The sequence below is a fragment of the Leucopleurus acutus genome (genome assembly GCF_964270905.1).
Source record: "Leucopleurus acutus genome assembly, chromosome: 8".
Classification (NCBI taxonomy): domain Eukaryota; kingdom Metazoa; phylum Chordata; class Mammalia; order Artiodactyla; family Delphinidae; genus Leucopleurus; species Leucopleurus acutus.
Window position 1 is genome coordinate 64,004,479 of NC_139151.1, and position 576,716 is coordinate 64,581,194.

Genomic DNA, 576,716 nt, shown 5'->3' on the forward strand with positions numbered 1-576,716 from the left:
GTGCCTTGCAAACCTCACTGGCGCCCTGGCCTCATGAAGGTTGGGACTGTGGCTTCTCCCCGTGTCTTGAGCAGCTCTTGGTCTGGTCGCTTCTGCTCTTTGGTGCCCTCACTCACTCCTCTCCCAGCTGGCTTGGTTTTCCTCCTCATGGCCCAGCAGTCGTCCTCTCAGCTACTCTTTGCTCCGTCCTTCCACAGGTTTTTATCAAGTGACTGGTTATGTGCCTGTTTGCACCTCAGCCTTGCTTCTGTGTGCCGAAAGATAGACTGTGAACAATAAGCTACTGCCCTTGCTGAGTGTGCTTTCTAAAGGGAGGGACAGACGCTAAGCAGTTACATGCGAGGTGGTTACATGCTGTGGAGCCAGCAGCGCAGGGCGAGGAGGTGGGCGGCGAGTGGAGAGGGGCAGGGGATGCTCAGGGAATGTCTCTGATCAGGGAGTATTTGAGCGGAGATCTGAACAAAGCGAGGGGTGAGCCCTGACGATATCTGGGAGAAGAGTGTTCTAGGAAAAAGGAATGGCAAGTGCGGTGGCCCGGAGGCGGGACCCCTCTGCATGTTCGAGGAGCATCAGTGAGGCGCATGTGGCTGATGCAGAGTGAACAAGGGGAACAGAGGTAGGAGGTGAGGTCAGATTAGCAGAGGGACTGATCACCAAGGGTTTTACAAGCCATCGTTACGACTTAAACTTTTACCCCAAGAAAGAGGGGCAGGCATTGGAGGATGTTCAACATGGAAGCGACAGGCTCGTATATTTTCAAAGGGCCATCTGGCTGCTGTGTTGAGAACAGACTGAAGGGGCTAGAGGTGGAGGCACGGAGGCAGTTAGGAGGCTCCTGCAGAAATCCAGGAGGTGGACCGGGGCGGCAGTGGCAAAGGCGGTGACAGGTGGTCCAGTTCAGGATGTGCTTTGAAGGCACAGTACCAGGATTTGCTGATGGATGGGCTGTGGGTGTGAGAGAGAGAGGAAAATTCTGTCAAGGATGACCCTAAAAGTTTTGGCCAGGGCGACTACAAAGATGGAGCTCCCGTTTCTGAAGAAGTAAGTTGTCTTTTTGGCAGGAGGCGGTGCAGGGAGAGGCGTTACGTCACAGTTCAGATTGCATTGCAGAGTGATGCTCAAGGGGGGATATTAAGATGCAGTTGGATCTAAGAGTCTGGGGTTCAGGAAGGAGCTCTAAATTGGGGTCCCGATGAGGGGCTTGTGCCATGTAGATGGCATTTAAAGCCAGGGGACGATGAGCTCATCTAAGGAGAGTGCAGACAGGCAAAGGGTTTGAGGCATGACCTCTTGGCCACGCCAGTGTTCGAGGTTTAGGGGAAGACCAACCTCCACAGAGACCTGGATGGAGCGTCCAGTGGGGCCGGAGGGAGAGCAGCAAACGAGGGGGCGAAGAAAATGTCTGAAGCTGGAGGGAGTGAACGTCACCTAGAGCTGCTGATGGCTCAGGAAGGACAAGGCTGGAGTGAAGGTTTGGTGGACACAGCAGTTCCTGGTTCTCAGTCCCGCCCGGTGTTTGCAGGCTCTGCTTCCGGGGAGGTGGTCGTGCAGATCAGCCTGGACGAGGAGGACCTGCAGTGTGGCCCCCGCCACCCTTGTCTCGGGTAATGACACGGGGACGTGGCGGGTGCCCGAGGTCCCCACAGCTCCTGAGCTGTACCGTTGCTCTGGGTCCCACTCTTCCAAAGCAGAGGCGAGCAGCAGGCTTGATGGAAAACTTGTTAACAGGAAACTTAATGGAACAAAAGCTTATTGTCGCTCAGGATGGAGTCTGCAGCATGAAGGGACCTGACTTTTCAGTAATACCTAACATTCGCCCTCTCCGGGGAAGGCACCATGTGATTGGCTAAGTCTGTCACCTCGAACACAGACAACCTCTTTGGGCAGACATTTTTGCCAAGCTACTCAAGTTGTGTATTTGTGTGTGTATACACACACACATATATCCCACAAACATGAATATATATATAGATATAGTGCACATAGAAACACAGTTGCCTTAGTTGAGGAATCCCAAGAACCAGCCTGTGGTCTAATCAGGGTTAAGGAAGTAGAACTGGTTTCACTTAATACATATGATATAACCCTCAAGATTTATGCAGAAAGAAATGTTTGTGTCCATTTTCCTCAGCAAGGGGAGGTACTAGAGCTGCAAATACTCTTTTCTAGTATAAATGGGCTGTGAGAATAGTGACTTGATAACCAGGTGTGTATGTCATGAATAAAGGAATCTTTGTTTAGGCCAGTGAGCCATTAGGTCAGACTGGACCAGACAGATGGGCAGAGGCGGCTGGACAGAATGTTAAAAGGGGTGATAGGTAGCTGGCCGGATGAGTAAATTGGATAGAGAAATGACAGGTAGATGATGACTCTAGATTGATGGGTATGTGAATTTTAGGTTAATGGATGGACAGTGAATGGAGAGAGAGATGGCTTGATCCCTTGTGGCAGTGGTGCTTCAGAATCGTCTGGCAGGCTTGTGAAACACAGGCTGCTGGATCCAGCCCCCAGAGGTTTTGATTCAGTAGATCCGTGGTAGGGCCTGAGAGTTTGCATTTCTAACCAGTTTCCAGGGGATGCTGGAAACTCCTGGATCAGGAGCCAGGGACCATGCTCTGAGAACCACTGCCCTCTGGGGTGCCTGGGATTGTCCTACAAAACAACAGCCAAGGTGGCATTGCCAGGCCAGGTGGAGGGATAGGGATGGCATCCAGCAGGTGTCCAGGCATCCTGTCACTGGCAACAGGCCTTTGTCCACGGTAGGCCTGGGGGCCCATGGCTCTTCCCCTGGAGATGTAGCACCCTTGGCACCGCCCAGCACTGTCTGGCTGGCTGCCTCCAATCCCTGCCTTCCACAGCTAGGGTTAAATGGAGTCCATAAGGTGTGTGCATTTGGCCAGCGAAGGCTGGGGGGCAGACACATGGAGCAATCAGGGGCAGTGCCCCGGCCAGCCCAGTGCACGGGGCAGAGACCTCCCTTCCCTGAACCCCTGCATGCCCCCTGTACCTCGGGAACTGCCCTCAGAAGTGCTGGAAGCCACTCCAGTGTTCCTTAACCTCAGCATCCCAGAGAAGGTGTTCTTGGCAGGCCAGAACCGGCCAGGATGGCTCTTGGGGCTGCTCCCGGCGGCCCTGGGGCGCAGTGCGGCTGGGCGGGCAGTGAGGACGCCCCGGGCTGGAGGCTGTGGGTCGTGCCCCCCACAGCCCAGCGGCAGACAAGCAGAGCGGCCCAGGCGAGCCCCCTGCTGGCCCAAACCATCCTTCTGCTTGCCGCCCCTGCTTTCTCAGGTTTGCTAGCCTCGCGTCTCAGCGGAATCCTCCTGAGCAACATAGAAACATGCTCAGGTCTCCCTCGCCCTAAAAAGCGAACAGGCAGCCCCTTTGACCCCGTGTCCCCTCCAGCTGCTGCCTCCCATTCCCGGTACACGTCCTCCAGAGAGCTGCTCGTTCGCCTGTCTCCGTTTCTCCCCTCTCATGTACCTGCCCGCCCACCAGAGTCTGGCTTCTGCCCTCCGCCCTCCACTCAGACGCCCCTGTCAAGTCGCTGGCTTCTTCCAGGACGCCAAGCGCTCAGCCCCTCCCCGGCTCCGCAGCGCCCCAGCCCTCCAGCCCTCCGAGCACTCCTGGCTTCTCCCACTGCTCTTCTCCGTTCCGTGTGTGGCACCGCCTTCCCCTGCTTCTCTCCGCACCCCTGGCACCCCTCCTGCCAGGTCCGCCCTCCACCCAGTGCCCTGCAGCCACAGGCTGCCTCTCTTCCCTCTTCTTCTGAGCTCTAGCCCTCGGCTTGGATGACCGTCCCTACTTTTCTGTCCCCCAGATGTGCGCCTCCAGCCCCTTCCTGGCTACGAGGCCATCCCAAAGGCACGGCAGCCTCCACGGGCCCGGGGCCAAACTTACCGTCCTGTCCCGTCTGGCGGCAGCCCTGGCCAGCGCCCAGTGAGAGGCACCAGCCAGCTGTGCCCCTCAGAAACTTGGAGGCCTTTGACACACCTCTCCCCCTGGGCCTCTGTGCCCAGATGAGCACATCTCGCCCCATCTTATTGCCTCAGTCGCTTTGGACTGTGTGCAGCACTTTGCATCATCACTGCCCCATCTGAATCCAAACCACTGTCCTTCTTCCCTGGACCACAACGGCCTCCTAAGTGGTCTTCCCACATCCTCTCTTACGTGCCTCTGGCCCTTTTTCCATGTTGCAGCTGCTTTGCGCACGGATTCTGCTCTTGTTTTTTTTTTTTTTTTTTTTTTTTGATGGCTTAGGTGCATTTTATTGGTTTTCTTTCAGAATCCTTCTACAAAAGAGCAAAGTTAAAAAGCAAGTCCCTGGCAAGAGGCTGAGGACCATTCCTCTTTCCAGAGAGCCCTCCCCCTCCCCGCGTTCCCCACCTGTGTCACTGCTGTGGTTCACGGGGGCAGAGGGCCTGTTACTCAGGACAGTCAGAGAAGCTCTCACACACACAGATGGGAGACGACTCGCCTGGAGAGGGTAGGGCCGGCTTAGGGTCACAGCAGGAGCTGGAGTCTCCAGGGCAGGAGGGCAGGCTGCGTGTAGGCTGGAGGCCCGTTAGACACGGAGCTCAGCCAGGCCTCCTCAGGAACCTAGAAAAGGCTGTGAAATTTGCAGTATCAGGTTTCGGAAAACACAGGGTCAGGGTCAGCGGAGCAGCTGGTAGTGGGGAAGGCCAGGCCCAGCTAATTTCCTGTCAGAGTGGCCCAGAGGCCCCAGCCCCTCTCCGGCTGGCCACAGGGGAGGAGATGCCGGGAATGGCTCACATTCCTCTGGCTGGGGCCACGCCGGACCTCAGGGGACCTGTGGGGAGTGAGGAGGTGGACGTGCTGAGGCCGGAGTTGGGGGCCCTCTGCAGGGACCAGGCCTCTGCCGTCCAACCCTTTGGCTGGAGGGGGGCCAGGGGCTGTAGAGCAGAGCAAAAATCCATCACAGCTGCTGGAGCTTTAGGACAAAGGAGCCCAACCTTACATTTCAGATGAGGAAACAGAGGCTCAGACAGGACCAGGTCTCACAGGATCACACAAGCATCCTGGTTCTAAGCCCCAAACTCTGTTTCTTCTGGCCAGGGCTGCATTTCCTGGAAGGCCCAGCTTTGCTGAGCTGTGTGACAGTGGGGGACAAGCGGGCTAGGTCTGTGCCCCTCTTGGAGGGAGGCAGGAACCCTCACTTCCAGGCCGGGGTGCGTGCTTCCCAGGTGGTCTAGCTGTGGGGTGGGCAGCCCATGTGGGGAGGGCATGCGTGTGAGCTGTGAGTCAGCTGAGGGCCCGTGTGTCCTCCCAGTGGAGGACCCCAGCTCATTCCACGCACAGATGGAACTCTCGTCCTGGTCCAGCCCTAGGAGGCTGAGGCTGTGGAGTCCTGGCCTTGAGTGGCCTCTAAGTGGCCTGGCCAGGCCCAGGGGGAGGCAGAGGTCATGGGTCCCTGGCCCGGTTGAAGTACGATGCCGGGGAGGATGAGCCGGGGATGCAGTCACACAAGCCTGGGTGCAGACGAGGCTCTGTCAGCTGCTACCGTGGGACCTTGGGCCAGTCAGTTAACCTTTCTAAACTACTGGCCCCTCAGCTGCAAAGCAGGGAGGGGCTACTCCATTTCTCTCTGTCCATCAAGTGGTACGGTGGCTCTGTGACTTGGGCAGGTCTCCTGCCTGACACTGTGGGACAGAACCCCTTCCAGAGCCCAGAAGGGCTGCCCGTGCCCTCGCTCCACGGGTGCCCCCTGCTCCCCGCAAGCAGCAAGTGGCCTCCTGGGGAGGCGGGGCCCGGGCTCCGCGCTCCACCTGGCCATCCTTCCCTGTCTCCCGGCAGTTGCCTCTGAGGCTGGGGACATTTTCAGGTGTCCCAGGCATCCACGCACCAGTCAGGCCCCAGGTCCTACAGATGCCAGCTCAGGCCTGTCTCCGAGGCTTCCACATCTATCCAGCCGCGCTGCCTTCTCAAATTTGAACAAGCACAGCGGCCGCGAGCTGCTCTCCCTTCTCACTCTCCCCCGTGTGTTCTTCACTAGGGAGATCTTTTTAAACCGCATCACAACCTGGTTTAACTGCCTTCCCTGCCCTCCTCCGTGCACCTTTGCATCCGTGAATTCAGCATAAATGTCAGTCACTCAGGGAAGTCTTCTGTGATCCTCAGAACTGGACTAGGATCTCCTCGCATCTTTCCACAGGCCCCGTCACAGCTTTGATTACACTAGATACCAAACCTTGCGTGTCTGGATAATGGCTTATTTCACTTGGGGTCCAGCATAGCCAGAACAGGCATCAGCACACAGCAAGCAAGAATGATGGACAAATGCCTGAAAAGATGGACACGCCATAGTTTGGGGTGATGGGCCCATTCGTAGTAGGTTCCCTCCTACAGTCAGAGGTTTGGGGGAACGTGTGCCCCTTGTTAGGGCTGACCGTGGCACCTCCCATACCAAGGCCCTGGGCAGAGACATAACTTCTGGTCACCTCCCTTTGGTGAGGCTCAAGTGATGGGGTCATGGCAGGGACCCCCAGCCCCACCTGCTAAACTCAGCTGCCCCCAGGAAATTTGGATGTTGACAGAGGCAATGGGTGGGCCCGTGTCCGACAGCGTCTGCATGTATAAGTGCCTACGTCACTGGGGTGTGTACACGTGCAAGTGTACGTGTGTGAACACGTAGCGCTTGTCTGTTGCCTGTGTGTCAGGACTCTGTTTGCGTGTGTGTGAGTGTCCCCCTCAGGGCCTTGCAGCAGCTCCTTCCCAACCCAGCCCAGACCCTCGAGCCCATACCCTCCATAACACCTCCACCCTCTGCCTCCCTCCTGCCTCTCCCTGGGCCATCCCCCATGCAGCATCCCTGCCCAGGGCCCCGGTGCCCTACACACACCTCTGTAATTTCATGTATCACGGCAGTTCGTCTGTATGATGCTGTATTAGTTTTCTGTTGCTGCTGTAACAAATTACTACAGACTTAGTGGCTTAAAATGGCAGATTTATTACGTTACAGTTCTGGAGGTCAGAAGTCCAAAATGGGTCTCACTGGGCTAAAATGAAGGTGTCAGCAGGGCCGTATTCCTTCGTGGAGTTTCTCCCAGCTTCCAGAGGCTGCCCACATTCCTTCGCTCATGGCCCCTTCTGTCTTCAAAATCAGCGATGAGTCTCTCTCTTATCACATCACTCTGACGCTCGCTTCTGCCTCCCTCTTCTGCTTATAAGGACCCTTGTGATGACATTGGGCCCATCCGGGGTAGTCTCTCGAGGTCAGCTGATTAATAGCCTTAATTCCATCTGCGACCTTAATTCTTCTTTGCCACATCAGGTAGCATCTTCACAAGCTCTGGGGATGCGGACACAGACATCTTTGGGGGCGGTGCAGGGACGACATTATTCTGCACATCAGAGATGGTCTGTCCCTTCTTTCACTTGTGAGCTCTTTGGGCCTGTGCTGTGTCTTACACATCTGCAGATGCCTCAGGAGCAGAACAGTGCCCAGCCCACGCTAGGTGTTCATTATATATTTGTTGGATAAATCTGATTCAGCCAACAATTTGTGGAGAATCCATTTTGTGTTGGGTAATTTTACACATATCATCACAGCTTTTGTTCCCATTTTATAGGTGAGGAAATTGAGGCTCAGAGAAGTTAGGAACCACCCAAGGCCAAAGAGTAAGTGACAGAGCAGAAGCTCAGTGGACGTTGACCTCAGGTAGACAAGGCTGACACCTTTGTTCCTTTGAGTCTGGAGCTCCAAGAGAGACAAGCCCCTAGACCTTTGGTGGTGGCCATGAAAATGCACCTCTCAGGTTTCAGACTGGCCCCCGCTGCAGTGTTCTGACACCCGTCACCATTTGCTCTCAGGTCCCCGGACTGCTCTGACAGGCAGTCTTGGCACGAGGTCTCCCCCACTGGCCTTGTTGCTTTCTTAGATCTGAACCGCAGCCTAAGACTCTTCTGCTCCACCTTCTGTCCTCCCTTCTCTCCTCCATAGGGGTCAAACCTACATGAGTCTGATGTCCCTCCCAGCTGCCCCCCACTCTCTGCCCACCTTCCCTCACAGGTGTTACCCCTAGAAATCTCTTGCACATAGAATCCCGTCTTCCTGTCTACTCCTTTAAGTACCAGAACTGACATAAATGGTCTGAGGAAACAGTGTAAGAAGAGGACCTGAGGCTGTCTCACTCTGAGGGGAGGGGAGGAGGATGCCATCCTGGCTGGTGGGTGCCCCAGGTGGTCCCTAGAGCAGGTAGTAGCTCAAATGCTAAATATTTCACTGGTGAGGACTTGGGAACATTTCCTAGAGGGGAAGAATTCTGTGGCAGGGGTGATAATTCAGGCATTTGAAAAATAAGGGGGGAACAGTGCCTTCTGAAGATCGGCTGGTTACTGCTTGCTTGTCCTGACGCCCCGCAGAGGGAGGAAGGACAGCGAGCGGCTAACAAGCAGCCAGTGGGTGAGTGTGACAGCAGGGAGCCCGGGGGTGTGTGTGTGTGCCCGAAAAGGGGCCCTCACCCCTGGAGTGGGGGGCAGGTACAGCTGAGTGGCAGGTGAAGACAAATAGAGTTGCAGAGCTCCAGATGGGTCCGAGCCCTCAGCCAAGGTAGTTGTGTGAGGACCGGGCCCAGCTGGGGAAATCTGGAACCCTGAGACCTGAGCTGAAGGCATCTGCATAGTACCCCTGAGGTCACGGGTGCTGCATCTTCCCTGACCCTCTGGGCTGGCAGGGGTGACCCACCCATGAGAACTGCCATCTCTGCTGCACTGAAAGATGCCACGGAGGCCTCGCTCCTGCAACAGTGCCCTCCCAGGAGTTGCCCCTGCTTCCTCTCCTGTCTGCCAAGGACAATGATTAGGGTTGAATTCCAGAATAATCTGGCTGGGGACCTGCTGGACCTGATAAGGGGAAAGAGACTATCTTGTGAAAGAATAGGAACTATTGTGGATACTGGCAGGAGGAGGGGGACGCTCCTGGGATTGGATTTTGAGAGTGCTTGATGAAGGGAGCTGGAGCATAAGACCGGATAAGCAAGATTCCATTGACGTGAGGACACTTTGTTGAGACACAAGATTTAATACCCTAGCTAGGATGCCAGGGGATGCAGCAGACTCTTTGAGAGGTCTGGAAAAAGCAGAGGCCGGCACTCAACGAAACGGAAATACCCAAGTTCCCCTGGCAGATGGTAGAGAAGAAATTTACAACAGCTGAGGAAAACGGGCACCTAGAATGATGTATTATGTAAGGCCAGTAGTGACGGGCAAGGCAGAGGGCAGACAAGGGGGCTTGCCCTACGGAAAGCTGTAGAGATGGTGAACAGAGCATGGTGCTCCTAGGGGCAAGACGGACAGGCAGCCAGTAGGCTCTGCTTCACATCACCGGCCAGGAAAGCAGACGGGAGTGGAGGAGCAGGAGGCAGGGCAATAGCAAGTCACGGTCCCTTGCTGAGTTCCCAGACCTGAGCCAGTTTTCAGACACGGAACCCGTCGACTGAAGAGGTGGCCAAGCCTCTAGGAGGAAGGACCCTGCAAAACTGCAACCAGTATGTACCATGGGGATGCCTTCAGTTTTTCCCCAGAGGTCTATGGCCATTTGTTTGGGTGACTGTTCACTAGAGAAAGGGGAGCAGTAGACGGAGTTTGAGTTGACATTAACACCTGGAGACTCGAAGCATCATCACAGGCCCTTTTTCAGAGCGGGGCCTATGGAGGTCAGGTAGCAAGTGGAATCCTGGCTACAGTTCGGCTTGCAGTGGGCTCACTGGGTCCACAACCCACCCGGCAGTCCCTTGTACTCCAGTGTTTAACTAGAATTCAGGTGCTCTGATAGTAGGGGTAACCCCACATTGGGTGCCTGGCCGAGTGGGTAGGAGCTCTCATAGTAGAGAAGGCCAAGTGGAAACTTCTGAAACTGCCTTCTCACTCCCTCACCCTGCTCAAGGTAGTAAATAAAAAATAACATCTCATCCCAGGGGTTATGGCAGAAACGAATGCCACCATTAACCACTTAAAGGACGCATGGGTGGTGGTCCTACCATTTCTCATTTAATTCACCAGTCCGACCTTTGCAGAAATCAACAGATCCGGGAGGAAGACTGCAGACTGTCTCAGGCTTAACCAAGTGATAGCCCTGTTTGCAGCTGCTGTGTCAGATGTGGAATCATTGCTAGAGCAGATTAATAAGGGCTTAGGTATGTGGTTTGCGGTCATTTGGCAAATGTGTTCTTTTTCCACTCCAGTTTGAAAAGAGGATCAGAAACAGCTCACACTCACATGGGCTGAACAACAATATTCATTTACAGTTTTGCCTCAAGGCTACGCTTGTCATAGTATAATCCCTTTGTGGTAATATGCCCTTTGTCATAATATAATCCCCAGAGATCAGGGCCACGTGAGTACCACGGTGATCCACTACATCAATGACACCATGGTGATGAGACAGGATGAGTAAGAGGTGCCTCTGTGCTGGAGGCCTGGCGAGACCACATGCAGTTCAGAGTGTGGCATATAAACCTATGAAGACTCAGGGACTTGCCACTTCACTTCGTGAAGTTTGTAAGGGGTTCAGCGGCCAGGGGTATGCCAGGATATCCCCTCCCAAGTGAAAGAAATTGCTACATCTTGTCTCTTTCACAATGGTGAAGACAGCACGGTGCCTGGTACCCCTGTTTGGGGTTTGAGACAGCATATTGGTGACATGGAAGGCTGCTGGCTGTAGGTGGATCCCATAAAAGGAACAGGCACTGCAGAAGGTCCAGGCTGCAGTGCAAGCAATCCTGCCACTTGGGTCATATCATTTGGCAGAGTCTCTGGTGTTGGAAGTGTCAGCTGGGGGAAAGGGAAAAGATGTAGTATGAAGCTTGTGAGAAGTCCCAGTGGGCGAATCACAGGGCAGGCCCCTGGGATTCCACAGCAAGGCTACGCGATCGGCAACAGGATCACACACCTCTTGAGAAACAGTTTCTGGCACGTTACTAGGCTCTGGTTCCTAAGCTCTGGAACATTTGACCAAGGCACACCATATGGGGCATCTGAAACTGCCCATTCTGAGTTGGGGTCTGTTGGACACATCAATTCAGAGTCAGATGGGCCTGGCAGTAGAATATTCATAAGATGGAATTGCTCCCTCTGGGGTTGAGCCTGAGCGGGGCCAGAGGGCACCAGTAAACCGCATGAGGACATAGCCAGTGCCTGTCCCCTGGCTGGTACTTATGGCCACATGGAGGGTCCTGTACAACCAGCTGAAAGAGGAGGAAAAAGCCTGGGCCTGGTTTATGGATGGGTTGATGTGGTACGTGGGTGCAAACTGAAGATGGACAGTGGCTGCATGACAGGGTGTAAAGGGAAATGGAAAATATTCCCACTGGGTAGGGCTGTGAGCAGAGGACTTGGTCATGTACTTCGTGTACAAAAAGTGGCCCAAGGTAGTGAGAAGACACACACGCTCTTGGGCAATGGCCAAATGGCCTGTTTGGTCAGGGGCCTGGAAGGAAAAGGATGGGAAGACTGGGGACAAGGAGATGTGGGGTAGAGACAAGCGGATGGACATACGGCAGAAAACATGAAGATTTTAGGGCCACGTGTTAATGCCCATTAGAAAGCACCCAACACATTAAGGCAGTGAATTTAAGCAAGTAAACAAAATGACCTGGACCGTTGATGCTAGCTGGTCCCTATCATTGGCTACATAGAACCAGCACGATGGGCATAAGTGGAGTGGCCACAATGGCAGAGGCAGAAGCCATGCAAAGGCTAACGTGGGCCCCAAAGCACAGACTCCCACATACCAAGGCCATTCTAGGCACTGCCGCCCCTCAGTGTCCAGCCCGCCAGCAGCAGAGACCTATGCTGAGCCCTCATGTGGCACCATTCCCGCCTGGGGCATGTCCGCTACATCAGGCCCTTTCCATCCTGGAAGGGCCAATGGTTCATCTTCACAGGAATAGAGAACTCTCCTGGGTTTCCCTTTCCTGACCACAGAGCCTCAGTTAGCACCACTGCCCAGGGACTTACAGAAGGCCGGATCCAAAGGTGTGGAATTCCACTCAGCTTAGCATTTGGCCAGGGACACAGCAAAGGTCCTCTTGCACTATAGTTCATGGCTGCCACCAGGGCGCTTAGAACTCCTATGTCCAGGAACCAGCAGGGATCCTTGACCCTGATCAGCAGAAGGCAGGGCTGCTTCTACACCATGTGGGCAGGAAGGAAGGTGTGTGCTGGTGATCTTCTAGCTGCCTCCAAGTAAGCCCCACTGTAACTGAGAAAGGACCCGTGCAGCAGCCCTGACCTGAGACAGGTCTAATTACCAAGTCTTCAGGTCCCTCCTCCCCCATCAAAGGTTTTGGTCACATCACCAGGCAAGCTGAGGTTGTTGAGAGTGAGGGGAATTCAAAATGGAGAGTGGGGGAGGGAGAGCGTGAGATGAACTCCATGACAGGGTAGTTAGCCCTCCGACTCCCCTCTTTCTCTCCTGAGTCTCCCTTAGGAAGAGAGGCCCAAGGGAAACAGGGAGGAACTGCTCTCTGAACCTGGCCACAAGGGGTGGACTGCAACCGCCGTGAGAAGACTTCCCCCGGGTCTCTGACTGCAGGGACTGTGCGTGACTGTCTGCCCCAGCTGTGCTTTCTGGAATCTACTACTGTGTTTGCTTCCCTGGCTGCTGCCTGCTGATGACTAAGCGGGGCAGGGCTCCCAGGCAGGCCCGCCCTTGGGAGGTGTGGGGTTCCTCTGACGATTCCTGAGGACTTCTCACCTGTCTCGCCAGGCTTCCTTGGAACTGCTCCACAGTCTAAGTCTCCCACCCAACTTTTCCTCCTCCCTCCCTTCATCTTTCACAAGGTCACACCTGCACCCAGGTCTCCTGGCCCTCCCAGCCTCCCCCGCTTTCCTTTCCATTCCGGGCCTGCTTCTCAGAGGACTGGGGCTAACACACCTGCCTCCCCAAGCAGGGTTCTGGACCAGCAGCCTCAGCATCACCTGGGAGCTTATTAGACATACGGAATGTCAAGCCCTTCTCAAACCTACTGAATCAGAATCTTTATTTTAACAAGGTGATTCATACACGCACTATAATTTAAGAAGCATTGATTTATAGATGATTTGGTCTTGTTCAGCAAATCCTTTAAATCTCAGTTTGGAATCTCAGTCATTGCAAAGGTGAACCGTTGGAATCACAAAATCGCAGATCTGGGTCCTTCATTTTATAGGTCAAAGCCTGCAGAGCTAAGGCGAAGGTTCAGCGTCATATAGTGAATTAGAACAGAGCCAGCACCCGGGTCTCTCGCCTCCCAGCTCTTTCCACTTTGGCTCTGCTGTGAGCAGGCCACTTGCTCTAAATCTGCATTGCCTAGCATGGTAGCACTGGAATGTGGCTAGTTGTGGTATAATAAAAAACAAAGTTTTTTGGGGGGGGGTCTTTGTCCTGGGTTTGCGGTACAGAGTTGCTAAAACATTTAGAATTTCCTGAGTGAGAGGAGTGCCTTTGTTATTCATAATGAGTCCCTTTGACCACACGTGTGTTTATGTGAATGCAGTGACTCAGGCTGGCGCCCCTAGATAGCTTTAGGATGAGGACTGGTTACCAGAAGGAGAAACGTGTGAATAGAGTGGGAAGCTACAGCCTCTAGGGGGGCTGGAGAGTGGGTTATGGAAACATCCTGAACAAGATCCAGAGAGCTTCCCAGTTGGCGACCACACGGAAGTGCGGGGAGGGCGGCACGCCACTCACTGCTCCCGAGCCTGGCCCCACACGTCTCTTCCACGCGGCTGCTGTTGTTTCCTTTACGCCAAACCAGTAAACATAAGCAAAGTATTTTCCTGAGTTCTGTGCGTTCTTCATGGCCCCTGGGACTTGCAACTGGCCTCTGAAGGGGGGCAGTCTTATGGGACCGAGCCTTTAACTGTGGGGTCTGTGCTGACTCTGGGGAGGATGTATCAGAACTGGGTGCGCTGCTGGACACCCAGCTGGTGTGGGAGAACTGGAGAATGGAGTGGGAAAATGACACGCATTTCATAAGTGGTGTCGGAAAAAAGATAACACAGTGGTCCAAACTGAGATGTGCTGTAAGTGCAAAATACACACTGGATTTTGAGGACTCAGTATGAACGAAGACTATAAAATATTTCATTAATAATTTTTTATACTGATTACATATTGAAAAAGTGTTTTTGATAGATTATCGTAAATATATTATTGAAAATAAGATAAAATGTTATAAAATTAACTTCATCTATTTCTTTTTTTTTAAACAGTTTTACTTATTTATTTGGTTGCACTGGGTCTTAGTTGTGGCAGGCAGGCTCCTTAGTTGCGGCAGGCAGGCTCCTTAGTTGTGGCATGTGGGCTCCTTAGTTGTGGCATGGGAACTCAGTTGTGGCATGGGAACTCTTAGTCGTGGAATGTGGGATCTAGTTCCCTGACCAGGGATGGAACCCGGGCCCCCTTCATTGGGAGCACGGAGTCTTATTCACTGCACCACCAGGGAAGTCCCTCTATTTCTTTTTACTTTTTAAAAAAGATATACAAGTGGCTTGCATTATGTGTCTATTTGGCAGTGCTGCTCCAAGCCCTATCTCTTCATCAGCACTGCTTTATTTTTGGCTTATTTCATAGCTCTGGTTGCTGGTTGCCGTAGCTGAGGGCATTTCCTGGTTATCAGCCTAAAATCTTGAGATTATTCAGAAGTTCTTTATGAGATAATGGGGTTACTTAACAACTCTTAAAAGAACTCCTAGTGAAATATCTATAAATGTCAATTTTCACTGAGAAGCAAACCAGCCGTACCATTAACAGTTAACGCTCTGGCTCTGGAGTGAGGCCTCTGGGTGGAGGGTTTGGGAGGTAAGAATAAAGAACCTGGGCTGAAGGTGTTGGGGAGTGGGGCTTGCGCTCATGTGCTCCCTCGGGTCTGCATCTTTCAAGAGCCCGGAGGAGAAAGGCTTTGTCACAGGAGCCGCGGGGGCAGGGGCACCAGGCCCCAGTCCTTCTTCCTTGGAACCTAGTGCCCTTCTCCCCGTCACAGCTAAGACGGGCGGAATGAAGGGCGTCCTGACACTTGTGCTCAACTCCCAGTCCCCGTTGCTTCCCTCCTTACTGAATGTCAGGGACACAGTAGGAGAGAATGGCAGGTCTCAGGGCCAGCCATTCAGAAGAGAGGCCTGGGGCTAATGAAGGCCTGAGGGCCCTGGCCTGGGTCGCATGAGCCCTCTAGACTGAGGAAATCTGAAGGCTTAAGAGGGGGATGCCACTGCCTCACCCTGGGGGTCCCCCTCAGGGAGGGCTCCTGGATGTCAAGACTTAGAGGTTCAGCCCTGAGGAGAACCTGCATTCTGATGGCTCCATTCGAGATGTAGTTAGAGTCCCCAAGGTAAACTCCAAGGGCTTATCTAGAGGAACTGTTGTCCAGAACTGAAAGCACTGATCCTTCATCTGTGCTGTTTAACTATTTCCTGAAGCAGAAAAACCTCCTTCCAAACTAGAGTTAAATTTCTCCTGCCTAAAGTTCTCACAAATTGCCATGTGCCACAGGTGGTGGGACTGCGACCGGGAAGAGGTGAAGCACTTAACCAACTTCACACAGCTCACCGGGGGCTCAGGGTGGGAGTGGCGGCCTCACGTCTCTCACCTAAACTCTGCAGCAGTGCGTCCAGAACCCAGAAGCTCAGGCCAGCCTGTCCAGTGTCTCTGGTTACTTCCTGAGCAAAGGGCAGTGATGACATTAAGAGAACCAAGGCAAGAAATGGGTTATGCTGCATTTTACCCTTGAACTTTTAGCCCCACGTATGAATCATAAATGTTGCCTTCTGAGTGCTAAGCAATGCACAGTGAACTTTATTTCAGTAAATGAGGGATGGTTCTTCTTAAGAAATAAATTTAATTCAAGGTGGTTAGTGAATGCAAGGCATGTAGCGCCTTCATGAAAGTTACAAGAATCCAGTTACAAAAGAAGCACTGTGTGAAGTCTCAAATAGCTGAGGGTACAACGGGCTCCATATTTTACAGAGTACAAAAAATTATTTCATATACAAAGAAAAATACAAATAATGTGCAAAAACCATTTTCACAGGTGGCAATTTATAAAATGAAAATGATAGAAAAATCCTTCATTCTTATCATCCCCCAATTTCTTATATATTAACACAATTCTATTTTCTAGTGTGTAGATAATTTTAAATTTGAAAATCTGATTTATTTTTAATCTACAAAGCGGCTTTTTAAAAAGGGAACCATTTCACTACTGAAATTTTATGAATGAATCAGTTAATTTTATATTAAATTATAAGCAGACTATCTGAAAAACAAGGATATAAGAACTCATATATACATATTTTTGAAATATTAGTTTGGTATTTAACATATTAACATTTCAAAACAAATGTAATGATCTAGCTACCTACGACTCCAGCCAACCGCAGCGGCCGTTGCAGAAAAGCTGTTTCTGTGTGCCATGAGAAACAGTATTCCTGGTGTCTTAAGCTGAACAAACACAGGCTATCAGAAGTAAAGAAAACCTAAAGACCAAACAAGTCCCTACTGTTCATGTGCAGAGGTGCCGTTTGGGTATCCAGTCACGCCACAGTGCGACCTCGGTTTACACAGCCCTTGTCATAGGGGTCGTGTGGTCATAAACAGCTGGCTTCTGTCTCTCAAACATCTCCACTTTATTAGTTCAGTGCAAGTTGTCTGTTTTGTGAGTTAGTGCATTCAGCTTTTTGCATGTTATTTTGTGTAAGAAGCCGTCAGGGAGCAGAAGAATACATGGGAACACAAAGTCCTGCATCCTCAGGGCACCTTTGGCCTAGAAAATTCAGTGTTTTGGAAGCAGTATTTTCCTGCATTGGCCTGGTGATTACTGCATCATTCTCTGGACAATCTTTTTCCATCAGGATAATCTTGTGTGCCCCCCTTTGCCTGCCACTGAGCACTGATGGTCTTGCTGTGAACCCCAATGGTCGAGCAGGTATCACGGAAGCACCTTTGACAGCACCAGAGAACTGAGCATCTCTAAGGTCAGGTAGTAAGAATAGGAGCCTTTGATGGGAAACCTAGTCTATGCAGAATGGAAGATAGTCTTGGAGGATTTTGATTTTTGCTTGTCAGAAAGCTCTCCAAGGATATTAGGACCTTGGAGAACAAAAAGGATCTATGTATCTTTCATGAAGAAGGACCCAGGTGGGTGGTAGCCACTTTGCCTAGGGGATGGATGACGGTCGGCTCAGGAAGCATTCTTCTGATCCCTAACCATGAAGACCCTGTTAGAACAACCTAGTGCAAGATACAGGGAGGGCCTAGGGCTCTTGACCAGACCTGTGTAACACACCCACTCAGGCTAAGCAGGCTTAGCAACTGCTAAAAGAGGGGAATGGGTTAAGTCTGGGTAGGAGAACCTTAGGCCCTAGGATGACTCATCAGAACCAGCAGGAAGCTGTCAGCTCCTCAAGGACTCACACACTTTTTTCCTATCTGGCAGCACAAGCCCCTCCTCCCTCTTCTGTTTGGGTTGACCATGGGCATCAGGCATCAGATATACAGCTCTGGATCCTGTCCATCCACTGCTGGGCACTCTGTCCATCCTGGGCACAGAAGTTATACACACGTTTGCTGGTCTTGAGCTGTAAAATCAAATGAAGAGAACCAGAGATAAAGGGCAGGGCTAGTCTATGGCTTTGGGCAAGTGTGCAAATAAATCCCTGTGACCTTCCCTTTCCGTTCTGCCCCAGAACCTCTGTTATTTTCTCTGTCTCCCACTACCACACTGTCATTGCCTTTAGAGTCATTATACTTTCCTGGCCCCCAAAGTCAAGGGGGATGTCAACAGAAGGGCCTGGCAGAGAAGAGAGACACACTAGGAAAGCCTGACTTTGCATCTTCCCGGGGCCTTCCTTGACTGAGGAAGAGGGTCGGGAATGGCTGGAGTCTCTGGCCCCGCCCACGCACTGCACCAGTGCAGCACAGGCGCCAGGAAGGCCGAGCTTCATCCACACCACTATGGGGTTGGCTTTCATGTCCCCTTTCCATCCCCTTCTCTAAGTCTTCAGTTGGGGCCACACTGGCAGCCCTGAGTCAGGGAAATGGCTTCATAGCCTGAGCAGGGCCGTAGAGTATGACCTGTGTTCCATATGAAGTTCTGCTTGGCTCTGGGGATTAGATAAATCCCCTATCATGTGGCCCATAAAATGCCCCAAGGCCCACCTAAGGACTGCTGAAGATGTTAGGGCAGACAGTCATCATGTGTGACTAAGGATGTTTTTTTGTGGATGATCAAGCATGAAGATCAATGGATACAAAGGGAAGTAATATCTGTTCTTGACAGTAGGTGGTGAGTGAATAACTAACAATATTTAACAAGGCGTTCATCTGCTTCCACGTGTAGCTGGATCCCTTTTAAAGCAGTCTTTTGTGCAAAGCGATGTGCAGCCTTTCTGAGACATGTGGACAGCAGGGAGAGGTCAGGTTTGGGAATGAAGAGTGCTGGGTTCAAGCTCTGTAGCAATTCCCACAGCCGGGGTGGGTCTGTGACCCATGTGCAGTTACCACCAATTGCTGTGAGGCCCCATGATTCTTGGAGGTGGATGGATTGTAAAGGATCATGTGCAAATAGAGCCAGGAAAAGGCAAGATCGACTTACATCAAAGAAAGCCTTGTCACTCGTGTGCTTTGGGGCTCCCATGCTGGGGCCAGCAGGGATGACCATTTCTACCTCAGCCAGATCAATGTGGCCTTTACAGCTTGTGTCCTCACCCGAGTCATAGTATCGCAGCTGGAACCAAAAAGATACATGGGATATAAGAGACACAGAAAGGGAAAACAGCATGGCTTTTCAAAATGTATTTGAATACTTTCCCACATCTTGCTAAACTACGCCTGGAAGAATAGACAAGAAGTTAAAAACACTGGTTGCTTCTAGGAAGAGGAATTAGACAGCTGGGAGAAAGGTGGAAAAAGACATATTTTTTGAAATTTGAACAAATAAGTGTATTACACATAGAAAAAGTCAACTAACAACTGTAAAAAAATATATATATGTAACATATAAAAAAGGGTTAATGTTTAGAATATATACCGAATTCCTAGAATTGAGAAGAAAAAGATAAACAACCTAATAGAAAAATGGTCAAAGGATTTCAACAGGCAAGTCACAGAAGAAATGTGAGTGACCTATAAACATCTGAGAAGATGAACAACCTAACTGATCAAAGAAAAGTAAATGAAATCAATGAGATTTCACTTTTCACTTAGATTAAGAAATATTAAAATGGCTGACAATATTCAGGTTGAATGGAAGGCACTAGGTATTCTCAAACACTGTTAATGGGGATATAATTAGAAGCCTTTTAGAGCACAATTTGGCAATATGAACTAAAATTTAAAATGTTTATACCTATTGATACACCTTTCCCACCTCTAGAAATTTATCCTACAGAAACACTCCCACAAGCATGCAAAGACACACCTATAAAGAGGTTTCCTTCAGCACTGCCTTTATTAGCTAACAACTGAAAAGATATCTGTCAATATGGTGTTGGTTAATTAAATGATGGTACATCAATAATATGGAATTCTATACAACATTTCAAAAATGTTAAGATCTATTATGAACTGGTAGGAAAATATGTCCAAGCTATCTTTATTTATTTATTTATTTATTTATGCGGTATGCGGGCCTCTCACTGCCGTGGCCTCTCCCGTCGCAGAGCGCAGGCTCTGGACGCGCAGGCCCAGTGGCCATGGCCCACGGGCCCAGCCGCTCCGCGGCATGCAGGATCCTGCCGAACCGGGGCACGAACCCGCGTCCCCTGCATCAGTAGGCAGACTCCCAACCACTGCGCCACCAGGGAAGCCCCAAGCTATCTTATATTTAAAAAGCAAGTTTCCAAATAGCATGTAGATATAAAGTGACTTTTGAAAAACAATAAATAGCTCAACATTTGAATGAGTGGTTACTGTGTGTAAGGACTGGACATCACTCTAACTAAATTAGTCTGGACTTCACTCTCTATAATCTACACGGCAGGAATGTGTGTGGCGCCTCCGTCTCTGTGGTTCTGGCCTCAGACTTTTCTCTGCCTCTCCATTCAGGCATAGTGTGAGTAGGACTAAACAGAAAAACCATATACCTTTCGTGTTAAAGCAATCTAAAAGACTGGCAAGAATGCAAATATAATTTGATGTAATTGTAAATTATAGAAAAATTATGACATTCTCCTGTTATATTTAGTGATTTAATGAAACTTTTCTACACAGTGTAGGCTCTATGGTTTCAGAGACAATGTTGTTTAAAGTCCAGCCCCCTAAAAAGGGCTTCCATTGCATATCTGTAAAAACTTCTCTATATTCTTCCACAAAGATTCTGTGTAACCTTTATGAAACTCCTTGAGCAGAGGGAAAGGGGGTCCCCATGCAAAGTATTCATCTGTCAGGAGTCATCTAGGTGCAGGTCCAACAAGAGCACTGTACTGGCGTAACAGTCCGTACCTTTCTGAACAGACTCCATGTTGGACATAAATGCATTGAGAAGCTGCTCAAGGCTGACTGGTCAGGTCCAAGGTACAGTGAGGTCTGTGGTCAGAACGTAGGAGGCCATGCGACTCTCACTAGTGAAGGGTGCGGAAGGGCTGGGTTCCACCCCAACCAAGATCACTGGAGCAAAGATTCTGACACTCAGGATTGTGCGGGGTGCTACAGCCACAGCAAAGGACCTAGCAGTGGGGAAAAGGCTTCCCAGCGTGGTCTGGGAGGGCCAGTCTAGTACTTGCCCACTGTGGATTTCAGGCTTGGGTGGGCACATCCCCTTCTGCCTATTTCAGGGCTCCCTCCATCCTCTGTTGCTGTCACCTTTGAGGGATAATGATGCCTTCTTTAGTACCAAGTACAGTGATGGGCACAGGTAAAGTGTTCAATAAATGTTTGTTGAGTAAATGAACACCTTCGATTTTGAATGGATGTGTTATGCTGCAAAGATGAAGGTAATCTGTCTTCTGGGGAGTATTCATAGGCATGGGTTCTGTATGTGCATGTGGTATGCAACAAGCTGAAAACCTCAGGTCCTCTCGTGGCCTGGGTTTTAAGCAGGTAGCAGGAGATAACATGAGCATTAAAAAGCAGAGTTCTATTGCTCTTAATGCTCTGGGCTCAGCAGTCACTGCCTCTGCCTGCACACACCTGCACTCTCTCAGAAGGCTGCTGCACTCAGTCTCAGGACTACTGCTCCTCACTGGGTCCATGGAGGAGCCTCAGGCAGCATATGAGAGGCCTTAGGAAAGCATTCTGTACATGAAGGCTGTGCCTTTCTGCTGAGAGTCACACAACAGCCGGGGACTGAGCCTAGCCTAGGGAGAAGTGATTTCTATAGGCTGTGATGGTATTTATTACCTGATGTTTTGTTACATCCAAAACGAACCAGCGGGGCTTCCAACCTTTCAGCAAAGCCCCTCTTTTGTAGAGCGTTCCCTCAAAGGACCTAGAAATAATGATGACATAGCAGTTAATTTGATTTTTCATTTAAAAAGTGCTGTAAAGGGGATATCTGTTGTTTTTGTTGGTCAAGCCTGTATTTCCCCCAGATGATCCAAAACAGATCCATCAGAGCTCCCCCTAGAATTTTTCTATTAGACCTTTGGGGAAAGGCTGCCTCTTTCTGCTGGAATTACCAAACGTGTGAGGTTTGGAGCTCTCAGTAGCCATTTTTTATACCATGTTGGGGTAGATGCAGCCCATGGGAGAAAGCAGAGCTGGCAAACAACAGAAGCCTGAAGATGCTGTGTAAGAAACTGGCACATCCTTGGCCTTCCCAATTTATGTGAGTAAATTCCTCTCTGCTTGAGCTAGCATGCGCTGGATTGCTGAAGTTTGCCCCTGAAAACGTGCTCACTAACACATATTCCCTCAAGAGATCTGGTAGACATGAGACAATAGCAATCAGGACCCGCCACAAATAACTACAACCTCTTGGCATTATTTTAGTTGTAATTTTGACTTTTCTTCTTCCAAGAACCATCTAACGCATTTAAAACAGAGACAAAGGATTAAAGCGGATCCATTTTAAGTTTACAGAAGGCGGCACGGCACAGGCCTAGCTTATTAAGGGCCTGCGGTGTGGCCGAGGGCAGGGTGGGGAGAGCTTTTTCAGTACACCCGGGAGGGCTTAGCAATGTCAACCTGTTTTCATCATTCTTGGACGTGTACTGGCTGTACAGCGTGGCTGCTCTCCGGTCCACTCCGTTGGATGGGGAGATGCTGGCGTTCTGTTCCTCCCCCATGCTGCTGTCTGGGAGATGCAGCAGAGACCTCTTCTGATAGGAAGGGAGGTTGGTAGACACAATTCCTGGGGAGCCCAAAGGGTGTCTCTGGGGCTGAAAAAGACAGAACAGGAGCTAGGAAAGCTTTCCAAAGACTTTAAGCAACTGATCCGATAATTTCACTTCTAAAAATTTACCTCAAGGAAAAAACTGGACCATATATATGTATATGTAAAATATATATAAAAAGATGTTTATCCTGGAGTTTTTTAGGAAACTAGCAGAAAACTAGAAACCACCTAAATGTCTATCATTATGCGACTGCTTAAAAAAAAAAAAGGTATTTCCATACAATGGACTTCTAGACAGCCATTAAAAATGATGCTGATTTACATAACAGGGACAAACTGAAGGCCATGTACGCCACATATTAAGTAAAAAAAATGCAGGTTTTTAAAACTGCATGTATAGTAAATCCCTTTTATATGTGTGTTTAGAATTATAAAACAAGTTTGATGGCATAATGGTTTATTTCTAGGTTATAAATTTTGGGTGATTTCTGTCTATTTCATAACTTTCTGTATATTGTCTTATTTAAAGGAATACACATATCTCACTTTCATAATCAGAAAAAAAATTAAGAAACGATTTTATTCTTCTGAGAAAAAAAGCAGTAAGACACCACCTACCTGTGGCCTGTCTGATAAGAGCTCCTGAGTTGCCATCTGAAGGCAGGAGAAGGCACCCCAAGGACCCCTTCCTACCACATTGGAGGCTTCCTTCTACACTCCCTTCTCCTTGACTCCTCTGTGACATCTGACCCTGCCGACCTCTCCTTTCCTGAAGTGCTCTTCAGAACACTCCTCTGTCCTAACTTCCCTTCTGTTGCACTTGGAGTCAATCTGATGTGGGCTTGACTGGTGGCCACCCCACATATCAGCTGTGTGATCTGAGCCTGTCCCAGCGTGCCTGAGCTGAGACGCCACTCCCTCACTGGGTTAACAGAATGCAAAGTGTGGGTGGCGCTCAGCACAGCCCTTCCACGTACTACAGGTGAAGGGGCTGTGAGAAGCAGAAAACAAGAGTATTTGGTTTAAAAATATTTTTACAATAAATGTTTCTTAATTCAGAAACAAAAAGGGGGTGTGAACAACGGAAAGCAGCATATTTTGCTCGTTTAAAACATTTCATTTTCTCTGATTATTTCTCTGGCGCAGATAAGGTCTTGGCATTGCCCTCCTCCCTCATGTGGTAGATCTCATGTGGTAGATCAGCTGAAACCACAGAGGCGCTACACCAGGAGTAATTTCCCCTGGATACAGGGCCCTGGAACGTAAGTGTTACGTCACTGTGGTAAAGTGAGGCACTCAGGAAGTACCCAGTCACCCGGGGCTTTCTGCCCTGGACCCTCAGGGCATGGCCCTCCCTTTGGCCGTAAGCCTCCCGAATGGCCTGCGGCAGAGGCCCCACCTGACCTAGCGCCTCCAGAAGCTCAGAAGCAGCTCTTCAAAGGGTTTTGCCAACTCACACGGTCTGCTCTGGGCTCTTCTTTAAGGTCCACAGTTACCCGTTCCCATAGCTGCTGCCACTTCTCAGCTGTTTGGTTCAATTTATGCTCCAGTCTTTCAATTTCCTGCAAAGTAATTAAAAGGAGTTTTCTGACAGATAAGTATTTCATAGAAATCAGGATGTTCCCCAGAGCCACACCCCCTCTGTACTAGATGAACAGCGTGGCCAGAGGGCAGTGAAAAACCGCGGTAAGCATGGGGCCTCAGAAGCCTCCCAAGCCAGGAACAGAGGTGGGAGCTCTAGCCGGTGTGATGCATTGTGGCAAAGGTGATTTATTAGGACCTGTAACCGGGCCTTTTCGTACAGATGGCTTAAATAGATGAAATAAATATCCCCAACACCTTCACCCTTGGCCAGCCCATAGGACATCTGATGGCCACAGCAAAAGGTCAAGCACTGGGCCGGTGTCCAAACTGTAATAGCTGAGGTATATGAGAAGTCTGTCCTTGACAGAGGAACCCCTCAACTCTGATGATTCAAACCAGATGTAGAAAAAATGAACCAAGAAATGCCCAAGGAATGGAGTTTCCTTCAGACAGGGAAGCTGGAGAGCAGAGCGGCAGCCTCTGTGACCGTGTTTTCACTGAAGCACGCTCGTCCTGGTCAGGAAACTGGACGGGGAAGACTCTTCAGGAACTGTTTGGCCCGTATCTGGGCTCAAACCCTTTCCTCAGGGCTGCTGTTCTCATCAGGGTAGCTACTGCCAGGGTGGCTTCACTCCAGAATATTCCTTGTAGAAGATGGTTGGCAGTGCTCCCATCAGGCCATCAGCTACCCACACTTCTGACCAGAGGAAGTAAGGCACCCACAAAAGCCATAACCCAGGCCTGACTCAGGCTGCTTGGCCAGCTGAAACAGCTGCGAAGCTGCAAACGGCTCCATGTGCTCGAATGCTTCCTTCTAACGCTGAAAAGCTCATTTTTACTGAGACTCTTTGCCAGTACCTGAGCCTGGTTCCCCACTGATCCATGGGAGCAAATCTGGTGTCCTTATGCTCCTGTAGTGCTAGCTATAGTGCTAACCCAAAGTAAGGAGAGCTATGTCCAGGAGCTGGTGAACCAGTCTTAACTAAGCTCAGTTCCTGAGGCCTCATGTGCCTCCAGGTCCCCTGGTGCCCCAAGAGTGTGTCTACACACGGCTGACTTACACTGACAAGGCTGGTGAGAGCGTCGGGCTGAGCACAGCTGACATCATCATAGCATGGCCACACTGTTCTCCTCTGGCTCTGGGGCCCAGCTCCTCTGGTCAGTTCAGAGTCTTCGGAGGGGAATTGCTTAGGGGTCAGCATTGTCCAGTCATATGAAGGCCCTGTGGAAAGGGTCTCCTCTACATAGTAATCCCACTTCTTGAGGCTGGAAACGTTTACATTGGGCTTCAGGGCCTGTATAAAGAAAATTCTGAAATATAGTTTCATCTTGACCCCAAAGTGCCCCAAGCTTACTGGCAGGCCAGCCCCTAACATTGCAGGGTCCAGGGAAAAAGTATGAATAGAGGTTCAAATACCATATATCTATATATTTAAACATTATACATCAACATAACTATTAGATAAAATATGTTCTATGCTCCTACCTTGACAAATATAACTTCCCAATGACCTAGAAGGCCAGGCTCCAATTGAGAATTCTTGGACTTCTGGGAATTCTACACCAGGAAGTGGTGGCACTGGGAAAGCTGGTCCCAGCTCCCAGTTCTTGGCCTAAAGCCCTGCTCCTCTTGACCCAGCTCTTTCCTATAGTCTGAGGGTCTCTTATGAACATGTGTATATACCCCAGCCCATGCAGCTAAACTCTTGTCTACTCCCTGTCCAAACAGCTACTCCTTAGCTGCCCTTTTAGTTTAGGGATACATTCACTGGCTTGGGGAAGTGGTCTGGTGACTAACTTGAATTTGGGCAAGGAATCTTGAAGTGCCAGAGCATGGTCTAGATGAAGGAGAGGCATCCAAGCATGTACCCTTGGTTTCTCATACACCTCACCTCATGAGAAGGGTGCCTCTGGAGAAAGGCCAGGGTGAGGTCCTATTGCATGGGGCCCAGGGCCAGGCCTTCCTTGCTCCTGAGTAAGGTGGTCTACTCCACTGCAGAGCCTATTTCATGCAGACATGCATGGCAGAGGATGGCTGTCCCTGAGAGGTCATCCTTCTTGGGCTGGGCTCCAAACATCCCTGCTTCTCACAGGGGTTCTTCCATGGCTTTGGTACAAATGGACTTAGGGAAATCTTTTCTGCTTACACGGCCTGCTAAGGTTTCAAGTTTTGTTTGTTCTTTCTTCCCAGGGAAAGTTGACTTGCTCTGACTTTCTTGAAGTTATCCTTTCTATGGTTGGGGGGCCAGCTCCTAATTTTTGTGGTCAAGAATTTGGTATCCGTCTCCATTCCATCATAACCTAAACCCATAGTGTATCAACTTTTAAATAGCTTCTGGTATGAAACCTAGTCGAATGTTTATAAAACGCTTTAACAGCTTATATATGCTCAAAAAGTAAGGAAAACTTTAACACAAAATATTCCAAAAATGAAACATAAATGCTTTCTTTCTGTACCTCTGTTTCCACTGGTGAATATAAATAATTAAAGAAAATGGGACTCCTCTTGTGCATTCTATCGATACACTCCCAAATACAAATTCCTCTTTTGGCACGCTTGTCTCCTTTATCATCAAATAAAGTTCCTGTAGATCCCCCCGCCAAAAAAAAAAAAAAAAAAAATCAGCAAAACAGAAGTCAGTTAAATCAACAGTTTGCCTAAAAATATGATGCACGTAGCAGATGAAAAATGGAATATTTCACACGGCTCTAGAAACAGCAGCGCACGTGCAGAAGCCTTAGAAAATGACTGCAAAGCTAAAGATAGGAATGGACTTCATAGCTATATGGAAACAAATCCAAATGGAAGGAAAACCTGGGATAAAGTTTTCCCAAGCATTTAGCAGGACAGCATGACTCCCTTCCAATCGACATCCCGCGTCTATATCTAGATTCATAGAGGTCCATGCCAGGAGACATTCTACACATTTTTCAAGAGAAAATGGAAGGAAAATGATTTGATGAAACTCAGTTAAAAACATAATTTTATGTTTCTTTTTAAAGTTGTTGGCTGTTTATTACGAAGCTATTTAAAGTGTTTTCTTTGGTAGTTTATATATACCACAAATCATGGTCATGGAGACTTTGGATGTCAGAAGGATGCGGTCCGTATCCTTGGATGACTTAAACACAAAAGCTGAATTTGCGGGGGGGGCACTTCAGGTACTATATTTGTACCTTTCAAACAGTCAATCTGTTACTCACATGAGCCCACTTTATTTTTAATAGAGAGGAAGATGTGTTAGGGTGAGGCAGGAGGTATTTCTTTAAAAGGCCAGGAAGGGTGCCTCTCGTAGCAGTGCTGTCTTGCTTTGAATGAAAAGATTCAGTCAAAAGTCAACAAGCATTTTATTTATCATAAAAGAGGGTCTCATGCCCAAGGCTGCACAAAATCCTATAATATGAGGGGCCTCCAAGACTAATTAATGTTTCTTCTCTACCTTTCAACTGTAGAGTGCAGAAGAGTAGTTCTCAACCCTGGCCACTCATTAAAAAAAAAAGGGCTTAAAAAAATCCCAGTGCCTAGGTCTCACCTCAGACCCATTAAATCAGAATCTCTGAGGATGGGCCCCAGACATCAGTCGTTTAAAAAAGTTCTCCAAGTGACTCTAATGTCCACTGTAACCAGCTCTACTTAATGTCTTCCCAACACACGGGTGCTTAAAAAATTAAGGTTTCTGATTATGATGTGTGGAATGACAATTTTATGAGTCAACAGAGGTCTGGAAGTACAAACAGGAAAGGAAATGGTCTCATCAGTGCTGTCTCCTTTACCAAATGGATGAAATATCATGCTAGATAATTTTAATAGCATGCACTGAAAAGCAGTATTTCTTTGCTTTCATATTTTAAACTGAGAACATTAGTAAATATTTTCAGCCATTAAGAGAGTCTTCTTTATGAATATTCAGATATATATAATATACTGAAAATAGTCAATATAATATACTGATTTTCTTTATTTACTTGTCTTCTTAACAAAAATACTCATGTGTATCCCCCTTTCCCCCCCACTATAAAAACAGCAAAAGAAAGAATGTAAAATTCCCCTTGGGGAAACGTTTTCACAGGGGCTGACTGGCTTTTGAGAATCTACTCTTTACAACTATTACTGCTATGAAAAATTATAATAACAATGGTGATGTCTAAAATTTGTTGAGTTCTTTGTGCTAGCAACTGTGCTAAGAAATTTACAAATATTTCCTAATGGGATCATCCTGGCCCAAAGGGGTGGGTGATATTATTATCCTCATTTTAAAGATGAGGAAACTCAGAGAGGTACCTAACCTGTCCAAAGTACTTGGCTGGTAACTGGCAGTGTTGAAATTTAACTATTCTGTTTGCTCCAGAGCCCATGGCGGTAACTGCTATACAGACTGCTTCCAGGGGCAGGCAGCTTATCTACCAGAGTGTACCAGGGATGGAAAAACTATGCATCAAGTGTTTCTCCACTAACAGTGATACTGCTTGGAGATCATAAAATAGTAATAAGCAGATTTAACTTTTCAAAGGTGCTACATGATGACCACTTGGAGCCCCTAAGAGCTAACACAGCACATAATCTCACTCACTCATGTCCATTCTACTTTCGTAGTTTGTAGAGTAAAACCTTAAAGTGGCCTTGCCACACTTGGGGGTGGTTATTTTATTAGTGTCTTTAATTAAAAACACATAAAACTAACAAGAAAGATGGAACAAGGGCATGCAAACACGTACCGTGCTCTAATCTTTCATAGTCTGAATCCAGGAGAAATGTTTTAAAGCGATTAGACACATAGTGGAAAGCCAAGAACTTTAAGTAATAGGGATTGAATTCAAACTCAGTTGGATACTGGTTGTGAACCTGAAACACACAAGGCAAAGGAAAGAGTAAGAATCAAATGGAACAAAAAGTGGATGCCATGCCACTGAGTGCTGACCTGAAATATGCAGGAGACCATTTGGTCACTCAGTCAACTGAATCCCTACCATGAGTGGAAGTCGGAAAGGAACCAGCCTTTTGACAGACACCATGCTAGGGTTTTTTTTTTTTTATAAACGTAATCTCATATAATCTCCATAACAACACTGCAAGATAGGCATTATTTTCTTCCGGCTTTATTGAGATATAACTGACATACAACATTGTGTAAGTTTAAGGTGTACAATGTGATGATTTAATACACATATCTATTGTGAAATGATTATCACAAGAGGGTTAGTTAACACCTCCATAACCTCATACAATTACCTTTTTTTTGGTGGTGGTGAGAACATTTAAGATCTATTCTCTTAGCAACTTTCAACTATAGAATACAGTATTTGTTAACTATAGTCGCCATGGTGTACACTGGATCTCCAGAACTTACTCCTCTTATACCTGGAAGACAAACATCTCTCCATCCCCCCGCCCCCAGCCCCTGGTAACCACCGTTCTACTCTGTTCCTATGAGTAAGGCTTTTTTAGATTCTACCTGTAAGTGAGATCATACAGTATTTATCTTTCTCTGACTTATTTCACTTAGCATAATGCCCTCAGATTCCATCCACATTGCTGCAAGTGGCAGGATTTCCTTTTTTCTCATGACTGAATGAATTTCTCATGTTTATATATATAACATTTTCTTTATCCATGCATCTATAGATGGACACTTACATTATTTCCACTTCTTGGCTATCGTGAATAATGCTGCAATGAATGTGGAAGTACAGATATCTCTTTGAAATAATGACTTCATTCCCTCTAATATATCCGGAAGTGGGACTGCTGGGTCATACGGCAGCTCTATTTTGAACTTTCTGAGGGACCTCCATATTGTTTTCCATAGTGGCTGCACCAGTTTACATTCCCAACAAGGGTTCCCTTTTCTCCACATCCTCACCAACGTTTGTCACCTCTTGTCTTTTTGATAACAGCTATTCTAACAGGTGTGAAGTGATGTCTCGTTGTGGTTTCGATTTGTACTTTCCTGATGATTAGTGAGTGATGAACACTTTTTCATGTACCTTTGGCCGTTTGTATGTCTTTGGAAAAATGTCTATTCAGATCCTGTGAAGATGAGAATTATTACCCTCCCCTCCCCCGCTTTACAAACGAGGAAGCTGAAGATGAGCAAGATTAAATAATTTACCCAAGGTCATTCATAGCAACTAGTGAGCCCAGATATGAACCCTGGCTTGCTAGGCTCCTCGGGCTGTGCCTCCTTCACTACTTTATACTGTGCTAGATACTTGATATGCAAATTATCATAAGTTGTGGTTCTTGCTTTCTAGGCATTTGTGGTGTAATAGTGTGTAATACAGTAAGAAAAATTATACTTACAGAAGTTTGGCAGTGACAGGAATGAGAAGAGAAGGTGGTGGTTTGGGGCGACAGCAAGAGACGTTTTCCTGACAAAAGAAATGTCGGGAAATGTAGGGCAATGTAGAAGGAGCCAACAGAGAGAGAATAAACTGTGGAGAAAGAGCTGATAACTAAGAGAGTAAGGCCCTGGGAAAGCAAGAATGAATGAGGCTAAGGGTCCAGAAACAGGGAACAGCCTTAAAAATGAGGAGGGACAGAAGAGTAGATAAAAAGAAAGGTATGTTCAAGTGCTAAGGGAAGGGGGAGGAGCTTATGCCTTTTAACATTAATTTTCCATCAGTAACTTAGTGAGGTCACTGGGAGAGGAATAAGGATGAGGGAATGACATGGGAGGGTGGGAGCAAGGCAGAGTCCGGAACAGTCACTGAGCTATAGCGTGCTTTAGGCAACCTGTACGCAGACTCCATGGAGCCATCTCATGTGGCAGAAGATAGGCTGATGACCTTGTGGTGCTCTCCAGTCCACCCAGCAATCTCACCTTTGGATTGCTCACTCTCTCATGACCAGTTAGAGAATTTTGCTTGGTTGAGATAAGTTCCAATCATAATTGTATTTACTTAAAAGCTGTTTCAAATGAATACTGCAGGCAGGCTGTCTAAAAGCCAGCTTTCCTCTCCATGTTTTAATTTGGCAATGTAGACCAACACTTGGTCAGCCAAACAGAGCAGACATGTGTGCAGTATGTTGATTACCCAACAGATCAGTGGGAATTTAAAGTCATGATCTGGATATCAGTGATTTTATCAATGTTTATCATTTGATTAGAAACCTAGTTTTCTGTGATGATTAAAGGTTTTTTTTCCTATAACATTTTTTCTGGCTTTTACATTGAACTAAAATTTTAGATCATAAGTAATACAACATAAAATGGATGTTAAGAAGATGTATTAAAACAGAGTTTGACTCTTAAGCAATGGGCTTGTGTACTGTGGACCTGCTTTCTTGACCTGAGCCACTGCCCTTCCAGTTGGTTCTGGTCTCCCCAGGACAGGAACACTTTCCCTGAGACAACTGGGATGTGGCTCTGAATAGCGAGGTTGTGCGCCATATTCTACGTTTTAGAACTTAAACTCTTTAGCCTGGGTTCCTGGTTCAGAATCAGTAGCACCACCTCAAGGGGCTGGTGCACACATGATGGAGGGGGGTGACCTGGATTGTGGGTGGTGTGACAGAAGAAGGAGACAGGTCCAAGAGGATAGAACTTGGCTCTCTACCAATCTGAGAATCTCAGGGAGGAGAATCTGCAATGTGCTTGGGCAGGGTGAGCTCCAAGAACAACTTTGCCCCAACAGCCCCTGGAATAAACCTTGGTAATCACAGGCCAGACCCTTGGCTCACTGTGTCCAGGGGAAGAAGAGTTCAGGGCTATTTCCACTGACCCAGTCCATGACAGTTCAAAAAACTCTTTTAAAAACTTATTAAACAAAGCTCCAGAATAACAAAACATTTCTCTCAATGACTGTTCTCCATAAAAACCACTTGCCTCACACATAACTGTATCTTTCCTTGATTATTCTGATATTTAATGCGCTTAGGAATATAATTTTCATGACCCACTTCTGAGGTAAAGTAGAATGGAAATCATGACGAATACAACCTTAAGTTGAACTTACAGGCATTTCAGGGAGATCAGATGCTAGGACTAGAAGCAGAACTCCTCTACAAGTGGAAAAATGCTTTCATAGCCCACTGTACTGAGTGACTGGCCTCAGCACAAACCCTGCACTCCACAATTATGTTAGAAAAGCTAACACTTCTCCAAGGCCGCTGGCACCAGCCTTGCTTGAATTGGAATTGGTGCTTAGAAAACATTAAGGTGTGAGAGCTTGGGGGCAGCAGTGTCTGCGTCTGTGTGCCACAATGGCACCTGCAGTTGCTAACTGCTTGGGGAAAAAAAACAGTCTGTCCTCATACTGGAGTTAGTTATCAGGTCTGTTGGAAGTGGAAGAGAAGATGCTGAACATTTTTTTTTTTTTTTTTTTTTTTTTTTTACTGTGTAGCAACAGTTTAAGCAACAAGCATATGAAGATTTCTTCAATGAAAAAAAAATCAAATTGACCTGAGTCAAATGCTGGGTTGATTAATGCCTAGATAACCACATTTGGAATCCGACATTAAGAAATACAAGGGATTTTCTGAAATGTCTTTTTACCATAATGAGAAACAAAGACCTGATTGTATTCACAAGACAAAATCTGGTGCTTTCTCCACCATTTAGTCCTACATCCCAGGGACTCAATTTGTCCAGTTAATTGGCTTTTTTTCCTCATCAATGGGACACCTGGCCTCTTCTGCTGTATCCCCCCACAGTGGTCTCCACAAGGCACAATCCACGTGCTTCCTTCTCCTTCTGTTAAGTATTGTTTTAATAGATGAAATGGGATCAGGCCAAAGAGACTGCCTCTAAGAACTTATTACAGGGAATGCATGAGAGTTTAGAGGTTTGTTAGCCGCAGGATTTTTTTTAAACAACTTTAATGAGGTATAACTGACATACAGTAAGCTGCATATATTTAAAGTGTACAATTTGATACCTTCTGACGTCTCCACACATCTGTGAAATCATCACCACAATCGACATAGTGAACATATCATCCATAACTCCCAAAAGTTTCCTTGTGCTCCTTTTGCATCTTCCTGCACCCTCCTCTGCAAGCAATGACTGATTTGCTTTTTGTCATTACAGATTAATTTGCATTTACTAGAACTTTATATAAATGGAATCATAAGTATGTACTCTTTTTTTTTTTTTTTTTTGTTTTGCGGTACGCGGGCCTCTCACTGTTGTGGTCTCTCCCGTTGCGGAGCACAGGCTCCGGACGCGCAGGCTCAGTGGCCATGGCTCACGGGCCTAGCCACTCCGCCGCATGTGGGATCTTCCCAGACCAGGGCATGAACCTGTGTCCCCTGCATCAGCAGGCAGACGCTCAATGACTGCGCCACCAGGGAAGCCCTGTACTCTTTTTTTGTATGCCTTCTTTCACTAAGCATAATTATTTGAGATGCATCCATGTTGTTGGGTTAGCAGTACTAAATTCCTTTCTACAGCTAAATAGTATTCTACTGCATGGATATACCACAATTTGTTTATTCATTCACCTGTGGATGGACATTGGGTTGCTTCTAGGTTTTTGGTTATTACATATAATGTTGTTGTGAACAGTTATGTATGAGTCCTTTTATGGGCATAAGGACTTCATTTCTCTTGTGTAACTGCCTAGGAATGGAATGCTGAATCACCTCGTAGTAGGTAGGTATGTTTAAATTTTTAAGAACTGTTTTCTCAAACAATGGTATAATTTTATATTCCCACCAGCAGTGTTAGAAAGTTCCAGTTCTTCCACATCCTTGCTAACACTTGGGGTGGTCAGTTTTAAAAGTTTAGTCATGAAAATAGGTATTTAGTAATATCTTATTTTGGTTTTAAGTTGCATTTCCTAATGATAAATGATATCAAGTATCTTCATGTGCTAATTTTTCACCTATATATCTTTGATGAAGTCAGTATAAATGTTTTGCCATTAAAAAAAATAGGTTGGTTGTTTCTTATATATTGTTTTGAGAATTCTTTATATATTCTTGATACGAGTCCTCCAGCAGACATGATTTGCAAATGTTTTCTCCCACTCTGATTTGTCTTTTCATTTTCGTAACAGTGATTTTTGAAGAACAAAAGGTTTTAATTTTGACGAAGTCTAATTTATCAATTTTTTCTTTAATGGATGATGCTTTTGGTGTTGAATCTAAGATATCCTTGCCTAATAACCCAAGATCACAAGGATTTCTTCCTATGTTTTCTTCTAGAAGTTTTATAGTAGATCTTACATTTAAGATCTATGATCCCTTTTGAATTAATTTTTATATTGATGCAAGGTATGGGTCAAAGTTAATTTTTTTTTGCATCTGGAAATCCAATTGTCTGGTACCATTTGTTGAAAAGACTAGTCTTTCTCTACCTATTGCTTTACATTTTTTTAATTAAAAATTTTTAATTGAAATATAGCTGATTTTCAATGTTGTATTAGTTTCTGGTGTATGGCAAAGTGGTTCAGTTATATATATATATATATATATATATATATATATATATATATAAAAAATGGTTTATTACAGGACATTGAATACAGTTCCCTGTGCTATATATATATAGTAGGACCTTGCTTTTTATCTATTTTAAATGTAGTAGTTTGTATCTGCTAATCCCAAACTCTTAATTTATCCCTCCCCACCCCCTTTACTCTTTGGTAACCATAAATTTGTTTTCTAGGTCTGTGAGTCCGTTTTTGCTTTGTAAATAAGTTATTTGTATCATATTTTAGATTCCACAAATAAGTAACATCGTATTTCTACCTATTACTTTTGCATCTTTGTCAAAAATCCGTTGTCCGTATATATGTATGGAACTATTTCTGGACAGTATTCCATTGATCTGTTTGTCTGTCTTTGTACCAATTACCACACTGTCTTGATTATTATACTTTTATAATAATATCAGATAGTGCTAGTCCTCCACTTTTGTTCTTTTTCAAAGTTGTTTTGGCTATTCTAGATCCTTTGCATTTCCATATGGATTTTAGAATAAGTTTGCCAATTTCTACAAAATAGCCTCCTAGGAGTTTTATTGTGATTACACTGAATCTTTAGATTAATTTGGGGAGACTGACATCTTAACAACATTGAGTTTTCTGATCCATGAACAACAGGTATTTCTCGATTTATTTAGGTCTTTAATTTCTCTTAGTAATGTTTTATAGTTTCAGTGTCCAGGTCTTTAATGTATTTTGCTGGATTTCTTTCATGTTTTTTGATACTGCTGTAAATGGTAATGATTTTTAAGTTTCAGTTTTCCAATGGTTTATTGCCAGTATTGATTTTTGTATACTGAGCATGTATTCTGCAGCCTTGCTAAACTCATTTATTCTAGTAGCTTTTTTTCTTTTATGGGGGGGGCAGGGATAGATTCCATGGACCATCATGTTATTTGTGAATAAAGATAGTTTTACTTTTCCCTTTCTAGCGTGGATGTCTTTTTAAAATCATTTAATTTTTTTCCCCAAATGTTCAATTTAATTAAAAAAAAATTTATTTTGGCTGTGCCAGGTCTTAGTCGTGGCACGAGGGATCTTCATTGTGGCATGTGGACTCTTAGTTGTGGCATGCGGACTTCTTAGTTGTGGCACGCAGACTCTTAGCTGCGGCATGTGAGATCTAGTTCCCCGACCAGGAATGAAACCTGCGCCCCCTGCATTGCAATCATGGAGTCTTACCCACTGGACCACCAGGGAAGTCCCATGAATGTCTTTATTATTACCATTTTCTTGCCTTATTGCATGGCTATGACCTTTAGTACAATGTTGAATAGAGGTGGTGAAGCAGGCATTCACATCTTGTTCCTGATCTTAGGAGGAAAGTGTTCAGTCTTTCACTATTAAGTATGATGTTAGCTGTACTTTTTTTTTAATAGATACTATTTTTAGTTTGAGAAGATTCCTGAGAATTTTCACAAGGAATGGATATTGTATTTTCTGCATCTATTGAGATGATGTATGGTTTTTTTAAAGTTCCTTAATATGGTGAGTTACACTGATTGATTTCAAATGTGAAACTGACTGTGCATTCCTGGAATAAACCCCATTTGACCATGGTATATTACCTTTTAAATATATTGTTGAATTTGATTTGCTGAAATTTTGTTTAGAAAATTTGAATCTATGATCATCAGGGATACTGATCTATAGTTTTCTTTCCCTGTCTTTGTCAGACTTGGGTAATGCTGGCCTCATAGACTGAGTTGGGAAGTACTCCCTTTGCTTAAATTTTCTGTTAAGAGTTTTTGTAGAACTGCTATTATTTCTTCCTTAAATACTTGGTAGAATTTACCAGTGAAGCCACCTAGGCCTGAAGTTTTCAGTGTGGAAAGATTTTAACTACAATTTCAATTTCCTTAATAGACATAAGCGTATTCAAGTTATGTATTTCTTCTTGAGTGAGTGGGGTAGTTTGTGTCTTTCAAGGCATTTGTCCATTTCAACTAAATTTTTAATTTTATTGATGCAAAATTGTTCACAATATTCCCTTATGGTCCTTTTAATATCTGTAGAATCTGTAGGGATGTTATCATTCTCATTTCTAATATTGGTAATTTGTGTCTTTTCTTTGATCGGTCTGGCTAGAGGTTTATTAATTTTATTGATCTTTTCAAACAAAAGCTTTTGGTTTCATTAGTTTTATTCTTGGCCACAAGATCTGGGGGGCCTAAAGGCAAGTCTGTTTCAAATAAATTTAGCCTTATTGTATTATGTAGAATTGGGAATGACAGGCATCTCAGCCTACAAATTAATTCTATGTGAGCATTTCCCCAAATATGCTGATGAATAGAGTTTTAGGCCTCTTTCAGTCATCATCTGGATTCTGTTGTTCAAAATAATTTTGCATTTATCTTGATGAAGAGAAAAAATATACAGATTTAAAATACTAAGACTAAGCTGTTTGAAGCATTTTGGTCTTGTTTTCCATTATGGAGTAAAATCTGCCAATTTCACTTATTTATAGGAAGAGAATCTGAAATGGAATTTGGAGAAATATGAATTTATAGGGTCTTATTTTTTGCCCATATGCCATTAAGTACTTTGTAAAATTTAAAGGCCCATAAAAGTAAGCTATGACTCAAATCCCAGGAAAGATCAACATTTTGGGAATAAAATATAATAAGTTAAAAGTGGATTTTGCTTTCAGGAATTAGAAATATTAAGCTACAAGAGACCCTATTTTTAATGGTATCAACATTTTAAAAATTATGGGTATGTTAGACACACCCTAGAAAAATAGGTAGCTAACACTAGTTTTTGTTATTTCATAGATTAAGATTTAATAAACATTAATTGTATACCTTCTGTACTGTGCCAATCACTTCACATAAGATTTTTAATCCTTCTGCGATATATACATATATAAAGAAATTGAAGCACAGAGAGGCTGAATAATTTGTTAAAGATCAAAAATTAGTAAATGAGACTGATAGGCAAACTCAGACTTACTTTATGGGCTCAAATATTAAAAGCTTTAATGTGAAGTTGCTTTGTTATAAATCAGCTTGGAGTGTGTCAACTTTTGCCAATTTTCAGTTGACTGGGAAGCAGGCAGACACCAGAAACTCTTGAATACACCATGAATCAATTAACTGCAGTTATTATGCCAATATGCATGGATAAATTTTAGAGTAATAGACCTATGTGAGGGCGACTTAGCTCCTCACACATGCACTCACAGGGAAAGCTCGTATCTTTAAAAGGCAAATAGGTTTTCTCTTTGGAATAGGACCTAGCATAGTGCTGGCATATGGTAACTGTAGGGAGAATCATACCACAAAACCAGACCAGAGTGAGTCAATTTACAATTTGAATAAACTTCAAAGGCAAAGTTATAACGGTTACTTGCTTTTCTCAAAGTAGCAAATAATGAGAAAGTTCTAAGACGCACTCAAAGATTTACTCTAATGCTGGAATAAAGGAGATGCTTTTCGTATACGTCATGCTTTCATTCATATTATACATATCTTTTCCCTTAGTATTATAAAAAGAAATTTTAGGTAAAAAAAATTTTTGTTTTGTATTTGGATGTATTTTCCTTCTGAATTTGGTTCAACTATTTTAAGAAAAGGAAGCATCCTGTAATGATATCATTTGAGCTAAGCCAATTTCTTTTAGAAGCAACAAAAAATCTGCCAGATGTTGCTATTATGAAACTGTGATCTAGCATTTATAATTCATCTGACACCTGGATACACTGGCACAAACAATGGCTTTTTATATGATGAGGCAGTTCTAATTTGAGATCAGCGCTTCATTTGTTTTCTTTGTAACTCTATTAGTACTAATGGGCAAGTCTAGGCATACGTCCATGGACTGCCTTTTGGCATTCGGTATGTTAGAAAAGGTTAATAAGCAGGGAACACATTCCACCTGGGGAAGTTTTGCTAGCTGCTGCATAATTTTGCACTTATTTTTAAAAATGTTGTTGAGGCTTGGCTCTGTTTTGTGCTCCTGAGAGACTGAGGATAGCACTAATTCGAACTGTCTGGCAAAAGCCAGAGTCATGTAGAGCATTAGTGTTCACTTGAAAGGTATTCGAAGAAGGCATTTTCTAATGCCTAAAACCACTATGTAGGAGATGATGAAACGCTACCTTATAATTAAGTCAGCAAGAGTCAAAAGCTCTATTTGTTAACTACAGTCTTCTGTTTTTGAATGAATAAATTGTCCCTTTTCAGCACAAAATAATCTACTTCACCAAAACTGACACCTATCATAGCCAAGCATTCTTTAAATACTGCAATTAATGTCATACACTCACTTTGCCATGACTTGCCTGAACTTAGGTTATTATGTGTGAGAGTATTAAGTTGAAGGGTTCAGACAAAGTTTTAAAAATTTATATTTTAATTTTTTTTTAATGTAGTATGACCAGATTTGAAATCATACTAAAGGGGTCTTCAGACCCGGAACAATATTATTTTCTACAGTTTGTGAAGCATTCACTTACAAATAATTGAGTTTTCATTAAAAGTCAACTTTTGTTTTCAGTTTCAGAACTGAAATTTCTTACTGATTGTGAGTAGATTCTTTTGCTGACTCTAATATTTAGGTATGCAGAATTCTGCAAGTTGAATATGGGTATTTAACACATTTAATACTGTATTTAACTTAAGCCAAATTCAGCCATACAAACTCAGTCCCCAGCAACTCTCCCTCAATTAAAGGAAAGGAATTTTTAAAAGATAAAAGTTGAAAATGAGGTGGGGAGAAAGGGAGGGGAGACAGTAGCAGGCCAAGAAAATTCAGAAAGATGGAAAACAGAAGGAAGAATAGCAGAAAATGACAGGAGATGAGAAGCTACACTGGGATGAAAATGATTTGAAAAGGTAACAGTTTGCCCTGTAAACCCAGAAAGGCTCAGGACTCAGAGGCCCAAGTCCTATATAGGAGGAAAAGGGGGGCTAAAAATGAGAACTAGTTTTAAGTCTAGAAAGGCAGTGGTGAGACCTCCAGGGTCCTTTCCTATCTCATGTAGTCTTTCCTGCCTCATGACTACCTTCTTGCAAGCAAGAGATTAGAGGTTTGTTCTCTGGAAAAACCAAACTTGATAAGTTCTGGACTTGGGAACACCATGCACAACTGGGTTAATGATGAGACTGAAAACAGTACAGAAAAAGTAAAACTCTGCACACTTAACTGGGATTTCCCTGGACCAGGCAGCCAGGGTTATAAGTACTTTCCTGGGTATCACAATGGCAAATTTTTCTCTAGAGAAACTAGAGAGCTGCTGGGTTTTTTTTTTTTTTTTTTTAGAACTCCAGTTTACTAAGAAGCTGGACTTACTAATTAAAAATTTTTTTTCATATTCAGTGAAGTATAATTTAAATATACTAAAATTTCCCTATTTTAAGCCTACAGGTTGATTAGTTTTGGTCACTGTTCATTTGGTTATACATTTGTATAACCACCACCACAGTGAGGATACAGAACAGTTCCCTCATCCTATAAAGTTTGCTCATGTCCTTTCGAAGTCGACCCCCTCCCCTGACCACTGGTACCAGGCAACCACTGATCTGTTTTTCTACCACTACCATTTTGCCTTTTGTAGGGTTTCCTATAAATGAAATCATATATTGTGTAGTCTGTAGTCTTTTTTACCCATTTTTCCCCATTTTTATTGAGAAATAATTGGCATACATCACTGTATAGGTTTAACGCTACAGCATGATCGTCTGAATTACATATACTGTGAAATGATGACCACAATAGGTTTAGTTAACATCCACCATCTCATATAAATAAAAAGAAAAAAATTTTTCTCCTTGTGATGAGATTTTTTCTTTTATTTTATAAATTTATTTATTTATTTTTGGCTGCATTGTGTCTTCGTTGCTACGTGCAGGCTTTCTCTAGTTGCGGTGAGCGGTTTTCTCATTGCCGTGGCTTCTCTTGTTGTGGAGCACAGGCTCTAGGCGCACAGGCTTCAGTAGTTGTGGCACTCAGGCTCAGTAATTGTGGCTCGCAGGCTCTAGAGCTCAGGCTCAGTAGTTGTGGCACATGGGCTTAGCTGCTCCATGGCATGTGGGATCTTCCTGGACCAGGGCTTGAACCTGTGTCCCCTGCATTGGCACGCAGATTCTTAACCACTGTGCCACCAGGGAAGTCCCTTATGATGAGATTTATCTGACTTTTTTCATTGATCATGATTTTAAGACTCATCCATATTGTTGTGTGTATTAACATTTCATTCCTTTTGCTTGCTGAGTAGTATTCCATTGCATGCATGTACCAGAATTTGTTCATCTGTTCACCAGCTGATGGACAATTGGTTTGTTTTTCATGCTACTCCTTTATAGTCGCACCCATTCCCCTCCCCCACTATCTCCAAACCCTCACAACCAATAATTTATTCTCTATCTCTATAATCTTGTCATTTTGAGAATGTTACATAAATGGAATCATACAGTATGTGACCACTGGAGATTGCGTTTTCTTCACTCAACATCATGCTCTTGAGATCCATTCAAATGGTCGCTTGTATCAGCAGCTCACCCCTTTTCATTGCTGAGTAGTGTTCCATGGTATGGATGCACCAGTTTGTTTAGCCATTTACCTGTTTCAGGACATTTTGTCCCCTCCCTCCTGCAATTTCTGGCTATTATAAATACAACTTCTATAACAATACTTTCATATTTGAACCAAGTTTCTTACAAAAAGCATACTGTTACGTCATGTTTTATTTAGACCATTTCCATTTTTAATGCAATTATTGGTATGTTAGGGCTGAAGTCTGTCATTTTACTTTTTGTCTTCAGTTTGTTCTATTTTTTTTTTCTTTCTGTTTTCTTTTCCCTGCCTTCTGTGGATTACCTGAACATTTGTTAGAATTTTATTTTGATTTATCTATAGTGTTTTTGAGTGTATGTCTTTATGTAGCTTTTTTAGTGGTCATTCTGGGTATTACATTACATATCTTGTTACTGTCAACTGGTGTTGACATTTTAGTGAAGTGTAGAAACCTTACTTCCCTTTACATCCCTTTGTGCTCCCCCACTTATAATTGTCTTAACTATTTCCTCTACATATATTGAGAACATCAAAACCTGTTATAATTTTTGCTTCAACCATCAATTTAGAAAACTGAGGAGGAGAAAAGTCTATTGTATTTATCCATATTTTACTTTCTGTTGTTCTTTTTTCCTTCCTGATATCCCAAGATTCCTTCTTTTATCATTTATTTTCTGCTCGAATAATTTCCTTTAGCCATTTACATCTATGATCCATTTCAGGTAAATTTCTGTGAATGATGTAAGGGTCAGGGTTCATACTTTTTTTTTTTTTTTTTTTGCGTTACGTGGGCCTCTCACTGCTGTGGCCTCTCCCGTTGCGGAGCACAGGCTCCGGATGCACAGGCTCAGCGGCCATGGCTCACGGGCCCAGCCACTCCGCGGCATGTGGGATCTTCCCGGACTGGGTCACGAACCCACGTCCACTGCATCAGCAGGCGGACTCTCAACCACTACGCCACCAGGGAAGCCCCATACTTTTTTATATAGATATACAGTTATTCCAATACCATTTGTTGAAAAGTTTCCTTTCCCCATGTCTCATTTTATAATTGTTTTCTGTGGGGGAAGTTGTCATTAGAGTTTTAATCCCTCATTTGTGGAAACAGCAGTTAAACTTACTTCCTTTAAACTTTATTTCACCCTTTGAAATCTGAGGATGTTACCTCAACATATTATATGAAAAAAGGACAGTTACAAACTTTTATTTCAGCCATAAAAAAGGTTTAAGTTAATTTTAGGATAAAAATATGTGAAACCAAAAATATGGATATTTTCAAATGCCTATGGATGATATCTTAAAATAATCAGTAAAGAAGTTTGTAAACAAGTGTCCTATTCTCAGTTTAATTCTTTTAAAAAAGTTGACATGGGAATTCCCTGGCAGTCCAGTGGTTAGGACTCCATCTGTGCCTTCACTACCAAGGGCCTGGGTTCAATCCCTGGTCAGGGAACTAAGAACCTGCAAACAAAGCAGTGTGGCAAAAAAAAAAAAAAAAAAAAAAAAAAAAAGGTTGACATGGATTCAGTTGGATTCTTATTAAAAAAAAGTCTACATGGGTGACTTTACCTGCCATTCCTCTCATTCCCCACTGTTTTGATTACTGCAGCTTTGTAGTATTGTCTGAAGTCTGGGACAATTATGCCTCCTGCTTTGTTTTTTTTTCCTCAGAATTGCTTTGGCAATTCTGGGTCTTTCATGGTTCCATATAAATTTTTGGATCATTCTAGTTGTGTGAAAAATGTCATGGGTAATTTGATAGGGATTGCATAAATCTGTAGGTTGCTTTGGGTAGTATTGCCATTTTAACAATATTAATTCTTCCAACCCAAGAGCATGGGATATCTTTCCATTTCTTTGAGTCCTCCTTAATTTCCTTTATTAATGTTTTATAGTTCTCAGTGTAAAAGTCTTTCACCTCCTTGGTCAAGTTTATTCCTAGGGTTTTTTTTTTTTCTTTTTTGGTGCAATTTTAAATGGTGCAATTTTAAAAGGTACTTTTTTTTTTCTTTTTTACATTCCCTTTCTATTTCATAGTTAGTGTAAAGAAATACAACTGATTTCTGAATGTTAATCTTGTATCCTACTACTTTGCTGAATTCATTTATTAGATCTAGTAGTTTTTGTGTGGAATCCTTAGGGTTTTCTATATATAGTATCATGTCATCCACATATAGTGACAATTTTACCTCTTCCCATCTAATTTGAATATGTTTTATTTCTTTTTCTTGTCTGATTGCTGTGGCTAGGACTTCCAATACTATGTTGAATAGAAGGGGTGAGAGTGGGCATCCTTGTTCCAGATTTTAGTAGGAAGGCTTTCAGCTTTTCACCATTGAGTATTACACTGGCTGTGGGTTTGTCATAAATACCTTTCATTATGTTGAGATATGTTCCCTGTGTACCCACTTTGGTAAGAGTTTTTATCATGAATGGATGTTGAATTTTGTCAAATGCCTTTTCTGCATCCATTGAGATGATCATGTGGTTTTTGACTTTTCTTAATGTGGTGTATTACACTGATTGATTTGCATATGTTGAACCATCCTTGTGAACGTGTGATGAACCTCACTTGGTTGTGGTGTATGATCTTTTCTATGTGTTGTTGGATTTCGTTTCCTAATATTTTGTTGAGAATTTTTGCATCTATATTCATCAAAGATATTGGCCTGTAATTTTCTTTTTTGGTGGGATCTTTGGTTTTGGTATCAGGGTGATGGTGGCATCATAGAATGTCTTTGGGAGTGTTCCCTTCTCTTCAGTCTTTTGGAAGAGTTTGAGAAGAATCCGTATGAGTTCTTCTTTGTATGTTTGGTAGAATTTGCCTGTGAAGCTATCTGGTCCTGGCCTTTTGTTTGCAGGGAGATTTTTTAAATTACAGATTCTATTTCACTTCTAGTGATCAGTCTGTTCAAATTATCTATTTCTTCTTGATTCAATTTAGGTGGGCTGTATGTTTCTAGAAAGTTGTCCATTTCTTCTAGGTTGTCAAATTTGTTGGCATATAATTGTTCATAGAATTCTCTTATGTTTTTTTGTATTTCTGTGATATCAGTTGAGATTTCTCCTTTTTCATTTCTTTTTTCTCTTTGGGTTCTCTCTCTCTTCTTCTTGGTGAGCCTGGTCAGGTTTGTCAATTTTGTTTACCCTTTAAAAGAACCAGCTCTTGGTTTGATTTTTTTTTTTTTTCCAATCCCTATATGTTCTTTAAGTGTGAACACCACATTATGAAGATTGTGATTTTAATTTTTAAAGATATCCACTTTTATATGCCAAAGACATTAAAAGCAAGTCAACTGCATAAAGAGTGATTTTTTTTTCTTTTTATAAATTTATTTATTTATTTTTAGCTGTGTTGGGTCTTCATTGCTGTGCACGGGCTTTCTCTAGTTGCAGCGAGTGGGGGCTACTCTTTGGTATGGTGCTTGGGCTTCTCATTGCAGTGGCTTCTCTCGTTGTGGAGCATGGGCTCTAGGCGTGCGGGCTTCAGTAGTTATGGCACATGGGCTCAGTAGTTGTGGCTCACGGGCTCTAGAGCACAGGCTCAGTAGTTGTGGCGCACAGGCTTAGTTGCCCTGCGGCATGTGGGATCTTCCCGGACTACTTCCTCTTCCAGGGATCGAACCCATGTCCCCTGCACTGGCAGGCGGATTCTCCACCACTGTGCCACCAGGGAAGCCCAAGAGTGATATTATTTCAATGCAGGGGTAAAATTGGTTGAGTGTACTTATTAAGACAACAGAGGCATCCAGTGAGGAGCCTTAAGAACCTTTCAAGTGAAATTTTGACATTATTATATTCAAATTGGATGTGAGGAAGAGTAATTCTTTAAGAAATGTAGAGCCACTGAAAGTTTTTGTTTGTCTGCTTTAAAGGTTTTTTGTAAATGAGAGTAACAGCTTCATATCTGAGCATTCAGAAGATGTTATTAGCAACTCAGGACATCCTAGATGGTCTTGATGAAGGGTGGTGAGAGCCTCAACAAGGCTGAACCAGGTGGTCATTCAAATTTTCATTTATACGTATTTATTGAGGGTCTACTACATTCCAGAGACTAAAATTATAATTGCATTAGATATTAGGGATATGAAGGTTAATATAACATAGACCCTTCTCCCAAGAATTCTCAGTCTAAGTAGAAGGCAACAGACACGTACAAATAGATAGATGCTAGTGTACAGATGCTACCGAAGAAGTCTGTACACGGTTCATAAGAATACAAATGAAGGGGCCAGGAAAAGGTTCAAAGATTACTTAGAATCATGGAATAAAATATAGTGCTGAGAACAGTGCCTGGTGCATAGTAAGCGGTCAAGAAATATCAGTAATGATGACTGCAGATGGTAGTGGGATATAGGCATGAAGGCAGGAAATAGCCTGTGCGTAGCATAATAAGACAATGTGCAGGATAAGAAGTGCTTTCATGAAGAACTTGTATGCGTTCAGCTATCCAGAAGTGAGAAAAAATGCTTGCTCCTCCCCTTTAGTCTCAGTTAAGCTTTCTGTTTCAGAGACAATGGGCTTCAAACTTCTCCCTCATGTACTTGTCGAAAGATGTCTGAATAAAAAAGCTAATATTCAAACAGGAAGCAAATATATAATTTGCTGCAAAGAGTTTAAAAGTATAAGCTCAACCTTGTGACCAGCTTCTCCAGATACTACTCAAATCAACTAAAATTACTCAATAGGTCTTTTCTTTAAGAAGCTGATGGGAGCAATCAAAAACATAACCTCCAGTGCTTGTGTATGTAGGGGATGGGGTCGATGGAAAAGTCACTGCTGATGGGTATGGAGTTTGTTTTGGGGTGATAAAATAATCAGAAATTGCTTGTGGTAATTGCACAACTCTGAATATACTAAAAACTACTGAATTATACACTTTAAATACATTTTTTAAAAAATTATGAAGTGAATTGACAAAGCTGATCAAGTGATTAATGGAATAAAAAACAAAACATAACCATACATAAGATGATCTAGTTCCAATACTGGTTCCTAAAAACATTTTTACTTTTCTTTCCAACAGATACTTGAGGCCAATGTATTTCAATTTCAAAGAGGATCACTGTTCTGACAAATATGTTTGACATGCCAGAACCCATTCACTGTTGTGGTGCAGACGGAACAGGCTATAAGTGTCAACCTTACTTTTTCTAGGCCATTTTAGCCACTGGTGCCAATGCCTTCAACTTTTAAACCCAGTGCCATCCAATTCTCAAGCCCAATACTGACCAAGGCCTGAGATGAAGGTAAGAGGGAGCCCAGAGCATTCACATCTCCCCCACTCCCAGCTCCTACTGGGTTTGACTGGATTATATACCTGGGTTGCTGTCTGGTCTCTTTTTTAAAAAATAAATTTATTTTATTTATTTATTTTTGGCTGCGTTGGGTCTTCGTTGCTGCACGCGGGCTTTCTCTAGTTGCGGTGAGTGGGGGCTACTCTTCATTGCGGTGTGCAGGCTTCTCATTGCGGTGGCTTCTCTTGTTGCGGAGCACGGGCTCTAGGTGCACGGGCTTCAGTAGTTGTGGCTCACGGGCTTAGTTGCTCCGCGGCATGTGGAATCTTCCCGGACCAGGGATAGAACCCGTGTCCCCTGCCTTGGCAGGCAGATTCTTAACCACTGCGCCACCAGGGAAGCCCTCTGTCTGGTCTCTTGATTAGCCCTAATTATGCCACCCAGTAGAACTGAGCCATTGTTCTCAACCTCAGAGGCTTGCCTGGTCGGGCCCTGATTCTTTCTCTAGGGGTTTAGCTCTACCTCCTATATTTTCAGGCATAAAGTAGGGTCCTCCCCAAATGGGAAGACCACGTGCTGTATTTCAGACTTGGCCAACACCTAGAGAGTTTTACTGTTCTACACTAGATCAAACCTTCTTCGAGAACAAGCCAAGTTTGCTCCGTTACATTAGATGGTAATTTAGAGTGCTGCCCACTTCACTTGGGAGCCAGCTCGATAGCCAGCTCAGCTAGCCTAGTTTCAGAAACCAACTAGTTTTTTCTTTTCCATTTCCAGGAATCTACTGCTGAGATTTTAGCAAGTCTTACGGCTGAGTCCATCAGAGCTGTGACATAAAGGTACCTGGCACAGCAATGCAATGCTCAGTAAATGCTAGGTCTTTTCTTTCTCTCGTATCAAGTCGATTTAAGCTTGCTCTACTTACCTGGTGTACACAATCTAAGAACTGTAGGAAGACTGGAGTGAAACCACTGCCCTGACAGCTGAGGGTCAAGCTGCTCCGCTGACTGAATTTATGACCAAAAGAGAGCCACTCTTTTTCGACCAGCATCCGGAAGCCTTCAAGTGTCCTATAAAAGGGGTCACTGAGTAACTGAACCAGGGAGGTCACCTAGGGTACAAGCAGGTTGGATACTTCATTACTTTCAGTCCTGAAAAATTCCTGCTTCTAAGACAAAGCACTTCCTTTTGATGACAGCTAATTAACAAGCAAAGTTACCTGGATGGCAAATTTGTTCACTAACTGCTCCAGGACAGCTAAGTGAATTAATTCTACAAACTTTCCATTAAAAACTGAGACTCAAATTCATTTTGGCTACATTTTCCTTCAGAGGAGAATTAAGAATTTAATCCTTGCCTGGCCAGTTTGCTGACTGTGGCCTTCTCCTAGGTTAATTAATAAGGTCAGAGGATCAGTTCAAACCTACATCTACTTTTTGGCAGATGTAGATTAATGTTTTACTGTAGATTATACTCGTACTTTTCCTTTTCACTCTGGAGTGAGTAAAGAAGGGGCTTACAGAGAACCAGAGAAAGGACTGACAAAACATGGGAAGGATGGTCCATGTCCTACACCGCTGGTCATGCTTGCATGATGCTTCTGTGGTGTGGGAGCCTGATGCCCTGAGCCAGAGCTCCAGGCTCTGTAGGGCCTGGAAACTCACGGCACAGAGCTTTTTGATGGATACCAGGTGGTGTTTAACAGAGGACTTTCTCTGTCCATAAACACATTAGTCATTATACAAAAGATTCATCTGCAGAATTTTGAAATAACTGAATTAAAATACAAATATAAAATTAAATATATGAAAATATGTTTTAATAATTTACTTGTGCAGTGATGTCCCAGCCTTCTTCCAAACACACCAAAACTGAGGAACCATTCTCAAGTACTTCTGATACAACCACAGCAAGCTGCAGTATCCTGTGAAGCTAAGAGTTAAGAAAGGAGGCCACAATTAGACCAAGTGCTTTCTGAGCACCAAGAACAGACAGACTTGCTATCAACCTTAGATAATCAAACAAGTTAGGGATTAAAATATTTGGACAAAAGAATCATATGAATTTTAAATACTTAAAGTTCTTTGTCAAAATCAAGATTAAACAATGACACATTTTAAAACAATGTGTTCAAGTGATACTTAATGAAATAAACTGACCTTACAAGATTCCCCTCAAAGCAGAAGAGCTATAATTCTTTCCAGTGGAAAAGAGTGAGGTTCTATGTGGCCCTCGCAACATAGTTATTAGATTTAAAATTTGTTCTTATGTGATATAGTGAGTTCTATTTCCGATGGCTACACAACTTTGTAAATATACTAAAAAGTACTGAATTGTATACTTTTTTTCATTTTAAAAACCTCTAATATTAGAGAAAATATACCTACAAAAAAAATCTCAGGAGAAAGAAAAATATTACAAACTATATATAATGCATCTCCCCAGAGAAATTACAAAAGCTATTGCTTCTATCAAATGTGAATTCTATACTAAAGTATTTGTACTGTGTATTAAATGGGAAGAAAACTTTCATTTGTGCTCAGCTTTTTAAGCCAAGACAACTGACTCCAAGTCCCTAATGAACAATTAGGGTGTGAGCAAAGCACATAGATTTCAAAACTAAATGTGTAACATTCTGGTTTAAAAAAATTTTAAACATTACTTGACATAACTTGTAGAATGAATCCAACTCTGAACTAAAACAAAACACTCCCACCCCCATATTTTAAACAGTGGTAGGCTATTTTTTTAAATTATTTTTTTAACGTCTTTACTGGAGTATGATTGCTTTACAATGGTGTGTTAGTTTCTGCTTTATAACAAAGTGAATCAGCTATACATATACATACATCCCCATATCTCTTCCCTCTTGCGTCTCCCTCCCACCCTCCCTATCCCACCCCTCTAGGTGGTCACAGAGCACCGAGCTGATCTCCCTGTGCTATGCAGCTGCTTCCTACTAGCTATCTATTTTACATTTGGTAGTGTATATAAGTCCAAGTCACTCTCTCAGTTCATCCCAGAGCTAGGCTATTTTAAACACAGGAACAAGGCACATGTCCTCTTCAAGAATGGGAAGGTCCTCACTCACTGTTCCTATAACACAACTATTACCAGGCCTGAATTCTCTTGGGCTTAGCATGTGCTCTGAGTTAACTTTTAAACTGCCAATATCCCAAGTGGGGCAATGTTTTCCATTGTTTTTAGTCACTAACTTCTGATATGAATCCACTTTGAAGTAAGGAGTAGAACACAGAATAGGAGAAACATAGATGGATAGGTTGAGTGGTAGGAACACTTTGGGGCTGGGGCTTGTAACTTAGGGACAGCAGGGAGTATTGATCAGCTCCTTCCATGGGTACTCAAAGTATCCTGAATTGCCTTAACAGTAATTAACACAGCCTCATATAATAGCTAATTGTATATGTGGCTGTTTTCCTAGAGTTTAAGTACCCTTGAGAATAGTCACTGCCCTGGGTACTTACATCGTTTCCTGGCTTTTTTTTTTTCTTTTTAGTCCAATGTACTGTGGGAAACAACCCTTTTTCCTCCTCAAGAGAAGCAGGAGAAAAAAGAAAAAAGAGAGGCGGGAGGCTTGGAGGTCAATGTGGACAGGGGATAGAGGGGCTGTGTGCTCCTACAGGGGGAGAAGGAATAATGGACATAGCACCAGGGGCCTAAAGACAAGGCTGAAGGCTGTATTGCAGAGGCTCTTGGCCAAATATCTGCATCAGTGTCTAAAACATGCATGTCATAAATAACTTTCTTTCTGTGGTTTGGAAGAAATGTGGGTTAGGTGTGCTGGCATACCTATTTCTCCTTAATTTCTCAATAAGTGTTCAATTAAAAACATCCCAAGCTTGACTTAGCTGAAGGAAGGATATGTGGTTTTTCCTAAACCTTAGGTAGGCTTCAGGGCAACCAATGTGCCTTTGTTGGGCTGGCTTGGGAGTGAAGCCACCACCCAGAGACACAGAACAGGCAGAGACAAATGAAAGAGGAAAAGCCCCTTGGAGTCACCTAGCAATCACATCCTGTCCTGGATCCTCACTCTGTTAGTAACAGGGCAGGAGCCCTATAAATACATGTTGTTTAAATTGTTGTATATCAGGAAGTTTCCATCTAAGAATAATAATCTCCTTCTTAGCATCTATGGAGACCAAGCAAGTTTCAACAACAGAGAGAGAAAAACCCAGGGATGGAGAATTCTACCCCTTCATTTCCTGTATCACATGGCTCCCTGGAACTGAAAGGCCTTTACAGAGGGCACACAATCAAGGGAGAATGTCAGGTAGTGGGGAACACAATATTTTTTTCCTCAAATATCAATTCTGTACCCACTTGGGCCTCTCTTTCCTTGAGTTATAAGATAAGCTGCTCCAGACATTACCTGTGGGAACCACTCAGAGTCTCCCAGGGCTCTCAGGAAGGTCACTTCTGAGTCAGTAGGGATGGTGCTTGGGACACAAGCTCTCATCAGTTTTTTAAAACTGGCTTTCACTTGTCGGATGTCATGAAATTCAACAGGAACAAACTCACAATTTAAAGCAAATTCTAACTTGAAGTTCTGTGGATGAAGATGCAGAGAGAATTAGGCAGACGACGTGTTATAGGTAAAAAAACAATGTTTTCAACAGGGTAATGCTTAGTGATATACAGTTAGTTGAGGCCAAAGAGCTGCAGGGGCTGCAGTGGATCAAGAAAGTCAATCATTTTTTGCTAATGTGTCAGTATTGCTGGAAAGAGCCATTCATTAAAGTCTAGTGGTTTGACTTAGCTTGCTGTCATTCTGAGAACTTGAAGAGGCTACTAGTAGACTGGAACCTGATGGCGCTTATAGGACCAAATATAAGCTACTTACAAGGCCATGAACCTGGAGGTCTAAGGAGGAACCAATGACGCATGACAGCATGATTAATCTAAAACTGTAAACTAAGTCTCCCCAAGATGTGAATTATAATTAAAAGGTAATATGCTGTTGAGGTTCCAGAGCTCTACAAATTAAAGTTTATAGACATACACATTTGTTTCTTATTATGCAAGTAAAACATAGTCATTGTGAAAATGAAAAAAAAGCAGAGATAAACACTGAGAAGAATATAAAAATCACTATCTCACTGCCCTACGACTACTAATATTGTATTCTTTTAAAGCCAATACTAAAAAAATACATATACAGTAAAACATGAAAGGCTTTGTTGATTTCTAACTTTTGGACTATTTTTCACTCAGTATGACACATATATCAATCTTTGTTTCAGTATTTTTATCATTTATATTTTTAATCCATATGGAATTTTTTCTATGTGAGTTTGCAATTTTAACTAAAGAATGCTAAATTGGTGGCCCATTGAAATAGTTTATTTTGATAATCTAGTTGCCTACTTCTGAAGACGATTTAAAAGTTCTCTAACTTCTTACGCCAAAGAATGAATTAATTTTCTCATGTTCTTTTCACTTTCTTCACATTCTGCCCAAATTACTCTACTGGATCATCTGCTTTTCTAAGAGTAAACTGCTTTTTGGAGATTGGCTGTCCAATAATATGAATGTACTTAGTTAGCACTGCTGAACTGTACATGTTAAGATGGTAAATTTTATGTTATTTGTATTTTACCACAATTAAAAAAAATTGCTGCCGAAGACTTACCTATTGGGTCTGTTTCATGTTTTATATTGGTTACTTTATTTTTTAAAGGCCTATTAAAGTTTTAAAATAAAAAGTAAAAACCCCCAAGTTGTTTTTCTTAAACAGCATTACCAATGTATATTAAGGAAAAAAAAAGTTTCTTTGTCTTAGTAATTCCACTTTTAGGAAGCTAGCCTAAAGAAATAACCTAAAATGTAGGAAAAAATCCTCTAGTGGATTGCATCTCCAATAAAAAATAAAAATAAAAAGCTATATGCTTGAAAATGTGACTACAATTTTACATATAGATGATAAAGAAAGAAACCGAAACATCCAACAAAACAGAAAGTTATGGGACTTCCCTGGTGGTCCAGTGGTAAAGAATCCACCTTCCAATGCAGGGGACGCGGGATGATCCCTGGTAGGGGAACTAACATCCCACATGCTGCGGGGCAACTAAGCCCACGTGCCACAACTATTGAGCCTGTGCACCTCAACTAGAGAGCCTGCGTGCCACAAACTACAGAACCTATGTGCTCTGGAGCCCGCGTGCCACAATTACAGAGCCCATGCGCTCTGGAGCCCACGTGCCACAACTAGAGAGAGAAAACCCACACGTCACAACTAGAGAGAAGCCCGCGTGCCACGCCAAAAAGATCCCTCATGCTGCAATGAAGATCCCACATGCCATGATGAAGACCAGACACAGCCGAAAAATAAAAATAAATAAAAAAATAAATATTAAAAAACGGACTGAATGTTTAAAAAAAGTTATGCAGTGATTAAAATAGATATGAAATGTATTACACAACATGGAAAGATGGCTTGAGATAAAGAACTTAGCACTATGAGAACATGAGTTCTTTTCTGTTAGTTTTTTTTTAAATCTTTTTTTGCTTTAAACGTTCTATGCAATTCAAAACATATTATTACAATCCAGATATGTTTACCAAGACATTTAGACATTTATATTCCTGAGTATAGTTCACTGTGCTATACAGTAGGCCCTCGTTGGTTATCTACTTTATTTTTTAAAATTTTCATTGGAAAATTGACTTACAGTGTCGTGTCATATTGGTTTTTTAAAAAACATATAAAAAATAGTTTACTTTTCAGAAAAACTAGATTCCTTTCCATTTCCCAACCATACTTGAGCTAGGTATACCTACCTTATAAAGCAGGAGTTATCAACCATCGTGTTCGACACACTGTTAAGATTATGAAGAATTTGTTACTAAGTATAAGATATTAAAGTATGTGAATTAAAAAAGGTAAATAAGGGCAATTCCAGATTGTTTAGAATGAGTCACTCTCACTTATTTGCTTTCCTATGTTTCCTTTGTTGGGATAAAAAGGTGTGGAGCTGCAACTAGGCAGCACTGTGCTGGCTAGACTGTGGCACACGTCAGACAGATATGCACCCATACTCTACAGACACAGTTGAATTAATAAAAAGCAAAATGTGAAGGAATATACAAAAATTCTAATAACTATTGTGCCAGAAATTATGTTTGGAATTATGTTTTTAAAATACAGTATTTTATTGATGAAAGAAAGAAAGAGAAAGGAGGGAGGGAGAGAGGGAGGAAAGGAGGAAGGGTCCCAATTGGTCAGTCTTTCTTACTCATATATGCATGATCACACAGCTTATCTGAGGACTGATGTGCAAAGGGAATAGCAGAGGTGAGCATTCAGGAGACAAACCTTGGGGAGTGACTCAGATCATAAATAAGAGGTGTGCTGAAGTGGGCAAAGTCTGTGCTCTGGGAAAGACACTGGTGCCAAGGAGGCTGTGCAGGCATCCCTGGACTACTGTTGAAAAATGTCCCAACTATTTTCTGGATATAAAATTATCTGCTGTATCAGAAGACACGTGTGCATATTTAAAAATTGAGCGTTACCCAGCAGTTTCATTCCCTCTACCCTAAAGCTTGGTGACTAAGTGACTGCAGTAGTCCAGGCAGTGGGAGAAGAGCTAGCAAAGCCAGACTGCCACTGAAGAGCTGACTCAGTCACTGGCATCCTGAGGACCAAGCATGTGGGATCCTGCTCACAGCCTCCATTTTACAGTTCAGCTGAACGTCTGTCTAGATTGTCCAGTGCTCACTGGGGCACTGGACTAAACTTTGAGGGGATTTCTGAATTAACAAATACTTTTAGGGACTTCCCTGGTGGTCCAGTGCCTAAGAATCTGTCTTCCAATACAGGGTACGCGGGTTCGATCCCTGATCACAGAACTAAGAGCTCACATGCTGCAGGGCAACTAAGTCTGCGCACCGCTACTACTGAGCCCGCGCGCCACAACTAGAGAAGCCCATGCACCACAACGAAAAGCCCACGTACCGCAATGAAGACCCAGCACAGTCAAAATAAAAAACAAAAACAAAACCCCCCAAAAAACCCCAAATACTTTTATTTCCCACACACCTGTCAGTAGTAATGAAATTTATTCTGTAATGTGTGAACTGCAAAAACATTAAACCCCAAGGAATTATTGTTGCTTTTGGAGATAGAGACTATCTTTACAATTTTTGAGACTTGAGCATAGTGAAGCTCTTTAACATAATAATTTAAAAGTAAGAATAAAGGGGCTTCCCTGGTGGCGCAGTGATTAAGAATCCGCCTGTCAATGCAGCGGACACTGGTTTGAGCCCTGGTCCGGGAAGATCCCACATGCCGCAGAGCAACTAAGCCCGTGCACCACAACTACTGAGCCTGTGCTCTAGAGCCCGTGAACCACAACTACTGAAGCCTGTGCGCCTAAAGCCTGTGCTCCGCAACAAGGGAAGCCACCGCATTGAGAAGCCTGTGCACCGCAATAAAGAGTAGCCCCCACTCGTCTCAACTAGAAAAAGCCCGGGCAGCAACGAAGACCCAATGCAGCCAAAAAAAAAAAGTAAGAATGAAGTTGATTACCAGCTAATATCTTACATTTTCTGACATGTCTTAGGACGTGTCACTCTATATAGTCTTGAGAACCCTTAAAGAATGTAACTTAAGAAGTGTAGCCTTGGCCTTCCCTTGCCTCCATATGCAGTGGCATACTCTTCTTTCCACTCTTCCTTCCTGTACCTTTATCAATAGGTTTACAAGAACGAAAACATCTGTTTTGCCATGGGCACAGATTCCTGTGGAAGCTGAACTAAGACAGTGGGAAAAACACAGCCTGGATAAGCCTTATTTTTTTAACGTACACTCCCTAATATTCATGATATTTATGCTGATTTTAAAAATGATTATGAATAAGCACTTGTTTTCATGCCTAATAAATATGCATTGTGTATATGCATGTGTATCTCTATCTACATAAGTACAGGTAGACATACAGGTATACATATACATGAGCTAATTTTTTTAAAGATTATTAACTCCAGGTTAAGACTCCATGCAGCAAAAAAGAAAAAAAAAATTTCTAGGAAAGCTTGTTTATGAAATAAGTTTTATACACTGCCTTCACGTATCCATGAAGTTTCTAAGTGAGAAAAAGAAATCTTACCCTTAGCTGCGACTTCTCACCAAATATATAAAGGGCTGCTTGGCGTTTCAAGAGCTGGTTTTGCAGGTAAGTGCTGTTACTGAAGGACGTCGAGTGATCCTTGCCTGCCAGCCGGGCGCCAACATCAACGAAGGATGTTGGAGAGCTGATCAGGCGAGCGCTAGAGCGAAGACTTGCCCAAACACCTTCACAAAAGTCAAAACAATTGAGTGAGATAATCTGATGTGAGAATGACACTGAATAGGGGAAAAGATGCATGCTCTGTGGGTACAGTTTTAGAGGTAACAGCAAATTAATTCATCTAAGTAATCATGTATCATATTGGTCATTTGTCATTTACTTTTGCATCATATAAGCATTATTAATATAGTATTTCAAAAATCATTTGGCTCAGAGGAACCTAATAAGTCACCCAAGTCAATTCTATTTTTGTATACTGATATAAATTCAGTAATTATAAGTAAATACTGGTATCATAAATAGAGTGCACTGGCTCTAGGAAAGAAAAAATGTGGGCAGGATGCAATAATGAAGCCTAGGAAGGAGAACGTGGAGTAAATTTCTCAGGGCTTCAAGAAAGAAGGAACGTTATTCTGCTTTAGTCAGTCAATTTAACCATAAAACCACATTAAGAAATAAATTAGAACTTTACTAAACCCACTGAAATCTGAGAATTAATATTTGTGCATCATGCTAAAATAATGTAATTTTAAGTCAGTAAAAGTTATATTTTAGTCTTTTTTCCCCCAGTATCCAGGAAAAACAGTGAGAAGTTATAAATTTAGTAATGTGCATTTCACTGAATCTTAGGAAGCTTTATTTAAAAGGTATAGTCAGAAGCAGATGTCTTCTAAGGGAAAGGTCAAGCTAAGCTACTGGAAGGATCTCATAAGTTGACCTTAATTATATTAATTAGAAAAATCAAGGATTTCTAATATGCAAGTGAGACTATCAAATATCAAATATCTAAACACAAAGGCATATAATAAGTCCCAAATTTGACAGAGCTCCTTACAAATGCCCACAGACTGTAGCGTTCAGGCTGGCGACGGAGTCACAGTGGTACATAACACTGCCACTGCTTCCCTAAAGTGCATTCTCTAGATTTGGAAAGGCTCTTTGAGAAGCTTTAATCTTTGCCAAATGTTAAATCAAGCCATGTTTCTAGGTGACTACAAGTCATCATGATAATGTCACATCTGCTTCTCTTTATAAGCATCTATAGGGTCAGGAGACCAGTTCTCAAGAAAAGGTATTGTAAATTTCTGCTTAACATGGATGAAACTTTCTATTACAACCTATGAGTTTTCTTAGATGTTACAGCAAGTGTTAATTTTTCGGTAAATGGCATCACAGAGGAAATTCACAATGTGGATGAGAATAAAGATAATTTGACAAACAAATGTGAAAAAAGTCACTTGTAACACATATGCTTTCATATGAAGATGGTTAAAAAGAGTGACACATCAGGACAGATAATACAGTACCTTGATAATGGACTCTTCCCTTAGCTGAAGATTTGGGATTTGACTGAGTAAAACATTTATCTCTGTACCCATGCACTGGTAGGCAAGATTAAAGAAGGAAGAAGGAATGAAATGTATATAGCAGCAAACATCAGAGCAAATGGAGTAAGAAAAGAACAGGTTAATTTTAAACATTAAGTTAATGATAGGGGAAAAATGTAAATATATTAAAAGCAGAAGATTTGATTAACAAATAAAAAGCTGCACAGTCACACAAAAAGATGAACTGAGTGCCTGTTAAATGAAATTTCAGCACCTGTTTATAAATATTATAAGCACAATGAAATGGACAGCGCAGCAAAGAGTGCCACTAAAAAATTATACCAAATGGAATAAGCTTTTGGAGGTTGTCATTTGGTGAGAAACAAATTTTTATAATAAAATTAAGGAATTTGGGGAGGGGTGAATGTTAGGAATACACTGGCCCTAGTATTTAAGGAGGCTGACTGATTGGCAAATACGATGTGTTGTACAACATGTTTGTTCTTTGAGCAAGGCCATCATATCAGGAATGAACCTCTAACAACCATTTGGAATAACAAAGGGCATGTTTTTGCAGTAGAGCATTAAGCATTGCCACACTATCTTCTTTTTTTCCTCTTTTCATTTGGAAATCCCATTTATTTTCCATAAGCAGATAGATAGTTACAAGCAGCAAAAATTTATGACCCTGTGACAATACCCAATGCCACTAAAAATACAGCTTGTGATGGTTGACGTAATGACTTCTCCTAAAATCCCTATTTGCACCAAAATGATAGGCAGTATCAAAGATAATACTTTTGTAATTTGAGTAATATTGTTTTTTTCCAACAGAAAGAAAGTGCTTCGTGACTTATCGCAAACTTTACCTGGTAATAACAATAATGGTGAGCAGTAAGTTACAGCTATATTCTTTCCTGAGTAAAGGAGCTGCTCAAATCACTTAAGGAAAATGATTCTGTACTTATTCAGGATTGAAAATGTCAATGGCAGGATTATTAAGCTGTCCATTTCAAAACCGCATAAAATATGACGTAATTTGATAAAAGAAAAATCATCGTAAGTGATTTTTCATTTCTGCCTCACTCCTTTGGAAGTAGGAAATGAAGGGCCTTGATGGCTTTAGTGGCCAAAGGAAGTCAGAAAGCTAAGGGCTGCAGAGGCACTGGCTGATTATACACAGAGAATGCTACTGCAAGACAGAACAAAGACCTGGAACAGCATGAAAAAGGCACAGGGACTCCTGTGTGCGAGCCAGCTACTCTCCTTTCTGCCAAGGTTTTAAGCTTTCCTATTGGAATATGGATCATTAAATGCTTACAGTGAAGCCTGAGTGGTTGGTTCCTGATTCTGAGGTACTGTTCCCTAAATATATCATTTTCTTATGCTAGTCCCTTGGCCTAGAATGACTTCTCCCATTTCTTTACCTGACAAACTTCTTATTCCTTAAGATCCAGGAACAATGTAAACTCCTCTGAAAAGCATTCTTGACTGTCCTCCTGGAGTTGTAGACAGCTCTATCTGAACTCTGATCCCATTGCACTGTGATTATTTGCACATTTTATTCTACTTGATTGTGTACTCCAAAGGGCAGGGACCTAATCACATTTACTCTTATATCCATGCTGAGAGCCTGATATCTAGGTACTGCAAACATTTGTTGATTATTTTCTTTTTGAAAATTGATACATATGAGCTGTTGCGTTCTCTACTATACCTTCAACTCAATTATTTGCCCTGAAAGAATGAAAAGGGTATTAATTAAAAAAAAATTAAGCACTTTCTCAAACAGAGCCTCATTAATGAAAAACTGCCAAGTGTTTATCACCTAGCAGAAAATCAGCAATGAGAAAACGGGCTGTACTGATATGGGGCCAGCAGGGCTTGGAGAACTGTAAGTCCATCTGGCAGTCACGTTAACCAAAGGCATTACACTACTGCATTGGTGGCGAGGTCTGCTTAGCTTCCTGAGTGATTCCTAGGTGTCAAATACTTGTCCTGAGCATGTAACACCGACCTGGAGCGGTGTTTTTCCAGACTGCAGGGTCCTCCTTAGTGGTTTGTGAAATCATTTTAGAAGGTCAAACCAGTATTTTTAAGGAAGTGAAACAGATTAGAGTGGAAAATACTATGAGCACTGCATGTGGTATAGATGAATATTGTTTCATGAAACTTTCGTTATAGTCTATATACATTTTGCATTGTGACTTAGTACTACCTTTGTGATATAAAATGTGTATGTATACATATAGATATAAAATGTATTTCTTACTGTGAGCCATGATCAAAAAAGTTTGAAAGTTACTGGTCTAGGCCTAAGACACATTCTCCTTTATCTGCTTGCCTTTGGCCAGTGAGAAGCAACCTGGCTTAAGGTAATTTACATACAAATGTAGACTTTCCTCCCATTTCAGTGGAGTATTATGCAACAATAATGACAACAACCTCAACAATAATAATGGAACTAACATTTATTGAGCTCCTATTAATAACGAGCCACTTACTAAGTTAAGTGCTTTACATATATTATTTCATTCATTCCCCATAACTATTCTAAAGCTAGAATACTTTTTATTATCTCCATTTTACAGATGAGGACACTGAAAATTACGAAGTTTCCTGAATTGCTTAATATCATACACTAAGTGGTAGGACTGCAGCTTGAATCTGAACGTAACTGAACCAAACTCTTAATGTCTTGTCACCTAAGCAACCATGTGACCCTGGATCTGTCCAGCAGGGTCTGGCTAAGGGGACTGTTTCAGGGAAGAAGTGATACAGTTCATCCCACCCATGGGAGTGCAGTGTTGTTCAGAGCATGAGCATTTCCTAAGCAATGGTATTGTTCTCTCTACTCTGTTCAGAACAAAGGAGAGAAGGAAAAGAGATGCTTGGGTTGGACGTGACGACAGGGTATATTGAATTTATGGATGTGACCTTATGCCTAGCACAGTGCATGAGGTATAAGCTATATTCAGTGAAGGCTGCACTGAAATGGACTTACCTAATCCTAGTCCCAATTATGCTCTTGGCTGCTAAGTGATCTTGGCTAAGTCACATCATCTCTCAAAGCCTCCTAAAGTACCTGTGCTGGAGGTTATTTCAAGGATAAAATAACACTGTAGAGGAACTTAAAGGGCTATGAAAATGTAAAGGATGAAAAATTTAAAAGCTGCCTCCATGTGGCTACTTCTCAAATATACCCAGGTATTTCATTTTTATATTTAAGAGGCAGATTTTCTCATGGCATTTTTCTATACAACAAGATAATTTATCCAAGTTGCAAATACTTGCATTTTCCCCATGGGGCATAAAAGCTATTGTAATTTTAAATGAAAAGCAATGTGATCTATTCACATCTTCATTTTTTCTTAACTGGTTTTTGCGTCAAAAAGGTTGCTTCCCCTGGCTTAGGAACTCTTCAATGTGCATGCTGAACGCTAAGTGACCACCCTCACTGAAAAAGGGTGAAGGAGAAGGTGAAGGTCAGTCTAAACCCTGGCTCATTAGAGTGGGAAAGGCACACAGGGGAAATAACATAAGAAGGAAACCTGTAACTAAGATTCTATGACAATGAAAGGAATGGAAAAACAGTGAAAATACAGACGAGGAAAAAGGAGAAGGTTAGGAGGGAGATTTCGAGATAGGAGGCTCTTCCCACACAGGGTAAATGAGGAACTGCTGGAGAAGTGGTACCCAGCTCTCTGGAAGAATGAAGAGACTCTGTACTCGAGGGTGGGAACAAGGAAATGAACTAATGTCAGGGCACGCAGGTGTCTACATATAGTCTTGCCCTGGCCAATCTGAGTGTGCGTCTACCTGCCATGTTCATGTTAAGAGGGAATCTTCTGAGAATTCCCAAACTTGCTTGCCCCAGTCCATTCCTGCTTCTCTATGTGAGAGGGATGATGCTATCAGAGGAGACAAAGGAAAGCAGCGCCAGGGATCACAGAAGAAGTTGAAGGTGCCAGGAAACAGCCGTATCTCATCTTCCAGTTAATCACTGGGACCTTGGGAGATCTGGAGGCTTTGGGAATGAAGAATTAAGAGATGGAGTAAAATAATAAGATTTGCGTTTCTGGATCCTAGCTTAAGATACCAGAATGAAGGGACCTGGTTAGGAGCAAAAAATTGTCATAAGGAAACACACTAAGTTTACAGGAATTTTCAGAAGAAAATATTTGGGAAGGGGGTCAGAAATAATAATTATGGCCTCATTATGCATAGAAAGGGTCATAAACAGATTAAATAGGAGATTTTAATCCTAAAATGTAAATACAGCCTTCCAGGTACCTTTGAGGATAGCAAAGAATGGACTCATGACTAGAATGTAACCACTAGTGGGGATTCCCTTGTATAAAAAAGCCATGAGTCTGAGGCCAATATAAAAAAAGCAAAGATAATGTAGTTGAAACAGATTGGTGAATATCCTTGTGCCTTAGGTACCAACACAGAAGGAGAGACAGTTTTGTACCTAAAATTTATATTATGGGTCACCTGGCCCAATGGAGGAAGAGATAACATGTTGTTGATGAAGTTTACAAAGGCAAAACTCAAGAGCAGGGTGGGGATGGGAAGACTTCAACTAACCAGACATATGCCAGAAGTTGCATCCTACTAAAAGTTAAAGGGAAAAGTTTCTGACGTGCCTGCTAATATAAGCTTTCAGATGGCAAATAAAGCAATAAGAACTGCAACGTCGAACCAAATTCTGACAGGAGTTCTTGGCAACAAAAATACCAGAAACCTTAGGAGAAAGTCACTGTACTATCTTTTAGTTCAGATTCACCAAGAAAGAAATGATGAAAAGAATGAAGTTTGTGTCTTCAACTTTAAAACAATAGTATTTTAAAAGTTCTGGAAAAAGTTACATATGACTGTTATGGGTTTAACTGTGTCCCTACCCCCTGTCAAATTTCTTATGATGTAGTCCTAACCCCCAGTACCTCAGAAAATGTGACCTTATTTGGAGATAGGGTCACTGCAGATGTAATTAGATGAGGTCACACTGGAGTGGGGTGGACCCCTAATTCAGCATGATTGGTGTCCTTATGAAAGGGGAAATGTGGAGACAGATGCACAGGGAAAATGTCATGTAAAGATGAAGGCAGCGATATGGCTGATGCTTCTACAAGCTAAGGAATGCCAAAAATTGCCAGCAAACCACCAGAAGCTAGGGGAAAGGCGTGGAACAGATTATTCCTCACGGCCCCCCGAGGGAGCCAACCCTGACAACACCTTCGTTTTGGACTTCTAGACTCCGGAACTGTGAGACAAATGGTTGTTTAAGCCACACAGTTTGTGGCACTTTGTTACAGTAGCCCTAGCAAACTAATACAACGACCTTAAGGCCTGATTAGGAAGATACTTGAAGAAGGGTGAAAGCTCTTAGGAAATTCTGCCATCATAGAAAGTTCTGATGAGGCAGGGAAAAAAGTATCTAAAGAATCAATATGGCTGCCAGGAGATGTGCATAGCAATCTTGGTTTTCAAAAGGAAAAAAAGTGAATTTTGTAAAATAGAGTCTTTATGTTGATTCTGAACCACTGTCTCTTACTCCTCAAACTAGCACTTCAGAGAACAGGAGTAAAGATAACAGGCACTGGAGGCACAGCCTTTGAGTCTGGAATCATGTCTCCCTAACTGTCTATGCTTCTGTGCTCAGCCTTTCTACACTGCAAACTTGAAGCATCATGGAATGCTGCCAGAGCTGAGTCACCATTTAGATATGTTCCCCTCCTCTCCCAGTGCTTCCAAACTCATCAGTATGTTAAGATTTCAGCAATTATTATACCTCTTGTCCCACGAGGCTAAACTCATCTGTCACCATGCTAGTAATAAATTTGATCATTCGTTTAGAAAAGGGTAATTAAAAACAAATTTAACCATAATTAGTTGATTTGAAGTATCACTATCTAGAAAAAAGTTTTCTGCTTTTAAGGTTGTATCAGTGCTCAGTTATAAAATCAATCTTACTAACCTCCTCGAGCAAAGCTATTGGATGGGTTTACATCCAAATGTCCTGGCACTACCTGCTTAAGCACAGTGGACATTCTTGAAGTCCTCCTTTCAGTCCCTAAAGTCAGCCAAAAAGAAGAACAAAAACCATGTCGTTCGGGTTAACATTACTCAAATGACAAAAAGTTATCTTCATGTGTAGCATGTCTAATTGCTGCCAAACATTGTACTTTTTAAGTACCCAAAGCTTTAATAGAGATAACAAGGCACTGTTACTATTTCCTCAGAGATACACACATCTGCAAGATTATAAAGAGTTAGGTTTGGCAAGTGCAATCAGAGAATTTAATGATAAATGAAACAAGGCATGCATGGTGTTACTTTACAAGAAAAGCCACTTTCTGCTTATGTTGAGCTATTCAAATAGCTGATTAAGCCAAGGAGACCAACTTCTCAAGTCACATGCTCCTGTGTCTAACACATTAGGGTTACCTCTACATGAACCCTTTGGGGTTCCATCACATGATAACTGAAACAGAATATTAGTACAAGTCTTAATGGCTTCATCCAAATCTAGTGAAAACAAACTGTACTGAAAATCATAAAAGGCTGCAGAAATGTCAGGAATTTCAAAGTTATACATGATGATTTTAATAAATATACATTTAATAAACATGTTCAACTTACACATTCAACTCTGTAATATTTTAAAGTCTATGTAAAACAGATTCCAGGAAAAAAAAAATCCCACATGACTTTATGTTTTCCACCACCTCTCCTATTACTCTTTTAAAAAGGAAATAATTAAATCTCTAAAGTTGGTTACTATTTACTAGAAGTTAATAGTGGTACCCTGATGTCTAAATAAAATAAAGTTATAGCCCCACAAGGTAAAACATTAAGGGGTCATGTTGAAGGAACAATGCAAATAACTAAAGAGACTAACCCTAGGAATGAATATGACCTTTCACAGTTGTCAAGAAGAAAAATATTATTAGAACTTACCTGGAGACAGAGCAAGTGCTGGCCTGACAGTAAGGGTGTTATTGCCACTGAGTTTCTGATGGACAGAAACTGCACTCAGTAAGGCTTGCAAGTACTTTTCTTGTTCTATGCTACTGGAAGATTCTAAAGAGGAGGTAGGAGCTATAAAAGGAAAAGATATTACATAAAACAAACTGTATCTATGTTAATAAAACAGGCTCTCTCTATATACATACGCTTATTCTTTCTATATATGGTCTTCAAGTTACCGTACCCAAATATAGAAACCAGCCCCACTTAAAGCTCCAAACTATTAAATGGCTAATCCTCCTATGATATTGGTTTCACCACACCTACTTCTTGATTGCCCCATCATCCTCCCAGAAAGAGCCCAGGTCTGGAAAACCAACATACAGCCGGTCCTTCCAAGCACAGGTGCAGTTTGTCATCAACCAATCAACTCAAAATAAAGATTCATAAAAGACAGCATGTCCTTGATGATCTCCCCCAACCACTCTGTCCATGCCACTGTTTGGGAGCAGAGGATGGAGCAGTTTCCCTCAGCATCCCAGAATGGGCAGAGGTGAGAATATCCCAGTACCAGTAATTTTATTCCAATTCTGTCACATAGGCCTAGGGGATATGAACTTGTAGAGGGTTGTTGTGGAAAGAGAGGAGGAAGATGAGAAGACAAGAGCAGCTGCTGCTCAATTCCCTGGTCCTTTTGAAAGAGGATCAAAAAGTATGCACAGATGGAAACAACTGTCAGAGCAAGTCTGGGTTGGAGGGAGTCTGAGCCTGGCTTGTGTGGAGTAAAACAGAATCACTGAAATTGGCCCAGGCACTTTAAAGTGGCATCGGGAGGGATTCACTGGAAGGACAATAGATATTAACAAATTTTCTTACAAGGTGAATAGGAAATAAATAGTTAGCATTACTATATTTTTGTATTTTATCAACTTTAAGGTGCCATCATATTTTATAAACTCTAAAATGTCATCAATTATAAGATGCACCACAATTTTATGTACTAAGACTAAAAAACTCTGCCATTTAAACCATGACACAATTATTTCTGTCACATGAATTGTAAGTTGCATTCCAATTTCAAAGATATTAAAATGTGAGCAAATGTGTGAGCTCAAAAATGTGAAATATAGTAAATTTATATTGAAAAATAAGAAACCAGTGGAATAAAACAATTTCAATTTTTCTAACTAAAAGTTCAGTGATATGCTCATTAATGCTTAGTGATATGCTCATTAATGCATTAATGCTGAAATGATTCTCTCTCTTTATATAACCTACATATGCTGTGTTCTATTATACCCATTATGTGGCTTGGGAGGATTCCTCTGGGCAGAAAAAGTTAAAAGCCAACTGCCTTCAATTACACAAAAATGCCAGGTGAAATAATAACAATAACAACAACAACAATAATAATATAGCGTGGTGTGTGTCATGCCCTCAGTCAACTGAATGATCAAAGATGTACTGGCCAACTTTTAACTTTCAGGAAGGAACAGATGAGAATAAAGAAGAGATATCAAAAAGCACATGGTTCTACCTACTGAACCACTGAACTTGAGTGAGTTCATTTCCAAAGAGGAAAGAATGCAGCAGCCATCCCTAAACTGGATCTGATATCTTAGCGGTCCTTGTTTAATTTTATTGAGCATCTACTTTAAGCTAGAAGTTATGAGAAAGCTTAGCAAAATATAGCTCCCGACTGACCTCAGACCTCAGACATGGTGCTCAAAAATATCCTCAGAAAAAGGGGCAGTGCATTTAGTGTATCTTTTTTAAGTTGGCCAGCCTCTGGCTTCCTGAAAACCTCTCTGCTTGAGAGCTCCTAAAGCAGCATTTTGGTCATTAGTTTGCGTGTGTGTGTGTGTGTGTGTGTGTGTGTGTGTGTGTGTGTGTGTGTGTGTGTGTGTGTGTGTGTGTGTGTGTGTGTGTGTGTGTGTGTGTGTGTGTGTGTGTGTTGTAGGAATGAGATAGGATATCTTATACCACATGGGACAGAATCCCTATTTGCTTCTGAAGCGGTTAAATATATTTGAATGCTTCCCAAAAGAAAAGAAAATGATTAGTATATGTAACCTGTTTCCATCTGTGGATACTCTGGTTTGTGAAGTGAAAACAGCCTAGAACCAAAGACTTCATTATGTTAATTTCTATTAAAATCCAAATATAAACAGACATATTAAGCAAGATGGCAAATTCAAGGTGGAGCCCCACATTGTCAAGTCTAGTTCTTAAGCTGTACATGTATATAGCACCGTGGAAAAGGCTATGTGTGAGAGGCTCGATGAAAGGGTACAACTGGCATTCCCAGATTTTACTTCCTTCATTTTTTGGAATACTCTGAAGTGGAAGGATCAGAATACTGCTGTAAGAGAGCTGCTTACCTGCCTGAGGGGAGTTCTGAGATTTAAAAAGGCCAACTACTCCCTTCCCATGGAATCCTCCAGATCGCAGAAGCAGGGTACTGCTTCTTGAGTTCTTCCAACATACAACAGGCAGGCGATTGTGTCGATAGCAGCGGGCTACTCTTGGTAAACTACTGTCCTGTACAGCTTGAGGTACAACTAAGAGGCCAGGATAGCTTTAGGGACATGGAAGGGAGAAAGAGAATAATTTGGATGGGCGAGGAGGGGTGGGGAGAGGAGAAGAAAAAAGAAATGGAGAGAAAGAGAATATAAGAACATGAATATCATAATATCATAGTAATTTTCTAAGACTCAAACATATTGGTGGAGTGGTAAGACATATATTTCAAACATGAAACTAAGTTTTAACTCAGTTCTTTAGGGTTTGAGAAGAAAAGGCCTAGATGGTGAAGACAGCTAACTCAGCCACTAATCTGTATTATTATTATTATTTTTAATAAGCCTCCTTCAGTGATACTGCAGCCTTTTGCTAAGGAACAAGCTTAGAAAATGAAAACGTTACAAAGAATTATTAAAAAGGCTTCTGTTAAACGTGATTTCCCTTGCCTTATACATGACTTGAAATAATGATTGCAAGATTAATGTATTTTTAAAAATTAATTAATTTATTTATGGCTATGTTGGGTCTTCGTTGCTGTGTGCGGGCTTCTCATTGCAGTGGCTTCTCTTGTTGCAGAGCATGGACTCTAGACGCACAGGCTTCAGTAGTGGTGGCTCACGGGCTTAGATGATCTGCGGCATGTGGGATCTTCCCGGACCAGGGATCGAACCCATGTCTCCTGCACTGGCAGGCGGATTCTTAACCACTGCGCCACCAGGGAAGTCCCAAGATTAATGTATTAGTGTCAACTTTATGAGAATGACAAATCAAACTGTCAACTCATTGGATTGCTGAAATGACAACAGAGAATAGAGTACACTAATATTTAGACTGCCAGAGATGGTGAAAGGATTAAAAATCAAAACCAAATGATCTTTGGTATGAAAACAATTCGTTCAAATGTCAAGTACGTTTAAATATTTTATTAACACTACATGTTGATAATTAAAAAAAAAGATTAGCTCGTAAAGTTACAGGATATGATGCTGGGAAAATGAAAATCAGGCAAGAGACCTTGTTTTTAAAGATTACTAAGTACTAGAAGACAGGCAGCTTTCAGAGCATTTCTTTCCTTTAGTTTATTTAGAAATATTAGACCCAAGAGATTTCATATTAATAACCTCCTAACCTCTAATCCATGTCTTTTTTTGTGACTTTTTTTATTGTGGTAAAATATACCTAACATGAAATTTAACATGTTAGCCGTTTTCTGTGCACAAATCAGTGACATTAATACTTAACCAGAGATACCTTGGAAGTATTCTGAAAACCTAGTACTTCCATGCTTCAGGAAGTTACAGGCTGTATTCTTCTAATACCACAAACTGATAAAGAGACCTAGCTACAGACATAATCATTCAAGAAGACTTCAAAAGCAGTTCCATTATTTAGGGCCCTCTATTTCTTTTTAGAAATCCATATCACTAGCACCTAGGTCAAGAAATGGACCATAACCAGCATCCCCTGTGTCACCTCCCAATCACTATTTCTCCCTCTTCCTCCTCAAAGATTATCACTATCCTTGACTGCTAACAACATGGATGAGTTTTGCCTGTTTTTTTGAATAAAAAAGGAACGAATAGAATTTATTTTTTTGTGTCTGGCTTCTTTTGATCAACAGTATGTTTATGAGACCCATCCACGCCTTTGCATATAACTGTAGTCTGTTCATTTTCATTGCTATATAGTAGCCCACTATGTGATTATACTATTTATCTATTCTTCTATTGTTGATTTTGAGTAGTTTCTAGTTTTTGACTATGTAAGAAACACGTTGCCATGAACATTCTTGCAGTTGTCTTTTGGGAGAACATATGCATTCCTAGATGGAGTAGAATTTCCAACAGATACATGACAGATTGTGCACTGTTCAATACATGTCCAGAAGTTTAGTAGATGCTGCCAGACAGCTTTCTAAAGCTGTTTAACCAATTTACAGTCACACCAGCAATAAAGAGTTCTACTTGCTCAACATTTTTACTAGCATTTTGTATTGTTGGTCTTTTAAATTTTAGCAATTTTTGCAGGTATAAAGCAGTCTCACTGGGACTTTAATTTGTATTTATCTGAAGACTAATAGGTTGAGCATTGTTGGAGGATGGAGGGAACCAAAAGTACCCACCAAACTGAGAAGGCATCTTGAGACTAAAAAATCAGACAGGCAGCTCCATATAATTAATGGATCAGTTTATTACAGGGTAACTAACTCATAGGGTGGGATCTAGATCGGGTGAATAATGATGAGGAAACATTCTCAACTGCACTCCAAGCCACTGAGGGGCCACTGGGACAATTTTATAGTTAACCTAGGGTATGGGGGTAGGTGCTTGGAAACAGGATGTGCATTCTCAAGTTAAGAGATATGAATAGGTAACTAGTCTCATGGGTACTGGGAATACTTAAGGGAAGGTTTTCATCATTGTTTGGGGACTAACAGAGCATAGAGGCTACCTGGTCCTAATGATCATTAAACAATATCTATTAACTACAAAGCTCTTGATGACAGAGAAGTGATTCACTGCATAGTACAGTGCTTGGTAGGGTCAGCGAAAGACAGGAGAAACCGTAAGGGCCCAAGATGGCATCAGTTATGCTAACAGCCATACAAGCATCTTTTCAGATATTTATTGCCCACCAGGATATCCTCACAAAAGAGGATATCCTCTGCCATTAGTTATTGCCTTTTTACTCTCTTAATGATGTCTTCTGATATATAAGACTTCTTAATTTATCAATTTTTTACTTTCTGGATAGTGTTTTTCCTGTCTTAAATCTTTCCCTACTTCAAGGTCATGAAGATATTCTCCTGTCTTCTGGAAGCTTTTAATTATTTTAACCTTTTACGGGTAGATCTACAGATCAATGGGAATTGATTTTTGTCTATGCAGTGTAAGGTAGAGGTCAAAATTAATTTTTTTCTTGTATGGATATCCAGCACCATATATTGAAAAAAACATCTTTTATCCACTGCTCTTAAGTGCTATCTTTATATAAACCCAGTGTTCTTATATGTTGAGATATTTCTATATTCCCTCTTTTGCTCTAGTGGTCTGTTTGTCTATTCCTGTGTACATCCCATACTGCCTTAATTACTGTAGCTTTATAAGAAGTCTTGATATCCTGCAGTGTTATTCTATAAGACTATCCTGACTACCTCTAGCCTTTTGCATTTTAGTGTAACTCTTAGAATCATCTTTTCAATTTCTGTAAACATTTTTCTGGGATTTTGATTGGGACTGCATTGAATCTATAGATCAATGTCTGAAGAAATCACAGTTTTAGAATATTGAATATTCTAGTCCAAGAACATTAAATATCTATTTATTTGTATCTTTAATGATCCTTAATATTGACTGTTCCATGTAGAGGTCTTACTCATCTTGTATTAGATTTATTCCTAAGTATTTAATGTTTTTTAGTGTGACTTTAAGTAGTATCAGTAGTACTAAAATAACATCATTTAAAATTTCATATTTTAATTATTTGTTTTTGGTACATATATGACTAATTTTTGTATAATGACCTTGTACCAGTGACCTTATTAAATTCACTTATTAATATAACAAGTTTATCTGTTGATTCCTTCAGATTTTCTATGTGTATAATCAGATCATCTGTGAATAATACAGTTTTATTTCTTTCTTTTCAATCTTTCTGACTTTTATTATCTATTTTTCTAGTCTTTTTGTACTTCCTAAGACCTCTAGTACAACACTGACTGGAAGTGGTGATAGTGGGCATTCTTTTCCTGATCTCAGAGTACAAGTTTTCAATAGTTTACCATTAAGTAATTTTTGCTATAGGATTTTTTTAGACAGTTAGGAGATTAAGGAGCTTCCCCTGTACTTCCAATTTGCTTAGGGGTCTTCTGTAAAAAATCATAAATATATATTACACTTTATAAAATGCTTTTCTGTATACAATGAACTTAAAACACTTCGTAATTCTTTTAATGTGGTGAACTATGCCGATTAATTTTCAATTGTCAAGCCAGTTCTGTATTTTTGTAATAAACTATACTTGTTTATAATAAATTCTGCATGAAATGAAACTTTTGTCATTATGAACCATCCTTTTTTATTGCTAGTAAAATTTTACTTTAAAAATCTACTTTAATATTTATATAGTGACAATAGGTTTTTTTAAAGGTAGTTTTGCATGGTGTATTCTTTCTGTTCACTTTCAACCTTTTTGTAATCTTGTACATTAGATAAAGCCCTTAAAAGCAGCATAAAGCTTAAAAAAATTCTGATTACCTTTTTCTTTTAATTGGAGCATTTATCAATTTATAAGTAACATAATTACTGATATATTTGAATTTAAATTTACCATCTTACTCTTTGCTTTCTATTTGTCCCATCTGTTCCATACTTCCTTTTCTCTCCTTTCTTGCCTTCTTTTGGATTATTTTTTATTATTCCATTTCCTTCCTTCTAATAGCTTGAGGGATTTATGTTATTTAATATCACCATAAGTTCTTTATAATAAGTGTTCTAATAAGTGGTCTGTTAAGATTTTATTTTGTTTCTGACAGATTGAAATGATAAATAATGTCTGTTTTCTCACTGTCAGGTATGATTTTGATAGCAAGCTTCTCAAATAGTAGGACATCACACCTTACACCTTCGCTTACACTTATATACAAAGAGAATATAGTTAGAACGATAGAGTATCAGGAAAATTACTGCATACTCAACAAAATCACAGCCTTTCAGTACTTAATGCAAAAATTTTATCTGTCCCAAATCTCACACTATACTCCCAATCTGTTTCTCAAGTTTCACATTGGTATTTGCACATTTGTCATTTAAAATGAGATATCTATAATTCTTTGAGAACAGTAGGATTGAAACTAATAGTAACATTAAGACAACTTTCTAAGATATGTACAAGGCTTACAACTTACAAAGTACTTTCACAGCATTATTGTATTTAATCAAACCAGTAATTTATAAATGCAAAGAATAGAATTTACCTGGAAATGAAAATGATTAAACTTGTGGATGGTAGAAATGTAGTTTTAAAAGATATAAAGCATGGAATAGGGCTTAACAGATATATAAAACAGCAATAGACAAAAGAACAGAAAAAAGAACATGTGTTCATTTACATTCTTTAAGTAATATCTCCTGAAAAAATTCTAATTAGACAGCATAAGGAAACCCTACCTACACTTGGGTTAGCAAATTACAGCCTGTGGGCCAAAACTGGCCTTGCCCATTTATTTATGTACCGTCTATGGCTGCTTCAGTGGCAGAGTTGAGTAGCTGCAATGAGAGAACATATACCCTGCAAAACTGAAAATATGTATGTACTATTTGGCTCTTTAAAGAAAAAGTTTGCAGACCCCTGACCTATAGCAGATTTTCATCTCTCCTCTCTGCCTGGGCAAATTCTATTCTTACTCAAGTTATCTCAGACATGTTAGAAGAGAGGCAAATGGGAAGAGAAAGACAAATATGGGAAATTCATAAAGCGGACAAAAACTTTTACCATTCACTTTCTGATCTAATATAGGCACTGTTCAGTGATATAACTACTTCTGAGAATGTCAGTGAGATGCTTGCACATGCTGCATAAAAAGTGTCCCTTAAACACACATACCTCTGGACACCTTGCTCCTGTTTTCTAGCATCTCTCTTTCTCTCTGTGCTATGGATGCAAATAGCCCATTCAAGATGCAAATGGAAGGAACGAAAGGTCTCTTTTTGGACACCACCAACAGACTTACCTCCGGCAGAGTGAATACATCCTGTTGGAGGCAGTGATTCGAAAGTACTCTGGTTTTGAGCGAGAAGAGCTGCTACTTATGGTTCCCAAACCTAAACGCTGATAGTCTCTGAAACAAGCTTTTTCCACTAACTGTTCCATTGTAGATTTCTCCGAAGCCTTCAGGGTGGTACTTGTGGGGAGTTCACTATCATCTGAAACTGTGATGGCAGAAACAGGTTTTGAAGAAATGATATAGCTCAAAGTAGAGGATTAAAAACTTCCTTCTGAAGAGGATACTTAACCAAGCGAGGTTTATATTAGGGCTAGAGGTGCTATGTATACCAAAATTAAATCATGTAACTTCTCTGAGGAATCATTATGCTTAAACATAAATTAAAACTGTAACAGTCAGGAAATAAAACATCAGGAGCTCAACTAACTCAAAGTGTCAGGGAAATTAACTCAAAATTTCTAAAAACAATCTAATTTTGAATTCATTACCCATATTTTTCTGTTTCAGTCAGGCTTGCTTATTAATGTCCACCTGTAGTGATTTGTTTAGGACTCTATAGAATAAACATTCATACTTTGTGAGAGACTAACCTGTCAGTAAAACTGATCTCTAACATGATCACTACACAAACTCATCATTCCAGGTTTCAGTTAACTTCAAACAGCATAAATTTTTATTAGAAATTTTTAGATTAAGCAGAAGTTCACTAGTGGGAAATGACCTTTCTTAGGTATGAAGGAGTTGTATTTGGTAGAAGTTATATTTTGTCAGAGGATGTGGTATATATGGGAAACTCCCTCACAATTTTGCAATCGCAGGTTACAGAATCCTTTAAGATTTTAGATGTTGGAAGAATTCCCAATAATGAAGTATTTTAGGGAGGATTTTAAAAAAAACAACATTCCTAATTGGTACTGCATGTTCTAACTAAAAAAAAAAAAAAAAATTTCCATGTTAAAGACTCTCTTTACTTACTTCCCTGTTTATTTTTAAAGTGAGAGAAGTCAAATTAAGCTTTCAAAGTTTTTGGAAATGTACTCAAAGTTCTAAAGTCAAAGGGAATGATATGGCTCTCTTCCATTAAAAGGAAAAAAAAAACCCCAGCTTATCTCTATAAGACTTTGTGCTTTAGTTTGTGAACTTCACAATGCAAATATATCATTAGGTATCAGTTTTATTTGTGTTGGCCTCTTCAGAGGAGCAAAGAGCATTATATAATTTGGTCTTTTGGTGGAATAACTATCATAGAATAAGTTTTTGTTCTGTGAAATCATAAAATCTTTGAATTAGAAGTCAATAGTGATGGGTAGCAGTAGTTTTTGTATGGCTTTCCATGTGACTGTGAGAAGCCAGGGTTCCAATAAATGGTCTTTTCACTGCCCCCAGAGGCAAGCCCGTAGATACACATACTGAAATGGAGACCTTTAGCTAGTGAGCTCTCTAAAGGTGAGGTTTCTATCTTTAAAATGTTCTTGTTGTTATTAGTAGGAGTAAAAGTAGCAGTTGTATAATCACTGATTGAGTCTAAGAGCCTGAGAAAGAAAAGGGTACAATGGCATCCTCTCTATTAGACCAGATTCTCTCTAGTGTTAATTCCATAAGCATACTTGACACTAGGTTAAGGAATAACTTTTGCTGCTAGTTTTCTGCCTTTATTTTCCTGACGGAGAGTTATCTCCACTTCCCAGATTCTGCTCTTTTAAATATTTAGCAGGCACTTTTTTCTTATCATCTAAGAATGCCTTCATCTTAGGCCCCCATTTTGATTAAGAGTACCCACAATGTTCTTACCAAAACCTCAAATCTTCAACTTTGAATATTTAATGCCCTTATTTCCTTATTCTTATTCCATAACAATAACATATGGGGGACTACTTTATACCTAAATTTTCTATGTAGTGGGGTTTCTTTCTTTTTCCCTTTAATGAGACCCACATAACAGTGGCCAATCAGCTCTATGGATTTGGTAGAGGAGGAATATAACTTAACAAAATCTTATCTGAACAATGGAATATTGGGAAAATAAAAATTTTTTTTTTCCAGTTCTGAGAAGCTGGTAAGTGCCTCTCACCTTATTAGATAGATCTAGGTTTTTGAGAGTCAGGTTTAAGTGCAACTATGTCTTAGTCTCTTGTTCTTACTCATATAAGAAGAAAGATACAAAGTTCATTCATGAAGGAAAAACAAGTTCTCACATACCAGATATGTCATCCTCTTCATTCCATCCAGGACGGTTCACTCTCTCTTCCACAATTGTCCCTGTCCTCCTCTTCAATAAATACTGCCGCCCAATCGTCATTTTCCCTGCCCTTTTGGCACCTTTCACAATTGTTTTTGAGAAGGTGCTACAAGTCACAAAACCAAAGAGAATGTCAATTTAATATGAAGATGCCACTTATATTTTTTGATACCTACGTTGCTCAACTTGTTTCTTCTCTATTCCCACAGCCACTAGCATTGTCCAGACCTTCATTAAGCCTCTCTTTCTTTAGATCACTTTTTATATGTCAGCAGACTAATTTCCCATAAAACACTGCTGTCATCAGGACACTGTTTTAGGCAAAAAGTGCAAGAACCTAGAGTGGGACACAAACTACTTATCATTCCCCATCTAAACTCCTCAGTTTGGCTTTTTGGTCAAGCATGCCCCTAACCTACTCTGGTTATCCATGCCACTCCCCCCACCAGTTCCCATAGACTATGCTTGCGGAAGTCCTCCTCCATGGAAAGCCAGCCTGCCTCCTTCTCTGCTGATTCAAACTCTCTACTAACTCATAAGTTTTTCTTTAAGATCTTGACAATTGTAACTGGCAACACCTTTACTTATTTCTTAAGTGTTTTAAATGTGTATGTGTGGTGTCCTGCCTTCTGACACTAGAAGCCTTCTGAGATACAGAAAAGAGTAAAATCATTCCCCTCTTTGAGAGGAGAAAAAATAAGAAACCAGAAATTTGAGTATCCTTTTGAGAGTCAGCTTTAATTAAAGAGAAACTAGGATTTAAGTCATTTGGACCTAAAAGTACTTTATTTATTTAAATGGTTTACTTTTTCTTGCTGCTAGAAATTCTGGGTATAGATATCTACAATTCAAAGAATTAAACAAAGAACCTATTTCCTGAATAATCATATTGAGATGAAGGTTTCAAGTAAGATTGTTTTTGATTATGTTCTTCTTTATTGCAAAGAACAGAACTCTTTTTGTGTTTTCTTGTCATTCGATGAAAGGTGGTAAGGATTCTTTTGTTGTCAAATAGTTTTGCCCGTCCTTGTCTTTAGTGATCTGAAGTGTAAATCTGAGGGTTATGAGCATGTTTTACATAGTTGTTAGAAATCACAGAATACTGGTACTTCCTAAATTAAGCCTATTGTGAATCACTTCAGGTGTAACTTAAACTTAATGGGATTTTTGAATTTTTTCCAGCTAGAGCTATATCTTTTGTTTTATATATGCAAGACAATTCTAAGATATTTAAAAATTTAAAATTGCTCTATCTCTGTTGTAGCTTGATAGAATCAGCTTGATTTTATAGACATATATAACCAACCCCACCCTGACAGTTTCTAAACATAAAACACCATACAAAACTTTGTTTCTTCCATAGAGGGCTGAGATAATGAATATCATAGGCTCCCCTGTGACCCCACAGTGCTAAGATAAGATGCTTAGCTCACCATTGTAATTGCCTAGAAAGCTGCTCATACTTCTTCAGCATCTCATATCTGGCTATGTGTGGTCTCTTTTGCTCACCAGGTAACAACGGTACAAGTGGCTAGCTATGCAGTTTAGAAATGACTCAAATCACCTATAATCCCCAACCTACCCCACTTTCAGGCAAAAAGAAGGCCTTTTCTCCAAAATCTGCAGAGTACTCCCTAATATGTAATTTGTACTAGCAGATGTCCAAATTCCAGGTGTTTGATGATGAATGGACTGAAATGTTAAGCCTTATATTTTATCACTAACTGAAGAGAATTTTAAAGCAATTGTTATTTTGTAATAACTGAAATTTAAAAGTTTCAACATGAATTCCTCAACATTTTCATCAGAAAATAAGTATTCCTACTAAAGAAATATGACAAGTAAATGCAATGCCTGATCCTGGATTGGATCCTGTACCAGACAGAAAAAAAAGTAGCTGTAAAAGGCTCATAAGCAAAATTTGAATATGGAATCTGGGTTAGGTAAAAGTTTTATGACAATTAAATTTCCTGGCTGTGATTACTGTACTGTGGTTATATAAGATAATGTCTTTGTTCTTAGGAAATGTATATTGATGTATTTAAGGATAAAGGGGCATTATATATGTAATGCAAATGGTTTAGAAAAAATATATATATGAGAGAGAAAATGATAAAGAAAATGGAATAAAACAAACAACTGGTGAATCTGGGTAAAGGGTATACAGGAATCCTTTGTACTATGTTGTAACTTTTCTATAAATTTGAAATTATATCTGAATAAAAAGTTACAAAAAAAGAAAAAATAAACATTCTCATCTCTAGACCAGAGCAAAACTGTCTACTAGGCCTGGATATTAATGAAAACTGAAGTTAGAAAGCGATCAGTACAGGAAAAAGGGAAAACAGAATTTCACATTCTAAAAATGCATCATGAGCAAGGGACATGATTGTTACATATATTGATGCTGCTGTTCCATAACTCCTGAGCTTGGTTCAATGGGTGTGACAAAACAGCAAACAAAAAGAACAGTCACATACTGACCCAAAAGATAGGTCACTTCGCCTGACAGTCAACTATGGGAGGGCTGAAATGAAGAAACCTGTCTTCTTACCGAAAGGAAGTGTTCTTTTCCTTCTGCTTGGGTAAAATTATTTGTGGGGTAGTTTGTCCAGCAGCAAAAGCAAAGGTGGTAAAAATGGACTGAGGATAACGAAACTTCATCAGCTGTTTCTTAAAGATCTCTACTACTTCTGGACTCACTTCTTCATCAAATGCTACTTTAATCAACTAGGGACAAAAGAAATTAAACATATCAGAAACATTAAGGATTTCCAGATAGCTTCCCCCAAATTACTGAAATAACAAAAAAATAATAATACTAAATGGCAAGAGTTTCGAAGTTGAAGGGACCTTGGATATCATGCAATAAAATTTAAAATTTTCAAAAATAAAAAAGGCTCAGAAAGGTTTACTTGTTATAGATGGTTAGTTGGCAAGGAAAATCCTGTATCTTGAAGTTGAGTTTCTTTAAGACTATCTTTTCTCAATTTCTTTTCATTTCTTTTCTTTTTTTTTTTTGGTTGAGCCACACGACTTGTGGGATCTTAGTTTCCTGATCAGGCAATGAACCCAAGGCCCTCGGCAGTGAAAGCACAGAGTCCTAACCACTGGACAGCCAGGGAATTCAAGACTATCTTTTCTATGAGGGGATAGGGAAATTAACTTATAGTGGCTGGAGAAGGAAACATGTCCTTCTCATTTATTAACTGTTGGTTCTAGATAGGGAATTTGGCCTAAGAAGGTCTCTTCCTACCCAGAGATACTATAAACCTAGGAAGAAAAAATTCAGTTTGACTAGAATCCTAGCCAGTAGACCCATGCAGCATTCTAGTTTAGAGTCCTTTGGCAGTTGGAATAGTGAAGAAATCTCTAGGAGGTCAGTACTCTCAGGTGACCAGAGAAGGTCTGGGCCTAGAGATCAGCAGACTTACATTTCACACAATTAGCATATGGAGGTACTAGGGAGGGCTTCTTGCCTGGAAGGAACGAGGCAAGAACTGGAACCCCTGCAAATCTGAGAAGTCAGAGACAAGGCAGGAAGAGTGAGATGAGCACAATGTCGCAGACCGAGAATTATAAAAAAAGGAAAACTAAGAAAAGATCACTCTTCCAAGTGTCTGGTTTGCATCAATAATTTCACAAGTTCTGATACGTTCAGAGCTCCCTGAAAAAACCTTTGCTTCATCAGGGGTTACTTAGAACCTTAGACCTAGCTATAATTCTCAGAGCTCTACCTTTTCCACAGAAGAGCCACAGGGCATTTCCTTCTGAAATAGATCCCAAAAGATGCTTTCTGTCTAAAGACTTTATCAAACCCAAACTGAGGTATGACTTGGCACAGAATAAGAGTCAACTGTGTGTGTCTGAATTTCTAAGATCACTGAATATCAACTGATAAACTGTTATTACTCTGAGTTGACTGCAGGGCTCAGGAAATGGAGGATTAAATCCAATACCATTCAAGAGTTGACTCAATCAAAGATTACCCTCTCAGACCCTCTAATTCTCCTCATCCTCTAACTCCAGACCATATGATCAAAAGAAAGTGGCCATGACATCATTTGTAGAAAACTTTTAAACAGCAGACAAATGGCTCCCTTTCTTAATACCTGAAAAGATGCTGATGTGATCTGCAGTCCTTCTTGCATGTTCTGTTGTAGCTGGTTCTGCATTGCAATCTTCTTCTCCTTGGTGATGGAGGCAATGGGAAAACTTCGCACAACTGTCTGCTCACCAACTATAGGAAGACAGTTTACAGACTAAGCAACAGCACTTTACAGCTCATTTCTTTTTTAAAAATACATTTATTTATTTATTTTTGGCTGCATTGGGTCTTTGTTGTTGCATGCGGGCTTCTCATTGTGGTGGCTTCTCTTGTTGCGGAGCACAGGCTCTAGGCACGCGGGCTTCAGTAGTTGTGGTGTGTGGGCTCAGTAGTTGTGGCTCACGGGCTTAGCTGCCCCGCGGCATGTGGGATCTTCCCGGACCAGGGCTCGAACCCGTGTCCCCTGCATTGGCAGGCGGATTCTTAACCACTGCGCCACCAGGGAAGCCCTTTTCTAGAGCTCTTTTTTAGAGTCTCTGCGCTCATTTCACCAGCCTCTGCCGGAGAAATGTGTCTGGAGAGGACAGTGTCCAGGAATGCAGTGAGAGAAAGTGCCACGACTCTAGAATCGCATTCATTAGTTTTGTTGCATGGCAATTCATTCCTGAGAAACAATCCTTTCCCGGAATGAAGGAAGTGTCCCAGCCTGCCAGGCTTCATTCTAGTTCCCCAGCCTATTATGTGCCACACAAGATCATCTGGTTTAAGGTATCTTATAGGAAGGGTAGGTTTTATACAGAAGAAAAGAAGTATCTTCAAATATTGAAAAGACACTTATCATATTTAATGTAATAATAAAGCAAAAGAGAAAAGATTGTTAAAGTTTGTTTCTGTATAAAGGTGCTATACTATGTATATGTGCCTTCAGAAGATATATGATTGGGCTTAGGCCCAAGATTTTCAGGAGTTTAAATATTAAAGCAAGAAAGGGAAAACACAAATAATTATTTATCAACTACCTGAGGGTATGAAGATGAGCATCTAGAAAAGAAGCAGCACACATGAAGCTTCCCTTGGAGAGCTCACAGTTCCCCATGGGGGAGGAAAGTCACATGCAGAATACAGAATACAACAACATGCAATTAGCTTCTAGGTTTGAGGGAACATGGCTTTAAATATTTCAGAAGGGGAGAAGACTTCTGCACGCTAGATGGCTAGAGACTGATTCCTGGAAGAAGTGAGAGAGAAGGTGAGCGTTGAAGAGAATGTAGGTTTGGATCTGCAGAGGGGGAAAGGGTGGGCATTTCAGGCAGTGGTATAAGTAACAGAAAGGAGGAGCAATGGGCAAGTCCCCTCAGCTAGTAAGCCAAAGGGGGTGAGATTTGAACTAGGTTTATCTGACTTAAGAGCCCATATATTAAGTAATCTACTATTATTATCAGAATTCCTCAGTCCCTGAACTTCTGAATTCCTAACTTGGAAAATTCTCTTATATTAGACTCATACCTAGAGCCTAAACAAAATCAAGACATACACAGGATTTAAGTTCTAAGATGTATTAAATGACTTATATAACACATGTCAAATAATCAGATTTCTATGTGGCATTAAAGGAGACATTTTAAAATTTAAATTAACTTAAAAAGAGAAATAAAAGAGGCAAATACAAAACTTTTCTCTGATGAAAATAATTTTCCTAAAATGTGAAATTAACCCAAAAATTGTCAGGAAAAAACAAGAGACCAATACAAGCTTTCACACTAAATATGGCTTTGATTTCTTTAAAAGACATAAATTAGAGCAATTTAAATGACCAAGTATCTCATATATTTATATGCCCAAAATATATGTTTATGGCCACTGAGCTCACAAAGGTTTTAGTAAAAAAATGCTTTAAGTACTAGATATTTAGTTTTAAAAATACACTTGCTTACAAATACAAATGTAATTTATTTACAGTAACATGACAGGAGAGGACTGAGAAATTTTGCTCTCTTTTTCACTCTTTTTCAAAAGAGCACAACTATTCCTGCTGATTCATTTTCTTTATTGAATTTTACAAGCTTTTCGCTTTTCATGTGGTAAGCAATCTTTATGACCAATAAACCATCTTGATTCTATCTAAGCAAGGGATTATACAACTGTGAGATGTTGCAGATAATACAGTTTATAAATCTGAATTCCACTGTCTAACAAAGTGCATAACACATAGTACACACTCATCAAATGCTATTGAATAAATAATTTCAGATGAGGAAAGAATTCTAGTAACCATTTATCCCAATGTTTCTCAATCCTCAGTATGTAACAAAAATACACAGATGCCTGGGGGGGGCGGTTCCCCCTCCTAGAATCCTATTACAGATTCTAATTCAGTTGTTTGAGAGTTAGGCCCAGAAAAGAAACCTTTTTTTCTAAAGCTTCCCAGATAATTCATGTATGCAGGCAAGGCTGAGAGCGACTGCATTATCACCAAGCAAGCCCAATTCCCTAATTTTATAAAAGGGGAACTTGAAACTCAGAGAGGTTAGGGGACTCACTTAAGATATCAAGATTGGTCAACAGTGATCTAAACCTGAGCTTCTTGATTTGGAGTCCAATAATTTTACCTAAAACCTTATATGCTTTTCCTATCAACCAGAATAGTTTATATAGAGATTTAAAAAAGATAATTCAGACTTGATAAGGTATGCTATTCCTTTCTAATACAGAAGATTGTAAAGCATAGTAGTAAATAGAAGTTGAGGGAGTTTAGTGAATAGAAGAGAGGTATCTTCTTAGAAGAGAGGTCTGCTGAATAGAAGAGAGGTCTGCTAAGAGAGGAATGGGGTTAGTTGAAATGGAATGAGAGAAGTGGGGTTAGTTAGTTAGTGCTGTACAGCCCTGCAATGCTTAGCACACCCTTCCACAAAAGGGATCATGAGTCTGGAAAACCTCAGCCTTACAGTTTACTGCAGGACTCAGAAGGTGGGGCAAATCAGCAGAGGATGTCAGTAGCTGGATACTATGAATATCCCTAAGTCACAAAATGCTGCCTCATGAAATTATTATAGTTTCAGTGGATGAACTGTGGTTTGCTCTCTAGAAGATACCTTTGGTTCTTCAATAAGAATCTATGATGCAAATTATCATTAGCTTTGACAGACAAAAGTTCTAAAAAAAATCTGTGTAGTAAAAAGGCTTACTCTGAATCTGAACTGACTCGCAAATCACTGCACACAGATGGAATCGAAGCCTCATGCAGCACATAGATAACCCTGTTCTGATGGCATTATATGAGCCATACCTAGCTGATCATGGGGAGTCCCTCTGAACAGAATTCTGTATGTGGTGAGGAACAAGGCTCCTTCTGCTGGCAGGAGCTGAGGGCCTCCAAGAAGGCCTCCAGTGGCTTCTTCTCTTCCATCAGGATCCAGCAGGACTCGAAGACCTTCACAAACAATTTCTTCTCCAGGCAGTAGAGCAGGTCTAAGAATCTTGGGCTAGCAACAGAGAAAGTTAATTTAAACACAACTCTAGTGGGATTTCCAACCCCCCTTAGACCAAGGTTATCTTTGCAGTTACAGAGCTAAAAAATTTGAGCCAGACTTCCCAAGTAGCCAAAATGAGTAAACAGATTTGGGAAGAGGCAGAAATGATGTTTCTATATCCAAATGTAAAAAGATTCTTCTCAGCATTGCTTATTCACAGTAAAATCATTGGAAATTACTAAACTTTTTGAGATACCTATTCAATGGAACATTTTGCAACCATTAAAAAGAATGACATGGATCTATATATGTGAACATAGAAAGATGCCAGAATACATTGCTAAGTAAAAAAAGAGCTACCAACCAGTGTGTATATTATGATCCCCTTTTAGAATATGAACCAAACTGTTAAAGGTGGTGCTATCATGGTTAAGGGTAGAGGTCGGGGTGAGGAGGACCATGGGGGACTTTCATTTTGTACAATGTGTGCTTCTTTAATGTTTCAATTTTATACAAAAGCATTGTTACTTTGAAAATTGAAAAAACAAAAATTTTTAAAAATGGATGCATCTTTGAAGAGCCTTTCTTAGCCTTTTATAAAGATTAACACAAAAAATGGCCAAGCTATGACCATTTATACATCTTGGGAAGTAAGGAACCACATGATACACTCCCCGGAAGGGTTCAAAACAATCCATCTCTCCTGAAGATATAATATGCTTATTATTTTTTTTTACTGAGCAATAAAAACTATATAAATCAGCACTATTCTTTTTGTTGGCTCTAGGAACCTCAGAGCTAAATGTAAAGCCAAAGTATAATGATCACTGTGTGTCAGATTTCTGATAGAATTCTCTCTCCTTTCCATCTGGCTTCTGATTTCTCCTTTGAATTTATTTTTAGTAGTTCTCTTATACAGGTAAGAGGGTCTTGAACCCTAGTCCCACAGACTGGTGCCAGACTAACTGCAAAATAATCATCTGGGAGGCTTGTTAAAGTACAGATTCCCAGGCCAAGTCCCAGGGTACTCCTATTCAGGAGGCTGGGCTGGGATTCAGGCCTCTCAATTTTTAATAGACTTCCCAGATGTTTGCGATGTATGCTTGTAATGCATACAGATTCAGGAACCTGGTGATTTTATGGTAATTGCCTTAAGTCATTTTTGGGGGGAAATAGGCAGGGCATAAAATCGTGGCTTGGGCTTGGAAGTTAGAATGTTCATAATTTATGCCTTGCCTATAAAAGTAGACTCAACAAGAGGTTATTATTGCTCCTTTGTTGATCCACTTTTCTGTTTCACTATACTTTTTTATGAGGATCTACATGTAAACTCCTCTCAAAGTTTAATGTATCATTAAAACTAGAGCTGGTCTCTGTAGAAGGTTAGGAGAAGGTACTTTCTGGGGCACAACTGTCTACTGTTGCTATTTTTAAGAGATTTTATACTCTGAAAGCATGTAGTCTGGAATAATTACCTTCTGTATAGGTGGAAGTCTTCTACTCTCTCGATGCACTGCTTCTAGGGTTTCAACGTGCATAGCTACAATTCCTGGGATGAATCAGAGTATTCAAAATGAAAGAGTACCAAACAAGCAGAATTAAAACAACTTCTGGATATTTTAGAATTAAAAACTAATCATTGTTTGGTGGTTCCTCAAAAAGTTAAACACAGAATTACCATATGACTCAGTAATTCCACTCCGAGGTATATACCCAAAAGAACCGAAAATAAGACTCAGATACTTGTACATGAATATTCATAGTAGCACTGTTCACAACAGCCAGAAGGTCAAAACAATCCAAGTGTCCATCAACAGATGAATGGATAAATAAAATGTGGTATATCCATACAATTACAGTATTATTCAGTCATAAAAGGAAATGAAGTTACAATACCTGCTACAACTGGATAAACCTTGAAAACATTATGCTCAATGAAATAAACCAGACACAAAAGGACAAGTGTTATATGATTTCACTTATATGCTGTATCTAGAATAGGCAAATTCATAGAGATAGAAAGTAGATTAGAGGTAACCAGGGGCTAGAGGGTAGAGAATGGGGAGCTGTTGCTTAATGGGTACAGAGTGTCTGTTTGGGGTGATGAAAAAGTTTTGGTAATAGACAGTTGGTGACAGTTGTACAACATTGTGAATATAATTAATGCCACTAAATTTTACACTTAAAAAAGTTTAAAATGGCAAATTTTATGGTATATTTTACTACAATTTAAAACTATTGAAAGAAACTAATTGAAACAAAAAATAAATAGCAGGCTAAACTACATGGAAGCCAAGTATTATGCTGGAGAAAACAGACCCATAAGAATAATTCTTATTCAGTTATCTCTAATATTCTGGTTCTCTGATATCTGCAAAGTGATTACCTGGTATCATGCAATGCAGGCTCTTGATGTGATCCTGAGTAACTCCACTCTCTGTACAAACTTTGTCAATAAATCGGGTAATGAAACGCACAACAGAATTGGCAATGTCATTATTCTCTGAATCTTCAAACCCACTTTCTGTATCATAGCTCTCAGCTACACTTCCTGCAATACTAAGAAAGTCAAGGAAAGAAATCATGGTCAGTAAAACAAATGACTACTGTATCACAGTGACCTTCCACAGCAATTTAAACTTGCTCAAAGGGATGTATACTCAAGTAGAAATCTCACTTAACTCCATGGCTTCTCTATAAGTGATAGTGGTGAAACATGATGTTCTGTTTGCCGACATTTGGAAGCTATTGTCAGGCATTGTTCTTTGGATCCAGATTTGTTTTTGTAAGGAATACCTTCTGTCATTTTTCTAAGAGGAACTCACGAACCACAGAAAATAAAACAAAAAGAGACTTTAAATTTTATCTGATACTTGGACCTTCTAAAAAAACTTGTCCTTCCAAATTAATTGCCACATGGAGCCAGACAAAGTAATATGGCTATCTTTGGCCTTTGGCAACCGGGGGACATGTCCCTGGTAGGCAAAGTAAAAGAACTTTTTTCAGCAAGTAGCGTATTTTTCCAAATGGAAGAACAAAATTGTCCTATGAACCCTTCTCTTGCCAATATTCTTCTTTCTGTCAGTGAATCACAACCATTTTGGTCACTTTGAAACCATCATTTGTCTGTAGGTGGTACAAATCATGCAAAAGAAGGGAATAAATTTGAAATGGAGCAGATGTGAAAGTATAATACCTGCCCGTGTTGCTTTTTTTTTTTTTTTTAATTCAATAAATACTCCTGCTTCCTATGACTTCTTTTAGACTGCTAGTCATGGAAAAGACTCACTGCCAATTCTAAACTACTCACTTCTCTTTCTTCCAAATCCAACCACATTAGCTGAATCAGTGTTAGAAGTAAAGCAAAGCAATGAATTTGGCCATCACACCATCCCAAAGCATTAACAAACTTAGGTGTCTTAGCCACTCACTATGTAAATCAGATTGTAGAAAATGTCATGAAAGAAAAAAAAGGTATGAGCAAGTGATGGATGTGTTACTTCAGACAGGGAAGTCAGGAAGGCCTCTCTGGGTGGGTGACATTACAGCAGAGAACTAAATGAAGTGAGGGAGTGATTCTTATGACTATTTCAGGAAGAGTATTCCAGATTGCAGGAACAAGAAGTACAAAGGCCCTGAGGCAGTATCATGCCTCGAATGTTGAACAGGGATACCAGTTTCATTGACGGAAGAGTGATAGGAAATAAGGTCTGAGCAATAGCCAGGGGCCAGATCCTGTTAGGCCTTATGGTTTTATTCTCAGTGGTATGGGAAGTAGTAGGGTTAAGAGCAAGGAATGGTTGAGGACATGATTACAGGCAAATGCAATGGATAAACTGAGGAAAAGGAGGGCCAAGAAACAAATAATCACTTTGACAAGAAGGAGTTCATTAGTAATTTTCCAGAGTGCTTGCTGTAAATTGCTGTGGTGGAAAGTAACTGAAGGGCTGGATCAGTAGTGGTTGAGACATTTGAAAAATCAGAGGTCATGAAAGAGAAGAGAGTATGGGAGGTGATTAACAATAGTTGGATGTAGTGAAAGTCTTTTAATAGAGAAAAGCTGAGCAAGTCTGAAGATGAGGAAAATGGTTGCTTTTTGAAATATGTATAGCAATATTTACCCGAAATACTTTATATTCTGTGCTAAGCCAAGGAGAATAGGAGGGTCTCTGTGTGTCCACATTAGGTACCTGTTTGTGACAATGCTGTTGCTCCCACTTTCCCAGTCTCCTGGTGCTGATGTTCTTAGGAGCTTGTTTTTACTTGTATCTAGTGGAACTAGCAGATTGACCATGAGGTTTGCAAAGTGAATGGCCTGACTGAAGACAGTGCTTTCCTCACGTTGCACCAGCTCCTGCTGAGCTGATTTGCTCAGAGTAGGCCAAAGGCGTAGCTGCTCGGCTGCCAGGTCCATTGCTGTCTTCTCCTGATATTGGTCATCAGGCAGTTTACCCTAAAAACCAAAGCAAAAATATCCAAATCTGGGACTTCCCTGGTGGTGCACTGGTTGAGAGTCCGCCTGCCAATGCAGGGGACACGGGTTCCATCCCTGGTCTGGGAGGATCCCACATGTTGCAGAGCAACTGAGCCCGTGCGCCACAACTACTGAGCCTGCTCTCTGGAGCCCGTGCGCCACAGCTACTGAGCCCGCATGCTGCAACTACTGAAGCCCGTGCTCCCTAGAGCCTGTGTTCCACAACTACTGAGCCCACGTGCTGCAACTACTGAAGCCCTCGCACCTAGAGCTTCGCACCCCTCGCACAAAAGAAGCCACTGCAAATGAGAAGCCTGTGCGCTGCAACGGAGAGTGGCCCCCGCTCGCCGCAACTAGAGAAAGCCCGTCTGCAGCAACGAAGACCCAATGTAGCCAAAATTTTAAAAATATAATAAAAATTTTAAAAAATCCAAATCTATCACTTGACATGAGCTTCAAAAAACATGGAAGATGTTTTAATAATTCATCTATCAAATACCTATGTCAGTAAAAATGAAAATATATAAACAAAATATAACAACAACATGAAACGTAGTCTTTTTTTTCTGAGCTCCAACAGGCCTTGAATGGAACCACATGACAAACACAAGGAAGCAGCAGCAAAACAAAGATGTACACACTTCTCATTGCTAACATTTCACTGCATTTATTTCTCTCTATGGCTCTATCCCCTTCAAGTTGCCAGTTATAACAAATCGTTGACCTGAAGTACCTATTAATGCTCAGGTCAAATGTGCCAGTAGCATTTTCTAGTACTCTGCTGTTTCTTTTCTTCTGCTCTTTGGAGAAGAAGATAGAATAACCAAAGTCACAAAAAATTAGAGCTAGGTTTCTTTGTAAATATGGGAATCAAACATTATCACCACACGGGTATATAGGTGTCCATGGGATTTTAAAGAGGGGTTTCCTATAGGCTGAAGAGTTAAACAACAGCAGTAACCCACATCTGCACAGCACTTTACAGCTTATGAAGAGCTGGTATATCTATAGTCTCACTCATACCTAAACTGGGGATCAGAGACAGACTTTTATAGAATAAAGGACACAGAAGCAGTGACATGTATTTGCTCTATGAACGTTTTTGAGATATACCAATGTTAGCACCACATCTTCTTTAAAAATTATCAAAAGCACCCCACCAGGCCAATTATTTCTAGAATATGACTTCGAGCTAATACTTTTTGGATCTGCTACAAGTTACCCCTTCTCCAAGTGCATCTGGTGTTTTGAGAGTTTTAAATTAAGAAAAAACAATTAAAGCTAATTTTACAACAATAATTTGCAATATCAGATTGATGTCATATAGTGCTATTTGTTATTTAAGTTTCTGTTCTTATCATACTCAATAATAGATCAATAATATGTTTAAAATTACTTGAGGTCATAGAAATATGGGACTACTAGGTAGTTTCAGTTAGCTATCGAGGTTCATTTATCTCACATAATATAAGGCAAATTTAAAATGGAGGAAAGGATCAGCAGCAATGTATTAGCCCAGCATGTAGGATTAAAAATTACTCTTCAATTATATTTCAATAAAAAAATAAATTAAAAAAAACTTAAAAAAAAATTACTCTTAAAGTGAACCAACACTGATAATCAGCCCTTAGTGCTGCTTTAAGTTCAATTAATGAGGACAGTAATTTCTAACAGTTATTATTTAGTATGTGCCAGGAACTCTTCAATGTCCTTTACTTGTATTAGACATTGAAGTCTTATAATAATCTAATCTATGGATTTTATCAACGTAGAAATAAGGCACAGAAAGGTAAAGTGAATTGCCTAAGACCAGACAGCTAGTGTATGACATTTCAAAATTTCAGAAAAATTTAAACTGCTCTTTCAAATTAAAACCAATATTCTTTATTTTAAACTATTTTCTTGATAGTTTCCTTAAATTTATTTTATGGTGATAAAAATATATGGAAACATATAGAATACTCCTAAAAGAAGACCTAGATTTATTGCTGGCATACTTTTGAGCATTTATTTAGGAGTCAACTGACTTTAATTTGACATTTCTTCAAGAAGTTAATTGCATAAAAACATCTGCCTAGGTATTTTAGGGTTATTCTTTCTGTTCAACTTCCTATAATTGTTTCCAGCGAATTCTTATTTACTAAAATACAATAAAACAATTCTAGTGCTACAGAACTGTAGTAAGAAGTTATTATGGAAAAAAAATGTCAGAAATCAACAGGAGAAAGATGCTCACCAGAGGGCTTCCTAAAGTAAACCCCAAATACACTGGTAGGAAGTGGCTAGATTTCCTTTGGCCCTGGGAACACCTGAGTAAGCTTTCCTTGAAGCCAGGACCACAGCCCCACACAAATACCTTTCTTTATCTTACCTTTTGCTTCAGATGTGGGGCATGATTGTCTTCCTTGGCTGAGAGATACAGGGATCGAACCTGTTCCTGCACCGCATTGTAAAAGGTTGTCTCCCAAAATTGCTGATTCGTCCAAATGGGGTGGTCCTGTACACAGGTGTAAGCAAACTGGCTGACTCCAGGGGCCAGTTTCTGTGAGAACACACAATATACATCACCATGGGGCTGACAGAGTCATGACAGTTCAGAAGGTTACAGGGGCCGCAGATAATCATGAATGTGATAAAAGGATTTATCTAAACAATATCTTATGGCAGTGCAAGCTTAGCAATCAGCAACTTACATATTTTTAACTGGCAACTTTGGGCTTGCTATCAAATCCTTCAGGGTCTCTGTCACTTTATCTATTAAAATGGATATTTTAGCAACAGCTAATAATCAAAGGAATTATATGAATTAGAGAATATATGAAAAGTACCTAAACACTGTACTGTGCGCACAGCAAGCACTGTAGAGTTGGTAGCTCTTATTACAATTAGGACATATAATAAAATTCATGACAACCTAAATATAAAACTCCAGATAATTCAAAATTTCTTCTACTTGCACACAGAATGAGGGCATATTATGAATCTGGGACTCAAGAGGAATTGCATCCTCCCTCCTGCTCACTCCAGCCATTTACCTCCCTACCGAGGCTGCTGTCTGGCTCACAAAATCCATAGATGACTGTCCCGGGCTTCTGGGGCATTTTCTGGTAACCAAGTCTGGGTGTGAGAAGGTAATCTCAAACCAAACCTTCCTTTCCAGAACTTCCTGCTGGGCTTCTAAGTAAGAGTAAACCCTACTCTGTGATTAACAACAGAGGGAAAGAACACTAACTCTGCAGTCACTTGAGGCTCTTCATAAATCTTTATGCATCTCATTTATACTAAAAATCTCCTTAAGATGCACATTATTATTGCCAATTTAAAGAAGAGAAAACAGAAATTCAAGGTTTAAGTGATTGCCCAAGGCCATATAGCAATTACATAAGTGGTGGAACTAGGTTTCAAGCCCAAAGTTTGTTTGTTTCCAAAGTCCCTGCTCTTTTTGCTATAGCAAATTATCTTGCAAAGAAACTGAAAGCAAATCATAAATAAATTAAATACTGTTTAGCACAACTATCTGTTTTTTTCCCTTCACTTTAGGATTTTGTTTACCAAAGTAGTATTCTGCCTTGAAACCTCTGATATGATTTTAATTAATGCTGCGTTTTAAATTTTACAGACAACTTAGTTGCCAAACTTCAGTACATGATTTGAGTCACCTTTCCATAGCTGTTTCTTTCACCTCTAAAAGTTAAAGATGTTTCAAAAAATTTTAAATCCATTATTTCAGCAAATACCTGATAATACTTTCAATAGACAGATAATTTTTGTTCCATTTTATTCTTTAGAATTGAGTTAATTTGTTTTCTATCAGTAGAGTTAAAGTTTTTGATAATGTAAGTTTTATTTTGAAGTAATTCAATAAGCGAATTCTCTTCTAAAATGTTGGACACTGAAGATCACTATTAAGGTTATATACATAGCAGTTATGTAGCAAAAAGTTGGTTCATTTCTTAGGGATGCATAACAAACGTATAAGATTCCTGGTAAAAATCGTATGCTCAGTACATGCTAATTAATTTCCTTCTTGATTAAGAACAGACTAAACCTACAACTGGAATAGGCACCATGTATACCATGAAATGTAGTACTTATATAGTTGGAAGTGGGGTGGCTGTGATTTTGCCTTGTAGAGTCTGTGTACTTCTGCATCCCATGTGTAAGTCCCTTTCAAGATAGGCCTATGCACTGCTGTTGGGATGATCGTCCATAACTCTTTTAAGGGCTATAAGCTGGAACTGACCATGAAGCACCTATCAGGAGATCCCCAAGGGGAAGCTGTGCAAAGACTGCTCATTTAAGACACAGCTACTCTCTGCCTATGGGAATCAAGGACAAAATGTGTGCGGTTCTGTGAGCCACAGATACTGTGAGTCACATACTCCTTCTATACTCTGCTTGAGGACACCTGAGATGTGGGTTGAACTGGGTTTTTTTTTGCCCCAACCACTCTAAGAAATAACAATGACCTCAGTGGCAGTGCACAGGCCTATTGTGAAAGAGATTTTAAAGGCATAAAATTTAAACAAGGTAAAAGCATAATTCTCAACTGCCTTTCCCTTGAGTATAGACAGAGGCAGCACCATTTCTTACAAACACAATGTAACAACAGATTCTAAAATTTTGGAGTTCTGAAATTATATTAATATAGATGAGCTCAGAAAAACTGAGCTCTTAACAAATCCTTATCAGTTTCTCACATGTAGTCCTTTTAGGATCATCAACAAAACAGAAAGTTATAATTAATTATAAATCTCTTATTACAACTTGACAGAGCACTGTAGGAATCTGAGAGTCTAATGAAGCCCTGCCTCTCTCTTTCAGCAGTTTTCTCACTGATGCTGCATATTCACTTTCTTTGGCACATACCAGTTATTATCTACCTGTTTATTCACAAACTACAAGTGAATATGTAAAAACTTCCCTAAATCTTTTGAACAAAAGTGGACTGAATGTGTTCCAAGGCAGAAAAATGGTGTAACAGTGACAGTGGCCCAAAGGGTCAGAACCCACAGCTTGTTTACTAGGTGAGAACGACAGCAAGGTGAAGGGATTATAGGATAAGCACTTTTTGGTGGCAAGTCAGTCACAAATGGTGATGGCATCTGATACATGCATAAGAAATCATTAATTCCCCAATACTTTAAATATTATTATTTTTCCAAATATGAAATGTGCTTCCTTTCTTTGTGGTTTCCTGCTATGTCTTCTCAAGTGCAAGCAAGGGGCACTGAGTTCCTTGCTGTTCAGATGGGCAGATCCACTGCACTGGTGGGTAGGTGTGTTCTTAGGGCCAGCAGAGGGCAGTAGCACCTTATTCTGCCTAGATTCCATCCATATAAGGCTTTTAAAATAAGAATTGCAAAAATGGAGCCATGCATTCTGACTGGGCTAGAAAGTTGGGTGGAAGGTGAATACCGCATGCCCTCACTGTACATTTGAGAGACCCCATAAAGAAAATGGATTTGCCCAAGGTCACACAGCAAGATGGGTAGAAGAAAAGGGAACAGAGATAAGGTTTTCCATTATTCTATGTCATTTCTGTAAGATACAAAAACTAAGATATTTCACAAAACAAAACTATAATTATCTAGAGAAAGAGGTAATGATACTGCTTAGGGGTTCAGATTCATTATGTTCTATGATAGTGTTAATAGTAGTTTTAGTAAACAAAGAAAATAAGCACCTGTAGATAAAACTATCTCATGATTCTGATCACTTTTTTGGTTTGAAAAAAAAGACTTTCCCAAGATGGTTTCTCGAATTGGCCCATATGCCAGCGTTATGACCTTTTATTTTGTACACAGATGAGACTTAATCCACAATGAAGGTTTGAGGGTGGTGGTAATACTGTTGTCAAATGGCATCTTTTTTTCCTCTTCAATTTTGGCAATAATATTTATTTACATTTCATAATAATTCTTATGATTTTATCCTAAATAAACAAGTGATATTTTGCTATGCAATTTTATGAGATGTTTAAGAATGTGTTGACTTCCTTCCTTATCTAGAAAAAATAGCTCTGAAGGTACTAGATTAAGAATACCATTCATTTTCCACAAAGCATTCAAAGGAAACCCAGCATGGGACAAGATATGGAGAATAAACTTCACGGGGCTCATTAACCAGCAGGCCAGATTCAAATCCAAGTAAATGGATACAAGTCATCTCAGAGACGAGTTGGTCAAGGGAAGGTTAAGATATCAGTATGAGAGGCCTATCTAAGGACTGTCTGGCTAGATACGTTTGCTCTCCAGGCCCAAGGCTTCAGTTAGGGAGTTCAGAGGGAAGCCAGATTTCAGGAGAAAAAGCTCCTGGGAGGAGTGATTCCATAAATATGTAATGTTCTTAAAAAGAATAATTAGAATACAAAGATTCACTGTTTAAATTGCTGGGTATTTCCTATCCAGTTCTGGACACTGGAATACAAGTGTACCCTACGGCACAGTTCAGGGATGGTGCCAGCCAGCCCTTTTATGATTCTACACTGGCCTGTGAAGTCCACATATTAAGTCACTTGAAGAATTAACATGGACATATATATACACTACCAAACGTAAAATAGATAGCTAGTGGGAAGCAGCCGCATAGCACAGGGAGATCACTCGGTGCTTTGTGACCACCTAGAGGGGTGGGAAAGGGAGGGTGAGAGGGAGGGAGACGCAAGACGGAAGAGATATGGGAACATAGTATAACTGATTCACTTTGTTATAAAGCAGAAACTAACACACAATTGTAAAGCAATTATACTCCAATAAAGATGTTGAAAAAAACAAAAAAAGAATTAACTTCTGAGTATTTTCTGGTGAACTTTGGTGAAATGCTTAGTCTTGAGAGACAAACAAAAGGGAGACAGGAATGGGGAAAACGTGTATTCAAAACCTATATTTATCACCTCTTAACCACATCTTAAACATATTTGCTTTGTGCATTTTTTTAAAACAAAGGATATACAACATTATAGATCTGGTTGAAGCCTACTGTGTACCTCTGCTGATCCCATTTCTCTCCTATCCTAGAGGCAACAATGATCCTGAATTAGGTATTTTTCATTCCTATTTATGTTTTTATACCTGTTTATATCCATAAAGAATATATAGGATTATATTGCATTTTATTCCTTATTAATGCTTTTCAAAGTATACATCTTATATTTCATTGATTTATGTAATATTTAATTAAACTATATAATTAATTGGGACAAAACACCTAGCTCTTTGTAAACAAACAACTCAGAAGGGACAGACAGACAGTGGCCTACAACAGTGAATACTGTGTTCATTAGTCAGTGGGGTTTACAGAAAGGTGAGTAATCAAATTAGTTAAACGGAGGTAATGTGAGAATCTACCATAGTTTTTCCTGTTCTACTACCTGATACTGAAGAGTGCAAGTAACCTCAAATGCGTAACGGTCTAAACCTCTCCTGGGCTGCTTAGAAGATCCAGGCACAAAATTTCTACACAAGAAGTATATTCATTCACAAGCATTGCCCAGTATTCATTTGATGTGCCAGTGTCAGTAGCTGGAATGACAGGGTTGAAGTCCTTAAACTATGTATCCTTCTAATGATTCTCTGTATGAAGCTGCTTAGTAAATATTGAGAGAAGAGAGGATGAATCAATTTCTTTCCTTTGTGGTCCAGAATTTAGTAGAAATCAAATACTAGCTTGTTGTCAAGTCCTTTGCCTGGGTCTCGTATTCCTAAAAACACAAAACTGGATCTAAATCCCTGCCTCTTTTTGGTAGGTTTTTAAACTTTATATAAATGGTACCATATTGTGTTTTATTCTGCCACTTGGCTTTTCACGTATTATGTTGCTAGACTTATTAAGGTAATAATAATTATTGCTATTATAACTAACTTGTACTGATCTCTCACTATATACATGTCAACTTACTTAGTATTTATAGCAATCTTATGATCCACTGAGGTAAGTACTATTATTACCCTTGTTTTAAAGGGGAAGAAACTGAGGCACAGAGAAGTTAAGTAATTTGTCCAAGAGAATATTGCCAGGAAATGGTGGAGCAGAGCTGGGATTCAAACCTAGGTAGTTTAGCTAAGAATTTAATTTCTTAATCACAATTTAACTATTGTGTGAAATTCCACTGTATGAATATATAGCATTTCCTTGTTCCTGTTAATGGATATTTGTATTGTTTCTACCTTTTAGCTATTATAAACAATGGTTCATGTCAACTGTCAACTTCAATTATTAGTTTCAGTACTATTTAATATAGTTCCTGGAACTACTTGAGAGGAGCCTAAGAAATATTCCCATTGTTATCTGTACCAATAAACATTTTTGGGTTATTGTACATTGGTTATTTTTCTAATGAGAAATTATTTCACATAGACTTTTTACAGATCTACTATTTGAAAAAATTAACCATAATTCTTTAATATAAAATATCTAGTCAGTGTTTAAATTTTTATCTTATAAATGTTAAAAAGTTTGTCTTTTTCCTTGTTTTTTATTTTTATTTTTTTTTTTACAGTTTGTTTGACTCAGGAAGGACCCAAATAAGGTCCATATATTACATTAGTTTATATATCTCTGAGGTTGGTTTTAATCTACAGATTTCTTTACCACCTGTCTGTCTGCCTCTCTTTTTTTCCCACCACTTGCAATCTATTTTTTGAAGAAACTGGATTATTTGTCCAACAGAACTTCCATCCGTCTAGTGGCTGCTGACTGCGTCCCAATGGTCTCACGTGACATATTCTTTTGTCCTCTGCATTTCCTGCAAATTGGTAGTTGGATCTAGAAGCGTGATCAGATTCAGGCTTGATTGGCAAGAATATTTCATGGAGATACTATTGTAAGAGGCAAATCTGGTTGTCTTTCTTTCTGTAATTTTTTTTTTTTTTGCGGTACGTGGGCCTCTCACTGTTGTGGCTTCTCCCATTGCAGAGCACAGGTTCCGGACGCGCAGGCTCAGCGGCCATGGCTCACGGGCCCAGCCGCTCTGCGGCATGTGGGATCTTCCCGGACCAGGGCACGAAACCGTGTCCCCTGCATCGGCAGGCGGACTCTCAACCACTGCGCCACCAGGGAAGCCCCTCTTTCTGTAATATTAAAGGCCATTGATGGTCAATGCCTAGATTCATTAATCATTAAGAGCAATAAAATACTGATATTTTCATTCTACCATTACCTCCTCACTTATTAGCTAGAATGTTTCTATAAAGAAAAAGTTCCCCTCATCAACTGTTTGGAGACTCAAACATATAGTGTAAATTAGAAAGCAGGTTAAAAACATGATTTTATCCCTTCATTTATCAGTTTTAAAAACAATGACTTGGGGACTTCCCTGGTGGTGCAGTGGTTAAGAATACCTGCCAATGCAGGGGACATGGGTTCAAGCCCTGGTCTGGGAAGATCTCACCTGCCACAGAACAACTAAGCCCGTGTGCCACAACTCCTGAGCCTGTGTTCTAGAGCCCGTGAGTCACAACTACTGAGCCCACATGCTGCAACTACTGAAGCCCGTGCACTCTAGGGCCCGCATGCCACAACTAGTGAGCCCAATTGCTGCAACTACTGAAGCCTGTGCACCTAGAGCCCGTGCTCTGCAACAAGAGAAGCCACCGCAATGAGAAGCCCATGCACCGCAATAAAGAGTAGCCCCCGCTCGCCACGACTAGAGAAAGCCCATGCACGGCAACAAAGACCCAATGCAGCCAAAAATAAATTTAAAAAATTAAAAAAAAACCACCAAAAATTTAAAAAATGACTTGTTTTTCCAGCATCTATTACAGATGAACAATTACTTTTTCTTTTTTTAAATTCATATTTTTACAAACTCGCAGATTTTAAAACATATTTTATTTAACTATTCTTAAACCTGTTTAGAAACAAGCCAAAAAAAATCTATCCATAAGTGTTTACTGGATGCTGTGGACTGATGAACCTAATGATGTTGTTTATAACAGCACTGTAAACCGGGAGGATAAAGTACCTGATTGGGAGAATATAATCAGCAAAAAGACTAGTAGATACATAACAAGGTATTTTCTCTGAGGTGTAACTGCAAAAGGAGCAATAGAATAAAGGCATCAGTGAGTCCTGGCACAGGAAATGGAGGAATTTGGTGAGTCATAGTTCTTACTAGGTGTACTTGCAAATGGCCCAAAAGCTCAACAAAAATGTTTATTATAGCATTATCTTTAATAGCTATACCCTCTCCAAAGTTAGCAATTTTAATGTCTAACTATAGAGATGAAAGGTTAGACAAATGATGGTACATTATTAACACAAAAGAATATTATGCTACCATTAAAGTGGTTAATATGATACTGTGCTTATGAATGAAGTGCTTATGCTATATTTCAGAAAAACAAGTCAATTATGCTATGATTATGTCTGTAAGTACACAAAGACTGGGAGGAAAAAGACAAAATGAAAATGAATTAAAGGTAATAGAATTCTGAACAATTTATTTTCCTTCTTCAAAAATAATTTTAAGAGATTTTTAAATTAAATGTGGCAGACTGAATATTCTTTTGCTCCCTGAACTCCACTGAAATGACAGCAAAAGAAAAACATTTTTTAAACATACAAGAACAAAGAGAATGAGAAAACAGACACCAGATAAATGATGTTAATAAAATTTTAGATGTCATAAAATGGATTTATAAGCAGTAACAAATGTTGAAGATCAGATAAAGCTGAAACCCCTACTACATAGAGAAGGAAAGCCCTTTTCACACTTTAAAAGAGTAAATTTTATGGTATATGAATTATATCTCAATTTAAAAGATGGAAACAACCCAAATGTGTATCAACTGATGAATAAAATGTAGTATATATGTACAATGTAATACGTGCCAGTAAAAAAATATGAGGTACTGATACACGCTATACCATGGATGAACCTTGAAAACATTATGCTAAGTAAAAGAAGCCAGTTATGAAAGATTACATATTGCATGGCTTCATTCATGTGAAACGTCCAGAACAGGCAAATACATAGAGATAGGAAGTAGATTTGTTGTGGCCTAGGGCTCGGGGGATGAGGGGAAATAGGTAGTGACAGCTAATGGGTACGGTGTTTCTTTTTGTAGTAATAAAAATGTTTGAAAATTGCTTATGGTGAAAGGGAATACACTAAAAACCACTGAAATGTATACTCTGAATGGGTGTATTATTATGGCATGTGAATTATATCTCAATAAAACTTTTAAAAAAGGTTGCTATGTATACTTTATTTTATCACTTAAAAAAAAAAAAGGTTGCTGACAGGAGAAACTGGGCAAGTACACATGGAAACTATCTGTCTTAGCAACTTCTGGTAAATGTCAAAATGCTCTGAAAGTTTACTTTAAAAAAAAGATGGAAGAATATATAGTATACTGACACTAGTCAAAAGGAAGCTGGCGTGGCTATGTTAATAGAAGATGATTTCAAAGCAAAGAATATTACCACAGATAAAGAAGGTTATTTCATAATGGTAAAGGGTCAATTAATCAAGAAGACATAAAACCCCAGAGTGTTTATGTACAAACAAGAGAGCTTCAAAATACATGAATGAAATCTCATAGAAATGCAAGGAAAAATACACAATTATAGTTGGAGATTTCAATATCTCTAAGTAATTAATGGAAATGTAATCAGAAAATCAGCAAGGATATAATAGACTTGAATAACACTATCAACTAACTTAACCTGATAGACATTGATAGCACAAAAGCAAAAAACCCACCCTTTTCAAGTGCATAAAAAACATTTATCAAGAAAACCTGCTCTCTGGGCAATAAGTCTTAATATATTTAAAGGGATTCAAATAATACAAAGTATATTCTCTGACCAAAATGGAATTAAATTAGAAATCAATAGCAGAAAGGTATCTAAAAAATCTTCAAATATTTGGAAACTAAACAACTCATGGATCAAAGGGGAAATAAAAAAGGAAATTAGAAAATACTTTGTACTAAATGAAAATGAAAACACAACATATCAGAATTTGTGAGATGCCACTAAAACAATACTTTGGGGGAGATTTATAGCAATAAATGCCTGTATTGGAAAAGAATGGTCTCAAATCAATGACCTTAGCTTATACTTACAGAGATTAGAAAAAGAAAAGCAAATTAAAGTCAAAACAGGCAGAAGGCAATTAATAAAGATTAAAGCAGTAATCAATGAAACAGAAAACAGAAAATCAATAAAGAAAACCAATGAAACCAAAAGCTGGTTCTTTGGGAAGATTAATAAAATTGATAAGTAGTCAATTAGTCAGACTGCTTAGAAAAAGAAAAAAGATAAAATTACTGCTATCAAGAATGAGAAGTAACATTATTAGAAATTCTACAGATATTAAAAGGATCATAAATACTATGAATAACTTTGTTATTGACAATATTGACAAATTAGATGAAATGAACAAATTCTTTGAAAGATATTTATACAAACTACCAAACCTCAAACAAAAGAAAACAGATAACCCGAATAGGCCCATATCTATTACAGAAATAGAAATTTTAGTAAAAAATATTCCCACAAAGAAAACTGTCAACACATGGTTCCACTAGGAATTCTACCAAACTTTTGAGAAAGAACTAATACCCCTTCAACACAAATTCTTCCAAAGTTTGTCAAAAATGTGGATCTTCCCACATGTTTGACCAAAGTGTAAGGCAATTAAGTAGAGAAAGGATAATCTTTGCAATAAATGGTGTCAGAGCAATTGAATCTTTGATCATATCTAGTACCATATAGAAATATTAACTCAAAAGGAATCATAGACTTAAATGTAAAACCTAATACTCTAAGGCTTCTAGGGATATTTGCAAATCATAAATTTGCTAAGGAGTTATATCCAGAATATGTAAAGAATTCTCAAAACTCAACAGTAAGAAAACAAACAATTCAGTTTTAAAAGATGGGCAAAATACCTGAATAGACACTTTACCAAATATGATACACAGAAAGCAAATTAGCACATGAAAAGACTCTCAACATTATCAGTCATTAGGGAAATGAGAATAAAAATCACAATGAAATATCACTACATATCTATAGAATGGCTAAAATTAAAAGCAATGACATTAGTGTGTGAGGAACTGGAACTCTCATTCACTACTGAAAGGAATATAAAATGGTAGCACTTTGGAAAAAACCTTCGGCCATTTCTTAAAAAGTTAAACATACACCTACCATATGATCCAGCCACTCCGTTCTTAGGTATTTACCCAAGAAAAAAATGAAATGTATGTCCATACAAAGATCTGTATACAACTATTCACAGTAGCTTTATTTGTAATGGATAAAATCTGGAAACAACAAATGTTCACCAAAAGGTTAACTGCGGGATTTTTTTTTTTTACAATGGAATACTACTCAGCAATAAAAAGGAATAAACTGCAACAACATAGATGAATCTCAAAATAATTATGCTGAAGAAATCAGACAAAAAAGATCATATACTGTATAACTACATTTATATATAACCACAGAATATGCTAACTACATGCAAATTCTGTACTGACAGAAATTAGATCAGTAGTTTCCTGGGGATGGGGGTGAAGGTTAGATGAGATGAAGAGATTACAATGAAACATGAGGAAACTTTTGGGGGTAATGAGTATGTTCACTATGTTGAGTGTGGTGATGGTTCCATGGGGGACATATATATATGTCAAAACTTATCAAATCAAATTGTACAGTTTAACTATGTAAGTTTATGTGTTAGTTATACCTTAATAAAGCTACAAAGGGCTTCCCTGGTGGTGCAGTGCTTAAGAATCTGCCTGCCAATGCAGGGAACACGGGTTTGAGCCCTGGTCTGGGAAGATCCCACATGACGCGGAGCAACTAAGCCCGTGCGCCACAACTAGTTAGCCTGTGCTCTAGAGCCCGCGTGCCACAACTACTGAAGCCCACGTGCCTAGAGATTGTGCTCGGCAACAAGAGAAGCCACCGCAATGAGAAGCCCACGCACCGCAACCAAGAGTATCCACCGCTCACTGCAACTAGAGAAAGCCCACGTGCAGCAACGAAGACCCAACACAGCCAAAAATAAATAAATAAATAAAATAAATTTATTTTTTAAAAAAATTACTAAAAACACTTAGTAAATGTACACATAAGTTTGTATGTAAATTTCACCTCAAAAGAAGAAAATGCAAACTCTAATTACAATTCTTGCTACAAAACGACATGCGTGTTGAAGTACTGGAATTATATGTTGACTATAATTTGCTTTAAAATACATCAAAAATAAGATGGATTGATGGATGGATAGATATATACAAAGAAAGGATAGAAAAAATGTTAATACTAAACTCTAGATGGTAGGTTTATGGATGTCTACTGTAAATTTAAAAAATTTTCTCTCTGTTTGAAAAATTTCATAATAAAATATTGAAAAAAAATAGAGTATTAGTATCCGACTAGTAGGAGTTCGAGAAAGAAAAATAGGAAAAACAGATGATTAAATAAATGAATAAATAAATAAATCGAAGGGCACGGATTTTCAAATTGAAAGAGCCATCTCATGTCTGGCAAACTGAATGAAAAAAGAACCACATTAAAGTATATCATTAGGGACACTTAACCCTTAAAGGAGAATCCTATAAAAAAGCACAAGGAAAAAAATGGGCGACACAAAGGATTAGAAATCACTACGGCATCAGACTTTTTGCCAGGTAGGGTGGTATTTGTGTGGAATGGAAGGAGGGAGGGAATTTGTAAGTAAGAATATGTAGAGGTGGTATGGTGGTGAAAGTAGGAGATCTAAATTTTCACATTCCAAGTAAACTGATAACATCTAACATTGTAAAATTAAGAAATAGCAGTAAAAGCATGTTAGAAACACTAAGCCAAATACCAAAAGAAACATCTGAACAATTGGACATGATTGTTTCTGGAAAGCAGATCTTGGAAGTAAGGCAGGGACCTTTGTTTTTTGTTATAAACCATGTAATCGTTATATTTCTGACTTATATACATATATTACTTTGAAAGGTCTTAAATTAGAAAACACTTTAAAATGCAATTATTATATGTGGAATAAAATTAAATAGAAAATAATTTTTTTATTTTATTTTGTTTTATTTTTTTTAATTTTTATTTTTGGCTGCCTTGGGTCTTCATTGCTGCATGCGGGCTTCCTCTAGTTGCGGCGAGCGGGGGCTACTCTTCGTTGCGGTACGCGGGCTTCTCATTGCGGTGGCTTCTCTTGTTGCGGAGCACAGGCTCTAGGCACGTGGGCTTCAATAGTTGTGGTGTGAGGGCTCAGTAGTTGTGGCTCACGGGCTCTAGATTGCAGGCTCAGTAGTTGTGGCGCACGGGCTTAGTTGCTCCGCGGCATGTGGGAACTTCCCGGACCAGGGCTCGAACCCGTGTCCCCTGCATTGGCAGGCGGATTCTTAACCACTGCGCCACCAGGGAAGCCCCAATAGAAAATAATTTTTATTAGTTACTTCTCAGAGAATATTCTTTTGAAACCTGTTTTTACAAATATGTAAATTGAGACACGGAAAAGAAATATGTTTAGACTAATTTAGTGGATGGGTCAACTTCTATTATAATGACCTAGAAGCAAGTGTTAAAGGTCTTCCATTATCTCAGAATTTTGTTCTTACAAAATATGTGGGCCCTTGAGTGGTCTGGAAATAAATCTCTATTATGTCATGTAGAGTTTTTACTCTCTAGCGATCACAGGTATAGCATTTATCCCTAGTACTTGAGAGATTTCAGAAAAATGACAAGTTCAAACTCCAAACCTTGCAGGGCATGTTTTAGGCTCAGCTAAGATTCAGCAGGTTATTGAAATTTTGCCTACAAAATCTCTGTTCCTAGGTAAGATTGCATTTCAAATAATAAACCCAAAGTTCTAAAAAACGCTGAAATAAAAAGTTTGGCCAATTGTGCTTATTTTACTATATTATCAAGGCAGGAAAGTAGTCCAAAATAAGATTTTCAACTATGTGGTTTGAAATGAAATGTTTAAGGTTTTTTTTTTTGGCCATGCTACATGGCTTGTCGGATCTTAGTTCCCCAACCAGGGATTGAACACAGGCCCTTGGCAGTGAAAGCATGGAGTCCTAACCACTGGACCTCCAGGGAGTTCCCCAAAATGTTTACAGTTTTAATCCTAGGTTAATTAGAAAAAAATTAATCAGGATATTGTAAAGTTTTGCTGGATATTAAAATTTTGTGATTTGGCCTCAATCTATTATGCAATCTCTGTCTTAAGGATACATTTCTTTTTATTAAAAATTAATTAATTCATCATTTAATTCTGGCTGCATTGGGTCTTTGTTGCTGCGTGCGGGCTTCCTCTGGTTGTGGTGAGCGAGGGCTACTCTTCGTTGCGGTGCGCGGGTTTCTCATTGCAGTGGCTTCTCTTGTTGCAGAGCATGGGCTCTAGGCACGCGGGCTTCAGTAGTTGTGGCACGCGGGCTTCAGTAGTTGTGGCTCGCAGGCTCTAGAGCGCAGGCTCAGTAGTTGTGGCTCACGGGCTTAGTTGCTCCACGGCATGTGGGATCTTCCCAGACCAGGGCTCGAACCTGTGTCCCCTGCATTGGCAGGCGGATTCTTAACCATTGCACCACCAGGGAAGCCCGAGGATACACTTCTATAAAGATACCCATTAACTGAAATCTAATTTACAAGAGGCCATTCCCTTGACTTATACTGCTCAGAGTAGATGATCTATACTGTTTCTTTCTCTTTGTTCATTAGTATGTACAAAATTCCTCCTGGAGCACAGAGGAATTTGATCTAAGCAAATAGATCTAGAGTGAGAGAATTGACATTTGGAACAATGCAACGGTTTAACAAGTGAGGGTGGAAGAGGCACTGACAACCATTGGTTCCAATGCCCAAGCCCTACTGTCTTGGCAGATTGCAGAGATGGTGTGACAAAGGCAAAGATGCTATACATTTACCCAAAATAGCACATGTTCTAAAGTAACTCATTCCTCCGCTGATGGAATTGAATATTGTTCCTAGATAAAAATTATAGATTAGCTAGTCTAAAAATAGCTTTGGTGATACTAATGATTCTTGGATTTCACTTTATCAGAGATGAAAGGAAAACCACCTTTCTAAGGCTTGGAGAGTCTTTTCAGTGACCTGAAGTAATCACTAAAAAGCAATTTTTACAGTGTGCTACACAGGTCTAAAGAGATTTGGATTAGTGTCGTATATAAATATGATGACATTGGATTTGGCAATGATTTCTTAGATATGACATTAAAGGTGCAGGTATCAAAAGAAAAAAGACAAGTTGGACTTCATGAAATTAAAAATTTTGTGCATCAAGACACAATCCACAGAGCAAAAAGGCAACCCACACAATGGGAGAAAATATTTGCAAATCATATATCTGATAAGGGATTAATATCCAAAATATATATAGAACTTCTAAAACTCAACAAGAACAACAGAACAACTTGATTAAAAATGGGTAAAGGACTGAAATAGACATTTCTCCAAAGAAGATATACAAATAGCCAATATGCACAAGAAAAGATGCTTAACATCACTAATTATTAGGGAAATGCAAATCAAAACTACAATGAGATACCACCTTACACCCACTAGGATGGCTACTCAAAAAAAAATCAGAAAATAACACGTGTTGGTGAGGATGTGGAGAAAGGGGAACCCTTGTACACTGTTGGTGGGAATGTAAAATGGTATAGCTGCTGTGGGAAACAGTATGATTAATTCCTTAAAAAATTAAAAGTAGAATTACCATATGATCCAGCAATTCTACTTCAAAGGAATTGAAAGCAGAGCCTTAAAAAGATATCTGTGCAGGTATGTTCATAGCAGCATTACTATTATTCACAATAGTTAAAATGTCAAAGCAACCCAAGTGTCCTTCGACTGATGAATAGATAAGCAAAACATGGTATATACATACAATTATTCAGTCTTAAAAGGGAAATTCTGTAATATGCTATAACATGGATGAACCCTGAGGACATCATGCTAAGTGAAGTAAGCCAGTCACAGAGAGACAAATACTGTATGATCCCACATATATGATGCACTTAGAGTAGTCAAAATCATAAAGACTGACAATGAAATGGTGGTTACCAGGGGATAGGGGGAGAAGTGAATGGGGAATGATATTGTTTAATAGGTATGGAGTTTCAGTTTTACAAGATGAAAAGAATTATGGGGATGGATGGTGGTGATAGCTGCACAGCAATGTGAATGTATTTTATGTCACTGAACTCTACACTTAAAAGCAGTGAAGATGGTAAATTTTATGTTATGTGTGTTTTACCACAATAAAAAAAGAAAAATATGAGCTCACAATCATGAATGGTAGTAGTCATTCACCACAGCCTTGGTAATTCAGAAGGTATATTATGAAAGCAAAACTAAGAAAATTATGGTGTACTGTCCGTGCTAATTTCATGTCAGCTTAGCTCTGCCCCAAGGAGGTGGGAAAATTCGATATGGAAAACACTTAGCATAGTAACTGGTAGTTAATATGTATTTAGTAAATAGTACAACTATGCCAAGGTTGTACTAGGTCATGTGCAACATAGTTGCATTAGGCATAGTTGTACTAGGTCATGTGCAACAGCCGAAAGCCCATGTGGGAAGTCATGGATATCTCCGGAAAAAATAAGCGCCTGCCTGGGTAGAGGAACAGTAAGCAGTTTTAGGGATATACAGAGGCAGCTGGGCAGGCCAGACACCTAGAAAGCTGGCAACAGTCATCCAGCTCTAGATGTCCTGCACGTTAACAGTTCACTACTATATTAGGATAAAAAAGACAAAGATGTATCCCATGGAAAAGCACATTTATTTTCTTATGTGATTAAACTTTAGAATTTAAATCCTCTGATTAAATTTGGATAATGTTATCACTGTCTTAGAGACTGTTCTGATAACAAAGAATCTAGAGAGAAAACACAATCAGAAAGCTTTGATTTCAAGTGATTTTTAACTTGAGTTTTATTACCAAGTAAATAATCTTAAGAAAAATGAACTTCTTCCTTACACTATTTTCTACTTCTTACTAGATGAAAGCAGAAATCACAGTACTGTTAGATTACAATTTTGAGGTACATCTTCTCCTTCCTTAGTTTCCATCTACTCAACTTTTCTAGACACACAAAGACACACACACCGTTAAATTATTTTGTTAGAATTATAAAGAGCAAAGTAAGGCCTGAAAGCATCCTTACAAACAACAAAATCAACATCTTGGGGCCTAAATTTCTGTATTTTATTGAAATTTTGACTCAAAAACTTAAGACTCTTGTCAATGACCAAATAAAGACTCAAATTGTAGGCTGCATCCATAGTACACTCAATTGCAGGTGAAGTAACGGCAACTGTTTTCTAAGGGTTATATTTTGAAACTGTGGTCTTCAGAGAACAAGTGATGGACAGCCGGTATGAGTCATGAAGCTGGTGCCCACGCAAAGTGGAGGCCACAGAGCAGTGAGTACTAGGGCTGGACATTGAAGTGCTTCTGACGGATAGAATATTCTCAGATGAGTCACCTAAGTTCATTATAAAGACAACACCTTTTTGACTTGGATGTGTATCTGATAGAGGCAGACCAACCTATTTTTGAGAAGAAAAACTCAGTATTATAAGTTGACTATATATAGTGGGGGAAAAGGTTATTTCTTGAAAAGAAATACGCCCTTGTTTTTGAGGAAAACAGCTCTTCTTCAATTTCAGTTCTACTGTTCCTTATTTATTTTGGAAAGATTCATTAAAACTGAGCCTCTAGAATGATGAACAAGCTGTTGATCTAGTAGCTGTTTCCCAAGAAGAATTATCCACTGAATCATAAAGATCAGGTCAAAGTTACCTAAGTGTTTGCATGGTAAGTCCACAACTATACCCAGAATTCTAAAAAATAAGTAAATAACAGTATTATCTGGCTAAAAATAACTAAGACAGGTCCAGGCTAAGAATAAAATAGCTGTAAAGCTATACTAAACTCTTCTAGGGGATGGTTTTTAAGCTCCAAGGGATCATTTCCCACTTCTAAGGATTTTAGGAACACCAGAAAATCCACCTATGCACCCCAATTCCCAGCTTTTATGTCCATTTATCAATGTCTAAAATTTTACTGTTCATGTTTCTTTCTTATAGTTTAAGGTCTCGTTCCTACTAAAAGGCAAATATCCCTGAAGGTTTGGGGATAGCTTTAGCCAGTTGCCTACCAATGAATACGAAAAAGGCTTTGAGATTAAGTTTCCTTAGCAGGGTAGAAAAAGCAGTCATTAGGAAACTGGAAGCCTGATGCAGGAGAAAATAAGAGGGCCAATGAAGTTGGAAAAGGGCATGGAACAAGGCTGGGGAAATCATCTATCTCCCCAGTTTGCCTGGTCAGTTCTCCCTGGGAGGTCCAGTTTGGGTCCTTGGAATATGCAGAGAAATGTTCCTAATTCATGGAGAGGTGGGAGGAGTTCAAGTTCAACATACCTAAGTGACAGTAGGTTTTTATGCCTATCATCAAACACTTGCAGAAGTATGCATATCTGCTGGTGTGAGCACAAATGTGAAAGTATACAGGCACACACAAACACATAACATGTGTTAAACTTAAATCACTTATTTTTTTTTTTGAAGTATAGACTCCCTAAGTTAAAAGAAACCTCAGAGATAGTTGAATTTTTTCATTGACACATTGGGGTGTTAAGACACACAGAAGTAAAGTGACATAATCAAGGTCACACAGCTACTTAGAGCAGTACTGAAACGAGGAAATGATGTTTTATAAGATACTAAATAATTTGGCCACATCCTCTCTTTCTGGACCTCCTGAGTACTATTCACTTATGTAGATGTCATCCTGCAGGTGAAGGAGCTGAATGATCTATGTGCTGAACATATTCTTTGCTTTCCCATTGCCATGACATTGGTTAACTATTTCTGCCACTTGGAATCTCTCCTTCCAATCTCTAATGGTTAAAATCCTATTCATTCTCCAAAGGTCTATTCAAAGGTCTCTTTCAAAATGCTTTTCCTGGTTACTCCCTCTCTATTTCCTATCTGTTAGGACTGTTCGTGCCTCCCTAAACTTCATATGTTGAAGACCTAACTCCCCAGTGTGGTTGTATTTGAAGGAACTAAGGTTAAATGAGGTCATAAGGATGGGGCCCTAATCTGATAGGATTAGTGCCCTTATAAGAAGAGATACCAGAGAGCTCTCTCTCCCTCTCCCCCTCCCTCTCTACTCCCCACACATGCATGAGGTAAGGCCCTATGAGGACAGAGCAAGAGGTGGATTCAAGCCACAGAGTCCTTAACCAGAAATCAAATTGGCTGGAACCTTGATCTTGGATTTCCAACCTCCAGAACTGTGAGAAAATAAAATCCTGTTGTTTAAACCACCCAGTCTACGGTATTTTATTGTGGCAATCTGAGCAGACTAAGACATTATCTTATATAGAACTTTGTTTATACTTCTTTAACGATTATTTCATTCTATTTACATCTAGGACTATTTTTGCTCAAGAATGTGCTAAAATGCCATCTTAAAACCTCTCTCAGAATTATATAAGATAGAACAACTACTGACAGATTTTAGCTGCCAATGTAGTACAATGTAATAGCAATAAAGAGTATTAGTATTTGTATTACAACAAAAATGATCAAGGTACAGAGGGTTTTTTTTTTTAAAGAAGTAATACCCTACTGTTTTATAAGAAAATGTATTATGTGAAATCAGTTCCTATATTGTTCCTATCTTCACATGGTCATTAAGAGATGATAATAAATATTTATTAATAGGCCAAAATTTATTAGGTTTTAAAAACTAAGCATTAACCTATGAATTAAACACAAATAATTAAAAACTTTTGTGTACATATCATCTCTCTCTTAAAGCCATCTCTGGCACATCTTGGAATCAACTCAAATGTCTGGTTAAAGTATCTTAAATATGAGTATTGGGGATATACAGAATGCTTGTTGAATTTTTAAAAAGTTAATTACATGTTTTCCAGTGGTTTGCTTCTAACATTACAATATTCATTCTAATTTTATTAGCTAGAAATGTCACCCAAGAGTATAATAAAACTATTTAATTTCTCACGGTCATTCCAGCTGGTTCTCTGACTTCTTCCTGGTAATCCCCTGCCGTCAGTACTGAAGCAGTCCTACGACTGAGCGGTCTCCCTGCTTTCATTTCCCCAGTACTTAATCTCCCTCTGAAAGTGGTCTCTCTTTATCTTTATGCCTCTCTCACCACAGAAAAATCTATCAGTGACAAACGGGGACAACTGCAAGGCTGCAGAAATTAAAAACAGACTTCATGAGTTAGGTACAAAACGTTTCCCTTTGGACATAAAGGGAATTTGCTGAGTCACTGAGTTAAGTATTTATAGCACCACATAATTTATTTTCTGCTGTAATAACTTCTTCCGTAATTCAGCAGCTCCTCCACAAGTCTCCATCAAATCTATGATTACTCAAAAATGCTAACAATGCTGACTAATAAGAAGGAAACAGTGCTACCTAAGCAAAATTAAACTAGAAGAATAATCTATGTATAAAGTGCTTTTTAGGGACAAGTTTTAATAAAATCTTTGCTTCCATTATCCACAAAGAGAGTCATAAGTTTTGCATTTTACATTCCTTTCTCAATTATGTTATCAGGCTATACCTCATCAAAAGTTTTTAACTTCCTATCCTTAGCCCTTTCCCTACTACACTCAAGAATTCACAACCAGAAGAAGCTAAAAGCTACAGGTTGTAAAGTCAGCCTCCTATTAGCTACATCTGGCTGCAGATGTGTTTCTTTTTTGGCTGTCAAAAGCCTTTTAAAAAATTAAGCCAACATTTAAAAATGAAAAGATTCTACATAAAAGCTAAATTTCTAACTTCTTTTGAAAAACTGAAAGACGTGGTAAAAATATTCCTGCATTCCTGCATGGTGACAACTGCTGAGGCTGACGGGCTGCCCTCATTAGACAGTCTCTTCCTTTGGCCTGCTTAATTAATTCATTTGCCTTATTTGTTTGGCCTCCATAGGCATTTGGTTTGTCTCCCTTGCTAAAAGCAAACCACGCTATAGATAACTTTGTGGATCTCTTCTTAAGTACTCTCATCAACACTCACCTGCTACACTAGCCTATTAAGCGGCTTCTGTTCCTCTAACCTCTCAATCCTCCTGAACATCTACACTGCTGTTAAGTTTCTGAAACACAAGCAGGTCACTGCCCTGTTCTAGAGAATGCTATTGCATGCTTCTTAGTGACTAGAGAATAACATTAATCTAAACTCATAACATGATATTCTAGGCATTCTGCGATTAGATTCCAAATTACCTTTCCCATCACATTTGCTAAGTAGATTGACACTATCCGAAAAGGAAGTGTCAAGTGGTCTGCTATGAAGTTCTGCTCTTTTCACCATTTTAATCAATGACTTAAATAACGAGAAGTATGATTTTCAGATTTCAGGAGGAGAGGGAATAGGAAATATTTATAATTTATTTACGTTCATCCTGTGAGATGTGTACCTTAATCTTTTTACTGCCTTCGACAAGTGCTCACCCATGGAAAACAAAAAGATCTGGGGTCAATGGTGTTTTAAGATTACACAAATGTCAATCATAAAGATACATAGCTCCTTTGCCTTTTACAGCATAGTAAGCATTCCTAAAGCATTTCTGGATATAGAATCTTAATTTTTCAAGACCAAGAAGAAAAGCAAGATGACAGATAAAAGACATAAATAAATTGAAGCAATGGTTACATAAAATAAGATTTGCATTTGGACAGAAGGCTTTCTGCACCGCACTGGTACCTAAGGATATATTATACTATAACCACGAACATTTTTCAGAGTACCAGAGGTGTGTTTAGCACTCTGCAGGGGTCTGGGATGGTAGTTCTAAAATGTACTGTCACTTATAAGGTTTTAAAACACTGGGATGAAGCCCTGTGAAATAGAATAGAGTTGTGTTAGGAAGAACAAGTAACTGCCAATTGTGACACAGCATCCCACTAGAGAAAGAGTTATGCTATAAAAATTTTAAGTTTGTTCATTCCAGAAAAGGTGATACAGTCCAGATAACTTTTTTTCTTTTTTTTTACTCAATCTTTTGGATTCAAATTCCATTCCTGGTGGACCAGTTTCTCATGATAACACTTTGGCATGGGGCATGCCCAGATGTTAGCTGCAATGCACTTCCCAGAAGTCATGTCAGCTTCAGTTAACTTTCTTGAATGGAAAAGATCACAGATTTCAGTTTTGGCCAAGTATAGTCTCTGCAACTCCAACCCCCGACCCCCAATTAAACAAATGAATTTGTTTTGTAAGAAAAACAATAAAGCAAAATGTGTTGTTTTTCCACAGGCTTTTCTTGTAAACCACAGGTCTCTCTCTTTTAGTTTTTACATCTTTATTGAAGTATAATTGCTTTACAATGTTGTGTTAGTTTCTGCTGCATAACAAAGTGAATCAGCTATATGTGTACATATATCCCTGTGTCCCCTCCCTCTTGTGCCTCCCTCCCACCCTCCCTATCCCACCCCTCTAGACGGTCACAAAGCACCAAGCTGATCTCCCTGTGCTATGCAGCTGCTTCCTACTAGCTAGCTATTTTACATTTGGTAGTGTATATATGTCAATGCTACTCTCTCACTTCCTCCCAGCTTACCCTTCCCCCACCCCATGTCCTCAAGTCCATTCTCTAAGTCTGTAGCTTTATTCCTGTCCTGCCCCTAGGTTCATCAGAACCATTTTTTTTAAGATTCCATATATATGTGTTAGCATACGGTATTTGTTTTTCTCTTTCTGACTTGCTTCACTCTGTATGACAGACTCTAGGTCCATCCACCTCACTACAAATAACTCAATTTCGTTTCTTTTTATGGTTGAGTAATATTCCATTGTATACACGTGCCACATCTTCTTTATCCATTCATCTGTCAATGTACACTTAGGTTGTTTCCATGTCCTGGCTATTGTAAATAGAGCTGCAAAGAACACTGTGGTACATGACTCTTTTTGAATTATAGTTTTCTCAGGGTATATGCCCAGGAGTGGGATTGCTGGGTCACATGGTAGTTCTATTTTTGTTTTTTTTTAAGGAACCTCCATACTATTCTCCACAGTGGCTGCATCAATTTACATTCCCACCAACAGTGTAAGAGGGTTCCCTTTTCTCCACACTCTCTCCAGCATTTATTGTTTGTAGACTTTTTTGATGATGGCCATTCTGACCGGTGTGAGGTGATACCTCATTGTAGTTTTGATTTGCATTTCTCTAATGATTGGTGATGTTGAGCATCCTTTCATGTGTTTGTTGGCAATCTGTATATCTTCTTTAGAAATGCCTATTTAGGTCTTCCACCCATTTTTGGAGTGGGTTGTTTGTTTTTTTGATATTGAGCTGCATGAGCTGCTTATATATTTGGGAGATTAATCCTTTGTCAGTTGCTTCATTTGCAAATATTTTCTCCCATTCTGAGGGTTGTCTTTTGGTCTTGTTTATGCTTTTCTTTCCTGTGCAAAAGCTTTGAAGTTTCATTAGGTCCCATTTGCTTATTTTTGTTTTTATTTCCATTTCTCTAGGAGGGGGGTCAAAAAGGATCTTGCTGTGATTTATGTCACAGAGTGTTCTGCCTATGTTTTCCTCTAAGAGTTTGATAGTGTCTGGCTTTACATTTAGGTCTTTAATCCATTTTGAGTTTATTTTTGTGTATTGTGTTAGGGAGTGTTCTAATTTCATTCTTTTACATGTAGTTGTCCAGTTTTCCCAGCACCACTTAATGAAGAGGCTGTCTTTTCTTCATTGTATATTCTTGCCTCCTTTGTCAAAGATAAGGTGACCATAGGTGTGTGGGTTTATCTCTGGGCTTTCTATCCTGTTCCACTGATCTATATTTCTGTTTCTGTGCCAGTACTATACTGCCTTGATTACTGTAGTTTTGTAGTATAGTCTGACATCAGGGAGCCTGATTCCTCCAGTTCCGGTTTTCTTTCTCAAGATTGCCTGGCTATTTGGGGTCTTTTGTGTTTCCATACAAATTGTGAAATTTCTGCTTCTAGTTCTGTGATAAATGCCAGTGGTAGTTTGATAGGAATTGCATTGAATCTGTAGTTTGCTTTGGGTAGTATAGTCATTTTCACAATGTTGATTCTTCCAATCCAAGAACATGGTATATCTCTCCATCTGTTTGCATTGTCTTTAATTTCTTTTATCAGTGTCTTATAGTTTTCTGCATACAGGTTTTTTTGTCTCCTTAGGTAGGTTTATCCCTAGGTATTTTATTCTTTTTATTGCAATGGTAAATGGGAGTGTTTCCTTAATTTCGCTTTCAGATTTTTCAACATTAGTGTATAGGAATGCAAGAGATTTCTGTGCATTAATTTTGTATCCTGCTACTTTACCAAATTCATTGATTAGCTCTAGTAGTTTTCTGGTAGCATCTTTAGGATTCTCTATGTATAGTATCATGTCATCTGCAAAGAGTGACCCACTGTCTACTTGTAAAGTACGTTATTAAATTATATTAGACACCATTAGTATTTTCACAAAAGTTAATGACAGATTCTCAGGGTTTTGGGATCCTTAAATACCTCTCAGTCCAACTGTGGAACTTTTAAGACACTGATATCCAGTCTTCAGCCCAAGATTTTGGTTTCACCTGGCCTTTGATAGGAGTTTTATATCTGTTGTCTTTAAAAGCACTCCAGGTGATTCTAATGTGAGCAGGGTTGAGTGGATCCAGGTAAAAGGATTAGAGCTCATTTAGAGAAATAAATGATTGGGAATCAGGGGACTTGGGCTATTGTACTGAATGCTGAATAATCAATTCAACAAACTTTTTGGTGAAATGCTCTGTACCATTTAAAGACGGGGGTGGGTTTCAAACCTTTTTTTAAAATGCAATTTTGGCTTTTCTTCAAATGAAATCTTATTTGTAATTCAATGTATGCGAAAGAAACAAAAGGGAAGTGGGTTGGGGTTAGGAATTTCTCCTCTATTGCATTAGCCTTCCCACTGCTCTTCTAAGTAAGTAGCTATCTCTCCAATCCTATAGCATTTTCATCCTATAGCTTTGATGGCACACTTGTTCCTTATCCCAAGGTTGCATATTTCACTTTTCCTGGAGTATAACTGAAATGAGGACAGGCGTTTGTCGTAGAGCTGTGGGTGGGCAAAATACACGTGCTCATAAGAACCCTGCCCCTGGAGGATCTCTATCTGCTCAAGCCCTGCAGCCTGTGTCTGGTTTCTGACTTCCCACTTAGGCTCTCCCATGTGTCCTCTGAGGTAAATCAAGAATTAACCACTGTTCTCCAATTATTCTTGGTAATACTAAAAGAAAGCCTAACAAAATAAGTTATGTATTCAATCATGTAAACACATTCCAAACGTTTCCTGGAAACACCCTAAGGTAGTCAATATATAAACCAAAGCTTTTGAGACCTAGATATTGAAATAGTGTAATTACTTCCTGTTACTATACATGATGTCAACACTCCAAAGTAGTTCATGTACTTTTAATTGCATTATTTAAAAATGTGGAATATTCTTTAAATAATTTAAAATCTATAGTCTAATGTTTTCTTCCAATCCTCATGTTGCCCATGAATACCCTGTCTAGTCCAAAGCTGTATAATTCACAGTCATGTCCCTGCACTCCCCCCCACCCCCTGCCCCACCAAGTTCATTAAGCCTGGATAGTTCCCTTCTCAATTTTGGGGGATATAAACATTTTATACTATATTCTATACATGGTGATAGCAAAGTAAGAAGAGATATACTTTTGGGAGAAGTCTATTTTCTCTAGAAGATGAAAACTTTCAAACAAATTTTTATGTTTTGATTAAGTTATTCTGTTGTAAAACTTTTACCTTTAAATCTGTATGTCAGGAATTATTTGACTGCCCTGGAATCCTGCAATGGGATCTAGCACACCAGGTACACTAAGGCTCAGGCAGAATCGGACTTACAGAAACTCTGCAGCCCTGCCCTCATCTTCCAGTATGACTTTTCAGCAGATGGAATGCTTCCTCCCTTCAAATGTACTTGGAGGCGCCAAGAGAATACATCAAATTCCATGCAACTGTAGAGTAAGTTGGAGCCTAGCTTCAGCTCATAATTATATTTCCATTCTCATTGTTTTCTTGTAAAATAAATTAGTTGATTTTTAATGGCACTAAATAACCTACAGAAAGACTGCTTAAATTAGCAACTTTCTTTAACTTCTATTTGAAAGCAGGAATTTTGCAACTTCTCTTGATCTCCTACATGTGATTCTCTTGTGCTGTTTCACCCTTTGGCCTTTCTTCCTTTCCTCATTCCACAGATTTTTTTCTCTTCTCTCTCCTCCCAATAGGGTTTGGTAATCATCTCTCTTTAGAAGCCTCTCAAATTTAAGCCTCTCATTGTTTTCTTCACAGATCCACACAGAAGTTCTATAGCAAAGGCATCAAACGGGCATCCTGCAGTTCTTTTGTTTTACTTTGAATTTTATTATTAATAATTAGGAAAATTTTAAAAATTTGAAGCAACATGGATGGACCTAGAGATTATCATACTAAGTGAAGTAAGTCAGAAAGACAAATACCAAATGATATCATTTATATGTGGAATCTAAAATACGACACAAATGAACATATCTACAGAAAGACTCAGACACAGAGAGCAGACTTGTGGTTGCTGGTGGGGGGGCGTGTTGAGGGAGGGATAGAGTGGGAGTGTGGGGTTAGCAGATGCAAACTAGTATATATAGGATGGATAAACAATAAGGTCCTACTGTACCACACAGGGAACTATATTCAATATCCTGTAATAAACTATAGCGGAAAAGAATATGAAAAAGAATACATAATGTATATATAAAACTGAGTCACTCTGCTGTACAGCAGAATTAACACAACACTGTATATCAACTATACTTCAATAAAATTAAAAACAAACCAAACAACCCCCCCGCCACCCGACAACAAAACAACCCCCCCCCCAGATCTCTGTCTTATTTTGAAAAGTGCAAGACCCAGCAACACTTGCCCACATTTCTGCCTAACAACAAAAGAATGGAACTAAATAGAAGATGTTCTCTTAACATGGAACAAGCATTCTGCAGTTCTATATACTTCCACTTCAATCATTTACATTACCAGTTTGGTGTCTTTAAGCATTTGAGTTTGCAATCTCGTCAAAGAGGATAGGAAGAATAGATAGCAGGCCTGACTTTTAGATTCCTTCCACCCCGAAGTGTCAATGTTTAGTGACAGTCTACCTTTAAATCCATATATTTGCCATGATATCACTGGGGAGTTAGTCATATATTGTTTGTTTTCAGTTTAAGTAATCAGCACATGACCTTTCAGTAGAGAGTGTATAGCCTGATAAGTAGAGTGGTGTGCAGATCTGTATGTGTGAATTGGGGGGAGGGCTGTTCTTATGGAGCCCCTGGAGGGTTATCACAAAGTTCTCTTGATCCAAGAGCAATACATAGACCATGTCTTCCATTTGTCTACAACTCCCCTCCTTCCTCACATCACTGGTCTGTTATTGCCATCAAAACTCAGCACAACTTTTGCACAGTGCTTTTTATGCTAAGAAAATGCAATAAATACATCTTTGGTGCTTCTGAAAACAAAACAAACAAAAAAACTCAGCACAGAGCCAATAAGAATTAACTGGACAGTTGGTTTGAGTGTTGATTCTTGTGTTAGACAACTGATGTGTCCACCTATAGGACTTCTGATTGGCTTTCACCACATTTATAACACTTCCTGGGAGAACTCAGCTAAACTTGACACAAGGAAAAGGAGGAGGAGAAAGTGTAATAACAAAAATATCATCAGCAGTCGTTAACATTTATTGAAGGCTTATCATGTGCTGGTCAGTAAAGCACTTTACATGTGCTACAGCATTTAATGCTCATAATAACCCTATAAGGTAGATACTATTATCATCCTTATTTATGGCTAATGACACTGGCAAAGAGAAGCAAACTAACATGCCTAAGCTCACAGAGTTATTAAGTCCCAGTCAATCTGATTCCAGTGCCCACTCACTAGATGGTAAGCTTTGCGAAGGTGGAAGGAAGTTGTATTTTGGAAACTGTATACTGTGTAATGGTTAAAAGGATGGATTCTGGAGTTCAACAAAACTGGAATATAAAGTCTTTTCAGAAAACAACTTTGGGTTTTGTTGATCCTTTGTACTGTATTTTTGTTCTCCCTTTTCATTAATTTCCTTCATTAAGGACTGATTGTGTATCAGACACAATCTAGGAGATGGGGATAGATCAGTGAACAAATGAAATTTTCTGCTTTCCTGGAGCCTACATTCTAGTGGCAAGACCCGGAAAATAAATGTAATAAATATATGTGATGTGCACATACCCACAAAAAAGCAGAGAAGGGGGACTAAGCGTGGAGAGGGATGGGTAAAATTTTAAACAGGGTTATCAGGATAGGCCTCACTGAGAAGGTGACATTTAAGCACAGATAGGGAACTGAGGGACAAAATCATGGAGTTAATTTAAGAAAGTGCCTCTGAGTATGATGAGAAGCAACTGCGGGGTTTTAGCTGAGGAATGACATGATTTGATGTATGTTTTAAAAGGGTAACTTTGGCAGCCGTGTTGACAATAGAATGTAAGGGGCAAAGGTGGAAGCAGGGAAACCAGTAAGAGGGTAATAATCCAGGCAAGAGACTGCCATGGGCTTAGGAAATGTTTTTTAATTTATAAGTTTGTCTATAGATTTCAGTCTCCCCACCCAGTGCCAAAGGCTCTAGGTTCAGGGTACAGCTGGATGCTTTCAGGTTAGCTGCAGCTTTAGCCAGCAGCAGCATTCCACCTTGATTCCTGCTTCCTTTTCATTTTTCACCCACGAAGATTTCCTTGACGTTCTTGTGCTTAGTTATGCATTTACTAAGATATTTTATTTTACACTACATGTTCAGTGTTTTATTGCTGGTGGTGGGAGTGCTGGCCAGGGATGTTTCAGAACATCTAGTATGCTACACTGTCAGAGTGGAAGTCCCTGGGTTTGAATTCCACCTTTTCCCATTTAATAGTTGTATGACCTTGGCAAGTTATTTATCTAGACTCAGTTTCCTCAAATGTAAAATGGAGAATATAATATCTAGATCATGGGGTGGTTATAAAGATTATGATCTTCTAATGCACATAAAGTGCTTAGCCACAAGGCTTGGCACATAGGAAATGCTTAATATACTTTATCACTATCATCATCATCATCATCAACATGCCTGCAGCATTTTATACATAGTAGGTATTCAATAAACGATTGCTAAAGTGATCTATTGAAAATAAATTACAAATAGCAGTGCGCTCAGTGGAAAAGACATGCAGCTGGGTTGTCTCTAAGTATACATCACAACCAGAGCCAAATGCATAAAAATGTTAGGAGAACTCTTGCCACCCACTCACTCCCTTTAAGAAAGTGAATACGGGCTGCACTCAACTAACTATAATTCATTAAATGTCTTCAGTTAAACACCCATGCTGTCTTTATGGCCACCTTCCACTACCCCAGGAGCAGAAGTGAAGGGGGAAGTAACTAGCCAAATGTCAGACTCTACAATCTCATGCCTTCAAGAACAGTCAGGGGATGCAAACAGAGGGAAATAAAGTAGGATTTCTTCTCTGTAACTTGTGGGTCCCACCAAGATGCTAGCTCTTCTTTCTTCCAGGCAGTGCTTTCTCTCAATTGACATGGTGGCAATGGGTAAGATGCTCATCAGGTTCCTTGGAGGAGGCACAGGGTTTCCTCTTTTCATGAGACTATTACACTCATTAGCTATTTAAACAAGATACTATCAGATAAAAGTTTAACTGATCTCTATTTTAAAGTGAGTATAATTTAAAATTTCTCATAAAATGTATCAAGTGTAAATCGATGTTATTTGAATTATAAATCACAGTCTGGGCTGGTCAATGCAAGTAGTTCTAGAAAAGTAGGTTAATATTTGATCTCACTAAGAATGTTTAGCTTTCCACAAGGAAAATTTTATTTTATAACCTGAACGAATCATGAAGGGAATCTGGCATATAACAATGGATGGCTAAGAGAGAACTCAATTCCTCTCCTGAAATCAGTTCTACAGTCTTTGTGATGTTTGTGGTGGCTGGACATCATCCATCATCTCATCATTCCCTACAAAGGACAGCCCAGCACATGTTAATAATATAACATATTACCATATGATCCAGCAATTCCACTCCTGGGCATATATCTGGAAAAGATGAAAACTCTAATTCGAAAAGATACATGTGGGGACTTCCCTGGTGGCGCAGTGGTTAAGAATCTGCCTGCCAGTGCAGGGGACACGGGTTCGAGCCCTGGCCCAGGAAGATCCCACGTGCCGTGGAGCAAGTAAGCCCGTGTGCCACAACTACCGAGCCTGCGCTCTAGAGCCTGTGAGCCACAACTACTGAGTCCACGTGCCACAAACACTGAAGCCTGCGTGCCTAGAGCCCATGCTCTACAACAAGAGAAGCCACCACAATGAGAAGCTTGCACACCGCAAGGAAGAGTAGCCCCCGCTCGCCACAACTAGAGAAAGCATTGTGCGCAGCAACAAAGTCCCGATGCAGCCAAAAATAAATAAATAAGTAAATAAATTTATAGAAAAAAAAAGATACACGTGCTCTAATGTTCATAGCAGCACTATTTACAATAGCCAAGATACGGAAGCAACCTAAGTGTCCATCAAAGATGAGTGGATAAAGAAGATGTGGTACATATATACAAATGGAATATTACTCAGTTATAAAAAAGAATGAAATATTGCCATTTGCATCAACATGGATGGACCTACAGATTATCATACTAAGTGAAGGAAGTCAGAGAAAGACAAATATTATATATCACTTCTATGTGAAATTTTAGAAAGAATACAAATGAACTTATTTAGAAAACATAAACAGAACCACAGACATAGAAAACAAGTTTATGGTTTACCAAAGGGGACGGTGGGGGGAGGGATAAATTACGAGTATGGGATTAACAGATACACATTACTATATATAAAATAAACAACAAGGATTTACTGTATTCAATTTCTTATAATAACCTATAATGGAAAAGAATCTGAAAAAAGAATATATATATTATATATGTATAAAAACCAAATCACTTTGCTGTACACCTGAAACACAATATTTTAAATCAACTATACTTCAATAAAAATATATTAATGTATTATTGAATAATAAAAATCTTTTCTGAGGTTTAACAAGTTAAATGGCTTCAAATATGGCTTACTTTTTTTTGACTCTGAAAATATCTTTGTGGGTAAATTTTTAAAATTTCATAGTGAATTCTGTATATAAATACAAACTATCAAGTATTAGAAAATCCATGAAAAAAATTATTTCATGAGCTTTCACCCTGTTTTCTAAAATCTAGATATGTGCGTTTCAGACAAGCCCAAATTTTACCAACAGATGACAAGAAGTCAGACCATATGTTAAGAATTTTTAAAAATAGCATGATTGATTATATTTTAAAAATGGGAATAATAATAGTTATTATTATCCCATACATATAAAGCATTTAGCTTATTAGTTCCTGGTATGTCAGAAGTACTCAATAAAAGTAGTTATGATTTTTATTATTCTTTTATTTATTTTCTTTCAATAGCCAACAGCTATAATAGTTATGCTAAAATTAACATTAATGCCTGTCATAGTCACAAGACAATTCATGCATGGGGTCTTACTGATGTCATTATTCCTAATCTGTCATTCAGTTTAATTGGGCCCTAGTGACATTGGGAAAATACACAGACAATTGCTTCTGTAGTTAGATCCAGAGAACACACACGCGAGAAGGTTACACGCAATGTTCAGTTTGGTGTGAACCAAATTAAACAAATAAATCAACCAGTATTAGTAAGGAAACTAAGTTAGGTAAAAGTAAGTAATTACACACACCACCGCTATATAGAATCTTTTCAAGAATATTTAGATAAATGGTGTCTAATCCATTCCACATAAATATTTTAAATCTGCATTTATAACTCTCCATTTAAGGTTAGGATGTTGCCCAAATCACTTATGAAAAATTTCTGGAATTTAGCTGAGGATTTTATGTAACCAAGATTCTGATCTTTTCTTAGTATATTAAACACCCTTTACAATAACTGTACTTACACTATATTCTCTGAATCTCTTACTACAGTAGACACTATTCTCACTTAAGGCACCAAATTCCAGAACAAAAAAATATAAATATTAAAAACTAAGAAGAGAGTAAAGTCGGACCATCTTTCTGTTCCCAAGCATCTGATTTGACCCCCACGTTGAATGGTAGTTTGTACTTCAAACTCGACTCTGCTACATGATAATAATGGAAGAAAAGGTCTCTCCTCCAAGGTGGTTATTTCTCAGAGAATGACTGGGGTTAACAGTTTTGACTGAATATTGATAATAAATCCTGAGGTTGAAGGTTAATTATTGGTAACTAATTATCCTTTGTGAATAACAACTTTCTCTAGAACATTAATAAAAGTGTCTTGATTTGTATAGCTTTCATGTATATTAATGTTGAAGGATGCTCTAAGACTGGCTGAAGCAGAAGAAATAACAGAAAGAGGGTTCTGAAAAGAGGGAAACAAGTAGAGAATGACAAATAAGCCCAGGAAAGCATGGAAAGTTGATTAGAAAGCCTGATGGAGAATGCCCCCATGTGAGGGAGGGGACAAAACTCACAGCATAGCCTGAACCCACAGGAAATGGTAGGAAGAGAAAACAGAATTCCCACAAATCATGGTGTCATTACGTAAGGGAGACTATGGAGGATTAAAAAAAGTTAAGAATAGATTAGTCTCCTTACTCCTTGACACTCTCCTACTAGTTTAATAGTTCACTTTGTCTCTACCTTTTCTACTTAGTACTAGCGATTTTCATGCCTATCTATCCTACTACATAATCAATGGATAGCAGAAATCATGTCTTATGCATCATTGCAACTCACACAATTCGTAGTACAGAGTTTTACACAAAGTAGACAGAGACTTTGTTGAAATAAAATTTTCTACCAAAGTGGTTAAAGTAACTTTACATTTACAAGTAACCATGTTCCTTCAAATCTTGTTCTTGCTATTAGTTTGTTTAAACCTTAAAAAAAAATTATGAGGGTAGAAGTAAAAAATCCTCGTTATTTATACAACATTATTCAAATTCCTTAACGTGGCACACAAAGCCCTGTATACACTAGCCACAGACTACCTTGTCTTTCTGCCTCCACCTCTAGTCACAATTCCCACTAAGTGGTTCATGGTGTTTTCTCTGCCTGTAGTATTTATGTCTTCCCTGCCCACCCACTTCTCACCTCATCCCCACCTGTAAGACAAATGCCTATTTATCTTTCAAGGCACAAATGTCCTAATTTTTTTGTAGTGTTCCTTGCTGCACCAGGAATTAATGTATGTATAGTACTTACATTATACCTGTTTTAGAACACTTACGTTGTGATTTATTTTACTAATCTATCTTTTCTGTAAGCATGTGTACTCCTTAAGGGCAGAGACCTTGACTGTTCACTTTGTATTACTAACACTTGGGACATGGTGGTTGTAGTTCAATGTCTATTAAACTGAATTCTACTGGTAGGCTGTCTTATTTCCCCAAGAATGACTAAAAGGGCCTCTGACCTCTGAGAATATAATATGAAAAAGTTGAAAAGTCCAGAAAAATGCTCCATAAATACTTGTTAATTCTTCACTGGAATATACAATAATAATTAATATCTGTTCTTGAGTGTTAGAGTAAATTATTCTATAATTGCCTTATATCACTAGTTTAAACTATGAATATTAAACTAATATTAATAAAGAACAGTAACTCCAAACTAATTATATAATTATAGAGGTTTTCCAGGAGGACCGGGAGAAAGGAGCAGCCATGTAAAACTGGAAAGAAAGAGTGAGAGAAGCAAGAAGAGGTTGTGCTGAGAGGGAGGAGGAGGAACGCTAAGCTGTCCTAAAGAAAAGAAGAAAATAAAAGGAGGAAGTAAAAGTAAGATACTGTTTTTCTGGCCATTCTAAAATTCTGCTGCGCTGGAGGCATCTGCTATAATGAACACATTCATTCACATATCTTTTCCAGGCCAAATTTGGATTGAGCCCAGTGTTGATGCCTGTCTTCACTTTGAAACGTTGTCCTGCTGTCATTTTTAAGATTAGTATTTGATTTTACAGCACAAAAAAGATGAAAAAAGACCCTTCATCACCCCCCCTCTTATTTTGGCCAAAAATATAATTCTTTGAGACCTGTTATAGGAAATGCAATGTATCCAGATCATGAAGTCTAAGAAAAACAAAATTCTTTTCCTATTTTGTAGATTTTTAAGAATCTCTCTCGTCATTTACCAATGGGGGAAAAATGAAGACTGATGAAATATCTAGTTTTTATTACTATAAGATTTTTCTTCCAGCAGCAATCTTCCATCAGTTAGAATCTATAGTAGGATCATATCTATAGTAGGATAAGTAGGGTCCATGTTAATGACTAAGAGGCAAAGCCAGTTATTCAAGAAACTTCTAAGTCATCAAAGAAATGCAAAACTGCATGTGGTGTGACTCTGAGTACTTAGTAGGTTTTATATTAGAAATATGTGGAAATTAGAGATTTATAAATAATGATGTGTGATAATTATTTATTAAATTAACCATAATATACAGTTAAGCAGCATCTCCTAACTTTGCCTCCTCCAAGCCAAAGCTTAATGAAACATCCTTGCTGGATATATGGATGAAATAATTGGAGGAATGAGGAGGCAGGAGTGATGCCAGTTCAATACCTCTAAGCAAAGAGACAAAAAAACCCAAAACTCCGAGAAGTATGCTGCATAATTGGGACTCACATGGGGAATTGTATTATAGTTAAAGAATACGAGCTCTGGAGTCAAGTACAACTGAGTTTGAGTCCTGGCTCTGCCACTTACTTGCTCAGTGGTACAGATTCTCTCTAAGCCATAGTTCCTTTGTCTTAAAATGGGAATAATACTTTCTGAGTTGGATTAGGTACAGTAAACCAAATGTAGCATCTTGTACACAGTAAAAATTCAATAAATATTATTATTCCTATCACCTTCCTCTGGATTTCTGTTCTTTACTATGTTCTATTAGGTGCACAGGCTTACATAAGAGATATACAGCTTTGACATGAAAGACACAGACATGAAAGACATAATGGGAGGGATTTGGCATACTTTGATAGACTCTGGACTATCTCTTACATAAGAGATATACAGCTTTGACATGAAAGACACAGATAATAGATTTTAGTTTATTTTGCGGGGGCAGGTGTTGGGTGCAGAATTACTGCTAGAGTCTGGTGGCAGGAAGGTCATCGTTCAGGAAATCTACTAGCAAATTCTGTGATTCTCCATGCTTTAATGTTCACTTTCTGATGATTAGGTAGGCCAGGTTTACACAAATGACTTTTTTCAGATTTTCAACAGATTTTCTTAACATACTATGCTGAATATACTTACTTTGGGCTTTTATATTTTGAAATGGAAATGATACCTAGGTCTCAAGTTTTATTTAGTCAGATAAGCTAGTGGATATTCATTTAGAATGTATAAGCAAAAGTTAAAATTTAGCAATGGAAAAATTAAGAACTATAAACTCATGTAGAGAGAAATGTAAAATTCATTTCTTCAAACTGAGAAATCAGGCTTTACATCTCATATTTTTTCTAATATATTTATTAAAAGATAATAGTTTAATTATATATTACATTTGAATTAGGTATAAATTGAAACAATACAGAAGGTGACTTAAGCACTCAGGGTGTGAAAAAATTTTCATTAATAATTAACAGCCCTAAAGAAATCTTCTAAAAAAATAGGTGAACTTCAAGTATATTACGCTCAGTGAAAGAAGCCAGACATAAAAGAACATATATTGTATGATGCAATTTATATAAAATATCCAGAAAAGGCAAATTTATAGAGACAGAAAGTATATTAGTGGTTGCCAGAGAGTGGAGAGTGACTGTAAATGGGCATGAGATTTCTGTTTGGGGTGACAGAATTGTTCTAAAATAGGACGGTGGTGATACTTGTACAATGCTATAAATATACTAAAAGTCGCTGAAATGAAACTTAAAATGAGTGGATTTTATGGTATTTAACTTATACCTCAATAAACCTGTTAATAAAAATAAATCTTCCATGTGGCTGGATTTTAGAAAACATATTTTTACATGCTAAATGAAACGAGGATTTTGAAGAAGAAATCTATTTCTACTGCGAATGAGAGCCTGAATAATGCTCTTATGGTGAAATAAGACATAGCTCAAACAGTAAATCAATAAACATTCTCGAAGTGCCATCTGCATATGGAGATCTTTGGAATTTGGGAAAGCAACACATCAGGGTGCTTGAATTGAGGTAAATAGGGTGTTGCTTTTTCCTCCCCAGGTAAACATAAACCACAGTGCGTACCAAAGGAGAAAGTGTCATCTCTCCTGGGAGTCATTTTGAGCATCGGTAACCAACAGATGTGCATCAAAGACATAATGGGAGGGATTTGGCATACTTTGATAGACTCTGGACACTCTCCAGATTACTTGGGTTATTAAGAATTGCAACAGGGTGACCCTAAGTTACACAGGTCACTAGGAGAAGGTACTAAATGGTGGTTCATGGTAGAGGGGTCCATGGCCTTCACTGTTGCTCAGTGCTATCGCTAGGAAAGAGCAACGCAGGGGTATCCGATTTTGGTTCCACTTCTGCACTGAGTATTGGTTTTATCTTATGCTTTAATTAATTTTCTTCCCAAAAAAGTAACATTTAGACAAGAACCCCTGCTTTAAACTCTGCGTATATATTCTGGTTCTTATTTTAACAAACATGATCTTTGAATAAAAAGGACCTAAGTAAACAAAGAGTAGACCAATGTTATTCATTAACTGTGAAATGGTTCCTCTGTCAGTAGTTAATTAATGGATACAACATTAGACCGTATGCTTCTTGAGGGTAAGGACCATGTTATTCATCTGTAACTCTGCAACAAACATAAGCACAGGGCTTGGCACACCTAATAAATGTTTGCTGAACTGAGAATGAAAGCACCATATAAATAATAAACATAACATGAATGCAAAAGATTATATTATTTTTCACCATAAAACTAATCCTAATAATTTAAACCTAGCTGTTAAGGCACTACCTTCAAGAAAGGCTTTGAAAAAACCACATTCACAGAAAGACAGACAAGATAAAAAGGCAGAGGGCTATGTACCAGAAGAAGGAAAAACATAAAAGCCCAGAAAAACAAGTAAATGAAACGGAGATAGGCAATCTTCCAGAAAGAGAATTCAGAATAGTGATAGTGAAGATGATCCAAGACCTCGGAAAAAGAATGGAGGCAAAGATCGAGAAGATGCAAGAAATGTTTAACAAAGATCTAGAAGAATTAAAGAACAAACAAACACAGATGAACAGTACAATAACTGAAATGAAAACTACACTCAAAGGAATCAATAGCAGAATAACTGAGGCAGAAGAACGGATAAGTGACCTGGAAGACAGAATGGTGGAATTCACTGTTGGGGAACAGAATAAAGAAAAAAGAATGAAAAGAAATGAAGACAGCCTAAGAGATCTCTGGGACAACATTAAATGCAACAGCATTCCCATTATAGGGGTCGCAGAAAGAGAAGAGAGAGAGAAAGGACCCGAGAAAATATCTGAAGAGATTATAGTCGAAAACTTCCCTAACATGGGAAAGGAAATAGCCACCCAAGTCCAGGAAGCGCAGAGAGTCCCATACAGGAAAAACCCAAGGAGAAACACGCCGGACACACAGTAATCAAATTGGCAAAAATTAAACACAAAGAAAAATTATGGAAAGCAGGAAGGGAAAAACGACAAATAACATACAAGGGAACTCCCATAAGGTTAACAGCTGATTTCTCAGCAAAAATTCTACAAGCCAGAAGGGAGTGGCATGATATATTTAAAGTGATGAAAGGGAAGAACCTACAGCTAAGATTACACTACCCGGCAAGGATCTCATTCAGATCCGATGGAGAAATCAAAAGCTTTACAGACAAGCAAAAGCTAAGAGAACTGAGCACCACCAAACCAGCTCTACAACAAATGCTAAAGGAACTTCTCTAAGTGGGAAACACAAGAGAAGAAAAGGACCTACAAAAACAAACCCAAAACAATTAAGAAAATGGTCACAGGAACATACATGTCAATAATTACCTTAAAGGTGAATGGATTAAACGCTCCAACCAAAAGACACAGACTGGCTGAATGGATACAAAAACAAGACCCATATATATGCTGTCTACAAGAGACCCACTTCAGACCTAGGGACACATACAGACTGAAAGTGAGGGGATGGAAAAAGATACTCCATGCAAATGGAAATCAAAAGAAGGCTGTAGTAGCAATACTCATATCAGATAAAATAGACTTTAAAATAAAGAACGTTACAAGAGACAAGGAAGGACACTACATATTGATCAAGGGATCAATCCAAGAAAAAGATATAACAACGGTAAATAGTTATGCACCCAATATAGGAGCACCTCAATACATGAGGAAACTGCCAACAGCTCTAAAAGAGGAAATCAACAGTAACACAATAATAATGGGGGACTTTAACACCTCACTTACACCAATGGAAAGATCATCCAAGCAGAAAATTAATAAGGAAACAAGCTTTACATGACACAACAGATCAGACAGATTTAATTGATATTTATAGGACATTCCATCCAAAAACAGCAGTTTACACTTTCTTCTCAGTGCACACGGAACATTCTCTGGGATAGATCATATCTTGGGTCACAAATCAAGCCTCAGTAAACTTAAGAAAATTGAAACCATATCAAGCATCTTTTCTGACCACAACACTATGAGATTAGAAATCAATTACAGGGAAAAAAATGTAAAAAACACAAACACAGGGAGGCTAAACAATACGTTACTAAATAACCAAGAGATCACTGAAGAAATCAAAAAATACCTAGAGACAAATGACAATGAAAACACGACGATCCAAAACCTATGGGATGCAGCAAAAGCAGTTCTAAGAGAGGAAGTTTATAGCTATACAAGCCTACCTCAAGCAACAAGAAACATCTCAAATAAACAACCTAACGTTACACCAAAAGGAACTAGAGAAAGAAGAACAAACAAAACCCAAAGTTAGCAGAAGGAAAGAAATCATCAAGTTCTGAGCAGAAATAAATGAAATAGAAACAAAGAAAACAATAGCAAAGATCAATAAAACTAAAAGCTGCTTCTTTGAGAAGATAAACAAAATTGATAAAGCTTTAGCCAGACTCATCAAGAAAAAGAGGGAGAGGACACAAATCAATAAAATTAAAAATGAAAAACGAGAAGTTACAACAGACACCGCAGAAATACAAAGCATCCTAAGAGACTACTACAAGCAAATCTATGTCAATAAAATGGACAACCTGGGAGAAACGGACAAATTCTTAGGAAAGCACAACCTTCTGAGACTGAACCAGGAAGAAATAGAAAATATGAACAGACCAATAACAAGTAATGAAATTGAAACTGTGATTAAAAATCTTCCAACAAACAGAAGTCCAGGACCAGATGTCTTCATAGGTGAATTCTACCAAACATTTAGAGGAGAGCTAACACCCATCCTTCTCAAACTCTTCCAAAAAATTGCAGAGGAAGGAAAACTCCCAAACTCATTCTATGAGGCCACCATCACCCTGATACCAAAACGAGACCAAAATACTACAAAAAAAGAAAATTACAGACCAATATCACTGATGAATATACATGCAAAAATCCTCAACAAAATACCAGCAAACAGGATCCAAACACACATTAAAAGGATCATACACCATGATCAAGTGGGATTTATCCCAGGGATGCAAGCATTCTGCAATACATGCAAATCAATCAATGTGATACACCATATTAACAAACTGAAGAATAAAAACCATATGATCATCTCAATAGATGCAGAAAAAGCTTTTGACAAAATTCAACACCCATTTATGATAAAAACTCTGCAGAAAGTGGGCATAGAGGGAACCTACCTCAACATAATAAAGGCCATATATGACAAACCCACAGCAAACATCATACTCAATGGTGAAAAACTGAAAGCATTTCCTCTAAGATCAGGAACAAGACAAGGATGTCCACTCTCACCACTATTATTCAACATAGTTTTGGAAGTCCTAGCCACAGCAGTCAGAGAAGAAAAAGAAATAAAAGGAATACAAATTGGAAAACAAGAAGTAAAACTGTCACTGTTTGCAGATGACATGATACTATACATAGGGAATCCTAAAGATGCTACCAGAAAACTACTAGAGCTAATCAATGAATTTGGTAAAGTAGCAGGACACGAAATTAATGCACAGAAATCTCTTGCATTCCTATACACTAATGTTGAAAAATCTGAAAGCGAAATTAAGGAAACACTCCCATTTACCATTGCAACAAAAAGAATAAAATACCTAGGAATAAACCTACCTAGGGAGACAAAAGACCTGTATGCAGGAAACTATAAGACACTGATGAAAGAAATTAAAGATGATACCCACAGATGGAGAGATATACCATGTTCTTGGATTGGAAGAATCAATATTGTGAAAATGACTATACTACCCAAAGCAATCTACAGATTCAATTGAATCCCTATCAAATTACCAATGGCATTTTTTACAGAACTGGAACAGAAAATCTTAAAATTTGTATGGAGACACAAAAGACCCCGAATAGCCAAAGCAGTCTTGAGGGAGAAAAATGGAGCTGAAAGAATCAGACTCCCTGGCTTCAGACTATATTACAAAGCTACAGCAATCAAGACAATATGGTACTGGCACAAAAACAGAAACAGAAATCAATGGAACAGTATAGAAAGCCCAGAGATAAACCCACACACCTATGGTCAACTAATCCATGACAAAGGAGGCAAGGGTACACAATGGAGAAAAGACAGTCTCTTCAATAAGTGGTGCTGGGAAAACTGGACAGCTACATGTAAAAGAATGAAATTAGAACACTCCCTAACACAATACACAAAAATAAACTCAAAATGGATTAAAGACCTAAATGTAAGACCGAGCACTATAAAACTCTTAGAGGAAAACATAGGAAGAACACTCTTTGACATAAATCACAGCAAGATATTTTTTGATCCATCTCCTAGAGTAATGGAAATGAAACCAAAAATAAACAAATGGGACCTAATGAAACTTAAAAGCTTTTGCACAGCAAAGGAAACCATAAAGAAGACGAAAAGACAACCCTCAGAATGGGAGAAAATATTTGCAAACGAATCAACGGACAAAGGAATAATCTCCAAAATAAATAAACAGCTCATGCAGCTCAATATTAAAGAAACAAACAACCTAATCCAAAAATGGGCAGAAGACTTAAACAGACATTTCTCCAAAGAAGACATACAGATGGCCAAGAGGCACATGATAAGGTGCTCAACATCACTAATTGTTAGAGAAATGCAAATCAAAACTACAATGAGGTATCACCTCACACCGGTTAGAATGGGTATCATCAGAAAATCTACAAACAAGAAATGCTGGAAAGGGTGTGGAGAAAAGGGAACCCTGTTGCACTGTTGGTGGGAATGTAAATTGATACAGCCATGGAGAACAGTATGGAGGTTCCTTAAAAAACTAAAAATAGAATTACCATATGACCCAGCAATCCCACTACTGGGCATATACCCTGAGAAAACCATAATTCAAAAAGACACATGCACCCCAATGTTCATTGCCACACTATTTACAATAGCCAGGTCATGGAAGCAACCTAAATGCCCATCAACAGACGAGTGGATAAAGAAGATGTGGTACATATATACAATGGAATACTACTCAGCCATAAAAAGGAATGAAATTGGGTCATTTGTAGAGATGAGGATGCATCTAGAGAGTGTCATACAGAGTGAAGTAAGTCAGAAAGGGAAAAACAAATATCGTATATTAACATATATATGTGGAACCTTGAAAATGGTACAGATGAACTGGTTTGTAGAGCAGAAATTGAGACACAGAAGTAGAGAAGAAAACGTATGGACACCAAGGAGGGGAAAGAGGCAGGGGTTCGGGTGGTGGTGTGATGAATTGGGAGATTGGGATTGACATGTATACACTGATGTGTATAAAATGCATGACTAAGAAGAAAAAGAAAAGAAAGAAAAGCAGAAGGTGAAAAATTTCTTAAAATGTTTTGACTTCTTACTATGATCTGCCCACCTTTATAGACAATTTATCGGTATTAAATTGATCTCTAAAAAATATATAAAAAATTAAAAAAAAGAAAAAGAAAGGCTTCATAAGTTAAAGACACATGAAATACATACAAGTTCGTAGAAGTAGAAAAACGTGTGAAGGAACTGTAGAGAAAAAAAAAAAACCCTAAACTTATGGTGGCTGTGGTGTAACAAATTCCCTAAGATCTAATATAGATAATGTTGCAAGTGGAACATCTTTCACTCTAAGTAAAGCTCTAAAAGATAAACATTTGTGGGCTTCCCTGGTGGCACAGTGGTTGAGAGTCCGCCTGCCGATGCAGGGGACACGGGTTCGTGCCCCCGTCCGGGAAGATCCCACATGCTGCGGAGCGGCTGGGCCCGTGAGCCATGGCCACTGAGCCTGCGTGTCTGGAGCCTGTGCTCCGCAACGGGAGAGGCCACAATAGTGAGAGGCCCGCGTACCACAAAAAAAAATAATAATAATAATTAAAAAAAAAGATAAACATTTGTTTCATTTAGGCCAATAAAGTACTTCGCTTTTATGAGAATGGTAAGTAGATACATAATTATCTTTTTATTAAAAAGAAAATACATGCTGAAAACTATAAACCATTGATAAAGGAAACTGAAGATGATTCAAAGAAATGAAAAGATATCCAATCTTCTTAGTTTGGAAAAATTAATATTGTTAAAATAGCCATACTACCCAAAGCAATCTACAGATTTAATGCAATCCCCATCAAAATACCTATGACATTTTTCACAGAAGTAGAACAAAGAATTCTAAAATTTATATGGAATCAGAAAAGGCCCAGAATTACCAAGGAAATCCTGAGGAAAAAGAACAAAGCTGGAGGAATAACCCTTCCAGACTTCAGGCTATACTACAAAGCTACAATAATCAAAACAGCATGGTACTGGCACAAAAACAGACATATAGATCAATGGAACAGTATAGAGAGCCCAGAAATAAACCTGCACACCTACAGCCAATTAATCTATGATAAAAGACGCAAGAATATACAACGGATAAAAGACAGTCTCTTCAATAAATGGTGTTGGGAAAGCTGGACAGCTACATGTAAATCAATGAAATTAGAACATTCCCTCACACCATATAGAAAAATAAACTCAAAATGGATTAAAGACTTAAATTTAAGACATGACACCCAAAAACTCCTAGAAGAGAACGTAGGCAAAACATTCTCTGACATAAATCGTAGCAGTATATTCTTAGATCAGTCTCAAAATATACAAGGCAAAAGAAATAAAAGCAAAAATAAGCAAATGGAACCTAATCAAACTTAAAAGCTTTTGCACAGCAAAGGAAACCATCAATAAAATGAAAAGACAACCTATGGAATGGGAGAAAATATTTGCAAATGATGCGACCAACAAGGGGCTAATAAGCCAAAATATACAAACAGCTAATAAAACTCAATATTGAAAAAACAAACCCAATCAAAAAATGGGCAGAAGCCCTAGACATTTTCCCAAAGAAGACATACAGATGGCTAAGAGGCACATGAAAAGATGCTGAATGAACATGCTCAAAAGATGCTCATTGCTAATTACTAGAGAAGCGCAAATAAAAACTACAGTGAGGTATCACCTCACACCGGTTGGAATAACTATCATCAAAAGTCTACAAATAATAAACGCTGGAAAGGGTGTGGAGAAAAAGGAACCCTCCTACTCTGTTGGTAGCAATGTAAATTGGTGCAGCCACTATGGAAAACAGTATGGAGGCTCCTTAAAAAACTAAAACTAGAGCTACCATATGATCCAGTAATCCCACCCCTGGGTACATATCCAGAAAAAATGAGAACTATACTTCAAAAAGATACATGCACCCCAATGTTCACAGCAGCACTATTTACAAGAGCCAAGACATGGAAACAACCCAAGTATCCATCAACAGATGACTGGCTTAAGAAGATGTGGTGTATATATATATATATATATATATATATATATATATATATATATATACATATACATATATATATACACACACGCACGGGAACACACACACACACACACACACACACACTGTGGAATATTACTCAGCCATAAAAAAGAATGAAATATTACCATTTGCAGCAACATGGATGGACCTAGAGAATATTATACTTAGTGAAGTAAGTCAGACAAAGACCCTCTCTGACTATATGATATCACATATATGTGGAATCTAAAAATAATACAAATGAATCTATATACAAAACAGAAACAGACTCATAGACATAGACATAGAAGACAAACTTATGGTTACCAAAGGGGAAGGAGGAAGGGACAAATTAGGAGTATGGATTAACAGATACAAATTACTATATATAAAATAGATAAGCAACAAAGATTTACTGTATAGCACAGGGAATTATATTCAATATCTTGTAATAACCTATAACGGAGTACGATCTGAAGAACATAAGTGTGTCACCTTGTTGTACACCTGAAACTAACAGAATATTGTGAACCAACTATACTTCAATTAAAAAAATAGCTGGTTTACTTAGAAAGAAAGAAAGAAGGAAGGGGGGGGAGGGAGGGAAGAAGGAAGGAAAGAAGGAAAGAAGAAAGGAAAGAGGAACGGAAAAAGGAAAGGAAAGGAAAGAAAGAGGCACCTGATCCATCATCTCGCCTACGTCCTTACCCAGAGCAGGCTTTGACTTCCACTATTAAAAAAAATACGTGTGTGTGTGTGTGTGTGTGTGTGTGTGTGTGAAAAAAGTGAAAAAAGCAAGGTGAGAAAAGTGTGAATGGTTTGATCATTTTAGTTTAAAAAAAGATAATTTTATCTGCATATCCTAGCAATAATACACAACTTTTTTTCCCAGGAAGAAATCAACTGTCAGAAGAAGTGGAGTAGAGGTGGGAAAGGGAGCGTTTATGTTGCATTTTGTATCTTTCTGTACTATCTGAATTTTCTAACCATGCATATGTACTACTTTAAGAAAATGTCCATCTGACTGATGAAACTGTAGACCAGTTTGGTTATTTATTTATTATTTATTGTATTATAAAGACTAATGTAAGTTCCTAGTGGCCACATCAATGTTTTGTTCATCTTGCTGCCCAAGATGCTGCCTGGCATAGTAACCTTTTATATTTCCATAAGATAGAAGTTCAGAAAGTATATAAGAATCAATATGATCCACTCCCTAACCCTCTCTGTTGGTTATCAATGCAGTACCTCTTTCCTCCAAATCTATCTTTCTTTGCCTTGCTTTGTGGTACTGGAGCTGGACCTGTAAAAATTTCTCCTTTGCCAGTTGGCACAATATTAAGCTTTGTCAGTAGGGACAGAGCAATATGAAGTGGTTTCTTTTCCTGGTTCTGGTGTGCTTTTTTCTTCTTGTTCCTGTGACATGTACCTGCTAGCCGTGTGTGGGACAGCCAGTTGTGCTCACCACTCACCCTAGTGAGTGGATTCCTAGCAAGTCTTGCCACAACTCCAGTAGGCAGTTTCCTGCTTGCCAGTCTTAGTCTGTGGCCCTTCAGTGAAGTTCACCTCAGTGCCATCCAGTGGCCACAGAAACACCTCTCCAACAAGGTCTGAATCTCGGTCTTGTTGGGAAGTGGCACACTCCAAGTTGAAAATTGTCTTTATTTCTTAGTAGTTGATCCCCTATTACTACTTAATAACTCCTTATATTAAAATTTTCCTGTTCATATTACTGGTATGGTTTCTGGTGCCTAATTGGACCTTTCAGGCCCAAATCAAATTAAACCAAAAGAAACCAAGTAAAATCAAGCCAAGTCAACAACAAAAAATTAAATCTATAAACCCATCATAAAACATAAGTTTGTATTATTAAGTTTAACAACACAGAGAAGAGCATGGCATGTAGCCCAACTTGTTAACTAATTGCATTAAAAACTTCCACAAAACAAAAAAACACGATGTGATGGTTTTGTACTGTGTAAACTAAACTAAGCTAGAACTGTATTTCCCAGAATTCTCTTTCCTCCATGATTCTAGGTTAGGGTCGACTACAGAGAAATTTGTCTAAAATTTGGAAGGCAAAAATGAAGCAGCAGCCATTATACTCTGAAGGTCAGTATAGGATGCCAGGTGCTGCTGTATCTCATACACTTTGTTGCAGATCTGCTGGACCATCTTGATGTGTGGAAAGAACTGTGCTCACATTTCCTGCAGTTCCTTCTGGATCTCTTCCTTTAGCTGCTCCTAGTCAGGGCCAGGCACATGTGTAGCTCCATGGCCAGTAATGCTGCTTCTTTTCCAGGTCACCTGCTTTCTTGAGGTTGGAGGACTTTAAAAGACATACATAGATTCTAGTTTGTCCTTGTTCTTCCCTGTGTCATGCCCAGCTTTTCTTCCTGACTGCTGCCCTGATGATCTATAGTGACTTCAGGGCCACAGGCAGACCCTAATTCAAAGCTTTCCATAAACTTCTTCCCCAGCTTCTACAACAGAATAAAAGCTGGTCCCTATAATAGATTCCTTACTTCCTACCACTCATGGTGCTTCTGCTATGATGATCAAACCCTCACTAATATACACTATAAAACAGATAAATGATCCAGCTTAAAAAAAAATCTTAAGTAACTTGGATTTCTTGAGCAATTGAGTTTCTACTGTCAATTCTTATTTCCCCTATGTTTCTTATTTATTTCTACATAATATCTAAGTTTAAAAAATAGATGTTAAAGTGGGAAAATTTTTAAATGCCATTTTCTTTAACAAATGCCCATGTGAGGGCCCATATGAAGGCTAGTTAGAACCAAGTTTTTTGGTTCCTCTGAGATAGATATGGAGACAAATTTCCTTGGTGGCCTAAGATACAGGAGAGCCTGACCTATTTTTGTAACATTATTCTCCATGCCAGGAGGGGAATAAGATGAACAACTACTAGGGAGAGTTCTGAGAAGACGAGTATGTATGCATTTAAGAAAAACTAGAGTGGGCCTGGAGATAAGTTTAAGCTGATGAGGGAAAACCAAAAGATGATGCCTAAGCTCCAGATGGTTGTCATTAGTTTCTAAACCCAAATTCATTTGTTTAACATTTTTGAGATTTGTCCTTGTTTCCTGAGCATGCTCAGTATGACCTGCCAGGTCTCAGAAGTATGAGTCTCACAAATTCCATTTTCTGTTTTAGAAGAGGATGGGAGGGTAAGGAGGAAGAAAGAGGAATGCAAGTGAGTTAGCAGCAAAGAGTTCCTGATTATGGAGAACCTTAGGGTTAAGACCTTTAACTCAGAGACTGTGGACAAATCATTTGAAGTAAAGTTTTTAAAAAACTGAGTTTATCAAGAAGTATTTATTGGGTACCTACTAAGTGCAGGAGGAGGGCTAGACCTTATCAGTTAGAAATGGTAGATGAAACAAAAAGGACGGGCAGAACAAAAAGAGTAAGAGAATACTGCCAGCATCTAAGGGCATGGATCATTTCATCACTCAGCTAAGGCACTTTATCTGGTGCCTAGTTCTTTACTAAAACAGATCTAGGAATATTTGATAATCTCTCCTGACTTAGCGCCCATGAAACATGGAGTAGCTTTAGCCAGAAGTCCTTCCATAAGTCCTGGGCTTCCTGAAGCTACCTGCACACAGCTGCACAGTGAGTCAGCCTGGCTATCACAGGTTTATTACTTCCTACTGTACATTTCAGAAGGACGTATTCAATGTGCTGTTCAGAGTGTGGCTATTTAACTCCTTACAAGTCCTTCATAGGAAAAGAGGGAATAAGAGTTTGCTGGATTTATTTGCCCTAAGAATTAATCTCTCTATGAAAAGGCATGGATAGGACAACTACAATAAATGACAAAATTAAGAAAAGCACTGAACATTCTGGAAAATTTTCAGAAGGTTCATAGAAATTGCCGGTGAAGTTAAATTCTAATTTCTGCCTCCATTTATTTATCTAGCTTGTTAATTTGTTCATTCAACAAACATTTGTTGATTGACACTGGGATACAGCAATGAATAAGACAGACAATATCCCAGCCTCATGAAATTTATTTTCTTTGGTTGGGGAAAACAGTCAAACGTAAACTAACCAACACACAACACAATTTCAGGTGTTATTAAGTGCTCTAAAGAACAATAAAGTAGGGATGGAATGGTGGGGTTATATCTTAGGAGATGATTTAACATTATATATTATATTTTTTACATATAGCATGCAATAAACATTATAACAAATATAACCACAGATATGTCTTAGATACACTAAGGGGACGCGATTGATGTAGTTCCATGATAAATCAAACTGAATACATCTATATAAATCATAATGACTTATATATAGACCCATGAGACTTACCCTATAGAAAGCACTGGTCAAAGGGAGTAATGCTGCAGCAATGTTATATTCTTCTAAACTTGAGCAATCCTTAAACAAAACAAAGAGAAATGAGATTAGGACATTTACCAGAAATCACAAATATGTGGAAACAAAAATCTATGATACATGATTTACTGTCCTAAGGGGTTTTTACTTTTATTTCAAATTGTCATTAAGGCTTACGTAGATAAGTGTGAAAAAAAAGTATGAAAAAATACTGTCCCGAAGCACATTGTTTTTTTAAAAAAATATATTTTATTTTTTTTAATTAAAAAAAAAATTCTGTTTTTTGCTCGTGCCACGTGGCATGTGGGATCTTAATTCCCCGGCCAGAGATGGAACCCATGGCCCCTGCAGTGGAAGCATGGAGCCTTAACCACTGGACCACCAGGGAAAGTCCATTCTTTTAGAAATGATATAAAAATACATTTGAGAAAGATGTTTTCATACACTATTGGTGAGTAGCTACTTTTACTTTCCTGTTTTACAAAAGTTGTGTTTACAGCTGTGCATATTTGTCCAAAAATTTTTGGACAAGGTTTTAGTATATTTAACTACTATATTTCATTGAATCTGAGATACACATTTTCTCCCCACATTTTAACTTCTCTGAGACTGGGATGTATAATTGAAATAATATATTTTTTCTTAGTCTTCCACATGAAGGGTTTATAAAATTCTGTTATTGATCAGGCAAGAAATACCACTGCTGCCAAAACCCCTTGAGTGAAATGTTGTTGGGGAATGGGACAGTCAGAAAATCTCAGTGGGAATGTAAAATGGTGCAGCTGCTAGGAAAACAGTATGGCAATTCCTCAAAAATTGAAAAGTAGAATTACCCTATAATCCAGAAATTCTACTTCTGGATATATACCTAAAACAACAGTGACTTGAACAGACATAGGGGGGCCATGGCCTGGAACAATGCTCAAGGGTAATACCCTTAGAGAGGTCAGGTATAGTAATTTCAGCCCCAACCTTAGACAATATAACTATCGCCATCAAAATGCAAATTCATCAGCTATTCATAGGTTTGTATGAATTGATTTTAAACTCACAGAGCTGAGACCTTAATATCAATTATTCCAATGCAATTCCTCTACTTTTCAGATGAGAGAAAGAGGCCTAGATGTCAGCCAGTACTGGAATTTAGATTTATCTACCTATCAGCCTGGTGCTTTTTCCTCTAAACACCGCCTTTTGTACTTGATTACTTTCCTCATATTCTTGAGGAGGCGGATATGAGTTTTCTGAGCTGCCAGCACTGATTTTGGAATGTGAGGGAGGGAGTACAGGCCTCAACAGCAGAGCAGTTGGAGGCTTAAAGCTGCAAAAGGGCAATGGTGCCAGGGACAGGGCCCCTAGAAAAAGGAGAAAGAGTCAGAAGCAAAGAGAAAATACACCATAGACAACCTTGGTCTATTTCAAAATACTACTATGGCTTGGCAGGGCTGAGGGTATAGTTCTGCCCTGAGGAAAAAAAGGAGGAAACTTTCTTTCAGAAGTCATGGCCCAAAGGCGGGCATCTCTTCTAATGCTAGTCTTGCTTAGCATGAGTACATTTGGTATTATGATCTGCTAAAAGAGTTCTTAATAGAATTTCATGCATTTTTAACTATGAAAAACACAGCTATAGAATACATTAAATGTCCAACTCCAGAAAACACTGAAACAATACTGGGTTACAAGACAAATCTCTGTAATAAAGAATCATTCTCATAGACGTGACATTCTTTGACCCAATTTAAAAAAAAAACTAAAAGATAGGCTCAAACTTCCTATACTGTCCTAAAAATAATAGTTCTAATTAATTCACCACACAGAGTAAACATTTATTGGATAAATGAATAAGTGAATGAAAAAAGGAATAAATTCAAGAAGAGAGAGAAATGAGGAGAAGCAGCTAAGGACAGAAACCTGGGAAAGATATATTTATAGAGAAGGAATAAAGGAAAATCAAGATGGGAAAGAGAAGTAGGAGAAAGCAGTACTATAGTTGTCAAGAGAAGAAGAAACGACCAATAGTGTTGAAGTCTCCAGAGAAATTCAGTAAAATGAAGATTGAGAAAAAGCCAAGAAACTTGTGAATCAAAGAGGTCACTGGTGACATGATGAGGGTATAAGTGAGTAGAGTAAAAAAGGTCCTGAGTGTAAATGCTCATAGTTGTAAAGGGAAGGAAGCTGTTGGAGGAGTTATGACATCCAAATGGGTAGCTGAATGAATCCTGGTAGGGCTGAACCAGATGAAAGTACTAAGATTCTATGTAATCCTTTGATTCTATACGAATTAGAAGGGACCTAAGTACACCAAGGAGGAAAATCCGAGGGAGAGAGAGTTGAAAAAGAAAGGTCACTGATAGAACAAGGTCTCTGTGATATGGCTGCTAATCAATATGGTCCCCATTTCTAAGGGGGAAACATCTCATTTCCATAAAAAGCAAATAAACAGAATTTATATTAACCAGCAGGATCTCTGAATATTTCAGCAAATATAACTTATTAGGAGAGAGAAGCTTGTTTCTACAACGGAGACTCAGGCCTACCTAAGAGGCTTCCATGGGAAAAGCGGGGAGAGTGTCCTCAGACTGTTGTGCAAACACTAGTTTTATGGAGTACTGACAGCTGTTACTTGGGGGGAAATTGGGGAAATGCTGGGTAAACAAAATTAAGTGCGATGTTTTTGTTTTAAAAAACTGTAGGACTTCTCAGGGCTTTATACTGTGACTGGATGAAGGGAATTTGGTGGCAGCATTTCCAACCTAATTTGACTAAGAACATTTCTTTTAGAAAGCAATTGAAAAAAATATATATATTTAAATTGAGGGCAATTGCTATTTTATTATTATTATTTTTAAAAATTATTTATTTATTTATGGCTATGTTGGGTCTTCGTTGCTGTGTGCGGGCTTTCTCTAGTTGAGGCGAGCGGGGGCTACTCTTCATTGTGGTGCGCGGGCTTCTCACTGCGGTGGCTTCTCTTGTTGCGGAACACAGTCTCTAGGTGTGCAGGCTTCAGTAGCTGTGGCACACGGGCTCAGTAGTTGTGGGGCATGGGCTTAGTTGCTCTGCAGCATGTGGGATCTTCCCGGACCAGGGATCGAACCCGTGATCCCTTCATTGGCAGACGGATTCTTAACTACTGCGCCACCAGGGAAGTCCAGAAAAATATATTTTGAAAAAATGATTTAATATCATAAAATATCTTCTGAGAGCACTCCAACCAAAAGATCATTTAAAAACTTAGTTATGAGCTTTTATTTCTTGACTTATGGTCATATACTGACAGGCATTTCTACTGTAAAGAACTAAAAATGCTAGATAATATATTTAAAAATCTTTAATGCAAGGCAATGAACTGGCAAGAAAGTAAGGAACACTCAGGCCAAAATATAAGTTAAGTGGGAACCTGGAGAGATACAGCACTAAAGTGCAATTTTACCTCAAGAACAGTTGGTGAGCAAAGTAAATTTGAGTATTAGTTTTGAACAACTCAAAGGACTCAAAAGATAGGAGACAAAACCCAGCACTCGCTAAAGGTAGGAAGTCCATTAGGAGAACTACCTTATGGTAGGGACCCCCTAGGGCCACCTGAAACACCAGATGGAAAGTCTGAGATATAAAACGATAATTCAGCAAGGGAAGTAATGAATATGTGAGTAAATTAAGCATACACTGACTATATAAAACACAAAAATAATGTCTTTCAGTATTAAAGAAAAATAAGATACAACTAAAATATACAACCACGGTAGCACAGACATTGTAAGGTGGTGGACTGGAGCTGGATTTTGATAAATTAAGTAAACATTTAAATTTCTCTGTGTTATTGCCAAAGGAACAGAATGGGTTACAACTTCTAAACTAGTGGGGGAAAAAGTGGACTGAAAGAAAAATAACCCAAAGGAAAGCAAGAAGGAGGAAAAGAAACTCAGAAAAAGGAAACAATCAAAAAAGAACAAAATAAGATAGTAGGAATAAATAAAAATATAATAGCAGAAATAGACCAAATACTCTGGTTAAAAGACAACTATTGTAAGAAGAAATGGGAAGATGTTGGTAAAAGAGTACATATAAGATGAATAAGGTCTGAGAATCTAATATATAACAGTGACTATAGTTGATAATACTGTATCATATAATTAAAATTTGCTAAGAAAGTAGAACTTAAGTATTCTCACCCCTCCCCCCAAAAAGGAAATCTGTGAGGTGATGGATGTGTTAATTAATTCGATTGTGGGAATCCTTTCACAATGTATGGTATATTAAGTCATCATGCTGTACACTTTAAATATGTTATAGCTTTATTTGCCAATTATACCTCACTAAAACTGGAAAAAGTATATAGGCCATGTAGGAAAACACCACACCTTTTTCCTATTCTCTGTCATCTCCATGGATTTTATAAAATAATCCCAGAATACGGCAAAAAGGGTGAATCATCTTTTTCTTCCTGACTTATTCCTCACCCTCTTGCTTAGGACACTGCTATGCACAAGAATGTCATCCCCTGTGTCCTAGCACATCTGAGTTTCTTTAACAGAAATGCCTTGCATGTTTCTGAAGACTGTCATGAGGCCCAAGGCAATAAAGTTCAACAGACTTGAGCTGTAATCTTCTCCTAAGGAAATGGCTGGGATGCCAAGATGCCTTTTGACTTTGATTTCACAGCAGGGCTTCATTTGTAATGATGCTGTCCAAACTTTAAATGGCAACAGCTGTGATATGGAGTCCCACACACTCATTTATAAAAATTTCCCACAAATTAAAAAAAAATTAAACAATGGGGAATTTCAATCCATGACCAATTAGCAGGGAACAGGCAATCATAAAACATTTAGGGGCTATTTATTATCTTATAAAATGTTTACACATTGTAGTGCATGTCTCAAACCTGAGCGCCAGTCAAATGCTGATTGCAAAATATAAATATAAAATTCTTTGCAAATCACGTTAGAGATATTCTAAGTTAATTAGATTGAAAAATGGAAAAAATTTTGAAACAATAAGTACAACTATTGACATAGCAATAGCATTCCGGAATAGTGCAGTTATCTGTTGGGGAATCAGTCCATAAATACACATCCTGAAATCCCCTGTGTTTTGGCCACGTAATAGCAAAGTAGTTACAGACATACCAGACAATTTATAAGACTGCAAGGACTTGAATGACTATACATGTTTTATTCTGAACTTTGCTATGCAGCTTACCTTTAATTTTCCTCCTACAACTGAAGAGTGAGCCCTGCAATCTTAATTTCTCATTACCCTCAATTACTTCATATTTTGATTTTCATACCTTTGGACGGTCACGACCAGCATTCTCATTTTTGTAAAACTTTGGAACCTCTCAAAAACGATACAGGTAAACATTAAAAGAAAAAAATAAGACTGAAAGGCAGAATGTCTTGCAAAACTGACTTTTCTTGAGTTTAGACTTGATATAGCTCAGAAAAAATTTTTTTTGAATTGTCCAAAACACTGGGAACATTTGTATCTTCTACGTAGGGACAAAAATTAAAACTACCAAAGCCCCAAATACCTCTGTATATCATGTTAGTCTTCTGCTCAAAAATGTCAGCTATGTTCTGACCATTACAGGATAATGACCAAACTCTTCTGCCAAACTTGTAAACCCTCCGTGGTGTGGACCCATCTCCACACTTACCCAACCATATGGCCCTCCTGCTATAAGCCGCAGGTCTAGTCAGTCTGCTTTATTTATCATCTTCTATTCTATATCATAATTACCTCCTACCACATCTAATACCCCTAGAATAGCACCCATGCCTTGCTTTATCATTTACACTCTTCCTCCTTGGCACCTCCATATGCATGCCCTCGTGTTTTCCCACCCTTTCTAAGTACGGTGCTAAGTACAAAATAAGCAGTAGGACTCATTGTTGTTTCGGCCTCAGGTTACATTTTAATGCTAAATCTACGAATATAACCATTGAGGATGTATCACAATTTTGAACACTATGGTTATTTAATATGTACCATTACTCCCACTGAGATAGAAGATGAATGCTAGACTTGACAAATATTATCAAGCTTTGCTTTAAGTTTTTGAGTGAATGGCGCAAGTCCGCTTCAATTTTATGTCTGGAAACTAGGACACTGCACCTGGCATATAGTAATAATAGTTAACATTTATTGAGTGCTTACTAAGTATCAAACATATTTTCAGTATGAATTTACAGAAATTATTTCATTTAATTTTTACAGCACCTCTAGGAGGTAGGTACTATAACTATATCCATTTTGTTGATGAAGGAACTGAGTTTCTCAGAGGTTAAATAATTGCCTGAGATTACATGGGCACAAATGACAGAGCCAGAGCTCAAACCCAGGTAGTCTCACTCCAATGTTTGTGCTTTAAAGCTCTATGCCCCGTTGCCTCTCAAATGCAATTGAATCTAAAGATGGCATCTGTGGAAACATATAATTCAGGCAAAAGAAGAAATTTTCTACTAATTATAAATAATTTCCTCAAAAGAGGCTGAAACTATACTACATCTGTAAAAAAGCAATTGAAAACTTAAAATGTGGCTGCTAAAATTAAAATGCAAAGGAAGGGCTGGAAGTTAATTTTTTTTCCCTCATGGTATCCTTTTATTTCATCTCTATCTTCATAATTTCTTAAAAAATTAAGAAATACAAAGGATCATGTCAAAGCTTCTAAAATACGCCTAATAGGAGTGCTGGAAAGAGAGGACAAAGTAGGTAGAAGAAAGCAAAAGAAACAATAAAAAGAATTTTGTCTTCATATGCAAAGAGTCCAGCGAGTGTCAAATAGGACAAATGAAAAAAGATATTTGGTATAATGAATAAAATGTGGTATACTCATACAAAACAATACTACATGAAAGTGAAAATAAATGAATTATAATTATATCCAAAATCATGGATGAATCTCCCAAACAAAATTTTGATCCAGAGAATCAAGGCAAAAAGAACACATCACCACCATATCATCATCATCATCATCATCAGTCACTGCTGAAACACACATTCTTAATTAACATTGGCCTCTATCTCTATTTACCACATCAAACACACCATTGTAAACACGCAGGATTTCATAAAGTCTACTATAGCAATGTCAAAGAATTACTTTTATCAAATCATACTGACAAAGGAAAATCTAACAAAATCAGGTCAAGTGAAAAAAAGATCACCAGTTCGGATGATTTTATGCTAAGTGTTTTAAAAGAAAATGATTTGATGTCAGAGGATTAAAGGGAGTCCCTTAAGAAAAATAATGAAGGCTTTAAATATTTTTGCAAAATGATCATCTTTGAGACAGTGCTGTAAAAGCCAAACATAAAGTAAGTCATAATGCTATTTCGTTAGGAAAATTATTTTAAATACCTTTCCCTTCCCCAGACAAAAGTGAGATTCATACTTTGGTTCTAAAAATATCAGCATATGGTAAAAATTATAACCTAAATAGCTGTTAAAATTTTATATTTCTTCTTCGAAATATAATGTATCAAACAAACCGTTCCCCCACTATTTGGTATGAAATTTTAGTTCCTATTTTATATGGATTTACTGGTGGTGATAGTGAAGATTAGTTCTACTCTTAATGATCTAAAGGATGCAGGAGTGATGGTCTCTGTCATACCTCTATTTAATTCTCCAGTCTTGTGTCTGTAGAAACCAGACAGATCTGGAGGATAAAAGCAGACTACAGCAAATTCAATCACGCGGTAGCTCCAATGGCAGTTTTATAATAAAGATGTTTTGTCTTTGCTACAGCAGATTATCATGGTCGTGGGTATGTTGCATGCAATCACTGATGTGGTGAGTAAGTTCTTTTCTATCTCTATCAGAGAGGAGGATCTGAATTTGGACCATTTGAACATCATATAGAATATTATGCTGATCTACTACATTGATGACATCATGCTAATCAGGCTGGATGAGCAAGAAGTGGCTACCATGTTGGAAACCTCGGTGAGACATGCACTCCAGAACATGGGAGATAAACCTTATAAAGGTTCTGGCCTGCTGGGACATCTCATTCAAAGTAAAGGACAATTTGTTGCATCTTGTATCTCCCATCATGAGGAAGGAAGCAAAAATTCTGGTAGGCCTCTTCGGGCTATGAAGGAAGCATATTCCACATCTGGGATTACTGTACAGGCTCATACCAGGTGACACAAAAAGCTACCAGCTCTGAGTGGGGCCCAGAAGAAGAAAGGGCTCTGTAGCAGATCCAGGAATTAAAAAGCCCTGCTTACCATCACAGTCAGTGACCCACTTAGAGAGTTTGCACTTTCCATTGCTGTAACTCTGAGTTGTGCAAGGTTATAGATTCCAGTCCCCAAAGGAGAAACATTTCTACCAGGGGACAAAACAAGAATCTCATTAATCTATAAACTACAGCTGTCACCAAGGCACATTATACTCCTAATGCCCAGAAATTGGCAGGCAAGAGGAACCATAATTTTTTTTTTAACATCTTTATTGGAGTATAGTTGCTTTACAATGGTGTGTAAGTTTCTGCTTTATAACAAAGTGAATCAGCTATATGTATACATATATCCCCATATGCCCTCCCTCTTGTGTCTCCCTCCCACCCTCCCTATCCCACCCCTCCAGGTGGTCACAAAGCACCCGGCTGATCTCCCTGTGCTGTGTGGCTGCTTCCCACTAGCTATCGATTTTACATTTGGAGGAGCCATCATTTTGGCAGAAATAACTGAACCTGAATGCCAGGGAGGTAGGGCTAATGTCACATAACGGGAACAAGGAGGAATATGTTTGGCACCCAGTTAAGTCCTTGGGTACCTCTTGGTACTTCCTTGCCAAATTCTGATGGAAAATGAACAAGTGCAGCAACCCTAGGATGAGAAACACAAAGTGACCAGAGACTAAGACCCCTCCAGGATGAGGGTCTGGGTCATAAGAAGGGAAGTTAGCATCATTTGCAATCCTACAATCAGCTACATCTGCAGGGGCAAACGTTTTTCCCACTTAGCCTCTTCTAAGTTTCCCTCAGCAAGAAAGGCACACTAGAATTCTGGAGGAACTGCTCCTGAATACCTATGAAGAAGTGGAGGCGAGCACCACAAGGGATGAACATGAGAATGCCTTATCCAAACACCCCTTCAAGGGAGGACTTGTTGCCTCCATGACTGGCAGTGCTGTCAACAGCCCTTCCCGAAGCAGCAAATATTCAATGACTGATTAAGGTGTGGGTCCATACGCAGCCATTCTGACTTAACGTGGGACAACTTCAGCTCCAGAACTTTGTGTGGGTTAGGCTGAGGCTATCCTTGAGCTCACAATATTGCCTGACTTCCCCTTTTGCCCAATTCTATTTATTTTCCCTCCCTCCCACAGGTGTTGATCCAAAGACCACTCCCTAACAAACATCCTTTGCACTAAACTCTGCCTCAGAATCTGTTTCCAACCTGAAACAACTTCCTAATAAAGTAGCAGCACACACTGTTTTCTGGGGAACCCAGGCTAAGAGAGATCTGTAGTTTGAAAAGCTCACTATTGGCTGTGGGACAATGAATGCATTTGGGCAGGAACAAAAGTGGATGTGGGAAGAATGCTTAGATGGGTATTATAACAATCTAAGTGGGATGATGGTAGTTTTGATTGGGGTATTACAGGTGGAGGTAGGAGACAAGTGGATTGAGTTAAAAGGTTTTTATGGGGGTAAAAATCAGTATAACTTGGTGTTAGAGATGAAGGAGAAGAAGGTGTCAAGGATTACTCAGGTTTTAGTTCGCGCAACTGGATCAATGGTCATGCCATTTGCCAAGATTAGGGACAATGGAAGGGAATCAGGTTTGAGGGTTGAGGGGTAAAGGAAATGCATGATCATGACTTCAGTTTGTAACCATTAAAGCTGAGCGTCTTTGACACATGAAAACGAGATACCAGGTATCCAGTTGGATATAAAGGTGTAGCTCAGAGAAAAGGTCTGGGGTAGAAAAATAAACTTACGAGTCATCAACATGTAGATGGTAGTTTAAGTTGTGGGTGTGAAAGAGACCATCCTTGAAGTGAGTACAGAATGAGACAAAAATTAATAAATAATATAAGGCTTTAAAAATTAAAGGCCAAGTGGAGAAGGATGAGCTTTCAAAGATGGAGAAGGAATGGCCAGAAAGGTACGAGGATATGTAGAAAATGTTGCATTATGGATGCTAAGGAAAGAGAGTGCTTCAAAAAGAAATTCTAATTGATAAACTGCTTCCTCTATCTTCAAAGCATGGAAAAGCCAGTGGACTTAACCACGAAGAGATAACATGAATAATTTATATACTTTACATAGTTTCAAGGTAGCTACTATAACATATTTTTTGTTTGCTTTCCTATATTCCCCTTCCCCTCAAAAAGACCGTAATTTAAATTCCTGTGGAAAAAAAAGAAAGTGAATTATAAATCTGCCACATTTAGAATGGCTAACCTGTCACATTTAGAAGGACTAATAAATAAAACCTACAGAAAAGCCTTCTACATTAGAAAAGCCTTCATGTATATAAGTGAGGTTATGAACAAAAACAAACACCTCTTTTTAGCATTTTAAATCCATAGGTTAGGGACTTCCCTGGTGGTCCAGTGGTAAAGAATCCGCCTTCCAATGCAGGGAACGTGGGTTCGATCCTTGGTCTCAGAACTGGGAATCCCACATACCTCAGGGCAATTAAGCTCGCGTGCCTCAATGCGAGAGCCCACGTGCTGCAAACTACAGAGCCCGTGCACTCTGGAGCCCACGCGCCACAACTAGAGAGAAGCCCATGCTGCAACAGAAGATCCTGTATGCCTCAACGAAGACCCTGTGTGCCACAATTAAGACCCAACGCAGCCAAAAAAATAAATGAAAAAAAAAAATCCATAGGTTATCATTATGCTGCTTTTATAATATAAGCAAAAGATAAAATAATCAAATACTTATATAACCAACTACTGCAAATAACTAGAGACAATTTTCTTCATGATTTATGTTGTAAAAGCAATGATAACATAAGATCAGAAAAAAAACTTAACTCGCTCTTATTTTCAATAATATTCTGGAATGCCATTGTGAAGAGTTAAAAATGGACATCGGCAGAAAAATTTTAAATTGTAAGACTCATTGGCAGCATTATTTATGAAAATCTTTTTGAAAGTCAAAATCAGTTTCCACACAATGAATGAAATATGTGAAAAGTGAGATGCAATTAAGCACATCTCACCATCCTTAAATATAAATAGGCAAGGAATTATCAATCCTATGGTTAAATACATTTTTTTCTGGTGCACTGATAAGAAAGACACTCGGTAAAATGTAAAGTGTTACCTAAGGTCAGGATAGTAACATGAAAGCATTTCTGGGAATCCTAAGAAAACAATGTTTGCGAATTCTGAACTTATTTCTTAAAGACAACATAAAACTAGACACTGGTCAGAAAATCAACCCCCTCTGGATTGGCTTTGGCCTTCTCAACCCCGCGCCCTCACTTTCACTGGCAAAGGTCACCACCTGTGACCTCTTACTTGCCAACCAAATGGATTATGTTTAGACATTTAATTTAACCTCTATACCATTTGTTAAGATTAAACACATATTTTCTCTTTTTTAAAAACTACTTTCCTTTAAAAAAACTCACAAACTTTCATTTCTTTATAAAAGAGCTAGGAAAGGCAGGTAAGTGAAAAAAAAAAAAGAAAAATATCTTGTCATAAATCCCACAACCTTTAAACAACCAATGTAACACTTTGGAGTCTATGCTTCCTATTTTTCCAAGTCACAAATTGTATATTTATTCATATAATTTTTTTTTTTTTTTTTTTTTTGCGGTACGCGGGCCTCTCACTGCTGTGGCCTCTCCTGCTGCGGAGCACAGGCTCCGGACGCGCAGCCTCAGCAGCCATGGCTCACGGGCCCAGCCGCTCCGTGGCACGTGGGATCCTCCTGGACCGGGGCATGAACCCGCGTCCCCTGCATCGGCAGGCGGACTCCCAACCACTGCACCACCAGGGAAGCCCTATTCATATAATTTAACTTTACTTTTATATAGTCATTTCATCTTTAAAAAAAAATTAATTTTTCTTCCAGTTTTATTGAGATACAATTGACGTACAGCACTGTGTAAGTTTAAGGTATAGAGTATAATGATTTGATTTACATACATCATGAAATGATTATAACAGTAAGTTTAGTGAACATCCATCATCTCATACAGATATTAAAATAAAGGAATAGAAAAAAAGTTCTTCTTTCTTGTGACAAGAATTCAGGATTTACTTTCTTAACAACTTTCAAATATAACATACAGCAGTGTCAATTATATTTATCATATTATACATTACATTCCTAGTACTTATAACTGGAATTTCATACCTTTTGACTGCCTTCATCCAATTCCCCCTCCTCTGACCCTCCACCTCTCGTAACCACAAATCTGATCTGTTTTTCTCTGAGTTTGTTTGATTTTGAAGTATAATTGCCCTACAATACTGTTAGTTCCTGTTATACAACATAGTGATTTGATACTTCTATACATTTCAAACTGATCACCATGATAACTATAAGTCTAGTTACGCTATGTCACCAAAGATATTGTTATACAGTTACTGACTATATTCCCCGCAGTATACATTTCAAACTATGCCATTTATTTTGCACCTGGAAGTTTGTACCTCTTAATCTCCATCACCTACTTCTTCCCCTACCCCCCCCATAAACACACTGTTACAACCCTGCATTTTTACTCACCTCCCCCTGCATTTACTGTTTTTGACAACATATTTTACATTTTTTTTGTTTTGTGTATCCCTTAACGACTTATCATGGATAGATGATTTTTACTACTTTTGCCTTTTAACCTTCCTACTAGCTTTACACGTGGGTGATTTACTACCTTTACTGTATATTTGCCTTTACCAATTAGATTTTTCCTTTTGTAATTTTCATGTTACTCATTGTGGCCTCCTCTTTTTCAATTAGAAGTCCCTTTAATATTTCTTGTAAAGCTAGTTTGGTAGTGTCAACCTCTTTTAGCTTTTGTTTGTAAAACTTTTGATCTCTCCATCAAACCTGAATGAAAGCCTTGCTGGGTAGAATATTCTTGGTTGTAGGTTTTTCCCTTTCATCACTTTAAGTATATCATGCCACTCCCTTTTGGTCTCAAGAGGCTAGATCCTGGGGCAGCTGCCTGAGGGGTCCAAGGTGTCTCAGAACTAGTGCTGGCCCGCTGGTGGGTGGAGCTGGGTCCCAGGGTCTGTGACTGCAGAGCCCTGGGGGTCCCAGGGCTAGTGCTGGCACACTGGTATGTGGGGCCAGGACCTGGGCCCCCTGGTAGACTGGGCTACATTCCAGGGTGGCTGTAGGCTCAGAGGCTCTTAAGGCAGCCAGCCTGCTGATGGTGGGGCTGGGTCCTAGTGCTAATAATTTAGAGGGAAGATTCCAAAATGGCGCTTACCAGCACCAGTGTCCACGTGGCAGAACAAACTCAGAATGGCTGCCGCCAGTGTCTATATCCCCACGGTGAGCTCCAGTTGCCTTCTGCCTCTCTGGGAGGCTCTCCAAGATCAGCAGGTGGGTCTGACCCAGGCTCCTTTCAAATTGCTACTTCAGCCTTGGGTACTGGAGCATGTGAGATTTCATGTGCACCCCTGAAGAGTCTCTATTTCCCAGAGCCTTCTCACTCTCCTGAAAGTAAGCCCTTCTGACCTTAAAAGCAAACATTCTTTATACCCCAATAAAGATGTTAAAAAAAAAAAAAAAAGCAAACATTCTGGGGGCTCATCTTTCCAGTGTAGGACTCCCGGGATGGTTAGCTCAATGCGGTACTTGGACCACTCACTCCTTGGGAAGAACCTTGGTAATTGTAATTATCCTCCCATTTCTGGGTTGCCCACCTGGCAATATGGGTCTTGACTACACTGAGTCTCCAGTCCCTATTACTTTACTTGTTGTGGTTCCTTCTTTATATCTTTAGCTGCAGAAAATCTTTTCTGCTAGTCTTCTGGTCTTTCTCATCAATAGTTGTTCTGTAAATAGCTATAATTTTGGTGTGCCTGTGGGAGGAGGTGAACTCACAGTCTCCCTACTCTACCACCTTGGCCTGCATTCTTCCTAGTCACTTCGTTCTTAAATTAATTTCCTACCTTGGCTTCTATGACCCCATTTTCTCCTTACACCTTTTCTCCTCTTACATCTATGACCCTTTCATCTCAATGTTTATAGGTTTTATTATTCTGCTCACCCCTTAAGTGTCAGTATTTCTCAGGTTTTTTTCCCCATCCTGAGATCTCCTCTCTTATAGTACCTACTTTCCTTAGGCTGGCTCAACCATTTCTATGAGATAGAGTGCCACTGTATTTCCAGCCTAGACAACTCTCCTCAGCTCCAGCCGACTGGGCTCTTCCAATTTGTTGTAGAGACCTCAAACTCAATATATCTTAAACTGAATTATCTCCACCCCTCACATATACCTTCAAGCCTGACACTCTTCCATACTACCTTGGTAAAGCATCTATTCAGTCGACTAGCCAGAAACCTTTTCTATCGCATCATACTCTCACATTCAGTCAGATATCAAGTTGATGCTTCCAGTGTTATCCTGCTTCCATTTATCCATCCAACAAATATCTTTAGTTGAACTAGGTACATTGCACTGGGGGCTCTGAATTAAACAGTTATATAATCATTGCCCTCTTTTTTTTTTTTTTTTTAGTGGTATGCGGGCCTCTCACTGTTGTGGCCTCTCCCGTTGCGGAGCACAGGCTCCGGACGCGCAGGCTCAGCGGCCATGCCTCATGGGCCCAGCCACTCCGCGGCATGTGGGATCTTCCCGGACCGGGGCACAAACCCGTGTCCCTTGCATCGGCAGGCGGACTCTCAACCACTGCGCCACCAGGGAAGCCCATCATTGCCCTCTTGAAGCTGAATCAAATACTGTTAATTCTGTCTTTATCACATTTGTCATCTCTTCCCTCTTCTTCATATTTACTACCTTTGTTTGGGCTTTCACCACAGGTATAACTTCTTTACTCCAACCAATTTCTGAGCCTTTGGGGAGTTCTGTATCAGAACTCAGAATGCTTCTCTGTTTTGCCCCATCTTCCTAATTTCAGCTTTCTCATATCTGAAAAATCAGTTAACACTTGTTCATGTGCTGTCTTTTAAAATTTTGTGCTAACATTTCTTTACCTGTTTTCTTTGTCCTTGTAGAATTGTGTTTATCTTTTAAAAATCCCTCTACTATCCCTTTTAGTTGAGTTTCAGAAGGGAAATGGAAATAAATGTGTGGAGATAAGTGACCAGGCGCCCCAAATCAAGTCATTCTAGAGTTTATAATTTCTAGAAGTTTCTCTATGCCACCATTTTTAGAATACTTTAATATCTCTTCCTTCACATTTCCTAGCTATGTGATTTTCCACCAAGAAAATTCGAAATAGCCTCTAGTTCATTCCTTAAAAAAAATTATTAGTATCTTATATAGTCATCTAGTCACCGAGGAAATAGTAAATAAAATTCAGTAAGTAGGTAGATGTATTAGGACTGTATAGCAACCCTGTACAACTCATTAGGCAACAACGTGCAAATATTAGTGATATACCTTGGGCCTTAAATCTCAGGTGGAAATTAGGTCTAATTTTTTATTTTGGAACACTAAAGGCTACCTGCCAAATGACTGGCGTGACAGCCTACCAGAAAATTCTTTCTGATCTTAATTAAATATTTTAGAGAACTATGAATGTTTCTTCTACAAAACTTTTGGAATGAACACACACAAACACACATACACACACAGAGCCATGGTATTTTTGAAAGGATACGAGAGTTAACCTTGAAACTGAACAATCAACCAAATATTTACTTAATTCCTATTCCTTAGGGGAAAACAAATCATACCACTGGCCGGAATTCTCTGAAAAAAAAAAGAATCAGACCTTTTCTTTCTAGGTGTAGTTTTCCTAAATAACACACAAACATACAAAATAGAATTCAGCTAGCTGAGAAAAGGCAGTAAGGGCTGTAGAAACTGAAAAGGTGCTGGACATGAGGAGAGAAGTGGCAAGGTTACTGGAAAAAAGAGAGGAATCCTTGTCGGAGAAGACACATCAGGAATATATATATATATATATTTTTTTAATGAAAAGACAGGCAGAATTGGGATGGAGAAAGAATATATTCTAAGTTGGGCAACTAAGCTTTGTACAGGAGTAGGGGAGGAAGGTACAGGAGGGAAAGGCAAAAGCAGGCCAAGCTCCTGACACAGAGAGGAGTTATCAGTTTTGAGTGTAGTTTATAAGACCCAACATGGACACTCTGGGCACTAGTATAAGCACACATATGCCTTAGTAGATACCTAGTCTGTCTTTCAGAGCATACACATAAAGGAATTTTGTGATCAGGCTACAGATGATTAGACTCTCCTCCACTAGATAAGGTTTTTATTCCTTTATATGCGAAAAAAGACATCATCTAAGAGTTCCTTACCATTTTACCTTTTTATCCCTGAGATTTTAGTGCTGTATAGAAAAGTTGTCCTTCAAAGCACTGGTTTGAAAAGACTAGCTGCAGAAGAAGGCCTATTTTCTGAAACAAAATTGATTGGCTAGTAGAGTGAGTTTGGTTGTGGTACTCAGTGCCTTTATTTCAGAATGGTAAGTGTCAGGTGAGTGGCACCCCAGTCAGGGAAGTATGAAGTGGAGAAAGGCCACGTCTTTCTAATGTTTTGGTGTTCTGTCAGGGCTCCACAACTGCTCCTTCCCTTAATCCTCCCACTCATTGTGTACACTGCCACACTTCCTTCTTTCTCTTCTTCAGCTTGCCTCTCCTCTCTTCTTAGTCTATTTGCCTATGATACCATTTCAGAAAATTGAGGTCCCTGGACCAGCAGTAGTAGTGTGACCTGAGAACCTGTTAAATATGCAAATTCACAGGCTCCACTCCAGACCCACTGAATTAGAAATCTAGGTGTGGGGATCAGCAATCTGTGTGTTAACAAGCTCTCCGGTTATCCCAATACATGCTAAACTTTGAGAATCACTGGCCTACAGTGTACAACTATCCTTTCTGATACAACCGTGAACCATTCTAGAAAAATAGGGCTATATTTGACTTGATTTTAGATTTAGGTGAATGTGTGAACGATTTTGTGTTACTCAAATTACTCTACATTTGCTTAAAGTAACCGGCACCAAATACTTTAAACTAAAATCTAAATGCTTAGAAGAAATAAGTTTATGTTATTTAGTTTATACTTACATGTTTTCATTTTTTCAACCAATAAATATGGGCCTACAAAGTGAAAACTTGCATACGGTCCCTACATGACAGGGCTTACAAGGTAGTGGAACCAGCAGAGAGGCCTAACAAGATGTAATGAAAATCAATGTGTTCAACATGCCACAGGAGAAAGTGAAGTAGAAAAAGTTGTTATGGGAGCATAGACGAGGGAGAGATTCCACCAGAGCAATCAGAAAAGGCTTTATGAATGAGGGGCATCTGAGCTGAACTGGAAGATGAATAGGCTCTTTGGATTAATTTCTCTTCTTATATCTCTAATTTTTTTCTCTTATATGCCAGTTAATGGCTATTTTGCATATGGTTTTAGATGCAGTGTTTAAAAAATATATAAAGGTTAAACATGACGATATATATATATTCTGTATGGGAAATGAGGCCCAGTGATTTTGGTTTTAAGAAAAGCATTATTATTTGCCTCAAGACAAGTTTCCAATATTGAGCTAGTTTATGTTTATTTAAACTTTCCTTTAAATAAATCTGAAGAAATGTTTTTATGGTTATAGACCAAAACCTATTTTATTGTTTAAAGACTATGTGTAGTATATTGGAAAAAGCACAGGACAGAACAACATTAAGACCACATTCTTATTCACAGTGTGTCACTATATGGTGCTGTGGTCTTGAGGAAATTACTTCACCTCTCTGGACCTTAGTTTCTTCATCTAGAAAAGTTTGGACTCAGTGATCTCTGAGGACCTTTATTTTTATTTCTTCTTTGTCAAAACCCTTTTGAATTCCATTTATAATTTCAATTGGTTCAATTATTAAAATATTCATCAAGAGGGGAATGCCTCTTTTTCTGGCTATCTAGGCAAATATACTCTACAAATACTTTGGCTACAAAAGTAGATTCCAGAAGCTAGTCGCATGAAGTTTACAGAACACAATGTTAGGCTCAAAACGTGTTCATCACAGACCACATTAGGAAAGAGTGTCCTTAAAATTACATTACTTCATCTCTAACAAGAAGTGTCTCAAGAGGCCATGGCAGTGGTCAAAACCTTGGCTGAATGACTTTCTGTTGTATAATTGACAGAAAAGTCACTCCTCAAACTGTAAAACCTGCTCTGAAACATACCCTAATTAAACAACAACAATAACACAGATAAGGCCAGAAATGAATTTCATAACGGAGAGCATAAGAGATTTAAATCAAGTGGAAGATTTTTTGCTACAGTGAGACTCTACGAAAACATGGTTAGAATATTTCAGTCCAAATATAATTCTTAGTGCACAGAAAAATAATGACAACTGTTTACTATGGTTGTGAAATTTTGAACCTTTCAAAAAGTTGAGTAACCTTAAAGAATGAAAAGATATATAAAAAGGAACATGTCTTCTTGACTCTAAAGTAGGTTGTAGACCATTTTCTAGCCTGGCTCCTCCTGGTGCATGGCAGTCATGTTCTGAACTGCAGGAGGGGGGATTTAGTAGTGACCTTTTGGAATGAACCACGTTACTGGCCAAGTGTCTGTACCTAATTGATTTTCCTCACCCTTTTAAAAGTGCATCTCTAATTCCTGGCCCTAAACACCTGCTTAAAGTTCAGCCAATTTCTGCGGTGAGATCCAAGTTAAGTGAATTTCACTGAAGTGTGAAGTGTGAGGCAGACACAGAGTTCATTATCCTGACTGTGGTGATGGTTTCATAGGTGTATATACATGTTAAAAAGGTTATCAAGTTGTACACTTGAAATATGTCCAGTTTATTATATGTTAAAAGTTCAGTTTAAAATGTTACAAAAAACTACTATCAGTGCTATGGTAAGAGTATATAAGAGATGAGTATAGGGGCCATTCTGACCTGAGAAATACAGGAAAGATAAAAGTTGAGCTGAGGCTTGAATGATATGTTCACCAGTTATGGGGGAAATTGAAGGATAGTGGGCATTACAGGACAAAAAAACTGAACAAAGGTACAAAGGCAAAACATAGTTTTGTCATTGTACTGTAAAGAATGTGGCTGAGTGGAATTTAAACTAGTAAGACGACATGTGGTGATAAATACAAGGCTAGAAAGAAAGGCATGGCTTTGATGCCATTCTAAGATAACTTGACTTTACTTTGTAGGTGACTAAAGTTGAAAATTTTATACACATCTGAATTTGCTTCCTTGTAAAACCCCACTTAAATTACAGTAAAGATATTATTTTCTCAATGCAATCCCTAGCAAAATTCCAATGGCACTTTTCACAGAAATAAAACAAAAAAATCCTAAAATTTCTATGGAACCACAAAAGACCCTGAATAGCCAAAGTAATCTTGAGAAGGAAGAACAAAGCTGGAGGTATCATGTTCCCTGGTTTGCAGAACACCAGACCCAGCTGAAGGTAGGTGTACCATACTGACAATGAGCGAAATTAAGTAAAATATTACATACCGAACATTAGGACACCTAAACCTCTTACTCTATTGGGCTCCTAGAACTCTGGCAGCCAGGTTTCTACATTCCAGGGAGGAGACCAGATAATTTTCTGGGAAATATGACCAGCTCCATGCTCCCACAAAAAAAAAAAAAAAAAAAAAAGGAAAAAGAAGAAAATTAAAGCTATTGATACTGAGGGTTATCCTATAAACAGACAACCAAATATTACCATACATCTGAGCAAAGCTTCTAATATAAAAGACAAAGACCAAAAAAAAAATTGACTGAGAAAACTATGGAGAGACAGAAACCAAGCACCTCTCCCCCTCCCCCACCCCCCTCTCTCTCTCACACACACACACACACACACACACACACACACACGCTCTTTGTCAATATCCTCAGACAGATATGTGAAGCTATTACATTCATGAAACAAAACTAGAATACCAAAAACAAGAATATTCAGAGAATAAAAGTGTCTTTGGGTATGAAAACATATGATAGCTGAAATGTAAAATTTAATAGAAGGTTTGGAAGATAATGTTGAGGTAATCTCCCAGAGGGTAAGTCAAAAAGGCACAGAGAGAAAATAGAAAATAAAATTAGAGTACTGGTCCAAGAAGGCCAACATCTGAAGAGTATAAATCCCAGAAGAACAAACTGAGGAAATGAAGGAAAGGATATCAAAGAAAATAACTGAAGAAAATTCCCCGGAATTTAAGGACAGGAACTTCCAGATTAAAAAGGCCTATCAAGTATCCAGCACAACACATGCAAATAGCCCAATGACATCAGGGGACATCATTGTGAAACTTTAGAAGACTGGGGTCAAAGAGAAGATCTTACAAGCTTCCAAAGAGAAAAAACACAAGTTTCATGGGAAGGGTAAAGGAACGCAAGCATGGTTCAATTCGGGATATTTATCCATTTAATCCATTTTATCAACACAATAAGGGAGAGAAAACCATATTATTATAATAGGTGCTGAAAATCCATAAAAATATTTATCAGCCAATACATATAATAACCAAGTAAAACAGTAATACAAGAAAGCTAGTAAGATATAATAAGAAACATCCACTAAAGCCAAATAATAAATATTACCCTAAGTGACAAAACACTAAGCATTTCGATCAGGAATGAGACATGGATGACTTCCATGAAATTTTTATTTAACACTGTCTTGGAGGTTCTGGCAAATAGAATAAGACATCAAAGTGAAACAAATACATGGTGTAAACACTGGCAAAGAAGAAATAAAACTATCATTTTTGGGGACTTGTACTATTATATGCCTAGAAAACCCAAGCACTATAATAGCAAACAGAAATTAATAAGAGAATTTAGTAAAATGGATTGATATAAAATATACAAAATCAATAGCTTTAATTTATTTTTGGAAAAAGTAACTAGAATGGAAATGGGAAAAGCACTCCAGTCACAACAGCAATATGAACTATCAAATACTAGGGAACAATACATTTAAAAAGCAAAAAACTTACGAGAAGTAAACTTTAGAAGCTAATTAAATGGCATAAAACAAACCAGTTATTGCTTGGGAAGACTTAACATAATAATATATTAACTTTCCCCAAATTGACATAAAAATTAAATGCAATTTCAATTGGGTTTTCATTCTCAGTTCTAATGGAATATTTTGGGGAATTGAATATTATTATCTTAATGTTTATATGAAAGAATCAATAGCCAGGAATGGCTAAAAAAATACAGAAAAGAATATCACTGTAGGCTAATTTGTTTTACCAGAACATAATAAAGCCCCTTAAATCAATATGGTATTGGTTAAGATATATATAAATATCCATGGATTAGAATAACAAATCCAGAAATAAGTTACAGTATATATGAGAATTCAATATATGACAAACGTGGTAATTCAATTCAACAGTAAAGCAATGAATTATTTAGTAATTTGTGCTGATATCAACTGGCTATCCTTTTGGAAGAAAATAAAATTGGACACTTATGATATACTACGTAATTATAAAAATAAATTCCAGATGGAATAAGAATCTTGCAAGAACATTTAGACAAGATGTATATCTTAGGAATGAAAAAAAGGGTCTTAATTAGAATGAAAATACAGAGGCTATTAAAAAAAAAAGAACAGCCAAAATCTGAACAAAAAATTAAGTTTTTCTATGGCAAAAGATAAAATACAAAGCCAACAGATGGATAAATGTATTTGGGAAAAAAACTGAAAGGGCAATATGTACATTAAACAAAGTGTTCATACAAAATGGCTAGAAAAAGTCAAATAACCCAAAAGAAAAGTGGGCAAGAGGTATGCATAAGCAAGTCACAGAAGAACAACTCCAGAAAGGTCAAACAAACATCTAAATTGATGCTAAAATTCAGTAACAGTCAAAGAATTGCAAATTGAATGAACAATGAGATTAGCTGACTGACTGGCTGGCTGGTTGATTCATTTATTCCTGATTCACACATTCAACAAATATTTACTGAAAATTTTCATGGGTCAAATACTGTTTAAGGTGCTGGGGATCAGAAGTTAACTAAACAAAATTCTTTATGTGTAATTTTTGCCATATCATTTTTGCCCATCTGTCAAAGAGCAAACATTGAAAAGAGCAACTGAACCTATCACTGGCAAAGATGTGGGGAAGGAGATACCCTCAATAAATTGGCAGAAACATGAAACATAACAGCCTTTCTGAAAAGCAATCTGGCAATACCTATTAAAAATATACACACACACATATATACAAATATATAGCCTTACATATACCACACACACATACACACACACACACACACACACACACACACACACACACACACACACACACACACACACACTCTTTGAGCAAGCAATTCCATTCCTAGGCATCTAACTTACAGAAGTACAAAACTAACACAGTAAACAAAGACATATGTTGTTTACTGAAGCTTTGTGTTGGAAAAAAACTGTACAGAGAGTAAATTCCCATCAATAGGGAAATGCTTGAAAAAAACTGGGTTGCAGCCACACCATGAAATATTATACAGTAATTAAAAAGAATGTTTAGAACCCTGGTTCCCAAACTGTGAGATGAGTCATTCTGTAGTGCTACATCAAAATCACAGAAGTGACATGGTATATAATTCTAATGTTCAGGGGAAATACAGCATCTTTCAACATCTCTTGACCTTGCATGAACAACTAGCTGGAGGTAATGCACATTTTCAACATTAGATTGTGCTACATTACTATCAACAACATATCTTTGTGAAGCTGGGGTATTCAGTAGTTGTTGTGATTTAAAAGCAAGTACTATAATTAAAGCAAGATGGAACGGGATATGTAGGTAGTGTAAATCATGGTTTGAACAGCTATGAAGTACTTAACAGGAGCACACATTCCATTAGTAAACGATTGTAGTTATTTAAAAATGAAATAACAGTATTAATTTTTTCAATTTATGTGTATTTTTTTCAAATGGTTATTCACTTTCAAGGACATCAATACATATTAAGCTGGCTCTAATTACTTAAGAAGGGAAGCTGTTAGGTATTTCTTTTTGGCCCAGGGGGCACCAAGAAAAAATTGCTGAGATACTAAGGACTCTGAACTCAGGAGGTTTGGGAACCTCTTAAACTTGTAGTTCAAGAAGTCAAAAATAATAGAATAAAATTAAAAAGTTGACAAAAAGGAATAATACAAATAGAGGAAAAATTACAAAGGCAAAGGGTATTTCTTCTTGAAAAAGAAGAGAGAAGTCAATAATACACAAATTCCTAGGAAAAAAATACCAAAGAAAAATGAAAAATTTCAAGTCTATAATTAGAAATTTAAGATATTCCTACAAAGAAAACACTAAGTTCAGATGGCTTTACTAATGAGCTCTAACAAACTTTCAAGGAACATGCAATTTCAATCTAATATGCACTATATCAGAGAGAGATACAGAGGAATACTCCCTACTTCATTTTCTGAAACTAAATGTGACCTTGTTCTAATACCAGTCAAGGACAATATAAAAAGGTATAGGCTAATTTCAATCATGAAAACAATCATGGGAAAAAAACCCTAACACATAAAGGCCAACAATGCATAAAAACAATTGATAGCTGCAGAAAAAGCATTTCATAAAATTCAATACTTATTAATGATAAAAACTCTTAAACTAGCAATAGAAGAGTACTTTTTAACCTGATATAGGACACTTATCAAAAACCTTTTAGCAAATACAAAGCTCAATAATGAAACTTTAAAAGTCCTATCACTTTTATTTAATGTTATACTATAAATTCTTGCCAGACAATAAGAAAAAGAAATAAAATGTATAAAATTTTTAAAATAAGGCAAAAAGCATTACTATTACTGGATTATATGCTGGCCAACACGAAGTACTAAAAAGAATATGTAGACAAATTATAAGAATTAAGGAAGTTTGCAATATTAATGAATACATTTATATTTCTATATATCAGAAAAAAGCAATTAGAGTATGTAATTTTAAAAAGACACCATTTGTAATATAAACAACAGTAAAGACAAAAAAAAATAGGGCAACCAGAAATAGATCTAAAAAAAGATGTATAAAATCTTCACAGAGAAAATCATAAAATGTTATTAAAAGACATTAAAGGCCTATATACATTAAGAAATATACCATGTTTATGGATAGGAAGACTTGCAAAAATGTCAGTTCTTCCTTAAATTAGTCTATGGATTCAATGTAATTTTAATCAAAGTGCCCATAGATTTTTTTATGGAATCCAACAAAGTGATTCTAAAATTATAAAGAAAAACAAAGGGCAAAGAAGAGGCAAGATATTTCTTAAGAAGACATAGCATGGGGACTTGACTCGTGGGTATTAAAATTTAATATAAACTTTAGTTAAGACTATGAGACGCTTTTGTGAAAACAGGCTAACAGATTAATGGAACAGAAATCCTGAATAGACCCATATACTTATAGAAATGTGGTGTGTGAAGAGGGGGCCACAGCAAATCACTGGAGAAAAGATATTTATAGAAATAAATCATTCTGTGGGCAACTGGTTATACATTTGGAAAAAAATAAACTGGCTCTACCTCATACAATCCACAAGAAATCAATTTCAGATAGATTAAAGGACTTAAATATGAAAGGCAAAGTTATTAAACTTTTTAAGTGGATATGAACATATCTTTATGACCTCACTGAAGGGAAGTATTTCTTGCACACGACATAAGAAGAGTACAAATCATAAAGGAAATGCTTACAAACTTATAGTCATCAAAATGTGCTAGAAAGACAAGGAAAAGACAACCACAATCTAGGAAGAGATACCTGCAACGTGAAAGGATTCGTGTTCAGAACATATTAAGAACTCCTCCAAATCAAAGAGAAAAAGATAAACAATTCAGAAGAAAAAAGGGCTGAAGAAGCAAACAGGAATTTCCTTACATAGAAAACATGCAAAGCCAATAAACATGAAAAATTATGCCACTTTATTAGTTATCGGGGAAATGCAAATTATAACTACAATGATATACCCTTATATAATGACCAGACTGGCAGAATTTAAAAATTAAGAATTTTTTAATACCAAAAGTTGGCAAAGATGTGAAGTAAAAGAAACTCTCATACACTGCTGCAATAATGTAAATTTATAAAGATATTTTAGAAAATAATTTGTCATAATCTAGGAAAGTTGAAGTTGCACATACTCTTGACTCAGCAATTCCATTCCTATGTGTTTATTCAGGAGAAATTCTTACACAAGTGCATCAGTGTATAAGAATGTTCATACAACATTGCTTGAGTTACAACACTGCTTTCATTGCTGGGGCAATGAAACAGTCCAAATATCCTTCAACAGTAGAATGGACTCACACAGCAGTGAATAAATAAACCATAACTACATGTATCAACACAGGTGCTCATTATGAGCAGTTACTCAAAAAATACTTACTGTATCAATGAAAAAACAGGATGATTCCACTTACATGAAGGTCAAAGCAGTCAAAAATAAACTGAATTATAGTTTAAGAGTACACATATGGGGTAAACCACGAAGAAAAGCAAAGGAATGAATAACATCAAATTCAGGAGAGTAGCTCTAAGGGAGAGGAAGAGTCAGAGAACAGTTAAGTGGAACTCCCAAGAACTTTAATATGAATGTTCTATCTCTTAAACTAGATGTTGGGTACATGTGTGCTTTATTACTACTCTTTAAACAATACATATGTCACAATTACCATATCACAAATAGAATTTCATGAATCACACAATGACTACTTGAAAACAAGGTCAAGTTGAGATGCATGATGGGTAATGATTCTCAAGGTTTACACACTAGCTAAGTGTTCCACTAGTAAACACTAGCATTACATGTACACTTCATATTTCTGACTCAGCAAAAATACAAATTACTATTTATCATGGATTGTTCTCAAATAATCAGTATATAGAATGTCAACCCTACGATTATCAGCAGTCCGTTAAATTTCCATCAAGTGTCCCTTAGAAATGTATAGTAAACACTCAATGAGATCTGATATAACTAGGTAAGAATTTTAAATTCCATTTTCAAAATCATTTTATTGTCCAGAATCATCAGAAATTATTGTTGGTGTTTCTACACATTTAGACAGATGTAACTGAGATAAGTAAAATAAAACAAACTTGCAGAAAATGAAGATTGCTACTTAAGGATTTTCCTGACCTGTACCAGAACTTATTACAGGAAAAAAGCAATCTAAGGATGGAAATCTGGACTTGGCTCGTTGATCTGATTAGATTCAAAAGCATTAAAAGGGCTTCCCTGGTGGTGCAGTGGTTGGGAGTCTGCCTGCTAATGTAGGGGACAGGGGTTCGAGCCCTGGTCTGGGAAGATCCCACATGCCACGGAGCAACTAGGCCCGTGAGCCACAACTACTGAGCCTGCGCATCTGGAGCCTGTGCTCTGCAACAAGAGAGGCCGCAACAGTGAGGGGCCCGTGCACCACGATGAAGAGTGGCCCCCGCTTGCCACAACTAGAGAAAGCCCTCACACAGAAACGAAGACCCAACACAGCCATAAATAAATAAATTAAAAAAAAAAAAAAAGCATTAAAAATTGGTGGGGGGGGTATGAAAAGGCAGAGGAGTTTTAGGGTAGTGAAAATACTCTGTATAATATCATTATGGTGGATATACCTCATTAAACATTTGTCCAAACCCAATGAATGCACGGCGCCAAGAATGATGCAAACTGTGGACTTAAGGTGATTATGATGTGTCAATGTAGGTTCATTAATTGTAACAATGTACCACTTTTGTGGGAAATGCTGATAATGAGGGAGGCTATGCATGTGTGGGGGCAAGGGATATATGGGAAATCTCTATACCTTTCTCTTAATTTTGCTGTGAACCTAAAACTGTTCTTAAAAAATAAAGTCTTGCGAGTCAGGTGTGGCCCACCTGGGTGGGCTGTGTGGGCTTCGGGGAAGAACACGCAGCGACTCAGGGGCAGGTTCCTGGTGGAGGAAAGCAGGCAGGTCACCCACGGCACCCCTGCCACGCCGAGGACACTCAGGAGCCTGGCGACCCAGGAGCAGCCACCGCGCACCAGGAGCAGCACATATCTGAAAAAGAAGTCCCTCCTGCTGACAGAGAGATGGCAAAACCTACAAGCTGGCTTAGAGACTTTACCTACAAAGCGAGAAACCGTGCGGCTGACAGGGTCTTGGGGCTCCAGTCTGGTGTCAGGTCTGAGCCCCTGAGGTGGGAGAGCCGAGTTCAGGACACTGGACCACCAGAGACCTCCCTGCCCCACATAATATCAATTGGCGAGAGCTCTCCCAGAGATACTGTCTCAATGCTAACACCCAGCTCCACCCAATGGCCAGCAAACACCAGTGCTGGATGCCCCATGCCCAAAACTAGCAAGACAGGAACACAATCCCACCCATTAGCAGAGAGGCTGCCTAAAATCATACTAAGTTCACAGACACCCCAAAACACACCACTGGACACAGCCCGGCCCAACAGAAAGACAAGATCCAGCTCCACCCACCAGAACACAGGCACCAGTCCCCTCCACCAGGAAGCCTACACAGCCCACTGAACCAACCTCACCCACTCGGGGCAGACACCAAAAACAACGGGAATTACAAACCTGCAACCTGTGAAAAGGAGACCCCAAACACAGTAAGTTAACAAAATGAGAAGACAGAGGAATATGCAGCAGATGAAGGAGCAAGGTAAAACCCACCAGAACAAACAAATGAAGAGGAAATAGGCAGTCTACCTGAAAAAGAATTCAGAGTAATGATAGTAAAGATGATCCAAAATCTTGGAAATAGAATGGAGAAAATATAAGAAATGTTTAAAAAGGACCTAGAAGAACTAAAGAGCAAAAAAACAATGATGAACAACACAATAAATGAAATTAAAAATTCTCTAGAAGGAATCAATAGCAGAATAAATGAGGCAGAACGGATAAGCGACCTGGAAGCTAAAATAGTGGAAATAACTACCACAGAGCAGAACAAAGAAAAAAGAATGAAAAGAATTGAGACCAGTATCAGAGACCACTGGGACAACATTAAATGCACCTACATTCAAATTATAGGGGTCCAAGAAGAAGAAGAGAAAAAGAAAGCATCTGAGAAGATATTTGAAGAGATTATAGTTGAAAACTTCCCTAACATGGGAAAGGAAATAGTCAATGAAGTCCAGGAAGCACAGATAGTCCCATACAGGATAAATCCAAGGAGAAACACACCAAAAAACATATTAATCAAACTATCAAAAATTAAATACAAAGAAAAAATATTAAAATCAGCAAGGGAAAAGCAACAAATAACATACAAGGGAAACCCCATAAGGTTATTAACAGCTGATCTTTCAGCAGAAACTCTGCAAGCCAGAAGGGAGTGGCAGGATATATTTAAAGTGATGAAAGGGAAAAACCTACAACCAAGATTACTCTACCCAGCAAGGATCTCATTCAGATTTGACAGAGAAATTCAAACCTTTACAGACGAGAAAAAGCTAAGAGAATTCAGCACCACCAAACTAGCTTTACAGCAAATGCTAAAGGAACTTCTCTAGGCAGGGAACACAAGAGAAGGAAAAGACCTACAATAACAAACCCAAAACAATTAAGAAAATGGTAATAGGAACATACATATCAATAATTACCTTAAATGTAAATGGATTAAACGCTCCAACCAAAAGATATAGACTGGCTGAATGGATACAAAAACAAGACCCATATATATGCTGTCTACAAGAGACCCATTTCAGACCTAGGGACACATACAGACTGACAGTGAGGGGATGGAAAAAGATATTCCATGCAAATGGAAATCAAAAGAAAGCTGGAATAGCAATTCTCATATCAGACAAAATAGACTTTAAAATAAAGACTATTACAAGAGGCAGAGAAGGACACTACATAATGATCAAGGGATCAATCCAAGAAGAAGATATTACAATTGTAAATATTTATGCACTCAACATAGGAGCACCTCAATACATAAGGCAAATGTTAACAGCCATAAAAGGGGAAATTGACAGTAACACAATCATAGTAGGGGACTTTAACACCCCACTTTCACCAAAGGACAGATTATCCAAAATGAAAATAAATAAGGAAACACAAGCTTTAAATGATACATTAAACAAGATTGACTTAACTGATATTTATAGGACATTCCATCCAGAAACAACAGAATACACTTTCTTCTCAAGTGCTCACAGAACATTCTCCAGGATAGATCATATACTGGGTCACAAATCAAGCCTTGGTAAACTTAAGAAAACTGGAATCATTTCAAGTATAATTTCTGACCACAACGCTATGAAACTATATATCAATTACAGGAAAAAAACTGTAAAAAAAACACACACATGGAGGCTAAACAATACACTACTAAATAACCAAGAGATCACTGAAGAAATCAAAGAGGAAATCAAAAAATATCTAGAAACAAATAACAATGAAAACACGACGACCCAAAACCTATGCAATGAAGCAAAAGCAGTTCTAAGAGGGGAGTTTATAGCAATACAATCCTACCTAAGGAAACAAGAAAAATCTCAAAAAAACAACCTAACCTTACACCTAAAGCAATCAGAGAAAGAAGAACAAACAAAACCCAAAGTTAGCAGAAGGAAAGAAATCATACAGATCAGATCAGAAATAAATGAAAATGAAGTGAAGAAAACAAGAGCAAAGATCAATATAACTAAAAGCTGGTTCTTTGAGAAGATAAACAAAACTGATAAACCACTAGCCAGACTCATCAAGAAAAAAAAAGGAGAAGACTCAAATCAACAGAATTAGAAATGAAAAAGGAGAAGTAACAACTGACACTGCAGAAATACAAAGGATCATGAGAGATTACTACAAGCAACTATATGCCAACAAAATGGACAACCTGGAAGAAATGGACAAATTTTTAGAAAAGCACAACCTTCTGAGACTGAACCAGGAAGTAATAGAAAATATAAACAGACCAATCACAAGCACTGAAATTGAGATTAAAAATCTTCCAACAAACAAAAGCCCAGGACCAGATGGATTCACAGGTAAATCTATCAAACATTTAGAGAAGAGCTAACACCTATCCTTCTCAAACTCTTCCAAAATATAGCAGGGGGAGAAACATTCCCAAACTCATTCTACGAGGCCACCATCACCCTGATACCAAAACCAGACAGAGATACTACAAAAAAAGAAAATTACAGACCAATATCACTGATGAATATACATGCAAAAATCCTCAACAAAATACTAGCAAACAGGGCTTCCCTGGTGGCGCAGTGGTTGAGAGTCCGCCTGCCGATGCAGGGGACGTGGGTTCGTGCCCCGGTCCGGGAAGATCCCACATGCCGCAGAGCGGCTGGGCCCGTTAGCCATGGCCGCTGAGCCTGCGCGTCCGGAGCCTGTGCTCCGTAACGGGAGAGGCCACAACAGTGAGAGGCCCGCGTACCGCAAAAAAAAAAAAAAAAAAAAAAAAATACTAGCAAACAGAAACCAACAACACATTAAAAGGATCATACACTATGATCAAGTGGGGTTTATCTCAGGAATGCAAGGATTTTTCAATATACGCAAATCAGTCAATATGATACAACATATTAACAAGCTGAAGGATGAAAACCATATGAGCATCTCAACAGATGCAGAAAAAGCTTTTGACAAAATTCAACACCCATTTATGATAAAAACTCTCCAGAAAGTAGGCGTAGAGGGAACTTACCTCAACATAATAAAGGCCATATATGACAAACCCACAGTCAACATCATTCTCAATGGTGAAAAACTGAAACCACTTCCTCTAAGATCAGAAACAAGACAAGGTTGCCCACTCTCACCACGACTATTCAACATAGTTTTGGAAGTTTTACCCACAGCAATCAGAGAAGAAAAAGGAATCCAAACTGGAAAAGAATAAGTAAAACAGTCACTGTTTCCAGACGACATGATACTATACATAGAGAATCGTAAAGATGCTACCAGAAAACTACTAGAGCTAATCAATGAATTTGGTAAAGTAGCCGGATACAAAATTAATGCACAGAAATCTCTTGCATTCCTATACACTAATGATGAAAAATCTGAAAGAGAAATTAAGGAAACACTCCCATTTACCACCGCAACAAAAAGAATAAAATACCTAGGAATAAACCTACCTAAAGAGACAAAAGACCTGTATGCAGAAAACTATAAGACACTGATGAAAGAAATTAAAGGCAATACAAACAGACGGAGAGATATACCATGTTCTTGGGTTGGAAGAATCAACATTGTGAAAATGACTATACTACCCAATCTACAGATTCAATGCGATCCCTACCAAACTCCCAATGGCATTTTTCACATAACTAGAACAAAAATTTTCACAATCTGTATGGAAACACAAAAGACCCTGAATAGCCAAAGCAATTTTGAGAAAGAAAAATGGAGCTGGAGGAATCAGGCTCTGTGACTTCAGACTATACTACAAAGCTACAGTAATCAAGACAGTATGGTACTGGCACAAAAACAGAAATATAGATCAATGGAACAGGATAGAAAGCCCAGAGATAAACCCACGCACCTATGGTCACCTTATCTTTGATAAAGGAGGCAAGAATATGCAATGGAGAAAAGACAGCCTCTTCAATAAGTGGTGCTGGGAAAACTGGACAGCCACATGTAACAGAATGAAATTAGAACACTCCCTAACACCGTATACACAAATAAACTCAAAATGGATTAAAGACCTAAATGTAAGGCCAGAGACTACAAAACTCTTAGTGAAAACATACGCAGAACACTCTGTGATGTAAATCACAGCAAGATCCTTTTTGATCCACCTCCTAGAGAAATGGAAAGAAAAACAACAAAAAAAACACAAATGGGACCTAATGAAACTTAAAAGCTTTTGCATAGCAAAGGAAACCATAAACAAGACCAAAAGACAACCCTCAGAATGGGAGAAAATATTTGCAAATGAAGCAACTGACAAAGGATTAATCTCCAAAATATACAAGCAGTTCATGCAGCTCAATTTCAAAAAAAAACAAACCACCCACTCCAAAAATGGGTGGAAGACCTAAATGGACATTTCTCCAAAGAAGATATACAGATTGCCAACAAACACACGAAAGGGTGCTCAACATGACTAATCATTAGAGAAATGCAAATCAAAACTACAGTGAGGTTATCACCTCACACTGGTCAGAATGGCCATCATCAAAAAATCTACAAAACAATAAATGCTGGAGAGGGTGTGGAGAAAAGGGAAGCCGCTTGCACTGTTGGTGGGAATGTAAATTGATACAGCCACTATGGAGATCAGTGTGGAGGTTCCTTAAAAAACTAAAAATAGAACTACCATATGACCCAGCAATCCCACTACTGGGCATATACCCTGAGAAAACCATAATTCAAAAAGGGTCATGTACCACAATGGTCACTGCAGCTCTATTTACAGTAGCCAGGACATGGAAGCAAACCTAAGTGTCCGTCGACAGATGAATGGATAAAGAAGATGTGGCACATATATACAATGGAATATTACTCAGCCATAAAGAGAAACGAAATTGAGTTATTTGTAGTGAGGTGGATGGGCCTAGAATCTGTCATCCAGAGGGAAGTAAGTCAGAAAGAGAAAAAGAAATACTGTATGTTAACACATATATATGGAATCTAAAAAAAAAAAAAAAGTGGTTTTGACGAACCTAGGGGCAGGGCAGGAATAAAGACGCAGACGTAGAGAATGGGCTTGAGGACACGGGGAGGGGGGATGGGTAAGCTGGGACGAAGTGAGAGAATAACACTGACATATACACACTACCAAACGTAAAATAGATAGCTAGTGGGAAGGAACTGCATGGCACAGGGAGATCAGCTCGGTGCTTTGTGACCACCTAGAGGGGTGGGATAGGGAGAGTGGGTGGGAGGCGCAAGAGGGAGAGGACACAGGGATATATGTATACATATAGCTGTTATAGAGCAGAAACTAACACAACACTGTAAAGCAGTTATACTCCAATAAAGATGTTAAAAAAAATAAAGTCTTAAAGAAAAAATAAAGTTTTGATAAAAATAATTATTAAAACCAAAAAGCATTAATAAATCTTTTGCCAGTGGTTAATGAGAAACTGGTAGTCCATGGCACTCAAAAGCAAAACAGTTACCTAAATTAACACCTATAAACAACCGTAATCAGGTGCCTATGTAACCAAGTCAGTGTTGCCATACATATTTTAATTCAAATAAGAGGAACAATAAGCCTCGCCCACTGTATCAAAGTTCACTAGAGAATTTGAAGGAAGATCATAATAAGCTCAAGATGCTAAATTTCTATCACAAGGTTCAGCTAAGGGACCAGAAAGTTTCTATGACTACTCTAAACGATAAATGAAATAAGATCCTGTAGCTGCAGGGTTCAGATGTGTAACTATCATAACAAAGTTTAACCCTTAGGTGACTGAATTACAGTACAAACTGAGGTCACAGCCTTACAGGGTCTCATGTTAAATGAGGGTATTGATGGGGAAGAAGAGTGGAGTGACTTTGCAGTATGTCAATTTAGCTAAGCTGGAACTACAGTCCCCAGAATTCCCTTCACTGTACAGTTCTGAGTTAGAGTTGCCAGAGATGTGGAAGGTGCAAGTGACGCAGTACACATGCTTATGTTCAGAAGTAAGTGTAGGGTTAGGCGCTGCATGCACATACTGTTACTGATCTGCTGGCTACCTTGTCAGTCAGGCCTGCAGCTCCTTCAGCTGGATTTCCTCTTTCAGGATCTTTGAATTTCTGAGCTAATGTATATGCAGCTCTGTGATGAAGAGAATTAACTTTTTCTGCAAGCAAACCTGAAGGCTTAAAGGCAGTTTGCTTGCAGAAAAAGTAGGGACGTGATGAGATATTTGTATACCCATGCTCACCACAGCATTATTTGCAATAGCCAAGGTAGAAGCAACCTAAAATGCTCATCAACAGAAGAATGGGTAAGCAAAATGTGTTATACTCATACAGTATAATATTATTTGGCCTTAAAAAGGAAGGCAATTCTGACACATGCTACAACATGAATGACCTTAAGGATATCATGCTAAGTGAAATAACCCAGTCATGGAAAGACATATATTGTATGACTTCACTTATATGAAGTACTTAGAGTAGTCGAATTAATACAGATAGAAAGTAAAATGATAGTTGCCAGGGGCTGGGGTGGGAGGTAGGCAGAAATTGGGAGTTACTGCTTAACTGGTACAGAATTTCAGTTTGGGAAGATGGAAGAAGTTCTGGAGATGGATGGTGGTGATGTTTTTGCATAACAGTGTGAATGTACTTAATGCCACTGACCTGTACACTTGAAAAGGGTTAAAATGTTAAATTTAACGATGTGTATATTTTACCACAATAAAAAAAGTCCAACTAGAGCTCATTCATTCTTTGAGCACTTCTGTACTTCCTGAAATATAAAGCCTTTCTCATGTTTTATTTGCTCTAGTCCTGGCCCTAGTAATTTCTTCAAGGAGTCATTTCTTCCTTTTAATGGAGACTGGTATTTAGAAACCAAGATGTGGATACTAGGTGTGTTCATTGTTATACGGGGGTGTCTCTGCTGCCTGGCCCTCTCAATAAATACAGCTAGGAAATATATATATGCACCCTCCCCCCACATATTCACAGACATACACACACATTTCCACATATTTTTTCAATGTATATATGTTGAAAACCATGAGTTGGCATTATTAGCCCTAATTTATTCAAAACCATAAGATTCATGCTAGCTTCTCTTTTTCCATACTTATACTTTCTTCTTTTATCAGTGAAAAACCTGGCTACAATTATCCTCAATACCTTTACTTAATTTGCTCAGTCTTCTGACTATAAATAGTATTCTTATTCCACTGGGCCACGGATACCAATTCATCTACTCTCTGTGTGTTTGTAAGTATGGGATTCAGCCTCTGTCTGGCTACCATTACCCTGCCTGAGCCTGCCCAATGGTGCTTGGATACGGGAGGAAGGAAGGAAAGAAGGAAGGGGAGAGAAAGGGGGAATTAAAAAATTTTTTTACTTGTTAGTTGGTTTTTGCTGGTAAAAAGAAATACTATTGAGTTTTGTAGATTGGTCTTACATTCAGTAATCTAAATGAATCATCTGAGTAGTTAGTTTGTCAATGTGGCACTTTTTCCAGGCAGAGGATCATATCATCTGAAAATAATGACAGTTTTTTCTTTCTCTTCTAATCCTTGGATCTCATTTTCCCCTTGTAACATTTTTTAATTGAGAAAGAATTCACATGTAACATTGTATTAGTTTTAGGTATACAACATAATGATTTGACACATTGTTAACAGTAGTGATAAAAGTAAGCATCTTTATCTTATTACAGTCTTAAAGTGAACACATAACATTTCTTCAATAACTATAAGGCTTGCTATAGGTCTTTGGTATGTAGGTTTTACCAAGTATGGAAGCTTTTCTCTAAAAACAGTTTGCTAAGAACTTTTACACAAATACACATTGAATTTTATTAAATGCCTTCTCTGTACTGATTAAGATAATCATAATCTTTCTCCTTTAATCTATTAATGTGGTGAATTATACTGAAAGGATCCAGGAACCAATTCTACTATATCATGATGGTTTGGTTTTTTTTAATGCACTAATATAATCAATTAGCCAATATTTTATTTAAGAGTTCTGCACTTACCTTGATATGAAAAGTGGGACTAATTTTCCTTTCCTTCTACTGTATTTATTTGGTTTTGGAATCATATTTACACTAGCCTCCTAAGATGATATTAAAAATATAATGCTGATTGAAAAAGAAACAGAATATGTACTACACCATTTACATAAATTAAAAATACATGTGCACTAAATAATATGCAATTTTAAACAACATCTACATTGAAAATAATATATTAAACACATTAAAATAATTGAGGGAGATTGGGAGCATAATGGTAATAAAAATAAATGAATAGGGACTTCCTTGGTGGTCCAGTGGTTAAGACTCCACACTCCCAATGCAGGGGGCCCAGGTTCGATCTCTGGTCAGGGAACTAGATCCCACATGCCGCAACTAAAAGATCCCACGTGCCGCAACTAAAGACCTGCGTGCTGCAACTAAGACCCAGTGCAGCCAAATAAATAACTATTAAAAAAGAAAGAAGAACTTTAAAAATAAATGAATAAAACAAGAATGGGACCTTGCATGGACCAAAGATGATATGGTGTTATGAACTAGAGAGGACCACGATTGCTCCTACTAAGCAAGGATGAAAAAAAGCGTCCTGAGATGATAGAATTTATAAGAGGAATCCGGGGGACATCTAGTCCAACCTCTTTGACAATGCAGAAATCCTTTTTCAGCTTTCCTGAAAATGACTGAAGAGTATTTGATGGATTGCATATCTATAAAGCTGTCCTTTTCGCTGTTGAAAAGTTTTAAATGTTGGCTCTAATCTACCCCTTACAGACTTACCAAATCAGAATCTCTGATGATGGGGCCCAGAAATGCACATTTAAAAATTTTAAGGAAAGCTTAATAAATGACTACACCAGATAACAGGACACTGATTTTTCAACTCTCGTTACATGTCAAATTTACCTGTGGAACTTTAAAAAAAATACAAGATGCTTCATCCCTGGGATTCTAACACAGTAGATACAAACACTCATGCTTTAAATATTGGGTGGGACAAAAGGTTCGCTTGTTTTTTTCTGTAAGATGGCTCTAGTAGCACTTAGTTGTCTTTAACTTCATTTGAAACAATTTTGTTAGACTGTATGTGACAGCTGTCATATCAGCGTACATTTAAAAAAAGACTTTTCAAAATTAGTGAATTTCTGTGTAGCCATTTCAAAATTGAAGATGGAAAAAAAGCGCATTTTCAGCATATTATGCTTTATTATTTCAAGAAAGGTAAAAACACAACTGAAATGCAAAAAAAAGATTTGTGCAGGTATGGAGAAGGTGCTGCGACTGACTGAACGTGTCAAAAGCGCTTTGCAAAGTTTCGTGCTGGAGATTTCTCACTGGACGATGCTCCATGGTCAGGTAGACCAGTTGAAGTTGACAGAGATCATATCGAGACATTAATTGAGAACAATCAACATTATACCACGTGGGAGACAGCTGACATACTCAAAATAACCAAATCAAGCATTGAAAATCATTTGCACCAGCGTGGTTATGTTCGCTTTGATGTCTGGGTTCCAAGTAAGTTAAGCAAAAAAAACCTTCTGGACCATATTTCTGCATGCTATTCTCTATTTAAATGTAATGAAAACGTTCCATTTTTTAAAGAAATTGTGACAGGTGATGAAAAGTGGATACTGTACAATAATGTGGAACGGAAGAGATTGTGGGGCAAGTGAAATAAACCACCACCAACCACACCAAAGGCCGGTCTTCATCCAAAGAAGGTGATGTTATGTATACGGTGGGACTGGAAGGGAGTCCTCTATTATGAACTCCTTCTGGAAAACCAAAGGATTAGTTCCAACAAGTTGGTCCCAATTAGACCAACTGAAAGCAGCACTAGACGAAAAGCATCCAAAATTAGTCAACAGAAAAAGCATAATCTTCCATCAGGATAACACAAGACTGCATATTTCTTTGATGACCAGGCAAACCTGTTACAGCTTGGCTGGGAAGTTCTAATTCATCAGCTGTATTCACCAGACATTGAACCTTCGGATTTCTATTTATTTCGGTCTTTACAAAACTCTCTTAATGGAAAAAATTTCAATTCCCTGGAAGACTGTAAAAGGCACGTGGAAGAGTTCTTTGCTCAAAAAGATAAAAAGTTTTGGGAAGAGATGGAATTATGAAGTTGCCTGAAAAACGGCAGAAGGTAGTGGAACAAAAGGGTGAATATGTTGTACAATAAAGTTCTTGGTGAAAATGAAAAATGTGTCTTTTATCTTTACTTAAAAAACTGAAGGCACTTTTTGGCCCACTCAATATATCATTGACAGTACTGTCGACTGGGAGAGTATTTGCCAGCTATATGTGAACTTTAAATTTTGCTTTCAAGCAGAGGTTGTGAATTATCAAACCATCGATCTAGGTTTTCTTTCCTAGATATTCCTGTGCACAGAGATACAAAAGTGAGCAGAGGCTAGCTCTGGCAACCTGTTTAAGGATGGAAGCTGTGGAGAATTGAAACTCTAACCAGATAAGGTAAGCAGCTACTTATATTACATTCACTTATTCATTTACTCATTCATCCAAGTTGTCCTGAGAGACTATTTCATGCCAGACTTAATGGAGAATATAGATACACCAACAGGTAATTTCATTATATGTGGTAAGCGTTATTGTAGGATCACGGTGGATAGAATGGACGCAGTACAAAATACAGTAGAAGCACACAGAAATGGCTACCAACCTAAAACTGATGGGCCAAAGAAGGCTTCCAGGAGGAAGTGACATCTAAACTAAGAGTAAAGAATGACTAGGAGTTAACTAGGTGAAAGGGACAATTGAGGGAGTAGGGAGTAGAAAAGAATAGTGTTCCAAACTAAGGCAGTAAGATGTGCAAAGGCCAGAGGATTGACAGCAGTGAAAAATGAGGCTGTAGAGGTAGGAAGGAGCAAAGATATGATAAGAATTTACTTTGAGGGCACGGGGAAAGGATTTTAAGTTGGGAAGTGATGAGATCCAACCTGAATTGTAGAAATATCACTTTTGTAAAGCAAGGAAACAGAAAGTAAGGGGATGGGTCAGGAGAGAGGTGGGGAGACCAGTTAAGAAGTTGCTGCAGTAAAAGAGGTAAGAAACGTTGGTGACTTAAATCAGGATATTGGAATTTAAGGACAGAGAAAAGTGGATGGGAGTTGAGAGACATCAGGAAAGAGACATAGGAACGCAGACTCTATAGGACTCAGTGGCTGATCAGACGTGAGGATAAGGCTAAGAGACTAATTTCATGTTTTTGGCTTATTTGGTGCCATTTGTTAAACCAGGAAACTCAGGAGGAAGAGGTTGTGGATGGTGGCTGAAAATGGGGATAAAAGGTGATTATTTCAGTTTGGAACATAACATCTAAATAGCTTTGGGACATTCAAGTAAAGATGGAGAGCAACCAGCAAGATATTCAGTTCTGGAGGAAGATTTGGAAGGATTACGTAGAAGACAGTAATGGGGATGAATAAGATTGCCTAGGTAGAATCTTAGACTGGGAGAAGGTTTAAGATTTAAGATGAACATTTAAGATTTTAAAATAAACATCAAGACTTGCAGGATGGGGGATAAGAAAGCTTACCAAAAAGACTGAAAAAGAGATTCAAAGGAAGTAGAAAGTCAGGAGAAATGGTATCATCAAAGATAAGGGAAGAGGGGGGCTTCCCTGGTGGCGCAGTGGTTGAGAGTCCGCCTGCTGATGCAGGGGACATGGGTTTGTGCCCTGGTCCGGGAAGATCCCACATGCCGCGGAGCGGCTGGGCCCGTGAGCCATGGCTGCTGAGCCTGCGCGTCCGCAATGGGAGAGGCCACAACAGTGAGAGGCCCGCATAACGCAAAAAAAAAAAAAAAAAGATAAGGGGGGCTTCCCTGGTGGCGCAGTGGTTGAGAGTCCGCCTGCCAATGCAGGGGACACGGGTTCGAGCCCTGGTCTGGGAAGATCCCACATGCCACGGAGCAACTAGGCCCGTGAGCCACAACTACTGAGCCTGCGCGTCTGGAGCCTGTGCTCCGCAACAAGAGAGGCCACGATAGTGAGAGGCCCGTGCACCGCGATGAAGAGTGGCCTCCGCTTGCCACAACTTGAGAAAGCCCTCGCACAGAAACGAAGACCCAACACAGCCAAAAATAAATAAATTAATTAATTAATTATAGAAAAAAAAAAAAAAAGATAAGGGAAGAGGGTTTTGCACAGAAGTGGCCAGTGGTCATCATCAAATCTACCATGTGTCAATAAACAAGCAAACAAACAAATAAATAAATAAGAACTGAAGAGTTTCCACTAGATTTATCAATGAGTTCTCATTGGTTGAGTTGGTGATAGCCAAAGATTTGGCCTAAACCTTACAGATGTTAGAACAGCTAACTTCTTAATGAATTTTCTCCTATATCTGAAATTCAAAGTGTTGACAACCAAGTTAGTTCCTTAATAAGTAACTTAGAAAAGTAGACTCTTATTTCAATAATTACCACTTCCATGAAATTATGTAATCATTCATGTATTCAAATAATATCTGAATACTTTCTATGTGTCAGGTACTGTGCTGGATGTTGGGTATACAATGATGAACAATAAAAACAAGGTTTGTTTTCACTCAGTCAAGGTTGGGGTTTTTCAATAGCAATTGCTATTTAGGAAAAATAAAAATAAAGATCCACAAGTTTCCAGAATTTAAGTTCCTGATCTAAACTTAAATTTAGCTATATAGCACCTATTGCCACAGTTTTTTGTTTTGTTTTGTTTTGTTTTTTGTTTTTTTTGGTACACGGGCTTCTCACTGTTGTGGCCTCTCCCGTTGCGGAGCACAGGCTCTGGAAGCGCAGGCCCAGCGGCCAAGGCTCATGGGCCCAGCCGCTCCGTGGCACGTGGGATCCTCCCGGACAGGGGCACAAACCCGCGTCCCCTGCATCGGCAGGCGGACTCTCAACCACTGCGCCACCAGGGAAGCCCTGCCACAGGTTTTGAAGAACACAGTATATCAGTGACTTAAAGGCAAGAATAAAAAAAAAAAAAAATTAGATTTAGGACTCACCTTTCAAATTACAAGCTGTGTGATTTGAGAAAAGTACTTAATTTCTTTGAGCCTATTTCCAGAGGGTAGTAGTGATTGTGGATGACCCTGTTTCAAAGCCAAAAGAAAGCTGAGGTTGTCTGAGGCAGTCAGAGGAATAGAGGTACCCAAGAAGGAAAAGGACAGAATAATTATGGATGCTGACTAGATGGTTCTCTCACAAGGGGCGTGGAGAGTGAAAGCAGAGTTGAGGAACAATGGTGGGGAGTAGGAACGGACTTTGTTTAACTGACCCCTTCTGCTTAGGTCATCCTTCGCAAGAGGTAAACCAAAGAATGACAAAAGAAAAAGAACGTGTCCATGGTGAAGCTTGTTGACTGAGAGCTTCATTATAGCATGACCTGGTTGAGCTGTTCCGTTAAGAAACTCTTATCTCAGTATTTTTAGTAAAATCTTTTCCTCTTTGGCTGGTCACATTTCTCAGAGAGCTGTCTTCCAATGTCCTGCTTGAGGGAAGGTTGCCAGAGTTCTAGGAGCTGAAGGGGGAAAGTTGTCGACTGGTATTCTTAATATCTGACACTCACTTTACTCCCATGTTTGCAGCAAAACAGTATTTCCCTCAACCAGACATAGTGTTTCCCTGGCCTGTTCACGCTCTGTCTCTCTCTCTCAAAAATAAATACACAAACCAACCAACCAACCTCTAATACTCTGCCAGGGTAAAGGAGAGGCAGCTGGCTGTTAACACAGAACTGGAAAAGATCTGAGACGGGACTCTAACTGCATCTTAAGGAGACTTTCAACTAATCCTCTTTTTAATGTTTTAACTCCATCTTAACCTCCTGCTTTCAGCAATAACTTGATATCTCTAATTCCTGAGCCCTGTGCAGTTCCACAAACTGGGGTGCTTTAAGGCTTGTACAAATGTTAGTTAGGAGAAGTCTTTCTTTGGGCTGCTAAGTAAAGGCAATCATCCATCAGCTTTCTAGTTTCTAAAATGTTGTTGCTGTTGTCTCCTATCCTGTTTTGCCTATGGGTTTACACATTAAAAAAACTCTTTACTTTTGTTTTAGGGTTTTGGGGTAGTAGCTGAGGTTAAATGTATGTATTCAATGTTCACTTTAACCAGAAGTTACTCTATCTACTTATCTCATCTCCCACCACCTTTCTGTATTACACCTGGCAACATGGAAATATTTTTTAATTTTCAAAAACACAGGTGCTTTCCATACTTTTTTCTACTAGCAACTTCGTCTATTTGGAACACTCTCCCTCCCAATCCTTGTCTGACAAGTGCCCTCTGTGACCACCTCCTTCCCACTCTAAACCCAGTAACCCGTAACAGCATTCGTAGCACTTTTTCACACACCTCTATCAGTGCATATTCCACTATATTATAAATACTGGTTTACCTGTGAGTTTTTCCTTCTAGACTGTGAACTCCTTAAGAACCAAAATGACATCTTAATCATCTCAGTATATCTAGTACCTATTACGGAGACTAGTACATGATAGAAATCAGTAAATGTCTGGAGGAGGAGAAAGGAGGAGAGGAGTAAAATACATACCCTGCTCAAGCAAAAGATGTATTCTACTGATTAATATACTCTTTTTTAAAAAATTGAAGTACAGTTGACTTACAATATTGTTAGTTTCACGAACACAGCAAAGTGATAGTTTAATATATATATATTTTTTCTTTCTCAGATTCTTTTCCATTATATGTTATTATAAGATATCGAATATAGTTCCCTGTGCTATACAGTAAATCCTTGTTGTTTATCTATTTTCTATATAGTATTGTATACCTGCTATCTCATACCCCTTATTTATCCCTCCCTCCTTCCCCTTTGGTAACCCTAAGTTTGTTTTCTATGTCTGTGAGTCTGTTTCTGTTTTGTAAGTAAGTTTATTTGTATTATTTTTTAGATTCCACATATAAGTGATATCATATAGTATTTGTCTTTCTCTGACTTATTTCACTTAGTATGATAATCTCTAGGTCCACATGTTACTGCAAATGGCAATATTTCACTCTTAATTGCCAAAATATACAAAGAGGGCTTCCCTGGTGGCACAGTGGTTGAGAGTCCGCCTGCCGATGCAGGGGACACGGGTTCGTGCCCCGGTCCGGGAAGATCCCACATGCCACGGAGCAGCTGGGCCCGTGAGCCATGGCCGCTGAGCCTGCGAGTCCGGAGCCTGTGCTCCGCAACGGGAGAGGCCACAGCAGTGAGAGGCCCATGTACCGCAAAAAAAAAACCCACAAAGATTTCATACAATTCAATATCAAAGAAACAACCCAATCAAAAAATGTGCAGAAGAACTAAATAGACGTCTCCAAAGAAGTCAGACAGATGGCCAACAGGCACATGAAAAGATGCTCAACATCACTAATTATTAGAGAAATGCAAATCAAAACTACAATGAGGTACCACCTCACACCGATCAGAATGGTCATCATCAAAAAGTCTACAAAGGGTGTGGAGAAAAGGGAATCCTCCTATACTACTGGTGGGAATGTAAATTGGTGCAGCCACTACAGAAAATAGTATGGAGGTTCCTTAAAAAACTAAAATACAACTACCAAATGATCCGGCCATCCCACTCCTGGGCATATATCCGAAAGAGATGAAAACTCTAATTTGAAAAGATACACGCACCCCAATGTTCATAGCAGCACTATTTACAGTAGCCAAAACATGGAAGCAACCTAAATGTCCATTAACAGATGAATGGATAAAGATGTGGTGTGTATATTCAAGGTCAGAGTGCCAGCATGGTTGAGTGAGGGCCCTCTTCAGGGTTGCAGACTTCTTGTTATATCTTTACACAGTGGAAGGGGCTGGGGAGCTCTGCTGGTTTTCTTTTGAAAGGGCATTAATCTAGTTTGTGATGTCTTTACCTTCATGACCTAATCCCTAATACCATCACCTTGGGCACTAGGTTTCCAACATATGAATCTGGGAGGACACATTCAGAACACAGCACTTAACAAAATTCTCAAATTTGCTACCTCTTACATAGGACTGGTCATCAGCAGTGCTTGAGTGTCCTTAAAAACTTGTAGATTGTGGAAAGTTTGGGGTTCCAGAAGATAAGCCATTTTTCTCATACTTTTAAACCTCTATGTGGTTTCCTATATTATTCAGAGCCCTTAGCCTAAGATGCCCAATATAAGAATTTATCCAGTAACCAATGGAATTTTATAAAACAATTTTGTTGGTAACTAGAATTTTCAGCCTTGACAAAATCTGAGGCTTGACTGTGAAGCCTATCCTCTTTAATAAGGCAGGACCCTTAGTTACTTTTGGAGATACTGACCACTGCCAGTTGAAGTCATAGTAAGCCCACTGTTGAGTAGCTTGCTTGCTTATTTATGTATTTATTTATTTATTTATTTAAGCAAGACTTTCTCAATGAAGAGAAAGCCACTGATTCACATTCTGGCACAAGTTCCTTACCTTGTCACAGACTACTACTTTGAATAGCACTGTGTTAGACCATCTCATTATATCCTCCATGTATCTTAACTTCTCTTCCATATTCTCCATCTTCTTGTCTCTCTCTGCTCCACTATGTGTAATTGCTTCAGATCTGTATTACAGTTCACTACAAGTCTCTCACTGCATTTAGTGTGATGTTTAACCCATCCAATGAGTTTTTTGTAATTATGTACTTATTTCTTTGTTTACTTATTTTACCCAAATAATTTCAAATATATATCAAAATTGAAAGAATTTTACAGTGAACACCTGTATACTAACCACCTAGACTGTCATTAACATTTTACTACGCTTGCTTTATCATTTAGCTATTCATCTACCTATCCTTTAACCCATCTTATTTTTAGTGCATTTCAAAGTAAATTGAAGACATCAGTTATACTTCCCCCAAGTACTTTAGCATGCATATCATTAGAGGTCAATATTTGTTTATAGGTTCTTCTTTTGCCGTATAATTTACATACAATAAACTGCACAAACTTTTAGTGTTCACTGGGTTTTGACAAATATGCCATAATGTTTTTGAGATATATCTATGTGGTTGCACGTATCATTAGCCTGTTTCTGTGTGTGTGTGTGTGTGTGTGGTACACGGGCCTCTCACTGTTGTGGCCTCTCCCGTTGCGGAGCACAGGCTCCGGACACGCAGGCTCAGCGGCCGTGGCTCATGGGCCTAGCCGCTCCGCGGCATGTGGGATCTTCCCAGACCAGGGCACGAACCCGTGTCCCCTGCATTGGCAGGCACACTGTCAACCACTGAGCCACCAGGGAAGCCCCTAGCCTGTTTTTTTTTTTATCGCCGATTAGTATTACATTGTATGGATATATGGCAGGTAAAGAAAAAAGCATTCTCTGATTGATGGGCACCTGGGCTGATTCTAGTTTTAGGCTATTATGAATAAAGTTCCTACGAATACTTTTGTATAAGTCTTTTTATGGTCATATGTTTTAATTTTTTTAAGGTAAGACCCAGGAGTGAAATTACTGGATCATAGGCTAGGTATATGCTTAGTTTTATAAGAATCTCCCAGTCTTTTTTCTAAAGTGATTGTAACAGTTTACATTCTCAACAATAAAAGCTGAGAATTCCAAGTACTTTACAACTCTGTCAACATTTGGTATTGTCAGTCTTTCCGATTTTAGCCATACTGGTGGTTATATAGTAGTATCTCATAATGGTTTTAATTTGCATTTCCCGGATGACTGATACAGAGCAGTTCTTCATGTTTTTACTGACCATTCACATATCTTATTTTGTGAAGTGTCTGTTCAAACTGTCCATTTTCAAAAACTGGTTTGGCTTCACCTTATTAAGTTGTAGGAGTTCTTTATATAAACATGACATCAGTTCTTTGTCACGTTTACATTTTGGGAATATTTTTTCCTAGTCTTAACTATTCATTTTCTTAATGCTGTCTTCTGAAAAGCATAAGTTTTAATTTTGATAAAGTACAGTGACCTTTTTTTCTTTTTTGGTTATCACTTTTTGTGACCCGAGAAACTGTTGCCAGTTATAAAGAATATAAGTGGCAATAAAGATTCAATTATTAAAAAAAAGAGAAACTGTTGCTCATTCCCAAGTCATGACTCTATTCCATGCTTTCCCCTAAAAGCTTTATTGTTTTATATTGTATGTTTATGTCTGTGCTCTACCTCAAGTTAATCCTTGTGTTTGATGTGAGGCAGAGATACTGGTTCACTTTTTTTCCATATGGATATATTCAGTTATTTCAGCACTATTTGTGGAAAAAACTTTCTTCTCCCTATTGGATTGCTTTGGTGCCTTTGTCAAAAATGCCATAAACGCGGGTCTATTTCTGAGTGCTCTTTTCCACTGATCTATTTGATATGTCAGTATCACACTGTCTTGATTACTGTGGGTTAACAGTAAATCTTGAAATCTGGTAGTGTTAAGTCCTCCAAATTTGGTCTTTTTCGAGATTGCTTTGGCCATTCTAAGTCCTCTGCATTTCCACATACATTTTACAATCATCCTGTCAATTTCTAGAAAAAATTCTGCTGCAGTTTTTATTGGGATTTCATTCAGGCTACAGATTGATTTGTGGAGAACTGACATCTTAACAATATTGGGTTTTCCCTATCCTTTGAGTTTTTACTTTACTGATTATATAATCTAAACTTACCTGGCCATTTTTGTTAGTTTCTTGTTATTTGCTTATTTTGTATTTGATCCTTTACTTATTTAAGTATTTTAATTATTATATGTTCATACTGAATAATTCCAATATATAAAGCCTTTGGGAGTCTCAATCTGCTGTTGGTTGTTTCTGTTGACACTATTTCATATTGGCTCATTTCTTTGGTATTTGGTCATTTAAAAATTGTGAGTTCATATCTTACTGAATTTTATCTGTGGAAATCCTGACTGCCTAAATTGTGGCTGCATTATTCTAGAAAGGATTTATAATTGCTTCTTCTGGAGGCAAGGGTGAGGGGCATGCCGCTGAAGAGGGATTATTTTATTCCTCTTCCAGTGTCCTAACCTTATGTAAATAAAGCTCTCAGGTTCAACCAGCTCTCTTACAGAAGTCGACTTAATTGTGCTCACAAATCTGGTTTCCCTACCTGCTAATAGCTCAGAATTTGGTTTTTCCTATTTGTCCTTTTCTTGAGAGTAGAGGAGGGGCCTATTATAGATTTCCTTTTCTCCTTGGGAAAAACTATATATCAAAATCATGGGGTATTTTTGTTGTTGTTTCAATTTTCTAAGATCTATTTCTACATTAGTGAGAGGGTCCCTCATAACATGCAGCTTATTATAATGCTGGAAATAGAGGACTTTACTGGGTTTTTAAATTATAATTTACTGTGAAAAGATCTTAGCTAAGATCTTGACACAAAAATCATAGATCTGCTAAAATGAAAAGAGTTAAGGCCATGATATTTTTGAAGAGATTTCTAGTAATCTCAGTTACAAAAAACAACTAAAATACGATCAGTTATTTGAGATGAGAAGATACATAGGAATAATCTATAATCTCTATAAACCAGTCCTTTAAAAAATTATCTTGGCAGTGAAAGAACCTGATAAACAAAATAACCCCTTGGCAGTACTCATGTTCCATTTAATTTTCCCTTGAGGACAGAAAAGACAGAATAACTTCAAGATCACGAAGAGCAAAAATTACTAAAATTTCTGAATCACTACCTAAAAATTGGTTCATTTAATGTTTCTATCTTAAAACACCAACACAGATGTTTGGCCTCTCTGCCTTGAAATTCTATGCTTTTGTAAAGAATGTTCAGAATGTCATGTTAAATCCCCGCAAGTAACATTGTTGCAACAAGAATATAAATATTAATAAATCCCAAGTTGGTAATAAATAACCCATTAAAATAAGAGTATCACATGTGAACCCATTTATAACTGAAAAGAGCCTCTCTATAATGTTAAACAACAGCATATGCTGGAAGAAAGACAGGATATATTTTAATGTATTTATGAAATAGTGAATTCAAAAATATTAAGTGTTCATCAGTACAGGTGTATCTGGAAACAACACCAACAAAAAAATGCAAGCTTTTTACCCCTAGAATACGATTATTCAAATGAAAAGGAGTATTTTTGTAAACCAAGGGTACCTGGCTATTCTATAAGTAATTACTAATTAGTATATGCTAAAATTAAGTTTAGAGAAAGCCTTATAAATTAGTTCTTCAGTTAATTACAGCACATAAAGTACAAACGGAAAAAAGCTCCCTAAAACAATTTTTGTAGTTTTATCACCAGTTATAGGGAATCAGGAAATTACCTAACTTTATAGCTTCTGGTGACCTTGATCTATTAATCAAATTCCTTTGTTCTCTATAATGACAGTACCAAAGTAACTGTAAGAAAGTAACAAAAGTGGCAAAAGACATGAGTTTTTTTAGGGTAAATTTATTATGTCTTATTCTTCTCATAAATGTTTGATAATTTCCTTCCTATAAAAATGAGAATCATTTTTAAGTTATAAAATATGCTTGTTATATGTTTTATATAACTTAATTATGCTTGTGTGTATGTGTGTGTTTCAAGCAGAGAAAAGTTTAAATGGAAGTCAAAACTCCTCTATCTATGCCAGAGATAACCATTATTAAGGATTTAGTGTAAATATCCTTCCAGATTTTTACCATGATATACATACATACATATATGTAATTTTAGATCAAAAATAGAATTATATCTACTTTATGTAACTTCCTTTTGCCCACCTGGCAATACATAACAGAAGTTTTTTCATATGGGTACATATTATAGAGCTACCTCTTTCTATTTAGTAATTGAACAGTATTCCGAAGAAGAGTTCTACCATAATTAGATTAATCAAAATCCAAATGGTAAACATTTAGGATGCTTTCAATTTTTGCTATTATAAACTATTACAGCTAGTCTCTTATGCTCTAAAGTAAGAATGTATTTCCAGTAAAGGTGAATCATCTCCTATCGTGCCAATTTGCTTAAACAAGATTACTTTTTTTTTTTTTTTCGGTACGCGGGCCTCTCACTGTTGTGGCCTCTCCTGTTGCGGAGCACAGTCTCCGGACGCTCAGGCTCAGCGGCCACGGCTCACGGGCCCAGCCGCTCTGCGGCACGTGGGATCTTTCCGGACCGAAGCCCCAAGATTACCTTTTTGATGCTAGATTTTAAGTTAGAATTTCTGAGAAAGGTATCACTTGAAATGGGTTTTAAAAGATAAATATACCCGGGCTTCCCTGGCGGCGCAGTGGTTGAGAGTCCGCCTGCCGATGCAGGGGACATGGGTTCGTGCCCCGGTCCGGGAAGATCCCACGTGCCGCAGAGCGGCTGGGCCTGTGAGCCGTGGCCGCTGAGCCTGAGCGTCCGGAGACTGTGCTCCGCAACAGGAGAGGCCACAACAGTGAGAGGCCCGCGTACCGAAAAAAAAAAAAGATAAATATGCCCTGAAAAAAAATGTAACAGTAGTACCCTAAGACATTAATGTGCATAAGTTATAAGATTATAAATAATAATGATACAATTAACACCCATATACACAGTTTAAGAAATAGAGTATTACCATTACCTTTGAAGATCTCTATGTTCATGTCCTTCCTCTCTGTCTCCTGGAGGTAATTTTCTTCAATATTTTGCTTATTATCCCTTGATTTTCTTTTTTCCCAGTTTTATTGAGGTACATTTGACAGATAAAATTGTAGTATACAATGTGATGATTTAATATATGTACACATTGCTTTTCTTTTTAGTTTTAACACATATATTCTATCCCTAAATTAAATATCTCTAAATAATATATTACATGCTTTGAATTTTATATGAATGAAAGCATATTGTAATTGAATTGCCTTTTTATTTTTGCACAAAATTATCTTCTTTAAGATTCATCCACATTATTCCTTATAGCTGCAATTCATTCATTATCTCTGCTAAATAATGTTCTAACATAAGAAAATAGCACAATTTATCTATACATTTTACTGCTGGTTGGCATATGAGTTGTTTCCAGTTTCCTGCTATTTCAAACAATGTTCCTATGAACATTTTTGTGCATATCTCTTGGTGTATGTGGGTAAGATCTCCTCTAAGAGTGGAATCACTGGGTCATAGAATATGTTCATATTCAGCTTTACAAGAAAATCTTTGTACCATTTTACACTCTAACAAGCAGAGTTTACATGCTCCATTTGTTCGGTAACTTCACCAATACTTAATATTATCCAATTATACAATTATTACAAAACAGTGAATGTAAAATGCTATCTCATTGTGGTTTTTATATTTTTCCAGTTATTGACATAGATCATCTTTTTAAAAAATGTCATTTTATTTATACACTAATTATCCAAGTGGATTTCCTTTCCTCTGGGATACTTTAAGTCTCTTGCCCATTTAAAATTTGGGTTGTCTTTTTCTTATTGATTTGTAGGAGCTTTTATAATCTGAGTACTAATCAGTTGGTAGTCATATGCTCTGCAAACATCTCTCACTCTGAAGTTTACATTTTCATTCTCTTTATGGTATTTTTTGATGAATTTTAATGTAGTCAATTTAATGTAGTCAAATTTACCAATCTTTTCTTTCTAACTGAGGTAAAAGTGGTATATAACAACATTTTCTTTTAAGATTTGCACTATTTTCACCGTGTTTAACAAATCTTCCCCTCCCCCAAAGTCATAAGGCTATGCCATTTATTCTCTTTGAAAGACTATATAGGTTGGCTTTTCATATTTAAGTATTAATATTTAATCCACATAAAACTGATTTTAGTGTATAGTGTGAGGTATCGGTACATTTTTCCTGTACATGGTTCATTATGTGTACATGGTCACCCAACTGTCCCAGTACTAGTTATTGAATTTTTTACCTCTTTGTCACTAATCTGAAACACCAACTCTGTCATAAATCACATTTCCAAACATGTGTACATCTGTTTATAAACTCTAAATTCTGCTCTACTGGCCAATTTGTTTATGATTGTGCCACACACTGTCTTAATTACTACAATCTTCAACTAATTAAAAAATTTCTTAAGTGTTATTGAGGTATAACTGACAAATAAAATGGTAAGATTTTAAAGTGTGCACTGAGGTGATTTGATATATGTATACATCGTGAAAGGATTCCCACAACTCAGTTAAATAACACCTCTCCTTACACATTTATCTGTCTTTTTTTTTTTTTTTTTGGTGAAAACATTTAAGTTCAACGCTTTTAGCAATTTCAGTTATATAATAAAGTGTTACCAATTGCAGTCCCCATGTTGTACCTTGGATCCTCAGGCCTTATTCATCTTATAGCTAAAAGTTTGTACCACTTATCAACCTCTTTCTATTTCTTCCACCTCTCAGCCCCTGGCAACCATTTTCTACTCTGTTTCTAAGAGTCTGACCTTTTTTGTTTTTTAAGGTTCCACATATAATACCATGCAGCATTTGTCTTTCTCTGTCTGGCTTATTTCACTTGGCAGAATGCCTTCAGGGTTCATCCACGTTATTGCAAGTGGTAGAATTTCCTTCTTTCTCATGGCTGAATAATATTCCACTGTATTGTGTATATATACCACATCTTCTTTATCCATGTATCCACTGATGGACATTTAGGTTATTTCCACATCTTGGCTATTGTGACTAATGCTGCAGTGAACATGGGAGTGCAGATACTTCTTCAATAGCCTGTTTTCATTTCCTTTGGATATACCCAGAGTGGAACTGCTGGATCATATGGTATGGTTCTATTTTTAATTTTTTGAGGAATCTCCATACTATTTTTTATAGTGGTTACACCAATTTACAATCCTACTGACAGTGCACAAGGGTTCCTTTTTCTACATATCCTTGCCAATACTTATTATCCCCTGTGTCTTTGATAATAGCCTTTCTAACAGATGTGAGGTGGTATCTCGTTGTGATTTTTTTTTTTTTTAATTATTTATTTTGGGCTGTGTTGGGTCTTCATTTCTGTGCGAGGGCTTTCTCTAGTTGTGGCAAGTGGGGGCCACTCTTCATCGCAGTGCACAGGCCTCTCACTATCACGGCCTCTCTTGTTGCGGAGCACAGGCTCCAGACACGCAGGCTCAGCAGTTGTGGCTCACGGGCCTACTTGTTCCGCGGCATGTGGGATCTTCCCAGACCAGGGCTCGAACCCGTGTCCCCTGCATTAGCAGGCAGATTCTCAACCACTGCGCCACCAGGGAAGCCCTCGTTGTGATTTTGATTTGCATTTTCCCGATGATTTGTGATACGGAGCACATTTTCACTTACCTTTTGGCCATTTGTGTGTCTTCTTTTAAACTAATTTTTGATATGTGACAAGGCCAATTCCCAGGCTTTGCCGTTTGTTTTAGGAGCATGTTGATAATTCTCAGAATTTGCTCTTTCTGTTGGGATTCTGATGGGAATTGCAGTAACTCTATAGATTATTTTGGGGAGAACTGATATCTTTATGATACTGAGTCTTCCAATCCATGAACATGGTATATCTTTCCATTTCTTTAGGCCTTCTTTCATCCACAAATGTTATTATTAATTATACCCTGTAATTCTCACTTTCCAATCTACCAGAATTTAACATGCATTTTACTCAATCTCTCTGGAGTCCCACAGATAGTCTTTGGAAGCTTAATATTTAATCACATTTTTCTCTTTGTGCAAAAAGTTTAAGAAAGAATTTTTGCATCACCTACAAAGAATACGATGCCAATGTCACAGGGACAGGATAGGGAAATCAGATTATTTGCTTCTCCTAAACTGTGTCCTCATTATTGTGTGGGAAGTTTACCTCTGTAAGATAATACATGTATGTTGAAGCCAACTGGAAATATTTTTTTGTGTGCTTTACCCACACAAAGTACTTAGTAAACACTTAACTGAGTAATTCATTTATCATTTGGATTACCCACCATTCATTGCCCTCTGCTTTAATAGTAGAACTGAAGATTGACTGAAAAGGGCTGACATGAATACAGACATTAAGTAATATACAACTGAATGTTTTAAAGATGACTTTTCATTTTCAGAAAGCTTGCTTATAGAACTAGTAAAATAACCTAATATTTTTCAAGAAAAAACAAAGAAAGAATAAAAAACTCTTAATATTTATGCCAAGTAATACATAAGTGTTTCTGACAGAAATGGTATGGATATTGGCTCTTTATCCTATTAGGTGCAGAAGGCTCAAGAACCTGATATATTGGTAATTACTGAATCACCTGGAAAAATAAAAAGTATTCTCAAATAAGAAGGATAATCTGAAAGAACTAAAAGTTACCTGTAGAGTACAGTTCATCATCCTTATTATGTAGTCGAACTGTTGATGGTCTAATATTGCCCGGTTTTGCTGAACATGTAAACCCAGCTCATCAGTGAGACACTGTCTTGCTGCCTTTCCTTTAAGGGCTCTCAGTGCAGCAGGAAGGGTCTGAGGACAAGAGAGGAAGACATGAACAAAAGGTACCACTGGAAAAAAAGTAACTTTCAATCATGCTGAAAACTCACGTGTATCCTATAAACCATTTAACAGAGTTATTAGTAGAATTAAACTGCTAGAAAAGAGTTGATGTACTGTTAAGGACAACTGTTAACAGATGGATTTATAGTGATTTTTTAATTTGTAAGGCAGCATGAAAATAAGTAGGACTAGTTTATGTGATACATTTAAAAAACAATAAACTTCATTAAAAAAAACTCATCAAAATTGTGGTCACCAAAATAACTGTTGCTTCAGATTATGAGTCAAAACCACAGACACTTAGACACGTTCTTGCAATAACTGGTCACATCTCCATGGCAAGAATAGAAGGAAAAATTAAAATGACAAGAATCATGGGTGATTTTATACTTTTCAAGTGATTAGCAACTTAATCACTACTCAGTTTTAATTTATGACTGGAAAATTCTGCAATCTCTTCTTATTTCAAAAGCATAATTAAGAAGGAAAAAAACTCAGAGCAACAAACAGAAATCTCTAGGTGTATGTACTAAAATTCTTTCACTTCATCACCCACAAGAACGCCTCTTCCGTTTCACCTTTAGAGCTGAATTAATTTACTTTACATAAAGTAATAATTTAACTTTGAAAACCTAAAATGAGAACAAAGGGGCAAAGAAGAAGGAAGGGAAGAAGACTGAGAGTAGGGGGACCTAATATTGTTACAACGGGTACAGGAAACAGGCTGTGAAAGCTGAAAGCAAGAGAAGCAAAAGAAAGTCTGTAACACTTCAACCATAAGAAAAAAATGGATACCAGAAAAACTCAAAATATAAAGAGGCTTGAGGTCATTTAGTGCAAGGGTAAAAACTTCATTTTACATGTCTTACTAGCCCCTTGTAATAAATGTTCAGAATTATGACGAGTCACTAAGGAAAGGTTACATATGTTTAGTATGTTTTATTAAAGAAGGCAAGAAAATGTGCTTTAACAAGGCATATTTAAATGAATACCACAATTTTTATAATTCATTACTTGTTCTAACTAGATTCTTTGTAATAAATAAAATTATATTTTAGATGTTAAGTTTCTAAGTAATATGCCAAAATAGAATTAATGAACAATGTTTAAAAGTTCCAGGGGGGGAAAATGACTATCAATACTTCTCTGGTTGCCATATAATTAGGCTTGGGTAAGATTTTAAATCTTAGACACTGTTCATTTAAAATGATCAAAACAATGAAAGGATACTTTATAAGGAAAAGGGATTGAATCAGAGAAGCGGTCAGTAGGCAAGCTAAACATAGAAATCTGAAAGGGATGTGATGAATGCTTACTTGGGAAAGATGGCATTTTATTACCTTTTCAGTCTCCAATGTTTTATTTTCAAATATGAATGAGATGCAGTTTCTAACAACTTCCAATCTCTGTGCACTGTTGAAAACTGTTGTCACCTTATCCATTATTGAAACTAGTAAAGGAGTATAAGGAAAACACAAATTAAACTCCTTCAGCAATTACAAAAGGGGAATATTACTGTTTACAGTTTATGACTCTGTTTACATGACCAACACTTAAGCGTTTTTTTCCCTTGTTACATGACACTGAAAGTATTTCATTTCCTCACTTTGATTACATTTTTAGGTTGTGAAGTGGCAGGCTAGTCAATGGGTTATTTAGGATAATTTCACAGGATAGATTCTAACACTGTACTTAACTCTTAGGCAAATTAATTCATATTTACATTGCTCAGTAAATTTTTTTTAAGCAAAAGTAATAATTTTTCCTTTAATTGTAAACAAACAAACAGATAAAAAATATTTTGGGTACAAGATCATGACAAAAATAGCAAACACTCATATGTAAGAGGACTGACTACTAACAGACAAAGAAGTTGATACTTCTAACATATTACCAAAGAAAAACCACATACCACAAAAAATTAGGTTCTACAAATCTGGGTACAGGTGACCTGAAGAAGCACTGCACACAAAGAGAAATGATCATGGCCAAAGAATCACTATAAAAATTTGGGAGAGTCACTTCTCAGTTCTGTGAACTTAGTACCTGTCAACTTTACAAGGTTGGATAATTCTAGTGTACTACATAGGCTTAAATTACTCAAAATAAATTTAACTTATTAAAAGAATATTAGAAAGATATAAATTGAAGCAGTATTTGTCAAATAAAAAGTATAATTTCACAAAGAACTACACTATATAATTTGTACAAATGAGGCAGTATCAATAATTCTTAAGCCTTATATTTTATGGCTGCTCTTACCTAACAAGAAAGACCACCATATCTTACTCTTAGCATTCCTTTCATTTCATCAATACGAAATTTTATATCCTTCAAATAATTTTTTAAACTTTAAAAAATCTTGAAATAATTATAAGCTTACAAAAAGTTGCAAATTATTACAGAGAAGATCCATGCACTTAATCACCTTCCCCCATGGTGATATCTTACATAACTATAGTGCTTTATCAGAATCAGGAAATCAGTCTTACTTGGTTTTTACTGTAGTTTTCTTGAAATCACTTAAAATCATGTAAGATTAACATTAATGACCATGACTGTAAAACAGATCATTTCATATGACTTTTCTGTCTGAAATGTGCATTCTTAATTTTGCACTCTGGTGCTTCCCACATGTGTAGGTCAGTGGCATAGACTGAAATTGAAATTGATCTATATTTAGAGTAGAAAACTTCTTAGTCTCCAAATAAGACCACATGTTTTATTGAGAGAGTAACATCTTTAACCTATGTTTATAAAATTTTAATTCTAAAATCTTTTTAGCAGCATTTTAAATTTTCTTTAGGATGAACCATTAAAAACCCCACATTTTCTTATAATGAATCTGTTTACCATCTGGGAATTATTATTTTCCTTTGGAGACTATGACTTAGTTCATTCCCAGAAGAAAGTTCTTCACTTAGAGTTACTGATGTATCAGGCATTGGCCAAATCCCCAGTTGTGGCATTCTAATACTAGCTTTCTAACATTTGATAACAACTCTGGTTTGTGGGTATTTGACCTCCCCAGGGCTTCCTTCCCAAGGCTTTGGCTTTCAAATGCTATTTCTAGCATTTGAAATAGCATTTGAGTAGTATTCATCAACACTCTGGTCCCTCTGAGGAACAGCTGGAAACTAATTAACCTCTCAAAATGTGAATGGCTCTTAAAGTGACAGAGCAATTCTACATTCAGATTAAATGGGTATCATGTAAAATGAAACATTCATACCTTTTAATTTTACTACAAGGGAAATCCTAATTCTGATCAACTCAAATGAACCAGAAACTGCGACAGAGGTCCCTGTATTCGTCTTTCACTCATTCATTCAACATTTGTTCGTTTGTTCATTCATTCATTCATTCTAGTTTTACAGGAAGTGCATGCAGGGACAAATACTGAGTCATGTGTAACTCTCTCACTGACTACAATGAGATATTCCATATGCATCTAAAAAAAGAATTTGATGCTGATTGAAAATGAAAGTAAAGAGATTATACAAAAACAATATTGAGACAAGGCTACAATTCAAGCAAATTAAAATTTAAACCAACTTCTAATCTGTTCATGTGGGTATTTAAAGAAAGCATTCAACTAGCTCATGGATATTAAAGTTAAATGACCAAACCCTTCAAAAAATAACTACCCTAACATGTCTACTTCTCCTCCATTCTCTTCTCTATGTGAAAGTACAATCAACACTTAAGTAAAAGCTGTTACTACTTAGGGAAATAATAACAAATTAACATTATTAAGTAAATAATAAATAATAAGTAATATTAACATTACTATATAACATAAATGTTAAGATACATAAATTATTAACATTACAACATAAATAATTAATAAATAATTAATATATTATTATCCCGGAATTTTAATAATAAAATTTCACTCACTTCCAAGTATGATGGAACAGTTTGTAACAAACTAAAACTCCCACCAGGAACAATTATATAAAAGTAAGATAAAATGCAAAAGCCATCTATTTAAATATCTCAGAGTGCTACAGAAACACATGGATTAGAGGACCTAAAATTCCAGAGAAAGGAAAAGACCAAAGAGGTAAGTTAACAAGTACATCCACTTTTTCCCTAAGAGATTTGCCAATATTGAGTACAGACAGGAAGCTGAGAATCTGGGCTTGATTCTGGCAGATGGCCAGGTTGACCAGCAAAGTTTCTGGTGAGAGCTGAACAGACAAAAGTGGATGTATGCTATAGTCCTGAAGTAAACCTCTAAAAGAACAGTAAACGTATATAAATAACAAGTTAACAGATATAAATTATGGAATAGAAAATAATTTATTAATCAAAAAGAATGAAAGAAAGCAGGGGAAAATGTAAAACAAGAGGATCAAATAGAAAAAACCCAGTAAATTATATTAAAGCCATTACTGTATGAGTAATTATATTTATATAAATGAGCTAAATACAAGTAATATACTACAATAGTCAAACTGGCGGAAAAAAACCCCCACATGCTGCTTACAAGAGGCATACCTTAATTATAAGGACCCAGAATTTGAAAATAAAAAAATAAAAAACGATAAACCATACAAACACTAACCAAAGGAAGGCTGGTCTAGCCGTATAAAACTCGAAGTACACTTTATGCCAAGAAGTGTTACTAGAGACAAAGAAGGACATTCCATAATGATAAAGGGATCAATCACCAGGATGCTGTAATATTTGTAAATATATTTGCATATAACAAATCAATTTCAAAATACATAAAGAAAAAATGGAGAGTACTAAAATGAGAACTAGGCAATTCTATTACTTATCATGGGAGACTTTAACACATCTCCCGCAATAGCTGAAGAAAAAGAAGAGATAAAAATCAGTAAAAAAAAAAAAAAACAATGCACAGAATGGGAAAAAATATTTGCAAATTAACATGTTTCATAAGGAACTTGTATACAGAACATACAGAGACTTCTTAAACAAAAAGACAAATAGCTCAATTTAAAAATGGGCAAAGGGGGGCTTCCCTGGTGGCGCAGTGGTTGAGAGTCCGCCTGCCGATGCAGGGGACACGGGTTTGTGCCCCGGTCCGGGAAGATCCCACATGCCGCAGAGTGTCTGGGCCCGTGAGCCATGGCCGCTGAGCCTGCGCGTCCGGAGCCTGTGCTCCGCAACGGGAGAGGCCACAACAGTGAGAGGCCCGCGTACCACAAAAAAAAAAAAAAAAAAAAAAAGGGCAAAGGATCTGAACAGAGACACTTCTTTTCCAGAAAAGATATAAAAATGGACAATAAGCACATGAGAAGATACTCTACATTAGTAGATGTGGAGAAACCAGAATGCCATACATTGCTGGTAGGAATGTAAAATAGTGTGGTTGTTTTGGAAAATAGCCTGGCAGCTCCTCAAAACATTAAACACAGGCTTATCATATAACCTGACAATTCCACTCCTAGATATTTACCTGAGAGAACTGAAAACATATGTCCACACAAAAACTTACACATGAACGCTCACAGCAGCACTATTATTAGTAGCCAAAAAGTAGAAACAACCCAAATGTCCATCAACTGATATATGGATAACAAAATGTGATACATACCCATACAATGGAATATTATTCAGCCACAAAAAGCAATGAAGTACTACACATGCTACATGGATGAACCTTGAAAATATCATGCTACATGAAAGAAGCCAATCACAAAAGATCACATATTGTACAATTCCATTTATATAAAATATCCAAAATAGGCAAATCTATAAAGACAGGAAGTAGATTACCGCCTAAAGCTGGGGAAGGAGTGGTTTTGGGGGTGGGGTGGGGAGTAACTGCTAATGGGTATGGGTGTTTCTATTTGGAGGAATGAAAATGTTTGAAATTAGACAGTGAAAATGCACTCTGTGAAGATACTAAAAACCACTGAATTGCACACTTTTTTTTTTTCTTGGCTGCGTTGGGTCTTTGCTGCTGCACACGGGCTTTCTCTAGTTGTGGTGTGCAGGCTTCTCATTGCGGTGGCTTCTCTTGTTGCTGAGCACAGGCTCTAGGCACGTGGGCTTCAGTAGTTGTGGCTCACGGGCTCTAGAGCGCAGGCTCAGTAGTTGTGGCGCACAGGCTTAGCTGCTCCACGGCATGTGGGATCTTCCCGGACCAGGGCTCAAACCCGTGTCCCCTGCATTGGCAGGCGGATTCTTAACCACTGCGCCACCAGGGAAATCCTGAATTGCACACTTTAAATGGGTGAATTTTATGGTATGTGAATTACATCTCAATATAGCTATTTTTAAAAAAGAGAAGATTCCACAGTGGGAGCCGTTAGGCTAATCGTTACCCTGTGAGGGGTACTGAATGGAAAAGTGTTTCTAGGTATTGATAGTGCTGATTCTGGTTGCACGAATTTGTTCACTTGGTGAAAACTCATCAAGCTGTGCACTTCTGTTTTTGTGTCTTATATCTTGATAAAAGGTTTACTTTTTTCCTTTTAAGATTATTTATTATTTATTTTTATTTATTTTTGGTTGCGTCGGGTCTTAGTGGCAGCACATGGGATCTTCGTTGAGGCATGCGGGATCTTTCAGTGTAGCGCGCAGGCTCTTCGTTGCAGTGCACGGGCTTCTCTCTAGTTGTGGCATTCAGGTTTTCTCTCCCTAGTTGTGGCACACAGGCTCCAGGGTGCGTGGGCTCTGTAGTTGTCGCACAGGGGTTCCAGAGCGCGTGGGCTCTGTAGTTTGCAGCACTTGGGCTCTCTCATTGAGGCACGTGAGCTCAGTAGTTGTGGCGCGCGGGCTTAGCTGCCCCGTGACATGTGGGATCCCAGTTCTGCGACCAGGGATCGAACCCACGTCCTCTGCATTGGAAGGTGGATTCTTTACCACTGGACCACCAGGGAAGTCCTCAAAAGGTTTAGTTTTAAAACAAATAAATGGACAAATACATACCAACAGGTGGACCTGCGGGCACAACACATTTCTTTTCCACTCTTGAAGCAGGAGGTGCATTCTGGTTCTTGGCAAGATTTTCCTGTATTAATTCCTGTACCCGAGTTTCATTAATCTTTGGGAAAGGAAGAATATGAACTCGCAAGTGGGATCCTTCTGTTGGACGTGGAACTTTCTGAAACGCCATATGAGGGTTTGGATTTTCCTGCGATATGAAACATACGTAAAATGATTCCAAAGTTAAAAGAACAATGGCAGATTGTCAGCCAGAAACTGAAATCAGAGAGATGAGACACTGTACATACATTCAAATATATGCCATAAAATACAGAGTATTGGAATCTTACTTCTTACATGATTTACCAGCAGCATCTGATACAGCTGATCACTCTTTTTCCTCTTCAAGGAACACTTTCTTCACTTGGTTTCTAGGTCGTCTTGTTACATCTTTGTTTATTTTTCATCTCCCTAATCTCTTAACTATGTGACTACCCCAGGGCTCAGATCATGGGCCACTTTTCTAATTACACTTACTTTCTTGGTGATAACTTCCAGTCTTTTATCTTTAAACCATAAATCACCAATGATTCACAAATTTTTATCTCCAAATGAGCTTCCTCCTGAACTCCATACCTGTATATTCAACCACCTGCACATAGTGTTTCCATCTGGATTTAAAATAACATTGTAAATATATGTCCAAAATGGAGCACTTAATATTCACCTCCTCCAAATCTGCTTTCTACAGTCTTCCCCACTTCAGTAAATGGCATATTTATTTTTTCCAATCACTCCGGTGAAAAGCTTAATCATTAATGCCTTTCTCTAATACCGAATTATCCATTCCTCTGCAAACCTTTTACACTTTGCCTTTAAAATACGTTTATAACCTGACCACTTTTCAATACATCTTGGTTCAAGCCAGTATCTCTCATGTTGCTACAGAACATTCTCTTCACCAGTCTACCTGCTCCACCCTTTGCTCCTACCCTCACTCTATTTTTAACACCGCAGACAGAGTGATCTAGTTAAAATGTCAAATCATCACCTAACTACTCTGTTCATTCAAATAGCTCTTCATCTCATTCAGAGTAAAACCAAAAGTTCTTACAATAATTTACAAGATATGGCTTCTCTATATGACTGTGCCCTACTACTGTTTCCTTCATTCATTCTGCTCCTGCTACACAGGCCTTCTAATTCCCGCCTCAAAGTCTTTACACTTAACTGTTCCCTCTGCCTGGAATGCCTGTCTCCCACCAGTTTGTACAGCACCCTCTCTCTTTTCCTGCATGTCTTTGCTCAAATGCCACCTTTCGTGCCCACCCTATCTAAAATGACACCCCCCAACACAGTCCCTATCCCCCTTACTATATTTTCCTTGTCACCTTCTCACATACTACAAATTCTATTTAACTTGTTTATTGTCTGTCCTTTTCTCATTAAAATGAAACTCAAGAGGACAGACATTTTGATCAATTATAAACTATTTTTTTATCCTCTGCTGTATACATATTGCATCTAGAAACTGCCTGGCACATAGCAGGCACCCTAAACTACTTCCTACTGTATGCTAATGAGTGGGACACAATGTTGAACACATATTAGAATTGCAGTAATTAAATTAATTGTGTCAGTTAATATTTTCATAGACCCTTAGGGCTGGCATGGACTTTTATCCAGCTACCACTTAAGTAGAATTATATTTCAAATACTACAGGCAGAGTGGAATCCATCCTTTTTACAAAGTTCTCTAAAGAATGCTGCTATAGGGGCTTCCCCAGTGGCGCAGTGGTTGAGGGTCTGCCTGCTGATGCAGGGGACATGGGTTCGTGCCCCGGTCCGGGAGGATCCCACATGCCGCGGAGCCGCTGAGCCTGTGCGTCCAGAGCCTGTGCTCCATAACGGGAGAGGCCACAACAGTGAGAAGCCCGCATACCACACACACACACACAAAAAAGAAGGCTGCTATACAATCATTCTTAGACCAATTCTTGCATTTATTATTCTTTGCAACCAGAAAATTTCTTTTTCCTCCTGAACCTGTGTTATTCACGTTGTACATTAGGCTCAATACTGCCCTATACATTCTCTGGACAGTTAAAATGGCCAACTCTCATCATCTACCAGAGCTGCTCCCCACAATTCTTTTTGGTTATTTGACCCAGACCCAGACCACAGCAGATGATATAGGGAGCATATCTCAGCAATACAATGGAAATAATACTCTTTTAAGTGTCAAAAGCCTGGGTTCTAGTTTTTGCTCTGCTCATTATGTGATGCTGGATAAATAACTTTGCCTAAGTATATACAGGCATACCTTGTTTTATTGCACTTCACTTTATTGTGCTTCGTAGATACTAGGTTTTTTACAAATTGAAGGTCTGTGGCAATCCTGTGTCGAACAAGAGTACTGGCACCATTTTTTCCAACAGTATTTGCTAACTTTGTGTCTCTATGTCATGTTTTGGTAATTCTAACAATATTTCAAACTTTTTCATCATTATTATATTTGTTATGGTGATATGTGGTCAGGGATCTTTGATGTTATTATTACAAAAAGATTATGATTTGCTGAAGGCTCAGATGATGGTTAGCATTTTTTAGCAAAAAAGTATTTTTAAATTAAGGCATGTACATTGTTTATTTAGACACAAATACTATTATTGCACAGTTAACAGACTACAGTACAGTGTAAACACAACTTTTATATGCACTGAGAAACCAAAAAATTCGTGTGACTCACTTTATTGTGATATTCGCTTTACTGCAGTGGTCTGGAACTGAACCCACAATGTCTCTGAGGTATGCCTGTACTTACGCTTTTCTTAAAAGGTTCCTGAGAAGGTGAAATCAGATTGAAAACTTGTTCTTGCCAAAGTAGCCCTCATACACACTTTGTATTTTCCCCTTATATCGTCAGCAAAGACAGGAAAAAATAAGTAAATTCCTATGCCAAGTCTTCACAATCACCACTTTCTAAACTATATGTTGAAAAAACTGTTCCAAAATTACACCTGGATTAACACCAATATCACTAGCCCAGAATTTCTGAAACTGCCCTTTTCCAAAAGCAGCATGTTTTTTCTCTGTTCTTTAGGCACAATATCTAAGATACCTCGTCTTCTCAAAAGTTATAAATATCAACTTTCTAATACCCATTGAGCAGATATTTCTTTCAGGAGGGGGAGGTAATTCATGTGGATTTTGAGTTTGAATCATTTAAAGTACATTCTTCACTACTTCCATTTCTATCTATACTTATTTTCTTTATAATAAAATAAAAACTTTAAATATACTTCCTATGATATAAATAATATTCATTAAAACAAATTTTAAAAAATGGAAAAATAAAAGTAGAAATCTTCTTAGTGGTGCCAGTATCTTTTCTAGTATATTTTCTCTCTCTCTTACTATGTATTCTTCTCTCTTGCTCCAAAAATGACTTCAGGTGGTTTAGAAAAATAAAGATACACATATTGATTGCTTCTAATCAAAATTCTGTAATGTTATGGATTCATCCTAAACTTTGTAAGGAAGATCAAAGATCCAAAAATAGTCAAGGCAATTCTGAAGAAGAGTAAATAGAGACGTCAAACTTTCCAGATATCAAAATTTATGCAAACCTTTAATAATTAATACAGTATAGTAACTGGCATCACTGAAGGGTTAAAGGGCTAATGGAATAGAGAAGCCCAGAAGCAGGACTACATGTGAAAATGTGATAGAGACAGGAAACACTATAATTCAGAAGGAAAAGTTAGACAATTCAATGAGAGAAGGTAATACAACAAAGTAATTTTAGCTCATGGTCTCTGATATCAGACAGCCTGGGTCAAATCCTAGCTTAGCCACTCACTAGTAGCGTGACCCGGTGCAGTATCAATTCTCTTACCACTTGGGTTTTAGTTTCCTCATCTGTAAGGAAGATAATAATATAGTACCTACTTCACAAGGTTCTTGTGAGGGTGGAACAAGTTGTTATAGGAAAGCTTTACAACACACACACAAACACACACACACACTTCCCCAGAATAAATCTGAAAGCTCTTTTCCGAAAGTTTAGAGTATATTCATTTGAAAAATGTTTAGTCACTGCATATTCTATGGCATGACACCATGCCTCTGAAACTAAAACCACCTCTTTCTCCCAGGGTTCCCATCATATCACCAGCTACTTATATTTTAACAACAATGACAACAATAATAGTACTCAATGAGGGTTTAAATAAAAATCACTTATTAAAGAAAAGATATAGCTATTTGTCACTAATAGTATTTTTTTTTCTCATAAGCAATTTGAAATATTGTAAACCAAATACATATGCAATTCAGAATAATAAGCATTCTAAAAAATGATTTTAAAACAAAGTTCAAAGCTGAGGCTATCCTTTAGCTGTACAGATAGTCTTCATAAAAATTCAGATTATGGGCTAAAGTTACTAAATGATAATATATTCAGCTGTGTTTAGAAAATTCAAAAAAGGCTCATGCTCCAAGATCTAGTACTACTTGGTTTTCTGGCGGCCGTATTTGTACGCTGCTGCCCTCTAGCGGGCAGTATGGTAAATATAAAGGACCACACTCACCACCTCACACCCACCTTAGTCACATAATGACTTCTGAGAAGATAGCAGAAATGAGACATTTTAAGGCTCGTTGAACTCTGCATGTTCTTGGAAACATGCTATAATTTGTAACTCCAAATGCGTTTAGATCAGTCCCTTGAAGATTACTGAGCTCATTAAAAACCGCAGCCCAATTTCATTGTTGAATCTCCGTGTTGAAATAAGGAAATGCATTATTTTCCAACAGAACAAAAAAGCAGCCAAATATTCATCTTTGATTTTAGAGAAGTGCAAATATAAAGTAATAACCAAGGACTTAGACAACTACATACTTATGGTGAACATAATTCTGTCCAAAGCAACAAGAAAGCTGGCAAAATGCACTATCATTTAGAGGGAATTTTAAAGTTGGATAATGATTTTCAAGAAGTGGGCTCTGTAATCCTGCTTTTAGAGTATACTATAGCAATGGGAGGTATAATGATTTTCTCAGACTTGAAAAAATGACACACACACCATCTGGTCTGGAAACATGGATTTTTCTTTTCTCTCTCTCTTTTTTTTTGGCAAGCTAAATGAGAATATGCTTAGGGCTTACAAAAAACAAGGCTGAGAAAGCACTTCAAATAAAAGCAAAGCAAAGCAAGACAAAACAAAAAGCCCCAAACCCTACTGGAAATTCAAAGTAGGCACACTGGGAAAAAAAATTTCTTCCAACACATTGGTCTCAGCAATGAATGACAAATCAATGTGACCTTGTCAGGGTTTACCAAGTTTCCCATATTAATTTAGGTATTTAATAATTATTTAATGTGCACCAATCATACCTAGACCTGTGTTACACAAATTCTTAAAAATCCTTTTAAATACAGCCAAAACCAATACTATCAATTGGACTAAATCGTTAAACACTGAAAAAATGTAACTGGACTTTTTAGAGTTGCCTGGCTGTGAACACGTTTGATGGAATGAAACACTCTCAATTTTCCATCCTCACAGGTCTTTCAATGATCACCTAATAGAATTAATGTCTCATCCTTAATACAAAGAAATTTGGTATATGACTTCAATATGTAATGTGCTGGTTGCCCTAATTCAGGGTTTCTTAACCTTGACACTATTGACATTTTGGGCTAGATAATTCTTTGTTTGGTGGTGGGGGGCAGGGAAAAGTGGGTGTCTTGTATACTGTAAGATGTTTAGAAGCATCCCTGGCCTCTACTTACTAGATGCTACTAGTATACCCTTTCTAGTTGAGACAGCCAAAAAATGTCTCCAGACGCTGACAAATTTCTGGGGGTACAGAGTTTGCCCCTGTTAGAACAACTGCTCTAATTCATGACTCTAGACGGAGGCTTCATGGTCTAAGACAAGTCTTTTTACAAGTACCAAGAAAGCACAGTGACTAGCTAGGAGACCTAATACTCTCACTCACCCACTGGCATGCAAATTAAAGCCATAAAAGGATAAAACCACACACCTATTAAAATGGCTAAAAACAAAGCAAAACAAAAAAACAACTGAGGATACCAACTGTTGGTGAAGACACAAAGCAAACAGAACACTCAAATATTGCTGGCGGGAATGCAAAAATGGTATAGACTTAAGGAAACAGTCTGGCAGTTTCTTACAGAGATAATATTTTGTTACCATTTTTCCAGCATCCTACTCCTAAATATTAACTCAGGAGCAATAAATATTCAAGTTCACACAAAAACCTGTGCAAATGTTTAGGGTGGTTTTACTCATAATTGCCAATACTGTCCTTCATTTGCTCAACAGATAAATAAAACTCTGGTATAACCATACAATGGAGTACTGCTCAACAATAAACAGGAATGACATACATGCAGTGGCATGGATGAGTCTGAAATGCATTATTCTAAGAGAAAGAAACCAGACTCGAAAAACTATGTCATGACATTACGGAAAAAGCAAAAACTACAGAGACAGAAAACAGATCAGGTGCCAAGAGTCTGAAGTGGCAGGGCGATGTGACTCTAAGGGAGCATTAAGAAGAAACTTGGGGCGACAGAAATGCTCTACGCCCTCAGTGTGGTGGCGGTGGCCGTAAAACTCATTCGTTTACCAAAACCCATCAAACCGCACGTTAAGAAGGGTAAATCTTACTACCTGTAGATTACACCATGGTAAACCCGACTGAAAACAGACAAGCAAACCAGACAGGGTGGAGGAAGGAATCTGATTTTTACGCTTTGGGGTGGGGGCCTCATTTCATCCTAACAATCTAAGTAAGTTGTTTATGTTTTGACTTTTTAAGATGAAAGATGACTGTAATATTTTACTTCCTTCCTATAACAACAAAAACAAACCCCTTTATTCACAGTTGGCAAGAGTACAAATATCATCAGTGTAGACTGAATGTGCCTGGGAGTGAAATTAACTTTCTGCAGAAATGTAAAGGGAACAGATCTTATGTGATTTAGAATGGCTACTCCTGCATTTGGGCTTTGTTCTCTCATTAGTTTTCAGACTTATTTGTTTCAACACTGGGCAATGAAATACTTATTAGGCACAAATAGAAATCTCATATTATTTTATAAGAAAGTCCAAGTCCTCTCATTTTTCCTTTAATTTTTAAGAAAACAAATTACACAGTCTAGCAAATGTTTATGTACTACCGCAGATGAAAAACAAATTAGAAAAACTGCACTATGTAAAACAGTAAAACACATGTCCAATTGATTTCTTGCTGCCTTGGAACAGATGTTTATAAAGCTCTTGATCTGACCTATCTTAATATTCTCATTTTGCATTCAGCTAGTTGTCTTTTATAAGTGTATACCAAGAATCACAGAGAAAGAGCAGGTGAGTAGCTACATGTGCTGTCACGTAGACATCAAGAATTCTGATAGCCAAAGTAGGCAGACACAGTATTATCAACCCGGCATGGAAAGAAAAGCTGTACCAATGTATGGCCAATAAAAATCTTCATGGTATAACTTTGCCAACACATACACATTTGTCTCTAATGGATTTATTCCTTTCCTTCGTCTTCATTCCACCTTCCCTTTCCCTTCTCCACCAAACTCACCGAACACTTTTCTTAATTATTTAGGAAGCTTCAGAAAGTTAAAAGAGCAGCTAAACCCCGTTGCAATTCAGCCTACTCAGGTCTTCTCACATTCCTACAATTCATCCCTACTCACTGAAAAGCACTATAAGGGAATGATGATAAGAAACTGGACAGTTAACGTTTGTTTTTGAGGTACTTCAAAGGGAAGTGAAAGAGAGAGGCTAGATACACATACCAGACTTCAGTGCAATAAAGTATTTACAAACATCTGAATGGAATCACCAGGTCTCAATTCTAACCCAATAATAAGGAAACAGTCAAATTATATGGTTGGTTTTTGCTTACCAAAAGGGAATTTTAGAAATGTGATAAAAAAAAAAAGACTAGTTAAAAATAGAACCATCTGGATTATTTTCCTTGCATTGAGACCATCCTTCCTCCCTCCCCTCAACTTCCTGTACAACCCAAGAAAGTAACTTTACCATCATGTCTGTTTTTAACTTTGTATCTACTTCAGATAAAGCTTTGTATTTACTTCAGAAAAAACTTTGTATTTACTTTCGGACCATCATGGATTTAGAATCACAGAACTGGAAGGAATCTCATAAAGTCTGATGATAATCCATTGGAATATTCTCAAATACTCATTACTCATTCATCATGTATGTGTATCCCCTTCTCAAGGATATTAGTGGAATCATGTACCTAGAAAATGCCTGGAACTAGTAGGTACCTAATATACATACTGAATGAACAAATTTGATTAAATTAAATGGAACAGAATTAGACTGTGGAAGGGAAAAAGCCCAGCAAGGGCTCAAGAAATGCAGAGTACATTTGAAGGGCGATTTCCATATCTTACCTAGTAATACATCCCTCACGATGATCACTTTAAAAGTGCTATTCTATAGGATGGGGGCTGTTTGTGTTTTACAATCACCCTTAAGAACGTATAATTACTAGATATTTATTTTATTGCAGTTTTCAGTTTTGTTTTGGCTTAGTGTAAGCTACGTATCATTAAATTTAAGTTACAGATTACATTTAAGCTATCATTATATTTCAGTTACTTTGTTTTTGCATCACAACGGCTTGGCACACTCCCTTACATACACTGCATATTCTGTCCTGTGATAGAGACAAACCTGGGTCACAACCCCAGCTCTGGTCACTTACTGGCTATACAATTTTGCAGTTCTGGAACAGTCTTGTAAAAATGCAAGAAATAGATATTCAGTTATTAAAGGGATCAGTCCCAGAGTCTCAAACACTGATTCCCATTTGATGTTTTGCTATTCTTTGAAATCCATAAATAAATCACTCCTAGTAGGCCAGGAAAAAACCTTTCTAATCTTCAATTTCCTCACATATCAACACCTGCCCTATCTACCTCACAGGGCCATTTTCAAGTCAAATGAGAAAATACATTAAAGAGCTTTATAAAGAAAAAAGTATAAAGTCAGCCTTTGGAAGTACCACTATTTTTCCAATTGGAGATGAGCCAGCCTAATGGAGTGAAAGAAGATAGTCTTAGGAACTGGATAGAGGAAAATTCCTGAATTTAAAATCTGGATTCAATCACTTAATAACCATATGATCCTAAGCCAATTATTCCCAGTAAAATGGGGATAATGACACCTATTTTACATCGTTATAAGGATTAGAGATGATGTATGTAAAGTGCTTAATTCCATGCCTGGCACGTTGTGCTAAACACTCAATATTTATTATTATTACAATACGTCAACAGAATTTTCTCATGTGATCACGCTACACATTAGTTCTATACAGCCATCATATTGACAATAAATGGCAAAGACCAGCACAGAACACAAGTTTTCCTTCTGACAGAATTCTTTTTAAGTTTCAGCATACTAATCAAGAAACAGATTTATTATATTGGACACAGTTATAAATGTGGAATTTAGGATATCAGTCCAAGGGATAAATTTTAAAATAACTTCAGGAATAAAATTCATAAATAACTGAATAATATGAAACAAAGAAACACAGTTTAGTATTCATGTTTTTATCCAATTGGTTCTCAGATTTCGAATGGATGTGACAAAGCACTGACTAATGATCCAACATCCAAAAAGGTCCACCTATTCAAATAATGAAGTTATACAATACCAGTATACTGACCCAAAATCTTTCTTAACTGTATTTCCTTTAAAATGCATCTTCCCTCAACTTTCCCCTGGAAAACCATACTTCCCACTTACTTCCCTTTACGTAGTAAAAAGATTCAACTCTGAAAAGCTTCACACACAGGAGATATCATTAGCCACAATCCACTTTTCTGTGTGCATCTTAGGTTTTCTTCTTTCCTGGTAACCAAATGCACATTTTACCACATTCCAGTCTTTTTAACTTATTGTATTTCTTCTCTCAGGGAATATTTTCACCCTTGAGTTTCTGTAGTCACCTGACAGTTTTCTTTCTTTCTTTCTTTCTTTCGCTTTTCACTCCCTATATGTTCAAAACAATACAACTCAAAGTTTTTCCTGATACAGTGGACAATCACTGTACAAAGCTAGAGCAGAGTAAATTGGTCAATTCTGTCTGATGCAGTTCTGGTTTCCAATGAGTCTAATCTTTACATCTCAAAAATGTTCAATACGCTCTTAAGAAGACAGAGACCTAAATGAAAATCACAATGAAGGCAAATGACAAGCTGGAAAATTGTGACTAATATGTTTTTGTAATAGAGCAACTGACAGGAAAATCACTTTGAAAAGTGAGGTCTATTTTGATGCCCAGTACCAACTGTAATATCTTGTAACTCATAGTCCCAAAGGTTTTAAATCAGAACAAAAGAGATAATCACTAGGAATACAAAGCTTTTTAATTTTTCAAACAAAATACTTTATGAATACTTTTAAAATTAATGGCTGTCTAAATAAATACACTTACTTACATTTTTGAATAGTTGCTCAGCAAGTTCTCTGACATGCTTTATCATCTTCACTGGGTTATTTTCTTCAACTTTAATTCGCTCTACTTCAAAAGCTACCAACTTGGAAAAAGAATCAAATGGTAAAACATCAACTCCCAAATATGCTGAATATAGAAAACTGTGTGAAAATTTCACACAATTTGCAAACCAAAAAGCATCCAAAATGTATACTATTATAAAAACAAATTATTTTAGATTTTTACTGTGTTTTGCCTCTATTCTACAGTTACAGAGTCAGTCAAGCCCTTGCATGTTCTGGTGGTCTCTCTCTGCTGATTTAGGGTCCTGTTTCTTCTTGGAAAAAGTCATTTCTGGAACTCAGATTCTTCTCTCATTCTCCAGGCCTCACTCAGAGAATTCTCTCAGAGAATTTCAGATGGTCAGAAAGTCTTCAAACATTTCCCTAACTCACAAAATATGAACCAAATGTTCAAGTTGGGTCACTCTAGTCCTAGCATGCTAACAGCATGATTTGAAACAAGTCACTAAAACTCCTGAGCTTCAGTTTCTTCATCTCTAAAATAAGATGGAAGAACAAGATGACCTTTAGGTTCCTTCTAGTTCTCAAATTATATAAACTCTGATCCATTTCCTAACCAACTAACTTACTGGGAGAACTGTGCTAGTGTGTACACTTGAAGTAGAGCAAAGAGTACTGACAGGAAAAAATGAGGTATAGGGAGGAGGTAAACAGATGGATTTTTTTTAAGGGTATAATGTAGGAATTCTCATGCAAGGAACTAATAGGTTCACTGGAGCAGACATATAAAACTATGACTCCACCTCTTCTAGGCCAGGATTCAGAAGGATTGCCACAGAAAGTCAAACGTTTCTTTCCTTCTAGCAGGTCTATTTGATGGGAGTGTGGGGACAAGACAACACACAGTGCAAGCTGTCACTCCAAGCTCCATAAGCCTTGTGTGTGCTGGCTGCCCTTGGCTAAATGAAAACAAGGATCCCTTTCCCAGGAGCAAGTGTAATTTTCCTAAAAGCACATTCCCCTGCAAACCAGTTAAATGGCCAAAGAGGGTAGAAGAAGAAATTACTTAGGTCTGGTGTCCCATTTTTTTTAAGCCCTTGACTGAAGTAAACATACAAATAACTGGTTTTCAAGTAACATCATCAATAAGACATCAAAAATCATCACTGTAGACAGAACACAGAACTGGATGAACACTAAGGGGAGACCCAATAGGAATCTCACACAGAGTCCTTGCCTTATCATTGTTTCCAAACTGAAGAATCAATCTATCCATCCATCTATCTATCTATCTATCTATCTATCTATCTATCTATCCCTTAAGTATATAAATGAACATAATAAAAGACAAGTTGCCATATAAAGTTAGAGACATAAAATAAAGGCTAATGCAGACTAGTGGCTCTCAGAGTCCTCTACTCTGGGAAAGTCTGGAGGAGGTGGTGAGATATGAGCAAAGTATCGAAAATGGACTGAAAAGGAGAAAGAGAGCACTTCAGACAAGGGAAGCAGTTACAAATACAGTCAGAGGCTGTGGCAAGCCGGCAAGCAAGTTTTCTGGAAGTAATCAATCTGGGTTATTAGTTGTGATGAAGATGCTAGAGAGAGCTACTAAAGGAATTTGGATAGAAAGCAAAGGGTACATAAACCAATGTTACTATTTAGAATGCTTCAGAGACTAATAAAGCACAGGCGCTAGAAAGGACCCTGGGGAGCACCTAATTCATCCACATAAAACATTATGTATCAATTACTTAGTTCAGGATCTAAAGGCTGGTATATGTTAGTATTAGATAATCAATGATCAATCATATTAGAGAATCAGAGATCAACAGTGATCAGAAAAAATTGTCCACCTCAGGGCAATCTCTCCTAGATCTTCACATGCTTTGTGTTATTATTAAGTAAAGCATTTGGTGCAGATCTCCATACTCAGAACTAAAATATATGCCTTTTCTTTCATTCTTACCTTACTTAACTATCTTTACAGAGAATAAAAGACCCTTCTCTGAACCAAGCATCTTTAAAACCTTGATTCCTAACTTCTCTATATAAAATAAGACCACCAGAAGCATAGTATGATCACTATTACTATTCTTCACTACCTTGGGTGCCAGGAGTGTTTTTCTTTTATAGACTTCTAAGAACTTTTACATTTATTGGTTCCAATATAATGTTCTTCCAGAAATTGAAATGGGAGTAAGAGTCATTGTTCTATCCACCAGAATGGGCTGCTATGAACATAGTTAAATGATAAATGGAAAGATGCATTACAATAAGAAAATTCACAACTAGCAAAAAATAGGATCCTTATTGTGAGTTGCATCTGCCCTAACTTTTCCTTTATATGGCCAATTCCTTGAAGATAGAGACTAAATCTGTCTTAAATATACTTAGTATCTCCTAAGGGAGCTAGACAAATGCTGATTATTGATTAGTAAGAATGGCTTAGCTAAACGCAAAGAAGGTGCTAATTCTTACTTGAAATCTGCTATATTTTCCAAGGATTAGTACTTAAGAAAATACCCTTATTTGTGGTTCTATCTTTTACCGAGGAACTGAAATTGTATCTTCCCTACTTTATTTTCCAAGCTTTGATTAAAATAAAGATAACAGTTAAAAAAAAAAAAGAATGGCTTAGCTAAACTATGGCTCTAAGACACTGATAGATTAAATGTAACTGCAGTCTGAAATAAACTATTTATACATTGAACTTAGATCTTTCTCTCTATAAAACTGATAAGTTCTATCTATCCAATCACTGTCAATTTTTCAAAAAGATTTTAATCAAATATTTAAAATTCAGTTGTTCAAGGGAATTCCCTGGTAGTCCAGTGGTTAGGACTCCACGCTTCCACTGCCGGGGATACAGGTTCCATCCCTGGTCAGAGAACTAAGATCCCGCAAGCTGCACAGCGGGACCAAAAAAAAAAAAATTCAGTTGCTCAAGATTTTTATGTATTTCTGAGACATCCAATAATTATATTTTTTTCTAATTTTTCTAATCCACATTATAAACATCAAGATCTGATATGCATAATAATAAATATTTTTGATTTTGATTAAATGTTTAAAACACTACTTCTCTACTTTTATCTGCTAGTCTAATTTTGTGTGTAAATAATGCATTCATTTGATAAGAACTATACCTCATCAAAAAGATCACAGGATCTATAGGGAGGACCTCTTTCTGAAACAAAACCTGCAAATGCCATTCCATTGAGAACTTTTGTGAGGAAATCATTCTCAATCAAACCACGCTGTCCCAAGAAAGCTGTCTGTAAAGAAAGAAAATGTGAAATGAATAAGTTATCACTTAGTAATGGATGAATGATCAAAACATAAATATAATAGAAAGATCAAAGCCTGAACAAATGTCTTCATGCATAAATGTGTTGTTAAAAAATACATTCCTCTCTAAAAGGGTTTTGATACCTGAAATACTACATGTATTGAAAAGAATAAAAATGAATCTGCCTGTAAAGCATGAGGGGAAATCAGAAATAACCTCAATTTTAAAAGAAAAATCAACTTAAAGTTACCATACTATAAAGGAAAATATGTCAGCTCCACAGTACTATTAAAGATTACCGTACACCTGACACTAACACAACACGGTAAATCAACTACGTTCCAATAAAAATATAGAAAAGAAGAAAAATATTATCACCTAACCACAAAAAGCAGAGATTTTAAATAATCACATTTGATAAATTAAGGTCAAAATACATGGCTAGAAAAAGACAACCAAGTTGTTTTATTAAATTAGAGTCTACATTTTGGATGTATGTACCATACAATATGGTATTATATCTTACCTTGTGAAAATGTATTACTGGTTCTGCATGAATTCTTATGAGTTGTAAGCATGATCTATATCCTTGGAAAAGCTGTGCAAATAATCTAAGAAAAACTGCACGCACTTCTTTATCCTGAAAATATAAGAAGAAATATGTTAGATAATTGCTTAAAAAAACAAACGAAAAATCACAAAGTCGAAAAGTTGGAAAGAACCTGAGAGATTATTTAATAAATCTGTCTGTGTTTCCTACACAGAAGACTCATTTGTGGCAGCATTAAGTGATGGACATCTAGTCTGTCCCACTGTTGGAGAGTAGAGGCCATTAAATAGTTCTTTTAAAAGCTGAACCAAACAAAACTTGCCTCTAGTACATCCAATTTTCCTCTCAGAAAAAAACATAAATCACAGGGTCTCCCCTTTCACCATGTTAGAGAAGGGCATATTTCCCAAGTCATTTGATTTTTATATCCATCAAATGAATTACAGTCACAAATACAAAAGAAAACACTCAAGACTGTATCTTAAAGGCTTATGAAACTGTTCCAAAGTTTATCCAATTTATAAAAATCTATTCTTATATTAATAAGGTATGACAAAAATCTGTTTTGGTAATTCAGATTTTTAAAAAATCATAGTTTTAGAACTCTAAGGAAACGTACAGATTTATTTATTCAACCTCTTATTTAATTGACGAAGAAACAGTTAAAAATGCTTCATAATTTGTCAAAGGTGTGCAGCTCTATAATGTTCCTTACTGACCACAAAGCTCATCTCTAAGAAATGCAATGATCAAAATTAAAAAAGGGTCTCTGGTATATATTCACTCTTTTATGGCTTCCATTTGGAGCTACATTCATCCACTCACTCCTTAAACTTAATTCTCTCCTGTAACCAACAATCTCTGTTTCCATTTTTTGTAAGCTTCCCTTTTTTATCCTTGCCTGACCCTTTTGATTTGATGCTTGACACAGTTTTTCAGGCTCTAATCTATGTTCTGATTTTTTGTCCCATACTTACTCATGCCTCCTCAGAGCAACAGTCTTAGCTTACTCCCCCTCCCAGTCAGTGTACTGCCTGAGGCTTCTCCTTGAGCAGGTCACAAGGTCAGTCAGTGACAATTCTCCTAATTTCTAATTTGGCACACCTTTACTAGGCTGTCCATCTAACTCTCACTATACTCAGCTTCTTTGAAAAACATACAAAGAAAAGCAACTCTTTTTAAAAACATCAAATTTAAATATTAAACTTCTTACCAGCATTTTTGAGTGAGATAAAGCTGTTCGTGGAGGGGGAAAAGCATGATCTGCTACTTCCAAATCTGGGTGTAGAATCTAAAGCAAAGAAGCTTTGTTACATAGAAGATTGTAATATCAATAAAATCTATTATTTGATCTACCTGGGGCATTAAGATGAAAAAGTGTCAGTACATGAATTACAATATATTCCCTCCATGAAATACAATGAGTTAGCTGAGGCAGCTCTGTATGTACTATGTGAAAAGCAAGAAAAAATATTTAATTAAAAAACATGTTCTAGGGACTTCCCTGGTGGTCCAGTGGTTAAGAATCCGCATGTAAATGCAGGGGACACAGGTTTGAGCCCTGGTCCGGGAAGATCCCACATGCTGCGGAGCAACTAAGCCCATGTGCCACAACTACTGAGCCTGCACTCTAGAGCCTGTGAGCCACAACTACTGAGCCTGCGCGCCACAACTACTGAAGGCTGCGCGCCTAGAGCCTGCGCTCCACAACAAGAGAAGCCACTGCAATGAGAAGCCCGCGCACCGCAACAAATAGTAGCCCCGGCTTGCTGCAACTAGAGAAAGCCAGCAGGCAGCAACGAAGACCCAATGCAGCCAAAAATAAATAAACAATTTTAAAAAACCCACGTTCTAGAAAAACACACATAGTGTGATTTCATTTATTTGAATATAAAACAAAATAAATCCTAAATCTATATATGTACATGCACTGATACTGTGAGATAGATATATATATATATATATATATATATAATGAAAATGTGAAGTTCTGAAATACAGACTAAACTGTAAAACAGTAGTCACTTCTGGAAACAGAATGGTCTAGGGCAGAGTTATTTGTCTATACAGTTGAAAATCTTAAGCATTTGTTTTTATGTTTCTTAGTATAGTTAAAAATTAGTTAATTAATTAAAATACTGAGGAGAAAGGAAATAAATTTATGAACCTCAAAGTCCAGAGGGGTAACAGTATAACAGAATGTGACAAGTATTACAAATATATAAAATAGTAATATATGAATATAAAGTATGATTAATTCAACCTAGGGAAAGTTAAAAAAGAAGGTAACTAACATTTGTGTTAGGCTTTGAAGGAAAGCAGGTTGGGGAGCAGGTGGGAAAGAAAGGTCCATGCAGGACTTAAAAGAAAAAAATAACTTTGTGTCATTATGTAGCAAATTTTTGTCTTTGCAGAATCATTTTCAAATACTCAGCGTTTCGTAACATACTTACAATAGACCAAAAGGCTCAAAACAACACTTATACACGACACCAAAATATCGATAATATTTACAATCCAATCACCAAATCATTACTACAGTATAATAACATCTTCATGTCTATAAAATTATCCATGATTATTATACAGTTGGAGTACTGTGTAACCATTTGATTACAATTATTTACTGACCAAATGAAGCTCATATACTTGTGTGTCAAATCTCCCACACAGTCCATCAAATGTGATTTCTTTTTGGTCCTATTTTGCCAGTATACTATGCTCTCATGTACACTGTAGTACATAATCCACCACCGTGCTTGAAAACTACATAAGTAGGCATACTCAGTTTTATCAGAAATGAATTTTACTCATTGATTAAACTTGGTGGCACAGGTGTTGTAGGTTAAGGTTTACCAGTGTGCAGCAGAACCTCTACCAAGAGCCACTGATTTAAGAACTAAAATCTTAATCTTTGTTAATTTTGGTACCTAATTCCTGCATAATTAAAAATATCATTAAGTAATCATACATAAGATTTTAAAACTTATTTAATTTTCTAGAAACATAAAACTTTTTTCAATCACTCAAATACTACCTTCTCAGCTTTTGCTATATCCATATACGACTGATGCAATTATTTACCTAATATTTTTCTTTAAAATGTCTTTAAATTATCTTATCTCTTTAAATCTAGTATTTTCTTAGATGATACCATCTGTGAAGTCACAGGTTTTGTATGCTATTTTTAATAAACATTATAATACATAATTATTAAAATAAAAAAAGTTGCCACATACCACCCCAAATCATCTCGATACTTCACTCTGGGAAACAGTCATTTGTCATCCTTTGTATAAAATACTCATCCTATTGATAAAGACTAGGAAACAGAGGCCTAGAGATGTAATGTGATTTGCTCAAAATATCAAGTGGCAGGATGTAGACTGGAATTTAGTTCTCCCAAGTCCTAAACTAGTTGCTTTTTACTCTATCACATCTTGTATCCCAGATTACAAATTATATTAGGAAAAGTCAGTCTTCTCTAAATGTTCCCATTCCACAGAATCCACTATAACAACATAAGGACTAACAATTCTGAGAATAAATCCCTCCTGGTAATCCTAGACTTCTGAGTTCCTAAGTTCCTGTTTAAGGGGAAAAAAAAAAAAAGATTTTAAACAGCTCAGACTGGAATACTATTCAAGAAGAATATGAAGGTCTTAGTTCTAGTAATGGCTTGAAAGGGAATGCAAAATTTCTAAGTTTCAAATTTCTGATGATGGATAAATGGGCACCTAAAATGTCAGCAAAATAAAATACTGTACTTTTAAAAATAAACAAAGGTTGACAAAAGAATTAAATTTGTTTCAATGAGAAACACCCAAGTCACAATATTTCTTAAAACTTCACTGCACGGAATGCTGGACATTTAATCTATCGCTAGGTTACATCTTTTTTGTAGTAACTTGGAAACACTGACCGGCTGCTATCACATTGTTTTGCAAGAAGCACACCTACCAAAGAGAAATGAGATGTCAATAAAGAAGGCGAAGGAAAAGGAACAGGTGCTAGCTTCTAATGAGGGATGTTAGGAGACTGAGGGATTTCGAGGCATAGTCTGGTCTTGTTTTCACAGGTGTGTTTCCAATACCTAGCACAGTATTCAGTATATAGTAACTACTAAATAAGTATGCTGAGTGAAAAACTGAATGTAGAACAAATATTCAGTTAGGATTCAAAGTAGATTCTTTAGATAATATCTAATAAATAATCTATTCTAACTACTATATGAGAATATATTCATGTTTTAAGAAGATATCTTTTTTAAGTAATTACACTGTCAATAAATGATATCCAATTATCTTAGTTTAGATTTAAATCAAGAGAAAATTACTATAAAAAATATATCATACCAAAGAAAGAGCTGCTTGAGTCTGATGTAGAAGTGGTTCCGGAAGGGAAGAGAGGTGAATACATTCAGGAATTTTAATAGTGCCTCCATCCAAATCAGCTATGATTACATCTAACTGAAGAAGACAAAAAAAAAATTAATCTGTAATTAATAAAATGTATGTCTAGATTGGCTTCCCAGCTATATATATATATCTCCCAGCTTCCTCTGAAATTAGGTATGGTGTGTGACTAAGTTTCTGCCAATGGAACATGAAAAGTGATGTGCACACTCCCAGGTACTCAAAACAGAGGGGATGTAAGGCCCTCCTATGGTCTCTTTCCCCTTCCCATAGCTGAAACTATGAACTGGCAGTAACCCAACCCTGAACATTCAGAGGATGACAATGCCTGAGTGGATTCTAGTGGAGGAACAAGAAGCAAAGAAGTTTGGACCTTGAATGCGTTCATGGAGCAAACTGGTCTGACATAATGGAACACTTCTATCTACAAACTGCTGCATAAGCGCTAAATAAAATTCCATTTTGTTTTAGCCATTGTATTTTGCATGCTTTATTACAGGAGTTAAGCCATATCCTAAATAACACAGTAATCATTATAAGAGTTAACAAGCAAAGCAATTAGTATACATCAAAATGGTACTGTTTAGGTAGTTAAGAAAGAAGCTGATTTTTAGCATTTTACAAAGTCTGTTTTAAAATAACAGGTGGGGGCGCAGGGGGCCTGGGAGCCGTGGGGTCGGGGTGGCGGGGTGCGCGAGGGCGCCGGTGGCGGCGCTCGGCCTGCTGCGTTAAGCGCTGAGTGCGGGCGACAGCGTGGTCAACAAGGTGACCCAGAGCGCCTTCCCATTCCCCGTAACCCTGTCGCTGTGCCACATCCTGGCGCTGTGCACGGGTCTCCAGCCTCTGCTCCATGCCTGGCGTGTGCCCCTGGCGCCACTTTTCTTGTGCCCTGGGCCCCAACCGCATCAGCAGCCCAGCTGCCTGTGGCCGCCGCGTTTCTAACGGCGTTACATGCTGCCGCTTGCCTTCGGCAAGTACTTCGTGTCAGTGTCCGCGCACGTCAGCACCTGGAAGGTGCCCATGTCCTATGCGTACACTGTCAAGGCCACCATGCCCATCTCGGTGGTCCTCCTGTCCTGGATCATCATGGAGAAACAGAGCACCAAGGTGTACCTGTCGCTCATCCCCATCATCAGTGGCGTCCTGCTGGCCACAGTCACCAAGTTGTCCTTCGACATGTGGGGGCTTGTCAGCACCCTTGCTGCCACACTGTGCTTCTCGCTTCAGAATATTTTCTCCAAAAAGGTATTACGAGTCAAGGATCCACCATCTCCAGCTGCTGAGCAGCTTGGGCTGCCATGCTGTCTTTTACATGATCCCCACGTGGGTCCTTGGTGGACCTCTGAGCTTTCCTGGTCAGCAGCGACCTGACCTATGTGTCCCAGTGGCCTTGGATGCTTCTGCTCCTGGCTGTCAGCAGCTTCTGTAACTTTGTCCAGAACGTCATTGCCTTCAGCATCCTCAACTCCATCAGCCCTCTGAGCTACTCGGTTGCCAATGCCACCAAGAGAATCATGGTCATCACGGTGCCCCTGATCATGCCGCGAAACCTGGTCACCAGCACCAACGTCCTGGGCATGATGACGGCCATCCTGGGGGTCTTTCTGTGCAATAAGACCAAGTAAGATACGAATCAGCAAGCCCGGAAGCCCTCCCTGTCACGATGGGGGACGTGAGCAGTAAGGAGCATCATCGGAGCCCCCTAGAGAAGCCCCACAACAGCATCCTCTTCCCCCAGCACGGGGACTATCAGTACGGCCACAACAACATCTTGACAGATCACTTCTAGTACAGCCGGCAGAGCTACCCAAACTCATACATGTTGTACCATTATGACATGCAGAGTCTAGCAAGCAGGGCAGGATGTTCTGCCAGTCCTCCTCTCCACCCCCCAGAAGTACCAGAAACTTCTGACAACCAGTGAAAGTATAACCCAGCTGAGGGGGGGATTGGTTCCACTGCTTTAATTCCACTGCTCAGGTAGGCACAGGACTGGTGCTGGAGTGGAGCAGAGGAGTGCGAGGGTTATTGAAAACATCTCCAGCCACAAAGATGGACTCAGCTTTCTGGTCAGTCCCATGGCTGTGTGCAATTCTGGTAAACGTTCCCCAGTGCAAAATTACTGCAATTAGCATTGAATTCTTAGAACCTAATTCTCTGACCCATAAGTCAGACTTGGCATGTGCCCGGATCCAGAGGGAAGGATGGCCGCTGTCTCCTGGGCTCCTTCTTCCCTTGCCGGAGTAGGGCATCCCTCCTTTTGGAGCAGCAAGGAGGAGAGGACGCAGGGCTACGAGAAGGATCATGGGGAAATCATGTTCAGTGTTTCAAGCTCTATTTCTCTAATACTCATTTTGTGTTTTCTGATGAGCCTTCACCGCTTCTGTGCTGACTTAGTGGGATGTTTGGTGGGGAGATGTTGGTTTTATGAGGATCTTGCATTTTTCTAGGGCATATTTTGTAGTTGTCTGTGTTATGCCTCAGTCTCCCTAAGGGGATGCAGGATGCATGAGGACTGGCTTATGGTTGGAAAACCCTTTTGTTTTTAAGCATTTAAAAACAAGAAAAGTTGCTGGTGATGCCTATCTCAGCACATTTCTGCATTTAGTAGGAAGGAATGAAGTGTTTTGAAGCGCTCTTTTAGTGACCACAATCTCTGAAAGTGACATGAATCAAGAATGTCATCTCAATAGTTTGTGTCATAAATGAGAGCTCAGCACTCTGATTCCATTAGCTGTTCCTGTGGTGTTTACATGAGGATCTGAATCATGTCCCTGTGAAGGGGCAAGCACCAAGCTAGGACTTGGTTTGCCAAATCAGAGTCTGGTCAAGAAAAATATGTGGGTTTTGGTAGAATCACATCATTAGCAAGATTATGTGACCCCAGTGGGTAACCCATGTGCTGAGGTCCAGGTTGGGACACCTGGCATCACAAGAGACTGTGCCCTCGGAGGGGACCACTTGCTTGGCTGGTGGGGTCTTCGCTGATGGCTGCCTTCTTACTTCAGCCCTGTCCCCAGCCTCTTGAACAGGCACTTGGCTTGACCAGCAGATGGGATTTTGGGTCGCCCTTTACCTTCTGGCATGTAAGACAGTTCTCTGTTCCAAGAGGAAGTACCTACTGTAGCTAAAGCTTGACTACTATTTGTTTTTGATAAATGGAATTTTGTATTTAGAGGTTACATCTTGTCAGCTTATGAATGGACAGCTCCTGGAGAGGTCACAGCGTCCCCCCTTCTGGCCTGTGAGTTTAGTACCACTGGCCTCAGGAGTCCCTGTTTTTCACTGGCTTGCTTTTTAATTACTTTGGCCCCAAGTTCTAAGACAATTCTGTGTAAAACAGGAAGGGGCCGTCCTGAAGGGTGTTATTTATGAAAAGAACGTGCTGTGTGCCTTCACCAGAGGCAGTAGAGTCTGCAGTTGAACCACAATAAATGGGGATAATTTTGCACAGCAAAAAAATAAATAAAATAACATGTAAAAATGTAATAGAGAAACTAGCCAAAATTGTTGAAGTTATTATGTTGATAATAGGATTAAAATTAATTCTAATTTATTAAATAAAAAATTAAGAAATTTACTTTTGTCAGCACTTGGTTTGTCTAACTTCCAGAGACAGTTCATATTCAGTGGGAAAAAATTACCTACAAACCAGATGAGTGTGTTTCTAATTAGTACTAATGAGGTTTTACTTAATGATTACTGATTTACACAGATTTTTATATGGTGATATCAAAGTTAAATAGGAACTAGATATCAATATATAAGGTTAGAAAGAATGATTGATATATGAATAAGGGTCCTGTTTATAACTGCAATGTAGAATGGTGTTTTGTCAGTTTACATAACACCTATGACTTAATTACAATTGTAATTATGTAAAACTACCTACAGAGCTTACCTCTTTGCTGGCATTTAAAACTAAAACAAAATTAGAATTACAACTTTTCAGGATTTGTGGATCACAGATGTCATATAGCCCAACCTTTCAGTGAAGCATTTTTCTTAAACCCCCTGAAAAGTGTCACGCAACCTGTTCCTTGCACTCTACTTACACTACCTGAGAGTACACTCTTCACATAAGGAAACCCAGTCTCATCATTGGGCAGCTCTATTTAGCTGAAAACTCTTATACTGAGGAGAAAGTTGTTTCCATATCCACTATACCCACTGATTCTACTTCAGTCTCTAACCCTTTTTTCTATGACAGCTACTTAAATATTTATCTTTAGCTATCAAATAACATTAGGTTATTACCTGAGAAAATTTCCTTAGGGCCTCACAAAATAGTTTCCAAACTCTTGACATCCTAGAGGTCCTTCTCTGAAGCCCATTATTTTGTTACAGTCCCTCTTAAAGTGCAGTACAGAGAAATAAATCTGTTATTTCAGAACTGGCTGAATAGAGAGCATTACTTTCTCTCCCTGGTATTTTATTCATATGGCACTGAGAACAGAATAATATGGTGGAGCTCATACTGAACTTGTATTCCACTAAAACCCTTCACTCTTTTGCAAATGCTTTTTGTATTTTAGTTATCAGCCAATCAGCATTAACACAGGCCTCATTTTGAAATACGAATAAATTAAAGCACTCATAACAAAAGTATAAATTAATGGATAACTTTATCTTCCTTTCTCATATATAGGATGAAGATTACAGAAAGATAAACTTAACATGCCAAAAGAGGGGAATTTTAAAACATTAATGAATTCATTTTATAAGTCTCCTGTACTTGCTATAAGGAAAAATTAATGTATTTAGATTTTTGAATGATGCTTTTCTTCCAGCCAATCTTTTCTACTAGTAATGCAACAGATCCGAAAATAGTAATTAGTTGAAATGTTACAGGACTCAAAAAAATATGATAAACCTCTGACCACAATAACCGGCAATTTAAAGATGAATACTGGAGACCCTCAAGATGGTGGAGGAGAAAGATATGGAGATCATGTTCCTCCCCACAAATACATCAGAAATACATGTGCAACAGCTCCTACAGAACAACTGCTAAATGCTGGCAGAAGACCTCAGACTTCTCAAAAGACATATATATATTTTTTCCTTTTTCTCTTTTTGTGAGTGTGTATGAGTATGAGTCTTTGTGAGATTTTGTCTGTAGAGCTTTGCTTTTACCATTTGGCCTATGGTTCTGTCTCTCCGTATTTTCTTTCTTTTTGCATAGTTTTTAGCACTTGCTATCATTGGTGGATTTGTTTTTTGGTTTGGTTGTTCTCTTCTTTCTTCCATTCTTTTTTTTCTTCTTTTTATTACTTATTAATTTTTTAAATAGTTTTTTATTTTAATAAACTTTATTTTATTTCATTTTATTATTATTTTTCTTTCTTTCTTTGTTTCTCCCTTTCCTTCTGAGCCACGTGGCTGACGGGGTCTTGGTGCTCCAGCCGGGTGTCAGGCCGCTGACTCTGATGAGGGAGAGCCGAATTCAGGACATTGGTCCACCAGAGACCTCCCGGCTCCACATAATATAAATGGTGAAAGCTCTCCCAGAGATCTCCATCTCAATGCTAAGACCCAGCTCCACTCAATAACCAGTAAGCTACAGTGCTGGACCCACTATGCCAAACAACTAGCAAGACAGGAACACAACCCCACCTGTTAGCAGAGAGGCTGCCTAAAATCATAATAAGGTCACAAACACCCCAAAACACACCAGTGGATGTGGTCCTGCCCACCAGAAAGACAAGATCTGGCCTCATCCACCAGAACACAGGCACCAGTCCCCTCCATCATGAAGCCTACACACCCACTGAAAGAACCTTAGCCACTGGCGGCAGACACCAAAAACAACGGGAACTACAAACCTGCAGCCTGCAAAAAGGAGACCCCAAACACAGTAAGATAAGCAAAATGAGAAGACAGAAAAACAAACAGCAGATGAAGGAGCAAGGTAAAAACCCACCAGACCAAACAAATGAAGAGGAAATAGGCAGTCTACCTGAAAAAGAATTCAGAGTAATGATAGTAAAGATAATCCAAAATCTTGGAAATAGAACGGAGAAAATACAAGAAGCGTTTAACAAGGAACTAAAGAGCAAAAATGATGAACAACACAATAAATGAAATCAAAAATTCTCTAGAAGGAATCAATAACAGAATAACTGAGGCAGAAGAATGGATAAGTGACCTGGAAGATAAAACAGTGGAAATGACTACCACAGAGCAGAATAAAGAAAAAAGAACAAAAAGAATTGAGGACAGCCTCAGAGACCTCTGGGACAACATTAAATGCACCAACGTTCGAATTACAGGGGTGCCAGAAGAATCAAGTCCAGGAAGCATAGTGAATGCTATACAGGATAAATCCAAGGAGAAACACGCCAAGACACATATTAATCAACCTATCAAAAGTTAAATGTAAAGAAAAAATATTAAAAGCAGCAATGGAAAAACAACAAATAACATACAAGGGAATCCCCATTAGGTTTAACAGCTGATCTTTCAGGAGAAACTCTGCAAGCCAGAACGGAGTGGCAGGACATATTTAAAGTGATGAAAGGGAAAAACCTACAACCAAGATTACTCTACCCAGCAAGGATCTCATTCACATTTGACGGAGAAATTCAAACCTTTACAGACAAGCAAAAGCTAAGAGAATTCATCACTACCAAACCAGCTTTACACCAAATGCTAAAGGAACTTCTCTAGGCAGGAAACACAAGAGAAGGAAAAGACCTACAATAACAAACCCAAAACAATTAAGAAAATGGTAATAGGAACATACATATCGATAATTACCTTAAATGTGAATGGATTAAATGCTCCAACCAAGAGACACAGATTGGCTGAATGGATACAAAAACAAGACCCATATATATGCTGTCTACAAGAGACCCATTTCAGACCTAGGGACACATACAGACTGAAAGTGAGGGGATGGAAAAAGATATTTCATGCAAATGGAAATCAAAAGAAAGCTGGAATAGCAATTCTCATATCAGACAAAATAGACTTTAAAATAAAGACTATTACAAGAGGCAGAGAAGGACACTACATAATGATCAAGGGATCAAACCAAGAAGATACTACAATTGTAAATATTATGCACCCAACATAGGAGCACCTCAATACATAAGGCAAATGTTAACAGCCATAAAAGGGGAAATTGACAGTAACACAATCATAGTAAGGGACTTTAACACCCCACTTTCACCAAATGACAGATTATCCAAAATGAAAAAAAGTAAGGAAACACAAGCTTTAAATGATACATTAAACAAGATGGACTTAATTGATATTTATAGGACATTCCATCCAGAAACAACAGAATACACTTTCTTCTCAAGTGCTCACGGAACATTCTCCAGGATAGATCATATATTGGGTCACAAATCAAACCTTGGTAAATTTAAGAAAACTGAAATCGTATCAAATATCATTTCTGACAACAACGCTATGAGACGAGATATCAATTACAGGAAAAAAACTGTAAAAAAACCATACACATGGAGGCTAAACAATACACTACTAAATAACCAAGAGATCACTGAAGAAATCAAAGAGGAAATCAAAAAATATCTAGAAACAAATGACGATGAAAACACGACGACCGAAAACCTATGTGATGAAGCAAAAGCAGATCTAAGAGGGGAGTTTATAGCAATACAATCCTACCTCAAGAAACAAGAAAAATTTCAAATAAACAACCTAACCTTACACCTAAAGCAATTAGAGAAAGAAGAACAAACAAAATCCAAAGTTAGCAGAAGGAAAGAAATCATACAGATCAGATCAGAAATAAATGAAAAAGAAACAAAGAAAAAAAGCGCAAAGATCAATATAACTAAAAGCTGTTTCTTTGAGAAGATAAACAAAATTGATAAACCACTAGCCAGACTCATCAAGAAAAAAGGAAGACTCAAATCAACAGAACTAGAAATGAAAAAGGAGAAGTAACAACTGACACTGCAGAAATACAGAGGATCATGAGAGATTACTATAAGCAATTATATGCCAATAAAATGGACAACCTGGAAGAAATGGACAAATTCTTAGAAATGCACAATCTTTCGAAGCTCAACCAGGAAGAAATAGAAAACATAAACAGACCAATCACAAGCACTGAAATTGAGACTGTGATTAAAAATTTTCCAACAAACAGAAGCCCAGGACCAGATGGCTTCACAGGCGAATTCTATCAAACATTTAGAGAAGAGTTAACACCTATCCTTCTCAAACTCTTCCAAAATATAGCAGAGGCAGGAACACTCCCAAACTCATTCTATAGGGCCACCGTCACCCTGATACCACAACCAGACAAAGATGTCACAAAGAAAGAAAACTACAGGCCAATATCACTGATGAACATAGATGCAAAAATCCTCAACAAAACACTAGCAAACAGAATCCAACAGCACGTTAAAAGGATCATACACCATGATCAAGTGGGGTTTATTCCAGGAATGCAAGGATTCTTCAATATATGCAAATCGATCAATGTGATAAACCAAATTAACAAATTGAAGGAGAAAAACCATATGATCATCTCAATAGATGCAGGAAAAGCTTCTGACAAAATTCAACACTCATTTATGATAAAATCCCACCAGAAAGTAGGCACAGAGGGAACTGACCTCAACATAATAAAGGCCATATATGACAAATCCACAGCCAACATCAATCTCAATGGTGAAAACTGAAACCACTTCCTCTAAGATCAGGAACAAAACAAGGTTGTCCACTCTCACCACTACTATTCAACGTAGTTCTGGAAGTTTTAGCCACAGCAATCAGAGAAGTAAAAGAAATAAAAGGAATCCAAATTGGAAAAGAAAAAGTAAAGCTCTCACTGTTTGATGATGACATGATACTACACATAGAGGATCCTAAAGAAGCCACCAGAAAACTACTGGAGCTAATCAATGAATTTGGTAAAGTAGCAGGATACAAAATTAATGCACAGAAATCTCTTGCATTCCTATACACTAATGATGAAAAATCTGAAAGAGAAATTAAGGAAACACTCCCATTTAGCATTGCAACAAAAAGAATAAAATACCTAGGAATAAACCTACCTAAGGAGACAAAAGACCTGTATGCAGAAAACTATAAGACACTGATGAAAGAAATTAAGATGATAGCAACAGATGGAGAGATATACCATGTTCTTGGATTGGAAGCATCAACATTGTGAAAATGACTCTACTACTCAAAGCAATCTACAGATTCAATGCAATCCCTGTCTAACAACCAATGGCATTTTTCACAGAGCTAGAATAAAAAATTTCACAATTTGTATACAAACACAAAAGACCCCAAATACCCAAAGCAATCTTGAGGAAGAAAAACAGAGCTGGAGGAATCAGACTCCCTGACTTCAGACTACACTATAAAGCTACAGTAATCAAGATAGTATGGTGCTGACACAAAACCAGAAATATAGATCAATGGAACAGGATAGAAAGCCCAGAGATAAACCCAGGCACATATGGTCACCTTATCTTTGATAAAGGAGGCAAGATATACAATGCAGAAAAGACAGCCTCTTCAATAAGTGGTGCTGGGAAAACTGGACAGGTACATGTAAAAGTATGAGATAAGAACACTCCCTAATACCATACACAAAAATAAACTCAAAATGGATTAAAGACCTAAACGTAAGGCCAGACACTATCAAACTCTTACAGGAAACTATAAGGAGAACACTCTATGACATAAATCACAGCAAGATCCTTTTTGACCCACCTCCTAGAGAAATGGAAATAAAAACAAAATAAACAAATGGGACCTAATGAAACTTAAAAGCTTTTGCACAGCAAAGGAAACCATAAACAAGACGAAAAGACAACCGTCAGAATGGGAGAAAATATTTGCAAATGAAGCAACTGACAAAGGATTAATCTCCAAAATTTACAAGCAGCTCAATATCAAAAAAACAAGCAACCCAATCCGAAACTGGGCAGAAGACGTAAACAGACATTTCCCCAAAGAAAATATACAGATTGCCAACAAACACATGAAAGAATGCTCAACATCACTAATCATTAGAGAAATGCAAATCAAAACTACAATGAGGTATGACCTCACACCAGTCAGAATGGCCATCATCAAAAAATCTACAAACAGTATATTGTGGAGAGGGTGTGAAGAAAAGGGAACCCTCTTGCACTGCTGGTGGGAATGTAAATTGATACAGCCACTATGGAGAACAGTATGGAGGTTCCTTATAAAACTAAAAGCAGAACTACCATATGACCCAGCAATCCCACTCCTGGGCATATACTCTGAGAAAACCATAATTCAAAAAGAGTCATGTACCACAGTGTTCATTGCAGCTCTATTTAAAATAGCCAGGACATGGAAGCAACCTAAGTGTCCAATGATAGATGAATGGATAAAGCAGATGTGGCACATATATACAATGGAATACTACTCAGCCATAAAAAGAAACGAAATTGAGTTATTGGTAGTGAGGTGAATGGACCTAGAGTCTGTCATACAGAGTGAAGTAAGTGAGAAAGAGAAAAACAAATGCCGTATGCTAACACATATATATGGAATCTAAAAAAAATATAAATAAATAATGGTTCTGAAGAAAAAATATAAATAAATATAAAAAAATATATAAATATATTTAAATAATGTTTCTGAAGAAAATATAAATAAATAATGGTTCTGAAGAACCTAGGGCCAGGACAGAAATAAAGATGCAGATGTAGAGAATGGTTGTGAGGACGTGGGGAGGGGGAAGGGTAAGCTGGGACAAAGTGAGAGAATGGCATGGGCATATATATACTACCAAACGTAAAATAGACAGCTAGTTGGAAGCAGCTGCATAGCACAGGGAGATCACCTCGGTGCTTTTTGACAAACTAGAGGGGTGGGATAGGGAGGGTGGGAGGGAGACGCAAGAGGGAGGAGACATGGGGATATATGTATATGTATAGCTGATTCACTTTGCTATAAAGCAGAAAGTAACACACCACTGTAATGCAATTATACTCCAATAAAGATGTTAAAAAATAAAATAAAATAAAAATAAAGATGAATACTTACAAGCTCATGAACATCAGTTTTAAAGACAGAATGTACTCCAATAATGAAAGGCGTTGGGGAACTCAGAACTTCCAGTAGCTGAGCCGGGAGAATAGGAATATAAGGATAACTGGAAATAATAAAAACATACATGAGATATATTTGTTCTTCGGTAATATAACATACCTTTCTTTCATTTTTATGCTGTGTGAATTTTAGATTACTTATGTTTAGAAATTATCAATAATATTCGCCGGGTTGTTAATATTAAATTCTTGGGGAAAAAATTTTTTTAAAAAATCTTCATGTGAAAGATATGATCCAATATAACAAGATATAAAGTAAACAACGGCAGCTTCCTTATCCCTTAGCCCTAGGCAAGCAGTCTCTTTAGGTTGTTCAAACTTGCTTGAAATAATTTTTCCGTACACAGCAATCTGACATCAGGTGGTAATACTGACTCCCTGATTGGTCTGCTCCCTCAATATTGGTGATGGTTTATTTGTCTATATAAAACAGTCATTCAAATTCCATTTTCTATACTTGATTTTTTGTATTTAATAAGAATGGCAAGGTACAAAAACAAAGGTTTAGAATGCTCTATTATCCAGGAGTTAAGAAAAGCTCATAGGTTAAAAAATTTTTTTAATAAAATCTGTAGACTGTCTAAATTTTTTCTAGTTTGTATAAACTTAAGTTTCCTAGATATTGTGATTATCAAATTGATAAAAAAGAGTATTAAAATAAAATATTCTACTTACAGCCCTCTAAGTCATCACTTGTTTAGGTTGTTTTATATTTTACTTTTTATTATGAAAAATTAACTCCCCTCTCCCCCCCGAAAATAGAGAAAAAAGGAAAATAAAGCCCCATGTATCTAATTCAGTTTTGACAATCACCAATGCATGGCCACATACATATTTCTACCCATTTTTGTTCTCTTCCCTACCATATTGTTTGGAGCAAATCCCAGACATATCATTTATACATACTTTAGTATATATCTGAAAAAGATAAGGGCTCTTTAAAAAATAAAACCATAATACACTATAAGCCCTCAAATTAATAATAATTCCTTAACAGTAAATAGTCAGACAGTACTATCTTAAGATTTTTATCTCCTACTATATTCAAAGGGAATTAAATGTTGCTGACAATACTATTCAAATTAATTATTTTTTCATGAAATAAATCACCACTCAATAATAGACAACTTGGAAAAGTTCCAAATTCCAGGCTAATTCCTATCAGAATCATGACTCCTACAACAATGTAACTTTGTAACATATGCCCTTGTCATTCAAAACCGTCGTGCTATGATGTTTTGACTGATCATCGATAAGTAATGCATGATTTGGGAATAAATAAAAATACCAAATAAAAACTCTCACCTATATTTAAGAGGAAACATTAATGATTCCAGGGCTCTACAAGCATCACTAAGTCTCTGGAAACTTGCAGAATGGAAGAGAACCTTATTTTCTGTGAGGACTGCACAGAAGAGGCTGAGGACATTCTGAATTCCTGAAAACACAAAGAGCAAATGATTACCAAATGCATTTAATTTTACATGTGCTGCCAACGAAGACTTAGAATGACATGGAACGAAAAAGCCAATATTTTAAAAATCTCTGAAGAAAAATATTTGGTTAAACTATAAATTCCATAGAGCCTAAGGGTATTGTTTGTCTAATCAGTGTAACACTGATTTTTGTCTAATTTTTGTTTGTTTGTCTAATCAGTGTAACACTCATTGAATATATTAGTTGTTTGGAAATACACTATTACCTTCTTTTCAACTTAATCTCCAAGGTCTGTACTTAAATTTCTGTTTTAGATCCTTGGCATTGTTCTAATAACATTTTTCCCTTTTAAAGTCCATTTGTCTGATATTAACATAACCATACCAGTTTTGTTATTGAAATTTTCCTGGTATATCTTTTTTCCACCTTTTTTACATCAACCGTTCTCTACTTCTTGGAAATAGCACATTGCTGACAACTTTAAAAATCCCCACTAAAATCAACAAGAAAAAAGCAACGTAAGAGAATAATATGAATTTACAATTTACAAAAGAGGAACTCAAAATGATAAACATGAAAAGAAGCTCCAAAACTTCTAACAATCAGAAAAGTTCAACCTAATAAATTCATGAGGTATGATATTAAACCTACTACAATATCCAAAATCAAAGCCTGACAATTCTAAGTTTTTATGAGGATGGCAGGGAAAGGAACTATCATACATACTGCTGTGAGGAATATAAAGAAACTTAAGATGCATATACCCTACCATCTAGTTATTACAGTAATTTTAGTAATTCCATTATTAGTTATTTATCACAGAAACTCTCTCACATGTACCCAAGAAGATAAGGTACAAAAAGGTACGTTGTAGAAGTACTTAAACAATGAAAAAAGTGGGCACATCCTAAATGTAAGAATGAAGAATAAATTATAGTAAAATCATACTATAAATTAAACTTCCTCTGATTGAAGATGGCAAATGTTGACTGAAACAAAAAACTAAAGTTTTATTATTCAAAATTTATAAAATGAAAAGCAATTATACTCGAATAAAGATTTTTTTAAAAAACCACCAAATTTATTAAATGAAATAATTATTAAAGAAATTTAAATACAATTTTCAAGTGATACGGCTTTTGGGGGTAGTTCTGTAACATTTATACTTGTGAATTTAAGATAGATTAAAACATCACTAAGACTTTTGGGATACCTTTACAGCAGTGAAAATAAGAGAGCTAGTGCTACATATATCAACATGAATAACTCTCCCAAATATAATATCGAGTGAGGAAAGTAAGGTATAAAGTGATGCTATAGAATGACAGCATTTATATATTGTTTAAAACCATACAAAATGCTACTACATTGTTCCGGTATATACAAACATACAGTCAAAATATAAAGATATATCTGGGACTAAAAAATACCAAATTTGGGATAGTATATAACTCTGGGATGAGAAGGCATACGCAGGAAGTTTCAACTATATCTATGATGCTACAGTTGTTAAACTGGATCATAGATACGTTAAAACATTTTTTTTGCGGGGGGGGGGGAATAATTTAAAGCTTACAGAAAAGTTGTAAGAATAGTGCACAGAGCACCCATCTACCCTTCACAATGATTCACCTAATGTTAAAATTTTGCTCCATTTGCTTTAACATTTGCACTTATGTACTAGCATGCCCTGACTCTTTCTACAAACACATACACATTTTTCTGAGCCATGTGAATGTACACATCACGACATTTACCCCTAAATACTTCAGTGTGTTTTTTTGTAAGAATAAAGATAATGTCTTCCTAACCACAGTATGGTTATCATCCTCAGTAAATTAAACATGTTGCAATACTTGAAGTCTAATCTTACATTTGTATTCCAATTTTGTCCACTGACTCAATGTTATTCTTTGGAGCTTTTCCCCTACCATCAGGATTCATTCTAAGCTCAATATTCCATTTAGCTGTCATGTTTCTTTATTCTCATTCAATATGGAGCATTTCCACAACCTTAAATTTTTCTTTTACTGAGATAAAATTCACATAACATAAAATTAACCATTTCAAAGAGAACGATTTATTCATTTGCTCACTAAACTATCTTGCATCCTAGGAGTAAATCCTACTCAATCATGGTCTATGATCCTTTAACATGTTGTTGAATTTGGTTTGCCAATATTTTGTTGAGGATTTTTTCATCTAAGTTCATCAGGGATGTTGGCTTCTAGTTTCATTTTCTTGTAGTGTCCAAGTCTGGCTTTGGTATCAGGGTAGTAATGCTGGCCTTTTAAAATGAGTTTGTAAGTGTTCCCACTTCCATTTTTTGGAAGAGTTTTTAATGGACAGGTATTAATTCTTCTTTAAATTTTTGGTTGGATTCACCAGTGAAGCCATGTGGTCCTGGACTTTTCTTTTGGGAATGTTTTTGATTACTGATTCAATCTCCTTAGTAATTGTTCTGTTCAGATTTTCTATTTATTATTTCGTTTTGGTAGGTTGTATGTTTCTAGGAATTTATTCATTCTTCTAGTTTACCTAACTGTTGGTATTTTCACAGTACTCACTTATGATCCCTAGTGTTTCTGTGGTACCAGTTGTCATGTCCCCTCTTTCATACCTGATTTTACTTATTTGAGTATTTTCTCTTTTTTTTCTAAGTCTAGCTAAAGGTTTGTCAATTCTACTTTTCTTTTTTAAGAAACAGCTGTTAGTTTCATTGATCTTTTCTACTGTCTTTTTTTTTTTTTTTTTGCGCTATGCGGGCCTCTCACTGCTGTGGCCTCTCCCGTTGCGGAGCACAGGCTCCGGACGCGCAGGCTCAGCGGCCATGGCTCACGGGTCCAGCCGCTCTGCGGCATGTGGGATCTTCCCGGACCGGGGCACGAACCCGTGTCCCCTGCATTGGCAGGCAGACCCTCAACCACTGCGCCACCAGGGAAGCCCTCTACTGTCTTTTTATTCTCTATTTCATTTATTTTTTGCTCTGATCTTTGTTATTTCCTTCCTTCTACTAACGTCAGGCGTCATTTGTTCTTTTTCTAATTCCCTGGAATGTAAAGTTAGGATATTTGAGATCTTTCTTTTTTCTTAATGTAGATATTTATCACCGTAAACTTCCCTCTTAGATCTGTGTTTGCTGCATCCCGTAAGTTTTGGTGTTTGCTTTTCCATTTTCGTTTGTCTCATGGTATTTTTGATGTTTTCATTGACCTACTGGTTGTTCAGGAGCATGTTGTTTCATCTCTATACATTTGTGAATTTACAAGTTTTCTTCTTGACACTGATTTCTCGTTTCACACCATCCTGGTTGAAAAACACACTTGATATGATTTTAATCTTCATAAATTTATTAAGACTTGTTTTGTAGCCTAATATATAATTCATCCTGGAGAATGTTCAATGTGTGCTTGAGAAGAATGTGTATGTATATTTTGTTGCTGTTGGATGGAAGGTTTTGTATATGTCTGTTAGGTCCATCTGCTATAACATGTTGTTTAAGTCCTTACTATTTGCCTTATTGATTTTCTGTTTGGATGATTTATCCATTGTTGAATGTGGGGTACTGAAGTCTTCTACTATTATTGTATTGCTGTCAACTTTTCCCTTCAGATCTGTTAATATTTGCTTTATATATTTAAGTACTCTGATGTTGGGTGCATAAATATTTACAGTTGTTATAACCTCTTGATGAACTGACTATTTTATCATTATATAATGACTTTGTCTCTTATTACAGTTTTTGGCTTAAAGTCTATTCTGTCTGATATCAATGTAGCTACCTGTGCTTTTCTTTGGCTTTTATTTGCATGAGATATATTTTTATATAGCTTCACCTTCAGTATATATATATCATGAAAGCTGAAGTGAGTCTTTTTTCTTTTAGGCTCTGGTGAGGACAGCAGTCAGCACCTAGCTCTGTGTTAATTAGAAGCTGTACCCTGTAAAGTATGCAGTCAAACACCTTTTAGGGAAACACTGGGAGAAGGGTATTTTTGCCTGCTCCCTCCGCACTGAGCCTGGAGGGATAACCACAGTAAGTGCTCACACACCCATTAAGAACTGCTTCTTTGTGTTCTATAGTCTTATGGGACTTGTGAACACAAACTCTGTTGGCTTTCAGAGCTAGGAGTTTGAGGGAACCATTCCTCAGGTGGGAGCCTTAAAAGTTGATGTTCAAGATGTGTGGCCCCAACCCTTTGCTCTTCAGGGAGAAGCTGGGCGTTGGGGGTTCCCTCTCCATTATTTGGTGCTGTGCAAGGAGTGGGGTTTATGGCAGGAGTGTATCTCCATCATTCCTACCCATTTCAGTGTGGGTATTTTCTTAGGAGCCCAAGGTACGGGAGTAACTTAACTAGTTTCTGGATTTCTCTCACAGGGAATTGCTCCATGTGTAGCTCTCTGTGAAAGAGTGAAATTCAGGAGCCTCCTATGTTGCCATCTTGGTCCTGAGTCTCATCTAGCCCTCCTATAACTCTCTCATTACCAGGATTTTCCTGTTAAATTTCTAGCAGGTCTGCCACTAGCCCCAAATAGGATTATAACTTAAACAAGCAGAGTTAGAGTTTTTTCCCTTTCATTTCCTTCTGGATTCAATATTATTTTTCCTGACAATGATGTTGTGGGCTTAAGCTTTCCCCGCTTTTGGCAGCAAAGTTGCTGGTTTTATGACCAGCCCTGCCCTGGCAAAACTATCATTTTCACTGATAGTACTGACATGTGGGAAAGATGGGAGCCACCCCAGGTAAGAATGCTGCAGGTTCCTACTATTCTTATCCAAAGGTCTAGCATGAATAAATGCTTCTGAGTTTGTTGTTTGCTTTTGGTCAATTTCCAGAGCACTGAAATAGTTGTACAATAACTGCACAACAATTTCTGTCTAATTTCACACTGATTCTTTAGGAAGAGGATTAACTCTTCATACTGCCATAACCAGAATCATTATCCTTGGTGACGTCAATTTTGTTCACCTAAACTTTTGTTTATTGCTATCTAACTTCTCTAATGTATACTTCGTATTTTTCCTTGTAACTAATAAGCAATCTGTGTTCAGACACTTTAGACCATGCAAATATCTTGTTCCTCACCAAAATTTCTGCCTAGATTTAGCATCTATTGATAATTACTATCTGACTCAATCTTTACTATGATGATCATAAAATGCTTTTCCAAATCCAGCACTTCCTCCACATTCACCAGTCAGCACTCAACATTCTGCAATAAGCAGAACCCTCATTTATTCCCCCACTAATCTGCTTATTTATATATCCATTATCAGTATGGACTCATGGATTTCTTCTTTTTTTTTGGATTTCTATTTTTTTATTCCAACATTCTATAAGTCATTACTGCCCTTAATTATTTTTGTGCCAATTAAGTCCTAGATTTAGACAGTGGGCACCCCTTTAAACCTAGTTCCTGTGTCCCTGTGACATGAACTCAATTTTTTTTCTTCTTACTTTCTGGCTTGACAAAATAATCCAGGCTCATATTTTACCTACTCTGTCCCTGCTCTGAAGTCAGCCACTTCTCCAAGGAGGCTGGTTCCTTTTTGTGAGGAATGGCATTAAAGATCAAGGATACTGGGGTTTAGGGTAAATGTTAGATCATTTCTTCTAGGGTGTCTTTGTTTCTGGCCTACTTCTGCAGATACAGCAGATACATGAACGCATATACATGCATAAAGACAAACAGACACACACACATATACATATATTTGAGAAATCCTGAGTCCATATCATTACTTTCAATTCCAATCTATTCTCATAGGGTCTCCCCACTGACTCCAATACATATTTGCATGTCCCTTCTTCCACTGAGAACCCTGGATTCTAATAACATAAACACATTTATTCATTTGCTAAATCTTATATATAAACTGCATGATTTTTTCAGCCATTCTAACTCAAAAAAATTACACCAACTAAAAAGGAGTTAATAATTTACTTGCAATTCTCTCCAAAACTGAGGTTATATAGTCAAATACTGTGTTTATAAGTTACTTTGATTAGTTTTTCCTCTTCAGTATGGTTATGTTATTCATTTGAAAGAGAGTAGAGTTTGTTTCTATATGTTTTCAGTTTTAATTTTTTTTTAATTTCTTCCCATTATGATTGATCTAATATTATTTTCTGAAGACGTGAGACCTAAATAAGTTTTGAGAAGTCAAAACTACATAAGAAGGTCTACTCAGAGAAGTGTCACTCCTTCCCTGAATTAATAGTATTGTGCCAATATCAATTCCCTGGTTGTTATAATGTACTATGATTACATAAGACATTATTGTTGGGGGAAGGTAGGTGATGTATTCTTGAGAATTCTCTGTACCATTTTAGCAACTTCTCGTGAGTCAAAGCCTTTAAAAATAAAAATTTATATTAAAAAAGTCTGCAGTTGTATTAATTTCCAATGGCTATTATAATAAATTATCACAAACTTAATGGCTTAAAACAACATGAATATATTATCTTAAAGTTCAGGAGGTCAGAAGCCCTACTCTTGGCTTTTCCAGCTTCCAGCACCTGCCCACATTCCTGAGCTCATGGCTCCCTTCTATCGTCAAAGCTGGTAAGGCCGGTTGAGTCTTTGTCCCTTGTGTGATGTCAGAGTACACCACTCTGACACTGACTCTTTTGCTTCCCTCTTCCATCTTTTAAGGACCTTTATGATCACACTGGGCCCACCTAAAGGAGCTGACACTCGAGTTGTATTTTGAAGGATAAGCGGAAGTTAGAGTTAGGGAGACAAGAGCATCAAGGCTTTCAAAGTTGACAGAAGACCATATGCAAAGAAACAGAGGACTGAGGAAGGAAAAGGCACTCAGAGAGACCTACAAGTAGTTTTGCCAAGGGTAGGTTCATGAAGAATTTGTATACCATAGTAAGGAGTCCAAGCTTTTTTCCTGAAGACTCTAGGGAAGAACTTTTCCCTTTCCACTCCCATGTGAACCCTCTGTAATCCCTCACACAAAAGATAATCCATCAGAAAATAAAAGTCATAGCTGGCATCATGTAGTAGTAGATAAACTGTGAAGAAGGAAGGCATGCACTTTTAAGGGACTCTAACCTACTTATATCAGTAAAAACAATCAATTTGTGATACCAAGGGGTGAAATATTGGACTATATTTACTAACAGAGGGTTTATGTCTCATGTATTAGAAATGAGTTGGGATAATATTCTAGTGCTTAAAAGGGTAAGTTTCTCATTATCCAGAAAATTATTTAATGTAATATAGAATAAAATTTACCTGTGACTAACTGAAGGATTGCTTAAACTTTGTATTTTTAAATATAACATGCTTTCTTCAGCTTTAGATAATTAACAATCTCAAATATTTTAAGAAATTACATCAATGTTTTTATTCCCAACTAGCAACACTTGTTGCTGTGTTCACAGAGTTATTTAGAAATTCATTTTCTTTGAACTACTAGTCATAATCAGCTTTCTAAATAACCTTGAATTGTTTCCTAGTCTTTGGTAGCCAACGTCCATCCAAAGCTACACAATAACAGTGGAGAAAACAATATGAAAAACAAACATTCCAGTGATAATTACTGCTGATTTCACTATAATGGTACATACACATCCTGTTGATTATTTAAATAGTAAAACATTCTGAAAAATTACTTCCTGATCTTAACTTTTCTTTAGGGGTTAAAGTTCTAAAATTCATAGCATCAAACATTAATGAACGTATTTGTTTCCCGTTTTGAAAAAACAACACCCAAAACTTTTCTCCAGAATCCTCCCCTTCTCTGAATAATAACGGTATGTTACACAAATAGAACACTACATCTCAGCTTTCAAATGGGCAAATTGAGGAACTGAAGGCCATGGTTTTCAAGACAGGCTATATTTCCAAAAGCCTTAAACAATTTACTATAATTCTGTCAATCCACAATGGAGAAAACTTAACAATGGTTATGGCTTAATACAAGTCATGAAAAAGGAGATTTCTCATTCATTCGGTTGTTATTTGTTGAGTAGCTACTATGCACAAGGTATCAGGAATACAATAATGAAGAAAAACAAAATCCCTACCCTCCCAGATTACCTAAAGCTTTATATAGTTTAGTTTTGTAACTACCATTGAGAAGCAATGTTTAATATTTGTTACAAATTCGGTACATTATTTCCAAATATGTTATAAATGGAAATCTTCTAAGTAAAAAATAACTAAGAAATGTAACTGAATTGGCAAGTATGCATGGGTATATTTTAGTGGTTATGAACATGGGCTTATTCCCTTGAACGTGACATGAATTAAATACACTTTACATACTTATAAGTAGAGTTTAGCAATCTGGTAATCTTTAAATACAAGAAGTCATTTAACAAATACTTATGACCACAAAGAATTCAAATCTAAAACTGTATATCTATAGCCCAAGTAACAATCCACAGAAGACCAACTCAAGCAAAACTTTGTAAAAAGGTATAGCACATTTCCTTCCTTGTTGAACAACACAATTGGTTCTCTGGGTCAAGGGTAATCACATCAACCCCAAATGGTCCAGATTCCTAGTCTGTGCCTATTCTGAATGACCAGGTTTTTAAATCTACTTTAATGTTTAAATTTAAGAAGCAGGAAACAGAAGAGGCTTTAGGAGTGGAATAGCAAACAAAGGGAAAGGATAATATAGAGTGAATAACTGGAGAATTAAAGCAAGGAACAAACAGGAAGCAAGTGCCTTGGCAGAATGAACTCTTTTAATTAAAACTTTCTTCTCCCCTTTCTTCCCTGCCTCTACTGTTAAACCTTTACCTAGCTGCTGAGATATGTAAGAAACTGCTAAACTCTAGGGATAGATATAAAAAAAATTGAGGCAGGTCTGTAGGAGCTCACAGCTCAGTGAAGATGGCAGGTTGGTAAAAAAGCAGTTAACACACAACAGAATAGAGGCCTGTAAAAAATGCTACAGAGCACAGAAAAGAGGATAATTTATCCTGCCACCATTTGTAAGTTGCATACTTAATTGTTGGAATAACCATATTTTATAAGAATATTAATCTCTAAAGTGCTCAAAGAGGAACTTCCCTGGTAGTCCATGGTTAAGACTCAGTGCTTCCACTGCAGTGGGCCCACGCATTTGATCCCTGGTTGGGGAACTAAGATCCCACATGTTGCGCAGCGCGGGGCCAAAAACAGCAAAATGATATTTTACACAAGAGAACTTTGTGACAATGGTGGATAACACTTAATAGTTATCTTGCCTCAGACATCTGCGTTCATTAAAGGATAACTCAATTCAAAGACAGAGGTAACTATTTAGTGGTAGCATTTAAACGCCATAAAAGGAAAATGGAGAAGATCGTTTTGAATCAGGATTCTTATGAACTGTCCTCAAATGATATCATGTAGCAAGCACATACTTTATGTGTAATTCTAGCAAGCGTAGTACATTAGTCAACAAGCACTCCATTGGTCAATGACTGTCAGTCTTTGGTATTTTTAAAATGGTTTCCTTTATAAAACTAGCATAAATATTTAATGTTTAATTTTGAAAAGAAAACAATCAATTTCCTGATAACATTCTGACTACTTCTGAATGCTCAAGCTTCATCAAACATCTTACCATTTCATGAAGGCCTGTCATGGCTCTCTACCGTTGCTTATGTTCTTCTTTCTGCCTAGAACGTCCTTCTTCCACTTTTCTAGCTAGTAAGAGTTAGCTCTTAGTATCTCTATTACTGCACTAATTATACTGTACTGTAATTTTAAAAATGTATCTGTTTCTCCACTAGGCTAAAAGTATTATCTGGGATAAGGGCTGAGGTTGTTTCATCTTTATATCCTTAGTGACTAGCACAGGACCTGGCACATGGCAATGGTTTTGTAAACATCCGATGAGAAAAATATACTCCTGCAGATAGGCATTATAGAAAGTTTATTCTTTGTGCTATTTATTACCAAAACGTAAATTGAACAGTCTTCCCTAGAAATTTTAGGACTCTGTAATAAAGCAGACATGGTAAGAAGTTTCTTCAGAAAAGTGCTCCAGAACAGACTAGTGAGAAGATTTGTTTCAAATCCCCAAGACAAACAGTTGACATCTCAGCTGCCAAAAAATGATAGATTTCCCTGGTGGTGCAATGGTTAAGAATCCGCTTGCCAACGCAGGGGACATAGGTTTGATCCCTGGTCCAGGAAGATCCCACATGCCGCGGAGCAACTAAGCCAGTGTACCACAACTGCTGAGCCTGCGCTCTGGAGCCCGCGAGCGACAACTACTGAGCACAGATGCCACAATTACTGAGCCCGTGCGCCGCAATAAGAAGCCCGTGCACCATAACGAAGAGTAGGCCCACTCGCCGCAACTAGAGAAAGCCCGCGCGCAGCAACAAAGACCCAGCACAGCCCTAAATAAATAAATAAATTTATAAACGGTCAAAAAGTGATTAATCATAAATATAGTTACAGTAAAACACTACATTTCCTATTTCCTTCTTTCCCACCTAGAGCACAATATGCCATTTATAGTAACGGTCTAAACTCTTGTGCCCGCAAATTCTCCAACTACCATTTTTTCTTTTTTTTAATTTTAAAAATTAATTAATTTTCGGTCACACTGGGTCTTCGTTGCTGCATGCGGGCTTTCTCTCTCTTCATTGCTGTGTGCAAGCGGGGGCTACCCTTCATTGTGGTGCACAGGCTTCTCATTGCGGTGGCTTCTCTTGTTGCAGAGCATGGGCTCTAGGTGTGCAGGCTTCAGTAGCTGTGGCTCACGGGTTCCAGAGTGCAGGCTCAGTAGTTGTGAAGCACAGGCTTAGTTGCTGCGCAGCATGTGTGATCTTCCCAGACCAGGGCTCGAACCCGTGTCCCCTACATTGGCAGGTGGATTCTTAACCACTGCGCCATCAGGGAAGTCCCTCCAACTACCTTTTAAACTACATGTATTGAGAAAGAAAACGGCTACTTCAGTTTTTTCCATTATAACTGAGAATAAGACTAAAACAACTAATAATGCTATATGAATAATCTAGGAAAACTAATGAAAATAGTAATATGATCCAAGACACTAGATTTTGATCATTTAAGGAAAAAGAACAAAAATCATTCTACAACTGATGCACTAATCATGTGGTTCATAAACTTACCAATCAACATATTCTTCTTAAAGGTGTTACCTTTAAAGAGAACCATTTTCCACAACCTAAGCCTTCATTCTTTCCTCTGACATCTTTCTTCTATTTTAGGAACATAAATTATTTTTGATACTCTTATAAAAGTTAATGTCACTTTAAGAATAATTATATAGCATTACAAACAGAAGCTTTTCCAGAGGAAGACAAAAGAGAGAATGCCAGAAGTTTTCCATTAAAATATTTAAAAGCAGAAATAACTTTCTAAATAGCAAGTTATGGTTACAATCAACATTTTAAGGATATTTATGTAAAAAGGAAAAATTATGTTTATAAGATAAACTGAAGAAAAACTCTAGCTATTTTAATAATTTTTAAAAATCTATATTTAGTATTAGATATAATACACAGAAATATTGACTCAATAATTGCTAATGAAAAACTGACTAAATATGGGTGAGCAAAAAGAAAGTATGCATATAAAAAAGTTTATACCAAGATGGAATCATGAGGAAATAAAAATCTTGATCAGAGCAATAATGAATAAGGAGATTGAAACGGTAATCAAAACCTCCCAACAATGAAAAGTTCTGGACCAGATGGTTTCACTGGTGAATTCTACCAAACACTTAGAGAAGAATTAATACCAATTCTTCTCAAACTCTTCCAAAAAACTGAAGAGGAAGGAACACTCCCTAAGGCCAGAATTACCCTAATAATAAAGCCATGTAAGGACTCTGTAAGAAAAGAAAACTGCAGGCCAATATTACTGATTAACATAGACACGAAAATTCTCAATAAAACACCAGCAAAATAAATTCAGCACATTAAAAGGATCATATACAATGGTCAAGTGGAATTTACTCCCAGAATGTAAGGAGAGTTCAACATATACAAATCCATCAACGTGATATACCACACTAATGAAATTAAAGATTAAAAAAATCCTATGATTATCTCAACAGATGCAGAAAAAACATCTGATTGAACATTCTTTCATGACAAAAACTCTCAACAAATTGGGTATGGAAAAAACATACCCCAACATAATAAATGCCACATATGACAAGCCCACAGCTAACATCTTATTGAATATTTAACAGTGAAAGCATGAAAGCTTTCCTGCTAAGATCAGGAACAGGACAAGCTGCCCACTCCTCTTCAACACAGTACCGGAAGTCCTAGCCAGAGCAATTAGGGAAGAAAACGAAATAGAAAGCATCCAAATCCGAATGGAAGAAGTAAAACTGTCTCCATTTGCAGATGATATGATCTTATATATAGAAAATCCTAAAGACTCCACCAAAGAGTTGTTAGAACTAATAAACAAATTCAGTAAAGTTACAGGATATAAAATCAACATACAAAAAACAGTTGCATTTCTATATACTAACAATGAACTATCTGAAAAAGAACTACAATAATCCCATTTACAGTAGCATCAAAATGAATAAAATACTTAGGAATAAATTTAACCAAGGAGGTAAAAGATCTGTACATTGAAAACTATGATACTTTGATGAAAGAAACTGAAGAAGACACAAATAAATTGAAATATATCCCATATTCATAAATCAGAAGAATTAACATTGTTGAAATATCCATACTACCTCAAACCACCTATGGATTCAAGGCAATCAAAATAATTATCTTTTTCATAGACATAGAAAAAAAATCAGTCCTAAAGTTCATATAAGTCCCTAGATAGCCAAAGGGATCCTGAGAAAGAAGAACAGAGCTAGAGGTTTCACAATTCTTGATTTTAAACTATATTACAAGGCTACAATAATCAAAAAGTATAGTATTGGCATAAAAACAGACACATAGATCAATGGAATAGAATTGAAAGTGTAGAAGAAGCTCACACTTATGCAGTCAACTAATATTTGACAAAGAAGCCAAAAATATTCAATGAGGAAAGGACAGTCTCTTCAACAAGTGATGCTGGAAAAATTGGATATTCGTGCACAAAAGAATGAAATTGGACCCCTAACTCACACCATTCACGAAAAATAACATGAAGTGTATTAAATAATAAAAGAACCAAAACTATAAAACTACTAAAGGAAACAGGGAAAAATCTTCTTGATATTGGTCTTGGCAATGATTTTTTGGATGTGACACCCAAAGCTCAAGCAGCAAAAGCAAAAATAAACAAGTGGGACTACACCAACTAAAAAGTTTATGAACAGCAAAAGAAACTATCAGCAAAACGAAAAGGCAGTCTACAGAATAGGAGAAATTACATGCAAACCATCTATTTGATAAGATATTAATATCTAAAATATATCAGGAACTCATACAACTCAATACCAAAAAGAAAAAAAAAAGATTAAAAAATGGGCAAAGGACTTGAATAGATGTTTTTCCAAAGAAGATATACAAATGCCAACAGGCACATGAAAAGATGCTCAACTTCACTAATCATCAAGGAAATGTAAATCAAAACCACAATGAGATACCATCTTACAACAGTTAGAATGATTTTTTTTTTTTTTAAGATATTGGGGGTAGGAGTTTAGTAATTTATTTATTTATTTTTGCTGTGTTGGGTCTTCGTTTCTGTGTGAGGGCTTTCTCTAGTTGTGGCAAGTGGGGACCACTCTTCATCGTGGTGCGCGGGCCTCTGACTATCGTGGCCTCTCCCGTTGCGGAGCACAGGCTCCAGAGGCGCAGGCTCAGCAGCCGTGGCTCATGGGCCCAGTCGTTCCACGGCATATGGGATCCTCCCAGACCAGGGCTCGAACCGTGTCCCCCGCATTAGCAGACAGACTCCCAACCACTGCGCCACCAGGGAAGCCCCTAGAATGATTATTATCAAAAGAGAAGAGGGAATTCTTCTACACTGTTGGTGGGAATGTAAATTGGTCCAGCTACTATGTTAAACAGTATGAAGCTTCCTCAAGAAATGAAAAATAGAACTACCATATGATCTAGCTATTCCACTTCTGGGTATATAACCAAAGGAAATGAAATCACTATCTCAAAGAGGTATCTACACTCATGTGTTCATTGTAGCATTATTCACAATAGCCAGGACATGGAAACAACCTAAGTGTCCATCAACGGATGAATGGAAAAAGAAAAAATATATATACTACACTGGAATATTATTCAACCATAAAAAGGAAGGAAACCCTGTCTTTCATGACAACATGGATAGACCCTGAAGGCACTATAAACCCTGAAGGCACTATGCTAAGTGAAATGTCAGATAGAGAAAGAAAAATACTCTATATATTCTCATTTATACATGGAATCTAAAAAAAACTGAACTCATAGAAATAAAGAGTAGAATGGCGGTTGCCAGGGGCTAAGGGGTGGGGGAAGGGGGAAGATACTGGTCAAAGCGTAAAAATTCCAGGTATAAGATGAATAAATTCTGAGAATCTAATGTACAGCATGGTGACTATAATTAACAATACTGTATTACATCCTTGAAAACAGTGAAAAGAGTAGATGCTAAATGTTAACAGCACACACACAAATGATAGTTATGTGAGGGGATGGAGGCATTAACTAATCTTATTGTGGTAATTATTTTTCAGTATATACAAGCATCAAATCACCACATTGTAAACCTTAAACTTATATATGTCAATAAAATACCAATAAACACAGATGTTACATGCCTAATGTTGTTTTACTATGGAAACAAAGTGACAATAGCTAAAGGCCCAAGATCATTTTAGTCTGTGACTTTAAAAATGTCTAATAAGTAGTATACTATAAAAATTAGGGAATAAGTATTCTAAAACTAGTATATTTGTAGTTAAAAACCAAATTATAGGTTAATATATATGACAAAAGATGTCATGAGAATTTCACAAAATTATTTGGGTCAAGGAAGGATACCTGAGCTATGGATTAGATTAAAAAATCAGAGGGGCTACAGCAACCAGTTCTTGTGAATATAATCTTATTAACGTAAAAAAATTACAATCTTCCACACAAAACACAAGTCTTCAGGTAAACAAAAACAATTCACATAGACTACAAAAAGATACAAACAAATAAATAAAATAGGTGTTAAGTTGGAGATGAAGATGGTTAACAGAAAATTTTAAGGAATGAGGCGGGTAATGGCAGCAGTCCACATAATTACTTCAGGCAAACACAGAGACCTCTGAAACTGTGAAAAACAAATTCATCATCATAACAATCCTTGGAGAGAAGAACCAAGGAAATGCTATCATTACATTTAGACTTTTTTACAGGAAAACTAGTCAAGGCTACAAAAGAATCTTAGAGTCTTATCTGCTTCCTGTCTGTGCTTTGTAAAATGTACCACCACTACCCCACCCCCAACCCAGGTAGTGAACTCTGATAATGGTCTAATACTGACCTTCAACAACAGTCCAACCAAAATGACTGGTGATAAGAGCAGAATTATCAGTACCACATGCTCTGAGAACTACAACTCTGCATACAGTGCTGTTTTAGAAGCATCTTTCTTTCTCCTTTCCTTTCTTATCTTTTCCTTATTCTTTCCCTGGAAAAGTAAATTTTGAATATGTAAGCAAAAGATAACTAAGCTCAAAATACTAGAGAGTAAAGTAATGACATCTGATATTCAAATAGCTAATCATTGTGTTATGGTGCACTTCATCCATACACAGAACTCTCCTAGGAGATATGACTGCCATTTTCTTCATGGCTAGTGTATTAATTTATTCAAGAAAAACCTATGCCTTCTGTGCCCAAGGCACTATGCAGATACACAGAATGCAAAGAATAATAAGACAAGGCAGTTCTTGAAGCTCCCAGTCAAGTCAGGGAAAACTCCCTATTAATAAATAAGGAAAAAGCACAGAGTAGAACTTCCATACTCTCCCTTGAAGAAAAAAAAAAAAGAACCTGGGACATTTGACCAACAGTTTCCTACAGCCTGGATTTTGACAACTGTAGTCTCTTGGGCCAACGTGTTCCCCATCTTCTGTATTTCCTATGATCAGAATCAGATTTAAGTTCTCTGGCAAAACACAGGTAGTGTTTGGCAAGGTTAGGAACATAATATCTGCCTGTTTTTCTTCTGCGAGGGTTGTAAAATGATGTTCTATTTCGATAATTTCTTTTTCCTTTATTTTTGAAGCTTTTCTAGAACTTTAGAGAAACTGAATTATACAGGATGCATTCTTTCTTGTCTGGTTTTTTGGTTTTTTTTTTTTTGCGATACGCGGGCCTCTCACTGCCGTGGCCTCTCCTGCTGCGGAGCACAGGCTCCGGACACGCAAGCTCAGTGGCCATGGCTCACGGGCCCAGCCGCTCCGCGGCATGTGGGATCCTCCCGAACCGGGGCACGAACCCGTGTCCCCTGCATCGGCAGGGGGACTCTCAACCACTGCGCCACCAGGGAAGCCCTGTTTTTTTTCATTGAATATAATTATTTTCAAATTAATCCATATGGTAATTGTAAGGCCAGCAGGTCCGAGGAAGGGCCCAGGGAGCCAGACGGAACCCCCGCCAAAGTGGCTGATGCAACCGACACCTGACATTGCCACACTACTCGGCCTGGTCTTCCCGCTCCCCGAGGGGCGGAACCAACCGCTCTGAGGCTGATGCAACCGACACCTGACATTGCCACAACACCTGAGAGATTACCAAAAAAGGGCTGCTTCACACAGCAAACACCTCCCCTGCGTCCACCCCTATAAATTTTGTTCGCGCCCGCACCTGGGCGCGACTTCTCTGGCCCCTTTCTCTCGGACCAGTGAACCTCGCCCGGGAGCGTTCCCAAGTAAAGCATGTTTAAACTCTCCTCCGTTATTGGTGCCGTTCCTTACAGTAATATGTATCAACAGTTCATTTCTTTATATTGCCCAGCAGTATTCCATTGTATGGATATGCCACAGATTATTTATCCATTACCATAACCATTATTCATTACATTTATGGACACTGAGCTTGTTTCCAGATTTTCACTATTATAAAAATATGGATATGACCATTCATTTACAAATATTTTTTATGGACAATGCTATCATTTTACTTAAGTAAACGCCTAGGAGTGAAATGGCTGGATTATTTGGTTTATTTAACTTTTTAAAAAGTCAAACTGCATTCCAAGGTAGCTGCCCCATTCACACTCCCATCAGCAGTAAACTGAAGTTCCCATTCCTCCACTTCAGGCAGCCCTCTGAAAAGCTGGAATGCTAATGTTCCTCTCCCTCCTTCTCAAGGGATTGTGCACCTTCTCCCAACACAGCAAGCCACACCTCATTCTTCTTTGTTCCCAGTGGCCCTCAGGCATCCCAAATATGCTAATTTTGTCAGTGCTCCGAATATGGCAAGACAGAAACCATTTCCTTGGGCCCAGCACTTTGTAAATCTGGAACATTGGACGGACACTGCACTTTTCTCCTTCCCTTTCCCCCAAGGAGAAGCTGCAAGCTGGGCGTTCTCTTCCAGTGCTGGCTGTGCTGGCTTGGGGGTGAGGCTGACCAGGTAAAGTGAACTTGCTCTTCTTACCTGTTTCAATGTAGCTGTTCTCAGCTCTGTGATCAACTGGGGTACCACACCTTCTTAAGTAGCTTCTGGAATTCTCACAAAGGTTTTTTGGTCTGTATATAATTGTTAAATTGATGTTTCTGTGGGAGAACGAGGACTGGGACCTCCTATTGTGCCATCTTGCTGATGTCACTCCCTAAATTCTCACTCTTGACTGTCCATCTCCTTCACTATTTAAGCATAGTTATTTTAATATCTGATAACTACCTTCTGGTGCCCCTGGGGGCCTTTTATATTGTCTATGGTTTCTTTTATATTTCTTTCAGACAGCTTTAGTACTCATGTTTCTGGTTATTTTTTTTAACTTGATGGTCTGCTTTATTTTTTTTAATTAATTTTTTCATTGAAGTATAGTTGATTTACAATGTTGTGTTAGTTTCTGCTGTACAGTAAGGTGAATCAGCCATACATATACATATATCCACTCTCTTCTAGACTCCATTCCCATATAGGTTGTTACAGAGCACTGAATAGAGTTCCCTGTGCTATACAGTAGGTTCTTATTATCTTTTATATACAGTAGTGTGTATATGTTAATCCCAATCTCCCAATTTATCTCTCCCCCTTTCCCCCTTAGTAGCCATAAGTTTGTTTTCTACATCTGTGACCTATTTCTGTTTTGTAAATAGGTTCATTTGTACCATTTTTTAGATTCCACATGTGTTATCATATATTTGTCTTTTTCTGTCTGACTTATTTCACTCAGTATGACAATCTCTAGGTCTATCCATGTTGCTGCAGATGGCATTATTTCGTTCTTTTTCATGGCTGAGTAATATTGGTATATGTGTACCACATATATTGGTATATATGGTATATATATGGTATATATGTACCACATCTGCTTTATCCATTCCACCGTCGATGGACATTTAGGTTGCTTCCATGTCCTGGCTATTGTAAATAGTGCTTCAATGAACGTTGGGGTGTCTGTATCCTTTCAAATTATGGTTTTCTCTGGATATATGCCCTGGAGTGGGATTGCTGGATCATATAGTTACTCTACTTTTAGTTTTTTAAGGAATCTCCATACTGTTCTCCAATAGTGGCTGTACCAATTTACATTCCCACCAACAGTGTAGGAGGATTCCCTTTTCTCCACACCCTCTCCAGCATTTACTGTTTACAGATTTTTTGATGATTGCCACTCTAACAGGTGCGAGGTAATACTTCATTGTAGTTTTGATAATAACTAGTGATGTCGAACATCTTGTCATGTGCTCTTGGCCATCTGTATGTCTTCTTTGGAGAGTACTGGGCATACATGTAAAAATCTGTAGATATACTGGAGGCCTAGAATGCAGTTATCTTGCTCCAGAAAGGAGTTACTTTTACTCCTACTATAAGACTAAAGATAGTAGCATTAAGGATCATTTTAATCTGTTTCTAGGAACTGAAATGATTTCAAGCTGTACTTCAGGCCCTCAGGGGGACTGTCTACTTGTGATTTACCCTCTTCCAGGATATGGTCCTTTATGGTCCCAACTCAAAGCAAGAGAGCTTTGTAAAGGAATTTCCCTTGGTAAAATGTGAACTCCGATTCTCCCCTTCGCTGTTGGATATCAACAGTACAGAGATCAGTTTTTCAGTAACTTCTTTCAAAATCAAGAGATGCTTGAGAAGAAGTGGTCCCAAATATCTGGTTCACTTCTCTAGGTTTTTTCCTTCTCTTGGACCATAGTTTGGTCATTATTTATTGCTTCTGACGCTTTCAAGTAGAAGTTGTTTATACTTGTATAGCTTTCCTAGTATTCATTGTTAAGAGGGTTAGTCTGAATTACAAAGGCCATCATTACTGGAAGAGAGGTCCAGGTTTTATAAATTTATACTTTATCTATAGCAGTTTTTCTCATCAGGAGTGCTACTAGTATTTGAGGTAAAAAAATCTTCTCGTGCACATATATTATGCATGAAGAATGTTTAATATCCCTGGGTCCTAGGCATGAATGCCAGTAACAATCCCCCCCCTCCCCTTCAAATCACTGTAAAAATGCAAAAGCATGAGAGGTTTATAAGGCACTCATTAAGTATAAGATCAATGGTAGCATTTGGGAATGTGAAATTTTGTGTCATATCCTTCTATTCCTCTTCATGGTAGACCTTTGCTTTGATCGACCCTTTAGAGGTATACAGGCCCTCTTAACTGAAAAAGGTCAGGTGAATAGTGGTTAGATAAAGTCAATTAAGTCAGTGATTAGGAGGGACCATGGACATGCTGTAGGTAGTCCATGAACCCCTAAGATTATATCTAAAAGTTCGTGGAGGGAGGTTTTAGTCAACAAGATATTCTTTAGAGAAGTAAGTACCACCAGGGAGACAGTACCTATTTCACACGTTAAGGAAAATAGCTTTAATTAAATTAGAACTTGGTTGAGATGACTCAATGAGCAGAAACTTTCAGGGAGGAAGAGAAGGAATATGTAATTTTTGAGAGTTTAAACCCCTAAGGTGGGGGCAGATGTAAGAGAACTACTACTTTGGGGTTGATGTCACCTTTCATCTTTATTAGGATACTAGAAACTCTACTTGTATTTACATTAATCTCTTCTAAGGCTTTCTAAATTTCACTGACTGAAGTCACAGCAGAAGAATTAGGATGGGGCCAGTAAAGAAAAAGGAGAGATAAATTTCAGAGTTAAGCAGGGAGTAAAATTCAACATGAGATAGGAGGGAAATAAGAAGGTAGAATTTTTGTGCAAGGAATTAAGAATTCCATGGAGAACTACTAGACTATGAGCCCCAGGAAAGGGAAGGTTTCAATTCAACTAGAAAAAGACAAACACAGATGGAGAACAATGAGAAAGACTGAATCAAAGAGAGTGGAACACTCTTACACAGGTACATATAAAGGATAAGTATGAGGTAAAGTAAGTGGGAATCTCTGGCAGCATTGGTCTAAAACATACTCATTTTTAAGTTATAGTACTCCTTTAATGAAGTATGAGCTGTCCAATGTACAGAGGGCACTTTCTAGTGCCCTAATACGTGCCCCTAATACGTCATCCTAGCCATTGCTAGAAAATTAAAGTCTGATACAGGTGGTGGGATGAAAAGGATGGGACTTTTAGTTCTATCTGACAAGGTTTCTATAAAAGCAATTCATCTAAGGAAAAACAAAATATACTATCTATTCGTCTTTTAAAGCACAGAAAATATGTTTACTTTCTAAAAGCTTAATTGACTTAAGAGCAAAAGGGGCCTGGGTTAATTTTAAAAAAGAATGAATACTAGTTAAGATTAGAACCCATATAATTATATAGTTTATATATCAGTTATCTAATGGTTTGCTTTTTATTTTCCTGATTTATGTCAGGTGATGTAGGCTTAAAATAAATCTTTTTTTCATAGGCTTTTATAAGGACACTGAAAATGGGAGAAGGAGACATACCCAATTGCTGGAACAGGAGAGCCGCACTAGTGCCTGTGACAGGAAGACTATCATGCAAGGGAGTCTGGATCAGCTGTCTATCTCCTGCACCCAAGGAAAACAGCTTCTGCAGAATGGGCGGAAAACACACACACACACCACAAATGATTTCTTTTCAGATATTTTCTTAAGATAAAAAAATCCCTTTGAAGTTCAAATTTAAAGCAGATGATGACCATGTAAGATCCAATTAACAGATGTGAAGGGCAATAATGCAGCCCAAAACATTCAAGTTACTTTGTGTCCAAATGAATACGGTACAAGAAAATTCAGTAGTTGAAAGGTGAAAATTTAGTAATCATGAGATACACAAATCATTGATAATAATACTTCATGAGATACACAAATCATTGATAATAATACTTAACTAAAAAATAGTAAAATGTTAAAGCTAACATTTATATGACAGTTATATGTCAATAAAAGTGGAAAAACAAAAGAAATACAGTAATATGAACCATGCATGTAATTTAAAAATTTCTAGCAGCTACAATAAAAACGTTTTTAAAATTAAAAAATAAATAAAATAAAATCATGTCAACAAAATTCCCATCATAATAAAGGCTCATAAAACAACTCGGCTGCTTTAAAGTTTAGGTCCAATCATGACCAAACTCACATTTCATATTATGCCCTTGTAGCAGAAATAGGAGAATGAGGGAGGAGAGTGCAGGAGGAAAAAAACCTTAAGAGTAACCAAAAGGCGCTAGGAAAGACAGGAGACAGCTAAAAAGGCAAAGGGCACGGGAAAAAGATGCCATTTTTACTATGAGTAACATCTCTATCAGACTGAGGATAAAAAACTGTAATTTTTAGAGGGCTGTCCTTTTCCTCAATATTACATAAGAATAAGCAAAATAAGTGATCAGCTAATCAATTTTAGGACTTAAGGAAAGGAGCCTTTAAAAAAAGTTCTCTAGAAATATTAAGTCATAGCAACTGAAGTTCTCATTTTTCTACTTCAGAGACGAATATAAAAATTTCAGGACATACAGAAGATGAAAAACATGCCACTTTGAGAAAGTTTTATTTCAGCAGAAGAGTTTAATGGGCTCAATCTATGACAAAATCCTTGGGAAATTTTAAGGTATAGATTATATTTTCCAAAGAAGATCTGTGATTTTGGACAATGGTTAACATTATCATTACTAAAGGTAGCAAACTGAAATGAGAAAAATAAGCCCTCCTCTTTTGAAGCTTAAATGCAAGCTATTCTATTAAAGATTACACACAACATACAAAATAGTTTTAGGACCACATATAATTGCTTTTAACCAGGGAAATGAAGAAATGAATTAATCTATCCAGAAGTAGTTATAATGTTACAAAGAATTATATTAAAAGTTTTCTTAATGTTACCTCCTAATTTTTATCCCTGAAAAAATTTTTAAGTTAATAAAATGAGGTGTAATCACAGAGAGGAATAATAAGAAAGGTACAAAGAACACATCTGAAGTTCAACTTAAAAAAGTGTATTTCCAAGAAAGCATAAGGTAGAGTTCAAGTTACACAGAATATGACTTCTAACTATGCTATGTGAAAGGTGAACCCTGTGTTAAAATTAACCCTATGACCTAAGAATGGAATCTTGAGTCTCTAGAAGGCAGACCATAGGGACAATGCTTAATTTAACTAAGATCCTCTTTAAAATGAAAATATTTAAAGAATTCTTTCTTTCCTTTTCTTCATAAATTAAATTTACTGGAGGAGAGGAGAAGAGAATCAGGCCCTCTTCATCTCCCTTTTTATTCTATTTACCTGAGACCCTCCAGCCGCTGGGACAAGACACGCACACAGGTTTGCAATGAGACTTTCCAAGGAGACATTCAGAGTGTCCACATATACAGTATAGATCAAACCCAGGCAAGCCTGAAAAGAAAAGATGCATGTAGTTATTTCATGGAAAAAGCAAGCACTAAAAATAAATTGTTGTGACATCTGCTTCCAGGAAAATTTCTCTTTGAACCTAGTAGATTCTACAGTGACTACGGAATAAATTTTAAGCAGCAAATGTTATTAAGTTTATTAAATTTTCCTCTAGAACCAGAAGCTCTAAATGAGCTTTTGAGATGAGTTTATAAAAAGCAGAAATCCATAATTCGTAAAACAGGTGTTTGTGCTTAGATAATCACTCTAGCAAATTTGTGGGGCTTAAAACTGTTTCTGTCTCAACTTATTTTGCATAACTCCAAATTTCAAGATAAAAACTTAGAAACTTTATCTTGTTTTGTGATTCTTATCAATTCAGAACATTTATTCTACAGAAAAACTTAACTTATGTGAATTATTACAAAGAATAGCAAAATAGAGACAAGATATGATTAACACTTTAAGCTCAGAAGAAGGTAGGTGGTAAAATGGAAGACAAAATGTAATCATATGAATCTCTCAGTTTATTAAAACTTATAACTAAAAAATTAGCATCTGTTAGGAGTTAGCCACTGTCATTGAAATCTTGACACTAAGAATATATATAATCTCAACAATATGAAAAAGTTTTCCAGAAATTATGTATCAATTTCCCAAATCCTTGAGAAATTTTAAGGTATGGTTTATACCTTCCAAAGAAGATCTGTGACTCTGGACAATGGTCAACATTACTATTATTAAAGATTGCAACTGAAATAAGAAAAATAAGCCCTCTTCTTGCAAAGCTTAAATGTATTTATAACTAAAGTAAATTTTTTCCACATTTGCAAATTCTATCTAAAAAAATAAAATATCTGGAAGTAAACAATATTTTAAAGCTATATGGATAGCAGTATGATCACAACTATTTGAAATCACAAATACTTATCCTATTTCCTTGAACCTGGACTCCTAAAAAGAAGATCAACAAAAATACACTAAGTTGTTATATTACTAATGCATTTTAAATCTGATACAGGTAATCAAATGATTTCTTTAGGATTCATAAATTTTGGAGTCAGTAAAGATGGGACCTATTTTAAAACAAACACTACATCCTTAGAAGTTTAAATAGTCATATTAACTTACTCAGGTACTTATTTTAACCAACATGAAATACATTTCTTCTGTTCACAGTAATTTTATTGATGAATTCCTAATCAATTTAATGATATTTTAGATACAAAGAATTTGTTACCGTGGTTCACTCAAAATAGATTTATACAATAATACAAATCAGTAATGACAACTATGAGTTCTTTACCCTAAAAATTTCTGGATAATCTAATCTGGATACCAACACCAGGCTTTTGGGAGCAAACACTTCTGCAGGCTGAATTAAACCAGGCACTTCCACTTCACCTTCAATCTCATCTTTCTTTGTTCCCTAAAGAAAGAGACACTGTAATCAACAGACGAACAATTTCCTAGGTTTATAACTCACAAAATATAGACATATCACACACTTTCATGTAATTTACAAAATCCAAAATTAATTACAAAATATAATTTACAAAACTAAAAATAAACATACTTTGAGAGGAATCTGAGAAGCAAGTAGGCAAAGAAATTATGAAACAGGGCATACTTATTTCATTTTTGAAAACTCCTTAAGCTCCAGATATATACCGCAATTTTATTTGAGCATTTGGTTTCTGTGTGAGGTACCAGTAATCAAAGGTAAATAAGACACATTCATTAGTGACCCATACAAATACAAATGACACTCACTTAATGGAAATTCAGTTTTCAAGGAAAGAAAAAATCTGTTTTAGAAGTAAGGCACTACTTTTCATTTTTGCTTTTTAGACTTCTCCCAATCTTTCAAACAAAAGCGATAATCATTTAGGATTATGTTGCAGAATACTCATTGCTCTTAAAAGTAAAGCCCAATCAGCTCTAAATTCTTTTTGCTCAGAAGCAACAATGTTGATTTTTTGAAAACAGAGGATATTTTTATACACAAAACTGAGTTTCAGAATGTACCTAGTGCCACTAAACTGTACACTTAAAAATGGTTGAAATGGTAAAGCTTATGTTATGCATATTTTAGCACAATAAAAATATCTAGAATTTTTTTAAAACCCTAAATGTTCAGTGATTAAATACTAGTTAATAAAATAAACTTTGAAAGATATTATTCTCATTAGTCAACAAATATTTCCTGTGCACCTATTGTTCCATAATACTATATGACGCACTATAAAAGTTCCAAGTGAAAAGAAAAAAAAACAAGGTAGTATTCAGATTTATTTCTATATAATATTCTAAGATGCTAGGACATTTTCCCTAACTAGAATCCTCTTCTCTTTCTTTTCCATTAATCAAAGGTCCAGCTTAGGAATTATCTTCCTTCCTGAAGCCTTTCCTTTACTGATTTTTCTCCTACTATTAATTCTTAGCACAGTTCATCAACATATCACACATTTGCTCATACTTATCTCTCCTGCCAAACCTCTCTTCCAAATGCCACAAAATGCCATATCCAACTGCCTGCTTGACCTCTCCACTTAGATGACTAATAGGTATCTCAAACATGTCCAAAATACAGCTCCAATCTTTCTTCCTAAACTCTACTCCTCCTGCAGTATTCCCTATCTCAGTTAATGGAAATTCTATCCTCCCATTTAGCAAATCAAAAATCCTGATTCCCCTCTCTTTCATAACCCGTATCCAAACCGTCAGCAGTACTGATTTCTCACCATCTCCACTGCTACCACAGTACTGTGAGTCACTATCATCACTTGTCTGAGTTATTTTAACAGCTTCCTTTAGTCTCCTCTGTTCCTCTTTAGCCCCACTTCGCTTCCTTGCTGCTCCTCAAACATGCTGGGCATGCTCCCACATAAGGGTCTCAAGAACTTTGTTATTCCTTTGCCTGGAACAGATACAATAAATAATTCCCTCATCTCCCTTGGGTCTTCATTCAAGTAAACTTCTGCTCTGTTAAGCCTTTGTTGGCACCCTACTTGAAACTGCAATGCCCTAACACTCCCTATATTCCCTTCCTTAATAAAAATAAAATATATTTTATTTTTCTCCACGGCATGACAACATATTATCTATTTCACTTATCTTTGTTTTCTGGTTTGTTTATCTCCTCCACTAGAATGTGCTCCACAAAGACCAGGATTTCTGTTTTGTTCACTGGTAATTTCCCGGTTACTGGCCACATAGTTGATACTTACTTAATATTTGTTCACTGCATTCATGCAGGAATGAATTTTCTTAGAATAGTTTTCTGGGTATTTTACCAAGGGAAGCTTTTTCCCCCTACTTGTGGAGGCCAAGAACTGTATTTCTGTCTCCTTTGGAGCCCGTATAGTTTCTATACAGTGAAATATAACCAAGTATTAGATGTCTATGGAATGCACATATCCAAAGGGAAATATCTGTTTACTTTTTATTATGTGTGATAAGATCCATATGCTCTTGAAAGATTTTCATTTGTTACAAAGCAAAAGCTAAAATTAGGTTGGGTGGTTCCTGGAATTCTTAGAAATAATAAAAATGTGATGAATATGAATTTACCAAAGATTTCCACACTTAATGAATCATATTCTTTACGGATTACTAACAAATTTTGTCCTTTCAGGACAAAAGAATGACTGAAATTCCTGAAAGAGATAAAGCTATCCACAATTTTATGAGATTGTGATACATGCCCTAGAGTACCGTGAGAAGTCAGCTTGAGTAAGTGCATAACCATTTCATATAAATGACCATTAACCTGCATTAACCTAAACATAAAATAGAATGCATTGGTCATTTCTTAAAGCTATCCTTTTATTAAATATTCACTAACTGGAATAATTATTAACAAGAAAGAAAAAAGGTCCGATATAATGTTAATCAATATTAAATAAAAACAATTTCATTTTTCTTTTTTTTTTAATTAAAAAAATTTTGTTTTCTTTTTTTCTTTATTTTATTTTTGGCTGCTTTGGGTCTTCATTGCTGAGTGAGGGTTTTCTCTAGTTGCCGCGAGCAGGGGCTACTCTTCATTGCAGTGTGCAGGCTTCTCATTGCGGTGGCTTCCCTTGTTGCAGAGCACGGGGTCTAGGTGCGCAGGCTTCAGTAGTTGTGGCAGGCGGGCTCAGTAGTGGCTTGCAGGCTCTAGATTGCAGGATCAGTAGTTGCGGCGCACGGGCTTAGTTGCTCCGTGGCATGTGGGATCTTCCCAGACCAGGGCTTCAACCTGTGTCCCCTGCACTGGCAGGCGGATTCTTATTGCACCACCAGGGAAGCCCAATTCCATTTTTCTTTACATCTCTTTTTAACTCTTTATTTTATATTGGAGTATAGCTAATTAACAATGGTGTGATAGCTTCAGGTGCACAGCAAAGGGACTCAGCCATAGTCTTTACATCACTTTTTATTATAGGTTTTGACCTTTACTTTGTAAATGTGCTATAAATCATAAGATGCTGTTATTCTTAATTCCAATAGCTCTCCTGTAAGAATACAACGTCCCAAGTTTAGAGAAAGTTCATATTCCTTTTTTCAAACCAAAATGTACTGCTGTGATTAAAAAAAAAAATTCTTGTTAATAATAAGGCTTATTCCAGGAGATAGTAATGATGTGGTTTTGGTTAAATTTTTCCATAAGTAATATATCATGTAAGGGAATAGGGCCTCTTCTTTATAGCTGCTAGAATACCTTTTGTGTAATAACTATGTAGTGATACTAACTTTGTTTTGCATTTTACAATGACAGATTTTCACATGTCGAAAAGATGTGAGAAACTTAACAATAAGCAGGAAATCAAAAACACAGGACACAAATGTAATAGATATTGTAATAATGATTGGAAATTTAACATTTTATAGTATAAAACATTTTCACGTATTTTATCTCATTGAACAATATTTACAAGCCTTCTTCTAAGCTAAGATTATTCCTTGGTTTTAGTAGGTCCCATTAAAGATACAAATTTACCTTAAATACTGTTTACTGAACTGCCTCACACTGACTTGTAATGTGACCTTATCTCTTATACGTATCATAAGCACATGCCACAACTTGCCCATTTATTGATATTTTTTCTACCTATTGTTACTACGGACCACATCTGCTAGTGGGATTCCCAGCTTCTATGTAGTTTACATTCAATGTAGCTCTCATAGTCTTCATGCTTCAATAATATGGGATATATTAGTACCCACCATAGCAATCTTTCCTTAAAGTACTATTGCCTTTTAAATATATCCTAAGATCAAAATGCTAAAAATTATTAGAATACTGACTTTATGGAATGACTCCCTATAGCAGATAGGCACAATCTTTAAGAAGCTTATCCTATCACTCAGGTCAAATACTTCAGTCTCATCTCTGTTGTACTCCTGATGCTTGATTTCTGTCTATTCTATCTTGAAAAGACTAGTTGCACCCAATATCATCTGTGCTAAGTTCATTTTCAACAACACTGTTTCATACTAACTCTCCCTACAAAATTTTGTTAAACACTCATTTTAAAAGGAGGATGAAAGGAATTATGCAAGTAAAAAACTTCCAGTTCTGCATTTCCTTTTTGAAAAGTAAGTAATTTATTACAGTGTACCATTATATAGAGTTGCCTCAGTTAAGCAATTTAAGGACTTTAAGATTTTCCAAAATTGGAAATAAGTTTTAAGTAGTTGCAAAATTCTGTAAGGTCTACATTTCCCCCAGCAAACTTCTTCATTTCTTGCCAAATAATCCCTTAATCATGTTGACACATCTATATGACAAAACCTAGTTTATCCTTGCATTGGTCTGGAAAATAATGACTACATGAAACATACAAATTTTAGGATAACAAGGCTTCAGACAAATCAGGCCACTAGTCTTCAGTTCAGAATCCAGTTTACCTCTAGCAAAGAGAATACCCTGATATTTCCCCCTTCAGCAGCTCCTGTGTGCTACAGTATTCCAAAGGTAGGACAAATTCATTTGTAGGGTTACTATACATTCACCCAGAAAGCTCCGTAATTTTAAGTGGTGCATAGTCCGTAATTTTTAAAAAAATATATACTCATAAGGCAGCATTTTCCAAAGTGTTTTCTGCTGGAAGCTAACAGATACTGCTTAGCCAAAAAGATCTAATCAAAACATTTTGGAAACAGTAAGTTAAAGCCAAGTTAAAAAGGTTTCTTTACTGCAGGATTTTTCAGACTTTGATATGCAAATATTATTTCTACAATGCCAAGCAAAGGAGATATAATATAAATTATTTCTCCAACTTACTGGACCACTGAAACCCTCTTTATTACAGAGCATCAAGAGGACCTAGTGCCCTATGGAATACATGCTGAGAAAGGCTGTCACAAGCTATTTTGGGACAGAAAATGTACAAAACTGAAATATGTATATATTCCTGTGTTCTATATCCTTAGGAGGCTAGGTTAATAAAATGTTTATTTCATAAATATATTATTATACTTAACATGTTTCATTAATTCTCACATTTCATAAAGTAAAATAAGATTTGAAAAGATTAGAAAATGGACAAGACTGCTGGGAGCTAGGGTGCTTTACAGCTGCCCTAAGAAAATATTCAGCATGCCTGTGGCCCATTTGCACCAGATGAGTTAGGAACTTCTACTTTGGACCAATGGTTCTCACACTTCAGTGTGCAACAAAATCACTGAGGGCTTGCTAAAATAGATTTTTGGGTCTCACCCGTAAAATTTCTGATTCAGGTCTGAGAATTTACATTTCTAAGAAATTCCCCAGTGATACTGATACTGCTGATCCAGGGACCGCACTTTAAGAACCACAGTTCTAGGCTAATTAATATGAGAATATAAAAGAAAACAATAACTGTAACATATATTCTACATGCCAGACACCATACTAAGCATCATACCAGTGTTCATAATTCATTTATACAATCAAGAACTTATTAAATACTATTTTCTAGTAAAGGAAACCAGGACTCCCTGGAGAAATGACATTCTATATTTGGGCCAGAAAAATGTACAAAATAAGACTATTCATCTTACTCAAAAAGTAAAGAATCTGTCAAAGACTAACAGAATCAAAATAAATAAAAAATCGCAGCTGAATGAAACTCAACAAATACACAAAATCCATGAGTTCATATGATAATTTTTTAATTGGTCACTACTGAAGATTGCTAGGGTACCAATCTACTATTTTGAAAATTTTTAAAAATAAGGGGAAACAACTGTCTTCTCTATCAAACTGTGGTCAATGAAAGTTCTTTTTAATAGTTGAATTTCAGTCAATAAATGCAGCAGGAATAATAGTATGAGGAAATTATCTTTTGCAATTCCTACTGAAATAATGTATTTAGGCAATGATCATCAATAGATCCCAAACGATTAAGTCAAAGGCTGGCACTACCCCAAACCCACAAATCAATCATAAATTACTAAAAGTAGAACAACCAGAAAATAAGTTCATCTTGATGTAACACAATAGGAAGTACAGTGCAATTTTTGCTTTAAAAATTGAACGTGAATCCAATTAAGCCTCTAGATCTAAATATTACTTTATGGAAACTATAGAGAGTAGAGGTACAAGTTAAAAAATAACATGGAGAATTGATCAGCCAAATCCAGAATACAGAGCATTCCACAGGACAAATGACCCAGTTCTTCTACCACCCCCAGAAGAGGGGCTGTTACAGAAAGAAGTTAAGAAATATCAACCAAATACAATGTGTGGAACTTGTTTGAATAAACCAAGACATTTTTGAGACAATTTTTTTAATTTAAAAATATGTAAGTTGGATATTAGATAATATTAAGGGGTTATTCAAAATTGTAATTAATTTTGTTAAAAATTATAATGGCAGATTGGTAATCTAAAGAAGATTTTACCAGTTAGAGATACATACTAAAATATTTGCAGGTGAAATATGGTATCTGGGGTTTGCTTTTAAATGTCTCTCCCTAAAAAAAAAAATCAAGGATTTAGATTTTAAAAGATTGACAAAATGCTGATAATTTTTAAAGCTGGGTCAAGTGTAATGGGATTTATTATACTACTCACTTAAATTTTCTATATGTTTCAGAATTTCCATAATAAAAAAATGAAAATAAAACCTTCATTGTGCACCTACTATATGTCAATGTTATTCCGAAGTACATTCATTCATTTCACCCCTTTTCTTTGATCACATTTTGTTTACTAACATACCAAAATGTCTTTAGTCTGAACTGCATCATTATTGGTTCATAAACACGTTTACAAACACATTAAAAGACTCCAAAGTGATACAACTAAATAAAAAATTTAGACAGGTCTATCATTTTTTAAGGAAAGTCATATAAAGCAACGTCACATCTATCATATTTTACTGATTACTTAAAAAATTTTATAATCACATTGCCTAGTTGGATAATTCCGGGAATATGTTATCAAAAGTTTAATGCTTGCGATTTTTGACAGTGTTACTGCATCTTAGAGAGATAAGAGCCAACATTTTTAAAGTTGCACAATTATACTTTGGATAGTTTGTATCCCTAAGTTCCTCTTCTTTAGGCTTCCAAATAATGTGCCATAGTATATTTGGTATGAAGTAATTCACACCAAATGAGAATTAAAAGATCTATTTTTGAATTGATGATAGGATCCAAAAATAAAAGAAAAACACATTTTTAAAAAATATTTTTAGGGCTTCCCTGGTGGCGCAGTGGTTGAGAGTCCGCCTGCCGATGCAGGGGACACAGGTTCGTGCCCCAGTCCGGGAGGATCCCACATGCCGCGGAGCGGCTGGGCCCCTGAGCCATGGCCGCTGAGCCTGCGCGTCTGGAGCCTGTGCTCCACAACGGGAGAGGTCACAACAGTGAGAGGCCCGCGTACCGCCACAAAAAAAAAAAATTAATTAATTTATGTCTGTGTTGGGTCTTCGTTTCTGTGCGAGTGCTTTCTCTAGTTGTGGCAAGCGGGGGCCACTCTTCATTGCAGCGCGCGGGCCTCTCACTATCTCGGCCTCTCTTGTTGCGGAGCACAGGCTCCAGACGCGCAGGCTCAGTAGCTGTGGCTCACGGGCCCAGTTGCTCCGCGGCATGGAAAAACACCTTTTTTTTTTTTTTACGGTGTGCGGGCCTCCCACTGTTGTGGCCTCTCCCGTTGCGGAGCACAGGCTCCAGATGCGCAGGCTCAGCGTCCATGGCGCATGGGCCAAGCCGCTCCGCGGCATGTGGGATCTTCCCGGACCGGGGCACGAACCCATGTCCCCTGAATCGGCAGGCGGACTCTCAACCACTGCGCCACCAGGGAAGCCCGAAAAACACATTTTTTAAAAGTACATAATTAACTGTTCACATCGAAAATGGGAACAACATTAATGATGACCTAGAAAGGAACATCATCTGGGCTTTAATATTATCTTTTTCAAATATTACCTCATTATTTTTACCAATTTTTGGACCAATTCCAAAAGATATTATCTCTCTGTTCTTCATACAGAAAAGCTGTTACATAATTCGGCTAGCATCTACTACCTAAGTGAACTTATATAGGAGCCAGAACTCTTATAACTTATTTACATTTTCAGAATCTTAAAAAACTCATATGAAGCAGACTCTAACTTTCTGTAAGGTGATTGTAAATACTAAATAAATTACAATGTTTTGGTCCAGTTAAAATGGCAAATAGGAAAATATTTGAGCTAAAAAGAAAAATAATTTTGAAACATTGATTCCAAATATACAAGAACCCTAATCTTGTTTTTTGTTTTTGTTTTGTTTTGTTTTGTTTTTCTGCGGTACGCGGGCCTCTCACTGTTGTGGCCTCTCCCGTTGTGGAGCACAGGCTCCAGACGCGCAGGCTCAGCGGCCATGGCTCACGGGCCTAGCCGCTCTGTGGCATGTGGGATCTTCCCGGACCGGGGCACGAACCCGTGTCCCCTGCATTGGCAGGCGGACTCTCAACCACTGCATCACCAGGGAAGCCCCTCATCCTGGTTTTTAATATTATTCCATACTCAAATGAGCCAGGGCTCCTTGGAGAATTGGCTGATTTCAAGGCTGAGGAAGGGAAGGAAAAAGATGATCCTGGATCAGCTTGTTATGCAAGAAAGTTTAAAAATGCTAAAAAAGAAACCCTGATGGGGCTTGTCAAGAGAACACAGGAACCACTCTGAAGGGTTGCCCACTGGTCAAATCTTGGACAATCTGTGCATTAAAACAGTAAAAACCATTAATTATATACTACTGAAGAAAAAGAAACTGGAATACATGAATCTATAACTCACATAGATAGACAAGACAGAAAACGTAAAATGTCAACTGCTGACTGGTAAAGGTACAGGTAGAGAGTGTGCATAGTTGGAAAATAATCATTTTGCAACCATAATAAAAATTGGCACAGGCAAGAATCATCACTAAATGCTGAATCTGGCAGGGGGGATAATTAATGAGTAGTAGAATATTTGCATAGTCTTAAAGTATCTTATCAGTCATGGCTTATTAGTTGCAAGCAAAGAAAAAAAAATAGCAACTATACAATGGAGATAATCTGACAATCACCAGACTAGGTACTCAAAAAGGACAGCATCAGTAAGGCAGGTGGGTAGCAGACAGACATTGTGTACTTCCAGATGTGTGCCCTTAGTAGGACATACACTTAGTATTCCAAATGTTGGTAGTAATCCAATTACTGATGTATAACCTGAATCTAAAGTGAGAGACATCAGAAAAACAAAAAATATTAAGCATTCTATTTAAAAGGGGCATTGGGACCTGCATTATTTGAAAATGTCAATGGCTGAGCAACTATTCCAGATGAAGACAGACAAAAGATAATTAAATGCAATACAGAATTTTAAATTACATCCTGTACTGGAAGACCAAAAGGGGGGGCGGAGCATAAAGAGCATTAGGTCAAATGACAAAATTGAATGGATGGTAGATGAGATAAAGGTATAATTTGATATTGATTTTCTGATATTGATAACCATACTATGTTTACATAAGAAAATACTTATTCCTATGAAACATACACTGAAGACTTTAGGGCAAAGGGAAATGATGCACACAAATTTGTCTCAAATAGTCCTGAAAAAACTTTGTGTGTGTGTGTGTGTGTGTGTGTGTGTGTAAGGAGAAAGAGGGAGTAAGGGAAGGAGAGGGGTCTATTAAAGAGAATTAATATCTATGATAATAAAGAAATGGGATAAAATATTTTAAATGGGCAAACACAGGTAAAGGGTATATAGATGTTTGCAATATTCTTGTAACTTTTCTGTAAGTTTGAAATTATTTCCAAATGAAAAGTTTGAAAAATATCCAAGAATTCCTAGAACCGCTCCAAAAATGCCTGCTATAATGTCATCCTGTATTGATTTCTGTAAGTTTAATTGGGCTTCCTAGAATCTCTTTACACCTGCTAAACTGTCTTTTTTTTAATCAGGTTTATAGAGGTATAATTGACAACATTTTAAGATATTTAGAGTGGTGATATGACATATGGATACACTGTTAAAGGTATCCTCTCGATCCAGTTATTTAATACATCCATCACCTTAGATACTTTTTTTGTGTGTGGGGGGGAGATGAAAACATTTAAGATCTACGCTCTTAGTAAATTTCAATCATACAATACAGTGCTATCAACTGTAGTCATCATGTTTTACTAGAGATCCTCAGACCTTATTAATCTTATGGCTGAAAGTCTGTATTCTTTTACCAACCTCTCCCTATTTCTTGAAAGCTTCAGCCCCTGGTGACCACCATTCCACTCTCTATTTCTCTTGAGTTTAACTTTTTTTTGTTGTTAAGATTCTACATATAAATGATACCATACAGTATTTGTCACCCTCTGACTTATTTCACTTAGCATAACCATCCATGTTGTTATAAACAGTAGGATTTCCTTCTTTCTTATGACTGAATGTTCCATTGTGTGTATGTATGTATGAAATATATATCTGTTGTGCATATGTATTATGCATATATATAAAACATCTTTATCCATTCAACTGTTGATGGACACTTAGCTTGTTGCCATATCTTGGCTATTGTGAAATAATGCTGCAATGAGCATGGGAGTGCAAATAACTCTTTGATACCCTGTTTTCATTTCCTTTGGATACATACCCAGAAGTGGGATTACTGGATCATAAGGCAGTTCTATTTTTAATTTTTTTAAGAACCTCCATACCATTTTCCATAGTGGTTGCACCAATTCACATTTCCACCAACAGTTCACAAGGGTTCCCTTCTACCTACAGCCTTGACTACACTAGTTACCTCTTATCTTTTTGAAAACTGCCATTCTAACAGGTATGAGGTGATATCTCATTACAGTGCTGGTTTCCATTTCCCTGATGATTAGTGATGTGGAGCATCTTTTCATGTACCTGTTGTATGACTTCTTTGGGAAAATGTATATTCAAGTCCTTTCCCATTTAAAAATTGGATTGTTTGGTTTTTTGCTATTGAGTTGCATGAGTTCTTTATATATTTTGGATATTAACCGCTTAAGAGATATGTGGTTTGCAAATATTTTCTCCCATTCAGCAGGTTGCTTTCTGATTTTGTTGATAGTTTCCTTTGCTGTGCAGAAGGCTTTTAGTTTCATGCAGTCCCACTTATTTTTGCCGAAAGTCATTGGCAAGACCTTTGTTAAGGAGCTCACCCCTTAAGTTTTCTTTTAGAACTTACTCAGTTTCAGGCCTTACATTCAAATCTTTAATCCATTTTGAATTTATTGTTGTGTATGGTATAAGATAGGGATCCTGGGTTTTTGTTTGTTTGTTTTTGCATATAGCTGTCCAATTTTCCAAACACCATTTATCAAATTGACTATCTTTTTGCCACTGTATATCCTTGGCTCCTTTGTTGCAAATTAATTGACTATATACACATGGGTTTATTTCTGGGCTCTGTATTCTGTTTTATTGATCTACATGTCTGTTGTTATGCCAATACCATACGGTTTGATTAATAAAATTTTGTAATACACTTTGATATTAGGAAGTGTGACTCCACCTTTAACCTTCTTTCTCAAGAATACTTTGGCTATTCAGAGTATTTTGTGGTTCCATATGAATTTTAGGATTCTTTATTTCTGTGAAATATGCCACTGAACTTTCGATAGGGACTGCACCATATCTGTAAATTTCTTAGAGCTGTATGGACATTTCAACATTATTATGTCTTCCAATCCATTAGCATGGGGTATCTTTCCATTTATATGTGTCTTCTTCAATTTATTTCATTAATGTCTTACAGTTTTCAGGATACAGATCTTTTACCTCCTTGGTAAAGTTATACCCAGGTGTTTATTCTTTTTCATGCAATTATAAATAGGACTATACTCTTAATTTCTCTTCCTGATGATTTGTTGTTAGTGTATAGGAACTCAATTGATTTTTGTTTATCAATTTTGTATCCTGCGACTTTACAGAATTCCTTTGTTAGTGCTAACAGTTTTTTTGTAGTCTTTATGATTTTTTATATGTAATATCATGTCATCAACAAATAGAGATAGTTTTATTTCTTCCTTTCTGATTTGAATGGCTTATATTTCTTTTTCTTGACAAATTCTTTTAGCTAGGACATCCAATACTATGTTGAATAACAGTAGCAAAAGTGGGCATTCTTGACTAGTACTGGATCTTAGAGGAAAAACTTTCAGCTTTTCACCACTGAGTATGATGTTAGCTGTGGACTTGTCATAAAGGGCTTTTATGATGCTTAAGTATGTTCACTCTATACGCAGTTTGTTGAGAGTTTTATCATGAATGGATGTTGAATTTTGACAGATTTCTTTGCATCAATTAAGAAGATCATATGAATTTCATCCTTTTATTTTGTTAATGTGGTGGATCACATTCATTGATCTGCATATGTTGAACCCTGCATCCAGGAATAAATCCCACTTGATCATGGTGTATGATCCTCTTAATGTATTGCTGAATTTGGTTTGCCTTTATTTTGTTGAGAATTTTTGCATCTATGTTCATCAGGGCCTGTAGTTTCCTTTTCTTGTAGTGCCCATGTCTGTCTTTGGTATCAGTGTAATGCTGGCCTTGTAAAATGAGTTTGAAGGTGTTTCCTCCTCTTCTCTTTTTTTGGTGGGGGAAGAATTTGAGAAGGATTGTTATTAATTCTTCTTTAAATGTGTAGCAGAATTGACAAGTAAAGCCATCTGGTCCTCGATTTTTCCTTGGTAGGATGTTTTTGATTACCAATTTAATATCTTTACTACTATTGGTCTGTTCATATTTTATATTTCTTCATAATTCAGACTTGGTAGGTTGTATGTTAGTAGGAATTTATTCATTTCTTCTAGGTTGTCCAATTTGTTGGTGTGTGTTTTTTCATAGTAGTCTTATGAGTCTTTGTATTTTTGTGGTATCAAATCTAACATTTCCTCTTTCATTTCTAATTTTATTTGAGTCCTTTCCCTTTTTATCCTGCTGAGTATAGCTGAAGGTTTGTCGATTTACCTTTTCAAAAAAAAAAACAACTCTTTGTTTCACTGGTTTTTTTTCTATTGTCTTTTTACTCTGTTTCATTTATTTCCACTCTGATATTTGTTATTTCCTTCATTCTATTAATTTTGGGCTTAGTTTGTTCTTCTTCTTCTAGCTCCTTCAGGTATAAACTTAAGTTGCTTATTTGAGATTTTACTCTTTTCTTAATGTAGGTGTTAACTGCTATAAATTTCCCCCTTATATCTGCTTTTGCTTTTGCTTTAGCCAATAAATTCTGGTATGCTGTATTTGCATTTTCATTTGTCTTAAGGTTTTCTTTTTATTCCTTTTAGTTTATTCTTTGACCCATTCAATAGAATGTTGTTTAACCTCCACATATTTGTAAATTTTCCAGTTCTCTTCTTGTAATTGATTTCTAGTACTATACTTTTGTGGCTGGAAAAGAAGCTTGATATGATTTCAATCTTCTTAAATTTATTGACTTGTTTTGTGGCCTAACACATTACCTATCCTAAAGAATGCCCCACATGTGCTTGACAAGTATGTTTATTCAGCTGCTGTTGCATGGAAGATTCTATATACGTCTGTTAGGTCCACCTGGTCTCACATACTGTTTAAATCCAGTTTTCTGTATTGATTTTCTGTCCGGATGATCTATCCATTGTTAAATGTGGGGTCCTTAAGTCTTCTACTATTATTGTATTGCTATCAATTTTTACCTTCAGATTTGCTTTATATGTTTAGGTGTTCTGATAATAGATGCATAAATATTTACAAGTGTTATACTCTCTTGATGAGTTGACTACTTTATCATTATACAATGACTTTCCTTGTCTCTTATTACAGTTTTTAGTTTAAAGTCATTTTGTCTTATATTAAGTATAGCTACCCTAGCTTTCTTTTGATTTCCATTTGCATGAAGTATCTTTTTCTACCCTTCATTTTCAGTCAATGTGTGTCCTTAAAGCTGAAGTGAGTTTTGTTCTAGGTCTTTTTGTTTTTTTTTAATCTATTCAGACACTCTACATCTTTGGATTGGAAAATTTAGTCATTTTACATTTAAATTAATTATTGATCAGTATGTATTTACTACTGTCAATTTGTTGTTTCCTTGCTGTTTCAAAATTCTTAATCTTTATTTTAGTATATATTTACCATTACAAGTGAGATTTATACTTTCATATGTTTTCCTGTTACTAATTAGCACCTTTTCATTTCAGCTTAAAGAAGTCCCTTTAACATTTCCTGTAAAGCCAGTCTAGTGGTGATTAGCTTCTTTAGCTTTTGCTTGTCTGCAAAACTCTTTCTTCTCTTCTTCGACTCTGAAGGACAACTTGCCAGGTGGAATATTCTTAATGGACAGTTTTTTTTCTCTCAGCACTTTGAATAAATCTTGCCACTCTTCTCTGGCCTGCAAAGCTTCTGCTGAAAATTCTGATCATCATCTTATCAGGGTTCCCTTTTATGAACAAGTTATTTTTCTCTTGCTGTTTTAAGATTCTCTCTTTGTCTTTAACTTTTGACACTTTAATTATAATGTGTCTTGGTGTTGGTCTCTTTGGGATCATCTTATTTGGAACTCTCTGGGCTTCCTGGATCTGAATATCTGTTTCTTTCCCCAGGTTAGGAAAGTTTTCAGCCATTATTTCTTCTTGTAAGTTTTCTGCCCCTTTCTCTTTCTCTTCTCCTCCTGGGACCCCTACCATGCGAATGCTGGTTTGCTTGATGTTATCTCATAAGTCCCTTAAGCTATCTTTATTCTTTTCCATTTTTTTCATTTTTCTGTTTTAATTAGATGATTTCCACTGTCCTGTCCTCATGTAAACTGATCCTCTCTCCTGTGTCATGTAGTGCGCTATTGAACCCCTCTATTGTATTCTTCAGTTCACTTATTATACTCTTCAGCTCTGTGACTTCTATTTGGTACTTTCTTACACTTTCTATTTCTTTGTTGAAATTCTTACTTTGTTCATCCATTCTTCTCCTGAGCTCAGCATCTTTATGACCATTATTTTAAACTCTTTATCAGGTAAATCACTTATCTCCACTTCATTAAGGTCTTTCTCTGAGGTTTTACCTTGTTCTTTCATTTAGAACATATTCCTATTTCTTCATTTTCCTTGACTCTCTGTGTTGGTTTCTATGCATTATTTAAAACATCTACCTCTCCTAGTCCTGAAGGAGTGGCCTTTTGTAGGAGATGAACCTTATTATTCAAACCTGCCCTAGCTCTTGGTTGTCTCTCAAATCTTTATGATGGTCCAAGCAGCCTACTTTATTCTTAGTGCTCACCATAGTTGAGGGTATACCAATACCTGATAGTGTTCCAAAGGGAAGGATCATAGTCAGCACCTAGATTCAGGTGGATTGGAAGCCAGACCTTCAGGTAGCAGCTTTTAATGTATGCAAATATGTATCTTTCAGTGGAGACTGGGAGATGGGTGTTACTGTCTGCTCCCTCTGTGCTGAGCCTTGGGGGATAGCCAGTTAAGAACTTCGTTTGCTACAATCCTGTGGGACCTGGGAGCTCAAGTCCTGTTGGCCACAGAGTCAAAGGTTTAAAAGGGTGTGTCCCTTGGGAAGCAGCTGCAAAATCTGGGGCGCCAGACATGTGCACAAGCTCTTTCCAAGAAGAAACCAGTGAGCGGGAGCAGGCTAGAGAGGGAACAGAGATGGTACCTGCCAGATCCCTGGTCTCCAAAGAGAATCAAAATTAGCTCCTAGATGTGTGCTAAGTTAGAAACCTGACCCTCAGGCAGTAGCTTTTAAAGTATGCAAACACGTGGCTTCCCTGGTGGCGCAGTGGTTGAGAGTCCGCCTGCCGATGCAGGGGACACGGGTTCGTGCCCCGATCCGGGAAGATCCCACATGCCGCGGAGCGGCTGGACCTGTGAGCCATGGCTGCTGAGCCTGCGCGTCCGGAGACTGTGCTCCGCAACGGGAGAGGCCACAACAGTGAGAGGCCCGCGTACCGTAAAAAAAAACAAAAACAAAAAAAAAGTATGCAAACAGGATTTTTTCAGGCAAAGACTGAGAGATGGGTGTTTCTCCCTGCTTCCTCCGTGCTGAGCCACAGCAAATCCTTGAAAACCCATTAAGAACTCTTTGCTTGTTATAGTCCGGTGGGTCTCATGAATAAAAGCCCCATTGTTTTTCAGAGCTAGGTGTTTTTGGGTCCTTACCTCAAGTGGAAGTCTAAAAAGATGGGGGCTAGATGCAGGGTCCAAACCCTTCGCACCTCAGGGGAGGAGCTGGAAGTTGTAAGTTGCTTCTCAATTGCACGTCTCTCTGCCAGGGGACATTTATGGTGAGACTGCATCTCAGCCTTTTCTACTCACTTCAGTGTGGGTATGTTCTCGTTTGCCTGCTATATAGGAATTGCTCAGCTAGTTTCTGGACTTCTTTCAGGAGAAATTGCTCCATGTGTAGCTGTGGATTCAGTGTGTCCATAGGAGTGAGTTCAGAAGCTTCCTATGTCACCATCTTGGACTGGAACCCCCTACATTGTCTTAATGTATTACTTTTCTGTGAGTTTATTTGGGGGGTAAGGGGTTGGTAATGATGGAGAGAAGAAAAAGAACCCAAATAATCACAGTTAGTTTCATTAGATAATTCTAGGGAGTTGTAAAGAGGTACCCTCAAGAATATGGAAATAAAAGAAAATACTGCCTTCTCAGCACTGACTTATGTTCAAAAGATCAACAGAGAAATGAAAGGTCACCTGAAAAAGATAGCAAGGCTCTCAACAAGAGAACATTCTTATTTAGACTGAATTGACCAAAATGGGAATTGGATTGGCTATTTGTTGGCAACATCCACCCGAACACTAATCAGGACAGACATGACTAGAATCATAGACATCTAAGTTCTCTGTCTGAATTGACAACATAAGCCCTAATTTCAAAAACAGTTGGCCCTGAACAATGCAGGGTTTAGGGGCGCCGACCCCACTGTGCAGTCGAAAATCCACATATTAACTTTACAGTTGGCCCTCTGCATCCACATATTCAACCAACTATGGATCATGCAGTACTGTAGTATATAGTTACTGAAAAAGATCTGTGTATAAGTGGACCCGTGCAGTTCAAGCCCATGTTGTTCAAGGGTCAACTGTATAAACAATGGGCTGTGTTAATCTGGCAGGTGTTAAATATTTGACATCAAATATTCCTTAGTTTGATTCCACAATCAAAATGCTTCTGATTTTGATATGGCTTCCCACAAAGATCTGACAACAAGGAGAAAATGTGCTGATGATATAGATAATGTATATTTTGTTCTATATGACCTTTTAACTTATCACTGTAAATTAAAAAGCTAGCATGCTGGTTTTAATACATCAGTCTAATGAACTTGGATAATGTGAGTTTGTACCATGAGAGGTGGTTTGTCTCCTCTTGTACTGAAAAATGAAATTTCCGCATCCAGAAAATTCAGATCTTGGCATTTAATTAAAATAACAAAAATAACAAATGCTCCTTTGTGAGGTCATTTCAGAAAGCAAGCCAATCTTTTTCCCTGGTGGTGATACTCATTCATCTGTATGTAGCAGAAAGCACAGCAGATGATAATGCAATTGGCTCACTCAACATCCTGCAAACTGTTTTATAGTTTCCTTCTCATACTATAGGGCCTTGAAAGCAAAACAAACAAACAAATAACAACAACAACAAAGTTTTTCTGATTCCTTTGGGGGGGGATCTGCATGCAATCTGACACAAGGAAACAACCCATATGACACTTAAAGCAGAAGTCACCAATGTGTGACAGTGGCTACACATGGGAGAATGGATTTTTTTAGTGTGATTATTGTGAAGGCTGTTTTGTCTGGTACCCAACATCATAGTAATAAAAGGTTGGAAAAGTATGAACAGCCCCAAGCTAGGCAGTTCCTAGTAAACAGAACTGGTTCCCTGCTCACCCCTTACCCATGAAATTACATAAACTACCCAATACTTTCTCATAAATCCTTTTCTGAATAAATTAGAGACAGTAGATCCAGTTGTTTGAAACTGAGAGAACCCCAGCTAATTCTCTGAAAGACCCAGTATTTTTAATTTCTATAGTTCTAGCCTATTAATGTCAGTCCCATCATTTTGATACTACCACCACTAATAATAATGAGTTAACAGTTACTTCAGCACTTAAAAAATAATATCAAGCATTATGATAAGTGATTTATAAACATTCTGATTAAATGCTCTATATTCTGTGAAAGACACCTCAGGAGAAAGACTGAAAGGGAAAAACCACAGGTTCATCATGAGAGGACACAAATCTTCTTAATAAACCAATTTGCAGAGATGCTATTCTTAGAAGTATGCAGATTATGAACAATATTTTAAAGAAGAACAATTAAACCTGGACAATAACTTTACCTTCTTGCTCTCTTCTTAAACAATATAGTACCTCAGTCATTTTAAACTAGCTCATAGAACTCAAACTTGCTATTCTAACAAAAACAAATATGGCATAATAAAAAGATTCCTAAATGGTGTCTCTTTGGCTGTAATTTGGCTAGAAAAGTTGCTGTACCTGAAGATTGATCTCTGCCTCATAAAAGGTTAGGCATGAGCAGTAATGTCGATCTGAGTCAATATCTGTCAGGACCACCACAAAAAACGTTGGCTGCTTCCTCTCTCTGGACAGCTGCCACCCTCCAGGCTGACAAAACTAAATGAGATAGAAAAAAAAAATTGTCACATCTTAAAAGTATAAGGTAAATTTATTAGTTATAAATCCCTGAGAAATGTCTCCCCATTTAAAAAAATTCCAGATGTGATATGTTACTTCAGCCAATATTTTTCAAAAATCACTTGCAGATTCATGATGTAGAATACTTTCACTAATATGCATATGCATTTTATGAAGACAGCCTAGATTTTCCACAGACGCCACTCATTCTGAGACCAGGGTTGGCACATGTAGGAACAGAGCACTAAGATGAAAACTTTTCACCATTAGAACAAATCATGAAATAAGTTAAAGATAAAGTGCTCAGTACCTACCATGGACAGAAAACAGAATTATTTTAAAATATCGTCATAATCTAAGACTCTTCAATTCAGTACAATGAAAAAGACATCTTGTTCATCAAGACAGACCACATTCTGGGCTATAAAATACACTTTAATGTATTTAAAAGAACAGAAATCATATAATGCATGTCCCAGACCACAATAAAATTAAACTAAAAATCAATTACAGAAAGATAGCTGGAAAATCCCCAAATACTCAGAGATTAAACAACACACTTCTAAGTAATACATGGATCAAAGACAAAAATCTCAAAAGAAATTTTCAAATATTTTTAATTAAATGAAAATGAAAATACAGCTTAACATTTGTGGGATTCAGCAAAAGCAGTGCTTAGAGGGAATTTTACAGCGCTGAATTCATAGAGAAGAAGAAAAATCTAAAATCAGTAATCTAAGTTCTATCTTAGGAAACTAGAAGAAGAAGCGCAAATTAAATCCAAAGTAAACAGAAGGAAAGAAATAATAAAGTTAGAGCAGAAATCAGTGAAATCTATTACAGGAAATCAATAGAGAAAAGCAACAAAACCTAAAGCTAGTTCTGAAAAAAACATTAAAATCAACAAGTCTCTAGCCAGACAAAATAAAAATAAAAAAGAAGATACAAATTACTAATATCAGAAATGAAAGACAGGACATCACTATAGATCCTGTGGACATTAAAAAGATAATAAAGGAATACTATGCATAACTCTGTGCCCACAAATTTGATAATCTAGATGAAATGAACCAATTTCTTGAAAGATATAATCTGATAAGACACACAAGAAGTAGACAATCTGAATAGGCCTATATCTATTAAAGAAAATGAATCAATAATTAATAATCTTCCAAAATAGAAAGTATCATGCCACAATGGGTTCATGGTGAATTCTACCAAACACTGAAGGATGAAACTAAAACATTCTCTACAATCTCTTCCAGAAGACTGCAGCCAAAGAAATACTTCCTGACTTATTCCATAAAGCCAGCATTACACCAATGCCAAAACCAGAAAAAGAAATTACAATAAAACTATACATCAATATCTCTCATGAATGCAGATGCAAAAATCCTCAACAAAATATTTGCAAATTGAATGTAGCAATGTATGAAAAGAATTACAAACCATGACCAAATAAGATTCATTTTGGGTATGCAGGGCTGGTTCAACATTGAAAGTCAATTAATCACATCAAGAAGCTAAACAAGAAAAAGTACATGATCATATCAATAGATACAGAAAAGGCATTTGAGAAAATCTAACACCGATTCATGATAAAAACTCTCAGCAAACTAAGCATAGAGGGGAAGTTCCTTGACATGACAGAGAACATTCACCAAAAACCTACAGATAACATCATACTTAATCATAAGAAACTAGAAGCTTTCTAGCTAAGATTAGGAACAAGGCAAGGATGTCACCTATTACCACACCTTTTCTAAATTGCACTGAAAGTCCTAGTTAATTCAATTAGCCAAAACAAGGAAATAAAAGGTTTACAGATTAGGAAGGAAGATGTGTAACTGTCTTTGTTCCCAAATGACATGACTGTCTATGTAGAAAACCTGAAAGTAATAAGCAATTCCAGCAAGTTTCCAGGATACAAGGTTAATATACAAAAGCCAACTGCTTTCCTATATACACCAACAATCAACTGTTACTTGAAATTAAAAACACAATACCATCTTCATACATTAGCACCCCCAAAAATGAAATACTTAGGTATAAACCTAATAAATTTTGTATAAGATCTATATAAGAAAAATCACAAAACTCTGATGAGAAATCAAAGAACTAAGTAGAGAGAAAGAGAGAGCAATTCCAATGTTCATCAATAGGAAGACTCAATCAATATTGTCAAGTTTCAATTCTTCCCAGTGTGATCTACAGATTCAATGCAATCCCAAACAAAATTCCAGCAAGTTATTTTATGGATGTTGATAAACTAATGTTAAAGTTTATATGGAGAGGCAAAAGACCCTGAACAGCCAACTCAATATTGAAGGAAAACAAAGTTGTAAGAGTGACACTATCTGACTTCAAGACTTATTATAAAGCTACAGTAATCAAGACAGTGTGGTACCAGTCAACGAAAAGACAAATAGATCAATTAAGCAGAATGGTGAGCCCAGAAACAGACCACACAAATATAATCAACTGAACTTTGACAACAGAGCAAAAGCAATACAATGGAGAAAAAATAGTCTTTTCAACAAATGGTACTAGACCAACTAGATATTCATATACAAGAAAATGAATCTAGACACAGACCTTACACTCTTCACAAACATTAACTCAAAGTGGACCATACACCTAAATGTAAAACACAAAACTATAAAACTTCTAGAAGATGACAAAGGAGAAAACCTAGGTGATCTTTGTTCTGGCAATGACTTTTTCGATACAACACCAAAATCATGAACCAGGAAAGGAATAATTGATAAGCTAGACTTCATTAAAATTTAAAACTTCTGCTCTATGAAAGACACTGTCAAGAAAATGAGAAGACAAGCTAAGGACTGGGAGAAAATATTTGCAAAACACATATCTGATAATGTACTGTCATCTAAAACATACAAAGAGTTTTTAAAACTCAACAATAAGAAAGTGAACAACCCAATTAAAAAGGGGGCAAAAGATCTGAATAGATACCTCTCCAAAAAAGATATAAAGGTGGCGAATAAGCAAATGAAAAGATGTTCAATATCATATTTCATAAAGGAAGCAAATTAAAACAACAAGATACCATTACATATCTATTAGAATGGCCAAAATACAAAACAATGACAATGCCAAATGCTGGCAAGAATGTAGAGCAACAGGAATTCTTATTTATCGCTGGTAGGAATGCAAAATGGTACAGCCACTTTGGAACACAGTGCACCAGTTTCTTACAAAAGTAAACATACTCTTACCATACAATTCAGCTATTTACCCGAAGGAGTTGAAAACATATGTTCACACAAAAACCTGCACATGGATGTTTATAGCAGCTTTATTCATAATTGCCAAAACTTGGAAGTAACCAAGATGTCCTTCAGTAGGTGAAGGCACATCCAGGTGACAGAATACTTTATTGTGCTAAAAAGAAATGAGCTATCAAGCCATGAAAAAACATGGAGGAAACGTAAATGCACATTACTAAGTGAAACACACCAGTCCGAAATGGCTACACGTGGTATAATTCCAACTACTTAACATTCTGGAAAATGCACAGCTATGGAGAGCAAAAAGATTAGTAGTTGCCTGGGGTTGGGGAGACATAAATAGGCAGAACTTAGAGGCTTTTTAGAGCAGTGAAACTATTCTGTATAATACCGTAACTGTGGATACATTTTATTATGCATTTTTCAAAACCTTTAGAATGTACACTAAGAGTGAAACCTAAGGTGAATTACAGACTTTGGTTGATAGTGATGTGACCAATGTAAGTTCATTCATTGACTGTAACAAATGTACCACTGTGGTGGGGCATACTGATATTGTGGAAAGTTGTGCGTTTGGGGAACAGAGAATATATGTGAATTCTTCGTACTTCCTGCTCAATTTTGCTGTGAATCTAAAAGTATTCTAAAAAGTAAAGTCTATCTCTAAAAACATGAAGAAAAAATATCTGGATAACAATATTGTTGAAGAGATGGAATAGAAATAGAAAGGAGCTCATCAATACAGCAGCTCTCTGTGCCAGATTGCCTTCTGTTACCCTGCTTAATAACTGTGTAATTTGGAGCACTTTATTTAACCTCTCAGTGCCTTAGTTTCCTCATCTGTAAAAGGCAGAATATTAGAACCTATCTACTAGTACTCTTGGGACGCTCATACAAGGTAACACATGAAAAGTACTCAGAATAGCCTTTGCCATATAATTCCATGGTAAGTGTTAGTTATTATGATTATTACCCCCTTTGACCTAACCTTAGTTTCTATCATCACAGCTATAACACTTTCTTTCCCCTTCTTTACTAGTTTTTTCCTGCCTCTCCTTTCATTGCCTCATTGACTCCTTGACTCAGTCTAAAGAGACATCAAAAAAGTAATATTTGGATGACTTCCTACATTTAGAGAGACACATTAATCAAGTTCATAGCTTCTCTACCAAATGAAAAATTCTACCAGACTCATTTCCTTGAGCAGACATCATAAGGAATACATAAAGAAATAGCATGAAAACCTTAAGGACACATTAATTAGTTAAGTGAAACTATTTTTCTCTACTACATTTGTGTTTTGAAATAGTAATTCATTGAACAAATATTTATTGAGCACTTCAGTTTCACTTATTCTGTGACGTCTTCTCTGAAGCTCCCCAGTTTCTCTAGCCCCCTCCAAACCAAAGAATCAAGCAGTTCCACTCATGTGTTCCAAACGATTTTATACATTCTTATTATAATAAATAATTATAATAACCTTTTCTTCCTATATATAGCACTAAACATATATTTTACTAACATGGTACAGAAAAGTTGACTTGTCAATTTGTTTACATGTATATTTCACCCTCAACAATTCATTTATCTAAGTTCCATGACTTTACATCTTTGGCTTTCCTGTGGCCACCATAAGCCTTTTTCATTCTAGAAAAGTAGCCCTCAAAGTGTGGTACACAGAATCACAGGAGTCCCGGTGGTCAAAACTATTATCATATTAGTACTAAGAACTGGTTGTTTCTTTCACTTTGTCGACATTTACATTAATGGTGGAAAAGTAATGGTGGGTAAAGTTGCTGGTAACTTAACAGTAATCAATGCAGCAGCACCAAACTATACTTGTAGTCACTGTATTCTTCAAAGCTACACGCACGTTTGCAGTTTAAAAAAAAAAAAGTTTCTGTTAATAATTTCCTTGATGAAGCAATAAACATTTTAATTTCATTGTAACTTGACCCTTGAGTATACAGTATTGTTTCAAAGAGTAAATACACATAAAGCACTTTTGCTGCATACAGAAGTATTATACTTGTTGAGCGAAAAACTACTTGTGTAGATGTTTAAGTTGTGAGCTGAACTGTTCCTTTTTTCCCCCCAAGAACACCATTTTTTACTTGAAAGAATAACTGACAAACATGTTTATATAGTCTTATGTATTTGGTAGACATTGTCTCAAATGAATGAAATGGGCCTGTCACTTCAAGATACAGATCTGAGACTGTTTGTTACCAATGATAAAATGAACTTTCAAGCACCATCATGAGCCTGACAGCTTTGCATTCCTGATTAATATGACAGTATTATTAACTAATGTAATATTTTAAATACTATATGTGTCAACATTTGGAATATCAGCATAACTCATTGATCCCTATTTACCAAGTGACTAATGCATGATGTTATAAAATCATGCATGGATAAAAGATCTTTCAAAGTGCAAAGCCAACCAATATATTTTATTGTAGCAGAGTAAAAAAAAGTTCATTGATGCATTTATATATCTCACATTGCAACTAGCCTTTAAGATATTATTATTTGTTGAGTGTTGGTGTAGTATTCAAACAAGAGTTTCCATAAGTATCTGAAAAGGCTATAAAAATACTCCTCTTTCCAACTACATATTCGTGAGACCTGATTTTCTTCATATACTTCAACCAAAACAACGTACTGTAAAAGCATGAATGTAGAAGCAGGTATGAGAATCCAGCTGTCTTTTATTAAGCCAATATCAATGATATTTACAAAAATATAAAACAATATCATTCTTTTCCCTATCTTTTTTGTTATGGAAAGTACAGTTATTTTTTCAAAAAATATGCTATTTAATATGCAATGGTTTCCTGTCCTTTTTAAAATAAATAAATAGCTTAAATTTTTCTAGTTGTCAGTTCTAACACTAAAATTGATAAAACTACATAAACAAAACTCTTTGCAGATTCTCAGTCATCTGTGAGAGTATAAAGTGTGAGACCCCCAAAGTATGAGACTTGCTATTCTAGTAAGAATGAGTGTTAATGTGTAACTAGCCTTGGCTTAAGCTACTTAGGTAGCAGAAAGGTATAATCTTTGGCAGAACCAGGGAGTTTTAACAGACTTGGTTAAAGAAGTGTCTTTCAAAATACTCGTGTCTGAGCTTGGGTATGAAATAATATAATGATACAGGGCCTGTGTCATCAGGTCTACTCATTCGACAAACAAGTCTTCTGATATAAAGTGAATCAGTTCTGTGAATTAATAGCAAATAATCGCATTCTCTTAGAGGTCTGTCATTCATTATCACAGCTGCTCATCAGGCTTGGCAAACGGTACTAAAAGCTATACACCATAGAATAACAACTATATATTTTCACATAATTTAAATGAAACTATAGGCTTTCAGTAAGGATTAAACTAAATCTCTTTATGTTAGTTCCAACTCAACCAACTTTACTGATTTCTCAAATCAAAGGTACCCATCACAGAGAAGTGTTCACAAATAACAAATTAACTTTTGTAAGCGAATAGATATATTACTTAAATAAGCAATCAGATATTTTGCTGCTAAAACTAGAAAAATCAACTCATGCTTACTTTTCTCAAACGCTTTACACATACAGTGAATATAATAAAAATATTACAGAATAATAAAAGATGTCCATAGTATTACTGTGACTAATTTTAATGATCTCTCAAAGGTGAAATGTTGTAGAAGGTTCTTGGGATAACAGTCACTCAATATTTTCCAAGACCTTCATATACGCATCTATAAATTTACAGCTCACTAAACTACATTTTACTGTTCAACCTCTAATTAAAAAAATTAAAGGTGTCCCTTTAAAAAAAAAGAAGCCTGTAAGAAAATTCCTTCTCATAGAAAAAAATAAACACATAACATCCAGAAGGAGAATATGAGAGTTTAGGTAGGAAGACCTCCTTAGTTATTTAAATGGCCTCATTTCCCCAAGTTAACATTATAACAGGAATTCTGATTTTAAAAGTATTAACAGTAAAACTTCTGGGAAATTCCAAGGATCCTCTTTTTGGATTCAATAAGTACTTCTTCAAAACTAAGCTTAATGTGACCACAACTAAGATAGTAATGGTAATTCATGCTAGGCCTGGTCAGATATTTTTTACTTAAATTTTTCACAAAGAAGCTGCCAAGATAGCTGGTTACACTGGTTACACATAAGACCCTTTATTTCATACATAAGAATACAGCTACGTAATTATTTTATACTATGCAGTAATATTATTAGAATCATACTTCATAAGAAATTTTGATGTTGCATTCTTAAATGAAATATATTAATACACAATAAATAAACAATAGCTCACATAACTGAGTTTACAGAAATGTTTTTTCAATGGATGAAAAGAAAGGCCTTAACCTCCAGTTAAATGTCTACTTTTCAAATTCATTGTATCATAAGATTAAGTAATAATCGAATTTGGTGTATCAGGAAATGATCCCACTATTAATGAGAAGTACTCCTCATAGGATGTGGATTTGAAATATAATAATGCTAACTGGTTTAATCATTTCAAACCTTAACTAAAAGCGTGCTGAGAAAGTAATAAACAATGAGAGGGGAATTCCATGGCGGTACAGTGGTTAGGACTACGTGCTCTCACTGCTGAGGGCCTGGGTTAGATCCCTAGTCAGGGAACTAAGATTCCCCTCACAGTGTGGCCAAAAAAAAAAAAAAAAAAAACCCAAAAAACAATGAGGGAGTGGACACTGCATTTCTTGAACCTGAGCTCGAGTCACATTTCTGACAGGAATGTGAGAGAATGTTTAGACAGCTGGAAACAGAGTAGTCACTAAAAGATAGTAAGCAGAATGATAAGCATTAAACAAACAGGATAAAAATCAGGATTTTGCTCTCCCTAGTGTCTTTACTGGCAAACAGGGGAAAAAAATGCTATCACAGGTGCAAAACCTAAACTGTTTAGAATTGACTATCATAACTGACTGGCCTACATTTTGCCCTCCTTTTCCAAGTCACTGAGGAAACACATCTACTTGGAGTGATACTATCAATGGACATACCATATATATGTCTGTTTCATAAATATGCAACAATGTATGTTTTTGACTATTCCCTTCCACTTGACTCTCATCATTTCCCACAGATCATGCTCATAAAAATTTTACAACATATCTGGGAACAGCCAATATGGGGATTCCTTTTCAGGACGTTATCTGCTTTATTCAGTTCCAGTTTTCTTCAAGACCTTGGCATAACCTGGAAACAAATGATACCTCAAGGGTGCAAGGTTAGAACTGACAGACATTTTTAGGCTCCACATTTAATGCATTACAAATACCAACTTTGTTTACTTGTTTCTTTAATTGCCCAAATGTATGAAGTAGATCATGTGCAAACAGGCCACCCATCTGCAAATAAAAGATAAGTGCCAATAATCCCTCATATTTGTGAAACACTTTATATATAATTGTATCCCACAAGGTTTATTTTACAAATGATGAAACCAAGGCTATGAGACGTTAAGGTGATACAGCTAGTGTGTGATAAAAGCAGGACTAGAATTCAAGCCTCTGTATCTCTACAAACTGTGTCTTCTCACTGCTGAATTATCTTTGTATATCACCTTGTGGATATTATTTTATATTAATATGAATTTATTGTAGAAAAATCAGAAAAGAAAAAATGAAAATGAACTAAGTTCTTTAACATACAACCTTCCCTTGCAACCATTTATCTCTGGATGTACTTTTTATATAAAATGGGATATATTATACATATAGTTATAAGTCCTGCTTTTCTCCACCTTCTGTAACATGTGCGTTTTCCCATGTACCTACATATTTTTAAGAAAATTATTTTTAATGACTGAATATTACACCAGCATATAGGTAAGCACCACAACATAACTAATTCCCTACTGTGGGTTGTTTATGTTGTTCACAGTTTTTTTTCTTAATAATTCTGGGACAAGCATGGTATTATATAAATCTTCCCAGGCATGTCTCATTATGTTTTGTGGGAAGAACTGGTTTTGTAGAGCACAACCAAAATGAGCACAAAAAATGTTTAATTGCCCTTGAATTCCTTTTTAAAGGTTAGGCAACCCCAAAATTATTTTGTCTTGCTGATAGAATTCTAAAAAGGACAAAAAAGAAGTGATAACAAAGAACTGTTATTATGAACTATATTCTGACCAAAGAACTGACATGTGAAATAACGTTTAAGAGAAGCCTGAAGAAACTGAACTCCATTGTCAAGCCAGGCCATGGCAATGTCAGGTGTGTGCTCTTTACTTTAGACAGATATTTTTCAAAAGTTAAGAGAAAACACAGTGGTTGTAAGACTTTGGAAGAGAAGCCAATCTAAGAGTTGGGAAACTTTCAAATATTTTGTTATCCACAGAATAATGGGTATCACACACATGTGCCTAATTTTAGTGGACAGCTTTTGATGAAGTATAATTTTAAAGGACTATCCAAAACAATCTGCTTTAAATGAAACAATTTAAATGGGTCACCTAATGCTTTTAGTAGATATTTTATTCAGATATTTTATTACTACTACACAACATTACACTGTCCTCATCAGTATAATAAAACTTTATGTATAAGATAATATGATTTGTCTGCCTAGAGAATCCAAGCAAACTGACTAAATATTGTTTGAGTAAATAGGAGTTTAGTCATGTAGCCAGATATAAGAACATATAAAAATCAACAGCTCTCCTTGAGATCAGCAACAAGTAATTTCTAAAAAGATCTTATTCATAACTTTAATATGTCCTCAAAGCTACAGGATGAGCTAAACTAATCTCTCAAGTTTTGAACACTTTGGCATATCAGTCTCATGAAGAGCCCTACACATAAGCCTCTAAATATAAAAATTTCAAGAAGCAAACTCCAAAGAGAAAAACGAACGTTTAGAATAGCTTCTAACATCCAAGTTTTGAAAAAATACAACTGTACATGATTTACAAATTTAAAACAATTCCAAGAGCAAAAGAAAAGTTATTAATGACTTCTAGTTAAGCATGGCAGATGAAACAATGAGTTTACCTCTGAGAGCTCCTGAAATCCCTCTAAAATTGCAATTAAAAAGAATACAAACAGCAAAGTAAAATGAAAGAAGATAACAGGTTTAAAATGACAATAAGAGGGACTTCCCTGGTGGTGAAGTGGTTAAGAATCCGCCTGCTGGGGGTGGGGTGGGGGGGAGTCAAGATGGTGTACTGCCAGGACATGCGGAATTCAAGTCTTCTCACAACTAGGGCACCTACCAAGCACCGGTGGGGGACCACAGACACCTAAGGGGATGGGAGGAACCCCCAGAAACTGGGTAGGATGTGGGGCATGGGGGGTGTGAAGTGGGGGGAGAAGTGGAGGCAGGAAGGGACTGGCGCCCCTGAGGGGCGGCTGGGGGAGGGGAAGGGCTCCCACACCCGAACGGGTAAATTGGGGAACCACTGGGACAGCAGAGGATCAAAAGGGAGTGTGGCCAGCCTTCCCCTGCCCACTTGGACCCCCAGGAACCTGCTGAGATCCCGGGCCAGATCCTCTGCCCACCTAGGCCATCTCCAGCCACTCAGGTCCTGAGGGAGTGGGAGGGAGGGATGAGGGGGGCAAAAGTAAATGCCGGACCTCTGGGATCCACACCCCTGAGGGGTGGCTGGGAGAGGGGAGGAGTTCCTACACCCAGCAGGACCCACCCATGGTTAGGGGTCCAGCGGTGACGGGGTAGACCCAGGGGGAGGGGGGCAGAGGAATGGAAGGGAACGGGGCCAATGCTTTCCGTGTCCACTTAGGCACCAGGGAGCCAGTTGAGCTCCAGGTCTAATCCTCTGCCCTCGGAGCCTCCCTCCTGCCACACAGAGCCAAAGCCCTGCCCCTACACCCCGATCCAGGGCCCTACCTCTACATTTGGAGACGCCTTCCAAAGCGCTGGGCCTAAATCCCACCCACACACCCTCACTCAGGGCCCCACCTTCAAACTCTGGAACTCCACACACCAGAGGCCCTCCTTTCCACGTGCTGCCTCTCCCCTTCTGCACAGGTATTAAGCAGAGACCCCGCCCCATACTTGAAAGTCGCCTCGCCTAAGCCCCGCCCCATGCTCAAACACCACCCCACCCCCACACGCCCCCTGCCTAGGTCCTGCCCCACCCTAAACCCCACCCCTGCCTAAGTTCCACCCCCACCTAAAGTACACCCCCACAGCCAAGGCTTTTTTTTTTTTTCCTTTTCCTTTTTCCGCTTTTAGATTGGGGTTCTGTTTTACCTTGTTGATTCATTGCTATTGATGCTTTTATATTTCCTAATAAATCTTTTATTTTTCTAATTTTATTTTATTCTTTACAATTTGTTAGTGATCTCTCCTTTTGGCTTGTTGCTCCACCCGCCTTTTTTATTCTTTTTTCTGATGTGGTTTAATTTTACCTTGCTGTAGTTGTTTCAATTATAGTTTTATTTTTCCTTATATATTTTTTATCTTTCTAATTTTATTTTGTTTTTATTCTTTGATATTGTACTGTTCCTTTCTTCTTTCTTTCTTCCTTTTTTTTCTCTTACAGCACCACAAGCTTGCGGGATCTTGGTTCCCAGGACAGAGGTCGGGCACGAGCTCCTATGGTGGGAGCTACAAGTCCAAACTGCTGGACTAACAGAGAACCTCAGACCCCAGGGAATATCAACTGGACTGAGACCTCCCAGAGGTCCTCATCTCAGCACCAAGACCCAGCTCTATCTAACTGCTTGCAAACTTCAGTGCTGGATGTCTCAGGCCAAACAACCACTAAGACAAGATTACAGCACCACCCATCCAATTAAAAAAAAAAAAAAAAAAGAAAAGACAAAAAAATGTTACAGATGAAGGAGCAAGGTAAAAACCTACAAAACCAAATAAATGAAGACAAAATAGGCAACCTACCTGAAAAAGAATTCAGAGTAATGATAGCAAAGATGATCCAAAATCTTGGAAACAGAATGGAGAAAATACAAGAAACATTTAACGAGGATCTAAAAGAACTAAAGAGCAAACAAACAGTGATGAACAACACAATTACTGAAATTAAAAAATACTCTAGGAGGAATCAATAAAAGAATAACTGAGGCAGAAGAATGGATAAGTGAACTGGAATATAAAATGGTGGAAATAACTGCCAAGGAGCAGAATAAAGAAAAAAGACTGAAAAGAATTGAGGACAGTCTCAGAGACCTGTGGACAACATTAAACACACCAACATTCAAATTATAGGGGTCCCAGAAGAAGAAGAGAAAAAGAAAGGGTCTCAGAAAATATTTGAAGAGATTATAGTCGAAAACTTCCCTAACATGGGAAAGGAAATAGTAAATCAAGTCCAGGAAGCAAAGAGAGTACCATAGAGGATAAATCCAGAGAAACACAATGAAGCACATATTAAACAAACTACCAAAAATTAAATACAAAGAAAAAATTATTAGAAGCAACAAATAACACACAAGGGAATCCCCATAAGGTTAACAACTGATTTTTCAGCAGAAACTTAGCAAGCCAGAAGGGAGTGGCAGGACATATTAAAAGTGATGAAAGGGAAAAACCTACAACAAGGATTATTCTACCCAGCAAGGATCACATTCAGATTCGATGGAGAAATTAAAACCTTCACAGAGGGACTTCCCTGGTGGCGCAGTGGTTAAGAATCCACCTGCCAATGCAGGGGACAAAGGTTCGAGCCCTGGTCCAGGAAGATCCCACATGCCACGGGGCAACTAAGCCCATGTGCCACAACTACTGAGCCTGCGTGCCACAAGTACCGAAGCCCACACACCTAGAGCCCATGCTCCGCAGCAAGAGAAGCCACCGCAATGAGAAGCCCTCGCACCGCAATGAAGAGTAGCCCCTGTTCACCCCAACTACAGAAAGCCCGCGTGCAGCAATGAAGACCCAATGCAGCCAAAAATAAATAAATAAATAAATAAATACATATATTAAAAAAAAAACCCTTCACAGACAAGCAAAAGCTAAGAGAATTCAGCACCACCAAACCTGCTTTACAACAAATGCTAAAGGAACTCTCTAGGCAGGAAACACAACAGAAGGAAAAGACCTACAAAAATAAACCCAAAACAATTAAGAAAATGGTAGTAGGAACATACATATCAATAATTACCTTACATGTAAATGGATTAAACGCTACAACCAAAAGACACAGACTGGCTGAATGGATACAAAAACAAGACCTGTACATATGCTGTCTACAAGAGACACACTTCAGACCTAGGGACACATACAGACTGAAAGTGAGAGGATGGAAAAAGATATTCCATGCAAATGGAAATCAAAAGAAAGCTGGAATGGCAATTCTCATATCAGACAAAATAGACTTTAAAACAAAGACTATTACAAGAGACAAGGACGGACACTACATAATGATCAAGGGATCAATCCAAGAAGAAGATGTAACAATTGTAAATATTTATGCACCCAAAATAGGAGCACCTCAATACATAAGACAAATGCTAACAGCCATAAAATGGGAAATCGACAGTAACACGATCATAGTAGGGGACTTTAACATCCCACTTTCACCAAAGGACAGATCATCCAAAATGAAAATAAATAAGGAAACACAAGCTTTAAATCACACATTAAACAAAATGGACTTAAATGATATTTATAGGACATTCCATCCAAAAACAACAGAATACACTTTCTTCTCACGTGCTCACGGAACATTCTGTAGGATAGATCATATCTTGGGTCACAAATCAAGCCTTGGTAAATTTAAGAAAATTGAAATCGTATCAAGTATCTTTTCCGACCACAACGCTATGAGAGTAGATATCAATTAGAGGAAAAAAACTCTAAAGAATACAAACACATGGAGGCTACACAATATGCTATTAAATAACCAAGTGATCACTGAAGAAATCAAAGAGGAAATCAAAAAATACCTAGAAACAAATGACAATGAAAACATGATGATTCAAAACCTATGGGATGCAGCAAAAGAAGTTCTACGAGGGAAGTTTATAGCAATACAATCCTACCTAATGAAACAAAAATCTCAAATAAACAACCTAACCTTACAACTAAAGCAATTAGAGAAAGAAGAACCAAAAACCCCCAAGGTTAGCAGAAGGGAAAAAAATCATAAAGATCAGACCAGAAATAAATGAAAAACAAATAAAGTAAACAATAGCAAAGATCAATAAAACTAAAAGCTGGTTCTTTGAGAAGATAAACAAAATTGATGAACCATTAGCCAGACTCACCAAGAAAAAAAGGCAGAAGACTCAAATCAACAGAATTAGCAATGAAAAAGGAAACGTCACAACTGACACTGCAGAAATACAAAGGATCATGAGAGATTACTACAAGCAACTATATGCCATAAAATGGACAATCTGGAAGAAATGGACAAATTCTTAGAAAAGCACAACCTTCTGAGACTGAACCAGGAAGAAACAGAAAATATAAACAGACCAATCACAAGCACTGAAATTGAAACTGTGATTAAAAATCTTCCATCGGGGTTTCCCTGGTGGCGCAGTGGTTGGGAGTCCGCCTGCCGATGCAGGGGACATGGTTTCATGCCCCGGTCCAGGAGGGTCCCACGTGCCGCAAAGCGGCTAGGCCCGTGAGCCATGGCCGCTGGGCTTGCGTGTCCGGAGCCTGTGCTCTGCAGCGGGAGGGGCCGCAGTGGTGAGAGGCCAGTGTACCGCAAAAACAAACAAACAAAAAATCTTCTACCAAACAAAAGCCCAGGACCAGATGGCTTCACAGGTGAATTCTATCAAACATTTAGAGAAAAGCTAACACCTATCCTCCTCAAACTCTTCCAAAATATAGCAGAGGGAAGAACACTCCCAAACTAATTCTACGAGGCCACCATCACCCTGATACGAAAACCACACAAAGATGTCACAAAAAAAGAAAACTACAGCCAGTATCTGTGATGAACACAGATGCAAAACTCCTCAACAAAACACTAGCAAACAGAATCCAACAACACATTAAAAGGCTCATACACCATGATGAAGTGGGGTTTATCCCAGGAATGCAAGGATTCTTCAATATATGCAAGTAAATCAATGTAATACACCATATTAATGAATTGAAGGATAAAAACCATATGATCATATGATCATCTCAACAGATGCAGAAAAAACTTTTGACAAAATTCAACACTCATTTATGATAAAAACTCTCTAGAAAGTAGGCAAAGAGGGAACATACCTCAACATAATAAAGGCCATGTATGACAAACCCACACTCAACATCGGTCTCAATGGTGAAAAACTGAAACCATTTCCTCTAAGATCAGGAACAAGACAAGGATGCCCACTCTCACCACTATTAGTCAACATAGTTTTGGAAGTTTTAGCCACAGCAATCAGAGAAGAAAAAGAAATAAAAGAAATCCAAATCAGAAAAGAAGAAGTAAAACTGTCACTGTTTGCAGATGACATGATACTATACATAGAGAATCCCAAAGATGCTACCAGAAAACTACTAGAGCTAATCATTGAATCTGGTAGAGTAGCAGGATACAAAATTAATGTACAGAAATCTCTTGCATTCCTATACACTAATGATGAAAAATCTGAAAGAGAAATTAAGGAAACACTCCCATTTACCACTGCAACAAAAAGAATAAAATACCTAGGAATAACCTACCTAGGGAGACAAAAGACCTGTATGCAGAAAACTATAAGACACTGATGAAAGAAATTAAAGATGATAGAAACAGATGGAGAGATATACCATGTTCTTGGATTGGAAGAATCGACATTGTGAAAATGACTCTACTACTCAAAGCAATCTATAGATTCAGTGCAATCCCTATCAAACTACCAATGGCATTTTCCACAGAACTAGAACAAAAAATTCCATAATTTGTATGTAAACACAAAAGACGCCGAATAGCCAAGCAATCTTGAGAAAGAAAAACGGAACTGGAGGAATCAGGCTCACTGACTTCAGACTATACTATGAAGCTACAGTAATCAAGATAGTATGGTACTGGCATAAAACAGAAGTATAAATCAATGGAACAGGACAGAAAGTCCAGAGATAAACCCACACACATATGGTCACCTTATCTTTGATAAAGGAGGCAAGAATATAAAATGGAGAAAAGACATCCTCTTCAGTAAGTGGTACTGGGGAAACTGGACAACTACATGTAAAAGATAGAAATCAGAACACTTCCTACCACCATATGCAAAAATAAACTCAAAATGGATCAAAGACCTAAATAAAGGCCAGATACTATAAAACTTTTAGTGAAAACACAGGCAGAACACTCTATGACATAAATCACAGCAAGATCCTTTTTGACCCACATCCTAGAGAAATGGAAATGAAACCAAAAATAAACAAATAGGACCTAATGAAATTTAAAAGCTTTTGTCCAGCAAAGGAAACCATAAACAAGACGAAAAGACAACCCTCAGAATGGGAGAAAATATTTGCAAATGAAGCAACTGACAAAGGATTAATCTCTAAAATATACAAGCAGTTCATGCAGCTCCATATCAAAAAAACAAACAACCCAATCCAAAAATGGGCAGAAGACCTAAACAGACATTTCTCCAAAAAAGACATACAGATGGCCAACAAATACATAAAAGGATGCTCAACATCACTGATCTTTAGAGAAATGCAAATCAAAACTACAGTGAGGTATCACCTCACACTGGTCAGAATGGCCATCATCAAAAAAATCTACAAACAATAAATGCTGGAGAGGGTGTGGATAAAAGGAACCCCTCTTGCACTGTTGGTGGGAATGTAAATTGATACAGCCACTATGGAGAACAGTATGGAGGTCCCTTAAAAAACTAAAAATAGAACTACCATACGACCTAACAATTCCACTACTGGGTATATACCCTGAGAAAACCATAATTCAAAAAGAGTCATGTACCACAATGTTCACTGCAGCTCTATTTACCATAGCCAGGACATGGAAGCAACCTAAATGTGCATCGTCAGATGAATGGATAAAGACGATGTGGCACATATATACAATGGAATATTACTCAGCCATAAAAAGAAATGAAATTGAGTTATTTGTAGTGAGGTGGATGGACCTAGAGTCTGTCATACAGAGTGAATTAAGTCAGAAAGAGAAAAACAAATACCGTATGCTAACATGTACATATGAAATCTAAATTTTAATAAAAGATTATGAAGAACTTAGGGGCAGGACAGGAATAAAGACGCAGATGTAGAGAATGGATTTGAGGACACGGGGAGGGGGAAGGGTAAGGTGGGACGAAGTGAGAGAGTGGCATGGAGTTATATATACTACCAAATGTAAAATAGATAGCTAGTGGGAAGCAACCACATAGCACAGGGAGATCAGCTCAGTGCTTTGTGACCACCTAGAGGGGTGGGATGGGGGTGGGGTGGGAGGGAGACACAAGAGGGAGGAGATATGGGGATATATGTGTATGTATAGCTGATTCAGTTTGTTATAAAGGAAAAACTGACACACCACTGTAAAACAATTATACTCCAATAAAGATGTAAAAAAATTTAAAACAAAAAGATATTGGAAGCCAGAAAACTGGTTTACCCTACAAATTCCTGGAAAAGGTAATGAATGGGTGGCACTAGGTATATATGAATATCACGAATATGAAGGGAAGACCAAGACAAACAAAGAAGAAGGAATCAGTGACCATAAGACAATACAAGGAGAAGCAGAAAATTTCAAACACACGAGAATGAAGTGATCAAAATCACGAAGAAGAGTCTGTATATCAGAGAACATTTACAGAACAAGAGAGATAATGAAAATTAAAACTGAAGAAACTGGAACACTGTCTCATTAGGCTCCCAAAAGGGACATACAAATGGAAAATGGGAGAGATACAAGTAAGGAAATTAGATAACTGTGGGAGTTCTAACTCTGAGGTAACAGGAAATTCAGAAACAGTGAACAAAAAGGAAAAATTTATGAAAGAAGTAACGACACAGCCCTCCCACCCCTCACAAAGCCCAGAACCTTAGGACAGGATTAAATTTCATATGTCTAGCATACTGAATTTATGTTTTTAATTAATGTTTTTAAAAACCCATTAGTTTTAGCACATCATCATGAAAGTTCAAAGAAATGAAAAAAAAAAAGGTCCTAAGGAGAAAAAAATTAAAGAAAAAGAAAAACTAGATATTTTACAATAGATCAAAGATCAAAATAGGAACAGAAATCTACTAACATAATTAATTACATTAATAAATATAATCATAAGAGTAATAAAATCAACTCTATAATTTTTAAAATAGGACATAACTCAATATAACACCCATTCTTAAATTAAAAATGAGTTCCATTATTACTGATATTGTTTATTGGATATATTAGCAGAATCAATTACACAGAAGAAAGAAACTACAGATACAAAAACTGGAAGATAAAATTATTATTGTTTCCCAATTATATAACTGTATAACATGGAAAACTAAAGTGGATCAACTAAAAGAACTATTATGAATAAGAGAATACAATAAGGTAATAAAATTTAAAATTAATAAATACAGAAGACTCTTATTCGGGGCCAAGATTTACCCTGCAAACTGAAACACCTTAAAAAGCTGGACAAAATATATGAAAAAATGGCTTGCAAGACACTAAGGTGTCCGGCAACTTAAGGACAAAGATCCCTGAAAGGCAGGAAACAAGCAATGTGAGCTCTACTACTGGCGCCACTTTGTGCCTTGAGTTTATAGGCCATGGTGCAGGGAGGGGGAACAGAGGTGGAGCTTAGAGGACTCCCTAGACAAGGAAATAGAGGAGAGACTTCTGGAGAGCAGGGCAGCTAGAGTTCTTAGGACAGAACCCAGAGAGGAGGGAGCTGCACAGAGAAGGAACATGGGATATCTGCAGAGGGGTCCTCTGAGAATTCAGTAGGGTACTGATCAGTACATGTATTGATATATGAGGAAACCACCCAGGCTGGTAAAAGAGCCATCTGAAAAGATTAGAGAAAATAGCGCCCATCGTTTAAGCATGGCTGGGCAGAGTGCCTATTCCCACCATCCAGAATGTAAAAATTCATAATTCATGGGACACTGGACAGAGTACACAGAAACGTCTTGTCTCAGTAGTGGGAATAATTAGCCCTAGATTGGATCTGCTCTATTGCTGGTACATAACAAATCATAAAAGCAAGACCCAAAAAGATCAAACTGTTTAAAATAACTTTAACTGAATCTCAGAAGCTCAAGAAGATTTACAGGAATACGAAATGTCCATCACCCAACAAAATAAAATTCAGGATACCAGGCATCCTATTAAAGATTAACAGGCATGCAAAGAGATAGGGAAATGGAACCCATGATGAGGAGAATAATCAATCAAAACTGACCTAGAACTGACAGAGATATCAGAATGAGCAAAAAGAAGACACAAAGAGTTACTATTACTGATTCCCATATGTTGAAAATTTAAACAGAGACGTGGAAAATATAAAAGACTCAAATCAACTTCTAAAGAGGAAAACTACAATGTATGAGATTTAAAAAATGGATGGGATACATAGCATATTAAATATTGCAGAAGAAAAGATTAGTAAATTTGAATTCACACCAATAAAAATTATCTAAAATAAAATACAGAGAGAAAAAAGAACCCTCCAAAACGAAATGAGCATCAGTGAGCTCTAGGACTTCAGTCAGCCTAACACACGAGTAATAAGAACAAGGAAGTGAGGAGGAAGAGGAACAGAAAAAAACATTTGAATGAATAATGGCCAAATATAACAGCAGATGAAAAATGGATCCATACAAAACAATGAAGAGCACCAGAAGTGTAACTACATGGGTAAATAAATAAGACTTTTTCTTATTATTTAAGTCTCTTTTAAAGATGATTGACTATATAAACAAAAATAACATTGTGGCATGGGGTTTATAGTATATATAAATGTAAAATGTATGTCAACAATTGTACAAAAGTCAGGAGAGGAAAATGGCAGAGTACAGTAGTACTGTATGGTTCATATACTATAGGAAAGGTTGTATAGTATCACTTAAATGTAGAATGTTAAGTTAAATACACCATAAGTTAAAGATGTATAAGCCTGAAAAGTGACAAAACAAAGAGTTAAAACTAATAAGACAACAAAAGAAGTAAAATGGAATAATCAAGAAAAATACTCAATCTAAAACAAAGCAGAAAATAAAGGGGAAGAAAAGGCCAATGAGATGAATAAGAAACAGTAAAATAAGATTCCAGCCTAACTCTATTAATAATCACATTAAATGGCTGAGATGATGACTTTGGATAAAAAGCAAGACCCAACTATATGCTTCCTACAAGAAATTTTAAATACAAAGATGCAAAGAAGTTAAAAGGAAAAGGATGGGAAACAGATATCATATGCTGACATTAACCAAAAGAAAGCTGGCTAATATTAATACAGATTTCAGAGCAAAGAATGTTAACAGGAACTAAAAAGGCATTTTATAATGATATATGGGCCAATTCATCAAGGGGACATAAATTTCTAAATATTTATGCCCCTAATAAAGAGCGTCAAAATACATGAAATAAATCAGATGGAATTGTGAGTAAAAAGACACAAATTTCCTCTATTTTAGTCAAAGACTTCAAAATCTCTCTCTTAATAACTGATAAAACAAGTAGACAAAAAAAGAATACTAAGAATGTAGAAGATTTGAAAAATACTATCAAGCAGACTTGACCTAATTGATGTTTATAAAACACTCCACTCAAACAGCAGCAGAATACACATTCTTTCCTAGCATACTTCAGACATTTACCAAGACAGAGTATATTCTGGGCCATAAAATATATTGCAGTATGGGCTTCCCTGGTGGTGCAGTGGTTGAGAGACCGCCTGCCAATGCAGGGGACACGGGTTCGTGCCCCGGTCTGGGAAGATCCCACATGCCGCGGAGCGGCTATGCCCGCGAGCCATGGCTGCTGAGCCTGCGTGTCCGGAGCCTGCGCTCCGCAACGGGAGAGGGCACAACAGTGAGAGGCCCGCGTACTGCAAAAAAAAAAAAAAAATATATATATATATATATATATATATGTATATTGCAGTAAATTTAAAATGACTCGAATCATAAAAAGTATGTTTTCATACCACAAGGGAATTAAATTAGAAATCAAAACTCTGGAAAATCCACAATACTGGAAACTAAATAATACATTTCTAAATAACTCATGGGTCAAAGAAGAAATCAAAAGGGAAATTACAAAGTATTTTGAACTAAATGAAAATGAAAAGATGACCTATCAGAATTTGTGAAATGCTACTAAAGTAGGACTTAAGTGGAATTTGTGAGATGCTACTAAAGCAGTACTTAAGGGCAAAGTTAAAGCAACTAAAATAGAAAAGAAGAAAGGTCTTAGTCAATGAACTCAGTTCTATCTTAAGAACTAGATAAAGAAAATTAAATTCAAAGTAAACAGAAAAAAGAAAATAATAGGGATCAAAACAGAAATAAATGAAACAGAACAGACACAATAGAAAAAAAAGTAATGAAAGTAACAGTTGGTTCTTTGAGAAGATCAAAAAACTTGATAAACTTCTAGCCAGACTGACAACAAAAAAAGAGAAGATACAAATTGCCAGTATCAGAAGTGAGAGAGATGATATCACTAGAGTCTACAGATATTAAAAGGATCATAAGGGAACATTATGGATAACTTTTTGCAAATAAAGTTGACAATTAGAAAAAATAAACAAATTCACTAAAAAACACAAACTACCAAGCTCTCTCATGAAGAAATGGATAACCTAAATAATTGTATTTATCAAAGAAATTGAAATTGTAGTTAAAAATCTTCCCACAATGAAAACTACAGTCACAGATGGTTTTATTGGTGAATTCTACCAAACATTTAAGGAATCAATAATAATAGCAATTCTACACAAACTCTTCTAAACATCTGAAAAGGATAGGATAATCCCCAATTCATTCTATGAGACCAGTATTACCCTGATACCAAAACCTGACAAAAAACATTATAAGAAAACTACCAACAGCTCTCATGAACACAGTCACAGAAATTCTTTCAAAAATACTTTTTAACAAACAGAATCTAAGAATATAGCAAAAGGCTAATACATCATGATCAAGTAGGATTTGTCCCAAGAATAAAGGGTTGGTTTACATTTGAAAAACAATGTAATTCATCATTTTAACATGTTTACATAAGAAAATATAACAAACTAAAGAAAAAAAGCAATATGATCATTTTGACAGAAGCAGAAAAAACAGTTGAAAAAATTCAGCATCATTTCTGTTAAAAACTCTGAACACATTAGAAGTAAAAGTGAATTTCCTTAACCTGATAAAAGACATCTATGGAAAACCTACAGCTAACATCATACTGAATATTTAAAAACTGAATGCTTCCTGCTAAGATCAGGAACAAGATAGGCGTGCCCACTATTACTACATCTACTCTATTTTGGGCTACAGGTTCCAGCTAGAGCAATTAGGAGAAGGGAGGGAGGGAGGAAGGAATGGAAGGTATAAACTTTGGAAAAGAAGAAATAAAACTCCTTATTCACAGACAATATAACTGTCAATGTAGAAAATCTACAAAAAGTGTCTAGAAGTTATATGTGATGCTTAGAAAGGCTGTAGGATCAATACACAAAAATCAATTGTATTCTACATACTAGGAGTGAACAATCAGAAAATATTATTTACAATAGCATCAAGAATACGAAATAGGGATAATATGTCAAAAAATATGAAAGACCTATATATTGAACCACAAAATACTGCTGAAAATCTAAAGACCTAAATAAATAGGGAGATATACTTTGGTCAAGGGTTGGCCAACTCAATATTATTAAGCTGTCAACCTTCCAAATTAACACATAGTTGAATAAATCTATAGATTCAATGCAATTCCAATCCCAATGCCAGCAGGGTTTTGTTTTTGTTTTTGGTAGAAATTATAAAACTGAATTTAAAATTCCAATTGAAATGTAAAGGATGTAGAATAGCTCAAACTTTGAAAAAGACAAAATCGGAGAACTAACACTACCTGATTTCAAGAATTGTGATAAAGCCAGAGTAATAAAAAGCAGTGTGGTATTACAGTAAACATAGGCAAATAGATCAATGGAACAAAAACAGACAGTCCAGAAATAAACCCACACGTACAAGGAGAACTGATCTCCTCCTACACTTGCTCGAGGAAAGATTAACTGTTATGTGTTCTAAAAGTAAAGGATAATGAAATGAAGCACCATGTTAATGGAGAAGGTCCCTAAGCAGAAAAAATTCTCCCTGCACATAGGGTTCCCTGATCTATTGCTGCTTGCAAGTCACCTCCAGTTGTCACCTCAGCACAATACCCACACAGGTAAATTTTACTTTGCATATATTTATACATATAAGATTAAGTGCTTCCTTAAGTGACTTAAAGGATAAATCATACGCAGCTGAGTTATCTGCTTATAATCCACCCTTTCTAATCCTTGGACACGTGTCTTAGGGAACGAACTACTAGAGTTACAGAACTTTCAGGTAGCTCATCTTATTTAAACTCTTCCATTCAATGCTATTTCCTAAAGCCTCATTTTGGTCTCAGAAGAAGACTGTCCTTTTCTGTTTGAATCCAAGGTCAAGCCCTCTGTCCTGTGGTCCTATATACCACTGAACTGAAAATTTCATGCAGTTCCAGGGCTATGTCTTTATAATACTGTTTTCCTATTTCTTCTCCATTTTTATTACTAAGGCTCCATAACTGTGGTTAAGACAGGATTCTTGAATAAAACAGAACTGTATTTAACTCTTCTGTGGTCTTTTTTACAACTATGCACCTAAAAGGTTAAAACCTGTACCCAGCCAACAGTAAAGATTCAATAAATGGTAGCTATTGCTATTATCTTTATCACTATTATTATTACCTACCTACACCCAGTTACTTCCTACAAATTAATTTCAAAAAATTAATTTCAAATTCTTCTCTACCTTTAAGCTCTAAGCAATTCAGTGTTGTTGCCTTCAAGGGGCCAATGGACAACTATTCATATTATTTAAAAATTTTAAAACAAATACTCAATGAATTTGCTTTTGTTGTTTAAAATCCAAGAAATATCAATGTTTGTAAAGAAAACGTTCATATTATGCTGCCCAACCCAGTGACATGGACACTCTACCCTTCACCTCCAGCCATATAAGTTATTATTAATAGTTTTACGTGTTTCCTTCCAAATATTTTTGCACCTTCTATATACACATGTATGTGTGCATATAAGTATTAAGGTTTAATTCAAACAGTGCAATGAAACCCATCTTTCCTTATCTAGATTCACTGTAACCATTTCACCACTTAAAAATATTTAGTTTTGCTTTTTTAATATAGGCATTTCATGTATTTTGTTTAGCCTCTAAGACAGAATTTATTAAGATTATAGTTACTGGGACTTCCCTGGTGGCTATGTAGTTAAGAATCCGCCTGCCAATGCAGGGGACACAGGTTCGAGCCCTGGTCCGGGAAGATCCTACATGACATGGAGCAACTAAGCCCGTGCAACACAACTACTGAGCCTGTGCTCTAGAGCCTGCAAGCCACAACTATTGAAGCCCGCGCACCTACAGCCTGTGCTCTGCAACAAAGAGAAGCCCCCACAATGAGAAGCCCATGCACCGCGTTGAAGAATAGCCTCCGCTCGCCGCAACTAGAGAAAGCCCACGTGCAGCAACGAAGACCCAACGCGGCCAAAAATAAATTAATTTAATTAAAAAGATTATAGTTACTGAAGTTGAAATTTTATAAACAGCTCTAAGAAAAGATTAATTTTATCATAAAGACTTTGTAATTTTATGGGAAAATTAAGATTCTAGTTAGTACAGAGAGGTGACATTTCAAAATCTTTCAGGCCCAACATATCTGCTCACTTCCTGAAGCTCACTGCCCTGTAAGAGTCAGAAATACATATTTCAGGGACAGTTATAGATATATTTTTAATTGAAAAATGGAAATTAACAAATAGTCATAAGAATTCCTTGGGGGTGTTTTAGAATGAATTCAAAATTTAGTGCTTAAATAGAGGAAATAAGGTGAGTTCCATTACAATTCCACTTTCCAGTTTATAAACACTGGAATTTTACTAATTTCCTGGATGACAAATGGAAGGAATGCTATCATTTGGGGCTTTTCCACTTATAGTTCCATGACCATGATATCCAAAAACAAACAACCCAGTGAAATCTTGATTTCAAACAACTCCTTCAATAAGCCTATACATAACGTGGCTCATATTACATGAAAATTAAACTTGAGAAATTACGTCATGAATGAAACATTCATTTGCATTCTTGTCCTTTTTTTTTTTTTTTCGGTACGCGGGCCCCCCACTGTTGCGGCCTCTCCCATTGCGGAGCACAGGCTCCGGACGCGCAGGCTCAGCGGCCATGGCCCACGGGCCCAGCCGCTCCGCGGCATGCAAGATCCTCCCGGACCGGGCCACAAACCCATGTCCCCTGCATCGGCAGGCGGACTCTCAACCACTGCGCCACCTGGGAAGTCCTGCATTCTTGTCCTTTAAAGTGCTTCATAATAGCAAGGAAGAAGGTAAACTTGAGAATTAATCTTAAAAAAAGATTAGGTCTTAGGTCTTCTACTTAAAGAAAATAAAAGTCGAGGATCCCACTAACACAACCTCATCTAAAAAGCAAAAAATGAATGTAATATACTAGAGGTATTATTTTTAAGGGAAACATTTACACAACCAAAGGAAAAAACAGATACAACCTATGCAGGGAAAAAATGACTCATTAGCAGATCTGAAGAGGGAAAAGCTGCCCAAGGTGAAACCTTTTATAAACTAAAATTACATACTGTACACTAAGCTCAGTATACTTACTTAAAAAACTGGCTTCAGAATAAGGTACATGCAAAAAAGCCTCAACAAAATATTGGCCAATCAAATCTTGCAGTATATAAAAACAATAACAGAGGCCCTGAACCAAGATGGCTGAGTAGAAGGACGTGCTCTCACTCCCTCTTGCAAGAACACCAGAATCACAACTAACTGCTGAACAGTCATTGACAGGAAGACACTGGAACTCACCAAAAAAGATACCCCCCATCCAAACACAAAGGAGAAGCCACAATGAGATGGTAGGAGGGGTGCAATCACAGTAAAATCAAGTCCCATAACTGCTGGGTGGGTGACTCACAGACTGGAGAACACTTATACCACAGAAGTCCACCCACTGGAGGGAAGGTTCTGAAGCCCACATCAGGCTTCCCAACCTGAAGGTCTGGCAACAGGAGGAGGAATTCCCAGAGAATCAGACTTTGAAGGCTAGTGGGATTTGACTGCAGAACTTCGACAGGACTGGAGGAAACAGAGACTCCACTCTTGTAGGGCACATACAAAGTAATGTGTGCATTGGGATCCAACGGAAAGTCCCAGGAGAGACTGCACCAGACGTACCTGCTAGTGTTGGAGGGTCTCCTCCAGAGGTGGGGGGGGTGGCTGTGGCTCACCGTGAGGACAAGGACACTGGCAGCAGAAGTTCTGGGAAGTACTCCTTGGCGTGAGCCCTCCCAGAGTCAGCCATTAGCCCCACCAAAAACCCCAGTAGGCTCCAGTGCTGGGTTGCCTCAGGTCAAACAACCAACAGGGAGGGAACCCAGCCCCACCCATAAGCAGTCAAGCGGATTAAAGTTTTACAAAACTCTGCCCACCAGAGCAACACCCAGCTCTACCCACCACCAGTCCCTCCCATCAGGAAACTTGCACAAGCCTTTGGATAGACTCATCCACCAGAGGGCAGACAGCAGAAGCAAGAAGAACTACATTGGCCAATCAAATCTTGTAGTATACAAAAACATTAATAGAGGACCTGAACCAAGATGGTGGAGTAGAAGGACGTGCTCTCACTCCCTATTGCGAGAACACCAGAATCACAACTAACTGCTGAACAGTCATTGACAGGAAGACACTGGAACTCACCAAACAAGATACCCCACAGCCTGTGGAACAAAAAACATTATCACAGAAAGACAGACAAGATGAAAAGGCAGAGGGATATGTACCAGATGAAGGAACAAGATACAACCCCAGAAAAACAACTAAATGAAGTGGAGATAGGCAACATTCCAGAAAGAGAATTCAGAATAATGATAGCAAAGATGATCTAGGACCTCGGAAAAAGAATGGAGGCAAAGATCGAGAAGATGCAGGAAATGTTTAACAAAGAGCTAGAAGAATTAAAGAACAAACAGAGATGAACAATACAATAACTGAAATGAAAACTACACTAGAAGCAATCAACAGCAGAATACCTGAGGCAGAAGAACGGATAAGTGACCTGGAAGACAGAATGGTGGAATTCACTGCTGTGGAATAGAATAAAGGAAAAAGAATGAAAATACATGAAGACAGCCTTAGGAGACCTATGGGACAACATTAAACGAAACAACATTCGCATTATAGGGGTTCCAGAAGGAGGAGAGAGAGAGAAAGGACCCGAGAAAATATTTGAAGAGATTATAGTCGAAAACTTCCCTAACATGGGAAAGGAAATAGCCACCCAAGTCCAGGAAGAACAGAGAGTCCCATACAGGATAAACCCAGGAGAAACACGCTGAGACACACAGTAATCAAATTGGCAAAAATTAAACACAAAGAAAAATTATTAAAAGAAGCAAGGGATAAATGACAACATACAAGGGAACTCCCATAAGGTTAACAGCTGATTTCTCAGCAAAAACTCTACAAGCCAGAAGGGAGTGGCATGATATATTAAAGTGATGAAAGGGAAGAACCTACAACCAAGATTACTCTACCTGGCAAGGATCTCATTCACATTTGATGGAGAAATCAAAAGCTTTACAGACAAGCAAAAGCTAAGAGAATTGAGCACCACCAAACCAGCTCTACAACAAATGCTAAAGGAACTTCTCTAAGTGAGAAACAAAAGAAGAAAAGTACCTACAGAAACAAACCCAAAACAATTAAAAAAATGGTCATAGGAACATACAGGTCGATAATTACCTTAAATGTGAATGGATTAAATGCTCCAACCAAAAGACACAGGCTTGTTGAATGGATACAAAAACAAGGCCCATATGTATGCTGTCTACAAGAGACCCACTTCAGAACTAGGGACACATACAGACTGAAAGTGAGGGGATGGAAAAAGATATTCCATGCAAATGGAAATCAAAAGAAAGCTGGAGTAGCAATACTCATATCAGATAAATAGACTTTAAAATAAAGAACGCTACAAGAGACAAGGAAGGACATTACATAATGATCCAGGGATCAATCCAAGAAGAAGACATAACAATTATAAATATATAGGCACCCAAGCACTTCAATACACAAGGCAACTGCTAACAGCTATAAAAGAGGAAATCGACAGTAACACAATATTAGTGGGGGACTTTAACACCTCACTTACCAATGGACAGATGATCCAAAGTGAAAATAAATAAGGAAACACAAGCTTTAAATGACACAATGGACCAGATAGGTTTAATTGATATTTATAGGACATTCCATCCAAAAACAGATTACACCTTCTTCTCAAGTGTGCACGGAACATTCTCCAGGAGAGATCACATCTTGGGTCACAAATAAAGCTTCAGTAAATTTATGAAAATTGAAATCATATCAAGCATCTCTTCTGACCACAACACTATGAGACTAGAAATGACTTACAGGGAGAAAAACGTAAAAAATACAAACACATGGAGGCTAAAAATACATTACTAAATAACCAAGAGATCACTAAAGAAATCAAAGAGGAAATGAAAAAATACCTAGAAACAAATGACAATGAAAACACGACGACCCAAAACCTATGAGATGCAGCAAAAGCAGTTCTAAGAGGGAAGTTTATAGCTATACAAGCTTACCTCAAGAAACAAGAAAAATCTCAAGTAAACAATCTAAGCTTACACCTAAAGGAACTAGAGAAAGAAGAAAAAACAAAACCCAAAGTTAGCAGAAGGAAAGAAATCATAAAGATCAGAGCAGAAATAAATGAAATAGAAACAAAGAAAACAATAGCAAAGATCAATAAACTAAAAGCTGGTTCTTTGACAAGATAAACAAAATTGATAAACCATTAGCCTGACATCAAGAAAAAGAGGGAGAGGACTCAAATCAATAAAATTAGAAATGAAAAAGGAGAAGTTACAACAGACACCGCAGATATACAAAGCATCCTAAGAGACTACTACAAGCAACTCTATGCCAATAAAGTGGACAACCTGGAAGAAATGGACAAACTTTTAGAAAGGTATGACCTTCCAAGAATGAACCAGGAAGAAATGGAAAATATGAACAGATCAATCACAAGTAATGAAATTGAAACTGTGATTAAAAATCTTCCAACAAACAAAAGTCCAGGAACCAGAGCGCTTCACAGGTGAATTCTATCAAACATTGAGAGTTGAGCTAACACCCATCCTTCTCAAACTCTTCCAAAAAACTGCAGAGGAAGGAACACTCCCAAACTCATTCTACAGGACCACCATCACCCTGATACCAAAACCAGACAGAGATACCACAACAAAAGAAAATTACAGACCACTATCACTGATGAACATAGATGCAAAATTCCTCAACAAAATACTAGCAAACAGAATCCAAAAACACATTAAAAGGATCATACACCATGATCAGGGAGGATTTATCCCAGGGATGCAAGGATTCTTCAATATACGCAAATCAATCAATGTGATACACCATATTAACAAATTGAAGAATAAAAACCATATGATCATCTCAATAGATGCAGAAAAAGCTTGTGACAAAATTCAACACCCATTTATGATAAAAACTCTATAGAAAGTGGGCATAGAGGGAACCTACCTCAACATAATAACAGCCATATATGACAAACCCACAGCAAACATCATTCTCAATGATGAAAACTGAAACCATTTCCTCTAAGATCAGGAACAAGATAAGGATGTCCACTCTCACCACTATTATTCAACATAGTTTTGGAAGTCCTAGCCACAGCAGTCAGAGAAGAAAAAGAAATAAAAGGAATACAAATTGGAAAACAAGAAGTAAAACTGTCACTGTTTGCAGATGACATGATACTATACGTAGAGAATCCTAAAAATTCCACCAGAAAACAACTAGAGCTAATCAGTGAATTTGGTAAAGTTGCAGGATACAAAATTAATGCACAGAAATCTCTTGCATTCCTATACACTAATGATGAAAAATCTGTAACAGAAATTAAGGAAACAGTCCCGCTACCACTGCAAAAAAAGAATAAAATACCTAGGAATAAACCTACCTAGGGAGACAAAAGACCTGTATGCAGAAAACTATAAAACAGTGATGAAAAATTAAAGATGATACCAACAAATGCAGAAATATACCATGTTCTTGGATTGGAAGAATCAACATTGTGAAAATAACTATAGTACCCAAAGCAATCTACAGATCCAATGCAATCCCTATCAAATTACCAATGGCATTTTTACAGAACTAGAACAAAAAAACCTTAAAATTTGTATGGAGACACAAAAGACCCCAAATAGCCAAAGCAGTCTTGAGGGAAAAAAACGGAGCTGGAGGAATCAGACTCCCTGACTTCAGACTATACTACAAAGCTACAGTAATCAAGACAATATGGTACTGGCACAAAACCAAAAATACAGATCAGTGGAACAAGATAGAAAGCCCAGAGATAAACCCACACACCTATGGTCAACTAATCTATGACAAAGGAGGCAAGGATATACCATGGAGAAAAGACAGTCCCTTCAATAAGTGGTGTTGGGAAAACTGGACAGCTACATGTAAAAGAATGAAATCAGAACACTCCCTAACACCATACACAAAAATAAACTCAAAATGGATTAGAGACCTCAATGTAAGACTGGACACTATAAAACTCTTAGAGGAAAACAAAGGAAGAACACTCTTTGACATAAGTCACAGCAAGATCTTTCTTGATCCACCTCCTAGAGTAATGGAAATAAAAACAAGAATAAACAAATGGGACCTAATGAAACTTAAAAGCTTTTGTTCAGCAAAGGAAACCATAAACAAGACGAAAGGACAACCCTCAGAATGGGAGAAAATATTTGTAAACGAATCAACAGACAAAGGATTAATCTCCAAAATATATAAACAGCTCATGCAGCTCAATATTTAAAAACACAAACAACCCAATCCAAAAATGGGCAGAAGATCTAAATAGACATTTCTCCAAAGAAGACATACAGATGGCCAAGAAGCACATGAAAAGCTGCTCAACATCACTAATTATTAGAGAAATGCAAATCAAAACTACAATGAGGTATCACCTCACACCAGTTAGAATGGGCATCATCAGAAAATCTACAAACAACAAATGCTGGAGAGGGTGTAGAGAAAAGGGAACGCTCTTGCACTGTTGGTGGGAATGTAAATTGATACAGCCACTATGGAGAACAGTATGGAGGTTCCTTAAAAAACTAAAAATAGCATTACCATATGACCTAGCAATCCCACTACTGGGCATATACCCAGAGAAAACCATAATTCAAAAAGATACATGCACCCCAATGTTCACTGCAGCACTACTTACAATAGCCAGGACATGGAAGCAATCTAAATGCCCATCGGCAGATGAATGTAAAAAAAGATATGGTACATATATACAATGGAATATTACTCAGCCATAAAAAGGAATGAAATTGGGTTATTTGTTGAGACGTGGATGTATCCAGAGATTGTCATACAGAGTGAAGTAAGTCAGAAAGCGAAAAACAAATATCGTATATTAACACATATATGTGGAACCTAGAAAAATGGTACAGATGAACCGGTTTTCAGAGCAGAAATTGAGACACAGATGTAGAGAACAAACGTATGGACACCAAGGCGGGAAAGCGGTGGGGGAGTGGGGGTGGGGTGTGATGAACTGAGCGATTGGGATTGACATGTATACAATGATGTGTATAAAACTGATGACTAATAAGAACCTCCTGTATAAAAAAATAAAATTCAAAAATTCAACAACAAAAAAATAATAATAAACACAAACAAATGGGGTTTATTTGAGCAACTTAAGGTTAGTTCAATGTTCAAAAACAAATCAATATAACCCATCATATTAATCTAAAAAAGAAAAATCACATCATAATATCATTTAACAAAACTTCAACAGCCATCAGGATAAAAATTTTCATCAAGCTAAGAACAAAGGGGATCTTTTCAACCAAATAAAGGACATGTGCAATAGACCTACAGTGAACATCAAAGTAAATGGTAAAAGATGAAATACTTTCCACTTATGAAGAGGAAAAATGCAAGGATATCTACATTCACCATTCTGGCAATAAAACACATATAGAACAGAAAGGAAGGAATAAAACTATCCCAATTTGCAAGATGACAAGAATGTCTATGTAGAAAACCCCAGGGATTCTTTAAAAACAGTCCTAGAACTATTACGAACAAAACTACAGGATACAAAGTCAAAACACAAAAATCACTTAAATTTCTATACACTAGCAATAAACAACATGAAACCAAAATTAAAAAACAACAACAACAACAAAAAACCAGTAACATTTATAAAAGCTTCCCCACCTGCTAACCCAGCTCATGGAGCTTTATTCAGAATGGAATAATAAGATCCTGTTGGTTCTTGCTGCACTTGAAAGGGTAGGCCCAGCTGGGCCATATTCCCTAAGAAGCCAGTGCTGGAGACCCATGTTTGCTCTCCTACTTCTTTCAAAACTCCTGGGACGAGAGTTGAGGACTACCTGGAACCCCTTTTCAGAATCCATACCCACCCAAGCCTTACTCTCTTCCTACCCATCCCACCACTCCTGCTGTCAAACATGAATGACAAGATTGACATAGGGATATTCCTTGGGCTGGGAATCCCCTGACAGCTTCAAGGGAATACTGTATGACAACAGGGAGAAGTCTCACATCTATCACAGTCCCTCTACCACATACATACAGATGCACAGACACACTACTATTGGAAATACTTAGGTATAAATCTAATAAATCATGGCACTTATGAAAGAAATCAAAGAAGACCTAAAAAACGGGGAGACGTACAATATCAGAAGACTCAACACAGGGACTTCCCTGGTTGTCCACTGGTAAAGAATCCACCTTCCAATGCAGAGGATGCGGGTTCGATCCCTGGTCAGGGAACAAAGATCCCACATGCCGCGGGGCAACTAAGCCCGCACGCCACAACTACTGGGCTCACATGCCTCAATGAGAGAGCCCATGTGTCGCAAACTACAGAGCTCACACACCCTGGACCCTGCGCACCACAAATACAGAGAAGCCCGTGCGCCACAACAAAGAGCACATGCCGCAATGAAAGATCTCACACACCTCAACGAAGACCCCGCACGCCGCAACTAGACCTGACACAGCCAAAAAAAAAAGAAGACTCACCATATGAAAGATATCAATTTTCACCAAGATGATCTATATCAAAATCAAAATCCAAGAAGGGCTTTTTTTGTAGTTATAGATAGCTCATTCTTAAACATTATATGGTAGGACAAAAGTACTACAATAGCTAAAAGAATGTTGCAAAAGAAAATTAAGTTGAAGGAATCACACTATTAAATTTTATGACTTATTATAAAGCAACAGTAATCAAGAGAGTGTGGGGAATTCTCTGGTGGTCCAGTGGTTAGGACTCCATGATTCCACTGCCGGGAGGCCTGGGTTCAATCCCTGGTAGGGGAACTAAGATCCCACAAGCCACACAGCATGGCCAAAACTGGATAGAAAGCCCAGAGGTAAACCCACGCACATATGGTCACCTTATCTTTGATAAAGGAGGCAAGAATATACAGTGGAGAAAAGACAGCCTCTTCAATAAGTGGTGCTGGGAAAACTGGACAGGTACATGTAAAAGTATGAAATTAGAACACTCTCTAACACCATACACAAAAATAAACTCAAAATGGATTAAAGACCTAAATGTAAGGCCAGAAACTATCAAACTCTTAGAGGAAAACATAGGCAGAACACTCCATGACATAAATCACAGCAAGATCCTTTTTGACCCACCTCCTAGAGAAATGCAAATAAAAACAAAAATAAACAAATGGGACCTAATGAAACTTAAAAGCGTTTGCACAGCAAGGGAAACCATAAACAAGACGAAAAGACACCTTCAGAATGGGAGAAAATATTTGTAAATGAAGCAACTGACAAAGGATTAATCTCCAAAACTTACAAGCAGCTCATGCAGCTTAATAACAAAAATACAAACAACCCAATCCAAAAATGGGCAGAAGACCTAAACAGACATTTCTCCAAAGAAGATATACAGATTGCCAAGAAACACATGAAAGAAAGCTCAACGTCATTAATCATTAGAGAAATGCAAATCAAAACTACAATGAGATATCATCTCACACTGGTCAGAATGGCCATCATCAAAAAATCTAGAAACAGTAAATGCTGGAGAGGGTGTGGAGAAAAGGGAACCCTCTTGCACTGTTGGTGGGAATGTAAATTGATACAGCCACTATGGAGAACAGTATGCAGGTTCCTTAAAAAACTACAAATAGAACTACCATACGACCCAGCAATCCCACTACTGGGTATATACCCTGAGAAAACCATAATTCAAAAAGAGTCATGTACCACAATGTTCACTGCAGCTCTATTTACAATAGCCAGGACATAGAAGCAACCTAAGTGTCCATCAACAGATGAATGGATAAAGAAGATGTGGCACATATATACAATGGAATATTACTCAGCCATAAAAAGAAACAAAATTGAGTTATTTGTAGTGAGGTGGATGGACCTAGAGTTGTCATCCAGAGTGAAGTAAGTCAGAAAGAGAAAAACAAATACTGTATGCTAACACATATATATGGAATCTAAGGGGAAAAAAAAGTCATGAAGAACCTAGGGGTAAGACGAGAATAAAGATACAGACCTACTAGAGCATGGACTTGAGGATATGGGGAGGGGGAAGGGTAAGCTGTGACAAAGTGAGAGAGTGGCATGGACATACATACACTACCAAACGTAAAACAGATAGCTAGTGCGAAGTAGCCGCATAGCACAGGGAGATCAGCTATGTGGTCTGTGACCACCTAGAGGGGTGGGAAAGGGAGGGTGGGAGGGAGTGAGACGCAAGAGGGAAGAGATATGGGAACATATGTATATGTATAACTGATTCACTTTGTTATAAAGCAGAAACTAACACACCACTGTAAAGCAATTATACTCCAATAAAGATGTTAAAAGAAAAAAAAAAGAGAGAGTGTGGTATTGGTGAAGACATACGTAAGTCAATGGGATAGAAGTCCAGAAATAGACCCATATTAAGTATGGCCATCTGATCTTTGACAAAAGAGCACAAGTAGTTCAGCTGAGAAAGAATAGTCTTTTTTCAACAAATGGTGCTGGGACAACAGATCATTTATATGCATACAAAAAGAAATATTAATCTCAATCTAAACCTCATATCTTATACAAAGATTAACTCCAAACGGACCACAGATCTAAATATAAAACACAGAACCATAAAACTTTTAGAAGAAAACACAAGAGAACATCTTCACGACCTGGGATTTAAGTGAAAATTTCTTAGAAATAACACCAACAACAGGATCCATTAAAAAAAATTAACTCAAACTTCACCAAACTTAAAATTTTTGCCTGGGGACTTCCCTGGTGGCACAGTGGTTAAGAATCTGCCTGCCAATGCAGGGGACACGGGTTCGATACCTGGTCCGGCAAGATCCGACATGCCGCGGGGCAACTAAGCCAGTGCGCCACAACTACTGAGCCTGCGCTCTAGAGCCCACGAGCCACAACTACTGAGCCCACGTGCCACAACTACTGAAGCCCACGTGCCTGGAGCTCATGCTCTGCATCAAGAGAAGGAACCGCAATGAGAAGCCCACGTACTGCAACGAAGAGTAGCCCCCACTCGCTGCAACTAGAGAAAGCCCACATGCAGCAGTGAAGACCCAATGCAGCCAAAAAATAATAATAATAAATATATAAAATTTTTAAAAAAGAGCACTCACTAAAAAAATTTTTTTGTGTGTAAGAAAGACACTGTTAAGAAAATTAAAAGCCAAGTCTCCAGAATATATAAAGAACTCTCAAAACTCAACAGTAAAAAAAGCAAACAATCCCATCAGAAAATAGGCAAATATTTGAATAGGTATTTATCCAAAGAAGATATATGCAAACAGCCAAAAACACATGAAAAGATGCTCAACAACATTAGTCATTAGGGGAGTGCAAATAAAATACACAATGAGATAGTACTTCACTCCCATTAGGATGGGTATAATCAAAAAGGCTGATGAAAGTATTGGCAAGAATGTAGAGAAACTGCTGGTGGAAGTGTCAAACAGTGCAGCCTCTTTTGAAAAACAGTCTGGCAGTTCAGCAAAAGGTCAAACGTACAGCTACCACATGAATCAGTAGTTCTACTCCTAGGTATATACCCAAGAGAAATGGAAACTAATGGGTCTACACAAAAACTTGTGCATGAGTGTTCACAGTACGTTATTCGTTACAGCCAAAAACTGGAAGCAACTTAAATGTCTTTCAGTAGGTGAACGGATAACAAAAATATGGTACACCCACATAATGGAAAACTGAGTAATAAAAGGGAACAAGCTACTGATACATGCAACAACTTAGATGAATCTCAAATACATGATGCTAATTGAAAGGAACCAGGACCTAAAGGTTACACACTGTATGATTCCATTTATACGGCACTGTCGAAAATATAAAACTACAGTAACAGAGAACATATCGGTGGTTGTCAGGGATTACAAGTGGTGGGAGGTGTGACAATAAAGGGATAGCATGACGGAGTTTGCTGGAATGATGCAACCGTCTTGTATCCCGATGGTAGTGGTGGTTATACATGTCTTAAAATACATATATCTGTATCCCAAACAAATAAAAAGGTTAATTTTATTGCATAATAATTTAAACAATAAAAAAGTTTTAAGAATGATAGACAAAATTCTATTATTCCCAGCAGCTGCCTATGAGAATTAGAAAAATAAACATGGCCAACTTGAATGTTTAAGGCCAAATATACGGAATTTTTTCCCAGATGTCTCTGATTACTTAGCGGGGGGGACAAAGGCAGGTTTAAGTGTGCCACAACTTATGTTATGGTTTCCCTAGAAGCAAACCCTGAAGTAAGGATTTTAGTGCAAGTAGTTTGTTTGAGAAAAAAAATCCCAGGAAACTGTAGTAGGGAAGTAGGAAAGAGAAGGCAGCCACTGTGTACATTAATGAGCAGGCTACATCTGTGGGCAATTGGAGTTCAGTTGTCTCACTGAGAGTCAGTGTAGGGCTTACATTACAGTTATCCCACTCAAGGGGCAAGGGAGCTAGAGGTTTTCCCCTCAATTTCTGTCAGTCATCAGTTGGCTGCTCCTATGGGGCATGAATTCCCTAGAAGTTCTGGCCTGCCAATGTGCAGGGGCAGAGCAGGCTCCAGGGGACAAAGAAAGCCCCCAAGCTAAAAATCATATGTACTGGCAGTCAGACATCAGGACAACATGCATAGAAATGGAAGGTGCTGCTTATAGGCAGGGCACTGAGGAAAGATGGACATACACACACACCACATCTTTATCCATTCAGCTGCTGATGGACACTCAGGTTGCTTCCATATCTTGCCTATTGTAAATAATGCTGCTATGAACATTGGGGTGCAAGTATCTTTTCGAATTAATGTTTTTGTTTCCTTTGGATATATATCCATGAGTGGTATTTCTGGATCATATAACAGTTCTATTTTTAGTTTTTTCTTGAGTAACTTCCATACTGTTCTCCATGGTGGCTACAACAATTTACATTTCCACCAACAGTTTTATGCTTAATGAAACATGTCAGACAGAGAAAGACAAATGTTATCACTTACATGTGGAATCTAAATAAAAAGAATGAATATAACAAAACAGAAACAGACAGACATAGAGAACTAGTGGTTACCAGTGGGCCAAGGGAAGGGGGAGGGGTTAAATAGAGGTATGGGATTAAGAGATAGAGCTATCTATCAAATAAATAAGAAATAAGCTCTAAAGATATGTAGCACAGTACAGGGAATATAGCCAATATTTTGTGATAACTTTAAACGGAGTATAATCTGTAAAAATATCGAATCACTATGTTGTATACCTGAAACTAATATAATATTGTAAATCAACTACTTCTCAAAAAAAATAAAGTAGGCTTTTACATATACTGAGTTACACTTATATGTTTCCTATACTCTTCCTGAAATTGAAATAAAATTACTAAAATTGTTATTTTGATTTAATTATTAAAATTATTAAATTCCTTATTAAACTGAAATTGAGAGAGCAATTTCTTTAACAAATGACTTGCAAGGAAAATCAAGGAAAGAAGAAAACTATCAATTAAGAAAGATTTACGAAACCTATCAACTAAACGCAATATGTGGACCTTGTTTATATGTTGATTCAAGCATCTAAAATAGTGAAGGATAAATACACAAATGAGGAAACATGAAGACTGTTGGATATTGGTGATATTAAGAAATTATTGGTAAGTTTTAGATATGATAATGACATTGTGGTTGTGCTAACAAACCAAAAGAGGTTTCATCTTTTAGACATACATACTGAAATATTTATGAATGAAATGATATTAAGTTGAACCATATGGAATTATCATTTTGTAGACAGAAAAAGGATGGATATAGACAATTTCATATGGTCCAATTAATATCTATGGTCTGTTTCAAAATAATCCAACGGGGTGGGTGTGAGGCTGGTGAGTGGATAGGGCTTATAGATGAAAAAAAGAATGACCCAAAGTTAATGACAGTTGTAGCTGGATGATGAGTACATGGGAGTTCATTTCTCTCTATTTTGATGTTTTCATTTTTCTATGTATTTAATGAATAGAAAACTGAGGCGAGAACCCCACCTGTAACTATGCCTTGCCCAATGCTTATTAGCACTCCATATGACACACAGTAAATAACAAAAACACGAATGTTGAAATGATATCTAAACCAATATTCTTCTTAGAAAGGATTATCTATAGGAAATGGTGGGCTAAGAAAAACACAGCTAACCATGTCATCAACAACCGAGAAGGGTAGTAAAACCAAAACAAACTAGTTAGACTAGCAAAAGAAGATAAAATAGAAAAACAAAAATTAGAAACAAAATGTTTTTTAAAATTTTATAAAATTTTCACATGTGATTTAATTGTGTGGATTTTACTACCTCCTAAAGTTTATAATAGCTATATATTCCTCACACCACAATCCCTTTCACTTACTTTTAATCAGTATTGTATGTGATTTCATTTAGGCTGATTAAAAAACATTTGCTCTGAATTCCATTACCTATCTCTGTTTACTAAATATGGATACAGGTATAGACTAGATAAAGGATATAGAAATTTTAAAATATATCCATTAAGCTCTCTAGAGTCTTTTTCTTTTTTTTTAACATCACACACACACAATTTTAAATCCATCTAAAAGAAATATCTTGCTTATAGCCAGGCAAATGTTGTTTAGACATATAATATATTTATATTAAATTCAACTTGCTAAGTATAGCCAATGTTAGTAAGGATGGATTCATTCTATCCTGGCTATCCCTGGGACACTTTATATTAAGACATACAGTTTAAAAGTTACAGAAAAATATATCAATACTTCCTTAATATTATGAAAAACCTTTTAATAATTACAGCTGTCAAAGAGAATTAACTATCTCCTAGAGAATTAGAACCCCTTACTGACATATTAAACCAGAAGCTAGATTTATCAGATATACTGAAAAACAGGTTCATAAAGAAGGCTGAACTTGATAATTTCATGGTCTTTGGCACCAGACAGAAAGAACTGAGTCCTGATTCTGGTCTTAACTGAGGTTATGATTTTGGTGAAGTTTCCTAATTTCTCTGAACCTCAGTTTCCCTTGAACATAAAATACCTCACATTTTGTGGATAAGATTAAATGATATAATGCATGTAAGTTGTTTAGCACAGTACCTGGGACATAGTAGATGATTAATAAACACTATTATAGAACCTTTGGCCTGTCACACAGCTGGTACTCAGATATACTAGCAATCAATATCACCTTCATTACTACTGCTACTGCTATTATACATAAGGGTTCTAGTAAGTAACTGATGAATGGAACAGAGGAAACATCTCACCTGAGACATAAAAGGTGGGACAACAGAGGGACCAGAAAGATGGCATTACTGAAAGACAGGATCCACGTGTCAGTATTTCTATAAGCAATGGGAGCAGTGATGGTGGCCCTGAGACTGATGGTAATTAATTCAATTAGCTTATTGAACAACTACCCTGTGCCAAGCACTAAAACAGAATAAGAAAAATAAAGTCCCTGCCCTGTGGCAGTTTATGTTCTAGTGTTTCTGGTGATTCCAATGACACATAGTTGTTACTTGAATATAATGTAATTCAGGAAAACATCTGAACCTGAAATATATATACAGTAGCTGTCTTTTTTGTGGACCCAGGCAAGGGTACTAGAAATGGCTACATCTCTTAGACTGGTATTATAAGTCTGCAAAAGAATGATACTTCAAATCTCAATGATACCTGGTATAGATACCACCAAATATTAAGTACATAAACCTCACAAAACACCTGTAATAAAACCCTTTGTCAGCCAAAGATCCAATGACAGTATCAATTCCAAGTATCAATTCAATCCATGGCTAAGATTTCAATGGCAAAAACAACCCAAGTTTTACTGTAAATGGTAACTGACTAGAACACTGCACAAAAGCTATCAGTTTCCAAAACACAGAATACAGTAGAACTTGTGATTTGGAAATAAGTCAAAATATACATCTAAGGAAACTAATGTTTCAAGCAGTTCAAAATTTGTTAGTTTTAGCTCTCACGAGCTTTATAAAAATATGTTTGGTATGAAATGCTAACACTGTTTTTGATACGAACTGTCTAAACAAGATGAGTATTAATATTTACCAAAACAGAAAAACAACGTGTTAGCCTGATATGGGCAGCTGGCTGGCTTTAAATTCTATCATCTATCAGTCTCCCAGAATATTTACTACTTGTTTACTTAATGCAGCCTTTCTGAGAAAGGCACTTGCAGAATATTCACTGGCTGCTAAATATTATTGTTAGAAACAGCAACCAGAGATGGTTATCTGTTTAAGCTGTTTATCTTTGTTCCTTGAAAAAAAATTACAGCAAATAGAACAAAATGTTCTACTGCAAAGGCTCAGTCTAAACGTATCTGGATAATAGCAAAATGAGTGTCTCCTTGGAACTTCAGAGGTAACAATCTCTGAAAAGCAGCCTGGAGGGGAATATCTTCCTTTCAATTATAAATTATCAAACAATAAAATATACAGAGAAAACTTTTCCCTTGAAAAAGCAACAACTAAATCAGTCATTCACAGAAGAGAGAAAGACTGTCACACCACCAGAGTGTGCCTAGACCCAAGCATCAGAACCAAAAAGAATGAAGATTTAATAGAAAGGTCAGACCTACACAGCAAACAAAAAGGTAAAGAAGAAATGGCTAAGTGGTCTCCAATCAGATTAGCTCATGGAAAATTGTTTGAAACATAAAATAAAATAATAGGGCTTCATTGGTGGCGCAGTGGTTGAGAGTCTGCCTGCCGATGCAGGGGACACGGGTTCGTGCCCCGGTCCGGGAAGATCCCACATGCCGTGGAGTGGCTGGGCCCGTGAGCCATGGCCGCTGAGCCTGCGCTCAGCAACGGGAGAGGCCACAACAGTGAGAGGCCCACACACCGCAAAAAAAAATTTTTTTTTTAAATAAAAAATAATAGCACATCTTATGTTTACATAGCACCTTGCATTTTTCAAAGCACTAGGGCTTGAGATCAAAGAATCAGTGCCTCAGTGAAGTGTTCGCTCATTTCCTCAAGTCTAAATTGTTCCTTTATTGGGGTCCTCTTAATTCTTTGTTTAATATCTGTATTTGAACATTTATCCAGACTACCTTGTACTACAACTGATTGTAAAACAGGCTGTATGTCTCACTATATTATTAATAACCATAGGGCTGTGTTTTTATTCAATTATTTCCCTAGAACATAATATTAGCACTATGTCTCTCTCCAAATAGGTGCTAAGTAAAACTCTGTTGAATTTGACTCTATTATCTTCCACAGTGCTCATAACTATCCCATGAGATAGTGAAAGCAGATACACCTGTTTTATAAAGGAGGAAAATGAAATACAGAAAGGTTAAATAATGTGCCCAGATTCACCCAGGTAGGCTCAAGGAACTCTGACTTCTAGGATAACAGTGTCCCTTTGTACGACAGTTTAGAAGACTTAGGTAGCAGAAATTCATGGAGAAATAACTCACAGAATTTAGAATGAAACTAAGCAATCACAAGTTAGCATTACTGTATAAAGAAACCATTTATATATTATCTATTGCAGAGCCCCAGTAAAAGAATAACATTTGATTTGTAATCCTGAGCTTTCTTTGCCTTTCTTTATCCAATCAAGAGAAGTTAAATCCTGTATATTTATTCTGAAAGCTACTCACCTAGGAATGTGACTTAAAATCAGGATGGTGTAATAGTGAACCTTCAATCACTAATTGTGCACCAAAAACATGGTCAGGACATATACAATATATGAAAAGATAACAAAAAAGACATAGCCAAGTTCCAAAACAAGATAAACAACTCCAGTGGACAGTAATGAAACAGAAATGGTTAAAAAAAAAAGTAAATTTGGTTAAAAGCTCAGGTCTCCTGGTTACAGATTACTTAAACAGGAGTGACAGAGATCAGCACCACACCAGCCCTTACACACACACACACACACACACACACACACACACACACACACACACACACACACACACACACACACACACACACAGCAGTCAACCTTCACCTAGGGCTTTTAGAAAAATTCCTGCCTTGGGGCAGGGGTGGGGGGAGGTGGGCTGACATAACCTATTAACCTAGTACCAGAAATGGAATCAAAGTACTGAATGTTTCTGTCATATCTCCACCATAACTGGTGATAGAATCACTGAAATTCTGGAACAAGACTTGGTTCTAGATTGGGGACAAGGAGAGTTAAAGTGAAAATTAACTGAATACCTAGAGACAGATAGGTATGAACAGAGAGGGAGGAAGGACAATGGCAGAAAAATGAGCAGCAAACCAATACTCAAAATCATACAGAGAAATCTACTGCTAAAAATTACAGCCAGAAAAATCAATAATCAAACATGAATTTACTCAATATGAAAATAATTTTGTAGAAATAAAAAAATCTTTAAAACTAAGTTCATATAGAATGTTCAAGGAGATAAATGAAAGCAAAATTTCAACTGAAAATGAACAAGAAATAATGAAAACAAAAGCAGGAGAAGAAATCTAGGTATGAAGAGAACCCAATTAGAAAATCTGAAAATGAAAAACAGTCATTGAAATTAAAAAAAAAAAACAGATGAAATGAACTCTTCTCCAGATAAAATGAAGACAGAATTCTTGAATTAGAAAAAAGTCCTGATACATTGACCAAGAACTCAGCACAGAGAATCAGAAAAAAATTTTAATTGAAACCACAGCTAAAAGACATATAAGGCATATATTGAGAGGCTCCAATATTCATGTAATGGGAGTTAAAGAAAAAAGTACTAAAATAAATGGTGAAGAAACAACAACTGCTGAAAATTTTTGAGAAAAGAAAACTAAAACTTCAGATTAATAATGAAACTGGACAATTTGGAGTCATCATCAAGAGAAATTCTTTTGAGATTGTTTCTTAATCTGTGATTTTCCCATATATTTCTGCCCCTCGCAACATCCTACAAAGCTGACAAATTACACATTCTTATAAAAACTAAAGCTAAATGGACCAGTTGGGTCACATAATATCGGGTTGGGGTTAAGGAGGTAGTTCCAGTAATCCAGCTGTAAGGGCTAGAGCTGTCAGATGGGAGGGAATATAGAAATTCTTTTACCAGGCTTCAGAGAGCATTCATTTGACAAGCAGGGGAAATGCAGTCAGATGATGGCTTTACTCTTCTGTTTTATTTTCCTCTTCCATTCAGTTCAAGTAAACTCCAGAAATAAGAAAAATTCACAATAAGCAATGACTGAGTACAAGGCCCTGTACTACATATTATAAGGGGTACAAAAGCTATCTTCCCTTCAAGACCATTTAGATAAGAAAACAGTTGAAAAGTAAATGATGGGCCAAGATGGAGTAATGAGGGACTAAATTTAATCTCCTGCCAAAAAAAAATTTTTTAAAGACCCAAAACTGGACAAAATGTATAAAGTAACAGTTTTCAAGACACTGGGCATCAGGTAATAAAGGGCAATGATCCATGAAAAATGAGGTGACCCTTAGGATTTCCTCAGCTTCCCACATTGAGTTTCCAGGTTGCAGAACAGAGAGGGATAAAGTCCAACAGACTCTGAGTTGAGAAGACAGAACAGATATCCAGAAAGACCAAGGGAGCTAGAATTTGCAAAGCATGGTACCACAGAAGACAAAAATGCTTAAGAGAGAAAACTCCAGAGATTTGCAGAGGGTTCCCTTCAAGTATCCAACAGTGTATGGAACAGAAGCAAAAAAAATAATAATAGAAAAGATCAGATAGAAAACAGAAAAACGATTAGAAAAAAAAACAAACAATGAAACCAAAGCTAGTTCTCTGAAAAGTTCAGTAAAATTTATAAACCTGTAGCCAGATGGACAAAGAAAAAGAAGACACAAATTATCTGTATCAGGAATTTCTTTAAAGTACCACAGATCAAAAGAACATTAACACTATAATAAGGTGTTGAAATGCACAAATTTTTTAACACAAAATTTGAAAGACACTCAAGAAGAAACAGATATTCTGTCTGAATAGTCCTGTATCTCTTAAGTTTCTAGTTTAAAACCTTACCACAAAAAAGTCTTAGGCCTTACAGCTTCATAAGCAAATTCAATTAATCAATTCATGAGGGTGTAATATTAATTCTACATAAAAACTTCTTAAAAATAGAAAAGTAATATTTCCAAACCTATTTTTTGAGTTGAGTATAACCTTGAGACCAAAACCAAAGACGTAATGAGAAAACTACAGACCAATATCTCTCGTGAATACTGATGAAAAATTCCCAACAAAGTATTAGCAAACTATTCCCAGTAATATGTAAAAAGAATAATACATCCTACTAAGTAGAGTTTATCCTTGGAATTAAAGGCTAATTCAATAATTGAAAATTGATCAGTGTAATTCCTCAAATCAAGAGACTGAATCCACTCCTGGGCATATATCCAGAGAAAACTCAAATTCAAAAAGATACAGCACCCCAATGTTCATAGCAGCATTATTTACAATAGCCAAGACATGGAAGCAACCTAAATGTCCATCAATAAATGAATGGATAAGGAAGATGTGGTATATATACACAAGGGAATACTATTCAGCCAAAAGAAAAGAATGAAATAATGCCATTTGTAGCAACATGGATGGACCTAGAGATTATCATACTAAGTCAAGTAAGTCAGAGAAAGAAAGACAAATACCATATGACATCACTTATATGTGGAATCTAAAATATGATACAAATGAACTTATTTACAAAACAGAAACAGACTCACAGACATAGAAAACAAATTTATGGTTACCAAAGGGAAAAGGGAGTGGGGAAGGAATAAATTAGGAGTTTGGGATTAGCAGATACAAACTACTACATATAAAATAGATAAACAACAAGGTTCTACTGTATAGCACAGGGAAATATATTCAATATCCTGTAATAAATCATAATGGAAAAGAAAATAAAAAAGAATATATATATGTATATAACTGAATCACTTTGCTGTACAACGGAAACTAACACAACACTGTACATCAACTATATTTCAATTTAAAAATTATAAATAAATAATACTTAAATAAATACACTGTTGTCAAGTCAAAAGAGAGACAGAGAGAGACTGAAGAAAAATACCATACAATCAGCTCAATAGATAGAGAAAACATACTTGACAAAAATATGACATCCACTTATGATTTCAAACTCTCAGCAAACTAGGAGTAGAAGGAAACTTCCCAACATAAAAAAGAGCATCAACCCAAAACTTCAAGTTTGCTGTTATGTATTTTGGATATTAACCCTTTATCAGATATATGATTTATAAATACTTTCTCCCATTCTGTAGGCTGCCTTTTCATTTTGTTGATGGTTTCCTTTGTGATGCAGAAGTTTTTTAGTTTGATGTAGTCCCACTTGTTTGTACTTGTTTTTGCTTTTAGTGTCAGTTTCAAAAAAAATCATTGCTAAGACTGATGTCAAAGAACTTAATTTTATATTATCTCTGTACCATACAGATTTATCAAATTGCATAAGATTACCTTGGCAATACAAGAATTTTGCTTTATGTGTAACTTTAGAAACTGATTATCACATACTACTACATATAATAAACATAAGCTAAATACTTTTCTATTGTTATTTTTAAAGCCAATAAATAATGAACATGTAATTTCTATTCTGGTATTAAATTATAATTGTTTAGGGACTTCCCTGGTGGTCCAGTGGTTAAGACTCTGTGCCCCAATGCAGGGGGCCAGGTTCGATCCCTAGTCAGGAAACTAGATCCCACACGCTGCAACTAAAGATCCTGCATGCCACAAATAAAAGATCCCGCGTGCCGCAACGAAGGCCTAGTGCAGCCAAAATAGATAAATAAATAAATAAATAAGGCCATGCTTATTTTTTTACAAAAAATTGTAATTATTTACTGTTTGAAAAATAATTATTTTTAAGCAATTTGTTTTTCTAAACAGAAAAAATTATCCCAAATACTTGTGAGCACTAATAAATGCTAACTTGTAATATTTTATAATGGAGCTATATGGAGTCTGAGAGAAGAAAAAAAAGTACCTGCTAGAATGAGAAGCACATATCTGAACAAATAAATGTAAACCTTATTTCAACCTACCATCCCTTAATCCACTTGAAATGGTTCAAAATATTTAAAAATTTCTCTTGAGATTTCTTCTTTGACCCATGTGTTATTTAGAAATGCATTTTTCATTCCCAAGTATATTGGGATTTTCCAACTATCTTTCTATTACTGATTTCTAGTTTAATTCCACTGTGGTCTGAGAACAGACACTGTATGATTTCCAGTCTTTTAAATTTGTTAAGGTGTGTTTTATGGCTCCAAATGTGGTCTATCTTGGTGAATGTTCCAATTGGTGAGCTTGAGAAGCATGTGTATTCTGCAGTTGCTGGATGAAGTATTCTATAGATGTCCATAATCCAGTTGATTGATGATGTTGAGTTCAATTATGTCTTTACTACTTTTCTGCTTATTGGATCTGAACATTTCTGATACAGAGGGTGCTGAAGTCTGCAACTATAACAGTAGGTTCATGTATTTCTCTTTGTAGTTCTAATTAGTTTTTTCCTATTTTGACATTCTGTCTTTAGGCATATACATGTTAAGGAGACTTTTTACCCCAAAATTGCAGCTTAAAACAACAAACATTTATTTTCTCAGTTTCTTTGGGTCAGACCCTAGGAGTTTAGTTGCTGGGTGGCTCTGGCTCACGGTATCTTCCGAGACTGCAGTCAGTCTGTCATGCCTGGGTTGCAGATCTTCCAGGGTCACTCCCATGGCTGTACGCAGGCCTCAGTTCCTCCCTACATGGGCAGAATTCTCCATAGGCTGGCTGAGGGTCCTCAAGATACAGCAGATGGCTTCCCCAAAGGCAGTTATTCAAGAGACAGATAAGGTGAGAAAGCATACCCAAGACGGAAGCTGTAGTCCTTTCAAAACCTAATCTCACAAGTAACATTCTTTCTATAACAGAGTTGTAGACTACTGTTTAGACATTTTATATACACATCCTTTGTCAGATATATGTTTTGTAAGTATTCTGGCCTAATCTGTCACTTGTCTTTTCATTTTCTTAACAGTGGCTGATGAGCAAAATCCTTTAACTTTGAAGAAGTCTAACTTATCAGTCTGCTCTTTTATGATTATTGTTTGCCCCATATGGAGTATCTGTCTACCCCAAAGTGGCAAAGATACTCTCCTAAGCATCTCATTTAAAGCTTTATAATTCTAACTTTAATTTAGATCTATAGTCTATCTAGAACTGATTGTTGTTTCTGTCATTCTAGCCTCACTAGTTGAGAAGTATTCCTTTCGCTATCTGAACTGCTTTGTCACTTTGGGCAAAATCAACTGATTTTTCAAGTGTGGGTCTTTTTCTGGATTCTCTATTCTGTTCCACGGACCCACAGTATTTGTATATTTTATTCTAATACAATGTTGACTTGAGTTCTACAACTTTATAGTAAATCTTGAAATTACAGAATATAATCTGTCAACTTTTTTGTCCTTCAAAACTTTTTGCCTGTTCTAGGTCCTTGGAATTTCTATATAAATTTTAGAATCATCTTGTTAACTTTTACCAAAAACTTCCATGGGGATTGCTATGTTTGGGGCTATACTAAAACAATATATTAAAACAAGAAGAATGTTGACAATTCTATGAAATAATCCAATCTATTGCTTTATCTTCTTAAATTTATCTCAACAATGTTTCAGAGTTTTCAGTTAGAGGTCTTGTGTGTTTTCTTAAATTAATCCAAAGTATTTCATGTGTTTAGAAACTGTTAAAATTAGAATTTACTTAGTGCCTTTTCCACTTAAGGCCACTAGACTACAGAAAGAAAATTCACATTTATCATACTGGCTTTGTATCCTGAGACCTTGCTAAATTCATTTAGTTAGTTCTAGTAATTGTTTTGTAGAGTACAATTTTCCAAACACACACATCATTTGCAAATAAAGATGGTTTTACTTTTCCCTTTCGAATAGTTATGCCTTTCCTTTATTTCACCTTATTGAACAACAGAGCAATGTTGAATATAAATGGTGAGAGAACATCTTTGTTAAGTTTCCAATCTTAGGGGGAACTTGTTTCAATATTATTCCATTAAGTAGGCTGTTAGCTCTAAGTTTTTTGAAGATGACCTTTATCAGATTAGGGAAGTTTACTTACAGTCCTTATATAAGGGGAAAACTGTTTCGTTATGAATGGATATTCAATTTTTAATGTTTTTCCTGCTTCTATTGAAACAACCATATATATGGTCGCTTTGTCTTTTATTGTTTATATGATGAATTACACAGATTGGTTTTGAAATATTAAATGAGCCTTGCATTCATGGGTAAATCTCCACTTGATTATGATGAATCATGATATGTTATGCTTTTTAAATATTGCTAGAGATTTGATGTGCAAATATTTAGGTAAGGATTTGCACATCTGCTTTCACGAGGGATAGCTGTCCACAATTTTCTTTTAACATCCTTATTGAGTTTAGGTGTGAGGCCTTACGCTGACCTCAAAAGAATAAGTTTGGAATTCTTCCCTCCTCTGTCTCCCCTATTATCTGAGTTTGTATAAAATCAGTATTCTTTCTTCCTATATGTATGAAAGAATTCATCACTGAAGATTTCCCTGTAGAAAAGGTTCTGACAATGAATTCAATTTCTATACTAGATACTGGGCTAATCAGATTTCTCTTTCAATTTATGTTTCAGTAAGTTATATTTTTTTCAAGAAATTTGTCTATTACATCTAACTCGTCAAATTTATGGGCATAAAGTTGTTCATAACAATCCTTTATTTTCCTCTGAATATCAGTAGAATATATGGTAATATAAGCTCTTTCATTGCTAATATCAATAATTTTTGTGTATGCAAGTGTGTGTTTTATTAGACTTGACAACGACTTCAATTTGGATGGCTATTTCTCTCTTTGTTGGTTTTCTATTTTATTGATTTCTACTTTTATCGTTATCTTTTACTTCCTTCTGTATACCTTGGACTTAATGTGATCATTTTATATCTTAAGGTGGAAACATAAATCATTAATTTTAAATCTTTCATCTTAGTATATAATCTTTTAAAGGTACAAAAAAAATTTCCTCTAAGCACTGCTTTCGCTGCATCCCAAATATTTTTAAATATCAGTTTTAATGAGATGTAATTTCCATAAACAAAATATACCCCTTTGAAGTATACATGATGCATTTTGAAAACTATATAGACCCATGACATTATGACAATTAAAACATGGGACATTTCCATCACTTCAAAAAACTCCCTGCTGCCTTGATGAAGTTCATTCCTTCTACCCATCCCAGATCCCTGACAAGCACTGATCTGCTTAGTGTCACTACAGTTTTTGTTTAATCAAGAATTTTATATAAATGGAATCGTACAGACTGTAGTCCTTTATGTATTATTACCATTGCTCTGAATAATGACCTTGAGATTCATTCATGTTGTTGTGGGTAACAGTTATATGTCCCTTTTAAAAATGCTTTGTTAAGGGGTTAATCTCCAAAATAGATAGGAACTCTTACAACTCAATATATATATTAAAAAAGCTATTAACCACATTTAAAAATGGGTAAAGGAGAGAGCCATATCTCTAAAGAAAAACATAATAATGGCTAACAAGTATATGAAAAGGTGCTCAGCATCACTAATCATCAGAGCAATATGAATCAAAACCACAATGAAATAGCTCCTCACACCCGTTAGGCTGGATATCATAAGAAAGAAAGAAAACAAGTGTTGGCAAGGATACAAAGAAATTGAAACCCTTGTATTCATACTGTTGGCGTGAATACAAAATGGTGTAGCTTCTATGGAAAATAGAAGAGAGGTTGACCAAAAAAGTAAAAATAGAAATACCATATGACCCAGCAATCTCACATTTGGCTATTTAACAAAAGAACTAAAATTAAGATATTAAAGCGATATTACACTCCACCCAAAAAATAAAATAAAAATGAATAAAAATAGCTTTATTTAGGTGTAATTTACATATATATAATGCACACTCATTTCAGGCATATAGTTAGATGAATGTTGGTAACTGAGGAGTCATGTAACCATTACTCTAAAAGGTTTCCTTTTACCCCTTTGCAGTCGACCAGCTCTCTTGTCCCTAGCTCTAAGTAACCACTGATAAGATTTCTGTCCCTATGATTTTGCCTTTTAAAGACTTCCACGTAGACAGAATCATATAGTCTTTGGCATTTGTCTGACTTCTTTCACATAGCGTAAGGTTTTCAAGATTCATCATTATTCCAACATGTATCAATATTTCATGTTATTGCTGAGTAGAACTCTGTTATATAAATGCCCCGTATTTTTTTATCCATTAACCTGTTGATAAAAGTACACGTTTAAGAAACTAGCTGTTATCCAAAATGGTTGTACCATTTCACTCTACCAACAGGAATGTATGAGAGTTCCAGTTACTCTACATCCTCAGTAACATTTGACATTATGAGTATTTTCCATTTTAGACATTTTATTGGGTAAATAGGTTTTAATATGTAATCCCTAATGACCAAAGGACATTGAACACTGGCCATTTGTATACCTTATTTCCTAAAGTGTTGGTACAAATCATTTGCCCATTTTCTAGTCTGGTTGACATTTCTGAGTTGTAAGAATTCTTTATATTCTGGATAAAAGTTCTTTATCACGTAGGTATTTCGAAAATACTTTCTGCTAAATTGTACCTTATGGTTTCATATTATTTATAGTCTTTTGAAGAACAGAAGTATTTAATTGTAATGAAGTATAATTTATCAACTTTTACAGTTTCTGCTTTTGGTACACTAAGACACCTTTGCCCAAACCAAGGTCTGAAAGAATTTATCCTAAGCCTTCCTCTGTAAGTTTTATATCTTTAGCTCTAACATTTAAATATATAATCCTTTTCAGGACTTCCCTGGTGGCACAGTGGTTAAGAATCCGCCTGCCAGTGCAGGGCACACAGGTTCGAGCCCTGGTCCGGGAAGATCCCACATGCCAGGGAGCAACTAAGCCCATGCACCACAACTACTGAGCCTGTGCTCTAGAGCCCAAGAGACACAGCTACTGAAGCCCTCACGTCTAGAGCCGGTGCTCCGTAACAAGAGAAGCCACCGCAATGAGAAGCCTGTGCGCCGCAACATAGAGTAGCCCCCACTCGCTGCAACTAGAGAAAGCCCGTGTACAGCAACGAAGACACAACGCAGTCAAAAAATAAAAATAAAAAATTTAAAGCTCACTTTGCTGTACAGTAGAAACTAACACAACATTGTAAGGCAACTACTCCAATAAAAAAATTAATTTAAAAAATTTAAAGCTTCTACTCTTCAAAAAAAAAAACACCTAGTGTTATAAAAATAAAGATCAAGTCACAGCTTTGAGAAAAAATTTACAAAACATATATCTGATAAATAACTTGTATCCATAATATAAAAGACAACTCAAAACTCTGAAAGAGGAAAACAACCCAATTCAAAAGTTGCCAAAGATTTCAATAGATACTCCACCAAAGAAAATACCCAGGTGGCAAATAACAACATGAAAATATGTTCAACATCATTAGCCATTAAGGAAGTTCATATTCGAATCATGAGATACTGTGACATATCTATTAGGATGGCTAAAAGTAAAAGCCCGACCATACTAACTGCTGATGAGGACGTGATAAGAGTTCACATACACTGATAGTAAAAATGTAAAATGGTATATCCACTTTGGAAAAAAGGTTTACACATTTCTTTTGATCCAGCCATTCCACTACTGGATTTTTATCCAAGGGAAAAGAACACATATGTCCAAAATATACATAAATGTTCACAGCAGCTTATTTATAACAGCCAAAAACTGGAAACAACCCAAAGATCCACCAACAGGTAAATGGATAAATTGTAGTATATCTGCACAATGTAATATGACTCAAAAGAAAAAAAAATAGGAATGGACTACTGATAAATGATAAAACATAGATGAATCTAAAAATATTTATGCTGACTGAAATGTATTTATGCTGTCCTCTCAAAAGAAAGAACATAGTATACGATTCCAATTTATATAAAACTCTAGGAACCGCAATTTAATCCATAGTGACAGAAAGCAGATAAATGAATGTCTGGAGAAGGAGGTGGATGAAGAGTGGGAGGGAGGGATTATAAAGGGGCAATAGGAAATTATTGTGGGTGATGAATACGTTCATTATCTTCACTGTGGTGGTTTCACAGGTATATGTCAAAACTTTTCAAATATGTGTAGTTTTTAATATGTGTAGTTTATTATATGTGAATTATACCTTAATAAACCCATTGAAATAAAAAATTAAGGAAAACACAGAAAGACAACCATCTCCGAGGTACAACACACACACACACACACACACACACACACACACACACACACACACACACACAGAGCTAATTAAAATATTGATAAAATTAGACTTCATTAAAATTAAAGATTTCTGTTCTTTGAAAGGTACTTATAAAGGAATGAAAAGACATTATACAGATTGAGAGAAAAATATTTACAAATCTTATACCTGGTGAAGGACTTGTATCCAGATAGAATTTTTAAAACAAATAAATCTCTAAGCTCAATAATAAGAAAACAAAAACCCAAATTTAAAAATGAGCCAGGGGCTTCCCTGGTGGCACAGTGGTTGAGAATCTCCCTGCCAATGCAGGGGACACGGGTTCGAGACCTGGTCTGGGAAGATACCACATGCCGTGGAGCAACTAGGCCCGTGAGCCACAACTACTGAGCCTGCGCGTCTGGAGCTTGTGCTCCGCAATAAGTGAGGCCGCGACAGTGAGAGGCCCGCGCACCACGATGAAGAGCGGCCCCCCTTGCCGCAACTAGAGAAAGCCCACGCACAGAACTGAAGACCCAACACAGCCAAAAATAAATAAATAAATAAAATTTTTTTAAAAAAATGAGCCAAAGATTTGAACACGTATTTCACCAAATAAGATATACAGATGGAAAATCAGCACATGAAAAATTGCTCAATAGTATGAGTCATTAGGGAAATGAAAATTAAAACCATAATAAGATGTCAACTACACACAGTACAATGGCTACAGATAAAAAGATTGACCCTACCAAGAACTAGCCAAGATGTGGCAACACTGGAATTCTCATATACTACTTGAGGGAATGTAAAATGGCACAATGTTTTCAAAAAACACTTTGGCAGTTTCTTTAAAAAGCTAAATATGTGGGCTTCCCTGGTGGCGCAGTGGTTGAGCGTCCACCTGCCGATGCAGGGGACACGGGTTCACGCCCCGGTCCGGGAAGATCCCACATGCCACGGAGCGGCTAGGCCTGTGAGCCATGGCCGCTGAGCCTTGCGCGTCCGGAGCCTGTGCTCCGCAACGGGAGAGGCCACAACAGTGAGAGGCCCGCATACCGCAAAAAAAAAAAAAAAAGCTAAATATGTACATATACATAGTCAAATATACCCAGCCATTCAACTTCCAGAAATTTATCCAAGAGAAATAAAATCATATGTCCACACACAGATGACACAAATGTTCACAGCAACTTTATTTATAATAGCAAAAATTTGGAAATAACCAAATGTTCATCAAAAAGTGAATGGATCAAAAAATCATGGTTGATATATACATATATATGTATCTATATACATATATATGTGGTGTATATACATATATATGACTATTCAGCAATAAAAAGTGAATTATTAATATATGTAACAAAGGTGAATCTCAAAATAAGTATAAGTATGCTGAGTGAAAGAATCTAGATAAAAAAGAGTACATTCTGTATGACTCCATTTACATAAAATTCTAGAAAATGAAAACTAATCTTGTATCTACTTCATTGGGCTGCTGTGACAAATTACCACAAACTTGGTAGCTGAAAACAACAAATTTTATTCTGTAACAGTTCTGAAGGCCAGAAATCCAAAATCAAGGTGTTGGTAGGGTTGGTTCCTTCTATAAGCTCCGAGGAAGCAACTGTTCTGTTCCTCTTGCCTAGCTTCTGGTGGCTGCCAGCAGTACTCGACAGTCCCTGGCACATTGTAGATGAATCACTCCAATTTCTAACTCCATTACATCACCTTCTCCTTTCTATGTCCTCTCTTTTTCTTATAAGGACACTTGTCATTGGATTCAGGGCCCAACCTAAGCTAGGATGAGCTCATTTCCAGATCCTTAACCTAATTACATTTTCCAAATAAGGTCACATTCACAGGTTCCATGTGGACATATCTTTTGGGAGCCCACCATTCAACCCACTAATGCACAGCGACAGAAAGCAAATCAGTGGCTGTCTGGGGATGGGGAGCAATGAGAAAAAAGGATTACAAAGAGGCATGAAAAAAACTTCTGAGGTAATGGATATGTCCATTATCTTGCTTGTGGTAGTGGCTTCATGGATATATGCATATGTTGAAAGCTATTAAAGTGTACCTTCTGCAATAAGAACACCTTCATTACTGACATCTGAATCTCAAAATACAACCATCATATGGTACTGAACAAAGTAAACAATCACAAATTTGAAGTAAGATAAAGGGAAAAGGGTTAGGAAAGGATATGGAATTCAAAAAGAATAGCAGAACAAACTGAGCTGTAAATTATGAATGACAGAGGCTAAAGGAGTTCCACTACCTGAAAGGGAAGAAAGGTAAATCAGGCAGCTTAAAATCAGTACTCTGAACATTGCCTGCTATGTAGACCCTCAAGAAACACTTTTAAAGGCTAAATATATACATATATATAGAAAAAGAGTCAAGGTAACAGTGAATTAGTAATAGATGAAAAGAATCAATGTATCAATGAAGTGTTCATTCAGAGTTCCCTGTGGTAACCATGGAACAAAAAGTGGGGAGCACAAAACTTCAAAGAAGGTTGCAAAAGCAAATGAGAATAGATAACTTTTTAAGGTGGCTGTTTGCACCAGTACAGGAAACCCGAGTTTCTAACAGTAACACTAAGTATAAATATGACCAAAAAAATTAATGTTTCCATCTTCATTCTCATTTGCCAAGAACAAAACTTTGTATGTCAATGACTAAAGTGGGAGGAAGGGTTAAAATAGGGAGTAAAGGAGTAAAGAAGGAATTCTCAATGACTGGCCCCTTCCTAGACTGTTATAATACCTACAGTTTGGTGATGCACTGGAAAATCTGCTGAAACACAAAAATTCTTGCCATATTGTTCAGAAACCACTAAATTAGACACATATGCAAAATGCATTTTTCTATTCCACAGAAAATTCAAAGTTAAAAAAATACATAGAAAAACAAATAGCCATAGATTTATCTACAAATAAACTTTACTATGTTACTATGTGAAAAATATATCATATGTTAAAGGATGAAAAAGTAATCCTTGAAAAATAACAAACATCCTCTTTAATGAGCAACACCCATTTGTTCTAGTATATCATGCTTAATTCACATGACTAGCAGCTTGGTTTGGCAATCTCACTGCATAAGCCAAATAATTCATAAAAGTTTGACAATATTATTTTTAGTTCACATGCTTCTTGGATTGAGCCCATAAATGCTTCTACTTTATGCTACTCTAGGGACTCCATTCAGACACAAATACATTTTTTTAGCCATTGTGAGGCTGAGGGAGGAACTGAGTACATATACCATTATATTCTAAACATATACAGCCCATTTAGGCAGAATTTAGAATACAACAATTTTTAAAAATAATAACTGTTGTTGCTTCTAAATGGAGTCAATGAAGTGTGACAGTATAGTTGAGACTATACAACATTATGTACAAGAAGTACATTTCCGCTAATGGTAAGGGTCACCAATGATCATGACCTGATAAGTTTAAAATTTTAATTGTTCTTTCATAAAATAATGCTTGAGAATGGTGACACAAAATATCTTAAATATAAAGTGTTTACAAGTACCTTGATTATATTATGAAGCACAAAACATTTTTATTTTTAATGAGGGAGAAATAGATCTAAAATTAGAACTTAACACAAACATCTGAATCAATTGTTTCCCCAACTACTTCCAAACAAAATATTTCAAATTCCGTACAAGATTCTGCAAACCCATGAGTACAAACTCTAATCTTGACACTGAATTTGGATCATCTCCATGGAGGAAATCCATGAACCAGATGTGAATTTATTCTTCCAGATGTATTTTATATGTTTGAAAAATAAAACATTTCTTCACTGCCTTTATTTGAGGCCACTTAAAATTACACTAAAATCAGAGGCAGCAAAAGGGAAATCCTACAAATCTTTTTTGAGTCTTCTACTCTAAAGCAGTCATTTATTGAATTATTACTAAATTAACCAAACTATATATACAGTTGCTACATTATCAACGAACATTAAAGTAAATGGTAACTGAGAATCAATTTAACATTTATAATCCACTATTTTTCTCAGTGTTCAGTAGCCATACTAATTATAATATAAATTGTTTTAAACAACTTTCTTCTGATATTATTAAATATTAGATATTATTGGAAAATAAAGAGAAAAATACACCTACAATTTTATTAAAATGTCATGACTTCAACATCTGAGAAAAAATTCTACACAGAAATAAATGAATCACAGCAAGACTTAATAAAATTAGTCATACACCTGAATCTAATTGCATGGCCTCAAAGTTTTAAGTCATTTTATAATACCAATGACACAAGTTAAAAAATCAAGAAATATAATATCACAAAAACCAACCACCATCATATTAAGATCTCAACCATCTAGAAACAAACAAAAATGGTTCCTCTGGCACATACATTTCCTTTGCCCTCCACCAGAGATCCTCTAAATACTTAACAGTTCCTATGTAAATTTAAAAAAGAAGACAAAGTTTAATCAGGAAAATGGGTGATCTTGTTGAAATGTTTAATTTTACCCAGGAAAAAGGATGTACACACATGCTAATTAGTTATGACAGTTATAAGTGGGTGTGACTTAAATAAATATTTTATATGAAAACTGCCTAATGCACTAAGAAATAACAGCTGATCAAGCATCAGTGCACATCACAAAACTCTAAACATACACACAAGCCCATTAAACTGACAATTTTTGTCCTTATGTTTTCAGTGATTTAATAAAATGTTAAAATTATGATATCCTACATAAAATGAATATTTTATATTTAGCAACCCATTTTAATTTTAATAATAATATAATTTTAGATGTGTTCATAGAAACACTTTATGAATATTCCAAGAATTTAAATTCTAAACTAAAAGAAGAAACTTTTCCAGGTAGGAAATACTATATAAATAATTTCTTTTTTACCTGAGGGATGGGGTTGATTTCCTACATGTATCAGAAATAAGTGTGAAGTAGTAGACAAGAACACATTTTATGAGCTTCAGTAAAACTGCGCAATAACTCAAATCAGAGGACCAATGTTTCTTTTCTAATTCTCTAAAGCACCAGAAACATCATTTTACACCCACACGTATTTATTTAATGTACAATTTTGATGTTGTGCCAATAACTCTTAGTTTCACTAACAATTCCTCTCTGGAAGTAAGTAATTGTGGTTGGATTTTAAATACAAATAAATTAAGAACAAAAATTTAACTTAAGTGCTCTTAAGAAAACAGATGTTTTCATTATTTAAAAAAAAACCTATCAAGCACAAAACTCCTCTTCATTTAAGAAGAAACCTGTTATGTTTTACTTAAACTTCATACTTGAATTTGAACATAAAAGTTCCTATGAATTGCAGAAAGATGAAAAATCTCTGATTTCAAGGAATAAAATATGAATGACACTAGCCATGAGCTAAAATGTCACATTCCATACATGATAAGATTGAACGCTTGGTTTCTAAAATATAGCTGACTTTTCCTTTATTTAAACTTATGAAAGGAAAACAAAAAACCTGATAATAAATGACACTTATAATCAGATAAGGATAACTGCTATCTTGATAAGTTGATTAGCAAACACATTTTCAGAGAAAGTAAAATTTGTACGATGCAAGAAACAGAACACACAGGCAAAAAGAGGAAACAGAAAAGGTAAGATGAGGGAAAGCAAAATCATTTAAATCTGACATAGGTCTTTAAACAATAAAGTACATAAAAGAAAAAGAATATGAGAGAATGTTCCTATTAAGACAAAAACTTAGTATATTGAAAACAGGATGAAGTATAAATAGGAAAAAATGCATTAAAACTGTGTATTTATGATGGAGAAAAGAAAAGGAGTTTTCTTTATCTTTTTAAAGCATCAAAGAACTGTCGTATCTGAGAGAGATCATTCTCTAATAATAATATACATGCTTAAAATAATATGCTTTTTTGGGTGGCATTTCCCCCCCTCCCTCAGCTTTACTGAGGTATAATTAACACACGGAATTATAAGATACTTGAAGTGTACAACCTGATGATTTGATACACGTATATATCATGAGAGGATTCCCCCACGCATTGAGTTAATTAACACATCTAAAATGGCATACTTTGGGCTTCCCTGGTGTAGCAGTGGTTAAGAATCTGCCTGCCAATGCAGGGGACATGGGTTCGAGCCCTGGTCCAAGAAGATCCCACATGCCATGGAGCAACTAAGCCTGTGCGCCACAACTACTGAGCCTGCGTGCCATAACTACTGAAGCCCACACACCTAGAGCCCATGCTCTGCAACAAGAGAAGCCATTGCAGTGAGAAGTCTGCACACTGCAACGAAGAGTAGCCCCCGCTCGCCGCAACTAGAGAAAGCCCGCGCACAGCAACGAAGACCCAACACAGCCAAAAATAAATAATAAAATTTAAAAATAAAAAAATTAAAAATAAAATGGTATACTTTTAAAATCTTATGTATTTTATTAAAGCCTCAAAAAATAAATATTTGCACACAATAAAACATAAAATATCAAAATATACACAAACTTGTTTCATCTAATATTTCTCTATAAGAATTATGATAGGTCAAATGAGGAAAAAGAATATGACTATTAAATATTTCTAACTATGTTTAAAACATTAATTAAAATATTGCTATATTTTTCAGTCAAATATTAATATTTACTGAGAGCCTACCATATGACAAGTATTCCACTAAATGCTAAAGATGCAGTTGGCAAATAAGTAAGGCATGACCCTTGCCCTCATAAGGATTATTTTCCAGTAGGGCAGCAAAACATAAGTTAGAGATAAGTGCTAAAAGGGAAAATCACTCAATTTTTCACTTTCTGGAACATTTCATATAAGACAGAGGTAACTTACTAATAGAAATTTTGGTAAAATTCACAAGTAAAATAACTGAGAATAATGCTTCTTACATACAGTTTTTTGTTTTTTTTTTTTAAAGAAGATGTTGGGGGTAGGAGTTTAGTAATTTGTTTATTTATTTTTGCTGTGTTGGGTCTTCGTTTCTGTGCGAGGGCTTTCTCTAGTTGTGGCAAGCGGGGGCCACTCTTCATCGCGGTGCGCGGCCCTCTGACTATCACGGCCTCTCTTGTTGCGGAGCACAGGCTCCAGACACTCAGGCTCAGTAGTTGTGGCTCACGGGCCTAGTTGCTCCGCAGCATGTGGGATCCTCCCAGACCAGAACTCGAACCCGTTTCCCCTGCATTAGCAGGCAGATTCTCAACCACTGTGCCACCAGGGAAGCCCTTACATACAGTTTTTAAAAACTGAATCCATTTCTTTAACAGTTAGAGTTCTCTTAGATTTTCTATTTCCTTTAGTCAACTTTGGTAATGTATATTTTTTTCTAGAAAACTAGAAATTCTAAATCTTATTCAAAATTTTCATTTTTACAATAAGCCTCTTCAAAGTTGCTATTATAATTTTTTAAAAATCTCAACATGAGCCCTTTATATTTCTAATACTGTTTGTGTGTACTACTTCTACCATTTCTTGACCAATGTTATCAGGGGAATTTGCCCAAGTTAAAATACTGGCTCCATCATTTATAAGTTGTGTGGACTTGAGTGAGCTTTTAACTTCTCTGGGCTTTCCTCAGTTTTTAAATAGGAGTAAGAATAGTACTTTTCCCAAAGATTATTGAAGCAATTAAATAATACATGTAAAGCACTTAGAACATGCTTGGCAAATAGGTGCTCAATAAATAGTACATATTATTATTAAGTGTGGATTTATTTTTATGCATCTTGTTTGGAACACAGTATGTTTCTTCAATCTAAAATCTCATGATTTTCCTTAATCTTTGAAAACTTACAGCCTTTATCCTCCTTTCAGATATTGTCTCTTATTCTATTTTCTGGTTCTGAAACTTCTATTAGACATAAGTTGGACCCTGTAATTCTGCCTTCCATGTTCTTAAAATTTTATATATATATTTTTTCTCTTTATCTGTGCTGTTTTTTGGGTTGTATCCTCAAAATCCCTCTTCAAATTAACTAATTCTCTCTTCAAATGATTATACAATACTATAGTAAGAAATATTGTGGCACATAGAAAGAATGCAAAAATTTGGTGAATGAAAATCACTGACATTTTAATTTCAATTACTGTATTTTTGCATTTCTAAGCATTGTTTGGTCTCTTTCAAATCTCCCTGTTCTTCATATTACACAAGTTTTCCAGTATGGCTCCTATTCCTTCTTTTAATTTCCAATCATTTTAAACAAACTTGGTTTTAAAAAAGTTTTTAGACTGAAGTATAGTTGACTTACAATATTATATTGGTTTCAGGTGTACAGCATAATGATTCAGTATTTTTACAGATTATGCTCCATTAAAAGTTATTACAAAATAATGGCTATAATTCCCTGTGCTATACAATATATCCTTGTTGCTTATCTATTTTATACATAGTAGTTTGTATCTCTTAATCCCATACTCCCAATTTGCCCCTCCCCCTTTTCCTCTCACCTTTGGTAACTACTAGCTTGGTTTCTATATCTGTGAGTCTCAAACTTGTTTTACAGTCTCTTTAAGGTTTTTCTATTATCTCCAGCTCTTGTTGTATTTATTCACTTGCCTATTGTGTCTACTCATTCTCCACATGGTAGTTTCCTCCTATGGTTTACAATGTGTACAACCTTCAGCAGAGGATGCTTTACACTATGGGATCTATGTATGCCCTAAAGGACATACATGTTCATTTGCTTTTGCCAGGCGCCAAGGAATTTCACTGGTCCCTGACCAAGGAAATAAGTTCGTCTGTACAGAGTTCGTATGAACCTTTTTGTTTATTTTATATTATTATTTTAATTATGATATGGATTACTTCACCATTGTTACTGGAATTCCTGGCTGCAGTGAGCAAATAAATGTGACACTCTTTCAGATGTTTTCTCTTAAATAATAATACATTTAATTAATCCCAGAAATGTATACTCCTATCCCAAGTACTGGCAATTCTAATCTATTCTATAAATCATCTTTCTAATAAAGAACTACAATATATTGCTGTATATTTTCAGAAGTAATTGTAATAATAATGATAATAAATACATTTGGGTAATATGTTAAGAGTTTATATAATCCCTTAAGTAAATTTAAAATACAGCATCTTTCCTTTGTTCCTCACAACCACCCTGGGAAGATGACAGGGCCAGAAATACTACCCTCATTTTAGACATAAAGATCTGAGGTCCAAAGCTGTTGGCTCGTGTGCACACACAGAAATACACTACAGTCTCACTTACTATTCATTAGTAGTATACATATCTGATTTTCTGTTTCTGGTAAGTATTCTTTTTCTTTCCTGTTAATTCTGGATATCAAATCCTACAACACTCCCCACCTATTTTATTACTTCAATTATTAGTATAAAATATTGAGACTCCAAATCTACCAGACACATAATATTGCTATAAGCATTATAAAAACATCATGTTATCTCCGTTCTAAGACATACCTTTCACACTTCAGTGTGTCTACAATCAGGATGGATCTCCCAACTAACATCAAAAGAAACCTGCTGGTGATTATGCAGAGAAGTAAGTTATGAAACCACTACAAACACAGCTGTGCTCATAAAATATCTGTTCATCTGAGTTTTACCTTGGTTGAAGTATCTGCATTTGTAGCACCAAATGTGATTGAATTTTAATTCAAATTGAATCCCTAAGTGTCTGCTAAATTTTTTTAAAAAGATTATACCGTGATGCTGCTCTGAAACAGAAAGTAAGAATACATAAATAAAGTTGACTGTCACATACCAGGTAAGATAATTAAATACAGTGGAAAAATGTGAACTCTTTAAGAATTGCTGATTTCCAATGCCAGGACAGAATTTATACATCAGGGAAAACTCAGATGTTCTCTTCCAAACATTCCAATGAAGCACTGATAGATTAATTTTCTAAAACACTTCTTTTGTCACGTTATTCTCCTGTTCAAGAATCTGTAATAGCTTCTTATTACCACCTAATTCAAATACACACTTTACACCACTTTCAAGGCCATCCATTATCTGGCTTCATAAATTTATGCAATTTTAATTTCCATTTTTCCCCACTTCTACCTCCTTGTGTCTCTGCTTCAGTCAGGTCATTCTGTTAAAGGAAGTCCCCATCTTTCCTACAATCCTACCTTTATCTGTTCACTTCCTCCCATCACCTTCTTCCTAACGAATAAAATCCTACCCTACCCTCCAAAGCAATTAAAGTCTTAACCTACTTAATTTTCAGTTCCTGCTGTAGCTAGAGACACTATTATATAAATTATCAATAATACTTACCTATTTGTTTCTTAACTATTGCTTTGTCCTAACTTAGATCTTAAGAAGCCTTGGAAATATGAAAACTATCATCAGGCCTTTCTCTTATACACTAGATGAGAAAAATTCTATTAGAAAAAAAAGGACGACTTAAAAGATAGAAAACTAAATCTCAGAGAAATTAAATGAAATGCCCAGATCAAAGAGCTAAATATAAACAGTTCAACCTAGACGAAAGCCCATTTTAGTGATCTTTACCTTCAACATAGTATTGGCACATGAGGTATGGAGCAAAACAGAAGGTATGTTTCAAACCCTGGTCCTATTTTGCTTTTTAGCTTAATATAAAAAATAAAATCACAAACAGGGCCATTATATACTTCTGTTCCTTCCGTGTTAACCCACTGATATTCGTCTTTCCCAATTAGACTGAAAGTTTATGAATTTTGAACTAAAGTTCCAATACAAATTAGATGCGGTTACTGGGAGGGGAGGAGACAGAGAATTAGTTATGGACTTGCTTAGAGTCACAAAGTTGTATTTAACCTTGGTAAAGCAGTCTTAAGAGTCTCTCTTGGGTGCTATTTACACTTTTTTTTTTTTTGATTACAATCATGCAATATGATTCCATTTGGGATTTCGAGTAAAGTTGGAATGCTGTATTCCCTAAGGAACGAACAGTGTTTAGTTAAAAAAAAAAAAAAAAGGAATGTGATACTTCTGGTCAAAAGTTCTCTTTCTGGAATTCATGATAAATGAAAAGAATTTTGGCCGTTCCTATGTCGTTCTGCATCCCACAAGCAACGTGCAATTCCTCATGTCACTACAACCTGGTTATTCACTGAAACAACTGATCTTATTATAAAACAAGTTAAAGAAACAAACAAAGCCTCCTTCAGTTCCTGCCCTGATTCATTATTAGAATTCAGCTTTCCTTTCACCTCACCCACAATCCCAGATATTGAATGCCAAATGTCGGTCTCACTGAAAGACAGGACATTAGACAATTTAAACATCAGCAAAATTGAATTCAGCTCTCCTTAGTCACTGACTGACGACTCTATTCCTATTTGCACATTTTTAAAGTACTACTATGTCCTTCCCGGAAGTGCTTTTTGCATTCCAGATTACGACAGGGACTGTAGTACAACAAAGGAAAAATGCAAAAAGTCAAGTGTCAGGATAAGAGTTAGAAACATACACACATATGTAAGTAAGCCTGGGTCAAATTCCTATTCAATGAGATATTAATCTTTAATAAAAAATTTAAATAAACTTTTGAATACTTAATTTAGCATAAAGCAACTTAATACTGCCTTAGTATCAAATTCAAAATGTGATCAGAAAGTGTACACTATAACGTAAGGGGAAAGTATTTACAAAGCATTTTTAAGATTCTGTAATAAATAATATTTGATTGTAGCATACATCCTGTTTTTCTAATGTCATGTGATAATTGGGATATAGGAAATGTTACCATCAAATTTTCATTTCCCATTTTAGAACAGAAACTAAATATATTTGCTCTCTCCCCCCCTACCAAAAATCACAGGTGATATGATTGAGGGACTCAAAATTTATCTCTAAAATTTACCTAGATGAGTTTCAAAAAACAACCAACTTATTAAGAACACTAGAAATCACATTTAAACAGCTGTACACATTTTATATCTAAACTGAACAGAGTTCATTTAACAAATGACAGTTGTCTTTACTTCTACTGCTGATTACCTGCTGGGAGCACAAAAGAAAAACAACAACAACAACAAAAAAACACACCTTCCTCTGTTAAAATCACATCTACAGGAAAAAGGCTACTAAAAAAAGAACAGTCTGCTATTTCAAGTTTATATCCTGCCAGTAGATATTCTGCAACGCTCAGGACGAAAACTGTTTTCAAATAAACAGTTTTATATTAGCATTTATTTAAGACAGAAATCCCAGACTCAGAAAATTAAAATGATATTTGTATTATTAATATATTTCAGTGAAGAAGTCTGCCACCTTCAACTGAGACTGATTTGCACCATACTTTCTAAAACCCTATAATGATGAAAATTGTCTCAGTACTCCCTTACCCCTTGCCTTTGCATCAAATATATTCACCATTTATGATTCTCATGGGTAAATACTAGTATCAATAACAAACTAGAAACAAATTTTATTTTGAAAAATCCAGAAAGTGACAATATGGAAATATGTACAGATAAAAATGTTGGAAGTATAAAACAACAGCAAGCATAATTCTAGTTGAACAGCATTTAATCTTTCAAATAAGGGAAAGTTTAGGTTAAATAAATGTTATTTAACTATATGTATACCACTACAAAATTAAAAGTAGATTTAAAAATTCTGGGACTTCCCTGGTGGTCCAGTGGCTAAGACTCCACACTCCCAATGCAGGGGGCCTGGGTTTGATCCCTGGTCTGGGAATGAGATCCCACATGCCGCAAGAGTTCGCATGCCGCAGCTAAAGATCCCACATGCGACATCGAAGGTCCCACATGCCGCAACTAAGACCTGGCACAGCCAAATAAATAAATAAATATATTTTAAAAAAATTCTTAGCATGAAGGCATTGGCAAAAATCATTCATAGGAGAACTTGATACTTTCGTTTTTACAAATTTCTTCAATTTACTATTAAAAGGGTTCTCTGATTTCAACTCCTTATGGCTGAATTAATAAATGATTGTTTAGTAAGTTAGAATTTAACAGTAGGTAAACCAAAGAATATTTAATTTCCAAGAAAGAAATTATTTACAAGATCTCCTGATATCATCTACTTTGCAGTTTATCCTACAATTCCTTTTTTTAAACATGTTTTTTTGTTTGTTTCAATGGTTTCCAAACCTGACTATGCTGTGGAATCACCTGGGAGGCTTTTAAAATTTTTCAATGCCAGGACCCCAACCAAAATCATATAAATCAGAATTATCTTGGCACGCAGGCCTCAGTATAAATTATTTTTAAAATTTTTTAATCGTGGTAAAAACACATAACATACAATTTGCCATCTTAGCTATCTTTAAGAGTACAATTCAATAGTGTTAACTATATTCACATTGTTACGCAACAGATCTCTAGAACTTTATCCATGACTGAAACTCTATTGAACATCTCACTATTTCCCTTCCCCCCCCGTAGAACCCCCAATGGTGTCCTGGCAAACACCATTTTCCTTTCTGTTTCTAAGAGTTTTGACTACTTTGGAGACCTCATATAAGTACAAGCATACAATGAACCTCAAGGTTCATTCATGTTGTACCATGTGACAGAACTTCCTTTTATTAAGGCCAATATTCCACTGTATGTATATACCACGTTTTCTTTATTCATCAGTCAGTGGACACTTGGGTAGCTTACACATTTTAGCTATTGTGACTAATGCTGCTGTGAACATGGAATTGACATTCAGAAGAGAAAATAATCAAGCACAGAGAGGTAATGGTTGAAATACACTTAAAAAATAGTCAAAACCTTCAGGCAAAACTGGTTTGCTTCTTCCATCCTGCTCAGCCTTCTTCCTTCCTTGAACCTCCCCAGACTCTCCATTTTCATTCATTCATTTATTCATTCATTCATTCACTTATTTATTCATTTATGGCTGCGTTGGGTCTTTGTTGCTGCGTGCCGGCTTTCTCCAATTGTGGTGAGCGGGGGCTACTCTTCGTTGTGGTGCACAGGCTTCTCATTGCGACGGCTTCTCTTGCTGTGAAGCGCGGGCTCTAGGCACACGGGCTTCAGCAGTTGTGGCTCGTGGGCTCAGTAGTTGAGGCTTGCAGGCTCTAGAGCGCAGGCTCAGTAGTTGTGGCGCACGGGCTCAGCTGCTCCATGGCATGTGGGATCTTCCCGGACCAGGGCTTGAACCTGTGTCCCCTGCATTGGCAGACAGACTCTTAACCACTGCACCACCAGGGAAGCCCTTTTCCATTTTCTATACAGTATTCTCTTTCAATTCAATTCTGTTCTTAAGAAAGGATTTAATATGAATTTAGGAATGTTTATGATTTCTCCCCAGGACATTTACAGATAAAGCCTTAACATCCTTTAGATAAGAAACAATTTTTTTTCACTTGGTAAGGAGAAACTTTAAGCAACTACAAGGCAAAGGTACTCAAGAGCTGGTACCGTCACAGACAATTTTCAAGATGACTGGCTCATAGTTGGCCACTTATTTCACCTAAGGCTGACTATTTTAGAAACAAAACAACTAACATTGATATAAGAATATTCTTTGGTACCCACCAAGCATTTACCTGGAGACCTGTAGAATAAACTGTATATCTCTTATATATTTTAGAGTTTAGAGCTAGAACTCAAAGCAGGTCCTCAAAATCTGCTTCTTACTTGAATCATGAGAAATTTCCAACATCATCACTTGTTCATTACCCTCAATTATGCAGAATACAACCAAGACCCTAAAAACAGGCCAAATAAGCAAACAGGGAGTAAAAGTTAGATATCAAAAAATTCTTTGTTAAAAGGCATTTGAGGGACTTCCCTGGTGGTCCAGTGGGTAAGACTTCGCCTTCCAATGCAGGGGGTGCGGGTTCGATCCCTAGTCAGGGAGCTAAGATCACACATGCCTCGCGGTCAATAAACCAAAACATAAAACAGGAGCACTAGTGTAACAATTTCAATGAAAGACTTTTAAAAAAAAAATGGTCCACATTAAAAAAAAGAATCTAAAAACAATTTTAAAACAAAGGTCTTTGATTTCCTCATAGGAGAATCCTTTGGCTCTCACTTGAGTTATCAGAAACCATCAGTTTACACACAGTTTTAGCAAATTTAATGAAATGATTTTCTAATATATAACAAATGTAAATATTCTAGGGTTGAAGATGAAGACATGGAAGTATGAACAGCACAATCGTCTAGGTTGGCCCTTCTACCTACACCCTGCATATTACTTGAAATATCGCTTATTACAGTATATTATGAGAACTGATACTCTTATTGAGTAGCTTTACTCATCAAGCAAAGATTAAGTTACATTAGTATGAGAACTTAGAAAAGTGCATAGCTTACAAGGCACATACCTGTGCAGCTGCAGCACACACATACACACACCTTATCTACACCTTTCTCCCGCTTTCTTCCAGCAGCTACCCAATTTTGCCTCTTTCATGAATCACCACTTAAGTAGCTCATTACTTCGGCTTTACCTCTCCCTGCCTAGTTTCACCATTCCAACCACCTGACTCAACTGAAGGAAACCCTCCCTCCATTGTCCCTACTGAAAGCAAAGGATGCTTCAGGATTAGAGTATCACAAGATACTACAAAACTGAATCTAAGAATGTTCAGCTTTGAAAGAGAAAGGCAGAAAGGAAGATTACTGAGGAAAAGAAATGGGAGTAAGAAATGAGACATGAGGCCTACCTCACAAACACAATTTACTGAGTAAAAATATTCATTCTTCCTCTTAATAGTTTATTTATGACAGATATTTTGGGGATAACATACTATTAATATTTGTTCTACTTTCTTCCTCTTTAATATCAGTAGAAAAAACTGAAGATTTATCCCTATTATCTGGGTAGTTTTGTAAAACACTACAATGATCCAATACTTTGCTTAGGCTTTTTGCACCTATTATTTGTTCTTTTTTCCTGTCTTCATTAGGTTTTCTGTACTACTGCTCAAACTGATGCTGCCTTCATATAATTCACTGCGATGCTTTCTTTATTTTCAACATTCTAGAATTGTTCTAACAATTTAAGAATTATCAGTTGCTTGTTAATGAGCTACACTTGAAAGGGCAGTAGGCCAATAAAACCATATGGGCATGCTTCCTTTCTTATGACAAATTTTTAACAACTCTTTTTTAACTATTTAAATAAGTTTTTTACCTTAGAATAATTTTAGACTTACAAAAAAGCTATAAATATAATAGAAGTCCTGTATACTCTTTATCACTTTCCTCTAAACATCTTATACAGCCATGGTACATTTGTCCAAATTAAGAAATTATCATCAGTAAAATACTATTAACTAAGCTACAGACTCTATCCAGATTCTTACTTGTCCACCAATGTCCTTTTTCTATTTCAGGATACCAAAATGCCTTTAGTGTCATGAGTCCTTAGTCTCCTATGATCCATGACAGTTAAACTTTGCTTTTCTTCCTTTCTTCTTTTTCTTCATATAACTTGACAGTTTTTAAAAGTGCTGGTTGGAAATATGGTAGAATGTCCTGCAACTTGGGATTGTCTGATGTGTTCTCATGTCCATACTGCTGTTATGGGTTTGAGGAAGAATGTCACAGAAGTAAAGGCCTTTCTCATTGCATTACTATCAAGTGGTACACTCTATCAACATGACTTATGACTGCTGATGTCAACACTGATGACCTAGATAGTACCAGTTTTTTTCTATTCATCCATTGTTATCAATCTGTTCAGGTTTTCTACTACCTCTTGAGTTTCATTCTGATAATTTACATTTTGTTTAAAAAAATAATCTGCCTCACTGAGATTTTTAAAACTGTATATGTTTAAACTGCACAAAATATTTTATTCTTTATTATTAATATCCTCTAAATCTGCAGATATATTGCCTATCTCAATCCTGAGGCAGTATATTACTGTTTTCTTTCTTCTTTTCTTAGATTTTTTTTTAGATTGGACTATTTTGCACACCTTTTGTTTTGAGTTTTATTATCAATTATATTTTTGGTTTTCTAATTTACTATCACCTTTTAACTCCATTATTTATCAAAGAAGCAGTATTTAGATCTTGACAGATGGCCAGGGCATTGACAGATTAAAAAGTGATGGGACTTATATGTGGAATCTAAAATATGACATAAATGAACTTATTTATGAAACAGAAACACACAAACATAGAGTACAGACTTGTGGTTGCAAGGGGGAGGAGTGGAGGAGGGATGGATTGGGAGTTTGGGGTTAGCAGATGCAAACTATTATATAGAGAATGGATAAACAACAAGGTACTACTGTATAGCACAGGGAACTATATTCAATATCCTGTAATAAAACATAATGGGAAAGAATATGAATAACTGAATCACTTTGCTGTACACCATAAACTAACACAACATTGTAAATCAACTATACTTCAATAAAAAATAAATTTTTTTAAAAAGTGGGGCTTCCCTGGTGGCGCAGTTGTTGAGAGTCCGCCTGCCGATGCAGGGGACACGGGTTCGTGCCCCGGTCCGGGAAGACCCCACATGCCACGGAGCGGCTGGGCCCGTGAGCCATGGCCGCTGGAGCCTGCGTGTCCGGAGCCTGTGCTCCTCAACGGGAGAGGCCACAACAGTGAGAGACCCGCATACCGCAAAAAAAAAAAAAAGAAAAGTGATTGGAAGGCAAACTGAACAAAGCAGACAACCAAAGAAACAGAGGATTGGAAAAAAAATGGAGCATGTAATCTGACCTAGCTATAATACATAAAACATGCAGGATGAGAAAGTAAGAATAGATGTAAGCAATATTAAACAGGTTCAAATAAAATATTATATTCAATAAATAGATCTCCTCAAAAACTTAAACATAAAATTTCCATATGATCCAGAAATCCCATCTCTGGATATACTTCCATAGAATTGAAAAGCAAGAACTTAGAGGTATTTGCACACACATGCTCATTGCAGCATTATTCACAATAGCCAAAAAGTGAAAACAATCCAAGTGTCCACCGATGGATGAATGGCTAAACAAAATGTAGTATATACATAAAATGGGGGTATTTATCCTTAGAAAGGAACTAAACTCTGATACTTGCTATATTGTGGATAAATCTTGAAGTGATTATGCTAAGTAAAATAAGCAAAACATAAAACAACAAATATTATATGATTCCCCAGATATGAGATGCCTAATATAGGCAAATTCACAGAGACAGAAAGGAGAACAGAGGTTACCAGAGACTGAAGGGAAAGGGGAACAGAGAGTTGTTATTAATGAGTACAGAGTTTCAGTATGGGATGAATAAAAAAGTTTTGGAAATGGATAGTGGTGACTTTCGCTACAACATACATACATAACATACAGCAGTGTTTATTATTCATGTTGTACATTATATCCCTAGTACTTATTTATCTCATAACTAGAAGTCTGTACCTTTTGACCACTTTCGTCCAATTCCCCCTTCCCCACCCCTAGACCCCACCTGTGGTAACCACAAATCTGATCTCTTTCTTGTTCTTTGTTTTTTGACGTATAAATGACCTACAACATTATGTTATTTTCTGGTGCGCAACATAGTGATTCAATATTCTTATATATTACAAAATGATCACCACAGTCACTTACCATCTGCCACCATACAAAGATATTAGATAATTACTTACTATAATCTCCATGTTGTCCATTTCATTCATATGACTAATTTATTCTATAACTGGAAGTATGTACCTCTTAATCTCCCTCACCTATTTTTACTCATCCCTTTACCACCCTCCCTGCTATCAACCACCTGTTTGTTCTCTGTATCTACGACACTATTTATGTTTTATGTTTGCTCATTTGTTTTGTTTTTTAGATTCCACATATAAGTGAAATAATACAGTATTTGTCTTTATCTGATTTATTTCACTTAGCATAATGCCCTCTAGGTCCATTCATGTTGTAATGAGTGGCAAGATTTCATTTTTCTTATGGTGGAGTAATACATATTAATCACATCTTCTTTACCCATTCATCTATCGACGAATGCTTAGGTTGCTTCCATATCTTGACTATTGTAATGCTGCAATGAACACAGGGGTGCATATATCATTTTGGATTAGCATTTCTGTTTTCTTTGGAAAAATACCCAGAAGTGGGATTGCTAGATCAAACAGTAGTCCTATTTTTTATTTTTTGAGGAACCTTCATACTGTTTTCCACAGTGCACAAAGAGTTCCCTTTTCTCCACATCCTCACCAACATTTGTTATTTATTGTCTTTTTGACAAGAGCCATCTTGACAGGTGTGAGGTGATGGCTCATTGTGGTTTTGATTTACATTACCCTGATCATTACTAATGTTCAGCATCCTTTCATACGTCTGCCATCTGAATTTTCAGAAAATGTTTATTCAGACCTTCTGCCCTTTTTAAAATAAGATTTTTTTTTGATGTTGAGCTGTATGAGTTCTTTGTATATTTTGGATGTTAACCCCTTTTCAGATATATCATTTGCAAAGATCTTCTCCCACTCAGTAGGCAGCCTTTTCACTTTGTTGACAGCTTCCGTTGCTGTGCAAAAGCTTTTTAGCTTCATATAGTTCCATTTGTTTATTTTTGCTTTTGTTTCCCTTGCCTGAGGAGACAGATCTAAAACATACTACTAAGACCAAAGTCAAAGAGCATACTACATAGAGCGTACTACATAGTATGCTACATAAAATTTCTTCTAGAAATTTTATTGTCTTACAGGTCTTACATACAAGTCTTTAATCCATTTTGAGTTTATTTTTGTATATGGTGTGGGAAAGTACTCTAGTTTGATTCTTTTGCATGTAGTTGTCCAGTTATACCAGCACCATTTATTAAAGAGGCTGTATTTTCCTCATTGTATATTCCTGACTCCTCTGTCATAGATTAATTGACCATATAAGTGTGGGTTCACTTCTGGGTTCTCTATTCTGTTCCATTGATCTATGTGTCTGTTTTTGTGCCAGTATTATACTGTTTTGGTTACTGTAGCTTTGTAGTATAGCTTGAAATCATGGAGCATGATACCTCCAGCTCTGTTCTTCTTTCTCAAGATTGCTTTGGCTATTCAGGGTCTTTGTATTTCCAAACAAATTTTAGAATTATTTGTTCTAGTTCTGTGAAAATCCCATTGGTATTCTGATAGAGACTGCATTAAATCTGTAGACTGCCTTTGGCAGTATGGTCATCATAACAATGTTAATTCTTCCAATCCACAAGCACAATATATCTTTTCATTTCTTTGTCTCATCTTCAATTTCTTTCATCAATGTCTTACAGTTTTCCAAGTACAGGTCTTTTACCTCCTTAGATTTATACCTAGTTATTTTATTATTTTTGATGTGAGTATAAATGGCATTGTTTTCTTAATTTCTCTTTCTGATAATTCAGTTAGTGTATACAAACACAACAGATTTCCTTATACTAATTTTGTATCCTGCAACTTTACTGAATTCATTTATTAGTTCTAATAGATTTTGGTGGCATCTTTAGGATTTTCTATATATAGTATCATGTCATCTGCAAACAGTGACAGTTTTACTCCTTCCTTTCCAATTTGGATGCCTTTTATTTCTTTTTCTTGTCTGAATGCTATAATTAGGACTTCCAATATTATACTGCATAAAAGTGGCAAGAGTGGACATCCTTGTCTTCTTGATTTTAAAGGAAATGCTTTCAGCTTTTCACTGTTGAGTATGATGCTGCCTATAGGCTTCTCAGACATGGCCTTTATTATGTTGAGGTACATTCACTCCACACCCACTTTGTTGAGAGTTTTTACCATAAATTTATGTTGAATTTTGTCAAAAGCCTTTTCTGTATCAACTGAGATGATCCTATGATTTTTATTCTGTGATATGTTAATGTGGTGTATCAAACTGTATGATATGCGGATGTGGAACCATTCTCGCATCTCTGGGATAGATCCTAATTGATCATGGTATATGATCCTTTTAAGGTATTGAAGAACTCAGTTTGCTAATATTCTGTTGAGGATTTTTGCATCTCTGTTCATCAGGGACATTGGCCCGTAATTTTCTATTTTGTGGTGTCTTTTTCTAGTTTGGGTATCAGGGTGATGCTGGTCTCACAGAATAAGTTCGAAAGCATTCCTTCCTCTTCAATTTTTGTGGAACAGTTTGAGAATAGTAAGTGTTAACTCTTTAAATGTTTGGTAGAATTCACCTGTGAAGCTATCTGGTCCTGGACTTTTGCCTGTTGGCAGTTATTGATTACTGATTCAATTTCATTACTAGTAATCAGTCTATTCATATTTCATAGTTCTTCCTGATTCAATCCTGGGAGATTGTGTGTTTAGGAATTTATCCATTTCTTCTAGGTTGTCCATTTTATTGGCATATAATTGTCTGTAGTAATCTCTAATGATCCTTTGTATTTCTGTGGTGCTGGTTGTAACTTCGTTTTCATTACTGATTTTATTTATTTGGGCCCTCTCTATCTTTTTCCAGATAAGTCTGGCTAAAAGTTTATCAATTTTGTGTACCTTTTCAAAGAACCAGCTCTTAGTTTCACTTCTCATTTCTATTATCTTTTAGTCTCTATTTCATTTATTTCTGCTGATCTTTATTTTTTATCTAATCTAATCTACTGTTGATTCCTTCTAGTGTATTTTTAATTTCAGTTACTGTATTCTTCAGCTCAGGTTTATCTTTATATTTTTTAACTTTTTGTTAAAACTCTCACTGTGTTCATCCATTCTCCCCAGTTTGTTGAGCATCTTTATGATCATTATCTAGAACTCTTTATCAAGTAGATTGCCTATCTCCACTTTGTTTAGTTTTACTTCTGGGGTTTTATCTAGTTCCTTCATTTGTCACATAATCCTCTGTCACCTCATTTTGCCTAATTCTCTGTGCTTATTTGCACATATTAAGTAGGTTGGTTATATTTCCTGATCTTCAAGAAGTGGTCTTATGCAGGAAACATTCTATGGGACTCAGCAACACACTCCCCTCTGGTCAACAAAGGTATGTGACCTAGGGGTGCCCCATATGTAGGCTGAGTGGGCCCTTCTGTTGTGGTGGGGCCAACTACTGTGGGTGTGCTGGTGGGTGGGGCTGGCTCCTGGGCAGTTGGCTGCAGACCCTGCCTCATGTGGAGGCTGCCTGCTGCTGGTGGGTGGGGCTGGGTCCTGGCATGGCTGGCTGCAGGGCCTGGGGCTGGTGCCAAACTGCTGGTGGGGAGGGCCAGATCCCAAGGCAGCTGGCTGCAGGTGGCGGTGGTCTCGAGGACAGTGCTGACCTGTGGTTGATTGGGGCTAGTGCCTGGGGGATCCTGGGGCTGATGTCAGCCCACTGGTGGGCAGGGCCAGGTCCTGGGCTATCTGGTGGGCATGCCTGGGTCCCCATATGGCTGGCTGCTTGGCCTGGAGGGGTCCCAGCACTGGCACAGACTGGCTGGTGGGCAGCTAAGCCCCTGGCACTAACAGGCTAGAGGGAAGATTCCAAAATGGTGCTGTTAGCACCAGTGTCCTTGTGGTAGACTGAGTTCCCAAAAATGACTGCCACCAGTGTCTATGTCCCCAGGGAGAGCCCCAGTTGCCTCCTGCCTCTCTGGAAGGCTCTCTAAGATCAGAAAGTAGGTCTGACCCAGGTTCATTTCAAATTATAGCCTCCGTGCTGGGTCTTGAAACATGTGAGATTTTGTACCTGTCCTTCAGTTGAAGTCCATTTCCTACAGCCCTCCAGGTTTTCCCAGTACAAGCCCCACTGGCCTTCAAAGGCCAAAGTGCTGGGGGCTCATCTTCCCAGTACAGGACCCCTGGGTTGAGGAGCCCAATGTGGGGCTTGGACCCTTCGCTCCTTGGGGAGAACCTTTGCGATTTTGATTATCCTCCCGTTTGTAGGTCACCTACTTGGGAGTGTGGGTCTTGACTATATTGCGTCTCTGCCCCTCCTACCCATTTCATCGTGGTTCCTTCTTTACCTTCTTGTACCTTTGCACAAATTTGGCATTCAAATAACTGCTGAATTAATGAAATAACTAATATTTTACAAAGTCCAAAGAGTTTACATGATACTTACTACATCATTAACAATAAACACTCTTCCCTTCAAAAATATTGATTCTGTCTTCCTGAAAACTAAAAGCAAAGGTTATCTGTTTGCAAGGATCACCAGAGAACATCAATCTATCTTAGTCCTCACCTATCTTACGACATGTTCTAATACCAAGAATACATGCCAGTTAAAGAATCTGTAGCGGGACATCACACACTAGTTAAAGACTTTGATGACTGTGGAATTAGATGAAATGACAGTACTGAACTTCAAAGTCCTAAAAACATATTAAAAAAATAAAAAACCTATTGTTTGGGCTGCAAGTGAGAAATAATACATTTTGTCAGTTTTATTAATTTATAAACTCAACTTCTGGGGGAAAATGCTCAACAAAATAAAAGGTAGTGAATTTACAGAGTTGTGAACTTTTCATCACTTTAAAACAGGTAGGGGAAATAGCTGTGTTTTCTTTTGAACTGTATTTTCTAATCATTCTTATATGAATAAATGTTTATTTTTCTACTTGTTTTCTTATCTAGTGTAATTCAGCTCTCAAAACAGGAATTTCTCTCCACCTGGACCAACGCAGATAATATCCAAACAATGACCCCAGGCTCAAAGAGTCATGTCTGCCACAGAATACTATTTCTTGCTCCTTTGCTATTATTTCCTTGGTTCTAAGAAGCTTTGAGAAAAATGGTTTTGTTGTTACTTGTATACAATTTCTCTCCTCTCCCCAAAGCAATCAATAGCTATTTATTAAACATATAGCCATGCACTGTGCTTAAGCACTGAGGAAACTAATAAATTATGATCCTCTGTAATTTTTTAAAAATGTACTCTATTTTTATTTTCCTTGATGCTCACTTTACCTTCACTCACCTAAAAACCTTCAACAATCATGGGTCTCATCTGTAAAATATATTGCACATCCAACCACTTCTCTCCACATCCATTTCCATTGCTTGGTTCAAACCACTATACTCTTTTTAATACAGCTGTTGTAATAACTAACTAACTAACTAGCTAACAAACTAACTGATCTCTTGCTTTCACTCTTGTTTAGTTATAGGCTAGTATGTGAGATTTCTAAACCCTACACCGGCATTTCAATATTTTTATCATTAAGCTTAAAAACTGTATTATGAAAATTTTCAAATATCAAAAACAAGAATTTGATGAACATGTATACTCCCTTCACCTAGGCTTAAAAATTATTAAGATTTTGTCACAATTGCTTTTTTTAATTGAGATATAATTGACACATGACATTACATTAGTTTCAGTTGTACAATGTAGTGATTCGATATTTGTATATATTGTGAAATGATCAGGTCCTCCTTTACTTTAATTGAAAGCAATTAATTGGAAATCATCCAACTTGCAAAAATATTTGTAGCCAGACATGAGGATGATTTAGTTTCTCATTTTCTGAGAAGTATACAAAATGGCTTTCCAAAAAGTAATCTTATGAATATTAATTATATGTGTTACTCTTTCACCTAGAGACAACTTCTTTAATCAAATATACTATAAAGGGATGGGAAATTTTAAAATTTTTATTAAATATACCTCTGGTAAAACAATACTTTAACTCTTTATTTTGAAATAATTATAGAATCTAAGCAACTTGAAAAGTTTGTATAAACTTTTGCCAAATGGGATTTTTTCCTGCTATTATTTCTTCGAATAGTTTTATAGTCCCACCCTCCTTCTCTTCTTCCAGCACTCTGATGATATAAATGCCAGATCTTTTATATACTCCCACAGGTACCTGAAGCTCTATTCATTTGTTTGTTTGTTTTGTTCTATTCTCTCTCAGTTGTTGAGACTAGGAAATTTCTATTGCTCTATCATCATGTTCATGGATTCTTTTCTCTGTCCTTTCTACGCTGCTGTTGAGTCCATCTACTGAGGGGTTTTCTCCCTTTTTTAAAATTTTCAGTTATTGTATTTTTGGTTCTAAAATTTCCATTTAGTTTTTCTTTGTATCTTTTATTTCTTTACTGAGAAAATCTATTTGTTTCAAGTGTGTTTGTAATTGTTTTACATTTGTAAAGGCATTTGTATGATGGCTGCTTTAAAAATCATTGTCAGATAATTTTAACATCTGTGTCATTTTGGTGTTGGTATCTGTTAACTGTCTTTTCTCATTCAAGTTAAGATTTTCCTAGTTCTTAGTATTATGATTAATTTTCACTTGAAGCCTAGTAATTTAAAATATTATGTATAAAATTCCAGATCTTAGTCAAATCTTCTATTTTAGCATGCCTCCTCTGATAGTGCTCTGGCAGGGGAAGAAGGGTACTGCCAAATTATCGCCTGATGGGGGTGGAAGTCCAGTTTCCCTACTCAGTCTCTGTGGATGCTACCAGGGAAGGGGATCCTTGTTACTGCTGAGCAGAGGCAGAAGTTCAGGTTTTCCACTAGGCCTACACTGATACTACTCTGATTGGAAAGGGCAGGGCTTCCTCATTGCTGCTATCTATGTTGCCTTCACTGACACCATGAGTGGTGGCCTCATTAGTGGTAGGTGGTGGTAAAAGGCTTGACTCTCCAATAGGCCTCCTCTGATATCACTACTGTGTAGAAGAAAGGTGCCTCCTTACTGCCACGTAAGGGTAGAAGATAAGCCTCTCCATGTGGCTTCTGTGACAACAGGAGGCGGAAGGGGACTGATTCTTCACCACTCATGGATGAAAGTCCTGACTTAAATGAAAATATTGAATTTCCACTCAGCCTTCTCTGACACCACTGCAGTTGGGGCAGAGGTGCAGCTGCAGTCTTTCTTCTGTGGTGTTTGGATAGAATGGTTATTACCTAAAAGTTCTTGTCTTGGTAGGCTCCCCTTTCCCTTTACCAGACAGAGCATGCTTTCCTTGCCCTTTTTTTTTCCCCCATTTGTGCCAACTGGCACTGCTGGGTTGCTGACTTCTACAACACACAGTCTGGGATATATAAATCAACAAAAAACCCAAGATCTCACTACCGTGTTACTCAAGTCCCTTTACCTTTAAGAGTTCCGTTATCAGTCTGCCTTTACCCTAAGAATCTTCTTATTTAAAAAAGAAAAAGAATATAGAATGTCCAGGGACTTCAGCTGTAGTTGGTGGGGAGAATAAGGAAAAGTATATCTATTCTACTTTTCTGGATGCATAGGTGAAAATGATATTTTTAAATTAAATTTTAAAAATTCTCTCAGCCTCTGAATATATTTTAATCAAAATCTTCAAGCTACAAATTTAGTTCAATTTACAGAAAGTGGGTACCATATAATTCATTTGACAACAACAATACTTGTCAAATCAGTTAAGCTGGATTTAACTTCTACGAGAAAAGATGTGAATTTATTTTTTAATTTAAATAAAGGTATTAATATTCATCTCTGTGACAATCAATTGTTCAATAAATTCTGAGGTAAGTCTGGGAGAACAGGGAAGGGGAGAGAAAGGAGGGATAAAAATGACAGAATGCTGAGGAAATTTGTTGCCCAGATGTATAATCTCATGGAACATTTAAATGCCATAAAGTACCTAAGCCTACAGGTGCTAAAATCTGACTTCTTTCAGCATTTGATGTAACCTTCAGGTTAATAAGAACAGAAGTAAAAGTAATCCATCCTCTTTAAGCTCTTAAGCCTTGTAACTTTGCACCTTTCCTTAAGAAACATCATTCCTCCAAGATTTCAGCCTAGATTTCTCTCATTGCTAATTCTGAAATTCTGAGAAAGAAGCACATACTGAAGTCATCATCATTAGCAGGTAAGTAACCTGTATCAGAGGCATGAACTGCACCATTTCTGAACATTTTAAACGTTTCTCTTAGTAACAAGCTTGGATAAGGATAGTCTATGAACTGAAATATTGCACAAAGCCTTCTAATTTCTTTTCATGTATCCACCTTTTAGATGTAAATGTAAATTAATTTCCTCATCTGCTACAGACTTGGGAATGTAGTTTGGCTTTATATTTTTCAATATCTAAGGGGACTATGTTATCAGGTCTTCCTGTAATGTCAAAGTAGTACAAGGTGTGACTCACACCTATTTAGAAAATTAGGATTATTGTAGAAAGCTTCTATATCAAACAAAGCCACAATTTCTAAGAATAACAACCTTACTTTTCAAGACTAGTTTATGCTGGATCAAAACATTTTTTCCTTCTACCTACCTAAATTCCAGAGGTCATTTTATGCTATCTCTCAAAAAAAAAAAGTTTCTGGTGTGAAGTCACCATTCACTGCAAAAATGACTTCTATATGTGAATGTCAAAAATGACAAACTATAATGCCATAAAGCCATTGACTTCTTAGCGCTTCCATTACCAACCACATTAAACTTGCAGACTGATTTTAAGCAACCAATACAACTATTTCCACTAGCCAGAAGTTTGAGGAGGTATCTGTAATCAGAATTTATATTGACTATTTTAAGACTATTTACAAGATGAGATATCTCCAAAGAGAATAACAGTCTAAAGAAAGGTACCACTTGGCAACGCATTGATAGGATATGTAACTGACACAAACACTTGGAGGGAATCATTCTGCAAAACTCAGGTTGAACTCATAAAGGTGGGTACTATAAGTAGACATCAAATATGTATCCAGACGTGAAAGATTTTGTCTGCTACAAAACCAATAGTCTCATGAGAGTATTCCCCTTCTTAAATTGTTATTAATTCCACTCAATCCTTGGTTACTCTATAAAATATTGATGTATCTGGGCCCCCGTTCTTACCTCTTCCATTAATTAGGCATGGAGCCTTTAGTCAATTACATGAATTTCTGCCTGTAAAGAGAGATCAAAGAAAGGCATGGCAGGAAGATATCTGCTAGCCACCCACTCCCACCCCCGCCTTGAGAGAATCCCACGTGAAACAATATGCAATGAAAGAAAGTAACACTAGTTATTACCCCTATTCTGAAGTAATCTATAAAAGCACCAAAGCAATTAACAAAGTCAGATTTGTAAAATGATACAGCAAGCATGTTATTTTTCAAATTACAAAATTTTTTCTGTATTGATATCTAGCTTTATGGTTCCCTGAAAATATGTTTTCAGATGGCAAATATTCTAGATATTAAAATAGCACTGCTTTTTAAAGGAAGACTGACAAAGCCTTTCAGAACCTAATTCTGGTAGAAAATGGTAAGTAATAAATATAAGGTAAAGTAAAACAAAGACTTAGAAGCAAAACATTTTCTTAGTTTCTGTACAAGACAACATTTTGATGAAAATGTTTTTTAAAAGGTCATACTGACTAAGACAGCAGAATCACAAGTGTGCTATCATGATGTGAAAGTCAAGAGTATTTTTTAAATAGGAATAATCAAAAGTAAAAGCAGTGAAAGAAAATGAACATAAACTCACGGAACTAATAAGTGATTTTAGTAAGGTTGCAGGATAACTACAAATCACTGATGAAAGAAATTACAGAAGACCTAAATAAACGCAAAGAAATCTGGGTTCATAGTTTGGTAGATCAATATTGTTAAGATGTCAATTCTCCTTAAATTGATCTACAGATTCAATGTAATCTCCATCAAATTCCCACAAGGCTTTTTCATAGATATCAATAAATGAGTTTTCACAAATCCACAGAAATGTGTATCCCCACCAAACAATATTTTCTGATCTTGATTTAACCTTCAAGTCTTTTCTACCATATTCATGCTCTGAATGTTCAATATGACTACTTAATGTATGCACAAAGCCATGGTAATTTTTTATCTACTGAGCGATATAAATAACACTATAGCTAGGCTTCGTATTAGACCCTTGTTTTGACTGTATACAGTTTCATGAAAACAAAAACAGAACAAAACAAAGACATAAGCCTTCATACTTTACCAGAACTATGCTCCTGTCAGAAAGAATATATATGACAAATGCTTGCTGAGTAAACACATATAAGAATAAATGAACTTGAAGACACATTCCAGGAAGTTGGGATGATGTAAGAGAAAGACAATAAATTCCACAGTCATTTTCTATATAATCTTTTATACTTAAAAAATCTTTATGGTCTCATCGCACACAGAAAAAAATTTAAACCTATTAACGAATTATGTAGAGCCATAAACAACTGGCCCCTACCACCTCTGCAGCCTTCTCTTCTCTGTTATGACCTAACATCCCTCCAAATCCAAAATAAATACTATGCTTCAGACAACTTAATATCCTATCTCAGGACTTTTGCTAAAGCAGTACAAATGCCTTTTCTCTTTAGCATGTTTAAATTCCACTTATTTTCCAATTACTCTTGCTACATAATAAGCCATCTGAAAATGTAATAGCTTAAATTAAGCACCATTTTATTATGCTCTTGGAATCTGTAGATCAGGAATTGACAGTGCAGGGGCAGGACACTGTTCTCATTCACTGAACAAATACCAACAGAGAAGATTAAGATCAACAGATTAAGATTAGCTATTTCTGGAGAATAGCATTACTGATGGAAGACGGGATATTTAAATGGAAATTTAGTAATTTAACATTTAAATTTAAGTTGACTGACATGGTTTAAAATTGGTTTTTAAAAAAAGTTTGTTTTAACTGCATTGATCTGTTGTCTTTAATATATTTTATTGACTAAAACTATCTAGACTACAAAAGTTATTTTTTAAGCAGTTCAGCTGGAAATGTTTCACCTTGAAAACAAATCATCATGTTATAATTCTACTTTAAAACAAATATCCCACAGTTTGCAACTGGATAAAACAGCTCAGACTTATCAAACACTTCAAAGAAAAACATTTATAAATATGGCAGGTCTGAGATGGAGGCATTTTGTTGCTGGTGTGGCGTGGTGGGTTTTTCCCCCCCCCAAATCCATATAAAAAGGTCAATTGCTAAACAAGAACAAGAACAGGCATGAAATGGGAAGATAAAAAACCAAATAAGGATAAAGACAGAACTGGAGCAATTACCTAATGTATTAAATTCATAGTCATGCATGACTAAAACCTTCTGGAATTGGGGTGAAATCATTAGAGAAACACTAGTCAGCACTTCTCATAAGACTCCTGACAACTAAAGGCTTCCTCCCAACTTTCTATGCTAAAGGTTAGAATGCATGTCTCTTAGAACAGATTTATGTGTTATCATCAAATCTAATATTCTGATATACATGATCTCTAACCTTCAAGGATTCAATGATATCTGAAAACATGTATATTCAGCTATGCCTACACATACCATACTTACTTAACACCTCTAAAAATGTCCATAGTATAGTTCAAGTTCTAAAGAGCTTCTGTAATGCTAGTCAGAAAATCCGTTAGTATTTCTTTGCTCACCTAGCCTCTCCTCTGCAACCTTCTTCCACTGATTAGGTAGAAGGACCATGAGATTCCATATACCTATTGACAACTTTCACTAGTATTCCTTTCCTCCCAAGAAACAGCACGCCTAAAAGGGCTATGAAAACAGTACAGTGCTATCCAAACATTACTACTGCACACAGCTTATTTTCCTAGCTATAAGAACAATTCCTATTCAAACAAGTCTTTATAGATCACAAAGTGTATAACAGGTAATTAGTTGGTTGATCAAACAAGTTAATTAAAGCTGAGAATCATAAAAAATGATAAACACCTCTGACATTTTTAACTTAAAACATATATATACATCATTTTATTGTTATATATGTATATTTATTTATTATATATGTATATAATGTATCATTTATTTATTAATGAGAAATCTTTACGTTGTTTAGAAGAAATATTATTTCAAGATATTCTCTCTATTGTTTTATCATAACTTACACTAAATTTTGAATATAATATAAAATAAGGCTTGGGCAGCTCTGGCTATCACAGAAGTAATTTCTAGCTTTGGAGGTAATTTCAATTTCTCCTCTTCTTCATATTTAGATCCATCTATTTCTGTCACTACGTGTAACATATCTACATCACCCATAATTTCATTTTCCAACTAATCATCAATACTAATACCTTCACTAAACTACAGGAACATATAATTTTATAGACATCAGTTGATAAACTATTTTCAGTTTCTTTTTGTAGTTCATTGTTTTCTGTAGCATTGTCAAACTGCTCGGTTTTATCTAAGATTCACTGAAAACTGAGCTGGGAATTTTGTTCCATTTGTAAACTCTGTCTTTAATGTTGATGACTTATAAAAGGTGCAGAAAACCTAGAATCCAGTGTTCAACTTACTCCAAAAGGTAACTTTAAATTTTTCGCCATTCCTGAACCCCTTGATCCATGTGCTGAATTAAGGATACTAAATATATAATTTTTAAGAACCTCTTAATATTGTCTTAATTTCCTCACTATTGAGAGCTGAAGGAACACTGAATGCCTACTTAAATATGCACCCAAAATCAAAGCATACCATAAGACATATTAAGAATGAACCAAGGATACAGCAGACACCAGCAGAGGAAAGCAAAGGAAGTTCCACAGGTGCAGCAGAATTGGCATGAGTGTTAGATGAAAAGCAAGAAGGGAACAGAAAGGAAATTCCAGGAGAAAGGAATAGCTTGATCAAAGATATATAGGAAATGCATGCTATAATGTATTTCTGGAAAAGAAAACCAGTTTAACATGGTTGGTATACAAAATGTGTGGAAAGAGGCAGAAAGGATAAAAGTCCTAGATGAGGCTTTCTTAGAAAGATAACTAGTAGCCAGATAATTAACCTTGTTTCCCACGATAAAGAGAACGAATTTCATTCTGCAGATAGGTAGTGGGATAATGTCGACTTTTGGAGAAGGTCAACAGTGACCAAATCAGATTGGTATTCAGGAATAATAACTCAGGCAATAGTGAAATGTAGGCAGTGATAACGTAACAAAGACTGGATGGGAAACTGTTATAATTACCAAGAAGAAAAATTATAACAGCATCATACGTAAGTTGTAGAGGCCAAGACAGAACATATTTTGGGCCATGTAAAAGGCATTCAAGGGACTTCCTTGGTGGTGCAGTGGTTAAGAATCCGCCTGCCAATGCAGGGGACACAGGTTTGAGCCCTGGTCCAGGAAGATCCCACATGCCACGGAGTAACTAAGCCCATGTGTCACAACTACTGAGCCTGCAATCTAGAGCCTGTGAACCAAAATTACTTAGCCTGCGTGCCACAACTACTGGAGCCTGCGTGCCTAGAGCCCACGCTCCGCAACAAGAGAAGCCACCGCAATGAGAAGCCCACACACTGCAAGGAAGAGTAGCCCCGTGCTCACTGCAATTAGAGAAAGCCTGCAAACAGGGATGAAGACCCAGCACAGCCATAAATAAATAAATATAAATTTTTAGAAAATAAATAAAAACAAAAGGCATTCAATAAATTGAAAATGATTTGAATCACACAAAACTGTATTCTCTGACTACAATGGAATTAAATTTAAAACCTTTAAATAAAAGAACAATTACCCACAAAAATCCCAAAATATTAAGAAACACAATTCTAAATTACCCGTGGGTCAAAGAATAATTTAAAAGGGAAAGTAAAAACTTTCCTTGAATTAAAGTGAAAGCACAATTTATTAAAGTTTTTGAAATGCATTAACGCAATACTTGGGGATTAATTTATAGCACTAAACACCTTTTATTAGAAAAGAATAAAGGTCTCAAATCAATGACTTCAGCTTCCACCACAAGAAATCAAAAAAGAAGAGCAGATTAAACCCAAAGTAAGCAGAAGAAGGAAAATAATAAGAGGATGGAAATCAATGAAATTGATAACAGAAAAGCAATAGAGAAAAATCGATGAAACCAAAAGCTAGTTTGCTGAAAGGATGAATAAAACTAATAAAATTGATAGACTGATCAGGAAAAAAAAGAGGTTCTATTGCTTTAAATTTACATCTATGATCTATTTGGAGTTCTTGAGATATGAATGGAAGTTCACCTGTTAATATGGCTATCAAATGTTCTCACCATTTGTTGAAAAGGCTATCCCTTCTCCAGAATTACCTTTGTACCTCTGCCAAAAAATCAGTGTGTGTGTGTGCATGTATGTGTCTGTGTGACTGTGTGTGTGGGGGGGTCTGTGTTTGGATTATCTCTTCTGTGTGTGACTGTGTGTGTGGGGGTCTATGTTTGGATTATCTCTTCTGTCTATTGATAGAATTAGTATTGTTCCATTATCTACCCTGACTCCAGTGTTAAACTACTCTGAACACTGTAGCTTAACAATATGCCTTCAAGTCAATTAGTGTAAGTCCTCCAACTTTGTTCATATTTATCAAATTCGTTTTCCTATTCTAGGTCTTTTGTATTTCCATCTGAATTTGAATTTCACTAGTTCATTGCTAGTATATTCAAAAACAATTAGTTTTTGTATATTGAACTTATATCCTCCAACTTCCCTGAACTCATTTATTAGTTCTAGTAGTATTTGGAGATTTCTTAGGATATTTTACACACTGATTCTTTTTAATTTACTCATTTCTATATTTTTTACCCTTTTAACCCTCACCATGAAATAGGTGGAATATTTTCTTCTCATCTATCTTCCAGTTTACTAATTCTCTCTTCAGGAATGCCTAATATGCTGTGAAGTTAATCTCTGAGTTACTTATTTCAGTTACTGTATTTTGTCAGTTCTTGAATTTCATTTGGTTCTTTTATTAGTTTGCAATACTCTGCCAAAATACTAAATCTTTTATTTTCCCTAGACATATTAAAGCACAGTCTTGTCTGTTAGTGCCATTATCAGAATCCTTTGTGAGTCTGTTTCTACTACTATTTATCTTAGTTTTCTGTCACATTGTCTTATCTCCTCGAATTGATTACTTTCAACTGTATGCTGAACACTGTTGTTGTTGTTTTTTAAGGTGGAGATAATTTGAGACTCTGGATGATATCTTCCTCCAAAGTGAATTTATGTTTTCCTTTAGCAGGTAGCTAGCCTAAAGACATCATAAATAGCAGATAACCTTAATCCAATCAGGAGTTAAAATAATTTAAGGGTTGGTTTCAGTCCCTGTGAGGGCTGCTCTATTTCTAATTCACCCATATATCTACAATGTAGCCTATTATAACACTTAGAAATAAATCCAGAAACAGATTTAATTTAAAAGAAGGGAACTTGTTTCCCAGCTTCTGACTCCATCAAAATTACAAAATTCTGACTACCTATTTTATTATTGAAAGCTTTCCTGAGAACCAAATACTCTTTCTCCATATAGTCAGCTTTGGTGTTAAACTCTAAATGTCCAGATTTACTTTTTATTGTAATGGACAGATAAGTCATTTCAGTGAGCTACAACGTGAGTCATGCAGAAAACAATTGCTATGCATCTATATTTTTGCTAATAGTTACAATTCAGTTAATTGTTTCACTATCACTAAGAAGAGAACAATTTTATACACTGGTCACACTTATCCACAAGTTATTCTCCCTCACAACAGAATATTAAAATGTTGAAAATGCAAAAGTCATGGCGAGAGACATTAAATTTTGTAACACCACTGCTATATTTTGCTGATATACATATTAAAAAAAGGTGAAATAAATAAACTTAAGAGAATTTGAAAGGGTTTAAAATTCTCCATTCAAGAAAGGCTGAGACAGCATACTAAAAGATATACTGTCGCCATATATTTGAATTTTTTAAAGAGAGATATAAAATGAAACTTTGGGGCAATGCCCCCCCCAAATTTATATATATCTTTATAGTCTAGAAACTCTTTATGTTCTTTTTATCAAAATTTCATTTTATTTCTACTTCAGAGGGGATGGTCATATATATTTTAAAGGTCATATATATACAGGATTAAATAACTAAATAACTTTCTATTTCTGACAATTTTCAACTTCTCCTAAAACAGAATAACTTTTCTAATATCTTCATAATTTTAGTTTTCCACACCTATGGGTATTCTCACATTATAGGAACAGTTACAAGTGAGGAAAGTTCCCAAGCACTTATTTCTTTTAATTTTTAAAATTTTAGAGTGTCCTTGTCCCCATGGTGAAACAGAGCCACCCCCCGCCTCTGCAGGAGACCCTCCAACACTAGCAGAAATTCCAGATGGAGGAGGCTCGTCTCTAACAGATGACATCTGAACCTCAGATTCCTGGCAATGAGCCGTGTGGATGAAAGGCTCTTGGTGCTGCAGCCAGGAGTCAGTGCTGTGCCTCTGAGATGGGAGGGCCAACTTCAGGACACTGGTCCACAAGAGACCTCCCAGCTCCACGTAATATCAAACGGAAAAATCTCCCAGAGATCTCGATCTCAACACCAACACCCAGCTTGACTCAACAACCAGCAAGGTACAGGGCTGGACACCCTATGACAAACAACTAGCAAGACAGGAACACAACCCCACCCATTAGCAGAGTGGCTGCCTAAAATCATAATAAGTCCATAGACACCCCAAAACACACCACCAGACGTGGACCTGTCCACCAGAAAGACAAGATCCAGCCTCATCCACCAGAACACAGGCACTAGTCCCCTCCACCAGGAAGCCTACACAACTGAAACAACTTTAGCCACTGGGGACAGACACCAAAAACAACGGGAACTACGAACCTGCAGCCTGCAAAAAGGAGACCCCAAACACAGTAAGAGAAGCAAAATGAGAAGACAGAAAAACACACAGCAGATGAAGGAGCAAGATAAAAACCCACGAGACCTAACAAATGAAAAGGAAATAGGCAGTCTACCTGAAAAAGAATTCAGAATAATGATACTAAAGATGATCCAAAATCTTGGAAATAGAATAGAGAAAATGCAAGAAACATTTAACAAGGACCCAAAAGAACTAAAGATGAAACAAGCAACGATGAACAACACAATAAATGAAATTAAAATACTCTAGATGAAATGAACAGCAGAATAACAGAGGCAGAAGAACGGATAAGTGACCTGGAAGTTAAAATAGTGGAAATAACTACTGCAGAGCAGAATAAAGAAAGAAGAATGAAAAGAACTGAGGACAGTCTCAGAGACCTCTGAGACAACATTAAACGCACCAACATTCAAATTACAGGGGTTCCAGAAGAAGAAGAGAAAAAGAAAGGGACTGAGAAAATATTTAAAGAGATTATAGTTGAAAACTTCCCTAATATGGGAAAGGAAATAGTTAATCAAGTCCAGGAAGCACAGAGAGTCCCATACAGGATAAATCCAAGGAGAAACACGCCAAGACACATATTAATCAAACTGTCAAAAATTAAATACAAAGAAAACATATTAAAAGCAGCAAGGGAAAAATAACACACAAGGGAATCCCCATAAGGTTAACAGCTGATCTTTCAGGAGAAATTCTGCAAGCCAGAAGGGACTGGCAGGACATATTTAAAGTGATGAAGGAGAAAAACCTACAACCAAGATTACTCTACCCAGCAAGGATCTCATTCAGATTTGATGGAGAAATTAAAACCTTTACAGACAAGCAAAAGCTGAGAGAGTTCAGCACCACCAAACCAGCTTTACAACAAATGCTAAAGGATCTTTTCTAGGCAAGAAACACAAGAGAAGGAAAAGACCTACAATAACAAACCCAAAACAATTAAGAAAATGGGAATAGGAACATACATATCAATAATTACCTTAAATGTAAATGGATTAAAGGCTCCCACCAAAAGACACAGACTGGCTGAATGGATACAAAAACAAGACCCATATATATGCTGTCTACAAGAGACTCACTTCAGACCTAGAGACACATACAGATTGAAAGTGAGGGGATGGAAAAAGATATTCCATGCAAATGGAAATCAAAAGAAAGCTGCAGTAGCAATTCTCATATCAGACAAAATAGACATTAAAATAAAGACTATTAGAAGAGACAGAGAAGGACACTACATAATGATCAAGGGATCGATCCAAGAAGAAGATATAACAATTGTAAATATTTATGTACCCAACATAGGAGCACCTCAATACATAAGGCAAATACTAACAGCCATAAAATGGGAAATTGACAGTAACACATGCATAGTAGGGGACTTTAACACCCCACTTTCACCAATGGACAGATCATCCAAAGTGAAAATAAATAAGGAAACACAAGCATTAAATGATACATTAAACAATATGGACTTAACTGATACTTACAGGATATTCCATCCAAAAACAACAGAATACACATTCTTCTCAAGTGCTCATGGAACATTCTCCAGGATAGATCATATCTTGGGTCACAAATCAAGCCTTGGTAAATTTAAGAAAATTGAAATTGTATCAAGTATCTTTTCCGACCACAACGCTATGAGACTAGATATCAATCACAGGAAAGATATGAAAAAAATACAAACACATGGAGGCTAAACAATACACTACTTAATAACGAAGTGATCACTGAAGAAATCAAAGAGGAAATCAAAAAATACCTAGAAACAAATGACAATGGAGACACGACGACCCAAAACCTATGGGATGCAGCAAAAGCAGTTCTAAGAGGGAAGTTTATAGCAATACAATTCCACCTTAAGGAACAGGAAACATCTCGAATAAACAACCTAACTTTGCACCTAAAGCAATTAGAGAAAGATGAACAAAAAAACCCCAAAGTTAGCAGAAGGAAAGAAATCATACAGATCAGATCAGAAATAAATGAAAACGAAATGAAGGAAATGACAGCAAAGATCAAAAAAACTAAAAGCTGGTTTTTGAGAAGATAAACAAAATTGATAAACCACTAGCCAGACTCATCAAGAAAAAAAGGGAGAAGACTCAAATCAACAGAACTAGAAATGAAAAAGGAGAAGTAACAACTGACACTGCAGAAATACAAAGGATCATGAGAGATTACTACAAGCAACTCTATGCCAATAAAATGGACAACCTGGAAGAAATGGACAAATTCTTAGAAATGCACAACCTGCCAAGACTGAATCAGGAAGAAATAGAAAATATGAACAGACCAATCACAGCATTGAAATTGAAACTGTGATTAAAAATCTTCCAATAAATAAAAGCCCAGGATCAGATGGCTTCACAGGCGAATTCTATCAAACATTTAGAGAAGAGCTAACACCTATCCTTCTCAAACTCTTCCACAATATAGCAGAGGGAGGAAAACTCCCAAACTAATTCTACGAGGCCACCATCACCCTTCTCTGGTTTTGGTCACCAAAACCAGAGAAGGATGTCACAAAGAAAGAAAACTACAGGCCAATATCACTGATGAACATAGATGCAAAAATCCTCAACAAAATACTAGCAAACAGAATCCAACAGCACATTAAGAGGATCATACACCGTGATCAAGTGGGGTTTATTCCAGGAATGCAAGCATTCTTCAATATATGCAAATCAATAATGTGATACACCATATTAACAAATTGAAGGAGAAAAACCATACGGTCATCTCAATAGATGCAGAGAAAGCTTTCAACAAAATTCAACACCCATTTTGATAAAAACCCTCCAGAGAGTAGGCATAGAGGGAACTTTCCTCAACATAATAAAGGCCATATATGACAAACCCACAGCCAACATCGTCCTCAATGGTGAAAAACTGAAAGCATTTCCACTAAGATCAGGAACAAGACAAGGTTGTCCACTCTCACCACTACTATTCAACATAGTTTTGGAAGTTTCAGCTACAGCAATCAGAGAAGAAAAGGAAATAAAAGGAATCCAAAACGGAAAAGAAGAAGTAAAGCTGTCACTGTTTGCAGATGACATGATACTATACATAGAGAATCCTAAAGATCCTACCAGAAAACTACTAGAGCTAATCAATGAATTTGGTACAGTAGCAGGATACAAAATTAATGCACAGAAATCTCTCGCATTCCTATACACTAATGATGAAAAATCTGAAACTGAAATCAAGAAAACACTCCCATTTACCATTGCAACAAAAAGAATAAAACATCTAGGAATAAACCAACCTAAGGAGACAAAAGACCTCTATGCAGAAAATTATAAGACACTGATGAAAGAAATTAAAGACGATACAAATAGATGGAGAGATAGACCATGTTCTTGGGTTGGAAGAATCAACATTGTGAAAATGACTCTACTACCCAAAGCAATCTACAGATTCAATGCAATCCCTATCAAACTACCAATGGCATTTTTCACAGAACTAGAACAAAAAACTTCACAATTTGTATGGAAACACAAAAGACCCCGAATAGCCAAAGCAATCTTGAGAACGAAAAACGGAGCTGGAGGAATCAGGCTCCCTGACTTCAGACTACACTACAAAACTACAGTAATCAGGACAGTATGGTACTGGCACAGAAACAGAAATATAGATCAATGGAACAAGATAGAAAGCCCAGAGATAAACCCACACACATATGGTCACCTTATCTTTGATAAAGGAGGTAGGAATGTAAAGTGGAGAAAGGACAGCCTCTTCAATAAGTGATGCTGGGAAAACTGGACAGGTACATGTAAAAGTATGAGATTAGATCACTCCCTAACACCATACACAAAAATAAGCTCAAAATGGATTAAAGACCTAAATGTAAGGCCAGAAACTATCAAACTCTTAGAGGAAAACATAGGCAGAACACTCTATGACATAAATCACAGCAAGATCCTTTTTGACACACCTCCTAGAGAAATGGAAATAAAAACAAAAATAAACAAATGGGACCTAATGAAACTTCACAGCTTTTGCACAGCAAAGGAAACCATAAACAAGACCAAAAGACAACCCTCAGAACGGGAGAAAATATTTGCAAATGAAGCAACTGACAAAGGATTAATTTCCAAAATTTACAAGCAGCTCATGCAGCTTAATAACAAAAAAACAAACAACCCAATCCAAAAATGGGCAGAAGACCTAAATAGACATTTCTCCAAAGAAGATACACAGACTGCCAACAAACACATGAAAGAATGCTCAACATCATTAATCATTAGAGAAATGCAAATCAAAACTACAATGAGATATCATCTCACACCAGTCAGAATGGCCATCATCAAAAAATCTAGAAACAATAAGTGCTGGAGAGGGTGTGGAGAAAAGGAAACCCTCTTGCACTGCTGGTGGGAATGTGAATTGGTACAGCCACTATGGAGAACAGTATGGAGGTTCCTTAAAAAACTACAAATAGAACTACCATATGACCCAGCAATCCCACTACTGGGCATATACCCTGAGAAAACCAAAATTCAAAAAGAGTCACGTACCAAAATGTTCATTGCAGCTCTATTTACAATAGCCCGGAGATGGAAACAACCTAAGTGTCCATCATCAGATGAATGGATAAAGAAGATGTGGCACATATATACAATGGAATATTACTCAGCCATAAAAAGAAACGAAATTGAGCTATTTTTAATGAGGTGGATGGACCTAGAGTCTGTCATACAGAGTGAAGTAAGTCAGAAAGAGAAAGACAAATACCGTATGCTAACACATATATATGGAATTTGAGAAAAAAAAAAAGTCATGAAGAACCTAGGGGTAAGACAGGAATAAAGACACAGGCCTGCTACAGAATGGACTTGAGGATATGGGGAGGGGGAAGGGTAAGCTGTGACAAAGTGAGAGAGTGGCACGGACATATATACACGACCAAATGTAAAACAGATAGCTAGTGGGAAGCAGCCGCATAGCACAGGGAGATCAGCTCGGTGCTTTGTGATCCCCTAGAGGGTTGGTATAGGGAGGGTGGGAGGGAGGTAGACGCAAGAGGGAAGAGATATGGGAACATATGTATATGTATAACTGATTCACTTTGTTATAAAGCAGAAACTAACACACCATTGTAAAGCAATTATACTCCAATAAAGATGTGAAAAAATTTATTTATTTATTGGCTGCGTTGGGTTTTCATCGCTGCTCGCAGGCCTTCTCTAGTTGCAGTGAGCAGAAGCCACTCTTCGTCATGGCACGCAGGCTTCTCACTGCGGTGGCTTGTCTTTGTTGCAGAACACGGGCTCTAGGTGCGCAGGCTTCAGTAGTTGTGGCACGCAGCCTCTGCAATTGTGGCACACAGGCCCAGCTGCTCCGCATGTGGGATCTTCCCAGACCAGGGCTTGAACCCGTGTCCTCTGCACTGGCAGGCAGACTCCCAACCACTGCGCCACCAGGGAAATCCCTGCCAAGCACTTTAAATTGTTTATATCGTTAAAAAGATCTGCTAATGCAGGGGACACGGGTTCGAGCCCTGGTCCGGGAAGATCCCACATGCTGCGGAGCAACTAAGCCCGTGCGCCACAACTAATGAACCTGAGCTCCAGAGCCCACGAGCTACAAATACTGAGCTCATGTGCTGCATCTATTGAAGCCCACGCAACTGGAGCCCATGCTCCACAATAAGAGAAGCCACCACAATGCGAAGCCCATGCACTGCAATGAATAGTCCCCGCTCTCTGCAACTAGAGAAAGCCTGCGAGCAGCAACGAAGACCCAACACAGCCATAAATAAATAAATAAATAAATTTATAAAAAGATCTAACTTGTGAAGCTTTCAGATCATTTGCTTTACTGCAAATAAGTGAATATCTCAGTTAGCTAAATAAAACCCATTTCTATATAGAATTTACCCTTCCAATCAACAAAGCAAAAATAATAATAATGATCAACTAAAATGATTGGAAAGTAGGTTTTTCTAATGTTAAAAATTTCTTCTCACAAAAACCAATATTTTCTCATATTCACCTAAATATTTTTAGATATAACATGTCTAAATTTTATCACATACAAATGCAGGTTCCTGTGGTGTAATTGCTAACCACCAACCATCCACAACCATACTCCCATACTCTTAAGGATAAAGAACAGTAATTTTTTTAAAAAAGCAAAAAAATTCTTCTACCTGATCTGATAAGGTGCTACACATAAGCAAAATTGATTTAAATGACCTCCTCACATCCCCTGTTCTGATTTCCCCTTTTTCACACAAGGCCCTCTTAAAGGGGTATAAGTCAATTCTGTGACACACATCTGATGTCTAAGAGCATTCAAAAGCAGGAATATTGGGGAAAGTTTCTGCATATTTTGTGCTCTTTCTGGAAATTTCCTTTGCTCTTTGACTCCTTCCCTAATGACAAAGAAAAGTAAAATGGCTAGGTAGAATACAATTACAAACTTCAAATAAATTACAGATATCATATAAAGTTATCATTTTGGCCCTTAAAAAATCATTAAGTACCTTATGGGGCAGATATATCTTGGCACACTTTTATGTAAACAAAACCCAAAGAAGAGCAGGTGTGGGAAGGTGACCACAAACAAAGTGAATACATGTATTGAGGCAATACAGTATACTTACTTTAAGGAAACAAAAAAAAGTAGCAATAATCAGCTTTGGTCACATTAATAGAAGTAATATCTATCTCAAAGTGGGAAAATACAGTCATTTATTCTGCAGTACAACTCTACACCTAGTTATAAGGCACAGTTTAAAAAGGAATATTGCCAAAGCGAGATTCCCAGAGAAAAGTAACCAGGAAACAAGGCACACTCAGTACCGTCACAGAACATGACTGATAATACTAGAAACACTAACTCTCATGACTTTAGTATCCTTCTATATGATGACTTCCAAATCTATATCCCCAAGACTGACCTGTCCCCTGGGCTTCAAATGCATAACTACACGCCTGCTAGATATATTTATTTGACTGTTTCACATACATTTTGGCCTCAACCTAAGAGACAGTATAGTGTAAAGAGCATGAATGGTGGAGCCAGAATGCCATGATACAAATCCAGAGTCTGGATTCCATGCTCTACAGCTATGTGAACCTTGAACAAACAAATTACTTGACCTCTTTGTGCCTCAACTTCCTCATCTATAAAATGGAAACAGTAATATTTATCTTGTAAGTTTGTCATGAGATTAAAATATGTAATTTTTGAAAGTTCTTAAAATAGAAATGGACACATACTCAGTGCTCGAAGCGTTTGTGGAAAAAAATGCATACCTATTAACCAAATTCAAACTCCCCATCCCCAAAACTATGCCTCTTTCTATAATATTTATTTCAGAAGATGTCTACAAGACAAAAACTCTACCCCTTTCCATGCCTTAACCTCTTTCTTCAGTGAGTCCTTCAAGTCTTGCCATAAGGGCCAACAAAATCTGGCCAGAAAATGAGGAAAGAGAGAAGGAGGAAAGAGAGAAGAAAAGGGGAAAATGAGGGAAGAAAGAGAGAAGGATGAGAAACTAAGGAATTATGGCAGTATGTCCACAAAAATGTTAACAGTGGTTGTCTCTGGTTGAAGAGATTACAAGTAATCACATTCTTCTTTATATACCTTTCTGTATTTCTGAGATCTTCTAAAAGATAAAACGTGTTACCCCTTTCAGTAGAGAGAAAAATAAATTGTTTCGAAAATGTCTTTAATGATATTCCAGATAAAGTCTAAGTCCTTCAGTAGGACCTTCATAGTTGGTTCCTTTTGCCACCCCCCATATCCCTTGCATCCTCGTATCTGTACCTCTGCACAAGCTGAACACAATCCCCATTCACCTTTACCTGGCTAATTCTTACCACATGGGTAGCCTCTCCTCTGGAAAGCCTCCTTGGACCGCAACCCTGCTCACTTCAAACCCACTGTTCCAATGTAGGCTAACTACTCCTTCTGTATGCACCTTTAGAACCTAGTGCACAACATATAGCATTTACCATAGTAAGTTCAATAATTCAAGTGTTTATAAATTTGTCTCTCTCTGTCCTTGAAATAAGGAAACTCCAGCAGTATCTCACACGCAGTAAGGGATCAAAAACAGTTTGTTGTACAAAAGACTCCAAAGTCATATTGTTTCTATTCTATTATGTTGTTTCTCTAGAGCTATATAAAAGTTGAAAAGGTGAATTCCTAAAATAGCAGATTCTCAATCTTGGAGTACTCAAGGTAAAACAGAATGCTACCATTCTTGTTTCTTCAGTCAATCGTTTGTTCACCAAATATTTATTTAGTACCTCATATATGCCTGGCATTAGGGATACAAAGTGAGCAAAAACAAAGGGTTTCTTTTCTCATGATACTTGAGGTGGGAAGAGGAGAGGGTAAATACTGGCTAAATACTCAAAGCTACTAAGTAAACACTAGTGAACTGGCCTTGAAGTTAAAAAAATACTATTCTAATAGAATATATAATGAAAGACATCACCATGTTTGGAAAGATCAAAGATTGTGAATTAGGAATGAGATTGGGTTACTTAAAGATAGCAATTGTCAATCCTTTTTTCTGGCTGCCACATACATACATATCCAGTTATGCATTCTTTCCACAACAAGCTAAATAACTTTACTCTTAATGAACAGACCATAAAGCCTCATAGTGCTTGCCAATTACACTACCCTATGCCTTCTTCAAAAACCAAGCCAAAGCTGTTCTTTATGACTTGCAAAGCCAAGAACTAGAAGATGAACCAACCTTAATTTCCTGGCCACAAATGTTTAGTCCAGGGCTGATTTACTGAGGGCTGCCCTATAAGAACTCGCTATACTGAAAGATGTGCAGAGACTGTTAGCTGCCCACCCAATATCTATTTTTCCCCCTTTTCTCCCACTAGGAGATTTTACTGGGGATGGCAACACACCGAGCTCAAAATATCAAATCACCTAACTCCAGACTTTTTTATGTTACAGGAAAGAAAAATACATCCCCCACCTCATTTAAGCCACTATTGTTCGCGTTTTCTGTTGAATGCAGTTGAATGCTGCGGAGCAACTGAGTCCATGCACCACAACTACTGAGCCTGAGCTCTAGAGCCTGCGAGCCACATCTACTGAGCCTGCATGCCTAGAGCCCGTGCTCCACAACAAGAGAAGCCACCGCAATGAGAAGCCCACGTACCACAATGAAGAGTAGCCCCCGCTTGCTGCTACTAGAGAAAGCCCACATGCAGCAACAAAGACCCAAGGCAGACAAAAATAAATAAATAAAATTTTAAAAAAAAAAGATGTGATTTCTTTAAGCCTAACGAATGCTACTGACAACTAACGGAACTAAATGAAACTTCTGCCCTTTGGGGCAATGGAAGAATATAATTCATAATGGCAGGCATAGCCAAGAGTGAAACAAGACACACGTTAATGTTGAACACCCAAAGCAGAGCTGTTTGAAATAAGAACTCAGGGTTTAAAGCTATCTCTTCCTTGCAACTAGACAGAACATTAACTGAAATGCATATAGCATTCTCTTCTCATGAAAGGATATTAGAATTCAGCTGAGAACAATATTATTTTAGATACAGGCTTAAATATACTTTTTTTAAAAAAAAATTTTAATAAATAAAACAGCCACAATTTTTGGTAGTTATGGGTACCAAATTGCTAGGCCCCCTCGAAATTCTATCTGGCATGCAGTTAAATCGACAGGCTCATTAAATATTTACAAGGACTGGACAGAAATGGGTATGTATAGCTTATTTAAATATTGATGGGTAGAGGGAAATAAGAGAGAAGGAAATCCAAGACTACATGATTTCCACAGATCCAAGATTAACTAACCAAGATTAACAGTTCCCTTTATGTGTGGGGCTTACTTCAGTCTGATAGCTTTCTTCAGACTGTCCCTTTCATCTGTAATTTCTGATATACAGCTTTCCTAGGTGAGTCTTTAGGCTAGTTTTAGTTTTTCTGAGAAAGCAAATTGCTTCCTATAGGTTCCTTGAGAACACTCCATAGTGTATGAGAGTCAAGGTGAGCAAAACCTTACCTGTATAGGACAGTCCAAAGGATCAGATAAATCCGTGGGAGAACAAAGCTAATGTCACGGAGTGAGGTGGAGTAAAAAAATGAAATCTGACACCAGAGCTTTGACTTTAATTGAGCTAAGACACAGTGTCCAGATGAGGATGATAAAAGTAGGAAATAAACATTTTCAATATGGCTTTTTAAAATAATCAAAAAGAACTGTAATTATAGTAATAAAACACTTTCGAAGACCTTTTCCTTCTCCCACTTCCCTAAAATACGCAGTAAGATTAACATGATTTAATAATTAAAACTGCATAACTAATCAATCCACACCTTGGTTCTACAAATTTGAGAGGGTATTGAGAGCAGAAAAGGAAAGAGAATGAAGTCTCCTGGGACTGCTCCAAATGAAAGAAATCCTTTTTATATCATTAAGTTTTATACCAAAATCACAGAATTATTTTGGAAAACATACCCTAATAAAAGATAACAATAGTAACAACAGCAAACACATAATGATTACTATGCACAAGCACTATTCTGAGCACTTTTATGTGTATTAATTCACTTGATCTTTCTAATGATCCTGTAAGTCACAATACTATTTTTATTCTTATTAGACTGATGAAAAGAGGCAGAGTCTTTAAGTAAGACTTAAGATCACCGAATTACTAAGTGGAGAAGCTAGAATTAAAACTCAAAGAGTCAGATTCTAGAGTCCATTCTCTTAATCACTTTACCAAATTGTCTTTTTAGGTATTACAACTTAAATTCATTTGCAGAGTAAAACTGGACAGAGCTAAAATTATTTCTACTTTCTCCCTATCTTGTCAAGGAACTGCTACTCCCCTAGTCACCCAAATCTGAATCCATGAGACAACTTTTGGCCCTTTGGTGCATTCATATTCAATTAGTCATCCAACCAAACCCTGTCAATTAAATACATACTCCATTTCCACTCCTATTATTATCCTGGCGATCCTGTAGCCAAGAACTGCATTAGCTTTTTAAGAAGCCAATAGCTCATGCCAACCGAACTGCAGGCCTCTTATATTAGTTTTATGAAGCATAATTATAGTAAAATATTTTACGTTTCCCCATAAAAGTTCTCCTTATTAATTTCAGCCCATCTCTTTAGCCTATATATTAATATTCCCTTCCAGATATATACCAAAACACTGGGTAAGCAAAACTTTAAAAATGTACTAATATACTCCCTATTCAAATGAAACACAGAGACTTTAAGGTTTTAGCACTAGAAATAAAATCTGTAGGAGAGAAAGGTAGCTGGATCAAGTGATCTTTTAAACTTTACACTTGGGGGTAGGGTGCTCTCACTTCAATTACCATAATCATAAATTATGACCCTCAAGGGAGCATAGTGCTTCCTTTAATCCATTTTGGTTCCAATGAGCATCAACGAGACAGTTTGGAGACTTTAAAAAGGACTTTACCAAACAGAGAGAAACAAATAAAAATAGAGGTCAACAAGCTTAAAAGCAGTCCACAGCATAGGATAAATCACAGTGCTCTCCAAACTTTTTCACTTCCTGCAACACAGATGTTATTTACACAGCACACATGGTAAATCAAGACTGCTCACATCAGTGGTCTCAATACCTCAACACACTGATGGCCCAGCCAAGTGGCACAGAGCATCGCTTGGCAAGTTCCACACTAACCTACCGCAGCTTATTTGCTCTCAGCCTTCATAAATTCTAATCTATTCCAAGCCAGAGAGCCATCCAAAGCCCGAGAACACCTTTGAAGGTCCTTCATATGGGTTCCTCACTTCCCAGCTACCTTTGTGCTAGGATGTGGGGAGTGCTATCTTCTGCTCTTTCTCTTGAGAGACAGAAAGAAATAGTAGCTAATTCTGACCTACACCTTGGACCCTCCTATTTTATTCCTGTTTTAAATCTGGAAGAAAAGCCTCATCTAGCTGCTTGGTAACTGACCACTGAGTGACTTTATTCAATTAGTGAGCTCTTACCTCCACATATAGGAGTAGCTACCTGAACCAGAGGGCTAAGGTGATTTGAGATTATAAAATACATCAATATTGGTATTTGAAACTTGCCACAGATATTAATATGGTGTGATATGGAGTATATTAACTTCTCATTATACGATGTTCTTGTAATGTTTTCATACCCTTGCAGCACTGCAACTAACACCTCTAAAAATGACTGCCAGAGCAGTAGCAAGAGCTCATGACTCTACTAGCAATAGCTGGCACTAGTCTCCGGTCTCTAATATGATCTGTTACAAAGCTAGCCAAAAATAATGTCCAAAGATTTGTCCTAATTGAAATTTCTTTTTGAAAAGCAGAAGGCAACTGAATTAAGATCCTAAATGTACATGTACATAGTGTAACATCCAGCATTACATGGACCAGCTACCCATTTAATCACTTTCAACTAGATCATGTAAGTGTCTGAAATCTCACTTAGTATAAAATAATTAAATAGGATAGGTAAGATTTAACATTCTGCCCTGCATATGGTCTAGAAAGTCCAATTTATTAGGTTAAGAGTCTTATATTTGTAATTTACCAACACATCTAAACATTTTAGAACCACCAACTTTTGAAAAAAAGAACATGAGTATGTATCTATTTTAATACAAATTTAGAAACAGGATTTCGAAGGAGAAAAACATAGTATTTCCAAGTACAGGAACAACAACTGGAATATTAACCTGAATAGGTCAGGCTAATGTTCTTATAAATTTGTGAAGCAGAACAAGACCCTTGAAGATGATGTGTATAAAACTATGAAGGTGAATATATATACAAGAACAAGTTTATCGTCACTAAAAAAATGCTATTAGACTGAATCTGAGGGCATGGGCCACATCTGTCTTATTTACTGTTGTATCCCCAGCACCCAACACATTGTCCAGCACCTAACAGGCACTAAGAACATACTTAAGGATGAATCACTGGAAGCTACATGACCATTTGGAAAAGACTATTGTATACAAACTAATTTAACCATCAAAAAGGAGGTTGGAATTTGACCTGACCTTTAAGGTCCTTTCCAAACCCTAAGATCACATGACATTTTTATCATTACCCCAGTGAAGATTTTAAATGAGGGTCACACTTCATTATAGGAAGAACCTTTAGAGAGATGTCTACCAGTTACTAGAGGCTGCATCATAACCCATCAGTCATTCTATACAAATCTTTGTCAAGCAGGAAAAAAGAAAGAAAAATGAGTAAAAGAGAATCACTAAACATTACAGATCCTAAAGGACAAATTAACCTTATTTATATATTTCTATATTTTGAAACTAGACAATTAGATTAATCTAAAAAAATTATCAAGTCCATGGATTGTATTAAAAGAATAAATCTTTAAATGCTGTGTTATGTACACTAACAAATAACTAAGGGGGAAAATCCCCTAGTATCAAAAGTACATAGAGGGACTTCCCTGGTGGTGCAGTGGTTAAGAATCCTCCTGCCAAGGCAGGCGACACGGGTTCGAGTCCTGGTCTGGGAAGATCCCACATGCCGCGGAGCAACTGAACCCGTGCACCACAACTACTGAGCCTGCGCTTTAGAACCCCTGCGTCACAACTGCTGAGCGCGTGCACTGCAACTGCTGAAGCCCACGCGCCCTAGAGCCTGTGCTCCGCAACAAGAGAAGCCACCACAATGAGAAGCCCACGCCACAATGAAGAGTAGTCCCCGCTCGCCACAACTAGAGAGAAAAGCGCACGCGCAGCAACAAAGACCCAACGCAGACAAAAAAAAAAAAAAAACCAAAAAAACAAATGTAAATATATTACTTAAAAATATATATATTTTAAAAACAAATATATTTTTTAAAAAGTACATAGAATAATTTTTTCCTTAGAAGCCTCAAATTGGAAAGTCCTGTAACAGTTAAGCAACTGCTCAGTTACAGAATTAATTTAGAAATACGTAAGATTTTTTTTTACTTGTGCCTAACTCGCTTTAATGATAAACTGCAAATGTGTGATAAATCTCTCTACTCTTTTCTTTGTCTTGAATGGAATACAAATATTTTAAAAAATAGTGTATCATATACAAATAGATTGTACACTAAATGTGTAACCTATTTGATTACAGGAAGTTATAATCACGGTTGTGTACAACTCACCTGTCTGAATAATTTTTGGCTACTTTAATCCAAGAAACTAACATCCATCACTACTTCATATTAAAGATATTTTCTATAATAATTTGGTGAGATTAAAGTATGTTACAATTTGCTTTGTAAAATCAAAACTATGCAGAACTCTAAAAGCTAGTTAACCTAGCTCATTTGCTTTCCTTAGGCTATCTGGCAAGCAGCAACAGGTAACTGGCTGCCTTGATTACTTATAAACTAATGGGCTACACTATTCCTGCCAATACTTTCTTATTTTTTAATAGTACTTATCACTTCTCAAGTACCATATAATTTACTTATTCATTATAGTTAGTGTCAGTCCATTCTCTACTATAAATTAAGTTCTAGGGCTTCCCTGGTGGCGCAGTGGTTGGGAGTCCGCCTGCCGATGCAGGGGACACGGGTTCGTGCCCCGGTCTGGGGGGATCCCACGTGCCGCGGAGCGGCTGGGCCCGTGAGCCATGGCCGCTGAGCCTGCGCGTCCGGAGCCTGTGCTCCGCAGCGGGAGAGGCCACGGCAGTGGGAGGCCCGCGTACCGCAAAAAAAAAAAAAAAAAAAATTAAGTTCTAAGAAGACAGGGATTTTATCTGCTTCACTGCCATATCATCAACACCCATCTCAGTGACTGACACATAGTAAGTGTTCAATAAATATCTGTTAAATGAATGAACTGGCATTAAATCATAGCCAAATTTTCAAAATGGTTATAAATTTTAAAGCAAAATTCTGGACAAATGAGCAAACTACAAAAAAAAAAGTTTTTCGTAAGTACTCACAAGCTAGCACTTTAATAATCTTTATTTTAAAAATCACCAGATATGATCCAGCAATTCCACTCCTGGGTATATATCCAAAGAAAACAAAAACACTAATTCAAAAAGATTGCACCCAATGTCCATAGCAGCACTATTTACAACTGCTAAGATATAGAAGCAACCAAACTGTCCATCAACAGATGAATGGATAAAGAAGATGTGGTGTGTATATACCATGGAATACAACTTAGCCATTGAAAAGAATGAAATTTTACCATTTGCAACAACATGGATGGACTTGGAGGTATTACGCTTAAGTGAAATACATCAGACAGAGAAAGACAAATACTATAAGTTATCACTTATATGTGGAATCTAAAAAATAAGACAAACCAGTGAATATAACAAAAAAGAAACAAACTCACAAAAAAAGAACAAACCAGCGGTTACCAGTGGGGAGAGAAAGAGGGGCAAGATAAGGGTAAGGGATTAAGAGGTACAAACTACAGTGTATAAAATAAATAAGCTACAAATATATATTGTTCAGCACAGGGAATAGGGCAAATATTTTATAATAACTATAAATGAAGTAAAACCTTTAAAAATTGTGAATCACTATGCTGTATCCCTGAAACTTACATAATATTGTAAGTCAACTATACCTCAATTTTTAAAATTTTTTTAATTTAATAAAATAAAAATAAAAATCACTAGAGATCTATATCTAAATTATTAGTTTCTGGACTCCACCCCTACCCCTTTTTCATGTTTAGGAAACAATTCTTCACTTTTAGTAACAGCAGCATCACATCATTCTACTTAAAGTTGTCACCATCACCAAGAGGCAACAACAGGCTGTTCTGTGAAATAAGATTACAGGCATTACCTAGATAGAACAATATTAATATAAGTAAATATTCACGTGAAATTGAAATGCATATTCCAGAAATTTTAACGAAGGCACACTCAGTTTAAAAGAATTTCTAGCTGATGGAATAAATAGAAAATATCGATATTACTTATGAGCAGGGAGCCTTCCTGTGGCTCTTTTCAACTCAGAAAATGTCTCTCCTTCCACCTCTCTGACCTGCCAGAAAGAAAAACATTTAACCTGAATCCAAGATTCTACCTCATCTTGTTTATCAGTGCTCAGAAGTCTCAGGAAAAGCAGTCACTGCCTGGGGAAAGAGCCCAGTAAACCTCAAACAATGCAAGCCACAAACAATGGAAACCACAATTAATTCATAAATTGATAGCACTTCTCATTTAAGTTTTATAGCAGTTTATTCCTATTTCCAAAATAAGTACATAGTACTGAATTGGAGAAATATACTGAAGATCTTACTAGGCTTAACGAGATCTTCCAGTCAGTTATGAACCCAATAGTAGAATCTATTTCATTAGAACACTAAGGCTGTCATAATCAAAGCTATTCTGAGTTCACTCATACTATGGTGTGTTTCTTGTAAATACAGTCCATCTTTGGAAGAAATAAAAGCTGCTAGCTCCTTAATTACCAAAGATTTGTATCATTAGACCCTTTTGATTTTATTGTTTTAAAGTTAACACTTTTCTATTCATGTCTTTCCAATGCCAGTTAAACCTTCCTAATTAGAATAAGGCTTATCTTGTTAATTTTTTTTTAAAAGAAATAGAAAAAGAAAAAAACTTTTAAAAAATCAGCTTACCTCATCTAACACAAGAATAGAGTATTTTAGTTTAGTTTTAGAAAAGCTTTAGCAGAGAGTCAAAAGACCAGGAGTTTTTGTTATCATCTCAACCAACAGTAAGTAGTTATATGACCTGGATTTCAATATCTAATTTTTAACACAAATGGAGATGAATTTTAGCACTTAAAATAAATTCAACTTACCTAAAATTGTCACTTTTCTCTTTAGCTTTCCAAAGCTTGAATTTATACAAATTTTCCCAACTTAAGAAATGATCTAAATTTCCACATATATTTCAGATTCTGGATAATTCTTAGCCTAACTTAAAGTATCTTTAAGCTAGCTAGAATTAGCTGTTTAAAGAAATAAACTTTAGGGCTTCCCTGGTGGCGCAGTGGTTGAGAGTCCGCCTGCCGATGCAGGGGACACGGGTTCGTGCCCCGGTCCGGGAAGATCCCACATGCTGCGGAGCGGCTGGGCCCGTAAGCCATGGCCGCTGAGCCTGCGCGTCCAGAGCCTGTGCTCCGCAACGGGAGAGGCCACAGCAGTGAGAGGCCCACATACCTCAAAAAAAAAAAAGAAAGAAAGAAAGAAACTTTACTAAGGATTGATTATCTTTATGATTAACTTATGAAATATTGGCCCTATTTTTAGCTTTTATTATATTTAAGGAGATGTCAGAAATCATTCTACCATCCCCTTTATAGACACATTTCAGTAAAATGCAATAGTAAACTACTGCTGACATAAGTACAAAACGAATCCGGCTGCCAATGCAGGGGACATGGGTTCCAGCCCTGGTCCGGGAAGATCCCACATGCCGCGGAGCAACTAAGCCTGTGCGCCACAACTACTGAGCCTGTGCTCTAGAACCCGCAAGCCACAACTACTGAGCCCACATGCCACAACTACTGAAGCCCGCGTGCCTAGAGCTCGTGCTCCGCAACAATAGAAGCCACCGCAATGAGAAGCCCACATACCGCAACGAAGAGGAGCCCCTGCTCACCGCAACTAGAGAAAGCTCGTGCACAGCAACGAAGACCGAAAGCAGCCAAAAATAAAAAATATATAAATAAATAAATTTATTTTTAAAAACGACATATATATTACACACACACATATATACAAACACACACACATATATATATATATAAAATTTCAAGGCATGTCTTCAAAGGAAAGATAAAATTTACTATAACAGATACACCACATCACTGATAGATTTATAACTGATTAATACACTTTTAGTTCTCAAAGATTAAAAAACTTTTCTTCAGTAAGTTTTGTCAACTTAGTAACTCTCCACCTAAAATTTTGTACATTGGTGATATTAGTGACTTTTTATAGACACATAAGTACCACTAGAGGCCACCAAATACTTCATTTTTTAAAACTGACACATTTGTTAAGTTATAAGAAAAATGACCATATCCATAGCAGGGAAAGTTCCACATGAATACTCAAAGCACAATACAAACTCAAGAAAAAAGATGTGAACATATTTCATGCAGTAAATAGTATGTCTGGATCACCAAAGAACTTGATTAGAACAAGAACTGGGGTGTGGGGGGATGGATAGTATCAAAATATCATTCCTTATATACCATTGAAAATAGATTATATGACCTAGAGAGTTGATGTTCTCTAAATAGCTGTTGCCTTTCTTAATCAAATTATATATCTATATATAGGTATATATACTGATACAGACATAAATAAAATCCCAGAGTTCAATATTCTTTCCTCCATATCGCAAAGTCTTTCACATATAGTAATGTTTTTATATCTAAAGTTGGCTACCATCTATAGCAATTAAAATTTTGATAAAGAAGTTCTATTTATAAAAGTCACCCCACAAATTTGAATATATCCAAATTTCTGGCTTGACAAAGAAAACCTGGCTCGGCAGAATAGATAACACCTGAGAAAACTTTGCTCTGACACCCTAGGTGAATTGCTGCTAGAATCTCCTATGTCCCCTCATTTCTTCCAGTCTCCTCCTCCTCACTAAAGGTAAATAGCAAGAAACAGAAGGTCCAAGTAGGATTCAGAGATTCTGTAGATCCAAGTGAAATCTATGAAATAAAATGGGACTTCTTATTATCCGACTGTCCACCTTTTCTGCATGATGATACACTATTTTTCAAGAGTTTTCAAGCATTCCAGGTAAACTTTATTCATTCATGCTTTTGGTGTTCTATCTAAAGTCTCTGCTTAACTAAAGGTTGCAAAGATGTTCTCCTAAGTTTTCCTTTAAAAACCTTTATACTTTTAGCTTTTACATTTAGTCTATGATCTACTTCAAATTAATTTTTCTGTAGGTTGTGAGGCAGGGTCAAGGCTTTTTTTTTTTCCCAAATGGACATTCAGTTGTTTCAGCACCATTTGTTGAAAACCCTATCTTTTTCACAACTGAATTACCTTGGCAACTTTATTGAATATATATTTACCATAATGTGTGTGTTTGCTTCTAGACTGTAGCAAGGATCTACAAAAGACAATCCTTAAGCCAATACCACATTTGAATACTGAGCTCTACAGTATGCCTTGAAACCAGGTAGTACAAGTCCTCCAACTTTGTTCTTTCTTCTCCAAATTCTTTGGCTACTTGCTATACAATGTGTCTTACAGACTGATTCACGTCACTGAACAAAGCTCTAGGTCATATTTTTCTAAAAAGTTTTTAATAGTAGTAAAATATATATAACATAAAATTTATCATCTTAACCATTTTTAAATGTGCAGTTCAGTAGTGTCAAGTACATTCATATTGTCCTGCAATCACTCTCCAGAACACTTTTCATCTTGCAAAACTGAAAATCTATACCCATAGACTTAGCATAATGTCCTCAAGGTTCATCCATGTTGTAGCACATGTCAGAATCTCCTTCATTTTTAAGGCTGAATAATATTTCATTGTATGTATATACCACATTTTGTTTATACATTTATCTGTCAGTGGATACCTGGATTGCTTCTGGCTGTGGTGAATAATGCCACTATGAACGTGTGAACAAAAAATCTATTTGAGTCCCTGCTTTCAGTTCTTTGGGGTATATACCCAGAAGTGAAATTGCTGGACCATGCAGTAATTCCGTTCTCAATTTTTTGAGGAACCGCCCTATCATTTTCCACGGTAGCTGTACCGTTTTACATTCCCACCAACAGTACACAAGGACTGTAATTTCTCCACATCTTTGCCAGCACTTTGTGTTTTTTTATATTAGTCGTCGTAATAGGTGTGAAGTGGTATCTCACTGCTGTTTTGATTTGCGTTTCCCTAATGGTTAGTGACACTAGCATCTTTTCATCTGCTTGTTGGCCATCTTCTATCTCATACTTTTTAACAGTTGCATTATATTCTGATGAATGACTGTGGCACTACTAATTCAATCAGTCATCTACTGATAGACATTTAGGTAGTTTCCAATTTTTTGCCTTGAATAAGTTTACACATGCATATGTATAAGTAACCATAAAAATCAATTTGTTCAGGACGCATGTTTTCCGATTCACTACCTTTCACTCTCAAAAGCATTCTGGTTTGAATAATATATATTATTTATCCAAGTGTCAGTTCTGCTATAGGACAAATTGCTACAAGTGAAATTAGGCAAGAACTAACTTTGATTAACCTTCCAAGGCTATTTGTTACCAGAGCTCACCCCACATTAGAAGTCCGGTATTAGAAAGAGATACCAAAATATGGCCTAGCTCTGAGACATGTAGGCTATACACTTAGATTACAGGAATTGCAGAAAACAATAATCACAGGCATGACTAGGATTCAAGTACAGAAGACTGACAGAATAGTGATACCATCACTTCCCAGAGAAAACAAAATACCCAAAAAATGAAAACTGAATCTTACAGAAAGTCTGTAGTAAGGGGGCCACAAAAACAAATAAAACAAAAATAGAGAAAAATGGAAGAGAATTAACTGACATTAAGAGAAAATTAGCATGATGAAGACTGTTGTATTTTCTCTGACACCAAGTATGTGTTTTTTCCCAATACCAACTGGGTGTCCAACAATTCAATTCATTTATGACACTAACTTCCCAGAGTCAGTGCAGACCCCACAATCAAGGGGTCAGGGCTCTGCCCCACAAGACTGCCCTCACTCCAGATGCCAGCTGCAAAAGGGATGACCAAGTTATCCACACTTCTGCCTGCAGACTACAAATTCAGGGGCTCACATGACTGTCCCCCTCAGGTTCAATAATTCACTAGGACAGCTCACTGAACTCAGGAAAACACTTTACCTACACTCACCAGTTTACTGTAAAGTATATAACTCAAAAAGAGCCAAATAGAAGAGATAGATAAGTCAAGGTATGGAGGGAGGGGGTGACACAGAGCCTCCACACCTTCTCCAATCACACTACCTTCCCAGCACATAGATGTGTTCACCAACTTGGAAGATCTCTATATCCCTTCATCTAGGGGTTTTTATGGAAGCTTCATTAGGTAAGCATGATTGATTAGCTCGTTGGCCATTGGTGATTGAACTCAATCTCCAGCCCCTCTCCCCTCCCCAGTAGGGCTGAAATTTCCAAACCTCTAACCACATGGTTGGTTCCTGTGGCACATCAGCCCCCTTCCTGAAGCTACCTAGCGTTCCCTAAATTCATAAGCCATCTCATTAGCATACAAAAGACAGTAAACTCCAAAGATTTCAGGAACTTTGTGCCAGGAACTGAGACAAAAACTAAATACAGTGTTCATTTTTTATTTTACCACAAAGACTGAATTAATGATGTCAAAAAATAAAGTGGTCAAGGAGAATTAAGATAAGGGAAAAGGCCTCTGAATTTCAGCAAGAACACTGTGGCAGAAGAAAGGTAGTTGTTCACTAAATCTGTTTCACTTTTCTCCTAGGCACCCATCTAGGTTTTATTTGCCAAACTCCCATTACAGTTAACTGTGGTTAAATGACTGATTTCTGATGAATGGAACAGGATAGAAGTGATGTATACAGCCTCCCAGGCCTACCCTATAAAACCCACCTCTATGCTTTCTTTTACTACTCTGCCAACTGAATGTTGATGCCCAAGATGACCCTGAGAACCATACTTTGAAGACAGCAAACCACACTCCTGTCTACACCACTGTCACTAATCAAGTAAGTGATTATGCAAGTAAGAAGAAAAAAGCTTGTTTCATTCTAGCCACTAAGGCTTCAAGGTTCACCTATTATAACATCTAGTATTTATTAACTTAATGAATTCAGAAAATATTACTAAACTTCAACTTTGTGATTTCAGAATGGAGAGGACATAAAGTGTACTTCAGAATAAACCTCTGAAATGTGGGTGAGATGGATGTAAGAGATGCGAGTGGACAGCAAGAAATCATAACATTATAGTTTATTAAAATATTAATAGACAATCACCTGATAACAGTCCTGTAGGAAAAGCAGTATTATCAGAAAGATAAATTAACTTTGCTTAAGATTTTAAAGTTTCAGATCCCATATTGCTTCCAGAGTACCACACCAGTCTCTTATAGAAATAGAGACAGCAAATGAAGAAGAATCATTTGAAACATTTTATAATGAAGAAGAAATAGGATAATAGCTAAGAAATAAACTCAAGAAAAGACTTTTTAAAGTTAATACTTGGGATCAATGGAAAATGAAGAATAGAACAAGGAACTGGACATTAAAAAGTATAGAACAACCCATAGTGGTGAAATGACAGACAATTACATGAGAGATCAGTAGCAGTATTCTGTGTGGTAACGGGGCCAGGCTGTTTGCAAACAACATGAATTTGTAGTAGGTCAGGCTTGTGTACTGTAGTTCTACGTCTTCTTCAGGAAGTTCACTATGGCGTCAAAGCATTAGGGATAGCAGGACCCCAACATGGCAAGAAAACCTCTCCTGAGGTGTTTCTGAGAGCAGACCATGGAGACTGGGTAGGTGATTCTCTAGCATAACTGAGGCTATCAATACATTAGTAAAATAAGCAGAATTGTAAGCTACTGAAAGTCTAGTACAGTATAACAAACCACCTTAGTAAGCATCAAGGAATGTGAGAAGAGTAACACCAAGACTGACTAGCTTCTACCTCAGAGATGTTGACAGAATCCACTATCTCAGATGCATCCTCTAGACTCCATCTACAGGATGGAGTTCCTACCTGCTATGCAGTTTTATTACTTCAAAGAGACAACTGTGTCTTTGGGAGTAGGAAACAAAAATGTGAGCTCAAACCACCACTTTCCAGCTTAAACCCCATTTGTATCCACTTGCTTTGTTGTGAACATAACTTTAAACGTCCTTTTTGTAGTCCTTAGTATGTTTCAAAAGCCATGTCTTCATCAAACAATCTAAATATCCATTGACAGAGGAACAGATAAAGAAGATGTGGTACATATATACAATGGAATACTACTCAGTCATAAAAAAGAACAAAATAATACGATTTGCAGCAACATGGATGCAACTGGAGATTGTCATACTAAGTGAAGTAAGTCAAAAAGAGAAAGAGAAATACCATATGATATCACTTACATGTGTAATCTAAAATATGGCACAAATGAACCTATGAAACAGAAACAGACACAGAGAACAGACTGTGGTTGCCATGTGGGGGGTGGTATGGGAGTGATGGACTGGGAGTATGGAGTTAGTAGATGCAAACTATTACATATAGAATGGATAAACAACAAGGTCCTACTGTATAGCACAGGGAACTATATTCAATATCCTGGGATAAACCGTAATGGAATAGAATACATTGAGTATTCTCATAGACTACTCATAGAATACTGAGTCACTTTGCTGTATAGCAGAAATTAACACAACACTGTACATCAACTATACTTCAATAAAAAAATAAATTAAAAAAAGCCATGTCTTCATACTTCACAGCAATGTTCTTGTTTTCAGCCTCAACTCTATGCAAAATCAAGAGTTCTTCCACACATCCTTTACACCAGCTTTAAAACTAAATCCATCACCAAGCACCCTACCTCAGCAGAGGCTTTAGATGCTACCTACAGTATCTTTCATAGGTCTCGTTTATAATTACATATTTTTTATTTTTAGCTGTCTTCTTATCTCAAATCTCTCTGGCTGGGAAAGTATCCGGCCTATCTTTATTTTAAATATTACTTATACAGCTAGTTTTTTATACTCACATGCAGGACCTACATTTTCACCTATTATATTTAATCCTCTTATATAAAGGGCCCGTAACTCCAGCCTTTTAAAATCTTTGTGAACCCTGATTCTGTCATCCAGTATGTTCACTACCTTTCTCATTCTCCTTTCACGCATATTCCTCTACAAAGAGGGGAGAAAATTCTCCTCCGTCCTTTCTACACTCAGTTTCCTGACCGAACAGTATTTATATCTAGGTCAGATGGACAACTGCTAGCCCATCTGCGGTATTCAATGCATTCTAAACAACTAAAAGAATTAAAATATTACATGATACTTATACTTACTTCTCTGCCCTCAAATAGCATCCCATACTAAGGCTACTTCTCCTATGTTACAACTGCAGAATGCTGAATACAAGATTTTTTTTACCTCTTCTCCCCAATCTATACTTATAATTACAGAAAACTGGATTCATACTGATGGTAGTCAAATCATTAGTCTATAACTTAAATAAATGAGCTAATATCTTAAGAACCTCAAATTTATAAATTCTAATGACACGGTTAATCCTCTTTTACTCAAGCCACAACATTTTTTATCACAGTACTTTAGACTTCTAAAAAAATCAGAAAGATTTACAAATGCGTCAGTGCAGGCATTCCCTAGTGAAGATGGTGGCATGTTTTCTGAATTATGATATAAAAAAATTCACTTCTGAGACAGGGCATCTTTAAAAAGAGCTAGTGCCTAAACAATACTATTTTGTTGATGCCCAAAACCAAGCCAATAAAAATATTTCTTCCCATAATCAGAAATAGATTGTTAGCCATAGAATGCCTCTGCAAAACAATTCTTACATTTTCTTTGAAATATTGTCTCTAAAATTAACTGAAACTTTATTTATATGACTGTCTGTGGTTTCCATGTATGCCTAAAAGGCACAAGAAAAAGATAAAAATATCCCAGAATTGGAAAAGCAGTCATTATGTTTGGTTCAGCTTATTTTCATATTTTTATTTTTAAAAACCATCCAAATTAAAGTTCAGCATTTCTCAATAGAAGAAAAGAAAGAGAAGGCGATTTCTTTACACAAAAGCAGCAAGACTAAATTCAGCATCCTCTAAATTAAATTTGGGATTTGACTTATTAGCAAATGAATGCCTTAAATCCTTTCCCACAAGTCATAAAGTTTAGTCATCATTCTGAACAGAATTACCTTTCATTTATTTTTTTTTCATGGAAAGGAATTTTACTTTAAATATAGCAGCGTGTACATCTCAATCCCAAACTCCCTATCTATCCTTCCCCTCAGGTAACCGTAAGTGCATTCTCTAAATCTGTCAGTCTGTTTCTGTTTTGTTCATATAAGTTCATTTGTATCATTTTTTTTAAATTTTTTTTTAGGTTCCCCATATAAGTGATATCATATGATATTTGTCTTTGTCTGACTTACCAATACTTCACTTAGTATGATAATCTCCAGGTCCATCCATATTGCTGCAAATGGCATTATTTCATTCTTTTTAATGGCTGAGTAATATTCCATGGTATATATGTACACATTCTCTTTATCCATTCATCTGTTGCTTCTATGTCTTGGCTTTTGGGCATATATCCAGAGAAAAACATGGTTCGAAAGGATACGTGCACCCCAATGTTCATTGCAGCACTGTTTACAATACCTTTCATTTAGAATTTAAATACATGAAATACTTGTTGTGTGGGCAGGAAAGATGGCAACAGAAAATAATTTCAAGTCTAATACTATGCTCTGAACCCAGGTTTATCCTCCGAAAAAAATAAGTGAAGTTGGTTTCTAATAACACAGCATTCTTTTTTTTTTTAACATCTTTATTGGAGTATAATTGCTTTACAATGGTGTGTTAGTTTCTGCTTTATAACAAAGTGAATCAGCTATACATATACATATATCCCCAAATCCAGTGCCTCTTGCATCTCCCTCCCACCCTCCCTATCCCACCCCTCTAGGTGGTCACAAAGCACCGAGCTCATCTCCCTGTGCTATGTGGCTGCTTCCCACTAGCTATTTTACATTTGGTAGTGTATGATATGTCCATGCCATACTCTCACTTTGTCCCAGCTTACCCTTCCTCCTCCCTGTGTCCTCAAGTCCATTCTCTACGTCTGCGTCTTGAATCCTGTCCTGCCCCTAAGTTCTTCAGAACCAATTTTTTTTTTTTTTAGATTCCATATATATGTGTTAGCATACGGTATTTGCTTTTCTCTTTCTGACTTACTTCACTCTGTAGGACAGACTCTAGGTCCATCCACCTCACTACAAATAACCCAATTTCATTTCTTTTTATGGCTGAATAATATTCCATTGTATATATGTGCCACATCTTCTTTATCCATTCATCTGTCGATGGACACTTAGGTTGCTTCCATGTCCTGGCTATTGGAAATAGAGCTGCAGTGAACATTGTGATACAAGACTCTTTTGAATTATGGTTTTCTCAGGGTATATGCCCAGTAGTGGGATTGCTGGGTTGTGTGGTAGTTCTATTTGTAGTTTTTTAAGGAACCTCCATACTGTTCTCCATAGTGGCTATATCAATTTACATTCCCACCAACAGTGCAAGAGGGTTCCCTTTTCTCCACACCCTCTCCAGCATCTATTGTTTGTAGATTTTTTGATGATGGCCATTCTGACTGGTATGAGGTGATACCTCATTGTAGTTTTGATTTGCATTTCTCTAATGATTAGTGATATTGAGCATTCTTTCATGTGTTTGTTGGCAGTCTGTGTATCTTCTTTGGAGAAATGTCTATTTAGGTGTGCTGCTCATTTTTGGACTGGGTTGTTTGTTTTTTGATATTGAGCTGCATGAGCTGCTTGTAAATTTGGGAGATTAATCCTTTGTCAGTTGCTTCATTTGCAAATATTTTCTCCCATTCTGAGGATGTCTTTTGGTCTTGTTTATGGTTTCCTTTGCTGTGCAAAAGCTTTTAAGTTTCATTAGGTCCCATTTGTTTATTTATGTTTTTATTTCCATTTCTCTAGGAGGTGGGTCAAAAAGGATCTTGCTGTGATTTATGTCATAGAGTGTTCTGCCTATGTTTTCCTCTAAGAGTTTTATAGTGTCTGGTCTTACATTTAGGTCTTTGATCCATTTTGAGTTTATTTTTGTGTATGGTGTTAGGGAGTGTTCTTACTTCATTTTTTCCATGTAGCTGTCCGGTTTTCCCAGCAGCACTTATTGAAGAGGCAACACAGCATTCTTTTAACACAGCATGCTTTTAAACATTTCTGAACCTCAGTTCTTCCAAATTATAGAATCCTGTTTTCAGATCTTGCATTTACATTAAAGTCCAAATGCTAACCATAGCTTAAAGTGTCACTCTGAGAATACTCTCAGAATACTCTCAGATCTTGGCTGAGACTAAGAGTCAAAAAACCTGGGTTTGAATGCTAGCTCTGCTGCATCTGAGCTGCTAGACCTTAGTGAAACCGTTTAAAACTTCCTAATCCTCAATTTACCTACCTTTAAATTAGATATACTACCTCTAATCATCTAATGTGTGAGTTCATCACAGTCTGTGAATTGTATGTAACTGTTAGATATTAACATTAATGTTACATGCTAAAAACTTGTTCCGCTACTACCACCTTGGTAGGGTAAGATTTTTTTCCATGTAAATCATCACAAAAGGGTCACTACCACCCTGGAATCAAAAAACCACCTAGGCTCTGAGCCAAATCACCTTCAATTAGACTAAAATTTTATTAGGCCTATCTCTGGTCTTGAAGTTGCAGGAGTTGCTCTAGATTACACAGTATATCACAGTTACTCAATTATTGCTGTTAACATGCAGAATAGTTGCACCTCCCTAACATATAAAGTAAAGCACAAAGCCATAAATAATAAGACAACAAAAATTTAACAGTTAATGTTCTATTATGTTTTAAAAATGGGCTTTGGGGACCTCCCTGGTGGTCCAGTGGATAAAACTCTGTGCTTCCACTGCTGGGGCACGGGTTCCATCCCTGGTCGGGGAGCTAAGATCCCACGTGCCACACAGTGCAGCCAAAAGATAAAAAAATAAAATAAAATTTAAAAAATTTTTAAATAAAGTTTAAAAATGGGCTTTGTTAGATAAACAAATTTATGCTGTACCTGACAAAGCACAATAGACATTAGAGGATGAGAATTGCTATCAGTTACGAAAAAATTAAAAGAAAAAATTCCCAATGTAATCCAGCACTTCAAATATTCTTTAAATATTAATCTGGCTCCCAAAATCTTGAAATGCTTCACGAAGAATCAGCCAAGATGTCATCTAGGAAAATCTTAGGTGAGGAAAAGTCATGCTACCTCTTAACACCTCGGTTTCACCAATCCAGCAGCACACGGCTCTACTTGTTATTGGAGAGACACTGACAGCACTTGAACATGGGAGTGTCTGTCACACAAAAAATATCCATTTACTAACTATTAAAATCAACATGTGTCTCTCCATCACTACTGGAGAAATATCAGAGGCATCACAGTATCTATGCCTTAGCTTTCAAAACACAAAAATTATTCCTTCTCAGTCACAGCTAAATAGCTAGAGTCAAATCATGATCTCTCTCTGACCCAATAATGTCTGCTGTTCTTGAAATTTATGAAGGTGGTTCACTGTTCATATTTTCAAACTGATGTAGTTTATATCCATCCACACATTGATGTGAGGGGAGGTAGGAACTCACAAAAAGTTCTAAAAGGTCTCCAGTACCAAAATTTTCCCCTTTCAATCATTACTAAAAAGGACAGTGAAGCAGAGTTTAAAAGCTTTAATAGTACAAACACCAGTTATCCACACCATAAGACCAATCATTACTATTTGCAGGCATGTGGAAGAGAAGAGAAAGGAATACAAGGGCTCTCTTAAAAACCTACTTTTCTCCTCCATCTGTGTGGTAACTTTTACCTTACCCAGAACACTTTACTTCTGACACTTCTAGTCACCCAGTGTGGGGTTTTTTTCCCCCAAACAAGCAATTATCCACAACACCTGCTGGGTGTCCTACAATTTTACAATTTAACTCACTGATTAAGGTTAAGGGCTCAGTCCCACAAGACTGACCCCCACTTCAGATATCAATTGCAAGTAGGTTGTACAGTAGTACAACTTCTGTACGACTTGGCTATAAATCGGAGGTTCCCGTGACCTCCAGCCCTTTGGATTCAATTAATTTACTCAAGTGGCTCACAGAGCTCGGGAAAACATTTTACTTACATTATCCAGTTTATTAAAGAATATGATAAGGAATACAGATGAACAGCCAGATGAAGAGATACACAGAGTGAGGTCTGGGAGGGTCCCAAGCACATGAATTTCTCTCTCTGTACAGTTGGGGTGCATCACCCTCCCAGTAGGTGCACGTTTCACCAACCTGGAAGCTCTCCGAATCCCAACTTTGGGGATTTTTATGGTGACATCGTCACGTAGGCATGATCAATCATTAATTCCATTTTCAGCCCTTCTCCCTTTTCAAGAGAATAGCAGATGGGGCTGAAAATTCCAAGCTTCTAATCATGGCTTGGTCTTTCCAGTGACCAGCCCCCATCCAGGAGCCATCCAGGAGCCCACCCAGAGTCGCCTCATTAGAACAAAAGACATTCATATCACCCAGGAACTTACAAAGGTTTCAGGAACCCTGTGTCAGGAACCGGGATCAAAGACACTCATAACACTTAGGAAATTAGACGGACTTCAGAAGCTCTGTGCCAGGAACTGGGGGCAGAGACCACTATGTATTTTCTATTATCTCAAAGATCCTCACGTTCTTTCCCCATTTTTAATGCCTAAACTCAAGATTTACCCTCTCTGTGTGTCTACAGAACCCACAGCCTTCTTTACAAAACTGGGTTTAACAATCAAAATTAAGCATTTAGAAATGTACCTTTTATCCTCAGCGAGGCAGAAATGGACACTCATTTGCTAGGACAAGAAAATTCATAATTTTCAACATCAGTTTTATTCCTAATAAATATTTCTGATCCAGGCTAACAAGAGAATGAACAATTCTTCCTCTGGGGGAGGTGCTGCAATATGTCAAACAAACAGCAACAATGACAGTAACAATAATAACATTAACAAGCTACCTCATTTATTGAGCACTTACTTTATGGAAGACACTGTTTTAAGCATTTTATTTATATTTTTCCCATTTTACCTTTGCAGTAACCCTATGAGATTAGTATTATCATTATCCTCATTTTATAGATGAAGACGGCTGTTCAAGAAGTAACTTGTCAGAAGTCATACCGTACAGGTGGGATTTCAACCCAGGCAGTCTCCTCTTCATTGTCATATTATACCAAATGATCGCTCAACAAGAACTGCTTTGATGAACACTGCTCATGTATACGTGTGTGTATGTAAACATACACACAATATAAGTGAATACACAAACATACATACATACACACATATACGCATTCTCTAAACTTTATAGTCATATTGAAAAATACTTTAGTGATCATCTTCTCAGTCTCATTTTACCACCATAGATCCACCACCAGACAGAATGTCCTGGTCATCACAAATTATGCTCCACCATTAAATTCCTTTAAAATGGCTGACAAAAATAAAGCAGTTGAACTGCACTATTATAAAGCAACATACAGATGCTGTAACTGGAAAGAAAGAATTCAGATTCTGATTTCAAGGCCAAACTCAAACCATGACGGGTCACTATTAAACCAACCTTTGGTTTTGTTTGTCTGTGTTTTTGTTTAGTTGTCACTAAAACAACGACCTAGAAATTTTCAGAAAAAAATATAATAAATATTTGATTAGTGACACACTAACACTGAAGCTACTAGGCTAAGATTGTGACTAAAAGAATCAGAGGAATTTTTCAGCTTCCAGGTATATAAAAATCATCTATTTCATCTTTAATATTAAAGAGAAGATTAAACAGGAAAAAGAACAGCAAAACAGACATTCCAGAATCAGTATATTCAAAGTTTACTGTATTAGGGCGATTATTTCTAATAATGTGTTACAGTTAAACCACCAAATTATTTAAAAGTAACTGCAACATAAATATAACCATAAATGAAACATGAAAAGAAAAATATCATTATAAAAGTACAATAAAACAATACCAACTTACCAGTTCAACTCCCTGTGGAAAAGGTGTATCATCCCAGTCCTTCTGTGGAAACCTCTGGATTATTTTCCCCAGACCTGCTCCTGACCCTATTAATAAAATCAAAGTGAATTTGGTTATAGGGTACTTAAAAATCTGAATACTCATTATATTAATACTTATTTCTAAATGAATATTTGTTGAATAAATTGATACACTGATTAAACATTTTCAAGTTTTAAAGGGTCTAAAACTACCTTCTAAACATAACACTGAAATGATAGGCAATCCCTATCCTATAGACTCTCAAAAGAGTAACACGTATGAAAAGCTAGGAACAACAGACAGAGGCATTAAAATTGGAGTCTCCACACCATGGGAGCAACTGCACTTTGTTCCCAGTAAGGAAAGCCGTCTTCTCAGTATCTCAAGTTGATATTTAAGAAGAACTTTTCTATGGAGACAAAGTAATTTTAAGTGACAAATGAAATGGTACCATTAGCACTAAGCTTCAGTTATGGGTTATAAGCACTGTTTTGGGTTAAATAAAGATTTTTAGAGTGGCCTGGGAACTTGACCATTGTCTAGACAGGGTTTTTCAACATCAAAACTACTGACATTTTGGGCCAGATAATTCCTTGTTGGGTTGGAGGCAGGGGGCTGGGAGCTATCCCGTGCATTATAGGATGTTTAGCAACATCCTTAGCTTCAACCCACTAGAAGTTAATAGCACCCCACCTACAATCACCAAGTTGTTACAACCAAAAATGTCTCCAGGTCACTGCCAAATGTGCTCTGGGGGGGCAAAAATGCCTCTGGTTGAAGACCATTGGACTATATATAGCATTATTGTTATAAAATTACCCTGTGACACTAAAAACCAGATCAACTTAAAATTGAACTTTGGGGATATAATCTGTGAGTAATCTAGGGCTAGAGACTACATGTTAGGCCTAATTGCTTTCTGCCATACTTTAAAATATATTTATTTATTTGGCTGCACCAGGTCTTAGTTGCCCCAAGCAGGACAGTCATTGCCGTGTGCGCGATCTTTTAGTTGCAGCACGTGGGCTCTCAGTTGCAGCATGTGGAATCTAGTTCCTTGACCAGAGATCGAACCCGGGCCCCCTGCATTGGGGGCGCAGAGTCTTAACCACTGGACCACCAGGGAAGTCCCTGTTCAATCCTTTTTAAGGGCTTCATGTGTTTGCATATTCTACATGTTGTTCCAACTCACTCTGAAGTAAAAACAACAACATTCTGATTATTTGGACATCTAAGTAAAGGAAACCTTAACACCTGATTCAAATTTTGTTTTTCTTCACTGATAGCTTCATTACTTTTTTTTATTTTTTAATAGATCTTTATTGGAATATAATTGCTTCACAATACTGTGTTAGTTTGTGTTGCACAACAAAGCGAATCAGCCATATGCACACACGTGTCCCCACATCCCCTCCCTCTTGAGCCTCCCTCCCATCCTCCCTATCCCACCCCTGTAGGTCATCGCAAAGCACCGAGCTGATCTCCCTGTGCTATGCTGCTGCTTCCCACCAGCCAACTATTTTATATCGGTAGTGTATATATGTCGACGCTACTCTCACTTTGCCTCAGCTTGCCCTCCCACCCCATGCTTTCAAATCCATTTTCTATGTCTACCTCTTTATTCCTGCCCTGCAACTAGGTTCATTAGTACCTTTTTTTTTTTAGATTCCATATATATGTGTTAGCATATGATATTTGTTTTTTCTCTTTCTGACTTTCTTCACTCTGTAGGACAGACACTAGGTCCATCCACCTCATTAAAATTAACTCAATTTTCTTTCTTTCTATGGCTGAGTAATATTCCATTGTATATATTGCCACATCTTCTTTATCCATTTATCTGTCGATGGACATTTAGGTTGCTTCCATGTCCTGGTTATTGTAAATAGTGCTGCAACGAACATTGTAGCACATGTCTCTTTTTGAATTATGGTTTTCTCAGGGTATATGCCCAGTAGTGGGATTGCTGGGTCATATGGTAGTTCTATTTTTAGTTTTTTAAGGAACCTCCATACTGTCCTCCATAGTGGCTATATCAATTTACATTCCCACAACAGTGCAAAAGAGTTCCCTTTTCACCACACCCTTTCCAGCATTTATTGTTTCTAGATTTTTTGATGATGGCCATTCTGACCGGTGTGAGGTGATACCTCACTGAAGTTTTGATTTGCATTTCTCTAGTAATTAGTAATGTTGAGCATCTTTTCATGTGCCTCTTGGCCATCTGTATGTCTGCCTTGGTGAAATGTCTCTTTAGGTCTTCTGCCCATTTTCTAACTGGATTGTTTGTTTTTTTGATATTGAGCTCCATGAGCTGTTTGTACATTTTGGAGAGTAATCCTTTGTCTGTTGTTTCATTTACAAATATTTTCTCCCATTCTGAGGGTTGTCTTTTTGTCTTGTTTATGATTTCCTTTGCTGTGCAAAAGCTTTAAAGTTTAATTAAGTCTCATCTGTTTATTTTTGTTTTTATTCCCATTACTCTAGGAGGTGGGTCAGAAAAGATCTTGGCTCTGATTTATGTCAAAGCGTGTTTTTCCTATGCTTTCCTCTAAGAGTTTTATAGTGTCTGGCCTTACATTTAAGCCTTTAATCCATTTGGAGTTTATTTTTGTGTATGGTGTTAGGGAGTGTTCTAATTTCCTTATTTCACATGTAGCTGTCCAGTTTCCCAGCACCACTTATTGAAGAGGCTGCCTTTTCTCCATTGTATGTTCTTGCCTCCTTTGTAGTAAATTAGGTGCCCACATGTGAGTGGGTTTATCTCTGGGCATTCTATCTTGTACCACTGATCTATATTTCTGGTTTTGGGCCACTGCCATACTGTCCTGATTATTGTAGCTTTGTGGTATAGTTTGAAGTCAGGGAGGCTGATTCCTCCAAGTCCGTTTTTCTTTCTCAAGATTGCTTTGGCTATTCGGGGTCTTTTGTGTTTCCATATGAATTGTAAAATTTTTTGTTCTAATTCTGTGAAGAATGCCATTGGTAGTTTGATAGGGATTGCACTAAATCTGTAGATTGCTTTGGGTCGTACAGTCATTTTCACAATATTTATTCTTCCAATCCAAGAACATGGTATATTTCTCCATCTGTTTATGTCATCTTTGATTTCTTTCATCAGTGTTCTATAGTTTTCTGAGTACAAGTCTTTTGCCTCCTTAGGCAGGTTTATTCCTAGGTATCTTATTCTTTTGGTTGCAGTGGTAAATGGGAGTGTTTCCTTAATTTCTCTTTCTGATTTTTGTTGGTGTATAGGAATACCAGAGATTCCTGTGTATTAATTTTGTATCCTGCAACCTTACCAAATTCATTGATTAGTTCTAGTAGTTTTCTGGTGGCATGTTTAGGATTTTCTATGTATAGTATCATGTCATCAGCAAACAGTGACAGTTTTACTTCTTTTCCAATTTGTATTCCTTTTATTTCTTTTTCTTCTCTGACTGCTGTGGCTAGGGCTTCCAAAACTATGTTGAATAAGAGTGGCAAGAGTGGACATCCTTGTCTTGTTCCTGATCTTAGTGGAAATGCTTTCAGTTTTTCACCATTAAGTATGATGCTTGCTGTGGGTTTGTCATATATGGTACCCTCTGTGCCCATTTTCTGGAGTGTTTTTATCATAAATGGATGTTGAATTCTGTCAAAAGTTTTTCTGCATCTATTGAGATGATCATATTGTTTTTATTCTTCAATTTGTTAATGTGGTGTATCACACTGATTGATTTGAATATATTGAAGAATCCTTGCATCCCTGAGATAAATCCCACTTGATCATGGTGTATGATCCTTTTAATGTGCTGTTGGATTCTGTTTGCTACTGTTTTGTTCAGGATTTTTACACCTATGTTCATCAGTGATACTGGTCTATAGTTTTCTTTTTTGTGATATTTTTTTCTGGTTTTTAGTGTCAGGGTGAACATCTGATTCAATTTAAAAAAAAAAAAATTCACTATCATCTCTCATCCTCATCCCTGTGAACTGAACTCCCCCCGGCCCTCACCTAGACTTTAAAATCACTTTATGACCAAATCTTACCTTTAAAAGATAAACAGAAAGTTAAGTTCATTTTACTGACCAACTCTGAACTATCTGCTAAAACCGAGGTCACGTTTGACAAAGGCAAAATGAAAACATTCTCAATTAAAATTAACAACTGTGCTCACTTCGGCAGCACATATACTAAAATTAACAACTGCTGCAGTATAGTAACTCTTCATATACCCGTATTATAGGAGAATAAAGGATTTCATTAAGAGTAAAGTAGGGCTTCCCTGGTGGCGCAGTGGTTGAGAGTCCGCCTGCCAATGCAGGGGACACAGGTTCATGCCCCGGTCTGGGAAGATCCCACATGACTCGGAGCGGCTGGGCCCGTGAGCCATGGCCGCTGAGCCTGCGCGTCTGGAGCCTGTGCTCCGCAACGGGAGAGGCCACAACAGTGAGAGGCCCGCGTACCGCAAAAAAAAAAAAAAAAAAAGAGTAAAGTAAACTAAAAGTGATTTATCATAGGCATTCAGTTTTCAAAATCCACCTCAAGCATCACCACTTCTTACATTCACATCAAGGCTAATTCAACAAATTACTAGATACTGGGATACACAATGAAAAAGATATGGCCCCTATTCTCAAGGAACTGATAAGCTATTAGGAGAAACAGAAAAATGAACTGATAATTTCAGTATATCATGGTAAGTACGATGATAGAAGAGAACCTAACCTAACGTAGCAGAGAAACCATGGAAAACTTTACAGAAGAAATGACAGAAAGCTTCTTGTTCTTTTAGTACCATCTTTATATGCCCAAGTACTTGGCATACTGAATGCCTCGCACTTAGCTCACATGGAGCTAAATGTTTATTTTAATAGATTCGTTAATATTGACAGAAATTGTTTTAAGCTTACATCTCCTTTTTTTTTTTTTTTTTTTTTTTTGCGGTACGCGGGCCTCTCACTGTCGCGGCCTCTCCCGTTGCGGAGCACAGGCTCCGGACGCGCAGGGGCACGAACCAGTGTCCCCTGCATCAGCAGGCGGACTCTCAACCACTGCGCCACCAGGGACGCCCTCCTCTCTTTTAAAAAAGAGAAAAATGCATGTTATTTATCTCATCATATTTAACCAGGTGTTCCTATATTGTTTATTCAGTTCTGAAAGTCATACTTCATGCATTGCAGGCTCAGAAAATATTTTAACACGTTAATTTTCACTAATTATAAAATTAACAAATGTTAACTGCAGGAAATTTTTTGAATATATAAAAATATAAAGAAGAAATCACCCATAATCCCAAACCTGAAGACAATTACTGTTAACGTTTTATCCTAGGCTTTTTTCATACATGTATTTTTTCATCAGAATTGAGATAATACTAAACCTAGATTTATATAATGCTTTATTATTAATATTTTATAATGGGCCCTTGATCATAATATGCATTTTCTATTTTCTCTATTATAAATAATGCTACAAAAAACATCTTTCTATATAAATCTTTATCCTCATTTCACTTTTGCCCGAAAAATTCTTAGATATACAACTAATGGATCAAAGAATATGAAAATTTTAAAGACTCACACAAAGCCAAAGGGCTCACCAGAAAGATATTAATAATTTTTTTACATTCTGTGTATAAGAATGAGACTGGCATTTTCACTACATCCTCACCAACAACTGTTATTTTAAAATTTGTTTTAGTTAGTGCCAATTTGAGAAGTAAAAAAGTTCCTCGTAAGCAGGAGCATAACTTTCAAAACTTCTCCAGGAGCAGCATATTATTTATTGATTTCATAATGATATGCAGTCTTTCAATAATATGAAAGCTTAGTTTGAAATGCTGATGAAACATTTATAAGTGCACATAGAAATACGATTCATGAGTGATAGATTTCATATGATAATGTTATTTGTAAATGGAAATTAGGTTATAAAAAGGTGAAAATAAAAATGCTAAAATGATATTTCACAAGTAAAATGTGGAAAGAGCTACAATAACTTGGTTTTGAATATCAAATATGTAAACTGATGCAGCTAACAACTTTTGAGGAACTTAGGAAAATACCTTACAGAAGTAAACAAACATTGTCTGATCCTTGTTTCTTGGATTTTAAGAGTTTAGTCTGAATGTTTAAACTTATTTCCCAAGTTTATATAATTTATATAAAACCATTCTTATAGGAAGTACTGGTTGTATTTAAGAATGCTGACAAGATGACCTTTTACATTGAGGAGCAAGCCACATTGAAGGAAGACTGTTCTAGAGTCAAATGTCCACCAGTGGACTGATAATTATGTCCAGAGATGAAATAGGTCATGTAAGTCAGAGTGAGTGGCTGTGGAAGCAGCTCCTATCTGCACTATGTATTAAATGGGGCTGGGTGACTGGGTAGGGAGAGAGAGAAATTCCTCAAAAGAAACGGGACCACTTCTTAGAAAGGAGAGGTGCTAAGCAGACAAAATTGTGGTTGTTCACTGCATTGCATGCAGCTAAATTGAAAAAAAAGAGGGGACGGTTATTAGTCAAGGCCTTCATGTTTTTCTTTCCAGCCCCTACTCTTCTACTCTTCTACTATCATAATAAAAATAAGAAATATGATGACCAAATGGAGTTCATACATAAAAAGGGGGACTCTTGGCAGGATACCAGCACATTTGGAAATAGCCTTCTTTGGAAAAAAGTGCAAATGCTATACAAACTGCCCCAAACAAATTTAGGAAGGGTGAGGAAATACTGGCGTGATCAGGCACACTTTTCCCTCCTTTACGTGTGGTAAGCCACTTTCCCTTGGGTCCTAGTAGGGCTGCCAGACTACCCAACCCAGCCACAAGGATTAGCAAGTGACCTAGGATGATCCAACCACTCAGTCAAAATGACTGTTTTAGCCTTACCAGATGACCCCAGGAAAGTCAAATAGTATTCTCGGGGGTTACTAAGTAGTATGCTATAGGTGCGGAGTTGTATAAGGAAGAAGTTCATCTGCAGAAGAACTGAAGAATTAGTAGGGGTTAATTAAGTGAAGAAATGTAATATTCTGCTCTATACAAAACAGGATGCTTGATATTTGTTGACTGTACCAATTGACAAAAATTAATCGTTTAAGTGGCTTGTGTATGCTTAAAGTGTAAACGTACAAAATATATACTAATTTGTTTAACACAGACTCTGAACTTTGAGAATTACTCTAATGCATAATTCGCTAAATCTTCTGTATATTTATCTAAACAACTAGATCATTTATCTAAACAACAATCAGTGGTTATCTACACTAGACTTGTTTCATGAAGTCCAGCTGCCCATATCACCTTCTATCGAAAATGGCACCACCCACAGCTCAATGAAGGGCAGCAGTCATGCTCAGAAGCACACAATCCTGTCTCTCCTCTCACCAGCCAAAGAGAAATTATGAAATCATTATTTTGGTTATCACATTTACTGCTACTTGTCTGTCTAACCTCACTAGAGTGAAAACAGTGATTTTGGCCTGCTTTGTTTACTGATGTATCCCAGGCATTTAGAACAACTACTAGTATATATTAGATACTTAATAAAATACTTGTTGAGTCAATGAATGGGACTATTAGGTGGGCAAGGGCATTTATAAACCGGAAAGCAACTTATGACCAAAGTGACCTGGCTGTAAAAGGTATCCTAGACAACTCTGATTTCTCTGCTAGGAAATTTTGAATAGAAGAAATGAGAGACTAAAGGAGCTAAAAAGATGTATCAAGACTTGCGAGCTCAGGCAACCACAGGGCGTCAAGCCAGTTATAGAACAGGAGAAACCCCGGCAGAGACTTGCCAGTAGAACAGGTCTACCTCCAGTAAACTCTGGCAGCACTGTTGCATCTGTCATCAAACTTCTGAAGTATTGTAATGATATTCCTCCTTCTTAAGCTAGAATGGACCTATGATTCCTTGTCAGTAAAGAATCCAAAGTATAATACACTGTAAGAGGCACTCTGATAAATCAAGCCCTTTCAAACTGGTAAAGGGTTTGGAAAATTTTACATAAAAAGATTTAGTCAGAAAACTTTTTTTAAAAAGTTAAGAAGCACATATGAGAACTTTCTCCAAATATGTAAGGAGCTATTATGTGGAAGAAGATAAAGTGGAGCAAATTAGAGCCAAAAACTATAATTCAGAGGAGATATTTTTGAGTCAATATAAAGGAAGAACCTTGTGAGAATGAGAACTATCAAAAACAGAATGGGGCTTCCCTGGTGGCGCAGTGGTTGAGAGTCCGCCTGCCGATGCAAGGGACACGGGTTCGTGCCCCGGTCCAGGAAGATCCCACATGCTGCGGAGCGGCTGGGCCCGTGAGCCACGGCCGCTGAGCCTGCGCGTCTGGAGCCTGTGCTCCGCAACGGGAGAGGCCGCAACAGTGAGAGGCCCGCGTACCACAAAAAAAAAAAAAAAGAAAAAAACAGAATGAACTGCCACAGAAAGCAATGGTTAGAACGAGTTTTAGTACAAGCTACTAGTTTTTGTGGTCTGGAAAACTGGGCAGAACGGTAAGAGGACAAATCCAAAAAAATATGGAAAGCAGACTACTACAGCAATTCGTTTATTCAACAATAACAATGCCAGGCCTTGTGTTAGGTGCTAAGGATAAAACCTGCTGTGAGGACATTTAAAACTTGAATTGGGGTTTTAAACAGCACTTAAATGATTAAGTTTTGTCAATAAAAGGACAGATGTAGGCACAGCATAACAATGGGTAAAGATTAGGGAAGAAAATAATACTGTTTAGAAATCAGGTCATGAGTCTAAGGAAATAAGGGCTAGAAAAACTAAAAAGTTCCAAATTTTGGAACAGAGATATTTCTTATTCCTATTTTTTTTTTTTGCGGTACGCGGGCCTCTCACTGTTGTGGCCTCTCCCGTTGCGGAGCACAGGCTCCGGACGCGCAGGCTCAGCGGCCATGGCTCACGGGCCCAGCCGCTCCGTGGCATGTGGGATCTTCCCGGACCGGGGCACGAACCCGTGTCCCCTGCATCGGCAGGCGGACTCTCAACCACTGCGCCACCAGGGAAGCCCTCTTATTCCTATTTTGACATAATAGCAGCATCACTTAAGTTCAATGATGAGAAATGTAATTCTTGAGAATCCAAATAAAATGATAAGTAATGGTATATCCAAAAGAAAAATCTTAAAAGCAGACATTCTTTCATGCTTTAAAAAGCAATTCATTAAGTCTGTTCTCTATACCTGTGAGTCTGTCTCTATTTTTGCTATGAGGCGGGATGGGGTAGGGAACTGAGAGGTACAAACTACTATGTATAAAATGGAAAGGCTACAGGATGTACTACACAGAATAGGGAAATACAGTCATTGTTTTGTAGTGACTTTAAATGGAGTATAACCTATAAAAATGCTGAGTCACTGTGTTGTACACCCGAAACTAATATGATGTTATAAATCAACTATAGTTCAATTTTTAAAATGCAATTCAAGTTGTCTAAAAGTGCATGATGCATATACATGGTGACTTCTTTACACAGTGACTCTGTTTTTCAGATGATTTATACACTTAGCAAACTTTACACTCAGTCCACATGTAATACTGCAAAACTATTCATGAATAATTATGGAAATTAAAGTATGGACTTTCTGACTGGCTAACACATTTCAAATATATAAACCAAATAACAGAGTAAATTTATTAATATCTACATGCAAAAGCAGAAGTCTCTAGCTTTATTAATGAAGAGGGTATTTGTCTTTGTCTGGTGTATTTCACTTAGAGTAATGCTGGCGGAAAACAGGGAGAGACTGGCAAAAGAGTAAAAACTTTCAACCATAAGATGAATAAGTCTGAGGATCTAAGGTAAAACATGGTGACTACAGTTGATAACACTGTATTGTAAAACTGGAATTTGCTAACAGAGTAGAACTTGTTTTCAAAAAAAAAAAAAGATAAATATGTGAAGTGATGAGTTAATTAACTAGATGGGGGAATCCTTTCACAATGCATAGCTATACCAAATCACCATGATGTATTCTTTAAATATCTTAAATTCTATTTGTCAATTTTACCTCAATAAACAGTTGGGAAAAAATAGTGAAAAGCCAAAAAAAAATTTTTTAATTAAGGGTACTAACAGAAACTTTTAAATAGGAATATTACACAAATGAAACAGTAACCTTTATGACTGACCTTTGAAATAATTTTACAAGTAAATGAACAGATAATGTAGAACAATACATCATCTAAAATGTCCTCTTATTTTCATCAAAGATTGCCCATCCCTTGGTTCCTAACTGACCCTCATCTCTCCCAAGGAGGACAAGAACAGAATCGACATAGATTTGTCCTTAGAGAGGAAGTAGAAGAATTCTGATGAAGAAACATGGCAGACATAGTATATCTGTCCTCTGATTAGTATATTGGAAAGAACCCAGGCTTGGACGTTAGTCAGACTTAGGTTCAAATTCAGGCTCTGCTATTTCATAGTCTTGTGACCTTGAAAAATACACTTAATCTCTCGAAATCTGTTTTCTCAACCTCAAAATACAGTTAATATAATGCCCATCACACAAGGTTGCTATTAACAATGAGATTACATACCTAGCAGCACAGAATCTGCCACAAAAGACAGGCTTGGGACAAGAAAAAGTAGGTCAATTTGAGACTTACTCCTTTACTTGAAGAATATAATTTAAAGGAGCTTCCATTGTTAATATTATCTCCTTAACGAAAGTGAGGTATCCAAAGCCTATTAAGAAACCAGTGGCAACCTAAAGGACAGCCTTTAGTTGATATCTGTTTTACCCTGTCCCAATCAACACTTTTATTAATTACATGGTGGAAAACAGAAGACATCCTCTTCAAATCTATAAAAAGCAAAAATCTAAGAGAAGATGGAGATGGAGGTAGCAGAAATGTAGCTCATCGATCTGTCTGAATTCCCATATAAAAAATAGCATCAAAATATCACAGTGAACTGGCATAAAGACCAATGTAACAGAATAGAGAGCCCAGAAATAAACCCTCATGTATATGGTCAAATTATCTTTAAGAAAAGTGTCAAGGCTACACAATTGGGAAAGAATAGTTTCTTCAACAAACAGTGCTGGGAAAACTGGATATCCGCATGCAAAAGAATAAAGTTGGACCCTTACCCTACACCACATAGAAAAATTAACTCAAAATGGATTAAAGACCTAAACCTAAGACCTGAACTACAAAATTCCTAGAAGAAAATAAAAGGGAAAAGCTTCATGACATTGGATTTAGCAATGATTTCTCAGATACGACATCAAAAACACAGGCAACAAAAGTAAAAATAGACAAATGGGACTACATCAAACCTACAAACTTCTGCACAGCAAAGGAAACAATCAACACAGTAAAATGCAACCTGCAGAACAGGAGACAGTATTTGCAAGCCATATATCTGATAAGGAGTTAATATCTACAATATATTAAGAGCTCCAACAACTCAACAACAACAATAAAAATCCAATTTAAAACTAGGCAAAGAACTTACATGGACATTTCTGCAAAGAAGACCTACAAATGGCCAACAAGCATATAATAAGATGCTCAACATCACTAACCATTAGGGAATGCAAATCAAAACCACACAGGTTAGGACGGCCACTATCAAAATTCCAGAAAATAACAAGTGTTATTGAGGGTGCAGAGTAACTGGAACGCTTGTGGATTGTTGCCTAGGATATAAAATGGTACAGCCCCTGTAGAAAACAGTATGGAGGTTCCTCAAAAAATTAAAAATAGAATTACCATATAATCCAACAATCCCAATTCTGGGTATATATTCAAAAGAATTGAAAATAGAATCTCAAAGAGACATTTGCACATCCATGTCCACTGTAACATTATTCACAATAGCCAACAGGTAGAAGCAACCAAAACATCTATTAACAGATGAATGGATAAAGAAAATGTGGTACATACATATATGGAATATTATTTAGCCTTAAAACAGAAGGCAATCCTGTCATATGCTACAACGTGAATAAACTTTGAAGACATTATGCTAAGTGAAATAAGCCAAATACTGCATCCTCTTATATGACAAATGTAAAGTAGCCAAACTCCTAGAAATATAAAGTAGAATGGTGGTTGACAGGGGCTCAGGAAGAAAGGAAAGGGAAGTTTTGTTCACTGGGTATAGAGTTTCAGTTTTGCAATTTGAAAAAGTTCTAGGGATCTGTTACAAACGAACATACACACACACACACACACACACACACACACACACACACACACACGTAGTAAACACTGATGCACTCTATATTTATATTATGCATTTTTTACAACAATTTTTTTTAAAATAGCACAACCAAATACTCATGGACAACATGCATAAGAAAACTAGGTGAAAAGGTATCTCCAAAATACTCCAATGGGAGAAAAATCATAAACATCCACCAAATCTGGAAAGTATCTGCATCTGTGCAGGATTAAGAAAGAAACAACAGTAATGGTTTGAGAATAGAAGGACCCCAAAATAGCCAACAAGTATTCACTAGAAAGCAGAATGGCCAAGATGAGAGCAGCAGCTCAAAATGGAAGGGCAAGGACAACATCTCTGCAGCAAGGACTAAAATTGCTGGAGCAGTTTAAGCCCCCACACTGGAGAAACTGCAGGGAGTAGAATCAAAATTGAGCAGAAAAGGACTTATACTACCTGACTTAAAGACTTACAATTAAAGCTAGAGGAATCAAGACAATGTGGTAGGGACTTCCCTGGTGGCGCAGTGGTTAAGAATCCGCTTCCCAATGGAGGGGACATGGGTTCGAGCCCTGATCCGGGAAGAGCCCACGTCGTGGAGCAACTAAGCCCATGCGCCACAGTTACTGAGCCTGTGCTCTAGAGCCTGCAAGCCACAACTACTGAAGCCTGTGTGCCACAACTACTGAATCCCGCGTGCCTAGAGCCCTAAGAATCCCACACACCGCAACAAAGAGTAGCCTCTCTTGATGCAACTAGAGAAAGCCTGCATGCAGCAACAAAGACCCAATGCAGCCATAAATAAATAAAATTTAAAAAGACAATGTGGTACTGTTATTAGAATCAATCAATAAATTGGACAATAAAAGAAAACCCATATGACTGTCTCAACAGATGCAGAAAAAAGCATTTGACAAAATTCAATATCCATTCATGATTTAAAAAAACACTCAGCAAATAATAAATAAAACATCCTCAATACATTAAAAAGCATTTATAAAAAGCCTATGGCTAACATCATACTTAATGGATATAGATTTAAATGCTTTTCCACTAAGATACAGAAAAAGGATGTCCACTACCATGACTTCTATTCAACATTGTACTGGAAGTGCTAACCAGTGCAATACAATAAGAAAAAGATACAAAAGGTATACAAATGGGAAAAGTATAAGTAATATTGTCTTTATTTGAAGACAACCTATAGAAAATCCTAAGAAATCTTAAAAAGCTACTAGAACTAATAAATGAGTTTAGCAAGACTTCTAAGGATCAATATAAAATATTCATTGTATTTCTATATACTAGTAGATTTCTATATACTAGCAATAAAAATTAAAATTTAAAAAACATATGCCATACATCAAAAATCATGAAATACTTAGGGCCATTAATAGGTAAATGGATTTAAAAAATTGTGGTATATTCATACACTGGAACATAATTCAGCACTAAAAAATAAAACTGCTGATATATGTAATGACACGGATAAATCTTAAAATAATTACGCAGCTCAAAAGAAGCAAAACACAAATGAGTACCTGCTACAGGATTTCATTCACATGAAACTGCAGAAAAGATAAATCTACTCTATAGTGATATAAAGCAAATCAGTGGTTGCCTAGGGATGCATATTAGGGATCAACTTGAATAAAAGAGGTATGAGGGAATTTTTTAGAGTGATGGAAATTTTCTTTATTCTTAATGCCGTGGTGTTTACGTGAGTAAATACTTCTGCTACCACAGAGTTAAGACAATCAGGAAGGAATACATCTTCTTTAAATTTTGCCTGTAGTCAGAATGGAATCTATTGTAATCTATGGAAGAATGAAAGAGTCCTAGCATAATTCATCTGTAATGTATATTTTCCTCCTGTAATAGTTTTCTCTATATTTGAACATGTTCCTCTAGTCTGTCTGGAAGATATTGTGATAGAAATGTGCAATATCCCAAGGGAGCCTATTCTATCTCTGGATGATTATCATAGAAGATCTTTCTGAGAACCTGATACAGGAAACTTTAACTATGATGTGCAGTATTATCATCAATCTATCAAATTATTTTTTTAAGTACTAAATGTAATATGTGAATACAAACTGAGAAGACAACTGTGTTAAAATTTAAGGAGAATATCTTATATATGGAATCAAAAATAAAACTAAATTCACAGATTAAAAAAAATTTAATGAGAATAACTATTTCTTCTCTGGCTCTCTCTATACATACATTTTGGTTTTTAATTTTTAAAAACAGGTATCTTTAAATGAATTTGAATAATTTTAAACTCTTTCTAAGCCCCAGAAGATAGGAGATGTATTTAGTTATGAGGTGTATAACTAAAATGTATTTTAGTTATAAGGTGTACTAGGTTGAATAATGTACCCCAAAGATTCATGCCTACTTGGAACCTCAAAATAAAACTTTATTTGGAAATATGGTCTTATTTAGAATATGGTCTTAATTAGTTAAAATGAGGTCATACTGGATTAGGGTAGGCCCTAAGCCAATGGCCAGTGCCCGGGAAGAAGAGAAAACAGAGATACAGACAGATACACAGGAAAAATGCCATGAGAAGACAAAAGCAGAGACTGGAATGTTAGAGCTGCAAGTCAAAGAATGTCTTGGACTGCCAGCAACCACCAAAAGCTAGAAGACAGGCATGGACCAGACTCTCCCTCAGCACCCTCCAGAAAGAACCAACCTTGCCGACACCCCGATTTTGGTCTTCTAATCTCTAGAACTGTGAGAGAATAAATTTCTGTTGCTTCAAGCTACCCAAATTGCAGTACTTGGTCACATCAGCCCTAGAAAACTAAAATATTTGGTAACAATATTTCATTACATTAGTAGAGATCTGATTTTGTTGACATGAAAGAAAAACTAAAAAAAAAAATCTATTTTGTTATAATATCTACTTGCTGGTCACGGTGCTCCTTCCTGGGACTATATAGGATAAATTTAGTCCCATTTTTACATTGTAGTCCTTCAAATATTTGAATATAACTAACAAAAATCTTATCCCCTGCCTCCTCCTCTCCCTGATCTTTACTTTTTCAGCTTAAATAGTTTCAGTTTGTCCCACAGATCCCAATGTGATTTTTTTTTTTTAACACGGTTAGGAATATGGAGTGCGGGTCTAGATTACCTGCATTCTAATCCAGTTCTGCCATTTACTTGCTACCTGACTCTGCGAAAATTGCATTATCTCTTTGTGCTTCATTGTTTTCCCCATACATAAAAGAGGGCTACCTCTTAAGAGCTCTTATCAGGAAAAATATGAGTTAATATACATGTAAGGTGTTTCAACAAATACTTGGCGCATGGTAAACGCTATATAAGTGATGATGATGATGACGATAATGATGACCACGATTATAACAAAATAAGCGTGTGCCAGTTTGCCTGAGTAGCACTCAGAGCTGAACACAGTACCTGAGATTACTGAGTTGATGTAAGTGATGCAGTATAGAGAACTGTTGTTCTAAATAACTGTGCTACTAACAATGAAGCTTAAAGTGTTAATTATATTAGGTCTTTTGGTTACCACAAGACTTTTGAATGAAACATGTAAACCTTTTTTTAAACGTTGATGCTATCCTGTACCTGTACAAACACTGTTGCAGACTCAAGTTGTACCTATTAAATTTCTTTAGTTAGCCTAGCACAGGCATGTTTTAGATCCTATGTCTGTTACTCACTGTATTTATATTACTCAATTTTTTAAAGTAAGGGCATACATTTCATAGAATGTGACCATTTTAACAGTTCAATAGGTGTTGACAAAATCTTAAAAACTATTTCAGTAAAATAAAAACAAAAATGGAAATTATTTGATTGTGTTCTACTAAAAAATTGCTCAAGGAGTTCCCCCAGAAAATATTTTCCAAAAACACTTCATCAATATCAGCATAAGTCTGATTAAAATTTTTTATTTTCCCAACTGGAGTTAAAATTTCCACAGGGAAAAAGTCTTGGTCAAAACATGCTATACACACATTATGGACATTGGCACCAGTCCTTCTATCCCATTCTATCCCCCAAACAATCTGCAACTTCAGCACTCTGCCTAGCACCTGTTCTTCTCTTCTTCATTGAGAAAATCACCCTCAAGGGGAAACGAGTGAAGCAAAAACACAATGCTAGAAAATCAGAACTTCTGACCTTTCAGGAATATATAACTGATCTATACATCTTAACAGGGTAAAAGTTGATCAGCAGAAACTTAATTTACTTGTTCACAGGTAAAATTAAGATGAGGGTCTTGCAGGTCCCAAGCTCCTGATCCTTGATTTACAAAATCTGCTTTTTAGCAAATGATAATTTTTTTAAATGTTTGCTTATTCATCAGAAGACTTGTGCTATAATGCCAAAATAATCAGAAGATCAAAGTTCACCAAAACAAGATCTAATTGTGCCAGTAAAGACCGACTTTCAAAGGATAAGGAAAATAAAAACTGTTCATTCACTGAAAAGAAAGCATGCAGGAAATCATTCCACAAAAGGCTTTCATATTTGATCCATTTAGTATTTAATCAAAGAAGTCTGTTTTTTTCAACTGAAACAAGCCTTTTTGTGGTTATTCAAAAATTTAGGTAGGAATGCAATATGATTTTCCGAATTTCCAGTATAATCTCCTATTATTCAAAAGGCTTATTTAGAACACACAAACTATTTTTTTTCCAGAGTTAAATTTAGCAAAAGCCCATGGGCTTTCACAGAAGTGAAAAAGAATGCATTTCAAAATTGAACAGAATACATAGAGAACAAGGTATACCATTAAAAATAATAAGCCAAGGGGATTCCCTGGTGGTGCAGTGGTTGAGAGTCCGCCTGCCGATGCAGGGGACACGGGTTTGTGCCCCGGTCCGGGAAGATCCCACATGCCGCGGAGCGGGGGGAGAGGCCACAACAGTGAGAGGCCCGCGTGCCGCAAAAAAAATAATAATAATAATAAGCCAACAATAGCTATATAATCTTAGCTTCTATTAAACTCACAGTTTATCAATAATGTATAAATCCAGTGATTGAAACATTAAAGGTCAGGATTTAGGAAAAGAGAAAAGAGTACAAATTGAAATTAAAACTAAATATGTGATTTAGCGTTTTGATAAAGTTCTTCAGATTGCATCTTCTTACTGAATAAAAATGCCTTCTTTCACAGCAATGCATGTAAAGCTGTTCACAGTCTGAAATGCTGTAAAAACTATACAGTTGTGTATCAATATTTTAAAAGAGAAAGCCTTTTCAAGTCTATAGCTCCAAATATCTACCAAATGTGCCCAGGATGCAGCGTCATTCACAGTCACTCCAACAGTTCAAATTCTCATCATCTTTCACCTAAATGATGGCTAGAGCCTCATCATCTTCCTGCTCCTCTTCACTCCAACATATTCAAGCTTCTGGCAGTATGGAAATAAGCTCTGCAAAGTCACAGTTCATCACACTAACTCCCTTGCTTAAAATCATTAAATGATTCTCCCACTGGCTACAGAATAAAATAATTCCCAAATCATTACTTTAGGGACTGCCACCTCTCCCAAGATGAAAGCAACAAGGACTGAATTTATCCTCTAACCTGCAACAACTAAAAAAGCAGAAAAAAAATACAATGGCTTTCAGACACTGACATCAGGCAGTAGATGACAGTAAACTCAGAGAGAAAATAAACAAATGAGTCCTACAATTGCCCCAGCTTACTCCCTGGTGAGAGTTTCCAGACTGCAGGACAGGAAAGGGGAATCCAAGTGAAGTCTAGCAGCTTCCCTGAGTTGAAGCAATAGAGTTGAGAGTCCAGGAAAGCCAAAGAAGTTAGAGTTCACAAGGCAGAATACCAAAGAGAAGAGAGATTCACAGGAAAAGAGAAGTCCAGAGATCTGCAGAGGATCTGCCTGAGTCTTCAGCTGAGTACTCATTACTTGAACATGAGAAAAATCACCTGAGGCCAGGGAATAAACCACATGAAAGGAACAGGGAGAATGAGTCTCAGAGCTCACATAAGGCCAGGAATAGCTTGTGTTCCCAATAACCAACAGCGGGAAAACAAACAAACCAACCAACAAAGAAAAACGCTGCCATAATTCCCAGGGCTTCAAGTAGAGAATTCAGAAGAGTAGTAGTGTGGAAAAATCAGCCCTAGACTAAATGCTGCTGAGGGTCCACCTAACAAAACTGAATAACAAGCCTCAAATAGATCAAGCTATTTTCAAGTGATTTAATTACACCCCAGAACAAAGTTCAAGAACAGTTATAGAAACATAAAAATATCCAGCACTCAACAGAGTAAAGCACAATGTCTAACATCTAAGTCAAAAACCACCAGGCATGAAAAGCAGCAGAAAAGTATGAGCCATAGGAGTAGAAAAATCAGTCAACTGAAACAGACTCAAAATGACAAAGGTGATGAAATTAGCAGATAAGGACATTCAAAGTTATTATAACTTTGTTGCATATTTTCAGGTACAGACATGAAAAATACACTGGATAGAATTAATGAATTAGACACTACAGAAAAAAAAGATCAATGAGCTTGAAGTTATAGTGATATAAAGTCTCCACCATGAAAGAGAAAGACAAACAGACTGCAAAAATTAAACAGAGCATCAGTGAGCTGTGAAACAGCTTCTATTGGCCTAATATGCATGTAACAGGAGTCAGGGAAGGGGGAGGGAGACCAAAATATATCTGAAGTAATAATGGCCAAATTTGATGAAATTTTATTTTTCCAAATTTGACAGAAATTATAAACCCAATGATCAAGAAGCTCAACAAACCACAAACACACACACACAAAAAAAAAATTGGGGAAAACTATACCAAGGCACATAATAGTCAAATTAATTTAAAATGACATGAAAAGAAAATCTTAAAAACAACCAGAAAAAAAGAGACATGTTATGAAGAGCAACAAAGGTAAAAATGACAGCAGACTTCCCATTATAAACAATGCAAGTTAAAAGACAACGGAGTCACATCTTTAAAATACTTAAAGGAAAAAAATGTCAACTCAACATTTTAGGCCCTGTGGGTCTGAGATTCCCCTCCCCCACCAAGAGACATCAGACAGCCCAGCCTGGGGAACATATTCTTCTGCCACTTCAGACAGCACTAGCCTGGACCAGTGGGAGAACCAGATAAACCAAGAAGACCAAAATAACATTGCTAAGAACTAAAAACTAGACTGCCACTGGAACAACAGCTTACAAAATTAGACAATGGTCCATGTGCTAAATCTAAACAGAATACCTAACTCAGCAGCCAAAATACCCAGGATGCAATCTGTAAAACATCCATTGTACCAGGAACCAGGAAAAGCAAACCTGAAAAATCAACTGATGCCAAAAGAGACATGAATCAGTTGTTGGAACATATGACAAGGATTTTAAAGCAGCTGTCATAAAAATTCATCAATAATTGATCCCAAACTCCCTTGAAACAAAGGAAAAAATAGGAAATATCAGCAAAGAAACAGAAGTTATAAAATGAATGAAAATTATAAAACTAAAAAATAAAATAACCAAAATAAAAATATCAGTAGAAGGATTCAATGTTAGAATAGAGACAGCATAGGACAGAATTAGTGAACTTTGAGACAGATCAATAGAATTTACCCAATTATGAACAATGTGAGGAAATAAAATATAAAGAACAGGGCCCTGAGGATACATGGGACCATAACAAAGTATCTAACATTCATACCACTGGAGTACTAGAAGGAGAAGAGGGAGTGTAACTGAAAGAGTATTCAGAGATAATAATGACTGAAAGATTCCCAAATTTGGCAAAGTAGAAAAATTCAAGAAGCTGAGGGAACCTCAAATGGGATAAATTCAAAGAAATCTACACCAAGACACAATAATAATTAAACTTCTGAAAACTTAAAAAAAATATATTGAAAGAAGCAAGAGAGAAACAATATGTTGCCTACAGGATAACACCTATTCAAATGACAGCAAACTTCACATCAGAATCCATGGAGGTCAAAAGGAAGTGGCACAACATTTATTAAGTGCTGAGAGAAAGAACTATCAACTATGAATTCTATTTCCAACAAAATATCCTTCAGGAATGAAGGGGAAATCCAGATGAAGAAAAACTAAGAAACTGCCACTAAAAGACCTATCCTTAAAGATCAGCTAAAGGAAATTGTTCAAACAAAAGAAATGATAAAGGAAGCAATACTGGAGCATCAGGAAAGAAGAACAATGGACAGAGCAAAACTATGAGTACATACGATAAACTATCATTCTCTTCATGAGTTTCATAAATCATATCTGATAATTAAACAAAAAGTATAACAATTCAATTCAAAGTTTAAATACCTTCTACAATATCCCCAAACAGTTGTTTAGCCTCTGCCTTAACACCTCTAAGTAAAAATGAAATTACTACTTCCCAAATTATTAGAAAGTTCTTCCATATGTTGAAATATTTGTTCAGAATCCAAGTCTCCCTAGAACTGGGGTTTTGTTTTTGTTCAGGTCAGACACCTTCAGATCAGATCCAAACAACATTTATTCTGCAGTTACTATACATGAGTTAATCTTAACAAGCTATGAAATAAAAATATTAATCTCCATTTTACACATAAAGAAATAAATTTACATACCAGCTAATGTTCCCAAAGTCACATTGTATAAATAAGCGGCAGCCCACAAATGTGAATCCAAGTCATCCTAAATCCAGTACTCAATATGCTTCTCAACCAATGGCTGGTGTCTTGATGTCAACTGGCTCTAAACCTCCTTCCAGGGCAATATTCTCCATTCTCTATCCTCAGTCCAACAACATTTGGATCACTTAAAACTTCTCTAACCTTGAATTTTACTGCTTGCCTGACTTGCAACCTTTAGTTGCTGTACTGTAGCAGGGCAGGTGGGTAGTAATTGCTGGAATTAACTCTTCTTTCAACACAGAACTTAATCTGGGTATGATCTTGTAGATAAGTCCAATTCTAGGGCCCTGACTCTCTCCTATTCTTCCTGTTCTACTGAAAGAAACTAGACCATCCCAGGGAAAGCCCAGAGATTCAATAATTAATATTCGCTACACTCAATGTAACAAGCTAAAAATAAGCTCACCCTTCTCCAACAAGTAGTCCTTCAACTACTTAAAGACAACTACTGTGTCTTCTAAAAGGTAAATATGATTTTCATTTCCCTTTCTATGTTGGTCACTCTTCCAAGGGTCTATTTCTCAAAAGACCACTACACTAAAGACATCAACAGTAATTATGAATAAACAGAAATAACTCAAAATATAAATACCTTCCCACAGTAGGTATCTTCTAACTAATCTAAGACAGTCCTCACAGATATATACATATACACCATTGAGTCCTGTTTTAAAAAAAGAACACTACATTGGTAATCAGGAGATCCCAGGCTTGTCTTAGCTCTATCTCTTAAGCAAATCCTCTAACTTCTCTGAATCTCAGTCTCTCACCTATAAAGTGATCTTAGGTCCCTTTTGGCTCTAAAATTCTATGCATGATAGACACCAGAAAATGTGAAATACATACATCTACCACTAGAGGGAACAAAACTATGGTTGCCAACCTAAAGAGTAGATAAAAATCTCCAGACAGATTACCTTGCTAGGAAAACTACACTCATTTAAACTATATGAATTTAAACTATGCCTCAATAACTCATCTGCTGACAAAGAACTCCAGGCTACTGCATAAACACTGTTATTTTGTATGATGTAGAATAACAGATCTCTTTCTAGACTGGTTAAAGTTATCTTAAACCAAACTGAATATCACAAAAACATGCTTATTGTGTAATACTGAGAAATCAGCAACCTTACCAAAAAAAGAGGGATTGATACAGTAGGACAGAAAGAACACAGATGGAAGGAAAGGAGAAGTGAGGAAGAGAAAAAGAAACAGCTGGGGTTTTCTGGAATTTCTAATATAACAGTGTATCTGTGCCTTTCAAAGTATTATAGAAATGTATTACCGTGACACCACAGAATATTTAGCCCCTGTTGATAATACAGCAGAAAAAGTAATCCCACATAAAAATTTCAGACAACTTTCTTATAAACAGTTTAAAAACACCAATATGTTGGTTGTATGCATAATACCTTGATCTTTTTAGAATAAAAAAATTACACATTTAAAATACAATTCTTCTCTACTATGACTTGCAGTATCACTTTCACTATGTTGTTTAAGTTTCCTTCCAACTGAAGATAAGATTATTATGTGACAGGTACTTAGTTTTAGCATAAGAATTTTAAAATAGAACATTTTTAAACTAAGGAGAAAAGTTATTGACAACAACAGCAAAGGTCATCACGTTCATCTTCCTTAAACAAGAGATTCCTGTTTGTTACACAATGCAATCAGGCGTGATACACCTAAATTTCTCATTAAAACTCATTCAACATGTTCCTATCAATGGATTCCCTAACTCTAACTCAATAAAGGAGAAGGCAGGAAATCTCTGAGTTTGAAAGAATCTCTAGCAACCTGTGCCTTGCAAATCAATCACGTCTTTAAAGGAATACAGATGCTAAATTTCTTCTTCCCAAATTCAGTTTAAACATGTCCCCTACCTACAGACAGTGTTCTCCCCAACTCTTTCTTTCACATCTCTAACTCCCTACCTCCAACTCAAAGTTCACCTTTGAGCAGAACTACCCGCACAGATACCAGCAAGCCTTACGTTTTCTGCTCAATTCTTCTCAAAAATCAAACTTCCTGTCCTACAAAAAGAAGTGAACAAGTTATAAGGCTGGTTGTTTTCCCTGAGGTTTCATTCTCTTAAAAACAAACATTGGGGCTTCCCTGGTGGCGCAGTGGTTGAGAATCTGCCTGCCAATGCAGGGGACACGGGTTCAAGCCCTGGTCTGGGAAGATCCCACAGGCCGCGGAGCAACTAAGCCCGTGCGCCACAGCTACTGAGCCTGCGCGACTGGAGCCTGTGCTCTGCAACAGGAGAAGGCCGCGACAGTGAGAGGCCCGCGCACCGCGATGAAGAGTGGCCCCGCTCGCCGCAACTAGAGAAAGCCCTCGCACAGAAACGAGGACCCAACACAGCCAAAAATAACTAAATTTATAAAAAAACAAACAAACAAACAAACAAACATTGCGGGCTTCCCTGGTGGCGCAGTGGTTGAGAGTCCGCCAGCCGATGCAGGGGACACAGGTTCGTGCCCCGGTCCGGGAAGATAACCACATGCCGCTGAGCGGCTGGGCCCGTGAGCCATGGCCGCTGAGCCTGCGCGTCTGGAGCCTGTTGCTCCGCAACGGGAGAGGCCACAACAGTGAGAGGCCCGCGTACCGCAAAAAAAAAAAAAAAAAAACATTGCCTTTTTCTACCAGATAAAACAGAATCTTTCTCAATCTCCCAATGCCATCTACAACCCTTACGGAGCATTTCCACAGACGCAGTAAATTAAACATGACCAAAATGGGATTTTTCCATCGTTTCTACAAAACCTGTATCTTCTCCTCCATTCCCTGTCTCAGAGAGGGGCACCTTACCCATCTGGGTATTCAGTGCCTCCATTAGAAGTAGGTTCAGCAGCATATGACAAAAACCTAAAATATTAGCAGCTTAAACAAGGGAGAAGTTTGTTTCATTTCATATAAAGGAAGTCTGGAAGTGGGAGCCCAAGACTAAAGACATATCTATGGTCTCGGGGATCCAGCTTCTTCAGCTTCACTGGTAGCAGGGGATATAAGATGCAGTAGCTTATCTTCTTCTTTAGAAGGGACATCTCAACATATCCCTAAACACTGCCACGTGAGAAACTTCACTAAGGTGTCAGATGCTTAAAATTTTTATGGGCTTTGTGTACTACTGCTGAGTCTTTACAAAGGCTCTAGAGTGCTTGCTAGTTCTCTAACCCAAAGTCCTGTCATTGAGCATTATGTCATCATTGTAGGGGACCAGTGAGATACACTCTGAGATAGTGAGATGAACAAAATCCCCATAGACTAAATGATAGCACAGAGCTAAAAAACTAACCTAATCATGGAGGTAATACGGTGACAATATGGTGGTATTATACTGCTGGTCATTTCTGATGATCTTTGCATGTGTGTGTGTGTGTGTGGCTATATATACTTTGCTCTTTTTGTGGCTGTGTCGGGTCTTAGTTGAGGCACACAGGATCTTTGTTGAGGCACGCGGGCTCTTTCATTGCGGCGCGTGGGCTCTTGCTTGCGGCATACGGCCTTCTCTTTAGTTGTGGCGTGCAGGTTTTCTCTCTCTAGTTGTGGCACGCAGGCTCCAGAGCACGTGGGCTTTGCAGTTGTGACGCGCAGGTTCCAGAGTGCGTGGGCTCTTTAGTTTGCGGCATGCAGGCTCTCTAGTTGAGATGCACGAGCTCAGTAGTTACGGCACACGGAATCTTTTCATTGCGGTGCACGGGCTTCTCTCTAGTTGTGGTATGCAGGTTCGGTAGTTGCAGCATGTGGACTTAGTTACCCTGTGGCATGTGGGATCTTAGTTCCCTACTAACCAGGGACCCACGTTCCCTGCACTGGAAGGCGGATTCTTTACCACTAGACCACCAGGGAAGGCCCCCCCTCCTTTTTTTTTTGGTAAGGCATTTGATAGATCAGTAGTTAATCACCGGGTGCCAGGGTCTATTTCTAGTGAAGAGACCACATGTGGAACACCAGATAGAACCAGGTAGAACTAGAGCTGTGGATGAAGGTTATGGTAATACATCATCATTCTCCAAAGATCTACCTATCTTCCACATAGACAAGAGAGTTCAATGCAGCCTGAAGCTTTCCACCCCCAAACCTTTCAATTCTTTAATGCAGCATTAATCTCTGTAATTCTGGATGTGAGACTGCTTTTGGTTTATTATCTTGGTAGAAAGAGAGAGCTCCAGGGGGCTACACCTGGCTCTTCCTGCCATAATGATTCTTAATCCATGGATATGGAAGCCAATTTGGGAATTCCCCCAGCTGTCAAACATTTATTCCAAATATGCACTAAGAAACTAGATATAACCACAGGATGAATTCACAGACCCACCAGCAGCACTGTGAAATAGTTTCAAGCCAAAGCTCCATTTCACACCTGATTTCCACAAGCTCTCATTCTGCCTGGTGGGACACAGTGGCATCCTGAGTCACTAGGAATTAGCATTAGCTCAGGTTCCAGTAATCCCTGAAAGGTTGAGTATTTTCCCTTCCCTGATGCACAGTCACACTTGTATATGGCCAAAGGTCCCTTTCTTTAGGGAAGGCTGTGAAAAAAATTAACTGCCTCAAAGGAAAGTACCTTGCCTCCTCTTTATCCACATATCTAGATATGTGAAGTGATAAAGGTATGGGGATTAGGTGATTCCAGTATGCTGACCTAAAATCAATCCTATGTTTATCAGACCTAAGGTGTTTCGTTTGGCTTGTTTGTTTGCTTTAGTTCAGGCATCCAGATCAAGTAAGACCTTAGTGAGCTGCGCCTCCGTGTCAATCCGCTATGATAACCACTGTCCACCTTGCCTCTGACGGTTAACTTACTTGTCTCTGCCGTTCCAGGATCCCACTCACTTAAAGGGGCCCATTTTATAGCAGCATCTCTCACACTCATACCAAGAAAAGAAATGACTGCCACTACAGCACTTTTTAAGGACGCCAGCATTCCCCTCACCACTGTATTTTCTTAAAGCTGGTAGAGAACATCCATCTTGGGAGGACATAATTAGTGAGTAAGAAAGCCAGCTGAACATAATAAATTCACCTCCCTAACATTCCTAACTTCTCCACTCTGGCATCTTAACTTTGTTCAATGTAGGTCACTACTGAATTGAAGTTTCAGTCAACAAAACAAGCAGACAATTAGAACCAGTTCTTGCTGCTTGAGCAATCACCAAATCTGAAATCTCTTGCGGGTGAACCTACATTAACAAATTCAGCCCAAACTAAAACTGGATCCCTTCTTTCCTTATCTAGCAGCCTCAAAAGCCAATCTCGTATCGACTTCCTAGATTTTTGCTAATATAAATTAGTAAAATTCTTACAATTTTTTGATGCATAAAACTTGTCTTTGATTTCGAAATTGGCCCTTTGGACTTGCTAGGATCTGACTCTAGCTATATAGGTCTAGAGGTAGGGATGGGATTGAGTACAGCCATGACTCTACAAGGTGAGGTCATGATAGCAACTTTAAGCAAGGCAGGACCACTCTCACCAGTCAAAGAAAGACAGGCAAGGGAGGTTCAGTAAAAATCATAGATTCAGAATATCTGGTGAGTTCCCTGACAGTCCAGTGGTTAGGATTCCACACTTTCATTGCCGAGGGCACAGGTTCGATCTCCGGTCGGGGAACTAAGATCTCGCAAGCTGCACAGTGCAGCCAAAAGAATAAATAAATAAAATAAAAAGCAAATTAAAAAAAAAAGATTATCTGGAGTCATCCAAACACATTCCAATTCTTGGAATCTCATTCTTTCCCAATCAATGCCCCAGCTTACAGCTAAGAGATCTGATTAAGCTGTAGATTCAACCTACATGTATTTCAACAACTTACTGGATTAGACTTTGACCCAATTTTGGTTCAGACAAATGGATAAAGAAGATGTAGTATATATATACAATAGAATATTACTCAGCCATAAAAAGGAACGAAATTGTCAGTTGTAGAGACATGGATGGATCTAGAGACTGTCATACAGAATGAAGTAAGTCAGAAAGAGAAAAACGAATATTGTATATTAACGCATATATGTGGAACCTAGAAAAATGGTACAGATGAACCAGTTTGCAGGGCAGAAATTGAGACACAGATGTAGTGAACAAACATATGGACACCAAGGGGGGAAAGTGGCGGTTGGGGGGTGTGTGTGTGTGTGATGAACTGGGAGATTGGGATTGACATGTATACACTGATGTGTATAAAATGGATAACTAATAAGAACCTACTGTATAAAAAATAAAATTCTAAAATTCATAAAAAAAGAATCAGATGTTCACAAAATCACTAGAAAAATGGAGAGACAGACTCTAGAGTAACTGAGATTCCAGAAACTCCTAACCCATATAACATTCTGCCTCAGCCACAATCAGGAAAGCTGTCACCATCAGTACAGGAAGCTGGCAAACAAGGAAGCTGCTGCAGAAGCTGCAGAAATAGAAAGACACCCACTAAATTAGGAAACCACCCCCACAAACTGCTAACTCAGAACAAGTCTATCTCCCTCACAATTTATGCCAGCAAAATTCAAGCCCACCCCCCACCTCTATCTCCACCTGATTCAGTTCCAAATCAAAGTGTATATGAAGGGTGGAACCTAAATCATGTCCAGAAACGAAGTAGCCTATAGGGAGAGAATGTACTGGTCAGGAAGACTATTAAGTACTCTCATTCTGAAACTTACATTTCTACACTGTCATTTTCAAAAGTGGTATTCTCCAAGAGGCATATTGAATTTTAACCTATCAATAATGCAGTTTCCTGAGCCTGCATTACTGAAAACTAGATTCCAGACTAAGGTAAATGACATCTTATAGGAACAATCCCCTGTATCAGTAACAAGCATATACCTCTTACAATTTTGAACTGCAACATTCTCCCACATCCACTACAATGGTTTTGTTTTAGGTCCTCACCATTTCTTTTTTTTTTTATTTTAATTAATTAATTTATTTATTTTTGGCTGTGTTGGGTCTTCGTTTCTGTGAGAAGGCTTTCTCCAGTTGCAGCGAGCGGGGGCCACTCTTCATCGCGGTGCGTGGGCCTCTCACTGTCGCGGCCTCTCCTGTTGCGGAGCACAGGCTCCAGACGCCCAAGCTCAGTAGTTGTGGCTCACGGGCTTAGTTGCTCCGCGGCATGTGGGATCTTCCCAGACCAGGGCTCGAACCCATGTCCCCTGCATTGGCAGGCAGACTCCCAACCACTGCGCCACCAGGGAAGTCCCCCCTCATCATTTCTTGCATGGACTACTGCAATAGCTTCCTAACTGTTCTCCCTGAGTTCACTGTTGCTTACTCCAAACCATTTTCTTCAATGCTGCCAGCGTTTTGTACATTGTGTCACTCCAATTAACTGACTTACCACCACATTCAGGATAATGGTCAAATTCCTAACAATCTGAGCCTTACCTAACTCTCATCCATAACCTTATGGAGGCTCTAGTTTCAACAGCCTATTCATAAAGCAGCCCAAACAAGTCGGATCCATTCAAACTCATTGATCTGCCTTTGAATATACTGTCCCTTCTGCCAGAAACTCTCCTTTTCTCCCATCACCAAGTTAACTCTTACACATTTTACAGGATTAAGTTCAAGTGTCATTTCCTTTTAGAAATATTTCCTGGCGCCTTGTGTCCCAAGATTAAGTGTTCCTTTTCTGCACTTCCACAATATCTCATTCTAAATATTTAGGTGGGGGCAGGGGGAGTCAAATGGTTATGTGATCTCCAACAGGACTTAGCAGTTCTAAAACATAAGAGAAAAAAATGAATTGTGAGGCTCATTCAATGTTATATTGAGACAATCAGGAGAACAGGAAAGCTGAGGGCAAGTTAGACTAAAGTTGAAGTGAATATGGGACTTCCCTGGTGGTGCAGTGGTTAAGACTCTGCACTCCCAATGCAGGGGGCCCGGGTTCAATCCTGGTCAGAGAACTAGATCCCACATGCATGCCACAACTAAGAGTTCGGATGCCGCAACTAAGGAGCCCATGGGCTACATCTAAGGAGCCGGTGAGCCGCAACTAAGCAGTCTGCCTGCCACAACTAAAGAGCCCACATGCCTCAACCAAAGAGCCACCGAGCCACAACTAAGGAGCCAACCTGCCGCAACTAAGGAGCCCACCTGCCGCAACTAAGACCCAGCACAACCTAAATAAATAAATAAATGTTTTTAAAAAAACGTTGAAGTGAATAGCTATGGAATTCTAACTAGGAAAGGAAAAGAATGATGCTAAAAGGGTGCTGATAAATAACAGACTCACAGACATAGAAAACAAACTTATGGTTATAATATGCTTATAGTGGGGGGCAGCAGAGGGGATAAATTAGGAGTCTGGGATTAACATATACACACTACTATGTATAAAACAGATAAACAGCAAGGACCTACTATATAGCACAGGGAACTATATTCAATGTCTTGTAATTACCTATAATGGAAAAGAATCTGAAAAAGGATAGATATATGTATAACTAAATCACTTTGCTGTACACCTGCCACTAACACAAGACTGCAAATTATATTCAATAAAAAGCGGTTATTAAAAAATAATAAAACATTTTAAATAAAATAAATAAATGAGGGCTGAGAGATTATATCACCCTATTGGAAATGTCTAAACTATCTTTAAACATTGTTCTTTTTACACTGAGTCAAAATCTTCTCCAAGTATTCTCACCACCTGATGTCACCAGATTCAGAGTATATCTATTCCTTCTTTAACATGACAGCTTTTTAGCTGTTTGAAGGCCATAAGCATGATTCTCCCATCCTGCTCGCCTAATTCCTCTAACGGAACTGAGTAATCGTCCTATTATACATTACTCTAATCCTTATCATATAGTGTCCAAATAGAGTTAAACAACTTAAGAAATGTGGAAGATGTAATTCAACTATACTTCAATAAAAAATAAATAAATAATTAAGTGTAAATTCCAGTCAAAAAAGAAAAAGAAATGTGGAAGAATAATTAACTCAGAATAATAACACATAAAAGGATTAAAAAGCAGAAAGCTAAGAGATAAGAGACAATTCATCTTAGGAAAAAGCAAATATTTAAACTTGTAAATAAATTAATGTCTAAATGAGTATTCTAAAAAGTCACAACAAACAATACAGGAATTGGGACTTCCCTGGTGGCACAGTGGTTATGAATCCGCCTGCCGATGCAGGGGACACAGGTTCGAGCCCTAGTCTGGGAAGATCCCACATGCCACAGAGCAACTAAGCCCATGCGCTACAATTACTGAAGCCCACGCACCTAGAGCCTATGCTCCGCAACAAGAAAAGCCACAGCAAAGAGAAGCCCACGCACCGCAGCGGAGAGTAGCCCCCACTCGCCGCAACTAGAGGAAGCCACACGCAGCAATGGAGACCCAACGCAGCCAAAAATAAATTGACTAATTTAAAAAAAAATACAGGAACTAAAGACACATAGAAAGCATATTAGTTTCCTTTCATAGGAAGTAATCAGCAGACATTATACATTTGATAATTCAAGAAACGTGTTTACTCATAGTATTTAAAGTAATAAAGTACCCTCTAGACTAACAATATTAACATAACAAATATGAGGAGGTAGAAGGATAAGTTAGTTATTAGGTTTATTAAATCCCACATCTTTCATATTTGAGAATCAACAGATGCTGTATAAAGTTGTTCAACATATTCATTCCTCTATGTGTCCACCAACAAAACAAAAACAAACTGAAAAGAAGTATTACTTCAAAGGAAGCAGGAATGAGGGTGGATGAAGTAAGGGAGACTTTTTACTTTATATTCTTCAGTTTAACTGTTTTGTTTGAAAAACAAAACAAAAACAACCAACTAAAAATAAAACATTTACTAATACATACAATATGGGAAAAAAATAAGTAGTAAAATCTGTGATTACATACTCAAGGAAATAAAAAACAAAATGACCACTGACAACTTTGAATAGTTTTTTCAATTACTCCACAAATTATCATCGCTATGAAATCACAAAACACTCACTGCTACAAGTCAGAGACCGCGATGCCTCTACCAGAGGCCAAATTGTGCCATTGCTTCCACATAATATTTATGAGCAAAAAAAATCTCTGAGCCCTAGAGAGATGTTGCTCTATTTTATAACAACCTCTGAGAGGAAGAATAACTTCCAATCAGCGGCCATGGCTCACGGGCCCAGCTGCTCCACGGCATGCGGGATCCTCCCGGACCAGGGCACGAACCCGCGTCCCCTGCATCGGCAGGCAGACTCTCAACCACTGCGCCACCAGGGAAGCCCCCTAAATTCTCATTTTAATTCCCTCCTCTCTACCACCACTCCCTTAGGCCTTCAAAATTTCTTGCCTTAATTGGTATCCTTCTCTCCCTTTTCTCCTCATTCTGTACACTGATACAAAACAATCATTCTAGCATGCAAACTTTTTTAATTAATTTGTTTGTTTTTATTTTTGGCTGCATTGGGTCTTCGCTGCTGCGTGTGGGCTTTCTCTAGTTACAGCGAGTGGGGGTACTCTGCGTTGCAGTGTGCGGACTTCTCACTGCAGTGGCTTCTCTTGTTGGGGAGCCTGGGCTCTGGGCGCGCGGGCTCAGTAGTTGTGGCACACGGGCTTAGTTGCTCCGCGGCACGTGGGATCTTCCTGGGCCAGGGGTCGAACCCGTGTCCCCTGCACTGGCAGGCGGATTCATAACCACTGCGCCACCAGGGAAGCCCCTAGCATGCAAACTTGATTATGTCACACCCACATTTAAAATATCAATGTCTTCCCACTATGTATAAAGTCCAAAGTCCTTGGCATGACATTCAAGGCCCTTAATGACCTGGCTCTAGCCCAATCTCTCTGGCCTTATATTTTCACACATCCCCATATACACCTCATAACTCTGGCCACACCAAAACTACTTGCAATTCTTCTAAAGGGTCATCCATTCTTAGGCCCCCACGTATTTATTTATGTGCTTCTCTCTTCTTCCTTAGAAGCCCCTTATTCTCTTCTTCAGCCGGCATACCCTTATTTCTCATAGATACAACACAGAAATCACATGCTCCAGAAAGTCTTTTTGCATCTCCTCTCCTCCCTACCAGACCAGGTTAAGGTCCCCTTTCTCTGTGCTCTTCATAGTATTCTGTCTATCCCTCTGTTTATCCTATCATGTCTCCTTTCACTTATATTACTATTTTCTCTTTACCACTAGAATGTTGTCTCAAGATCAGGAACGGTGACTTCTCTCTTTGAGTCAGGCAATTTACAAGACAATATTCAAAATAACAATTTCTTAACTAATTAAACGTGATATTTCTAAAAGCTGGTATCTATAATAGGGAATATAATCATAAAAGGAATTTCCCCACACAAAAAGGAACAAGGGAGAATTCTGCTTCTGGTATCACTGAGTTAAGTGCCTACCAAATCAGATAACAACTGTAATTCGTGAACAAAATACAAAAATAACTACCTAAAGGCACTGAAGAGTAACCAAAAGAAGGCATATTAAATTAGAGGGGAGTCAATACTTGGAATAGAGCAGTACAGGTGAATTTCTCACTTTTTTTTCCTATGGCAAGTCCAGTCAGTACCACAGGGGTTCCTAAAACTCCAATATAAACCTCACAACCTTCCTATCTTGAAGAACCAGAAGACAGAGTTCAGGGACACCATGGATGCTGAAAAGTAAGAGGAATCTCAGAATGAAGAGAGCCAAAAAGGGAGAGATACAAAATCTAGGTACAAACTCTATCCAAGTTTCTAGCTGACCTCTGAACCACATTTGCAAGGAGTAAACCATAGGAAGCCCAGCTAAGGATAAAAGAACTGAATTAACACTACCATCCAAGAGATAGCTTAGAGTTTGAGTCCAATCATGTTAACTGCCTACTAAACAAAAGCATCAACAGTGTTTAAAGGAATATAACAGAATTCAAGAGTCTCTACAACTTCATGTGTACAATGTCCAGGATACAATCCAAACTTCCTTCACAGACAACACAATCAGGAAAAGGTGACCCATTTTCAAGAGAAAAGATAAACAACTGAGACTAAAAGATTGCTCAGATGTTAGAATTAGTAGACAAGATTTTCAAACAAGTATTACAACTATGCTCAATGATGCAGAGAAAATTCTATCATAACAAATGAAAAGAAAGCTTAACAGGCCAAAAGAAAATTAAAAAATAACCAACAGATATCCTACACCGAAAAACTCACTGGACGAACTTAACAGCAAAATGAAAATGACAGAGAAAAAACTCAGTGCACTTGAAAATAGACCAATAAAATTACGGAATTTGAAGAATAGAGAGAAAAAAAGATTTAGGGGAAAAAAGAAAGAAAGTCTCAGGGCCAGCAGACTGGCACACAAAATGCTAAAAGAATTTCTTTAGGCTGAAGGAAAATGATACTAGATGGAAACTCAGATCTTCACAAAGTATGAAGGGCACTAGAAATGTCTTGAAATGCATTCGTTAACTCAACAAATACTTAACACGTACCTAGGATAAACAATGTCCTTTAGGCAATAAACATTTCATTAACCTTGTTTATAAATAATTTTTATTATTAATTTATGCTATATTTTCAGGGATTTTTTATCAGTAGTCCTCTATATGCCAGTTATGAAGTCTCTCTCTTTTTTTTTTTTTTCGCCGCACCACACAGCTTGTAGGATTTTAGTTCCCCCGACCAGTGACTGAACCCCGGCCACAGCAGTGAAAGCGCTGAGTCCTAAACACTGCACCACCAGGGAATTCCCATGAAGTCTCTTTACCTCCTGCTTTAGACTGAATGTTTGTGTCCCCCAAAATTCACACGTTGAAATCCTAACCCCCAATATGGTGGTATTAGGAGGTGAGCCTTTGAGAGGTGATTAGGTCATGGCGGTGGAGGCCTTATGAATAGGATTAGTGCCATTATAAAAGAGACCCCAGAGAGCTCCCTTGCCCCTTCTGCCATGCAGGAAGATGGCTGTCTATGAACCAGGAAGCAGGCCCTCACCAGACAATCTGCCAGCACCCTGATCTTGGACTTCCCAGCCTCCAGAACTATGAGAAATAAATTACTGTTGTTTATAACCACCCCAGTCTACAGTATTTTCGTTAAAGCATCCCAAACGGACTAAGACACCTCTCCCAAACTGTATATTTGAAAGTTTTATCCATTTTATGAAACTAGGAATGTAAATAAAAAGTAATACAGTAGGCATACACTGTTGAATATTTTTATTAACTCACTGACTATAAAATCTAACAAGCTAGAAACATGGGACATCAGTTGTTTCCTCCCTGTCCCACATTCAACTCCTCAATATATCCTGTCATTTCTACCTCCTAAATATATCTTGAATCCATCCACTTCTCTCAATCTTTATTGCCTCTACTCATGCCATCATCATTCCTTACATGGATTACTATTTTCCCTCTTGCCCTTCTATTATTCTCACAACAGCCACAAATCATGGATCATGTCACTCTCCTCCACTGATGCCCCACTGCATTTAGAATAAAAACCTAAACTCCTTACTAAGCTTCCAAGATCTGTGTGATATAGCCCCTATTTCTACAGCTTCATTCATCCCATTCTAGTCTCAACTTCACCCATTATATTTCAGTGATAGAGGCCCTCCTCTCAATTCCTTGAACACATCAAGTTCTTTTATAAAGTTCTTTGTACCAGACTGTTCCCTCAAACTGGCTTACTCCCCCTACCCTGTCTACCCCCTAGTGCAATGGACTGAATAATTGAGTACCCCCCCACTAAAATTCATACATTGAAATCCTAGTCCTCAATGCGATAGCATTAGGAATGAGGACCCTTGGGAGAAAATTTGGTCATGAGGGCAGAGTAGATTTATGTTCTTATAAAGATGACCCCAGAAAGCTCTCTCACCCTCTTTCTACCATATGAGGGTACAAAGAGAAGATGGTAGTCTGCAACCTAGAAGAAGGCCATCACACCAGAGCCCAACAATGCTGGCATCCTGATTTTGGACTTCCTGCCTGCAGAACTGAGAAATAAATTTCTGTTGTTTATACGCCAACCAGTCTATGGTGCTTTGTTATAGCAGCCTGAACTAAGATACTCAGCTATTTAAATGGCTAACTCCTTCTGATCCTTTACACGTTAAGTTTCTACGTCACCTCTTCAAAGTGCTTATCCTGAGCACCTTGTCAAAAACATGTCTCCACATTATTCTCTAACGCTGCACTATTTTTTTCCCCTCATAACATCTGTCACAAATCAGAATTATGGTGTCTTTGTTTTGTTTTGCTTTCCTTTACATTGCTTTTTACTGTCTGAGACCCCTATACAGGACTACAGTTCCATGAAAACAGGGACCACATCTGCATGGTTTGCCAGGACACCTGATAGCTAATACAACAGGAATACTGAGGATGCTTAATAATTTTTTTTTAATTAACTGAAAGCCAAAAACAGGCTCAAGTATTCACACATCTCATTATTGCTTCATTTCAAATAGTTTACTTGACATCTTAGTTTACCATATTGAGATAGGGAAACATGAGGAGACTGACTTGACAAATAAATGTTCATGCAAAATTTTTAAACTTAATTTATTTATTGTTTGTTTGTTTATTTATTTATTTTTGGCTGCATTGGGTCTTCATTGCTGCATGCAGGCTTTCTCTAGTTGCAGCGAGCGGGGGCTACTCTTCCTTGCGGAACCTGGGCTTCTCATTGCGGTGGCTTCTCTTGTTGCGGAGTACGGGCTCTAGGTGCACAGGCTTCAGTAGTTGTGGCACACGGGCTCAGTAGTTGTGTCTCGCAGGCTCTAGAGCGCAGGCTCAGTAGTTGTGGCACACAGGCTTAGTTGCTCCGCGGCATGTGGGATCTTCCCAGACCAGGGCTCGAACCTGTGTCCCCTGCATTGGCAGATGGATTCTTAACCACTGCACCACCAGGGAAGCCCTCATGCAAAATTTTTATTAAAAATAAAGAGAATATAAAATATTTCCTTTACTGTCCCTGAGAATCTGTGTTACTCAAATCAGGATGAAAAATACTTTATATATATACATATATATATAAAATCACTGGCAATATTCCAATCTAATCCACATCAGGAGCATATCTTTAAAATACACCAATGTGTGGACTTCCCTGGTGGCGCAGTGGTTAAGACTCTGTCTGCCAATGCAGGTAACACAGGTTTGATCCCTGGTCAGGGAAGATCCCACATGCCGCGGAGCAACTAAGCCTGTGCGCCACATCTACTGAGCCTGCACTCTAGAGCCCGCAAGCCACAACTACTGAGCCCACGTGCCACAACTACTGAAGCCCATGTGCCCAGAGCCTGTACTCTACAACAAGAGAAGCCACAGCAATGAGAAGCCCACGCACTGCAACGAAGAGTAGCCCCCACTCGCTGCAACTAGAGAAAGGCCGCATGCAGCAACGAAGACACAACACAGCCAAAAATAAATAGATAAATAAATTTATTTTTTTTTAAAAAACCACCAATGTGAGAATATAACTGATAATATTTAACAATTTAAATTAACAAAAGTAAAAACATTTCTTCTTTTATAAAGAAAAAACGTAAGTGGACTATTAAATTACGCCAGAAAAATGAAAAAGACCTTTTAAGCAGATGCAGCATTTTGAAAACCCAATTGCTTATCAGGAAAGCAGTTGTCTAAGTAGTATAAGAATGTTCTTAAGAAAATAGTAAACATCTAAATCCTAGACAAGAAGTATTCTCTGTCCCTAAAGAGAAGTCATAGAGGTTGTACTTGTGCTATTATAAATAGAAATCTATTTCCTAATAATTGTTGTGTATATATTTCCTTTATTATCTCCACAGGAGAACCAGATGACAATGACTGACTACATCATTTTTTTTAAAAAAAGCGAAATCTGGTTTTTTGCTTTTATTTCTTTAATTCTATTAAAAGCCATCTTTAATTCACCCTACCACAGAAGTTCTTAAAATAATCTGTGCAGTTAATTTATAACTATCCCAAGGGAAGCTATTCTTACTACTTCCCAGGAACATTTCATCATTCTAGACTCAGACATTTGCAGCATCTGTAGTAAATTAAAATATGATACCATTCATTATTTATCAGATTGGCAAAAGTTAAACTGACAATACCCTGAGCTGATGAAGGGATTTAAAGGGGAAAAAAATCATTCATATACCTTGTTACCAAAAGTGTAAATTGGCAAAATTTATACAGGTCAATTGGTAATATGTTTCAGAAGTTTTTAAAATGTGCATGCTTTTGAAACAAGGATTTTCATTTCTAAAACTTTATACAACAGAAATAAGCAGTCAGGAGACATGTGTAAGGCCGTAGGCTGCAACACTGTCAGGTAATATTGAATTTAAATTTAAATGACCTACATATCATTTGGTTATTTGGTACTGGTAAATTGTTTAAATTATAGTATATTCACGTATCAGTCAGGGTCCAGTCATAGTAGGCACAATTCATTTTCTGAAAAGACAGAGTATACAGCTATTAAGAATAGCATATATCTTTATTTATTATCATAGATGTCCAAAACACAGATTTATTTGTTTGTTTGTTTGCCTGCACTGGGTCTTATTCACGGCATGTGGGATCTTCATTGCCACGTGCAGGATCTTCATTGAGCCATGAGGGATCTTCAGTTGTGGCATGCAAACTCTTGGTTGTGGCATGTGGGATCCAGTTCCCTGACCAGGGATCAAATCCGGGCCCCCTGCATTGGGAGCATGGAGTCCTAGCCACTGGACCACCAGGGAAGTCCCGATTTTTTGTTTGTTTTTTATTTTTTAAGAAACACTTTCAGTTTTCCCTGTTGAGTACAATGTTAGCTGTGGATTTGTCAAAAATGGTCTTTATTATGTTGAGGTATGTCCCGTCTACATCCAATCTGTTTAGGGTATATATTATGAAAGGATGTTATATGTTGTCAAATGCTTTTCCTGTATCTATTGAGATGATCAAATCACTTCTATCTTTCATTATATTAGTGTAAAGTATCACATTTATTTATTTGCATATGTCAAACCTAAACCAATATTTGCTATCAAAGGAGCTAACTGGCCATACACTATAACTTTTTTATTTTTATTTTTATTTTTATTGGAGTATAGTTGATTTACAATGTTGTGTTAGTTTCAGGTGTACAGCAAAGTGAATCAGTTGTACATATACATATATACACTCTTTTATTTATTTATTTTTTATAAATTTATTTATTTATTTATTTTTGGCTTCATTGGGTCTTTGTTGCTGCGCGGGCTTTCTCTAGTTGCGGTGAGCAGGGGTTACTCTTCGTTGCAGTGCGTAGGCTTCTCATTGCAGTGGCTTCTCTTATTGCAGAGCACGGCTCTAGGTGCGTGGGCTTCAGTAGTTGTGGCACACAGGCTCAGTAGTTGTGGCTCGCAGGCTCTAGAGCGCAGGCTCAGTAGTTGTGGCGCATGGGCTTAGATGCTCTGCAGCATGTGGGATCTTCCCAGACCAGGGCTCAAACCTGTGTCCCCTGCATTGGCAGGCGGATTCTCAACCACTGCACCACCAGGGAAGCCCTCCACTCTTTTTTACACTCTTTTCCCATTATAGGCCATTACAGACTATTGAGTAGAATTCCTTGTGCTATACAGTAGGTCCTTATTAGTTATCTTTTTTTTTTTTTTTTTGGTATGCGGGCATCTCACTGCTGTGGCCTCTCCTGTCGCGGAGCACAGGCTCCGGACGCGCAGGCTCAGTGGCCACGGCTCACGGGCCTAGCCACTCCACAGCACGTGGGATCTTCCCAGACAGGGGCACGAACCCGCGTCCCCTGCATCGGCAGGCAGACTCCCAACCACTGCGCCACCAGGGAAGCCCCAGTTATCTATTTTATATATAGTAGGATGTATATGTCAATCCCTATCTCCCAATTTATCCCTCCCCCCTTACTCCCTGGTCACCATAAGTTTGTTTTCTACATCTGTAACTCTATTTCTATTTTGTAGATATTTTCTGTTTACCATGTCTTCTCTTCGAAAGTCTCATGCTGATTTACAAATTGAGCTCTTTAATCTTACCTTTTAAAGTAGTTACCATGTCCCTTCTATCAATTCTCTCCATTTTTATCATATTTTGACAAGACTTCTTTCACATATGTGATAAGCTTTATGTCCTAATCTTCATTACAACTGTACAGGAAGAATTATTTTGTCCTTATCTTAAAGCATAAGAAGAACTATGTAGCCAAACCTCCCCCTAAAAAAAAATCTTTCTACTGCCGGACCACTGTTCAGATGCTCTTATTCTGAGTAATCCCTAACTTATAATCTTATCTGTACCACGAATTTTTAAGAGTTTCTAAACTAAAAAGTATCCATTTATTTTTCCTTAGCCCCTTGGTGTTAAGAGGCTAAGGAAAAACAAATTTTTCCCTAACCAAAAAAAAAAATTTTACCCGAAAAATTCTGTATTATTTTGAACAACCTATGATAATTCTCTTTTAAAAGAAAAAAACAATGATTAGTATGGCAGCCAAGGAGATGAGCTGCTCAGATCTCCTTTCAAGAAAGAAGATAAAATACACCTGTAGGGAAGGTAAATAGCTATTAGAGCCTTCAGGCTCTGCAACAGCTTTCTAGCCAAAACCACAATCTTCACAGAAATACCCCAACCAATGACTGTGCATGGTTGGGATACTAGGACGTGGCCATTACTACCTAACACGGGACTCTTCTAAAAAGCAATCTTTGCTCTAGAGCTCCCCACTGAGCTGGCTCAGACTTTGTATAGAGTTAACTGCTGTGCCAAAAATTAATCAAGCTAGGACACTAGCTTAGAAATGGGCTCAGAAAAAACACATCCTTGGTGTCAGAGTAAAACATCTGCAGGGGTAAAAACAACTAACATCCCAAATAAAATGATTAAAGTCTTCAGTATATTTGTTTTTAATATTTTATAACAATATTTTTTCTCCCTGAAGATTCATTCATTATTTTGATACAAAAAATAAACCCTTTAACCAGTAAAGGGTGTCACTTGTTTTCATAATGTTGTAGAGTAATATTTTCTAAATCTCACCCTATAATTACCTGTAGAAGAATCCAAAGGGATATATAAATTAAAGAAATAAATGTTTGTTTTAAGGTGCTAATATTATACTTTTATATTTGGATGTTTGATGAATAATAATGTTATATCAGTATTAAATAACTGTATCTGTTGGGTCCTTTGGAAGATGCTGAGATGGAGACAGGAGTGCAAGAGATGTACTGGAGAACAATGCCTGTGAAAGATTAAAGGAAGCAGGATAGGGCCAGGAAAGTCTCACCATGATCCAACTTTGAAAAAGTCTCAGCCATGTGAACAAGGAACATTTTTTAAAAGCCAACTGAGAAAGGCCACCATTACCCTGACATCAAAACCAGACAAAGATGTCACAAAAAAAAGAAAACTACAGGCCAATATCACTGATGAACATAGATGCAAAAATCCTCAACAAAATAGTAGCAAACAGAATCCAACAGCACATTAAAAGGATCATACACCATGATCAAGTGGGGTTTATTCCAGGCATGCAAGGATTCTTCAATATACGCAAATCAATCAATGTGATAAATCATATTAACAAACTGAAGGATGAAAACCATATAATCATCTCAATAGATGCAGAAAAAGCTTCTAACAAAATTCAATACCCATTTATGACAAAAAATTCTCCAGAAAGTAGGCACAAAGGGAACTTACCTCAACATAATAAAAGCCATATAGGACAAATCCACAGCCAACATTGTTCTCAATGGTGAAAAAATGAAAGTATTTCCACTAAGATCAGGAACAAGACAAAGCACCGAGCTGATCACTCTCACTACGATTATTCAACATAGTTTTGGAAGTTTTAGCCACAGCAATCAGAGAAGAAAAAGAAATAAAAGGAATCCAAATCAGAAAAGAAGAAAAAACTGTCACTGTTTGCAGATGACATGATACTATACATGGAGAATCCTAAAGATGCTACCAGAAAACTACTAGGACTAATCAATGAATTTGGTAAAGTAGCAGGATACAAAATTAATGCACAGAAATTTCTTGCATTCCTATACATTAATGATGAAAAATCTGGAAGAGAAATTAAGGAAACACTCCCATTTACCACTGCAACAAAAAAGAATAAAATACCTAGGAATAAACCTCTCTAAGGAGACAAAAGAACTGTATGCAGAAAACTATAAGACGCTGATGAAAGAAATTAAAGATGATATAAACAGATGGAGAGATAGGCCATGTTCTTTGATTGGAAGAATCAACATTGTGAAAAGGTCTATACTACCCAAAGCAATCTACAGATTCAATGCAATCCCTATCAAACTACCAATGGCATTTTTCACAGAACTAGAACAAAAAATTTCACAATTTGTATGGAAACACAAAAGACCCCAAATAGCCAAAGCAATCTTGAGAAAGAAAAACGGAGCTGGAGGAGTCAGACTCCCTGACTTCAGACTATACTACAAAGCTACAGTAATCAAGACAGTATGGTACAGGCACAAAAACAGAAATATAGATCAATGGAACAGGACAGAAAGCCCAGAGGTAAACCGACGCACATATGGTCACCTTATTTTTGATAAAGGAGGCAAGAATATACAATGGAGAAAAGACAGACTCTTCAGTAAGTGGTGCTGGGAAAACTGGACAGCTACATGTAAAAGAATGAAATTAGAACACTCTCTAATACCATACACAAAAATAAACTCAAGATGGATTAAAGACTTAAATGTAAGGCCAGACACTATAAAACTCTTAAGAGGAAAACATAGGCAGAACACTCTATGACATAAATCACAGCAAGATCCTTTTTGACACACCTCCTAGAGAAATGGAAATAAAAACAAAAATAAACAAATGGGACCTAATGAAACTTCAAAGCTTTTGCACAGCAAAGGAAACCATAAACAAGACGAAAAGACAGCCCTAAGAATGGGAGAAAATATTTTCAAACGAAGCAACTGACAAAGGATTAATCTCCAAAATTTACAAGCAGCTCATGCAGCTCAATATCAGAAAAACAAACAACCCAATCCAAAAATGAGCAGAAGACCTAAATAGACATTTCTCCAAAGAAGACATACAGATTGTCAACAAACACATGAAAGAATGCTCAACATCACTAATCATTAGAGAAATACAAATCAAAACTACAATGAGGTATCACCTCACACCAGTCAGAATGGCTACCATCAAAAACTCTACAAACAATAAATGCTGGAGAGGGTGTGGAGAGAAGGGAACCCTCTCGCACTGTTGGTGGGAATGTAAAATTCATACAGCCACTATGGAGAACAGTATGGAGGTTCCTTAAAAAACTAAAAATAGAACTACCACACAACCCAGCAATCCCACTACTGGGCATATACCCTGAGAAAACCATAATTCAAAAAGAGTCATGTACCACAATGTTCATTGCAGCTCTATTTACCATAGTCAGAACACGGAAGCAACCTGAGTGTCCATCAACAGATGAATGGATAAAGAAGATGTGGCACATATATACAATGGAATATTACTCAGCCACAGAAAGAAATGAAATTGAGTTATTTGTAGTGAGATGGATGGACCTACAGTCTGTCCTACAGAGTGAAGTCAGTCAGAAAGAGAAAAACAAATACTGTATGCTAACACATATGTATGGAATCTAAAAAAGAAAAAAAAAATGGTTCTGAAGAACCTAGGGGCAGGACAAGAATAAAGATGCAGATGTATAGAATGGACTTGAGGACATGGGGAGGGAAAAGGGTACGCTGGCATGAAGTGAGAGAGTGGCATGGACATATATACACTACCAAATGTAAAATAGCTAGCGGGAAGCAGCCACATAGTACAGGGAGATCAGCTCGGGGCTTTGTGTCCACCTAGAGGGGTGGGATAGGGAGGGTGGGAGGGAGACGCAAGAGGGAGGGGATATGGGGATATATGTATACGTATAGCCGACTCACTTTGTTATACAGCAAAAACTAACACACCATTGTACGGCAATTATACTCCAGTAAAGATGTTAAAAAAAATTAAAATAAAAAAATAAAATAACTAATGAATATTTGAAAAAAAGGTTCCATTTAAACAGTGACCTTCCCTTCTAGTAATGTGTAGTCTGTAATTTAGACCAACGTTCCCAATGCAAACAATTAGAAAAGCTGAAAAATGTTAAAATCATCTGATCACAGACATTAGAGTAAGCAAGACAGAAAAAAAAAAAATTACAGGACACAGATCCAGAAGGAGAAGAAGAAAACCTAGAGGTAAGATCAGCATTTTGGGCCACTTTTCCCCTAGCACAATTCTGCAAATCCAGCTGAAGATTTAGAAGATAAGCAGAGCTTTTGACAGGTAGGTAGGGATAGAGAAAAAATACTGGAGTCCAGAGTCCACCAAGAAAAGAAGTATAGTTAAAACCCTGTAATATTTGGAGTCCAAACACTGAAAGGCTACTCCCTAGGAAGCCTAAAATAAACTTACTATCCTTGGGATTACAGTCCCACCTCAAATCTTCTCAGTACTTAAAACTGGATTAAGGTGATACAGAATCACTAGTGCCCCTAGCCACCTGCCAGAAGCAAACATAAATCTTCATCCTAAACCTTCAGTTACTTCTGTAACTTTTCTATTTCTAATATCCAACACTCAATCAAATATGACTAGGCATAAAAGGAAAGTGCTTTTTTTTAAAGCAACAATAAAGCTCCCACAGGAATCCAGAAAATAGCATTATTAGAAACAGACTGGAAAAATACCCAAGCCATGTCCATGCATAAACTTCTATAAGAATGTTCCTAGCAGCTTTATTTGTAATAGCCGAAAACTGAAAACAACCTAAATGTCTTTCGATGGATGAATGAATCAACAAATCTCAATTTTGCCAATTTGTCAAATAGCGATACAATGGAATATTACTGAGCAATAAAAAGAAACTATTTGATCCACACAACCACGTGGATGAATATCAAGATAATCATGCTGAGTGAAAGAAGCCCCCACAAAAAGTACATGTTGTGCATTTATATAAATTTCCAAATATACAAGTAATCTACAGTGCCAGAAGGCAGATCAGTGGTTACTTAGGGATGGGAAGTAATAAGGGAGAAAGGAGTAGGAATCAAGGATTACAAAGGCACATAAAGAAATTTTGGGGAGTAATGGATATGTTCATTATGTTGATCATGGTGATGGTTTTACCAGTATAAACATATCAAAACTCATAACACTGTACATTTTAAATATGCACAGTTTATTTTACATTAATTATATCTCAATAAACCTAAAAATACATGCTTAATATGTTCAAAGAAATAAGAGTAATAAATCTTCAAAGAACTTGATTTTTTTTTTTTTTTTACAAAAGAACAAAGTAAGTAATCTAAAATTGAAGCACACAATTAACCAAAATTAAGAATTCAATGGGTGGGATTAACAGCAGTTCAGAATGTAGGTCAGAAGAAAACATGCAGAACACAAAGAGACAAAAGGATGGAATATATCAAAAACAAAAGTTGGGGAGCAAAAGACAGAGGGGATACAGTGGGAAAGTAAACATACATGTATTTGGAATTCCAAAAGGAGAAAGAAAATGGGACACAAGAGCACTCAAAGTGAAAATGGCTTAAAATTTTTGAAAACTGATTTTAAAACATCATGATAGAGACTGAATAAGCCCTATGAAACTCAAGCAAATAACTACAAAGAAAATCATTCTGAGTTCAAAAAGGGGGAAAAATGCGTAAAGCAGCCAAAGGGTGGAAATCAGATTATCTTCAAGGAAAGAAAAATTAGGGCTTCCCAAGTGGCGCAGTGGTTAAGAATCCACCTGCCAATGCAGGGGACACGGGTTTGAGCCCTGGTCCAGGAAGATCCCACATGTCGTGAAGCAGCTACTCCCATGCACCACAACTACTGAGCCTGCGCTCTAGAGCCCACGAGCCACGACTGCAAAGCCCGCGTGCCACAACTACTGAAGCCCACGAGCCTAGAGCCCATGCTCCGCAACAAGAGAAGCCACCGCACCGCAATGAAGAGCAGCCCCCGCTCGCCGCAACTAGAAAAAGCCCACTCACAGCAACGAAGACGCAACGCAGACAAAATTAAATAAAATAAATAAATTTATTTTTTAAAAAAATAGGAAAGAAAAATTAGACTTTAGGCTAACTTCAATAGAAACAATAGGAGCCAGAACACAACAGAAACACATCCTCAAACTGAATGATAACAACTGCCAACTTAGAATTCTATTCCCTGCAAAAACTTCTTTCAAGCATGAATGTGAAATAAACACATTTTCAAACAAAAACAGAGAATTCTCAGAATTACACACAGAAAACTCAGCATAATTATTTTGAGACTCATTCATATGGTTCTGTATATCAATATTTTGTTCCTTTTTATTGCTATGCAGTATTCAACTGTATAAATATATCTCAATTTACTTATACATTAATCTATTAATGGACATTTACATTGTTTCCAGTTTGGGGCTATTATAAATAAAGTGTGCTTAAGGCAGAAGAAATATTTTGCCAGATAGAAGCCTTAAAGAACCAGGAAGGGGAAAGAAAGTAACAGATTAAATATGTGGGTAAACTTAAATGAATGACTGTTTAAACAATAGCTACAATTTCCTATAGCGTTTAAATTTTAAATAGAATTAAACTACAACAGCAGCACACAAGTCAGTAGAAATAAATAAAGTGTTTTAAAGTCCTTACACTAGCAGGAAGAGGATAAAAGTGTCTATTTATATTATTAGCCTTTGATAATTCAGAGAAAATTCAATAGTAACTGTCAAGAAAACTGAGACATTTCATTCTTAAATTCAACAAACACTGAACGTCTCCTATGTACCAAGCACAAAACTAGGCACTATGTACATACAGCAGTAAACAAAATAAACTACAAACAACTCAAAGCCTACCAACAGAAGAATGGATAAATGCATTACAGTTTGTTCATAAAATGGAATACTACACAATAACGAAAACAGAGCACAATATACATAACATGGATGCATCTCAAAACACAATGCTGAGTGAAAAGAAGAAAGACTTACTATACTTACTTACTATATTACTTACTATATTCCTCCATTCATAGGAAGTTCAAACACAAGCAAGAGTAATCTATGGAATTATAAATCACAAGTGTATCTTTAGAGAGGAGGAAGGGTTATTGATTGGAATGGAGCATAATGAGGGCTTCTGGGGTACTGATAATGGTCTGTTTCTTGAACTGAGTGGTGGTTACATGGGTGTGTTCATTTGGGGGAGTATTTACTGAGCTGTGTAGCTTGTGTAATTTGTTTATGCATGCTGTAATTTCATTAAAAGTATTTTAAAAGATGGTGCAGTCTACATGTACTGACGTGGAAAACTTCAGAGCGTACTTCTGGGAAAACTAAGTTCTGAGAAAAAGAAGAAACTACTGAATAATAGCTTTATCTCTTTTTATAAAAATATATTGCATATATACATTATGCAGAAAATAATTCTGGGAGGGTGCACAACAAAATATCAACAAGAGTTATATCTGAGTGACATAAATATCGGTGGCGTTTTTCTCCCCATATTGGTCTGTTTTTTAAATTTATCTACAACAAACATGGAAATCTTACATAACAGATATATTTGAAAATTAATTATAAAAGAACAACAGCCTTTTTATCCTCCTCAATCTAAAGACGATTCATCTTGAAAGAGGAGAGCAAAGCCAAATGGGAATAGAAGCGCTCTGCTTTCTCTGACAATCTATTAATATAACACCTCAGTACCAAACAGCAGGACTATTCTTTCTTTCTTTGTTGATACTGCTCCTAAAACAATTGTAAAAGCTTTTTATGGACTTAAGCATTTGTCACAAGCTTCATTACAAACTTTGGCCTTCTCCACACTATTTTTATAGTCTAGTGCCTCTCATTTATATTCATCTTTGTTTATATGGCTGTCCTTGCCCTTCTTTACGTCCTTTCAGTAACTGCATTCATCAGTACTCCCATCTTATTTTACCTTCTGTTCTCACAGGCAATACCTCATGATTTTTTTAGAATGTCTTATCTTCTTCAAAGAGCCAGACACTAGAAAATTAAAATTTCACCAACTCCACACTATCCAAACATCAAATTCAGATGCCTCTCAGCTCTCCTTGTGACTGAAAGTACATAACTCTTTTATAGGTAACTGTAAAACATTACAAACCCTTTCAATGCAGTTACCCAATATTCAACACTTTATGTGCTTCATTTTGGGGTCTTCCTAACACCACTTCGATCAATCCTTTAAACAGTAAACTAAAATGCACAAATATTTACCACAGCAACTTATAATTATTTAATTTTACTTATATTACATAAAATTTATAAAATGAAGAGGGGAAAAAACACAATTCGGCCACTCTAACACAACTTATTTCGATGTACTTCCCCCTTTCAACTCTCTTCATTTGGGTGTGTTTCAGAGCTGTAATTATTTTGCATATACGATTTTATATTTTTACTTTTTTCCCAACTATACCATAAGCATCTTTCCATGTTTCTATATGCTCCAAAAACATTTTTAATTATAATCATTCCATTGCTGCTGAAGATTACTGGCTCCAGTATTTGGCTACTATAAACAATGCTGCAATAAACATCTTTACATAGTAAGTTTTCAAAATTTTCTATTATATTCTTAGGTTAGATTCATAGTCTTCCCTAAGGCATTATGGAAAAGGTGGTACTGGAATTAAAGGACAGAGAATTTTGGGAATTCCCTGGCAATCCAGTAGTTAGGACTCTACACTTTCACTGCTGAGGGTATGGGTTCAATCCATGAGTCAGGGGACTAAGATCCCGCAAGCTGCGCAGCACAGCCAAACTAAATAAATAAAGGATAGAGAATTTTGAATAGAGAAGAGAAGGACACAGGACAAGCAGGCCCTGACTCTGAGGTCTGTGGGGAATATAGAGTGGTTCAGTTTGGCTGGTGCATTATGTATGTATAAAGGAAAACAAGAAATAAAAACTGGAAAAAAGGGGCTGAAGCAAGATGATGGAGGAATTTTATTAAGTGGACGATGGAGGGTAACTAAAGTGTTTTTCTTTTTTAAATAACACACAGGTTAATGTAACTGATATGTATTTCTCAAAATTAGTAAAAATCTTAAGTGGCTCTGAACATGTAAGTGGTGCTTGTAACGTTTTTTATCTAAAGACCTACCTCAAATCATAAAATTATAAACCATCCTCGAACATCAGAACTTTTGTTAAGCTTCCATCTTTTTCAGGTTCCCCTTCTAAAAAGTGAGTTGATTCAAGGGAATGAGAAGACAAGCCACAGACTGGGAAAAAATATTTGCAAAGGAAACCTAAATAGACATTTCTCCAAAGAAGACATACAGATGGCCAATAGGCACATAAAAGGATGCCCAACATTGCTAATCATTAGAGAAATGCAAATCAAAACTACAATGAGGTACCACCTCACACCAGTCAGAATGGCCATCATTAAAAAGTCTACAGACAACAAATCCTGGAGAGGGTGTGAGAAAAGGGAACCCTCCTACACTGTTGGTTGGAATGTAAATTGGTACAGCCACTATGGAAACCAGTATGGAGGTTCCTCAGAAAACTAAAAATAGAATTACCATATGATCCAGCAATCCCACTCCTGGGCATATATCCAGACAAAACTATAATTCAAAAAGGTACATGCACCCCTATATTCACAGCAGCACTATTCACAATAGCCAAGACATGGAAGCAACCGAAACGTTCATCAACAAATGAATGGATAAAGAAGATGTGGTACATATATACAATGGAATACCTACTCAGTCATAAAAAAGAACAAAATAATGCCATTTGCAGAAACATGGATGCAACTAGAGATTATCATACTAAGTGAAGTAAGTCAGAAAGAGAAAGACAAATACATGATATCAGTTAAACGTAGAATCTAAAACATGACACAAATGAACCTATCTATGAAACAGAAACAGACCCAGGGGCATAGAAAACAGGCTCGTGGTTGCCAAGGGGGAGGGAGTTGGAGGAGGGATGGAGTGGGAGGCTGGGGTTAGCAGATGTAAGCTATTATATATAGAATGGATAAACAACAAGGTCCTACTGTACAGCACAGGGAACTGTATTCAATATCCTATGATAAACCATAATGGAAAAAAATATTTTAAAATAATGTATATATATGTATAACTGAATCACTTTGCTGTACAGCAGAAATTAACACAACATAAATCAACTACATACTTCAATAAAATAAGTAAATAAATATTTGCAAACAGTGTATCTGATAAAGGGCTGTTATCCAAAATATTTTTTAAATCTCTTAAAAATCAACAGTAAGAAAATGAACAATCCAATAAGGTAAAAGTGGGTGAAAGATCTTGGGACTTCCCCAGTGGCGCAGTGGTTAAGAATCCGTCTGCCAATGCAGGGGTCACAGTTCGAGCCCTGGTCCGGGAAGATTCCACATACCGCAGAGCAATTAAGCCTGTGCACCACAACTACTGAGCCTGCGCTCTAGAGCCTACGAGCCACAACTACCGAGACCATGTGCCACAACTACTGAAGCCCGTGCACCTAGAGCCTGTGCTCCATAACAAGAGAAGCCACTGCTATGAGAAGCCCATGCACTGCACGCAACAAAGAGCAGCCCCTGCTCACCACAACTAGAGAAAGCCCGCACACAGCAACAAAGACCCAACGCAGCCAAGAATAAAATAAATTAAAAAAATAAAAATTTTTAAAAATTAAAAAATAAATGGGTAAAAGATCTAAACAGACACCTTTCCAAAGAACACATACAGAGGAAGCATATAAGCATATGAAAAGACATTCAATACCATATTTCACTCAGGAATTGTAAATTAAAATAATAAGATACCATCACACACCTATTAGAATGGCCAAAATCCAAAACACTGACAACATTAAATGCTCTTAAGAATGTGGAACATGGATAAAGAAGATGTGGCATATATATATACAATGGAATATTACTCAACCATAAAAAGAAACGAAATTGAGTTATTTGTAGTGAGGTGGATGGACCTAGAGTCTGTCAAACAAAGTGAAGTAAGTCAGAAAGAGAAAAACAAGTACCGTATGCTAACACATATATATGGAATCTAAAAAAAAAAAAAAAACTGTTCTGATGAACCTAGGGGCAGGACAGAAATAAAGAAAGGGATGTAGAGAATGGACTTGAAGACATGGGACGGAGGGGGTGGTGGGGGGGAAGGTAAGCTGGGATGAAGTGAGAGAGTAACACTGACATATATACACTACCAAATGTACAACAGATAGTTAGTAGAAAGCAGCTGCATAGCACAGGGAGATCAGCTCAACGCTTTGTGTCCACCTAGAGGGGTGGGATAGGGAGGGGATGGGGGATATATGTATACATATAGCTGATTCACTTTGTTGTACAGCAGAAACTAACACAACATTATAAAGCAATTACACTCCAATAAAGATGTGAAAAAAAAAAAGAATGTGTAACAATAGGAAATCTCATTCATTTCTGCTAAGAATGAAAAATGGTACAGCCTCTTTGGAAGACAGTGTGGCAGTTTCTTACAAAACTAAACATACTGTTACCATACAATCCAGCAATTGTGCTCCATGGTATTTATCGAAAGAAGCTGAAAACATGTCCACACCAAAACCTGCACATGGATGTTTGGAGTAGCTTTATTCATAATTGCTAAAACTCGGAAGCAACCAGTATGTCCTTCAGTAAGTGAAGGGATTAATAAACTGTGGCACATCCAGACAAATAATATTCAGCGCTAAAACAGTATGAGCTATCAAGCCAGGAAGAGACATGGAGGTACCTTATGTGCATATTACTAAGTGAAAGACACCAATCTGAAAAGGATACATATGGTATGATTTCAACTATATGACATTCTGGAAAAGGCAAAACTATGGAGACAGTAAAAAGATTAGTGGTTGCCAAGAGTTCAGGAGAGAGGGAGGGATGAATAGGTGGAACATAAAGGATTTTCAGGGCAGTGAAACTATTCTGTATGATGCTATAATGACATAATGTCAAAACCCACAGAATGTACAACACCAAGAGTGAACCCTAATGTAAACTATAGATTTAGGGTGATGATAATGTGTCAGTGTAGGTTCATCAACTGTAACAAATGTCCCACTCTGGTGCAGGATGATGATAGTGGGGAAGGTTGTACACACTGGGGTAGAGGGTATATGGCAACTCTGTACTTTCCCCTCAATTTGCCATAAACCTAAAACTGCTCTAAAAATTAAAGTCTTTTGTTGTTGTTGTTGGTTTTTTCTTCCAGTTTTATTGAGATATAATTGTAAAGTCTTTTTTTTTTTTACATGAGTTGATATCTCAAAAACACGTAAGGGTCCCACATGAAATAGAACAGCAGTTCATTAATGCTTCATTAAATCCTAGCTTGATCCTAGAATTACGAACATTGAAATAACCATGCTAGAAGCCTGTCCAAATTAAGCATCAAGGTCTTGATTGGGATTTCCATTACAAGTCTGTTAAAACTTAAATTGTACACTTATGTTCTGTGCATTTTATTCTATATAAATTAACATCCAGGGAATTCTGAAATTTTAAAATTATTTTGAAGAAACTTGATTGGGTATTACAGTCCATAAGCAAATAAAATTACTATACTTGAAGTCGATTTTTTTTTCTGTTTCAAAGTTTTAAAATAAAGGAGAGGTGCTACCAAAGATACAATAATTAGCAACGCAACCACAGAGAGAAAGGAAAAAACAGGAGAGGATAAAACACAAGTCTAGAAGTTGAAAAGCAACTGGATAAATTTAGCTGAATTAGCTCACCCTCAGAACACTAAATCCTAAACCATGGGGAAAATGACAAGAAGCTACCCAATTCAGACTTCAGGGTGCTCAACAGCTCTGGCAATACCAAGCAAAACTGGCATTACCAGACAATTCTAGAAGTGAAGAGTGGGTGCGAACTGTACGAAAGCCTAGGTAAGAAGCAGTTAGATCCCCAGATACCGTCCCTTCTCTGTACACCTAGGTGACTGTCCTTGCTCCATCCTAGCTGAAGAGTGGAGGCTTAACATCAGGAAAAAATAAAAGAGACGGTAACTCGGCTATGGGAATATTTAGCAATTGAGAGTAAGGATTTCAAACTGAAAAGAGAAGAAATGGTTTAAAAGTTTACATAGTGAGTGTTGCAACCCCCAACAATCTTCTCCTTCCTGGCTCCTAAAATTCTGGCAACCAAACCTATACCCCCCAGGCAGAAGATGGGAAGATCCTTCTCTGGGAAATGTGACAAACCCAAAAGACCGGGAGGTTATCAAACCCAATTAAAGCAAGATCGTGCAATAGTGAAGGCCGTAGTCCAAAACAAGATCATGAGGCACAAGATCATGAGGAAGCTAAGGAAAGCCTCTAACATGGAAGATCAAAAACAAAACAAACAGTGGGGGAAAAAATCGAGAAGAAAAAGACTTTTTAAAGTCTTTTTGGACTTAGAAACGTTTTTAAAATCAGTAATATCTTTAGAGACACAGGAAAAGCTATCATATCCATAAAAAACAAGAAAATGTTATGAAAAGGAATATTCAGAGACAAAAAGAGCTGCAGAAATATTTTTAATGACAGTAGAAATAAAAAAACAGGTGGAAGAAAAAAGACATAATTTTTTAAAGCCCAAAGAGATGAAAACAGGAGTTCCAGAGAGAAAGAACACAGACAGTGGAGAATGGAAGGATGTTAAGTCCCTAAGTTACCTGTTTGGAAGAGGCTATCGAATAGCTATAATAAGGAATACAAAAGAGAGCCACTTCAAGACATGAAATTTCAAAGATCAGGAATAAATGAAAAATCCCAAAAGCTTTGAGGGAGGGGAAACTGAGCACCACATAAAGGATTAGGAATCAGAGTAGCTCTGGATTCTCAGCAATCTTGAATTGAAAAGACAATGGATCAATAACTTCAAATTTCTGAGGGGAAATGATTTCTAGCCAATTCAAATTATCAATCAAGAATATAAACATTGCAGACATGCAAGGCCCCAGGAATGTTACTTCCTTTTTACTCTTTCTCAAGATGCCACTGAAAGGTACGCTCCAACAAAATTAAGAGAAAAAACAAGAAAGAAGAGGTGAGGTTTGGGAATAAAGAGATCCAACACAAGGAAGAGGAAAAAAAGGGAATCTTCAGAATGATGGGGAAGAAAAATTCCCGGATACCAGTGGTGCATCATATAGAACTAATACATAAAGCACCTCAGTAGGCCCAAGGAGAGAGTTCTTCAAGAAGATAAAGCTGATGGAGAGACTTAAATAACTGGCAGAATTAGCTGCATTTGAACTAAGAATAAGCAACAAAAACTAAGTAAACAAACAACAAAAGAGATAATTATTACGTTCATTTACATAGTCAAAATGAAAGCATTGAACACTGACTTAGCCAAAACTACAATGTAACATTTGGGAAGATGCCAGGTTGAGTGGGAAGTGTGTCTGTGCAGGCAAGTGAAATCAGTTAGGTGAAAGTCAATCCCCATTTTCATGATGGGAAGTCAAGAAATACAGGCTAATATTTTTAATCAAAAACAGTAATATAAGATTTATTTAGAGACATGGAGGTATATCAGTTAGGGTTAGGTTGGGCTGCAAGTGAATGGAAACCTTAAGCAAGAGTAGCTTAAACAAAACAGGAAATTTCTATTTCACACAAATGAAATAATCCAAGATTGGTATGGAGGAGCCATAATTATCTTTTCATTCTACAATCTTCAATATATAGCTTTTAGTTCCTGTCCAAGATGGCTGCTCAAGTTCCAACCATAACATCTACCTTCTAATCAGCAGGAAAGAAAAGTAATAATGAAGGTTGTGTTCCTTTCTCTTAAAAACACCTCCCAGAAGTTGAATGGGATTTACTGTTTAGTATTTAATCATATCACCACAACTAGCTACAATAAAAATTATTAATTAACATTTTTACCCTGTTGTGGAAAAAATCATTTCATTAAGATCAAAGATATTTTCAGAGTATTTTATGTTATTAATTCTGCAAAATGTACAAAGGATGAGCAATTCCCTAGAGTTAAGACACTGTAGTTAGTGTACTAGTAAACTAAAAACAAAAACCAAAACAATATTTACCAAATTTTTACATCCTGAAATAAGATTTTTTTTTCTTCTTAGTTATGGTCTAAGAACAAGATTTTTATGTTGAGTCAGAGAAAAGAAGTACATGCAAAGTAATAATAATAGTTAACATTTATTCAGTGTTTTCCATATATACAAAGCACTTTATAAACATCTCATTTAATCCTTACAGTCTGATAGAGATACTCTCATCATTTCCATTTTACAGGTAGGAAATGGAGGCTTTAGGTAACTTGTCCAAAGTTTTGCATCTTACAGTACAGAACCTGGGATTCAATCTCAAGCATTCAATCTCAACTCTACAATCTACACTCTTTTTTAACACCTGAGTTGTCCTGCCTCATTTCAGTGAAAATTATCAAACTTTTCCTCATTTGAATATAAGTGAGATTGGTTGCAGGAAAAGAGAGCTACTCAAGCAAGTTCAACCGAAAGGGAGGTTAGTATAAGGGTTCAACAAAGATCTCGTAGAAATCCAAGGGCTTTGTTCACAGGAGCCAGACCAAGCCCCAAAATGTGGGCACACAGCCTGGATTTTGCTTATCTCTACATAACTTCTCTGTTATGTAACTACTCTCCCCTTTTTTTTTTTTCTGTTGGCCAGTTCCTTTGCTCCCTAGTAGTTTCCTATTCCTTTGTGATTTTCTCTAGCTGTCCTACTGCTGCTGTGTGGCTCTTCCAGCCCCTCTGCTTTATTGTTTGTTTCCCATTTTGGGAGTTAAATCGTATGGGCCCATCTCACCTTTCTGAGGCAGACCATATAAGTGGATGGGTTTGAGTTCCTATCCTGTCATTTCTGAAGAGAGGTAAAGTTACATGATCCAAAACATGGCCACTGGCCCTAAACATGGCCATGACATTTCACCTAGAAGTGGGATATGGGTCAGAGGGTATCATAAGATTTATTGACAACTAACTGACCTAGTTTAGGTGAAACTATCGAAGAAAAAGATGGTCATGTGAAACTTTTACTAGATAAATATTTTTCTAAGGTGCCTTTCACAGAAGTTTTAGTCAATGGCCTGTGAAGAGTGGTAACTCTGACTAAATATATATAGGAAACTGCCAAACGTATTTAGTTTCTGGAGATTCACAGTGTGGAATGGTATATTTAAAAATTCTCAAAGAAAAAAAAGAGGGGGGAAAAAAGAAAAAAACTGAGAATCCTTGCAATATGGAACTCTGACGAGCTCTTTAATATAACATTTCCCACACTTAGCTTGTCACAGAGTTTGTCACACACTTAGTTTGTGTAATAGCTATCTTACTGAGCAGTACAGGGGGAAGGAGCATTCCATTAGAGTACAGTAGGGGTTTTCTTTTTTAGGGGGGTAGGATTAGTTAGTGTTATAAAATACTATCAGTAATTCTATTATATTTTCAAAATGCAACCAAGTAGTAAACATGATACCTTGCTTTAAAACTTTTAAAATTGAATGCATCTGGTGAGGTTCTCTATCAATTTATGTTAATGCCGCAGACAAGCAAGCAGGACCTAATTACCAATTAAGCAATAAAGCTGTTTATAAGAGCAAATGTTCTCTGCATCAAGTCTATGAAATATTTATATATATGTATGTATATGTATAATAAGAGTGTATGTGCATATGTATAAGAGTGTATGTGTATATGTACATGTATGTATATGTATAAATGCAAACATATATACCTATATACACACACTATATTTAACCTTTGTTATAATCGTCAACATGTGTTATTGAATACCAGTTTTATAGAGATATCTCCCATGCAGTGATGTGATCTTCCTAAACGATGAGAGGGATTCCATAATTATATAAAGTTCAGGATCACTGTAAGTCCAAAACAAAGATTCTTTAAAATGCATGAAAATAAGTAAGTAAGTAAATAAATAAATAAACCTTCCTCCAAAAAATAAAATAAAATAAATAAAATACTATTGGTAATTCTACTTAGCAGTCATTGACAGTAGGGTATGATTGTTAAAAATACAGGCTTTTGGGCTTCCCTGGTGGCGCAGTGGTTGAGAGTCCGCCTGACGATGCAGGGGACACGGGTTCGTGCCCCGGTCCGGGAAGATCCCACATGCCGCGGAGCGGCTGGGCCCGTGAGCCATGGCCGCTGAGCCTGCGCGTCCGGAGCCTGTGCTCCGCAATGGGAGAGGCCACAACAGTGAGAGGCCCGCGTACCGCCAAAAAAAAAAAAAAATACAGGCTTTGACGTTACAGAGATAGGATTTGAATTTTAGCTCTGCAATATACTAGGTGTGATTTTGGATAAGAATTTAACCTTTCTGGGCCTCAGTTTGCTAATCTGTGATACATCCCATCAGGTACTTAGCCCAGTGCCTAACATGATAAATACTTAATAAATGGTGATCTGTAAAATTACCTGTGTTTCTACTAGAAAATGTTTGGGTGCACCAGTTAGGGCAATCATTCTTCTATAATAGGAAGTTATCTTATATCTGAATAGTTTTATCTAGCATAATTCATGTGTCAGACTTCATTTTAGGGTAAATATGGTATAAATATGGGTTCAAAGGAGAATCTCAATTCACAGAAACGATATCAATAGGAGAGAAGCTATTAAATTTTCTACACCAAGGAGTAAAATTTATGGGGGTGTGGTGTGAGGTGAGGTTATTGTTCGAGATCTGCTATGTAGGAGTATGTGTGTAGGGGGTGACAATATGGTGAGAGACTATGCTCTGGAGAGGGCGGGCCAGACTTTTAGGATGAATTCACCTAATGATGTTTTGATTTTTAAACCAAATGTATATAAACGAACATAATGCTCTGAGTGTTAGCAACAACCACAGCTCATTTCTGGAAAAAGTAGCTCTAAGGGCTTGCATCACTTGTTATGCTTTCTATCACGAGTTCTGGCTTATAAATTAGCATGACCTGAGAACTGTCCAGTAGTTCTGTCTTACAAAATGATGAACTAACTCAGTCTGATCCTCTTCCTTAGGGAATCTGAATATGAGACAGCAAAGAAGGCAGTAAGCAGAAGCTGCAGGACAGTAGAAACCATTTGGTAGAGAGAGCAATCATGGTGAAGAGTAAAACATATCTACAGATACAGTGGAGGCAGAATCAGGAAACTGAATGATGACAATGATCAGTCAGAGTTCCTGTTGCGATACCAATTTTATTTTATTCTGACTAGTGTTCCAGTTCTCAATGAGGCCTGATTGTGGAGACTGTCCTTGTCCTTCCACACTACTCTTACACTAAACTCTCAATATGAAGTAATTTAATTGAATCTGCATATAGTTCTGACAATCAGAAAGAGTCCATCTTGCTTAATACTACCACCCACATCCTTTAAGTAAAGCATAATAATTCACTTAGTTGGTGTCAATGAGATGAACTGACTAGCTGGGTGGGAGGAACTGGGACTTTGTGCCATTACTGATCAGAGACTGTAACAGCAGTTGTGCTTCTTTCTTTTTTTTTGACATAGTTGCCTCGGTATTGGGGTGAAGAGACCTGGGTTTATGGCTCTGCCGTCCACTAGCTTTGTATGATCTTAGATAATTCTCTTAATTTTGTGGCCAGAGTTTTCTTTCTATAATTTGAATTAGTCGAGCAGGGGTTTTTGGGCCCAGAAAAGAGACTTTTAGCTCTAAATTGGTCATTGTTCACAGAGCATTTAGGAACGGTTAGAGATGGCAATAAATCTGAAAGATGAGAGGAAGTAATGTGGTCAAACTAAGTAAACATTAAAATATTGATGCAGCTTAACTAGGAAAGTCTAACAGTTTTTAGCATTTCTCCACTCTTTTGTTTATGAAAAAGGAATGTCTGGGGGATAATATATCGTCACAGATGTGACATTAACTTATCTACTTTTGCTACCATGTGTTTCTGGTTTTTTATCCTTTATTTATATTTCAAATATTTATAACCATTTCCTCTAAAGAACTTGACAAAACAGGTAGATTTGTTTTTCAATCAGTACTTCCCTAGGCTTAGAGTCAACCTGGCTGCTAGTTGTCCCCCAGTATCTGTTTTTCCCTCTTACTCAGTAATGGAACCTTTGGTTTTTAGCTGGGTATATGGCTACCTGGAAGAAAAATGTCCCATTTTTCTCTCACTCAATATAAAAATCTTGTCCTTAGACCATAACTAAGAGAGGAAAAAAATCTTATTCTGGATGTAAAAAATCTGGTAACTTTTTTTTTTTTAATTTACTACTACACTAACCACAATGTCTTAACTCTAGGGAATCTTTCACCCCTTTGTACATTTTGCAGAAATAATAATATCAAATACTCTGAAAATATTTTTTATCTTAATGAAATGTTTTTTTTCCACAATGGGGTAAAAATGTTACATCAATGCCAGATACACCTTATCTAAAGCATCAACATTTTAAATGATTCCAAAACATAACAACTTTTAAAGGACAACAAAATAAACTTCTATAAAATAATAAGTTATTTCTCTTATTCTAAGATTATTATATTTGGTATCAATATACAAACCTACTATAATAACAAGAAATACAAAGGAAACAAATACATAGTAGTTTCTATTGAGGTATTTTAATAACAAACAATTTCAAATCCAAAGACAAGTGATCTCATTACCATTTACTAACTGTATTTTTAACTCTATTAATGCCTAGATCATATTAGATTCACTTTGTATATTGAAACAGTTATTTACTTCCTAGGAATAATTCATAGTTATTTTAATAATTATTTATCAGTATCACCCTCCTCTATTCAGTTAGAGTTCCCCTGTTTGACAGCAAAGAAATTAGTTAGAATAACTTGAGAAAGTATATCAAAATTTTAAAAGCCCACTTTTTTTTTTAACCTGCCCCCACCACCCACAATGTGTTGATAAAAATAAAAGTCTGTATTATTTTTACTTCAATAAGATTAACTATCTTTCACAAGTAATTGAATCTGTGTTCACTAAAGGCACAACTTGAGCTCATATTTGAGCACTACTACATATAAAATAACAACTCAATAATAAAATGAAAAACAACCCAACTCTGACATGGACAAATGATTTGAACAGACACTTCATCAATCAGCATAAGAAAAAAATGATCAACAATATTAATCATCGGAGAAATCGAGAAATTAAAACCACAATGAGATATTACTACGCACACACCAGAATGGCCAAATATTTACAAGACCGGCAGCGCCAAATATTGATGAGACTGTGGAATACCCGCAACACTCAGGCACTGTTGGTAGGGATGCAAAACGGTACAACCACTTTGGGAAAAAATGTTGCAGTTTCTTATAAAATTAAGCATACACCCACCTCTGACCCAGAAATTCAACTGCTAAGTATTTACTCAAGAGAAACGGAAAATATTTTCACAAAAACACTCAAAGGAATAGTCACAGAAGTTTTATCCATTATAGCCAAAAACTGGAAACAGTCCAGGTATCCATCAATAGAATGGATAGACTGTTTTATATTCACACAACAGAATATTATTCAGCAAAAAAAAAAAAAAGGAATAAACTTCTGATAGACATAATATGGGTCAAAAACATTATGCTGAGTAAAAGACGCCTTATATAAAGGAGAGCATGCTGTATAACCCCATTTACAGGAAGTTCTAAAATGGGGAAAATTAATCTAAAGTGAAAAAATATCAGAACGGTGACAGTGATTACCTCTGGTAAGGTGGGGACAAGAACTGGGAAGAGGCATAAGGGAATATTTTGGGGTAATGGTGCTATACTACATTTTGACGGGGGTTGGTTTATACAGATGTGTAAAATTTCCAAGAATGTAAACTTAAGATTTATCTCATTATATGTAAATCTTACATCAAAAGAAAAAAGGTCCAAAAAATATTGCATTCTAGTTCATGATAGCCATGCCAAACTAGTTAGGAGGGAGTACACTGATATTAACAATTTACTTTGAAATGTATCCCCAAAAAAGATGGAAAGATGGATGATAGAGAAATGAACAGATGAATTAATATGTGATAAAATAGATATAGTAAGGACTTCCCTGGTGGCACAGTGGTTAAGAATCTGCCTGCCAATACAGGAAACACGGGTTCGAGCCCTGGACCAGGGAGATCCCACGTGCCGCGGAGCAACTAAGCCCGTGCGCCACAATTACAGAGCCTGCGCTCTAGAGCCCGCGAGCCACAACTACTGAAGCCCGCGAGCCTAGAGCCCGTGCTCCGCAACAAGAAGCCACTGCAATGAGAAGGCCGTGCACCACAACGAAAAGTAGCCCCCACTCGACGCCAACTAGAGAAAGCCTACACGCAGTAAGAAAGACCCAACGCAGCCAAAAATAAAATAAATTTATTTTTTAAAATAGATATAGTAAAGTGTTAACTGTACAGTGTAAGTAGTAGGCTATGGTGGTCACTACAAATTTCTTTCAACTTTGATTTTTTATTTATTTATTTTTTGGTCAGGCCACACAGCTTGAGGGAATCTTAGTCCTCCCAACCAGGGATCGAACCCGGGCCCCAGCAGTGAAAGTGCGGAGTCCTAACCACTGCAGTGCCAGGGAATTCCCTGAAATTTTTCATACAAATGTAGTGAGGAAAAAAAACTTGCCCAATCCCTCAAGATTCAACTCAAAATCAATTATTTATGAGCCCTTTTCTATCACCCTCAGCCTCTGACCACTAGTTTTACTGCCAAGAGCACTCATTTGGCAATTTTATGTTAGTTATCTTTTCACATATTGTCTTATATTTATAAAATAGAGCGTAAGCCTCTTGGGGGCTGCTTCTTGAGAGTGGGAATAAGAAAGACTGTCGTGATCTGTTGACTACTCTTTCTTTGTAAGTATAAATTCTTTAATGAGCCATAACTTCCAAAAGACAGCTAAACCTATCAGTCAACTTAAATATCAATATATACACATATATGCATATACAACACACATACATGCGTCTGAAAACTAAAATAAAAACCATTAGGGCTTCCCTGGTGGCGCAGTAGTTGAGAGTCCTCCTGCCGATGCAGGGGACGCGGGTTCGTACCCCGGTCTGGGAATATCCCACATGCCGCGGAGCGGCTGGACCCGTGAGCCACGGCTGCTGAGCCTGCGCGTCCGGAGCCTGTGCTCCGCAACGGGAGAGGCCACAACAGTGAGAGGCCCGCATACAGCAAAAAAAACCCAAAAACCATTAAACTTTTAACCAAGTGCCCATGATTTTTTTTTGAGTCCTTGGCTATTAATGAAATATACTACACCTACTGAATTCAAGAACTGGTTGGTGCTTTCTGAAAATACTCTGTGAAGAGCTATGGCACCAGATTTGAGCATCTTTATTTGAAGATAAAGGTATCCTCAGGCAGTTATATGGAGTCTATAATTCTATGATCACATAAGATGAAAAAACATTTACATAAAAAGTGATGCCATTCTTTAAAATTGTTCAACATTTTCCCATTGTTCAATACAATATTTAATTAATCTTAAAGAAGTTTTGCTACTTTCATGTTTCAAAAATTATACATAGTATTTACATTTAGGATCTTAAATTTCCTGTCACTTTACAAATACCTTTTCTCTATACCTGTTAAAGGACAATAATAAAACACTTAAGAATCTTCTGTTATCCTCTTTTTAAGTAAGATGTATCAGCATAAGAAATCAACATTTAGGTATGAGCAAAAGGAAATAAGCATATACATTACACATATTTTATAGTAATTTTAATAATTCCACATTTTTGTCCCCAAAAGAAAAAACATGAAGCTGCAAGTATCAGATATAGCAAATACTCAAACAAGTTTTTCTAAATTCATCTCAATTGTTATAATTCTGGAAGAAACTACAATTTACTTTCTGTTTAGAGGTGTTGCCCTCACTGCCATGTATGAATAACCAAGAGAATGATTACTGTACTCTTAAAACATTAATGATAACTATGATTGATTCAAACTGCAGAAATGTTAACTAATATTATCAGGAGAAATGCAGGAACTTCTCGAACAAACTATGAATGTAAAATAAATAAATTTATTTTAAAAATATGTGGTGTATATATATACATATATTTATATACATATACACACACACACACCCCACACACACATATATATACACACACACAATGGAATATTACTCAGCCATTTTTAAAAATTATGAAATATTGCCATTTGCATCAACACGGATGGACCTAGAGAATATCGTACTAAGTGAAGTAAGTCAGACAGAAAAGACAAATACTATATGATACCCCTTATATGTGGAATCCTAAAAGTAATACGAATGAATCTATATACAAAACAGAAACAAACCCAAAGACATAGAAAACAAACTTATAGTTGCCAAAAGGGAAGGGAGGGGGAGGGATAAATTAGGAGTACGGGATTAGCAGATACACACTACTATACACAAAATAGATAAGGAATAAGGATTTACTATATAACACAGGGAACAATATTTAATATAATAACCTATAGTGGAAAATAATCTGAAAAAAGTATATATATATATATGTATAAAACAATCACTTTGCTGTATACGTGAAACTAACACAATTACTGTAAATCAACTATACTTCAATTTTTTAAAAATGAACAGGATACAGTCCCTGTCTTAAAAGAGTTCACAGTCAAGTATAGAAATCAGCAAAATAATCAACACAAGGTATCTCTTTTTAAAATATGTTAAAATTTCTGTATCTCCTGCTAATTAATATGAAAACATTCAGGGAACTCAATAAAAAACCATACCCCACTGAAATTTTGTGATACATGCCTAAATGTTATATATGTGTATTAAGAACATATATACATACATGTAAAAATAATAGGTGCCTTTTTTTTTTTTTTTTTTTTTTTTGTTGTACGCGGGCCTCTCACTGTTGTGGCTTCTCCCTTTGCGGAGCACAGGCTCCAGACGCGCAGGCTCAGTGGCCACGGCTCACGGGCCCAGCCACTCCGCGGCATGTGGGATCCTCCCAGACCGGGGCACGAACCCGTGTCCCCTGCATCGGCAGGCGGACTCAACCACTGCGCCACCAGGGAAGCCCTAGGTGCCATTTTTGAATGCTGTTTCTTCTAGGCAGAAGATCCTCCTTATAGGCTCATTTAATCCTAACAATCTTATGAATCAGGTACTACTATTACTATTAACCCAAGTTTACAGAGGATAAACTGAGCTCAGTGGTAAGTTGCATGATTTGTCCAGTCACACTCCAGTAGATGATTAAGCAGAAATTCAAACTCAGGTTGTCTGACCCAAAAATTTCTGTTCAGGACTTCCCTGGTGGTCCAGGGGCTAAGACTCCATGCTCCCGGTGTAGGGGGCCCAGGTTCGATCCCTGGTCAGGGAACTAGATCCCACATGCCACAACTAAGAGTTCGCATGCCATAACTAAAGATCTCACATGCTGCAACTAAAAAAAGACCGAGCCTCCCACAACGAAGATCCCGCATGCCACAACTAAGACCCGGTGCGAATGAATGAATGAATGAAATTTATGCTCAATTGTGACCAACCAATGAGTTATACTGTTTCATGCAGAGCCTCACTGCAAAGGCACAGAGCAGGAAAGGACACTATTTGGACAATCAGAGACCTTTCAGCCAACGACAGAGCACTAAGGCTGTAAACGACTAGGAAATGCCACTCACCATGGTAGAGAAGAAACCTCCCTGTCATGTAAGACACCGTGACTGCATTGTACAGGTAATGCAGATTTCCTCTGCCACTGCCACTGCTTAGATACCTTGAGGCATCCTGGGTATAAATTTGAAGCCACTGGCAAACTACTGAAAGGTTAAACACAGAGTGACATAAACATTTTTTTGAAAAAAATTACTCTAGTAGCAATATGGAACTAGCTGGAGAAGAATTTAACTGAAAGGAGGGTCTGAACGATGGCATTAACTGTGGGAACAGACCAAAAAAATGAGAAATGTGAGAAAAATTTAAGAAGAAAAATAAAACACTGTGAAGTGAAAGTGAGGAAGAAAGGGAAGTGTGACAAGTTTCTGACTTGGGCAAATGACCAAGAGGAAAAGGTCTGGAAGAGGAACATGTTTACTTGAACATGTTGAATTTCCAGTTCCTATGAGACATCTAGGTGGATTTTTTTTTTTTCTTCCCTGTAAGCAGTTCCACCTTCTAGTGCATACCTACATACCCCTACTAGTATCTTCTTGATGCCATATACCTGTCCAAAACTACCTGGTCATTACATTCCATACTGGTGTAGATGGCAGCCTTTTAAAAGAAGAATTTTCCATTTCTCTGCTAATGAGATTGATCAAGCCTAGCAAATTAAATAAATTCCTTGAGAACAAAGCCAACATCCCTCACCTGCTCTCCAATCACTCAACAGACACTTGGCTGAATGGCTAAAAGGAAGCCACTTGGTACTCCACTTATAAAAGGCTACTAACTTTTCTTTTAAAAAGAGTCAAGTCCATCTTTTCCCTAAATGCTCTAACTTGTAATTTCAAAAACCTTCAGTTATTTACTACCCCAAATGAATCTTTATTGTTGTCCCCTCCCATTTCTTTCCTCCTTAAAGAAAAACCAAAAAATGAGTTGTATTAATCTAATCCTGTGGGGATTTTGGTTTACTCAGGCTAAAATTATTTGGTAAAATATCTGTCTAAAAAGAAAAACAAGTAACATTCTTTTCAAATTCCATACAACCATGTGGGATAATTATATAAAGCATTTGTAAAATTCACTCCAGTCCCAACTACTACTTTCCACTGAAAGTTTGTTCTGACACTTGATGTCTCTCTCTAAATGTAACTAGACTCAGATTAAGCTGGAAAAAAAAAAAGACATATTTTTACCTACAAGCAGATGTCATTAACTGTAAACAGATTTTTTTTTTTTACTTAAAAACTTGTCCCAAAACTAGTTATTTTCTTTAAATAAGAATCTTCAATTTCAAGTTTTCAAATCTTATATTTAAATAAACTATAACAATTGAATATTTGCTTGATGGAAAAAAATTACTTGAGATGTCAAATTTCCGAACAAGTTAACTTTTCTTCAAATCATGGCACTAATTGATCTTTTAAATTAATAAAGTACACACAAAGAGCTACAACCACTCAAGGGAAAAGAAGTCATCTACAGAATGGTCTCATCCGTGGAAATGGGCCTTTCCAAGGAAGATACAAATTCTTTCTCCTAACTCAATCTATTAGGGAAATCACTGAAAAAGAAAGCCCTACAAATCTGTCCACCCGATAAATAAATAGTAAATAAGTGTTCAGCTCCCATTAGATAAAGTAGTCTACTAAAATAATAAAAGTATGTCTGCTGAAAAGACTTTTTTCCAGTTTCAAAGACTTTTCTACTCATAGAATACTGGGATTTATTTGCACCAAGCCCTCAAGGAACTCTTTCAGTCTGAATAAATCAGGCAAATACAAAAGAGAAGAACTTGGAATCTCAAAAACTCAGATTCCTGGTTTTAAATATTTTTAGGTTATAATAAAGGCCAAAGACAAGTAATACTTTGTAATGTTTCAGAGACAGAATTTGAATTAGGTGTAAGGTGTGATCTCCCTGATCCTGTCCCTTAGCATTCTCGCCTTCATGAAACTATGCAGTTTCCTCTGTTGCTGCTTAAGCAATAAGTTTTGTTGAGTGAATTATTTTTTTCTAACTAAAATTCCCCTGAAGGAAGGGAATTCTCTGGCAGTCCAGTGGTTAGGACTCCGCACTTTCACTGCTGAGGGCCCAGGTTCAATCCCTGGTCAGGGGAACTAAGATCCCACAAGCCAGTAACAAATAAATTAATTAATTTTAAAAAAAAATTCCCCTGAAGGAAATGGGAGTATAAACTGATGTAATCTTTCTGGAAGACAATTGAGCAATATACCTCAAAACTACTTTTAAAAATGTTCTTTTGGCTTTCAGGAATGGCTGGAACCAGAAGTTTAAATGATGTTGCCAAAGTTTTGTCTCCTCAGTTTTTGGCTATCTTTGCCTCTCTTCAATATTCAGACATACTCTCTATACACTGTAGAGAAAACATACATTGACAGCCCCAACTTAGTTACATTATCCCACCTTAGTCATCCCAGTAGAAAAAAAGAGATTTTTCTTTTCCTTCCAAAAGAAAAGACCCATGAATGACTCTAAATGGCCCAGCTTAAGGTACAGGGTGGGAGTAACAAGGACACTTTCCCTGGAACCACAGGGAATATAACATGATTCCCAAAGGAAGGTATGCTAGGCAGAAAATTAACATATGTCCATATAAATGTACATATCCTTTGACCAGCAATTGCACTTCAAGGAATTAAAATTTATACAATTATTCTGTACCAAACATAAATAAATGACAAGAATAAACTCATTTAATCTTCACAACAACTCTGTGAGGTAGATACTACTATTTATTATCATCCCAATTTATAGATACAGAAACTCAGACACAGAAAAATTAAATAATTTGTCTAAAGTCAGAACTTGTAAGAGGCAAAACCAGGAATCAAACCCAGATCATCTGACTCCATCCCATGCTTTTAACTACTTAACTTTACTGCCTCTCTCTTTAACTACTTATCACAATAAATTAAAGATGAATGCAAAGATTCAGCTAGACGAATTCATCACATTTATAATTACACGTACATTAAATTATATGTTAAAATGATAAAACATTTTAGCTAATAAAAATTAACTCTACTATATATTTATATATACACACACACATATATTTTAGAATATGGAAAGCTGCCACTAATATACAGTTAAATTTTAAAAACACATACTGCATAAATGAACAGATGTTATGAACTTGTTTTATAAGAATTAAAATAAAACTAATGATAGATCCAGATGCCTATGGATGCACACAAAAATCTCTGGAAATATATCTTAAATTAAAATATCAGCAATATACCACTTCACACCCACTAGGATGGCTATAATTGAAAAGACAAAGACAGATAACAATAAAGACCTAGCAACTGCAAAGTCAAGAACAATCTTGATTCCTTAGGAGAATGGCAAGCCTCACTATAGCTGAGGCTTATCTATTTGCCAATTATCAGCTACTCACATTATTTCCTTAAGTCTTTCAACAATTTCTTCAATAGTTTCAAACCTCATGACCCACAAGTACAAATAACTCTTGGCAAACATGGTAATTTCACCATACTATTTCTTTTAAATTATCCATTAAAAATAAACAATCCCTTGTAAGTCTCTATGTAATACGTACATAGAAGAAAAGACGAGTTATACTGTTTTGTTTGGTTTTTCTTAATTAGATGCTTTGGTAACTAATTATTCTGTTTAATCATTAGTAGAAGAAAACAGTTCCATTATACTAGAGAAGAAAAAGAAAACAATAGGGACAGCTTTCAGAAATCATTAAATTAACTGTACAAGTTAAATCAGTCCAGAATCTAGATGTTTTTGGACTTAAGGTATTGTCTTTTAAAAACTGCTTCAACTAACATTCATGCTTACTGAGTAATAAAAATGGTATCATTATTTGTTCAGATTAAAATCAAACAGGAAAGATTACAAATCATCAATTAAAAATAAATATGAACACATAGTTCTACATAGTTCTACAAAACTTATTTTTCTTTTAAAAGTAACAGAAAATATGATGCTTGTTTAGCTGTGCTTTGATTTGAATCATGAATGTTATGACCATATTTCTAGGTAACATCAAAGTTTTTTCAATGCTGGGACCATGGACGGAAAACAGGTACAAACACAAAGATGTCCTATTCCCACACTTCTGTTTCTGTATATCTCCTTTTCTTGCACTGAATTCTAATACAGCAGACCAGTTGGTGCTATAGGCCAATGGGTAAGGAATGGAATATCTCCTGAATCCCAGTCCTGAGACAGATCCTTGGGATAGAAAACTAGAACCAGGAAAGTGGACCCTATATAAACCTGGCAGGAATGGACTGTCTGCTTGGCCCCCACCTAGGGCCTAGACTTAAGGAGACATGTTAATAGGAAAGATGACCTCCATCACATGAAAGGAGGCCAGAAAGTAGGCAGGACTGTTTTCCCTTTAGGAGACCACAGATGGAAAAGGAGTAAACTACACTTCGCAAACCAGATAACTGACTTAAAAGTTACTCTCTGGCTTTGTTACCCTTTTGTTTTGTTTTTAGCCTTTAGAAAACTCTTTTTTCAACAATCCAGCCTTGTTTAAGCTGTGTCTTAGCAAACAAAGGGGAAATGACTGGGTGGAGAGGGAGTCATTTGAGGCAGAATGTGAAGAAAATAGTGGTGTTCCATGAGAACACTTGAGACATGGAAGAATTGGGGCTCTATTGGGGCTCTGAGGTCAAACCAACTCTTCCCATGTGATGGCTTTCCTTCCACTGCCAACCTTGGAAGACCAGAGTTTTCACTTTATTAAGAGAACTAGAAAGTTTCTGTATAAGTACACAAAACCAAATTAGCTGCCAAATTAACTGCGACAAGGTCTGAAGAGATAGGTACTATGGTCAAGAGTCAGCAACTTTCTGTACTATTTGAAATATTTGTAACAAGTAGGTTACTACAATAAGTAAAATATAAAACAGCTTAGCAATAGACAGGTCAAAGCAGGATATACTGATGCACCAAACCATGACAGTATGAGTCAAAACTGGGTAGAAAAATAGATGAGCAGAGTTTCCAATCACCTGGACAGAAGAGTAATTCAAGAGCCAAGCAGAAAAGATCAGAAGGTCAGAAAGTAGGTCTAACAAGTAGGTAAAGTCAAGATGTGAGTAAAACAGGGTGCACAGACTGTAGAGAAAGGAAACCAAACCACCAGTCTGAAATCAAAGGCAATTAACCTGCTTCCTATAAAAGCAAGCAATTGTGTTACCCCATTTGTGCTTATAGTTGTGAAAGCACAACATTGCTTTAAAAGAATTTAGTGTCATAACCCTGATTCCAAGACCAGAAAAAAATATTTTACTCCTCAGGAACCTAATTCTCTGGGACAACTTGGTAGGTATGACACCCATCTCTCTGTGATATCCTACTTATGTGATGTAAAACTAAAATATTTTAAGTTATTTGTGGGATGTTTTAAACATTGTTTTAATTTCATGCTCTTAATTTCTAAGTCCAAATATACACCTTACAGACCAAAATTACTTTCACTTATGTGACTTTTCCTTAACTTTTATTCTATGGCTGAACAGTCTTTCATAAAAAAACAGGTCTCCCAATCCTCCTCAGTTCCAAGGCTGCAAAAGAATCTTAAACAAAACATCAATATGCTAGAAGGAGTAAAACAAAAATTGCTTCTTGGGGAACGTATAACACTTTAACAATTCACTATTCCAAAATAATATTTTAACATAAAATAAAATTCTGTAGGCTCTATTTTTACTTATATGTACCTGTGAAGGTCCACTAAGTGTCTTCTTACAGCAAGCACACACTCTTCTTCTTAGAAGAGCATGTAAAACAATATGATATTTCACTGTCGTCTCTGAACTTATGTGGTATTCATAATACTATAGATTACAACATGTTTAGCTTTCAAAACTTGAAAATCCTCTTCAACTTTTGGTCATAGTTATAATCAAATAAAGCATTAAATTTAAGAAGCTTGAAAAGAAGCAATTTTTTTCTGAGATTATAGCTAATGATCTTTTACAGTGATCACTTTGCATAGTTTAACACTTAACTTTCCACGAAGGACACTGCTGATAAGTTAAGGGGAAAATGTTTCTCATCGCAATTAGGAGTCCAGACTTACCTGTTATACCAAAAAATAGCAACCACACTTTGCAACAGAAAAATATTTTCAAAAGCAAGTTTATCTTCCTGACTGCCAAAGTTCTACGGAAACATTTTTAAACCTTCTTGTGCAACAGGTTTTTAAATTTTGTTTTCCAAAACATCAAGAATTTCAACTCCAGAGATTAAGTGCAGAAGGACAAGAAAACAATGCAGTGACAAGCCTCAAAAATAGCTGGGGGAAAAAAAAAACTGTCTTAGCTACTCTAATATAATCTTCATTTATTACCTATCAGCACTCCTTCTCAGGTTCTGATACTATTACTTACCAGTTCTCCTCTTCTGGTCCCCATATTTCAGCCAAATCAAAGACCTATTCATGGTTTATGACTTCAGTGCCTTTGCACTACTGTCCCCTCACCTAAAAATCCCTTCCCTATTCCTCTCCCTCACTCTTCTTCACCCCCAGTCCCTACAATGCATTTATAAATATAAGTTTTGATTTAGACTCTTTATTTTAAAAAAAAATTGATGTAAAGTCAGAAAATCAAGTTCAAATCCCATTTAATCCTATTTAATTCCATTTATGATCTGTGTGAAAGTGGGCTAATTATTTAACTTTGATGGACTCCACAGGGTAACTCACTGTGTTACCAAGAAGAGTTATTGAGATAATGTATGTGGAAACACTCTAATTTTTTTAAACGGATAAAATGAAGATAAGTCTCTGCATGTGAAGCAAATGCCTAAAGAAATAAATTTAAGCTATGTGACAGTGCCACAGAAAGTTAGCTGTAGACTTTACTAACATAATAATACGGAGAGAACAGATGGCGCTAGTAAAAGTTAGAACAAAGAACATATATAAATCTAAACCATTCTAAAAGCTATGTGCAAAGCTATATAAATATGTATATAATATATATTCCAAGAAATTCTGAATTTTTTGTAGCATGTTATTCACCCAAGTATTTAGAGCAAATGCTGTTTTTTGTTTTTTTGTGTTTGTTTTTTTTTTTTTCAAGTGGGAGACTCAAGTATTTCTGTTTAATTCCATTAGATAGAGCATGTTGCCAAGGAGACCACAAATGTAGTTCAGGTCCCAGATGCATCAAGCCTCTCTTCCCCTGCCCCTGCCATACATTCAGAAGGTCCCAGGCACCCAGCTGGATGTTGGTCATCATAAGCCCTCGGTCATTAAAATGTTTTAACTTGTAATGTTGTGGGAATGATTTTCTTAAAATACATTTGGCCTTTGAATGTATACTCTATCACAAAATTATTTTCCAAAAATTAAGTCTTAGATTTAGCATTCTGTCCAGATAAATTTCCTAATATTTATGAACACCTACCATTACAAAACTTGCATGAACCACTGTGTTTGTAGTTGGCTGAATAGTATCCCACAAAATTCATATCCACCAGAACCCCAGAATGTGACTTTATTTGGATATAGGGTCTTTGCAGTATTAATTAGTTAAGGATCTCGAGATGAAATCATCCTGGATTTAAGGTGGGCCCTAAATCCAACGACTAGTGTCTTTATAAGAGAAAGGATATTTGGACACAGAGACACAGGAAAGAAGGCCATGTGAAGATGAGGCAGAGATCAGAGTTATGCTGCCACAAATAAAGCAAGCCTAGGACCACCAGAAGCTGGAAGAAGCAAGGAAGAATTCTTTTCTAGTCTTCATGGGACACTGCCCTTCCAGCACCTAGATTTCAGACTTCTAGCCTCCAGAACTGTGAGAGAATAAATGTCTGTTTTTTTAAGACACCAAGCTTGTGATAATTTGTTATGGCAGCCCTAGGAAACTAACACGGTGTTGGAGCGCTAACCTGTAGCTACACAATAAATCGTACTGTCGTTAAGACATTTTAGAGAATGAGGACTATTTCTCTGGTACTTCCCTATAATAGTGTTAATGCTCTCTTAAAACACAAGCTTTTTTCCTTTCTTAATCTTTTTGTTCTATACTCCAGAAAAATCAGTATCTGTAGAACTGTACATACAGTTTTAAAAATCTAGCCTGTTTGAAAACCATTTACATTTAAGCAGGAATTTATGAAATATTTCCACAGGCAAAATATTTTTCATTCATTTTGTTCAGTAAACAATGGAAAACTTACAGATATAACTAAAAAATTTTTTCTGAAAAATTCTACAATGAAGACATTGATATGTATAAGAGAAAGTAAAATAATTATGAAATTATAAAGTTATATTTTCCTTCAATGTAGCTTACAGAAATGAGAACTTTAAATGAATAGCATTTACTTTATAAACAACTGCATAACCCAAATCATTACTCAAAGTCAGCAATAATTAAAAACAGGACATTAAATCTTGTGATATTTAATGATCTCAGCTTTGACAATAGCAAATCTTTAAAATTAAGAATACTAGTGGAATGGGACTTCCCTGGTGGCACAGTTAAGAATCTGCCTGCCAATGCAGGGGACACGGGTTCGAGCCCTGGTCCGGGAAAATCACACATGCCACGGAGTATCTAAGCCCATGCACAACAACTACTGAGCCTGCCTCTGAGCCCGCGAGCCACAACTACTGAAGCCCGCGCACCTAGAGCCCATGCTCCACAAGAGAAGCCACCGCAATGAGAAGCACGCACACCTCAACAAAGAGTAGACCCTGATCGCCACAACTAGAGGAAGCCCGCACGCAGCAAAAAAGACCCAACGCAGCCAAAAATAAATAAATAAAAATAAATTTTTTTAAAAAATTAAGAAATACTAGTGGGAGGACTTCCCTGGTGGCACAGTGGTTAAGAATCCGCCTGCCAATGCAGGGGACACGGGTTCGAGCCCTGGTCCAGGGAGATCCCACATGCCACAGAGCAATTAAGCCTGTGTGCCACAACTACTGAGCCTGCGCTCCAGAGCCCACGAGCCACAACTACTGAGCCCATGGGCCACAACTACTGAAGCCCAGGCGCCTAGAGCCTGTGCTCCTCAACAAGAGAAACCACTGCAATGAGAAGCCCGCGCACCTCAAAGAAGAGTAGCCCCTGCTCACCAAACTAGAGAAAGCCCACGGGCAGCAATGAAGACCCAAGGCAGCCATAAATAAATAAACAAATAAATTGATTTTTTTTAAAAAAGGAATACTAGTCTAACAATACAATGATTTAGTCAATGGCTTCACTGTTATAATAGTTTTTAATGAAGATTATCATCATATTGGGCACAACCTACAATATATAAATTAACCTACAACTGGGAAATAAAATTGCTGCTCAAAAAGTTATTTTGAGGGACTTCCCTGGTGGCGCAGTGGTTAAGAATCTGCCTGCCAATGCAGGGGACATGGATTTGATCCCTGGTCCAGGAAGATCCCACATGCCGCAGAGCAACTAAGCCCGTGTGCCACAACTACCGAGCCTGCGCCCTGAGAAGCCCACGCACCGCAACGAAGAGTAGCCGCCACTCTCCACAATTACAGAAAGCCCACACGCAGCAATGAAGACCCAACACAGCCAATAAATAAGTAAATAAATAATTAAAAAAAATAAAAACAGGGCTTCCCTGGTGGGGCAGTGGTTGAGAGTCCGCCTGCCGATGCTGGGGACACGGGTTCGTGCCCCAGTCCGGGAAGATCCCACATGCCGCAGAACTGCTGGGCCTGTGAGCCATGGCCGCTGAGCCTGCACGTCCGGAGCCTGTGCTCCGCAATGGGAGAGGCCACAACAGTGAGAGGCCCGGTACGGCAAAAAAAAAGAAGAAAAAAAAAACATGCAGGGAAGGGGTGAGGGGGCATGGGCACATTGGTTCCTCATCCATAAATTGGGTTGAATCATATGATCTGTACAGTTAACTTTCAACTCTTAAAATTTTATGAAACACAAAGATCTTCACTAATTTCACATCTCACTGACCTCTATCTGCCACCCCTGATGCTGAGAAACATTCCCTCACTTTCTTTGACTCTGGATACCGATCTCCTCCACCTCTGTGCCTAGATTAAGATTAGCTATATGCAACAGAAAACTCTAATTTATAGTGGTTTAAATATACAAGGTTATAGTCTTGCATGTAAAAAAAAAAAAAAAAAATCCAGAGGCAGCTATGACAATTCCACTATAAGTCATTAGGGACCCAGGTTCTTTCCAGCTTTTTGCTCTGACATCCCTAAGATGTGGGTCCTTACCTACATGGTCCAAGATGGTTGCTAGAGCTCCCCAGTCTTTATATCAGGATGCCAGTCTCAGGAAAGAAAAAAGCTAGAAAAACGAACCCTCATCCTTTAAGAATACTTTTTGGAATACTGCATGCATCGTTTCCACTTACATCCAACTGGCCAGAACTTATGCACATGTCTCTATCCATTAGTAACTTGAAAACAATCTCTCCTGTATGGCTACAAGACTAGCCAAAAAATCAGGGGTTCTATCAACATCAAGAAGAAGAAGAAGAAGAACTATTGGGGAAAATTAAATGTCTCTCTCAAACTCTCTCTTTCTTCTATGCTTCCTTTTACTTTCCATCCTCTTAGCAAGAGCATTCCCCAAAGATCAGTCCTTGGTCCTCTATTCTTCTGTCTCTACACCGACTTTCTGAGGGCACTCACACAGTGTCACAGCTCTATCTACACTAATGACTCTCAAGTCTTTGTGTTCAGCCCCTGCCTGTCCATCTTCTGAAGGCTTCATTTGGATAACTATAAAGTAAAACCCATTATCTTCCAAGCCAACAAAGACAAATAAGTAATTTTAAAAGAAAAACATTTTCAATCTTCTTATTTAAGTCATGGATTCACAAGTATCCCAGACCTTCAAGGTTGGAATTTTGAAGTCACCTCTGACTCTTTCCACAAGCCATGGGTTGCAGGTCATAGTGAACTTATAAAAAGAAATGGAATAAATTGGACTATATAAGGTTTATATAGCATATGACTTGGGATGTGCGTTTATCAAACTGGCTTCGGCCCCTACAACTATAATGTTCTAAAGTCACCATCCTAATTATCAAGTCTGTGAGTCTATCTGTCATAGATATAGAATGTCTGTGTTCCCCCCCCCCCACAAAATACATATGTTGAAACCTAATCCCCAATATGATAGCATTTGGAGATGGGACCAAAGTGATGGTATTTGGAGGTGACTAAGTCATGAGGACAGAGTTCTCATTAATGGGATTAGTGCCCTTATCAAAGAGATCCCAGAGAGTTTCCTTGCCTCTTCTACCAAGTGAGGATATGGCCATCTATGAGCCAGGAAGCGAGCTCTCACGAGACCCTGAATCCGAACATGCCTGTGCCTTGATCTTGGATTTCCCAGCCTCCAGAACTGTAAGAAATAAATTTTTGTTGTTTAAGCCCCTTAGTCTATGATAATTTGTTACAGCAGCCCAGACAAAGATATTATTTTTAGTCCTCATTATACATGACATCTTCAGAGTATTTCACATTTATTCATCATTTCCTCATCCTCAAAATTCTCCACACTCAGCGTTTCCATGATACCACTCTATCTTGGTTCTCTTGCAATACCTCTAACCACTCCCATCCAGTTTCCTGGCTGCTACTTCTCTATCTACCTCTTAAATATCGAATTTTCCCTGGGTTCAATTCTTAGGCCACTCCTCTTTTCACTCTATACACATTCCCTAAACAATCTCATTTTTTTCTTTATTTCTGACAATCAGCTGGCTACTGGTAATTGCCAAACTATATCTCTAATCTTCACTTCTCTCCTAACCTCCTGATCCATACATCTGAACACTTAAATGACATCTCTACCTTGGTTATAGGCAGGCACATTTAATTCAACATATCAAAACTAACCTCAGCATTACTTTCCCTCATCCAAATTCATTTCTTCCCCTAAATTCTCCATTTGCATTCACAGCATCATCACCCACTCACTTACCCAAGCTAGAAACTGTTACCCTCAACTACTCTTTCTCCTTTACCCTTCACATCCACTCACTACTAAATTTTGCTAATATGAGCTTTAAAATTTCTCTAGAATCCATACGTTCCTTTCTATTCCCACTGTAAAAGCTCCTGAGTTTTTTCACACTGTTCTTTCTCCCTCCAGTCCATTGCTATTTGAGTCACATTTCTAAGATGTTTCTTGATTTTCAAGAATCCCCACTTTTCAACAGACTCCACGGTCTACAGAGTGAAAGCTATAAATTCCATAGCCTAGTACACAAAGCTTTTCACAATCTGACCCCAACCTACTCCAGCACCAAAGCTTACCTCAATTCCCATTTACACTATACTTCTCTCCATTCCTGGAACAATCCATTTCACACATTTACATGTTTTTCTCTCTGCCTATAGCCTCCTCTACCCTTTTTTTCTACCTGGCAAATGCATATTCATCCTGCATACCGTGGTTTAAACATCACCTTTCATAAGAAGCCTTCTCTCTCCCTCAGTAAAGTGGACACATCTTCTTCATTTATCACTACTTATTTCAAGACTGTCTCCATTAATGACTAAGTTAGGGATAGAATCTTACTCCTTACTCATTTATTTTTGTTCCAGCAATTAGCACAATGCCTGGAAAGCAATAAATACTCGTCAAATCAATGAATCCCAAACGGTTCTTGACAACTGGCAACAAACAGCAACCAAGAAATCCCAACTACTTCAATACAGAATGGGGGAAGGGAGGGGATCCAGGCTATGAATTACAATGGTTCAATAATAAACAATTATCAATTTTTTAAATGTCTCAGACTATGACACCTCAGGTATTATGCATAAATTTACCTTTTACCTTATCTCACTTATACTGCTTAAATAAAATATTTCAAATGCTTTCTCTAATATACTTAAGCAGGTTGATATGAAAGAATGCAAGAACCTCAAATGATTATAATACTTCATTCCAGGTTAAATACCATCTAAATAAATGGATTAAATTCTAAGTGTATTAACGGACAGCAAAAGAAAACAAAAAGAAAAAAGTAAAGGCATATAAGGGAATTAACCCATGTGGTCATTAACAATTTTTCTTGCACAAATCTCAAAGTACGAGAAAGTAAAAACTATAAGAAAAATAAAGACAGTTGGCTAAGTAACTTCACCTACTAGAAACAAATGAAATTTGCTAATTATTGTGCCACAGTACATATGCAAAGTCAGGAAAATAAACTCTTAATTTCAAATTATCAAAATCAGACTGTCATAAAAATCAGTGATTTTCAAGCTATGTTCTCCGCAGCATGACAGTACAGTAAGTCCCCTACATACGAACCTTCAAGTTGCAAACTTTCAAAGATACGAACAGGCGTTCGCATGTCCAATCAGGCAAGTTAGTTCACGCGTCTGGCGTACATTGTCAAGCGCGTGCATCTTCTACGAGTGGTTGTGCGTTTGTGTACTTTACTATACAGTACTGTATAGAATACAGTAGTACAGTATCTTTATTTCAAGCCCAGGATGTCCGGAAGAAAGGGTAAAAGCAGCGGTGATGTAACTGGTACTGCTAAGAAATGCCAAGCAGTAACGATGGAAACAAAAGTGAAAATAATTGAGACAGTGGAGCGACAAGGGAAAGAGGAAGTAGGTGAAGAACTGAAGAGATTCACAAACACAGGAAATGGCAAGGAGATTTTCTTTATTTGAGGAGGCACTGTTAGTTTTTGAGGCACAGGACCCAAACGTAAAACAGAACATGAAGGTTGCAGCAGTTGTTCAGAATGTAATCCAGTGCTGCCGTGTCATCTATGATGAGAAAAAAAGAGCTACTACCCAGACATCACTGGATCATTTTTTCAAGAGGGTAGATAGAATTGAATCCAGCAAGGAACCAGAACCTGTGCCATCAACGTCAGGCGTGAGTGAAACTGCAGCTTGCCCTCCATCTCCTATAGCTGACGATCCTTCAGCTCTACCATCTCCCACCTCCTCTCCCTCCTCCAGTCAGTAACTCCTCTTGCCTGTTCACTAGATGCCAGCCCCTGTATGCCAGCTGTTGTACTATACTACTGTACTTTTCAAGGTACTGTACTGTAAGATTAAAAATGTTTTATGAGCTTCCCTGGTGGCACAGTGGTTGAGAGTCCGCCTGCCGATGCAGGGGACACGGGTTCGTGCCCCGGTCCGGGAAGATCCCACGTGCCGCGGAGCGGCTGGGCCCATGAGCCATGGCCGCTGAGCCTGCGCGTCTGCAGCCTGTGCTCTGCAATGGGAGAGGCCACAACAGTGAGAGGCCTGCGTACCGCAAAAAAAAAAAAAAAGTTTTATTTTTTGTGTTTGTTTTTTATGTATTATTTGTGTGAAAAGTATTATAAACCTATTACAGTACAGTATTATATAGCCAATTGTGTTAGTTGGGTACCTAGGCTAACTTTGTTTGACTTACAAACAAATTGGACTTATGAACGTGCTCTCAGAACAGAATTCGTTCATATGCAGGGGACTTACTGTAGTATTCAGAAGAGCACAAAATTGGAAACAAGTTAAATATCCAATAATAAAGTAAATGAAGTCATTATTATACCCATTATAATACCCATTATTAATATACCCACAAGATGTAATAATTTTGCCACTGAAGATTATGTTTTTCTGGAATTTAATAGAATAACCTTTTCCTATGTCATCGATGTTAAGGGGAAAAAAAGGCTACTCTGGGTGTCTTTTTATCTTCCTTATAGCTTTTTTTAAATTAAACTTTTATTTTAAGACAACTATAAGAAATAATACAGGGCTTCCCTGGTGGCGCAGTGGTTAAGAACCCGCCTGCCAATGCAGGGGACACAGGTTCAAGCCCTGGTCCGAGACGATCCCACATGCCATGGAGCAACTAAGCCCGTGTGCCACAACTACTGAGCCTGCACTCTAGAGCCTGCGAGCCACAACTACAGAAGCCCGCACGCCTAGAGCCGGTGCTCCGCAACAAGAGAAGCCACCACAATGAGAAGCCCGCACACCACAATGAAGAGGAGCCCCTGCTTGCCACAACTAGGGAAAGTCCGCATGCAGCAACGAAGACCCGCAGCCAAAAATAAAATTAATTAATTAATTATTTAAAGAAAGAAAGAATACAGAAATCCCATTTCTCTGTACCCAGTTTCCCTCAATGATAACATCTTACAAAATTATAGAACAATATCAACACTAGGATATTGACATTAATACAATGTACTTTCTTGTTCAGATTCCCCCAGTTTTACTCATTTGTGTACTCATTTGTGTTTGTGTGTATTTAGTTCTATGCAGTTCATATGTAGGCTTATGTATCCATCACCCAGTCAAGATACAAAACAGTTCTACTACCACAAAATCCCTCCTGTTACCCTTTCATAACTACACCCATCCCTCACCTTCCTTATAGTTTTTTGTATTTTCCATATGTGCAGCAACTGGGTATTCATTCAATACATCTTTATTAAACATCTACTATGTGTCAAGCACTCTTCTTTGCATATAATTCAAATAGCATGTATTAACTATTTTTTCCAGTTTGTAAAAGTAATTTTTCAAAAGACAAGGTTTTTTTCTTTCAACTCAACTTTAAAATAGAAATATGAAAAAAATCAACTAAAAAGTATTATTAATTGAAAAGATACTTTAGGAACAAAAATAGTTTAGTATGTTGAACAAATCATTCCAGGAACATTCTGGAATTAAACACAGAACATTTCAGTATCATATTATCATAGTATGATTAGCTTTTAGAGAGATGTAGGTAACAAAATCATACTAACTCCTGAAGAAAGCTTTATAAAAAAGGTTTGCAGACTCAATTAGGTTTATCCTTTACTTACAATTCAAACAAGTACATAGATTTGGTGGATTTTCTCCCAGTAAGGTTTTTTTTTAATTAAAGTGTTTTTTTTAATTTATTTATATATTTATTTTTGGCTGTATGGGGTCTTCATTGCTGCGCCCAGGCTTCCTCTAGCTGCGGCGAGCAAGGGCTACTCTTTGTTGCAGTGCACGGGCTTCTCATTGTGGTGGCTTCTCTTGCTGCAGAGCATGGGCTCTAGGCGCGCAGACTTCCGTAGTCGTGGCTCACGGGCTCTAGAGCACAAGCTCAGTAGTTTTGGCGCGTGGGCTTAGTTGCTCTGCGGCATGTGGGATATTCCCAGACCAGGGCTCGAACCTGTGTCCCCTGCACTGGCAGGCGGACTCTTAACAACTGCGCCACCAGGGAAGCCCTCTCCCAGTAAATTTTTACAGAGAGTTTTACATAAAAAGGACTATTCAAAGGATACAACTCAAGATACACAAAACTATTCTAATGCCTAAAAAGTGATTCAAATTAAAACGCCTACTTTTCAAAAGCTATTGTTAAGAAAATGAAAGGGCAAGCCACAGATTGGAAGAAAATATTTGCAAAACACCTGATAAAGACTTGTATCTCTAGGGGTAAGAGAGGAATAAAGACACAGACCTACTAGAGAATGGACTTGAGGATATGGGGAGGGGGAAGGGTAAGCTGTGACAAAGCGAGAGAGTGGCATAGACATATATACACTACCAAACGTAAAATAGATAGCTAGTGGGAAGCAGCCACATAGCACAGGGAGATCAGCTCGGTGCTTTGTGACCACCTAGAGGGGTGGGATAGGGAGGGTGGGAGGGAGGGAGACGCAAGAGGGAAGAGATATGGGAACATATGTATATGTATAACTGATTCACTTTGTTATAAAGCAGAAACTAACACACCATTGTAAAGCAATTATACCCCAATAAAGATGTTAAAAAAAAAAAAGACTTGTATCTAGAACTTAAAAATTCAATAATAAAAAGCCAACAAATGCAAACTATTACATATAGAATGGATAAACAACAAGGTCCTACTGTATAGCACAGGGAGATAAACCATAATGAAAAAGAATATAAAAAAAGAAAGTATAGGGCTTCCCTGGTGGCGCAGTGGTTGAGAGTCCACCTGCTGATGCAGGGGACACAGGTTCGTGCCCCGGTCCGGGAAGATCCCACAAGCCGCGGAGCGGCTGAGCCTGCGCGTCCAGAGCCTGTGCTCCGCACCGGGAGAGGCCACAACAGTGAGAGGCCCGCGTACCGCAAAAAAAAAAAAAAAAAAAAAAAAAAGTATATATGTATAACTGAATCACTTTGCTGTACAGCAGAAACTAACACATTGTAAATCAACTATATATAAATTTTAAAAAGAAGCCAAACAACAATCCAATAAAAAAGGGTAAAAATTTGCTCAGCCTCTTTACAAAAATATTCCAATGCAATAGGCACATGAAAAGGTGCTCAACATCATTAGCCACCAGGAAAATTCAAATTGAAACCACAATAAGATACCACTACATGTCCACTAGAATGGTTAAATTTTTTTTAATAATATAAATAAAATTTAAAAGACTAACTGGAACTCTCTTACATTGCTGGTAAGTATGCAAAATGGCATGGCCAGTTTGGAACACAGTTTGGTGGTTTCACATAAAGTTAAACAGACACTGATCATATGACCCAGCAATTCTTCTCCTAAGTATCTACCCAAGAGAAATGAAACCATATGAACAGCCAAAGATCTGTCTGCAAATGTTTAGAATAACTTTGTTCATAATAGCCCAAAACCAGAAACTCAAAAGTCCACCAACTGGTGAACGGATAAACAAATTGTATTATATTCAGCAATAAAAAGGAACTGACAATACATACAAGATGGATAAGTCTCAAACATATTTTTCTAAGTGAAAAAAGCCAGACATAAAAAACTATACAATTCCATTTAGAAGACATTCTAGAAAAGACAAAAACGCAAGGACAGAAAATAGATCAGCGATTGCCAGAGGCTAGGGAGGGAATTGACTGCAAAGGGGCACAGAAGAGCTTTTAGGAGAGAAGTGTTCTCTATCTATATCTTGATTGCGGTAGTGGCTACACTCATGTGTACATCCGTCAAAACTCATTGAACTGTTCAGTTAAAAAGGTGAATTTCATTGCATGTAAATTATACTTCAACAAACATGACTAAAGAAAAATTATCCTAGAGAGGGTGGAAGGGAGGAAGGGAGACACAAGAGGGAAGAGATATGGGAACATATGTATAACTGATTCACTTTGTTATAAAGCAGAAACTAACACACCATTGTAAAGCAATTATACTCCAATAAAGATGTAAAAAAAAAAAAGAAAAGAAAAATTATCCCAAGTTAAAAAAAAAGAATAAATCTCACTATCAAGATTCTACAATTTATAAAAGCTTCTGGATTATGGTAATTAAAAAAATAATCTTCCCTTTCCCTACTGTGGGATAGAGAGTGGTCATTATAGCCCTGGGGTGGGGTGAGGGTTGTCAGAGCCCAAGTGAACCAAGGAGGTACTCTATGTGGGGAGGAACGGCCAAATGAGTTTAGTCAGAGTCCAAGCACTGCAAGGAGGCTGTCAAAGCAGAGGGGCAACCTGGCATGGGGCACTGGGTGAGCACGGAATGAGGACGACGTCGTGCTCCACATGGAAGCAGAACCTAAGGGGAGTGAGAAGTATATCCACAAACAGTGGGGAAGCTGACATGGGGAGCCGAAGCCAGGGCAGGTTGAAAAGGGTGTCCCTGTATTGGGGCATCCTGGTATGGGCTGTTAGGTCCTGACAGGGACAGGGGGCTGGGAGAGAAAGAATGAAGAATCTGAGCCCAGCAGAGAGAGGAAGGCATCCAGGAGAGGAGAGGGTGGTAGCAAAGATGAAAGATTGGTTAAATACAGGGAGACTGAACAAAGAAGTAAATATATTAAGGATAACGGAAGCCAGATTTCTCACTGTCAGATAAGAATATTACAAATATAAAAAAGGAAAAAACTAGACTGGACCCTGGAGTGTTGAAGTGAAATCAGTGGTACTGGTGGGAACTCACGGTTTTCAATATATATGGATAAACAAATAAACATAGACATAAATATGTGTGTGTGTACACATACATATATTCCCCGGCTCGGTCCATTAAGAAAGCCTGAGAGCAGTAACAATACAACAGCAATAAACACACAGCACTGAGATCTTAGCTTCTAAATACCATTCTCCATTAAAAGGATCCAGGTCTCCCCGGAGAAATGGCTGATTCCAGGACTAAAGGAGAGACAGTACAAGATAAGCCCAGAACATCTTACACCAAAAAGTAAAGACATACTCAAAGAATGGTGGGGACACGTCATAAAGACACGGAAGCCAGCTTGAATGGGCTCTCGTTGGCCAAAAGAGGAATAATTTGAACAACTAAATAAACAGTAACAATATTACTCAGCAAAAAAACAGAAAACCATGTATCCATAGATATAAATGCATAAAGGAATACAAGTCTGATGAGGAACAAGACACATAGTTCCAAAGAAGTCCTCACAAAAACCATTTATTAATTGACTATTAAATATTAACTTTAGAGTGAAGAACCCTAGCAGACATTGCTTATAATCAAAGTAATCAAGGAATCAAAGTGAAAATCACCAATAATAGGACAAACTGAAATTGTACACCAGATAGGATGCAATGAGCACCACTTCTGTGATATTCCTGCCCAAATACATAACCTGTATGTATCTAATCATAAGAGAACAGATAATCCTAAATGAGAGGTATTCTACAAAATAACGACCCTATAATCTTCATTAGGGTCAAGGTTATGAAAATCAAAAGATGAAGGAATTGTTTCAGATTGAAGAAGTCATGCAGCACATGGCCAAAAATGTATTGAAAGTAAATGAAAACAAAATTCATCGCCATCGAGAATAAGTACGCAAGCAGCAAACACCTGAATATCAGTAAGATTCCTCAGCTGAGCTCAAAAGCCATCCAAGAGCTTGCCTCACCTCTGATGAGATGGGCCTGTGACAAATAAATGCAATACATAATTCTGAACCGGATCCTTTTGCCAGTAAAGAGATTAATGGCATAATCAACAAAACGTGAGAACTAGATGGAGTACTATGCCAGTGTTAATTTCCTGATTTTGATGATTATACTGTGATTATGTAGGGGAATAACCTTGTTTGTAGAAAATACACACTAAAGCATTCTGGGGTGATAAGAGAGGACATCAGGTCAGCAGCTTCCTCTCAAATGGTTCAGGGAGTAAAGAGTTCTTTGTACCATACTTCCAAGTTTTCTGCAAGTTTGTGATTGTTTCAAATTTTTTTAAAAGGTGAGGGGGGAAAAACCCCAATGTCGCTAAAAATGAAATAATGTTAAAAACAAACTGTGATTCTCCATATTGTTAATCTTGGTAATAAGAAAGAGACAGATTATGCAAAATTACTAGGAAATAACAAATAAAATTTTGGAGCCAGAAAATACTTTAAATATAGCCCAAGCCCTTCTTTTGTTAACCTCAGTCAGGTCAAGAGTGATGAAGGACTAAAGAATATAAAAGGTCCCCGCTAAAGGAACTTATCAGGAGAGGAATAGTGAAAGGGGCAGTAGACCAATAGTGGGTAGAACAATGGTATTCTGATGCTACAAATGGCTGTAACCATCAGCAAAACACAATCTCAGCATCTCCTCTGAAAAATGAAGGGACTGTCTAGCTGAGATCGAAAATTCCTTGCAAATGTGCGACCAGAATTACCCTGAAATAGACGTGCTTCCCCAGCTCAAGTTATTACATTATGTGTAGCTATACAGTAATACAAAAGAATACAAATACAAAAATAAACGGGCATAAACCCTGAATTCTCTTCAGTTGTGGAAATCCCTCAATTAAATTAAAATGCAATGCATTTGCCAGATTGTTCCTTATGAGGAAAATTTTGTGACAAATGAAAAGAATTAAAACACACATTAAAGTGAAACAAGATCACCTTCAGAGGTCTGCTAACGGTCCTTACCTAAAAAGACAGTGTTCACGACTGGGGGGGGGGCGGAGTTGGGACGAAGTGAGAGAGTAGCATTAACAAACATACACTACCAAATGTAAAACAGCTATAGCTAGTTGGAAGCTGCTGCGTAGCACAGGGAGATCAGCTCGGGGCTTTGTGACCACCTAGAGGGGTGGGATAGGGAGCGTAGGAGGGAGGCTCAAGAGGGAGGGGATATGGGGATATATGTATACGTATAGCTGATTCACTCTGTTGTACAGCAGAAACTAACACAACACTGTAAAGCAATTATACTCCAATAAAGATGTTAACAACAAAAAAAATAGTGTTCAGACTCATTCTGAAATAACCGTCACATTTGTTCTGAAAGAACGAGGAGCATTTCCTAGAAATGTTTAGAAGTTTAAGGATCCTTTCCCCTTCCTCGGTACCACGGGTCCACTGGCGCGGTGACCAGACAGGCCCCCACCAGCTCAGGGGTGAGGGAGCACAGGACTCTCAGCACTTCCTTTCGGAGAGGACAGCCCCCTGCGTCACTCGCTACTCAGGATGCTGGGCAGAAGTTTATCCCCGAGGAACTTAGCACAGTTGGCTCCCGCCCTACCAGCCCTGCGGTCCTGGCCCAATCCCGCCGGCACCGGGGCGCTGCCCCTGGTACCCAGCCCCCTCCAGAGCGAGGGTCGCGGCACCCAGACTCGCCCCAGCTGGGCCGCCCCGGGCCCGGAGGACGCGATCTCCTCCTCCCCCTCCCCTCGTGCCGGTCCCTCACGCCCACCGCGAGGCTCAGCGGGGCCAAGAAGGCCGGACGCCGAGCGCCGCTCAGCCGGGGCCCAGCCCGGCCCTCCCCGCCTCCAGGCCGCGACGCCCGGCCCCGAGGAGCCCACTGGACGGCAGCCGGGGGGCGGGGGCGGGGAGGCCCGGGGGCGGCGCCCGTCCCACACCCTTACCTGGCTTCTCGTGGTCGTAGCCTACTACGATGAAGTAGTCGGCCAGCCGGGCCATGGCCGCCGCCGCCGCGCCGGGGAAGCGGGTGCCCGTTGCCGCCTTCGCCGCCGCCGCCCACCCGCTCCGGGAGGGCTCAGCATTTTCCCTGCAGCAGCAGTAGCGGCAGCGGCGGCACTTCAGCCATGTTTGACAACCGAGGCGCGCTCTGCGCCTGCGCCGCGCTTAGCGTCCGCTCCTCCCCCGCCCCCACCCGCGCTGGCTGGTTGACCTGACCCCCCGGCGGAGAGCCCACCCCCACCCTCTTGGCGCCGCTAGGACAGCTGGTTTGGGGAGTGGGCTGCCGGGCGTATTGCCACCACACGCCGCCACCGCAGCTGCTTGGGGTGGTTCACTTTGAGGCCTGGCTGCTCCTCCGCGGCCCACCTCCCACTCCCCTATTTTTCCTAAAGCAGGGTGTCTTTCCTTCCGCCTTCTCCACTCTCTTTCTGGGTCTGGGAAGAAGAGACAGGGATGGCTGAGGGGTCCCCTGGAAAGTTTGCTGCTTCCCTTCCCCCTCCCCCTCCCAAGACGAGATTCTCCCGCCCTCGACTGGAAGCATGGAATTTGCACCGCCAGGGCTTTTGCTGCACGTTTCCTGTTTATGTTGTGCAGATGGGAATTTTAGGAACATGCCACCGAGGAGGCGGAGGAGGAAGAGGGTTTTGCTCAATCCTCAGAGGCGCCTCGTGCTTTAGTGCTGGGTGGGCTGGGGGCGGTTGGCCTGGGCTTCCCCCGGAGCGCCTGGGGAGGCTGGATTCCTCCGAAGAACGCGGCATCCCCGGGATCCTCCTGAACTGCCCGGAACAACAGAATCCGAGGGAGGAGGCTTGTCTCTCCCAAGGGAGCCCTTCTCGCCTAGGGTTTCGCCCCTTGCAGCGGTCCCAGGGCTCTTGCAGCAGGAGCGGGAACTTCCAACTTCCCTGTTCAAACAATGCAATTAAAATGACTTAGTGGATTTCATCATCCAATCTAGGAATTATCTAGATCGCTTTCTTTTTACTGCAGCTCTTATTGATCGTTCCGAATTTGGCAAGTGAGGCATCCATCCAGATGAGCTTGCTTTGTCCTCTGTTAGCATCTCCTGAAGTTTTAGTAGCAGGATATATTACAAGTGGTAGACTGAAGTTGTGGGAGTCTCCATGATTTGCAAATATGATTATCTTCCTGGTTGCTTGTCACTACTCATTATCAATTGATGATTTAACCCTTCATTTACATATAAGAGCTCTTAGCAAAGTGTCTTAAGTGCTTAACGAGTATGTTTAATGAGTGAATGCATACAATTTCCCCCAACTACCAGCAGGAAGCTGCTCGAACTCTGAACTGTGAGTTCAGAGATTTGGTGTCTCAGCTACTGGAAGTTTACTCTCATTGATCATTTCCTCTTTCTGTGTGGTGCTTTTTTCACCCAGAGATTGGGAGGGTTGGGCTGCTCTAGAACTGAAACTGCCAGGAAGGAATACTGTAACTCAAGGAGTTCATTTGCAAATTGCACATGGTCAAACTGAATCAGCCTAGTTGCAGAGGTGGAGGGAAGATAACAGATTGATCTTGAAAACAATTAAACCTAAAATGCTTCAGTCACACCTCAAGTAAGAATCCTCTCTATAAATTCCCTGAAAGCTCATCATCCAACTTGATCACTTTTAGTAAAAGCCTAATTTAACTTCCTTGGGAACTAGCCCATTCCACTGTTTAACAACCCTATTGTTAGAAAGTTCTTCCTTGTTATGTCAGAGTTTTTCTGTAACTTCCCCCAGTTTTGCTCCATGGAAATACCCAGAAAAAATAAAATCTATCTTTGTATGATAGCCTTTCTGATTTTTAAGGCAGCTATCATGTTCCTTCCCCATTTCACTTTTTTTTAAGGTGAAATGTACACATCATAAAATGAACCATTTTAAAGTGTACAATTCAGTGGTATTTAGTACATTCACAATGTTGTGCAACTACCCCGTCTATCTTGTTCCGAAATATTTTCATCACCCAAAAGAAAAGCCCACACCCGTAAAGCAGTCACTCCCATTTTCCCCTCCCCCAGCCTCTGACAACTACAAATTTGCTTTCTGTCTCTATGGCTTTACCTAGTATGGATATTTGATATAAATACAATCATACAATATGTGACCTTTTGTGTCTGGGTTCTTTCATTTAGTATAATGTTTTCGAGGTTCATCCATGTTGTAGCATGTATCAGTACTTCATTCTTCTTCATCGCTGAATAATATTCCATTGTATGTATTATACCATATGAAGTCAAATTTATCTATTTTTTCTTTTGTTTCCTGTGCTTTGGTGTCATATTGCCTGGCTTCCATTGCAATCCATTGCCAAATCCAAGATCACTTCTTGGAAGGGAAGATTTACTCCTATGTTTTCCTCTAAGAGTTTCATAGTTTACTCTTGTTTTAGGCCATTGACCCATTTTGAGTTGAGTTTTATACATGACATGACGTAGGATGTCATATTTTACTTTTAAAATGTGCTTTTATTTCATTCACAAGTGTTGGTTTAATTTTTTTTTTTAAATCAAAGATTAGCTGTTTTCAAGCCTCAAATCAAGTGCTGTTTGCATTTAGACATGTTTCACCTGTTAGGTCATAGGTAGGCTGCCAGACCATTTGCAAATGGGTGTTTTGTAGCATAGGGATTTTGACATACCCCAGGTATATGTATATAAAGGCATCATGTATTTGAATACACATGTGAACATATTTAGCATACACTGGAACTGTGCTTTGTTTCTCAGCCAACAGCTGCCAGTCTGCTGAAACTGATAAGCCCTGACAAGGCAGCCTGATTACTGAGGTTGGCTGAAGGCCAGACCATCCCCTGAGATAACCACCATCACCTCTCACCAAAGAGTGAGGGGTAAAGCAAACTCAGATTTGTTTTACTGAAGGTGGCAGGGAGGGAGGAAGACTATGCAACACAATGATGGTGTGTACATAGCAGATGCCTTTCCTTTATGCTTTAGAAGTCAAAAAGGAGCTGATTACTAGTCAGCACGAATTATCAGCCTGCTGCTCCTACATTTGGCTGTCGTGGAGTAAGTGGTTGATCTGTACAGTCATTTCAAGTGCTTCCTGTGGTTAGCCACTACAGTTCAAAGAGGCAATATGAGAGTTCGACTTGACCAAACATCTGCAGGCAGGGCTGGGGCCTCTTCAAACAATCTCTACCAACAAGTAACAAAGGAGACTAAGCAGCTGTGGTAGAAAATTCCCTGATCCATTGCCACATCTCCATCCACTCAGTTGCCCAAGTAAGAAACTGAATGATTGCTACCCTTGACACCTGCCTCTCTCTCAGCCCCACATTCCTCACTCAGTTCTATTGATCCTACTTCCCAAATATGTAAGCTTCTCTCCCCCCCTCACTGCCACCTCACTAGTCTGAGCCACTATCACCTTCCACCTTGACTATTGCAAGAGCTTCCTAACTGGTTTCCCTGCTTCAATGGTGATCCCAGACTTTCCCTGTAGGTAAAACTTCAGGACAGTAAGTGGATTATGAACCCTGTCTTCAAAGTAAATCTGTATAGGAAACACACTGTTTCTACCTTGGGTGTCTGTTTAGGGTGCGGGAAGGAGGCTTCAGAGATGGCTAATAGAAATTGTCCTACAGATGCTTTCACATGTGTGATTATATGAATAATTGAATCCTGACACTCACGTAAACTATCCCTGACATTAGCAGTATAGATAGGTGCTGTGAGAGGTTGCAGACTGTTTTTACTTAGATTGCATGTCTATCTGGTGAGTGGGACTGGCTATGTTATGTGCAGAGGCCAAAGCAAAATGAAAATAAAGGGTCCTCTCTGTTCAAAAATTATTAAGAATTTCAAAACAGCAACAAGCAGAGCATTAAACAAAGTGTGGGGTCCTGTGTGACCGAACAGGGTGCACGTCCATGAAGCCAGCTCTGTTGGTGAAGTTTAGAGTGGAGTGTGTGTGTGTGTGTGTGTGTGTGTGTGTGTGTGTGTGGTGGATTAATTGAGATTATGGTGGGACTAGGCGCTCTCCAATCTCTCCAGGGCAGTGGTCCCCAACCCTTTTGGCACCAGGGACCGGCTTTGTGGAAGAGAATTTTTCCACGGACGAGGGTGGGGGGATGGTTTGGGGATGAGTCAAGCGCATTATATTTATTGTGCACTTTATTTCTAGTATTATTATTATGCTGTAATATATAATGAAATAATTATACAACTCAAGATAATGCTGACAGGAGGTGGAGCTCAGGCAGTAAAGCAAGAGATGGGGAGTGGCTGTAAATACAGATGAAGGTTCTGTCGCTTGCATGCCACTCACCTCCTGCTGTGTGGCCGGGTTCCTAACAGGCCACGGACAGGTACTGGTCCATGGCCCGGGGGTTGGGGACTGCTGCTCCAGGGCACCACCACTGCACTGCTCCCCTTCTTGCTCCTCCCTAATCCAGTCATCACATTCAATGGCCACAATGATCTTTTAAATAAATGTGTATCAGATCATGTCTCTCCAGTCTTCAAACCTGTCAAGCTTCCCAAATCGCTATGAATAAAGTGCAAAATCTTCATCATATCTCAAAGGGTCCTATTTACTCTAACCTTGATGACCTCCTTAATCTCATTTCATGCTTCTCTTCTCCCTCACTCAATACATTTCAACCACACTGGCCTCCTTTTTTCTTCCCTAGTGTTCCAAGCTCTTTCTCATCTCTAAGCATTTGTCTATGCTCTTCCTTATATTTGGAACATTAGGTCCCCCTAATCTTGCTTTTCCTTCAGAACACTTACCACAGTTTGTAATCATGTATTTATTCCTATGAGGATTTGTTTATATTTGGCTACCCTACCATGCTGTAAGCTCATTGAGGGCAAGAATGATGCTTACATTGTTGATTATTGTATGCCCAGCATTTAACACAGAGTTAGGCATATAATACATACTTGGTAAATGTTTGTTGAAGGAATGAATGAACATTCAACTCATGTAGGCCCATACATTAGAATTGCCTCATTCCTACAGTTCTAATCTGATAATAGAGTATCCCCACCTGGAGGCAGGTAGCATGATGGTTGCTCTCGTTAACACCATTCTCATTGGCTAGGGATAACTCTAAATGATCGAATCATCTCTTTTTTTTTTTTCCCCTGTACGCGGGCCTCTCACTGTTGCGGCCTCTCCCGTTGTGGAGCACAGGCTCTGGACGCGCAGGCTCAGCGGCCATGGCTCATGGGCCCACACGCTCCGCGGCATGTGGGATCCTCCCGGCCCGGGGCATGAACCCGTGTCCCCTGCATCCGCAGGCAGACTCAACCACCGCGCCACAAGGGAAGCCCCGAATCATCTCTTTTATACTCCATTTATTAATGCCATTCATTGTGCCATCAGTAGTAAATTTCTCTTGAAGTCATTTCACCTCATTCTGTTATAGCTGTTAGTATAAGAAGCTTCTATATGTTAACCATCTTCTCTGTGTTCTCTTTCATCTGTCCTATAGCAACTTATATTCCCTAAGCTTCAGGGAGGTTTGTCTTCTTTATCACATTCAAGGACTGATTATTTCTGTCCATATGTTTTGTGCAAGAGCACAGAAATGAGGCAGCAAAAGCTTGACTTTTCTTTGTGCTGGTGCTCTGGAAAATTCTATGCCTTAGAAAGAGAGAGGTTAACTGCCCTCCCTGCCTCTACCACTCCAAGACAGAAATTAATGCTATAGAAACAGTGCTTTTTACTCTGTGCCAGCATTCTTTACTTGGTCAATCTCCTGAAATCGTATCCTTATTTTATACTTAAATTGGTTTATGTACATGTGCATTTTTCTGGAAAGGATCTATATCTTATTAGTTTAGAGAAGTCAGAGATTCAAAAAAAAAAAAAAAAAAAAGTGCCCTGAGCTTTGTATCCTGCTTTACTTTTTCCTGTGACTAAATCTGAGTAGCTGATTGGCTCCTTTCTCTAAACCACTTGGTGTTATGACTCCCGGATGCTTCTTGAAACTTGTTTTCAAATGGACTTGGTAAACAAGCCCTCAGCTTAGCCGAGGCATTTTGAACTATATGAACAATAAATGCATTGTAAAATTTCCTGTTTGAAAAAAAGAGGCATCAGAGATAATTATGCAATGCACTTAGCTATTCAAGTTTAGTTATTCTTTTTAATATTATTTATTGTTTCTCATTTCTTTTCTTCATGACCTGAGTGTGGTCACACTGGCTTTAGGGATTGTGTCCACAGTGTTAACTGAGAAACCACCACCAAAAATTTTTTAAAACTCCTTACATTACTAAGAATAAGGCTTGGATTTAGGGCCTAAAAATAATTCAGTTGGAATGTGAAGAAGTTGAGACACCATTATACAACAAGGCTTCAGCATATTTGTATGTCTGTATATATGATGTCAGAATACGCACAATTATTACAGTGCTTTGGGGGGTTATTTTTTGAAAATTCTTGGGCACAAAAGAAGTGGATCTTCATCAACCAAAATTTCTTTTCTTCTGCTTCTTTCACTTGTCTTGCCAGTGAGATTTTAAAGATGTTTCTTCCTTCACTTCCTTCCTTCCTTCCTTGTACTCTGTGTGAATCTACAATCGCTGCAACTTGAATGGATGAAACTCCACGTTTACAAATCGCCAGAAGCAGACGTCCTTAAGTTGTTTCCTTCTATGTCCGACGTTTAACCGTGAATGCATTCTAGTGATTTTCCCCCTTTGTTAAAGTAAACGAACCCCAGGTTCCAAGGGAAAAAATAGATGCCAACATTTGGAAAACTTTTTATCTTTTTTTCGACTTATACTCCATGACACTTTGGGGAACCTTCCGGCCCTTGTCGCCGACCCAAGCAAACACACACACACACACACACACACACACACACACACACGCTTTCGAAGATACGGGTGCTCTAGCAAAACCCTGAGCTGCCAACACAGGGCTTAAAGAATTGACGGAGTTTTCAAGCGTCAGACCTCTACGTGCCAGAGCTATAAGGCACACCTGGGCTGATATCATTGTGCCAAGGCTCTCAGGTGGGAATCCCCGGCACTGCCGCTATGCTGCTGGCGTAGGCACTGGAGCCCGGCGGAGTCTCCACTTCTGGCTTGGGTTTGCTTTTTGAAGCCTCCAGCAGCTCAAAGCGAAGTCTGCACCAAGAGCTCCGTCCCCGGTCCCTTCCCCCATCCCCTCCACCCTCCCTTTCTCCTGGAACCAGGGCTCTCCTAAAGGCCACAGCCGGGAGGCCACGAGGTACAGCTGAAGAGTCCTCTGCAGACCAAACCCCCCAGGGCTGGTGGGAACTGGAAGGAACGAGTCCAGACCACGGGACCTTCCCTGGCTGTGGGCCGGCGCCCAGCTGTCCTTGACCTCCCCGGCAGCCAGAGGCGCAAGCCGGGGAAATGAAAGTAAAAACCTGTCTTGGCGCGGACCCAGCTGGAAGCTGGCGACGAGTAGGTCGCATCCTCAGACAAGACTGACAGACAGCCGGTCCTGGACAGGGTCGCTGCGAAGAGCGTGACTCGTAGGGGACGAACTGAAAGGAAGCATTGAGAAATGGGAGACGAGCGAGCAAAACAGAATAGTTAGGCTGGGGAGGCTCCTGGAAACAGAGCAGGCACTCAGTAATACCTGCTGTCTGCGGTGCGGGCAGACTAGCCGCCAGATCCGGTCTACTGCGGCAACTGCCCTGAAGCCAGACAGGCGGCCCGAACCCAGCCAGTGCGCTGCGCTGCACTCCTCCGACCCTCGGCGTTCCCAGCCCAACCCCGAGCCCGAGCCAGGAATCTGTCCCCCACCCTCAGCTGGAACTCGGGTCCGCTCAGGTGACTCCCTCGGAGAAGAGTCCTCAGAATAAATAACTTCGGCGCGGCCATTCCTTCCCAGGTGCAATGTCCACCGGTCAGTCCTGGGAGTGAAAAGGCGGCTGAGCCAGCAGTGCGCGGCCCAGGGCAGGCAAGGTCCTGTGCACTGGGTCTCAGAACCAGTGTGGCAGAGCAGGTAGGAAGCTTAGAGATCCGCTGGGAGCAAGTTTTAAATGGGGAAACCAGAGGGTGGGGTGTGTAACTTGCCCAGGTTCACAAAGAGAATTGCCGTAGGGTGAGAGAAGAAGCTGCACCACAGAGTTCCAGTGGTCCCGCGCGCCCTCCGCCTCTCAGTCTAGGCCCTCGGCTTCAGGACCTGCATCCAGGGAAGTGGGTGATAGGATACCAGAGGCCCTCCTGCAAGAAGTAGGGAGCCCCGCGGGGCTAAGTTCCCTCCCTAGTTTGGCCTCCCGAAGTTAAGTAAGAAAGTGAAGTCAAGAAGCAGTGATGGAAGAGCATAAACGGTGACAAACGTGCTTGGGGGTGATTCATCATGAAAAGGCATAAATCCTTGGGCGGGGGCTAGGACTCTCCTCTCTCCCTTGACAAGATGATGGTACTAGCCTAGAAAAATCCACGCGGCGCCCCAGTCCAGTTGGCCGTGCATGCTTGCGGGGCCGAGCTGGGACACTACTGTTTACCACCTTTGGTGTGACTTTGGGCAAATGCTTACCCCTCTGAACTTTAGTTTTCTCATTTCACCAGGTAGAAAGTTGATGTTACCTTCCTTGTCTAACTCAAGGTAGGTGTGAAGATCAAAGGAGATCAGAATGTGGCCATGCTTTGTAAAGGGATTAACATAAGTGAAGCATTAGTGTGCTTCCCTGGCAGTATCCTCACGTTTACAAGGGGTGAATGAAGGCTCCAAGGGCAGCCAGGCAAACTCTCAGGTTGTAACCTTATAAGGCATACTTGGATTAAAAGGGAAAAAAAATGAAACTGTATTCTTCGTCCTAATTTTGGTTATTCCTTTATTTCCAAATAGGCATGCAAATTCTGAAACTTCAGGTAAGTCCCCCCTTCTAAATCCCAATTCTCACATCAGCCTTTCCGAGCCTTGCCCCTATTGCGAAATCTTACTAGCCCATCCTCAGAACCCCGGAGTCTCGGCTAGCCCCCCTTCTCTCAGCTGTGCTCTGTGCTCTGCCCCTGAGGCTCCGCTGAAGTCTGGGGTCGCGGCCAGGTCAGGCGCCGAGCCGGCACGGGGCGCGGTCCACTCGAGGCCACAGCTCCAGAGGTCTGGAGTTCGGGTCATCCGCGTGATACCCCGCGCTGGCTCTCGCAGTTGTGTGCCAGAAGACGTTATACTCTGGGCTGCATAAGTCCTAGGTAAGGACCCCCAAGAGGTTGTACCGGCTCTGCTTCGTCCGGGCTTAAGGTCTGAACTCTGTGCCCAGTGAGTCAGGGCTGAGGCAGTTCCTGCACCAATCTCCTGGAGCTCATCTCTGAGCCCTCTAGGCATTAGGGACCCCCCACCTCACCTCCAAACCCCACACCCGCAGGCAAGCAATGCGCGCTCCCGATTGCAGAGCGCGCGCCCAAGGGAGGAAAGGGAGGGCGCGAGGGCAGCCTAGGCCCCGCCCCCTGCGCTCTTATAAAGCGGAGGAACGAGAGCCGGCCACTCAGTGGTTTCTTGGTGACATTAGGCGGAACGGGTCGAACCTTGCCATCTCTGGTTTCTCACCGCAGCTTGGACGTCTGGGTTTTGCCACTGCCAGAGCGACGTCTCAGACTTAATCCTCCAAAGATCTCGGCAGATCACCCCCTCAAGCAGGTAAGCACCGCGGGCCGGGCGGGTTAAAGGTGGGAAGGCTTGCCCAGGCCGGAGACTAGGAGCCCTGGGTGAGGGGTACAATCCACTTTGGAGGGTCCTCTGCCGGGTGCGTCCCACATCCCGGGCCCAGCTCGTGGACACAGCTGGAACTCCAGAGACCCAGTCCCCTCTGCTCCGTCAGCCAATCCGAGAAATTGAGCGGGGAACCTCTGGGAGCCTGGCGCGGGTCAGTGGCCTCCCCTGCGGGGCCTGTCACCCCCCTGGCGGGTGCAAATGCCGCTGGCGCCTCTCTGCGCCCCGGGGAGATAAGCGTCTGAGTCCGGCAGAGCGCGGGTTGAGCTTGCCCACTCCGGGGCCCCCCGCCCGCCTCCGTGCCCCGCCCGGCGGTGCGGCAGACCCGGGCGCTCACGCTCGCCTCCTCTTTCTCCTTCCCCAGGGTCTACGCATCGACGCTGGGATGAAGCTGGTTCCCGTCGCCCTCATGTATCTGGGCTCGCTCGCCTTCCTAGGCGCGGACACCGCACGGCTCGACGTGGCGGCAGAGTTCCGAAAGAAGTGAGTCGCAGGCAGCGCCTGCCCCAGTTCTGGTACCTGCAAGACAAGGGAAACTAACTATTGGTCCCCGAGGGGTTAGAAGTGAACAGGAGCAGGGATGGGCCAAGACCTCGCCTGGACGATTGCGAATCGAGTCTATTTGTGTTGTTTAGATGGAATAAGTGGGCTCTAAGTCGTGGAAAAAGAGAACTTCGCGAGTCCAGCAGCTACCCCACCGGGCTCGCCGATGTGAAGGCAGGGCCTGCCCAGACTCTCGTTCGGCCGCAGGATGTGAAGGGCGCCTCTCGCAGCCCCCAGGCAAGGTAACTATGCGGGGCGCCGTCGCGGGGTGGGCAAGGGGAGCTCTCCTCCGTTGCCCTGGCCCTGGGGATCATCGGGGCTGTATGGCAGTTCAGATGGAGGTAGCAGTTAGCAGCTCCCTCTGGTCTTAGAATGGCTCCGTTCCCGCTGGCTGGGGCCAAAGACCTGCTTGATGGGGGGTCTCATGTGGCCTTCCTTCCCTTCTCCAGCAGTCCGGACGCCGCCCGCATCCGAGTCAAGCGCTACCGCCAGAGTATGAACAACTTCCAGAGCCTGCGGAGCTTTGGCTGTCGCTTCGGGACGTGCACGGTGCAGAAACTGGCGCACCAGATCTACCAGTTCACGGACAAGGACAAGGACGGCGTCGCCCCCAGGAGCAAGATCAGCCCCCAGGGCTACGGCCGCCGGCGCCGACGCTCCCTCCCCGAGGCCGGCCTGGGACGGACTCTGTCTTCCCAGGAGCCACAGGCGCGCGGGGCCCCGGCCTCCCGGGCTCATCAAGTGTTCGCCACCCTCCTTAGGATTTAGGCGCCTGTGGCAGCAGCGAACAGTCGCACATGCATCCCGCCGGCGCCTCCCGGGACGGAGGACTTCCCCTAGCCGAGCCTCTCAGCCTATGGGACTCGGGCTGAGACAGCCCTGAGAGACCGAGAGTCCGGGAGGTACCGTCCGGCGGCGAGCCCTGGCTTTGCAGGACCCCGTCCACCTCGGAGGCAGTGTTCTCTTCACCCTAATTCGGCCCGGGTGCCCCGGGTGGGGAGGGGGGTGCAGAGGAATCCAAAGGAGTGTCCTCTGCCAGGCTCATGGAGAGGAGAAACTGCGAAATAAATGCTGAGACCCCCGGGGGCAAGGGTCTGAGCCACTGCCGTGCCCGCCCACAAACTGATTTCTGACGGGGTGTCACCCCACCGGGGCGCAAGCCTCACTATTACTTGAACTTTCCAAAACCTAGAGAGGAAAAGTGCAATGTGTGTTGTATATACAGAGGTAATTATCAATATTTAAGTTTGTTGTGTCAAGATTTTTTTTGTAACTTCAAATATAGAGATATTTTTGTACGTTATATATTGTATTAAGGGCATTTTAAAGCAATTATATTGTTCCCCTCCCCTCTATTTTAATACGTGAATGTCTCAGAGAGGTGTAACGTTGTGTGCTGCGTGGAATGTGAGCGTGTTTGCGTGAAAGAGAGACTGGTTGCCTCTTGTGGAAGAAGAAAACACCATGTCTGTATAATCTATTTACATAAAATGGGTGATATGCGAAGTAGCAAACCAATAAACTGTCTCAATGCTGATTCATTCTCGGGTCACGAGTCTTGGGAGGGAGGGTGTCCCCAGTCTTGGTCCGCTCGGGAGCCCTGGGGTCCGGGAGCCTTGGGGTCCAGCCGCCTGGCGTGGGAAGGTAGGACGGCTGCGCTGGCGCGTGCTGGCTGCTCTCCGCGCTGGCTGAGCTGTCGGAGTAACGCTCTCTGGTGGGACGTGCGGAGAGCGTGTCTCGCGTGCGGGTCCGGGCTTCGAGGAGATGCTCCAGGTCACAGCCTCGTGTGGCGGCTGGGCCGGTTGGGGTAGGGTGAACCCTTAGTGGGGAGGCGAGCCTGGACTCTCCCGATTACGCAACAGAGTCCCAGATTTTATGGAGTTGCTCACGGAACCCTGCGCAATAAGCGCACCTCGGAGAGTTGGGGTGGTCTCCGAGGTCTTCCAGCTGAGGAGTGTCCCCCTGCTGCAGCGGGGCTAAAGTTAGAAGCGACTCCAGCAAAAAGTGCGAGCTCCTCCGGGAAATCCGCAGCCGGGCCAGTGACCCCAGTCCTCTCCCGGCCCAGTGCCCCAGAGAGTGTGCTGGCTCATAAGCGATACTGCGGCGCCCCCAGCCGGCCGCCTCCGACGCGCCAGAGAGCCTTCAGGCAGTACGTGCGGTTTAATAAGTCCTCCTACGTGGGAGTCAGCACACAGCCTTAATGAAAGAGGAAAGAAAAAAACAGTTTGCAGATGCCAACCAGGGCCGGCCCCCCCTAGACCTGCACGGCGGCTCCCTGTTCTGGGACCGTGACTCAGCGCCCACACGGGGCGCAGCGTGCAGCTGCTGACGGGAGGCGGGCTGGACGGACGTGCCGCCGGAACCGTGCGCCTGCGACGGCCTGAGACCTTCATTGTTCCGCCTCCCCTTGCCGCTCTCCTCTTCCTTCCTCCTTCCCAAGACGTTTTCATTTTTTTCTCCCCTTCTCTCCAGTCTTCCTTTCTCTCCCTTCTTTCTTCCTTCCTCCCCTTTGCTTAAATTTATACCTTATCATCTTAGACCGTTGACCCCCAGTTCTGGTGATAGAAGCCAGACACTAAACCCCAGTGAGTGACTAGAAGGGCAGGGGACGTGGAAACAGTTAGGACAGAAGAGAGGATAAGGGAAGGCACCCTGCTATTGATGTCTCTACCCTATTTGTCTCAACCAATATCCTGAAGACCCAGGATGGAGTTCTACTGCTTGTCCTTTCCAGAAAGACTCCCTGGCCTTTACACTTCAAAGCATGACTGAAATGTTGGTGCTTCTAGGTGATCTTAGAAACCTTCTTGGTGAAGAAAATCTGAGGGTGAGTTTGAATAATGGAAATGTTTCCAGGGCAGCCTACCTTCTCCTGGGACTTTCGGATCAATTGCATTCCACAAGGCCCCTTCTGAGGGCCTAGAATAGTTCCTTCCAGAAAAAGCCTCCATGACACTGAAAGGGGTCATAGGTCTGGAGTCCAGAGACAACCTGCTCCTGAAGCAATTTCAGTTTCAAAGAAAGTAGATCCTAGTACATGGAATTTCCTTAAGACCATCTGAGGCCTCAGTTTTGAGCACCTGGCTATTGACAGTGTCAATCTTCATACAGTTCATTGTCCTAGTTGATCTTAACAATTTAGTGAGGTTCATCAGAATTCAAGGGGTTACAAAAGTAGCAAAAGACCGTGCTTTTCTTAAGGTCCTTCTAGTAAATATTCACTTAGCGGGAGCTCTGTGCCACAGGCACTGCACAAGGTACAGGGGATGTAAGAATGAAAGAGTGACTAAAAAATCCAGTTTGGGAATTCCCATGCCCGTGAGTGGTTCTGGGTGGTCTGAAGGGGCTACAAAAACCGGAGAGCTGCAAACACTTCATCCTTGCAGACAGTGGCTTGGGATTAAATACTCACCCTTTTCCTTGAGCCAAGGTTTGTCCAATAGCCACAGAGCCCTTCAGCCAAACCTCACCCTGGCAGAGTTTCAACCAGCAGACAAAGCTGCCAAAGGCAGGTTGGGCACTAGCTTAGGGCTATTCCGAGCAGGGAACAGGCATTTGCCTTCTGCCCAGGGAGTCTTATGACTCCCTTCAGGGAATCTAAGGCAAGTGAAGGAGATGGTTCAGCTCTGAGATGAAGAGGCAGCTGCTCAGCTGGAGTCCTTCCCAACTAAAAAATCTGTGATTTGGAGACATGTCTGAAGACACAGGAGACCCTTCTAACACCAGTCTGGTACAAGTTCAGAATTGACTGAAGGTCACCATCAAACCCTGAGGACCTTCTCTGTGAGCCATTCAACCTTCCTTCTGGTTTCTTTTTCATAAGGTGTCAAAGCCTGTCGGGATAAGGTCTCTTGATGCCAAGAACACATCATTTATCAACAGTGGTGAGTCATTTGTGGCTGATCCGACCTGTCGACGGCTGAGGAGTAGTCGCAGCTTTTATCTTTAGCTACTGTTGCTGGCTGTGGGAATGGTACCATCCATTTGTAATCAAACACAATGTACCAAGCAATTTCTTGAAATGCCCACACCTTAGCTGAACAGCTAAGGGTGGAAGGGAGTGATGGCGAGGAATGGAAACGGCTTCTTTTTTTTTAGCACCTTCTTTGTATTAGACATTCTCCTAGCCACTTTATATACCTTAGCTCATTTAATTCTTACAGCAGCCTTGTGGAGTAGGTGTTATTATCTCTGTTCTGTCTGTGGATAAAGAAATTGAACCTCAGAGACATAAAGTAACTTAGCCAAGGTCGCACAGTGAGTAATCAGGGCTGGAGTCTGGATTTGCACTCAAGTGCCACAGGCTATTTTGATGCTATGAAGACACAGAGAGTAAGGTGGAATAATTTTAACATTTGGATTCTCAAGCCAGATGTCCCCAGATGTCCTCTACTATGAGGATGGCTTGGGTAGGTGATTTACACCTGTGGTTCTGAAGGATTTACATGAGACTGGTAGGACTGGAAACCAGAACTGCTTCAGCAGTATGCTTAGTGAGTGCAAAATAAATAAATGAAGTGAGTTTTTTAATTCTTTGACCTGGTTTGAAGTGGGGATTATAATCAGAAATAGTCGTTTTTTCGCCCTGAGCTAAGCCGCTGACCTCTTTGGTTTTTGTTGCCAAATACAGTTAGAATATACACTTGAAGGCCTCAAAAGCTGGCTTCTGAGAGGAAGGCCTTCTGAGCTATTCCTGGCCAAACCCAGTCCCACACTGCAGGTCTTGAGTCGCCTGGAAGGACACCTGTGTCTACAAAGCTGCAAATAGAGTTTCCACCCTTTGGTGGAACCTTTGTCTTTGGCAACTGCTGCCCAAGCCGTCTTTTCAGAGGCTGAGTGAGCTGACAGAGTTATGAGCGCTGCCCCTCCTTTCCCCAGTGGGGACGCCGAGGGCCTTGTTATCCTGGGTTCCACAGAGGTTTCTGCCAAAGCCGGATTGGAGGCTTGGTCTTCATTGGCATGGGAAGAAGGGTGAGGCTAGATAGCTATCTGGTGGTCCCACTGGTCTTGTTCCAGAGTTATTTTGAATTCTGGTAAAATAATAAAATGACTGTGACCACACAGGCAGCTGAATTTAGTAGGTTATTGTACTTTATCCAAAAGCAGGAAGGTAGTTTTGAGTGTTAAGATGAGTTTTTGAGACTTAAGAAATGCATTTTACTTATTATACAATATTTATCCAGTGTAGAAAAAAGGAAAAGATTTTCCTTTTATACCACTCCCAGAGAGATAACTACCATTATTTTAGAGTTTACCTTTTTAGACATTTTTACATATTATACATATGCACTTTAAAAAATTGAACTCAACTGCGGAGAGCTGAATTAAGCATACCTCTCAGTTTAAGTTGTTATTATTGGTCTGTGCAAGCCTTCTCTCTTGTTTTAATTACTTTATTTTTTCTCCTTTAATTCCCATTCCCCTTCCCATCTCCTCCATAGGAACTGTCTTTAACCTGTTTGATATCTGTACTTATTATATGTATATAATCCTATAAAATCTGTTTTGTTGTTTTGTGACTGACTATGTGTTTTTAACATACAAATATATTGTGTTAAAAAATTTCCTACTTTTCTCACTAAACACTTAAAAAAATAATTATCCAAGTAGATTGTTTTTCTCGTAGCTGCACATTATGGAGTAATAACGCATCTACCACATTTAACTTCTCTTGTCTCTTAATGAGGGACTCTTGGTTTGCCTCCAGCACCTGTTTGCCACGAATAATGTATAGATGAACATCCTGTTTCATGTTCTCTTGTGGATCTGAATGAGAATTTCTTGAGGTTATATATCCAGAAACGGCATCCAAAAGCTTCTACAGACAATGCTAAGTTCTGTGAGATTAGTCTCCAGAATGCCTGTACCAGTGTGTATTCCCACCAGCAGTGCATGAGAGTTTCCCACCTCCCTGTGTCCTTGCCGACCTCTGTATGGATTCATGTTTGCCATCCTAAAGGGTATAAACTAATATGGCACTATTGTTTTAACTTCCATTACTGATTACTACTGAATTTTATTTATTTACTGGTCATTTGGACTTTCCCTAATGGGCCACACAAATTTTAAAAAGTGGGATCAGGGCTTCACTGGTGGCGCAGTGGTTGAGAGTCCGCCTGCCGATGCAGAGGACGCGGGTTCGTGCCCCGGTCCGGGAGGATCCCACATGCCGCGAAGCGACTGGGCCTGTGAGCTATGGCCGCTGAGCCTGTGTGTCCGGAGCCTCTGCTCTGCAACGGGAGAGGCCACAACAGAGAGAGGCCCACGTACCACAAAAAAAAAAAAAAAAAAAGTGGGATCAGGTTGGTCTGTAACCTGATTTTTTTTTTTTTTTTTTTTTACTCATCAGTATATTCGTGGCATCTTTCCATGTCAGTAAATAAATCTGTACAATATCATTTTTATTACCTGCATGATATTTCATCATATGAAATTATCCTAATTTGTTTAACCATTCCTCTGTTATTGGACATTAAACTTCTCCCCACCCCCTACATTTTTGCCATGAAAACTTCCTGAATAAACATCCTTGTGTATTCATCTTAGGGTAATTTTATGAATTGTTTTAAAGATAAATTCTTAGAAGTAAAATTATTGAGACCATTTTCTCACTCCACATGCAAAAATAAACTCAAAATGTATTAAAGACTTACATGTAAGCTCTGAAACCATAAAACTTCTAGAAGAAAACATAGGCAGGGTGTTCTTTGATGTTGGTCTTAGCAAAATTTTGTTTGGATCCGTCTCCTCAGGCAAGGGCAGCAAAAGCAAAAATAAACAAATGGGACCACATCAAACTAAAAAGCTTTTGGATAGCAAAGGAAACTATCAACATAACAAAAAGGCAGCCTACTGAATGGGAGAAGATATTTGCAAATTATACATCTGATAAAGGGTTAATATCCAAAATATATGAAGAACTCATACAACTCAATATCAAAAAAACAGTCTAATTAAAAAAATAGCAGAGGACCTGAACAGGTATTTTTCCAAAGAGGATATCATTTCCAAAGATGGCCACTAAGCGCATTGAAAAGATACCCAACAGCACTCATCATCAGGGAAATGAAAATCAGAACCACAATGAGATATCACCTCACATAGATCAAAATGGCTATCATCAAAAAGACAAGAAATAAGTGTTGGAGAGGATGTAGAGAAAAGGGAATCCTTTTCACTGTTGGTGGGAATGTAAATTGGTACAGCCACTATGGAAAACAGTATGGAGGTTCCTCAAAAACATTAAAATAGAGCCACCAGACAATTCAACAATTCCACTCCTGGGTATTTGTTTGAAGAAAACAAAAGCACTAATTTGAAAAGACATATGCACCCCTATGTTCATTGCAGCATTATTTACAATAGCCAAGATATGGAAGAAATCTAAGTATCCATACAGTTGAATGGGTAAGGAAGATGTGAGATTTTATATATATATATATATATATATATATATATATATATATATATACCCCACCACAATATTCCATTGTATATACAATGGAATATATATACAATGGAATATTATTCAGCCATAAATAAGAATGAAATCTTGCCTTTTGCAACAACATGGATGGACCTAGAGGGTATTATGCTAAGTAAAATAAATCAGACAGAGAAAGACAAATACTGTATGTTTTTACTTACAGGTAGAATCTAAAAAACAAAATAAACAAATAAATATAACAAAACCGAAACAGACAGATACAGAGAACAAACTAGTGGTTGCCAGAGGGGAGGGAGATGGGGAGATGGGTAAAATAGGTGAAGGGGATTAAGAGGTACAAACTACCAGTTATAAAATAAATCACAGAGATATAATGCACAACACAGGGAATATAGTCAATAATATTGTGATAACTTTGCATGATGCATGATCTATAAAAATCACTCTTTGTACACCTGAAGCTAATATAGTATTGTAAGTCAACTATATTTCAATTAAGAAAAACAAGTAAATTTATTGAGCCAATAAGTATGTACTTTTTTATTAAATATTTGATACATATTGCCAAATTGACCTCTGGAATGATCTGTTTTTACTTCTAACAGTCTATAAATGTCAATTTCCTATATTCTTAGAAACACTGAGCATTATACTTCTTTTTTAATACTGTGTCATCTGATAGGTAAAAATGATATTTCTTTTTTTTTTAAATGATATTTCTTATGAGAAAGTTTTTTTCTTTTCCTATGTTTCTAGACTGCATTTTATATATTAATAATTCTAAACATATTTAGTTTATAGTTTCATTCTAATAACTCTATAATCTTTATCAGCTGACTCTTAGTCATCATGATTTGTTTCCTCCTATTTCTGTAATTTTGGGTTCTGAGCTCATCTTATTAAAGCTTAATCTATGGTGATTCTGGGTTGAGGTGAATTGCTCCAGAGAGGTTTGTGTTTGCTTTTTCTTATTGCCCCAGAGTTATTACCAACCTGGGACCATTTTTAATACTAATTTCTTGATTCAGTGTTTCTAAACCATACACGTGTGCATTTGTGCTAGAGAAGTGGGGTGTAGCCTTTGGAGGATCCTGGATTTACCTGAGTGTCTCAATTCCTTTTCTTCTGTCCCTAAGCAAGTCTCTTTATTACCAGGGAGAGGAAAGCCCTCCCTAAAGTCCAGGCAACTACTTTTCAGTTAAAGCTCTCCATTCTGGTTTTTAGTTACTTTGGTTTGGTCTCCTGTGGATTTTCTGTATTTTCATGGGGGTTCAGTTATCCATTTAAAAGGATGTTAAGTATGCTTTGCTTAGCATTCTAGATGTTTTATAGTAGCTGAATTTTCAGCTTATCTAGTCTGCCATTACCACCAGAAATAGGAGTCAGTATCAACTATTCTCATTATTACTTCAACTTACAATATTTCTTTGATCAATAGTAGATGAAATATTTCTCATATCTTTACGATAATTTATATGTCCTCATATATATTGTTTTATTGTTGTTGATCCTTTTATTCTATTGGAGTGTTTGTCTTTTTTTATTGATTTGAAATTCTACTTAATGATTAAGAATATTAAAGTTTTGTCACATACACACATTCCTTTTTTTCATTTTTGTGAAGTGTGATTTATTTTTTGCCCTATAAAACTTTAGATATTTATATAATCAAAGATACTAATTTTTCTGGCTTTATTGGCTTGCTTAGGAAGTCCTTCTCTGTCTTAATATTTTAGAATATTCATCAATTTTTCTATTACTCTTCTGATTTCATTTTGTACTTTAAACATTTTAATGCAACTGGAATTTATTTTGGTATATGATGTGAAGTAGAGATTTAACTTTATTTTTTTCTCCCAAAGAGTTAGCAGTTGTCTAACACATATACTAAGTAACACACATTTTCTGCAGTACTTGGGAGGTTTCCTTCATCATATACTACAGAGGTTTTCAAACTGTGTCCTATAGAGCCACAGGGTTTCCCTGAGTTACTTCTGCATATTCCTGGGGAGACAAGGAGGAAGCAAAAGTAGACTCTCTAGCCTCAAGTGGAGCAGTTCTACTCTTTTTTGTTTTATATGTTGAGGTCCCATGTCAGAGTTTATTTGAAGAAACAATTCATTCCCTGGTGGTCCAGTGGTTAAGACTCCGTGCTCCCAATGCAGGGGACCCGGGTTCCATCCCTGGTCAGGGAACTAGATCCTGCATGCCACAACTTAAGATCCCGTGTGTTGCAACTAAGACCTGGTACAGCCAAATAAACAAAACAAAACAACAACAATAAAAACTTTAGGAAAAAAAAAAAGAATTCATCTGCCTGCAAATCAGTAATACAATAAATCTTTTTTAAAATTTCTTTAATTTTTTTATTTTTTAAATTAATTTTTATTGGAGTATAGCGGATTTAAATGTTGTGTTAGTTTCTGCTGTACAGAAAAGTGAATCAATTATACATATACATATATCCACTCTTTTTTAGATTCTATTCCCATAGAGTTCATTACAGAGTATTGAGTAGAGTTCCCTGTGCTGTACAGTAGTTTCTTATTAGTTATCTATTTTATATATAGTAGTGTGTATATGTCAATTCCAATCTCCCAGTTTATCCCTCCCCCCCTGCAATAAATCTTAAACACTAAATATTTGAATTTGTTTCTGGCCCTTTTATTCTCTTCCATTCTCAGTCTGTCTTTTCCTGTACCAGGTTAACAATTCTACAAATTAATATAAAACTTTTCAAATTTACACAAAAATTAGAGATAATAACATAATGAACTCCCATATACCTATTGTTAAAATCAACAATTATCAAGATTTTCTCACACTTAATTCATCTATCCCTTTTTCTTTTCTGTTTGCTTTGTTTCTTTCCAGAGTGTTTGGTTTTCCCTGCCGTTTATTCCTCTCCCTCCTTCCCTCCCTCCCTCCCTTCCTTCCTCCTTCCTTCCTTCCTTCCTTTTTCTCTTCTCTTTTCCCCAGACATCATATCATTTCACTCACACAATTCAGTATGCATCTGTTAAGAAAAAAGGAATGAAAAAAGAATGTTTTCTTACATAACCAAATGCTATTGTTACACTTAACGTTAACAATGATTTTGTGGTATCCTCTCATACCCAGTCCATAATCAAATTTGCCTTATTGTCTTGGAAATGTCTTTCAACAGTGGTTAGTTCAAAACAGACTCCAAACAAGATTGTTGTATATCTAAGTTTTCTTTTAATTTAGAGCAATCCGCCCCCCCCTTTTATTTTCATGCCATTGACTTGTTGAAGAAAAGGTTTTAATAATTTTCACTTAGAACTTTTATCATCAAGATAAATCTTGATTCTCCACTTCACTCTCCCTGTGTAGACTCAGCCAGAACATCCTGACCTGCTAACTTGTCAGGGTGGGGTCAGGGTGGGGGACTGGAGTGACCAATGTCACAGTATTTCTTACACAGAGAGAGTATCTTGAAAGGTTAATCTTTGTGCTTTTCTTTGCTACACTTTTTCCACTTGACCTTTCCCCTAGTAAATCAGAGGCATTGCTCAAGGAGAATTAGGATTGGTAAAACCGGAATGTGAAGAGAAAGAAAGAGTCAGAATAAGGCAGTCAATGTTCAGTTTTCTGACTTTTAAAACAGCCTCTTGAAGCCCACGTCAAAGACAATAGTTTTGAAAGCCAAAGCCTTTTATTTGCAGAGTACCAGGTTTTGCAGAGAGAAGAAAAGGCCCTTGAGAATCAAAAGGGAAGGCCCGGAAGCATGAGGGATTGACTTTGCCCTAAACATATTGGAAAGAGTCTAGAGGGAGAACCTGACTAAGCCCCTTCACCCCAGCATTCTCTGGGCTGGGGGAAAGCAAGGACTTAGGAGGTTGGAGGGAGGGCTGGGGGAAGAGTCCCACCAAGAGGAGGACAGCATCATGGAGAGACTGCAGATTAGCCTCAGGAAGCCTTTGGAGGCTGATCCATGCCTGGAGCCCATCTGCCACTTGAGTGAGTCCCACCGTTGCTGAGTCAAAGGGCCATGTTAGCTGTTCTTCTCACCACTGCCAAGGGTCTTTCATCACCAACAGCCAGAGGGCCAAGCAGAAGTGACACTTGTCTGTGTCCAGAGTAATTTTTGAGCCCCATCCAGATTGCTCCGAGTGGCAGAGGACACTACTAAGCCACCTCCAACTTCTTAGATCAAAGGGCAGGGCACTTTACACCAAAAGAGTGGTGAGCTGGAGGGAGGGCCACCCACCTCTGTATTTGCGCGGGACTGGACCCTGCAGGACATCCACAAGTCACAAATGGGTCAGGATTTCCCAGCCTAGTTGTACTCTTGTGTTCTAGCTAGTTTTTGGTCTCAATTTGATGGGTTTGTTCTGCTAGTTAGAGCAGTCCTCCTTAACCTTTTCCGTCTGTTAAAACCACGCGGGGGAGCTTTTAAAAAAGTACTGACACCGGACCACATCCCAAACCAATTGAACTAGATTCTCTTGTGGGTGGGCCATAATGTCATTGTGTGTTTGTGAGTAAAATTTTATCTTTGTGAGGCCACTTAACTTTGTTCAGCCCAGACGTTATCACTCTTCAGCTATTTCAAAAATGCACCCCAGTGATCATAACAGACTGAGACCAAGAGTTAGTTTATGTTTGTATGTAGTGCTAAAGAAAAAGCTACAGGCCCCAAATGGCGTAACCTGTGCTAAAGCTCATGATAGCAAACCTAGACTTATTACCTGACCTAATTGCAGTTTCGACCTTCCCCAGAAATGTAATCTTAATCAACCACGCTGGAATTTTTGGGTCAGCACCTATGAGGTAATCTGTCACTAGGCCCTCTCCATCCCCCAGAGGGGATGTGTGTGATAAAACCCTTGCCATTCCCTCCCCCGACCCCAAAAGATGTCCTGGCCTAAAAGTAATCCTTTCTTTTCTTTTGCTAATAGTTCCCTCACCCTATTCTTCTTCCTATAGAAACCTTCCATTTTATACAACCCCTCGGAGCACCCTTCTAGTTGCTAGGTGGGATGCTGCCCCATTTGTGAATCGATGAATAGAACCAATTAGTTCTTCAAATTTACTCAGTTGAATTTTGTTTTTTTTTGTTTTGTTTTGTTTTGTTTTGTTTTTTTTTTGCAATATGCGGGCCTCTCACTGTTGTGGCCTCTCCCGTTGCAGAGCACAGGCTCCGGACGCGCAGGCTCAGCGGCCATGGCTCACGGGCCCAGCCGCTCCGCGGCACGTAGGATCCTCCCAGACCGGGGCACGAACCCGCGTCCCCCGCATCGGCAGGCGGACTCCCAACCACTGCGCCAGCAGGGAAGCCCTGAATTTTGTTTTTTTAACAGTACTTTTATTTATTTATTAATTAACATCCTTATTGGAGTATAATTACTTTACAATGGTGCTAGTTTCTGCTGTATAACAAAGTGCATCAGCTATACGTATACATATATCCCCATATCCTCTCCCTCTTGTGTCTCCCTCCCACCCTCCCTATCCCACCCCTCTAACAGTAGTTTTAGATTTAGGGTTGTACCCATTAACACAGCCAGAAATAGAAGGGTTAATTGCAGCCAGGAGGGGCAAGCATTTGGAGAGAAGACCAGCAGCAGGTGATGGGAGGAAGGCCAGCCCAGGGTGCCGTAACAGACAACAGGTGGTTGTGCTGTAAGGCGTTGGCAGCAAAGAGGAACAGCAGGAAGCACCAGGGCATCAAGAATGGCAGAGAGGAGATTTCCCTGGTGGTCCAGTGGTAACAAATCTGCCTTCCAATGCAGGGGACGCAGGTTGGACCCCTAGTTGGGGAACTAAGATCCCACATGCTGTGAGACAACTAAGCCCGTGCCACAACTACTGAGCCCACATGCCACAACTAGAGAGCCCACATGCCACAACTAAGACCAAATGCAGCCAAAAAAATAATAAATTAAAAAAAAAAAATCAGAGAGCACAGCAATGGGCGTCCTAGGAGCAAACTACAGGCAGGCCCCAGGGAAGTCCAGCTGTAGGAGGCGGAGAGAGGACTCTGCTTGTGACAGCTTGTTATAGGCTGGATAGTGTCTCTCCTCCCCAAATTCATAGTTGATGTCCTAACCCTCAGAACCTCAGAATGTGGCTGTGTTTGGAGATAAGTCCTTTAAAGAGGACTTATTAAGGTAAACTGAGGTCTTATGTGTGGATTCTAATCCAATCTGACTTGTGTCCTCATAAGAAGAGGAGATTAGGACAGAGATAACACGGGGACTGAGGGATGACCGTGTGGGGACAGAAAGAGAAAGTGGCCATCTCCAAGGCAAGAGAAAGGCCTCAGAAGAAACCAAACCTGTGGCACTTTGATCTTGGACTTCTAGCTTCCAGAACTGTAGAAAAAAATTCTGTTGTTTAAGCCACTCAATATATGGCATTTCGTTATGGCAGCCTGAGTAAACTAACACACTGCTGTCAAAGGGACTGGAGAGAACAGGGCAGGGATGTTATCCTAGAGGTAGGGTATCATGGCTGGATCTCAGTACCAGGCACACATCAAGGGTCAGGGAACCAGGACTGGGACACTAATTCAGGGCAAGCAGGAACTCATTCATTCAATCAATCAACAATATTTTATTAAGCTCCTAACTCTGTGCTGGTCCCTGTCCCAGGCACTGGATACACAGTGACTGCACTGGTCTGGATGAGAGGTGATGTTGGCTTGGATTAGCAGGGTAGCAGTGGATCAGGTGATTTGACACTGAAATAACCCAACATGGAAGTGATGCTCCTTAAATCTCCCTGACCAGGCACATACCTACCTACCTACCTACAGCGGGGTTTGAGTTACCTCCTCTTCAGAGAGAAGGAGCAAGGACCAGGCAGGTTATTTATAACTTATCCAGGTATATGGTTTTTCTCTTTGGGAGACAGTAAAGTTTCAGTTTACAAAGAGGTTTTACTGGCACCTCAGTTAACAAACTTGGATGTTTCCCCTGAATGTCTCCATCTCATGGTTTTTAACATGTAACATTCCAATTCTATCTTAACTTTATTAGTTTTTCTAAAACGTCAAAGTTTCTTTCCCAAACTATGTTTCAATGGAAAATGCAAGCATTTCCAGGCAGTAACTCCATCATCTGTGCCACTGTGGACAACCATCAGCTGAACTTCCCTAATTTATACCACATCTGCTCTCCTAGCCCTTCTTGACCCTGAGCATTAAAAAAAAAAAATCCAAATTATTTTTTCCCAAAATAAGCATCCCTCCCAAATTTCCCTCACCAATTTTCTATTAAATGAAAGACAAATTGTCAACATCGAATCAGCCAACTTTTATGAAAAGCTGGGAAGTCTTTCAAAAGCTTTCAGAGTAAACTGCCTTGTTAAACACGACGAGTAGATAATGGGAAATAGTTTCATCTATACGGTCCCTGTTGATCTCTTCGCAAATTCTGGTAACCGGGGACTGCTTGACACAGGCATCCTTCTCTACTTTATCACTGTGGAGGACTCTTTCCTCACCCATTATTTGAAAAATTAAAGTGGTGTGAGCCCAAGATCTCCCAACTTGATTTGCACTCTGGCCTTGTTTCATTTGGCAGGCAGCATGGGGGAAGAGTAGAGGACACAGGCTTTGAAGTCAAACAGTCTTGACTTTGCCCATGGATTCTTCCTTCTTCTAGCCCTGTAATTGTGGGCAATTCCCTTAACCTGATTCTCAGTTTCATTAGCTATAAGATGGGGATAATAATATTTACCTTACAGGCTTGTTGTGAGGATTAATGATGCAACGTATATGAAAGCATCAGCCGCTGCCTGGCAGTGTTGTAAATGCTCATTAAATGGCAACTCTTTTTAATAGTAACAACTAAGGATGCCCTGATTTAAAAAAAAAAAAAAAAGCACCTGCTCTTTCCCCATGCCAGAACCCAGAGCTGAAACAGTAGGTGTACCATGTCACCTTAGATTAGTCATCTTAATAACTGGGAGATGGACTCAATGATCTCTGATTCCTCCCCTCTAGCTCCAACATTCTAAGATCTTATATTCAGGGAGGAATGAACACTGAAGAGCAGAAAAAAATTAGATCATCTTTTCTGACTAGTTCCTCTGGAGGCTCAGGCTGTGCTTCACTAGTACTTCCAGTTCCAAAGCTTATAGGATGATGTTTTTTCAAGAAAACAGGGGGAGGAGGCCTGGGGGGAGAGTACCTGTTAACTTCATGGCTGCAAAATAATTCTTCAAGGTAACAGAAAAAGAGCAAAGGGACATTTGACCTTTTCAAGATTTTTTTAAAATGCAAAATACAAGGTATGCTCATAATCTTGTTTTCTGACTGATCCTTTAAAAAATCTGGCATCTTAATGATTCCACTTAAAAGCACTGAAGATGGGAGCCAGAAGGAAACTTTTTCTTTCTGAACAATGACTGAGAAGGGAATTCTAATGAATATTTTGGCACACAAATCTCATTTTCTGGCTGCTTCAGGACCCAAGAGCCAGTAGGTCATAATTAAAGCCAATAATGGCAACTCCAGACAGTTATCCAAATATTTTCCTGGTGCTGTCAATTCTCCGTGTTAAATGATTTAACATCATATTTGGGGAGTGTAGAACATACAGAGAGGGAATTAAATGCTGATATAAATTTTGGAACATTCACTGCAAGTTGCCTCAAAAGATATTGTTTATTACATTCAAAGGAATCATAAAATGTTTTCTTTAGTAGATAATTTTGAAGTACCCTTTCTGTGCAGAGAGCTGTGAAGTTTGTCCTTAAGCCCTCAGAACAAGATCACATTTTCTGCAGGAAAGAAAAATGTTGTGTGTTTGGGACTGAAACCTCATGTTATGTAAATAAATGGATTTCTCCTACCTTCACTGCACCTTTCAGGAATGTTCTCTTTGATCACCAGAAGCTGCTAATGCCGCAGATATAGTTATATAACTTACAAAAGACCAAAGTTCCTCACTTTTCTGTCAATTCCACTTCCAAAAAGAAAACCCACAAATACATCTGTTTATAAAATCTGCTTAGGATGTTGAAAACAGGGTCTTCAATTTTGTCCTTTTTTTTTTTCATAACAAGTTTTGTATCTTTAAAAACAACAACTATGCAAAATCCTCTAGCCCCATCCCCTCTCTCCATCCCTACTTTAGACAGGAAGAGAATTTCCTCCTGGATGGAAATTAAGCAGCTCAATCTAAACTGGGTCTGAGAGAGTTCTGATGTACCATTTTGGGATGAAGTAAACTGGCCAGTCAATTCATAAAGGCAAAACTGGATTTTTCTGCAAAACAATTCAGCCAAAACTTGGGTTCCAAACTCCAGTGCTGTGCTGGGGCAATGGAAACTTTCCAGCCACAACTTGAAGTTGGGAGCCAAGCACAATACTAAGGCAAGGAAGACATTTGAGACCAAAGCAGACAGTGATCTTGGCATTGCCTGCTCCTGAGCCCAGAGCTTCAGCAGCCGTGGGGTGGTGATGTAGCCTTCAGAGGTCTCTAAATCTCTAGTTGCACCAGAGACCAGATTTTAAAATCCCCCTTGTCTCCCCTATCTTTCTCTCTCCACACATTTCACCTTGTGGGTTACATCATAATAGATGGTGAAAATGCTATGCAGTGTACACACAATTTTTAGGCATACTTCCACTTAATCATACTCGGGTTTCTGTGACGGCCTTCCCATTGTGAATGAGCATCTCCTTGACATTGAGCAAGAGAACACGAGACTCACAGCCACAGCCTCTTGCTCTGTGATCCGGCCATTCTGTGCTGGTCACTTTCCTGCCTGGCTTGCAAAGAAGCAGGCAGGTCTCTGGTTTGGGGTGACATTTTTTTGGGTTCTCTTGTCACAATGCACAGAGCGCACTTAAGAAGACTCTATATTCTCCACATTACAAGATGGCAGAGTGCCAGTTTCAGAGCCAGCTGGCTGACTCAGAGATGAGGAGATAATTCCATGATGCTTTGTTTTCATTCTCACCCAAAGGGTAAAAAAATGTAAAACTTTGCTGCCACCTGCTGTTTTCTTAGTAATAAATTCTTGAAATGATTCTAGAATGGTTATGTGTTGATTTATTTTAGCAAAGTGCCTTGAAGAATTTAGGGGATTTCAGAATACATGTTTGTAGAGTTGGGTACCAGCTGGCCTGTCATTTCCTAGGACGGATCGCTGGGCCAAACGGGTGGCTTCCTTCTTTCAGGCCATTAAGTCCTGTCTGTCCCACCCCTTGGTACAAACTTGCTAGGGCGCAGAAGGGAAGGGCAGACTCCCTGACCCTTGGCAAGCTTCCAAGGAAGTCCACGCAGGGGTATGGCCAATGGGGTTTAGTTTTGGATGTCCTTTCATCATGGGCCAATGATGTCATGAAAGCCATAACTGAAGGCAAATTCCCCAGGCACAGACTGTTCTCCCCCGGGGGTGTCAGTGGATACTGTTCCTCAGATGTGCCCTTCTGAAGTGTTCTTCTCAGCAGAGGAGGCTTTAAACCTAGGGATGAGGTTCATTTGTGATGTCTCCAAATGCTTTATCTTTGTCATCCTTGAGGAAACTGAGGCAGATTAAGGAAGAGGGGTCCCCAGGAAAATGAAGGTTAACCCAATGTGAATCACTCCCAGGTGAGAATTCTTGAGCCCAGGTTAGATGATGAGACGGAGGAGAGAAATGGTATCTCCTCGAAGCATAGGTAAAGAGCAGGGGAAGAGTTAGTAGTTACAAGTTTAGATGGGCCTAATAAGGGCCCTTAGTCACCTTACTGGAGGCACCCAGAGGACAGAGACCTCTTAGTCTTGACTGTATTAGTAGCTTTTTGTTGCTCCAAATCAGAAAGTGGGATTTTTTTCTTTGCAGTCTCCCGGAAGATCCATTTATATGTAAATGAGTTCCTTTCCATTGTCTTTTGAGAATTCTTTCAACCAAGATCCTTTTGTTGGCAGAAATTAATGAATCTATTAAGTATGCTTTCATATAATTCTAAGTGCCTATTCTTCCTCTTTTTTAAAAAATGTAAGATCTGGGGGCTTCCCTGGTGGCGCAGTGGTTGAGAGTCTGCCTGCCGATGCAGGGGACATGGGTTCGTGCCCCGGTCTGGGAAGATCCCACATGCCGCGGGGCGGCTGGGCCCGTGAGCCATGGCCGCTGGGCCTGCGCGTCCAGAGCCTGTGCTCCGCAAAGGGAGAGGCCACAACAGTGAGAGGCCCGCGTACAGCAAAAAAAAAAAAAAAAAAATGTAAGATCTGGGACTTCATAGATGGGCAGGACTGAAGTTTTAAGGAAATGACACTTGATCTTTCTCCGGTCAAAGAGAAAAGGCATCTGAGTTGTACTGATAAGCTTTGAAGGTGAGCCATGGCCCATTATTTAGTGTGTGGCATGATAGTTGGCACGTAGTGACACGTTTGTGGAATGATCAGACTCATCACCCATTGTTTCCCCAGTAGGTCTGTGAGATCTGTTAGAGAGGGTTGGGAGTAGAAAGGAACAGAAGGAAGAGTCTCAGACTTAATAAGGGGTAAAGTTTGTGGGTAGAGTGAATCATAGGGTCTAGAATGCTACGGTAGGGGATTAGGAGGTACAAATGACTATGTATAAGATAAATAAGCTATAAGGACATATTGTACAGCACAGGTAACACAGTGAATATATTATAGCTATAAATAGAGTATAACCTTTAAAAATCATGAATCACTATATTGTACACCTGAAACTTATATTGTACATCAACTACACCTCAGTAAAAAAACTTCACAAAAACAAACAAAAAACCCAACTAATACTGTATGTATCAAAATGTATGTGTACTACTTATAAATCAAATATAATTCTTGGAAAAAATCAAACAAGAAGAGTATAACGTATAAAATTCCTCCTTGCATGTCTCATTCCCTAAACATTACCATTGTTAATGTCTTGTGCAAGCCTGGCTGTGCTTATGCTTCATGTATTTTCTTGTTTATATCCTCGTTCTTTCTCAGAATTTTGTAAAGTCTTTGGAAAAGTTCCAGCCTGTCTCAGCTATGTAAAGAAGAGTTCAGGGAAGGGGTTTGTATCCTACTAAAGAAATATCAGCATCTCTCTGAGGGGGCTAATGTGATGATCGCAATGGGAGGTAAAAGTGGGAGACCCTAATCGAGAAGGAAAACTCAGGTGGACTGGATTGGGTCGTGGAGATTCCCATCGGAGGTTCTCCCCTCCTGGAGATTCTCTATTATTTAGGTTTTCTTTTTTTTTCTCCCCGCCGCTTTACTGAGGCATAATTGACAAATAAAATTGTATATATTTAGAGTGTTCACTGTGATGATTTGATATATGTATACATTGTGAAATGATCACCACAATTAAGTTAATGAACACATCCATCACCTCACATAGTTACTCTGTGTGTGTGTGTGTGTGTGTGTGTGCGCGTACCTGTGTGCGTGTGTGCGGTGAGAATGCTTAAGATCTAACCTCTCAGTAGTATATAATACAGTATTGTTTTCTGTAGTCATCATGCTGCGCATTAAGTCCCCAGAACTTATTCATCTTATAACTGAGGGTTTGTACCCTTTGGCCAACATCTACTATTTTCCCTTCCTCCTAGTCCCTGGCCACCACCACTCTACATTCTGTTTCTGAGTTCAATTTTTTTTTAATTAATTTTTATTGGAGTATAGTTGCTTTACAATGTTGTGTTATTAGTTTCTGCTGTACAGCAAAGTGAAGCAGCTATATGTATACATATATCCCCTCTTTTTTGGATTTCCTCCCCATTTAGGTCACCAGAGAGCATTGAGTAGAGTTCCCCGTGCTATACAGTAGGTTCTATGTTATACATAGTAGTGTGTATATGTCAATCCCAATCTCTCAATTCATCCCACCCACCCTTCCCCACCTTGGTATCCATATCTCTCAATTCATCCCACCCACCCTTCCCCACCTTGGTATCCATACATTTGTTCTATGAGTTCAATTTTTTTTAAGCGTCCACATATGAGTGAGATCATACAGTAGTACACTGTATTTATCTTGACAGCCTCAGGCTTTGAAGGTTCTGGATTTTTTTTTTTTTTTTGAGGTACGCGGGCCTCTCACTGCTGTGGCCTCTCCCGTTGCGGAGCACAGGCTCCGGACGCGCAGGCTCAGCGGCCATGGCTCACGGGCCCAGCCGCTCCACGGCATGTGGGATCTTCCCGGACCGGGGCACGAACCCATGTCCCCTGCATCGGCAAGCGGACTCTCAACCACTGCGCCACCAGGGAAGCCCGCCCTGAATTTTTAATTTTCGGGAAGGGAAGCAACTTCTGAAGAAAACAATGAGGTTGGTGTTTCCCTGCGTGTTTGATTTGAGTAGCATGGGACCCCACCGTCCCATGCATCTGTTGATCCCTTGTTCCCTGTAGAAACCTTGTCTTGGCCCAAATGTCAGAGCCAGAGTCCTCAATCTGGTTCTGCACTCTGGGGTGGGGAAGAGAGTGTAGTGATTGCCAAGTGAATCAAAGATGACCATAAGGTAAACAGGTGACTGGTAAACTCTGCCCATCATAAGGCTATCCCGGCAAATGTTATTTTGCAAGGGTACATATGAGGCTCCCCAGTGACTAGATGAACAAGATCACTATTTCTACAAACCTGTCCTCTGATAAACACACACTCCCGCCGGATGGTGCCAGGACACGGTAGTTTGAGTGTTTTAGTTACTGGTTCTTGCCCCTCCTGTTGTGCCTGGTAACTAAGATGCTGTCAGGAAAATACAGCAGGGCTCCTATGAGCTTAAAAAGAGCATTTCAAAATATTGCATTAGCATTAGCCTTTTGTCCCTTCAGTCTGTTTTTCCTAGAACAAATGTAATCTTAGTTGCTACAAATTCTGTTTAAAATAGCTCTTCTGATGAGTCACCTAAAGTTAAGCTGCAGATATGGTATTGTTTTAGCCATGTCAAGCTTGAAATATTAGCCAAGTCCTAGTAACGACTCACTGCGGGGAGCTGGTGACATGCTCTCACATGTGTTTTGGGGAACATCCTAAAATGTCCAGAGAGACAGACATGCCTCAGATGAGTTGGTCAGTGTTATGCATCTCAGAACAGGCTGTAACAGCGTCAAAACATAAGGAATGGTCTCTGCAGGCTCAGAAGCTCCTCACGGCCTAAGACACGTGAAAATTCTGCCTATCATACACCAGCCCTGCCCCAGCAAGTGGACAGAAACTTAGGGAAGTCTCCAAGGGGCCATGCAAAGGGGTCAGAGGAACTTGCAGATGACCTGAGGAAGAAATTAAGGCTTTAAACGGAACATCATGCCACGACTTTAAAGGTCATTATCTAGTTTGCACTTACATCAGACTCTAAATATTGTCAGAAAGTGGATAATTTGCCAGGACCATGAACAGTAAAATCGCTCAAAATAGACCACAGAAATCTTCAAGGCCAGTATGGCTGTGGCAGGCTGTGATGCTCAAACCTGATGCTGCCTCGTGAGAGACCTCAACTGGGAGGAGAAACAGCAGCTGCTTAAAGGAACATTTACACTCACTGACACTCAAACATTGCAAAAACTTTTCGGGCCACGTGAGCGCATGAGGCATTGTCTCTCCCTTTCCAAATGGAAGTGGTGTGGGACTGGAGACTCGTATTCCTTAAGTGAAGTCCTTTGTCAGAAACCAGCTGTACTCTGGCCTCTGAATGTTTTGCCCTTCTCCCTTCCTATGGGATAGCTTGGTGCCTAGCTAGCACTGAGCAGTAGCTAGCAGCTTTACCATCCTGTGGTCCCCACCCTCTGCTGGCCAAAGCCAGGTCACCTCCTGCCAGGCAGCTGCTGGGTGAAAGTCCAGAACAGCTCTCCTGAATAAACAAGTCAAAGAAAGGCAATTCCCAGCAGTGGATGGGGCTGTGCTCCAGAAGTCTATTTGCAAATCTGTCCTTTGGAACTTGGAAGACATCCCCCAGGAGGAGCAATGTTATACATTGTGGCTAGGTTTGCAGGCTAGCCCACAGCCTGGATTTCACTCAGATCAGACTTGGGAAGCAATGCTCTAGAACTCACCTTCGCGGGTAATAGATCTGTGGTCTCTTTGCTTTAGTTTACAGACATTTGCTGGGCTAGGTATGGTATCAGCTCATGAGGGATTCCAAACTGCCTCAGATTTGGGGGGTGGGTTGATTCAGTGGTTCCCAGGTGTCAAGACGGTGGCTGAGATTTTCCCAGCTTCATGAACCCCCAGCTGCCCTTTCCCACCCACACACTTCAGGCTGAGGGTGAAGAGATGACTATCCTGGCTTTTTTTCTTTATTTTTGTCTGCGTTGGGTCTTCGTTGCTGTGCGCAGGCTTTCTCCAGTTGCAGTAAGCGGGGGCTACTCTTCATTGCGGTGCATGGGCTTCTCACTGCGGTGGCTTCTCTTGTTGCGGTGAATGGGCTCTAGGCGTGTGGACTTCAGTAGTTGTGGCTTGTGGGCTCTAGAGTGCAGGCTCAGTAGTTGTGGCGCACGGGCTTAGTGGCTCTGTGGCATGTGGGATCTTCCCGGACTGGGGCTGGAACCCGTGTCCCCTGCATTGGCAGGTGGATTCTTAACCACTGTGCCACCAGGGAAGCCCTTATTCTGGCTTTTCTTAATTTGGTTCTCAAGGTATCCTGGTGTTTGTCCAGACAGCCTGGGTGAGAATCCTGCCTTCTCCACTTACACAAGTTGCATACCCTCTCTGAGCTACAGTTTCTCATCAGCAAAATTGCAGTAATGTATTCCTAAGAGAGCCATGGGGTTGCCTCTCAGACATCTGTTCTCCTTCTCTTGGCAACTACCATGACTTTTGTTAGGATATTCACATCTCTCCCCAGGAGCAGACCCCTCTGCTCCCGAAGCCTCAGCCTAGTGCAATTCCATTTCCAGGTCATTATTATAGACCCAGTGCTGGCCTCATTCAGGCCAATGAGCTTGCTGAAGTTTACTGGTTACTCCCAGAAAAAAAAAAATGTTCCCTCTCTCCTGCTAGATAAGGATGGGGGTTATGTGTGGTCCCACTCTGAGACTGCAACAGGGGTCAGCTCTAGTTGGTAGCTCTCACTGTGCGTGGCAGAGTGGAGAGATGGAAAGCACAGAACACCTTGATGAAGTTTCTGGACTCCTAAATCAACCCATCCTGAAGCCTGTTCTATTTCTGTTGTTTCAACTGTGTGAACCAATACTCCTCTTTCCTTTGTGCCATTTTGAGTTGAGCTTTCTGTTCTTGTAATGCAAGACATCTTTAACTGATACATCACAGCACAGGATTTATCATGGGTATTAAATGGGATAATGCATTCACAGTATTTAGCACAGAGCCTAACTTATAAAAGTGACTTCCACCCTTCCAGACCAAGGGTATTAGTGGGACAGACCACCATTTCTCAAGTCTTTGTTGGGGCTAGGGAAGAAGAGGGTCTGACTCAGCAGATCCCAACTAGACCTTAGCCTGTTTAGAGGTTTGGGCATCTTGCCTGGTCTGGGAGGTGGCCTTGCTGGACTGGTTCTAGTTTTAGGATCAACCTCTTTGGAGGGAGTGGGCTTTATAAGCCTGGGGTTCCCCTAGACCCTGGGCAGGTATATGTGTTGAAGAGGGTTGGGGGAAAAAGAGGGAAGAAAGGAGAGAACCATGATTTGCTAGAGAAATAACAGAAGGACCTATCTTTGGGATCAGGGTTAATCTCTTCCCTTCTCTCTTTCCTCATTTCCCTCCTCACTTCCTTACACTTTTCCTTACTCTCAGTTCTCACCAGGCCTGAGGAATAAGAGAACCTCAGAGTTGGGAGGAATTCCTGATGAGGGTGGGGACGTCTTTACTGGAGGGGGACAGGAGAACTTCTCTTATCTCACTCTGGTGACTTATTTAAGTGTAGCAGGGATCTCAGTTTGCAGACTAAAAGGTGGATTTAGACTCCTATAGGAGGTTGGCAAGGCTGGTGTCTTGGCGTCCTGGCACGAAAGATAAGGATGTAGGCAAGACAGCCTGGTTCACGGACAAAGGGTTGTGTTGTGACTGTGGTAGGAGGGCTGTAAGTCAGATTTCTGGTCATTTCATCACCCCTAGATTTAGGCCTGCGTCCCTAGTGAGAGGAGACTGCAATAAAAGAATAAGTTGACACAAAGCTGGCAGGACTGAAAGCTCTGTAAGGGACCTTGTTCACGTGACATCACTGCTTTGCAATCTTGCCGCATACGAAGATAGAGCTCGTTTGTCCCAATTTAGCACACTGCTTTTGGAATATGCTAGAACACAGGATGGAGAAGGAGTGTAAGAAAACATTTCTTCATAAAAATGGGTTAAGGGTGCCATGTTCCAACAGCGGAATGGATGCCTAGAAGTGAAAATAGAACTCCTACGAGATCCGACTAGAACAGGACTGACCTGCCAGCCTCTTATCTGGACATGAGATTTATGACTGTGGTCAAGAATTGCCCTCGCCTTTGTTTTTATCAGCCACATTCCATTAATGCCTCATAATGAAGCTGTGGTCAATAAAAAAACCCAGTTGCTTTTTACATGAACTTCTGCCAAGCCAGGAATCCCCATGAATTTGTACGGTCACTTTTTTTTTTTTTAAACAAAATACACAGCGGAATAATGATCCTTGCTGAATTTCGTGCTGTGCAGATTATTTTACGTCTTGTTTCTTTCATCTCTTAGCTATGACTCTAAACTTTGTGCTTATCTTCTTCATTCAATTCATATATAAAAATGCTGACTAAGGCACGGTAAAAGAAGGATGACTCTGATGGAAAACTTCCTGATGATGGACACCAGTTATTTATTTTATTTTATTTATTTTTTTTAGTGCTGTTTTTATTTTTTATTTATTTATTTTTTTCATTTTAACATCTTTATTGGAGTATAATTGCTTTACAATGGTATGTTAGTTTCAGCTTCACAACAAAATGAATCAGTTATATATATACATATGTTCCCATATCTCTTCCCGCTTGCGTCTCCCTCCCTCCTACCCTCCCTATCCCACCTCTCCAGGCGGTCACAAAGCACCAATCTGATCTCCCTGGGACACCAGTTATTTATCAGTCCTCTGTGGATATGGCTATTTAGTCAGCTGCAAAACCATGTCACAATACTTTTATACCACTCACCTTCCCAACCTTATCTATCAGTGAATCGTGAGATGTTTTGTCTAAGGCTTCACTGAAATCAAGTTACATTGCCTCTGGCATTTTGACCCCTAGAAGTCTGGCACTTACTCAATATCTTGCACGTGGTAGGGTCTCATAAATGTTTGCTGAATTAAATTGGATTCCCTGAATCATCTGCTTAATAACCACATATTTAAAAACAAAATAAAAAGGAAATGAGGCATGATTAATTGATGAGATACTTGGTTTCCTAGTGCTCTTTACATTCCTTTTCATTGTTTGAAATCAAAATGTAAGTGTCACACATCACAGAAAAATAAAATGTAGACTATGACTGACTATAACCATTGTGCCATTTATTATCATTATACATATCCATTATTATAATTTTTTACTTTTAAAAAACATAATCACAAAAACATCATTTTTCACTTAATCTATTCCAGCTACTTTTCTGTTACTGAGGAGAACTCGTTTGTATGCATCTCATTCTTTTCGAACTGTTTAGATTGTCTGTTTAAAGGCTTCAGGTTCTGACATCACAATCATTTGTCTTTAAACTATGGAGTTAATTAATTCTTCCTAAAGTATATTCAGCATCTACCATATGCCAGATCTTGGCTCAGAATGACAAGGAACTAAAAAGAAAAAAATGGGCAAGGTCTTGGCTGGTCAGATGCTTGGAATCTGATAGGGGTCATAAAACAAGCACATAATGATGGAACAAGGGCCCATGTGTTAAGGGCTGCAGAGGAGTGTGCCACACGCTCAGCTTGAGTTTTTCTGCTGCTCTTAGGACAGCTAAAGCTGATGGGCTCTCTGCCTTCAGACAGCTCCTGCACAGGCAGCTGTGCGAAAAGAGGTACTTGATCGAGGTGAGGGTCCCATGCTGCTTCCCTCTATCTGTTGGTTATCAGATAGACACAGGGTCCTGATCACAGAGACTACAGTAGAGAGAGGAAGAGGAAGAAGCCAGGAAAGTAGAAGCCGGTTGTGGTAAGTAGACTCTCAAGGTGACCTCCCTGAACTTCAACTTTGGCATTCATACCTTTGTATATTCCCCTCTTCTTTTTTTTTTAAAATTTATTTTATTTTATTTTTTAATTTATGTTTGGTTGCGTTGGGTCTTTGGCTTTCTCTAGTTGCGCGAGCGGGGGCTACTCTTTGTTGTGGTGTGCAGGCTTCTCATCGTGTGGCTTCTCTTGTTGCGGAGCACAGGCTCCAGGCGTGCCGGCTTCAGTAGTTGTGGCACGCGGGCTCAGTAGTTGTGGCTCATGGGCTTAGTTGCTCTGCGGCATGTGGGATCTTCCCGGACCAGGGCTCGAACCCGTGTCCCCTGCATCGGCAGGCGGATTCTTAACCACTGCGCCACCAGGGAAGTCCCTATTCCCCTCTTCTTGAGTGCAGATGTGGCCTGTGACTTCCTTCTAACTGATAGAGTACATTAAAGGTGATGGAATGTGCATGATTATTGATTTGGTTCCATATATAATCTTAGTGCCATTTTGCCGAATGGCTCTTTTAGCTTTGCGGAAGCAAATAGCCATGTGGGGAACCCCAAGTGCCAAGGACCTGTGAGCAGACTCTAAGAGCTGAGGGTGGCCACTGGCTGACAGTCACCATGAAATGAAGCCCTGAATGCTACACCCACAAGGAACTGAATTCTGCCACTTGAGTTCTGAGTGAGCTTGGAGCAGACTTTTCTCTAGGCTGGCCTTAGAAGAGAGCATAGCCCTGGCTGATACCTGATGGCAGCCTTCTGAAACCCTAAGCAGAGGGTTCAGTTAAGTAATGGCTGGACTCTTGAACCATAGAAACTATGAGATAATAAATGTGTCATAGTAAGCAGTTGAATTTGTGGTAATGTCGTTAAGCAGCAATAGGTGACTAATATACCACTGGTTGGTCTCTTTTGCCTCCATAAGAACTGCAGGATAAAGAAGAGCCAGAGGGAGGAGGTTGGAAGGGAAACTCAGCAACTTTATGAGGAGAGGGTAGTGACTAGAGAATGGGCTTTTGCTGTGAAGCTCTGCCATGTTCATTCACTCATTCATTCACTTATCCATTCATTTGTTAAAGGATGTTAAATTGGAAGTATGGACAGGCACATCAAGATATATGTATCAGTGAGCTTTCAGGGAAGGATATTGTTATAGACTGAATTGTGTCCCCCTAAAATTCATAACTGAAGCTCTAAACTCCAGTACCTCAGGGTGTGATTGTATTTGGAGAGAGGGACTTTAAAGAGATAATTGAATTAAATAATGAGCCCATTAGGATGGGCCCCAATCAAATCTAACTGGTGTTCTAATAAGAAGAGGAGATTAGGATACACAGAGAGACACCAGAGGCGTGTATGCACAGAGTGGTAACGATGTGAAGAGACAGCAAGAGAGCCGCCTTATGTAAGCCAAGGGGAGAGGCCGCAGGAAAATCAGCCCTGCCGACACTTTGATCTTGGACTTCTAGCCTCCAGAACTGTGAGAAAACAAATTTCTGTTGTTTTATCCACCCAGTCTGTGGTATTTTGTTATGGCTGCCCAAGCAGACTAATACTGATTTAGAAACTACTCTAGATATTTTAAGCACAGAAGGATTTAATACAGATTTCAAAATCACTGGAAGAGCTGGAGTAGCTGGAGTTGGGGCTGCCACCAGAACTAATGTGTTCAAGAATGTACTGCTGCGGGCCTCCCTGGTGGCACAGTGGTTAAGAACCCACCTACCAAGGCAGGGGACACGGGTTCGAACCCTGGTCCGGGAAGATCCCACATGCCGTGGAGCAACTAAGCCCATACGCTACAACTACTGAGCCTGCGTTCTAGAGCCTGCAAGCCACAACCACTGAGGCCCGCATGCCTAGAGCTTGTGCTCCACAACAAGAGAAGCCACCGCAACGAGAAGCCCGCGTACCGCAACAAAGAGTAGCCCCTGCTCGCCACAACTAGAGAAAGCCTGCGTGCAGCAACGAAGACCCAACACAGCCAAAAAAAAAAAAAAAAAAAGACCAGTAGGATATTAGAAATGAAAAACAGAATTATATATAAAAACACAAAACCCAAAGAGGTATAGCTCCAATATGAATTATTTGAGTGAAATTGTTTTACATGTATAAATGGCATGCAATATTACCTTTTATGTAAATACTGAGGCAGGTACTATTCCATCTATATTACCATATTTTATTGTTGCCCTTGAACATTTTTTTGTTGTTGTTGTTTTTTGCGGTACGCGGGCCTCTCACTGCTGCGGCCTCTTCCATTGTGGAGCACAGGCTCCGGACGCGCAGGCTCAGCGGCCATGGCTCACAGGCCCAGCCGCTCCGCAGCATGTGGGATATTCCCGGACCGGGGCACGAACCCGTGTCCCCTGCATCGGCAGGTGGACTCTCAACCACTGTGCCACCAGGGAAGCCTGCCCTTGAACATTTTTATTCATCTTTAATGTAGATTTATGTTCAGCCTGATGAGTCCCTGATTATGACATCCAGTGAGCACGGGGTAATCTTTAATCTGAATAATTCCGTTAATTCTAAGTCTTACCTTAGTTTCTTGGCCTGATTGACTTTCAGTGACTATATCACCATATTCATTCCACAGTGACTCCCGGTGATCCCCACTGTTGCTATACACGTCCTACCGTAATTACTAAATGGTTAGTAACTGGCTTCTGACCAACAGATTACAAGCAAAGTAAAATGGGATGTCACGTCTCAGTTTTATTTATGTTTATTTTATTTTAAAAAGTTTGTTTTATTAAAGTATAGTTGATTTACAATGTTGTGTCAATTTCTGAGGTACAGCAAAGTGATTCAGTTATATATGTATATATGTATATATATGTATATTCTTTTTCATATTCCTTTCCATCATGGTTTATTACAGGGTATTGAATATAGGTCCCTGTGCTATACAGTAAGACATTGCTGTTCACCTCAGTTTTAAATACAAAAGACCATTACTTCCCTGTGACATTCTCTCTTGTGTTCCTGCCCTTTCTCTTTCCCTTTGTTTCTGTTCTCTTCCTCTGAGCTCTCTTTTAACCCTGAAATTGGGAAGCAAGCACCAATGTTAAGAGCTACTCTATGGACAGGCTCACGTGAGGCTTCTTAACTGCATTTAGTAACCTGGCTGCAAGGGAGCTGTAGTTTTTAACTTTCCAGCCTCTGTAGCACAGGAAGGCACGAAGAAGGGTATGGGAAGGGATGCTGAAGCTTATAGACATATCCAGCGCCATATGCTAAACAGCAGAGCAAAGCAAGTGCCAAGACATTTGAAGTATAGGGCTGGTCAAAAAGTTTGTTCGGGCTTTTCCATGCCATCTTACGGAAAAACCCGAATGAACTTTTTGGCCAACCCAATAGATCCCTGAAACTGATAACAGAATTAATTAAACTGCTCACTTACCTCAAAGATAGAAAAAGCATGGAAAAGAGAGGACTTTCAAAGAGGATTTCTTAGGAAAAGTTGTGCAGTTTTATCTCCGCCTATCCTAAGCAATAGGGCTGAGCACTTCTCCTATCACTTCAGGTGAGTAAGAAGGTATTCATTAGGACCACTTTGGGAGTTTGATGTGGATCCCCTGAAATTTGGCATGGGAGCGTTCCTACTGGACTTTTGTTGGACTTTTGCCTTGGAAAATGTAAAAGATAGAGATGGTTAGGTGAGCTGCTCAGACCTTGGGAGTGAAGGAGAGGTAGTTGATCTGGGCAGCTTGCTCTTCTAGAGTTTGCTGGGGCAGAAAATGTGTGAGTGTTTCAAGAGCTATGGAATGTCACAGGAGAAGTGAATTGGGAGAGTTGAGGGAAGCATTTGAGTTGAATCAGTGTAGAATTAGCTAAGCTGAGGAGGGCAGAGTATGCATTCCAGGGAGAGGGAACAGCATGTGCAAAGCCTTAGAGGCACCAAAGGGCCTGGAATGTCCGAGGAAAAGTTCAATGCTCAGTGTGGTTGTGGTATAATTTGGGGGTGCAGGGAGTACAAAAAATTAGCTTGGGAAAATGCCCTAAGTACATGTTGTGCTTCCAAGCTTAGCCTTTGTCCTTAAGGAACTAGGCAATTACTGTAGAGGATTTTTTCCTTTTAAATAGACACACTAATTTTTAGAACATTTCAGATGTGCAGAAAAACAGAGCAGATAGTACAGAGAGTTCCCACATAGCCCCACAGTTTCTTCTATTACTAACATCTTATAATATCATAGTGGCATTTGTTACAATTGACGAATCTTATATTGACATTATTATTAACTAAAGTTCATAGTTTATTCAGGTTTCCTTACTTTTTACTTAATGTCCTTTTTTTCTGTTCCAGGATCCCATCCAGAACACCACATTACATTTAATTGTCATGCTTCCTTAGGCTCCTCTTGTCTGTGACAGTTTCTCAGACTTTCTTCTTCTCAGTAACCTTGACAATTTGAGGAGTATTGGTCAGGAATATTATAGAATGCTTTTCAATTGGAATCTGGCTGTTGTTTTCCTCATGATTACACTGGAATTCTGGGTACTATGGATTTTTCAGTATAATTTGACCTATGTTTTACAAGAGTGATTTGGGACCAGTGCGAAGGGTGAGTTAGATGGAGTATATTAAATTGGCACCACTCCATTGGCAAGCCTTGCAATGGCTTACCATCACAATTATTATTATTTCAATTTTAATTTTTTAAATTAATGTATAGTTGATTTACAGTGTTGTGTTATTTTCAGGTGTACAGCAAAGTGATTCAGTTATGTATTCTTTTACAGATTCTTTTCCATTATAGGTTACTATAAGATATTGAATATAGTTCCCTATGCTATACAGTAGGTCCTTGTTGCTTATTTTATATATAGTAGTATGTATCTGTTAGTCTCAAACTCCTAATTTATCCTCCCCCCGACTTTCCCCTTAGGTAACCGTAAGTTTGCTTTCAATGTCTGTGAGTCTATTTCTGTTCTGTAAACGAGTTCATTTGTAACATTTTTTAAAGATTACACATATAAGTGATATCATATGATATTTGTCTTTGTCTGACTTACTTCACTTAGTATGATATTCTCTAGGTCCATCCATGTTGCTACAAATGGCATTATTTCATTCTTTTTTATGGCTGAGTAATATACCATCACAATTATTGAATTAAAAAATCTAGAGAAAGACAAACACTGTATGATTTCAATTATATGTGGAATCTGAAAAACAAAACAAATGAACAAACATAACAAAACAGAAGCAGAGTCACAGATTCAGAGAACAAACAGGTGGTTGCCAGATGGGAGGGGAGTGGAGGAAGGAAAGAAATAGATGGGGAAATTAAGAGGTACAAACTTTCAGTTATAAAATAAATGAGTCATGGGGATAAAATGTGCAGTGTGGGGAATATAGTCAGTAATAATACGATATCTTCATATGGTGACAGACGGTAACTAGACTTATCACGGTGAACAGTTTGTAATGTACAGAAATATGGAGTCACTATGTCATGCACCAGTAACTAACATAGTGTTATAGGTCAATTATACTTCAAAAACAAACAGACAAAACTCGTAGAAAAAGAGATCAGATTCATGGTTACCAGAGGTGCGGGGATGGCGGAGGGGGAATTAGATGAAGGTGGTCAAAAGTTACAAACCTCCAGTTATAAGATAAATAAATACTAAGGATGTATTGTAAAACATGATAAATATGATTAACACAGCTGTATGTTACATCTGAAAGTTGTTAAGAGAGTATCCTAAAAGTTCTCACCCCAAGGGAAAAATATTTTTTCTTTTTCTTTTCTTTTCATATGAAATGATAGATGTTTACTGAACTTGTTGTGGTAATCATTTCATGGTGTATGCACTTCAAATCTTTATGCTGTGCACCCTAAAACTTAAACAATGCTGTATGTCAACTATATCTCAAAAAAACTGGAAGAAAAAAATCACACTCTTTAATATGACTTACACAGCCCTTTGGGATCTGGACCCAGCCTGCCTTGCTGACCTCATCTCCTGACACTCTCCTCTTTGCTCTTAATGCTTCAACCCCACTGGCTTTTGTTTCCATTTCTTGAAGGTGCAAGGTTTGCTACCCTCAGGACATTTGAGTGATTTTTGCTACATAATCCAGGTAGAAGAGGAATTGGGCCTGAATTAGAGGAGAAGGGACAGGTCAGAGAGCATATATGTGGTACAACTGAAAGGATTTAACTGATTGGATGTACGAAATAAAGAAAAGAGGATTTGGGCACAGTTCTGAGACTTTGTAGTCTGAACGACTTGATCACTGGACTTGCCCATTCACTGAGAAGGGGAATGCAGGAGCTTGGGCTGGGGGGACATCATGAGATCACGATGATATACCAAGTTTGATTTGCTTGTGGGCCATTAAGATGTTCTTGTCCAGCAGGCGTTGGACATCATGAGTCTTGAGTTCAGGAGGGAGGTTGTGTGGAATAAGAGCAACTGCCAAACAAGAGATTATGGTGGGGACGCTGGTTATTAATTCAACTGGGATAAACCCAAGGGACATATCTGCAGTAATTCAAACCCTTGGCAGCAAAGAGTTTAATGTGAACTTCAGGTCAGTAGAGAAATGAAATTTATTTTGGAGACTATCAAGCAAAAGGAGGCCAGGACTTTGGGGAGGATTTTGTGGTCATTCCACTCACCGGACTTAGGCTAATGACTGCTTCTTTTCTACCGGAATGAGACTTTGGGACTTGAAAAGGCTGCTATATTAACTTATTAATATAGCCTCAGAAAAAGTAGTATAGAGGTTTGGGGTTTAGACAGTTATATAAGTGGAAAATAGAGTGGTGGACAGGTCAGGTTATGATGAAAGTGCTCCCAGGTATGTCATTATGCCATTATATTTACTGTCTTTGTACTACTATATTTACATTTTATAAAAATTACAAAAGTGATACAGCCATACTTGGCAGATGCTGTAGATTGGTTCACTTAATAACCATTGAAACCACTTTCTCCTTTCCTTTACTGTAGAGGCTGGAAAGCAAAATACATAAATTCCAAGATCTCATTAAAACTGGAGGTGGCCACGAAATACAGTCTGGGTTCATGAGGAGTTCCCAGAAGTCCTTGCAGTGGGGTTCCATTTCTGAATAGAAAGGCAAAGATACGTGAGGATAAGCTTTTTGCCCTTCTGACTTCTAGCCTGGAGCTTAGATACAATGGCTGGAGACAGCAGCCCTTTTGTTACAAAGAGAATGAGAAGTGTAAGCTGAGAACGGTGAAGCCTGATTTCATCATGACATCCTTTAGCAACTGGGCTGGTTCTGGTCCACCCACTTCTGGATTTTGTGTTATGTGAAAAAAAATCCTTTACTTCTTTACACCAGTAAACTGACTCTCAAACTTAGCTGCCCATTAGAATCACCTGTGGAGGCTTAACTCACCCAATGTTTACATGACCCTTTATACCACCAGTTGGATGGGAATTTCTGGTGATGGGACCTGAGATTCTGTAATATTTAAAATTCCCCAGGGGATTCCAATGTGCAGCCAAGTTTGAGAACCAGTGTTTTTTGTGTTGTTTTTGCGGTACGCGGGCCTCTCACTGTTGTGGCCTCTCCTGTTGCGGAGCACAGGCTCCGGACGCGCAGGCTGAGTGGCCATGGCTCACGGACCTAGCTGCTCCACGGCATGTGGGATCTTCCCGGACCGGGGCACGAACCCGCGTCCCCTGCATCGGCAGGCGGACTCTCAACCACTGCGCCACCAGGGAAGCCCAGAACCAGTGTTTTTTTAAGCCACTGTTTTTTTGTTTTTGTTTTGTTGTTGTTATTCACAGGTGGATGCTATTGTTACAATACATGTGTCAAAACTATATTTAAATAATAGAAGCATATAAATTCCCCCATCTCCAATCAGCTCCATTGCTACTGCTGTCTCTAGGGCAAACACAATCCTCATGGTGCTGTGCCACTTTCAAAATTTCCTGTCTGGGGCTTCCCTGGTGGCACAGTGGTTGAGAGTCCGCCTGCTGATGCAGGGGACACGGGTTCATGCCCCGGTCCGGGAGGATCCCACATGCCGTGGAGCGGCTGGGCCCGTGAGCCATGGCCGCTGAGCCTGCGCGTCTGGAGCCTGTGCTCCGCAACAGGCCACAACAGTGAGGGGCCTAAATTTCCTGTCTGCATGTACCAATGTATATTAGTTTTTTATTATAAAAATCCTCTAGAGGCTGTTCAAGTGGGGCCTGAGAAGTGACATTGCCAGAGAGCCTGGAAAGATCAGGACAGTACTAATGTCAATTAACTTCCTTTCTACATAAACTATTAGAACATCTGCGGAATGTCAGTATTTTAGCATCCAAACTACTTCTCCCTTCTAGAAAAACATATTTCACTGATACAGTCTAATCTTCTACTTCAGGTGTTTAAAAATTGCATACAACTTTTTGACCATGATTAATCATTTAACTATGAGACAGAAAATGTTGACAATGATGTCGCTGGGCATCAATGTAAGGCAATCCTTATGTTTTGTGTACTAAAGCCCTCTGAGTTCTTGCCTCAAGTTTCAGTTGTGAGGGTCAGGTCTTTTGAAGAACCATCATCTTTTTTGGTTTATGTTTTTAAGGTGCAAATCACTTTGAGAACCAGGAGAGGTTGAAATTGCCACACGATAACATTTTCAGCAGTCCTGCTACAGTTGATAGCATCTCTAAAAAATGTATATAAAAATATTCCTCTGTTGAAAAGACCTAGCTTCAGAGTGAGGACTCCTGTGCCACAGAGTATTAAATGTTGAGACTTTACAACGTGACTTGTAAAATAAACAGTAATTTGTTTCTCACGGGAGGAGGCATTGCATTACAAGTTCTAGAATGAGAAAGCATGGGTTCAAATGCCAACTCTGCAGACTAGAAACAACAAGTTTCAGTGAGAATGTGGAGAAAAGGGAACCCTTGTGCACTGTTGGTGGGAATGTAAATTGGTGCAGCCTCTGTGGAACCAATTAAAAATAGAATATCATATGAGTTCCACTTCTGGGTACTTATCCAAAGGAATGAAAACAGCCCTTTGGATGGATGAATGGATAAAGAAGATGTAGGATATATGTACAATGGAATATTATTTGCCAATAAGAAAGAATGAAATCTTGCCATTTGTGACAACATGGATGGACTTTGAAGGCATTATGCTTAGTGAAATAAGTCAGAGAAAAACAAATACCACGTATGCTTTTATTTATACATGGCATCCAAAAAAACCCACACCCTCATGAGTACAGAGGACAGATTAGTGGTTGCCAGAGGCAAGGTTGGTGTGAGCGAAATGAGCGAAGTGGGTGAAGGGGGTTAAAAAGTACAAACTTCCGGCTATAAAATAAATGTCATGGGGATGTAATGTACAGCATGATGACTATGGTTAATAATACTGTATAGTATATTTGAAAGTTGCCAAGAGAGTAGATCTTAAAAATTCTGATCACAAGAAAAAAATTTTTTGTAACTATGTATGGTGATGCATGTTAACTAGACTTATTGAGGAGATCATTTCACAATATATACAAATATCATATCATTATGTTGTACACCTGAAATAAATATAATGTTATATGTCAATAATATCTTATGTGCCTTGGGGCATATTACTAAATCTCTATGCCTCAGTTTTCTCATCTATAAAATAGTGATATTATTGTGAGGATTAAAGGAGATAATAAATGTAAAACAATTAGAAATATGCCTAGTACATAGTAAATGTCCAATAAATATTAACTATTATGGTTAGCTGTGATACTTTGAACACTTAATCCTGAATACCTATGCTCTAAAGTGAATTCCCTTTCTGTGGAATTTTTTCCTCAGACCTTCAGTTGGCATGGATTCCTCCCCCCAACAATTTCTACTGAATTTCCCGTTGGGATTTCACCATTAATATTTCATTTTCCTCTTATGGTCTCACTCTACACATTCTTCCTGAGCTCTAGTTATCACCATATGCTGAATGGCTCCCATATTTGAGACTCAGTCTAAATTTGTTTTGCATATGCTCCAGACTCCTATGGCCTTTCAGACATTACCACTTGGATGTTCCATAACATTTTATCCCTAAGCTGTATTCCCTATTGCAGAGAATGGCACCATAATTCTCACAAACCCTCCTAATTGCTGAATGTAATCCCCAGCTCCTCTCTTTCACATCCGTCAAACAGTCTATCAACTGTGTCTCTAGTCAACCCACTTCTCTCCATCCTCCTTGCTGCCTCCTAGTTTAGGCCATTGTCTTCTCTGTCAACTACTGCAGTAGCTTCCCATTCTCCTGTCTTCACACTGTAGCTTTAATAATACCTCTAAAATGTAAAACTCTCATGCTTAAAACTCTTCAATGACTCCCTATCATCCTCAGGATAAAATATAAGCTCTTTAACAAAGCTTATAAGTTCTGTCATGATCTGGCCAGTGCTTGGCCTTCCAGCCTCGTCTGTCATTTTTTTGGCCACCCCTGGATCTTAGTTCCCCAACCCGGAATTGAGCCCTCACCCTCAGCAGTGAAAGCGCAAAGTCCTAACCACTGGACTGCCAGGGAATTCCCCCAGCCTCATTGCTTGTCCTTCCCTCCTTTACGTTCTAAGGTCCAGACTTACTGAATGAGTCCATTGTGTTTGCTGTCATCTCAGGGCCTTGGCGTTTGCTGCCCCGTCTACTAGTTTCTTCTCCTTGTCCCAGCCTTTGCCCTGCCTCACTTTTTCTGCCTAACTCCTTCTGATCCGTCTCAGTTCAAGTATCGTGTCCTCTCAGAAAACGTCTCTTGACTCCCACACTCCACAAGGGCACCTCCTACTTGTTCTACAGAACTTGTTCTTATCATCGCACTTAACCACACTGCACTGTAATTATCTGTTTACTTATCTATAACATCTACTACAGAGAGACACGGATAAACCTTGATAAAGACAAGGTCTGTGTAATCAATAACTACTGTGTAATCAGTACCTCTATCAGGCACTTCCTCTAAGTCTTCTGGGAACAGCATTTCTTTTCTGATAACTAATTCTCTCATAGTCTCTACAGGGTTTGGTAGGTCTTTACAGGACTTAGATCAAAGGTGATTGCATGCCCCAAATGGGAGCAATCATGGTATAAAGACTGTGATAGGATAATGATAAAGCCAATAGATGCTGCATTCAAATCTAGGCTCTTCACCTTAATAGAGTCTGAACATCTTTGTGGTTTTATCTTTTCCTCTGTAAATGTGTATAATAATACCAACTTTATGACAGATGCATCTTGAAGAATGACAGTGAATTATTGTAAATCTAATTAGGTGTTTGTTACAGATGTAGTTTCATTGCTGGAAAAATTTAACACACTTGGTATGCAGCTGTTAATCTGAATGTTTTTTTCTTTATACTTGTTAAGAAAGCCCATCAGAACAGTTTGCCTTTAGTTGGCAGGACCAACAATATCCCTTCACTATCCTACTTCAGGGATGTATCAACTCTCCAGCCCTATGTCATAATTTTGTTCCAAAATTTTGATTGCCTTTCCATTCTGAATCATCCCAGTTCATCAGATGGATGACATCATGCTGATTTTATCCCGCTTCCTGGTAAGCAGGAAGTAGGAACTACTCTAGATACACTGGAAACACAGATTCAACCACAGGGTGGGAAATAAACACCACAAAAATCCAGGGGCTTGCCATCTTGGTAAAATTTCTAGAGGTCCAGCGATCTGGAGCACAGTGAGTTATCTTTACCAAAGCAAAGAAAAAGTTGCTGTATCTGGTCCCTTCCACCACTAAGAAAGAGGTACAATACCTCTAGGGTCTCTTTAGGTTTTGGAGGCAACATGTAACTCATTTGGACATGCAACTCTCACTAATTTACTGAAAAACTCAAAAAGCTGCCAATTTGGAGTGGGACCCCAAATAAAAGAAGACTCTGCCTCAGATCTAGACTGCCATGCAAACCACTCTATCACCTGGGCTCTATAACACAGCATCCAGTTGTGCTTGAAGTGCCTGTGGCAGGTAGGGACACTTTAGCGTCTCCTGTGGGTGACTCATAGCCCAGACTATTAAGATTCTGGAACAAAGCTTACTATTTTCTGAAGACAGCTATTCTCTGGAGAAACAGTTTCTAGGTTGTAAGTGAGCCTTGGTAGAGACTGAATGCTTGACCACGAGTCAAGTTACCATGCAACCTAAGTTGCCCATCATGAACTGAATGTTGTCTGACCCTCTAGGCCATAAAATTGGGCATTCACAGCAGCATTCCATCATTAAACGGAAATGGTATGTATGAGATCAGGCTCAAGCAAGTTCTGAAGGCACAAATAAGTTGTATAAGAAAGACACAGATGCCTATGGCCCGTGTTCTTATCACATTGCCTTTTCCCTCTCAACCCGAATCTGTGGCTTCTTGGGGAGTTTCCTATGACAAGTTGGCTGACAAGGAAAAATTCCAAGCCTGGTTTAAAGATGGGTCTGTACAATATGCTGGTGCTATCCAAAAGTGGATGGTTGCCACACTGTAGGCCTGCCATGATGGATGGCTTCCAAAGGTAGGAGTGAAGGAAAATTCTCCCAGTGGGCAAAAGTATGGATTTATATTGACTCTGGGGCTAATGGTTTGCTTAGATGGTCAAAACTTAGAAGGATCATGATTGGAGAATTGATGACAAGGTCTGAGAAAGAGGTCTGTGGCTAGAACTCTCTGAATATGAACATAGTGCTAAGATATTCTGTCCCATGTGAATGCTTACCAAACAGAAACCTCATCAGAAGAGGATCTTAATAAGCAGGTGGATGAGATAACATGCCTGTGGACATCTGTTAGCTTCTTTCCTCAGCCACTCCTGTCTTAGTCCAGTGGAAACCAAACAAAGTGGTCCATGGAGGTTATTCATGGACTGAGCAACATGGATTTCCAATCACCACTGGCGAACGTTCAACCTGCTAATAGCAGAGACCAACACTGAGCATTCATTATGGCACTATTCCCTGGGAGCACCAGTCACATGTGGTAGAAGTTTGATTACAAAATATCACTTCCATCATGGAAGGGACCGAACTTTGCTCTCAGTGAAACAGACACTTACCCTGGCTACAGATTTGCCTTCCCTATTCACAGTGTTTCTACCAAAACCACTATCCAGGGATTTATAGATTGTGTTATTCACATGGTATTTCACAAAGCATTGCTTCTGACCAGGGAACTCACAGCAAATGATGTGTGGCAATGGGCTCACATTCATGGAATTCACTGGTCTTGCAACGTTGTCCATCACCTTGAAGGAGCTGCCCTGATAAAGTGGTGGTATGTTCTTCTGAAGGCTTAATTACAGTGCCAGCTGGGTGGAAACATCTTGCAGAGCCGGGGCAATATCCTCCAGGATGTATATATACTCTAAATTAGTGACCAACTTATGTTGCTATTTCTCCTGTAGCCAGTTTTTATGGGTCCAGGAATCAAGCTGTGAAAGTGGGAGGGGTTCCTCTTACTATCATATTTAGAGGTCCACTAGTGAAATTTTTGCTTTCTATTTTTATCATTTTAGGCTCTGCTGGTCTAGAAGTCTTATTTCCCAAGGGAGGAATGTTTCCTTCAGGGAACACCTCAATGGTACCATTAAACTGGAAGTGAAGACTACCACCTGGCCACTTCAAGCTCCTCATGCCAATGAAACAACAGGAAAAGAAGGGGGTTACTAAACTGGCTGGGGATATTTGACCTGACTATTAAGGGGAAATTGGATTTTCCTAGAGAGAAGACTTTAAGAGGCTTGTGTTACCCATTATCAAGGCCAAGTCTGCTGGATTAGACCTGTATTTAATTAGGGTTCTTATTAATGGCAAAGAATAGAATCCCACATCCAAGCAGCTTGAGAAAAACAAGGAATTTACTTAGAAAATTGTCTCCTGGAATGCAAAGACAAGATCTCAGTTGGTCCTCAAGAAAAAAGTGGAACCAGGCTCTCAAATGCTGGAACAGCTCCCCATATCTCATTTCTGCTTCTCTCTGCACATAAGTTTCATTCCATGTTCTTTTTGCAGACTGGTCCTTACTGCTCTTCAGTCCATGTGGCTGAAAACATGGCTCCTAAGAGCAATAGGTTCACCTCCCTGGAGGGAGACTGATACCTCTTTCCTGTTCCGGTTGCAAACTTCCTGGGGAAGAATTCTGATTAGTCCGGCTTTGTTCAATGTCTGAGGGAGGGGCCATATTGTACTAACATGATGGCTTCCATGAAAACCTCAGGGGGAGAGTTGGTTGGTCAGAAGGTTAGGAACATGTGGGGAGGTGATTATGAGAAAGTCTGTTCCCAGAAGAAAAAGAAGGATGCTGGGCTGACAAGTTGTGAGGGTCTACTATGATGTAGTCCATTGTCCCCCCTAATAATAATAACGAAAGTAAGTGAATAAATAAACAATAACAAATATTTATAGAGCTTACTATGTGCTAGATACCATATGTGTGTGTGTGTGTGTGTGTGTGTGTGTGTGTGTGTGTGTGTGTATCACAGTCTATAAAGTAAGTTTAATTTGTATCCCCATTTTACAGATGGGGATAAGGAGACTTAAAGAGGATTAAGTAGCTAGTCCAAGTAGGTAGTTGAGCTGGAACTTGAACCCAGACTCACTTGTTTCCAAGTGCTGTTCTTGTAACATGACACCCATACCTAGTTCTCCAGGCTCTAGGCACCCAGTCTCACCACAAACCCCACGGTGCTAGCTGGGCACCTGAGAACCTGCATAGGTCCTGAGAGCTACTTTTTCTGGGCTGGATTTTGTCCCTGGTCTCCAGGTGTCTGACTCTGTGGGATCAACTGACCATGAACCTCAGTTTTCTTATAGATAAAAATGTGTTGCTATAAGATTATGGAAACTATATGAGGGCAGATATTTTTGTCTATCATGTTCACTGCTAATCCCCTGGACCCAAAACAGTGCTGGGCACTTGATAACTATTTGTTAAGTGAATGAATGAGACAAAGTGAAACTCACAAGGGTCCTGCTTGAGGAATATGATATTCTTGCTTTTTGGCTAACTATTAGGCTTCTGTGTATGGGGTCAGGCAAGTCACAGGGAGAGAGATGGAGGGGACTTTTAAGAAGCTGTGTATATAAGGAGAGAGAGAGAGGGAGAGAGGAAGAATCCTGTTACAGGAAAATTACAGAGACTGGGGAGGAGAGGAGGGAGAAGACAAATGCAAGTGTTGCATTAAGATTTACTAGTGGTCTGCAATGTAAATGTTCTGTCTCTGTCCCCATGGAATCTGTGGTGAACACTGTATCACTAACCACTGCTTTAGAGGTGGATTTGTTAAGTATTGGCCTTGAGGTGGGTCCAGGGTGATGTTTGGAGCTGAGCACACACGTGTTATGATTGAATGAGATAAGGTACTTGAATACTCTGGCCCTGCAGCTGGCACATGGAAGTCTCTCAGTAAAAGTCTATTTCCCTATTGACCTCAGCTGACCTCCTGCATCTCCCTGAACACAGCACAGGGCTTGGCATGCAGAGACTTCTCAGAATGTCTGCCTCCCTGCCAAGCGGGTTTTCCAAGGGCTCTGCTTGAGAGCATGACAAACCTCTGAGATATGGAGACTTTTGTGCCACTTCACTCTATGCAGAGTTCCTGCATGCCCACTCCCAAAAGAAAACACTCTTTAGCCTGGTTGGGAGACTCCTGGGTAAGCAAGTGATGTAATTTGTTTTCACAAAAACTATAAGAGGCTTTTGAATTAAGCCTTTGCTCAACTGGCTGTTGCCAAAAACGACAGTTGCTTTGTGTCATTGCCTGTTGACAGTGGTCATAGTCACGCATTGTACCTCAAAGTCCAGACCTTTCCAGGGTAAAACGCTTGCAAGGAGGCTGAGCCGCCCAGAGGTCTAGAGGGATCCCGTTGGGTGCCCAGCCAGAGCTGGCCCCAGGGATTCTACTCCAGGTACAAAGGAGTTGGTAGACAAAGGAAATGACAACCCATTCAGGCCCCTGCTGTCCTTGGGCACAAATAGTCTCAGAGTTGTCATAGATATTTTAATCAGGATGTCCCTTTCATTTGAATCAGCGGGATGCAGGTTCTATATTTACTTGTTTGCCCCTTCTACCAGACTGTGTAGGAGGGCAGGAACTCTGACTTGTTCATTGTTATGTGCCTGTGGCTTAGCACAAAACCAGGCACAAAGGACGCATTTGGTGAAAATCTGTGGGATGGAAGAATGAATGTAGCGTCCTCTTTTCAGCCTCTGTTTTCAGGATCTTTACGCCCTTTCTCTGGCTTGAGTCCCTGCTCTCTGCAGGTGTCTCCTAAGAGCTCATGTCCCTCTGTTTCCTTCTCATCCTGGAAACGGAAGTTCGTTTTGAAGCCTGCTCTATTGTTTGTTCTGCCCGTAATCCCAAGCTGAATGGGACCCATTTGTTGCATGCTTGGCTGGTCTTCACACAGCATGTTTTTGTGATACGTACCATTTCCTTTCAGACCAAGTGTGGCCTGGTATAGTGGCAAGCCCCAGTGCACCTAGGGCTGTTAATGTTCTAAATTTCAGCTCTCCCACTTTCTAATGGTGTCATTCAGGCAAGTTATTGGATTTCACGAAACCTCAGTTTCCTCCATCCATAAAGTTGGTGCAACAAGGTGAAATTCACTGAGATTGGACCCAAAGATTTTTGGTTTTTTTTAACATCTTTATTGGAGTATAATTGCTTTACAATGGTGTGTTAGTTTCTGCTTTATAACAAAGTGAATCAGCCATACATATACATATATCCTCATATCTCCTCCCTCTTGTGTCTCCCTCCCACCCTCCCTATCGCTCCCTTCTAGGTGGTCACAAAGCACGGAGCTGCTCTCCCTGTGCTATATGGCTGCTTCCCACTAGCGATCTATTTTATATTTGGTAGTGTATATAAGTCCATGCCACTCTCTCACTTTGTCCCAGCTTACCCTTCCCCCTCCCCGTGTCCTCAAATCCATTCTCTATGTCTGCATCTTTATACCTGTCCTGCCCCTATAAGTTGAGATTGAAAAAGAACTGTGATTTAAAATTCACAGGCAGTTTTGTCTCCTAAAGAGGAAAAGTCTAGGAAGTGCATCCTATGGGCCAAGCAAATGTAGAGCAAAGATCTTACGCTGGAATGGGGAGGGTCTGATATTCTGTGGCTCCAATAACCTAAAATGGTTGGTAAAATTGTGTCAAACATTTTCATTGTATTAGACAGAGTTAATCTCTCCAAAGGGTTTCTTTTGGAGCAGTGTTTATTTCCTCAGTATCTATTTAGACTGCCATCTGCCTGTTTATTATTGCTTTTAGAAAATGGATGAGCCATTTTCAACTAGTAAATAGTAGAAACTCAGTTGCTCAGACATTGAGGATGTCTGGAAGGCTGTATCACCCTGGTCATAAACTCTTGTCAGAGGAGAGAATGTGAAAAAAAACTTAACTGGGTGTTATGGGACTCAAGATCGTCTAGCCTGTAGTGTCATATACATGGTATTCTATGGTCAGAATGCTTTTTCTAACATCATTTAGAAGTTGGAGTTTTCCCTGAAACGGACATTTCAATTCTCTGGCCTCCTGGAATAAGGTCAATCCTAAAGCACGAAATAAAGACAAAGGGGATGGGCCTTGGATTGGAGTGTGGGGAAATAACCACATCTTTTATCTGGATTGTAAGGAGTTGGGGAATGAAGAGTATCACCGTTGTGGGAAGCAGGCTGGCCCTTGCCCCATGGCAGCAGTAGAGCAGTAGGGTATAGAAGTCCAGTGTGGAGCCTGGGAAATTGGAGTAAAAATATTGGGTTTTAAGTTTCTCTCTGTTGTAATTCTCTTCTAAGTCTGTGTTATCACAATGAGAAAATAGGGGAAGGGTCTGTATAGCTTATGCTGGGGCAGAGCAGTGACTGGGCTTAGGAAAGTTGTATCTTGAGGGAGGCAGATGTTCAGACCCAGGATCCTCCATGTGGGGCTAGGCAAAGTATGGGAGAGGTGGAAAGTACAGGAGAAATGGGTGAGCCACACAGGCATTCCCAGGGGAACTTGGTAAAAGCTTGGATTTCTTGAAGACAAGTGGGATGGGGCTTAAGCTACAGTGCCTGGGGCATTAAGCAGAAGCAGGAATTTGCAAACTGAAAATTTGACATGTCTGAGTTACATCAGGATACTAAAATCTACGTCATCCTGTGGTAAAGGACTTGCTGTTACAGTCAGGTTTTATTAACTGCGCTACTATCCTTACTAGTGTAAGTTGAGCTGATTGACTTCTAAGATGCCTTCTTGCTCAGCAGTTCTTTGAGTCTGTGGGGTGTGGAAGCACCCGTGGAGTCAGCCTGGCTTGAGTGTCCATTGGTTCTCCCCACTGCATTCTCCTCCTTCACTGTCCTGATTCTGTTCCGCTGGCATGGAGTATGGGGCAATGCTGGAATGTTTCAGAACATGTAGCCAGGGCAATGTTGTAATTCATTAGGAGTCATTCTTAAGGGGAGAGAAGCTTGTACTTCAGATATTTGGTCACATTCTTGGAAATTATGGTTCTGAGGTCTCTCTGGTTGCAGGAGGGCCAATTCCCATTCATCTTGTGACATGCTGAGATATTGTTTAGGCATTTCTTAAAAGCAGAGGAGATATTTCAGGAGGAGCACAAACAAAACCTCCATTTCAAGATAGCACCAAAAAATAAATCTTTCTTAAAATTTACACATGAGCACTTCAAGCCCTGCTATGGGACAAGGCCAAAGAGTCATGTGGCAGGCAGGCTGTGTTCTCCAGAGATGGCCACAATACCATGTCTCCTCCCCGATGCTGTTCCCATGATGATACTTTGACATCCCTCCTTTTGAGAGACGGGATCTATGTTCCATCTTCTTGAATCTGGACAGGCTTGTGACTTTGTGGGGAAGTAATGTTATGTGACTGAGCCCAGGTCATAAAAAGTGATACAATTTCTGGCTGGTCCTTGTGGGATGCTCAGTCCTGGAACCTATATTAGATAGATACCTGTTGCTGTGTAAAAAATCACCCCCAAACTTAGCAGTTTAAAACAACACACATTTATTATGTCTGTTTCTCTGAGTAAGGAATTTGACCACAGCTTGGCTTGCTCCTCTGCTGCAGGATCTCTCCCAAGGCTACAGTCAAGGTTTCAACCAGGGCTGGGGTCTCATCTGAAGGTGAAAACGAGGAAGGATCCACTTCCAAGGTCATTTATATGGTTGTTGGCAGGATTCAGTTCTTTGAGGATTATCGGATTGAAGTCTGTGATTCCTCACTGGCTGTTGGCCAGGATAACCCTTAATTCCTTGCCATGTGGGCCTCTTCAACATGGCAGCTTTCTTCATCAAAGCCAGCAAGAGAGAGAGAATCTGATTCTCAATCTTCTGTAACTTAATCACGGATGGAATGTTCCATCAATGTACCATATTCTGTTGGCTAGAAGGAAGTTACTCAAGGGGATGAGATTACACAAAGTTGTGAATACCAGGAGGTAGGGATCATTGGGGGTCACCTTAGGACCTCTTACCATAAAACCTAACCACCATGCTATGAGGAATCCCAGATGGAGAGGTCACATGTAGATGTTCCAGTGTTACAGACATGAGTGAAAGAGCCTTCAGATAATTCTAATACCTAGTCATTGAGTAACCTTCCAGCCTTTCAGACTTCCCAGCTGAGGTTCCAGACATTGTGGAACAAATACAAACTGTCCTTGCTATGCCCTTTCTGAATTCTTGACCCATATAATCCTCGAGAATAATAAATTGGTTGTTGTTTTACACCACTAGGTAGTAACTAGAACAAACCACATATCTTGAAGCTTTATTGCTTACCTGGTCACCTGGTTTGATCATATGAGATACTGTTGCACATTTTTTTGGAACTAGATTGATATCACATTTCAACCCAAAGTTTGCAACCTGAGAATATTCTAAGAGTCCATGCAGGATTGAAAAACCTTGAACGATTCTATGAAAGTGTCATAGGCACTACTTACTTTTTGGCTCATTTTAAAAAAGTAGCACCCTACTCTTGGTGTCTTTCCTGTATCAGCGGTTTGTAAACTGTCTTCACAAGGGGCACAAGACAAATCCAATTTTCCCAGGCTCAGTTCTGGGATTCAGCTGAGCTTTCACAGCCACGGGCACACTCCTGAATCAGACAGGATGTTCTAAACTTTCTTATCAGTCCATTTTGAACAGGACAATCATAGCGCTTGGTCAGGCATGAACTATGCATCAGAATAGTTCTGCATACTTCTTGTTTACACATGTATATTGAGGTGGAAAAAATTTGAATTACTTTAACATCTGGCACTTGAATTCCTCTATGGGAGGGAAGTAACTCTGAGAAAAGAATTTGGTGAAGAAGCAGTGGGTGTGCGAGAATATGCCCCAACTGACCTCCTACGCCAGCCTCTCTGGGTGAGACAGGGAAGGGAATTTGTTTCTGACTTTGGAGAGATGGCAGGAAGAGGAAAGAGCAGAGGACAGAGGAGGGAGAAGGAAGACAGAGAAACCAGAGGAGTATGTGAGGGTGGGTGCAGTGTGGGAAGCTGTGGTATTGGGGCTAATAGAGAAAACCATCATCAGGGGGTGGCTGCAGGGCCTGAGGACAGCAGGAATGTGCAATGAGGATTCCTAGGCGGTCTGTTGTACAGTGAGTGATGGGACTCCCTCCTTGTGACTCCCCCTCAACATTTGAAGCAAATATTAATTTTTTGACCGCACCACATGGCTTGCAGGATCTTACTTCCCCAACCAGGGATTGAACCTGGGCCACGGCAGTGAAAGCGCCAAGTCCTAACCACTGGACCACCAGGGAATTCCCAAACAAATATTAATCTTATGTATGGTACATATAAATTTTTTTCTATGAAAGGGCTAAATTTTGTGTCTAGATTGATAAACAAAGACTGTACTCAAAGAACATTACCCTGAGGAAGCAGGACATGAGAATCTACGTGTCCTGAGCATTTACAGAAATCCTAGAGAAAGCTTTCGACTTCCAAAGACCCTGGTGGTGTGTATTTTGAGCAAAGGTTGCCTAATCTTCATGATGCAAGGATGTCCAGCTGATGTGAGGGACTACCTGAACATCTATATGTGTCAGGCCCTGTCTGGTTCCTGGCCCCTATGTCCTTCCTCAGTTTTCTATCCTTTCTTTTTCCTTGGCCTATGTATGTGAGCCCCTGACCTGCACTTATAGGCCCAACCCTGCTTCAGATCCCTGGGACATTCTGGAGATGCAAGAGGTATTTAACTAGATCCGATCTGATGGTCTAGGGCTGCACATAAAGTCAATTTAGCTACTTTCCTGACTTCACACCCTTATTTTGCTGCCTCTCTTTCCCCATCCTGAGGCCCTCAGGACTTGTAATTAGACTTTTGCTGTGTAATCTATTCCTAAATTTCTTCTCTGGTCTTCCACTTACTCGTTTCCTCTTAGGAGTGAGGAACCTTGGGCTCTGGGCCTAGATCTGATACAAAATTTCTATTGACTTTTGCAAAGTCACTTTCACTCTCTGGCCCTTGGGTTCCTCTCTTGTAAAACATTGTGGATGGGAAGATGATTATTAACTCAACAGGGTTGGACATGAGTTATATAGGCTCCTCAGCACAGGGACTAGATGGGATGGATCTTGGGAGTCCACTGGTCCTGGCGGGGACTACAGAGGTGTGGTGGAGTCAGGCTAGATGTGGGTCAGGGCTTGTGACTGCAGGGCTCCATCAAGCGTTTGGGGGCAGCCATGGAGTGTAAAGTAGAGATACATGCAGAATCTTGGTTTTCAATACTCAGGCCATTGAACACAAACTCAACCAGTGTCTGGGAGTTGTGGAGTAGGATCCAGCCCCTCTATGAGGGAAACCTGGCCAGGGTAGACAGGGACTCAGAAGAACAACCAGAACCCACGCCATGGAAACTTGAGTTCAGGGCAAAATTCAGTTTTCAGGGGGCAATGGAAAGACAGGGAAACTGAGGCTGAAAGTCAGGGGTATGAACTGAATCAGTAGAGCTGTCAGGTTGTGACTAGGAGACCTTGGGGGTTAGTCCTAGCTTACAAGCTCTTGGGGGATAAAATAACAAGATTATTTTATATCAGCAGCTATATCAGCTAATGCAATTACAATTGCTTGGGTCCAACCTTTTCTCAAAGCTACTCTAGAATGGGGCTAAACCTGCCTATGGGGGAGGATGAATTGTTGGTACCAGAGCTCTCTAAGCAAAAGATTCTAGGGTTTCTTGAGCAATCTCAGACATTCAGGACGGGTCAGCTGAGGATGAGCCACAGTAGCCTTCATCGCTGTAGAGAGTATAGACCAGGGCATACCTGGATTGGGCCCCTTTCTTCCAGTCATTGAGCAGAGCGCCACACATACTTGTGAGTTCACTCTAGCGTGGGTAAGAGACAACAGTGTCTGACACATAGTAAGCCCTCTATAAATGTTGGTTAAATCAATGAAAAATGAAAGTTGAATAAAATAAACAGGAAAGACTGACAGCTGGGAGAAAGGATAGAATAGCAGTGATCCTGGAAAATTGTCCTATTTCCTTTATGTGATCCTTACCATCAACAACTGAGTCTTAACCTTTCCCCTATAATGAGAAAAATAATTCTCAAAACATATTTTCAAATTATAGATTGCCAGAGTCAGGGAGATGTTCCTACCCTTGACCCCGTAATCCCACTCTTGGGATTCTATCATAGGAAATAATTCAACAAAAACAAAAAAGCTAAGTGCACAAATGTATTTATGATAACATCATGTGAGGCAGCAGAAAAATGGGAACAGCCCATGTGTCCAATGATAAGGGCCAGGCTGAGTAAATTTTGGTACCTCTACTCAGTGGAATATTCTGAAGGCATTAAAAAGATCACTATGAAGATTATGTACCAAACATGAAAAGCACATACTAAATTATTTCATAAAAAAGGATTATACAAAATGCTACATACATTATCAGTGCAAATGTGTTGGGTGTTCTTCCTTGTCTCACCCAATTTATTCTCAGTTTCTATTGCCATGGTTAAATTACCAAAGGAATGTAAAATGTACTTCAGAATATCTAATGTTCCCCACCCTTGCTCTGATTTAAAACATGATACCTATTTGAACTGTGAGAAGATGGAAGGGGCAGGATAGTATAGATTTTGAATCTTCTTGAATCACCACATATAAAACAGACAGAGCAAGTAGTTAAAAAATTTAAGACCTAGGGTCAACATTTGTAACAAAACTAGGTAACAAAATACAAGCACCAGCAACCACAATGTGTTGGGCATTTATGTGGGAGGAAGTAGAGGGAGGCCACAGGGAATTGATGAACCTGAGAAATTATGAGAAAATATCAGACATGATGGAAGCACGGAGGGTCAATCTGAGAGCAGGAGCTAAACCTGGAAGGAGTTTGCCCACTCCAGTGATGGAGGAGAACAGAGGGCTTGTGCTAAGGCCTAAAGGAACAGGGACACTCTAGCCTCTTTGAACCTGAACTCTTGAAACTGACTAGTCCTGGTGTCATTTAAAGATAGGGCCCCACACTAAGGGAAACTTCTAGGAGTGGAATAAAAATTGACAAGATAGAGTTAAAAAAGAAACTGAAGTAAGAGAAGGTTGAGATAACAGTGGGGAAGGAGAAAAGAACCAGGAACTCTCAGAAGGAAAACTGTTTATTAAAATAAACTTTTAATTTTAGAATGCAGACTGCCACTTTTTTTTTTTTTTTTTTTTGGGCGGTAACGCGGGCCTATCACTGTTGTGGCCTCTCCCGTTGCGGAGCACAGGCTCCGGACGCGCAGGCTCAGCGGCCATGGCTCACGGGCCCAGCCGCTCCGCGGCACGTGAGATCTTCCCAGACCGGGGCATGAACCCGTGTCCCCTGCATTGGCAGGCGGACTCTCAACCACTGCGCCACCAGGGAAGCCCAGACTACCACTTTTTGACACTACATGGACACAACAGAAGAGGGAGCTCTGTGAAGTTAGAAAAGCTGTTTGAACAAAATTCAGGGAAACTATACTCCCATAAATTAATCAACAGAAAAGTATCAAGGTCAAATTTCTATGAGGAAAAGCAATAAGCAGCATCGTACTATACCCACAGGTAATGAAAGCATGCCAGAGAGACATGCTCAAAAAGGAGATCAAAGTACAACGTTCCGTTTCAAAACAAGAGATTAAAGAACAACATAACTCAGAATTTAAAAACCTGAGAAATCATATAACAGAACTAAAGAATTAGAAATAACAGATAAAATCATTTTAGAAATGAAGACTCAATTAGAAGAAGCAATAGAAACTATCCAAACTGTAATACAGAGGAGAGGGGGAAAAGGCGTAAAAAGATGATCAGAGACTCTATAACCTATGGAACAATAACTGGTGGTATAATATGTGCATTATAATTGGAGTCCTAAATTTGGGGTGGGGTGGGGCAAAGAAATAATGGCAGAAAAAGTTTTCATATTTAATAAAAACTATAAATCCACAGACCTAAGAGGTACAACAAATCCCAGGCAGGAAAAATAAAAAGCCAACCGCACATAACATAATCAAATTGCTGAAAGCTAATGACAAGCAAAACAAAACTAAACAAAACAAAAAACCCTCCAAAACTTAAACTCAGCCAGAGACACTCAGAGATACGTTACATACGGGGGAACAAAGACAAGAATGATTACAAAAACAAGCCATTGTTTCTAACAACATCTTTAAAGTACTAAAAGAAAACTCTGTCAACCTAGAATTCTCTATTCAGGAAGAATATTCGTTAAAAATGAAGGTAAAAGAAATACTTTTTCATATAAATAAAAGCTGAGAGAATCTGTGACTATCACCTGTACTGCAAAAATGTTAAAGGAAGTTCTTAAGGCTAAAGAAATATGACACCATGTGGAAACTTGGAGCTACATGAATGAAAGCAGAGTGGAAGAAATGGTAAACATGTGAGTATTTACAAAAGAATTTCCTCTCATTTAAAAATTTTATTACAAGATAACTCACAGTTTAAAAATAATAACAATGTTTCATAATGCTTGTAACATAGGTAGAAGTAGAATGTATGACCACAATAGCACAAGGGATGGGAGGGGAAATAGAAGCGTATTGTTGTAAGATCTATGTTATACATAAAGTGGCATATTTTTTGAAGGTAGACTGTGATAGGATAAATATGTGTATATAAAATGTGAAGCAATCACTAAAAACAAAACAAGAGGCAAAAAGAAAGTACTTCTAAATAAGTGTAGCCAAAAACTACAAATAAGTAGAGATAAAATGGCATACTGAAAAAGCAATCAAGTAATCCAAAAGAAGTCAGTAAAAGGAAAAAAGAAAAAGAAATAACAAAAAACAAATGGGATAAGTAGAAAACAAATAAGATGATACATTTAAATCCAACCATGCAGATAATTACATTAAGCACAAATGTTCCAGACACTCCAGTTAAAAACAGAGACTCAACTTTGTGCTGTCTACAGAAACTCACCTTAAATATAAAGCCACGGATGGGTTAAAATTAAAAGGGTAGAAAAAGATATACCTTGTAAACACTTGTAAGAACACTGGAGAGGCTATGTTAATATAAAACAGTAGACTTCAGGGCAAGAAATATTACCAAGGATAATGTGAGACATTTCCTAATGATAAAAGGGTCAATTCATCAAGAAGGCATAATTCTAAATGTGAATACACTCAATTGGAGCTTCAAAATATATGGGGAAAAAAAAAGACAAAAGTGAACAGAGAAATGGACAAATCCACAATTATAGATGGAGACATCAACATTCCATTCTCAGTAATTGGTGGAACACAGATAATCAGTACGAATAAAGGCTTGAGCACCATCTACCAACTTGACCTAATTGACATTTACAGAACATTTAATGCCCAAGAACAACAGAACACACATTTCTTTCAAGTGCATGTGGAACATTCACAAATGTGGAACAAACACATAATGGGTCATAAAATGTCTCAATAAATTTAAAAGAATTAAAATCACATAGAGTACATTCTCTGACTAAAAATGAATTAACTTAGAAATCAATAATAAAAAGATAACTGGAAGATTCACAAATATTTTGAAATTAAATGATACTCTTCTAAATAACCCTCATGTCAAAGAAGGGAAATTATAAGCTATTTTGAACTGAATGATAATAAAAACACAACAAATCAAAATTGGTGGTAGGTAGCTAAAGCAGTGTTTTCAGAGAAATTTTAGCTTTAAATGTTATTAGAAAAAAATGTTGTTAGAAAAGTCTAAAGGTTTTAAGGTTTCACCTTAAAAGAAAGCAGAAAAAGAGCAAATTGAACACGAAATAAGTAGATGAAAGGAAATCACTGAGTGAAACCCAATGAAATAGAACACAGAAAAGTAAAAGAAAGTCAATCAAACTGAAAGCTTGTTCTTTGAAAAGATCAATAAAATTGATAAACCTCTAACCAGACTGAGATACAAATTGTCAGCATCAGAAATGAAAGAGGAGACATCATTATAGATCATATAGATATTAAAAACCAGTAAGAAAATTTTACGAACAGCTTTATGCTTAATGAGTAAATTCTACCATAAATTTAGAATGAAATGATGCTAATTCTATGAAACTCTTTTAAAAACGAGAAGAGGAGCACTAGCTGACTCATTTTAGGACGTTGGCACTATCTTGATACCAGAACCAGACAAAGATACTACAAGAAAACTGAAGATCAATATCGCTTCTGAACAGATTAAAAAGTTCTTAATATTCCAGCAAATTGAAACCAACTGTATATGAAAAAGATAATAGATCATGACCTAGTGGGGCTTATCCCAGGAAGGAGGGGTTGACTTAACGTTTGAAACTGAAAATCCATCAATATCTGGAGATCAGTTAACTACTCAAATATTTCAACCTAGTTTCTATATAGTTTTATTTTGCACATTTAAAATTTTAAACAATCTGGAATTTACTTTGTGTCAGGTGAGAATATGATTTTTTTTTTTTGCCAAAGAGTTATTTTTTCCAATGCCATTTTTTGAATAATTTGGCATTTCCTTATTAATTTCCAATGTTTCTTTATCATAGCTTAAGTTACTAATTTAAATGTTTGTCAGTACTCTTGTCAGTTTTATAGTTTTGTGATGTTTAAAATAAGAGTAGTTTAAAAATATATTTCATATCTGACAAAACAGAGAATTTCCAATACCCTTCTTATAAACATTTTCCCCAGCTCTTCTAAAATTAAATGTATTTATTACAAGTAATATATTTACTTGGCTTAAAAATCGAATCATAGCAAAGGGTATACAGATGCAACAAATGTTACTAGTTTCTTGTGCATTTATACATATTTTTATATGCATCCGTGTTTTATGCATAAACTAGTAAATATGTAAGTATAATTTTTCCTATTTAAAAAATACATGTACGAATGATAGCAAACTAGCACAGCCTTATGTACTTTGCTTTTTCACTTAACATTTTATCTCAGAGTTCATTCCATTTCAATATATTAAAAACTTCTTTGTTCTTTTTTAAGCTGCACAGTATGCCATTGAATGGACACTATAATTGTTTATTGAGCATTGATACATATTTGTTTCCATTTTCGTATAAGAACAACAAATAAAAAAGAATAACATTGTACATATATACAAGGATACCCATAGGATAAATTCCTAGAAGAGTAATTTTTGGATTAAAAGGCATGTACATTTATAATTTTTAACTATTGACAAATTGCTCTCCATAGAGGCTGTACCAAGATACAGTACCATCAGCAATGTATGAGAGTGTCTGTTTACTCACACCCTTATCAGACATGTTTTCTTTCTTTCTTTCTTTCTTTCTTTCTTTCTTTCTTTCTTTCTTTCTTTCTTTCTTTCTTTCTTTCTTTCTTTCTTTCTTTCTTTCTTTCTTTCTTTCTTTCTTCTTTCTTCTTTCTCCCTCTCTCTCTCTCTCTCTTTCTTTTTGGCCGTGTTGGGTCTGCTGTGCATGGGCTCTCTCCAGCTGCGGTGAGCAGGGCCTACTCTTCATTGCGGTGAGCGGGCCTCTCACTGTGGTGGCCTCTCTCGTTGAGGAGCATGAGCTCTAGGCATGCAGGCTTCAGCAGTTGTGGCTCATGGGCTCTAGATCCCAGGCTCAGTAGTTGTGGTGCACGGGCTTAGTTGCTCTGCAGCATGTGGGATGTTCCCAGACCAGGGCTCGAACCCGTGTCCCCTGCATTGGCAGGTGGATTCTCAACCACTGAGCCACCAGGGAAGCCCAATGACATGTTTTCAAATTTTTTGATAGCTATCATTCTAGGGGGTTAAGAAAACTTACATTGCCCATTGTTTTAATTCACTTTTCTTTTATTCTGAGTGATTTTTTAATCACTCTTCTTGACTACTATTTTTTTTCTGGACATTATCTGGGAATTTTAACATATAGCATTGATAACTAAGGTATAGATTTGATAAATAATGATAATTTTGTCTTAGCACCCCTTGTTCCTCTTTTATGTTTTCCTTTATTTCATTGACCTTAACTTCTAGAACGATACTAAAGAATAATGGTGAGACTGAACATCCTTTTCTGGTTACTGATTTTAATGGAATAGTCTATAGTATTTCAATTTTAAATAAGATATTGCTGGTCTTCATTATGGTAAGAGATTATCAGGGGACGTCCGTGGCGGTGCGGTGGCTAAGACTTCGTGCTCCCAATGCAGGGGCACGGGTTCCATCCCTGGTTGGGGAACCAGATCCCACGTGCCTCTTGGCACAGTCAAGAAAGAAAAAAATAAATAAAAAAAAAAGAGATAATCTTACTCTTCCTAAAATTTTAACTGTTTAAAAAAGAAAAAAAGAACCAACAGAAATGGATGTGGAATTTTAACAAATGATTTTCAGAATCTAGATTTGGGTGATTTATTTTTCTTATTGATGAACTGTATAATTTAAATACATTTCCTGATGTCAAACCATCCTTACATCGCTAGAATAAACCCTGCTTGAGTATCACGGATCTTTGTTTTAATGTGCTTTGATCCAATTCGTTAAAGTTTTTCTCAAAAATTTTCTGTCCATATTCGAAAGTGAGACTGTCTGTTGTTTCTTCCTGTGTTTATACTGTTCTTGACAGGTTTTGTTGTCAGGGTTATGATGACCTCCTAAAATGAACTGGGCAGCTTTTCTTTGCTTTTATGCCTCTCTGCTCTCCTGGCTTTGGGAGAACAAGGCTGGCCCATGCTCAGAGCTTTTCCAGGACCCCTGGTGACCTCCAGCATGTTCCCCGCCCTCTTCTGGACTCTCGGTGCTATTGTCTCTGGCATCTCTCTGCTTCTCCTTAGGTTGTACTTCCCAGTGCACTCCCCTAGCATCTATGCTCCAACTTGAGCTGGCCTCTGGGTGAACCCAGGGGAGGGGACTTCCTTGGCAGTTGGAGGTTCTCGGTGTGCCCCTCCCACTTCCTCCAGGAGCGCACCCAGCTGCAGTCACTAGCTCTCTCCGGGGCTTCTGTTTCCAGCTCTCTGCTGCCCTCACCTGCCTTCTGGCCACCATATGTGTCCTTATGGTTTCTTGTAGCCAGAGGCATCGAGAACAGGGCTTACTTCCACAGGTTCAGTGTCCGTGGGTGTCTTGAAGCCCCAGGAAGTTCTCCAGAGCAACTGGTTAGAAGTGGATGCTGCAGTGAACAGAACAGGCTGTCTCTGAAGAAAGACAGTGCCAGAATAGATCCAGAACGTGGACTCTGCCCTCACAGGGGAAACATGAATCACATTTCTGACAAAGGACACCTCTGAGAAGGCCTGCTGTGGTTTGGCAGGGCAACTCTGGGAGTCCCAGAGTGCAGAAGGGTCACATTTCATCTGGACCTTTGTCCAACATGAACTGGTGTCCCCAGAGACATCTGGGGCCCAAGAGGTATCTATGACTTACACCTCTACACCCTCCGCCCCCTATGCTGCTTTCGCGTCCTTTCCTGCCACCTGAGACAACTTGTCTGTTCAGGCTTTCTGTTCAGCTGTCAGCTGTGAATGACACCAGATGGTGAGGCCTGAGCTATTCCGTGAACCATCTGGCTCAGGCTGACGCTTTCCTTGCCAATCTCCCCTGAGGCCATTTAAGGCCAAGGCCATGGGAGGCACTTCTGTTAAGTATGTTGTTGCTCTCTATTTAATCTCACCTAGTGGTGAAGAGTCAGGCAGATTTGGGTTTGAACCCTGGGAGTGTCACTTACATACCGTGGACCAGTAACTTAACCTCTCTGTGACAACATTCCTCATCTTTAAAATAGGAAAACAACAACTTGTTAGGTTGTTGTGAGATAATAATGCATATAAAGTATTTGGCCCAATGCCTGACCTAGTATACATTCTATAGATGTTAGTTAAGTTCTTCACTATTCTGATTATTATTTCTCCTGTGAAATCAAGGTAACTCCTTAGCTGACATTTCAAGGCTCTCTACAACCAGTGTTCAATCTGTCTTTCCAGCCTTATCTCCACTGCTCCATTGTACATACTCATTAATCAGCCAAATTTTCACCTCCTTGCTTTTGTTCATGCTGTTGCCTTAAACTGACCTCGTCCCATCTCATCATCATTTGCTGAGAAACTTCCCATTGTCAAGGCCCAAGTTAAATACCACCTGATCCATGAGGAGTTCCTGGCTGCCCCATTCAGAGGCTGTCTGCCTCCCCCTGGAGTGTTACCATTGTAACTGTTTTCAATAAAGAACCAGGCGATGAGATTGGCCCCTAAGAGTGAAATTAATGTCAAAGTTCATGTGACAAATGTCCTGAATTTCCATGGATATGCCCCTCCTGGAGAGTTGATCTCTGAATGCCTCAGGCTTTAAGGGCACTGTTGGCTCCAGAATTTCTCCACGGAGAGGGCTGGGAGGCAATCTGGTGGAAGGGGAAGCTAGAGGTGCATGGGAAACACACTGATTTCACTGTGATGTATGTTTGTTAGGGATGCTTAGGGGTGGGTGGTAAGAGGTTGGAGTCAGGTAGCATTAGTCCTACTGATGAACCACGAATATTTCCTAATCTGTGAGTGAGTGAATGGAGTACTTAGACCTTGACAATAACTAAGCCAGCTCTAACATAGGCTGTTCTTGAAGGAGAGAATGTCAACAAACCTGCAAGGAGGTAGTGTGGAGAGAAGCCAGAGTGTTACCATGTGTTGTGCCCATCCACCTCCAGGTCTCTTTGTGAAAGGCCTGCTGGGGAGATGGGACCTTTGCCTAGGTTAGGTGGGCTGGGTTGGCTAGTGTGGGTGAGAACTTGACATTCCCAGTAGTTGAACTAGTCAAAAGGGAGAGAACTGGGGCCTCAGCAGGCAAGGACCTTACTTCTCCAGGGACCTCTCAGGTCTGATGGGCGCTTGGCCTGTATCTGTCTACCAAGAACCATGGGCAGGAGGTCAGGCTAGGGGCAGAGGTATATTCATCTCTGGGAAGTGGGTTGGGGGCTGTCCCCAGGGATTTCAAACAGTCTGGCCATGCTTTGGGGTATGAAATTGGGGGTGTGCGTGACCTGGTGTCTAGGCATCCTCCCCCTGAATCAAACGGTTGGGCGAGGAGGCGTACAGTCAAGGGGAGGGTCAGAGAATGACCTAGGCCTGACACAGAGGACTTGAGAGACGTTTGCTCCTTTGAACGGCTGTGTGAGGCAGCAAAGGATAAACTGGACCCAGGGTGATGGTAACCAGCAGAGAGCCTTTTAGAGCACAGTCATGGAAAAGCCTCATTTTGCTATACTCCAGCTTAGGCCCCAGGATCCAGCCCCAACCTCTTCCTTGCATTTTGCTGAAAAGTTTGGTCCTCTCTTAGACTTTAAGGAATATTAGTGCTGTTTTCTAAATATTTCCAGTTCTCCTCTCTTCCAGGCACATGATAAGATTGCACTTCCTGGCACCCTTGTGGCTGGAGCCAAAGTGACCACTTGAAGCCAATGGGTTGGGAATGGAAGGGGTGTGCATCACTTCTAGGCCAGAGCATCTCGTTGCCAATACCAGACCCTCTGGAGCTCTCTTTCTGTCAACAGTTTGGGCAATGTTCAAGATGATGGCTGATCTATCAGCCTGGGTTCCCAAGGAGGAGATGTAGAGCAGAGCCCCCAGCCATGGACAGGTAGCATAAGAGGGAAATAAACCTGTGTTATTATGAATCACTTATTTCTGCTTCATGGAGGATCCAGGTCCCCTGCACATTCCCAAGTTCTACTCTCTCACAGTATTGGAAGACCTGTTTTTTTCCCCCCAAGACTCTGCTCCCTCTGACTTTTGTCCTTCTCGGTCCTGCTCTTTCTTTTCCTAGTTCTTGTCCTTTGCACACATATCCTTGGGTCCCAGTGTTACCTTGTCATTGCTTAGCTCCATCCTCAGGGCCCCCAAAATCCCCTCTTGGACCATGAAAAAGGTGGGCACTCCTCAGGCAAAACTGCAGAGGCTGGAGTGGGAGAAGGCGGAGGGTGCGTGGTAGCTTCCAAGATGGCCCTCATGATCCTTACCTCCTGGTATCACACCTCGTATAGTTCCCTCTCACTTGGTACCAGTGTAGGTCTGTGACGTCAACAGAATATGGCAGAAGTAGTGGTATGTCACTTCTCAGATTAGGTTATAAAAGATTGCAGTTTATGTCTTGGTCACTCTCTCTCTTGATGATTCAGTCCGGGAGAAGCCCTGTCATGAGATGCTATGGAGAGACCTGTGACAAGGAACTAAAGCCTCCAGTAGCCCTGTGAGTGAGCTTGAAAGTGGATGCTCCAATCAAGTCTCAGGTGACTGTAGCCCTGGCTGATACCTTGACTGCAAACTCACAAGACACTCTTTGCTAGAACCACCTTGCTAAGCCGCTCCTGAATTCCTGACTCCATAATACATGTTTGTTGTCTTAAGCTACTAAATTTGGAATAACTCATTATGCAGCAATAAATAACTAATACAGGGCAGGTGCTGGGGAGATTGTTTTGGGGATGTCAAAGCTGAGTACAATAAAGATGATAGATCTCAGCTTAGCCTAGGCCATGTTCCTTGCTCTGGGACGGATTTGGCCACCAGGTGCCTTTACACGTCATTGCTGAGAGACCTCTTTGGACAGCACTCAGTGCAGGAGAGGAGGGGGCAGGAAATGTGAACACAGCTTGGTGTCTTATCCCTTAGAAATATCGCTTGACTTAGTCCCAAGAGACTCACTCAAGCCTGTCTTGTGATAAACACTGAACCCATTTTACAAAGAATGTAAAACATTGGTGCACCACCCACATTACTTTAGGACAACTTTGCAGAGTGTGACACACAGAGAGAGAGCTAGTGTGACCCTGCAAAGATTCCAGCACACCCGTAGAACCCTGTAGAGTACTGGATACCCCAGAGATGGGTGACACCTTCCATAGGAGTGAGGAACTAAGTTGCTGATGGGGAGCAATAAGCTGGTGAAATTGGACCTATTGCTGTTAAAGCATCTTCACTTGTGCTTATAGCCTTGCAGGGCTTGGGAAAATTTGGGGTCCAATAATAATAACAACAACAACAAATACTGTTCTTCCACTTATTAAGCACTTGCTATGTCTGACTTCAAAGTAAAATAGTTCATGTACATCATCATATTTTTCAAGCTTTGAAATAATCTATAACGTGGATATTATTCCCATTTTACAGATGAAGAAACTGACATTGCATAACTTGCTTCCTCCAAAAGTCAAAGCAGGGGCCACACGGGCAGGCACCTTCCACTTTTAAAGGCACAGTCCTCTGGCCTCCGCATCTGACGTGGAGGACCCAGCTCAGGTTGTGTTCTAAGCACATGTAGATCTGGCTCCTTTGTGAGACCAGGTCCCCTGGAAGAGAGACCATGCCACAGCCCGACTAAGGCTCTTGGCTGCAGAGAACTGACCTGCTTTTATCCACCAAGTCAACAAAATGTGCAGATAACTCGTAATGGCAATTGGCAGAGGGCATTTGAGGTGAAGATCTGTGAAGGAGCAAATAGGAGTCAAATCCCTGGAACAATCTAGTCACAGCAAATGAGGACTCTGTCACTTTAAGACTGAATTTTAGGCAATTGTGAAAGGAGAGATGGGAACAATATTGCGAATGTGCTGCACGTTACTGAACTATACGCTGAGAAAATGGTTAAGACAGTACTTTTTTTTTTAACATCTTTATTGGAGTATAATTGCTTTCCAATGGTGTGTTAGTTTCTGCTTTAAGACAGTACATTTTTTGTTATGTGTTTTTTACCACAATTAAAAATATAGATTTGAACATTTGGGATCTACTGGGTTTAGTCTAGTCACTGGCGGACAATACAAGACAAAAATAAGACCAAGCTCTTATGCTACAGTCATGCTTGTTCTCCAGGGGGTTACAACTTAGAAACATGTGAACAGGGCTCCTTGTCCCTCTTGTTCACTCCATGCTCTGACCCAGTACGCAGTAGGTTCCTTAAATGTTCATTCCCTTCCCATAATATGGAGGGCTCGTGCATGATGGCAGGCTTCCTCCAGAGCAAGCATTCCGAAAGTCCCAGGTGGAAGCTGCAGGCATTTTACAAGCTAATCTCAGAATGTCACTCACACTGCATTGTCTTGGTGAGGCAAGTCACTAAGGTCAGCTAAGATTAAGGAGAGGGAAATCAGATTCCCCCACCCCCTGTTGTGGTGGCCAGCATCCACATCCAAGAGGGAAGGAAGGAATGGATGGGGCCATCTTTGGAGACAGGTTACCCTACCAGCAACACTGGGATCTGGGGATCAGTCCTCAAAGTCTGTGATTCTCCCTTCCTCCGCAGCTCCCTGCGGGCCTAGGTAACCCCACCCTCCTGGACACCTCTGTCTGTAAAGAAACAGATGCTCCTCTCCACTGTTCAACCCTCCAGAGTCTCCAGGGACCCAGGGACTGTGTAGAGTGGGGCAGGGGTGTTTCCATTGTTGGGGAAAGGATGGCTGAGTGCCTCCAGGGCTCAGGGGCAAGGTGGGGTCCATGAGCTGAGTCTTTACATCTTCAGTGCCCACAGCCTCTTCTAAGCCCAACACACAGCCCCATGTACCTGCACCAGCGAGGGCACATCTGCACAAGAGGATTTGCTAAATAACTGTTGTCCACTCTGTATATCCAAGAAGAGTGTCTTTTTAATGCTTACATTTTGAGAGGGAAATCTATCCTAAATGGTATATATCCTCTGGGTCTTTTTAAGCCATCTACAGGAATCATATTTCACAACATGGTGAAGAGGAAGAGGCTTGGGTTTTGGAGTCATAAGGATATGGTTTCTTTTACTCAATCAATTAATAAAACATTAAAAAATTAAAATTAAAAAAGGAGATTTGGGGAATTATCATCAGTTAGTAAATGGGATCTGATAGAAGGAAATGACTGTTCTAGGGACTTCCCTGGTGGTCCAATGGTTAAGATTCCATGCTCCCAATGCCGGGGGGGCTGGGTTCGATCCCTGGTCAGGGAACTAGATCCCATAGGCATGCCGCAGCTAAGAGTTCACATGCCACAACTAAAGATCCCACATGCTGCAACTAAGACCTGGCACAGCGAAATAAATATTTTGTAAAATGACCGTTCTAATGAGGTTTCATGTGGGTCTGTGTGGGATATGAACTGACATGTTGAGGAAGTGAGTGAGCAGGTGAGACACGGTCGGGTCACGGCAGGGAGGATGAAATCAGACCATCACAGAAACTCTACCTGGAGCCAGGACTGGAGAGGAGGGTTTGTCAGTTCATCCTAGGCCCCCACTGTGGCCATGACACTGTAGTTACACTTAGTCACAGTCACTGTGTGTATATATATATATATATATATATATACACACACTGTATATATATTATTATATATAATGTAGTTTTATATAACTATTATATAATTGCAATTGTTATTGTATAATAATGTAATATATATTACATTATGTAATGCAAGTTATGTTTTATGTATATGTGTGTGTGTGTATATATATATATATATATATATATATAAAATTAGTAAACAGCAATATATGTTTGATCACATAGGATGGGTTTGGGTCTTTCAAATGATCCTTTTGCCACCTTTACAAAGTCCTGGGTCACAGAGGCCTTTCAGGTTTGTGCAGGAGGCAGGCCTGCACAGGTGGTCCCGCAGCATTGTAGCCATCGTTCCAGGGCTGAGCTCCAGATGAGCAGCTCCTGTTTCTGTCTGTCTGGGCTACGTGTTAGACCTGACCTGCAGCAGAGCACGGAAAGCCAGCAAGGCAGAAACAGCCTGTGCTCCTGATGAACTGGTGGGAGAATCCAGACTCTCTTCTGCTCCTGCAGGCTCCTTGGGAGATGGGATTCTGACCCGGCTCTCAGAGAGAAGCCCTGTGGCTGATGAGGTAAGTGACGGATCTGGAAACGGGTTTGGGAATCTTGGCTTCTTCTGAAAGGTACGAGGCCCCGGGTGCTGGGGGTGGGCAGTTGGGAAGGGAGCTGTGGCTCCTGATGTTTGCACACTGAGAAGCAGAAGTCCTTTAGAGATACGAGGCCTGGCTGAGAGGTGTGAAACTGAAGTGTCACCTGCTTCCCAGGCCCTTTGAGCGCTATATTTTTTTCCAAGGCTCTGGGATGGTATTTAAGAGTAACCCTCTGCCTAGCCAGCTTTCCCACCCCACCACCAGGGAGGACCCTTACCTTTGATGATGCCACACCTAGCACAGGATCTAAGAGGGGCTCCACACCCCCTCATTCCTCTCCTGGCTCAGTCCACAGCTGTCTCTTACCTTCATTATAAGCCCTATGAGGGCTTATGTCTCATTCCTGTTGGAAGCTTCTGTAGCTTCTCTTTCCTTCCCTCTCTCCTTGTGCGTTGCATATAATATATAATCCAGGGTACCAGTGACCATTTGTTAAAGACCCTTGTCCCCAGATACTCCTCAGCAGTACTATCTTCTCCTCTGTCCTATAGACCAACTGCTGTGGCTTTATGACTTTACAGTGTCAGCCAGGGTTCTTAAACTGCAGTTTATCATAGTCTGTGGTCTCCAGATTCTTGCTTATCAAATTTATCTTCTTAATATGATTAATTGTGCTTTATCATTCTGAAAACTCAGGATAGAGCTTACTTATATCATGTGGGTCTTTCCAGTCTGAAAGATAGATGCTAAAAGTTTTGTGTACAGTAATGCAAATTGGCTACAACAAATAGTATGTTTCAGAGATAAAACTAGTTTTAGATTAAGGATGCAAAACTTGAGTGTTTTTTTGGTCTCCAGATTCTTGCTTAATTCCTTTGTCTGGAAATCTCCCGGATACATCACAGACAGTCATATCCATGCTGCACCTCTCCCCAGAATAACCAGCATGAGAATGCAGAGTTAGAAGGGCCCTGGGAGTGCATCCTTGTATTATGGATAGAAAAACAAAACTCCTGAGGGGACAAGGGACTTGCTCAAGGTCATGGTTTTGAGTCAGGGCCAGAGGTCAGCTCTCCTGCCTCCCGGGGCCTCTGTGGCTCAGAAGGCCAGCCTGGTGGCCTCTTTCTTCATGAGGACTGAGGTTTTGAAATGACCTCCCTCTGGCCCTCACCTTTTAGGCATCACATCTGGAGAGGCAGGTTGATGGCTGGGCCAGGACAAGCGTGTCTGCTCCAGGGCAGGATGAATGCTCAGGACCCGAGGAAAAAGATCTGGCCTAAGGGAGTGGAGACAATAGCCAGGAGCCCTCTTGACATTCTTTCCATGCAATGCCTTCTCCTGTCAAATAGTAGTTTGACAATGAACCCAATGTACAAATAGTGTCCTGCTGGAATTCACCCTGAACATGAACTTTGTAAAGTGTTCACGGCCATCGGAACTCCTTGCCTACCCCATGTAACTGTCTTCTGGCAGGAGGACTATTTTGTTTTTGTGGCCTCGGGGTAATGTTTTTCTCATCAGCAGAGGCTGATTCCTGCCTGAGTCCTGACCAAGGCCGCCGGCTGCGTGCCACGCTGAGTTCTGGCAGGGAGGAAGGTGGTAATGCTGCTTTAGGAAGCTGTTTTCCAGGCACTGCTCATTTGATCCCCAGTGAAGCCCTGGGTGACAGGCAGGGAAGTCCTTATTAGTCCCTAGTTTATAGGAGACACTATAGCCCAGAGAGGATGAGTGATTAGCCCAAGGCCACACAGCTAGTGAGTTACTGGGATTGGGGGAGTTTTCATATTCCAGCTCTGCTATTTACCCTGAAGAGCATTTGAATCTAGGGTTACCTACTTACTAGTTGTGGGATCTTAAGCATTACTTAACCACTCTGCCTCAGTTCCCTCACTGTTAAAATTAAGAATATAGCATGACCCTCATTGGAATGTTGGGAGATTAAATGAGCCAATCTATGTGAAGTTCATAACCCTGTGCTTGGCAGTCAGTAAGTGCTGAGTAATGTTAGAGATTGTTATTATTCTCAAGTCTGGCTCTGCTCTGAGACAGGGCAAGTCTCTTCTGAACTCAGATGAAGATCCCTCCGGGCAAAGTCATAGCGCTGCAAAAGGCTTAGAGGTAATCCAGTTTGACCACTCATTTAATTTTATTACTATTTTAAAAATCTGGCATCTGAAGACAATCGTATATAATTACTCTTGTGATACATAGTTATTAGGCACACACAAGGTCAGTGGTTCACATCAATAGTTGAAATTATTATTGCACTGACGTAGGCAAATAAAAAATTAATTTTTCTCTTTTTTGGTTACTTTTTGTTGTCTGTAATAGAAATCCATGTCATCACATTTCTCTATTACATGCACCATTTAATCCTGATCATATGCACTGACAATGACTCATATTGAGAGACAAAAATAGAAAAAGAAAACAGTATTGCTCATAATATTCGGGAAGTGGGGGTGTGGAAATGAGATGAAACAAAAGGGTGTTAATTTCCTTACCTTTGATAGCAGCCAATCAATTGACACTGTTTAAAATTGAAGCTTGTTTAAAAAAAAATGCATAGCGATTCAAGTCTCTTAATTTTTTTCATAATGTGTTTTCTTAACCTTAGAGGTATCTTTGAGAAATATCTCCTGTGGAGAATAAATGTAGGTAGGTAATTCCATTAGCTTTACTTCAGCATTTTATACCTTTTACTAAAGAGTATGTGAAGGGTGATTCCCTTTTTAACTGACTATTTCATTAATATTCATCCATCCATCCACCCATCCATCCAACCACTCTCCCTTCTTAGTTACCTGCCTATCTATCCTTCTCTCTGTACATCTATGGAAAGAAATATCTGCAATGATGTTTACTTATGTTAGCTATGATTATTTTGAGGTGAAGGGATTTTGAAGATTTTTGAATAACTTCTTTGTGCTTTTCACTATTATTTGAATTTGTTATAATAAATATGTATCTGCCATTTGCAGCAGCATGGATGGACCTAGAGATTATCATACTAAGTGAAGCAACATGGATGGTCCTAGAAATTATCATACTAAGTGAAGTAAGTCAGACAGAGAAAGACAAATATCATGTGATATCACTTATATGTGAAATCTAAAAAAATGATACAAATGAACTTATTTACCAAACAGAAATAGACTCGCAGACATAGAAAACAAACTTATGGGATATATAAGATAGATAACCAACAAGGACCTACTGTATAGCACATGGACCTCTACTTAATATTCTGGGATAACCTACATGAGAAAATAATCTAAAAAAGAATGAATATATGTATATGTATAACTGAATCACTTTACTGTACACCTGAAACTAACACAGCATTGTAAATTGACTATACTCCAATAAAATTAAAATTGAAAAAAAAAAAGGAAAACAAACTTATGGTTACCAAAAAGAAAGGGGAAGAGGGATAAATTCAGAATTTGGGATTAACAGATACATATTACTATATATAAAATAGATAACAAAAAAGGACCTACTGTATTGCACAGGTGACTATATTCAATATCTTATAATAACCTATGATGGAAAAGAATCTGAAAAAGAATATGTAATACATATGTAGTATATATTATATATATATAAAATGAATCACTTTGCTTTGCTGTACATCTGAAACATTGTAAATCAACTATAATTCAATAATAAAATCTAAAAAAATGTATCATTAAAAAAAGTATTTATTTATTTGGTTGCTCTGGGTCTTAGTTGCAGCTCACAGCCTCCTTAGTTGCAGCTTGCTGGCTCCTTAGTTGTGCCAAGCGGGCTCCTTAGTTGTGGCATGAGAACTCTTAGTTGCAGCATGTGGGCTTCTTAGTTGCGTCATGCTTGTGGGATCTAGTTGCCTGACCAGGGATCAAACCCAGGTCCCTGGCATTGGGAGTACAGTCTTAACCACTGTGCCACCAGGGAAGTCCCTTAAATGTATCATTGTTTTAAAAATAAAGGATTATCTTAAAGAAGAGGAGACAAGCTTCTGGAGTTCCCTAACATTTGGGGTTTCCTTGCCCTTACCACCCTCCCCCACCCCATATACTCCAGAACCAAGTCTTTCATGCTCATCCGATACCCATGGTGGTCCTATACTAGGCCCCTGCTCCCAGAGCTCATGTCAGGAGTCTTCAGTGATGGAGAACTTGAGTTGCAGAGACTTTTTGCAAAAAGGCTGTGAATAGCCTGCCAGGGAGGCATGTAACTGAGGGAACATGGCCAAGGACAGGGAGACAAGAAAAGAGTTTTGAGTCGCTGACATTTCCCCATTTTACATATGATGAGACCAAGCCTAGAGGGGAAGAGTGACTTGTTCAGTGTCAGCCAGCCTGTCACACACATCCAATGCACCACTTCAAAGGCAGGCAATATTTTTCTCCAAGCCCTATTAAATAAGGAGAGGTGGTAGGGCCTCAGGCCCTCATTCTTGATTTGGAAGTTGGAGAAGGAAGGGTAATGTCAGGGTGTGAGATAGGGATTGGGGCCACAAGCTCTCCGTCTCCAGCAGGTAGTCCTATTTTCCTATTAAGTCTGCCAGAATTAGCAACCGTAGGGACTACAAGACCCCCTGGAGGCATCTGCAGCAGCCACTGCACTGAATGTTTACAATCAGGGGAAAGGAATCCTGGACAGATATTATGTCTGGATTTGAGTGGAGAAGATTCAGAAGACTCTGCAAACCAATTATTGTCTTCTCTACCCCAATCAGGGCACACGGCCTGTTTCCCTACATTCTAATAGTTTTTCACATATCTTTGAGGGTGGGGTGATGGCTGGGGTGAGGATGGGGCTCTTTCACAACTCTTGAGGAGGGCAGCCCCTGTTCAACTCTTGTCAGCACCTGCCTGGTGGACAGCTCCACAGCAACCACCAGATCTTCCCATCTCAACGGGGCCACGGGGCCACTGGTGTTCTGTGAATGATGGCTTGTCTTTCTCTTGTTATTTCTTCTTTCTTTCTTAAGACATTCACTTTGTTGTAAGGGAGATTTGATTCAAGAGGTTTTATTCTTTAGGATACACAAAACAATATATAAAAAGGAATATGAAATTAGTCTGAATAAAGTATTACTTTGGCTAATTATAAGAGCCTGACTGATTGAGTTAGAAACAGCTCAGGGATTTGTGTGTGTGTAATAGCTCAGGAATCTTCTATAACAGGATTTTCAGATCGAAATCAACATCAAGGATACATCATCTTACAAAAATTGTTTTGGGCTACTTCCCAGTGCTAATGCAATATGGGAGAGGTTAGTTGGACACTGAAATCTTATCATTTCAAGGATATGCTAATGTTTTAAAGCTAATGTTCAGAATATTTGAAATCTGGGATGTTCCAGAACATTCAGAATTATGATTATCATGCCCATAACCAGCAGTCTAGAATGACTCAGGTAGAAGAGAGAAGTCTAACTGGAAATGGATGTCCTGGAGCTGTGAACACCCTGGAAACTAAAATACTTGAGGGTGTACAGAGATTTTCCTGCCAGGAGTGAACGGAAAGCTTTGAAAAAATGTGATTCCATCTATTGCTTCACTTAATAGGTGTGGAACATTGCCACTAAAGCCTGTAAAAAGGTGTATGGGCAGGTCAGGTACTGGCAGGAGAGGCTGATTGGCTTCCATTAGGCTCTTCATAAAGCAGCCTTTACTTGGGGAAGTCACCTTGGCCCCGAGTCTGGTTTTCAGCCTGGCAGTCTTGGAAATGCAATTTTGTCAATACTGAGGGTGGCTCCATCTCACTCAGAACAGGGTTTCACTGTAGGTGAAAGTAAGTTTCACCTACTTTCCAGGTGTTCATTGGCAATGAGAAAGTAAAGCTCTTTGGGGGCCTGGCATTTGCTGCTTTCAGTAAGTATCCCCTCTTTTTCTATAGAAAAACCATCTGGAAGCCAGGTGATAATCAGAAGGTTGCTTGGTGAGTTTGGACTCAGAATAAGGGGAGATAGTTTTATGATGGTGAGTTTTCATGGCAACAGGTTCTGACCAGTCATTCCCCTCATGTCTAGGATGGGGGGAAAACTGCCACTGAAGCTGGATAAGTTAAGATCTTGGGTTCAGAAGCTGACCCTCTCTGTTTGGGTCCCTCCTAAAGCAAACCCTGAAACAAGGATTTGAGTGCAAGTAGTTTATTTAGGAGGTGGTCCCAGAATCAGTGGTAGCAGAGTGGGGAAATGAAATGGGGAAGGGAAGGAAGCCAGTACAAGTATGTGATCAAACAAGTTACCATGGTGGGCAACTGGAACTTAATCTTACTGGGGACTCTGAGAAGCAGTGTACAATGTGCATCTCATTGTTAACCCACCCCAGGGGCAAGAGATCCAGGTTCTTTATCCATCAACTATCATAAGTCATTGGTTGAGTGATGTTTCTGACCACAGGGTGGAGTTAAGTAGTTAACTGGCTGACATATCCAGCGTACTGTGTGTATGGATATGTCACTTATTTTCCAGCCTGGTGGCCAGAGAAAGTCCTCAGGTCAAAGGACACAGGTGAGGCAGTTAGAAGATGGTTTGATGGGCACCAAAATGGATGGTGTTAATGGGTTAGAAGTGGAGCACAGGTAGCACATGCTACACCCTCTCCATCCCTGTATTGTAGCGAGTCATAAATTGGGTACTGTTTCTGTTTCCATTTATGCTCATATATTTTTTTTATTGTACTTGTATCACTGACAAATACCCTTTATGATGATTCCTTCTTTTTATTTAAAAAATAATTCGTTAAACCTACTTAATTAGATTCTGCTCTTTCTACTCCTGATCCCAGGAATAGTCTATGATTATAGCTTTCTACATGTTTCTAATTTTATTGAGAATGTGAAGATTTTAATAGTTTAATTCTTAGAATTTGGGGAGTGTCTTGCTGATGACCATGTGTACTGCTTCCAGGAGGTGGGGATGGGGGGGGGGAGGAAAAACACATTAGTAACTGGAAAAGGAGGAATATTTAGAAACAGAGTATTTGATGTGTTCTTAACTTTTTATGAAACTTGACCACAGACTCTTGAGTTAACCTGGAAGAGAAAAGACACAAGCCTAGCCAAGAACATTTTGAAAAAGAACAATGGCGAAGAATATGCCCTATCAAATATCAAAATATACTATAAAGCTACAATGATTAAAACATTGTGGTTTTGGCATAGGAATAGACAAGTAATTCAATGGAACAGAATAGAGAGCCCAGAAACAGAGTCATCTATATGTGTGAGTTTAGCATATGATGAATATTTCAGATAAGAGGATAAAGGGAGGGGAATAGGGTCAATTATATAATAGGTGGTGTTATTAGATATCCATTTAGAAAAGAATTAAGTTAGATCCCTATCCCACACATATACAGAAATAAAATTCAGTTGTGGAAGTAATACTAAAGAACAAAAATTAAAACATTTTAGAACAAAATATATGGGAGTATTTTTTAAATCTTGGGGTGGGGAAGACCATTCTAAGTAAGACAAAAATTTAGAACCTGGAAGAGGCTGGCAGATTTGACTACATAATATTGAAAACTTTTGTGCAAGCTAAGACACCATAAACAGATTACAAACACAAAAGAAACTCTGGAGCTCTGTCCCCCACTCTCTAGTTCTTATCTTTCTCTGACTCTCCTCTTCTCAGCCCCTGGCCACCTTTCTGAGCCTCTGCTCTCCCTTTCTCAGTCTCTAATCCTTCCTTTTTGAGTTTTCCCTCTTTGAGTTTTCGTCTCTGGGCTTGTCTCACAGTTTCTCTCCTTGAGAAAAGTCAACAGGTCCAAACAGTGAACTCATGAACACATGGGTCAAGAAGGTAGTAAAAAAAAAAAATGGTAGAGTGGGGGAGAATTTGCAGTATATATCAGTATATAACAAAATGTTGAGATTCATAAAATATATATAGCAAACATAAGCCTGTATAAAAGAAAAAAGTACTATTAGAAAATTGGATAAAGGATATACACAGGCCATTGGAAGATGCTGAAATGGAAGTGGCTTAGTGGTTCTCTTGTGTACCTCTGATTCCCTCTATCAGAACAGGACACCCATTTCCCAGATTCTGGGAGTCTCAGTGCCTCCTGGCTCTCAACTGAGTCCTCCTATAGAAGCTGTCATTTATTTAGAACAAAAACAAATGCTGTAGTTCCTAGAAAAGCAGTCACACAGAAGTCTGAAGTACACTAAAAATGGTGTCATTGTCATTTATAAATAAAAGTGGTCTTTACAGCTGCCACCATAATTGTGCTGATTTCAGTCTTATTTATTTATTTAGGCAAAGGAGAATTTCCCTTTGCCTTTTACACCATTTTTAAAACATATATATTATACACGTATTTATTTATTTTGGCTTCACTGAGTCTTAGTTGCGGCACACAGGATCCCCATTGCAACAAGTGGGATCTTTAGTTGTGGCACGCGGGCTTCTTAGTTGTGACATGCACATGGGATCTAGTTCCCCTGGCCACCTGCATTGGGAGCACGGAGTCTTACCCACTGGATCACCAGGGAAGTCCCAGTCTTCTTAATTTAAACACTTAATTCCCTTTCCACATAAAAAAGGGAATTACCTAATTTGCATTTATGTGATTACATTTTATTGTCTATATCAAGTCTTTTTTGCTATTTGCTTGCTTTTATATCAAATGGTGAGGTTACTGAGAAATCTGCTCTGCTCTCCCTACTCTCCTGGAAGAAGATCTGACCTCTTTCCTGGCTAATGACAGGGGCCAAGGGCCAGGATAGGGGTCAGTGGTTGAATGCCACTTTGGGATCTGACTGTCCTCAGAACACAGAAACACCGTGTGGACTGGAGCAGAACTGCAGTTACGTGCGTGGGTCAAAAGGAAATGTCCCTGACAACAACAACAGCTGGGCTTGTAACTGTGCTTCCCCTGGCAATCCTGCAAAACCATGTGCTCATCCTCACACATTGCTCCCCAGTGCACAGTGTGATAGGATGTTTACCGCTCACCTGAGCAGTTGAGGTCCAGAGGGGCCAAGGTCCAGAGGGGACAAGGAGGACAACGGTAGGACTTGAACCCAAATGTCAGACCATACATATTCCTGAATGAGGGCATGACTCCCCTAAAAAGCTGCCCCCCTTCTTTATGCTCCTACATACAGGCCCTTGTTCGTTCCCAGTTATGCCAGAATTGAAGTATCTCTGTAACTCTTGGACTATTCTTGTAACACCTGGGTGGAGTGTAGAGTGGGTACAGTCTACCGCCAGAAGTACCTCTTACTCTCAGGGGTTCATGTACACCTGTAAAGTCCAGGAGATTCAGCAAAAGATTTAATTGTCTCATCAAATCATTCATCGGTCCTTACAGAAGTAGTCTTAGATGGGCCAATGGGAGTGTTCCCTTTGTTCTCTTCACCTCCCTATGATCCTGTTTCTTTTCTCTACTCCTTGGCCTCCCCCAGGGTCCTAACTCCATTCCAGAGCTGTGGCATTATATCCTGAAGTCTTCAGGTCTTAATGTCTTTAAAAATCAGCAGAGAGAAACATCCATAAAATAAGTCATCCTCTTTCTAATATTGATTGCCTCCTGTAGCCTGGGTTTTTTGTGCTAACAGAGTTTCTACCACTCTACTGTGACTATCTAGAGACAAGCCTTCCCCAAAGGAGGAGGCGGGGTTATCTGTAGGAAAGAAGTGGACGAGGGGGAAAGAAAACCTCATGCAGCTACCACATCCCTTGGGTCCATCTCCTCTAGCAGATGGTGGGCTCTTTGAGGGCAGGGATTTGCTATCATCCCTGCTACGCCCACACCAAGCATGGGGTCTGCTGCAAAGTGAAAGCTCAGTGAGCACTGGATGAGTGAAAACACTCGCGCAGAGAAAAGCAGACCTCAAGAGCATTCCGGAACCCAAGCCGCCTTCACGTGTGGCTGGTGTGACTTCTTCTGATTCATTCATTCAGCAACATTAACAACTATCTTCACCAACCCTGGGCCAGAGAGAACAAGGCTCCCTCCCTCATGTCAAGGAGCTTCTGAGTGGTTCTGGAGGGATCAGATGAGCCACACAATCACAGGACTCTCTCACTGCTGGAGGATGGGGGTCCACAGAGTGCATTGGGAGCTCAGAAGAAGGGCCTTCATCCAGACAGGGGAATTGGGGAAGGCTTGACATTCTTTTTAGAAGCTGATATGTTCCCGGCCAGAGATGGGGAGAGGGTGAGGAGAGCCAGCAGAGAGGGAGCTGGCCGGCAATGGGGCCAACAAAAAACTTGGCTATTTTCACCAGCCTCTGGCCAGGAAGGGGGAGTGAGAAGCCTCAAATGGAGCTTTGACACTGTTTTTCTTTCTTCTGGAGAGTTGCCACGTGCCGCCACAGAGAGCATTTCATGGGTAGATGCATATTATTCCAGTGTGTTTATCTAGGAAACCGGAGCCCAGCTCCAGCATCTGGTTTTCAGCACAATCCTGAACGCAGGCCAATTTTCCAGTTGGGTTAATGAAAATAAAACCTGGGAAGCTGTGGGCTAGCTGCACTGGGGGTGTATCCTGGGCTCACACAGGGTCATGGGCTGCAGGGCCGGAAGGGCTCGGGCAGGTCATGGATTCCATGGGACTGGCCGTGAGGCTGGCACCAAAGACAACCTTGCACAGGAAGGGACAGCTGCCAGCCTGGCTCCAGGGAGCATCCCTCACAGAGGAATGGATGTCTTTGGATTCCATCTGTCTTAACCTGACAAAAATTGACGGAGCATCTTCTGCGGCCAAAGCACAGGGCGGGGGTGAAATGCAAATGTGAACCAGCGCCTGCCCTGGCCTCCCGGAGGGCAGTGATGAGCGGGACCCATGACAGCCCCTGTCAGCACTCACCACTCAGAAGCTGTCTGGAAACTTGGGACCTGGGAGGGATATTTTTTTTTTTTTTTAGTGGTTTTAAAAAAATTAATTAATTAATTTTTATTTATTTAATTTTTTTGGCCGTGCCGTGCAGCATGCGGGATCTTAGTTCCCCGACAAGGGATTGAACCCTCGCCCCCTGCAGTGGAAGCGTGGAGTCTTAACCACTGGACCGCCAGGGAAGTCCCAGGACCCATTTTTAAAGGCCACCTTAAAAAAAAGAAAAAGATACATCTGGGCTTCAGGGATCCCTGAAACCCAGAGCTAAAAGTGCACACAACTCTCCTTGCCCTCATGGCTGCCAGTTCCTGCATATCTTTCTCATTTTCTGGTCTCACTGCAGGTTGGATATCTCTGCTCTCCAGACTGCACGGCGAGAAAACATGATTTCCCACTGCTCCTGAGTTCACATGAGCCTCCTTTTCTCTCTCTTGCTTCCCCAATTCCAGACTCCTTGAGAAAAGGTGTTCACTGGGCCTGGTAGGGGACAGGCTCACTCTTGATAAAATCATCTATGGCCAGGGATCAGGGTCACCTGTGTAAATTGGGGGAAGGGGAGCCGACCCTGGCTTGGGCCTCTTCTTACGAAAAGTGCTTACAGTAAGATGCACATCACAGACCGCTTCTCCTCCGCCCACTGTACCATTGTGAGTGAGACAGGACAGGGAGGCTCGCCTGTGAGTGTCGGAAGCAGGGCTAAATCCAGACTCCTAACTCCCAACCCAGTGCTCTTTCCACTACACCCTGTTCCTTTGGTCCTGATGCTAAGCCAACGATTGTGAAATAGACTCTGCCCATGCTGTTTCCCCGTGGGAGCAGCTCCAGAATGAGCAGTGTTGATTAGAGAGAATTTTGTTGGCAGACCTTGGAGTGAGCTGGGAGCCAAACACCAGTGGTGTGGCTAGTTGCAACCCTTGGGGAAGCTACCAGAAGGTGTGTGTCATAGGTCCCGGATAGGGTGATCTCTCACAGAGCTGTGAGGCTCCTGAGGGAAGGATGGCCCCTTATTCTTGTCTACTTTACCTGGAGGCTACTTCTTAAGACAGAATGAAAGGAAGGCCAGGGCAGGGCAGGGAGGAGGTGCCTCTTTCTCCTGAGTCCTGGCTCAAACTAGCGAGCCATAAAATGGCCTTTGGTGAGGGGCTTCACTGGTGGTGCAGTGGTTGAGAGTCCACTTGCCGATGCAGGGGACACGGGTTCGTGCCCCGGTCTGGGAAGATCCCACATGCCGCTGAGCGGCTGGGCCGGTGAGCCATGGCCGCTGAGCCTGAGTGTCCGGAGCCTGTGCTCTGCAACGGGAGAGGCCACAACAGTGAGAGACCCGCGTACCGCGAAAAAAAAAAAAAAAGGCCTTTGGTGGAGAGACCTTTCCTTGAGGCTAGAGAGGAGAGTCCCCAAGCCAGGCTAGACAGCTAGCTCCTGGAGGACCCCGCAGGGGAAGGAAATTGGGTATCTCCTGGTCATCCAAAGCACCTGACAATGACATTTTTCTTTCATTCCACCATCTTGGTGTGAGAAGTGACGCTGATGTTTTCTGGGATGCTGTCAGTGTTGCGTACACCTTGCTGCTCCGGCTTCTGTCCCTCCAGCACCTCATGACGGCAATCATTGATGTGGCCGCTTCCAAGGCTGAGCTCAGGCCAGGGCTTGAGGCAATTCTGATGGCAGCCTCAGTCCATTCCAGGGGACTTGGAATCATCTTCCTACTGGTACGCCTAGCATGGGGAGCACCAGGCTGGGCCTCTGGTTGGGCTCTTCCTGCTTTGCTGTGTTGGGATATCCATAGACTGGGCTCCTACCTTGGTCCCTTCTTCCTAGTTCACTTGGTAACACTTCCCTGAACCCAGACTGCCTGGGGCCCCACATCCACTTACAACCCTTGAACTGCTGTCCATTTCTCCAGCCACTGATGCAGGAAACCCTGGGCACCATGATCTAGCTTCATTTGAGTCTACTTTACCTCTCATCTCTGTCATCTCTGCCTATTGGACCGGCTGTCTTAAATACTGATGCCAATCAGAAATGCCTTTTTTAGCTGGGCTGGAACCCATGGCTCAGGGTTAATGAGGGAGCCCTCTCCGTCTTCTCTTGTTCCTCTCCGTGGCCCTGCATGTTTCTCTGTGTGCCCATTCTAGTAACGCTTAGCGTGGCCTGTGCTTCCCACTAGACCCTCTATTGGAGTCTTCTCTCCTTTCCTTCGGTTTCTCTTCTGTTGGTTGTGAGGGTTGCTGGGGGTCAGTGTGCAGCAGCCCTTTCCCCAGTGAGCTGATCTCCTAGTGTACCAGTGAGGGATGCTAACATTTTAGAGTCAAGTCTATCATGTAAATATGTCCCAGAATATTACGGATCATCCTAGGTCAGGACAATCATCAACCCACAGGATTAACCGGAATCTAAACAGCTCTGTCAAAGGTGAAGAAGGAGAAAAGCAGACTCTATTCCTCGTTCTTTTGATTTCAATTCTCCCTCCCATGATGCAGGCAGGTTTCACCTGAGTACACTCTAGGCTGACCTTTCACAGTCCCTTTCTCAATCCAGCTACCGAAATGACATTGTTTACATCCCTGAACTTGGGTCTGTAAGGTTCCTGCAGATGCAGGGTCCGTTCTGTCTAATCATTTCCTCTTCCTTGGACATGGTTCCTATAGATTTTGCCCAAGGCTGAAATTCCCTCATCCACCTACCCACCCACCCACTCATCCATCCAGTCACTCAGTTAATGCTTCTGCCAGTTTCTGTGCTGTGCAATGAGAACACCGTGATAAACAAGTCAGACATGGTTTCTTTCCTCAGGGACCCTTGTGCCCTGCCTCTGTCCCCTCAGCACCACTTAGCAGGAGTCACTGATGTGTCCACCTCTGGGCCTGGCCTCATTCTTGTGGGGATGACAGAAAAAAGCAGGGGAGATGGATGATAAACACGTAAACAATAATTAACACTAGCTGGCTAAGTGTTATATAGGAAATAAATGGGACAGCAAAAGAGAACAGCAAGGAATTAGAGGGGAGACCTATTTAGAAAGGATGTTGGGAGTAGGCTTTCTGAGGAAGTGACATTTAAGCTGAGATCTGAAGGATATGACGGAGGGACAAAAATGAGCAGGCCGCAGGAAATAAGATATGCTAAGGCCCTGAGATGGGAAAGAAAATGTGTTCCAGGAATGGAAAGCAGCATGGCTGAAGTACTGCAAATGAGAACGTGGCATGAAATGAGACTAGGGAGGTAGGCAGGAGACATATTAATGCACAGCTTTTTGGTCATGGTAAAAAAGTTAGAAAGGGAAAAGGCTTAGATAAGGGCTGATGTGATCTGATTTATATTTTTGAAAGATTACTCTAGCTGCTATGGGGACAGTAGATTGGAGAGGGCCCCGTGGAAGCAGGGAGACCAGGTAAGAACTATTGCAGTCTTTCAGCTGAGAGATCTGATGTCATGACACTGGAGACACATTTTGGATATAGAACAGGAGGATCAGATGTGATAGGCAAGGAAGACTCCATGTATGACTCCCATGTTTCTGGCTTGAGAAACTGTGTGAATAGCAGTGCCATTAACAGAGATATGGAGACGGCAAGCAGAGAAGTTTTGGAGTTTGAGGGAGGAAATCCAGACTTGGGCATGTCTATTAGACATCCAAGTGGGTCAGGTAGGCAGTTGGAGAAATGAGGCTGGAGCTCGGAGAAGAGGTTGGGCTGAAGTCAGTTTAATCAGCGCTATCAGCACCTGGAGAATAATGAGACAGGAAGACACTTTCTATCTGCTTCCCTGGCAACTTTGCACGAGAGCTAAGGACTTCCATGCTGCCTTGAGGAAAGAGGTTGGGGTGTGGGTCCCAGGATGCCCTTCTCATAGGAGCGAGGGCTCTTGGGTTCCTGCAGGATCAGGACCGTGCAGGAGTAGTGATTCAGTTGGGGCAGGGAACTTTCTCTTCTCCACTGGACAAGCCTTTCCTAGGATTGCTCTAAATTCCATTGATTATTTTTTTGCTTTGCCCTGGAAACACTTTTTATGTAAGCCCTCTCAGAAAGTGACAAATCGTGGAAAAATCCTCTTGGATATGGATTCAGCAAAGGCAGAGATGGCATATCTTGCTCTGTGGTGTGGAGGCCATCCCCAAGGATGCGCCAGAGGCCAAAGAGCTGGAAAATGGATGCAGGTGTCCAGGCTGAGTCATTGCAACTCTCCACTCCTAAGAAACCATACATAGCTTCACGTGATATGGAGGGAGGGCAGAGGCGGGGCACTCAGATGTGTCTGACAACCAAGGCAGGAAGGGAAGAATTGGACAAGGAGGAGAAATGTTATTTCTCTGGAGCGGGAGAACACAGTGTGCTTCTCCCACCAGGAGGAATTTTCCTGCCTAGGGCTCCATTCTCTCCCATGGCTGAGCTCTCTGGGATAGAACACTGTGACTTGACCCCAGGGACCCTCCAGTGGAGGTTCCTGCTGCTATTATTCTTGACTTTATAGGACACATTTGGGGAAGCAGAGTCCTGCCCCTGTTCCCATATGCAGAGCTTCCTGAGCTACTTCTCCAGGGATGAAATGCCTGCTTCTGCTCCTTATTTCTTTGATTTATTTCTCCCCACTTCCCCCCCACCCCGGTCTCCTTTCTTACATCTTTATTTCCCAACTCTACCTCACAATGGAATGAAGTGGTGTGGAGGGCCTGACGCGGTTGGCCATAGCTGTAGAATGTTGATGGTGGGAACAGAAAGTGAGGAAAGAGCAGAGAAGCTTCTGTGCACCTTGACCCAGGAAGGTACCTCTTCAAGCTCCAAGGTTGCAATCCTCAGTAATCAAGGAGAAGGCACAGGGTGCAGATGAACTTCCGGTGGGCCAAGAGAAGAGGGGCAGCTGTCTCCATGGGCACATTTGCTACAAGACCACATTTTTCTTTTTCCATTTTTTCCTTTTTCTTTCTTTCTTTCTTTTTTTCTTTTCCCCTGTGTCCCGGCGCTTGAGGATAGAACCTGCTGGTACCGAAGACATGACGCCAAGGGGGCCGGAGCCCTTTCCCTCTACCTCCGTACATTACGCGGACTGGGACCGCACGCCCGATTCCCGCCAAGAAAAGGAGGGTAAGACCACTTTTAAGGTGGCCTGTTGACAGGACAGTTGTCAGGATTATAAAGAAGAGAGATTAATGGAAGCAATGTGGAAAGCACAAGCATCAACGAGGAGAGATGGTAGTCAACATGTGGCCCTGGCGGTCCTTCTTCCTCACTACCCTCTCCCATCCCCAGGTGCTTCTCCCTAAGGTTAAAAGCTATCCCCCTCTGGGGATGAGACAATGTAGGGAGCCAAGGCAATGGCTGTTGAAAATGCAGTCACAGAGCTCTCTCTGGGGCGCCTAGTGGCCCAGGAGTGGCGGACACAGGAGCTCTGGATGCCTCCCCCTTTCTTTTTTCTCCACTCCTTATGAGTTTTATGGAGTTAGCACAACAACCCTGGACAAACACTCCAATGGCTTCTCATCTTTCTCAGAGTAAAATCCAAAGTTCTTATCACTAACCTAAGACACTTCGTGACTTGGTCTCCCACTGCTTCTCCTACTACGTTCTCCCTGTTCTCTCTATTCCAGCCACACTGGCCTCCTTGCTGTTCCTTGACGATGCCGGCACGTGACGCCTCAGGGTCTTTGCATTTGCTGTTCCCTCAGCTTGGAAAGCTTTTCTGAGACCTGTGTGGCTCACTCCCTCATTCAGGCTGCTGTTCAAATGCTACCTTAACAGAAAAGCTTTCTCCAGGCATCCTCCCTAAATCAGACACCTCCCTCAGTCACCTCTCCATCCCTTACCATGCTTAATTTTTCTTCATAGCTCTTTATCATCCTGTAACATATTACATATCTTTCTGTTTGTTTCTTGTCTGTCTTTCCCTGCATGAATGTAACTATTCGCTACTGCATTCTCAAAGCCTAAAACAGCATCTGGCACATGTAGGAATTCAATAAATATTTGTTGGGTGAGTGAATGAATGACTAAATCTGATGGAAGTAGAGGTTTGGGTGACTCGCTAGCATTGACATGTAATCTGCACAGTGAATGTTTGTCACAGTTATCAACATTTTCTTCAAATTAAATCCATTTTCTAGTAATCTTGTCTCATCAGTGCAAGAGACCTCCTCAGTGTTGGGCCAAGAGCCAGGCTATTCCTGGAAAGATTTGCAGGACAGGCCAGCAGGGTGATGCTCGAGCTGGGCCCCTGAGGCCTGAGAAGAGGGCCAAAGCACTCCTGGGACTTTCATGATGATGTCACACTTATTTGAATTTCCACGGAAGGAAGCCTGGGCTATGTCCCTCTCTGTGGATGAAGTGGAGGGAAGGGATGTATTAGTCAGGGTTCTCCAGAGAAACAGAACCAACAGGACACACACACACACACACACACACACATGAGTTTATATATTATTTATCTATCTATCATCTATCTATCTATCTATCTATCTATCTATCATCTATATATCGAGAGGTATCAGAAAGCTGTTTGGAGCACAGACAGGAGATGGGTAAGACTGGAAAGGGGGAGTCAGTTAAGAGGAAAGAATGGGAGATGAGAGAGGTACAGATTTGAAGAAAGAGAAATTGAAGGAGTGTCAGCGGAAGACCCCTGCCTCAGTAGAGTAGATGCAGAGGCTATCCTGAAAATGCTGAGGTTGGCAAAGGAAGTTTGTGGGGTTTGAAGGGAGAAGATAAGGGCAGCCTGTTGGCCAGAGAAGTGGGGAGACTCCTGGGCTGAATGAGGAGCTACAGGAAGGCTCCCTGGTAGATGGAGAGTGTGACACACAGTGGGGTCAAACTTCCCCCGTAAGTAAGCCTCCTGCAGCCCTCGTTGGCAAAGGGTGTGGGGATCAGGGAACAGGGGACCAGGAGTCAAGAGAGCCAGAGGGTGCTGGCTGACGTGCACTGGGGGACCTGGGAGAGGTCCAGAGCCTGGAGGTTATCTGGGAGCTCCAGGGCAGGCTGGGCAGAAACAGGGAGATACGAGGTTGGACTGGAGGCTGCTCTCTCCAAGGGGGAGTCCACAGCCAGAGGAAGCGGCAGGGGTTCCTCATGGTGACCACGTCTTCAGGTCCTTGTAGATGCTCGTCCCCGGTCTGGAACAGCCCTGCCCCTGATGTATCCTTGCAGTGGCAGCCCCAGGCTCTCCTCTTTCCCTGACCGCTCAGGTGGAGACAGTCATCTCCTTCTCAGCACTTCCAGCGCCTGGACTTGCTTCCTCACAGCACTTTTCAGGCTGGATTGAAGGTGACCCTATCCATCTCCTCCTCCCATTCTCCACATCCCCCAACCATGGGGCTGTGACTTCTTGAGGGGACAGGCTTAAGTCTTGCTCATTTGTGGAGCCCCTGAGCCTGGCACAGCTGGTCACAGCCCTCCAGGGTTGTTCAAATAACTATGTCCTGAAATGGGGCTCTCCTGACCATCGGTTTATGCCCAGGACCCCAAGTAAGAGTAAGCGGAGGGGCCGTGGTGGGAGGCTGGATGTCTCCTCTCCTTCACCCTTTGCTTTTCTTCTTCCCTCCCTCCTTCCCTCCCTCCCTCCTTTCCTTCCTTCCTTTTTAAACTTGAAGTATAGTTGCTTTACAATATTGTATTCGTTTCAAGTGTACAGCATAGTGATTCAGTATTTTTACAGATAATACTCCGTTTAAAGTTATTACAAGATAATGGCTATAATTCCTGTGCTGTACAATCTATCCTTGTTGCTTATCTATTTTATACATATTCCCTCTTCTTTCTTTCCTCCTTCCTAACCCCGGCTCTTCCATATTCTGTTCTGGGGAAAAGTGATAGAACGATCCAGACCGGAGAGTAGGGTCAAACGTACAAGGTCCGAGCAGCCTCCAGCCCCCAGCACCCCAGCGCGTTCAAGCTCACACCTGCCTGCAGCGGGGCCCGAGGCTCGTCCAGGCGGCCGAGGGAGGGCACCGCCACGCAGAGAAGCGGCAGCCCCAGCGACGGACGGCAGGGGGCGCCGTCAGGCCTGTCGCCCGGGCCCGTATACCGTCGCCTCCCAGCCTCCACCCCCAGGTGATTTCAGACTGGGTTTGGAGCAGTATCGCAGACGGGGTGCTTACGCGGGGGGCTTGCGCTGCCACTCCCCGGCTGTGTAATCTAGTGCTGCCTACAATCTTAGTTTTCATAGCTATAAAATGGGGATAGTATAAGACCATAAAATGTGAAAATGTTCTCAAAGCGCTTTCACATCTGTCACTGTTAGAGGCTGGCTGTCCCTAAGACTTAAATTTCCCGATTTACAGCCTAATAACTTTTGCATCCATCAAACATGTTTGACAGAGCTAAGGGTGAAAAGTTCTCCTTGGGGTGGCCTGCTGCTCTGAGGACAGTAAGTTCTCCACCAACTACTGTAAACACTGTTGGCCTGACTCCTGCCTGGGCTTTTTATTACGTGGTGCCGGTGCAGTAGAGAGGGGATTGCGGGCAGCAAAAAGGAATGAAAAGTTGCTCCCCTGACCCTTCTCAAGAGTCCTTTGTTTAGTCAATAGGTATTTATTTATTTTTTTATTTTTATTTTTTGGTACGCGGGCCTCTCACTGCTGTGACCTCTCCCCCTGCGGAGCACAGGCTCCGGACGCGCAAGCCCAGCGGCCATGGCTCACGGGCCCAGCCGCTCCGCGGCATGTGGGATCTTCCCGGACCGGGGCACGAACCTGTGTCCCCTGCATCGGCAGGCGGACTCTCAACCACTGCGCCACCAGGGAAGCCCAACAGGTATTTATTGAGCACCTATTGTTTGTCAGGCTGTTCCAGGGACTGGGGATACAGTGGTGAGCCAGATAGCATGGAAGTTCCGGACCTTTATTCACCTTTGAAGTCTTGACTAATCCTGCCCTAGATTAGTTTCAGGTTTGCCTAAACCAGGGACCAGAGGCCTCTGCCCCTCCACCCTTAATCCCAGCCCCTGCCCTCTGTTAATGACAGCCTTAGAGGAGCTCTGTTCCCCAGGGCAAAATGTCAGGCTCAGCAATGCCAAGGCTTCTGAAGGCCAGAGGTGACACCTCCTCCCGCCCATCTCCCCCCAACAGCTTCTTCGGGGATTTTTACCCTCATAAAGAATGGTGAGCTCTGGGCTCTGTCAGGCATGGGTTGTCCTCAGAGTCTGGCTGGCCTCAGCCAGAGCAAAGTGTGGCTGAGTTTGGGCTGCTTCCCTCTGCCCCTCCTCTACCACCCTCTCAGAGAACTGTCTCTCTCTAATTCCCCAGCCTCAACCCTGGGCGCCAGCTTGAGCCTTCCTGAAATTTCCCAGTTGCTGGCTGTCTCTGACTGTGTCCAAGTTTGTAATCCCCAGGGTCCCGCTTTTGCTCAGAGCTCAGGAGCCCAGGTCTAGAGCACCTGAGGAGTGAAACCATGGCTGATGATCTCTGGGGATTCCCAAAGCACCCTGCTCGGGTGGAGGCAGCCCAGACCCCAGGATGGCACAGAAAGGCCTGGAGTCTTGTCTCCCTGCACCTACTTGTTTGCTGTGTAATGTAAGTCACTTTTCTTCTCTGGGCTCAGGTTACTTGTTTGTTCATCCATCCATCCAATAAGCCTTTTGACTACTCGCCGTCTCCTGGCACTGTTGGCTGAAGTCTCAGCCCCTTGGCGTGGCGTTTAAGGCCCCTCACCGTCTGAGCCATCTAGGAGGGAGCTGGATGAGAGCTTTTGCTTCCTGAACTGCTCTAGTCTGCCCTGACTGCCCAGTCCTTCACACACCACACCTGGAGCCACAGCTGGTCTCCCGGGCCAGGGGCACACTCAGGGCACCTGAGTACAGAGAAGCTCTGTCTTTCCTAGCATTTCTTGGGAATTCTGGCTGTCTGGTGCTAAAAGACCTGAGGGTTTGGGGACGGTCTCTCAGTCCCTGAATTCAGGTCTAACCTTGGGGGTGGGGAGGGGCACAGAGAAGCAGGTTATAATGAGAACCAGCTGACCTGGAGAGGCTCAGTGGGGTAGGTCTCTGCATGGACAGCCCAGGGAAGAAAAGGAAAGGTGGGAGGAGAAGGAGTTCTGTAGGAGCCGAAACCAGGAGAGACCAGGAAGTGGTCATGGGCAGGTTGACTTGACTCAGGACTGGGGACTTGAGTTTGCTGCTGCCTCGGTGGCCAGACTTTAGGGGAGAGACAGCCTGGACAAAGTTGGGTGTGTGTCCTGTTCCGTTCACTTGACTGCAGTGCTTAGTTCAGGTTATGGCATGTCGCTCAAGAGACATCTATCAGAGTAAACTCCATGACGAACAAGAGCTTTGGGGAAGAGACTTGATCTGTTCCCATTGGACTTGCATCTGGGAAGATGAAGGCTTGAAGTTGCTGGGAGTCATTTTCCCTTAGCTGTGAAATCTGAAATTGAAGGCAACAAGGAGGAGCAGAGCAGAGGCAGAGCTCAGATGCCATCATTTGAGCCCCTTACGATGCTTTGCCTACAGCTGCCCGTCCCTGGGGCTTTTTAGTTTCATGGGCCCTTTTTTTTTTTTTGAACTAATTAGATTTGTGTGCGTATGTATGTGTGTTTTAATCACTTGCAACCAAAAAAGTCCTACCCAATATAGAGCCCATGATAAAATTCATCTTTATAAAGACCAAAGTGATGGGGGATGATTCTTCAAGAGATCATTAGAACTCAGTCCCACAGTGACTCAGTGGCGCTCATCAGCTAACGACTGCTGTCTTGTGCAGGGTCAGGTGAGGCCCCACTGATCCAGAGACCGGCAGCCTCGGGGCCTCAGGAGAGCTGTTTTATAGGTCCAAGTGAGGCAGGCCCAGAGCCTGTCCACCTGGACACCATGCACCTGCCTTGTGCCACTTGTATTACTGTCTGGCTACTGTCTACAGCCCAAGGTAAGTCTGCTCACATAGTCCCAGGGAAAAGGGCTTAATCAGACACCAAGTCTGGGACTTAATCTCCTGGCAGGCACACCTGGGGAGGGGTTGTGTGCTTCTGAAGGTCCCACTTAGAAGCGCAGGCTGGGAGAGAAATTCTGTGTTCCTCTGATGTCCTTCATCACAACAGTCATGGAGTTGTCACTCCTTCATTATGACTTAATCTTCTGACAGCTCTTCCCCTAATGGATTTCTGGGTCTTGACCTGGAAAAGTGGGACATAGACAGGGAGCCAGGGCCTCTGGACTGCGGAGGTCTCCAAATGTAGCAGCTGCACATGAAGATGGGCTAGAACTGAATACTAGAACAGACCATGTAAAATTTTCAGTTTTCTGGATTTACACTCAGCAGAATTTAAGTTACCTCAAGAGTAAATAGTCTATAGTTCCCATTCAGAGGAGAACTTTGCTGTCTTCAACAATTTTTTTTGCTGCCTGCATAAATGAGCCTCACTTTTATATGTTCCAATTTTCATATAACTTTCAATTGTGCAACTACACGTTGATACCTTGAAACTGGTACTTCATCTATCAGCTGGGGGGATTTGTGTTCCCTTTTGGTGGCCACTTGCTACCTGCTGCTGCTAGGGGATGAAAGCCTGGGTCTCTACCTTGGGGTGGAGGTACAGGAAATGTGTATGGCAGAGTTGGTCTCATTTCCCACAATGTGCCAAGGGGACCCCAAATTCCCTGGATACCTGGGGCCTGGAGCTTGCCTGTTGACATCAGATTGATGAACAGGGTGGGTGCTTCCATCTCCCCTCTCCCCTCCTGTGGTCCTTGCATCTGGTGGGGGTGGGGAAGGAGTTCAGTGGCTGGTGGTTCTAGGTGATGGCAAAGGTGGTCTTCTGGCTGGAGATGGTGGAGATTTTGCCCATCTGTAGTAGCGGAGAAGATGAGGGTGGAGAGGGATGTTGGAATCACAGAATAGGAGCTACAGCCTGGGCCTCTCCAGGCCCCATGGAGCAACAGGGGGGATGCCCGTGAAGGCTTCTTGCACCTGCCAGGACCCAAAGCAGGCATAGTGCGTGTGATTTTTTTGCACATGTAAAACTGATATGTTTAATTACCCCTTACATTATTGTTTTCCTGCGGAGACCCAGTTACAAAGATTATCACTAGAGGGCAGGAGAGACTTCAGTGAGAGAGCAGGCTTCCAGCCAGGGCCACCACTTCTCCCATAGACTGGGGCTGAGCTGCCTAAAGCTTTCCCATTCATATAGAAAATGAGGATGTGTATGACGCACTGGGGTAAACTGAAGGGGACTTGGGGACACATATTTGGGCTTAGTGGGGAAATGCATATCATTTTTTTCATGTTTTGAAATTATAGTAAGATACAAAGTAAAGGAAAATAGTAATACTGAATTTGTATAAAATTCTAAATAAAATTATTTCAAATAGTTTACGGTTAAACATGAGCTGGCTTCCACTAACATCTCTTTTTATATCTAATTTTAAACTGAAATGGAAACATGAAACTTCTGATCAAGATTTTTAATTATTTCTTTAAATTCTTGATAATCATCATTGACAAGAAAATTCATGCATACAATCTGGTGATAAAACATTAAAAACAACTTTATAGCCACTAAAAAATTTATAGCAGTTGAAATTACATTTAAAGACTATGAGCTTTTTCTCACCTTCCATTGACTAATGCAGTGTTGAAATTTCTTGTGATAAGGCATTGGATTTAACATCCATCAAATCTCTTGGATTTGAGTGTACTGAAATAATGCTGAAGCATTAATTAGCAGAATACACATGCATTTTTAGAGAAGTCACTTTGCAGCCAGCCCGGATGTAACTAAAAAAAGTTCAGCTGCTGCAAAAGATAAGAAGCAACCCATATACATAGAGTAACCATTGTCCTGATTAGTCCTGAAGGGTTCTGATTTATGTCTTCTGACCTGACATGACTATTCATAGCACCTCCTTTCACTCAAAAAAAACCGAAACCAAAAAACAAAACTGCATCAGTTTGGTGCTGATACATATAACATGGACAAATCTCAGAAACATTAACCTGAGTGAAAGAAGCCAGACACAGAAAAGTGCATGTTGTATGATTGATTTCATTTATTTGAAATTCTAGAACAGGCACAACAAATTTGTAGTGATGGAAAGCAGATGAATAGTTGTCTGGGGCAGCGCTGGGGGTGACGTGGGAGATGACTGCAAAGGGCTAGGTAGGAAATGTAGGCAAGGTTTTCTATCTAGGTTGTGGCAGTGGTCACCCTGGTAGATCACCTACTTATACATCTGTCAAAACTCATAGTCCTGTATAATAAAAATAGGTGCCTTTTACTGCATATAAATGATACCTTATTAAGTGGATTTAAAAAAAGAACGTGTACCAGTTTGGACAATAAATTATGTGGCTTCTGTACATATGCCTGAAGAGAGAGATTCAGGGCTGCCATCTGATGCTGGGCCCGCCAGGAGCTCCCTCCTGCTCTCCTTCCTCCGCCCCTGCCCCCTTGGTGGGCACTCTGTGGTCCCTGGGCACGTGGGACACACTCCTCTTGGTGCACAGCAGGCAGTGGCACACTCTGCAGCTGGTGGCTGGGGGACGTGTGCAGGGGGTGGAGGCCCCCTTCTCTGGCTGGGGGAAGATCAGTGTCCTTGTGCCTAAGGGGGCTTGCTTGAAGGGGGCAGCCCTCCAAGGAGCTGTAGGCCAGGCTCTCCCCAGGAGTGACCAGCGCACGTGCTCCAGGTCCCCGAGCACGCCGGGGCTGCGGACATCACACCACGTTGCTGCACACCTGTGGCCCACTGGAGGCACGCCTACTAGAAAGCTTTGGTCTTGGGAGGGTGCCTATGCCAGTCCCTAAGGCTTACTCCTGAGGCTGGAGTCAGAAATGGGGAAGGTCTATGTAAAGGAAATAAACCAACGCCCACTTCTTGGCCCCAGGAAGAAGAAGAAGAATGAGAAGGGGAGGGAGGAGAGACAAGAGAGCAGTCAGACACTTGGGTCTTAAATCCCCTTTCTGGACTTTGGTCTAGAGCAGGTGTCGGCACACTTTTCTGTAAAGGGCTAGATACGTGTTTTAGGCTTTTGGGTTGTCCCATCTCTGTTGCAACCACTAAACTCTGCCCTGTCGTTTGAAAGCAGCCATGGACAACATGGAAGTGAATGACTGTGGTCGCGTTCCAATACAACTTTATTTATGGACGCTGAAATTTGAATTCATGTAATTTTTATGTGTCACAAAATGTGATTCTTCTTTTGAGTTTTTCCAGCCATTTAAAAATGGAGAAAACATTCTCAGCTTACAGGCCTTACAAAACAGATGGTGGGCTGGAATTGGCTGGCTGGACACAGCTTGCCAGTTGCTGGTCTGGAGAGGTGTGTTTCGTATGGGGATCCTGAGGGTGCAGGGCTTCTGGAAAAGGGATGGCTTTTGGATTTCTGGCTTTCAACGTAGTTAAAGAGGCCATGACCTTTAGCTTTACTGAGATGTTCTCTCAGCTCCTGTTTGTTTTGCACCTAAACCAGAAGTTCTCTCTCAGCCTCTGAAGAACTTTCCCCAACCATAATACACAAATGTTATTATTTGACTTTCAGTCATTTGATTTGGACTTTCAAATAAGTTTTCAGAAATCATCTGGCGTGACAAATTAAAATAAAAGAGGGCCATAAATTGACATAGAAATGTGTTAGGAACCAAAGGTTATGAGGAACCAAATTCTGTGTTTTGAGGTCTATACCAAGGTGTGTGTGGGGGGACTCCCTGAATAAAGTCCAGGGCGGGGGCCCCTTCAGGCACCATTATAGGGAACTAATTCGACACTGGACCAAGAGTCCACTGTAGTCACTGCCCCTCGCACCTAGAGTAGGCAGGCCAGGTAAGCAGCGTCCCTGTGGGAAGGGCCAGGTTAGGGCCTGTTTCTGGGCATGCGTGATACTTAACACCTGCATGCCTTTAGCTCAGCTTGCATTCACAGGCGTCCTCAGCCAGCTCCGCTTTGCTTCCTGCCTCCTCCTTCCTGGGCCCCACGTCTTACTCTCATTCTGTGCCCCTGGATCCTTTCTTTCCTTATTCCCTTTTCCTCCTCCTTGTCACTTGCACGGTCGTTTGGGTTTTGTTCTCGGGCCTTTCCCGACATCAGGAGTTGGTGCCCCAGGGCGATGCTGTGGCATAGCTCTTGTCCCTCCCCCACCCTGTCCCTTGGGGGGTCTCCTGCGCCCACTGTTTGTGAATTATGTGAGAGAAAATGGCAGTTTGGCTCAGGAATAGTGAAGCTGGATAGCATCCCTGGCTCCCTTCACTTGCTCCTCCGTTGGAAGTCAGCCTACAGAGTCCTGCTCCCAGGACGGTGTGGCCATCGGTGGGCTGGCTGCCCTGACCTCTTCTTCCCGCCCTCCCTCTGTCCTTTGCGTCACTAATTATCTTCTCTGTATAGTTAATAGATTATAATTGTGGGTTCTCAGGCCTGCCTCCCCTCAGGGGCTGGTCTGGGCTGTGTGTGTCCCTCCAGGACCTAAAACAGGGCCAGGCCCAGAGTGGGCCTTGGTAATGCTTGTTGGCTGGAATTGCATTGGCAGTCCACTAGCGGGGCCGATCCAGCCTGGCTGGAACCTGGGAGCTTGAGCCCGCCCCTGCTGCCTGTCCTCAAGGGACCTCAGTCATGGAGGATGCCTGTGGGTCACTTACTCCAGAACATTCTCCTGTGTCGACTAACAGGGCATCCAGGGGCGAGGAGGGTTGGGGACCTAGGAGGGAGCCCTGTAACACCACAGGGCAGGGAGGGATGCAGGCGGGGACAAGGTCAAGGCTACAGAAAGGGACTTTGGCAGGAGCATTGCCATGGGGTGGGGGCAGAGAGAGAGGAAGCAGAGATCAGGGGGAGTGAGATCTGTGCCCCACACTTGGTCCTGCTTTTCCTGCTGGGGCCCTGCCCTGCTGCAGAGAGAAGCTGGTTGCCTCTCCCAGGGAGAATCAGGCCTCTCAGGCAGGAGTTTAAGAGCTCCGTCAGCATCCCCAGGATCTAATGATGGAAGCTGGGGACCCAGGCTCTTACCTCTGCTGTGGTCTGTTGAGAGGGAGTCTCAACTCTCAGGTTGCCTTTGCTGAGGGCTCTAGGGGATAACTGCTGTGGGAAAGGGCAATTTTGGGCAGCAGGAAGGGGGTTTCTCTGAGGCCCCAGTATTTTGTGGATCGAGTGGAGGCACCTGGGAGGCTTTGGAAAATTGGTGGGTGGAACCACGCAGCTTGGCCCTCTGTGGCGCTGGCCTGAGCTGCGGCTGCTGCTTTCATCTTTACCGTGTTTGTTCTTTCCTTCACAAAGGACAATAAAAGGAGAGCTTCTAGCATCAGGCTCTGCATAGACACTGACAGGAAGCTCACAGCCTAGAGCGTGGAGGGGGATGGACGTGTCAGGTAATGTACGCTTTAATAAGGAACTGCACAGAACGACGAGGTGGGGCTCAGGAGGCAGCGTCCAACTCTGCCCGGAGGTGGGGCTCCGTGGGGACGCCTTCCGGGAGCAAATGGCACTTTTGCAGAAGTGGGTGGGGAGGTGGGAGGATGGTCATTTTCAACAGCATTTGCAAAGGAGTGGCTGTGAGAGAGAGCTCTCGTCCTTCCCTTCAGGCAGTGAGGAAGCTTTGCCACAGTGCTTGGGAGGGGAATCCAGGATGTTCTTTTAGGAACTCCCAAGGGGTCCACCATGGGGGCTATGGTCAGCCCTGGAGTGGGATCTGAAAGAGTTAAATGC

The 576,716-nt window shown here is 38.8% G+C and overlaps 2 protein-coding genes and 1 pseudogene across 7 annotated transcripts; 2 read left to right on the plus strand and 1 right to left on the minus strand.

Moving 5' to 3' along the window:
• Positions 1 to 15,818: 15,818 nt before the first annotated feature.
• On the minus strand, positions 15,819 to 476,399 carry SBF2 (SET binding factor 2). 5 transcript variants are annotated; one of them, XM_082844309.1, is made up of 42 exons: positions 476,212 to 476,399; positions 390,845 to 390,930; positions 270,937 to 271,074; positions 252,270 to 252,392; positions 250,856 to 250,966; positions 249,059 to 249,164; positions 227,948 to 228,080; positions 226,578 to 226,686; positions 215,502 to 215,615; positions 212,360 to 212,437; positions 211,123 to 211,236; positions 210,454 to 210,582; positions 207,286 to 207,384; positions 196,761 to 196,965; positions 191,192 to 191,301; positions 189,672 to 189,821; positions 136,601 to 136,669; positions 88,489 to 88,659; positions 85,834 to 86,096; positions 84,030 to 84,202; positions 83,119 to 83,192; positions 81,460 to 81,655; positions 78,238 to 78,365; positions 76,680 to 76,855; positions 74,086 to 74,231; positions 71,893 to 72,091; positions 66,020 to 66,216; positions 63,630 to 63,770; positions 62,647 to 62,742; positions 56,646 to 56,720; positions 55,159 to 55,343; positions 50,424 to 50,600; positions 47,864 to 47,965; positions 46,959 to 47,144; positions 28,569 to 28,695; positions 26,310 to 26,437; positions 24,914 to 25,147; positions 23,726 to 23,830; positions 22,118 to 22,311; positions 21,332 to 21,419; positions 18,588 to 18,719; positions 15,819 to 17,571 (listed from the first exon to the last, which is right to left on the minus strand). In XM_082844309.1, exons 1-42 carry the CDS (start codon positions 476,264 to 476,266, stop codon positions 17,473 to 17,475), a joined length of 5,721 nt encoding a protein of 1,906 aa, XP_082700435.1. In that variant the 5' UTR covers positions 476,267 to 476,399; the 3' UTR covers positions 15,819 to 17,472. The 5 variants fall into 5 exon arrangements, 4 of the variants coding, with proteins under 4 accessions (XP_082700435.1, XP_082700432.1, XP_082700433.1 ...); XM_082844306.1 differs by lacking the exons at positions 56,646 to 56,720; positions 62,647 to 62,742; XM_082844307.1 differs by lacking the exons at positions 15,819 to 17,571; positions 18,588 to 18,719; positions 21,332 to 21,419; ... (23 more) ...; positions 189,672 to 189,821; positions 196,761 to 196,965 and having other exon boundaries at positions 191,241 to 191,301.
• Positions 215,762 to 217,485, plus strand: LOC309964870 (solute carrier family 35 member E1-like; annotated as a pseudogene). Its single transcript has 2 exons — positions 215,762 to 215,797; positions 216,206 to 217,485. The product of its transcript is annotated as a solute carrier family 35 member E1-like (transcript).
• A 9,367-nt stretch (positions 476,400 to 485,766) lies between the features above and the next one.
• ADM (adrenomedullin) lies at positions 485,767 to 487,533 on the plus strand. Its single transcript, XM_082843922.1, has 4 exons — positions 485,767 to 485,862; positions 486,299 to 486,417; positions 486,570 to 486,719; positions 486,927 to 487,533. The coding sequence occupies exons 2-4, from the start codon at positions 486,320 to 486,322 to the stop codon at positions 487,243 to 487,245; spliced, it is 567 nt and encodes a 188-aa protein (XP_082700048.1). The 5' UTR covers positions 485,767 to 485,862; positions 486,299 to 486,319; the 3' UTR covers positions 487,246 to 487,533.
• Positions 487,534 to 576,716: the final 89,183 nt, after the last annotated feature.

Bases quoted from the DNA above. Each gene is read 5' to 3' on its own strand.
- ADM (XM_082843922.1), top strand. From the start codon at position 486,320: ATGAAGCTGGTTCCCGTCGCCCTCATGTATCTGGGCTCGCTCGCCTTC. The intron at 486,418-486,569 runs GTGAGTCGCAGG...TGTGTTGTTTAG, and splicing joins GCGGCAGAGTTCCGAAAGAA to ATGGAATAAGTGGGCTCTAA. The intron at 486,720-486,926 runs GTAACTATGCGG...TCCCTTCTCCAG, and splicing joins TCTCGCAGCCCCCAGGCAAG to CAGTCCGGACGCCGCCCGCA.
- SBF2 (XM_082844309.1), bottom strand. From the start codon at position 476,266: ATGGCCCGGCTGGCCGACTACTTCATCGTAGTAGGCTACGACCACGAG. The intron at 211,237-212,359 runs GTAAGAAGTTTA...TTATATTTTCAG, and splicing joins TATCTCACTCAAAAATGCTG to GATAAAGAAGTGCGTGCAGT. The intron at 47,966-50,423 runs GTAATGTCTGGA...CTTAACTCTTAG, and splicing joins ACTCTGAGTGGTTCCCACAG to CTTCACAGGATACTGCAGCT.